Genomic DNA, 521765 nt, shown 5'->3' on the forward strand with positions numbered 1-521765 from the left:
TTCATGTTGTAATAAATAGGTACACTATTTTAAGACGTCCTTCGCACGATTTCAGAGCGCCCGTTAACATGCCTGGAAATTACCCATGCTGATATTAACCCAGAATCCGGCCCATTTACATAATACACTTTTTTCTTTCTTGAAGGACTGTTATTTAATGAGTCACTATCTGCACATTTGCGTATCTCAACAGAGCGTAACAAAGAAGCCGACTCAGTGATAGAGTCTAGAATAGGTGAATTAAGCACAAAAGCTCCATTAGCCGCCTTGCTGTTTCAAAATTAAATTATCTCGAGCAATAGCAGGCTAGGGAGTTACGAGCAAATTGCCAGAAAGAATAAATCCATTCTCGCGAATCGGTTGCATGAAAATTGCAACAGCAGGCAATAGCGGCGCGCCAGCGAAGCGCACAATTATAACGAGACGGTATAAATCAGAATGAGTTGTGGCATGTTATTAGGGCTATTCTACCACGAAATAGGAAGACGAAAGCGAGCTCGATGAAACTCGTAAACTGAACTGAGATGTTGCTTGCTCATTTTCGAGAGATTTTTTGTCGAATGGAAATCTGTGTACTTCGTATATTTATTTCCGATGCCACCGCCGGTGACTCGGTGCCTCGACACGGGAACAAGCTTTTCTATATTCGAATGAATCGAGAACATAACACTTAAATTTTATTGTTTCCTCGAACAAAGCATTAGAATCGCATTAGGAGCAGATCGGAGATGTTCTGAAAAACGTTTGAATTTACCTCATATCTGTTGTCAGCGTTTTATTTTGTTTACTTATTATGTAACCGCGGGAGAGGATCTTTTACAATATATTTCTGTTACATTCTCATTTGATATTCGCCGTTAAAAAGGATCAAAAGCTTCGGGAGGCGACGGCTCCCGCCGAGAAATAGTTCCCATGCTCTTGAATACAAATAGATGCTTATGAGGACTTACCTTTTCGCAAATTATCTCCTGGCTACAAGGCGGCAACGTAACCTGGAAACAAAATTTTATAGACAGCTTATTTAGTTTTAGTAGAACCGAGGAGAATGTTCGCGTCGAGGATTGGAGACAATGTCGTTGGGTATGATAATCATTATCAATATGTCGGATGGAAAAAACACTCTCATAAAAATAGATCTTTATTTCGTAAGCGAGACTAGACGCGCAAATCGGTGGAAGAATCTCAATTTCTAAAAGTATAGTTTATTAAGTATTAAATTTAACGAGTAAGCTTTTGTGATAATATTATGCTTTAGTAAATCGCTAGTTTATGTAAATCGCCGCGGACGCGCATGCTTTGTTCAAAGATTTTATTTGCCGCCGGTAAACGAGCAGACGGTTCACCAGGCAAGCAATCAGCGGCGCCAGTTGACACCCGAAACACCAGAGGCGTTACAAGTGCTTTGCCAGCCTAAGGGGGATTTGGAATTTAAAGGTTTTTGGGGAATCGGGGATTGGAAAGATTGGAAGATAGAAACACAACGCAACGTTGTTTCACGTCAGTTTTCTGTGAGGTGGAGCCATTCGTGCTGAAGCATGGTAGTCCGGCACTTTTCGATCGCAACAAAAAATATTCATCCAATTTGATACAATCGTCCGCAAGTAAGTATAGAAGATAAGCACACGAATAAATACTCCACAGTTCGCAGAACAAAACATAAATAGGACCAGAGGGATAATGGCGGTGTTGTTATTTAACCAATAAGTAATCGTATTCCGAGACGTATTGTCATAAGTAAATAACAGTCTGGCCTTAGTCGGAAAAAACCAAAGAAAATTACTTATAAGATAGTTTGATATTTTTAGTAAGTAAGTAATCCCCAAAGGGAGAATGTAAATGGAACAGTAAAATGGAAATTGACATATTTGAAATCCCAGTGTGGATGGAAATTTTAAATTGAGTTGGGATCCTCTGTCGAAAACACGGTCATCATAATAATTATAACTGTAGTAATATAATATTCTCGGCTAACAATACCGGCCGGCTGGAATTACACAGTGTCGTGAACGCTTGAAAAATTGGGATTCCGGTCAACAATTTAAGTGTATTTTACATTGCATATCGAAATCTCTTCATCACAGTGATGATGAGATTTAATTATTAACATTTATATGCTCCATTTCCAAAATAAAATATATTTTCAGAAATAGCCGTACAGATTACATATATAAACAAATGAGATAGAATGTTCTTATTGCTACATCTGTATGCTAGTTTACGGAACCATAAAATATGATAAGCATCGGCAATGAGATTCAGACGGTATCCTATTTATTAGTATTTACGAGTAGATCGAGCCTTGACCCGCCGCCCGAGACCTGGGCCGCCTCAAGAAAACAACTTTTTCAGATAAATACACAGCCGAATTCTTTTGTTGTGTCACCGTAGTGATTTACTGCTCAATATTTAGTGGAGGCAGGCACGAGTCGATTATAAGAGAGCGATTCTAGCGTGTAATCACGGATAGTCGTGTTTAATAAGAGCGGTTTGTCGGTGCGACGGTGCATCGGGAGTTGGATGCGGGCGTATTGCCGGTCGCCGCCGGTAAACAACGCTCGCTCGCTCGCTCGGGCGGCAGGCGGCAGCCGGCAGCTGCTAGACCGAATCGCCTGCATGCGACGCGCAATATCCCTCTTACAAAATAAAGGAATTCTCCGCGACAATCGTTCGCCTTCTTTACCCTCACCCGAGAAATACAAACGCACGCCTCCGAATGACTTTACAAAAATTTGCATGGCACCAGCTTTTTTTTTCTCTATATTTTCACGTTCAGAAAAGCAATTTTTGTACGTCGCCCACGATACGGAACGCGGGAAATTGCACTCGTTCCTCGGTGAGCGGAGAGAACAGTGGGAATGGAGTGGCACAGAGTATTGTGCCGAATAGAGGCGACCGATTGCTTTCGGCTAGCTTTATTGGCCGGTACACTTCTGGAACTTTGATTATGTCTATACACAACTGTTTTATACTTTTAACTACGAGTTAGGTTCCGTTATTGCGACGCGACGTCTGTTTACAAGTGTCGGAGAAGTACGGCTTTACCTGGGAGTTGAGCTCAACAGTTTGAAATGTTTTAAAGATTTAGAAGTCGTTTTAACTGTTTCGTGTCTATTTTTAGACAAAAGAATATTGTCAATTTGCTTGCATACGTAACCTTTAAAAGTATTAGCATTTTCCTCATTTATGTACATAAATGTCACGTAATTTCAGTCTGAGTTTGGTATGTGTTTCATTGAGGAAAGAGTTTCGTTGCAGTCGAGTTATTCTCCGATGTTTTAGATTCAATTAGAGAGGCGGGCCGCGTCCCTCCGCGTCCCTCCGCGTCACACTACTGAATTATCTTAATTACGACCCTCAGGACAACAAAGTAACAGCTAATTACTTTAAACTACAAAATACCACGATTTAATAATATTGTTATTAACTCTGTGCAACTATAAAGTTCCAAGAATTTTGTTTACTATGCTTTGTCATGTTAATTTATGATGAAAAATACTGAAAAAACAATGAAAGAGGTAACACATTAAAGTTTTAAATACTATGCTGTCAATTCAGAATAATAGAATACACACACATCATAATATCATGCTTTTTAATCACAGAAGTGCACTTTTTAATGTCATGGTGGCTCGGATATTTGAACATCATGGGTTCAAAACCTACCAACGGCAAGTACCAATGTGTCTTTTTCCGAGTTATATGTACTTTCTAAGATTGTTTAGACACCAACTGACAAACCGCTTATAATTTCTAATTATAAGTTTTAAATCGCCAACCCGCATTGAGCAAGCGATATACATAATTACTGTACAAATATAATTTAACATTCAGCAGACTTTAAAAGAAATATTAAGCCTTTAATGTTAACCTGGACAGTCACAGGTGACGCGAATGCTATGATGCCATGTAACTTTTCTTTACAATCATATTAAAATGAAGAGACCATTAACAGAGCGCTTCGGATGAATTAAATAAATGAAACTTGAAACATTAACGGCACTGAATACTGTAAAAATAACACATTAAAATGATTCATTTCATGATGTTCATTAAGCTAAACTTTTTACTGTTACCTGACGTTACTTTCAAATGTATTGTCTAGTGATCTCGTGAATACGACTTGCATTGTGATAATATTATTCACAGATATTATTTATTATTGTATTGGTTAGTTGTAATGTCTGCTGTCAGTTTTAATTTGTTTAAAGACACAGACGAAAGATTACCTATGATTATGAATTAAGGCTTAAATTCGATTCAGATATTAATAATTTTAAATATTACTTTATTGTTTACTTTAGATATAATAGGCAAGAAGAGATCTCTTCTTGCCTCTATCACTTCTTTTAGAAAATACCTAACAATTGTTCGTATTTATGATGACAAGATCATGATACTTTTCTCTCATAAGTATAAACGTACTTCTTGCCTCTATCACTTATTTTAGAAAATAACTAACAAGAGTGTTTTTTAATCGACTTAAAAAAGGAGATTCTAAGTTTGACCTGTATGTAAGTAAGTATGTTTGTGCGCGATTGTCTTACGTTTTAAGCATTGTATTTTTCAGACTTAGGAGAAGGTTTTAACGATATTACCTGACATAAACAAAATGGAGGCGGTAAAGAAAATTGAAGGCGTTTCTTTTATTTTTCAAAGTTTTATTATATTAAAATGTTAACAAGAATAAATAATTCGTTTGATAAAGCTTGAAAATATCGTGTTAGCAATGCTCATCTGCCAATTCAAATTCTTTGAGAGTGGAACAGCGATTATCACATATGTGTGTCTACAGCTTCCTGTATAAAAATTAACAAGCAAAGAGAATTACCACAAATTAAAAAGTGTATCCTCTAAGTCTAATTTAATATCAAACGTTTGAATGTCACCTATGCTATAACGTGAGAACAGAAATAATTTGATGAAGGTGCGTAAATAATTTATTTTTGCTACAATATTACAACATCGGGTTGTCGGTATTTTTGTATCCAATCCCAATGCCAACACTTGAGCTGATTTCACAAACCAGGTGTTACATAAACGTAGCGTTTCATAGGAATAACATGGAACTATGATAATATTTATGATGGGCTGTATCGTTAATTTGGTGCGACAGTGTTAAATGGTTCATAATATTTTGTTTATTTAACGTAATTATAACAAATAGGTCGGCGAGCGATGTTCCCGCGAATCGTGGCGAGGTCGATCCGCGGTTCGGGGTGACTGATGACAAATTAGTAATTTGTAATGAGTATTTCTGAGTTAATTTGTATGTAGCGTCACGCTTCCCGGCCTTGCAGCGAAACAGAATTTCAAGTGGTTAAGTCAATTAGTTAACTGATGCTGTTTTTAAGCGGTACATTTTTTAGTCTTAATCGTGTTTACATAATTTATTACGGGTTTCATCAACTTATTTTAACGGTATTTTTTTAATGAAGAACGACATTTGCATTACAATTGTTTTCAGGCTCAAGAGAATACAACAATAATAGCGTACCTTCCATTTACTTTCCGAAAGGGTAGACAGAGGTGCATAAGTGTAATGAAACCTCACTTATCATTAGTTGTTGAACTAAAAAGAAACTCAAACATCATCATCATCATCAATTTCAATTCGTCAAAGATGTTTCTCTTACCAAAATGTTGTTCACACTTTTATTTTTCACTTGTCAATCAAAAGCAAAGTTTAGTCGTATCCGTGAGTTAGTAAATCTATGGTTGTAGTATTATTAGTAATGATTTACGAGCATGTCGTCCCGTTTCGACAGACAGTCAGACACCCGTTAATGACGCCGACCGAAGTGCACTCGATTTTATTTATTGGCTTTCTTGAAAGTCATTTAAAACCCTCTATGTACGGGGTGTGAAGAGAAAACTGTTTGCGCTTCTTTTTTAAAGGGTTTTTTTTAAATGGTTAAGTGATATCACTTAAGTTTAAGTCAAACTATTTATTTATTGCTTCGTTAAAGTAAGATGGGAATAGTAGAAATCGTGTATTTTTACCTGTGTAGTGTTCATATTGTGGTGTCTAAACTGTGTGATCCTTTTAGCCCTATAAGAGTAAATGCATGCTGAAATATTCTTGATTTTTTAAAATATGTATAACATTTTATAAAAGGGAACCGTTTTATAAACGAGAATATTTATTTCCGTACCTGATCGGCAGTGGCATAGTCAACGAGGCACTTACCAAGAATTAATCAACACTCATAAACTTTCGTCATAGCAAATTCATGAGCAATAAGTAATACATTATTATTTCACTACCTACCCGTATAAATTACGTACAACATCAATTTTTCAAATGTCTTCGGATCCGTCCGATCGACTTCCATTAATTTGGATGATGGATGTCAAGTGAGCCACAAGTTTATGTTGTAAATCAATCAAGGATAAATCAGGGCGGTGATGGCTAATTATTTTTATTAATACTTTCTTTTTCCGCTCCATTCCCCAAGGGTTTCAGCCGAGAAAATAAGTAGTTTCAATTAACGTTACTCTGAGCTAGTCTTGTGTGATCTAGGAACGAGTAATTAGCTTTTCATATTAATGTGGGATAAAGATATGTATTTACATAATATTAAGGTTGTTTTTGCAACAGACGTAAGTGGAGATATATAGTATTATATATGTAGTCAAGGAAAATGATCGTGACAACAAACTAGAAGACGAATTTAAGAATTCATGTGTAGCAGTCACACACACAGTTACGACTACTAGAAAAACGTCGCAACATATTTATTGGCTGAACTAAATGAAAGAATTTAGTGACCCTAAAATTTAGGTACACGGGCCTAAAAAGGTTCACGTACTCTCCCCGGCTCGCAAACATAATCTTGGTGGATCTCTTCATTCAAGAGGAACATAAAACATTCTTAAAGTTCGTGCGGTAATTTCGAAGACCAGACAGTAGCAGGGGCTTTTTAAGACGGCTGTAAAAGAACAAATTGGTGGCTCCATATTGTTCACAATGATACACTATACGACTATAGTATGTTAAAGTTATCGTAATAAGACGACAAGGGAGCCTACAAATCATAATAAATTTGGCGAACTTATTAAGTCAGCCGCCAACAAACAATGGAGCAAGTTATTGGCGATATACCCTCGTTTTATCTAACGCCCCCCCTCTCTCACCACCACACGAATGTCCCCCTCCGGCCCAACAAGTGGAGCAATCTACGTTTTATCGGAAAAAGCTCAGGGAATCAAGAATATACCAATTAACAGAGGCAAAGAGTTTACAACAACAGATGTTTAATAGCTCGAGGTAGCTCTCAATAATGTCTGCCGGGAACGGATTTGCCTTTAGCCTTTACTTATTTGCCGGCTCTGTTATACCGATACTGTTGGATCGAATCACTTTCATCGCTATTTCAAATTGAAATTTATTAGTGTACCTTTGATTAATCGATCATTGTAGGAAGTTGTCACCATAGCCTATTTTCTAAATTGTTTCTAACTCTGTTTTCTGTACGCTTTTGTATTATGTTAAGTCTTCTTTTTGTATGTTTACACGAATGTTCTTAGAAGTGTCATTGTGAAAAATGTTTACATTAATTCTTCAAAGTTACTAAAATCACCTTTCTATATATACATGTTCTCAGGTACTCTTCGAGGCGTGGAGTGTCACCTTGGCGCAGCGATAGAAGATGTGACTCACAATGACGCAGTACTACTACGGTACGTACTATCTGGCCAATCCGATGACACATTAAAGCAAATGTTTACCCATCAATAATAATATTTATGAACCAATTCATTAAGGACTCAGGAAGCCTGAGCACGATTAAAGTTAGATTTAAGATGCTCCTCCATCGCGAAGTAAATTATCAATAAATGTCGCTTTTAATAAATTATACAAAGACCGGCTTAATCCAATATTAATGTCCCATTAACATACCAACTTCTCAGTGGTTAATGTAGCTACTGTTTCACCGGGACCATTACATTAACTAACTAATGTTTTAATTTATATCGAAGTGTGTAACTATTATGCTGTCCACCGGCGCAGGAGCACTGCCAGCGCAATTATGTATTGGTCGCTAAATTAGTGGAGCATTAAATTATTAATAAAGGTGACATAGTTGACTGTTGATTTGGTAAACACTAGTACGTAGGCAGCCACAAAGTGGAACAGTAGATGACTCTATTTCCAATCTACAAATATTAGCATCCCCAGCGCGATACGTGCCACAAATCTGCCATAAATAACGAGTTATGCGCCAATATTTACTAGACTGCAGGTACTCACAAAGACGGAAACGATAATTAATCTTGGTGCAACAAGAATTCGAGCGAGTGCAAGGAATTACGATTAAACGCTCTAGTTAATTAATACGCCAACCAAAACCGTCGCTCAAGCGAGTCTCTGCTCGCTGCGAGCCGAGCGAACCGGTAACGCGTCTAACATCTCGCAATCCCGAAACAAGAACAAACCATTAAAACTAAGAGAACGAAATCGGATTCAATCTAACAAAATAGCAGCAATTACAATCCCAAACTATATGCCGTAGGATGTAATGGCCGCCCTTCGATAACATATAAATAGAAGGCTCCGTACGACTCCGCCAATAATAGTCCAAACATCGTTCAATAATGGGACACGAGCGGCCGAAAGTGTAGGGCAAACAATAATGAGCAAAGACAGACCGGGCACGTACACCGACTCGCAGAATTAATCAGTTAGTCACACTTGCGTCGAAGTAAGGAAGAGTCGATTAGGAGGGTACCTTGAGGATTATTGAGACATTGCGGCGCATGCCAGCTGCGGCCGCCCAACTTGCCGATATTGCCGCCGCGGCCAGGGCTGCCCCAACTTGTTTTCAACTGCCCAAGAATTTCCAGTTCCGACGAGAAACTCCGTCGTTCGATCATACTTATTGGAAAAAGGGTTCTCGTTTTCTCATAATGTTGCCATCGTTGTAGGTACCAGTATTAGGATATTTCACTTGTTATATTTTGGAATGATGCCATGTTCCACTTTATGGGTTGGGGTTATTTATACGTACAAAAGTTCTAGGATTTCATAATACTATATCATTCGTTTGTTTCTATTTTCCCCTACCATAATTTGGGTTATTGTGGTACAGAGAGGTTTTGTGGAAGGCGAGGCATTTTAATTAACAAAGCTGTGTTCCCCCGTGGCTCGGAGAATGCTGATGAAAAAATTGACATTACTTTCATATTCGGCGCACATACGCGAGTTTAATTGATAGTTCGTTATCTTCGCAGCGATGAGGTTATTTACATAACTGCTCCATATACGTATCGAATGAAGAGCGCTGTTCACGTAGCTACCTATCGAGTGAATTTTATTTGAATTCGTCAACGCTCTCTGAAGAGACGTTCACTAAATCGCAACTCTATTATATTTCGAGTTTTATAAGCTTGTTTATGGGTACAATGGCTGGTACTGGCACACAACAGCCATTTTGCTTTCAGTAATAGACAAAATAAAAGAACAAAACATAAATAGTTTTTGTTACATCTCATAGTAGCAAGTATAAAAATGTTTTACAACTATTATAGCGCACTTTCGAGTTGCTGAACACATAGTCATTGCTAAAAATAAATTAGTCTATAACATAGCAAATATGTTTAGATAGAGAGATGGGTATCTGTTTATTTATGTATCGATTGACAATCTGACGAGTCGATTATTATATTCAGATCGGGAGAGTTGTTGAGCCGAAACTCATCAACTAGGTTCAACACTTGAATATAAAGCCTTAAGTGGTCGGGGCCGGGGGTTGGACGGCCGACTAATGCACAAAGCGGGTTTCTCTGTTATGGTGATTGTACAAAACAGATTGTGGATGCACCGCAGCACCGCTCCTAGTCGGCTTTGTACCAGAATAACAATTGCGGTTCATCGATATTCCTGCACGGGTGATAATGAGATTTTCTTAACATGAGCTCGGTTTTGAAGGCTCATTTAGTAGCGGGCCTTTAATCTACTTAGTTTAATCGTTGTTATTGTTACTTCGATTTTAGTTTGAAATGCGATGTGGACATGTTTGGAAAATGGGGAATAAGATTTTGTCTTGGTAATGAAAATTGGTTTGTTCTCTTTTGTTTATTGGGTCTTTATAGTGTTCTAAATCTTATACAAGTTTAAAATATAAAACATAGGTGTCATAAAGACCTTTCAGACAAAGACGTCGTGGTCTCGACACTAACAATTTTTCTACGTTTTATGTCTGTTGTCACGCGATACAGTGGACTCGCCCATCCGTCAACTCTAGTTGTCAATCACAACAAGTTGATTGGATTTCGTTATTGCCGTCGATATTTCCCGCTCAAACTGGCCAGGTGAAACCGTCAAATAAAATTTGAAAATAGAACATTTTTGAAATTTTTTTTTAGTCTCTGATTTTTTAATGACGGTGATATATTTTCATTAATTATTAGAAAAGAGAGTGGTAAATCTATGATTCATTATTTTTATTTTTTGTTTTAATTATCAATACAATATTTATCTCTTTACGCCCAAAGGACCCAATAGTTCATTTGTCTCCTTTTATTTATATTTTGTTTTGTGTAGGTATATTGTAACTGTTACATAGAATCAATAAAATGCAGCGATAAATTAAAGCCCATTACTTTTGGCCTCTTTAATTTTCTATCAGAAAAGATGGCTATTTCGTACAGAGTTAAATTAAGACTTAGATTGGTTGCGAAATCTCCGTCGCATTGAAAGTCTAGGGTCTATTTTGTGGTCGGCGTATCGCAGCTTTAAGCGAAGTGCCCGGCTATAATTGACTAATTAATGACGTCACTCAAACTTTCAGTGAGCGCTACACGAAAATGAACTTTACGATTATTTCGGAGCGAGCTATATTTGTAACTGATCAATTATTTCGTCATACATAACTTTGCAAAAGAGGAATTAATGGTTGATTGGTTTTAGAATCGAATTACCGGACTCTTTCATGCAATATCAAATTAGTCGTGGACTGATCGTGCACTTAAATATCTCATTACTGAATGTTGGCTTGGGCTCAAGTCGGTCTTAAACTTCTGATTCCAGTTGTAGAATTTTACCGTGCTATATCGTTGTATTCGAGCATGTTAGAAAATGTAGAGTTGAAATACCAACATTGAACAAAGCCTTCAACCATTTGTGTAGATCTTGAGCTTAGGTAACTGATACAACATGCATTCATTCGCATATCTACACAGTAACATTGGAAACTATACTTTAAGGCCGTATGTACAGCTTCTATTTTTGATATCATCCCTAGAGAATGCATCGCAGGACCGGACCAGAATATAATCGATGCGGTGTTGTGTGAAATAGTATCATGGAGAGCTATCAATAACGAGGGCCTGTGCTAAGTGCTCGAGACATTACCAGCTTAACGTGCTAATATATTGAACAGCTCGTTTGCAAGGTAATGCGCAAACGCCACGAATTTGTATCAGCTGGCAACTAGTTAAGAGCTGATGCACGTTTCGTGGTACCGACAAATTCCCCAACACCATGTAGCTATTGTAGGTGCTACATTGTAAATCTTTAATGTGTACTTGCTATGAATTTTGGCGAGAAAATAGCGAGGAAACAGAGTGCATTGAACCTGGAGCGGTTCTAAGAAATTCATGCACAATTTCAATATATTTACATTATGAAAGTTTGGAAGATTTTGTTCATTAGAAGTTGGCGGTCCCTTAGGAAATCTAAATGTAAGAATCGGGAATCCAAAGACATTACTTTTGTTTAGAACTGAATGTCGTAAGGGTGAACTTTTTCGATTTCTAAGCTCAACTTAAACAACAAGGGTTAGACTTAGTATCTTTCTATAGAAGTTATAGCAAGATTAAAGATGATGATAAAATATCTATCTATCAGTGAAATTCTGAGAGCATGCCTTCTTTGCACAGATTGCAGAAGAGTTACATAAAGCCTGCAACTTGTCTAACAGGAACGAAGCAACTGATTGTACATTCGCTAATAAGCGTACAACTAGTTCCTTTAAGCCAAGTGGAAGTTGCAGAAAGTCCTTGGCGACAAGCCAAGAAAACATTAAGACGAAGAAGTCGACAACAATTACGAAGCTTGTTTAATTTGATTGAGGTTATATGATTCCCTGAGATGTCGGGCTCGGGTCGGAGCCGCTCCAGCTGCCGACGCTCCGTCCAGGAGCTGGTTACAATTACAGATGTATTATTTATCAGACGGCAAAGCGGGCTCTCGTCCGGAAAAAGGAATTGATTTCTGCATAATTTAACAGCGAAAACACCTCCCTGAGACCTTTCTCTAGTACTAAAAACAAAACATTCGTTTGTATTTTACTACTTTCTTCAGAATAAATGCATTTTTTATGCCCATATACGCACTCCTTGCGAAATGAAGGCGAGTTGATGTGCTATTCGCCGCGAGATTTTCCAAGAGCTCTGGTTTCATTTACGAAATATTTTATTATTTTACACCGCGTGGAATAAAGAATGCCTAATTCCCTTTGACAGACCATGTCTAATATTTTATTCAAAAGAAGGTTTCGTTAACATAATAATTAAATGTGCTTTATGAATATAAAGTCTTAATCAAAGTCTCGTAAATAGCATAACTTTTCCTAGTATTTTGCTCGATAAACATTATGCATATTAAATAGTCTGTAGGGACGAGAATACCAAGAAATAGAAAAAAAAACTTGGTACATCTTCTCTCAATAACATTGATTAAATACTGCGACTAATTAAATCAAGATGTTTAGTTTACAACCACCCACGTCTTATGTCGCTTTTAATAAGGTTTGCATAAAATATCATATTAAATGTAGATTAAGATAAACTTATAAAGAAGTTAGTTAAGTTTTGCACAGTCCCGATGCACCGGCCGTGTAGTTGTGCGACTTGTACGTAATAACATTAGATTGATTAGCGGTGTGCACACAACAAACACGCGGCTCCGATGCGGCCGGCTTTGTTGTCGGACCGGGCTGAGTCAGATTCTTGTAGGTAATTAACCGTTGCTATAAATTAGTGCGGCGGCCGGGCGTCGTCCGGCGGGCCTCATTGCGGATGCGACGCACGGCCCGGACGGCCCAAGGATGCGGCGTCCAAACATTGTCACTGCACCGCAACTCCAGCTGTGTTCCCTAGTTAGTGCCCGCACAACACTACGTGTTGAAATATTGCCATTGTTACCACTAACTAAGGAGCGACACTTCATAGATATTCGATTACCTCGTAACTTGTCCGGCACTGTTGTGTACGTTCTTGTACACGACAACTTTACTATACAGCTTCTTTCTAATTGGATTTCGTTTAACTACCCTACGTACTTGTCATTAATCAGCCCAGACTAGCGTCTCCATGAAGATGAGAAAAACAAATGTATTTTTAAGACATCCTTACTCGTTTTATGAGAATACTTCATAGAAGTTGGAACAAAAAACTGAATAGTGAAAACAAATAACTAGTTGTTTACGAGTTTCCCAAGTCCATAATATCGAACAAATAAATTTTATCACACATCCGACAATAGTGAGCGAAACTGTGGAAGTGGTAACTGTATTAAATTATACGAGGAAATATGATGGTAACTTAACTCTTATCGTTTCTAAGAAAACCCATTTTATTAGAACGTCTTTGTAGAGGGTCGATCTATAAATTGAGAAAAGATTAATTACGTGTCTTCGTACATTAATCACCCACAAAGTGCTTGCTGTGATGGTAAACGGCTGAGACAAAAAGCTCTCTAACGATAGGATCTCGCAAATACATTTTTATTGATTCAAGCGATTTTAAATTAATGTTAAAATGTCTAGGGGTTAGTGTATACGTAGGTGTTTGTTAATACAGGACACGATGTTAATTTTGAACATATTGGCAATGCATGTCACCGCGCCCCTACTATGTAGTTGGCTTGAGGTAATCGCTCCAGCTCACGTATCTGATGGAGTTTCCAAGCTTCCAAACTAGTTGGACTGTTGTCGGAAACTTCCGACGATGCTCGGTGCAAGGTGCATGTTCCAACCTGTTCCCGATAAGGAGGAGGATTCGACCCTAAATCCTAACACGCGCCCGATCTGTCTAGTTTAGCAAAATATCCACTCTCTTGTCTCAATTAAAACTTTGTCTAGAGTAGAGTCGATGGAAATAAATTGAAGGATGTCAGTCATTCATATCTTACGTTCATTAAGGGCTGAGCTGAGAGCATCACGCGCGGCGTTCTTGTTTTATTCAATGTCTTGAGACAAGTTATATGGCAGACCATTACCTAATTGAAGGCTGGCTCGTCGCGGCACCTCAGCCAAAGTGTTATTGCAAATGCGAGTCACGACACGGCGTGAACTTGTTGTCGCGGGGGTGTGCGGGGTGCGGGGCGCGCGGGGCGCGGGGGTGTAGGTGTCACGTGACCGGGAGCTGCGGCGTCCCGAACGTTGTCGAGGCCATGAGACTTATGAGGATTACGGGAAAATGTGTATTCGATGACATTTTTCGGGGCCGTAGAAAAAGATGAAATATAAGGAATTCTAAACGTGACCGGAATATTGTATAAGGCGTCACCTATTACCGGTCTATGCGTTCTTTTCGCGGTCGGGCGGACGAGTGCCGATGAAACCGAGCGTGACGTTCCATTCCTGATATAAAAATGTAAGTATGAAAAAGCTTTGTTAAACGCGACTTGGCTTCGGCGAAGTGGCAAAGTTTCAAGTGGAAAACTTTTCATGGAAAAATCTTTGCAGAAAACGATTAAATTTTAAGGCTATTTGTACTGTTTTAAGCGCGGCCGAGGACGAAACGTCTCATTTAATTTATGTTACTCATTATATTTAGTAACGAAATCCCTCAACGATTCAGCTCAGCTAATTGGCCGCAATTATGTAAATGTAGACCTTAATCGCGTAACTTGGTTAACACTCGTGGTGATATTATTCAATATAGTGCAGAGTGCAGAGCTCGCAGTCTTTACGGAAGATTATTTTAATGAAATAATTGAATCAGCGGAGTACGGTGGACAGTGGATAGTGGACGCCGGCAGAATCTAGAGCAGGCTGCGGCAGCCGCTCTGTGATTACATTTGGCTTCCAAAATAATTCCGCCTGTGTCCGGTATAAAGCCGAAACTAGTTAACACATAAAGTCGTGTCTCATCAAAACCTCAAATTGGATTAATCGAAAATCAATAGATAAGATAATCGAGACAAAGACACGAGACTCCGTCGGAACGCGTCGTAAGAGAAGATTCTTATACCGAGATAAGGAAAACAATGCTTGTTTGTGGACCGCATGGTTCCCTGGGAACATTTAGTGCGGACTTGGACCCTCGTTACAATCAGCGCTGAATTATTTACCAGGGCCCAGCTTACTGGCCCGAATTGATTTCTGCATAATTTACACGAAAGGAAATGTTAGAACCAAAACGTAAAAACGACGATAAACCGCTGTTCACGGTAAAGTATGACAATGGTGGATTGGGTTTAAAAAATGTAAAATGTTTTCGTCGGGTTGCAGCGAAGCGAATCATCGGACGTCTGCAGATAACTATTAGATAGTTGAATCAAGAATGAGGGAGGCAAAAATAAAATCAGTACAGGTGGTATTAGGATTCGGTGCACGTAGCGTATCGGAGGTTTCGGCGGAGGAAGCTGGGCTGCGGCGGCGGCTACCGCAGTGCGCTCCCGCCGCGCCGAGCACCGACAGATAGCTATTCGTGCCTGTTCTAAGACAATTACCGCTACGTAAACGGAAAATTGTTCGAGAGCTCTCTCAAACGTGTTTTCTAATCTTCGAAGAGCGGGTCGAAGGGGAAAGAGATGCCACTTTTACATTTTTAACGTTCGAACGAGATTATTCGTTTTGTTACAGGATCGCTTCGAATACTGAAAGGATAAAACGGGACCCTTATCATATCGTGAGAGTTGTTAATGTAAATATTACAGGAATAGCGTTTTTATACGCGGTGAGCTCAAATTGACCGGTTTTATTGTGAGAGCCTTTTGAATAAAAGATTTTATAATAGCTCCGTTCTCTGTTACGGTATCTCGTTCTCATAGCACTGGTATCACATAATGTGTGCAAAACAATGAAAGCGCGCCGCGCGAACAATTAATATCCAACACAATATTTTCACAAAGTTTCACTTCCGAAACTACGTCCTGTGCCGTTTGGAACAAAGTGAGTCCTCTCTGCAGACTATTTTACGGGTCATAAACTGCGCGAGGGACTGACAGAAACTCGACCTTAATGCCGTTTAAAAATATTCACGTTTACCCACCGATATTGTAATGTTTGCTGCATCCTGTTCCTACGTGGGACCATGTGCTATGGCGAGGTGGTGTTGACTCCTCGTCTAGAAAGTTCCCGCGACACAGTCGGGCGAGTTGTTAAGTCTTAGTTTTGTTAGCACGTGGAATCTCTTCGTTGCTACGGGTTAATCTGCGAAGCGGTGTAACCTGGCGCGACCCCAAGATTTACGCTTCCACGCAAACAAGCTAATTGATTAAATATAATAATCGTTTTACGACCGCTGTCGATATCACAAACATTCACGGCGGGTAAATGAGCCCGACGTCATCGTGCCGGTATGTGTGTTTGTGTAATCCTATTTGTGTAAGTAATACAGTGAGGTTGTTTGTGTAAGTAATTCATCGCGTTAAATGTCTGACTATGGGCCATTAACAATAAATCCCGTTGTTTGTGCCTCCCCGGCGGTTGGCCGGCGCGCGGTTGCTCCACACCCCGACTGACGTTAATCAGCTTCCTCCTCAGATATCTAGATTATACGTCTGTCTGGATAGAGCACTACTTTTATTTCTCTGAAGGCGAGGTCAACGTGAGCACAATCCTACTTCAAGTGTCCGTGGTTGTTATTAGATTTGCTTCGAAACTATTTTTAAAAACTGTTCCTCGTGGTGGATTTTATTTAGAAGAAATATGAAACGTTCTGTCGTTTCTCGTTATCTTCTGGAGATTAATATTGTGCTATATTTGAAGTATGTATTTATTTAATAAAGGAAACTATTCGTTGTGGAGGTGGTAGGTTAGAGGGCAGAGGGTAGAGTAATAACTCCCACCGAAAGTAAAGTTAGGTCTTAAGTTGAATTAAAACCTTGTTATGTTCTAATTCCCTCTAAACTGTTGGTATGAGAGAGCTGAACATAAAGTTTAACTGGGAAAAACACAGACGGCCACAAGCTAAATTCAAGTTGTAGGAAAAAAGCAGCTAAAACTGAAAGCAAAACGTTAACTCGGTTCTGTTGCTAGAAATCTCCGGGGAGCTGTTTTTAAGCTGCACGAAACATAAATTTTGCAGCTCGTTTAAGTTTAGCTCATTATTTCATTACTCGCATTATCTGCTGCGAACCTCTCTCGTTCTTGTTTTACATATACCTACCTGGCGAGACGAGATATTCTGTATTTTGTATATACGTTTTTAATATTTGTGTTTTAGTTAAAGCCGCTCATCATATTTTACGGTTTCTTGTAAATTCATGAAATACCTATAAAAGATATGGCCCATAAAATTGGATTTAATGTACGATTGTTTTGAATTATACCTACATATTTGTGGTTTGGCATCGATTACAAGTTTCAGTGCGATGCTTCTTATTTAGTTGAGTACAAAGAAGACAGTACCTACTTAAAATTGTTATATAATACTGTAACAAATATTAACATTAATAATAAGGTGCTTCCCTAAGGAATGATTCAATGCCTATTGCTTGGGAGAAGTCAAGCGCATGATTTACTTGTGTTCTATGTGCTGGCGCATGACCATTATTCTATTGGACATTCGTTCATTTTCAGATTTTTTTTACGTTTTAGTTTATAGACATACACATAACACCCAGATCTAAAACAACCTTACGTGGATCACACATGGCAGCCGATTGCCACCGCGCCAATAGTGCAATCAAATACTGTTTGGTCTATCCATTGAATATATTTAATAGCAAAAAAGAGACAAAAAAGGCCGATCACATTAAAATTGAAATCAAAATATTCTGCACTGTAACACAGCAAGACAAGACCTTGTCAAACTAACTGCATATAAGGATGAAAAGGATGATAAAAGTAAAAGACGAAATAATAACAACGTATTCCTAACAAATCTCTTCAGTATAATGGCATGTCGTTTCTCTAAATAATAACGCAAACCAGTACGGTTTACATATACTGGGTGCCACGTGTGGCGCGGCTCATGTCAATGTATGGGAAAACCTCTTGACATTCAAGTCACGTTTAATATTTCTTATTTCTTTTGTCTCATTTGTCCTCGAGTCGGAATCACATCAACTCTTGTATCCGAGTTTTTCTTCCGATTACTCCGGATTGAGAGATTTTTTTAGCTTTTGAAACCAACTAAATTGTTGCGGTTGGTTTGGAGTCGTTTCTAATGTGTTTGGTTGTTGCTGGTGCAGATTGATTGATGAGAGAAGTTGCAAATATAATTGGGATGGTAATTCCATCTGTTAGTTCTTTTTTTATGGTATAAGTCGGTAAAAGAGATGATTGTAAGCAATCGCCGCCGCTCATTACACACCAGATACATTACAAGCGCGTTGCCGGTCTTTTGGGCGTTAGGAATTTAAGAGTTTTTAGGAAACCGGGAATTGTGAAGATTGGAAAGCGTGGTAATTGGGCCTCCGGTAACCTTACTCACACAACGCAAGCGTTGTATCACGTCGGTTTTCTGTGAGGTCGTGGTATCACTCCGGTCGAGCTGGCCTATTCAAGCCGAAGCATGGCTTTCCCACACTTGTAACACTCGTGGTGTTCCTGAAGGACTTGGTATGCATTTGTCGTGTCATTATTTCGCTTGTATTAGAAAGATTGAGCATATTGTTAATGTCTAATACAGTTTGCACTGTAAGTTTCAGTAAACGAGATGAGATTGTAATTATCTTTCTCAGCTCAATATTTCTATAGCAATAATGTCTAAACTCAGTTGGGATCGAATCTGATTCCATTCTAAGCATTACCCTCCTTTTCGGGCTAATGTTTTAAACAAACAGTACGGTCTCTTACTGTCCTTGTGGCCTCATTTGATACGACAATTGGCCAAGTTAAACGCGGCCTAGATAAAAAAGGCTCACTTATACTAAATAGAGCCGGCCAGTTTACCCAGCCAATATCGGAGTCTGACGGGAATTCTTGATGGCGACGGACTCCTTTAGTTTAATCTAGATTAGATAAATATATTCCAACGTGGATACCCATTGCGTTATAATGTCACGTTTACGTAGATACAGTAATCCTACCTCAGAATAGTGCAAGTCTGGCTTGTTAGTGCCACTAAATCTTAACCAAATTTGAGTAAACAAGACTGTTTTATGTGGAGTCACTGTCCGCTTACACTGAGGGTGATAAAACACATATAGGATATACCTAGGTACGAAGCCATATATGTGGTAAATAAAGGTGAACGTTTCCCCTGGACACAGACCATAAGTCATAAAACCTTTTAGACGCAGGTGAAGGCGCAGCATTAAAAATCTCATTTAGTGAATTCAGGCATGGCCGGCTGGGGTCGCGGCCGCCCAACCTGCTCCCTCTGGTCCTATAACCAAAGGAGTCATTCGTACGCATACATGTAATATAAGTAAACGCTTTGTACACATCACCGGTATTGCTTCCATTTGATATTGGATAGCAATTTATTTATCATACATATTGCGGCTGGGAACGGGCACCGAATCTCGCCGTGGAGGCGTCTTTCTTTCAGTGGGGAATCAGGAATCGAAAACGTGTGGGGAATTCTGTGTGTACCTCGCGATGTCGCCCATGTTCATAGCACATGGCAATAGTAATAGCAATACACAATTTTAAACATATCTACATATAGGTCAATTGATTTTATCGTCTGTAAACTTTGCATTGCATTCACTGGGGAGCATGTTTGTTATTCCTGACAACGTTCGGTAAATTGTATTTTTCGTTTATTAAGTCGAGCCGTTTTTGTACAGAATACCTGGAAATGCTGTTTCACAATTGGCAGGTTTAAAAAAAGAATTGCGACATGTTTTTTCGTGATTCGTTTTTATTATGTTGGAAATCTTTTGTTGTGTATTGTGAGGTGGTACAATAGGTGCATCAGGACGTGTCTTAAACTCTATTGCAACTAGTAGTTAGGTACTATTTTCTTTGTTGTGTCTTTGGTAATATCTTTAAAACTTTAATGTTCTTCTTCAGTCATCGATCAAGAAATCCAATGACCTTCCCGTGCACAGGTCGTGCACGGCTGCTTCCAAGCAAGCCAATTGATAATTTAAGTCGAAGAAAATTGTGAAATTTTGAAACATTTTAAATATTCCGTAAAATCCACATAAGCATTCAAACAATTACACACAAAGCAAAAACAATCAACAACAGAGAAAACATTTGAAAATATGCTAATTAAGGATCATAAATCTCGGCCTACATTTATCTGAAATAACTTCTGCCCGTTCTAGGCAGCGCGCGCATTTAAATACCGAAAAGAACCATTTGCAGCCGCAGTAGGGACTTTATCGGAGGCGCTCCATCATCACAATAACTCGTTCAATAAGTGCGGCACAACATCGGTAATATGGTTTCATTTAGAAAGATGCAAATGTCGCGACGCCGGCCACGCTCCACCGAACGCGATATTGCGCCTCCGCGGCACTCCCCGGCACTCCCCCTCCGCACTCGTCCCGCCTCACCTCGCCACACTTCCTCACCTCGACTATCTTCACTTTTAATCGTTCCCCAGAGAATTTATTAAAAATCGTGCTCGATTTTACCTCGGCTACCACCACCAATATCACCTTATTTAGCTTCAAAACTCCGAACAAAACAAATTCATCCGAACATTTGTCCACATTTGCACTTTCGCAGACCATTTTAGGGGAATCGAAAGTTGGCAATTCATAAATCTCTGTTAAGACGTAAAGCATAGGTGTACCGGAACGTAATAATTTAAAGAGTTAGCCGTTGAAAACGTCGGTAAAGTTGTAAAAACTTCATTCTGTAAATTTCGTACATTCCTAGGGTAGAGTTGTAGGTTTAAGTTGAAAATTTATGCTGTGCGAGTGTTCACGCTGTTAAGCAAGAAGGAGACTTGGTGAGTGTCGCATAGATCACGCAGGACGTGGCATATCGCGGCACGGCGTGTGCAGCCGCCGCCACTAGACGTGTCTGACATGGACGCGCCCTGACTCCCTATCATTGTTAATAAATAATGAGCTCCCTAAGTGTACTACGACGGCGACCAGCCCACATGATTGCTCGTCTCACACAGCTACAGGAGAGTGCAGACGGCATGTGCATCGAATAATCGTTAACGTCATCCACGCATTAGAAAAGCATTGTTCAAAGTCTCAAGTTCATTTCTCCTTTGCGAACTCGAATTGCAAGCTAAGAAATGCTTTCGTAAGACGCTAGAAGAAAAACAAAAGATAGTGCGGTAAATACCAACCTCTTTGAAAACTCATTCGTCTGTCGAACCTTTAACTTGGAATTCCTAGTTCAGGGCCATTTACATTCCGAAATGTGAAAAGTCATGCCGAACGAATGCGAGCTCCGCATCTTGGGATTTTCTAACTTCACGTGCTTTTCCGTTTATTTCCTGCACGGTTCTCCCCCCGGCCCGAATCAGTCCCGGATTCGTTAAGGAACTAATCGGCTCATTGTGCAGGAACTGCACTCTGACCTCGTTCGGTGTGCACCGATATCTATCGGTATCTACGTAAATGAAAATTTTATTTCTTATTCTTCCGTTAATTTTGTTCGGAATGAGAAACTATTATACGTGCTTCTTACTGCACAGGTGGTGGAAATGTGTTTTGTGTGCCATAAAAAGTGTTACTCAGTGAACCGTACAATGTTCAATTAGCTAATGTTCGATTAACGGAGAACATTTTACTGTAAGTACGTGTTTGTGAGACTTTTCCAATGTGCTGATCATGTTTTCTAACTGAACAGATTAAACTTTATTGTTTCCATAACAGTTACATTTGTCTGGGAGTATTTATAGCTCAAGTTATAAACTAAGCACTAATTGGTTTGATTTTATTACACTAATTTGTAAGAGAGATCTTATTATCTACATGACTTGTATTGTATAGTCTTGACATTGGTAAGAAACTTGCAAACTTTGCCAAGTCGTGCAGTACGCTGTATGCAACAAAGTGTATCACCGCGCGCCTATTTTAAAAAGTATAAAATTTAATGTTATTTGAAACAAAGCCGGGTGTAGTGAGCCTGCACGTCACCGACGTTATAATGCGATCGTAGAAGGAGGTTTTGGCGCGCAGTTAGTAATAAAAACTTTTGTAATTACACTCATTTAGGGCAAGGAACCCGCCGTTGACGCGGTGTCGTGCCAAAAACGGCAATTATTTTTATAACGCCACCCGGCCAAGTTCTCTCCGATTCTTTCGTGACCGTTGACACATACATTTCGTGTTTTGTGGCAGACGATGTATAGCCGCATTTTTGGGACGCTAATGTGCGGTTTGGCTCAAATTTCACGATGTCTGTCTGCCCTTTGTAGATTTTTTTATTGCGATACTTATAATAAAAAACGAAAATGTCAGTGAGCTTTAATTTTATTTTTATCAGATGAAATTAAAGTTCCATTTAAAATATTATTTCACTTCATAGTGCAACAGTTTTTAAATGTAAAAGTTTCGAATTAAAACGCGGTAGGCAATTATAAAAAGAACGCAAATAAAGCCAAATGAGCAATCGAGTAAAACGACCGTATTGTGTAACAACTTTTGAAATAAAAATTACACGAACATTGTGTCTCAGCCCCGGTTACAACACAATGAACATGAGGAGCTTATTAAAGAAACCGAATAACAAAACAAGGGGCCAAAATACAGTAAACAAGAATCACAATTTGTAAATAATTTGTTCAGTAAAATTATAATCCGCGTCCGGACATGGGGGTCGTGTCAGGCGGTGACAAGCGACGACTTGCCAAGACACCGCTCGTAAAAACTTTTCTAATTATGTACATTTTGGAGGTAAGACGCGGGTACTCCACCACATTATATTTTCTAGTTCATTTGTTCAATCTGGTGTAAATTTGAATACATACATTCAACGCATGAGCCACAGCGAACTTGATAAAAACTAAACTAAAACGTCACGACTTTTTATCCCCGAAAGGGTAGGCAGAGGTGCACATTACGGCACGTAATGCCGCTATTACAATATACACTTACTTTTCACCATTTGTGTTCTAAGTCCCATGTGACTGGGGTTGAGCCTATTGCTATATACTAGGCACAATTCCAGACTCTGAGACACTGAGAAATTTTCGAAACGCCAAAAAAGGTCCAGTAATACTTTGTCCGACCTTCGAATGAAACCCGAGACCTCTTGTCCGGCAGTCAAACTTGCGACCACTCGACTAACGAGGCAGTCTCTTGATTCCATCTCCGGTGTAAATAAGCCAACTAACTTAAATAGAAACACTGATTTGTTTTAAGATAAACTAAAATGTTACGACACTCGAGAAAATACGAACTACGTAATATTCAAACCTTTTTTGATAATATCGAAATGAATAGTGTTGTATCGCTGTCTCGGTTACTTTATTCTCGTATCTTGTCAACGCTCGATGGTATCAGCTTTATAGAATGGTTTCATTATGTTAAATAATTTGCAATATTTGCCCTCCAAAAGTAATAGATGTATTAATATCGTATCTACTTTCAAAGTCAAAGTTAACATTATTTATTTCAAATAGACTGGAAGGAACTTTTAAACTTCAAAGCAAATTTTATAAGTTATATTAAAAAATGTCAAGTGAAGCTATTTGCTTCGTTCCATTCCTCCTTAGGTTTCGTTTTTTGTAGAAATTGGGTGTACATTGTACAATGGCATTACGTGCAGCTCTGCCCACCCTTTCGGTGATTGCCTATCGTTCGGGGATTTAAAAATGAATGCGTAACAGTCTCAGATATTCTCTGAGATACATGGATTTTCTGTCAAAAAATGTTAATATGTTACTTAAGTAACAAAAAAACTTACAAGTAACTTAGTTTTTAATTAATTAAAAACTACTTAATTCACAACACCAATCAACGTATAGAAGAGAGACTGATTCAACTTTACTCTTCTTATTAAAACTAAAACCAATAACAGTTTATGCAACTTTATGTTCAACTCAAGACTTAAGACACTTTAGCTAGCAGTTACATTTTGCGAAAGTAAAAGTTGACAGATGCCAGTTATAGTTACGTAACATTTCCTGGTTAACTAATGAAAGAAAATATATATTATAGAAGATATCATTGGAGTTATGTTGTTCCAAGTAGTTGTGGTTTGATGATGGGGTTTGAAGTTTGCTGTAATGGTATGGTGTTTGGTTGTGAAGCTGGTGTTTATGATATTTCAATAGTTTTACTGTTGTTCCGTGAGACCAAATTAATGGTGAATAGATTTGTATGTGATAGGATCATATCTGATAGGAGAGAATGGAAAAAAGAGACAAGAAATGGAAAAAAAATACTGCGCGACGTCGCTGCGTCTGCATACGCTGTTTATGGTCATGAAGAGTCCCTCTGTGACTCGAAACTAGTAGAGCCTTTCTCAATATATTTACGTTAGTGTTTTAAGAGACAAGTTATGCGCTAATCCTATCAGTATACTCTAGACTCCTGAGAGCTGTTATCATATCAACTTTTATTTGGGGACTGAACCCAACAACATGTAATCCACAAATCCGTATACAAATACTACTAGTCCTATGAGAGAGTGCCAAAGAAATGACCATTAAATAGTTAGTGGTAATAATAAAGTGACACATCATGGCTAGGATTCTGGACAAGTGCCTCGCTTTTCTTGGCAAGGCGGTATGACATGGCCAATAAAATCTGCGAAATTACCAGAAGATGTATTATTTTGTAAGATTTACGTAATCTAATACCTTATATACATACATAACTTCACGCCTGTCTCCCATGGGGGTAGGCAGAGACAATGGACCGCCAATTGCTACGACTCTTACATACTTCTTTCGCTTCATCAACAGTCATCAGTCTTTTCATGCATGCTCGTCGGTTAAAGGTACTTTTAATTTGGCCCTTCTTTAATATAATATCGCCAATCTGCTCTCTATATGTCCGTCTAGGGCGTCCTCTAATTAATATTATACCTTTATAGAAACTTAAGATGAGGTTATTGAAATATACAATCGCTAATAATTAAAACCACGGCTATGGTGTACTGGTCCTTATGTTGCTGCCTATTTACTTCGGAAAACTCTCTCATTACGCTAAACTGTTTTGCAAAGAGAGAAAAGCATAAAGAAAAACAATGAAAAGTCCCTAAATCCGGCCTAGTCTTGTTTTACGGCGGATATTGTTTCACATTTAAAATAATCCTCCATGTTTCTACCAAATTTTAAAGCATAAAAATTAAAAAAGGCGCGAACAATGCATGTTTTGATGAAAATACAAATAGATATAGGGGAGGGAAATAGCGCATCTCCCGCGGGTCCGCGTCCAGCGTCCGCAGAGTGGAGTGCGAACAAAGAGGTCCGTAACGTGTCTGTTGTAAACGTGGAGTGGCCTGTAATCTGTTACATTTTACGTAGCACTTGTTTTGTTTCCACGCGATTCCCAGGAATATTTTTACAGCGCGGACCGGACGACCCATTCCACCGAACGATGCTGCGTCTGCATAAAACTCCAGGAAATTTTACGTGTTTCGACACAATGATTATGAAACACTCGTAAACTTGAACTAGGATTTTCTCCGTCGAGCTCCAAGATATCCATTTTCCCGGCGACTGTTGGTCGGATCCAAAGCTCTCACAAAGAAAATATAAAACGAAACGCCATTAAGAGTTGTTTACGCGGCATGCATAAATACAAATGAATGGCCCTAAAGCATCGCGGTTAAGACTGTAGTGAGAAAGTTTTGCAATTATTGTAATTACGAGTCGACCGAGAAGCATCCACCGTCGAAACAACGTCATATTTCCTACTTAATCGCGCCGAGATGCCGACATTATTATAAATAAATCAATTTATTACGTGCGCCAGCCACCACATTACTCATTCCATAATGCTTCAACTTTGACTAACACCTACACGCATCGCTAATTAAAACTTATTAAACTATTGCTATTAAATATGTTTTAAAGACCCGCTTTGTTATGGTGATAATTACGCGAGCACGAATTTCGTGTTTGCCAAATATTTGTGTAGCCGGTTTTCTATATTAACCTGTATTTTTGTTCCTGCCTTTGTTGGCGGCCAACTTAATTCTGTCTGTACCTCAGGGGAATACGCTCAGTGTGTAAAATTTCAGGTTAATTTCCAGTGCACGGGCGGCTGTGTGTCTTTGTTCGGGTGTACCTTATTCCTGAGGAATTTAAGACTAATTTGCAATACAGAAAACCCTAAATTATTTTAACAAAATAACATTTCAATGTCCGTAGTGGCACGTAAATCATTCTATAGAACTTCAGGCTCCATATTGTTTTAATTGGGTATTATATGAAATTGACTTATCAGCTGTGAAAATGTCATCGTTCGGTTCATTGACTCGATGCTTTCGGTACATGACAAACACATTGTCATTTCATTCAACGGTACATACTTACGAGAATGATTGACTTAATCAGTTCACGAATTACTTTTAATGATACTCCAAACCGATATTGAAATGTCATCTGATTGATTAATAACAAACCAATCTTTACATTGGGAAATGACATCAGTGTGTGGGTAGTGGGTGGCGACACACACGTGGGTATTAGTCATCCAATCCGAGCGATCAATCTCGAACGCATTAAAAAGTTTGCACATAAATGGGTGCACTTAACGTATTAAATTCGCTGACAATGAATAACGGGCGGGCTGCCGTACAAACTGTAAAATATTCATCTTAAAAAAGCGACATTTAAATCTCCCCCTGTAATATGAGTAACGGCTTATTTGGTTGTAAATCGTAGAGCGGTCGTTCGTCAAACGAGCCCAATGAGAGACGCAATCACTTAGAGTATGTTCTCAACTTAACTACCCTGTTATACTGTTTGCCAACGTACAGTTTGCGGAACGAGCGACAACTACACTATTTTCATATTAGTTATGCACCGGATTGTAATATTTAGAATGCTTGTTTTCTAACCGCAAATATACTGTCCGAAGCTACGTGAATATGAACTTTATGTTAAGCCACGTCCACATTGTGATACAAAATGTTCGCATTTAAGAACAGTCATCACAGATGGTGCGACAAAATTGTGACATTAAACGAACAATAAATTAAGTAGTGCGTAATAAAGGCCCAGTCAGTTTATCTTCTTAAAAATGGCATTGTACCACACCTACGTCGGATTATGATGCTAATGTAAATATGGAGTGAACGGGGAATTTCATAACAGATTCTATCTCCCCGTTTAAACATTTTTTATTTTTAATCTCGTGTAAGGGTGAGTGCAGACCGTGGGATTGATGTGCTCTTCATCGGCTTTTTTACCACTAATTAATCACGGAGCGATGATTAATCAACGCAGCCGCGGGCGCATTTAGAGCAGCATTTTAATGATCCGTTTGTCGGACGTTAGTATTTCTTCCTAAGCAAGGCACGTGCCGCGGACGGGTTTATGCTGCTTGTGTACGATCGTTTACAGGTTCAATGAATTTTTAGCGCCGGTGTTAATTGATGCGAGCTGCTTTGTTAACGGATCGCGAGTGGCTTTAAGTGATTCTGTAATGAACGTAATTACAAGCTTTGATACCAATTAGACGTCTCAGAAGCCGTAATTTAATGTTGATTTACAAAATAAACACTAACTTTCCTTGAGCCGTTGATTAAAATATAATTACCTTTTAATTGCTTCGATTTATTTTGTGCGTTGTAATGTGGACGTGTTGTGATTGAATGTTGAATATAGAAATTACCTGAAACAATACGAAACAATACATTAATTGGAGGTAAACATGACAAAACATAGAAATAATTACAGTGCTGAATAACGCCATTCACCGTGGAGTGATGAAAGAAAAACATGGGGGAGGGATTGCGCTTTTATTGAAACCAATCTCACCACTTGCCTCGACTGACTGCGCCCCGAGCTGAATGCGCGTAATTGCTTCGTCATTCAGATGATCGCAGCTTTGCCGGCTTGTCTTGTTGACTGTACTTGTAGGCACTCGCTTTGTGCACGCGGCCTTACCTCGCCTGACATGTGCTATTGTCTCCCAGAGTTTCGCCGCTCGCTTTTATGACGGCAACAAGTTTCAGCATGCATTGTAAACTACCCTTTAATTATAATTGTACAGTTTCGTCATTTACCACCGGCATTAGTGTTTTTGTAACCGCTGACTGAATTAGTACAATGATCGCGTCATATTTTGTTAGTAAATCAACGCGGTTTTTAATTAGTCCCGTGTACGCGATGTGTTTACAAAAGAGAAACGTTGTGAAAAGTTTTCATCACGATCTTAACTCGAACAAGTAATTTAAAGTGACGAAAAGAAATTTTAATGGATTAATTAAGTGAGGACGTCGAGCCGAATTTTTATTTGATGAGATCTACGCGTATTTTGTTCGTTAAGAATTTTCATTTATTCAATTAGACTTTTAAATAGTTGGAATTATGTTAGCTGTTTTCGTGATAATTATGTTTTATTTTACTTTTACTTAAAACTTTCTAATACTTTTGTATACTTTAATATTGGGGTACATTCTCGTAATTCTTTACTCGCAGTATGCTTCATTTCTTAGCGACAATATTGATGGATCACGGAGCCTGCATAAAAGCATCCATCTGCATATATTTTTTGGCCTACTACGCTTTGCTCCGGAATATTGGATATTTTTTCCCTTTTTTTTCAAAAACATGGCAGTTATTTGCTTTCCATGTCGCTCAAAATCAAAGTTTAGCCGAAAATGCTGAGTAAAAGTCGTGAGCTCTTTTATGTTTGCCTTTGTGAGTCTAGATTTTTTAGCTGCCTAAGTATAGAAGCTTTACTTGTCTTAATAATTTTCTTTGTTGTATTGTGGTATTGTAGTCCCAAAAAGGTATAACTTAAATACAAATTAACAGTTCGGGTTTAGATATAAAGTTTCTTAGGAAAAACATCTAAGTTTTCTTATGTTTTCCAACTAACCAACTACACTAACATTTCTTATCTATTACTGAAAGAATTAAAACCTGAAACAAGTACTTAGGTACCTATACTTATTGGCACATGATTTATTTCGCCAATATTTACAAAGAGCAGGCCAGAACACTCGTGTACGCAAACATTAAAACGTCGTGAGTGGCAAGTCGCTTTGCATCGACCGTCCCGCCATCTGTAGTCTGCTCTGGAACCATTCATATTTTCATTTTCATTTCGAAAATCACAAGAAAGTGAACGCTCAAGGAAAAAAGACAAAATGAAAGGAGAGTCTGTGTTTTAATGGGTTAATTAGCCGACGATCCTCCGGTCGGAGCTTTAATTAAAATGAAAAATTTTCGTGACTAGACTGAGAGAATTAATTGCTCCCTTTCGTGAAACTATTCAGGTGAGAAGAGAGTAAATAAAGAGGCCGTTGCTCAACTAAAATATTACAACCAGTGTCGCTTTGTGTGCAGCGGTGAACAAACTGTGTTTTATATCAATAACAATAAAGTCCATATAAGGTTACACGCCATTTTACAACTCAGAACACTAATGCAGTGTAAATTCACCGTTCAATGATTGATTACACGAAAAAGTCCTGTTTACTTGCGTTCAATTAGAGGGGGCATAGAGCTCGTTAATTATAAACTTTTTCACTTAATGCGGTTAGCCCAAAATATTCAGATCGTTAGATAAAAAAAAAAAAGTTTCCTCCCATCACGTCACGAACGAGACGTAAATTGTTTATTCCAAGATAATGGATCGCTTTAATTCCGTAAACCGATATTTAATTATGGTCGCGAGTATCACCGAGTCGGCGTAATAGGGTTCCGTAGCGGCCGCCGTAAAGTTATGCACAACACAAGTTGCATGCTGAATACTGAATACCAACTAGACATAAATCCAAGCGTGTCTACTTGCGTATTAACAAATTGCGTTCTTAAACCGCAATAAACTATGTAAATACGAAATTTAAATTACAAACACCAATGCGACAGTGCTGGGGTCGGTCGCCGGCAGCGCTGCGTCCGTAGGTGGCGGTTAAAAGTAGAATGCTGGTTGTTGCGAGCGGAGCGATAGCGGGTGTCGCCGTGTCGCGCGCGTGAGTTATGTGACGTGGCCAGCGTTAATTGTCGCTGACGAGGCGACGCCGACCTGCCTCACCTACTGGACTTTGGCCTGCAATGACGCGGAATATATTTAAAATTATGATACCCATTAAAATCATAATTAAACCCTTATAAGTGCGCCAGAAAAGGCAATTTCGCCGGCCATTATTTCGAAATGCATGCTTATTGCTTATCCTCCATTTCAATATAATTCACGATTGTAATTTTAACCGCAGCATTTTGCCTTGAATCGATAAATATCTAATTAAATAAATGGTAATTGTATCTCGGTGGCATTAATCGCAAGTCAGCTTTTTGGATTTAAAAGAGTAAACCACATGACGTAGGCACTGCGCCAAAGTAGTTACAAAAAATGCATTTTACAACAACAGAATGTAGTGTGCACTAAAAGTAGGAGTTAACACAAATCGGTTTTTATTTAGCCGGGCGATATATCACAAGGTTTGCGCTAAATTGTCACGGTTTTAAAAAGGTGGCGGTTGTCCGTGTCGCTGGTAACAAATCGTTTTAATTTGCGCGCAAGTCCCGCGACTTGTCGTCATGTTGCCACGCGACTATTGTCGCCGATTTGTCTTCAAATGTTATTATAACTTTAAGCCCTGTCTGATACGTGTTTTCTTTGATATGAAAGTAAGTTTTTATGAGGTGTCTGGTTATTCATTTCGTGAAGACGTATTTCGATGGACAAAAAATACGTGTTGAACGAAAATCTTTTGATGTGTTGAATTTATTTCTTTGTGTATTTGATGCTACTAAATATTTTTTCACTTTCATGAACGTATTTGTTATAGACACTTATTTTACGCTCAATATTACTCGTGACTGAGGATTAGGGCCACCTTCGAATTTATTATTTCTTCAATAGTCACTTGAATCCGTACATTAACCTGCCAACTGGCTGTTTTCTTTAGAAATTAAATACTTGCAAATCGTAGATTATAATTATACTTCATTCTAACAATTTTTATTCAAGAAACGTACTGGTAATTTCTATAAACTAAGTATCAGATTCGATCCCTCAAAAACTAATCTGAACCCATTTTAAAACTCAACGTTCAATATATAATAACGCTAGGATAAAGAAAGATTCCAGGCAGTCTAATATAAGTCCTAATATTCTAGTTAGTAAAACTTAGTTTCTACAAGACCTAACAATTTCTGTAAGACCGCTTCAATCTGTCTGCTTCCAAATAACTAAAGTTTTAATAATGTATTTAGATGAATGAGTATTATCCTGTCAGGGACCGCCCTCAATGGGCCAACTTATTACCTATTCCAGTAAGTTATAGGACGAGTATCTCTTGCTATATCTTTTACAGCTCAGTTGGACGTTTAACAGTCGTTTAGCGGTCACCAGTAATTAGTGCAGGTTGTATCACAAAGGAGGGTGTCTAATGCAGCAGATTAGAACGTTATTATTAGCAGTTTGTGTGAACCAGAAGCACGGAACAAGTCACGTCCAAACTTCACGCCGCAAATAGGTATCCCAGTGTTCACAGTGTTGTTTTGGAAACATTAACTAAGTTGAGAGTACGCCAAAAACGGAAACATTTTAACGTTCGCCGACGCCGCGCCGCCATATTGTCAGTCGTTCCTATTACACGCCAAAAAAGTTGGGCCGTTATTATATCCCTAAAATAAAGCCCGTCACAGTCAACACGAAAATAATTTAATCGAACGGAACGTTTCTAACAAATATTTGCGATGAAAACCTCAATGGTTGTAAAATTTCGGCTTCATCGGCCACCACTTGACATGAGCAAATAAAAATGTTTTATTGCTTTTAAAACTTCCATTTGTCCGTCGCTTCGCAGCCAAATCGGTGCGGTTTAGGCGCATTACTTGCGTATACCTATAGACGGCGCAGCTCGTAACACTGGTTCGATGGCTATCTTGTTTGCTTTTATCCTTATAGAAAATTTCGTGCATCCCAGTGAATGCATCGACGGGCCTTCCAATATCAGGCGGATTATTCACTGTAGAACGTTGTAAAGTTTGTAGACACGGCACTGATTCCCGACCTAACATGGCCAGCATACGGTCGAGATTCGTTCGGTTCGAAAAAGAATTTGTATTTTGCCTAAATATCGGTAACGGATTGGCGTGGCTATACGTGGTAAGATAAGAGTACGAGTTGCATAGTGATACATTGAATGGATTACTGCATTGGGGTCTGCTTTGTGCGCTTCAAGGGATGCGGATAATGTTATTATTTTGGACAAAAAATACTTCCAATGATACTTACGTAGTGCGCGGGCGTTGCCGAGATGCTCCGTCGAGATAATGTTTATTTTTAAGTTAACATTGCCAAGCTGGCATACGGCCCGTTTCACAGTAAGTGCACCCCATACATCATAGTCAACAGTGGCCATTATAATGGTATTGGATGGTTATTATGGTGTACGCTCTCTTATAGTGTAAACTGAGGCGTTCGTGCGTTCAACTTGATCGTCCGTTTGCTTATGTTTATATACATTTTATGTAAGTGTAACCTCTTTAGTGCTTAAATAAACTCATTCAAACATTCTGAATGATTACTGTTATATGTTGGCCCATTTACCTCACATTTTTGTAAACAAAAACAAAACACCTCGTCACCAAAATTGAGCGTTCATCCAACGCAGGCAGTTCATTATACAGGGTGATTCTTCAACGGAGTCAGGTGTTTGCTCGCTAAGTATGTGCGACAAAAAGTCAATACTGGTCAATATTGACATTGGGCGACAGTGAACTGGTCTAAATTCGCGTGTTTGCCGGCGATATTGGTCGCTGTATGCATGGCCGGCCGAGCACACCGTCTGACAGCCTTGTAATGGATTGTTTACCTCGGCGCGGACGTCCGCCGCCCCCGTCGATCACTGACACCGACCTAATTACATGTAAATAAATACAGTCCCGACCGCCTGATCTGATCCGCCCGGCTCTGCCACATTTGTTGTGTACCGATTGATCTTACGAGCTCTTTTTTGACGTCGATTTGGGTTAGCGCGCTAAAATTATGGTAATTCTGAATGTTTGGTCGAATTAACTCGAGTGCTTCTTATTACCCGCGCTAAGTTAATTGGCGTAGTAATTTTGTTAATTGGTTACTGTTACCGAGCAAATCCTTAATTGGTACAATGCACTGCAACTTTTATGACGATAAAAACTGACGAGATAATTACATCAATTAGGTGAATTACAGAAAGCCGCAGTCATAAAACGTGATCCGAACAGTGCACCTGAGTGTCAAAGAACTCGTGTAGTAAATAGAAATGCATAAAGTACCAATATCGTAATTATAGCTTAGCGATACATAAGGGGAGCGCAGAGGCAACTCATGATATAGGAGCGTGCATCCCACGGGCGTAGTAAAGTGACTGGCTCGGTTTGCGAATTGCGATATCGGCTGGCGAGTTGCGTGGTACACCTGGGTCACGCAACTGCACGATATTATTCAGAGCCGCACAAAACCACCCTTCCGTGAATACCATTTTAGAACACTCCCTTAAAACATTTTATTCGACAAAAACTTAATTAAAATTTAAACGCGTACTTTATACTTTATTCAAACGTCTATAAGTTCGTGAATTCGTAACATTAAAGTGTGATTTATTTAAAACGGAGGTGTTACGATTATTACTACTGGGAACTTTAACCGTCTCTCAAAAAAAGAAATCATAAGAGACATAAAAAGTTTTCTAATCGTCCCCTACTACAATAGAGTGCGGGAACTTCACTTATGCTTATTAAATTTTCTGTACAGACAAGAAAATGTAAAGCGGGTTTTCACAGCGACGCGGAACAAGGCTCAGTCGCGCGGCACATTGGCCCGACACAAAATATTGTGGAGCCGAGTAAACGCGCCGCTCTAACTTCCAATACAATATAAATTGCACTTTGAAAATGGCCTGTACTTCAAAGTGTGCATACGATTCGATACTTTAATACAGAAAGCGAGGGCGTGTTTCGGGTCGCGCGGCGCCGCGTCGCCCGCGCCGACTAGTGCCATAATACCGGTAATGTGGTGTCGCCTTTCTGTGGCGAGATAAGGGTACGCGACATTGACTATTCAAAGGGTTGCGGTCTTCAAAATTTGCGCTCAATAAGTCCAAAATACCTGCGCTCCACCTTTGAGTTGACGCGTTATTTCGGCTCCGAAGCGATGTTTTAGCATTTAAGCGTCCATTTTGAGTATAATTGTCGATAATATTTTAATCATGAGTCAATTCGATTCGTTGAAAATGTGGTTGCAAGCGATGCTCGTTAGAGCATTATTGTAAGCTCAGTTAATTCGAGCCATTTTGTTTCGTTTGTTTATTTGGGACCGCTCGCTGGAAATATTTATGTATTGTGTGTGTACCTAACTCTGAAATAACTGTACATTGACTATTACATTGTCCCCTCTGTTGGTCCGCACAATGCACAATCATTATTCGCTAATTTATTGAAGGTATATTCAGGTCAAATCCTGTAAATGAAATTAATTCTCTCCCCTCGACAATCTGTGGTTCAATCTCAAAATTAAATTGATAAATTATTGAGTTGGCTTTCGCTCAATCAAAGCGTCTTTCACGTGTTTCAAGGTATCAATATTTACTTAGTTAAGAGTGCCTCACTGAATAAGGCTTTTAATTAAAATTCAACCATATTAAAATTAATTAAGAAGAATTATCAGATTTCATCATCATTTTGTCGGCAAGGCAATTTGATAATTGTATTCTATTAATTTATGATTCTTTAACAAATAAAACGAGCATTTCTTTTTTGCTCTTTGATTAAAATTTTAATAATGTTAATGTTGAAATGTTTTACGAAACTACTGGAACAATTACTGCCTAACGTAGTAATGACAATAATTGAGTAGAAGCAAACACCTAGGTAATTAGATAAGTACGTACGTTTATATATTCCACACGTGTCTGGAGCGGTGGCTTATTTATTTGCAATTTGTAGGATATCGCCTACTCGTAGGTACCTTAATGAGGCAATAACAATAAATAAAGACCCAAAAGTTTTCTCAGACCTCGCCCTGCGCCCTCTGCGGTCCCTTCGAAGAAACCGCCTCAAACTCATACGTAGCTGGAAAATGCTATAATTATTTAGCAGGGCGCCGTACTCACATTATGTCCGTAATTTGCTGGGGTGAATACGATTTCGAAAATTTTATCTTATTGCGTGGATACTTATGTAGTGGAGTGTTTGTGTGCTTAACTACGCCTTGCCCTACATAGAGAACAGTTTTATCAAGTTACGCGTTTTGTTTTCATACAAACAAATGCCTTATCACCTTTTGAGTGTAAAAGCTAAACAACGCTGGATTTCTGCCGGTAAATAAAAGAGCGAGTGAATTCAAAGGTAAAAACAAGTGAACTATGACATGATCTGTACCTCAGTTGAGTGACGTCGCAGTACAAATCACCGGTGCATTCTGTAAGGGCGTATGTGCACTTGTGGTTGGATTTACACCGTTTGAAACAGTACGCCTACAGGTAGAGCTATATGTACATAAAGTACGAATCATTGTATTACTCGTGCACGTATAGTGCTTGTGGGTACCTGTAGGTATGTGCGAACAACGATGTCGTGGCTCTGGGACGTTCATGTAAAATCAATGTGTACTATTCAGGTGTTCCGGCCGTCCCAGGGGCACAGTAAAGTCTCCCGGCTCGCCTTGCGGTTCCGCACATAGTAACACGAGCCAGTATCTCGCTCTGTAGTTTATTGTATGGTTTGACTTAGAAGGGGAATGCCTTGTACATAAACCTGCTGCATAAAGTGATTACACTCTGTGTAAATAAAACAAAGCAGTTTGGGTTAGGCAGTCGAAATTAATATCGAAGTCTTGTGCAGAATCAGGTTAAAATTTGTATAAAGAATAAATCACTTTTGCTAATTTATTTTTCTTTCAATATACTGTTGGTAAGACATGTATGCATAATGAATACGCAATTAGATTCAAATAAATGGAAATAGGATTAAAATTGTCTTTGATGTGCAGATAGATCAAAAGAAAACAAGCCAGTCGTCAGACTTATCTTTTTATACCATCACGGCACAAACCCGCCTTAATGCACATACATTTTGCACAAAAGTCAGAGCACTCATTTGTTGTTTTGCATAGCCTTTCATCCGAGGAAAATGTTGCGATAAATATCAATAGGTATTCTTGTGATATAGTGACATCCCGGACAAAGCTTTATGCACGTCAACTGCGTTTATCCGCCGCTCCTCGCACAGGCCTTTATGGCGACACGATAATATGATGGCTCTCTATATAGGCCACCGTTTATGGTGCACATTATGCAAATAACGTGAACATTATTTCATATTTTGTTTGTCGGCGGTGTCGCGACCCCGACCGCACTGTGTACAGGCATTTCATTACGAATACATTGACAAGCGACGCATTAACGATTAATATATCACAATAATGCACAAAAACACGCCATTATTTAACAAATTACAAAGTTATTTACTGCGCCGCTTTAATTTGGCTAATTAAATTATTTCCGACATCAGTTACGGTTCCAGTGTATTAATACAGGGCTGCGATCGGATTTGTGTACGCCTAGGGCGCCCCTATAATCCCAGTGCCAGAGCGTGCCAGAGTGCCAGACGCCAGACACTCGGCAAAGCGAGTTTTCTCCTTAAGTTAAATGAAGCGCACAAAGTTCGATTGTAACACCTAAGAGTACGTTACATATTAACAGTGTTTTCAGAAAGTTTTATGCTTCGCCGAGTACAAAGAACTCGTAGTGTACATAGGAGATAGAGGCGGCAATGATATAGTGTCGGGCATGCGGCCGCTCCCTCAGGAACGATAAACCCTTCCCGGCGCTTCCCGTCTACTCTTCTTTATGGGGAGGCCGGAATGGCCAGCCCAGGTGAACAGGTAGCTAGATTGCGAAAGTATTTTTAGAACATCTTGTCGGTCGTCGGGTGTTTTTCCTTTGTTATCAAATGTGAGACATTGGAAGTGAATTTTCGGTTATGGCCGCGCCTAATGTATCCGTAAGGTTTAGGAGCTCACAGTTGTTCGCTTTTATGGTGTGTGGATAAAGAATATATTGTGCCTACGGTACCGGGTATATTAACTTGCGTGTAGAGGTCAAATAGGTGTTTGTTGATCTCGCAGATAAGGGTTAAATTAAATTCTTAATTGGAGTGGAAATAGTTGTTGTTGCTTATCTCACGGATGTTTTTACTTTAGATATTTTGAGAATACTTTGTGTTTTTGTTGTGGATACATTTGTTTGCCGGATCCCAAGAGAGCAGGCACATGAAGCCGGCGTGAAAACAATTACCCAGAGTGTACGGTGCGAGCCGGACTAGGTATATTGGTAACTTTATGGAACAATATCTCATTACTGGCTCTGTGGAGTTAATGAATTATTAAAGCTGATTTAAGCCACATCGGTTAGTAGCGTAGCGGAAAAAATATCAGACATTCATTTGTTATTTCCATTTGAAACGGCGCGGGTTTTTATCGCAAGTTGTGGTAAACGTTCGCCGGTTGATATCTCCCTAGGTTTATTTGCAAATCGCGTGCCGCGAGTACACGTTTACACTTGTAATACTTACTTGTTGAATTACCTTTGTTCGAGTAGAATTTCGTTTGAAATGAATGTTTTATTTTTTACTGGTATTGGAAACCCTCGTACATTGTTGTTTCCTGTCCCTCGGAATACGTGTAGAAGTATATTGTTGACTACAAAAAGCTTGTAGAGGCAATGTGTCGGGGAAAGTGGTCGGCGATATAAAAGTGAACATTTGTATCGACTCCGAGACTGTACGAGGACCGGCACTAAACATTGCCGCGCTGATGTCGCAAAGGGTTCCGTACATAGGTAACAGAAGATATGCTACAAATATACCGAGTATAAGGTCACGGGTTATTTACTTTTAGGAGTAGGCTCGGTCTCAAATGAGAAAAATATTTTGGCTGGGTCAACTCAAGTTTATCCCGAAAAGGTACGCCACGAAATTAACATTTCATTCGCATTCGATACAACTACGCTCTTAGTGTAGTGGACACAGATCTTTCTATGGCGGTTTTTGTTGAGTTCGATTCTTAAGTTGGACAAAGTAAATTATTTCATACTAATAAAGTAGTGCTAATAAAACATGTGCTTATAAAGCACATGAATTAAAGTTTATTTAGTTTTTACAAAAAAATCCATGCCTTCTAAAAAAAAAAACATAATAGACTGCTTCGTTGGTCGAGTGGTTGTAAGTGCGACTGCTGGTAAAGGGTCTCGGCTTCTAGAGTGTACAGTACCATAATGTGCATCTCTGCCAACTCCTTCGACGTCTAAACGCGTGACGATATATAATAATAAAATTGCCTTACAATATTTTAACAACGCAAAGACCCTTTATGCAAATACCAGACCTAGTTGGTCTCACACTGTATAAAAATAGTTTAGGTATTCAAAAAGCAAAGAAAAAACGCATTTTATATGTATTTGATTAGTGGTAGCTATGTATGCAGTCGGTTCGTCCGCATGCTTCATGAATCTCTAATGACGATGTGGAGCAGTGCATTTGATGTCCACCTCCCTTGCAACTCTGCCGCCCTAGTACCTAGACTCATGAAGCTATACAAAACCAGTATAAACTGACCGTTGAACGCGTGGTGAGGTCATACAAAACGAGTCCATGATAAAATGGTTTTGTATAGTTTCATGTGCAGCGTGTACTACTGCGTTAAGTAGCTAGCAAACCTACTGAATATATATACTGAATTTATTCCTTCAGCCACTTCACTTTGCAGTGTTTTCAAGGCTCTGTCCTATGTGCTACATGAATATGAATAGTACAGGCTTTTGTTTTATATATATACTAGCGGACCCGACAGACGTTGTCCTGTCTACACGTCTTTAATTTAAAAAATTTAAATTTTATTAATAAGCTAAAACATTCTGGACCATTTTGATGAAAATTATTATTCAAATGTTATGACAATATCTAACGTCATTAATATTTGACACTGCGATGGTAGCGCCGTCTGTCGTATCCAATGTAAAACATTCCAAAATCAACAACTACTAATTAATTAAAAATGAATTAAAAAAACATTGTCCAGCGGACAAAATTGTGAATCTAAACCATTCTCAGATCCCCTTGAACACACACAAAAAAATTCATCAAAATCGGTCCAGTCGTTTAAGAGAAGTTCAGTGACATACACACGTACAGAAGAATTATATATATATAAAGATATCTATGTACACTTTATATTATGTTAAGAGGGTTGAAATCATGATTGTAATCGGATTAGTAAAACTTATTTTTATGAAAATATTTTTAGATTCTTTTTGTAGCTCTTGTACCTACTTCAAATGTTTTTAAATGCTTTGTATTTGTTTTTAGTCTCTGTGTAATTGATGTATTCAAGTTTCAGAATCGTTTAATACATATATACATGACCTCACACTTGCCTCTCATAGGGGTAGGCAGAGACAATAGTTTAAAGATGATGATAATTTTGCAAGGCACATACAAATTTGCAAAATAAGAAAACTCACGATGTACACACAGGTTCGCCTTATTAATCGACTCCTTTCGTTAAGTAACTCCTAAAATTCACGATCACACCAATATGTTACCTTTTTACCCAAATTACATAATCACAAAAGTTGTACAGATGGATTGTTTTCATTAGCTTCCTACACACAAGGTATAAGATCCCACCCGCCTACTTTTGGCACAACACGAAAATTCAATCACGATGATGTCCTCGGCTAAAAATAGGCCACTGTTCCACTTCCCGTGGGTGTCATAGGTCATTGCGAATGAGGGAACAAGGTAAATAAATATTGGAAATAATGTAAGTGAGTCAAATCTGATTTTGAAAGGTCAGGTCGGATAAGACTAAGTCTTTTGTAAATAAGAATGGAATGAGATATGAAAACGTAGTCTTTGGAAATGGTTTCTTGAGAGCTAATTTTGACATTTTTTTTAAAGTAACGATGGAGTTTCTTACTCATTCTTCTCCATATAATAAAATCTACGTTTTAGAACTTCACCGACGAACAGACTGACCAAGAATTAAGGCATAGTTTTAAATTGTTTTGTTTACAAATCTTATGGATTGGTTACCGAATAACAAATCCGATTCAATTCAATCCGGTACAATCAATTCAATCACTATATTGTAGATTTCCCTATAGCCAATATAGAACTAGGAAAGATTAGCAGATAAACAAGGAAATAATAGCCGTAATAAGTGAGGAAATTAGTTTAATAAATTATTAAGCAACTAAAAATACCAACCGAATCGGTAAACACGAATACATATAAACATAATTTAAACGGAAAGTCGCATCAGAATTATATGTATATTTATTCAACTCATAATCCAATTTTACAATGGACTATAAAACGGCACGTGTTTGCCTACAGAATATAACCGGCTATTCGGTTCGAGCTAATTTGTGTTGAAACAGAGCAAACTCCTAATTAGGATGCAAATTGATCGTTCAGATCACCGCACTCATAAAACTGCGGCGATCAAAATATTCTCTTCACGATATTATGTAGTGTGCGTTTAAAATTTAACCAAAATGAATTAAGGTATTTTTGGTATAAAATTTATTATGGAATTTTCAGTTAAGCGCTTAATAATGTTCGATATTAATTGTCTTACTTGAACGGGTATTTAGAGGACTAATTGTTGTGTCAATTCTCTTATACTACTAATAGTATATATGCGTAAATTTGTTAGGATTGAGTATGTAGTGTATAATTGTATGCATGTGTGTATTGTATGTTTCTTATACTTTTATATAGAAACTAAGTTAGTACTAAGTACTTAACGAATTAAAATGAAATTTGGCACAGAAATCGTAGTCTGGACTCTGGAGATATAGGCCCTGTATCACGGGCGAAACTTTTAGGATACTACATTTTAATTAGATAATCACTGTATGACCGCACGGTTGCCGTGTAAGGTGTCGCAGGTTCGATTCCCGCACGTTACAACTCTTTGTGTGACCCACAGATTGTTGTGCCGAGTCTGGATGTCATGTCATGTGTATGTGAACTTGTATGTTTGTAAACGCACCCACGACACAGAAAGAAATCATAGTGTGAGGCAACGTTAAAAAAATTCAAAGCAAAGCTACAGAAATAAACTGATATGTAATGATCTACTGTTTTAGATTCATTGTAAGTCTGTGTACTGGACTTTTTGTCTAACTTCAAGACTTTTGGAATGTTAAATTGGAAAATCTTATTGGTTTTCCAATCACAACATAAAATATATGCCTCCTAAATATAGGTAACCAATACATTAACATAACAAAGCTTATCATGAGTGGGTGTCGGTTGGTATTGTATTGATGTTATTCCTGAAAGGCGTAGGTAGAGGTGTAATTACATACGCACTACTCCTAGTTACTATTTTAGGTAGATCTATTTTAACATTGTTTGAGAACAATGATCTACTGGTTAACAAACATTTTTCAAACTAGCTTCTACCAGTGGCGTTTGCGTGGTTTGGTATCTCGTTTGATTCCCTCACTGAGCAACTCTTTATGTGATCCACAAATTGTTGTTTCTGGTTTGAGAGTCATGTGCATGTGAACTTGTCTGTTTGTAAATGCACTTACGACACAGGGGAAAAATCTAGTATGGGGAAAGCTTATTAAAAAATAAGATGAAGAATCCATCTTTATTGTCGTTCCTGTGTACCAAATAATTATGCAGCCTGTACATAAATATCACATAGCCGCTAATGTAAATGGATGGATAAATTGACACGTTGACTACCTAATTAGTAACCGCATCAATTAATGTCTAAACTGGAGTTATTGTCGCGGCCGGGAATTATTTATAGGTTAGGTGATATACCTTGTTGATATCATATCACCCTGTGGCTATATCAGTGTGTGGTTGGCTGGTTGGGTCTTTGGGATTGTCCACTTATGCATGTTTGGCACTATCGAGCAAAGAGTTTTTAATAATTCGCAGTGTCGATTCTTGGCTGATAAAGTATCTTTACTTAGGATTTTCATGACACTGCCTTTAGTATAAATAATTCCTTTTTCAAAATAAACTCAACACAACAAAAATCCTCTGAAAACTTCAATCAAGAGCAATTTTATTATTATATATACTAGCTGTTGCTCGCCACTTCATCCGCGTAGTCTAATGATTTTTGACAGAACTTGAGTTTTGACTACAAACAGACACTCCAATCTTTATTTATTAGTGTAGACAACAGAATATTGTTACTTCACTACTTTTCTAAACCGTTTATAATAAAGACAACAAAAAAAAAAAAAACTAAATCTTCTAACAAATTAATTTCCATAACAAAAGAAATAAAAAAGAAAATTACGAAAGATCAATTGATCCTTTGTAGTTTATTCTTCGACAGATTCAAAATGGCGGTTGAAGCTTGTAGTTTTTAAACCTGACATAGATTTAAAAAAATAAGCAATCTCTTGCGGCTATTGTGTAACTAAGGATGGAAATAGACTATGAAAAGCCTTATAACCATTTATGATAGGTTTTCTTTTAAAGAGTAACGGTAATAAAGGATGGATAATAGAACAATTGACTAAAGAACTTAGTTTTTGATCTTTTTTTCTTATATCCTGGTAGTTTTGATCGCTCTAATAAACGTTAACAAGGAAGCTAAAGAAATGTGAGTTTATTTAAAAATGTCTGTCGTAGTTTTTATTAAAGAAATACTACTAATTTCGAACTGGTTAATTATTTTGATAATAACTATCGTGAGACATTAAATTAACGAAAAAATCACGGTTGAGTAAACCGTGATTTTTGCATTATTCAGTGCGCGAAGACGCCGCGTCTGCGCACACTGCTTATGTTAAAGAGTCCCTCGTGACTCGAAACTAGTAGAGCAATTCTCCAATAATGTACGTGATTATACAATTTTTAGTTTTATATAGGTCAGCTTTTTAGCTATATTAATACAGTACAGTTTTTGAATACAAAAAGCAGTCAATAGAACAATAATTCTAATGACCCGTGCTCATAAAAGCAAGAAGCTTACATCTCTTATTTACCAATCTCAAACAAGACCGTAAAACAAAAGAACGGAAAGTATTTTAGAACGCTCAGTCGGCTCAGTAATTACTCGAGCCTCTAGAATTAGCCGCAACAAGCTGCTCAAAGTGTGCACTTCGCTCAATGAATGGGGAGTAGATATAAGTTTGAATGGTGCGTCTCCGTCGCGGACCTGATCCGAGCCGGATGTCAACATTTGCTCATGCGATTTCACCCCCGGGGCCGGCCGGGAAATGACATGCACTTCTTTATACCCCACTCGTTCCCAGAGATGCAATTGCATGAAAAATTTCAAAGGAAACTACTAAAATGAAGCAGGGAAGAAGCTTACATTCTCGTATTTAATTTTTAAATTACATCGTGGCTTTTGTTTTATGCCAAGTTTTTATTAAGATGGCTAAAAGAGATTGGCGAAGTGGATCAGACGAAATAGGGTAATCTGTACGCATCATTAAGTCCTGAATATTTTTACTGTTGTTTACAGTTACCGTGAGCTATTTGTGATTAAGTAAACATGTACTTTATTATGCGGAAGATCTATATTTAAATAGACCGGTTTAGCATATTATAATATATCGTAGCTTTTGTTTGCTTGTTATTTAGATTAACAATCTTTTTATGTTGTAATTACATAACTTGAAATATTATGTACATATAATAATATGCTTATGATTTTACTTAACTTTTATTTTTATGTTACAGTTATCGAATGTGTATTCATGGAAAATAAATTTAATTTAATTGTTGTGATTATAATTTTATCGTACGTTACATCTTTACTAACTAAAAAAGACATTTTTAAAGTTCAGTTTAATTACTTTATTTGCTAAAACAAATTAAGAAAATGGCCATGATTCATTTAGAAATTTAAACCGTAGTTAACTTATCGTCTCTTATATTATTTCATTCAGATCCATTCACTATTTTTTGCAAAGAGTAAAGTACCTATACCTGCACCCTTACAAACTTTCACATTTACAACATTAATAAGATACTGTAACATGCATCAAAGTAACATCATATAAGACAGTTTAGGTAGCCTATGAGAGAACCATCAATCACTTATTTGTTTTAGCCCGAAGGCAAAATACGGCCGCAATATCAGCGCAGTCTAGGAGTTTTACAAGCAAGGCTATTTGTTCTCTCCTTGAAGTACGCGAGTAACAAAAGGCTATTAAAACTAGTTGTATGAAATAACAGGTACTTTCTTTGTTAAAGAGAAGTTACCGCAAATGAGAAATACCTGTTTATGAGGCGTTTAATGTAAAGAAAATGTTCTTGTTCTACATTTTAATGTGTAATGTTGAAATAACTATGTTAGTGTCGATTGTTTAACTTTAGGTACTTTTATTTAATTTTGAGTTAAAATACTATGGTAATAGTTGAAAAACAAAATGTTTGCAAAACAAACTGTTCATCGAGAGATAATACCGTAACGCTAGCGATTGCAACTGTATTTTCGTTCGTAAAAAACAGACTTATAAATAGCCAGTAATAAAACGCGATCGCCGTAAAAACTTTGAAATATCAGCATCACTATGCACTTTGTAGTGACGTATCGGCGGACAGTTGTCGCGGAATCGGAGCGGACTTTAAAAAACGGTGATGCACATTTTCGCAAAGCTGCGAGAGGAAAGTGCTCGTCACTAGCCGAGGGGAGCAGAAATCACGACAGCAAACATTGACTTTAGACTTTTACTCTTTACTCACTTAGTCTAACTCTCCCCACGCTGCAAATCACTCTACTAGAAACGAAAGAGGAAGTTTTAAATTCTGAAATTTCTTTAAATAATTTCAAACCGTCGGCTATGAATCGACTTAGTGAGTTATTGAGTAGTTCGCAAACTCGTAATTGGGTTCGTGTGTAACCTTTGTTCCATAGTTCCTTGAATACTGGTAATGTATGTATAGCTACGAATTTATAGTAACAAATGGTTTGAGTAGTAATTGAATGGGTTGATTGTTGCTCCATAAGATACAATGGGAAGGAATTGATATTTGAGAAGCTGTTTACTGTCTCAATAGCTGATAGCGAAACTAGGTGAATGGGTGGTGAAGGTTATGTAATGTTGCTTTAGAGAGGGATGAGTTGTTTTGACATGAAACCATTAAGTTATTAATTTACTTGAGTATGTGAGTGAGGAAGAGAAAGGCTAAAGCACTCATTTTTACTAAGCATTATTTTTTAATGAGACTTCCCATTATTTCCTGTCGTGGGCCCTCAGAGGACTGGCCAGACCAAACTTAGTTTTAAAAATCCGATCGCAGTTAGAGCAGTAAATTACATTTATATTCTAGCTAAGAGTTACCCAGAAGCTAAGCAAATTAACTAGCTAAACGAACCAAATCACCGTCTAAACGTGAACCTTACACAAATCATAATTAACCGTTTATTAGACGGGGAAGAGTCTACACTTATTCAAATATCGAATTCAGCGATCTGACAGAGAGGTTGCCGATCACCTCTGAGTAACGACTTGCATTTAATCTTTTCAGACATTCTCAAATATCGTCTCATTAACCCCGTGTAGCCACTTCAGACGTCGCCGATTTGTTACCTGGAGTGTGCCGATGGAATGAAAGAAAGCACAGATTTGTGAACCACCACACCGTATTTATATTCTTTCTTTTATTAAGCGTGGATGCCGTTTTTTGAAGTCAGCTTGTTCTTTTTGTAATGGTTTAACTTGTCTGTCTTGGCGGTACTGGGCAGGGATGTTGGTAAAGTGTAACTAAATTTTAAATCGTGTAACTATCAAGTTTGTATGGTAGAGCACTGTATCTGAAGGTAGTACTTACCTAAAGTAAAAAGAAAGTGACTAATAGTCAGTGTTTTTAATCTGTTAGCAGAATAAGTGTGTAATACAAAGTTTCTGGAAGAAAAGAAGTATTCTTCCTATAAGGACATACTTCGACCGATACTACAACAACTAACATTTAATAACTTTTAGTATTACTAAAATTTTTCACCCACTACACTTGATTTACAAAAAACAATACCCAAATCAATAACATACCCAGTTATCACTACCTCTCACTCTTGCACCGTGCCCCACCGATTACCAGTTATCCCCATACATCCGTGTGTTATCTACGGGTGGTGCAAGTCCCACCTGTACCAGGGGTGACATGGGGTATAATGGTGGGAGTATGACGTCACTCCCACCTGACATGGCTTAACGAACAACCAACTAGCGACAGTACCGTCGGATTATTGTTTACTCTTTGAACAGACTAAGGGTTCACGAGTTGTTAAGATTGTGTTATTCGAAAATCGTTTGTATGTACAAAAATATTATTGTAGAAAAAAGGTTATAGTTGTTTTAAACCACATTGAATTATAATGTAAAAAAATAAAAGAGGTATTCACTACATAAGTAATAGTGTTTGTTGAAAACGATCACCGTGAACTTGTCGTGATGTCAATCAAGAATAAATTTTATTTAACACAATTAAACACGTAGTAGACGTACTAAATAGACTGAATTTTCGCACCCCGTCATCATCCCTATTTATATTTAACCTAAACGTCGTAATATCTATGATTTAATATAGAATAACAATAGAAAATTCAGCAACAATTTGCACTGAATTTGGCAACATCAATGTTTCAAAAGTCAGTAAACAGTAGGTAGTATATTCTCAGTAGTATCGCTGGCGGTGCACATACAATAGTTTCATTCGAATATTACAGTGGTACATAGTGAAAACTTAGCACATACATTACGAGGTTATTGTTCTGTGCTAGTCACAAGATTCCGCTGTCTAGTGTACTTTTATAATGGTATTTATGTGATGTTTGTTTGTCTGTTTAAGTATGTATTTGATACTAAATGTGTTGACTGTTCTTTCGTTTAGCTTTTTGTAGTATGAGTGTGTTGTATGTCTAAGTTTTTGGCTTTTAATTGTATTTTTATAACCTTCAATTATTTACTTTGAATTAGGATTAAATCAGGAAAAAAAGTATAAAAACGAAGAAGAAAGATGAAGAGACTATTGTGCTTTTAAGATTACTTAGAAGATTTGATACTTCATATTGAATGGAATATATGTATGTTAAATACTTTAACTTTAACAAGCAAAAGAAATAATTATGTAAAAAGTGCATCATACAAATATTCTATACTTAGGTATTGCTAAACGCGACGGCTCCAAAAGTACATTTTCCCTATAAAATCGACATGCCAATGTTGTGTATACTTACATACTTAAAGGCTTATATCCTGGCCGAATAAGCAAACATCAGGGAAGTGTAACTCACAAGAAAAACAAAATGGCGTGCATCGAGACTCGAGTAATTCCCAAAAACAAGCAAAGAAACTGAATTGAAAAACTTCCTCATAACATTTCCTCGTAAAAAGTAAAGAATAAGCATCCTACGTGTGTTTTCCAAAAACATTCATGTTATGAAATTGAATACAGTGTAAGTAGGTATTATCTACTTAGGTAATGTTTCAATGACAATTTTGAATTAATTAATGTTATCGGCTTACACACGTAACTTTTTGAAGAGGAAATCAACTAGTTTCAAGCCATATTGGAGGTTCATGTTCATGAGCAGGATTCCGCGACACATGACTATAGTCAGTAAGAGTCTGACACTCCCTCTCGCCTCACCTAGTGCGGGAGTAGTCATAGCATGGTTATTCCCCCACAAAAAAAGTCACTGAACCTCTTGACTTTCTGCTCAGTGTTGAGTAAAGAAAATGAAGCCAACAACACCAACACAAGAAATAACACCACACATTGTTTATATATTTAAAAGGAATAGAAAACAAGAAATATTCTGCCATTACATAGAAGTAAATAGCAAGAAATTGTGTTAAGGCAATCCTTAGTACAGTCGTGTGTGGCGCGCGTGTATTTTATGTTTCTTTACTCAGATAATGGTACAAAAGGTCTTGAAATTAGTTTCGTTACAAGACTTTAACTGCTCCCAGTCTTTGTTTAATACGATTTACTTCATTTAAAGTAGTATTTAATGAGTATTCTCTTTGTTCATTATTGCATAGGATTATTAACTCCTGTTCATTGTAGATAGCTAGTTATTGAACAGTTGATCATTGGATGCAGTTATTGTATTTTATCGTTTGAGCTTTGCAAGATATGGAATTAATAGTTCTATTACCATAGGTTACAATACATCGATATTTTAAAATAATTCCGGAGTGTACGCTACTAAACATTTTGAGAAAAGCTTCCTATAATAGATATTCTTTAATCGGGAGTCTGAATCCGAGTCCTGAGCAGCCTACGAATATTAAACTAAGGAAACAGTTAAATAACAATCAGATATTTATTTAATCAATTCACGAATGAACGGAAGAGCAGGCCGAATCCCCGGCAAGTCTAGTGATGTTCAAACTTATCGACCCGGCCAACAATTGTTCGACAAAGCCGAGACTTGTTCCGCTGTCTAGCAAAACAATAAATATTTGAATATTTTAACGCCGAATTCTGATAAAGGGATGTAAATGACTAGCTTGTCCAATTTGCATTGAACAGATTAACGTCATAATCGGCGCGATTCAATCAGCGATCCCTAGAACATCCTGGACAGGGGGTAGGGGGTGACAGTGAGAGGACAGGGGGGGGGAGGGGATGCCATTTAACGTGGATACTAATAACTTTAGATAAAATGCTAATTTTGTGTTCATTCGATTTAGGCGAAGGAGATAGGCGCCTCCGCTGTCTGGCCTGATTCGCTGTTGCTATGATATTCTCACTTCCTCTTTTATACGCAGCATTTGTTGTTTAATTTAAGCTAGCTACCTGTTCTATTTGGAAACGCGACAAAAATACCGAAAACATTTTGTTGGCAAGCGTTACCTAATCACGACCCGCGTCCCGCTGTTGACCCGGCTCGAAAGTATTTAAAAATCGCCACTTAACTTCGATAATAGCTAATATTTATGGGGGAAAATCGCGTGGCTCGATCCCCTCAATGGCCTCAATACAGGCAGCAATCCGATCCGAGTGAACGCTTGTCATATTGATTCAGAATCGTAAGTGAGTGTTTTCGGAAGCTACGATAAGGCGGAACGTGACTGCGGAACCCGACAGCGGACCAGCCGTGTGGACCTTTGTACTTAACACTTACAGTACCGTGTTACCTAAGGACTTGCCTTCCAGCCCTTATGGTCCCCTTTGACTTACTAAACTGTTTCACTATAAACTATCTAATTTGTTTCGACAAACGCAGATCGATTCGCATCGGATTTTCTATGTAGCGTAGTTTGGAATAGTAGAAATAAATTGCACGTCAGATGCATGTTGTGAAATTGTTGCAGTGTTTCACAAATATTTTTAGACGTTTACAGAATTTTGGAACTGCTGTTGTTTAGTTTAGACACCATTTTCCTATCTACAAAGCAAAAGCATTAAACACAATCATGTATTTAATGCCAGTTTACCATGAAATCGTACAACTCATAAGTCATAACACTTGGAAACAAAAAGGCCCTACAATAATTGTTAGCACATAAATAAACTTACAACAAGCGACCGCGGTCGTGTCAAAACATTAATTTTATGATCCACGAAATCCGTTCGAAATTTGTTACCAAAACTTAGTGTTCAAAGGCAATAATGTAACGGTAACTTAACACTGAAGTTTAAAAAAGGAACGTACTACAATAAATAAAGAAAGTTAAGTAAAAAAAGTGACATTTAAGTGTTACAGTTTTTGGAAGTTTCGAAGTGAAAAAAGTTGAGTTTTTGGAATTATAACTAGATTAATGTTCAGTGAGAAACTACCGGGGAACTTCGGAACTAAGTGGGAAGTCGGGTTTTTGTATTATTTTTAAGGAACCGAAGCGCCTTCCGAATTCATTAGCTTTGAAAGTAACACGGTGAAGTCTACTGGCAATATGTGCCGGCCCCTGGAGAACACGCCGCGAAAGTCTACAGCTAACCGTTCTTTTTAATATTTTTTCTTTAAACCTATAGGTATACGTTTACTCTTGCACTTTTCATACTAATAAAAGTATCGAAGTTAAGTTTTCTTAAACTAATATCGTGACTCTTTTACTTTGATGGAGTGGACAGATTGAGTAGTGTATTTTATACAAGTTTATCCAATTTTGGGATTAGAAAGTATTTTTATATAACCTTGCCCCACATAAGGATTTTCTTCTGTATCGTGGGTGCGTTTACAAACATACAAGTTCATATGCACATGCACACCTAGGCCCGAAACCACAATTTGTGGATCACACAAAGAGTTGCTCCGTGCGGGAATCGAACCCGCTACACGTTACGCGGCAGCCGTTTGCCACAGTCAGTTAAAATTATATTAGAGACAGAAAAGTTCAGAGATCGTAAATTCCTAAGCAACTCAGGAAACAAACTTGGAACCTCATTCTAATAAGTCTCACTTGCAAAACTAGAGCAACTTAGTCTTAGTCTAAGTAAACATAGCACGGTGACATTTATTTACAACTAGCTGATGCCCGTGGCTTCCCGCGTGGATTACGAGTAAAAAGCCCAAGTAGATAGGCTCGCTGTCATTGCAGCGATAAGTTGATTAGCTACCGCCTGACGCAAAAAGGTTCCTGTTTCTGATTGATTCCCGCTATATCATAGCATTAGCTCGATCTCGTCAAAATCTGTCCAGTAATTTCAGAGGATTAGCCAGAACAAACAGACAGAAAAAATTTAAAATAAAATTATTTTTGCGTATGTATATTAATTAGATTCATGTTATTAAGTAAAAAGCGCCTATTTTAATATTACAAACAGACATCCCAATTTAATTTATGAGCCTAGATCTAGACTAGCCTAGACTAGAAGTCTAGAAAAGGAAAAAAAATTAAGTTAAGTAAATACACAATAAATAACAAAGTTTCTGTTGTAGGGACTAGTAAGAGTTTGTGGGAACTTGTAACGTTATTGTTTGCGACTAATATAGATGTTATGAAGAATCCTGATAGTTGCCGACTTTTCAAATATATTGCGATACTAGTCTCTTTCTTTGGCTTCATTTGATACGTATGTTCACTAGAAACTTTTTTTTAAGAGGGGAAAATCATCCATTGGTTTTTCCACGACGTCCTTAAATGATTTAAAAATACAAAACAAAATAATACAAAGCTTCCATATTAATATCAGCCACTACTTACAATACAAAGATAATACAAAATTCAATACCTTGGCTTCAAAATAAAATAAAGTCCAATATACTTAGTCACTCACAAGATGAGAATGCTATCTACGTCAGATCGAAGCTACTGCCGAAATGCAGCCGCGAATTGAATGCTGATGCCTATCCCCTACCCAGACAATATTCCAGCCACCTTCTAAAATATTCACGAAAAGAGACCGACCGATCTATTCTCAGAGAATAGAGCGACATTCCCAACTATGGAGTCTACATACACGTAGTTATGTAAGTGCACTAATCTTAATCTTCCCCACTAATCCAAATGACTGCAGCACTTCAAAGTTATCTACGTAATATCGTGAAACTTCCCTTAGCAAGTAATCTCCATAATACTAACTCAGTACGTGTTAGTTATCATATCTTTAAACAATTGTTGTATTGTGATCAAGTCGGGAGCTGATATAGAAGTTAAACACAAGTTTGTATAATGTTCTTGTCGAGTTAGGCGGCGAGTGAAATCGCTCCTCATTAGGCAAATCGGATGGCGTTAGCTCAACCTATTAGTACAGTCAATGTTTGGCGACCCCGTCACCCGGCCCGCAAGCCCGCCAGCCCGCCATCCCGCCATCCCGCCGGCTCGTCACACAGATATCGCGATAACACCATCTTTCAATTATACTTTGCACATTGATTGACTTTTCCAACTTTAATTTCGACAAGAATTTAATTAAAATTATTATATCGTAAACCGTTTCAGTACTTTGATGAGCTTAGTGGGTATTTAATTTGGAATCAGTAGGTATCTAACTCTCGTTACGAAACCAGCTTAAGCGCTTAGCGTTTACACAGAATATTTGCGAACAAACTTCAGTATTAGATGGACTTGATTCTTGAAAGCGAACTTTACTGAATTATAAGCGAACTTTAATAGCGGACACGAAAGGTAAAAAGTTTATTTTAAAATAACCATCAGAGGCGAACATTTTTCCACGACTTTATGAAACGTTTCAGTAGATTTATGAATAAAACCTTTCAGGGCGGATGCGAGGCCGCAATGTAATTTAGGTCGTATAAGGAACAGAGCCGCAGTCTCCAAAATTAGACCGTTATCATTCCGCCGCTGTCGCCGCGGAGATCACCAGTTATATGAGCCAATACACCGAACAGAATAAATTTGCTTTATACCAGACATTGACCTTCATAACCGATATTGTTGCTTTTATACAAGGAAATATTTTCCAAATTCCCAACGTCCGCCCTCTCGCTCCCGGCTCACGTCCTCTTTTTTTAGTTATTTACGCTGCAAAGCCGACGCCGTATGAGAAAATTGGAAAACCTTTAAACGAATTAGGTCCGAGAAGGTATGACTTAATGATATAATTTAATGAACTTTATTATTTTTTGGTCTCATTATGGTAATCGCTACGAAATCTTTTACATTGCCAGTAAGTACTCTAAATAAGATTGAAATTCATTTCAGTAGTTCTGGAAACTGTAAACAAAAGTTTGAACGCAGCAGTAGTTTCCTAGCAGTACTGTGTACGAATCAAATTCATCCGCACACGCTGGCGATGATACCGCATGTCAGAGGCACAGTGACGGGCACGGCGGCGCACTGGGGGGCCCTTTGTCTCGACCTGCCCTTTTGTGAGAAATTCCAATTAATACGTTATACTTTTATGAGAAAAAAACCCATATATCGATTCAGCGTTGCAAAATTGAAACAATACCGCACCACTATTGTATATCTGTCAAACGTCCAAACCCCAAAAAAACTCATACGAAGCGTCCCTTCAACGTCGCCTTCAGGAGTTTAAAATGTATGTACCGTTATTCAGTACGGCTGTAGCATTACAGTACATTGCGCTCATTGCCTACTTTCATGTGTAATTCATGTGTTACACGACGCATTCCAAATGTAATCCAACACGCGAACTGTTCCGCCGGACTTTTTCCACAGAGAAACTTCATTAAGTTACACTAAGGTATTCAGTCGACTCGATGTACAAAATAATCAGTTCTCAACTTTCCATTGTATTTTAAGGAGCTTAGACAGAAAAGGATGTTAAATATGAAATCAATTGGAACGGACTTTTCCATTAATAAAGGAACTCGGGAAGAAAGGACGCCGTGTCCTCACTAATTAGAAGTCGCGAGTCGAATTTTCAATGCGTCTCCCGCCGCTTTACTAATGGTGAACTGAAATAAAAGTTTGTATTTACTGTGCGTGGCTTCTTTCTCTCAATGAATATTTATACTTTCTCTTCACTTTATTCACCTCAAAGCCAACACCGCACCGGCTCAAGTTTTTACCGGTATACCTACTTTTTATGGCGGAATTTTCCTTTGAATTTTCTTAATGTTCGGACTGAACTGAACGTGTTTCGCGATATGTTGCTCTTAGATACTTATTATTTTTATGTAAACCTCTTTATACGTATATAAGCATTTCCGTAACACAATTACGTGGTTTCAGTACAAAACAAAATAAAAGCGGGGCAAGTTAATTTGTTAACGGAGGCTCTGTATTAGCATGTGGGTGTGAAGCGACATGCGACACATCTCGGGGGCGTCACGTCGCCTCGCCAGCGGGGAATCATTTGTTAGAACAGCAATAAAGCGGAGGATTAGCAGCCGTCAGGAGGCGACAAAGTTCCCAATAAGCCTCTGCCTTCCGGTACACCGCGACTCGCTTTACAAGAGTAATGATGCTTAATTTTAATGACGCGTCGCCGACCAGAGCGTCACCCGCGTGGAGCCGCCCACCGCGCGCCGCCCGGCTCCGCGCGTGACCCGACTGCACAACTACCGCTGATATTGGAAGACTCAACGACGACGACCGAAAGTCTGACGATAAATTTAGTTATTACTTGTGAAAATAGACGGAAGGAGATCGCTAACTTGTCCTCGTGAGAAGATAATGGATCATTGTGGGGGATGTTTTTAGTTACTTTACGAAAAAGGTCTCGTTAAAAGCCCCGTTATGTGAGGAGTTTGCCAATTGTACTGCAGAGTTTCCCGTTTAAACCAGGATAGACGATACAAATTTTGTTTTAGTGGTAAAAGTTTAGATGATATTTGGATCCCGCCTCACTAATCTGGCGTTTTATCACACAACTTTTTCCTGTTCTTACTCTATCATCGTCTTGTAAAGTGATAAGTATTATAGGAAAGAAATTTAAACTTGGGCCGTTACACCGGTATGATATTATAAACATCCACGGAGTGAAATACAATTATTGTTAAAGTAAATGGCCGCTCATTAAATTAATCATAACTGTGAAATCATACACCGGTCGACACGGAAAGGTCAACAAATCAAACGATGCGAAGTAACGTTCACATGTTAACAAAGTCAGATAATGTTTGTCATCGAATATGTACCAATTTATTCAATCGGAACGTTGGGAATGAACATTTTGGGTGTGCAAACAACAGTCTATATAAAATTAAAGACAGCCGACGGCGACAGCGCGGTCGCGGCTCGTCCATCCATCCGACCATCCGTCCGTCCGTCCGTCCGCGCTCAAAACTCGATGAATATTGTTTACAAATGCACCGCATCCATAACGAAAATGTTTGGTTGATACCGCCCAATTGATGTATCGATACTTTTCAATATTTCAACACGACGCAAATGGGTCTCGTGTAAACTAGCCGGAAATATTTGATTTGATTAAACATTCGAATGTTTGGTACCTCCGCACCTATGTGTACTGATAGTTATGATGAGTATTGAAAATAAATTCATAGGTACAACGTTGGTTAGTACAAATGTTCTGGAAATTACATATCAGCGTGTTCATACTAATCAATTAGCTATTTCGCAGTACCCACCTAAGGTAAATGGTATCCCATCAAAAACATCCTGTAAAAAACCCAAGTCTCGCAGCTCAGTCTTTCTACCGTCAAAAGTTGTGAGATCCATGTAATACCAAGTCGGTTAATCTATTTAGTGTCTACTTGAAGGACCTTCTGTCTTAAGTTATTACATAAGTTACTATCATGCCAATATTAAAAATATTTAACGTTTTAAACAAATAGATCGACTTGGACATCGCTTGATTTGATTATTAGTATGTATCACACTACACAGCACGACGGGCCAGCGACCAACAGGAACGAGAGTTTCAATCGCGTGAGGCGCGAGAGACTAAAGAATCTAATATAATATTGTAATATTCATTTTGTTTTCATGCGATGTCCAAGTCGATCTATTTGTTTAAAACGTTAAATATTTTTAATATTGGCATGATAATAACTTATGTAATAACTTAAGACAGAAGGTCCTTCAAGTAGACACTAAATAGATTAACCGACTTGGTATTACATGGATCTCACAACTTTTGACGGTAGAAAGACTGAGCTGCGAGACTTGGGTTTTTTACAGGATGTTTTTGATGGGATCTCACTTCTTTTTGTAGAGCCTTTCTTTTTGATACCATCTACTTCTAACGAATTTTGTTTCGAGGCACATCCGAACAGCATGAGGGCGCTCGCACGTATGCGTGCGGCTGCCGCTCGCTCGAAGGCATTCACATTTCATTGTTCTGTCATTTTGGCGTATATTTTGCTTGTCAGTCATAGAGTAAAATAGAGGCCAGTCTGTCTGTAAGGAGGCTAGTCGCGCTAACAATTTATATATAACAGATTTAAATTATAATATATTGTTTTATTAGATTTTCGTACTTCAAGACATGTCCAATCATGTGTTTTTCATTACGTCGACCATTTTACAAGTAATAATGTTGTTCAGTTTCATGGGCTAAACACACCCTTACCCACCCTATACCCCCTCCCTTGCCTCATATTATGGTAGGTACCTATCTACACCTATTAAATTTATAACCACCACCAACCACCAACTGCATAAATAACTTTGTAATCCCATATATTTATATGGGATTACAAAGTTATTGATGCAGTTGGTGGAAAACTGGACCGAAATTACAAAATATTTAAGTTTTCCCATGATTAAGACACTAAATATATGTATTCCAAATATGAAGCTTCTAGGTCTGCTAGAAGTGCCTTGGACTTTTGATGATCGGTGAGTCAGTGAGTGACAAAATTTAGAAACTTTAACAAGTTGTCATTCTTAAACTACTGGTTCAAATTGACTGAAATTTTAAATATTCCGTGTTTATACAATGCCGGATTAGTTACTGAAGATTCAGGTTTCTTGCTTTATCCACAACCGAATTATAGGGGGTCGAAAAAGGCCCGAATTGCTTCGAGAAAAGGATGGTACGGCCGTGCCGCTTTTTTTGCTCGACTTGGCGGGGGCACTGCCGTGCCCCCAGATCATTACATTATATTGCCGAATATATTTTTATTGAGTTATATGAAAGTAAGAGTTAATGTCCGCGCGTTCATGCATCACATTCAGCATTAACTGAAGATATAGTGAGAGGTATTAGGCGACAGCAGTAAACGGTGGCAGCAGGTAACAAAGTAACAATATTTCCCACGGCAACAAATTGAATAAACACATCACCGTTCGCCTTAAACGACGAAAAGACAAGTCCAATAACGTCGGGTACCGTAAGCGATAAATATTCTGCTATCTAGCGCCGCCACGCTCAACATATTTATGCTATCCCAGTCAGCTTTACTAGCTCGCTTAAGATATTTGTTTTTCTCAGAATATAATACAATTAAGTACAACAATGTTATTGTTACGCATTAAATCCTCCAAGTTTCTTTCACAAACTGCCTTTGTGCCTTCGCTACTAATTTGATGAGTTTGGCACAGATTTTTCCGAAGCATACATCGTCGTGTATACATATAAAACTGAGCCTCGTGTTCTGCTTACATAAGTTAATATAGATATATTTGCGTCGGCCCGTCAAATAAAATAAAAATTCTTTTTTTATTAATTTAGACATATTTGATACGGTATGATAATCTCATCATAAAATCATTTGACGTAGACACGCACAAATGTAAATAAGTACGTAAGTAATATAGCTACATGCATGAAAAAAAGAGATTCCCCTTCGAGAGAATTCGTGCTAAAACTGACAAACAGGAGGGCTCCTAATTTTCATATCGAAAAAACCAAAATGGCGTCGTTGTACACATGTTGTTGCGTGAATTTCTCTTAGGGTCACGTATTGGCATCGTCTAATACAATTTGTTCGGAGACGCGCACCGCCCGCGGAATGCAAACACGCCCGCGACACTTCATAACACATGACGATTATTCGCAATTTGTTGCTGGGACATGGGCGAAATAGAAAATATTTATGTCTTACACATTACGTATAAACGACACGTTCTACAAAACATTAAGTATGTACCTTTATAAATATAACTTAACACGAACATGATAAATAACAAACAAAAAGAGCATCTCCTGAAAAAACCAGATAAACAGCAAGGAAACCATGTCTCTTCCAGTTAACAGATATTTTTTATTATAATTGTATCCATTTGTAATCCGCTAATTTTACGATGAACAAAACCATATTCTCAGAACTGTACGCACGCGACTTTGCTGAAGAAAAACAATTTCCATTCTGGTTTTTGACGTGGGAAGAATTAATTTAGAGAGCGTTTAGTAAACAACATTTGCGTACGTCGGTAAAACGGTTGAGTACATCGATATTACTCTCGAATTATTAAGTCTTGGCGGCGTCCGCTCGCAAAGCAAACACATGAATAATAGCCATGAATACAGTCGAGTAGGTACCGGCGTACCGGCGTACCAGCCCGATGTGCACAGGGCAGGATTATCGGAATTTATGTGGCAGTGTGTGACGCACCTCGCGCTTGTTCGGCGCGAAGAAAAATATTGTGGTCTGAGAGCTTAAATATTGATGGATTTATGAACGCTCTTAAAATTATGACAGGCTCGAGCCACCGGCAACTTTATTGAGTCTTATCTCGGCGCTAGATTTATTGGTGTCTGTAAGTTTAGGGGAATCGTTTTGTTGTTTTCACTTACGAGAGAATAAGAAAGTTGTTTTTCAAAAGTACGTTATACACTTCAGATCTGTTGCTGAACTCGAATAGAGACAGAACAAAACTACATTGATATAGTTTGTAGGAGCGAGAGTTTTGTCAGGGATTGCTAGCAAATCTATGTATCTCGTAATATCAGCTTACATATACTCTGCGGCTGTTTGTGGTATACAACAAATTCTTCGATATACAAGCTTTGGTCTGAGTATTTGAAGTAACACGAGTCTTGTAGATCACATTCATACAAGATACAACAATACATTTCCAAAGCAGGCAGGTAATAGCAAAACGTGGTTGTGGAAATCTCAAAACGGCTCTTGTGAACTTATTGTCAGTATAGAAAACGTAGCGACGTCGAACCAGCCATTGTACATTCATACGTCTGACGAACAACAAAAGAAAATATTTTCTGAAAGAGTACTCCCAAACTAAATCATTTGAAGCAAGAATATAAGTTGTGAGTAGCAGACAGATGGCGCAACTTGAGGTGCGAATAAAGTTTGAGTGGAAAAACTTATTCCTCCGCGGATCCTCAGCGCGGGGCGCCGGGCGCAGTCTGTGCCCCCGGGACACCTTTAACAATTTGTAAGTTATTTATTGCTGCCAAGAAATATCATTAACCCTTTTAAATTTAACAGATTTACACAAAGTTTTGTTTGCCTCAGATATTTACTTAGCACTTCTCAAAGGGTTCGTTGGGAGGTATTCCGGAAGTGATTACACGATCAACATGTCGGGGGGCGGCGGTATAAATTACAATAGTAACATCTGTCCTAAAACTAATATAACTTTTCAAACAATTCGTTACATTCTAAATATTTCTGAGTAATAGTCAAGTTGGCTCGTTGCGAACAAAGTTGGCGGGTTATTTCAACTAAACTAAACTATTAGTTATGAAAACTGAGTTAACATGCAAATCTTCGTCCATTCCGAGGATCTTGCTTACGTAAGCGCTGTTTAATACTTCGCGCATACTTACACTTCTCTTTCTTTTTAAGTCTTTCCAAAATTAAGATTTTACGACACAGGAATGGGAGATGGGAACTGACTCGGTGTGGTTGCTCATCTGTTTCTTATCCAAGTTTTGCAGTGACTTATGTAAGTAGTGACACTGAGGTTAGTTTTCGTTTTTATTTTTCTATTTTATAATTTTCCAAGCTATTGGCTTTTTAAGAGCCAGTCGTGTGCATTTTCTAGTTTATTCATGCGTGAAACGGCAGATAGTTCATGATTCTAGTTTTTGCAATACGATTCGCAAATACTTAATCTTTTGCCTAATATTGGCATCCAAGTAGTCATTATCACTTGTCTATTTAACGACTATTAAATTAAACCAAAGAGATCGTTTCCAACTAACAAACATGATATACCCATTATCTCAATACATGATTACATTACGTTTATAAAACTATTAACTTTAGGTAGTCTCCGATCTATTACGAGCCTAATCCACCGATATTAGGGATTACCTAAGCAGCTTAAATTCCACGTAAAACTATTATCAATTCAAGGTAATGGGGCAAGTGTTATCGAAAACTGATACAATTAGTATTCAAAATGTAATTTAACGCGTCTTTTACACAAAGGATCAGTAAACAAGGTACCTACTTATGTACTAAATGTTACATCTACTTAGCAAATTAATACAGGTTAACAATAACAGGTAGTGAGCCCATTGTAATGCTTTTAAAGTTAGCAATGAGCGAGTGATATCTCTGGTATTACAGCTGTTCATAATATTGAGTTTTTTAAAGAGAAACATACCCAATGAATTCTCTCATGCCGCTGTGGGCGAGGCGAAAGGGAGTGTCAAGCGTTTACTGACTAAAAATCACCCCGTTCCTACACCTGCTTTAAGAGCCAGAGCCTCGGTAAACCCGTTAGGTAGTCTGCAGCTCTAGGTCGGGCATCAGCCCTCCTGGACCTTATTTGTGACGCACGAGTCTGGTTCTGGTCGAGCTCTGATTCTTGCTCGCCGCAGCTGTTCATAATGCTGCTATAGTAACTGTTTCCATCAGCAGTACAAATCCATACAAACAGTTAAGTTACAAGAATCGTACCATATTTTTCTTAAAAAAAAGCTAACCATTAATTCGATTCCTTTACCTAGAAGCATTGTTCAATAAGACAGGTGTTTACGTCAAACGAGGTACCTAATCAATAGAATAGCTTTAAAATAGTTTCCATTAAAACCTATTGAGTCGACCTTACACTTTAAACGATAAATTAAATATGCATTTTCAATCTTCCGTCGCATAGAACAACGGGTAACGGTAGCTTTAAAGGTCGCTAAGCTAACTACGCTACTGGCGTTCAAACACCACCGATCGTTTTAGGGGTCTCTGAGTTATCATATTAAATTCTACTTAATTTGTTAAATGTCTATTAAAATAAAAAATTGCAACGTCACGCCTTTTATCCCCGATGGGGTGCCGCTATTCAATGTACTCCCACTTTTCACTATTTGTGTTATAAATTTCATATAATAGGGGATGAACCTATTACCATGTGTTTGACACAATTTTAGACTCCGTGCTAACCGAAAAGATCACTGTAATACTGAATGACCCGGGACTTGAATTCAAGACTCCTTGCCCGGCAGTCACACTCGTTCAAGGAGGCAATCCATTAAAGACCACTCGTTTAACGAGTTATTTAGCATTAATACGTAACTAGGTTCTGTGTTAAACCTAACCTTTACCATAATTTAAAAATCTAAAACAACTTGCAACGGAACCTCTGAACTAGAGTCTAGTAAATACTTATCCGTTTTATAAACCCCGGTCCGGTATTTCCAAGACCGTTTTAGCGTGTTTTTATATCCTAGCTAGCTTAATGAATGCAAGGACTAATTTTTGTGAGTGCCCTAACTCATGTACTTAAGCTTATAAGTTCTCACATGATATTTTATTTTTGCCCCGGCTTAAGTTTAGCTTTGTCGGTCTTAATTATTTAAGTTTTTCCGCCTTTTTCCCTGATTTTTGCTTGGTAATGCTAAAGGGAGTTGGGAAATTGGTGTTTATCATTGTTGGGGAGTAGAGAAGCTTGTTATTAGAAATCTAAGATTTGTTTCGCAATGATAATGCTGACGAAAACCGACGTGAAACAATGCTTGCGTTGTGTAAGGCTATCGGAGGCCCAATTACCACCCAATCTTCCCAATCCCGGATTCTCCAACAACTCTTAAATTTTTAACCCTCGAAAAACCGGCAATGCAGCTGTAAAAATGCCTCTAGTAGTTTCGGGTGTCCATGTTAAAAAGTGGCAATTGATTTATCACCATAGTTGATACGGCTGCTCATTTACTAGCTTATACCATAAAAAAATGTTTGATTAACATATCTATCTGCAGTTGTAATTATTCTTAGACATGTCCGTCACATTTTTCGTGTCTTATAATAGGCGTTAGATAAATTAATCCCACCCAAAACATAAATGTGAAAGGCTGCGTCAATTTTACGCATGAATATCTGGAATGCTTCGCCTACTACACAAGAAGTGATTATCTTTCTAGGGTTAATGTCACAGTACCAAGTACACCCAGTTTTCACCATTTTTGACCTCAGTGTAATAGGAGGTGAGCCTAATTGCCAGTTTACTCACACACTTCCAGAATCCGTGCAACTACTGAGATAAACGCAAAAAATCCAGTAATACTTTGCCCAACCAGGGAATCGGATCCGAAACCCTTTGCCCAGCATTTGCACTTGCGATCACTCGACCCAGCCAGGCACATTTATGCCCGCTGGGTCAACGAGTGATTTAACATTAATAGGTACGTAACTAGGTTCTGTGTCAAACCTAACCTTTACCATAATTTAAAAACCTAAAACAACTTGCAACAGAACCCCTGAACTAAACCTTCAGTAAATACTTATCCGTTTTATAAGCCCCGGTCCGGTATTTCCAAGACCGTTTTAGCGTGTTTTTACATCCTAGCTTAATGAATGCAAGGACTAATTTTTGTGAGTACCCTAACTCATGTACTTAAGCTTATAAGTTCTCGCATGATATTTTATTTTTGCCCCGGCTTAAGTTTAGCTTTGTCGGTCTTAATTATTTAAGTTTTTCCGCCTTTTTTCCCTGATTTTTGCTTGGTAATGTTGAAGGGAGTTGGGAAATTGGTGTGTATTATTATTGGGAGTGTTGTAATTTGAAATCTGAGGTCTGTTTCGCAATGTTGCGTTTAAAGTGTGGGAAAACCATGCTTTGGCACAAATAGGCTGGCTCGATCGGATGATTCGGCGACCACGGCCTCAAGGAAAGTCGACGTGAAACAACGCTCGTGTCGTATTTCGTTGTATGAGTGAGGTTATACGGTAACCTAGAAATTCCTAACCCGCAAAAGGCCGTCAACGCACTTGTCACTTGTGTTTCGGGTGACTATGGTGGGCAATTGCTTAACGTCAAGTGATCCGTCTTCGCATTTACCTGCTAAAAATATTGTTTGATGAAGTTTCTATTGGATGATAGAGATGGTAGACATTAAATAGGCGTCAGATAAATTAATAGTAACTGAACCTAACGTTGTGGAGGTAATTTCTTAACCTAGTTATATCATCTTCTCGTTAAAATTGTTTGTTAGTAACTATACTAAGTATAAGGGAAGTTTCTACAAGCAACTTGCAGTAAACATTTGGCAGCGTAAACTAGGAGTAGCATTACGACCTTACCTACCATACATGCAAAACAGATCTCTAATCACCAACATTCACAGCTAAACTAACAATTAATAACCACAAATTACAACTAACAAACGGTAAGTAGATTCAACTTCAGAGCTTAGTGCCTAGGTAACCACGAAATAGCCTAGACTCCTAAATAGTTCATTAAATCAGAAATTTTACAAGAAATATTTAACTTAAGTATTGTATGGCACGCTAGGAGCATGGTGCTGGCGTTGGCTAAATTCATGGATTTGTTCATGCACGCCATGCAGTCTACATGCAATGCACTGTAATACTAGTTAGTAATAACTGCATTTAACTACACGATAGTTATGTAAGACCTTGAGATAAGGGAAGGCGGAGATTTAGATTTATACCTACATAAATTGATAATTTAAGTTTCTTTTAAAAAAATATCCTGGTTTCTTTTTTATGGTATAAGTAGGTAAACGAGCAAACTTCTGCCAGCGGCTTTGTTCGGGTTTCTGTGGGATTAAAAGAAGCCTATGTGTTATTCCAGAAAATAATTTACCCCTGTTCCAAATTTCATCCGGATCCCTCCAGCCGTTTTGACGCGAAAGAGTAATAAACATACACATATAGGTATACTCACAAACTTTCATAATATTAGTAGGATCAGTTGAAACTACTGAACAGATTTTGATCAAATTTTGTATACAGACAGGGTATGAGCTGACTAGGATGATAGTATACATTTTATCCCATGAAAAAATGGGCGAAGCTGCTGGCAAAAACTAGTCTTTTCTAAATAAGAGATGTCATATAAATACTCAAAAAGTGTTCATACTTTAAAAAGTAAATACAGGAAGAAAGAATAACTGAAGAAGAGATTTTAACACGGATAACTACAAAAGTCGACAGCAAAGGGCGAGCCGAGGCAAAACTAGTTCACTCAATTCACTTTATTCTTCACAGTTAAATAAATACTCTTTTGCTGAACACTATTTCATTTCCTATACTAACAGATGAAAATAATAAATGCAAATATAAAAGTTAGCAATTCTTAGCTAAAGTGCTATTTAAAGTAACCCGTTTAAGTGAGGTGAAGTCTGTTTCAAAATAGGTTTAACGGCGACCGCAGCCAATTTGATTAAGTTTAAATTCTGCCAACTTTTGAACGGTACTAGTTAGGAAGAACAATTGTAAATTTTAAAATTTTAAACTGTGAACTAATTAGATTTGCGATGCCGACAGGATGACGGATGTAATTAGCAGTGTTAGCTGGCGTTTCTTTGATATTTAACTTGGGAACTTATTGTTTAATACAATTTTGTATCTATCGTATTCGGTATTACATTTATTGAAATTTTATTCCGTGTTTTGAAGAGATTTATGAAGTTTTGCAATTCGTCAAATGTTATTTTAATGGTTTATTTATTTCGAAATAATGAGACCACTTCATATTGACACGAGTTCTCTGATTTAGAATAAAAACCATTTTTAAAAATTCATGTTGGAAAATCTAAGAGAATTCTGAATCTTTTCTACAAAATAATTTCGTAAATATTTTATGTAACTTACCTTTTTCGCTCAGCCCACTTTCGAGATAAAATTTCAACAAGTCTATAGATTTTCGCCGTACCTGAAATGAAAGAAAAACGGTATAAGTATATATTTTATTACAAAAAACAAACAATGATTTATAAAATAAAAAACATACATATCAACTTTAGACATTTATTATACCTACAACCGAACAACATTTTCAATATTTCGTAAAATTTTCCTTCTGGAAAATGGTAAGGAAAATTTTCTTTTCCTTAGATGAAAGTTAGAAGATTTTTTATGGAGCGGGACATATAATTACTCATGAGTTTAGCAGCGATAACTTCTAATTTGAGTATCTTTTGGAAAACGATAGGCAAAGTCTGGGATTTGCTGTAAAAACTAAGGAAACTTGTTCTACAATGAAAAAAAATATACAATCTCTTATACAAAACAAATAGAGATCTGGGTTGATAACACGGCTAGCAGTAAAATGCTTTCAATTTACTACGAGCAGGATATCAGGGCGAGATGATTAAATAGCCGCAATGTAGCCCAACTTGTGAGCAATCTTTCCGAAAGTGGAATCTTGGCTTTTAGATCATCAGGCTGGGTGACGGATGGACCGACTCGTGACTCCCGGACTATGATGGATGTCCCACCCAACGACGTGTTGGCTTATTATGAACAATAACATTCTTTACAAACAAAATCTCCGTGTGTGACGTTCCATTATTTTATTAGATTAATGTTTTTCTTGTAGCAGACCGTATTTTGTGTGTTTTTCTATTTAGAAGGTAAAGTAAGTGGATGGTTTTGCGTAAGTAATCGTTTGGCTTGTTGTCTAGGATAAGACTGGAGACCTAGGTCACAAGTATCTATTATGTATAAACTGTAAATATAATTTACGTTACTTTAAGCGATAAATTATTTTACTGTGTAAAATGGTTGTTCTAAAGCCGACCTTAAAGCTGAAAAGTAAGTAACAGTAATTATTTCCGAATTTAACCACTAGACAGCAAACCAGATCTTCCACTTAAGCCCATCAACAAGTCATTAACAAACGTTATTTAATTAATCGCAACCTTCTCAACTGCGTAGGTGTTCTTACTTAATTACTTAAACATTAACAATAACAAAGTTCAACCGGTGTCTTCTCTACAATCAACATGATTTTAAAGTTACTATTATTCAAGTTATCATAGTACGGATAAAATGGATTGTCGGAGTTAAAAGTTTAGTACGGCGTCAAGTTTTAGGCCTGTGGCGGGCTCCGACGACTGGCGATAATGGCGCGTCACTCATCCGCAACTGGATGGTACAGATTTACATCCACGTGATTTATGACTTCTTCATAGAGAGGGGAAAAAATATACAGGAAAATATAGGGAGGGGACGCCACGCTTGCTCGAGCGGCGCCGAATTGAAAATATTCCTTGTAAGAATTTAGCAATCGCTACAATAGAATATTGTTGTCTGTTTTCATACACTCGACGTAAAGTAAATCGTCAAAGGAGGATTCTTTCTTACTTTTATTTATTCTTACAATTGAGTATCAGGCATTATAACTTCTCGTTTTGTATTTGAATATTAACCTAAATCGTGGTGCGTGCACAATTGCCCGCGTGTGTTTACGTTCGTATTTTAATAATTTACTTGGGGGTTGCAGTACATATTTATGTTTGAAAGATGGGCAATTTGGAAGACAAATGGCGTAGAATTCAGAGGTCCGGTACCGATATCGAAAAATTGCCGCGGGCTTGCGTTTATCATAAAGCGGAATTCCGATTATGTGCGTAATAAAAATTGTGTACTTACCTCCATCGTATAAAATACTTACTTCGAATAAGCTTTATAGCCTACCTACTTATTTATATTACGATGATACTAAATTACTTTTATAATGTTGTGTTGTTTGTGTTTTTTGTTTGTCTCTATTACAACCTCAGGTGAGAATGTGTGTAAGAATACCACGATACGCCACACGAACAAACTAGAAAAAGGATATTGAATCGGTAAGAGAATGCCGTAACTTAAGAAAATGTCACCCTCTATCAACCGCGACGTGTTGCTTTGTGCCGGAACGTATACTGATACTGTTACACACAATATTCTACTGGCATTCCCTATAAACATTTTTCAAAAATTAACACCATATTATTCTGCGTTCCAGCTTCATTTTTATACCGATATTTTTCGGGAAAAATCCCGGATCTTTCGCAAAACAAATGTAAAAAGGTCATCCTTTTATCTCACAATTTGCAATTTGAATACGCAGACAAATTAATCCGGCAAAAAATTAAGCAAAAGAATACAAAGCGGCATCGCGGGAACAACGGTCTGCTCAGAAATATGCGACAGAGGATATCATTACAGTGCGCGGCCGCTGCTCACACAGACCCGCTGCTAACCTGACTTTATCACGTTTTACTTTTTCCGTCCCAAGTAGTCGGAGTGGCTTTACCACAAAAGACGTAGAAGACATAATTTAATTTAAAAGTAGCGGACACTCGGGTTACCAGGAGCTAAACAAGAGCGGCCCGCGCACGACGCGACGTGTGCCTTCTCCTTGGTATTCAGCGCGCGTACTTCAATTTCAAAGGTGGCGTTTGTTATTTCTTTAACAATGAAAATCACGCAACGCATTCAGACAAAAACAAGGAATGTTCAGTAACTAATTTTCGTTTCCAGTCTCCAGCGAATACCCGAGGACGTGTGGAAAATATCTGAGGTTTTCTGACGTATTTTGGCTCGTTGGGAGATAATAACCTGTCTTGTTTCCCGTCGTGCTCGTCACGCGTCTGTCTCCGCTCCGTGGCGCGGCACGAGAGGGACGCCTGTACGTCGTTTTGTCACTAACGCATCATTTGTACTGTTTGCCAGACCGTTATTGGGCTTGTTTTTGGCAAACTCGCTGGCGTATTGCGACGCCCTGCGCCTCTAAGCCTGAAATGAAAGACCGTTTCGGTTCAGCCCCGAGAATTGGTTGCCTTCATTAGGGGTCTCTGTTTGCGCGTCTGGCGAAATACTGTTATTTAAACTAATTAACTGAGTATTGTGATGTGATAGAGAGAAAATAACGAAAACATTAATCTTCTGTTCCACCCTTTTATTAAGAAAGTAATGCTTTCATCTGGTTTCAAATTGGCTTCGTATTGTACGCGGCGTTGTTGTTTCGATTAATTCGGAGCGAACTATTGTCACTGCGGGCTTACGTCGCCGTCAACTTAATTCACCTGTAATGGCTGAGTAACTGAAATAAATAAGGCTGGCTAATTTTATTTTGTTGTTCAATTTGTGATGAAATTGCGGCCCGCCCGCGCCCGCCCCGCGACTCTCCGCCAAATGTATATTAATGTGCCCCCCGAACCGCAACTCTAATATTGTTTTCTTTTTATGCTCCACGACCTCGAAAGCTTTTACTAGTGTCAACTATTACGCTTGCTTTACGGTTTGAAGTAATGTCATTGTATAGACGAAGGAACAAAGGAGAGACTGCTAGTGGCGGAATACTTCGTAAAAATAAGAGTTTACTCAAAGGTTTCGAGAAGAAAATCTCGCCTAACGACTGAATATCGTGAGCGAGAAATGTCACGATCCGCGCTGTGACTCAGGTTTATAATAATTTTATTTTAGCTACCTTGAGACTTTACTGCCGCACAGGATATGCATTCTGCGAAACAAATGTACGTAGGTACCGACGTCGCTTGCTGTTTTATATTCTTTAAAAGAGGTTAGAGAAAAGTAATGAAATTTCAGTAGGTACTAGTACGAGCAGAGGGTAAGAATTGCCAGTTTGTGCCATTTAGCTGGAACCAGCTAATTAGCAATTCCTAATTTAAAGTAATCGCCGAATTACAGAATCAAAATTCAACTTTGCTAATTCGGGGGAAATGATCCGTGAATTAAATTAAAAAAAAAAACAAAGCAGATGAGGCGGTAATACCTTGAGCCCGCAGTCGGACGGTCCACTGATGACGTAAGAATTTTATTACCTACCGTAGCGTCCCGCAGACCGCACTCCCCCGCCACTGGTTCCGTTTCAAGAGGATTAACTTGTAATCCCACAGGAGGACCAATATCATTCATTAGAATGCTATTCCCAGCTTTATTACGTCTGACACAATGTTTTCGTCGGCATTTGAAAATGGTTTTAAATTACTTTTTGACTGTGATTCATATGAAAAATATTGAATGGACAACAAAACACAGCCTGTGTTTTCGACCTTCCATTAACGTAATATCTAAATTTATTTGTGTACCGTTAATAATTTGTACCTATCTGTAAAAAGGGGCTTCTGGACTTAAGTTTAATTAAATTATTATGAGGCGTAGAATAGTTGAAGAAATAACAAAGAAAATTGTATTGTGTTAGTCGCCTCACGCTAATTACAATAAATGGTCGGATGGTGTAGCCTAGCCCTAGTTTTACCTAAGCAAGCAATTTAAAAGACAACTCAAACACTGGCTGCTATTTTTATTTCAGTCTTCCAACTTCCACTATCCGCTTTAACTTTATTTAAAAGACATTTTTAAATTCGAACTCCAGTAGCTTCTAGTTTTGAATTTATCGGCTTTTAAGAGATTTTTTCAAATATAGAATGTTACTGGTTTGAATTTTGTTCTATTCTAGTACAATTCGAATGAGTTCTCGATTCGAATTTTAAATGATCCGTTCTGTAATCGAGATCGTCCTAATCGAGTTTTGTGACAGCTGTCAATACACAGGGGACTCTCACTTATGAAGTCTTACAGACAGTTCAATTAACAGGACGGGTGTATTGATACGTAGTGCGTAGGTACAAGGACAATGCCGAGGCAGGCCGAGCCGCGATGAGCCGTGGTATTAAATCTAGATTACCGTTTGGCGTTTCCGCTCGGCTGGATAATCAACGGGACTATATTAAAGCTATCAGTCACGTGACGCATGACAAGCTACGCGTGTTGTCACGCGGAACATTCGCATATCAAACGTAAATTGTGGGATAGTGTCGTGACAATTACACATTTTCATGGGTTAAAGGATCGTCCCTCTCCGCAATTCATATTGGAAAGCTATTGTTTACATTTACCAATATTGAATCATTATGAATTAAAATTATTGTGATTGGGTTTATGATAAATATAATTATACAATATCGAATTTGAGCTCGCACGCCTACGACGCTATTAACCCTATACCACTCGGGCAGGTTACTGCCGAACGATTTCCGATCATTAGTTGACGACAACGACCGCATTTGTAAATTTACGATGACATCTAGTCGATCGATAGAATTAATTCAGCTCCTCAAATTACAATCTCCCATAAAACATGGAAAATTGCGTCGCATTTTTTCCTTGCGTCGTTTAATCCAAATCGAATATTTGAGTTAAGCGGGCACCATAAAATATGATTAGTGGTTATGTGGGGACCGGCGCTGGCGACACCAACGGCAAATATGGCCAGCCGGCCTAGGCAAACACGTGCCGGACTGCCGCGGGCCGAACCCGCACCATTCACAAATATTGTTTCGCTTGATCTTCATGTTTCTGACAGTTGATGGGTGGAAATATTTGATTTATTGTCAACACTCACTTCGATTGGAAAATTAGTTAGTCTTACACTGACTTCGTGAGCAGACAAATTGTTTTATTAAGAGGAATTCACGACAATTGGTGACAAATACACAACGATTGTTTAACATAAAGTAGTGATAATAACCTAAAAAGTTATTATTAGTACTTCAGATGCGTTAAAATTACGCTTTGTAACTGTGCACCAAATATTCCGTGTCACCTTACCTACTACACATACGTTAGAGTTAAGCTCCACGTGTACGCACTTACGCGTACTTACATAACCTCTATTCATAATGATTATGGCAAATAATATCTTTTGTGAGCGGAACACTATCAGGTTTTATGTCATAATTATGGCGGGACGGTGCCCGGGGCGGCTGAGCCGTCCGGCGGCGGGCGGCGGCGCCCGGCTATAGTCCGGCAATGTGTTTTCATTCGACGCAGCGTAAAGGCGATTTTTACAAACGGCACGACTTCATCCAACGCCTGCATTAATTGGATGCACTGACCGCGGTGCTGTCTGGATGAAAATATTTACGTTCTCAACGAAATATATTGGAATATTTCCAGGTGAACGGTGACGGCTCTATTATGTGAGTAGGCAGTCGAATGAGGGAGATGATGCGAAAACCAATCGCTTCAAAGGCTTCAGCTGATAAACAGGCGCGGCGGTTTGTAATCCAGCGGCTTGACTGAACTGCTGTATGGAGGGAGATAATTAAGCTATACGATCAGCGCTTAACGCGACACTACATCTAAATTCAGAGATAATGGCGTCATACAATTATGTTCGAGTGTATTACGCTTGATCTCGTGTTGTTTAGCCGCTACTGTGCCGGTTGTGGTGGGGTGCTTTTGTTTTAATAGTGTTAGTTGATTTGTGACTGTTTGTTAAACTGGGTTAAATATAGTTTCATTACAATACACAAAATTTCCGATGCAATACAACCTATTAAACACATCAATATAACAAACATGTTTGGTTACAATTACACATACAATTTACACTTCACGTTTCATCCATAAAATCATTCTAAAATCTTACGATCCGCCATCATAACTCACTAAACTAGACCTCCGAAACGTTGAAATTAATCAAAGTTGTATCTGAATTTTTAACCGCATGCACACGACGTAACTTGAATGATTTATCTGTGACAAATAGTAGTGTAACGAGAGGCTTTACAAGGCTTCCTGGTTGCAATAATAATTAGTTTGGCGGTTAATTATTAGCCGCTGTGGATTTAAATCAAGTGTGGTTGGCGGCTAAGTAAAGCTAGTATCATTTATGTTAAGGTATTATTACTTGTAATGATTTGTAATAATTTGCAACTGGTTTGAAAAGATGAATAACGGTAAGATAACATGAGAATGAACATAGCTCATATAATTTTTAAATCTCGATTTTATTGGTCCTATAACCTGAATGAACTTCTAATACATAAATAATTGTAACGCTATCGGTGCCATATACCAGTACCCTTAGTATGGTTTGCTTTCATTGCTTGATTTATTTGAACACGGCCAATCAGAGCGCCGAACGCGCTCTTGTTTCGATTACTTTAAACATAAAGCAAACTCGTACTAAGGGTACTGATTACATGAAGTCTCTAATAAATAAATAATTGAAGGCGAACCTATATACCACGCCTAATTCTAGACTCTGCTATTACAGATAAGTTTACAATAACCGAAAATTCCTCAAAATTGCTTTAGTCGACCCAATAGTCGGATCCGACGCCCTGAGTTTCGCAGTCTATTGAAAACTAAAAAAAATATATCTGTAAATCATTAAATTTAAACGATTGAAGTGGAATTTTATGTAGCATTGGTAGCTCAATTCTCTCCTGTTTTAAACACAATACCCCTGAAAGCTGCAAGCGGCTTATTTACCTAAATGGAGGACCTATTTCAGTTCTGTGCTACCAAACACTAGGAATTATGCATTGAGAGCTGGATTCGTGTATGACCTAGGATTTTGTGAATAGGGTTTCTAAATCACTGTATTGACGTATGAATGACACAATTTTGATGAAACTACGCTTGCGTTGTGTGAATAAGGTTACTGGAGGCCCAAATATCTCACTCCTAATCTTCCTATCCCCTTCGACTACAACCCTTAAATTCACTAACCCCAAAATGCCGGCAACGCACTTGTAACACCTCTGGTGTTTCAAGTGTCCTTAGGCGATTTCTAACCTACACACGTGCAGAATTATTAACCTATTCAATTCACCACATAACAAAAAAACATTACACCTAAATTAAACACTAAAACTTTGACCAAACACTACATACGCATACAGAAACAACAGTAGGTAACGAACAACGAGTTATTTTAAAATAAATCCGTCCGAGTTCTGAAAACGAAAACAAGTGAATGTTGTGAATAGTGAACAGTGGTGAATGGTGAAACGTGGTGAATAGTAGTGAACAGTCGGTGTATGGAATCTACAGCGAGATATCTATGAGATTCCACTAGCACGAGGAGTTGGGACATAACCTGCGTGACACACTGGCTTTTAAGTTGTACAACATTTTAGAATCAGTTTGAGAGTGACTACAATATATTGATGTCTGTTAAGGTTTTGTTGGTCGAGCAGGTCGATCGGAAATATGACGAGTAAGGTGTCTTAGGTCTTATTTGGGGTCTTAGGTCTTTTGCATTACGTGCATGTGTACCTCTGCCTACCCCTTCGGGGATAAAAGACTTGACGTTGCGTAGATCAAATATGGGGGTCTTCGGTCTGATTATAGGGTCTTTCAAAATATACCTGGGGCTTTTAGATTTTCGAAATTTTTTGGGAAAACAGCACGGTGTCCGCTGAAAATTTTGGTTTACCAGTCCAATAAATTACATAACATTTTATATTTTTCAAAATATTTTGATAATGATTTTGTAAGTATAAAAAAATAATCAGCATTAACCCGTTAGTTTAATTTAATTTTGGAAAAACTTTATACATTATGGTTTCGGGAAAATATTTAAAATTAATTGGATTAAATTCACATCGTGAATTTCTGATGCAAGGTTCCATGTTGGAAACATGACGTAATAATTAACGCAATCAATTTGATTTCCACAATGACGGTACTTTAGGTACCTATGTGAAGTTTTACATCAATATTTAAGAACACAATAAGCTTTTACCTTTAATTAATGTGTAATGTTGAAAAACAGTTGCCTTTTTATCCATTTTATTTTAAGGTAAAATGTGTTTTTTTTATCGGAAATAATAAAGGTAAAAGGTATAAGTCGCTAAAGCTTTGTGATGCTAGCTAGATGTTTTACAGCCTTCCTCGATAAAAGGACTAGGCTATACGAAAAAAATGCCAAATCGGACAAGTAGTTTCGGATATCGGCGCTTTTAAACAGACAAAAAAAAACAAACTCTTCAGCTTTATACGATACTAAAATATAACATTTACTATTATTTTTGGAAGGATATCGTTTCAGATATAAAAATCAATGGTGGCTGGTATGAAGAACAAGATTTATTGCAAATTCCACCTTTTTTTAACCATAAGCTTTTTCAACCACTTACAGTGCCAACAACCAATCACAAGTCGTGTAACACTAATCTAACGTCAAACAATCAATAATTAACTAATACCGACCTAATTTCGTAAAACAACAACAGTTCAAATCAGCCAATCAGCTTTGACCTCTAACACTGTATAATATGACAGATAATACCACAAATTAGTATTTAGTTATGTGTTATGTCACTCCTAATAATAATAATTGTATTTGATAGATCATGATGATAAATTGTGGATTATAATGTTGGTAGTTTGCATTTGAATTAGTTTTCATATTTTTATTTGTTAAATGGGTTAAGGGGATATGTTTTCACGTAGATTAAAGGACTTAAATTCGACGGAGCTTGTCAAAAAATTATATGAATTTCATATTGTCTTTTAACATGAATTTTTGTTTAAAAAAATAACATTGCCTCACACTACTGTGTCGTGGATGCATTTACAAATATACAAGTTCACATACACATAACACCCAACACCACATACACATACAAATGACACATGCCATTTACTAAAAAAACATTAAAATAAAAAATAAACCCCTGTTGGCACACGCCAAAATCAATATTTACTAAATTAATTACAAAAAAATACATTCGAACTAAATTCGAAATTCAAATATTCACGAGTTATAAAGTTGACATTACACAGGGTGTTACCGGGTCACTGTAAGCACACACAGGCTGTGTGTCCCAGCAGTTACCTGCACAGAAACTATGTTTATTACAGAACAGTAACCACGAACTTGTGTACCTATGGAGAGGAGAATTTAGCCGAAATACTAACTACAAATGGCATACGGAACGTATTTTCAGATGTATTTGGTTTGCTTAAGCAATTAATGTGGATAGAGGTATTTGGGATTAATATGTGTAGGTTATTTTAATTAAAATGTAAATTATATTTAACTTTTTTAATTCGTTTAGCTAACTTTTTGGTTTGTAAAGAAACTGAACTCTTTGGTTATAATAAAAAAAAAGTAATCCTGGCTGGTAAGATTAAAAACTATACAATTTATATATTTTCGACATTCTTATTTTGAATATGATTTGACACTTCACGAATTCGTTTAGCTGACGTTTTAGGGTGTACGGAAACAGAACTCTTTGGTTATAAAAAAAAAATCCTAGCTGGTAAGGTTAAAAACAGAATAATTTAAATATTTTTCGACATTCGAATTTTGAATATGGTTTGACACTACACGATGAGCATTTAAAATTGAAATAATAATAGAAGTAAGTTTATACACAGAAGTATCAACTAAAACAAATCTGAACTAACATTTTTGAACGTATTCTACGAACAAAGGTATGGAATTCAACGGTCGTATCTAGAACAGGTATTTTTACTGTTCTATTCTTCATTTTTACCCAGAAAGAGAGTAAAATTGTTACCGGATTCCGTTACTGGCCTACAGAGTTGTAACACTCAAAATCCTGTTAAAAGCCTCGGGGTAGTTTTAGAGTGCGGTAAGTCCATTTTTTACTGGTTCATGCTAACGTACATGTGTTTTTGATAGGCCAATATTTCGTTTAGATTCTTATTATTTGTTATTTTAATGCAGATCGATAAAATTGGATTTGTTTTACTGAATTTTTTTACATTGTAAGCTAAAAGAATTTTAAATTTGAATTCGTGGACTAGATAATTATTTTTTAATATCGTAGATAGATAATGACAAATATTTTTAGTTAAAACCATGAAAAACATCACAATTTCTTGTTCGTACTGGATTGATTTTGATGATTTTTTTGTGTGTGTTCAAGGGGACTTACGATTACTTCGCACACGTAGCAAATGAGATTTTTGGTTCGTTTATGCTCATATGAATTACGTAATTCACTTACATGATAAATAATGAATGTGTTTGCTTTAATAGACTTATAAAACATGTCTTTTTCTGAAGGTAATTACAAAAAAATCTTTATCAGTTACTTTAACAATATACATGGCCACTAGAAGAGACATATTTTTTTTTATCAGACCCTTCGCCAATCAACGTAGGCATAGATTTTAAATAGGCCCCGAGACCAAGCTCAAATATTATAATATTTTTGGAATAAATTATAAGCAAAATCTCTACTGGAGCGAGCTGATAACAAAATATAATTTCCTATCCGTTTGCTACATTATTTTGTGTAGTTGTTAGTTGAGATCTCAGACGATAGACACCAAAGGAGACTTTATTTTAAATAAAAAATGAATCTTTAGTTCATAAACGATAAGATAATAAATTAAGTAACTTTCATTATATCTTCTTTTTTGAAAAGAAAAAGAACCTGTGATTTACGATATAATACCTTTTTTCATGTTTTTTTTTTACGTAAGGTATAGGACACTACAAGTATTTTTTTCATCTGAAAATCACTTAGAGACTAAATACTTTTTTAATTTACCAGTAAAATAAATTTTACCAGTAAAATAAAATTTACTAAGACTTTATCGTAAAATTGTAGCTTAGTAGTTAGTTTAGTTTTTGTTTTCCTATACAAATTGCATTTGAACGCTATAGCTACACCAAGTTAAAGAGTGAAAATATTAAATTCAATGACATAGTTCGAGATCTGTTTGATTGATTTAAATCTTTAAATACATTTTTTTATCTAAATAACAAATTCTCACCTTTATACAAATACAAGAAAACCTAAATACGAGACTAAATAACGAAATACACAAAACAATAGACATTTCAATACAAATACAAATATGAAATAGCAGTACAATTTGACAACGTTAGTACATATTTCGATGGTCAATTTTCTGGATTGTTAGTGATGTATAGTTCTCCGATACGACCTAATGACTGCCGGCGATAGGATAGGGATAGTCTAGGGTTAACTGCTTATTTCTTGTGATTTATTAACACTAGTGCTGCGCGTGGAAATCTTTGGGTATTTTATTAATACCCGGCTAGTATTCAATCTGTCTAACTTATCCGGTTGTGTGATTAAATAACCGTTTCTGTGTATATGGGGTAGTTCTGTAAATTATTTATTTTGAAGACTTTTGAGTGTTCTGCTGTGATTATAGGATTATTTAGGCTCTTTTTGTATTGTTTGGTGGTTTTTAGGAGTAACTTTCAATCAGAAATTGGAAAATATAGCCTTTTACATAGGTACAGTGTCATATAATCAAAAATATTTATTTAAAGACACCAATCTTTCACATAATTTGCCACTTCTTATTATCTTATTAATATTATAAATGCGAAAGTTTGTGAGATTGTGTGTTTATGTGCATGTTTGTTACTCAATCTTGTGAAAACGACTGAAGGGATCGGGATAAAATTTAAAACAGGGGTAGATTATGGTCAGATATAACACAAAAACTACTTCTTATTCCATGGAATTACGGGAGAAGTCGCTGGCAGAAGTTAGTACAACCATAAACTGAAAACACCCTTATAACAGCAGAGTAAAAATATATATTAGCAAGACAAAAGCCATCCCTTAAACATTTCATCAAGAAACGTCGAAATTAAATTATCTCATTAACATTACTCGGGAACGACATCGGGTGAATAAAGTCATTGGACTTGAATTAAGACAAATTTCTTATTAAAAAGATTCCTTGCCGAGATCAAAATAATGAGCGTTTTGATTATTTCCTTATACCTACTTTATACCTGACTTTTTCTTGTTCTTTTGTTTTATATATATTTTTTTGTCTTGTGACTTGTCGAATTCTGTGACATTTTTTTTTATGTTGTGTCTCTTGTGTAGTGAACTTATGATGGCTTTGATAATTTATGGTAATCCATGTTAAGTCATGGTGTATACTATAACTGTATTAAGTACGGTGCTTTATACCTACGTATAGAACAGTACTATTTCAAAAACAAATTACAAATTATTGTAATACCTATTCAAAAACGTTATTAGTATCATAAAAAGCGTATACAAAACAAAAGCATCACTCTGAAGTGAGCACTAGAACACAAACACCAGTGTGTACCTACCCTAAATATTTACCGTTCAATTAAGTGTTACAATATAAATTAAAACGGCCTTTAGTACCGTAGGTTCCAGTCCAATCAATCAAGGTTTCAAATAAGCCTAGACACAAATGATAGGGATTATGTTTCAAAGGGCCAAAATAGTGGTGTACCGTGTAATACTAGTGTGGGGCACTAATCCTTTACGTTCTGTGCTGCCGTCTGATTGGCTGACGCAAATATCACCCGGTAAATGATTTTCATTGAATGTTATGACGTCTATTCTATCGTTCTGTTGGATTTACTCTTTTTTCTGTACTCATTATTTTATATAGTTCTTTTTTAGTATGGCATGGAAATAATGCCGGAACCTATTTAAAAAAAGGCATTCACCCTTGTAAGCCCAAAGTCAGGAAGTTTGGCGGTTTTTCCACCCCCGTGCGTCAAAATGCATATAAACCCGTTGGTCCTGCGCCTGAACCTTCTTCGGTTTCGTTGGTCTACCATCCCATCGCGTTTAGAAAGTGATGGAACAGAGAGTGCACATTACTTTTGCGCCCACATCCACATACATAGGTGTACTATAATATCTCCTGCATAGTTGTCTAGTCAAGTTAGTCTCGTCACCATGGCCGATCGGGGGTTTTAAAAAATTACATAATAGTCCGAAGAAGGTATTGAAGAGCCTCTCACTGAACAGGCAATCATAATTTTTCATTAAAACGTCTATTTATAACCAAAGGTAAAAACTTTCCAAGCCAACCTTATCTAATTTCTTAAATAAAACAATCTTGAAATAGCATTGGACAATTTTATAAATCCATTTACGAGTTCGTTCAACCAAAATTAACTTTTATTGTATTAGAAATAAGGATGGTAATGAAAGCAAATAAACCTGTACAATGGCATTCTCTTTGTGCAGCTGTCATTGGTATTATAACTAACGGAATTGAAATGAAAATTGTTGTGTACCTTTTTTAAAAATATATTCAATTTTGCTTTTAAAGAGAAATACAATAGTCTTATTGGAAAATTTAAAAGGCTAGATAGAAGATAAAGGTTTCCATTTTAAACATATGTATCTAAATTATTATTGAATTTCAATATTCATACCATTTTGCAATAGATTCGTTTTGCTTATTTTAATCGGAGAAATGTAAGCAAATGATTGTCATTCACGGTATCATTTTGTCAAACAATATACAAATATGGTTTAACATAACTATTGCTACTGCTGAGCAAAAGCCTCTTCTTGTACGGAGAAGATTTGAGTATTAATCACCACGCTTGCTCAATGCGGGTTGGCGATATCAAACTTATAATTAGAAATTATAAGATCTGGTTTCTCCACGATATGCTCCTACATTTTTTATTAGTGGTGACTAAGTAATCTTAAAAAATTATATATAACTTGGAAAAAGTTACATTGGTTCTTGCCGTTCGAAGGTTTCGAACCCTCATGCATGAGGAACGGGGTCTTAAACCTCCGGGCCGTTACGACATTATATCTCATGACGTGTGTATCTAACCACCATATATTCCGGAAAACTGATACGACTGTAACATAACTTCCCTCCTCCAATAAAGCACCCCTGGGTAGTGACTTCTCCTGACCCCATGAATTTTAAACCTGATTACTTAGCTAAGAGCGGTTGACATTCCGAGTGCCTCTAACTACTCCCGTGTGGGATTTTTACCGCGTTTTTTATTTCACTTAGACGTGTACACATTTTAACCCTGTTTCGTATGGTAATAGCCCAGAAGTTTTTGCTATGCGAAAAATTAACTTATACATAAAGGTATAAGGTAGATTACTCCGTAATGTGGTTAAATATATCTCTTGGTTTTGAGGTAAATATAAAATGATCTGTATTATTGACTGGACTAGCTTTTACAAATAATTGTTATGAATGTATAAAGTTTACCTTTAATCCCATAAGGCTTAGTTTATCTACGCTGTGGGGATTTTCATAGAATCCACTTTTGCAAATAATTTGGAGAATAGTAATCCTGTGGTTTCAAAGAGACGTTCTGAGAATTTCACGTGACTCTACTCGTTCTACCTAAAACTGTTGATCATGTGTTAACATTTAGTTTGAAAAGTCATGTATAAATGGACGTAGTTCTAGGAATACAGTGCAACTGCTAAACAAATGCTGCTGCTGAATGAGTGAGACACCATACAGCGCTATAGTAACAGTGGTGGCGCGACAAGCATGGATACGCGACCAGTAACATTCTGTGTTCTGAGCTGGTCGCGCCGCCAGAACGGTTGCGCAACCAAGCGAACACCAGATGAGTAACTCTCTATAGAGCTATACATTATGTTGGTGGCGGCGATTGGTTCCGCCGCCATGATGTCCCGGTGAAATATAATCCTTAACTTTCTATCTTAAAAAGGCTTTTGTTTGTCAATACATGACAAAAAAGTAGTGTAAAAGGTACATCACTAACCTAACCCTTCGAAAAACAACAGCCATCATGATTTGTTATGTCAGTCCGAATCCGAATGAAACGAGTTGAGTTTTCATTCAGGATTTCATGTTGCCACGATTTATTGTAGCTCTCCGCACTATGGATAATCCCCCCATAGTTCAACACTAAACCTACACAATGTAACCCTATAGAAAAAAAAACATTTTATCCCGACACTGGATAGGTAAATCCTGTTAGGTTTCCACAAAATCTAGATCAGGATACTAGATGACAGAATCCCTATCAATCAAATAAGCTTTCACGAGGATTTCAAACAAAGGATCAAATATATCACGGCAGATTTTGTAGGAAGGTGGGCAGGAATATCTGAAAGATTTGTTTAAATGAAACGAAACAGAATTTGCGTCAGATATAGTACTGAATGGTAATTGTAAACGCGATTGGTGATACCAATTTACAAACAAAGGTATTCTAATTTTAAACAACTTAAAAAAAAGTTCGCAGTTTATGTCTTTTTTTTCGTATGGAGGGTAATACTCGTAGATTCGCTTTAAATTTCATGGAACTCGTCATACAAGTGATATAGTAACTATTTTTCTTTTTTAATTTATTTTATTACTAGCTTCTACAAGCGGCTTCACCTGCTCCCACGGGGTAATAAGTACCCAACGTATTCTTCCAGACCATAATCTACTTGTGCCAAATTTCATCCCCATCCCTTCATCCATTTTGACGTGATTCGTAACAAACATACACTCAAAAACTTAAACTTTTACAATATTGGTGAGATTTATTAATGCGACCTACAAGCTTTCTTACTTTGTAAAAAAAAAAAACGAAGATATTGCGGGAACTAAACATTTCCTTTTTTACATGTAGGTGTTACAATAGCAATATTCACGAGCGCTCCCAATAGTATTAAAGTCCGCTAAAAGGTTTTCCCAGAATTGGAAAATTACTATGGCATTGTTCTGTTCTGAAAATTACATGATCCTGTACCTACACAAAGTATACAAATAGTTAATTTGTATACTAAATGGAAAGTAATGATCATTCCCAATATTTTTAATTGAATAATATTTTCCTGGAAACTTCTGATAGTTGTTATAAAGTTACTTTCATTCAATTTATAAATATTTCATTTATGTCCTCTAATTTGTCATTAACATTCTAACGCATTGTTCATTTTGTTGCAACTTGAAAATCTAGCCAAATTATTTCCAACACACAACATTTCTAGGGAGATTAAACGAACGGATTTTTCCCAGGCTAACTTAAGTTCACTATTTATTACTAGATAAACCCTTTGTGCAATTTAAATCTAGATTAAGGTTTAATTTCGAAAAGGTATCTTTTAAACTCTTTGCGATTCTGCTTACGCCGGTCTGCGCACGTAGCATAAATTATTCGCTTCTTTTACATAATTAGTGTACTTTATTTACTCTTCCAAGAGATATTTAAAAGAGAATATCAAGCAAAGAGGGAATAAAGGAAATGAACGAATTTTCTTTGTCCTTTTTGTTTAGATCACCGACTAACGCCATCTCTTTTTGGAACGGAGAACTAAACGTGTCGAATTCGAATGTCATTCGTGTGTCAAAAAATGGAGGGAAATGATTTTACTGTCAAAATGTTTTAGATAAAGGTTTGCAACATTTTATTATGAACGAAACCTATTAAGTAAATTAGATAAAGACAGGCATAATTACATGTATTAATACGTGTACCCCTAATTATGTCTGCGGAGTGAACATAATGACGCTTAATTTAATTTTGATACAAATGTGTGAAAATTTCATTGTACTTGACAGCGCTAATTATTCAAATAGCTGTAATTTTGTATATAACCATTAGTATCTAGTTATTTTAAATTATGCCAGCATTAAAACTTTACTCGAAATTTTGTATTTAACACATTAAGTTTAATTTTGCTTTTAAAATAGATTTTTTAAAATGGGTTGTGATTTACGGTGTAATAAATTTTCATTGCAATTTCCAACATTTCAGAAACAGATAGGCAGGTTGCATTTGCAATAAAAAGAAAATATAATATAGCAACCCTAATAAACGTAAACTGGTAATAACTTTAAAATTGGATCAAAATGGACATAAGATATCAACACAAAACATGTGATTTTTCGATCCCTTTAAAGGTAATGCGTACCTATAATAAGCAATCATATTTTTATGTCACGTTTAAACAATATATGATATGATGTTTAAATGCCTAGAAGGCATAGAGCTGCCTCCTAAAACGCTAGTCGAAAGTCAGCATAGAAAAAATCAATGTGGGATTGACACTGACATTCCACAAATTATGTCAAAACTTATTGTGTCACGCACATTAACGTTTCCATTCGATTAGTCTTTTGAGAACCAAGTTGCTATGTATTTGAAAATAGAAATGTCAAGCAAATAGATTAACTTTTTTTATGTGGGGAAAACCATCCTTTGCCTTTTCTCGCCTTGGGTGAGGCGAGAATGAGTGTCAGACTCTTACTGACTAAAAACCATCCCGTTCCTACTCCTGCACCTAGAGCCGGAGATCCGGTAAACCAGCTAGGTGGCCGCAGCTCATATTACAAAAAATTTAGGAATTCAGTAATAATTTTAATCACAAATTAATACTATTTAGAACTTGAAGATTTCCATGACTTAAAAATAAAAAAGGAAATCTTCTCACAGACCTATAAATACAAATACAATAGACATAAAAATCAATAGTAAAGTAATTTCGAAATGCTTAACGACTAATGGATATCATATGGCCACTGTTTACCATGAACCATCACTGATGGCTGATTACATGGCTTATAAACACCCACGCCCGGTGGTAATCAAGGCCGGATAAAACGACGACCGGCAATTGGGCAAGTATTTCGGAAATCAAGTTATGATACCCTGGTATTGATGGTTCATCGATTTTTTGCATCTGTGCAGTAGGAACTTGGTTGCGAATTTGTGTTATGGATTCTACAAAACTTATACAAATAAATAAAAAATTACTGTTGTTAATAGTGAGAATTATCAACGAAACTACTTTCTTTAATGTAAAAGAAAATTAAGACGACGTAACATTTTGATTGTACGGCTGGTGCGGTGGACAAACGGCTGCCGCGCAACATGTAGCGAGTTTGATTCGATTCGATCGATCAACTCTTTGTGTGATCCACAAATTGTTTTTCCGGGTCTGGGTGTAATGTGTATGTGAAATTGTACGTTTGTAAATGCACCCACGACACAAGAGGAAATACTAGTGTCAGGCAATATTTTTATTAAAGAAAAACATATTGTTTCTATCATTTAAAAACTGATTATTATAGTGTAGTGTTTCATATTGTGTACATTTAACACAAAATATATGGAACAGCTTTTATACCATTTGATCTGTTTAAAGTAATCCGGTTAAGAGTGGTTTCGTTCACACCCTATTGGGGATCGAATGGTTTGGAATGACACATAGCGTAATGAAATCAATGTAATTCACTTTATCCTAAACTTAATCAACTAATCTGACACTTAACAAATAGGATTTCATTTAAAGAACATAATATTCAGTGATTCGGTCACACAGCTTAGGGAAATCATAATTTTACTGTACTAAAATAAATACATTTTTTTGTCAGTGAACGTGCGAAATATGACATGTTTTTTTTTTTTGTTTATATTATCAGCCAGTCAGAACATCAAGCCTTTTATGTCAGAAGGGGTACACATTAAGACAGAGGTGCACATTACGATAGGGGGTGAGCCTATTATTCCAGGCTCCGTGAAAGAAAAAAATATCGAAAAACTGCTTGCCTAGCAATCGCACCTACCATCACTTGACCAGCAAAGCAGTCTCTTTTTTTATTTAATAGCTACATCATATTATGTAAAAACTACTTTTGAGTAGCTTTTAACAGCAAAAATGTAGCTTGTATTTATTCCGTCACAACAATTTTTCAAAGGCAGTAAATTGTTGGTAAAAAAATTCTATGGAAACTGAATCGGTAACGTCGATTTAGTTTGATCGTTGCAGTTGAGGGATTTACGTTTTTCGAACCTATTTACATATCCACGTTTACATATTTTGAATATATATTATATTTTCATCCTATTGGCTATTTGCAGCCAGTGGTTAGCCTAGAGAACTGCCTCGTTTGTCGACCTGCCACAAAGCAACTGATCTCGAGTAAGGTAATGTCGAGTCGACCCGGAGGTTTTACTCCCGCTTTTCATGCACAAGGGTGCGGTTTCGGAATCCGGCCAAATTATAAGTTTCAGCAAGCAATGCTCAATCAACAGTGGCTACTTAAAAGCTGTTGATGCAATAGTATGGTCTCGAGTGTGATTCCTGGCATGCAAAGATGGGTCGGGTATTTTTACCATTTAAAGACAATTATGCTTAGTATTTAAATAGTACTTAAATGGCATAGAACTTGGCAATTGTAAATGTTCAACTGTATGGTGTTGTGATTATAAATATTTAATTTGGTTTCAACATTGGATAAAAATAAGAGCTACTGCGTTCTAACTGCGTCCCTTCAGTGATTAAAAACATGATATTATTTAGTTTTAAATATTTCTAGTACTTCAATATATCTGTAGTTCGAAATAGGCTGGCAATCTGTTTAATGCTAATACAATTTAAACGTTTGACGCTGTTCGTGTCTGATACGCAGTGCAATTTGTCAAGTTGGACATGAAGTATTAGAACTATCTATGTATCTAGCTATATAGGACTCTAATTCCAAGTACTAAGGTTGGAATTTGTAGTCCAATTGTTGTTAGTAACTTGGTATTATGTAACCTATATTGTTTTGTATCATTGTGAGATTAAATTGTTATTTATGGAAACTTTCTTCTTACAATATACGATATTAAGTACTGTAATTACCTACATGAATAGTTTAAAATAAACTGATAGAAATGCGTAGTTGTGATGCGCTAATTATTTAAAAGGAAAGGATCACGCATTCGGAACCAGATAAAGTACTATACATACCTATTAAAAGAATCATTCCTATACTATAAATATCGATCGCACTATCATTATTCAAATCACACGACCTCACAAAAAAACCAGAGCAGTTTTAAATAACAATTTATCAGGACCCGTACACAAATCCCCGAAACTTAAAATGACAAACTGTATGCAAATATAAGCCTTCTTTCTATCACCACTGATTTTTATATTGCACGTAGAAAGCATCAAGTTAGTATGGAACATTTTCTCATCAGGATTCAGGTTGTGCCGTGAGGCGGTGTCTTCATAAATTACGTTACAAGTATGTGTAGAGGCTTATGAAAAATGTTTTCGCGTCGTGGTTTCTATGTGGATACTTGCGGAACTCCACCGGCGCGGTGTATGCAAACAAAATATATTGGCCCTTTGATACGTTGGCTCGTTAACTTCGCTATTAGTTGCTTCTAAGTTATTAAATTGGTTGCGTCTAGGTTGCACTGTATTTAGTTCAGTTTCTGTGTATGTGTGCTGTGTTTATACACATACATGTGTGTAATATTGTACTGAGATCTTTAATTGCTTGTGTTTTTTTAATTAATTGACTATATTTAGGTAAAATAAAAATCACGGTGTGTTATTTTACTTCGGCTTAAGATAGCACGCGTTTTTCATTAGTCATTTCATTACTGTATGGCAATTATTGATTTGAAATTACAGAATATGGTATACTAAACACAATTTTAGACTATGTGTCTCTTAATAATTTTTGATACAGGTATTTGTACAGGTCAGTGCACTATTGCAGAATTTTATATTCGCTGACGTTTTATAGTCAGAAAACGTACAAATTTGTACAGGTCAGTGCACTATTGCAGAATTTTATATTCGCTGACGTTTTATAGTCAGAAAACGTAAAAAATACATAGCTACCCAATGTAAAATGTATGTAGGTAGCAGATAAAAATTGTTCGTGTAGATACGGAGGGTTATTGACCCTTTAGCGTATGATACGACGTGTAGTACTAAGGTGAGTCTACACTTTTCATAACTTTAATTTCTTTGTAGTGGCATCAAACATGTTCTATTATTTATATTTGTAAGTATTGTTATTTCCTTCGTTTTACACGAACAAGATTATACACCTGTTTGTATATGTATAAGGTAGGTGTGTATGTACTTATCGTCACATAATTAGTAGAGCCACTCAGCACTGATGTCACAAAGTATTTTTAAATTGCCCCGAATTAATAATAGTAATAGGTTGCGTGTTTACCGAATTCTAATTTAACCTAGTTTTTGTTTTTGTTCAAAGCTTTTAACCCGGCTGACTGCTTTACTTCCTAGTTAGTTTTATGGTTACAGATATTACTGTTGAGTGATAGCTAATGAGTTCAATTCCTAGTCAAAAATATTAAATGTATTTTTTTCTATTAAAAATATATATTAAAAGTGTGTTTTTTGTTACTACTAAGAAGTAAAATTATATCAATTTAATGTTATGACAACTAAAACCTCGTAAACCACAAAGAACACAACGACAAGCCACAAATGTCCTCAAATGTTTTCCAAATATTTCTAGTCCTATATCAATCATAATCCGATTTGAAAGGAGAGGATTTGGACTCGGGACACCATAAGCAATAAAGCACTATACGTCAGATCGAGAGCCATACGATTCCAATCCGCTTTCGAGTCAGAGACAAAGGGAAACTTCGATGAAATTGGAACATCAAACTTGATTCGACGCAATCGCAGGAAAACCTTTTTATATCTCCGTTAATCAAGTAAAAGTACAAGACTGATTTAATCTAATGCCACCTTTTATTTATTTAGAGAGAAACAAGAACAAAATTGGTATATTTTATCAACGTATCCGCTGCGGACGGAATGCCGATATGTTGTGAATATTTTACAGGCTCGGCGTTCAATAGCGTAAATCCGTAAGCGTAATTCAAAGTGTCGTTTTGCGCGCGTGTAGCCCGTGCCTAATCCCGGCCGGACGGGTACAAACGACATCGTCAGGTGATATCAGATGCAGCTGCGACGTGCTCGCTCCTAGATTCACTTACGGATTGATGGCAATGCAACGCGATATATACTCTAAGCTACAAATCACCGAACCATTACGTTCAACTCTCACAAAAGAATATTGAAAACGTCTGCTTTATTACTTCGATATACAGAATACAGATGCAACGAATATATTTGACGCGACGCGAACTTATAAAAATGATATTTTTGATATATTTTGAATCAGATTTTACGTTCGAATCGTGCCTACGTTGTAGCATGCACACCATTCACTTTTGTTTGGTGTACGGTTGTGACGACCATAAAAATAAAGAGGAAAAAACCCTTAGTTTATGCTCCCGACACACGATAGTTACGCTCCAAATGAGATTGTTCATCGTTTTTTCTCTTTTTATATGGAGAGGGTTGCTTTACATTGTATTCATATTATTTTCAATTACACTACGTTATTTGTTTTGCAAACATTATATTGTTTGATGAACTCCCTCTACGGTATATTACTTTATTGAAGAATATAATTGCTAAAGAAATAAAGTAAGAGGAATACAATAAAATACTAAATACCGTTCGAATATTTGAGAGAGAGAACAAAGCATTATCGCTGTAAAAAATGCTTTGAATAAGTTCGTACGACAAAAACCGGAATATTAAATCATAATTGAGACATTAAGTAGGTGTTTATATTCAGAAATAATTCGACGCATTCATAGAGGGACTTGTCATGGCGGTGGCATATAACAGGCTCATTTTATCGGAGTGCGTTAAGCATGTAGGCCATAAAGACAGGCACACACTGACGGCTCTCATCAAGCCCTCGATATTTCACCGTACATTACAAACGTGCGGCGGACAACTGAAGTTAATTGGATGCGCAAGCCGCAGCAGGCACGACTATGAAATATAAAACAGGCAGTTCCAGGTGACTGCAGCTGCATTATCCGCCCACTAGACGTAGGGCTGTGTGCTGATGCCAGAGGATAATATAAATGTCATCATCTTTACTCTTTCTGTGGGTATATTTAATAGTAGACAATGGAATATTTTTAGATAACGAGTAGTAGCGCTCACCAGGCATGGCAATTAAGGCATATTAGGGACAATTTTGATAAAATGGCAGTTGATGAGATGAAAATGACTATCTAATTGAAACAAAATCCGCGCGCACTTCATAATGCGTTATTAATATTATTTATCACGTTTCAAAGGTTTTATTTTAAAATATTTTTAAGCATATTTTGTGTAAATAAATGTACAAAGATTTGGGCATGATTTTGTTGAATAAAAAGCTGAGGAAATGAGTTACATTGGTTAACTTGTGTCTTAACAATCCAATCTAGATTACTTCGATATGAAAACCGTTGTTATTTTTTACTCTTTACCTACCGTGTACATTTCCACATTTATATCTCAATCCGCTAACATATAAACCGAGAACTTCATGAAAGCGCGCGTCACGGTAAAAACGCAGCAACTCAAACAGCAACGTTACCCACACACAATACAAAATATTGCTATTTTTGTAGCGCATTCGCACACAATACGTTTGAAACGGACTGTGTAATAACGGCCCATCAAAATTTCTACGGTACACTTGCCGAGCCGATCGGAAAAATTCACTCGACTCGACTCGACTCGGTCGGTACTAGTGTCGTAATCCGCGTGCGCCGCTATGTGTGAAATTGAAATTAAAATTCTATTAAAGCGGAACGATTGGAATAGAACACGACGTGTCCTATTTTTATACAGCACTGATAAATTGATTATGTGATTGGACTGGCTCACTGGGCCGCCCAGGAACTGAGCCATTTAAACGCTGCTCCTTTATTATTCTCTGTCGCAAGTATGGTGGCCATATTTGATGGCGACTTCGCATTTAGAATGAAGTTTGGAATTAATACCCTCAACTTTTTACAATTTTCAAAAGTTTTACAAAGCTATTAGTTATTGTGGTGTTTCGTAATGGACAACTTTTGGTACAAAGAAGTTTGTTATGCTTCTTCTAGGAAAGATTTTGCAATACCTTGCTTGACGGTGAAACTTGTGCGACATGTTTACTTTATAACTATTCATAAAAAAAGTTGGCCAAGTTTTTACGTAAGCCTGTATTTTTCGCTTGTAATTTGATTCGAACTGGGTTCTGCGTACTAATTAATCATAAACTAAATTATATGAAGTACTTTATTTACCTGGCAAAGTTTATTGAATATTTCAGTGTTCGGTATTTTTATCTTGTCCCTAAATAGTGGTCGCTCTATAAGCGTAGGTCGTATTGAAGACAATGCGGGGGCGACTGTTTGAAGCGCTTCGTACAATTTTCCGCTCGAAATCCCGCCGAGTTTATTTTAGCTTTCATCGACTTCACACTAACGTACTAAGTACCATTGTTGCGCGTGAGTTGGCTTAACAGTATTACCATTTCACGAAAAAATTTAGTATTCCGATAAAGCAAATAGGTTTTTTGTTACATAAAAACTTTATTGGTATTATTCTTGTACGTTTTAACAAACATTATGTGTACCTGAGATGCGATATCGCGTAATTTAGTAGGAACGTTAGCTCGCTCAATTGGACTTCATGACAAGAAATTCTCGGATATAAGAACATAGTCTGTTCCTCGCTTAGGTACAGATTTATTGACATCGCGATAAACTGCTCCTTGGAGCGCCATTCGTCGATTAAATGACGTCACAGGCTCAGACTCCAGTCTTTAGTGTCCTTTTGTTATTGTATTCATAGTGTGGTCTCATAACTATTGTAGGAGGGGGTGATGAACCTGGTTATGGCTTCGTATGTATAGTGCAGACACCCGCAATATGTCGGTGATAATGTATGGGAGTGCGAACGGGTGTGTCTCTATGAATACGTCTGTTCAACGTGTTTCCATTGTTCGTGCGTTATCGAGACATCTATGACTGTATTGGTAATGTATTGTGAATGATTTTCTTTGACGGGAGAATTGTGTGCCGTAATTTACCGCCACTCGATTTGTTTAGTGGTTGTTATCATAGGCTACTCTTTTAAGTATGGTATTTGATTACGTAGATGCGTTACTAAAATATTAAAGTTTTAGCATAAATTTTGTTAGCGTAGTAGTTTGGAATCAAGACTAGAGAAATCTATCATATTACTTATACAAATCTTTGACGTTCAGTAAATGTGCAAGCGACCATAAAAGTTAAAATGAAATTATATTAAATTCAAAAATGTAACAAAACAAACCACAATTTACCCGTTATCACTAAAATATCTGAAAATTTGAAGAGACAAAAGTTAACAGCAAACGTAGATTACCTTAGAAATAATATTTCAGCTGAAACTTCAGCTAAGAAAACACAATACGTCTTATCGTGATGCGTGGGTGTCTGAAATATAGCCAGCCTTATTTCCACTCGACTTAGCCCCGGATTTGCTTGTTTAGGATAGATTATACCGGTAGTAATTGACAGATTAAACTTATACTATTGCAAACATTTTTTTATGTATTTCTTTTTTGAGATAATATACTAGTCTCTTCTCTTCTTTCTTTATAAGATAAGTTGGTAAATGTGTAGACGGATCACTTGATGGTAAATAAGTGGCCCATAGAGTGACCCGAAACACCAGAGGTGTTACAAGTGCATTTGTGGTCTTTGGGGGAAGATGGGGTTATTTTTTGGGGATTAGGGAGATTGATAATAGATCTCCGATATCTATATTCTAGTAGTGTAATAAAAATAAAATTTTATAGTTTTGATGATTACTTAATTACAGAATTTGAAAACTGATTGGGAAGAATGACAATTTCTGCAAAGGGAACGGCAGTAGAAAATGGTCGAGCTCAGATGCGCGGTATTGGAAAGCCCTTTATCCAGCAGAAAACAGAAGTAGCCTGATGATGGTGAATTTTAAGGAAAAGCTGCCTTAGTATTTAATATAATTTTTATTTGCCATCAATAAATATATGTATGTACACAAAAGAAAATTATTTATTGGAATGATACGAAGGGAATTTAAGCTCTTTTATTGCTTAAATAAAGACTACACGATTCTATTTGAGCAAATAAGTGTTTTATTGTTCAATTCAGAAGTTATAGGAAAAATAATGTTTCTTTGTATTTAGAATTTCGTGATATCATTTTCCGGGTAAATTCTTTCTGAACAACATTTTGTCAAGGTATTAAGTCGGCCGTTTCATTTCGGCTTTGACTTCTTCTATGAGTAAAAAATGTACTTATAACGAAATAATTCAATTTTTCACTAATCTAAATCTTTAGTAAAAAACTTGGAGAACAATGAAAAGCTTTGTTTGCTTCAAGAGATTTATCTCCGTAATGTAAATCCTTCCATGTAATAAATGAGTTATACGATCACGATATTTCAATGAAATTAACTTATTTTGTCACTTATGTATATGAGGCAGACGGGCTGGCGTCAGCCTCGCCTGGATTACCAAGGATTCGGCGCGGAACACAGCCTACCTGTTAATATCTACATACTTGTCAAATTACCTTGTCAATTCATGTGACGGGTGATACAGCCTATTTACTGCTACGAACTGCTACGCGCGAGCGTAGACCGTAGCCGAGTTCATTGCTACGCTCGTGCTACGCTTTCGTAGCACTTTGATAACTCATTTTGCTCTTTATAACTGAAATACTTAACAGATTATAAAGCTTACAGTGGGCGGTTAAAACAAATTGAGTACTAAGCTACGTAGATAAATGTGCTGTAAAGTAGGTTTAATAAAATAGACATAATTCCAATGTGAATTGCTCCACATTTTATCCGTGCGGTATCTAATGTTCCCGTCCCGCACAACTTCACGTATGTAATGGGCTGTGGAAACGAAATGTGTGTGGCTCGCAAATGTGTCATCTAAATCAAAAAGTTCGCTAAAACCCTCGCACCAATTAATTTCTAGTCCATAAAATAAAAATTCTCTGTAAGTATCCCTAGACTAATTCAAAGTTTGGAGTTTATCAAAGAGATAAGCAAGTTTTTCTTATTAAGTATCAAGGGAGCTGTCGTAAATACAGAAATTAGCGCGAGTATCATCGTCAGAGCGGTGTGTAAACATGAAAACTTTGAAAGTGACGGCGGCGCGGCGTCGGCGCGCCCTCGTGCCGCCGTCGTCTCGACTACGTCACGGCTACGTACCGGCGACGTGCCGGCGACGTCGGCCAATCTAGCCGGCGTGTAAGTTGCCGCTTATATTAGCTTATCGCATCAACTCGTGCTATTAGTTTTGTTACAAGTTTTATTCTACTTCGGCTGAATTATATCTTTAATATGTAGCGCGCACAAGCTTCTCGGGGTGTATTTTCTTATTACTAAGCTAAATATATACAATTAAATCTAAAGCCGAGTGTTCACTGTATATAAATGTGGTGCGACGAACTGTGGCGTTAGGCGTCCTTATTAACTGCAGCGGTCACGCTGCACTGCAGTCGCCGGCTGATTAATGAATATTAGACTTTATGTCTTCGTTGGCAAAGGTGAAAATAATACGCGTTCATAGAGAGTATCGGTGTTCATTAATTAACTTTATTGCTAAGCCGTAGATTTAACGCCAAAAACCTGTGGCTAAAAACAGCAACATATTTACATAAAAATGAGGTGGAAGGGAGTTAGTTTGGCGCCATGGTAGTAGTAGAAAATAAATAATAATGTCGATGGCAAGAACAAAGCGTGAAGTCGGTGTCGGCGGGTGATGGCGCGCACGGTGTGGGCCACGGTGGGCCACGGCGGGCCCGGGTGGTCGGCCGGGAGCCGGTCGAACGTGGCGTCATATTATGTTATTTACGCGCCCACAGAGGACAACTTTTTAATGGGGCGATAACAGACCACCCGAGACCGGAGCGTTGCTGTTAAATCTCATGCTCATAAATACGTTATGTAAACCCACCCTAATAATTAGTGGCGGTTACGGCGTGTAGTTAAGTTTTATGAAGCCGGCGGAGGCTGCGAGGAGCTCGCACACAAAAATGTTTTCTAATTTGTCTGCCGTGTTCCGACGCGATCAACTGGAAATTGTTGTGTTTATTTAGAGCACCTTCTCTGTGTATCCAAGGATACCTACCCTCCTTTTTCCGCCGTTTTAATGCGATTGGGTTTCCGCGGTACCGGAGCGCGCGTAGCCAGATCGCATTGAATATGTATAGTTTAGTCTGATTTCACGGCAACCTTCGCTTTCGAAGCCCTCGGCTCCACTGAATACTGACGAGTTCAATTTAATAAAACAAATATCTCTCCTCCACATACGTACCGAGCTCGGATTATATTTTTATCTAACAAATAGATTTATGAAACTTTTTATTGTTCCGTTTTATTATGTCTTCCAAAAAATACTTCGGTTCTCGTAGAAAGTAAATAGAATAACTCTGCGACTTACGAGTAAGTTATTTTCATAACAATGTTCACGGTACGTGACGCCGGCATACTTTTTGCGAATTTTGACAGTTCTCAGCAATAAATACTTACCTCGACGCCAATTTCATAGATTAACATGAATTTGTCAGAAATGAAAGATTTTGCATTCGTGGCCCTGTTTACGTTTCATACAAACAAACATGGCGTGGTATGTTCGGACGTAAATAATGGAGTTGGCAAGAGTTGTGCGTGAGTTGCGCGGCAGTTGCCGGCGGGGCGCGGGCACAGCGCGGGTGCCGGACACAGTACCTTGCTAGGGCGCCGCGCTGCACGCCTGCACTCCGGCTCTTCACTGCTTCCCCACTTTTACTTTTCCAAAGTTTTTCAACAACTTAGTTCACAAACTTGGGCGAGTTCAGTGACCGAGTCTGAGGCGTTCTGGCGGAAGCTAGCGTTGTCAGCCGTGGGGAGAGGGTGAAGCGCGTGCTGCACGTACACAGGTTACAACGAGTACAGCGACGAAGCGAGATACGGAGTCATGCGGTCAGCCAAAAGGACACAAACCTACTGGCGAGCTGGGTGTATCGGCGCTGCGGCCGGGGGCGGCGGGCGGCGGGGCCGCGCCATTGGCCCGCCGGGGCACGCCTCCGACGTCGCCGGTGACGCCGTCGCCGCCGCCGCCGCGTCGCCTCAGCACGGCCGTCGGCCCGCCAGCCGCCGACCCGACCCGACCTTACCCATACACTTCGCACCACTCCAACTATCTTAACTTCAAACTTTTTTAAAGACGATTTGCTCATCCACTCCTAAGTACACTCGCGGAAATACCTTTAAACTATACGTTTCAATAGTTAGTATTATACTTAAGCACTTACCTTGGTTGTAGTTTGATGCAATCGCTTGCTGGATGCTCAGCAACAACAAGTACCGGGAAGGAAGCACAGCACGAGGACAACACAACACACTAGATACTTATAAACTAGTTAGCTTGATAATTAAACTACATACTTAATTATCATTTGTCAAAATTATTAAAATTTAAAGTTTCACATAATAAGGTCAACGCATTAAGTTGCTGCACTGTAGTCGGGCGGGTAATGATTAGCTGCCAACTTAATTTACTGTCACCTACGAATTTGACTTTAATTACTACCCACGTTTTTAATTTTCTATTTTACTATAGGGTACTTTGCAAATAATTAGCTGTTATTTCCATTTGATTAATGAACTTTATGCGCTTAGTAACAAGAACTATAATTGAACATTGTTGTTCTGTTGCTATCTCGTTCTTAAATATTGGATTAAAGTGTATCGCTTGGACTTTTACTTGTTTGTATATATGTAGTTGTAATGCCATGGTTGTTATTATAAAACTAATATAATGTACTGTTGGATAAGTTTTCTTATAAATCTTTTAAGATAAGTTTCAATCTTTCAGGGAGTGAGACTGAGAGGAGGGAAAGTTAAACTCGAGTAGGCGGCAAATCAAACAGGTACTTATGTCAAGATGTTTATATGGATATAATTCGAAAACTTTTTTTGGTATAAGCCGGTAAACGAGTAAGTGGATGATTTGATGGTAAACAATCCCCGCCGCCCATGGACACCCGAAATACCAGAGGCGTTATAAGTGCGTTGCTGGCCTTTTGGGGGTTAGGAATTTAAGGGTTGTTGTGGAATCGGGGATTGGGAAGATTGCGAACTCACACAACGAAACAACGCAAGCGTTGTGGACGAGTGTCAACAAGTCTTATGGATTTTGGCCGCCATGATCAAAAAGAGGAGAATATATTATATTTTTTATTTGTATACTTAACTTTGTTCTATTCACTTTTTACCAATTATTTTATGAATTCCCTGTAACTATAGGGTGAGTTTATCACTACTTAGTATAAAACAAAGTGTCTTCCTTTGTCGCCATGTCCCTTTGTATTCTTAAATCTTTAAAACTACGCAACGGATTTTGATGCGGTTTTTTTATAGATAGAGTGATTCAAGAGGAAGGTTTATATGTATAATACATGCATAATATATCATCATAGCAGGTCGCTAGTAACCTATATAACAGGCACGCATCCATCCATGTACAAGTAAAGATTACTTAAAGCATTAAAACAGAATTTATCTTCACAAAAAGCTATGAAACTTGTACTAAATTAGTAATGTCAGTTGTACATGGCGACTTATATGAACGTGTGTGGTTTTCGCGTGTTTTATATGAATTAATTAACCCAATTACCAGTTTTATACACGCCACGGCAGGTAAACTACGAGTAACGTATGTAATCTTTAGTGCAGTGGTTGCCAATCGGTGGTCTGTTGACAAAATATGGTCAGAAAGATAATAACACAACACCTAATAAAAATACCATGGTTTGTTTTATGGAATACCCCGGGCAAACGAGTAGACGGATCACTTGACGGTAACCGATCAGCACCAGGGATGGACATGGTTGAAGCTCAAATAAAATTTGTCATAACTAAGAGGATTAACTGATTTCAATAATCAATAATTCATTATTTTTATGAGAACGAACCTCACGACTTAGGAGAAAATCTATGTGCGACTACACGAAAACTAACATAACTAAATAGTGGGCCTTACTTAATAAAAATGTTCCTTAATGAACAAAAGCTTGGGAACCCCTGCTTTAGTGGATACTAAATATATTGTAACAGTTACTAGTATTGCCAGACAATGATATTGGCGTGAAAAAGGTGTGTGAGTTTCATTGAAACTTTGATTCCAGTTGTGACTTAAATCCGCAACGACACAGTTGTTATAACCGTATCGGTGCTCTTCCTATCAATCGTGCAAAAATAGGAAAAATAGTAAGTATAAAGTTACTTTCAAGTTCATTAACCTTTGTCTTTAACACATCACAAACATCACCAGCCTATAGCCTATATCCTCACGCGGAGAAGCTTTGAGTATTAATCACCACGCTTGCTCAATTTGGGTTGGCGATATCAAACCTATAATTAGAAATTATAACCTCAGGTTTCTTCACCGTTTGTCAGTGGTATCTAAATAATATTCTCGGAAAAAATCACAGTGATACTTGTCTAAAACATCCTAGACACATACACATGTACAAGTGCACCCAACTCGGGACTCAAACGCGAGCTCACTCGACCAACGACGCACAGCATAATATCTATCCATTTTAACCTGTTAACTGAACTTTCAGAATGTACATCTTGCAGTCTTTCTAGAAAATTCGACAAAGAGCTATTAATAGGGGGTGAAACGCTGAAGAAATTCAAACGAGCTCCCGAGGCTGTAAGAATGCTACTCACGTGCATTTCCAGCGTACATACGGACACTGTGGAAGGGTCGGCAGAAGGCTAGCTCTTAAGGAAAGTTGTATCTTTTTTTACCCGACTTCAAAAAAGGAGGTTCATAGTTTGACCCGTATGTGTGTTTGTGCGCGATTTTCTCGCGTTTGGCTGATTCAATTTTGATGTTGTTTTCAGCATAGTATTTTCCAGACTTAGGAGAACGTTTACGTTAAAGAAAATTGAAGGCGGTTCCCTTTTTTTTTGTAGAATTTTTAAGATTGCTGTCATGTTGACTCCTGAGTCTACTGATGCGGCTATAGGGTATAATTTAAGAAATATATGTATGAGTTAAGGATGCCTTTTATACGTCTTCAAATTTAACGAATATAGATTCGAGTAGGTATCAAATCAAAGATCTTATCGAAGAAAATATTCAATGTTAAATAATAAAGCTCCTTTTATACAGTATAAAATCAAAACGAATCATTTTAATAAACCCATGAATGAAAGTAGATACAATTTTTCAGTTCTCAAAGCAAAAATATTTTTAGCACAAAGGTCAACATTTCAGACTAAAAGTAATTAATCTGCTATCACTTTTAATCTCATCTTAGACGTTTATTTTATAAACATTTCAAATACTTAGCTCATTTTTCTAGCGAACAACAAAACAAAAAATGGCAGCGAAATAATTTTCTATAGTATACAATATTAACATAGCGAAATCATTAAAATGAGTGTTACATATTGTTCTTGTATCGTTTCGCTTCACTTTCTTTGTGTTGCTAAACCCATCAGGGAAAACAAAAGAGGTACGGCAGAGAACAATAGCTACCTGGTGGAAAGGTAATTCTCCTAGTTAGGGCTATTCAAAAAATAAATGACGGAGATTAGAGCCACAGTCACAGTTAAACAATGTTTCTAATAATTATTGTTTAGCTTCTTGCTGTTTGTTTATTTATTTTGATTTGTTTTTGTTTTTAGAGGTTTGTTCATGTGTGTTGTTAATGTTTTTTATCTAATGGATTTATTTATGATCCATGGTGGTATTTCAACCGTCAAAATATCTTCATATATGTTTTTTAAGTCATCTTGTAGAACATTTAAATGTTTAATGTTTGTATGAATATCTATCAGAACCAGAATTTTAATAATACGACTTACACTTACAACTTATGAAACCCCATTCTTGTATCACTCCAGCGTAGACCGCCGTTGAGTCTCTCATAGATCCCTAGGGGTCCACCTGAACCACTTTGGGAATCACTATTTTAAATTCAAGTGTCCATGGGCGGCGGCGATTGCTTACCGTCCGTCAGCTAGTTTACCAGTTTGTTCCATAAAAAAAAAAAATAGTATTGTAACCAAATTAAATTAGTTGAGTATTGTCTTTAATAAGGTCTATTTTCCCGTGTTTGTCCAGAACAAACAGAGACATGTAATAAAACTACAGTAGTTATTACCAACAAAACAAAATCACTCAAACTATAAGTAATAAAATACTACAATAAAAAATTTGTTGCTATCATCCGTGGGTAGATTTTGTGACGGACTATAAAACCTAGGAAACATTAGGACACCTATAAATTGATCTATAAAATTGTCATGGTTTCATAAATTAATTATTGTTTGGGATTATAACATAAAATATCTAAAAAAACCTGGCTCTATTGCCTTTCTTTCTCAATCTCAGGAATCAGGAATTGGTAATCCCCGATTCCCCAACAACCTTTAAATTTCTAACCCCCAAAAGACGGCAACTTGTAACGGCTCAGGTGTTTCGGGTGTCCATGGGCGGCAGCGATTGCTTATCATCAGGTGATCCGTCTGCTCGTTTACCGGCTTAAACCATAAAGCCTTTAAAAATAGCCATAGCTTTAGCCATGAAACCTTTTAAAAAAGAATACGCTCTTTTCTTTTTGATTTTTGACTTATTACATTTTACTAAACTGTCCACAAGTAAGTTAAAGTTTTAAACGCACAATATACAAACTACATATATGTAACTACATTTCTAAAACTACGTCAATAGGTGAAGTTTTCTTTTTCCAATGTAAAAGCAACATAGTTGTACTTCTGTGTCGGGTCCGTACATAAATTGTCGAGTCCGCTGAAGTCTGTAAGTTCAGGTCATTGTGATGTGCCCGCAGTGCGCCCAAATCGATGTAATTTGTATAAAAACGTTACATTCTAACACGTACCATTTTTCTCCAAGTAAAAGTGAGTATTTACTTTAAAAGTTTTCGAATTGTTGAGTGCATTTCGTGGGTTAAGAACTAGAGTAGCGTAAGGGCAAAATGACAACTTCTCAGGAGAGCCGAAAAACAACTCAAATTTACCTACCGTCAACTTGTAGGTCTTTTATGGCAAAATCTATAGTATCTGTATATCTGTTTTTTACTTAAAATAAAGCTTTATTTATTGGCTGCAGAATACTGTAAATTCATGGTCAATAAAAAAAACGGTTTCATTTAAAAATATATATTTTTCTAAAACTGGTTGACATACGTCATAATAACGGACTGCATTACTTTAATTATTTAGTGCAATAGTAGCGTAACCCACCCTTACGTTTTTTTGGCACGGAGAAAAATTACAAGGCTACAAAATCAAACTTTCTGCGTTAATAACGTATGACAAGATACGCCATTTGAGCGATTACATTGAAGGCATAATTCAGTGTCCTATGCGCTCGTAAGTCGAGTTACGATCGTTGTGCTCATAACTTTATTGACAAAATAATGTCAAGATTATTGTAAGTAGAAACACTTCCTTTTGGCAATAAATAAACTTCTTTTCTTTTTATGCGTTATTATTGTACTAAGCAATCTACACACTACATCGTTCCAGTTTTTTGGCACATACAAATATGGGGATTGAAAAAGCGAATGGTGAAAAAAAAAAATTTTTTGAGTTTTTGCCCTTACGCTACTCTAGTTCTTAACCCACGATTTATTCAAGGTTTTTTTATTCGTGTGTCGTGCAATGACTAAGTGTTTGCAATGATAGTACTAGGTATATATCTATGAGCCTTATTTATATAAATGTGGGTTGGAAGAAGAAGCCTTGTAGTAAGTTACCAAAAGAAATTAGAGTTTCCACAGTAATTAGCATGTTTAAAAATATATTGAAGTGGTATCTGGCCCTCTCGCCTCACCCAACCCGGGAGAAGACAAGAGATGATTTCCCCCTTCAAAAATATAAAAAAATCTAGCCAAACAGCAGTAATAACCGACTGCCAAGCAACGTGTCGCGGGCTCGATTCCCGCACGGAGCAACACTTTGTGTGATTCATAAATTGTTGTTTCGGGCTTGGGCGTCAAGTACATGTAAACTTGTATGTTTCAAAACGCACCCACGACACATCAGAAAATCCTAGTGTGGGGCAACGTCATTTTTAAAACAAAAAGTAACTTATTACAATTTAACCCACAACTCCCCCGAACTAATTAACAAAATACAAGAAGAAACAAATAATAATTCTAATAAGAAAATCTCTTAAAATATTTCTTAATAAAAGTTCTCTTTTGAAATGAATAGGGTATTAACAAAAAGTTTCTAATACTGGCCAAATTGTACTGAGTAGACGCGGGCAGTATGGCCGAGTAATCTTGAATAACACAAAAGGAACTCACTTTCTCCTACCTCAATTATAACAAAAGGTTAATTATGAAACCAACTTATTTTTAGCTTGATGAAGCTAATTTTAACGTCGGTAATGACTCCTTTAGGTTTGAACTGTGTATGAATTATGTTGTCGTGTGTTGACATGTAATTATGTATGTGTCACTTGAAGACAGATTGTTGTTGATTACTTAATTTGTGTTGAGTAATTTTGGGGTTTTTAGGTAAATTGGTAAAGCAAAGTTGAAATGTAGGTGTTATATTGTGCAAATGTGTATGTGCAGTGTGCACTTCTGCTTATCTCTTTGAGAATAAATCCTCTTTAATAGTGGTCGTGCTTGCGACTTTTTGACCAAGGAGTCAGTCACTCAAAGACACAACTCAGATACCAGGTGTAATTTCATTAAAAAAAACATTCAAAAAATGACTGTGCCTGATCCTAGAAATGAACCCGACGATTTATTGCCCGACAGTTACACTTACGATTACTCGTCTAACAAAGCAAGTTTCTATAACCAAAACCAAGCATTTTAAATAAATATTTAATTTACAAAAACAACCTTGAAGTTTATTAGACCGCCCTTACTTAAAAGACAAAACAGATTAGCTTGCGATAATTATAATTAAAACAATGAATAAATCTATAAGGGCGAAAAAGGTGAGTTTGGACACGCGACAGAGGCACGACACTGTAGAATGACAGTAATGTACACACAACTACACAAGCTATGCAAAACCAGTATAAATTGACCTTTGAATATGTGAAAGATCATACAAAGCCAGACCATGATAAAATGGTTTTGTATAGCTCAATGTGGAGTCGTGTGTACCATTATCAGAGGCCGACAATACGGATTGGCCTGTAAACGGCGTAGTGCCGGTCGTGTATAACCAGACTTGGTTGAGCTTGCTAGACAGAAAACATAAACATACTATAGACTACTTAGAATGGAAGTAGATTTATTGTTTAATTTTTAATTAAATAAAATAATAATAGGTTAATGATAATTAAAAACACTAAGTTGTGATAATAGCAATATTTTTAACCGATTTCTCAGTTTGACTTGTATTTTAGGTATATGTATGTTCGCAATCATCTCGGGTTTGGCTGAGCTGATTTTGATTCGGTTTTCAACATAGTATTTTTTAGAAGGTTTTAGATAAATTGCTTGACTTGAAAAAATTAAGGAAACAGAAGGCGGTTCCCTTTAAAAAAAAAAACAGTTATAATAGTAATTTTCATAGTAATAAAATGTTTGACTTTAAAACAGATTCATAAAAAAATCATGACTTAATAACCATGTAATGTGTTTGCGTTTAGCCTTCCTCTCAACACGGTGATTATACCTACGGGACTAATAACATAATAAGCGAAAAGTGGCCTGTACACAAAGCCTATCAACAGAGGTGACGAGTAATTGGCCTTTATCAAAACAATTTTAAATTTAAAACCTTTTCTCAGACAAAACACCTTTTTTTAAACTGCACTCCAGTCTAGGGTTTATACAAATAGTTTGCACGTTTGCACAATCCGGCGCAACTGTGCACAGTGGAGATCACGTCCCGCCAACATGGCGGCTTAATATTATTTCCAAGGTTTATAATGTCCTAGCATCCTAGCTGTGCAGTGACGTCATCCGATCGACAATTCATTAGGGATAATGTGACCGGCAATCGTCCGATCGGTTTCAGAGAAAGCGTTGGCGTTGGATGGTTAACAGGCGTTTTCTTGGATCTTGTTTTATTTGAAAAGGTGTTGCAATTGAGATGGATCTGATCTCTTTTGCTAGGTTTCCTTTTTGTATAGTGTTGATAGTTCAGTTTTTAAACGACAGGATTGTGTCTTTGTAATAATTCATTTTTGTTTGTTTTAATATTTGTGTATTTCAGGTCTGCTTGCCCTGTTAGACAGATTATAATACGTTAAGCAAGTGTATAAAGTAAGTTAAAATTAAAAAATATAAACTAAAACAAAAATATCATACAGTCCTTTTATTTAAAGCATAAATATGATGGTTAATTTATATCAGCCGACGCAGTCATATCTTCAGAACCTAACTTAAGCTGCATATGTGGAAAAAGCGCTAAAAGCATTAAACCAGGAAACTACATTTCAAGAGCCGACAAGAATAAGTGTGCTAAAGCAAAACAACAAGCATTAGCAAGCGTTAAATTTTTAAATTCTAAAATAAGTCGTCACGGCATTCTTTGAAACTATAACTTGGGGTTGTCTAGTGCCATGATATATTATCGAGACTGCTAAGTGCCATGCAAAATGTATTTATACATTGTACTTCCTTACACCATTATGGCATTGTTCCAAGTAAAACAATCTTCGGTGGGAGGACGATAACAGCCATAGGAATGATTTTATTACGTGACACCGTAATAAAAGTTAAATAAAGTGCATTTTCGACTATATTAACGACTGCGTACATAAAATTATGACAGCTGAAAGGATCATTAACTTAATACATTTGTGTTTTGATTTTAGCTATCGTAAAATTTGTTTTATTGTGTGTTTTATTCAAATTTAGTGATCGTTCATTAATTTTTTGAAGTGTATAGAGGAATTTTAATAAGGAGTGTCTGTGAAATATTGTGACATAACTTTGAATTTAATAATTTTGAAGGAGTTGTAACTTGTTTGATATTTCATATATATTTTACCTTTATAAATATTTTACCTACAATGACTCGTTTAATATATATTGTCCCGTATTAAAATGTAGTTTGTAATGTCTTTATTATATAATTTTAAGCTTTATCTCAATGACAAATGAAACCAATGACAATACTAAGGGTGCTTCTCCACCAGAGTTGTGCTATGCAGCTAAGATATGAAACTATGTGATATGACCGTTTCTATCGATACTGAGCTACGTACCTGGAAAAGATGAGCAGCTCGAGTATGCGATGTATCGATAGTAGAGAAGCGAACCCTAGCACATCTTTTCATATAAAAAAACATAGCTTAGCTGAGTCCGTTTCCACCAGTGTTAAGTAATGTGTACCAATGAATGTGATTGGTGGAAGCCAAACGCATCTACAGCAACGTAATCTCTGGTGGAAAAGTATCCTTTACCGAGTACACTAAACTATACTCATACCTTTCAACAAAATGAAAAAATAATAATACAAATGACTTTGAAATTCTTCAAAGAACTGAGTAGACAATCACTACTAAAAGTATTGTTGTTTTAGAAAGACATGTTATTGTAGGCATAAAACCCAATGTATATAGCAATATACATAATGTTATGTATTATACAACCCCGTCTCAGCCGTTATACAACGTTATTAAGCTAAGTAGACTAACTAGCGAAACGTGACAATTGCTTCAAAAAGAAATAACTTTTTATCACCACACATTCTTTAATATTTCACCATGATATTTCAGCTTTATTTTTTTGTGGTGATATTTTCTTTTTTGTGTTAAAATTTTCATGATATCAAACCCGAAGTATTAATTGATGGATGGATCTGGAAATGCAAATCCCGAGTACGAAGACTTATTTTATGGTATAAGCCGGTAAACGAGCAGATGGATCACCTGATGGTAAGCAATTGCCGCCGTTGTCCGTAGACACCCGTAATACTAAAGGCGTTACACGTGTGTTACCGGCCTTTTGGGATATCGGGGATTAGAAGATTGGGAAGGGGAGTAATTGGGCCTCCGTTAACCTTATTCACACGACGTATGTAAGCGTCGTATCACGTCAGTTTTCTGTGAGGTCGTAGTATCATTCCGCACAAGCTGGCCCGTTCGTGCCGAAGCATTAATCCAATGAATTCAAAGATAATTTCTTTCTTTTATCTATCCAACATTATTTTATTTTCACTAAAGCATTTATCGAACAAATTTCTAAAACGAATCGAACCCTCGACACCTACTCAAGTGCCAGTCATTCAGCCACAACACTTACTTTAACACGAGACATGTTAAAGATGCCAAAAAAATGTACCGAAAAAAAGCTCCATCAGTTTCTATGACACGTTAATACGCTGTGCGCACCTCTACCAATAAGAGGTCACTTATTGACAGCATCAAAGGAGGTCGAAGATTCATATAAAATAAATTGCTTCACAGTTGATAGGCCGGGGTCAATGAGCCATGACGTTGACAAGGGTGCTCCGACGCAGCCAATATGCACGAATACCGTCTTGAATCGTGTTTGACACGGCCCCCGTTCAAACTGAATGCTGCGATTACATGAGTTTTCGAATCGACTTATGGAGGCGTGTGTGTGTTTGTGTTTTTGAAAATTTTGTTCTTATTGTGTGATACGTATTATGTGTATTCGTAAGTGGGACTAATCACACTAATATTATAAATGTTGTTTACTTAGATCTTTGTCCGTCAATCACGCTGAAACTACTGATCGGAAAGAGGGTGATGGCAAATATATGATTATAATGTAACCTATATCTCAACTTTGTCGGCACGGTTTAGTTGGTTTAAATTAAACGTTGATCCGTGGTACACAAATGTAAAAAGAAAGATTAAAGAAAACTGTAGACACCCCTTGGGGTTAAAAGGCGTAAACAGATGAAAAATCAGCACTAATATTAAAAGCTAACACAGCCCTGCTTATCCCACTAAGCCCTAATATCACACCACGTGTTAACTGCACTCATAGAATTTTATAGACTTCAATGGTTTAGATCCCCGGATCCGAAGTAATTCCCCCGCTTTATTTATTGTCAGCGTCATAAAACGTATAACGGCATTTGTATTGAAAATGGCTACAAAAAACTACTACAATATTTTTCGACAGTCGCCCAGTATTTTTGCTATGAAATGACTATTTTATTTTAAGCTGAATATTAAAAAACTGGCGACACTTTGACCGGATTCGTTTGGGAATTTTTCGATATTTTTAAGTTAATATTAACTAACGTGCGTGTATCGACACGTGTTTTTGTGTTGGTGTTTAGAAAATTACGTTTTCGTTGTGATCCATACAATATTAGGTGTATATAGCATTTTTGTAGATACATTACTTACTTTTTACCCAACTGTAAGAAGGGTATAATATTGTTGTCATCTATTAATATAAATTGAGCAAAACACACAGTAGGTATAACTTTGTACCTGGCCCTATACTAAACAAAAACATCTAAACGCCGTAATCAAACCTAATACCTCACGTTCACACATCAGTACAATCCATAAAACTGAAAATTCAAACGTTTCCATATTAAAATGAGTGAAAAACTTGCAGTGGAGTATTTTTATGGGTGGGCGAACCAGTCAACCCTTGTCAACGTCACTGGATATTATCGGATATAACCAGATATAACTGGATATTACTGGATATTTCCGGAACTGCATCTACGTGCTTTTGTTGGAATAACCTTTGAAGCAGTTTCCATTGATTTCATTAAATGCTGGAGCATGTTTCGCTTGTTTGTCCGCCAGGTAAAAACTTAGGTTTTTATTTATTTTTCCTTCTTCAGACTTTTGTGAACGTGTTTGTCATGTCGATTTCTCCTCTGTTTTTCTATGAGTATATAAATTAAATTACGTTGCTTTACAAGTTACGAGTTAGTTTTGTTAAATAAATCAAATGATTCGATTGAGATGTCAACCGTTCACATTTATCATTAGTTTTGTCCATCGTCGTATTATTACATCCTGGTATATTCCTCCTAGTCCTATATTTTTATGTTCACTGTTTTATAAAGTTGTACCTCCAGTTAATTGTATACTATAGTTAGACAACTACACTATTACTTAGGTACCAACATTGATAAAAAGATCAATTCACTTCATAATACGCGACACGTACCTAATACTCACTCATATTTCACCATGAGTGCGTCACTCCCAGCCTATTCATTACAAATCCCACTCATGTTAATCTGCAATGTCACGCCTTTTATCCCCGAAGGGGTAGGTAGGCTACCCACTTTTCACCAATTGTGTTATAAGTAATAGGGGTGAGCCTATTGCCATATACTGGGCATAATTCCAGATTCCGTGCTACTGAGAAAAAACCGAAAATAGCCCAGTAATGCCCGACCCGAGAATCGAACCTGAGACCCCTTGTCCGGCAGTCACACTTGCGACCACTCGACCAACAAGGCAGTCAAACTCATGTTAATCTATTTGACTTAATACAGTCACAACAATTGACTTTCGAAGTCAACTACATCCTGACTAGACATGCTATCAATCTAAGATGGCGGCAGTCAATGCGCCTTTATTACTGTGGACCTCATGTCGGGGACCTCTCGACGCGGCCGGCTAATGACATTATTACAACGGCCTTATACGAAATGGAAACTCATTGACATTTATAATGTACTTCTTAATAAGGATTAGAAGGCTTCTCCACTAGAGATGTTCTATGCTACGTTGCTGTGGATGCGTTTGGCTTCCACTAATCATATTCAATGGTACGCATAGCTTAGCAATGGCGGAAACGGACTGAGCTAAGCTATGTATATGTTTTATGAAAACATGCGTATCGATATATCGCATACTCGAGCTACGCATCTATTTCGCAAAGAAACTTTGCGGCGGTGCATCTTCATAGCTCAATCTTATACTCGCATAATTCCACTGATCACTGGAAATGGTACACATAGTTTGACAGTCTAACTTTTACATCTTCGTAGCATAGCTACATAGCACATCTCTGGTGGAAAAGCACTCTAAGTATATGAGATGAGATTAATACTAATTCGACTGTACTGTTGACGCGGTGGCTGCGCAATTAACTGCGACCAGCGGCCAGGTGTATTATAAGGGAGTAGTAACACCCAACATTGCGCTTGTTAAGTTCAATACAATGTAGTGGATGCAGTGTGAAGCTGTACTACGTGATGTCTACATTGTCATACTATCATTATCCTCGTGAAGGATCAAGAAACTGTGTGTTGAATACGGTGTAAGGACTTACTTGACTTAAGGTCCTATGTCCCCTAGATGGAGCAAAGGGCGTCCACAAAGGTCCTGCATTTCGGTCGGTGATCACTCCTCGTGCCCAGGATGACTTTACTTGTTAGAAAAACATTTATTATTTAATTTACATTCTTTATTTCATTGCATTCAATAAATTTTAAAAATCTCTGAATTAAGTTGAGTGTCTGTTTCTCGGAAAAATCATTATACGAGTAGTAGTACTTTTTTTTGACTGCCTCGTTGGTCGAGTGGTCAGTGCGACTGCCGAACAATTTTCGATTCCCGGGTCGGGCAAAGTATTACTGGGCTTTATTCGAATTTTCGAAAAATGAAGTTGAGTGTCTGTTTCTCAAATGGTGAAAAGTGGGTGTACATTGTAAAATCATTATACGAGTGACATTGTGTGTGTAGTACTCTTTATTACTGCAAAAAACATGTTATTTTCGAGTCAATGTTCCTTTTTAATTATTTTTTTTGTAATGAAAGCATATTAAATTGAAATGCTTTATTGTATGTCTACGAAAATTTTAGATGGGTATTCACTTGCTCATATTTTTCTTATTAACAATTTTTTTGATTTTTTTTGTATATCTTCTTTTATAATAACTGGCTTGGGTTTGAGAAAAGTGTACTTGGTAGGACTATTTCAATGAGGTAGTCTTACATTCTAAGTACTGAAATTTAGATGAGTTTTTTGTATGGTCTGCCGGTAAACGAGCAGACGGATCACCTGATGGTAAACAACCGCAACTGCCTATGGACACCTGAAACTCCAGAGAAGTTACAAGTGCGTTCCGGGCTTTTGTTGAGGGAAGATTGGGAGGAACCTCCAGTGACCTCACTCACACAACAAAACAACGTATAACGTCGGTTTTCATTGTGGCCGTGGTATCACTCTGGTCGAGCAGGCCCATTCATGCTGAAGCATGACTCTCCCACACTTAAAGGAGAGTAATGGAATACCAATATAACAGCATTACAGGCGGTATCATACAAACAACCGGTTGTAGATCGCACCTTCTCACAGAACCTCGTTTACATAGAACACAAATTATCATACATCATATTACACATTATAAAAGACGTGGGTTCCCAACGAAACATGTTAACAAGTTGCACATATTATGAAACAAGGGCGGGCTCACTTTGTTGTAACGCGAAACTTTTGTCTATCCGGGACAGGGTAGAATTTTCATTAAAACCTTCTTTAGCGCCCTAACATAAAAGAGCAATTTTTCCCAGAAGGAAAATCTCGATGCAGCCGCATTAACGCTTTTATTTGCTCTCTTATTCGAAAAAAACTTATTATTCCACTTCTCTCACCCGGGGAATTACATTATTCTCTTGCACTTCTATTTATAGAAACCGTTTCAGATTTACCTCTTGCACTGTGATGCCTGTCTGTCTGTCTGTCTGTGTGTGGACCGTGTTTTGTTTGCGTTCGACTTTTGAAATCCGTTTATCGACTTCGAAATTAGTTTTTGTTGATGTTCGTTTCATTGAACTGGAAGCAGTGAGCTCGAATAGGTTTTTGTCGTTTAACCTTCCAACATTTCACCAAGATTCTCTTTTTATTTTCCGACGTCTTCGTGTTATTCTTAAAAGAGCTTTGTACAGGATCCGAGGATCGATCACATCTTTATTTGAGTTTACGATTGCTTTGAAACTGATAATTGGTCTTCGACAAAGGTCTCGATTATTAATAAAAAAGAGAATTGGTAATCCATCGTTTGATGTTAACGTTACAATTGATCACGTGCAATCAAGCCATTTCTTCTGCGGAACTTACGCACAGCCACGTTAATTAATGAGAACATTTCATTAGTTTAAGTTATGAGCCCGTAATTTGGGACTAAACTTGACTTTAATAAAGCCATACGTTTTAGTATGGGGTAGTATTAAACAGCTTATAAACTCTTTACCACGACTTTGATGGAGGATAGGGGTTAATCAAAATAAAACTTAATACTTACTTAGTTCATATAGTAGACCAGTTTTCGCAGAAAGAAGTGTTGTTGTAGTGTTATTGTTCTATTTTTCAATGAATGTGATGAAAGCAGAATGAACAACTGAATTATTCGACCATAACCAAACAGCAGAATGTAAGCAACGGCTAATATTAATCAAGTACCACTCGGAACATGGAACAGAACAAAACGTACCAGATATACTGCTTATCCAGATTTATTACTAAAATAAAAAAGTGGGAGGCGAAATGTTCTAAATTAAAAAGCAATGCCTTGTCGAGACAGAACGAGCGGAAACAAAGAGCCGGGAATTCATCAAGCGCTTTTGAACCCCCAGCATTGTGGTGCACTATTCATAGACCATTGGCGGAAAGAAAATCTTCGAGAGGATCGCCACTCTTTGACGCCCGATGCAAAAAGTAATCTTTTTCTCCAAAGTAAAAAATCTACTTCATTACTTTGTACGCTATCCACATAAAAGTATTGAGGAATTTTGAAACCGAGCTACTTGTTGAATGTGGATGCTTTTGAATAGATTATGCGGAGTTAATTAAATGATTTTTCCGCAGTGAATGGCAATGTCGTTCATATTTGAGGTTTAATCTTGGTTTTTTGAATTATGTGGGGCATTGTTTGAATTCAATGCGGTGGGCGCTCCGTCGCGGCGCTCTCGATCGCTTAATACTTTTGTGGAGCCCGCGCTTGATGCCTTTTTGTTATTTTTGAATACGTACCTGTGTTTCTTTAAATGTGTTTTTATGTTGTACCTAAACAATTTCACTGATTAGGTTTATTGTCATATTTTTGGTTGAGGCATTCCTGAAGTACTTTTAAGATCTTTCTTGATTTATGCAAAGAAGAAACAATGAGAAGAAAAGGAAACAGTTTACGAAAAAAATATTCAATGCTTAATAATTTTCGTTTTGTACGCAGCTGCAATTCATTAAACAATAGCAACATTGTACATACCTACCACTAACAAAAAAAAAGACAAATTCACAACCCCACACATACGAACACAACATTCGTTACCCTAAAACAAAACGTAAAACAATTCAGTATTCCGAATACGCTTCATATGCTAGCTGTCCATTACGGTATTAGCATTGGAATTCGTCGGTAGGTAGCGTCCGCTCACGTACTGGTGCAGCAATGGACGCGCTCCTGGGTCCCTAGCGACTCCTGAACAAGATTGATGTATTTGCGAGATAGTGTCTCATGTACAACACAATAAAGTACGTGCACTTGTTTAGTTGCTACAGCTGTCCAGATATATCGCTGTTTAGGTTAAGCTATTGCCGCATTCAGTTAATCGATGGGTGACCATTTTTCAATACTCTTACAGATTTCTCAGTGCTTAGTGTTGGCTATTTGTTGTGTTTTGAGTCTTGATTGCCTTGTGTAATTTTGTTAACATTTTATTAATAACTTATTTGTTTAGTTTATTTATTCATTTGACATACCTATAAATTTTAATTGTAATATATTATATTTGTTCTTTAATAAAAATGTTACCTACAAATGTTATAATTATAATACATTTAATACTATAAATTTGAAACAATGTTACAAATTATTATGTAAGTAGATTAAGTACTTTTGCGGTGCCCAATACGGCCCATAGTTGAAACATATTGCTGTATAAAATTGTAGACCACATTGTACACTATGGATGCATTAAAGTGATTTGATTTGATTTGACATAATTACCTATGCTTTGAAGTAATAAAGCTCAATTTATAAAACAATGTCATTTGACCGTTAGTCAAATTGCGATCTATTACGAATCGGGTATTATATTATAGAGGGTGTGATTTTGAAATTGTATACAACTAATAATACAAAGACAGTAAAGAAAATATCTTATTCTTTTTATAACAATGGATTTTTCAAAAATGGATCTGTGATACCTACTTACCGTAAGTTAAATTGCCCATAATTAATTGCTATCTAGTCTAGTTTATATGACCTATCTCGTCAAAACTCTCGAAGAAAAGAAAGCTACGGACAAACAATTAAAGTTTAGTTCGTTAAGCTTTAGAGTCCGTCCCTGTATAGTAGCGATTAAGTCGGATTTACACGTTGGCAACACCGGACCTTCTTAACTTTATAGGCTATTAATTTGGCACAGGTTATTGCAAGCTTCGCGTTTATTAATTAGGGATTTGTACTATCGTTAAATTAAGTTGTTTTTCTGATATTTTACCTATGAAGATTGTTAAACGTCTAACATATTTGAGTAGTCGTATTTGCTACAGAATAAAAATACGTACACGTTGACATCAATCACTTTTAATACTTTTGCGGTTTTATTAAGACTTTGACTCCTCCGTTAGTGCCGGTCACTTGCCACCCATGGCGTTTAATGTGTTAAATGTGGTAAAAATCAAACCTCCAGTAAGTCGCCGATTGTGAATATTTGTGATATAGGCTGCATAGGTCTCATTTTAGCGTTTGAAGTAGAAGAATAACTTACTATACTTTGGAACAAGCACCTAGTTTCACGGACAGACAGATAGACGGATAATTACATTTTGGGTTTGGTGAGTTAGGCATTGCCGTGTAATATGTTTAGAATTAGTAAGTATCTAGTATCATTTCTACTTACCACTTTTAAACTATAACAGATGTCGTACATTTTATTGTCTTCAATAAATAGAGACAAGGATTTATAAAGTTAGAAAGTCCACTCCATGATATGAACTGAACTTCTATCTTTGTTCGAAAGTAATAAAAAAACCATGGAGTAGTTTCTAAGTTTAGTGAGACTAAATAAAATGCACCTCTGTATCTTGTGTTGTGTTGCACCCAAGTAATAGAAGTAGGAAATAAAATAAAATTTGTACAACTCCACTACTTTGAAGAATACGGAATGTGGTTTTAGATAGATGGATGTTTATTTTTAAAACTACATCATATTTGTGAGCTATGTACATATAATGATAATATATTTACAATAAAGTTCCTCCAGTTCGATTGGGTGGGACAAAGTGTGTGGTTCTAGATATTTCAAAGTGAATAAAAATGTCCGACTGTCCACTCCTGTGGGTATTAAAAGGTGTTAAGCTTGTATGTGTGTAAATATTTATTAACGAAACCGGTAACTGAAATAAATTATAGAAATAAACTTTAATATTTTTTAACTAGAAGCCTTTTGGCCAAAAGGCTAGGTGTTTAAAATAAATATTTTTCATACCTACATTTTTTTATTTTATAACACGAACACACGAACCGCTTTTGGCCGTCGGATAGTTATTTTATTTTTGCTGTTACTTGTAAAATAATTTAAAATTAAGAAAAAAATGCATTAAAATAATTAGTGTTCTACGTATTAAAGCATAAAATTATAACGTGTATCGATATTTCACAGTGGTCCTTGACATTAAAAAAGGTAAAAGATGTATACAAAAACCTTTGCTATATAATAAACTATCGTACATGGAGATTTTAATGGGAGAGTTTGGTTGATTTTGATATTTAAAACATGTCTTGGCATAAATAAATTAAAGCACTATGCTTTAATTATGAATAGAGATCCTAGAATCATCTGTTTCGTATCACATAATATACTTGTACATTAAAGACACGACACTTCACCAAAAAACGAACGTTACACACCGTTTATTTAAACCGAAGCCAGATATTTTACACAAGAAAAATGTCTAATATCACATACGAGTATTATAGACGGCATTCATGAAAGCCTAAAATAAGAAGCCGGCTTTTTTATCAAAGGTAATGAAATTCCACACGTTGATGGACCACATCAATTTATTTTATTATGTTTTCAGAGTTCGTGCATTGGCCGGAAGTGGGGCCGCCATTGTAGCTCGTGTGACGTCACATCCTTTGTTTTGCGCCACACTTGGATTATGTTAATGCGGTCTCGGAGACATTTGTCTCTGCGTAATGCGCAGCTCATGGCAAACCTTATTACTTTTCAATGTTGTTCACCTCCGTGCATTATTGTTGTTTATTGTTATTCCCTTGTTTTACTGCCTCGGCGCTGTTGAGTGGTTGGGACTGCGACTGGTGAGAAACAAGTCCTTGATGTTTGAAGTCTGAGTGAATTGTTGAGTTTTTAGGTATTGCATGTCTTTTGTAACCAGAATATCTAGAATTTATTTAGAGAGGGCTTTGTTCTTCAGTGGATGTCCTGTATCTGGCATCTATCTATATGGTGGTATCTAAAAACCACCATGTTGCTTCTACCAGATTTTCGAGCCGGAGCCCGGTAACCCGCTAGGCAACTCATTCTCTTGACTCTTACGGCCTAAATTATCTGAATCACAAAAATATGGATCGATCTAGGTTTTTAACAAAATTTAATTAATCCAATAGTTTTGGATTAGAATCGGTTTTTGTTTCCACCATTAGGCTAACAATTCTATATGTATTACATAACAAGGGATTCTTTCTCGAAATAATTCTTCGTTCGTAAACGTTCAAGTTTGTTCGGTACATAGAAAAGTTTGACGTTGAAAAATATAATTTTAAAGGTCAACATTTGCATTAACGCTTCCAAGTTAAATAAATATACTTTTTTTGGATTACGTGTGTGTCAGTTATTTGGATTGTTTATAGAGGATGTAATCTATTTTATGTGTACATATAGTATCAAAAAAGTAAACAAATTGCAGGTACCAACTATACTTGTAGGTTGTATTTTATATTTATATTTGTAAGTTGCTAAAAAACTGCAAATACATAAATAGTAATTAGTAACCGGGTGTTTCTTCAAAAAACTTTATATTCTACTTTATTATTCTCCCGCGTTATGAAGCATCGTGGTAGCTTATTATCATCCTTATTTTTATTGGATCGGTTGAGAGCAGTGACACAGCTCAATTTATTAAAACCAAATTGTGTGTTTCATTCGGCAGAGTTGTTAACTTTCGGTTGAGGATAATGACGCCCTCAACGTTATGTGATTTTTTTTTTGAAGACTGGCAGTCCCTTTAAATTACAGGTCCTATTGAATAGCAGGTGAGTTTTTTGACATACATCCTAATTTGTAACTCAGAGTTTACGAATCAAACTAGATAAATGATTAATGTATGCACTGTGCACACCTCTAAAACAATCCACACATTATTATAACCAAAAATTGAATCATTCAAAGTTACTTATCTTTTTGTCCACCACTTCCAAAACACTAATATAAACACAGCAAAGACAACCATCATCCTGCAACCAACTGCAACAGATTTTCAAACTTACCACAACATAATAAAGTTGGAAATCGATCAAAGATATTTGACAGATAAGGGTAGGTTTACATGCAGGGTAACAGTTCATTGACTCGAGGAACTTCTACTTCTGAGAAGTGGGTCCGCATTGGCGTGCGGTGTCCGTATAAGTGGGGCCGGCGTCAGCGCCACTTATATGCTTGTTATATCACCGACGTTGTGTCCTATGCAGACTGGCCTTTAATGAATTCACTTTGCGGGGAAATTGGTGTTTTATTCTTGTTTTTCGTTGTTGTTTCTATTGCTAGGAATGGGTTTGTGTCAACTAGTTGGTTATTATGGTGTATCTACGTTGGATGTTAGACGTGAAATATTTCAATTTAATATGTTAGACATTTTAATGAGGTATTAAAAGTTAATATTACAATTATGGAATTGCATATTCTTTTTATGCTATGCACTTTCTCCGTATATTTTCGATTTCGATTCTATTATATAATCATTACAAATTACGATACCCTGCATCTAATCACCTCTAAAAACAAAACAATACAAAATTCAATCTTATTTCATTTCAAGCAGCATAAACAAAACAATGTCTTATAGCCTACACCTCGATGGGGTAATTTCCCGCAATTTTATGCATGTCTCATTCAAGCTGCTCGCCAATGGGGCTCTGGAGACAGCTCCAAGTGGTCCCACTGCACCCGTCCTCATACGAGGACATGTCGAGCCCGAGTATTGAATATGCACTATGCAACTTGTTAATCCGTCGCTTAAGGACTCTGTTGAAACGCTTTTTATAGAGTGTAGAGTGACAGAACTGAATTTCTTTTGAAAAGGGTAATGAGTAGTTTGGTGTCTGCTTGCACCCTAAAACTTATGATGTTACGGTTTTCTTGTGAACAGAATATTCGTGCTTTTGAATTGGATCCTAATTTCAAACGAACATGCACTTTGGACTGGTTATATGGAATTAGTAGTTCACAGACGTATAATTTTCAGTTTGTACACAGTCACTAAACACAACATGCAACGGCCCGCTGTATAAAATAACGCAACGTGATTGGTTGTTCGTTGGAAAAATAAACATCGGTTAAACATTGTTTCCTTTAGTCCCAAATCAAGCAGATTTACTATAATATCCAAACCTGATTACAGTACGTAGACACGTTAACAGCCTATGCAATTTCCCCCACGGCGCGCACTCTGCTCGTTTGTTGACATTCAACTTTTGTATAAGCCGGCAAACATTATGGCGTAGTGTGATAGCGACCAAAATTTATTTCAGATACGTGAGCCTATATTGTCATATGGAATTGGGAAAATCCAATTGTGTCAACACACGATTCGTATGGGGTAAGTTTGTAGAATTGAATTGGTCGGCAGGTAAACGGTTATCGTAGGTAATAATAGCGCGCTCCGAATTTGTACGTAGTAACATACCGTCTACACTGCAATTAGGGGCCGTTAGGCGATGGAGGCGATGGCTGGCGCCAGCCAGGTCCTGCCCGCCAGTACCCCACCGCTATGGGCAAATACACGAGCCATTGTTTGTAAAGGGTTATTTTACACGGAAAAATGTGGCATCAATTGTGTCGCGCGAACGTCCGACGACATCAAACGATAATCGTGGTTTAATGTCTCCATAAATCGACCGCGGTTTGCATGTTTAACTGACATACTGTTAATACATGTTTACGAGTGTATGCTCAATCAACTATGTAAAGATTATTGCGACTATGGGGGTGTTTACACTAATATGAACTCGTGTGACATGGTCAAGATATAAAAATATCTATTTTTGTATCACTGTTTATTTATTTTATGTTATAACAAAACCAATTTAAAGTAAAATCAAGTGTGGTTGAAGCCCAAAAACCAGTTGTCGCAATCAATCAATTACAGTATGGAATAACACACCTACTAATGAAACCGAACTGATTATATTTCAGTAAACACGGCGCGTATTCATGCGCAACACTCGTGCAGTAACATTTATCAATCAATTTATTGTCCAATTACGTTGGACATATTTCTCTAAAGGTTACATTGCAACATTTACAACCAATGTCTCTGATACGTACGACCCATTAAAAGCCTATATATAAGCGAATAAAATTCACATGCATGGCTGTAAACGGTGCGATCGTAAAATTCACTGCACTCACTTTGTGGCTCTTTGGAAATTTATTTAAAAGCTTTGACAGGCTGTTAGGATGATGTAGAGCTACTTACGTATAATTAGATTTAAGAAAAGATTTTGAATTTTACATTGAGAAGGAAACTTGTTTCTTTGTATAACTCTGAGATAACCCTCTCTATGTTTGATTCAGTAGGCTGCAACAGACACGCAGTTAACACCCTTACCCCATAGAAGAATACATGCATAATTTATTACGCAAGCTGCCTAAATTTTTATTACGTCGCGAAGTTATTGTAGTTCAACTATTTTAAGTACAAAATAATGTTAAACTACAGTTGTTAAGCTATAAGAAATGACCGAAAACTTTATTGTCGCATAAAATTACCATTTTAGTGGAGATACATGGTTTTCTTTGAAATAGCTGAACTTTAACTACTAGAGTAAACGTTCCGAAATGTTCCATAAAGTTTAAACTACATAATACGATATAAAGTGTCGGCTGACAATATTCTAGTTTAATTATTTCATTATGTCAGTCAGTGGGTGTCAATATTGAAGTTGTAAAGGTATTTATTTGTTACGGAGATGTTATTAAGGCGGTAAATTGATACATAGTTACTTACTAACTTATATAAAAATATTTCTGTGCGTTAGTCTCCCTAAAATTCGAAAATGTCTGAACCGATTTGGCTAATTATGGTGTTGAATTATTTTGAGCAGGAAAAGTTTAAAATGTTCAAAAATTAAGGTTGTAAAAGTTTGCCGGGTACTTCCGCAATACTATAAAGTATCAACATTTATTATAGTACTTTTCAGTATTAGAACAATTTGAGTCACCCATTCTGGCCAGCTTTTAGTAAATGCATCGTGATGTTTTATAGTCTTTCTCGATAAATGTACTAGCCAACACAAAAATAATTATTCAATTTGAAGCAGTAGTTCCGGAGCGGATTAGACCGTTCAAACAAACAAACATACAAACAAACTCTTCAGCTTTATTTAATAGTATAAGATAATCCTGGTTGTTATACCAAGTTGTTGTCAAATCATACAAAGTAATTCAATTTATTTGTGTTAATCATAAGATCTTCATAGCCACCTAGATAGCCAATTGTAAAAAACACGTATTTTTACGCTCCTGCAACTTATTACTATGGTAATCATTATTGAATTTGCGTTTTAAACACGGTGTTAAAGTGACAAAGCGAATACCAAAAACAAAATTTATGTAAATTGTTCCCAAAAAAACTACAACTATCTATTTAACTCAATGGCGCACCATTTGGTGTTGTAATAAATTTTAATACTTTGATTGTATTCGTTTTACTGAATAATACAAAATGTTATCTAGGTTTAAAATAACCGCATGCTTTTATACATTGTTTTGTTTGTAACCACTACTTAAACCACTGGGTTAAAACAGTACGGTATTGTATTGAAAAACTATAAAAAAACAACTGAATGTGTTCTGATTGTTCGGTAGTTTACGCGCATAGAATTCTTTTCACCTTCCACGCTTGTTTTTTCAATCAGAATAGAAGGTTTGTAAAACAAAATATCGATATGTACAATGCCTACTATTAAAGTCCTACGTCTATTTCGTACACAATTAGCAAATACGACAAATTTTCCTCAACCCCCACATGGAATCCAAATCCCCGCGACAAATCCTCAAAATCTACAGACATTACTGAGTAAACTACAAGAATCTTCCACAGTTTTGTCAGCAAGCAATTTAAAGCCACGTACCCTTGCTTAAGATGCATTGGCTCATTCCAAACACAGGATTTAACGTTGGTTCGAGAGGCCGACAGTTGGAGAAAATGTGGCAATTCGTAGGCGACTCGTCCCGCAACAAGCATTAGCACTAAATGACATCCACGAAAAATCTTCGCGGAGCTCTCAGATAAGGAATAGGGGAATAAAAAAGATTTTACCCGCCTTTCACACAGTTTTATTTGATTCCTGTCAAAATAGGAACAACAGTCCCTCTGCCTGAGGGCAATCACGAATCGCAAAATGTTGCAAATAATTCTTTGCTTGTAATTGTGTACGGTTTACGTGTACAAAGAAATCTACATATTGTTTTTTTTTTTGCTATACAAATGTAATTTCACGTTAGTTTTCTCCGAAACACTTTAATAAGTTTTCAAACAATACTTTTTGTGTAGATACAAAGATCCACTTTACGTTATCTAGTTATATTCATTGGTTAGAAAAATATACGCGAGCCTCTTACCCTGCTATTAGCTTAAATATAAATTCAGACTGTCCTATTTCGAGAGAGATAACGAAAAATCGACTTTATATCTTAGTTGCTGTGATGCAAATTGGGTTAACAAAAATCTAAAAAGTTGTATAAAATTGGCAATGATCAGTTGATTTTTTTAATTCAATTAACACGTGAATGCACTGCAGATATAAATGGTTTTGTATGGTGAAACTAAAGGTGTGTGCATTCAGCTGTGTGATTTATAAAATATCAAAAGTTCAACGGGGAGTTAAATTGCTTAAACCATTATATGAGTCAATGTCTGGCGCCGCGGACGCGTATTTACTACTGCTTTAAAGTGGCAACCGTCACTAGAGTTGAAATGAGTAACATTTTGTAAAAACCAATGATATTATGGATTTAGTTATTGTTAATAGCACTTAATTTAACTAAAAATCACGGTTAATGGAGAAAAGCTCTACTAGTTTCGAGTTACAGAGGGACTCTTCATCATGAGCAGCGTGCGCAGATGTGGCGACGTCTCGCAGCCTACTGTTTTTAAAATCGTGATTTTTAGTTAATTTAGTATGTCTCACAATAGGTATTATAAAAAATAGAATGTATTTTAGTCACTTTTCAGATTTTTTTTGCCCAATTCGTTTATACTTGAAACTGCAAAGGATTAAAAATTATCATGTGCATGTGTGTTGCACAAGTTTCATTGTTTCTAGGAAATTCTAATCTCATAAGTTGAATAAATTATCAAATTAAGTAAATAAATAATGATACAAAATATGATACAAAATACACCTTATTTCAGCAAAGTAGTATGTCTGAATGCGCAGTGCGGCCGTTGAGCGGTCGTCGTATATGCAGACAAAATTCTGGGGAACACTGTTTGCCGTGGGCTGTTGGAAATGAACGACAATTATTGTACAATGACTTTATACTTCGGAACATTTTTCAATTCATATTAAACTTTATTACGTACGTAAAAAAGGATGTATTTGTACGATTTCAGAATGTCTTTTTTTTAAACGTTGCCCCCCACTAGGTTTTTCTCCTGTGTCGTGGGTGCGTTTACAAACATACAAATTCACATGCACGTAACAGTCAGACCCAAAACAACAATTTGCGGATCACATAAAGTTGCTCCGTGCGGGAATCGAACCCACTACACGTGCCACGGCAGCCAGTTTCCCAGCTACCACGCCAACCATGCAATCTTTTGAAATAAATAAAATAAAATGTATTTAATTGGTGTAGATTTTACACAATTTGCAAAGATATTAACGGTCAAAGTCACTAAAACAATTTACTTTTATGGTTTCGCTTTATTAGTTTAAAGTAATATACCGTTTCTACTCTAATGGTATATAATTTGTCTTCAAAATAAATTCTCATATCTTACATTTAATGTAATAGAAAGCAAAATTTGTTACGTGACGCAGTTTAAAGTAATACAGATTTATAATTTTTAAGTTACGACGTTGCTACGCGCTACGCGCTACGGCTACGACTTTCGTAGTCTTTGTTAAATCGTAGCATGTTTTCAGTACAGTGACCTTTGCATGTCGTATTTTTAGTGACTAGCATAAAGACAATATATTATTTTTGGGAAACTAATAACTTTGAGTATCGGAAATGCATTTATAATTCAATAACAAGGCACAAAGTGAACTGAATATCCGAGTGTATAAACGGCATCAGTAAGTTTGCATAAGCTGCACTAGTTGTACGGTTATTATCTATGCAGTGTTAGGACGCAGGGGGCACCTGAGACTGCACGCTAATTCCGAGCTCAGCCTCTCCTTACGACCGATAGCTGTACGCTTGAACACGTCCGCCAGATAATTGCTGCATACGCAATTAGGGTAACGCTATTAGCGAAATGAAATTCCCACCTGTTTTATATGCGGCGCCAACGAGTTATAACCGCGATGACTAATTAAAGCAACAAAAGGTCAATAAACATGACTCATTGAATCGTTCCAGTCGCGATGAACGATTCATGAACACGTTATTTTGAATGGGACATTGTTAAACGATACGGAAAAATCACACAAATTGAACATTTAGGACGTAAGCCGGCAGACACACTAAAACAAACAAGATCGCAAAGCCCGGTCGTGTCAACACGGGCCGGTAACGTGGAAATTATACGGTACAAATTACATCATTAGAAAGCGCGACTTTATACGGGTGTCTGCTCGATAGCCGCTGTACGAGCCGGCGTCGGCGACGCTGTTGTTATCGACCGCCCTCACTCCTGTACCGCCAATCAATTACCATTACTTCGCTTACAGTAGACGCGATCGATTGTCTGCCTACCATTGCGTTCGCTATTTCTGATTTTATAGCGCTTGTCGCTTATCTGTCACTATTTTAGATGTTCACGAACGCGCCGTGACCTGCTTCCACTCCGTCCATGACCGGTAACAATTAGGAGAACCTCCGTCGGTGCAAGTCGCGCGGATATAAAACTTTATGTACGCATATAAATTTGGATGTCGAGACATGTTTTATTGTACAGTCGTAAAATTTGGGGTCGGAAAAGACCGACATATTTAATAAATACGAACAAGGTCGTAAAGTTGAATGCAAACCTCTTCGTGGCATCGATAATATCATCGAACTATTTCTGACGTTCATCAGTACTTGCCATCGATCGGTTCTGGGGAAGTCCGCCTTTTAGCGAAGGTATTGTCTTTATTGTTTCAGTAAATGATGTTGAGATTGTGAAATCGAAACGTAAGAAGCTCTTGCTTTTCTCAAAGTGCTATCTCTTTGTCGCGAATTTATCTCGAAACATTCGGCTTCCCCATACAAGTTCACAAAATGGCTCCAACAATAACGTGAATCCGCTTAACATTTCGCCCGGCCGCCCCGGGGAGGCGCGGGATTCCCGGTGACGCGCTGCCTTAAACGTGGGAATACGCCGACGTTACCTATCGCTTCACTTATTTACCGAATACAACTCTAATAAATTTAATAAAGGGGAAGGAAACGTGTGACAGATGCACGAGTCGCCGTGAAAAAAATATCTGTAGGGACATTCCGTATTCGTTCGAGTTGGAATAAATTGTTGTTTGCATTTATCGCTTCCAATAACTCATAAAAAGCAATAAAAAACGCCATCTTAGCAGCTGTAAATTTCCTAAAGAGCACAACATCTACAGGTAGTTGGCAGGCTTCCAGTGCTACCTGCACCTAGATGTGTTCTACATTAAACTCTGTCACAGAGCAAAAAGTTTAATGAGGCTCGTTTATACAGCGCGGTGAAATAGTGCAGCGCACTCCAATCTAAAATTCAAACGTCAAAAATGTAAAATATAACCGCGTAAATATAAAAAAAAATAGCAAGTTGGCCGACAGTGAGGCAGGACGGTAATCCGGCTGTCGCCGGCAGGTATCGATGGACGGATTAAAACACCATTTTTACTGACGCTTAAACCCTTTGCCGAGTATCATTTTCATGTTTTCAATTATACCACCGATGCTGCGATTTTGTGGCTTTGATGTACTTCTTTATTTGTATTTGTATATATTTATACTTGAGAAAAGGTTTTAAACGATAAGAAATTCAGCTTTTTTCTTGGTAAATATTAAATTTTATAACAATACATACTTACGTATTCGTACAAGGAAAATATTCAATTGACAAGTCAAAAAAATCATTTGTGACGTGCTACAATGTGGAACACGAGTAGAGAGGAACGTTGGTAGGTAGTCCATAAAACTATAAATAATAAATATTCGCGGTCATAAAATTTTATGTTGTTAGGGCTGCGTGGTGAGTAGTTGGCTTCATAGTGAACATCAATTGTTCTGCGCCTAGCACGACGCACAGACAGAACGATACATAAATTTAGCATAAATATGAACAAGAAAATGTGTTTATTACTTCAAGATACACAATAACCTACTTAGGGAAAGCCTTTATGCGATAGTATGGTTGTTGAAACCTCGAGTAATGTAATAAGATTTTACTAGAAGAGCAGAAAATATAGTTATTACAATGTTTTTGTTATTAGTGTCATCAGTATTTTTTATGATTGAGAAATCTAACATATTTTTTTAATTTCGTATGAATGGGGAATCCTAACCACAAACAAAGCATTGAACTTTTCCTGTAGACTATTTATCATATAAGTAGGTAAAATAAAAAAACAGACTACAAATGAGAACTAAATCGGGTAATAATACCTATAATTTTACTGCATCAAAATCAATCCAGCCAAACGCGAGATAATCGTGCACAAACATACAATGTCAAACTGAAGACCTATTTTTGTGATATCGGTGAAAAATTACACAATCACACTATTATTATACCCTCTCTAATACCCTACTATAATAATCAGCTATTAATAATAGTGATCTCAAAATAGTTGACATCGCGAATCAATATGTTCAATGAAGAGTTTCACCTCTACAGCCTCTTAACATAATACTGTCAATAAGCCCCATTCTCTCGCGACTTACATGCATATCATGAATATTAAATATTAATTATACTAGAATAAACCTTTCATTCTACATTATTAGTAGTTCGTTGGTTTGTTCATTGACGTTTGTGTATGTCTTTGAAACTTAGGTGGTGAACATTTAGAATTTTTGTACAGGACCTTTTTTTTCTCTCTCTCTCTCTCTCTCTCTCTCTCTCTTTCTCTCTCTCTCTCTCTCAAAAGTCGAAAACCAAAAATATCCGAAGGGAAGAAGTATGAAAACTGCTGTTTTTATACTTAATAGGTCAGCGTTTGGTCTCTCAGATATCAGACATAATATGTCCGTTTCTGTAAAAATACACACATCAACTGTAATAGTGTAATACAATACTGTAGTTACGTTTCTCTGAATATTATTTGTTTAATTCAAATTTACATGGAAAGGTTTGCCTGTCACTAAGTAGCACATTTTTATCCAAGAAACACTTCCAAACTTTCAACACGAACAAAAATAATGTTTTATTTTACTATAGTCATCTGTCAATCCATCTAATAACTGTATATCTCGGTGGAGTCAGTAATAGCCAGTAGTTATGAGCCCCCAGTGGCACGGGGACGCCGACTAGTTAGGGAGCTCGAGAAATTACGAGCGCTCCTACATCATATATTGAAAATAACTGCTTCATGTGTAATATTATTTGATATTACTACCATAAAGCATTATGTCTATTGTCTATTCAAGATGTAAAAGTTATTAATGGTTCAAGTATAATATTTCCATCAGCTTTTCACGAGAAATAAATAATATTTTATGACCAAAAGAAAGTTATTATATAAATTAATCGCAATACACAATCCTAATTTATAAAATCGATATATAGGTACGCGAAAATATGTGTTTCCGTAAGAAATAAAAAATATGTGTCTAATGTTTTAAAATAAGGTACAAGACGAAAATTAAAAGAAAAATTAGTCATCTACTCTCATTGTTTTGTTTTATTGAATTTTCTAATTCATAACAGAACACCTCCACAAATAAACAATTATCAAGAATGTAATTGTAACTAACTTATTTAACAAATGTTGTAACTTACAAAAAACTTAGTTGAATGTACACATATTACAATGTAACAATCGATGGTATCTAGTGATGGGGTGCGGGTTCGATACACTTGTATATTGACAGTTACTGCAGGCCGGAGTTTGGTTTATGGCTGCGCTCGACCCAACCCTAGTGTACTCTACTGATTACAATTTAAAAAATATTTTGTACTTTAGTATCTGATGTCGAATGTCAAATGGTTATGGTATTTTAAATTTTTGATAGATGTAAGATGAGTAGTTTTGTGCTTATTTATGTATTAGAATTTTATATTTGTTTCAATTTGTTTTTCTTGTAAGGGAAACATCAAGCGCCTTATTATGTTAAACTATGTTACTTCTAAATTGAAATGTGAATCGAAATTACTATTCCCCAGTTTGAATGATATTGTTAAATTTTAATATTATATTAAAACTTAATATTACTTACTCCCGTAGGTAAAATAACATATGTTTAAGAGCTTTTTAAAGTATTTATTTTTTCAAATAAACCTTTAATCCCATCTCTCCATATCAAGAAATTATTAAAATCATCTATAAAAAACGAAATACGTTTTATTCTTACAAATTATCGAAAAAAGTTACACACTCGAGCTAAAACACCGCGAAACATTCCCTAAATATTTGATTTAAAGTGAAAACCAACATTTTTGGACGCGCAGCTATAAAAATCGACTTTCAAGGGGTGATGCGATGACGTAAACCAATGGATTTTTATAAAACATCAGTCCTTTGCCCTACGGGATCCGACGAAACTTTAGGTATCCCGTGGGAGCCCTACAATTTATAGGGATAGAGTAGATCCTATTATGTTAATCCGGCAACTGTAGCACCTTTACACAAGAAGGTTCAATATATCTACTCGACGCACTTTTAAGAGGGATCTGTTACGGATTTTCCACGCGATAATAATGTATGAAAATAACATTAAACTCTTATCTTTCAACACGTTTTTTTCAGTTGTGTGTTTGTGTATAATGTACACTGTATACTATAGTTTAGGAGACAATTTTGTATGTACTTTTTGTCCAATTGTCCTAGTAAATGTAATTAGATAACTTAGAATCGATATTGTTACTTTTTGTCATTAATTATGTTTGTTAATGTTGACTTAAACAAGTAATCATTGTAAGTAGTTGAGTATTAAGCAACTAATTAAAACTGAGAAAAACAAATGACAACATAAACGTAAATAGTTTGATCCCGTTACACGTTGTGGCAGAAAGAGAGATGGTGGCAAAACGCAGATTTAAGTTACGCGTCCACAGGCCCGCATCGTACGCATCGCACGCAATGAATTTTAGTTTGTCTTGTATAGAAACTCATACAACTGCTTACGACGGACCGCATCATCAGCAATGCCTATATGCGATGCGTACTGATGATGTCTTGCGGAATGCGTACAATGCGATGCGTACGATGCGGGCCTGAGGACGCTTACTTTATCAACTTCAACGGTAAAACTAAACTAAACAATAATGACATTCAACCGAATCAAATCAAAACCTTTGCGACGGATAGTTTCAAAAGAAACCTAACGAACCAAAAAATAAATAAACTACTGCTCACTACAAAAAATAAATCCGTAACAAAATATCAAAGGACACGACGAATAGAGTACTAATAAACACAGATACCCTTACATTACTATACCTCGCACCTAACTTCATAACACTTTGTATAGAATATTTTGAAACTCCCGTAAGTAATATTTTACGCCACAACAAAGTAAATGCATAAAGGATTTTACCTTATTTTTGGGGTTCCGTACACAAAAGGGTAAAAACGGGTAGCCCATTACTAAGACTCCACTTTCCGTCTGTCCATTTGTCTGTCAAATCGTGAACTATGATAGCTAGACAGTTCGGACAGATAATAACAAATATTAAAAACTAAAAAGTATAACATTAGAACTTAAGACGGGATATTTACCATGTTTATTTATGTCTATGAGTTTCGATATTTCGGCACTGTTGCAAGCGCCATGATTACGGATGAACTGATCATCATCAGTTCACGGATGATCATTGTATATTATAAATATGGTAAATATCCCGTCTTAAGTTCTAATGTTAGTGTTAGTGACCATGTCAGTTTAAAAACTAATAAGTAAAGATCTCATAAAACCAAGTTGATTTTAATGCGGTTTATTGTTCGAATTAAATAAATGAACGTATAGTACGAAACCCTTTGTTCTGAGTCCGACTCACATTTACTTGGTTTTTCGGTACTTGTATGTCAAACGTAATGGTAGGGTCCAAGTACGTAGTAACAAATGGTCAAGGTTGATCGTAAAGCGTTGCCATGGCAACGTCGCGGACGCGTTGTCAACTTTATAAGGGCCGGAACACATTAACAGCCATGATATTTAACTCATGGTGTGTTTTAAACGGTGTACGAATGATCTTTTGTTTTGTTATGCGGTTTCATATTGTGGTTGGGGATTTTATTCGTTGAAGTGTTTTCGTATTTATATTTGTTTTTTTTTCTTTACCTCAATAATAATGATTAAATTTATCAAATGGCATGGAATTTTAAAGAAATAATGAGCGAAGGTTAAATTTTGATATCAATCGTCTGCACGGTTGACGCGGTGACTGGGCAACCAGCTGGCGTGCAGCGTGCAGTGGGTTTGATTCCCGCACGAAGGAACTCTTTGTGTGATGTTCAAATTGCTGGGTATCATGGGTATGTGAACTTGTTTATTTGTAAACGCACCCACAATACAAGAGGAAATTCTATGAAGCGGCAATGTTAAAAAATAAGTTAAATACGTATCAGAACAACAGTCAAGACACTAAAACTCCATCAAACCTCCCAAAAGCATCGAAAACCGATTATTTGACTCTGATACAAATCAACAAAAGTAATCCAAAGAACATCGTACATTAAACCGAAGTTATTAAACCTCGAGTACATATAAACCGTACATTCAAGTAAACAGCCAGTTGCTCGATACTACTCGAAATTGGATCGGCAGATATTGACTCACAGAGTGCAACTTTCAATCAGTCCCCGTACGCTGAAATTGTACTAAATCAAAATATTTTCCCCAACTACCTTAACCGAATTCTAATAAACCTTTGCCTATCTCCGGCATATGAATGTTTATCTCGAAGGAGTACCTTCTACCTTTTTATTTTGTTCAGTCCCTCTGAATAAATAAGGAGCCGACGCCTGTACTAATTGAAGGAGGGAGTATATTGGCCTTCTTTATGTAGCATCACTTGTGTTGTTTGTTCATTTGAATTGGTATGGTAATTAATTTAGTTTTTAGATGTAAGGACAAGTTAGATTTTGTTGATAATGTAAAACAATGTCATTTTGTTCCCACATAATCTATAATCCGTATTTTTAAAGCTAAGTAAAAATACTTGAAGTTGAAAAAAAAAATCAATTTCAACTCGAAAAAGTAAATAATAGAGCACTACATAACCACTACACATAATACGTTAGCAGTCACAATAAACAAAGTTTAAAAAACATCAACAATATCTTGTCGTAAACTGTGAAAAATGTTATAAGCAGGTGAAAACTCGTTCACGTCTGAACTTACGTGGGTTTCAAGTCATAAATTCGTAAAAAGTTAAAAACAAAAGTCGCCCAATGCACTTCCCGTTTGCATCTGCTGCTATTGCGAAAATAAAAAGAGCATTTCTGTTTCACCATTCTCTGATTGCTTTCGGGATTCTATTTTTTTGTAATAGAAAATATTTTTTACTATTTACTCTCTTTGTTTCGTTATTGAAAACAACCGTTTGTGTAGGTACTTACTTACTTCTGTACAAATATTATAATCGAATTATATTACACGCTAATCTATGTTAGTCGCTACGGAGCTCGGCGTAGCATGCCTACGCTGCTACGCAATTCGTAGCGATCGTAGCAAAACACAAAAGGCACGTAACCGGAAAATTACTCTATTAAAACTACGTTACAAGATCGGATTTGTCAAAAGAAAATCAGAAACAAAATGGCAGTTAACAAAGAAAATAGTGAAACAGTCGAATGGATGGTCGATTACGGCACGGAGCGACACGGCGGCGCCGCGTTTAAAACTCCGGCTAATTAAATGAATGAAAACGAAACTCGAATGTTTTCATTCCATTTACAGTTTCTATGCTCCCCTTTCCCATTTGCCGACCGACGAACGGTCATATGCAAACTGTATTACGATATTTCAAATGTGACAGATTAAAAATGAACGCCATGCGTTTTAATTTCGTGATTTTATGGGCTTTGGTTCTTGATTTTAGCGTGGTATTGCTTTTTGAACTCGACTGAAATGAGTGTTTACTATGCAGTGTTCGTTGTTCAAGTTGATTAGATATCTATGTACGCGTAAACGTGAACACAAAAGTATAAAAAATAATGTTATCTAAAGTTGTTTATCTAAAAAGTCTTCATTACTTTCTTTAAAAAAAAATCCATTTAAAAAGTTTTAGTTTTATGTCCACAAAATGATTACTTTCTAGACGTTCGAACAACAAAACACCATTAATCCGTCAACACTTGTATAAACAACGTATTATTCTCGCGAAACACCAATAAAATATTTATTCGCTCCACAAAATACTTTTGGAGGAGACTAGACTTAATTTCGAGCAAAACCCCGCCGCCATGTTCAATCTTGCGCGTAAAATTATTGTATTGGAAATGGGAAAATGCACTGCAAAATGTTAATACTGCAAAAATAATCCAGTTAATGTGGCTCCATCGAGGATAACACCATCCAGCGCTGAGTTCGAAAAGTCATTTGTACGATTATCTGTCTCGCGAAGCACATCACGCTCAGCATTGTATGTAAATTGAATTAATGACGGTGCACTTGAAGCCCTCTTTACTTTATGAATCGCTGTGGGAACATTATTCGAAATATCGTGTAAATTTTACACTATTCTAGGATATTTTAGAACTATCTTTTCTAGACGGCATTTGTAAGAGAGAGAAAGAGAGATTAGTTTTTGGGAATCGGTGTTAAAATTAAATGGAAGTCGCTAATTTTTGAAATTGGGTCCTGTGAATGGAGAACACCATTTCGATAAAGTAATTGGGTAATAGAATAGTTTCGCTTAATTTCGTCAGTTTAATTAGAAAACTGTTGATAGGATTACAAGGATGTTTTCTCTTTGATACGAAGCTGTTCGATATTTGTAGTTTTAAAGCCTGGAGTAAAATAGACATAAAATAGGTAGTTTTTAGACTTAGCCGAAGAATAAAACTAACTGCTGCACTCAGAGATATTTAATGATTACTTAAACTATTCCTTAGCAACGATTTTGTATCGAAAACGATTGCTAAGGACTGGGTTAAGTAATCATTAAATGACTCTGAGTACGGCGATGAATCATCAATAGGTAATAAACCTAACAAATAGACAAAAGTGAACTAAGAAAAAGGTACGTACAGTACATACTGAAAAACCGAGCACAGTATTTTCCCGGTTATTACCGGAGATGTAAGATATGGTCAGCAAAGTGTTTTGCCTCGGGGGAGGGTACCTCACTAAATTTCTCCACTTTACGAAGCGAGGTAGCCATTAAGATTATGAAATTATGAAGCCGACCACTCGCCGAGATTTGCCTCGCACAGTCACCCTTAACTTGCTTGATTTAATTCAACCACTCCGGATTGTAACTTGCGGAGATTTCAATTGTTTAGTTAGTAATTAGACTATTGTTTGACTAGTGGCCATCTGATTTGTGTGTTTAGGGTTATCCGTGGACTATTTGTATGTTGTGTTGAAGAATAAATATGGTGTCGATGTAAATGTTTGATGTCGATGGTTTTAATGTCAACAAGTTTTTCTTATCATGTCATCGTTGTATCTATTGTAGATCCTGGCTTATGGGAGTTGCAGCGGTATTGTGGTTGTGGCGGGCTTGTCCAAGAAATACAAGAGTTTTCTTAATTTAATTGAAATATTGGTATAGTAACCTGCAGTAAGTTGCAACTTTTTGACTGATTTATCGTGTAAATCAGTCAACATTTAAAATGCAAGTTGTTATTTTAATTGGACTACAATTAATTATCAAACACTTTCAGATTACCATTACAATTTTGTAAAATCTATAATAATATTATGTGTATAATAATATGCTTATTCAGCATCATCAACAGCCCATAAGTGGCCACTGCTGAGCAAAGGACTCTTCCCACTTGCTACGCTTAAGGCATCGTGTTGGCGATTTCAAACTTATAATTCGTAGCATATAAATCCAGATTTCCTCACATTGTTTTCCTTCACCGTCTACTAGTAGTGTCAATAATCTTAGAAAGTATGTAATAATTCGGAAATATCACATTGGTATTTGCCTGGCAGTTGCTTATAATAATAACATTGATATAGATATAATTACACTACAATATTTACATTGCTTGAGAACTAAACACTGAGTAACTTACTGTAATACAGTGCCCGCATTCAGTCATAACATATAAATCCATGTAGCGTAAATAATGACAAAACTAAACAGTAGCTGACCTGGATTTGTCGAGGCAGATTCAATTGACAACAACATATTGATTTCACCATGGAACTGTTCTATTTATACTACGAAACTGTGATTACCTTAAAAGCCATTACCTACCCAATTACGTATGCATAAAGACTATATTCCAAATGCACAACTACTTACTCTAATTAAATAATATTCAACCTTTTACTTAGAGATACAAACTCCTAAAAGGGTTAAAGAGCTATAGAAACTCGATACTGAATATTATTTTTTATGTTAATACGTATATACGTAATGTGTTCCCGACCCGAAACATAAAATGAGTGAGGTAGAGTCCTAATCTTGTTATTCAGTATGCAGACAGGCAAACACACCGACTTTAAATAATACAAAAAATTGTCCCACTTGCGAATAAATGGCAAATCTAGGCCACGGCTAATTCTATGCTCAAGCCCCATCGCAAATTGTAATTTTCTCTTACCCTTATAACAGCAATTTATTTCATGATAAGAATCTTTTTTAGTCCTTGCCAAAAGGAATCTTTGTCGGAATCGAACGTTCCTCGGGTTGATTACTAAGAGCCCAGGAGGCCAGATTTCATGAAGCCAATTGCCATTCACGCGTAGGCGAAACTGATCGCTGGGGTGATATTATTTAAATGTAATCTTTTTTCGATACTTTTTAACCGTTTATCTTTAGTTACCTTAAGTAACAGCATGCTGATGGTACATACATAAACTTAAATAAGGGATGTCTTGGAAATATACGTGTGTTGGGCCATTCTTATTACATTACCTTTTTGTGTTAAATGTAGAAGAAAACGCGTTGTAATCGAATCACGGAGAAGTAAGGAAAAACATAGTTCCCGCACGAATAGTGAGAATCACTTGAGAGAAGTGGATTGGTATGGTGTTCGATAGACAACGGCCTCTTAACGTTAATGTACTGTTAAATAACTGGGTGCTCGTTTCTATTGAAGCATAACATCATGGCTGGTATTAATCGAAAGGGTTGTTGGTGCTATATTCATATTAGACACAATTACCTAAGATCTAAGGTCTACTTCTAGAATTAATTTTTAAATTATCGTGAGGTTTAACTTATCTATGGACACATCAACGTGACCACAACTGTTCTGCCAATAGTAAAGCTATTTAAAGTCGGTACAAAAACCAAATTGGAATACATCGTCAAATTACGTTATTTATACCTAAAAATTCGTAGCAACATTTTTAAAATTGCTTTATTCGCATTATATCTTAAAACAGTAAAATAACCGAAACAGTTTCGTTTTAGGACGAACACACTCTATATTATTTTCCTATTTTTTAAGCCATAATTAACATTAACTATAATTTTCCAGTACGGTTTTTGAATTCCAAAAACACAAATACGAATATCCATTTCTGTCATTAGCATTTCGAAAGTCTAAAAAGTATGGAATTTAAATAGAAAAGTATTTCATCGAAGAAAAAAATATTCAATTAAAATAAACATTTTGTATTTCAATTAGAAAGTGCTTTGACTGATGACTGCATTAATAAAACAGACAACAGAAAAAAAGAACTTGACAAATATTTTTTCTGTGGAAAGCCGGGAACACGGTGGGGTTATTCTATGCATTATACAATTCTCAGAAAAGCCGGAGCCGCAATAGCTAGGGGTTGGATTTGCACCAATCAGGTGAACAACACTTTTTCCATGAACTGCAGGTGTAGACCGACCCTACGCTTCCCGTTGGGAATCCCACAATTGTATTATGAAAATTACATTGCGAGCTTCTGCCACGGCTTGTACCATGTAATTACAGGTCTGGTTTGGTTTACCTGGTTTACCCACGACATGACTCATGTCAATAAAACAATTACTAAGAACGACTCAAAATTATATTCATGTTCGATGTACTTTTGATTCAAATTAGTTCTATAGATAAAGCTTAAGTAACAAATCTATAACATTTCTAATTAACGAAATCTAAGCTAGAAGAAAGATTAGAATTCCCCACACATCGGAACGTGTTTACGCAAAAAGCGAACAAGCTAGTGACATCGCAGTGTCGCTTAACAAAAAGATTTAGCAGTCACTTAGCAGTGATTTAGCAGACCTGGCCTGTACACAGCCCTAAGTAAATTGGTCGCGTGCCGTCCGCGCGGCGCCCCGGTGTCAACGCCACTGCAGGACGCACTGCGGCACACCACTCCATTCACTGCCTTCCTCGTTCTTCTTTATTAAGACTTATGCATCGGATAATTATTCGGCCGCTCTATTATTCCAATACGGTTTTTCCAAGTTTTTTGGTCACGCAACCAGACAAGTTGCCAAGTACCAGCTGAAACCTCGGCGTCCACTTACGTTTGCAACTTTGTGCGGTTTCGCGTTCGTTTTTTGTTTTGTTAATTCACTACTGTACATTTTATTTAGGAATAAAGTTGTTCGGAAGCTTTGTTCATGTAGGACAAAAAAGGGTGAAGACAATGCAAGTTTGTGAAAGAGAAAATTGGTTAATTACTGATGATTGGCTTGCTTTTGCAGTTCAACGGTCCACGTTGTTGTAATTTGGACTATCAAGAATGGAGTTTCAGGTCCGATTTTCGAAAAGATCGAAGTATTTTTTTCTCGTTCTTAAAATTCTCAATTCCCTAAGTTGTACCTACTAAGTTCAACCCTACTTAGCTATATTTTTGCCAAAAAATAGAATACCGTGCAAAAAGTACATTTCATTCAGTATTTATTTATCAAGACAGCAATGCTGATAGGAGGCGAGGCACTGAATACTAATCGTGTGTTAGTTTAGGATACGATAATGGATCTTTGTTCGCATATAAACGTACATATATATGCAGTATTGTTGGTAGCAGAAACAAATCATATAAAATGCTTTCTAAGTCACGTGTTCCTTTCCCACATTCGTTATAAGCGCCGTTTAATATTTCAGTATGCGTACAAAGCTGTGCAGTGCGCATTTTGCAAAGCAAATCCTGAGAATACTGTAAAAGGCTTAGCCGTGAAAGGGAACCTTCGATAAGATTCTTTTGCTCTTTAAAGTAGGTGTGTAAGTACTTTAGAAAAGTGTGAATACGTACCTATGTGAGTATACACACACTATAGAATGCACTTGATGTTTTCCGGATTAAGTAAATGTGGTTGGAAATTATTGTTTTTGTATTGATCTGTTGTTTATCATAACGTTTGCAACTATATGATTAGGTCGGTAAAAGCAATATTAGGTCAAGATTCCTAAGAACTGCAATTTTATTATAAATACATGGGTGTTCTAATCACATAACAACCATAGTATAGGTATTAGACAGTGAATACACACTTGGCGCGGTGGCTGGGCGACTGGCTGCTGTGCAACGTGCAGTGTTCGATTCCCGCAAGGAGCAACTCTTTGTATGATCCTCAGGGTATTGTTCCGGGTCTGCGTATGATGTGCGTGTGAACTTGTATGTTTGTACGCACCTACGACATAAAAGAAAATTCTAAAGGAAGGCAACGATTTCTTTACAAAAAAAAAAGAAAAAAATTACTTCACCCACTTCATGTAATACACCTTCGAATAAAAATAACACCGCATTATGAATAAAAAAAAGGATTTTTATTTATTTAAACCAGAATTGATACGTTAAAATAACCCCTGTGACAGCGGTATTCAAATCCGGTATAAAAATTCCTCGCGGGCGCTTGACTTATGTTTATCAATTTAGACATCCTCAAAAAGCGATGTCGCACACTGGCGACGTATTATGTTATAATGGCACGTGTTATGTCCTTGTTCATTACATTCATTGCACGTAAAAAATAAAATCTCGTCAGAAACATGACAGCTCTATAAGAACATAGACACACGCAACTCGAGAGCCATGTACGACCCAAAACAAATTATTAATGTAAAAAAAAACATACAAAGACTTGTTCCTAAGCTAAGTAACTTCACTCGAGTACGTGATTTGAAAGATTTTTTTATCTCGTTCACGAAATGAGAATTCAAACAGGGAAAACAATTCTTTCCATAACGCGTTCCGTTGTTTAGAACATTCGCCCCGGGTTCAAGCAATCGTCTAAACTAATAAACATCTGTTTTTATTACGGGTAAAAGCCTTGAGAAATGTATAAATCTTTTTGTAATAAATTCTGTTATGGTTATACCGAGATTTTACTACATAACACCGTTAGTCAAAGTTATTACGCGCACCTAATTACTTCATTGTTGATTATTCTCTATTTACACACGAAGAGGTACCGACGTACTTTTCTCAAAACAAATTGTATAAATTAGCATCATTTTGTGCTCAGTATGCTAATATACAGACGGACGTCGATATACATTAGTTATCAGCGGGTGACATCTTATTTTGTCGAGGTCCCCAAGTTATAATAACCTAACTAAATGACAGACAGCGAGGATACTTAGCAAAACCATCAGGTATCTGTTTCTCATAAAGCCTACTCTCATTTTCGTTATGATGTTAATAAAAAGAAATGGAAAAGTTGTTCGTGTGCGCGTCAAATGAAAAAGTTATGGCACGTGATGATACTGCAAAGACTGTGGAGCCACCTGGCGGTACACCAAACTAATTACAAACTCCCTAACTTCCTCAAACACTAAAATATTCTCCTAAAAACGTCACCTCGCGACGTACTCGAATAGAATAATAAATTTTACTTTCTGTGTCTCTCTTAGAATTAGTGGCTAATGCATACCTTTTTACTCCTTTTGAAGAATTTTCGCTCCAAGGTTTAAAACTTATACAACGTCACTCCCCTTTCCTGGGGGAAAGTTTGGTACTCTCGCTTTTTGCTAGTTACTTATTTTATAACCTACTATCACATAATTCTTCCTTAGAATTGGATGTTAGTACTCAGTTATAAATTACAGCATTGACTTACAGCAGTAATCTGTGATTTATTTTTATTCTTTATAATTGGCGAAACTAAGTTTCTGACGGATTCTTCCTTTGCAAAGATTATTTTTTCATTTCAATAAACAAACATAAAAAAGTTAACTTTGTTTACACTATTTCTAATAAGTGTGGGACGTGAAACAACGCTAGCGTTGTTTGAGTGAGGTTACCCGGTGGCCTAATCACTCCCTCCCAACCATCTCAATCCCTGATTCCCCAACAACCCTTAAATTCATAACCCCCAAAAGGCCGACAACGCACTAGTAACGCCTCTGGTGTTTCGGGTGTCCATGAACAGCGGCGATTGCTTACCATCAGGTGATCCGTCTGCTCGTTCACCAGCTTATACAATAAAACAATATTACTAGTTCTAATTAATTAAATAAAACCTTAGGAAATACTTCAGGGTGTAGTCAAAGCTACTATAATTCTGTGATGAGCCCTTATAAAGCTTGATATGTTTAAGGGCGAACTTTATGTTGTCCGTTATGTGTTTCCCTATGGGAGCCGAGGAACTCAACCCTCAGACACTATACCCAGAGAAACATAATATATTTTTGTTGCGATTACTTAGAACCTGGTGATAAATAACATCACGCTGTTCCCCAAAGGACAGGTAGATAGATATTTTGTCATATACGTTGTAGGTCCATGTTGTGGATTATAGATGATATTTTTTTATAATAACTATCGTGGGGCAGCTAAATTAACTAAAATTACGGTTTACTCACGTAAATATAATGAGGATAACTCAGACGCGCGACGCGCAGGTTGCTCATGACGAAGAGTCCCCCTGTGACTCGAAACTAGTAGAGCTTTTCTCAATAGATTTACGTGATTAAGCCGTTATTTTTATTTAATATTGCTGCAGATTCGAAGTTTAAATTGGAAATTCATTAGACTTTAGTTTGAAATGTTGCTGCATAAGTAAGTTGTTTTTTCTAAAGCTGTGTAAACAGCGTTACCTGTTTAGAGCGAGTTCTAGAAAAAATGACGAATAAAAATAAAAATGTTTATTAAAAAATAAACCTCTTGACACCTTAACATTATTAAACTCCAGCAAATACCTTTCCTGAAGTGAATATTCACTTCTACGAACGATGTAAGAAATTGCAATTTCTTGTAAAATTACAAATTCCTGATAACTATATGTATTTGCTGTCGAGAATATGAAAGGTACCTAAGTTACATTTAAATATGTTCGTGTGAATCAAATCAATAATTTTCATATGCATATGCATTTGCAAACTTGCAAGCATACAAAAAAAAACTCTTTAAAAAAAAAGGGAACTGCCTTAAATTTACTTTACCGCCTCCACCACATCAAAATCGGTTCAGCCAAACGCGAGAAAATCACGCACAAACATACTTACATACAAAATGAGTACCTCCTTTTCTTAAGTCGGATAAAAAAATCAAGTAAATTTACAGCTACACACCAATTTGTATCACAGCCCCATTAAAATAAGACTCTAATCCCCTGCCATCAACAGTCTCGAGGAAATAAATACATATTTCATAATCCCAAGTATAAAAGAGTAATTAAATAAAATACGACACTTAACTTCTTAAGGATGTACTCGTGGTCCGTTTAATACGTGCCAGTGTACTTACTCGTCCACTCGAACAACGTTGTCAACATTATTACCCCGGGATTGAACACGCCATAAAAATGGAATGCCTTTTAAAACTGGCTACATTCACGCGTATCGGCTTATTGAAAGAATATTACTTACGTATCGTACATGCGTTTATTTTGTCGTACGTTTTATGTGTTTGTTTGAAATTGGAATCGTTTTTTGAAGGTTCAATTATGTGTACTAATTATGACGTAAATTTTAGTATTTTTAAAAGTATTTTATGTTGATAAATGTACAAACACACTTTCTTCTTGTATCTTATACTTTAACGACTTTTTCTTCGAGTCGACTTTTCCGTTGTAATCAACAAGTTCCATTTATTTAAACTTTAATTCGTCAATGCCAAATTTATTCTATAATTCTTTTTATTTAATACGTCTTGTTCGTTTAGTGTCTTAATTCTTAGTTGTATTATCTACATTAAACCGCATTACTTTGTGTTTAAAACTGCTTTAAATCGTGTAGTCGCGCGGCATTGCGGCGAAATTGTAAAAAACCGCGGCTGAATGCGGCGCAGTGGTATCGCGTGCTAAAACTCGACGGATTACGAACAAAGTGGTACATTATTGTGTGCCACCTGCCGCCGCGGCTGGCAGTGCCACGTCGCCGAGGGACAACGGCCTTACATGACCGTCATATTCAAAACAAGAATTAGAGTGATCATAATAAATTATTCGCTACAATAACTTAAGTACTGAATTTCGTATAAATGTGAACTTATTTATTTGATAAACTTAATATTATAGCATAAAATTTGTTTGTTATTCCCCAAAAGGACTGAAGTGTAGGTAGGTATTATACTTGTAAGTACGAGTAATCAATTCTACTTTCAGAAAACTTCAAGTTCTTTATAAAATCTAAATAAATAAAATAAACCTTTCATAAAAGTCAAATACAAATTGTTAAAAGCAATAAAATGTTTTGTTCTCTAGCTTGTAAAACATGAGTAGGAGCAGGGTGGTTTTTAGTCAGTAAGAGTCTAACACCTCTCGCCTCGCTCAAGGCGGAACAAGTCATTGGATGATTTTCCTCCCTGAAAATAAAATAGCTCTAACAGTAGTTATTGTTCAAGAGTAGACAGAACCAATCCTGATGATGATAATGATATATAATGATGGCAATGGGAGTATCTACCCAAAAATTGTATGCTTTACATTTGTACATACTAGTGACAACAGACCACAAAACAATTTAATTTAAATGTGCTATAAAACAAATACAAAGCCAAAACATATTGCCCTAATTCCCGTACAGTTATGATTTGGCATTGTTTAGTTTAGCACATATCAGTGTAATGTCCAAGTTATATATTATGGAGTTAACTAACTCATCGCGGTTGATGTGGTGGTCGTAACAATTAATCTATCTCGTATAGTCAGTTAGCTGAGACTGCGAGACTGGTAATGAGTGTTCATACAGTCTGAGACTAAGTCTCCCAGTTATTTGAGGTCTTTGTTTAGGTACTATTTATTTGATTGGGGACAAGGACTAATTTTGCTTAACTAGGTTTTGTTATTTAGTTTCTTTGGCTTTGACATATAATGTGGATTTCTCGTTAGAAGTTAGAAAAGAACAAACTAAAAACATACTTATCGCAATTTTTGTTTTGTTCACATGTTTACAGTAAATTATATGGCATTAAAGGTATGGTAGATATACAACATTATCAACTTTTGGCACTCTTTGTTCACATAAATCTTAAGATGTCTGCTTCTCTTGCATCAAGTTCTAAAAAGAAATCTACCAATGACAAGTACTGATGTGATTTTTGAGTGAGGAAACCTGGGCTTATTTTTTAATTATAAGTTTGAAATCGCCAACCCGCATTAAGCAAGATTAACGCTCAAACCTTTTCCATGTGAAAAGAAGCCTTTGGTCAGCAGTAGTCAGTTATAGCTTATTGATGTGTTCACATAAATCTTGACTGTACCAAACATAGTACTCAATCCGCGTACTTGTCATTAAAAGGGATACAAAGTTTTTAATTCAGATCATAACAATAAAGTACCTATAGATAAAATCGATCACAAAACAGTATATTTTTGACTCAGTAAACATAGCAATTATTTGGTAAGTAAGTTACATTGTAACACACTTCATACAAGTCGAAACTCAAATAAAAGCTACGGGCGATAAGTAAAGACAAATAAGTTGAGGAAACAGATAGTTTTACTTAAGTAAATGTAAAGAAAATGTCACAAAATAACTTAGTAAGTGAAGACTAGTATTGAGTGGACTAAATAAATGTAATTTAATGAAATTTTAGGATTAGAATAATAAAAATTTAATACGAATAAGTAGTCGGATAAAGCTATTTTGAAATGTTCGCGAATGTTAAATTTGTATTATATTTACATGCCGTCAGTGTTGAAAGTTAGGTCGTTATGATATTAAATAAATATAATCTCACGCCTTGTCCTTTGAGAATAGACCGAATAAGATACTGTCATCTAAAAATATTCTTACATTACTTCTTTCAACCACAGTCATACACACACGTCACCCCAGCATCACGTCTGCTCTTAAAATGTAGTGACGTCTTATATCCTATGACTCAAGTAGAATACAAAACCTAAATGCCTATGACTCATCACCGCCCAGACAAGACCATTAAGGGTGGAATTCCAAATGAATGCAGACCATCGTATGACTTAGGGGTGGACTCCATGATACTCGTATTACTAAGAATTTCAAAATCGGAAAAGCCGGGGTAAATTATAACTCCAATGCTAGCCAGTGCGACTTCTAACTACCCGACCAAAGAGGTAGGTATTCTAGGAAAATGGAAAATAAATTAGCAAAAACCTTTTTGTTAAAATCGTGAGATAGCTATTTCGGGAATCTCAATGATTTTATGCCTGAAAGGAGGGGGTGTCAAAGTATCTATTTGGTATTTTATTCCTTATTCTTTAAGTTAGTGTTAACGTCCTTTGGTTCTATTTACGGAAAACGTGTTTCATTGTTATTCAAGCCCTAGCTAGAGGGTGGTATGGGGAACGTTGTTAATTCCTATAGCTAAGTGGTAAAATGTTGAATAAAAGATCTAATAATAACAGTGCAGGCGAGTAAAGTCGGTGAAGGAAAACTAGTACACGTTACATGTGCATTTTTTAAAACAATATACACATACAACATTTGTATTTCCCAGTAGTCAATAGTAACAGAATAGGTGGACGAGATTAGGTAAACGAATCATCATCATCCTTCCATATCCGACCACTGCATCACATACGCCTTTAAAATATCACGCCATTGCGTGCTCCAGGTCTTCTCACTAACGAAACTGATTTTATTAAAACTGAGTCTCCCAAAAAACGAAATAACCCTTTACCCAACCCAAGAAGCATTTTAAAACAATATCACGAAAACCCCTTATCATACAGTCTGCAATGCATAACCAGGCGGGCGTAGCATTTTGCCGGTAAGATAAAATTTTCACAGCACAATTTATTGGGCATAACGTCTTTATTTATCTTGTGAAACATCGACCGTAGTACGAAGAAACCTCCTAATGGTCATGAACTTTGAAAGTATGAGTTTGGAGCTGCCCCAGAGACCTATGACTCAGACCCTGGATATCATTACGTCAGATAATCTGATGCTGGTTATACTGAAGCTCTATATTTAGATTAAGTGTGGCGTGGGTTACTGAAGTACATGTTAGTTTTATGTGGTTTCGTCTTGTGGTTGTAGAGATATCCCTATGTGTGTTGTAAAGAATTTGTTGAGTCAAACAAAATTGTTAATGGGTTTTCTTTTAAGTAAAATAAAGATGTATGGAAACACATAATAAACAGACGTCTTGTAACGGACGTAAAGCTAAATTCAAAGTATCTTTGACGGTTAGTTGGAGAACCAACTTACTACAACAGTAGTATTTAACTATTGTCCCCTAAATAGTTTAGTAGTCTCAATAAGATTAATTACCCCGGTCAGAATACAATCACACATTTTTTTTTTTTTTTTTTTTTTTTTTTTTATGGTGGAAAATCATCCAATGACTTCTCCCGCCTTGGGCGAGGCGAGAGGGAGTGTCAGACTCTTACTGACTAAAAACCACCCCGTTCCTACTCCTGCCCGTCGAGCCGGAGCCCCGGTAAACCCGCTAGGTAGTCCGCAGCTCCGGATTAGGCATCAGCCCTACTGGGCCCCATCTGTGGTGGTCTGATGGCTCTTTGAGGCGCGCGCAGAACGCGACGCGCCGCACGCACGGGTCTGGTTCTGGTCGGGCGGCGAGCTACCCTTGCTCGCCGTCCGCAGACCCGCACTTACGGTGGCCGGAGATCGTCGCGCGATCCCCGACGCCCGGAGTGTCTCTCGCGACGGCTGGGGCGTGAAGAGGTTCGTTCTCTCACGCGCCCCGCCTCCTCCTTAGCTAGCATGACTGCTTCGCAGAAGGAGGAGACGGCATCCCAGTCCCCCTCGCTCCGCACCATGGCTTGTATCAGTGCCGGACGCGAGAGGGCGCCGTCGCCGACCACATCCCTGAGGACACGGCGGTGCTCAGCCCACGCAGGGCAGACCGCAAGCGTATGTTCCACCGTGTCCTCCGGGCGGTCTTCGCAGTGATGACACCCGGGCGTTTCCTCCCGCCCAATCAGAAACAGGAACCTACCGAAGCTTCCATGTCCGGTAAGCACCTGCGTCAGGCGGTAGGTGAGGACGCCGTGGCGCCTCTCTAGCCACTCCTCAAAGAGGGGACTTACCGCTGCAATGACAGCGAGCCCAGCCCTCGGTTGCGACAGTCGCTGTTGCCATTCCGCCATGAGATCGCGCCGGAGCTCATCCCGCCACGCACTAATCTGGCGCGGCAGTGGAGTTTCGCCCCGGCGACGCGCGTCGGCGCGCAAACTAAAGACGCGCGCGAGCACCTTCGCCTCCAAATCCCACGGCGGGAGTCCGGCAAGGAGGTTAGCCGCCTCTCCGGAGATCGTGCGATATCCGCGGATCACCCGGATGGCCATGACCCTCTGAGACGTGAGCAGCGCCCGAGCTGGTCGCCGCATCAGGGTCGGCGCCCACACAGGGGCTCCGTAGAGGGCCATGGACCGCACGATCCCCGCGTACAACCTCCGGCAGGAGGCATTTGGCCCCCGAGGTTGGGCAGGAGCCGCTTAAGTGCAGCCCCCGTCCGTTCCAACTTAGGAGCCAAACGTCGGAAATGCTCCACGAAGTTCCATCGACTGTCGAGGACGAGTCCTAGGTACTTCATCGTCGTCTCGACGCCGATGGTAACCCCTCCTGCCGTTATTTGGGACCCATCCGGAGGTGGCGCGTTCCCGCGGCCATGAAAACACATGGCCTCGGACTTGTGGAGCGCCACCTCGAGTCCCAATTGCCGGATCCTATCAACAACTGTCGCAACCGCTCTCGCCATTAAGTTGGCCGCCGCCTGGTGCGACCTCCCGTGCGCTAGCACCAGCGTGTCGTCGGCGTAACAGACTACGCTGACGCCGTTCGGGAGGTCGGTGCGCAGCACCCAGTCGTAACCAATGTTCCACAGGAGCGGCCCCAAAACCGAACCCTGTGGAACACCGCGCGACATCTCTCGCCGGTTCCACTCACCTTGGTGACCGGGGTAGGTGACAAACCTATCCATCAGGTAGGCCTCGATAACACGACGGAGATAGGTAGGCACCCGGTGGTACCGGAGTGCCTCCAGTATGCAGCTCCAGGGTAGTGAGTTGAAAGCGTTGGCGATGTCCAGAGACACCGCCACGACGACCTTACCCCTGGACACTGCATTCCCCGTCGTGAGGTCTCTTACGCGCATGATGGCGTCCACCGTGGAGCGCCCTCTACGGAAGCCGAACTGGCCATCCGCGAGGTCCGGCCCAAGTCCAGACAGGTGCGCGACGAGGCGGTTCGAAATTATCCTTTCAAAGACTTTTCCCACCTCGTCGAGCAGCACAATGGGCCGGTACGCGGACGGAGAGTCCGCAGGGCGCCCCGGCTTCTTCACGAGGACCAGTTTTCCCGTCTTCCACTGAAGCGGGAACTGGCCCCTCTCCAAGCATGCGCTGTAGAGACCTATTAATCGAGGCCCGAGAGCCTCCGAGGCCAGGACCCACGCCTTGCCATGTAGGCCATCGGGTCCTGGGGCGGTGTTCTTGGCGCCCATCCGGCGCACCGCCGCTCTCAGTTCTGCCTCGGTCACCTCCGGAACGATGTCGTCGTCGTCGTCGCTGTGGCCCGCATTGGGCACCGCAGGGGGCGGAGTCATGGATGGAGGGGCGAAACCCCTCCGAAGTTGGGGGAACAAGGCGCCAATTACCTCCTCCACAACTTCTGGCCGGAGACTCTGAGTGAGCGGGGGAGCCCAGGTGCGGAGCTTATCACGCACCATCCGGTAGGGGCGCCCCCATGGATCTCTGTTCAGAGTCTCCAGCATCTCTCGGCGGGCTTCCTCCTTAGCCCGCCAAATTTCCGCTTTGAGGGCGGCCTTTGCCGCCTTGTACCCCTCGTACAACTCCGCCTCTCTGACCTCCGCATCTGAAGGACGGATACGGAGCCTGCGGTGCCTGGTGTACCGGCGTCGCGCAGCAACGCAAGCACTGCGCATAGCAGCTAACTCCTGCGACCACCAGTACACCTGGCGCTTGCGCTGACCTGGCCGGACCCGGGGCATCGCCACGTCACATATTTTGGACATGGCGTCCTGGAGCCATCTTGCTTCCTCGTCGATGTCGGCAGGCCTGTCCGGTGGTATCACCCAGGCCTGCACGATTGCGGCTTCCAGGAAAAGCTCCCGGTCCAGCTGTCTCAGCGCCCAACGCGGGCCATATGGGGCCTGTCTGGCTGGCGGGTTCGCGGCCTCGGTGGAGACGTCAAACCGGATGTACCGGTGGTCCGAGAACGTCTCCACCTCCTCCATAACGCGCCAGTCAACGACACGAGGTGACAGAGCAGGGCTGGCGAACGATATGTCCACCACCGATTCACTCTGCATCCGCACGCACGTGGGGACAGAACCCCGGTTCAGGACGACTAGGCCTGTCTCCAGAGCCCAGTCTTCCACCATCCTACCCCGAACGTCAGTGAGCCGGGAACCCCAAGCCAAGTTTTTGGCATTGAAGTCCCCGAGGACAAGCACGGGGAGGGAACGGAACCCGACGACGACGGCGACCAACTCCCTCAGGGAGTTGTGGAACTCGGCGAGAGTTCGGTTCGGAGAGAAATACACGCCCACCACAGCGATCTCTCCGAACCGTGCTGCGACACAACCCCGGCCTCTCCGAGCATTCTCGAGAGTCGGGGTACCGGCGGCGGCCGACGAGATGATGGTCACCGAGCCGTCCAAGTCCGCAACCCAGTGATCCCTGGGCGGGACGAAATACGGCTCGGAGACCACAGCGACATTTATTGACCACTGCGCCATGCTCTGGAGTAGAAGGTCCTGAGCGGCGGCGCAGTGGTTGATATTCGCCTGGAGGAGGCGGAATGGAGTCATTACTGACAATCCATCACAACCTCCTCCCTGGCGGCATTACGGCCGGCGGAGACCGCGGCGGCGGTAGCAGTGGCGACTGCGGCGGCGGTGGCGGAAACGACGGGGGCGGCGGAGGGCCTACCCTTATCCCTGGGTTTGGTAGGGGGAGCAGGCCTTGCTCCCGACCCGGTGATTGGCCGGCTTGCCGGCCGCTGCACATGCGTCGCAGTGCAGCGGGGCGGTACACGTACCGGCCTTGTGACCGGGCTGACCGCAGCGGAAGCAGCGGTCGCTGCGGTCAACCTCCGAGGTGCATTTAACGCTCACGTGGTGGCCCACGTGGCAGCGGTAGCACCTCAGAGGCCGGACCTCGAGCAGCTTGACCTGCGCCGAGACCCACCCCACCAGGAGCCTTCTGCCCTCCTTAATCTTTTTGGCCGCTGTCACGGGGCAGCTTACCACCACCGTGCGCAGCCCCGAGTTGTCCGGACGGATGGTGCCTGCCTTGACCTGGTCAACAGGGCACCCTCCCGTCCTGGCGACAGCGGCCACCACTTCGTGCTCCGTCACGGAGTCGTCCAGACCCAATATACGCAAGTCAAGGCACTTGGTGGGCCTGGACACGCGAACCTCTTCCGCACCGAGACACGCCCTAATCCTTTCGGCTAGGGCGTCGGCGGATGAACCACTGGCCGCGCCGGGGACCTCAAGTAGACGGGCTCCTGTTGCCGTCACCTTCATTGAGAACCCGTCAGGGGCCCCGAACTCCGCGGGAGTCACCGCCCCCTTCAATTTGGCGAGAACGTCGCCATACGTTACACCCCTCTGGACTGCATCGGGCTGTAGCGTAATAACTACAGCCGCGGTCTTAGGGGCGAGAAGCAAGGCCGCAGCGCGCTTCTCCTTGCGCTGCTGCTGACGCCGCTGCCGCTGCGCTTTTTGCGGCGCTTCCTCGCCTCTTTGGCGACTCTCCTCGCCTCGCCAACTACTTGCCAGTCACCACTTGCCGGCAGGGTGGGCTCGCTTGTGACTGGGGCAGCTTGTTGAGCCGCTGCACCCTCCTCCTCTTCTGCGTCCGGTAGACGCATTTACCGCCTGCCCGCCAGCCGGAGCCTGCACCACTGGAGGAGCTGGGGCCCTTGTTGGGGGAGCCGCTCGTGGCCTTGCCACCGGTTGAGTATCGCGGCCAGTCCGACCAGAGGAGGTCGAGGGCCTGGCCGCAACGGCCGCGTATGACCTCGAGGTCGCTGAACTCGAGGCCGCTAGCGGGGACGGAGGAGTTTGCTCTCCAGCACATTAAAACGTTGCTGGAAAGCAGCCATCTCCCTGCGCAGTAGCTCCACCAAATCAGGTTCCGCCGGAGGCTGAGGTTGACGTCCTCGGCAAACAGCAAGCTCAGCCTTAGTGGCCCGGAGCTCGGCCTCCAGCGCCGCATTGGAGGCCGACAAGCGCGACAGTTCCCGCCGCATGTCGGCCAGCTCCCGATGTACTTTTCCCGCCGAGGGAACCCTACATATATCGAAGGCCGCCGCCATAATTTCGGCCTCCACCGACTTCAGCTGAGCGGCTCCGGCAGGCTGGGATTTCTTTCCTGCTATCTGGCGAAGTCCCTCCCTGACAGCTTGACGAAGGGTCTCAGAGCCACGCTCACCATTCAAGCTCTCGGCATCCACAACCTCCATCACGGAGGAGTCCGAGTGGACGGCACTGATTAGGGCGCTACCCTCTGCGGCAGGACGCTCAGCCGGCTTGGGCCGGGCAGTAACTGCCAGCCTCTTGCCCTTCCCCCTGCCTCCACCCCGCGCGGCCGTGGGGATTTTAGGGGGGGCCGGGGCCTCCTGCGCGTTGGAGGACGAGGACAATCCCCGACCCTCCTCCGTCCTGGGGCGCTTGAAAGCCGCCCTTGTCTGCCGCTGAGAGCTCACGCTCGCGGCAAACACTGATGAGGAGTCGGACTCCGAGTCCGACGCCTTCCAGCTTGGGACCCGTGTGTGGGACTTGCTGGACGAGTCCAGCGCCTCCCCACGGGTATCAGAGCGATTAAGGCTCTCTGCCACAACAACTGCAGGCGAGCTAAGCTCACCTGCCCTCTCCTCCTCTGGTGGTTTTATTGATTTTGTTTTCTTTCCCATACAGTTCCCACGAGTGTGGGGGAAATATTCAGTCCACCCAGGCAGTGCCCCCTGTACCTGGGTAAGTGTATATTTGTATCCCAACTAGAGGGTCCACCGGTCCCCTAGCTGGGGGTGCGCTCGAGACTGACACTACTCCTCAGCCACGCATACCCTCGCCGCGCACCAGAACTTGGTATTGGAGGAATTTTTTATAGAGGTTAACTTCCTCGCGGTCCGGGCGATCAAGCCAAGACCCTCGTCCCGTTCAGAGTCATAAAACATGACCATGACCTCTTCACGGATTACGATATCAACGGTTGCAGTCAGGAACAACTTGTGCCCCGATGCTGCTCGTTGGCAGGGTGAGTGCACAACGAGCACCGTCCTTGCCTCTCCGCCACGCTCTCTGCTAAGTCAGAGAGACGGGTGGAAAGACGCTCCCTCGGAGGCGCAGGCCATGTGTCAGCACAGAGCCTGCCGCCTTTGGAACCCATCTCGGGTCCTTCCGCTTCGTCCAGAAGTTCGCTACAGGCAATAGCCACTCCAACCCTATCACCCCCGTTAGGGGGACTATTACCTGTACCCAGGGTGCACCACGGGGGACCTCCCCGTTTCTGGCACCGCACCCCATACAATCACACTTAGAAATATAATAATGCTAAATTTATATACAAGCAATTATTGAATTAGATTCTATATTTGCTTAGTAATGCAATATAAGTATAACTTTTACATATTATAACATAACATATATTATAGAACTTTATACACAGTAACTTTTGTTTATAATAATTAATTTAAGTACGTCTTTAGTTTAATCGTGCGTGGTGAAGTTTTGCCAGTAATCAGACCGCATATGGCTCGAGTTCAGTAAAACAATTAATTAAAAGTACTGACTAATTATAGTACGGTTATATTTAGGTCTAAGAATTAAATTATGTTATTATTGTTATCTGTTTTACAGGAATCATTTTTCAGATATAGGTATATTCCTGTTTAAGAAGCAACAAAACATAATTATAGTTAATATTAATATTTACTCCATGTCAATATGGTTTAGAGAGAAATTGAAAATAAATTCAATACTTTAGTTTTTCGTACTGTTTCTAAATTTTCTCTGGCAGTGAGCGTGAGTATCTAATAAAATATGTTTACTGGATATTTAAAGATATTTATAATAAAAGCATAACCTACTAAAACTAAAGAAGTAAATAACTATTTTTGTGAAAAAATAAACACATAGGTATTACCTACTTACATTTATCAAAATGTCAGGACGGAGTGCCTCTGGAAATTATTCTACGTGGTGTTCCTACGTGAAATGTCATTGACCTATCGAAAAATATACTTATATAATAAAATATAATCATTTTTCCTTGCCGTTGAATGTCAATAGAATAACTTTTATACAAATAGGTACTTACTTTAGGCTACAAATATATTATTTGGTGAATTATTATGTTGTCGGTAATTAGGGTTTGAAATGGTATAATTGATAATATGAAGCTCCTATTATCACTTAAATAAATCTATTTTCCAGTACATACACCAACATTTGATAAGTTTATTTAAATGTAACTAAAAATGACCGTTTTCTCATTTAAATATCTGGAGAAAGACTCTACTAGTTTTGAGTCACAGAGGGACTCTTCATCATGAGTAGTGTGCATAGACGCGGCTAGTAAACCGTGATGCCGCACGATAGTTATTATAATAGTTAAAACGCTCAAAAATACTAGTTGAAGCTAAAAACCTTCCATCATTAGTCTTAAAAAGTCAGCAAATCGAGGTCCTAAATATTGTTTTACTTATTTGTATTTAAGACTTAGAAAAACGCGTATGTATCCATGAGAATACTTGGTGGGAGGACGAGAGGTCGCAATATGGAACCTCCTCAGTTTCCTCCCAGTTATTGGCCACTCGTCTGGTCAATTGACGCTAAAACGCAATATCCTGCTTCAAGTGTTTGAATTTTTTCGTCATATCCCTTCTCTAACAATAATTTTATTGTGGTTTGTTGGATAAATATAACAAAATGTAGTAAAAATTTGTACATTATTGTATAAGAAAGGATCTAACTTTAACTCTATAATTAATTTATGGTATAAGCCGGTGAACGAGCAGACGGATCACCTGATGGTAAGAAATCACCGCCGCCCATGGACACCTGAAACACCAGATGTTTTACAAGTGCCTTGCCGGCCTTTTCAGAGTTAAGAATTCAAGAGTTGTTTGTGAATAGGTGATTGGGAAGATTGGGAAGGGGCGGTAATTGGACCTCTGTTAACCTCGCTCACACAACGCAAGCGTTATTTCACGTCGGTTTTTTTGTCTGTGAGGCCAGGTATCACTTCGGTCGAGACGAGCCGAAGCATGGCTCTCTCATACGTATCTAAACCCCATACACTCCACATTGCAGTCGCAATTGTAACAAATTCCACGACCAAATTGCCAATTTTAATACCAATGAGGTTACATATTTGTATAATATTTAGCTTTAGCCGATCACATAATTATAGTTGTGCAAACTAAAATATATATTAATTCGAAATGTACATAAAATTTTACAAAATCCACTGAAAATTACAGTGTAATTTTACATGTAAATTGGTACTATTGTATGGCACAATCAACAATAAATATAAAGTTGGCATTATTCACAATTTTCAACAATGAACAATATCAAACACACAAGTGATTAATATTTTCGAGCAAATGAAGCTGATGATAATATAAAATAAAACCACGACGTTATAAAAACCATGCCGTCATTCCATGACGTACAACATCAACATCGATGACGTCACATCTACAAAAACACATTTTCCACAAATAGCAAAACAAAAATCCTCAACAAGAAAATCCGCAAACCCAACCGTTTAGTGTTTACTTCGCATTTTATAAAACCAACAATTATTTATTTAGCAAGTCATCGTTTCCCCGCATTATTCATAAATGGCTGTCCATTATAAATACCACTTAGTCAATTAAAGAGACGAAACCGCATAAATTAAACGTTTACGTTCTCTCAAAGTGTTTAGCATTGCTAAGGAGTCAGTTATGTTCGTTTACGGTATGATGAGAAGTGAGCCATTAAATGATATTGCAGTTTGATAGGCCGGCGGGCGCACGAATGTGGCTCCGGATTGCCCCTTAAATGCATTACTACTTATCTACCATCGGCGAGACCCACGATACAATTAGTACATTTCGTTTCTCAATAAGTACCCATAAAGACGGAATAGCTTGTCCGTTAGCGTCTAAGTGCTAAAGTTTTATACGGAGATAAATGCAAAATTATTGATCGGTAGTGAATTTCGTGTGTAGCAGACACAGATCTCTGTTGTGTAGATTTGGTTGTGAAACTATTTCAGCGAACTAGCCTTTGACATACCAACTACCTTTGACATTAAGCAACTGCAAACAATTATAGTTAGCCGTGGCTATCAGAGGTAAAATTAACCATGTGATAAAGAGTCCCTCTGTGACTTGAAACTAGTAGAAACTTTCTCCATTAACATACGCGATTAAATCGTGATTTTTAAGAAGAATTATCATTAAAAATTAATTAATTACATGATTAAAAAACGATTGTGTGAAATTGGCGATTCTAGTAGACAAGTAATCCGTTCAATAACCATTTATGGTACAGTAACAAGATAGTAAAGGGCCAATAGACGTTGTACACACCCGTACAAACATACATACATACATAGTAATGGTAATAGAACGGGGCAATTAGTAAAGTGGATGAGATAGTTCCCCACTATGGGCAGGACTTTATAGACTTCTAAGATGGAGTGGTTACAAGGTAATTACGTGGCATGCTTGGAAAACTAATTAATAATTATCTGGAAATGAGCTCGATAGTATCGCTTTCATGGCTGCCATGTTGAAGTTTTCAATAAGCTGCTCTGTTTTAGTTGTGTGGGGAATTTTGTGTTATAGATTTTTATAATCCTTCTTGTATTATAGTTTTTGATCTATTTTCTTATGTAATGTTTTAGTGGATATGCAGAAAGAGAATCTTAAACTCACGATTTACTCATACATTAATAGAGAATAGCTCTACTAGTTTCGAGTCACAGAGGGACTCTTAATCATGAATAGCGTGTGCAGACGCGGTGACGTCGCGTAAGTTACGCGCTAAAGCTTTCCTTCATTAATGTATTCCCAAATTAAGTGTTATTAAATAACTTACAATTTAATGACGTTTTATGACTCAAAACGTAATGTTAGCTGGCTCATTAATTACCATTTTCAATTAGGTAGGTATAAGTTTTATTTTAAATCATTCATTAAAGGTTAAGGTCATTGTCAAAACATGATACCAATATAACAAGATAAACAAAATGATAATCTGACTTGAAACTAATAAATATTTCGTTGTCGTAATTTGCGAAATTCGGAGAAAAATTCCCGTAATGATTTCATAATATAATATTTCAATACTTTCGAATCTTCTAGAAATATATTTTATAGACGGCAAATAGATACAGTTCTACGAATACCTTTATCATACAAATATTATCATTTCTCCGAAATATATATCAATCACTTTAAAATCGCACTGACAGCTTATACTTTCAGAATTTCAGTATACTTATATGTGTACCGATTATATTACAGCTTTCTTTCTAGTTATACTTTTTCTATTATGTCTGCATTGAATATGGATTTTAAGTGTTACTTAGTACTTAATGGGTATCGTATGAAAACGGACCATTTTTTTAAGGAATTAAAAGAAATGTGGGGGAGATGATTCGTAGAAATAAAACAAGAATTATCTGACATTACATTGCAGACTATCCGCAATACTCGGAGTTATTTAATGGTTACTTAATCCAGTCTTTAGCAATTATTTTTTAGAAAGAAAGAAAAACAGTTTATTTGCACTGATTACAAAAATAATAAACATAATAATTGATAAAGCAAAAAGGCCAGTACCCAGCTAAAATTCCGTGACCTGAGGGCGATAGCTCGAGCAATTTTCGATACAAAATCGTTACTAAGGAATAGTTTAACTAATCATCTCTAAGTACGGCAGTGAGACTCATAAAAGAAAACAATACAATCAATAATAACATAATTTAATTAATAAACAAGCATGTCACCGAAATGTAATTTTACCATATTTAATACGTGATTAATGGACTGCAAATATCAGCATACAAATTAATACATTAGCGTCGGTGTCCAATAGTTTGAGACCTTATTATCTAAACTACATCACTGGGGTTGTAATCAGGGAAAATTAAAGCCAAAATACAGTACGCATAAATTGGCAAACGTAGCTATTTAAACAGCTTATCGAACGGATTAATACAAAACGAGCTATATTAGTTCAAGCATTGGATTTTACGTAGCTACATTTTGAGTGCTTTTCCACCAGAGATGTGTTATGCTACGTTGCTGTGAATGCGTGCTTCTAATCATATTCATTGGTACACATAGCTTAACACGGGTGGAAACGGCATCAGCTAAGCTATGTTTTAAAATATTATGCACATTATAAATAAACTTCAAGTACAGGTCACTTCTAAATTGTTTATTAAGAATTTAATCTTATCCACGATCGACTCTATTATGAGTTTTGGTTTTTTCACTATTATACCCTGAACTCACTATGACTATTAATATTTAGCTTTGAATTTGTATAATATGGATCCACTGACTATTATACCTACATTAACTTCATAACAATAATTTCTCTTTGTAAACAGACTAAGAAAATTAAACAAAGAATTTGAGATTACTAAAAGAAAGTTCTTCTGACAGCTGTTCAGCCGTAAGATATAAGTTTAATAAGCATTTTGATTTATGTTAATGTTAAACCACTTGAATTAAAAAACTAATTTAAAATGGTCTCGAAGGAAAATTCGCAGCATCTCTCACCCTCAGCTCTCGAAGTAATGCTCAATAAACTTATAAAATATTTGACAAGTAAAGCCCACTAGTTAAAAAAGGGGAGAGGGACAGACACACAGACAGTCAATACGCATTTACCTATTTATATCTACATCCATTAAAATGAATATGAATGTCGGAATTTATCTACACAAATAGCGAACTACAACCAATAATTTCATTACTGTATATACTAGTATTGCTGATTTCGATAAATTCTAGTTACATGTAAATAGTTTTCATTTGTTGAATAGCTTCAGTGGTTAATTAAATTAACAGTATAGTTTTGGATGGCTAATGCCATTCAGTTTGTATTTATATTTGTTTAAAAATGATATTTCGAAAGTCACTATTTTAGCCATTTCAGACAATAGACAATAGAAAGTAGATAGTATATCACTAATTAAATTATCTAAAGAGGCAATGCCGTAATGGTAAAGAAAAGGTGTTGTATATTGTATAAACACGATTGGGCTCGCGAAGGAAGTTACCTACGGGACCTTCATTTACATTTCAATCGGCATTACCTATACGTTGTTAGGGCTCCGCGCGCCCCGCGGTATGTCCTAAACATTTTATTACATTCCATGCACGTAAAATATAATATCCCTACCCACACTCAGACGTACGCGTTGTGAGCAAATATCTAAATGTAATTTCCATGAGTTGTCCCGGCAATGTTTTCCCAGAAAATATTAACATGAAGGCAAGGGGCTGAATCTCTCCTAAGTAAGTTGCAAAAAATGTACGTGATTTTACTTCAAAGTCCCTTTTGTCTTTATGGAGGGAAGGCATAAAAGTACAGGCACGGGAACGGCACATACGAAAAAATTACGCAGCGTAATGATGATGTGCCCGCACTTTCCTTGAAAACAAAATATTTTCTCTTTACAGTGACAGAAATGTATTCAACGAGTTTTACTGTCTCCTCTACCTATACTCTCGGAGAAAAACAAAGAGACTACGTTGCTAACTTACTTTTACGAATTATAAAAAATGCGTGCCGACGTGCTTTTAGAAAACATACACTTACAGTGTCTGCTTTGGCACTTATCATTTTCGTGACTATAAAGGGTTGGGGAGGTATATTGGGTTCTTTTATTATAAAATCGATGATTACGTTGTCACACATTAGTAATTTATCGATATTATATCATAAATCGTTGTTATGTAACATGTTTTTTTATCAATAGGTAACATCGACGAAAACCTAAAAGGATTACTTAGATCATATTGCCTTTTACATTGTTATTAAGTGAATGACATAGTTATATTAAATTTGCAGAAAATATTTATTATCTTTTTGATTAACATGATGTCTCATCAGGTATTTAATAATAACACACTTCTACGAATTTATTTACACAAGATAAAGGACATTTCAGTAGAACCCGACCCCTAACGCCATCTAGTTCGCGCAGGTGAAATTAAACTGGACGCTTTCACTCAAGTAAAGTTTACGAAGCAATTTATTATGAGTCGAAACACTAACTTAGTTGAGTGAATTAGAAAAACTACTAGCCATAATGTGGTTAGAACGATATACCTCCACACTTTGATGATGGCATTAAGGGTAATAAAAGAAAAGTGCGATTACTTGCGGCCGCGGGAGGTCGTTCGGATCACGCCGGGAGGCTTGAGCACGGGAGATTGTCTAATGCTGTTACTCAAATAAGTGTTAATGCACTCAATTTTATTAAAACAATGTGTTTACTGAACAATATAGGTACATATACATACATGCGGCCAGTAGTGGCCACCCACCGGCCAATTCAAACGAAATGAACCGTAAGTTTGTTTTACGAATAATTGTGATTGCAATTTTGTTCGGAAATTGTTTATTTTCATATGGAATTGGATATTCGTTCGTTTTTCTTTACTAATAAAATTTAATTGCACTTTTGGTACGGCGATTTTTCGGGTTATTGAAACATTTTTCGTTGGTTTATTTCTCAGAAGAGTTTTTGTGTGAAATAAAAACTTTACTACATATTTTAAAAATCGTTTTTTCAGCTTAAAATTGTATGTTTAAAAACACTTTTTACGGTCGTTTTTCAAAATGTATTAAAAGTACCGGTAAAGACTGTAATTTCCACAACAGTTACTTTAAGACTTTCAAAATCGAAAATCCGAAAATGTTTTTCTTAACCTGGGGATAAAAACTACGAAAAATATGGTTGTAAGTGGAGATTAAGGGTTAATTCGTCTTGGGCTGGGGGTGGGCATGCAATATCGACCCTAATAACTTCACACTGCGACCATATAATCCCTATTTATGGCAATCACGTCATTACTTTACTGAGACGTTTTTCTTTGGAGCTTTTCTTCTATTATGAGTATTTCGACACCAGCAATTTATACTACGCTAACTCGAAATTTGGAAAAAACGTTTTTTTACGCCAAGTTGCTTAAAATGTGTGTTTACATACGTCATAAAAAAATTGAGAAGAAATATGCAAAAATAAGAAAGTTACAAATCTTATAAAACGCTAAGTAAAGGCACTTTTTGATATCACTCGATTTATATTACGCCAACTATTATTAGCGGAGTGTGCGCGAGGATCACTTTGGTCAAAATCCGTGTAACACTGCACTAACTCATAGTTAGCGTAGTTTAATGCGTTCGTGTGTATACTTGTTCGTTTGTAAAATGAACGACTTAGCGACTTTTACATAGTAAATACTTATGTGTTAACGTATTAATTAGTTTATTAATCGTACGTTGACTATTCTTTTTGTAAGTAAGTACATGTTCTTTATAAAAATATTGAAATATGCATCAGATGATTGATCATGCACTACGACCTCCGTACTACACTACGCTAACATAAGTTAGACGTGTATAAGATGTAACATTCTTTTGATGAATTACGTTTATATACGGCTAACTTGCGCTAAATCAAAAAATAGAAATAATTAAGGAAATTTAAATATGAGATATTACAATGAATAAATTAAATATTAAGCATACCAAATTTCAAAAAAGTATCTTAATTAATGTAAAAGTTATCACGTTTTTCCCTTTAAACGCCTTTACTGTAAAGTACGCTTTTTGGACTTAGCGTAGTATAAATTGCTGGTGTCGATTTATAACAACACTAAATATAGGGGGCCTTGTTCTCATTAGCTGTATACTCAAATGGTCCAAGGGGTCGATTTTTAATTATTGGATACAAGAATAAGCAACTTATACTTTTTCATGTCATTAAAAGCTAAGTATAGCTATAAGGTTATAATTTATAGGTTTCTAAACATACAGCCTGTGTTTTTAACATATTCCAATATATTTTTTACAACTGTAGGGATCATTCAATTTTTCCATTTTTGAAATGAAAAAGAATACGAAAAAGGAACCGAACCGATTTTCTGCAATGAAGTCATTATTCTTTTTTTAATAATGTTATTTTCTTTTAAAAACGGAATGTTTATATGATTTTAAGACTCAGAAAAAAATGGCAAGTGATAAAAAAACAGACTGTATAATCATAACAACATAAGTCAATTAAATACATTTAATGTTAAATTGATATTCTAACCAATTTAGTAGGTTCGGATATGACCTAAAATAACAACAATAAGAACCGGCATAACTCAACCAAAACCCTGAAACAAGACTCAGACAAAACTGACCTTTAAAAGAAAAATACCAAAGGACAATCAATTTAAAATTAAATTAGAAGGCAGTGCGTGTCCAATATGGTCGTTTATTGTAATCCGTGGGCTGTCTGGACAGGGTCAGCGTATGGCATCAGGCCACAAATGCAGTAAGCCGTGTTTAAGTTTACGAGCACCGCGTATCTTGGCTTTACGACGACGGCGACTGCTGCTCACATGGAGGTAGTGAGCTAGATGGGGTTAGGACTTAGGACTGTATCTATGTATGTCGTTGAACATTTTATTGAAATGTTCAGAAATAGTAGGCTGCTAATGCAGTTTAAGTAGAGAAATTAGAAAGCTGACGCTCTGGTTAATTATTTTTTTATACAAATATGTATACTAAATTATTTATAATGTACTAATTAATTAATAGTCTAGTTTTAATAATAGATAGGTACAATGGTGGTCACATGCGCCTGACCACCACTAACTTAATGTTGGCTTGTACCTGATGGGATCCGCTCTCTAGCCCCGTCCCATGACTTTGAATTGACGTTATCATTTTTCTATTAGATGAGCTATATGTATGGGGAATGGATAATTTTAATTTGTGGGTTTCTAGATAAAAAAAAGATCAGGTGGATCTGTCCTTTACTGTACAAGAACAGAATATAAAGAAACTATTAACATTAATAAGAAATCTGCTCATTACAACAACCAAACTACAAAAGCGTTCTTAAATCTTCGTCAATTAAGACGATTTTTGTATACAACTAAGATGCATTTTCAACAGTGTGAATTTTCGAAATGACACAAAGTTTTCATTCAACAATCTCTAGAATGAACAGTGGGGAATAGCGTCTTGCATTAAAAATATTTTAATCTAAGAATTTGTTGGGAAAGTGCAAACCAGCCGTGCTCAATCAAGAATTCTTTTAAATTTTACACAAAGTTGCCTCACTGAGGCTCGAGTAAGAAGAGTAAAGAGTATTTATACCACTATCAACTCTGTTATTCTTTGAACAGACATACATAAGTGATTTTGTTTATTACTAACATGTCAGACGGTTTAAATTATTTTTGCATTTAACTCAAAAATCACGATTTACTCACGTAGTTGTGAAGAGTCCCTCTGTTACTCGAAACTAGTAGAGCTTTGCTCTATTAATGTACCTACGTGTACAAACCGTGTTTTTTTGAAAATTTAGTATGCCTTACGATTGTTATTATAAAAATATATGTTTATATTTATTGAAAAAAAAAACTCTGAAATACTGAAGGAAATAGGGAATGACATATAGTATAATAATATATACTAAGATACACAGATTATAATTATGTTATAACGAGCACAAACTGTTAATTTAGGTAAAGTTATTATTCTTTTACAAAAAAGGCTACATAAATATTTTCCTAAAGTAATGTATTAAAATTGCTCGCCTAAAGCTTATTTAACCGCGTCTGGTTCACCGGTAAACCGACTTCAAATAGTTTGGATGTTCCACATAAACTATGTTTGTCTAACACATCAGAGATAAAGGGAAAAAAGTGAGGTTTAAATGTTGGGAGGAATTAATTAGACGCAACTTACTACAGCTTTTTCTTTCCGCAAAGGTGAGCAGAGAGAAATTTTATTAACAACATCATCATCATTATCATCATCATCAAAGCCTATAAGTGGCCGATGCTGACCAAAGGACTAAAAGACCAAAGGTTTGAGCATTAATCACCACGCTTGCTCAATAGTGGTTGTCAAACTTATAATTAGAAATTATAAACCAAAGTTTTCCTCATGATGTTTTCCTTCACCGTTTGTCAGTGGTGTGTAAATAATCTTAGAAATTAAATATATATCTCAGAAAAAGTGACATTGGTACTTGCCGTTGATTAAATGACAAGCGACAAGCTTAAAACCTCCGGGTTTCTGGCTCTATTAACATAACATTATTATTTCTATTATAAAATTAAACCTTAAGTTATCATATTATTAATTTATTAAAATATTTTCGTAGTTCATCTTTTTACCTACAGTAACTTATTTTTCACAATTCAATAAATAAGTTCACTCCTCATGTTCGTTAAATAATTTTATGAATTCATCAAGAATATCATGACGTCACTTCTGCACAGCTTACACAAAGACCCTACAACCTAATAAACGTCTATTTCTAGTTACTTATTGACAATTACGTCACAATTTACCCTCGCCACGTTACAAGTCTATATGCGAACACGGACGTACATTATGTCTGATGTCACTTCTAGTCAGGCGATAGCCGTGTGACGTCAGAGGCTCTAGGAATGCTGACGCCGCCCTAGCTTTGTACTTTCGTTATGGCTAAACAACATGTTTGCCCCTGCTTTACTTTTACAGCCTAAGAAAAAATCGAATAAAACTTAATTTGTTATCTATTCATATAGATTTAAGTTAGGTAGGTAGGTCATAAAGTAAAGCCATTTTCATGGGTTAGTACAATAGCAAAATAATGACAAGTATTTTTTTATACACTAGTGTTGCATTTGGTAATTGTTCGCTTCGCTTCAACTTCCTTGTGCGAACTGCTAAGCATTGGAATTCTTTGACGGAGTCTGTGTTTCATGATGAGTTCTGCGTGTCTGCAAAGCCTGAGTAAATAGGCTGCTTAAGGGCAGACGTGCTCCATCGTAAGCCGCATTATCACTTACCATCAGGCGAAGTAGAGGCCAAACGTCGACCCATGAAACAAAAAAAAAACATACCCATATCAGTTCTGTTATAATAGGTATATAAAATGCACGTGAAAATATAATTCCAATATATCAACGATAAATTCTGATCATTGAATTTGGTAAGCGGATCGTTTAATTAATTTACCCTTTTCCATTTTTAATGTTCATAATTAACAACAAAGAATATTGCGCCGCGTTAATACATATAATCTCTTAAAATAATTAAATTATTAAATGAAACTATTCAATAATTCATCGCAACGCTGCAAACGGAAACATTATTTACTAAATAAATTTCGAACGAAACTTAATTGCGCAAAAATACGACGCAGCGGAGGAGAGACGGCTAACTGGATTATCGGCACGGTATACCCTCGGACAAAAGTGATCGTACCTCCCCTCGGAGCTTCGTTTAAAGAAGTAATTACACGAACAGCAAGTTTGGACGATCTTGCGGTGACGTCATTAGTATGCGACGCACGTCACGCCCGACAGAGGCGATAACGCAAATTCGTTTGGCCGAACATCTCGCTAATAGAGTTTCACTAATTTATAAGACCGTTAAGCCGCAGCAAGACCGGACCTGCGTAAAACTGTCCGCGGTGAACGTAAAAAGGATTTCATGGTAGACCCTGCTACATATTTGATGGGACTCAATCTTTCGCCGCGCCCTCGAGGTAAGCACACTTAATTATGAACAACTCCTGTGGAATTATACGAATTGTTGACTCTCGAGCTCTCAGTTAACATCTTGTTCTCATTTTGTTTTGTTACTTTGATTGAACTAGTTACTTAAACATATGAATTTAACTTTTATCTTGATGCGTCTGAGCTTCAAACAAGTTTCAAGTTGAGTTTTAATAACAAAATTTTACAAAAATTTCCTTCTAAAATTACAAAATATAAATGCGAGTCCAGAATAGTAAAAAGGAATAAAGAGATTTTGTTATTTTTCCAGTGTCTCATGTGGATTATGATAGACCTTCTTAATTAAAATCTCGATGTACTTATAAGCCACAAGCCGGGGCCGCACCTGGGGAGCGCTAAATTACGTAGATGCAGCACTAGCTACCGACGAGACGATAAAAATATCCATATAACAAACAAAAGCTATACGTCATACATAATGCGCTACACTGCGCTGATATTATGTAGCCGGCAACTCACGTACGGACAGACTGTAGCGAATACTTTATTTGACAACATGTCTCCTTAGTTAAAAGTTGTTTGGAACAAGGGTTCCTCATCAATTCGCCAAGGACACTTACTCAATATTGGCATAACGAGACGAGATTACGGGTCAAAAATATGTAACAAAGAAAACAAAAACAGGGAAGATTCAAGGTTTCCCGTAATTAACTGGGTATTATTTATCATAACAAGGACAAAGTGCTGGCTCTCAGTTAGTGCGCAAGCCGTCTTAATAAACTAGAACGACCTCTCTTTTGACATCAATTCCCCAAAATTGCCGTCTCAGAGTCAGATTAAAATAATTATGTCTCAGTAAAGCGTTACGTGCCGGTAAATATTCATAATTTATTTAGAAACATGAGGGGCTAGCAAGCCCGCGCAGTTTACTCCACTCCGCCGTCGTTACATCGTCTCAGCCACTTTATGTTAAGAAAATTTCATTTTATAAGCTCTGTGTTCCCCAAAATGTAGGTCTAATTCGCTTAGACGACGTTTTGTTGCGAATTTTAAGGAATTATTTTAAATAAACATTTTTATTCGTTCAGAAAATAAACTCTCGGATGTGATTAACTTCGCGGAATTTCTTTAAAGTTTGCTCTGAAGCCATCAAAGTCAAATAAAACTTTCATTTCTCGGTTATATTAGAATTAGTTTCTGATCGGATTTCGGTGGTGTCTAAGGAATTCATGGCTAAACTTGCGTAGCTCCGGGTTTTGTTTTTATTGTAAAGAATAAACGTAAAGTTGAAACAGTTACTTCAACTTTATGTTCGATATAACCCTGAAAGAAATTTCGAGCTGACCAATTTCTGGAATCACCCAAATTGCGCATATCGAATAGAATAATAATGTGGCGGTACTCGTAGAGGCAGCCCTACAATTATCGACAATATTTTGTCTTTACAAAGTATAATAGGCAATATGGTCCAATCTGCAAAACGGGGCCGCCGCATCCGGGTACAGCGACAGCAGGTCCCAGGGAGCGCGCTCTAACTTGGATTTATATCGTGCAGGAAGCTCCGTTAAAAGTGGGCCGGAAATCACATCAAGACGCCTTTGCGGCCACTCGCCGACCGCCCGCTGAGAAAATTTATACCCGAACATACTTCAACAAGCAGAGGAATAATGCTGAATATAAAAGACGTTTACGGTTGTTCTGTACATTTATTGGAGCGCTCCTCCGCGAGAGTGTTGCGCCACGCGGCGCCGGTCGCATTCCGCGCCACCGCGCCCGAGTGTCGACCCTGCCTCACCTCTGCCCTTTATTCCAATAGTTCGATTTACCTGTCTCCCGATGGTTTTACTTCCCTCTAATACGGCGGCCGATCTAAATTCATATGACCGGGAAAACATTTTTGTCCGGAATACTTTCCCCCGAATGCTGGCGGTACGACCGCCTCCGTTCGTTTGAGACACAATTGCGCGTGTTTGCATTTTTATCTACTTGTTTTCGTGGGGTGAATATGAATGCAGTCTTTGTTTGGACAATGCAAAGGTAAATATTAATATTGCATCTGTATTGTCTTCGATGGTCCATAATTTTGTGTCCTGACGTTGGATATAAGTGGACAATAATGTGGAATCAGATATGTCGTATATCGTTTTAACTGACTTATAATAAAAGTACGAGTACGGTATCCTAGGTTCTACGTTTAAATGTTATTTCGTATTATTTATTCCGTTTCGTTCACATATTTCTGACCTCTCATTTTATTTATTCACATTGAGCTTGTGTACGTGTTAAATAAGTTTATTGTGGGTTCATATTTGATGATATAAAGTAAGTAGATGTAGTCTACTTCTTATGTACTATTTTTTTATTAAAATGAGGATAGATCCTATAAGATGGCTCCATATTTTTTTATGAGTCTTCTTTTCATATATTTCGTAATCTCTTGTTGGATAACGAAACATGAGATTTATATTTCTGTTACTTCCCAAAAGTTTCTAATCGACTTTGGTATATGTATGTAGGTATAAGGATAACTTTTACGGGTTTATCAAAAATATCCATTGACGTTACAAACTCATACTACGATTATTATGAGGATTCATCCTTTAGAGAACTAATATTGTATCATTATCTTATTTACTAGTTATAACTTTAGTAATCCAATCAAATTACTAATACGAAAGGTTAATACCATCTAAAACATCGTTAGTAAATCACGCAGCTACCACTCTAAATCTGGAAAGCCATACTTTAATAAAACTTCTAAAAAGTCCAATAAAAATGTCGTACGGACGGTACTAAATTTTTCATGTCGTCTTTATTCTGCTTCGGTAGAAAAACAGCTTAAACATGTAGAAACAGAGAAGTGCGATATAGTGAGAGGTCATAAAATTGTAGTAGTCGGTAATTAACACGTGCCCGAGTAATAGGGAAGAATATCGCAGCCACTATGAGCGGTCCGTCTAGCCATGTTCTTGTCAAAGAATAAGACAAAGGAGTCAAGTAGTTCCGACACTTTTTCCTATGTGAATTTATGTAATTGAATACCTCTGGTATCTTGAGTTCTTAAGAGAAAATAGGTGGTCATACACTCTCCATTTTGTTCTTGTCAAGTGAACTATTTAATTGTTTTTGTATGTTCTTGGATTTACGGAATAAGATAAATGTTTTGCTGCTGATACAGTTTTAGACTCTTTTTTATTGCCAATATTTTAAATGAAAACAGTGCATGTTTTTCTCGACCTCAGAGTTGATCGTAGAAGACTGCTGTCTACTTCGAGACGAATCAGTCATGGCATTTTCACTTTACTTAGTAGAACAAGGAGGTAACTCTGACCACACACAGTAAGCACAGTGCTAACTCATTTATCGTTGAGCAGTGTGCGACAAAGCCGTTGCTTTAAACAAGTAACACAAAGTCGTATCGTGTCTGAGTCGCAGTGATCGCGCGCCGCAGCGGAGCACGTCACGTTTCGCCGGAGCTCGTCTCATGCAAGTAATCATAATATCATAAAACTTTTGCACTTCGCCAAAAACCCCGCAGATCTTCGTCGGTATGACGTCTCCGGGAATTCTCTGAGGGTAATCAGAAGTTAATGAAAAGTGCGCCCGGCCGTCAGACGAGATGTTACCCAAATTTTAGGGGTCACGTAAAATATTAAAGCGACGAGATGAAGTGGCCAGAGATTCATTGCTTTTCCTTGTTTTTATTATTCGTAAATAAGACAGCCCCAACACGTTTGTGTGTTCATAACATAAAACCGTGCTGCAGTAAACTCTCTCTTGAACAACGACCGGCTCCACTCGTAAATGTTGCTTAACTAGCAACAAATGCTCCTATATATGTATATTTATTAAACTTCTTCGCTATGAAAATGTATCCCGAAAACACCGTAAAAGAAAACAGCTAAATTCCGCTCTCCGTAGAGATTATATACTTTAAGTAATTCAGGATAGAAGTAGGTAGAAAACATATATTACTAAATCTATATATATAAAACTCTTCCGTTACTGAGTGACTGACTGACTGACAGACAACGCACAGTCGAAACTACTGGTCGTAGACAGCTGAAATTTGGAATGTAGGTTCCTTGGGATATGTAGGGGAGCACTAAGAAAGGATTTTTGGAAATTCGACCCCCAAGGGGGGGAAAAGGGGTAAAAACGTTTCTATGAAAAATCTTATTCCTTGGGTTTATAAACTTGAAACTTGGCATGAACACGTACATAGGCAAGTAAATATGTTTGACATTATAAGTTTTTTCAAACTACCCTCCAATCGTGATTTAGGGGTGCGATTGGGTGACTGATTTATTAACGCACAGCCGAAACCGCTCGGTATAGGAGTCTGAGATTTTGAACAGAGGTTCCTTTAGTAACATAAGTGAGCACTAAGAAGGGTTTTGAAATGTCAACCCCCAAGGGGGGAAACGGGATAAACTGAGCCGGGGCTGCGGGAAAGTTCTAACGAGATACCGTGGCCCCGGAACGCAAAGGGCAACTGAAGGAACGAGGTGGGTTTTAGTCAGTACAAAGTCTGACACTCCCTTCCGTTTCACCCAGAGCGGGAGAGGTCATTTGATGATTTCCCATCCTTAAAAAAAAAGACTTTGTATGACAACTTTCAGTCGTCTCTTTAACATACATAATAACATACATAATTATGTACATACATGCATAACATTAATAACATCACGCCTTTAAATCCCTATTTTGTGTTAACACTACCCATACAAACAGCTAAAAGGAAACAAGTGAAGAGACGAAATTTGTCCGCATCCATTTTCACCTAAATTCTTAACGTTAATGAGATTTACTTTTTATTATCAGGTCAACCTAATAGCCTCACATGTACGTATAACTTCGTAAGAATTTTCTTTCAACTCCTAACCGTTGAGGAGTTGTACCTTCCATCATCAGCTCATTCACATGGGATGATGACTATCAGACGCAAATACTTAAACAGATCTACCTATGAAATTGTCAAAAACGTAATTTGTAAATTTACCTTGTTGGAATACCATCATCAACACTAGGTAACAACTGGACCAACTTGAAAGTATACTCTACCGGAAGGTGGAAGAAAAAGCCCTTCGAGATCATTAAAAAACGCTATATATAACCGAATTACACTGGGCGAAGCCGCGGGCGGAAAGCTAGTCTAAAAATGTTGAAATCATTTTAAAACTAGGTATACTTTTATTTGTACTCGTTCAGTCAACAAAATGATTTAAATAAAACCAAATAGAAGTGCTTTTTCATTTTCACCTATTCCGTCAGTTTTGTTTTATTTAAGTAATTGATTGATTGTACAAATATTTAAGTAATGGACTTTATCACTTTTTTATTCGAACTATTACAAATATTAGTACTAAAATATATCTTTGTTACAGTTAAACAACAGTATTTTGTTCAGCCTTTCATTTTAATGCGATTTTGATTACCGTTGGCTTAACATAGCTGGTGAAAATTAGGTTTCTTTAGTGCTGAACTCTATTTTACTTTACTCCTTGTATTTTCATACATATACTATTTTTATAACGTCACGCCTTTAATCCCCGAAGGGGTAGACAGATGTGCACATTATGGCACATAATGCCAATGGACACCCACAAATTATGTTATAAGTCCCATGTAAGGTGGTGATCCTATTGCCATATACCGGGCCCACCAGACTCCGTGCTACCACTGAGAAATTTTCGAAAAACTGAAAAAGCCCAGTAATACCTCTACATGAAAACCCGAGACCCCTTGCCTGGCAGTCGCACTTGCAACCACTCGGCCAACGAGGCAGTCTGTATTTTCATACATATACCGTGGTACATAATACTAAGTTACTTGCCATAAAGTCAGCTTCAATTAACCATATCTTGTAAACTTCAAAGACTGCAGCCATTCCATGCATCACGGTCTTGACAAGAGCTCATAAAACATAGAACAACGTACAATTTACCCACGAAACGTGAATAAATATAGATTTAGCATGTATCTAATAACATATATTGGCCGTGAAATTCATGTAAAGCTGCCTGTAACGTTGCTGTAACCTGTTACTGAACAAAAGGTGAGAAAAGAAAATACACCGATGTATAAACGAAATATTTGCAAGGAACGCCTTAGGGTTGGGACACTTGCTTGCATTTTATAAAAATACAAGCTTTTTGGTTGCAGTCGATTCAAGCATTTATTTCTTTATTCAATAAAGGTGATTTTGGCCTGGGTATTATTAAGGGCTATCAAATCTATATTTATGCAGTTTGCTATTAATATAATATACCCGGAATTGAGATCGTTTGTGCTATTTACAGGCTCAAAGTTAATTTTAGTCAGCCTGCATACAATTTCGAACGTTAATGCAAATATTGCTACGCGCTACGCTATAACCGCCTACGTAGCACACCGCTACGCCGTAGCAATTCAATTTGATTCCACTCCTACGCAGCTTATTTTGAACTTTAACATTATATTTGATGTAAATGTTGACATATTTGTAATGATATTTATAAATAGTTGGAAAGGTAACTTTAGTTATAGCTATTCAAAGGTCCTACCGAACTTGCTCTATGAGATACTTATTCAAAACTGAAAATATAGAAATTGTAACTAATGTTATTCATAAAGCTGAAAATCTGTAACCTGACACTGAGTCAGACCTAGTTAGAAACTTAATAATAAGGCTATCGTAGATGCCAAAGAAGCATGTTAGGGTAGCGTAAGACTAAAGCCTGTTAACGTAACGGCACGTCATACGCACGCTTTCGAATGTTACACGTCAATTGACGAATGCATGACGGTAGGGAGACCAATGCGTAGATATAATCAGAACTCTGTCCACGAAGCGTCATATGACGAATACGTGAAGCATACGAGTAAGACTTTCGTTTCATACAAAAGTCTTAGTTATTTATTCTAGTCACGACGTGACACCCTATTTTCCTGAACAATTAAAAAATAAAATCCAATTCCTAATAATATCGAGTGTACTAACATTTTTCCTAGACATCCTAAATAACTCTCCATGTTATGTCATACGAATTTCATATAATAATAAATGGGACTAGCCTCATGTATGTTACGTAGCTATAAACTATTTCTGTGCCTAAGTAATAACATGTTGTTAGCTCAGTCTGACTAGAATGTGCTATAAATAATATTCTTGCTTATTCCTGAAGAAAAACGTACTTGTCGTGTATTAGCTGAAAAGATCAATTGTGACAGAGTCAGATTGTGTAATAAAAAGGCTTGTCTATTATTTTCTGAGTTGATTGTAAAAGGTGTTACAATTTAGAGCTTTATAATTTAAGTCCCATGTAATAGGGAACAGGTCTATTGCCGCAGGGCACTATTAAAGTTTTTGTACTGTTACTGTGGATTACAAAATGGAAATCACATAAATGTACTCCATTCAAATTGGAAAACACAGACAACTTTAAGGAAAATACAGATGTGTGATTGTATGATATTCCTTTCAAAATGAAAATGGTCAATACGGTCCGAAATAGATCAAACATCGACTATTTACAAAGAACCTAAGTACATAGACTTAGGTAAAAAAGTATGTCTAGTATCACTTTTATTTTACTAACAAATAAGACAGAAAGAAAAAAGGGGACCTTACATAAGCCTGAGCTAAGAGGAATTATGAAATTTATCGACAATAACCTTTGATATAATCCCATCCCTGAGGCCGGATTTGACAGCGGTAACACTGCGCTCCTTTATTTACGTCGTCGGTACAAAATTGAAGCAAAAAAAATTGGAATTATCCTTTTATTATGTTATATTATTTGATGTTTGACTACAGATCCGTCTACTCGGGGCAATTCACTTGGAAAATGTATATTGTCGCTCCCTGTCGGAACCGGTTGTCGGATTTGTAATGGTCCTGCATTTAAATTGTGATTGACTCTGAATTCTCTCGTCATTTGTTGTGTTACGTTTTTTGAATGTCGATATTTGAACGGCTTTTCGTTTAATGCTTGTTTTTTGTTTGCGTACTTTTAAATAATCGTTTACTATAGAGTTCAAACTTTCAGTTTTTTAATAGGTATCGTAAAATCATGTGTAACTATAACTAAATCCAAATTAGTAACGAATTAGTTCGAAAAAACTTTTCTTCTTTATTTTTAAGATTACGTAGGTACAATTTGCCCATGAACGAACAAAAACGTTTTGGTATAAATTTCTTATGAATATTTCAATTAGTTTGGTTTTGCATATGGCCACAAAACTATGCTACTAAACCTTGTACTCAAGAACTTTCATACCAAGGCCTTCTAAATGCATTTACTGAACCGGAACATACGGTTTGCATAATATAACAATTTAATTACCATAATAGTCGGATTTTAAAACAAATATGTCGTAACAATCGTTTCATGACAGAATTTTTATAAACCTTGAATACGAATCGAACTTTGAAATTCGTTGCAGTTTTTGAAGCCTCAAAGAACGTTTTGTGTACCTCTGTATAACTTTAATATTATTACGCATTGTTTTTTAGGAGGGAAAATCATCCGATAACTTCTCCCGCCATGGGCAAAGCGAAAGGGAGTGATAGACTCTTACTGACTAAAAACCAACCCGTTCGTGACTGCAAAATACAAAAAAATCAAAAGTCGCTTAACCTCCTATATGTTTATAGATGAAGTAAGTACATATACATTTTAAGTATTATCTTAGCTAAGTCTCTTCTAGAAAGAGCAACAAAATCCGGGTGTTTTACGATTTTGTCGCAGCTTATACGTCTAATTAGTTCGCTAACGTGTGTTGACAGAAGTTTACACATAAACTTAGACGTACCGTACAGTTATCTCACTTTTATGTAGGTTTTGCTATCTCGTTGTGGATTATATGTACATATGTTTATGTATTATATGAAAATATCTCCTTTTGTATGTGTATTAGTTGTGGTCAGAGTTTTTGAATTTATTTTTGAAATAGTCTACTTAATGTACAAGATGTCGGTTTGATTTAATGTTGTTAACGCCATCTATCGGTGAATGCCCGGAAACTCCTTGCAAGCTCATTCGAATGTTTAAAATTTTTACAAATTCAGTCACTTAATGACAAAATAAAAGTTAACTAATATTAAATTAGTCATTTAAAAAATATATAGTACGCATTAATGTATCTAGTACATAAAATATCTCACTACTTATTCTAATGCAACGTCGCGTCGTCATGAGGAAAACTATTTTAAATTAATTCAGTAATTTTTATTTCTGTAATTGCATATTATAATATTTTAAAATCATTATTGTATCCTTTACAGGAATGGAGAGAGCTCAATCAGGGAAAACTACAGGAGACGAGAGAAGAAACGCACGAATTCAACATTAAAATTACATCATACTGCGAAAAGCTTATTTATAAGACAATTTCAATTATTATTACATTACAGAACACATAATAAAAGTTAATTTCACTATCCACTCCACGCTGTCAATCTTCCACTTCTCTCTAGGTAACAAGGAAAAATATCTTGAGTAAGACACTCCAGTGACAGATCTGAAAGTAAGGAACTACTGTATGGAATAGAGTGCGCTAGACAAACGCGATGTTATCGAGACGAGTGGCTCCCGACCTCACTGTCGGGCGGGCCCTCACTCTTTTATACTTACTTTTGTAGATATTTTTTGGTAACTTTGGTGTTTGGTAAATGTGTTGTATTTTGTAAGTAACATGTTTTTTTTATAGTAGCTGTGTGTGTAAAATTTTCAACTATGGAACATGAGATGCGGAAAACGATATGTATAGGTATTAATTTGTAGGCCACATTTGCATTAAGAAAAGAACGCAAAAGCTTCAGATCTGACGTCATTGACGATTCATTTGTTTTTATGTTAGTTTACATTGTTGTATAGACGGCAATAATTTGGATTTAGAAAGAGATAGAGACCTTATGTTTCCCTCCTTGTCATTTTGTGTTTGACGTCATTGATGTGTCATTTGTTTTATTTTGCAGGAGCTGACCGGTGAACAGTTCAAAAATGCCATAATTTTTCTATGCCATATTATAATGGCACAAATAAAGCAGTTTGTCTGGGAAAAGAAAATGGCTGATAATAGTAATTTTTGGATCTAACGATGAAATTGGAAGATGGTTGATAGAGCCCTGGTCTATATACTAGTAAACTTATCGAGTTTGCCTCCATTGAATATGACTATTTCTCTTTATGACGAGGACATTCAATCAAAATTGTGTTTTACGTAATTTTAACTACGAGTTTATTGAAATCAAATACTTTTAACACCCTACTTAGTACACCAGTCATGACATCTCAACGCTTAGTTATTACATTATTACAGCGGCCATATTGGAAGCGGTATTAATAAAATGCAAAGCAAAGCCATTAAACATAGTAGTGTGGGGATCATAACTAACAATTGTGACTCACGATTTCAATTACAGAGTACGTGATTACTGCAAATAGAAGGCATTTTAATAATCACAGGAGTTAACAGGACTAATTAATATTTCTCCTTGCAGTTTGGGTGTAAAAATGGACGATGAAATATTAAGATTTTTATTATTGACTAACTCATAAAATAAGTAAATAATTGGTTGAGTTTTAACTTTATTTTGTGAATAGAATGAAGAGATTCATGGCATTTTGATACCTTAATTAGAAAAGACTTAACAATAACTAACATGATGGTCTCAATCGACTGATGGCAGTGAAGGATTTATGTTCCACAGCAGACAAAAGGATAAAATAACATCTTTTTAACCGACTTCAAAAAAGAAGGTTCTCAAAAAGGAGGTTTGACCTGTGTATATGTTTGTGCGCGATTATCTCGCCTTTGACTGAACCGATTTTGATATTTTTCAAACTTAGGAGAAAGTTTTAGGTATATCACTTAATTAATAAAAATGAAGGCGCTAAAGAAAAGTGAAGGCGGTTCACATTTTTAAAGAAAAGTTTGTTTACGAATTAATTTGATCTATAATCCCTTCTACATCAAGGATTAACACGTAATTAATTAGTACACCACAATTGAACTATAAATTACCACAACAAATGTTGTTTATAGCTACACAAATACAGATTTAGGTAAGCCTAAAGTAATCCTAAGCCCACCCACAAAACTATAAAGTAATTACAACTATAGCACAGGAACATTCTACCTCCGAAGTCTCCTGACAGGCTCACGTCACGAACTTTCTCTAACCAAGCCCTGTACGCCTATAAACGCAGATGAAGCTACACCAAAAACAAAACTCCTTCAACCTAATTCCAACCTTCCCTCCTTGCAACAAAGTTGAAACTTAAATAACACAGTTTGTCTATTTAAGGTAGTGTGATCTGCTGCGTCTATGTCTATTTATACGAACACAGCAACGCTAGGTAACGATCCCTTAAAACAGAAACCGAACACCTTCCAGACAAAATGGCGATTATAAACAAAATACTAATTAACGCTTTCGTTGTAATATCTCCTTTTATATTATGAGTATCGGGTGACTTTGTTCTAGTTATGTTTCTGTTTTAGAGCATCTTGTACATTGTGTCATTATACTAATATAATATCAGTGCTGGTGTAGGCATGGGATGATGATGCCACGTCACGCCTTTTATCCCCAAAAGAGTAGGCAGAGATGCACATTACGGCACGTTATGTAGGGATTAGTAATACAACTGGTAAAATCTATGTGTGGCAAACCTACTTAATGCATTGAAGAATCACAAGACTTTCACCATGTAAAGCAAATTATATTTAAGCATGTAAATGTATTTTTTGTTGGGAGTCCAAATTGACAAAGAAAAATAAAATAAAATGCCAAAACCGCTGCCTGTACCAATTCATTAGATTATATAGTAACTTCTAATTGTAATACTTAACTTTCTTCTTAAATTTTTCTTCTGGGTTAGGAAGAACGAGCAGACGGATCACCTGACGAGAAGTTACCAGCGCCGAGCAAAAAAAATTTTATAGCACAACTATCTCGTCTAGTAAAATAGACACGTGTCTGCAATACTTAATATGTAGTAAAAAAAGCTGAAAATGACAAACATAACTTTTACAACTCCACTTATCGTTACTTACAGAAAACTGTTTAAACATCTCTAATAAAATTAACACTCTAGTTTACTCATCCTGCTAAAATAAGACCCTTATTAGTACTGAAGATGGCATTAACCTCACACAAAATCCAGACTAAGTTTACAACCAACTAGGTATTTGTTTTATAGCGTATAACCTTTCTCAATAGATGGTATTTGACACAAAAATCTGTTTTTAATTCAACTGCCCGGTTGGCGCGATGACTGGGCAACTGGTCGCCGTACAACGTGTAACGGGTTCGATACCCGCACGGAGTAACTCTTTATGTGATCCACAAATTGTTGTTTCGGGTCTGGATGTCTTGAGCATGTGAAATGTTTGCAAACGCCACATACGATACAGAATTTTCCCCTGTATCGTATGTGGGAAAAAATTTAGTTGGGGCAAAGTTTTTTTTAACAAAAAAATTCGAACTTTTCAAGTAGTTCCTAAGATTAGTGCGTTCAAACTAACTCTTCAGCTATTATTAACAAGTACACAATACTTCAAACTAATTTAGAGTTTATACTCTGGTTTATTTGAGATCAAAATAGGCTTAAATAAGCTTACCTATTTTCAACAACATCATAATTAACTTATTTCACCTGTCTGTTGGGTTGTCTAGTATTTTTAGCTTGATGTAATAAACTCGGTATTATAATAATGCAGAAAATCATGAAAGCGCATTATCTGAGACAGTTTTGACAGCTTGTTATGAATCCGAAGTTTTAATATTTAAATAGTAGCTAATTTAATTCTTCATATTGTTTCACATGATATTATTAGTTTTATTTAAATGATTTCATTTAGATTATTCTCCAATGTATACGTGATGTATTTGACTATTAGCGTGATCTGTAGTTTTCTTCGTGTATTCAAAGAAATAATACTTTATCGAGTGAAAGTGACCCTATATCACTTTCCAGATATTCCTACAGGTCCACCAAACATGAATGGCACTATTACACACTAATAACAAAGAAACACACGATCACATATTTTATACCAACCTACACGTAACGTGAAAAGTGGCTCGAGGTGAAACAGACATAGAAAGTGAAAACCTTCGCTACCCACGGAGGTTGTAAGGTTACCTACATTGTCGGGAAAAACAAGCGTAAATAATTATTTAAAGCCATTCCTTTACCTTGTAGTCGAGGAAGTGTCACCTTGCAACGACATTCACAGTGAACATCGCAGCCAAGGTCGCAACATTGCAGAGAAAATAAAATTCCATTGCTCACATCATATCTCATCGCTGAAATATTGAACAGCGTAAATAGCTACCATTAAGATAAAACTACAGGGACGCAGCCGAAAATGTCTCAAATAGACCCATAATTCTTAATACTAGTGTAATTTTATTATAGGGTTGAGATGAAAAGCATTCCAATGTAATGCAATAAAGCAGTTCTTAGTTGTTACTCTAAAAACAATTTAAAGTGAGTTATTCCTTTGTGCTGGCAATAAGTCCGGGCCTTACATGGCGTATAATGGTATGACACGACAAACAGCTTTAAGTGTGTAAAATATGGCACGTGACGTCAGCCAAGCGCAGCACGAGAGAGTTTATAGTGGAGCCTAGGTCCGGATGCTGGGCCACGCCGCGCGCCGCCCGCCGCCCGCCGCCGCCACGCGTCTACGCGCGCCCAAATATTTTTATGTGCACTTACGCAATATGCATTTTTCCCGACCAAAAATTTATTATAACGACTCGGACGCCTATTAAATTTCGGATTTTATCTTGTTTACCCAAATCCTTGGTTATCTGCTTACTCGGATTTCTGTTGACTATGCAAGATTAAATTTCGAATGGATTAAATTTTTAGAGTGCAGTTAAGTCAGTCGTTGTGGTGACTGTCTCGTTACTCGAGCAGTCGCACATGGAAAACTTTAGATTTCCTGCATTTGGTAATCCTTTAAATCTTTTCGACGCAGAAAGTAATAAACAACTGTTAATTTAGTTATCTAATCTAATCATACTTATGTCGCACATTAAAATATCTTACTAATTATTGAATTCAAGCCGACGAGCACCACATATTGGCATCAAGCCGTTACGGCTAATAACTGGCTATGCATAAAATATGAAAGCTTAGTAATGAGCCATACAATCAGCCATATTTTGATAATGAAAATGAACCTTATTACGGAGAAAATAAAGGCGATGTTGGGGTCAATGAAATTACCCATATGTAACAGACACATCATTAAGGAACAAAGGCGGTGGAAGCCTCTCTTCAATCTATGGGATGAATGGCGTCACTGGCTTCCTAATATTTTGAACAATACATGTACAATCGATGCTCCGTCAATCCACTGTCCTTTTCTTCTCATATTGTTGTATGGTTTACATTGTTTTATTTGTATAATGGAACATTCAGCTCCCTTTTCTGAGGAAAGGTCGGGAGATGTGTGAAAATAAGATCCTTTTTGTAGAGTCAAAAAGGATTTTCACGTGAAAAATATATTTTTTTATCTTGCCAGAAAATTGAACGCAGATTAAACTAGGACGAGTGTTTAATACCTACATATTTACAAGCGATCATGTACACTATCAAATATTCAGTGAACATAACCAACATATTACATAACAAGGCTATCAACGCAAATGACCAGAACTAAATAGTCATAACGATATATTGGATTAACTGTATTAAGTTTGACAATAACGAGCGCGATACGGCGGCGGGACGACGTCGGTACGAGACGGGACGCAGGAGATTGGATGACGCACTATTCAATTGTTATCGGACGGCTCGTGGAAATCGATGAAACTATCCGTTAGTGACGTCACGGATACGTGTCCCCTAGTAATTACGGACAGCTGCCAAAAACATTGGGATGGTTGCAGTGTACCACTGTATCATAGAACAAACAGTTTTATTGGCTAAACTGACCCATTTTAAAATTGTCGACGGAGGTTTTAAAGATATTTTGACTATGCCAGATTTTATATTGCATGTTGTGCTATATTTACGAATGAAATGGTAATGCGTTCTACCAAAAATGGAGTATAGAGTTCGATTTCTAGGTCAAGCAAATTAGTTTGAAGTCTGAAAACCTAACTGTTCCCCTTAACCTAACTTTCCACTAATAACATATGCACTTCTGTCTACCTCTTTAAGGTACAAAATCCGTGATGCTACATAATTACAATGTTCGTTTAGGTTGTAGAAGAATGTAGGTACAAGTTTTAAGAAGAATCCCCAACAATGTTGATTAGAAAGTTTCTAAGTAAAATTGCTATCTAAATTGTTCGTTACGAAAACACTTACAAACTAAAACTGAGTACTAATTAACTACAATATGCTTATTTCTTTGAAAGGATAAATAAAACAGTATAATAATAGGATTTAGACAATATGAGCAACATCTTACATGCTTTCTGTATGTATAACACATGTTTATACAAATAAATAATCTTTATCTAATTTAAAAATAAACTTTAAGACAATATCCCCAAACTCGATTGTAACGCCATCTACCGTATCTTGTTATGAGTCTAAACCATTTTAAAAATTAACGAGAGAAGGTGAATTTTCTGAAAGTATATTTTCCCCATTATCAACAGAGTGAACCTAAAGTTTATTATTAAAATTATTATGAAATTTTAAGTGCAGGTGGATAGTGAATTCTATTTCCACATAGCCAAATTCATATGGCCCAATCTATATGGTATCAATATCATCATTTAACACATATACAGTGCACTGAAAATATGTTACGAACAATTTTACAACCTAAAGACAATAAGGATGATGATGGGGTATGAAAATTAAAAATATATTAAGTCCATCAGTTGGGTAATGAAAAAATATTAGACACGTATTTTTTTATTTTGTCATATAAGATAACAAATACGTGGATACAACGAATTAAGTTTAGGAGTGGGAGTAATTACGTCATTTCTGCGTATAAAACCTACTTAATGACGTCACGCGATACTTCGAAAGTTTTTTTTTCTGAAAGAATATAAAAAATACGCGTGCGTATTTAAAAAAAATCTACAAGATGGACTTTAAAATAAAAATTAATTAGCTACCTTATTGTGTGAGGAATTAATACGAGTTCTTTTTATAAACAAGGTTACATAGCGTACAATTTTGAAGTAAACTTTTCTCCTTCTGTGTATACCTGTAAACTTAACACTGTGTTGCAAAAATGTTGAGTTGAAAAGTTTAATTAGAACACACAATTATTCTAAAACTTACCTGCGCACGTTTTCTATTCCGTAATAGATATTGTAGAATCCTAAATACAATGTAGAATTCTCTGCTGTAATTACGAAATAAGATAATACCTAATTCACTTTGTCGGCATAAGGCATTGTCCGACAAAAAACAATAATAGTTGGCATCGCACAGAGACACGTGTACGTTGATTTACTCGAAGTACTTCTACTAGCACAACTATAATTGGATTGTAATGAAATATTCCCGACTTGTTAAAAAAAATGAATAAACCCAAGTTCATTTGCAAGAAGGGAAGTCAATGGTCCCGAAGAGCAGACACGCCGGCGCTAGTCGCCGACACGACCCGCCGACATTACGCTATCATTTGTCGAACTTACCCAATGTTCTCGATTACTTCACTAAACTCGCTTTCTACTAAAACCAATAACTTATTACAAGTGAAGGAACTCCGTTTTATGAGTGATCCCGAACATCAGTGAAAGTTTTAGTCGAGTTATAACAATCGAAATAGTCGTTTAAGAGAATGCAATTCGACACACGAATTCGATTTATGGACACTTTGCTGGTACGTCGTAGCACACCTCACATTATGTGCGCATATCTACACATGATGTGCGTGTAAAAAGATACGACTATCGTAAAAACCCCACTGAAAATAATTTGAGCGATGTTACTCGTTTTTCGCGAGACATTCGGTGGTAGGACCCGCATAAAAGTTGAACATCAGACAGCCTAATGGATTAGAAGAATTGCGTCCAATCGTAAAGGCCGCCTTAAACATTGGTACAGCCTAGAGAAACAATAAAGACTGTAATCTGTATTGTTGTCGGTAGCTCGTGATATATGAATATGTTCGTCGTACTGTAGGAAATATTCATCGTGCGTGTCTGGTCACTGGTCCCTGCCAGTATTCGATATTGTTGTACCAATTACACGCGGGTCGTGATCGCTTGCCATGTCGATCGCGGGGTAAACCCGATAACTACATTATTAGCTTGAAAGACTTTATTGCCTGCCGCATGCCGTCTACTTTAGACCTAATAGAATACTAAATCAATTCTGTTTTTCTAGAGAATCGTTTGCAGTACATGAGCGACGCGCCACTGGGTCAGCTGTCAGTCTTCTCACGCAAGTTGTAATAGGTAATTGAACAATTACGGAGGCTCCCAGGCGCCCGCCCGGCCGGCACTGCGGCGGAATGGTATTTACGTGCAAAACGTTGCAATATTTTCAACTATATTGCACAATTCTGAATTTAGACATTAAAATATAAGAGATCATTATTTTTTGATATTTTATTGTATTTACGTAATGAATATTTTGATTTAAAAATAAATTTCAGTCAGACAACAAGTTAGTTTTTGATCTGGGTCATTCCCAGCAAATGCATCCCAGTCGATTTATTTCCACTTTTACTGCAATGGCAGTGGTCCAATTTCACAATCTACCCTCGTGTTCTACAAGCGAAACACGTTTTTCAAAAAGCACTACCTTATCCCAGGAAGAGTGCTTAGCTTTTATCTCTTATTCTGTCTACTCAGTTAATTTGGTGAAGGCATTACATATATATCTACATACACGAGACCTGAACGGATTACATTCACCAGCATTGCTCCCCCACCGCTTACGTCTGAACGTAAATACCAAGTTCAGTTTATAGAATTTCATATTTTCAAGGAAGCAAGGAAACTTTCCAGTGCACCGCTCACTCGGACGCTCAATCTATATTGAATTTGGGTAGAAGTTTCCAGAATCCCGTTACACTCACATTACTAAACATCAAAATGGAAACTTGATCCAGTCAACACTGGAATGGGTAACGTACAATTTTGATTTCACTTCTTTGAAGCATTTTTATATATAAATAAGAAAGACAAGAACATCCTTACTTACAGTTCTTGGCACGTTTGCGAGAAAATAAGAAAATGTTCACCCCGTGTAGACGCCTTAGCAGTCGATTTATGCGTGGGACACAAAATAGGATTTAGATAAAATAAGACGTAACTGGGCCTCACAATAACAGTACATACTCGTGCTTTACTTCAAATCCGTAATTTACATGACACTTAAAATACGATATTATCTTTTGTATTATACCCAATGCGTTCAGAAAAGCCCGATATTGACCAATAATGTGACCCTCATTATTTTATATAGCAACAATGATTTTGTAATGGAAAAATGCCAAAATATTACGATTCTGATATTACTCGATATGAATCCGGATTTAATATCGATCAAATAGCCAATTTAGTTACGTCTAGGGAATCCTTTTCATGTATTACTTTCAGTAAAATAGCTTCGAGGAATCCTAAAGACTGTTCTCAGTAATTAAATACGCAATGAAACTGTTAACATTCTGAGTAGCGACGATACGAACATTATTGATAAACCATTATTATTTGAAGCCATATTCAGAGAACATCAATTCAAATTAACTGTTCAATGGACAACAAAATTACAGTAGAAACTTGTGAGTATATTATTACTAGTAGATGTAGTGAAAACTATCGGAGACAATAAACTTCGCCTCCATAAGAAGGTTCTCGGTGGAAGCGAGCTCATCGGGCGAAACTAATGACATTTTATTTCTCTGGAGAAATGCATTAATTTCATTTGTTACCCCATCGACGCCGGAACACGACCGTTCTTCTTCACTTTGCGAGAAAGTGGATTTTCTATAACATAGGAAAACCTATTAGTGCCCGGAGAATCTCAATTAAGTTATTGTATTTCTATAAGTTTAATCCTCGCCTTAGAGTATCTTGTTATTTTATTTTCGCAGCGAGTTCACGTCTTGGGTTTAATGTTGTAGTAGTTAATGTTTAAGATGTTGCTACAACGACTTTTTAACTCTTTAGGAACGTCAACGTAAGAGTTTTGTGCATAAAGAGAGAGCGGTGCGCGACACGTACGTGTCGTCGGGACTCATAAAGTGTAACTTTAACGATGTGAATATCATGAATTGATTTGGCCCAGTGCGAAGCGAGTTGACGGCGGGGCGCACGCTGCCGCACCGCACGACTCCTTGAATTATAGAAAAGCGGCGCGACATTTGCCAAGAAGCCGACGCGCCTCGCCTTCGCGGTCTCAACACTCTGAATAAGTAATTTTTACCGTCTGCGCAGTTTTACAAACAAATTAACGGCTTAATGTTGTTATTTTAATAAAAGTTTCCTGTTAAGTTTCTCTCGAGTTCCATTTTTACGACTCCCGCCATCGTTGTTGTGGGATTGTTTATGTTTTCAAATATGCGCGCAACTTATTCACCTGAACGCAGGCACTAGAACACATCGAACGTATACAAATATAACGTGTATGATTTGCGCGTCAGGCGGAGGCTGCCGCCGCCCTCACTTAAAACTGCTTATTCTAATTTATGGCGCGGAGTATTGCACTGCTTATTACTTCCGTTGCAGTTTCGGGACCAGAAGTACATTTTATGGCGTTGTAAACCATGAGCGTCTTAGCATAATTGCTGTGTAACATTAAATTAGTTTACCCATCAATTACGTCTTTATGCTAATATGGAGGCGAGACTTACGCCTTTAGAAATTAATTTCGCATTTTGTTGAGCACGTACCGAGTTGCAAAACTCATTACTGAAACATAACTATTATTACAACAACCGCACTGAATGTGCGAAAAAGGCTCTCATTTATAAAAGGACGGGCCATATTTGTGTGAAAATTATCACATAATACAGATTTAGGTAGCGAAATGAAATTCTAATGCAAATGTTAATTGTCTGCCGCAACAGATGGGAGCGACGGCGACACGCGGCCAATTGTCGCGCCAAACATTCGTAATTTAAAAAGCAAAATGAAATAAACCGCTCGGTCGCAGTACATAAATTTCATGTTTGCCTCGGCCGGCGAGCTGGCAGCGGATATTAATCAGCGGATATTGAAATATGTTGTTTTTTGGGCCGATTGATAAACGGCCCGTTGCGCTCCCGCCGGATTAAACATTGACGTTGCTGCTCAATTATTACTGCATTTTCATCTGCGCGTTTCTATCGCACCTTTTTATCTAATTTAACGAAACTATTGACTGTAGAATTAGTTTCATTCAAGCAAAATGAATAACAGTTTCCATTGAACAAGAAATAATTAATAGCAATACACACACATACGCAGCTGTAGTGAATAAAATATAATTCATGGCACGATATACATACAGAGTAGGAAATTAAGCTAAACCAACAATTTTCATTAAATATTAAGGCGGGGCGGCAGGGAATGCACGTTGTCGCAGCGAACGTCTGCGCGCCAAGATTTATGATGCGACCAACAGGCGAAATATTGAAAATCTAGAGCACTCATGAAACCACTGGATACACTATAAATGAACTCACTACGGCACAAATAATGATCCCTCCCATCTTATAAATAGCGCCCAAAATTCCATATTTACATGTTTTCCTACTAGAACATTTCGAGCAATGAAATAGTGATATATGGTCCTTTTCATTACTCAGCCTGTATTGCTGGCTTTAACTTATGATATATATGTTTTGGCTTACATTAGCAGCCATTCGATATCGAATGTTCTAGGTATTATTTAGATTAAGTTATAAAGCCGTAATATAGATAAAAATATTACGAACAATTGTTTGCGTATATATGTCCTAGATTGTTATATCTGATTGAATATATTCGATTAAAAACTACAATTTAGAAGATCACTAAGGCTTTTTTCAGTCTAGAATCGTGCCCAGTATATAGCAATAGGCTCACCCCCTATTACATGGGACTTATAACACAAATGGTGAAAAGTGTACATTGCACAGTGACATTACGCGCCGTCATGTGCACCTCTACCCCCTACCAAGTCGGTGATAAAAGGCGTGCGATATAGATTGTATATCACACAAAAATCAACTTTAAAACATCGAGTTCATTTAACAAGTCACTGTAGAGAAGTAGAAACTAACAATACGATTAAACACACTCTTAGCAAAACTGCTCTTAGGTCAAGTTATGCTCAAAGGAAATATACTTTAAACAAAATAGAATTCAAGTTAGTTTATCATATGCAGCACAAAGTAGGTTAGATAGCACATTATGTAGCCTTATAGGTTACATTAATACACGTTACGTTACGCTTTGTCATCATTTGTGACTCCCATTTCAGGATACCGGCGGGGTTCAGAAACACAATATCTCATTTACTTATGATTTATTCTTCAATAGACTTTTTCATTTTCCCCCTTCATTGAGATGCTATGAGTGTCATTGAATTATTGTAGTCTGCTTCTAATGCCGGTGATGTTACGACTTATGAGCCTATTCCTTGAGGCTCAGTTCTGTAGATGTGATGTTTATGACTTTTATGGAGGACAAACTATGTTGTGAGTCTTACTCGTGCACGTGTTACTTTATTGGCGGTCATTTTGATAATCGTATTACAACTTAAATACAAAAATTCAGAAAAATTAATATCAGACGCATTTTTAAAATAACCCTTCCTTGGCAGTCGGTTAATTAAGAACTTATAAAATTAATTCGATAGTGCTACTTAAGTACACAAAAAAGTGGTGCTGTTTATAATCTTAAGAAAATGCAATCGAAAACATTCAACTCGTTTACAAAGTGAGTGCAAAATTTCAAAGGAATTACGTAACGTTTCCTTCAAAAACATTTAACGTTGCAGGTGGGTGTTTTCTTCGCGGGACTTTTCATAGGCACCAAAGAGTAAGTAAGAGGCCCTTTTGTCGAGTGGCTTCGCCCCATAGTGCGCTCAGTATCGCATCATTAATCTCCGTGCAAACACTCGGGCCGCCGCCGCCGCGCCGCGTCTCTCCGCCCCACACCAACACCGAACTACCACATGATATTTATTAAAAAGAACACCAAATATTGTTACTCACACAACTTTCAAGGTAATCACAAACCTTGCGGTTCCACGAGAATTTCCTTGTAACGTGACTTGGAAAAATTAAAAACTACACGAACGAATCCAAGGACTGCAAAGTTTAAGTCTTAATTTACTTTACCTAACTGAATTTATTCAATGGAAATTGAACTTTCAATACTCTCTTTATACTACTTTATATTCCAGCAATAGCGACACTTTTGCGGGAAATTTTGTTTTTATTTTCAATTGGATTCAAATCCGCATCACTACTTTTTGGAATTCAGCTAGGTTAAGCTTTTGTACCGATGCATGGTCGAAAACGCTAGATAAACCTCCAATAGTGATCTGATTTGAAATCAACCGAGATACCAAAATATTTTATACGTAAATGGAACTGTAGAGACATTCAGCAGTAAATATGAAATAGTACTGTAACAATTCTGAACATACTGCAGGAGAAAGAAGGAACAAAACATAAAAATGAAAAAGATAACATTCATTCACTCCGAGAATTGTAAAACTTTAGGTGTACAACTATGTCGAATGCATTACCATTAAAGTAACAAAGTTGCGCAAAAGGTTCCGTATAAAAGATTAAAATGCCTTCACAACAAGCCACCGACTGCACCGAGGGGCAGCGGCAGACGTGAGAGCCAAAATAACTTCGAATATCAAGAGTAAAACATAAATGGCAATAACAGTTTTTCACTAAACAGTTACGTATTTATTTGTCCGTTTCGGCAACATAGTGAAGTTTCCATTTTGTCCGCGGCGTCACGTACGTGACAAACGGCTCGTCTTAGGGATCGCCAAATATCGTTTAGTACGTGCGAGGAGAAAACCAACTCGCTGGGTAAATAAAATAAATCAAATATATAAGAAACAGTCTGTTCCTAAACTAAAATAATTCCCATAGCACTATTTTACTTTTATGTACGGAAAATAACATTTGTTTCGGTATCTAAAACAAAATGTTGTATCGAAAGTTAAATAGTAGTATGTCGGACGGCCGCGATGGAAAAGATTAATATCTGCCGCGCCACGTTCGTGGCCGTTCCCTACCAGTGTACCTACATAAGCTGTATAAGAACTTGCCTGTTAGGAAAATTCCCTCGTACTTTTAATAAAACTATCGACAGAGGAACGGGAAATAGAATTTACTTGCTCTTCCAGTCAGGCACGTGTAAGTAAGTAGCATGTTTACACATGGAAGTATTTATATTGAGACATGTGCCTATCTCCATAATTAAATAGTCCATAAGGAGGCTGCGGTGTGCCGTGAGCTGCCGCCGTAACTGTACAATACGCGACTTTGGTAATAACACGTTCTAAGCGTATATCTTTTACTTCCCCTACATCTAAGGGCTCGTAATTTTTATCACATTCCACCCACATTTTTAGGCATAAAAAGGCAGAGTAATTCGTGACTGGTAAATAACATTATGTACATGACATTAGCGTGTCCCGGCTAACAGTAATATCATCATGTTCTTTTGTGTCGCTTCGTACGCTGGCCCCATATAAATAAGGTGCTTATCCAGTTTTTCAAAGACGACTCATGTTAACACGTGTTTGCAAGTTGGGGCGAAGTTCACGCCCGGCCTTCAGTTCGGACTGCCGGCCCAAATGAAATTTGCCCCACTGACACCGGCCAACTGGCAAGATAAGAATATACGAGTAAGTGTCTAGCAGGTGCGCTTTATTGTTTTAAGCGTAACTTGCTGCCTCAAATTATCTTTTGTTACAATCGTATTTGTCGGTCTGACCAATATTATAGGGGTTCTTACTCATAACCGAACTCTTATTGCTTAATATTAGTTCGAATTGCGTGCGCTCTTTAGGATATATGTAAGTCTTATCCGTGATCCCTTTCATTAAATCAATCGTAATTTTTCTGATAAAAATACTTTTAGGATCACTCATAAGTAATTAATTATACTGCTTACTATGGCAGATTTTCTACAAAACATTGATAGCTGTTATACCTAGACGACCATCATAATACTAAACGCATATACATCTAGGATCAAAAATCCAAATCTACTTAAAAAGTCTGAAATAATGTTAATTTTTCAAGCCGATACAGAAATCATATCAATAAATTTAGTATTGAAACACAGCAGATATACTTCAGTCGCGGTAAATACGCGTTTTCTCAACTCCGTCCCGAGCCTGCTCGCGCGAAAATTCACTCAAGACGCCTCCGTCAGACGCGAATGTTTTTATTGTTTTAAATGCGTACGTTATTTTTCGCAGAACCGAGAGCGCCTTCAACGAGATATTTTGAACGAAGTTATGCTGCTGTACGTGGTTCAATTACGGAAAACGAGAAACTAACGTACCTTTTTGCTCCTTAAATCTTGCGTTGTTCAATGTTCAGACTCGACGATGTTTCATTTTATCTTTATCTTTTTCTCTAAAAACTTGAGATGATGAAGAATAGAAAATAATAAAATTGTTTTTTTTTTATTGTGAAAATCAAACGTAGGTATATAAAAAGAATGTGTGAATGTTCATATAATTCCATGCGTATTCCGATAGACCCATTAATACCTTCACACCGCCTAATCGTGAATGTTTTTTCTTAGGAATTTAATAGCTCATATTTATAAATAAGTATCCCGAGCCCGGTAAGTAATAAATATTAAAGCGGCAAACAGGAGGTACGGATTAAACGGCAGAGCACGTCTTTGGCAAACTTTCGATTCCAATTCGGTGTCAGTCGATATTAAATTAAAAGCACCCACGCATTCCTCCCGCGTCTTTTTCCTGTCCATTTGCAAGGACCGTGTAGATCTCACATCACACTAACCTTGCGTCTCCAACATGTTCAGCATTGTGTGGATACGACACTGAACACGTGTAAAACCTAATTCACTTAAGATTTTATCAGATCGGCCCTGCGTCGCCGAATCTCTAACTAACACAAGAGCCGTCTAGACGGAATATACTATACAACTAGAATATTTTTCATCTAGCATGTCCACATTATTATAATGGGTCGAGGGAGCAAATTTCTAGGCAAGCGAGTGAATGGCGACGCATACTTGAGTGATGGCGGACTTTTTTATTTGAATCGTGTGCGAATGCGACCGGCCGAATGCCCAGACGCGTTGTTGCGACACATTACTTACATAGACGAGCCTGAGACAGGGTGGCTTTCAATAAATTATAGGAAATATTTCAGCACCAGGTGCTGGCTAGAAGCTACGTGAAGGATTTCTTTATGACTAAAATGAGAAAAGTATGCATAAGTTAGGTACGACTTTCATTTTTGAATAAATCTTTGATGAATGCGAAATGCTCCGAACTTACGGCAAACGCTAGAAGTTAACAAATGCACAACGTTGGAAGTACAAAATAGATTTTTATTAAAGAAAGTCCCTTACAGGATGTGTGCAATTCACATACATGTTTTATTTAAAGAAGAACGCATTTTTACAGACCCTTACACGGCGCGGCATGAAGGAACATGACAGTACAAGGTCGCGTGACCGTCTCCTGAATTTTAATGTTATTCTCCCTTTGATGGTCGTAAAAATGATTTCTCAAGATTGCTGCCAACCCTGCTCGTCCCCGCCGTGTCTCACGCATGCATTCATTATTTCATATAGGTACTTCGGATATATTCAACAAATACGTGCCTCGCGAAAAATAATAACAACCCTACTTTACAACAAAAATATACTTAATGAAACTTACGTAAGTACAAAATTCCTGCACGCCTATAATGGCAACACCTGTTTATTAAAATAAGAATGTTGCCAGCATAAAATATTGCTACAATTGTACGAAATTTTCTCCCTCTCGGATCCTATTTTCTGGTTGTGCCTTCTTCACATTTTCGTTAATAGATGTGTCACTAAATTTGCGTTTTCAATTCGGCGTCGGTCGCGATGGCGTCGGCTGGGGCGGCGCCGGTGGTTTCAATCAAAACGGGCACGCACTCCTCCACATCCTCACCAGCTTCGCCTTTTAGAATAAGAATTGTCTTTTTCACAGTGCTCAGCGGTGACGGACAAATAAGTAAGGAAAGTGCTTCTCGCTTTGCATTTCAACATAAATTACATTTTATTTTGTTGACTTTACTGAGATAGTGAACTACAACTGTTGTTGAATTTAATATTGCTGTGACATTTCAGAGGAGTATTTTTTAAAATAGAATAGAATTTTCTTAAGCATTTTTTTTAAATAAACATTTTATTTAACAAAGGAAAAGAATGTGAATTTATCTGTAATCCAAAATCTTGTAAAACTCGAGTGAAAATTAAGCGCACCCCGAGTTAAGAGACAAGTTTGGAACGGTTGAGGCAGCCCTATAAATTCCGACAATCTGCCACGATGTTCTAATTAATAGCATAATTCCAACAATAGTATCGGGATCGTTTCCACACTAAGAGGCCGGGCCGTCGCTCGGGGCCCGTGCCCACCCGCCATGAAATTAAAGCCGACTCGCGCCGAACGAATGATTGAATAATAAACGAAAGAATTCGCGTCCTGCCCTTGTATTACGTATTCATGACGACTGCCCCCGTGGACGCGATGCTGCGCCGACCGTAGTCACGCGCCCCACACATGTATGTAGGCACTACCTACGACATGTCCCTGCCTACCTAATGCTGCTGTCTCATGCTTCCACACCATACAACTTACAACTTTAATGTCTTTGAGACTCATTCTAAGAAATATCTCTCCTCAGTTTTAACATGTATAAAGAGGCAGTTTGATTTGGTTGTTGCAATTCCTAAAATTTAAAATAGCATTTTAAAACTTTAAAATCATATAAATGAAAAGATTACATAGGTAGAGTACCTATATGATAAATGTGTAAAATCCTGCATTAAATTACTTAACTCAATTTAGAGGGATATAGATAGATAGATAGATAGATTGATAATTTAGATAAATACATAAATATATTACCTATCTTTAGTAATTCTGTAGTATCTGTAGTTTTAAGAAAACTCTACACGAAATCAGTTTTGTTGTACTTATATTATTAAAACAACATACTCGTAATAATATGCTATCCATACGGGACAGGGTAGAGCGACCATCAGGAATATTAATCTTCTTTTGTCTCCCAACCATCCGTCTGTCCATTTATCACAGCAAAGTATTTTTATGAACTAATTGAAGTCACAAACGTGCCTGAAATATTGTTGCCAATTTAGTTGTGAATTATGGTCCAAAATATACATATATTATGATTTTCTTAGCAATGGAAAAAGGCCTAAAGGGCTGTGAAGCTGATAAAATCATAATTAGTATCATATAAAGTATGTTTTTTTATTCTTCAAAGGGAATATAAGTAGTACTCGAACCTGCAGCAAGTTACACTGAAAATGAATGGTACCATGTACTGGTCTATTAACTAAAAAGAAGTGTTGACTCTTCATCATGAATCGCGTGCGCAGACGCGGCGTCGCGCAGCCTACTGAGAGTCTGAGAGTCCCTCTGTGACTCGAAACTTTTACAGCTTTTCTCAATTTATTTACGTAAGTAAACCGTTATTTTTAGTTAATTTTATATGTTCTTAGTTAGTGGTATTTTTATTTTCATTTCTTTTGTCTGTAATTCTGACTAGTTTATCGATTAAACCTAACTTTTGCGATACATACAGTTGTGGGTAAAACAAATTAATTTTCAACATTTTTAATCATCAGTTCAATTTAAACAAATGCGATGAACAATGCTCATTCCTTCTTCCATGACATCTTTGACCAGCAGTGGGACAGTTGTGTTCTAAGCATCATGATGAAAGAATCCGACCACTGACATGATGTACAGCAACCAATAGTCTCAGCCACAAAACCAACAGTGTATTAGGTAGACATATGAGGCTCATTTCCTTCTGAACTTTCTTCACTGACTTTGGCAAGATTTCAAGGCTGTAGAGAATTTTCTAGAATTTACTTTTTGTATTAATTGTACTGATGCCAAATGGCCATGGAATCGCCGGATCTCCTAAGATTAGATTACTTAGCATTAAAGATAACTAGATATATATATTTATTTAATGATCGTTTTTATTTCCTTAATATAAGCACTACTTTCTTTATATAAAAACCTGTTTTTTTCTAAATTCGATGGCAACGTATAAATGTATATGTATAGTCATATAATATGTACAATGTATAAACCAATATCCCTACATTGTTAAGAAATACTACAACGGGTATACATTTACGTTACATCGTTCATTTTTATTGGGATTAATAGAGAGCAGAAGATACTGCAACGTTTGACCACTAAATATCATTAGTATTTACTTTATTTTTTAAATCCCAATGCTGAGAAACAAAATATGTGCAGGAGATAGTATAGTATTTTATTTCAATTCAGAAGAGCTACATAATTAAGAGAAACCAATAATAAAAGAACAATATACGAATCTAAACTTAAGTAAAGCAAATTAAATTTCATACTCCAATTTAAAATCCCAAACAATAAATAATTCAACCGACCGGGAAATCAAAACCGAAGCCCTCACCCATTATTGAGAACAATAGAACAAATACAATTTAGGTAAAACCGAAACTTATGTTATTCACATAATAGAACCTGTTTCAGGCAAACAACCCCTTTCAGGCGGCTGTGATATGCCAGGCTCCTAGTAAGGCCATCAATCACCCTCTCAACTAACTATTGCTCCTTATTCAAACACCCGTTTGTTTTGTCGCCAAAATAAAATAAAAAATCTTAAAAAGGATTGCTTCATACACGTGTAACTTTCGTCGGTGACTTGGTAACCATTTTAATTTGTGTAACACCTGATTACTTGTTAGATTGAATAATATAACTTGAAAATGAGTTATATTATACTATTTAATTTAAAGTAAATATAAAGAACTTAATTGGTAAACTGTAGCTTTATAGAAGTGCAAATATAATAAAAGAATGAAAATAATAAATAGTCACATCAAACAGCGCTAAAAATAAAATTAATTCTAAATCTGTTAGTAATTTTAGGAAATGTCAAACGAGATATTTCGTCTGTGAAAATACGTATTAATACCATGGCAATCTTCTACAAACCGAACATCAGCTAATGGAGTGTGAGGTAGTCGTATTAAAATAAAACAAACAAACAAAACCGCTCGACTCTGACCTTTCCATCTCTTTTATTTTTAAATTGACTGACATTTGACATTAACCGAGTTACCTGGCATCGAGAGCAAACGTTTGCTGAGAGTTCCGGAAACAACGAATACAATTACCACCAAATAAAAGGTAAAATCACATAGAATCTTAAACGAGGCTTTATTGTGGCTAAACAGACATACAAACTTAACCTGACTTGATCAACTAAATGGCCCACTCAAAACTGACTCGTAAAGCCGTTAAACCAGTATAACAGGCCGATACAAATATCCGTATGCGCCGTACTAAACGTATCCAAATCCCACAGGGTCCAACCACAGGGCAACTTAACCCGAAATTAAATCAAAGAGGGGCTTAACCAATCAGGCCGAGTGGTATCATTGAATCGGCAAAGGAACACTAAAATTACTTCTTGATGCGGAGAAACGAAGATTCATCGTAAAAGTGGTGGGTGTGGGTTGGGAGGGTGAACGGGAGGTGCGGGGAGGTTGTCTGAACGGTTTTCCGTGTTTGAGAGAGGTCCGCGCGCGGCGATTACGCCGCACGTAGCAGAACAGTGGCCGGACCGACGGCCGGCCGCCCCGCACCTAATGCTGTGTTTTAAACATGAAAAACCGTTCCGGTAATGCTGTAAATGTTAACTTCGAGATTTATCCTCCCTTGTATTTAACGGCTTCTTGTCTTAGAGACTCAACTGTTTATAGTTGAGGTCGACAGGTGAAGCTGTGCTTTTAAACGTACGTGAGGTAGCTACCGACGCAGAGTAGGCAATATAAAAACGTTCCTTCAACTCACACGTTTAATTTTATTCTTGCGAAAATTACGTAGAACAGTGAGGAATAAAGTTTTAACCCTCTGGTCCATATACGCCGTATTAAATTAACACAGATAAATTCAGTTAATTTAGATTCGATACTTAAAACAACTTCTTCTGCGTCAAAATTTAACAATAAAAAGTATTTTAAATGCGAAACAAAAAGTTCAGGTAATAACCTCCAACTAATTAAAACGTACCATTATAAAAAGTCCCCATCTTATTAACTCAAGTATAAAACTAGCCCTATTAACAGGCATTAAGCAACTCGAAACTAAATCTAGGCCGTCCACAGACTTACTAAAGTTTACAAAAAATGGAAAAAGTCCAAATAAAATTAACATTAGTGAAATTAAATCCCCAATTTCATAATTAAGAGGCGGCCCGTGCTTGTAGCTACCTACAAGCATTATAAAAAGGCAAGATGGTAGCAATTTACGCGTGTGGCGGTGTGACTAGCACCTGGGTCATGTCTCCTTTTACTTTATCCCGTAAAGATTAAGTCCCCCGAATTTTCCCCGGATACATGGAGCCGCAGTGAAGTGAGTCATTTAGCCCTGTTTACTAGATTAGGGGATTTTTTTACACCGCACTGCTTTCTACGCCACCCCACCCGCTGTGATGTGTCATACTATGTCTATATGCGTATTTTATGGTGCGTCTTGAAATAATAGGGACGGATTTTAGGATATTAGGCTTACGTCACTCGGATGTTTATTTTTTCTCGTAAATTTTCACAGATTTGAAGGTGAATGTTGAGTCGAGTTTTAATAGAATTTGTTGTTCTAGGGTGAAGGGTGACGTCAGAGTTGTTGTTGATTATCGTTGTTACAGAGAATTTCGAAAAGACAGAGAAATAAAACTCAACTTTTCAACAAAATAATCTAATGTGTAACCACTCATTCTACCGCAGTGACTAATAAATATGAACAACAAAATGTGTTTCATTCCTATTGACAGTTAACTCTACCTATCTCTTCAGTGAACATAATAGGGGTACAATACTCTACATAATATACCGAAATTGGCTTTAGTATATTAGTATATGTTAAGTGGGGATTATATTCAGAATGTTTCAATTGTTGGTACCTGTTGAACTAACGAGGGAATTAGGTATTCGGTTAAGATGTTTGTTTGCGCACTGGAACATCAGAGCGAGCCTATTGTAATCCAGGTAGACTTAATTAGATACGGCCGGGTTGCTCCTTTAGACTTGCAAAAATAACTAAATTACTTTTAAAGTTTCCTATTAACTTACGTAATGAATAAGCTGTTTTAATCTTATTGTGGTAAGGTTGACTTTGTAGTGCGGGTTTAATCTTCAAGTAGGGCAACTACTACATTTACTCAAGTTATGTTTTGACACACTCACTCTAAATATAGGACAAAATATTAATAAAGAACAAAATAATAAAAAAAACGACCAAAACAATTTACTTTTGACTGAACAAACGTAGCAATGGAGTGCAATAAGTCAAAACGTCCAATAAATAGATTCTAGGAAAATTTACCTTTCTCCGAGCGAACGAGAAGGCGATCGTAAAACCTACCCACATTTGTACGGAACACACAAACACAGGGTCACTTACGATACACACGTATCTCGTGGAATTGAAAAATACATATATCTTGATATATGTAGGTACCTACATAGATATCTCTACCTACTGACAGTCAGATGACGACACTTCAAGTTATACCTCACTGAAATCTTACGGATATTATAAATGCAAATATTTTTGTGTTTATTTCTAAGTTTGTTACTCAATCACGACAAAACGGCTGAAAGCATCCGAATGAAATTTGGAACAGAGATAAATCATAGTCTGGAACGCGGACAAAGCCGTTTATAGAAGTTAGTTATTTTAATACATTTTCCACTTCATCAAAACTATCTATACTAATATTATAAAAAAGTGTTTTTTATATATTTATTTGCTTTGTCTAGGATCTCAAATTCAGGAACGGATTAGAAAAGCTATTCTACTTTAATTCACTTATGAATTCACAACACACGACAAATGTAAAATTGGTGTAAAAGAATTTAAAAAAATGTAATAAAATATAGTACAGATCTTACAGAAAGGGTAGCCTTCTTCAGGTCACAATTTTATATTCGACATTTCGCCTCTGTCCTTCTATAAATAAGAAAATAAATCTAGAATGTCTAGGTAATATCATAAAATATCTTTTTGTGGAATCACGCCGAAGTGTGAGGTGGGAATCCCAAAAAAGACGTCGGGCCTAAAAAAGTTAAATTTCGTGACTCGCGTAAAAGTATTATTAAGTTATTCGACGATAAAGGCGACGATTTATTTGTAATTGATGAAGACTGTCTGTTTATATGATGAAAAACGTATACCACCACTACTAACCCCTTCAGGGAATAGCAAACGTATAACTATGCTATTACAATAACCAATAAATAACAATCAGATAATATGTCAATTAAGATTTTCATATTCTTATCCCATTTTTATTCTGACAGGCAATTTTCTCAGTCATAACACAAAGATCAACAACCTTGTTTTCGCTAATAAATCGAATGGCACGTCGTTTGTCAATATCAGAACGAAGTTTCTGAGAAAACCTAATTGGCCATACACCCGACTAAAGTACATAAAAAATAACAAGACGATGCTATCAACACCAATAACTGATACCTATCAGTTTTTATTTATCTCAAGACTTTAGCGTAAATGACTTCTGAATCATTTCTGTTCATCATACTATTTACCAGCATTTTAGGATACGAGTAATATAAAACATAGTTTAACTCAATCAGCAAACACCGTATTGAAAAAAAGATTGAGAATTTTGAAAATGAAAATTACTAAGAGAAACCCTTATCTGCAAATCACTTCCAGGAACAAAAATCTTGACTGATATTAAAAGCTAAAAGATAAAATTAAATTTGAGACACCATCTCCTTTCGAATTCTACGAAACGTAACACAAAATTGGTAATATAATAAACATGAGAATCTCGGATCGACCAGGAGAGGCGCGTATAGGTGACGTATCAGAATCACAAACACGTTCTGTGTGAACAAATTTATTTGTAAATGAACACAATTCAACAGTCACGCATTTCTCATCTCAATTACTTCGGAGTTACCCTTAGGTCGGTCGTACGTCGCAGCGACGTGGCGCGCCGTGGTGCAAACAAATCAGCGGATAAATAGGGTATCCCGCAGAACAATGCAGTGTCAACACAAGATGGAATATAAAAGCGCGCGAAGTGACGGCCCATACTTACGTCCCCTTTACATCACACGATATCCTCCCTCTTAATTTATCTGTTGCTCTTTTACTCAGAAATTGCTTTACTGGTTCGGATGTATCATGAAAATATATAGATTATTATTTAAGCTAAAATAAAGGACATTGTCGTCACGGTAATAAATTAAACACTCCGAATTGAAGTAAATACGACCAAAACGTACAAAAGCTGATAAAAATAGGTTAATAATAAATTACAATCGTATTTCGGCCACGCATAGTAAATATTTATTTTAAAATAAAAGTTCTGAATGGTTTTGTTCTTTTTCAACGCTCATTTTTTAAATCAACGCGAGGAATACATACATACGTTGTTTTTGTTTGCCTTTTTTAGTAAAAAACAAGTCTATAGACCTACCCGTATTGTGATTCACATTTATCATGCACTACACCAAAGTTACTACTGACTTCAAAAAGGCTTGTGTTGATTTAAATTCTCAATCACTCAGCCCGTTATTAGAAAATAACTCCATCAAGCTGCAAAGCATAGCATAAAAAGGGATGAGTTGATGAACCACCCACAAACATCGTCCAAATCACATAAAGACGATTTATTCTTGTAAGTATGAAAATAATTTACTATTTCATAAAAATACTATATTTAGTACTTAAGCCACCCTTCTAATACAAAAGCAACCACAGTAGTTAGTTCCAAACCAATGAAATAAAAAAATAACTGACTTGACGTTTAAAAAAGACACATAAAAAGAGGTTTAATAGCACCCGAATAAAAAAATAAATTCGCCCAGTGGAGACGTCGTGTATAAATATTCAGAGAGTCGAAAACGTCGTGAGTTGTAAAAGGGGCTTTAGATCAGCGTGCCCCAAATCCAATCAGCTATTGAATTAACCCGGTCCGTGTGACGAGAATACGGATTCGCCCCATCCTCACGTCAAATGTTTATCTTTCATCTGGCAGAGCGTTAATGTAAGTGCGAGTACATCGTGTAATGTCAGGGCTCGACTCATCGCCCTATACATCTGCTGACTGAGCCCTGATCACTGATTATACGCATTGCCAACGATCGTCACCCGATCATGCCCGATTACTATCGGCGATATCTGAAATGTTTATTTTCTTTTATTACCTAGTCAGGTATGCATAATCGTGCTTTTCCATCTCGTGTTTTTAATCAAAGGATCCAATCACACTAAAACTTTCAGGTCATTGTTTCCTGACACTAATCAAATGTTGGGTCGAGACGTACAGTGATTAGGTATGTTTTTGGCATAAAATTGGAAAAGCATAGTTTATCAGACTTTAAATTGATAGATACGCATTATAATCTAGTTCATAGAAACGAGCTTTCATTACTTCTGTCTGTCTGTACAAATGAGCAGGAGTAATAACTCTCGAAGTACGTACGTGTATATGTATCTCAATATTTTACGTAGCAACATCTTCGTATATCTTGAATCTAATAACGGTGCTCCACTCGGAGGCAAAACATACATATTTTCCGGGGTTCGGCTAAACACAGCGACCTCTGGCGGACAATATTTTGCTTGGCTCCCGCGATATCGGTTTATTCAAATGCTCCTTGTCCGACCCGGGCTCAAAGAATCAACCTGCATAATATTATACATATTGAAATTCTTCCACCCCTGAACATCTACAGTATATTATTCTATGAATAAGTTTATTGTACGCAGATGTGCGAAATACCTACTTTACCAATAACACGGTGTAATACCGAACAAACAAGGATTTTCCTTATGTCGAAAAATTTAATCAGATGGTCTAAAGTAATAGGAGATAGAACCGGTATGTAAGTTATAAGTAGTAGGAGTAGTACCTGCACTGCATTAAACGAATTCTAAAAAGTAAGAAAGAAGAAAGTGCAATTAGTGAGAATTCCAGTAAATGAACGGAGAAATCTTATTAGATAAGTGCTACGTGCAAATTGATAAATAGAAAAAAATAATACATGGTCTGTAGTGTGAGCGCACCGACTCTCAGAAATAATTCAATGATTCCTATCAGATATCGCTCACTCCTCTGGGAAATTCTGTTTATTATGATTTGGCGGAGGTGGCGGGCGGACGGGTGGCCGCTGACAAACAATCCTGATTATAACATACACACCACATCAAAGCCGCGGACCAAGCGCCGACTACTTCAAAAGCAAAATTTTATTGGTAGCATTTACATTTTTATTGGTATGCTAGGACACCGCCTGCCGGCTTCGTCCTGAAACGTAAGTGATTTTGAATTTTCTGATGTGTATTTTATTATCTGATTTTATGTGTGCTCAATATGACTACATATTACCATAGGAAAAACATTACGGTCACGTATTTTAAGGCGTTCTCTATGTAAATGGTTTGCATAGCTACACGCGGAAGTAGACCCTTGTTATCATTTTAATAATTCCAAACATATTGCCCCATACACAGGCATGGCACTGTTTGGAAATAAAACATCAATTTGCTAACAAGTGAATTGTTCCTTTTCCTATTGTTATATAATACAATAGGTGGGCGATAGAAACGTTTTATTTTTTCTAATTTGTTCCCATTGTTTGACTCTCTAATTGTTACAACGTCAAATTAATTCGGATGAATACACAAACATTTCTATCAATATTTGTTCTTTCGTAAACGATTTATTAGGACAAACGGAGAGAATCACGGGCTTTGCTATACATTGAGAGGAATAAAAGATAGACATCTTTATGGGAAACCATTAGGTAAGAAAAGCATTGTTTGTGCTATCTATAGGGCATGTTTGGGCGGTTCGTGATTGATTCCACTGTAATTTCCATACGCGTGCTCTGCTCATATTAGCCACTTTATACACCCACCAGCTAAAAACGACCCCCTTACCCCGCGCTAGCTGTTGTCTACCAAGTATAGAGGGGTAAATCGATGTATATTTGCAGCTCAAGCTTATCTGGTCACCTTTTCTAGGACTATACAATTGTATGGCGGGGCGACCTCGCGGCGCCTGCCGAGTCACGCACATATATTTTTTCAAAGCCTTAAATTCTATTGCCATTTATTATACTGATGGTACGTACCTATTAATATAGTATTAGAGATCTATCAACGGTATCAAAGATATTTTTAACCAAAGTTTATCCGTTTGGTGACACGCAACCTCCGCGACAGTCACATTAAATTAGTGTCTAGATAATATTTTATTATACTCACTGATAGTGTTTTTATTACAAGTGAACTAAAATAGGCCACGATATTAATGTTAGTGTTTGTTTAAGATTTATTTTATGACTTTGGCAAAACTTAGAAATTAACTATGGTTCTTACTAGACTTAATTTATTACAAAGGTACCATTACATCATAGAGTGCCTACATTTAAGGCTAGTAATACATAATATATACCTGACCCAAATTAAGTTCTCTTCGTGTCAACATGAAAACCGAATAGGTACCAAAACGTCTACCACATAATTATGTAATTGTTTTAAAACAAAACACTTCATTCATTATTACTCAAACGACGTTCTAACAGCGAGCTAATTCGGCCCAACCTTAATCTACTGCGGCGCGAGGAAATAAAAATATGATATTTCCACTTTGAGTAATCAACGTGATATATGAGCGGGTGTACGTGCTTGTGAGGACGAGGCCTAACGACTGACGGACAATTAAAACGGACATCCGAGCCTCGCACGCGTGTATGCGGGAATTGCCGCAAATGCAGTTTGGACAAGCGGCATTTCAACAAGTATTTTTTAACATTTGTTTATTTTACACTTCCAACTCAACCGGGCATCAATCGCGGACGCCATTTAATCCCCAGTTATCGCACTACATTTCAACTAAAATATATTGACGTAAACATTTAATAAATGTCGGCATTTATCATTCGCTATCCACATATCCACAATACATTACAATAAATTCAAAGAAGGTAATACTGAGCACATAAATAATAATACACGTACATAAGCCACGGCGAGGCCGAGGCGTTCCATCGTGTGGCAACACTAATAACCAGCGTCGGGTGACAGGGCGCTGCCAACAGATATTGTCGTCAATTTGTTAGGGCTGCTCTCCGCGGCGCGCTGCTTAGGATTCGGCCGACGCTCGACCCGAGCCGCCCGGGCTTATGAACACACCACCAATAAGAACAACAAAGTTGAGATGTCAGGCGATTAGCCGCAAGTCACGTTATCATCCCTTTTTTCGTTCAAGTAAATATATTTTGTTCACAAACATTCTGACGAACAAATACGTAACTTGGACCCCGTACGGTCTGATTTACTGTGATGGACACTACTTACAATAATATACTCTTCATAACTACGTAAAGTACGAACATTTTTATAGAATACGCCATAATAGTTACTTCCCACAAAGCCAATAATACACCTATACTGCAGCAGCGACCCGAGGTGAACTAATTGCAGAACTTTGCTAAGTTCTTATTAATGTACTTCTCACCGCCATAACATATTTTGTTCTAAGTCTATAATAGTTCGCAATTAGTGACAGATCGGTAACCCCTCGCCTACAAGCTCCATTAAACACTCCTCGCTTCCGGGAGAAATCCAATTGAGACCATGTTATTCTCTTACTTTTAAAGAGCAAAAATGTTTAGAAATGTCCCCGTTGAGTGCTATACAAGTTTGTTGTTCGTCATTGAAATTCAGACATCAAGTTGTCACCTTTTCGGTAATTTTGTTAGGCAAGTTTACTTAGCGACATGGCAAAGAAAGCAGAATAGTTTTAACACGCAGATGCATTAGGTATTCTACAGTCTACTTTATACTAGGCGGGCGGCAGGCGCGGCGGCAGCAGGGGGTAGTAAGCCTTATTTGAGCCAAGCGCGCGTGACGTGAAACTGGAAACTCGACTTGTATGTCGCGTCGCGTCTTGTCGCGTCTTGTCGCCCGAATTCTCATCAAATCATCCCGCGACAATGTCGTTGCAAATCCCAACGCGGGATCAAAAGATATTAGAGCTAAATTGAACCGAAACAGTGATGATACCTAATTGCATAAGTTTGTCACAGTACGTATACATTTCATACACGCCGCGAATGTTTAATGGCCGTCCATAGATACTAAGAACAAATAACTACACAATATTTTCCTCATATCGCTTCCTTTGACATGACAACCTGTTATCGTTGTATGAAATAGGTCAGGCAAACATCATACTTACCTATAACCAACATCGTCCTCGGCTAATCTAATAAATTCCCTAGTTATACATAACGATGGCTTGCTTCCCAAGAAGCTACATAAAAATGCTAATAACTCCCCGATTCAGAATTTATTAGCCTCTTAAAATCGCTAATACAGAAAAGTCGTAGCGACACCTGTTAGAAGGTAAGTTTAAATTATCTCTGCAGATAAAAAGTGACTAGATAATACAATGAGATCCTTCGGAGGAGCTGCTGTCCTCGCGAATCATTAATTTTAATTCGTACCCCGTGACGACGGTCGCTCTAATGAATTATTGGGAATCGCTGGAGTGCCCCCCTTCCTCCCCTTGGACTTCCTACAGTTTCTCTTCGGGACTTAGCATAATGTGAAAAAATGTTACGCGGCCCTGCTGCATACTAATTGCTTGTTGTGTCGCCTCTCTTTAAGTAATATTCAGAACTTACCGACCGGAACTTCGGCGGCGCGAGACAAGATTAACAACTTTTACCCCTGATCGATCACTTAACATCGGCCTTTATAAGCTTCGATTCCAAACCGCTTTTGTTCGCTTCGCCCGTTAAATTATTGAAAGGATCAACCAAATATAAGCTCATTTTTTCGTGAAGAAAGAACTTCTGTAAGAGTAGCTGCTTGTCATGCACTAAATCTTTGGGTATTTTAATGGGCTCTCATTCTTATTCCGACTAACGTTACGGGGGATGGCCATCGGGGATGGCTACCGCATACCAATCATAATACATTGCGGAACTTATTTTTCAGTTACTTCGTAAAGGAGCAATTACTTTGTGTTTTGTTAAGGGTAAGCAAAACATATTTAAGGAAGATGTGCGAGGCTCGTGGCGCGTACGTGCGAACGTTGTCATGCGTCCTCGCGAGCCAGGGGCCTGGAAACTTGTATTTTTTAAACTTTTGCCTTCCCGTAAGTCGGAGCAGGAAAGTTACAATTGTATTCCCCCTCTGCCCCCTTCAATATGTGACCTGCTTATTTATTGGAGAGGCGTCGGCGGAGTTCTCAGACAATATGTCGCGAGCTACCCGAGCAAACGCACGCTGAACGAACGACTTAAACAAAACACAATTTAACCCGACAGAGAAAGTGAACTATTTGATTTATAATAACTTTTAGTTGTGCTTCCGCGACTCAGCACAAATATTGGGAGTATTTGTCATAAGTTGGAGCGGGTCGTACGAGTTAGATGGATGTTTATAGAGAGCCAGTCGGTCCATGTGGGCGACTGGCCGCTCAGTATTCAGAGCGCAGCCGTCATTAGCCGAGCCAGACGTTGGATTTCCCAGAAGCAGCTCGAATGTACCTTGTGCTGCTGAATAATGATGACATCCGACGAACTCAATTTCGAGTTGAAATTAGACGATACTTATCGATATTAGAGCTATTGTTCGAGCGAGCCGGCGGACTATGTGCAACGAGACCGGTTCGCAGGCTCGTACATGTGTTCCCCGTGTTCGTATACGCGATATTGGTAACGTCGACGCAATTCAACAGACAAATGGCGAGTAAATCCATGGCAAGCAGAATGCCTTATGCATTTAACTTTCGCCGTTGTTTTACGGAATGCTGAAATTTAAATACAGAATCCATTTTGTGTTCAAATGAGTTTTCGGAATAGCCAATTAGTTGTTAGCGCCCGGCCGCCCTCGTTCGCTTTCATTAGGCTATATAGTTTCCCAAATATCTGGGCCCCTCAGAGATATATCTTTTGGTTGCTTTTCCATTTTCTTCTAACAGTTCGCTTATGCGAGAAACGGGGAGCAACTCAGTTGTAAAATTTTAGTAGTGTTTCGCGGTTTATTCGACGGCCGGCGAGCAGCGAGCAAGCCGACGATACTTTTATTTAAAACATAATCAAATGTCTGTCGTAAACGTACAGGAGCACAACAACAACGTTGTTAAACTTTTCCTAAATATTATTAATTTTATTCCATTGTCAAGCTGTGTTTTGACTCGGTTTTTAAATACCTATAGACATGATTTATGTATAACGTTTTTAGTCACTGTTTGAAGGTATTTAGTAACAACAAGTAATGGGTAACTTCCAAAATATTGCTATATTATAAAGACTAGGAACCAAACAGCTATAATAACGGTTAACGGACTATAAAACCCTAAAATATTCAATCAACAGCTTTGAAAGTTGGCTTCTTAACCAACCCCCATCGTTAACGGAATTAATCCCAATCAAAACGCAGCAAGTTTCCACCGCGGCAGTTTATTTATTCGAAAGCAACTCTTTATAACGTGCAATTCCTTTCTTATTTCATAACGCAATCTTCTCGGCTTCTTATCTAACAACGAACATATCTCGCCCCCGCTCTCGAGGAAAATCGTCCAATATAAAATCGGTTTAATTTGCGCTTTTCGCACTCAATGGGATGGAATAATATCGGGCAATTTGGTTACCGCTGGCATAAATATGGCGGGCCGCGCAGTAATTGTAACGCGGGCAATTCGCGCCTCGTAACGACCGAGAGGAGAAAACTTCGCCCGTTTGAGCTGAATGCTCGGCCGACGCACCCACAGCCACCGCCTCGAGCGGAGGCGCACGCGCCGCCACACAGCTCTTGACCCAAATACGACGCAAACTTACTCCGAGAACAGCTATTAATGCCCCAAACTTACAATAATTATGTCTTGTACGAACTGATGAGCAAATGTGTTTGGCCAGAACAACTGTGTACAGTTCCATTCTCGTCTTATCGTACATTTTGCAGAGTAGGTTAATCCACTCAACTTTCTACAATTTTAGCTACTTTGTTTAAAAACCTTCAAACAAAAATACGACAATACTCGACGAAAGTCACCAAACTACGCAGGTACCTGCCTACTACGTAAATCATGAAATCCTTTATCTGATTGCAGAGAAGCATGAGTAACGACAAAAAGGAGCAATCTTCTCGTTCCGCATGGCGAGGCGGGGCCTGTCGCGTGGCACGGCACAATGCCCGCGCCGGACCCGGCCCGCTACAGATTACTATTACGAAAACAGATCCTGTTGATATAATAGCAGCACAAAAGTAATTACCACTGCCTACAGAGCTCTTCTTTGCTCCTTTGCCTAACGTAATAGAATAACGAATGTCATTTTCTTTTACTCTGACCCTTCCGCGGTTCGCGCGGGGAATGCAAAATTCCCGAAATTAGAGTGAATAAACCTGCGTTGTAATTAAAGTCGGGTGCCGGGCGCGCCGGGAGCGTTGGCCGCCCATCTTTCTTGGCTGGCCTACGAATTAAGCACCGAATTGCTTTAGTAATTCGAAGTATATATTCCTCGCTCTCAGTTAAATGTAAATCACTTTTACTGTCCCGATTTTCACCACTTAACTCCCTAATCTTCTAATATCTACCTTCTTTTATTTAGTATGTAAATGCGCGACGTTAAGTCGATTGTCTGTAATACGATATCGGTATTAAGTTACAAGAGCTCGGGGTCTTTTAAATCAACAGACAGAGCGGCTTTGGATTCGTCAAGAAAAATACAAAGAAAAAGTTGATGTAAAGATTAATTTTATCTCCAGTTGCAGATCTCGATTCTGGTTTAACATTTATTAGTGGTTGTTCGAGAATTCGCGACAATTTGTGTATTCAAATCTATACATATAATAAAATCGTAGAAAAGTGCTGTCTGTACATTGAAAATAAAAATAAAAAAAATAGCAGGGGTTATTGTTATGTCGATGTCGAACCCAAAAATGTAATTAACTTTTTTTTTGTCTGTTTGTCTGTTCGTCTGTGCGCGCTAATCTCAGAAACGGCTGATCCGAGTTGGATGCGGTTTTCACGAATATATTGTGGTATGCTTAAATTTACATTTAGTGTTTGTTTCATGTCAATCGGTTCATAAATAAAAAAGTTATGTCAAATTAAAGAATCACGTCGAACATTCTATGCTTTACCATTAATCTCCGCAACTATTTGACGGATTTGGTAAATTTGGTACAGATATAGTTTAGAACCTTAGAAAGGACATAGATATATTTTTATTTCAAAAATCAAAAAATAAAAATAAGAAATAAATTATTTATAAATAATTCTATGTCGATCGTTACACGACTTCGGTTCATGTTATTGTTTTAATTCATCGAAAAAAGTAAATAAATAGTAAAAAGGTATGAAAAAAATAATATCAATATAATTAAACTTTTAGTACAAAGAAAATGCCCGAACGGAGTATAAATAAATAATCCAAGTTGTCTTTATCCTCGATAGATGGAGTTGGGATCGAAATAGATCGCGCTATGGTTTCGTTACATTCATTTGGTTGGGTATCGGCCGAGCGCTTCGGTACTATCGTAGAAAAAGTGTATTATCAGTCGTATGATTATTTGTCTGTAGTGGTCCTGCTGTTTCGTATATTCTAAATTGGTTTCGTTGTATTTGTCAATTAATAAGTTTATTTGTTGGGTTTTCCTGGTTTTTTGGTTAAACTATTTAACGTAGGTTTAGTTTGATATCGATTATTAGTAGTTACTGTAGTTAGTTTTTTTAATAAAATTGTAAGTCTAATTTATAAATTAATTAGATTAGATTTAAGTCGTTTCTTTTAAATTATTTAGTTTAAGCTTGGTTATTATAGCATAGAGGATAGGTTGTAATATAGTTTCTTTTTTAATTGTTATAAATTCGTAATTCGTAGCTTTCTTTAGTTTTAAGTTAGTTTAAGTCCGTTTTTAAACTATTTTTTCAATGCCCTAAGTGAGTATACATCTATTAAATTCAAACGCAGAGCTCATTATGTTGATTTTTGAAGAGTTCCCTGGAATATCTTCCACATCTCATTTTTGAAGAGATCCCGCGAGATCGGGAACTATGTGGTTAAAACCAAAAATTTGCCGGAAGTCACTATTCCACGCGAACGAAGTCGCGGGCAAAATAATAAATACTTATAAACGAGTTGCGAGCGGTGAGGTTGAATTCAGTGAGAGTACTTGGCGACGGGCGGCGGCGCGCGGCGACAATCAAGTGACGCAACAGTTAAACTAGGAACAGCCCTCGACCACTTCCGCCCGCCCAACGCCGCAGCCGCTCAAACTCGAGCAAACACTCGTCAATTGCCTTAGTGATGTTTACACGAGAATTATAAAACTATCGATATGCAACTTAAATAGTTTACATCTAATATTACAGTGTAGTCCCTTTAGTACGACTTCGCATATTGCGACCAACCGTTTTTAGCGACGAAAGTTTAGGCATTTGTTTGGTTTTAGTATAAACTTGCATTAATAGACATTCGTTTATTACGACTCCGCTTACAACGACCAACCGCTTTTAACGACCGAATTTCACACATAATTGTCCGGTTACAACGACAAAACGACGAGCGTTGCCGTGTTTACAAATAATTCATAGAAAATAATGAAATAAATAATTAGCTATCTCAACTATCGCCCCGCGCGACGCCTCTGATTGAAAATTGACTGTTTATTTTATGGCAGTACGTATTTGTAGGTAAATCCAAGTGACGCGATAAAACGCGAATAAAACCAGAAATAAACAAAAATTACAGACCATTTGCATTAAATGTAAAGTTGTTAGAATAGATTTACACTTCCATATAAGAAAACGGTACATTATGTACGTACATTACACATCCTTACATAATTTGAATAATTAATAAATAACTATTTTGATTAAAATGAGTTTTTTTTTATCTGCTCATCACCTAAACGGGCATTTAACTGTAATATCTGTTATATAAAAAAAACTTTTTTCTGTTCGTTTAATACGACTTCCGGTTAGTACGACGTAATGTCACCGGTCCCTTGGTAGTCGTTATAACCGGATTCTACTGTATATTATACCTAAATATGTTTTTAAAATGATTTGTCATACAATAAGCTCCCAACAAGAATAAAAACGAAACAATAAAGAAAACATTCCCAACCAAAACTTTATTCCTGATCCCACAACAAATTGATTTATCACGAATGTTTTTCCCACCATTTCAAATAGCGATAACATTTAAATTTGTTTCCGTGGAACACTAATACCAATTTAATTCCGTTAACGCGCGCTCGATATCGATACGGAAGGAAAATTAAAAAAAGAACATCGACAGAGGCCGGTTGCCCTATCGCCAGCCAGTCGGATGGTAACAGTTTGCAGAACGGCTGATTGCTTTGATAATCGCCGGCTGAGACGTTACTAATGACGCAAGAACATTGTCTCGACAACCCTCGCAAGAACTGCCAGCCACTGACTACAAGACACATTATTACTACAGTTATTCTAAACATAGCCGGCAGTTTCTAAATAAATTAGCTAAATTATTCCAGCTCAGCCTTGAAGTGCTCTGAACTAGTTACAGTGCAGTTAGCTTGTTAACTGTGACCATTTTATTGTTAAACTGCCATAAATCTGATTTTTATGTTTGCTTTGGCCTCTAAAGAATTCAGGCCAGTATGGAAATAAAATTATTGAAACGGCACCTTGAACACATTGGTATACCGTGGCTAATGTTACCGAAATAACAAAAGCTATAAAGCGGTATCAGTAACTTTTTAAAAGAACAATTATTTATGATAAGATTTCTATTAAAGCATGGAGTTTACCGCAAAGGGAAATTTGTAAGTTCATACTATATCAAAAGTTTTCCAGGAGAAGAGCTTCACAGAGTGTTTCGTGTATTGGTTTGCGACCAACGTCTAGTACTTACATCAACACAATGCAAAATAAGTTAGCGATGAAATTCAGTTGTGAAGCGGCGACAGCCTGAACTACTAGCTAAACTACATTTGCCAACTCAGTAACACGAGCAATCGAAAAATAGAAAGTTCCACTGGCTGGCTAGGATCGAGACTAACTGAGTAACTGGCATTCTTCACAAACTTTAGGTGAGACTTGCTTCTCTGAGAAATTTATTCAGTTTCGTTTGTTTACCCAATCCTATTGTTCCTAGAAAAACCTTCCGCGTAACCTCGCCTGGATTTACTCTCTCTGTGTTAAATGTCGCAGAAAAATTTATTCATACAACTCATTGTCGACTCTGTGAAACTTCACAGCATCTAGACTTTGAGGTTTTAAATAATGGTTCATTCGCACCGCTTTAGTCAGCTCGTCCACAGACTTCAATGGAGTAGGTAATTACAAATAAAACCTGAAGTCGGTGCTCAGATGATAGTCACGTCTTGGCAGTACTCGCACTTGTACCTACAGAAGGAATTTATAGTGCTCCAAGTGTATTGGGGTAGTAAACATCAAATTGGATCTCCAAACAAAGGGTTGTTGAACCTTTTTCTTTGTGAACTAGAACCTGTGGGAACGTATTTACCGCATTCCAAGACAGAAACAATAGACAGTTAAATATTTGTTTCTCAACACTCATCAATTTACAAACAAAAATCATAAAACTAAACAAACAAAGTACAAAACAACTCTATTATAAATAAATCTTAAAACAAAAGTTGTCCGATTTATTTGCGAAAGCAAGAAAAGGGAAGCTTTCGTCCCGTCAGTATAATATTTGGAATGTTTGATTTTCAAACCGAAACAATATCTCGGAGTCGTTTGGAGCGGTGTATTCGGAAGTGGCACTTAACGCAACAGAATAAACTGTTGGCGGAGTCGTGTAAACAGAGAAATTCCATCCTGCAGACGGTTTACACGCCCTCGGTCATTCAAGTTTCATTACCAATAGCTCGGGGCTCATAACTTATTCAGTTAGGGGCAGGTAACATGCTTTAACATTCAATTTGCTGCAGAAGAAACGTTATGGTCGGTAAACGTCGCGGGAGACGCCACAATGTCACCGTACGTGCAGCGCGCGCTCGTGATAACGAAGCGAGCTTGTTACACGATGTACGGGGCTGCTTCCTAATGAATAATGAATAAATACTGAATAAGTGCTTCAAATGCGTCCTGTTTCTACGTTTGTCGTTTCTGGTGTTCATGTTTCTAGTGTCTTAATAAAATAACAATGGAATCTTCAACCATTAAAATCTCATAAAAAGTCACAAAAGATTTTGAGAGCTTACAATACCCATTGGAATGGATTATCTGTGAAATACGCGACATAAACCTGCACAAACAAGTACTTACTCCACCCAAATTTCGATCAGCTTATAGTCGGTAGGTGTACTTTTATGGCGAACATTGTAACTACTATATAAACACACACCTTCAAGAGTTACACCCACCCACAGCACTTAGGTAATAAAACCAAGAAAGTAGTTTTAAGGAAGCCCGCGACAGCCATTGCAGCCCCATATTACTCGTTGCAAAACCCTCCTTATTACACGAGACAAACAAGTTATTCGTTTCAAATTGAAAACTTTCCACCCCACTAGCCATGCTGGGGCTGTGGCCCATAAATTCCCGCCAATTTTGTTTTATTTCGCGATGCAGGCACGGTAATAAAAGTAAGCTGGACGTGAGACAAAGCCTCTAGCCGGGATTACTCGGCCATCGCAATGGATCACTGCAGCCTGTGATATCGTGTCTAAACAACGACACCTGACTACTGGACACGCCCACCTCATTTGCCAATATGAATACTAAAAGGCTTTATGATACGGCCAACGGCCTTGTTCACGAAAAAAGAAATCCCTCTTAAAACTCGTCGCACTTTGAAAAACATATCCATGAAACTATACTCCAAGTTTATGGCCGAATACATAAAAATATGTACCTTAACCTCGGCTGCGCGAAATTTGGCTAGAGAACACTTTTTCTGAGCAAATAAAATCGTACCTTCATACATTTCGTAGAGCCAATATTAAAGGACTGCGCTGTCGGTTAAATATTTCCGATAGCATGACGCTACTAAATGTTTCGAATAAAATAGTGCATTTGACGTTTGTATTAGTAAACAGGTGCATGCTGCTGGAGTGCCTCCAATCTCATCTGTTGTTGTTGGCAATGTACCGAGTGGCCACATGTGCGATCCTTACTTCACGCTCATTGTTGCATTCTTTCTGTATGAAACGTGTCGCGTAAGCACGAATTTAAACTAGATAAGTAAACAAATATTCTTGTGCTTTGTTTTAAAACATTCCTTTTTATTTTCTCTTGTCGGGAATCGAAGGTTATTTCAAACATTGCTGAAGTCGTTTCTCTGTCTGGCGAAAAGTACTCGAATAAAAATGTACAAAGTTTTATAACGCTACAAATACCGCGGCCTTAATGAAGTGTGTCCGCTCGTACCACAAGCTGCGCTTTAAGAAGTGCCAGGTGAAAGCAAGCTCTTTTTATAGGGACTAAAATAAAATCGCCACGCGTGAGTAAGGAGAGGTCCCAATGGATGCAACCACAACAAGCACACTATGAATACGAAAACATCCCTTATCACAAAGCTCTAAAGTCGGTATTCAATCTTACCGCAGTGTGTCTGTGAACAAAACAATACCTGGTTTACGGATAGGATTGCAAACAGTTGCTGTGTCCAACGGTTATGATCCGTCGTTTCAGCAACACGCCAAATTTGGTCCCGTCATAAAAATAAAAAGTAAAGTAGTCTGGATAACACATGCTCTGAAGATTATCTATACGACACACAGAGCCAGGTCGTGAATAATTCAGTCTCCACTTGCGAGCCAGGACGAAATATAAAAATGAAGTGCTTCTAAATATCGGAGCAGGAGTACATAAAGTTGTCCCACTAGAAATCAATATGAGCTACAAAACAACACGTAAAACAATAAACCCTGAAATAGTTAATGTGCCAAGAAGGAGCGTGGGAGCCAATTAATTTTTGCTGAGACCTCGGTTTATGTTTTCCCGGATAAATAAGGAGATTTAGCGGCGACGCCCAGAGCCGCCTCATAAAATGGCTTGCTCGTAACCGGCCGTGACCAGTCCCCTAACTAACGATTTTCGATAATGTTACAATAAGTCTGGATTTTGTTGCAACCAAACCAATACAAATGACAATGCTAGTATGCAGACTGTTCATCGAGTTACTAGAATTGCGAGTAGGTAAGAGTTGAAAGAATAGTGACTGTAGGTATAAAAGTATTTAAAAACATATGCAGGTATAAAAATAATATTTAAGCCTCCAAATATTTTTTCATGGCTTCGTATAAAACTTTTTCAATATAAACATCATAAACAAAGTTACGACTCTCGGTACTTTTGATGGTGCATGAAATTGCACCGAACATACAAGAGTCATTCGAATGCATTTTATTTTCGTGGAGTAGACGCGGAGGCCGGGCGATGACTAAATAATGACCAGGATAACGCAGTTTTATTGCCGCCTCCGTGTTGCGAATATATAAATGAACCCTCGAGGGAGTGTTAAAGACGCCGCCAAAGAACTCCTGTCGAAACAAGTCGGGCTCAGAGAAATGGCGCAGTAAACCACCCCATCCGCTGAGACGTCATTTTGCTCTTTGTACGAAACTGCTGTTTGGAACACAAAAAAAAATAATAAGAATTGTATATTTGTACCAACGAGCCAATTTTCAGAAACGATCGTTGTTGGCTAAATAAATTTTGTTTGTGGATTGTAGTTATTTTGTTTTGTTAACTGTTCGTTAATGAGGAAAAGTAACTGTATTTAAATATTTCTTAGCATTAAGGGATCCAACCACACTAAATAACATTATTTAAGAACAAATTAAAATAAATTATGTTCATGCAAAAGTCGTTTCGATAAGACTGTCTTTTTATCACCTCCACATTAGTATCCTAGAACAATTTGCATAATTAACAAAGTTCAGTTGACGGAACTCAAATTGTAAACCAGGGTGGGAAACTTATACAAAATATGGAGAGCAAATAGCAAGTGAGCACGAAAATTAGTTTATTTTATGTATTTAATTATGGCAGTTGTGTTCACGGCTCCAATTCAAATTGTGATTTCACGGTGTTAAAATATTAAAACTTTAATTGTATTCCGGCGCCCGACTCCATAGCCGTAAAGAAGTCAGAGAGGTGCTCCGTTGATACACTATTAATGCAATTGTTCGAAAACAGCGCGGGGCAATAAAATTTAGCCTTCACGTAGAATATTCCGCCCCACTTCGCAGCCGTAGCCATAATTTTTCGCATTGCGGATTTCAGGTAAATGTTTTTCATTACTTCATTTTACATTTTTACGACTAATGAGATTGTTTAAAACAGGAAAAGATTAACTGCTGATTAAATAAAATATCAAATTGATTAAAAAACGAATAAATGTGGATTTTTATTAGTCTTGGCAATAAAACTCTGTATACCTGATGAAGAATAGATAGGTTTTATCAAATCCAACCACCCAGCTCGCATTGAGCAAGCGTGGTGATTAATGCTGAAACCTTTTCCGTGTGAGAAGAGGCCTTTGGTCAGTTGTGGCCACTTATAGGCTGTTGATGTGATGTAAACTATACTTTCATCAATACAATCTTGAAATGGTAGGTACATACTTGCGTGCTATAAGTACCTACATACGAGTACATAATCTCACGCCAATTTGGACGCCAATTGCTACGAATCTTACATACCTCTTTCGCTATAATTATACACCTATATTTAGACACATAGTACCTAATATACACACATAGAGCAATGATGAAAAACCCACGTTAAAAGTTTGCTATAAAAATAAAAATGCTTGGCGTCTATTTTCAGAAAATGTTTATCCACCGTGGCTGATATTTGTATTTTTTAGCATAGGTAGTCAAAGCTACAATTTTATTGAGCCCTTTTTGCAACCGAAAATAGACGTGTTAAATAATTTTAGGATTTTAGAATTCCGTAGTCGTTCAAATCTAACAGGGTAGTTTTTGGATTTTATTTACGTTTGAATTCTTTAGTCTAAATCTAAAGGTAAGAAGAAGCACACTTAACAACCACGGCAACTGCGCTACTCCGGCATGGCGTTTTTTGTTTTGGAAATTTTAGAAAAAGGCTGCAAGCGTGCTGGCAGTACGATAGCAGCGCGCTTACCGCCTCTATGTATTGACGTCATGAAATATATCATACGACATACGATTTAAAGTTTAAATTTAATTGCTGGGTTGGAGCGGTGCTTGTTTAGTGTTATGACATTGTTCTCTTTGTGTGACTACCAAACCACAAATCTTTGCATCGATTTTCATACAAAGACAAATATATAATTAAGTATTTCGAAACACTTACTAGAAATTTTAACGAGCCCCTAAGCTAAGATTGGTGACATTTAACGACATTTTAATTTTCACCAACCAATAAATGACACCTTTTTTAAGGTAGCAAATGACTTCTCCCGCCTTGGATAAGACGAAAAGTGTCAGACTTTTACTGTCTAAAAATCACCACGTTCTTAATCCTGCTTTGACGTGCGTGCTACGTCACACTAAGTAACTTTTATTTAACAATTTTTAGGGAGTGGTTCGTGAAAATCGCCATAAGAGCCCTCTAAAGAAGAAAGCGATAAAGATTTTAGACTCTATATCTAAGAACCTTGTTCTTGGTAATAAATTTACAAAATCAATGCAGAACCCTATGTTTACCATTTTTAATACAATATTTTTTAAATCTACTATTTCATTTTTAATATCACACTTTTTTAAATCGACTAATATTCACCCAATTTTCTACGACACGAATAGAAATTAAATCGCCTTCGTCATTTAAAATCTGTATAAGCCAGTGAACCCCTGGTGCCTAAAACTACACAGTAATAAAACGTAATAACAACCATTAATGTCTACAAAAGCATTTCACTTGACATTATCAGGAAACAAAAGATATTTAACGTCAGTTCCAGAGAGCCAACCACCAGGTCCTGTCAGGAAATTGTAGTGATAAATTAATTAAAGGTTATTATCGCTTGACCGTCATTTCGTGTTTTAAGTTGAAATGCAATGTGAGATTCGGAGTATGTTTTTGGTATAATAGCTCTTATGACCACGTTTTGTTTGAAAACATTAAATAGAACTTGTTTAGAAAATATGCTACTATTAGATATTTGTCAAGGAAGTAATTGCTGGGACCATAATATAATAAAATTACGAAATGATGAAAATAATACATTTATTTAATATATGTTTAATTAAATTAACATTTTTACATAATTAATTTACATCGGACGATATAATGTTTATTGTAACAATAATATTTATTTACAAAGAAAATAGTGACGTAACAACTAAATAACACTCTAACAATATACGTCCCATAAAATAATGACTGAAATTACCATGATAACATAAAGTATAAAGTATAATACATTTTCGAATAACGTTTTATCACATTTCTCATATATCGTAAAATTTCTATTGCGATGCTTTGGCTCTTCTTTATTTATATCCTGCAACAGTTTCTACTCCGTCTGTTATTCCCAATAAATCTTAAGTAACAATTTAACAGAATTTATTTATATTTCCATAAAATCTTTCTTTGGATTTATCCACAGCGCTATTCTAATATTTGTTTTTGTTACTCTGTACTATTCCATTCTTTCTACAACTTTCAAAATTGAATTCGTTTTGCAAACTAAACAAAGAGTTTTATCTATTTTATTTTCTTATTTATAACTATCAACTAAAACATATGGTACAAAAGTGGGTTTAGTTACATTAAAAATATCGTTATTGTGATAATAATTTACAATCCTGAATACAAGGATTCAATGGTATCGTTATCAGTCGATCAGAAATCAATATAATGACATTCTTCTATAAAATTCTGACAATATTTAAAATAACTTTATCAAAATTTGTTCGTTTATTTTTGAGCAACGTTGCCACACATAAACACACACATTCCCCGTCGTGTGAAGTTGGGAACTTAGTCCTATTTCCTCTGCAGGAAAGTCAAGAGAATCAAGGTGGTTTTAATAGTGTGGCACTCATTCGCAGTACCAAGTAGTTCTTCTCACTTTCTTGTCTGTGATTCCTAACCTCTTGACCTCTCCTGGCACTCCTCGCAGAGAATTATCTGGAATTAACAGAGAAAAAATAAGTATGCTATTGATACAAAATTTCAAGGGACATGTAAGAATAAATTAAATAAAACATTAGTAAGAATTCCAACAGCTAGCACCATAGATGAAGAAGGGAACATTAAAATGCAAAAGAAAACATGCAATAACAGAAAAATCGGTATTTCTCCTAAATGTGCATCAATGACAACAACTGGAACACAGAACATTAAACTTTTTAAAACTAAGAAAAGAAATACAAAATACTCAAACGCCATTCAACTGAGAATATTCACAGAAATGTTTCTAAGAAACACTATTTATAACAAATTGAATGGCGTTTCAGCATTTGATAATAAACAGGTGTCAGATTTTATTATAAGCCACGAAGATAGTTGAAATAAGCCCACAGGTTAGTCCAGTGCTCACAATAGGCCTAGACTGACCTAGCTTACAAGTGATACTGAGAAATGGAAGACAGCTTAAGCCAGTCAATAATTCAAGGGTAAAGAAATCCGAATCCTAGAGTTAGGGAAAAATGGGTCAAGATCTTAGATCTCACAAACCCTCTCAAATTCTAGGATCACACATTTTGGTTCGAAGGTCTAAAGGATTGAAGACTAAGTAAGTACTATTTGATGAACTACATACAAGAAGATGTATTTATTTATTTATTTATAACATCTTACCGAAGATAGATGATTGTATGTAAATATTTTTAAATAAATTCAATAGGTAACAACTATATCTGAATTAATTAAGTAAGTATAATGTTTTTCGACGTACTAGCGTAATTATTTGACGTGGAACTCTACTAATTTCAGTAGAAGCGTGTCGTATGTCGCGGAATACTGCTCATGAATATGAGCCTCTAGCATGGCTTGAAACTAGTCGAGTTCCTCGTCAAATAATTGCGTGAATAAGCCAAAAATTACATAATAATTAATTTAGTATGTCTCACGAAAGTTATAACTATATCTATTTCGTCTACAGTTCACGCCAGTTGTTCTTTTTATTCAGCATAGTAACAGTAAGTTTCAAAGCCTTTATTAACATAAATAAACCCGCCTAATAACATGTTTTATTTTTATAGATGCATATTTAACTCGCGCTGTTTGGTATTGTAACTGTAGAATTACGGTTTTATTTTAATTAGCAGTAAAAGCTGTTTCCTTATGCTAAAATATTATCCTACACTTGCAAACTAACGTTACGAATTTTTGAGGATTATTAGTAGTGTTCAAATTTGCACCAAGTAAGCATGACTTGGAAATCAGCTCAATAGGGAAACTAAAATGTAACTTAGATTCAACAGCGAATAACATCCAAGAAGCAGTAGGTGTCTAGTTCCATTTTCTATTCCGGAACAGCTTAGCTTTCACCCAGATAGTATCCCATTCTCCCGTCAATCCACAAAAGCGAAGGCAAAGAAAACGAAAGCCGAACAGAATATATTAAGTGTAATGTTTGGAAGCGTGCCTAAACTTTACTGACCTACAAAGCAATTCATTGGTGCAACTTCACGACAACGTAACCATCTAACAGACTTGGAGCAGAGGCGGTACCTGATGTCAGTGATGAAATACAGTGTTATTTACAATGTTATGAGAATACTCCAGAAGTGCTACTAAAATGACGGTAACATTCCCACAAAAAACATTATTACTCTCGTAGTTGATTTACTCAAATGTTGAATTCACATGAGTCATTATGTTTTTTGTGAAGATGACACTATTATATAAACTATTGACGTGTTAGGAACAATATTTCGTCATTGTGCAAGGAGCTCCGCAAATAGTACTTATATACCTGCAACTTCATTTTAATTCACTGCTTGTTTTATCCTTTTTGTCTTTACTATTTGTATCATCTGTTTTAGTCCATGATCATTCGAACCCAGGTTTGAACGTCCATTAAAACTATGGTCAATGACTTATTTTAGAGGTCAACCAATACCACGTTTTGCATGTATTAGCATGGAATTAAAACCTTGACATCGCGTCATCACTTCATTTGGCTACGTATCCTGTCTAACCACTTTAGTTTCCTATACAAAACAGTGACCAAAATATGAATATGCAATTTTCCATATCTAATCATCAATCACACTTAAACAGGGTAACCCAGATCGAGCACAATGCCATAGGATTACAGTTATATGCTTGGTATTCCTTAATTCATATTTAACGTTAAGGTATAGATTAGCTTGACAAGCCTAGCACACTTTTGCGATGCGTATTGTGTATGCATCCTTAATAATAACGTACCTATATCACAAAAGGCATGATAAAATTACATGGACATCGTTCAAGTACTGCGTAGAAGGTTGAGTCTATAAGGTTCAAAATCCAATGTGCGGAGCTGCTTATCACAAAGACGTAGTTAGTGTTGTACGAAATATTGTACTAAAACTTACATTTGTCATCGTTTCTCTCTGATTCTGCTGATTCCTCGCTGTTCATGGACACCATTGATATCCTCTTGTTACGCTGCTGCAGGAGTAGTTCTGGAATTGAGAAAAAAAAAACATGAAAACCTGATCGTTAACATTTTTTTACGAAATAGTAGTTCTTACTCTAATACGTTTCTTGTTTCTAATTACCGTGGTCATTTTTATTTTGACCTAAACGCATTATCTACGAAACCGTCAATAATTGTTACATGCCACATTAATGACTTAATTTGTTTCTTAGTTTTTTTTTCGTATGTTTAGGTCAAAATATCGAATTGTCAAAATGTAAAAGAAGTGACATAATATTGCATGCGCTTCCTCATATACCACATCCATAAACTTCGTAATTGTATCACCAAGGGCGTTATTAAAAGGTTATTAAAACAATAACATCAATAGTCATACAAATACCATAATAAATTACTCAATAGAAACAAACAACTCGGATGACACAAAACAATACAATTTAAGACACGACAACGTTTATAAATTTTTGATCTTCCACCTTCCTCCAATGAGACGTAAACGATGTCTCGTTTGTCAAAACAAAACTGAAACGTTTGTCGAAGTTTCAATAATTTAGATGAATCTTATTTACTTATTAATTTCGTCTTTTTCTCGAACAAAAGTATAATAAAAATAGATTTAGATAATGGTCTTTGAAGGCCGCGACGGAGCCATTTCAATCATAAATTATATCTAAATCATGTTTGATATATCTGCTATAGTGTACCTACTCTACATATACTTGTATTGACCGCCAGCACTACATTAATCGCCGATATCTCCAGATAATTTATCGGCATGTCACGAATTTCTAAATTGTGTAAATGAACTAGTTATCAAGGTAAATTATGTCTATCATTGGGGTTTTACGTGATTATCAGTAAAATATTTCGAAGCTGAACTTTTAAGAGTGATCATCACCTTTGTGATTTTTCATGGTGATAAAAAAGAAGAAATAATTGAGATAGTTGTTAAGATTTACTCGGATTTAGATGCATGTAGGTAAAAGTCGCTTTTCAGAAAAAACTGCTCCAATATTCAACATTTTATACGCAAGAGCTAACGACAATTATCTTCACGTCTTCATCATTGTTATCAGTTTCCTCACAAAGGATTCTCTTTTAAAGATAGTCCATCCCACTTGTTGTGGTCTATGTCTTGCTTGCTTAAGCATCTTCTCTTAAGAAGTGGTAACTTTGTCAAGGGATTTGTCCATTAATTAATTGAATGAGCTTAATTCAACGCAGTAAGGAGTATCAATACAAATTTTAGAATCGTAATTTATTGTAAGGTCGCCCGCTATCTAAGCTAAGCCACACCTGACTGCGTTATACGCTGATAACAAGTCAGATAATACCATTATTCCGCGAAAGTATTCATACCCATTCAGAATAATTTATCGATTTCTACATATACATACATATAATACAAATGACAATAACTACATCAGTGTGCATGATTACCTTCCGTGAAAGATTTGATAATCGCGTGTACTTACTAAAGATTTAACAGTAGCCGTTATATGTGTAGACATTTGCCTGAGGCACGCATATGTATAATAATATGTACTATATAATATACAATACAATAAAACTGTCTAAAATGTAAAAGTAATCACAAAAAGTAGACAAGTCAACCTACGCATTAATAATGTTTTGCCTAAATCTATTGAGCCTTGTACAAGTGTTTAGGAACAATCGCAGGACCCATTGGTGTATATGTTACAGCCAAAGTAATAAATCTTGATATTATAAATACTGTCTAGCAATTATATATAACATCTACTCAATTTAGATAAAGTGATAAATGTCACAAAATTAATCACATTAACTAGCAATTTTATATACCATCTTCGAAGACTTGGATAATGTAATAAAACGAGCAGCATGCAAGCATAGATGAAGCATGCAGCAGGCAGGGTTTCTGTTTTAGGGAACAGAGAGTAAAGTTCCCTAAGAAAAGGAGGATCCTCCGACCAGGCGAGGTGATCAGCCTGGCGGGCTTTCTGCCCAGCTGTTGTTCGTTGAGATTTTCTATCTGTGTTAATTCGCATGTAAACTTCATATGTGCGATGCAGGATATTTGTGACGTCATCCGTTGGTTTGCTCGTCGATAGTCTATGTGCGATTTCTGTCATCTGTCACTTGTTACTTGTCAATGTGTCGCCACATCACTCCCCCCCAAGACCGGAGGTCGATCCTGTTGAGACGGCTGTCGATGCTTGAGATGAGCGGTGCCAGAGCCAGTGAAGAATGTCCCTAGTTCCAGTGAGTCGGAACTGTGCCGCTGAATGCCCAGTGAGTCGGGTGAGCGGTGCAGGGTCCCACGGTGAGTCGGGGAATAGATGCTGCGAGGGTAGGTGCGTAGTGGCTGGCGTCTGCGTTGACGGGAGGAAGACGCGAAGATGCGCAGGCGATTTCTGTCATCTGTCACTTGTTACTTGTCAATGTGTCGCCACACTGTCATGGCTCCGGCGCTGCGGGCTTCCGGCGGCCCCACGCATACTAATCGTCGCAGACGGCTTTCGCTCACCACCGCGGCTTCGGCTTGTTGGCCGGCTTCGCCGGCCAGGCTCAGCCACGGTGGCTCGCTAGAAGCCTCCTGCTCCTCAGCCCGCGGGCCGCCTCGCTCCTACGCGCCTACGCGATTTTAAATTACACTCTAGGGGTAGGACAAACAAGACTACGTGGAGTCGCTTTTGTAGCAATTCGGTTCTGTCACTGAGTTCTGTTGCACAGCATACAATTTTTTTAACCGACATTATTATTTAATTGTTACAGAAACTATAGCAAATAAGTTTGATCGGAATTATGTATAGGGCACTACTAGTTCACCACCACCATTTCCTACATAAGTCATTAGGTCTACTAACGTTATACGAATCAAATTTATGCCAAAACAAATTAGTCTTTGATCTTAAAGATAAATTTTTATTCTTACAAGTTATTCTTACAAGTAAGGGTCTTGTGAACTTTAAGTTACACATGCATTATTACTTTGACTAATTTGGACTCCCTATTATTAATAATGTCCAGATAAAGTGATTAATTTATTACATTGTCTAGTGAATTTGGCGCTTTTTTATAATGACCAGTCATTATGAATAATTGCTATTTAATCACTATGACTGTAACATATACAATACTGGTACAACATCCAACTACTTAGTATCAGATGAAACTGTGAGAACGAGCGATATTGTTGTTAAACCAAAATTCAATAGTATTGGACATCGGCCGGCAGCGGTGGCTCAAACTACGCTATCATACAATAAACTCGACTGTTCAACAATAATAGAACTCAATCGAACGCCCGTCACCTCCGACGATAGTTTAGATAATGTTCACATAATGACGCAAATTGAACCACGACGAATCGACAATAAAACACCACTGTCTCGGTCACACTACACGCATGATCCCCATCCACGCATGTACATCAAGTTGGCTACTGTAACTCCATGGTATGTTGCAATAGACAAAAGACCATTGTGCATTTGAGGAAATAGCAATTGTCGCTAAATAGCTCTGAGTAACAAAGAAACGCGTTACCAGAAAGATTTAAGCACCAGTTTACGCTTATCGCCGTAATCTCAGCGAGAAATGTGGCATTGTAACAGCGAGAGTTCAAAACGATAGGACCTACTTTCGTCGCAGCATTCCCTTGTGATGATACTCCTATCTAATTATCCGTAAGGAAAGGTTGTTCAAGTTAGATAATACGAATCTTCTTCAAAGACGAATAAAGAATACAAAGATATAGATCTTAAGAACGTGTGAAACGTTTTGTAGGACTGGTACTTAATTTTGTTTTACGCAAACCAGTAAACAGAACGATCGTTGCCTATTCGTTTGCATATACAAAACAACGGCAGCGTTAAAGAAAAACGTCGAGTTCCTGGCGTTCCCACAGACGAGACGCAATGCTGTGCACATGCAACTTGCCAACGAGTGTCCAATAAAAAAGTGTGTCGTCGACCCCGCGTGCGTCAGCCTGTGATAAAGAACCCGCTCCTTCCGTCACGTATAATACGGGGAGCAGATGACGATCAATTAAAAAGTTTGTTCGCATTAACTATGCGGGAATTAGTTTGGTTCGGCGTGCGTGCCACATGGACTCAACGAATTTCTTTGTGAGAAATGCTCTCGAAGTTAGCGTCAGTGTTAGTTATCTTAATGTAACTTTAAGTACGTTGGCCATGAAGACATGATACGGTTGATGTTCAATACAAATACAGTCTATTGGTATTCAATCACGAAAGTATATAGAAATCTTGGCAGATGGAGATTGGAGATGGAGGTTACTGAACTAATAAAATCAGCTTCCCCGTCATTATTTTGATGTTTGGTTTATTACCATTGGTTGTTAAGATTACCCTCAACATATAGATGCATTCATTGCGTGCACACACATTACATGGTCATACGCAATGTTAGAAAGTTGATATAATATTGTATCGACTTAGGACTCGGTTTGTCACACCCCGCTGCGTTGCATAACGTTACACTCATCTTTGCATTGTTTACCATTGGACGTGTTTTGTGTTTGCGACCAACTTCAATAATGTACAATAGTGAAGTATGGATAGTGGTGCGATATTTATGAGTAGTCGCAAAGACAACACGATACCTAAAACTAAGAAAATAAACCGAGTACGTGAATTTTGTAGACAAACAACGGTAGCGTAGTGAAATGAAACAATAAATATAATTTCAATGTTATTGCTCATGTCAGACAATAGAGGGTGCTTAAAATTGCATCATTAGTCAGTGCATTGTTTCAGCGCTGTGCCCTTATCAACACGGTCTGATATTGATGGTCGCGTATCGCTAATCGTTGAACAACATCTACATTTTAACCAAAGCTGATAAATTGCCTCAAAACAATGCCATGTTATCTGGATGGGTAAAATAATATTTTAGCTATATTACTGTAAGTGTTGATAGAGATAACATCAGACCTAGTTTTATTAGTACATGGTGTGTACTATGTACCGACTTATGCAAGTTATTTCAATCTAATTAATATGTTATGTATTTCCTGTGGCGTTTCTCGATTCTCGTTTCATATTTGAAACTTGTTTCTCGAGAGGAGTTTTCTTTTTCTCTTGGAATCGTTTAACCATTTGATTTAATCGGTACAACGAGTACAAGTTATGGTAACTGGTCTTGCTCATACAAATACAAACACAACCAGTTATTTCATTCATGTTGTGTCGAGGTTATGATTTCCGTGCGAAACAAGAATCTTACATTATGTGTGCAACGTCGTCTGACGCTGTTTGCTTATGTGAATCGAATATCTATAAAATAAGTAACTGTTTGCTGCTTGGGTACTTGTTCCTTTTCTATGTATACTAGTAATAATTCAGTAGCCGTTTCATTTTTCTGTGATCCAACTAAGAATCCAAATTCTTTAGATTGAGATAAATTGACATTAATTTTGATATAGAATATCTGTCAAAAACCCTGATCTTTATTAAGATTGGATATTCATTTTATCCCTAATTTGTCTGCCAATGGTGAGGGTTATGGAAAACCTTAAGTAACCTCTTTAGAGTGACTGATAAAGTAGGTAATTTATGATATTAGTTACCTTTCTTCTGCATAGCCTGTTCCCACAGGAGTGACGTGATGCCCTCGACCCAGGCGTTCCGTATCGCCGGATCGCTGGTCTCCAACTTATAAGACTTGAGGTTCCTCTTCTTGTACCAGATCGTGAACTTGTGCTGATCATGCTCCTTCGCAGTAATCCCCAGGTCATCTACCGGTATGTCATCCTTGTATATGAAGTACTCAACCCTCGGTTGCTGTAAATTTAAAATAAAGCAATTATTCACATGATATTAATTTATAGTAATAGTCTGCGTAATATTTCCTTATTGGATTTGTATTTCTAAGCAGAAAATGACTATAACAATTAATTACTATCATAAAAACCAAATTAGGTTTAAATGTAGGTATCCACAAGAGGTCGATCAACGAAAATGGAGTTCATGTCTTTGGGTCTGCATTAAATCAGTTGATTTCAATCTTATTTTATTCGAATTTGGAACGATTATTTTAATGTCAAGTTTATTTTTGCGTGCCTAATATGTTGCTCGAAGTCATTGAATTATTGAATAAAAGGTCACATTAGCTTGAGTGGTTGTTGCCTAAAATGTAGCAAGTTGTAGTATTACATTTATGGTGATATTTGTACAATGGGGACAGTCTCCTAGTTACGTATTTCCTGTACCATCAAACAGCTGAAATCGACGATGCGTGGTAAATTAGTCGTTCCGTAGCATTGGCAAGGTCATTTAACTCTGGCCACTACAATGCTATTGTGTACAAACTTTATTACAAAAATATCTACATAATTTGCTTTTGTGGTCTCTGCTCCTAATGTACATTTTTGTGTAAGAAGCGACAAGTCCGTGACAATGACCGGTTTTGTACCGAGTGTCATGGTCTTGCAGTCACCGTAGTTTTTTTATTGTATACCTACCTACACAGTTAAATTGTTTAGATTATTATTCAAAGTTATTCTGAGTACAGACTCAATGCTTTGTCAACTTGAAGACACTGGACAATGATACAAAGTAGTATCAGAGCTATGAGGCTGTTACACGCATCGTGTATGAATGATGGAATACAGATAATTCCGCCGACAACGACGCCAGTGCGTCGCGTCACTGCAATAAACACTTCGTAACGTCCGACGCACAATATCTCATTATGATGCAAGTGCCGACGAATGATATCAAATTAAAAGTGCAAATAAAAAATAATACGGCGTGTAATTCTTTAACGCTGAGACGAGTAATTGTGAATGTAAACCTCTTTAGTTTCCGACTCGAAATTCGCCGCGTTCAAGTCAATACTTGGCGAGTCATCTTTCTTTCAAACGTCACCCCTTGACTGATTTCTAAACGGCTTCAAAGGCATCTCGGAGTAAGTTGAAGTATTGAATGAAGCGCTTTCAACCTTAGAGTTGAGTAATTTTATTCTACCGAATTCTGGAATTTATTCACGAAATATTACCAAAAACTAGTGAAAATTGAGTGTTATCAGAACTTGGTACCTATAGAAATTGGTTAATATCTAAACATGAGTTTTGATTCACAATGTTGTTATCTCCATTCGCCATTATGGCTAACAACAATGGCGACGCAAATTGAAACTTGAAAGAACTTCTTTAATACTACTCTAGCGCCACTGCCAAAGATATTGTTGCGTCAGCTACTTACTATCTATTCCAAAGGTTAATCCCTTTAACGTCAGTGATAATAAAATATATTTTCGACTGAGTCATTTCCTTATAATATTAAACAAACAAATTACCTAATACATAATCGGAACTGCTGTATTTGCCCTAAAATCGAGCCAGAAACCAAATAATGTACTTGAAAAGCAATAAAAAGTTGAAACCGATACATAATTAACATTAATTTTGTCATGAAATAGCTACCTTATCATATCAGTCGACAGTGGGCACAGACTGGTGTAATTATAATAATTTTATTGTTTCATTGATAAACCGTGACTCACTAAATAATGATTCATTCAAACAATGTTTTATTTGATCTATAAAATTTATCCGCAACTCGGTACATCCGTAATCCGAAAACGTAGATTATTAAGTACAGGAAAATAACAATATAAAGCTTATTAGTACGTATTACTAAGTCTTTAATGGACATAGATATCAATTGGTTTCTGCGACACAATTTTCGTCAGTTACCTATGTATTAGGAAACACAACGTTACTAATTAATTGTTCCATGGCGATTTAAGGATCGAAATACCAAATAATCTAAGCTAAAGCTCCTTTTCTCGTTTATTGTCTTTACTCGTTTATTCTTTACATAAGTTTTGCGTAATTATGTGTAAAGAGGACACAAGTTCATTGTCATTGTCTGAGGGAATGTAACATCAATATTTATTTAATTAATCACTCACTTACTTCAGCATTTATGACTAAATCTATGTCTATCTCCATATCTATGTTCTAACTAAAATATACTATTTTGCGGTATTGGCATTGGCGGTAGCAAATATTGTCTAAGTACTAAAAATATGGGTCAAGTATGATTAGGCCGTAATGTCTAGATAACCTATGTACTAAGATGTTTTTGTATACAGATTTGGGATATGTTCACGTACTCATTTTATTATATTTTCGTAAACTAATTGCCCTGTATATACAGGGCAACACTTTTTGTTCTTTTTTGTTTGTTTATCGAATAGTAAATTGACTACTGTCTACAGTTCCAATAACTTCTTTTCCTAGCTACAAATCCTAAATTTACCGAATACAAAGAAAAACATTTGAAAACTTAAAAATACATACGCGATCCGCGTAAATACGTATAATAACGTAATAAATTCAATTGGGAACATTCTAAAACTTTTCCGTTGATAGGAGAAAAGAACAAGCATTATCTATTTTATTTTGAAACTGTTGTTTTGAAACAAAGTTTTTGTTTGCAAGATAAAGGCGTGGCTGGCGATTGTTTCAAGCTGAAATCAAATTGTAAAAAGTGTAATTCACATTGCACAACAGCTTGCGAAGCTATTGCTTTGGTGTATTAATTAGCCTTATGTACTGCCCTAGTATCGCTTATGTAGTGACGGTTTAGTACAACACAATGTCTGTCAACACTTCTACTCTTTCCGGGGTTTTGTTACTACCGATTAAGATGATATATTTCTCAGAGGTCGGGCAGCAGCTGCACCGTAGACCTAAACCTTTTAAACTGTGATACCACCACCAAGCGTGGAGATTGTAGCAAACCTCTTATGTAGAGGCTCTCATGTAGAGGATCTCTTCTCTTATGTAAAGAAGGTTCATGGTCAAGGACTATGGATGTGATTAATTAGCTTTATATACCACCCTAGTCTATTTACTTATTGATAAAGTTAACGTCACTTCACGGTCGCTATCCGGAAGATTTCAATACTATGGTATCTTAAACTTTAACGTACGCCGCGTATCAAAATATTTACATTGTTATCTAAAATAACTATCAAAACCGATTCTGGTTAACTGTCGTCAATTTGTTTTGCGATAATTTTAACTTACGTGTTTTTATCACGCGTTTTGTAACTAAAAGCATTAACTAATTGAAAAACTCGGTTTTCGCCACTTTGGTTATTAATCCTTTTGATATACCTAAGTAGATTTCTAGAGTCAGATAACTCAGTAAGCGTTACTTGATATGAGAATCGAACATCTTCTCGGTAGTCACACTTACTTCAAGCTTTAAAACTAACCTATTTCGTACCACGACCATCATTAAAAAAGATACGTACCATTCGATCACGGATCATTCATTATAATATCATTCTTTAAAATATTATAGGAACCCACAAAGTTTTGTTCAAGCACGCTTGTCAATCAATTATGTTAGACGTCTTTTCTAGTCAAAACAGGGGTTGCCGAGCGACATTACTTAATTAATTAGCTGCTTAATTACTTAACCGACTTTTCGTAAAACATTAATTGATTCCTTTTAGAACAATTTTAATGTTGCCACATTTACATAATCTTTCGGTCTAATTTATCATTGGCAATTGTATAATGCGTTTAAAGTCAATTTTGGTATGCGATTATTATTATAGCTTTATTAATATAGTCATCTAATTAAGTTTAATTGACAGTGTGACGCGTGTGTTGTATTATGTGTATGACTAAGCTGTGTAATTACTGATATAATTACTTCCGATTAGGATTAAGTTACGTCAATACTCTCTAATAAGTGAAAAAATATGCGCAGACATTTAAAAGTATGCAAAAAAGCAACACACTTTCTGTCTGTGGCGTATATTTGTCTGTATGTATGTTAGTATAGTACCTACTATAGGTTGCAAACACTGACCTTTCTATAGACTAGAGTGATGAGTACGAGCTTGTCGAAGAGGAATATCCTCATTAGTTGCCGGCGGCGGCGCGCAGTGTCCATCACGTAGAACTCGTTCTGTCGGAGCAGGCGGCCCTGGTGCAGCAGGTTCAAATATAGCTGAAACAGACACCGATCAATAGCGTCGCGAATTAAATTAAAACCATCCCCGACACAAATAGATTTCGTATGAAACCTGCCCACATGTAACCTTCCACGAATTTATAGTTCCAAATCAAAACGGTGTGCAAATAAAAATGTTTTGTTTAGTCCAACTATTTCTGTTTAGCTACAGCAATTTGTGTAATATGTATCGCTACGTATCGAGGGTATCTGCTAACAATAACGTGCAATTAATTATGCCGCCGCCATTATAAATTAACAGCATAATGCCCTTATTTATTTACCTGGTTAATGGTATTATCGGAAAGTGAAAGCATTTATGAGCACACTAGATATATGTATAGGTGCTTAAAAACTTCAATCATATGTTTAGGTAAGTATTTGGAAAAAAATGTCACACTAATAATTCTCTTTATCATGAAACACACCTATCGGAGATATGATAAGCCCAGAGATAATGAACACTGTCGAGCGCCTCAGGCAAACAACGTTTATTCCAAATGACTAACTGGCATTATATTGCAGATATTATTTGTGTGTATCTTTGTATCTACATTTAATTTATTAAAGATAGTGTTTGGTTTGGTACGACTTGTAATCTAAAGCTTCAAATCTAAGGGCTTGACCTGCCTGTTGATATTGCTATCTACTCCCACACAGTATTTATGTAGGTGCAAACCATGCAATAAGTATAATTTATTCGGAACTTGTGTTACAGACTATTTCATCGACTATATCTATCGGAAAAATCCAGAGTACTACATTTTTATGGGATTTTTCTCAGAATTTATAGTATATGCAAACTAAAAATTTTTATTTATAAGAAAAGTATTAAGGTTATCCAAGATATATACAATACTAGGATCAAATACAAAAATAAAATCACTCACCGGACAGTCCGTGATATTCTCCAATGCCATTATCTCGTCGACTGCTGTTAAAACACATTCAACAGTGGTCTTCGCGAGCTTCAGACTTTCCAGAGGAGTCTCATCGTTGTCAGAAGACTCTCCGTTGCTGCCGCCAGTCTCATCGCTGTCCACACTCAGCTTCGATATCCTCGACTCAGTTTCACTCCTCTCGTTCTCATAATTTGAATAAGTTTTTACTAAATCAGCCAAGAACAACTTGTACCTGGGTAACCTTTGCACAGGCTCAAGTAGGTAACTTGACAGATCTAATCGATCTCCTAATTCTAATTGTATTCCCTGAAACGTAAATATCACATATTAATCATCAGCCTGTTTGGATATACAGCCTATAAACGTTTGCGGTGGAATTACATTTAGTTAATACATATAATTGAATAGCCTTTCACCGGCTTTCATGCGTAATTTGGGTCGAATGATATGTGATCGCGATCGAGGTGTGGGATAACTGGGGCAGAGTTTTATCCGAACAACTAGACTGAGAAGCTTCGCAGGAGGGAAATGGCGCGCGACAATTATATTAATAAAATAAAAACTTTCACTCAACTTAGTCGTTTATGTCGCAACATTTAGCTTTTTTAGTCAAAGAAAGAAATAACATTACGAAAATTGTAACTTGAAACATTACTTGAGTAGAGAAGTTCCAGTACATTCGGGCACATAATGCGAGAGAATTAAAATCATTTGTATAATTAACGACTGTTTATACGTAACGGGATATTATTTTTGAAGCAGTGGCCGTCGAGTAATGCCTATGAATGTGCAAGTATAACGGTAGCAGCAACAGTTAGCGGCTGCTACAAGCATCCAGCCATCCAGCACGCCGTACACTTTACAGAAATGAGGAAATAACGCTCGTCGACCATCGACCATCGGACACACCGAGACGTGCATGCGGCCAACCGATAATGTTTCTATCGATTTATTTCTTACGGTAATTCATACCACTTACTTATGTAGTCAGTTAAACCATGATTGACCACATAAAGATATAAAATTAAATGTTATTACTTAATTATTATCTATTTCTATAAATACAGTTGCTGTGTGGGAGTTAACAGATACGGGGCTGTGGTTTTTTCACGAACAGGGATTGCCCGTAATGTGTAGCGGATGTACAGCTGAAAATACCCTGAATTTTTGATAACTCTTTATTTCAATGACAAGCTTGTAATGTTCGTCATCAAAACAATAGCTATAGTCATTAAACGACCTTAGAAAACTAAAATGGTCGGCTGTCAAGAGGGCTTTCACCTTTTGTCGTAATTGAATGTCGCAAAAAATATCATGAAATAAACTTACCTGGAAAAACTGTTTGTGTTCGAATACCAGTCTCGTCGCTCTCTTATTATTCCTAGAGTACATTACGTACATATTGAATCTCTTTTCCTGCAAACAAAATAACGTGATTGTAACGTAAATCTTGCCCCGTATTGTTTATATTGAATTCGGTTTTAATCAATCAAACGTCACGTACATTAACCGCGGCCATTATTTTTGATTTCCGATAATACGAGCTCGCTAATCTAAGAGAAATTCTGATACTTTCTCCAATAACAATTGTACTAAGTAAAACTTAAGGTTAGGGGCTAATGTGGCGGCAAGGCGGGTAGGTACTGTGAAGAATTGTTCAGCACGTAGACAGTGCTGGTCGATTTAAATGTGACCCGTGTTTATTTGGAAGTTTCCTTGTTCTAGTCTGTTCTATAAATAAGAAGTGAGAAAGAAGATGGTCTTGTTAGTGCGGTGCATGGCATGGAATCACGCGCAGCGGTAGACCGTGACACCAATGTTTTTATACCGATTTGCACATAATCGGTCATTACGCTTACTATTTACTCTGGTTAGGAGAGATAATTGTTGGGGTGAACATTGACGGCTCATTGTCATTTGAGTTAAAAATACGTTTCGACACGTACGGATGTGATCATTGTAATTATTAGCCACTCGTACGTCAGCTGTTTATTTGACTTTGTCAAAACAAAAACTTGTCTTTAACACAAATTAAAGTTACAAAGATAGAACTATTTCAGTTGGTTATAGTTACATTGAGTCTAAAATTATTAAATTATAAAAATGTAAGGAGAAAAACTTACGTAATGCCTAAAACACTGTCCCAGCTTCCTAAGATCATTTTCACAGTCTCTTAAAGCAGGGAGGAACTCTTCAGAATGAAACCTGAAGATCTTCTCGATATTGCCGAAAATATCTGCCTCCAGCGCTCGGAAGTAGGGGGATATGTCTGATCTTCTCATGTTGGGCATGTAGTCTTCTACCACGTGTCTCAACCTGTCCACGTAGACGTTCTCCGTATGAACCAGCTCGTTCACTCGTTCTGTGAGTCGTCTGCAAAGAAAATTGAACCTTGTTAAAGAATTTTTTAAGTAGCATTTTGACTGCGTCATTGCTGGAGTGGCAAACACGATTGCTAAGAATGAGTCTCTGGTTGATTTTCGAATCAAACAAAGAGTTGTTGCCGGTTTAGATTTTAGATTTTTTTAGTAACAGTTCAAAGTCTGGAATTGTGCTTGATGGGTAAGCTGGGCAGGTAGGCTCGCCTCGTATTATGTATAGAACAGATAATATAGTTGGTGAAAAGTGGGTATTACATTACCATTGTATGCACTTCTAATCCTTGGAGAAATAAGATATGATGATAATAACTACATAAATATGTTTTATTGAACAAGTACGTTGTGCCCACTTGTGTGCTAAGTACTGATAATAAAAACCCCCAATGTTATCTAATGGGTATTCCTTTTATTGTTATTGGGAAGTGCGCCGCACATTAAAATTAATTTAGACCAATTTAATACTGTAGCACTAATTATGAGTTGGTATTTTGTGCTACTTAGCTACTTAGAAGTATAATATTTGCTTTCATTTGTTTTCATGTGCTTATAAAATATGTAATATGTATGTGTACACATTCATTTTTAAATTAAAGGCTATGCTACGATTGGTACTGTTTATTTAGGCACATTAATCACATTAAAAGGATTTTTCACTATATATTCCGTAACTAGCAGTGCTAAAAGGACACATCTGTCTATCCTTTTGAAAATTAACAGACATTGGTACTTTTTCCAAAATTATTATTATGGGCTCTAACACCTTTGTTCTTCAAGGTAAACGTACCTTAGACACATAAATATATTTTCCGCCTTATCTTAGTATTTACTATCCATGAGTGGACTCATCACTTAGCCTTATCACAATACAACATACGTAACATACAAGTAAATATTTAATGCTCACTCTTTGAACAATTAATTGACATAGCTGTTATCATATCGCCAAAATACGTACTACGAAATTTTGTTATTACTATTATTTCTACCAGTTTTTGGAAAATTATCTAATCTACATTCCATTCTTTTCCTTTTAGGAAAACGAACAAATAAGTATATAATAACGTTACATAATATTAAGACTGCCTATTCATTATTGATTCATCTGTTTTAAGTTAAATTGAAGCAAGTGAATCTAGTACCAAACTCCTTGCACAATTCGTGCTATTGTTGTGAACCATATCCTCACTGACTTATGTGACCATACAACCAATAAACCGGTATAGTATAGCCCTCATAAAATACTCATCTATGCATTCACAGTATTGCACACAGCACAATGGACGATCCGAGTGGAGCTAAAAATATCTTTATCATTACTTTATCAAACAGGTCAAGATTGTTCCACCGTCAATAAGGACTTAAGGATATTGAGAGCACACGATAAAATATACCACTTCCTACATTAATATCGTATCTGTCCGTCAAATATATTAACTGTAGCCAACAACTAACTGCCATTGAGACAAAATTAATACAATCGAAACGTTTCGGCAATATTATGTTACCAATTTCGTAAGATTACCTTGAAATATTCAGTATAGAAATTGTTTATTATATTTCAAATGCTTAGTTACTTATTTAATTACGAAAGTACCGGTTGTTTAGTGTGTGCAAATGCGCAGTGTTTTCCTTGCAAGTCTGTGCAGTACTAGGTTCTACTGGGCCGAGTAAGTGGGTTGATTGACAGCCAGATTCCTATCTAGGTACCAAGATAACCTAGATACAAATACATTTATAGTAGCGGGCATCGCTGTTCCGTATACTAATCTCACGACCTTTGGGGAATTCCTATTTTAGGAGTAAACAACGATAATGTTAGTAAATGTTTATTCATGTAAGAATGTGTTCCTAAACTTTGTACCTGACAGAAGAAACTAAACATTTATTGCTCAATGTCTAACTTTAATCAGGCTATGTTTATAAAGCTACTCCTCACTTCTATTGTTAGCTGTATTTACAGCTTATAGCATAATACTGAACCAACAAAGCCCTGTGATCAAACAAAATGTGTAACGATTACAAACTTTAACCGCAACAAAATAAGAACTAAAAAAAAAACTTCAAATATGATGAAAAAATGTTAGGAAGCTTCTATTTTATCCATTGAGTTATCTATCTACCTGTAATCTATAGCAAGGTCAATATAATTAAATATAATCAGTTTCCAACAATTCGTTATAAAGTTTTTCCTTGTATTATCTTACCGATTCGAATACCTAATTGTGGAATCGATTCTCGGTTGAAAATAGTTTCGATTGTTTCAAACAAGGCTAGATTTGTTTAGACTTGTTATACACATAATATTTACAGATCTGGCATCTATGCAAAGATTGCGCTGAGGTATTGAATAACAAACAAATCGTTTGAATTCGATAGCCTGGGAAGTATTACGACACTAACGCTTTTCTGCGTCGCAATAAAAGGGTGATATCAATCTGGTAGCTGCTTCAAACAATATTATTTCTGAAAGTTCCTTTAACAAGATGCATGTGGATATGCGACACTCTTCCTATGAAATAAGAATAGTAAGTATATCATATCATACAAAATGTAATAAAATAAAATTGTTTCTTTTATTCAAAATCCATACGTTTTGATAGAATACTTGGATGGAGCTACACAGGTAAGTTAGAGCAAGATAGATGTAACAATAGGTAAAGTAATTAGAAATTCTCAGTACTAGCACGTATTCTGGATTTGTGCCCAATGTGTGTCAAGCCCTCACCGCCCACCACAGCCAGTGAAAATTTGCTGCAAGTGTGTTAGCATACAAAATTAATGAAGCCTTATACAATTAGGTTACAATCCAAAATCCACTTAGGAAACAGAAAGAGAATTATAGAAAATAGCATTAAACGTAATATTTTTGAACACATTATGTATTAGGTGCTACTAGATAAATAACTCATTACTAACTAATAGAACTTCAATTAACATAGTCGCTTTCATCATTAGTACCTTTATCTAATAACAAGATTTCGTCAAATTAGTATTTTCGTAAGTGACATCTACATTCGTTCATATACGTATTTAAACTTGGCTGCGTTCGTCAGTATGATTCAACAACGTAATAAAACAATAGTAATGGGGCAAAGTCACTTAGAATGCAAACAACGTCTTTTGTATTAGTTCTGGATAAAGAAACACTAAACTTCTAAAGGTAGGTAATTATGCATTGATTCTGGAATATGAGGTATTGTACGGAATCGCAAATATTCTATTATAATATGTTTATTAGTATAGTAAACTTTTAGGAATTCCACGTCTATTGCACATCGAACTATGATTTGAATATAGGTATGGTTTGTATTAAAATTGAGGTATTCGAATACAAATATTTTTATATCCTTTCTTTTCTACATTATGAAAGAAAGACATTCCAATTTAAATTTTCAATGCAGTCGGTATGCCTGATTCGTTTAATTGTTTTAATAAAGTATATACTAATTGTTACTCAAAGTATTCAACGCGAATTATGTATTGTTGTGTCGCTTCCGACCTCCTATTAATTACTATTCTTTATTATTGTTTGTATTTTAGTGACAGAGACGCACCATCATAATCATCTTCCATTTCACAAACTAATTACTTTAATATCGTGATTAAAAACTGCTAGAGATCAAGAAGCAACATAATATTAATTACTAGTTTATTAGAATAAGAATATCATTGCTTATAAAACTCATGCAGCCCTATATTATCAACGAATCAAATAAACAAGGTATTAGTAATCAGAACATTTTTATCGTCAAACGATACTAAAAGAACGCGTGGGGAATCCACATTTCTCGATGATGTAATGGTCAGTGTTAGTAGCAACGTCATCAGCTAATAGGTACAAGCGAAAGCGACAGTTGACTCATTGATTTCACCAAAAGATATTTGAATAGTACTACGACATACATTCATAGCATACACTGAAACGATCACCTTCTAATATTATCTTTGGATCATATAAATAGATATTCAGATATGTATATACTTGTATGTATATCTGTACAAAATAACCTTGATGCTTTTCCGCGATTTACGTAAAACAAAATAGCGAGACTGAAACGTGGTCAGTGATAAAAGTAACTAGAATCATAATATGTATTCTTTGCACATAAAGAAACGTAAATACAAGAGCAACCTTGGCATCCACACCGACGCTTGCGCATCTGTATAAAAATATAACGCTGTGACGTCACGGACCTGCCAAAAACGGTGATGATGAATATTAACTAGTATTTATTTATCCGTTATCGATGTAGCTACCTTAGTTAGTTTGTTTTTGATTCGGATCTAGCGTATTTTACATTATTCGACCGTTACAGAATGTTGGCAACAATTGCGGTAAATTCTACGTCACATTTCTCCGAAACAACATACCAGTTATTCGGAACTTGTTGTATTCGATATATTATTCTAGAAACTCGATAATAAATTTCCAACTGCCATCACTTTTATCGTTTCGTTTTGGAACGCAATCGTTTTATGGAAATTCCTAGTTTAATTTATTTAATTTAAATTAACCAACAGGATAACATAACAGTAGGAAATTGGGAAAGCCATATCTTAAAGAAAGTAAAAAATATTTAATAAAACTGTTTTTAATTTCAAACAGTAACAATCAACCAACGACAGATCAATATAAAATATTGCTAAGACAAGATTTAATTGTAAATACATAAGGCCAAGGACATAAACATATTATCCATGCACAACACAACACACGATTATTCATCACACACTTTATTCGATCGTATCTACGTCACAGTATAACAAGAAATTAAATTAATTCTCGTGTAATATGGTGTACATAATCTGCTATCAAACGAATCAAAACTGGTAGGTAATAATACTTGTGTCTACTCCTAATTCTCACGTGTTTTAAATCACAACTTCCCTAGTGATTTTTCCCTTAAATACCTTGCTTCTCATCATATGTATAGGTTGACTGATAATTAGTGAACGATATTTTAACACGTGATTGTAATCATGATTACAAGCAACTTTCTCAACTTTTTTTGTATACTCTTAGTTTTATTTTTTTACAATACCAATCGCCTTATATTATACCCTATAATATAGGGTGATTGGTATTGTAAAAAGGTCTATATATAGACCTTGGTCTAAAAATTAACGAGCATCACAAAAAATTGACACGAAGATTTAACTGACTTTACCTAAATTTATCATAAATTATAACCTCATCTAGTTAATTGTAAACTACTAACATGATGTAACAGTGCTATTTTGTAGCCTATTTACATAAATAGATGTTATTTCATTTTGTTGGCATTTCTATTTATTTATACTGCACCAACCAGGCAGTAACCCGTCCCAAATCGAACAAACAATTTGCAGATATTTTTCGTCGAATTTTCCATTGTTTACCAAACGTGTAAGTAGTAACTACTTTCCATTAGATAACTTAACCAGTGTGGTCTGTTATGGGGGGCAAGTTAAGGATAAAATGTATATTATGTTAAAATACTATCAGAAAAACCCTAAGAAGGACAATCCTGAAATTAAAATACTGGCAGCTTGTGACCAATTTTAAGATTGTAAATGTTTCAATTTAGGAATCGAAGAAACCACATTTATAATATTTAATTTTCCTTGTAATAAGTCGTTAAGTTAATTAAATAACTCACATAAGTCTTTTTACATTATATTTTGATACCGTTTAGTAGTTTCTATAATAATCCAGTCAGCTATTACTCATTGTGGTTATTATTTATTACAGTCATCGTAACAAAATGTTAATAAATAGATGTAAATTAATTTATTATAGCTTAAAATGGGTTATACTTATTTAGGATTACCTAGAAGCCTACAATATTGTGGTTCTTATGTCTTTCAATGTCAGAAAAAACAACAAATACAATAAAAATTTCAATCCGTCTGTCGGTCAGTCAATGGGTGCATCATACTTGAATCAGAAGTAATAACAAAACAAGTATTTGTTAATAACATCACACAGTCTAGTTTAAAAAGAAACAGTATGACGTAAAAAGCCACATCTTAAAAGTAGGTATCCACTATCAGCATCACCTATCGTTTTCACTCGATTCTTGCTCACATCATCATATGATTCAAGTTCCGGAACCCTTGAGATAAGATGTCCCGATTTTCTCAGTATACGAACATAAGTAAATACTTATCATAGTTTGTCGTAAATTCATGTAATCTAAAAGTAGGATCTAGGTAAATATATCTGAAGATTGGCAAATCTGAAGCTATAGGTATCCGTATAAGCATTGAATGGCAGTCATTAATTTTGAGGCTCATTTCTTTTTACTATACCGCATGTCATAAACCCGGTTATTCGTTTGTTTAGAAGGAAAGAACAAAGAATTATGAATCATTTTAGGTATTTCTAAATAAGTCTTATTTTATTATATTCCTAAGTATCTGATATAACAATAGGATAGACTGTATTCCAGCTCACAATTTGTATCAATATTGAACATTCTTCTGCCTTAAATTCCAATAAATATTGATTGTTGTCATTAAAACCTCATACTCAACATCTTAAGAGTGCTTTTCGACCAGAGATGTGCTATGCTATGTTCTCCCACCTGTCATATTCAATGGAACGTATGGTTTAGCACTGGTAGAAATGGGTTATATATATTTATTTATTAAAACTTCCATGCACATACATAAAACATAATTACACATACCTATTCCTAAGTGAATTAATGCCATGGGTATTTACCAGTCTATCTTACTTGTATAATTTTAGTAGAACCACATCTACAACTCTTCATCCCACAATTAACCCTAGATTAGATATAGGTGGAAATCCCATTCTTTCGATTGAATTTAGCCTAGACACTGTATTATTTGATGAGTAGATGAAAACAATTCTGATATCTATGTGGGAAATGCCCAACCCAACCACAACAACCAGGTTTAGGGTTAGAGACAAAAGACAGAAGACATACAAAAGTAGAAGTCACTCGTTACAGAGTCTATGACATCCTAAAAGACTAAAAATCTCATGTTTAGTAAATACCTTTTTAAACGAAGCATATTTATCTTGTTAAACTTGGTAAACATTATCATAACATAACATTTCTGTGTAAAATACAACAGTCTGAGAATCTCACAAGCATCGTATTGTGTGTAATGTGATGATAACTGATATTGAGAATTACTGAGTATTTCAGAAAAATCTAGGTCGTTTACTAAAAACAAAATTGTTACCAGAAACTCTTGTTTAGATTCCGGGACGGAACAGAGCACATTTTTTAGCTATTGCTAATCGTACTCGTATAAAGTACGAACAATAGAAACACATAATTAAAATAATTATGTTTATAAACAGCTGTACTGTTTTGGACAGAGTTATGCATTACATATAAGTCCAGCGCATACGACACTACGAATCATACCAACTACTAGTACATCGATGATGTAATACGATAGATATCAACGTAATCACGCTTTGTCTACTAATATTATAACAAAGTATCTGTTTGACAAAGTAACACTACGGAAAATTGAAGAAAAAAACTTGAAAAAAGGCACAAATTTTTTCTATTATTTATTTGGCACATAATAGTAACTCCTCTAAGCCTTCCTACAACGATAATAATATAACAAACAAAAAAGCTACTGAGACATTGAAACCTAAATACGACCTGAGGACATCAGCTATATGATCCCTTAACAAAATATCGAGATGATATTCATGAGATAAATGAACTAGGTATTATCCAAATAACCTGAACATAGCTTAGATAAAAGATTAGGTAACATTTACTAAACTGCGCTGTGTTATCTAACAGTTAACACTATCTTTAAAAACAGTATTGTTTGTAGAGTACCGAGACTGTTTCGTCTTGTTTTCATTTCTATCATCGACCGACTTCATTTTTTTCTCACAACAATGTTTCAAGATCTAAGATAGGTACAACAATACTACATTCAAACCATTTAATTTATTCCATAAGGTATCTAAATCGAAAGTCAATAGGGATGATGACGGGGTATAAAAATTAAAAATCTATTTAGTCCATCAGTTAGGTAATGAAAAAATATTAGACACATTTTTTTTATTTTGTCATAGAAGATAATAATATGTAGATAAAACGAGTTTAGGAGTGTGAGCAAATACGTCATTTGTGTCTACGTATAAAACGTGCCTTCGTCACTTCTAGAAGTGACGTCAATTGATATTTCAAATCGAAAATATTGCTTCCCTAAGAAAATAAAAAATACGCGTCGAACTTTGTAAAATAGTCTACGAAAAGGACATTGGAATGAAAATTAGTCATCTGCCCTATGAGTTACTGTGATTTAGCTGACCAAAAGACTATCCAGCAATCGAAATAACATGAATTTAACAGCTGATTGGCAAAATTTTACGTTCATCAGTTTGATCAGCCGTCCAAAAACCGAGGTTAAAATGTTTCAACGAAACCCGATGCCCGCCGTACGAGGAGAATTAAAACTAAACGTGGAAATTCAACACAATGAACTGCAAATTGAAAATATTGATTTTGTAACACTAACGCCGCTCATTGAATCAATGGCGCTGAAAACACATCGGACCAAACGTTCGACCTTTGCGTTTCTTTTTCAAAACGTATGCAATTATGCAATGAGTTTTTGTGCGAATATCATTAAGCTAACATTATTGGAACCTCGAAAGGATGAGAGTAGATTATTTCACAATTGTTAAGTTGTGATTCTTAGCAATTTGCGTTCCATAGTCTAGGACAACCCCATGGAAGACAATCATGAGGTTATGTGTATATCTATGTATGTACAAAGGAATAATTTCATTGGCAGCTATTGTAAAATTATTAGCTTATACATCTACCGACAAATAGACTTTGTACTACAATACATACACCCAAGTTAAACAAAAACTTCGCCTTTATTAGCACTTGCAAATGGGTGTACCTATGTATGAGAAAACTCGTGGCGTTCATAGTAAACCGTTAGTCATAAGAGACTGCTATTCTATAGAAACTATGTATAATATATCCTCTACTTTTTATCATGTAACATTCAGTAATGACGATATTTATTTAAATATTCTAATTTTTGTTTGATGTGTCTTTGTACCTAGGATTTAGATGTTTTTTGGGGTTTTCCATTATATTTGCAATGCATTTCAGACTAAATAAAAACAAATAGGTATGTGGGGAGTGGGGAAACCAATCATTTTATAATTATATCACTCATGTAATCGTTAACTCCTCACTACGACTTTCTCCCATCCAATAACGTTTTTTACTAAAAATGTCGCAAGGTTTTTATGAAAACCATACGATTACCTATCTTTATTTAGACTATTTTGACTTAACAACAATACCTATGCGTAAGTAGTTAAGAAGTTCATTGAACTTGTTAGTGCAAAAATCTTGTAATTCTCCTAATTAAATTGTAACAATAACTAGTTAGCAAATGTGTTATAAAAGTACCGATGTCTGCTAATGATGCATGAGTAGTCTTGTAGAGAATCTCATACAATTAGATATAAGTATTGTAAGCGTCTTGCAAAGAAAAACACTGAACGACCTTGCCACCTACGTGGACGACTATTTAACATACTTTTTATGATACAATGTATCACCAGTGGAAATAGATCAAGTACCTATAATAACTTAAATATCAATTATAGATATAATGTTTGTTTTGTTTTAATCAATGTTCTACGTACCTTAAAATGTATAAGTAATGTTCTTTCGTTCACTAAACTTATCTTGCAGTTGTATGATAATCAAATAATTACTCGTATTTTTACTCTAAATAAAAATGAATAACAAAACAAAGGATTATCCGCCATATTGCTTTTGCCAAACGTCGATTAGGTGTCGTTAGATTCATATTTTTGAATATTAATGTTTGTAACTAAAAGAAAATTTGTAATTTTCGGCCTATTGGCAAGTTTAAGCAGTCGGGACCCATGAAAGCCATAATTGTAATGGAATGGGTCCCGACTGCTTAAATTTTTCTTGTATTGTTTTTTCATTTTAATAATGTTTTTGCTTTCAACTTACATTGCTTTTTGTTTTGAAAGTAAAATGCATTCGCAAACGTTATTAATATTAAACAAAAATGACCGGTCGTAATTTCAATTTCCCGCCTGGCAAATGGGTGTTCTCTTGTTTCAAAATATTTACGAGTACTGGCCTAAAAACAGTATCTAGCCTGTAAAGAGTTACTTATAAGTAGGTATGAGTATATTTAAATGCTTGCTAGAAATAAATCTAAATGTCATCAACGGGTAGTAAATACTTATAAGCCACCTGCCCACTTGCCTCGCACCATATGAATAAACATCAAGGTGAAACCTCATAACACAACAACTAGACATAAGTATGTACTGTACGTAGGTACGTGCACGAGTTTGTATGCATTAGTGGGTACTCAGTATACTAAAGTACTATAATTTCATAATTTTTACCGAAAACAAACAAATAAAGCAAAACCCATTCGATAAATTGAACATAATAACACGGCTAAAACAAAGCAGTTACACGCTCCTAGCAGGCAAGACATAATCTTATCAATTCGTGACAAAGCCAACTGACGATAACGCAAATATTTTCTTCGATATCTTAAAGAAACTCAAGTGACCTCACCTGCGATATTTCTCCTTTTTCGATTCCACCGGCATCAATACCGGTTCCGTAGACTTGGAAATACACCATTCGTTCACTGCACTCACAGTAAGGAACTCTGAGTCCGGCGCATGGCATACCTCAGAGCCGAACTCGTCTGAAGATACAGTAATACTGTCGTACTTCTGGTACGGAACCATGTCGAAGGACGATATCGACTTAATACTAACATTGTCATAATTAGCACGATCACCAAAGTCACCAGAGGAGACTGACGCGTCGTCTCCTCGTTCACTTATTTCATCACTATTTTCTTCGTTTATCAAAGTGTCTGTAGAATGATCAGCAGACAGCGTCTCCGCTGCACCGTCATCTATGTTCACTACATACTCCTTGCCGTTACTCAAATTGTCACTGGAATCACTACTACTGTCCGAACTATCGTCCGTGGACTCATCATTGTGTTCATGACTTGGCGCCTCTTCCTCATTGTCTGATGGGTCTGATCGCTTAAGTCTTAACAATTTTTCTAGATCACTCTGTTTAACTCCGTAAGACCAATGCCTTTCCCCAGGATGTCCTTGACTTGCATTCGATTTTTTCCTCATAACAGGTGGTTGTCGAGATCGTCTCGTGACCACAGGCGATGAGTTTGGGGTGGCAAAGGAATAACGTCGTTCTACAAATTTAGTTTCTTCTGGAACAGGTGATTCCCTTTCCTCCGTCTCCGGTGTAGGGTCATCCTTAAATTGGTCCGGTGGTGGTGGTGGTGGTGGTGCAGGTCTATGTGGTACAATAACATCTCCTGGTTTCCGGTCTGAAATGAAACCTGAGGAACTGGATTCGAAACTACGTTCTGAAGTATTTGATAAAATTGAATTCACAGATATATTCGAATTTCTATCTTGAGACTTCGCCACTGGGTACAAATGCGGGAAATGGCTTTGTATCGGATGAGCTACATTTGTTAAACTTCCCAAAGGTGATTTGCACTTATCTATTGATTCTCGAGATCCACCGAAATTGTTTAAGTTGCTCCTTTCAAAGCGGAGAATCATATCCTTAACACTAGACCTGTCCTTTCTGATGATAACACCATCATCGTCGGAAACATTTCCGGAAGACGATTGGAGCTCGTAGTCGAGCCGGGTGCAACACTCTTCTTGTGTCATGGTGTGATGTAGACAAACACAAGGTTACACAAGCCGCACACTCGGGTGAGCGGGCACATATCAAAACGTCCGCGGTACGCACTCCGACACGCGCGCGCCACTGATAACCAAACACGACTGACAGCGGCGCGCGCGCTGCGCCACGCCGCGGTCGCCCACCGCTTTCATAAAACACTAATGCACAGCACACACAGCCAGCTGGAAACGGAACGCGGAGTTCTACTTATAATGGACGCATATTAATCACCGTACAAAATAATATTTATTTGGTTCTTTTGCGCTAAATCATAAGCATTAAAACGGTTACGTGTTACGAAACCTTCGTAAAATGCTTTATTGTCAAAAATTGTAATGATATGAACGCGTTTCATACACAGATAAAAAACTACTCTCCAGGAAAAAAGAAACGTCCAGATTTTCATGTCATTATTTTCTGTCTCCGAATAATGTTTTAAAGTAAGTAAGCGTGGGTATGAAAAGTCAGTCGGTTAGTTCAACATCAGTTGGTGTGTCAAGATCTGTGTTTATCTTACTTGTATCGGTTGTTATTGTGTGATTGGCAATCGAGTACAACAACAAGCAGCCGTCTGGGGTTACTAAACCCAACAGTACTAAATCGTATTAATTAAGGCTTTGAGCCACTACCAAGGTTGTTGCTGTCGCTTACAATTTACTTGAGCTATAGAAAATAAGGTAAAATCTGTTCGTCCAATTAACGTGAACTTAGTTTAATTGATAGAATAATAAATCTGGGCTCCTTCATCAAATAGAATATTATTTAGTTGAATCACTGTGGCGACATCGTGACGATTTGATTGCTGATAGCGTTATCTAAAAGACGACCTTTGAATGGGCAGGAATTTAGGTAATTAACATTTTTTAATTATTCTCTGTGAATTAAATAGTACGTAAAAATGTGTGTACGCTGAGGTTTCCTTCCTTAACTTAACATGTAAGAGAACGGTAACCTGTCTTCCATTCAAATAAGTAATTAACTTACTTTTGCTAAACACTGTAAGAATTGAGTACGTTTCGGTGCTTCTTCTCAGAAAAAGCAATGATTTTTGTTGCTCAAATTATTATAATCTTATTTGCTTATTTATCATTTGTTATATAATATAAATCACGAACGAACGAAGCATTCAACTTAATTTTTGTTGCCAATAAATTGGAAAATAACGTATCACTGTAAATTCATTCCATTTTAGTCTATCATTTACACTCATCCGCATCGCATGAGTGAGCACGCTACCTGCTTCCGAAGCATGATACAAGCTTATAAAATGCATCGTTGCAATTATAACACGGAGAACACTATTACTGAGTTTTCTAGATCAGAATCAACGGAGAAAATTTCCATGGCAAGATACTTCACGATACGTAAGCATTAATTAAGACTATTGAATAATTCGTTTGTATATTTTATAGGTATTGAAAGCATGTACTTGTATTTTATTTGTAGGTATTGTAAACAAACATTTATTTTTGTTTTTAAATAACTCTTCTGTGGCATGTGGTTCTCGTCATTATTAACGATTTCAATATTTTAGACGAATAATCATAAAGAGACAATACAAATCCAAATCCAAACCAAATAAGGTAAACTAGTAAAAGTTTAATAAAATCTGAAGCTGGAAATCAATCGCTTTGCTATGTGTACGTTGTATACTTCTCTTTTTTTTCTGTTATTAAATTTAAAATTAAAACGACTAAATAAGCGAACACAAATAAAGTATAATAAACGGACAACAATTCTTTATTCAAACTCCATAAAAATAAAATTGTACTATTTTGGTAGCCAGTACCACTAATCAACTTCTAAGCGCCTGAAGGATCCTTCTACTCCGAATAAGTTAGAGGAGTTCTTTGGACAGCCAGGCCTCTTGGACTCCTCCGAGCGTGCCTCCTCTTGTTTCAAGAACCAGTCGCGATAACTCTCTACTTTAGCTTTCCAGTGATCTGCGAAAATTACATTATGTGTGAGTTTCTAGTTACCGCTTTTATGACACTTACATTACTTTGCTGTCTGCGAATTTGTATGCGTATAAATATTTACTTGTTTTTTTTTTGAGGTTGAAGTTTCAAGGAATTATGTCTTGAAGAGTAACCAGTGTTCTGTTCTGTGTCAAGAAACTGGTTTGCTAACCATGGAATTAGTAACAGTTCTATTGTGTCACTATCCTTTTTTATACGACGACGGTGTAAAAAACGCCACACACTATAAACGTTTGCAACACTTTGGGCATTACATGCGGGCATACCTCAGCAAGGGGTACAACAGAGAAGAAGTCTTCTCTTTTCTGTAATTGTACCTATCTGTCAGACACTCAGTACCAGAAAAATTTAAAGTACCTTTCACTCCTCAAGAAACCTATATGCTACAATTACACATACATTGTCTGTCAGTAACTTAAACATATTATGTGTATATGTCGTCATAATGCACTGGGAACTGTTTAGTTCTACAGTCTACAACGTCTACAAGCCATTACTGCAATATAGTTACACAATAGCAATGACTACTTCCATTTTCTACTTACTAGTAATTCGTTGTTAAAGAGTCACTGCAATGATTTGTGGTTTTTGGAATCATACATGTTAACGACTAAATTATACCTGTTAAAATTCCAGTGCCGTGAAAGTAATTGTGTCATAATAATATATTGGATAATACTATATTTTTAACTAGTACGTATTCATATTTAAAGGTTTCTCACTTGCGTCATTAGCTTTTAAAGATTTACTAATGAGCTAATAGGCACAATGAACATGCAGAAACTCTTAGTAAAGATTTAAATAGAACTAAAGACTCCGATTTCAAAATTCTCGATTGTGTTAGCCATAGTAGCTGACATCTGTTACACCAGAATAAATATAACATCGTCTATTGTTGGATACAGGTCTCCAATATCAGACTTTGGAGCTTAATCTTTAACTCCACCTTGTAATCATCATCACTCCACCTAACCGGATGATGTCCTTTTTTAAGAGGGGAAAATCACCCTATGGCTTCTCCCCTCTTGAGCGAGGCGATAGAGAGTGTCAGACTCTGCTGTTCGAGCCGGAGCCCCGGTAAACCCGCTAGGTAGTCCGCAGCTCAACCGGATGATGCCCTTTTTTTAATGACGGGGGAAACCTTTAAAAGGCGCCAAGCTTTTTAGGAATAAAAGACTAGGGAGTGTGGCATTTTTACCCGACTAAAACCACCTCTACACCTGTAAGGAGCAGCGAAACCTCTTAGTAGACCTGCTCCGGAACCCCCACGGTGCAACGCCTGTTACGGCACATCCCTAGGGAGACGTGCATCTCCCATTAGCCTCGCTGTGCAAGCTGCACGGCAGCACGTGACCACTGTGCCACCGTCTTCCGTGAGGTCAACCGGATGATGCCCTAGGCTACGTAGGTCCTATAAACTCCTGGAGTCTACCATATATGTTACAATACCTGTTAACTCTTGCAAGGAGCCATCAGTACCACCATATTCAACAGGAAGGATAGACTTTGGTATTGTTTTATACATGGCCGGATAGTTTTGATTGTGGACACGAATCTGTAACCCAAACAATAGTGTTATTAATCGACTGCTTTTGTTAAGCATACAGCCTACTTCAATGAAACGATACTTGTATCACTATTGGTTAGAACTTGTTAAAACATAAATTACCAAGAAACATGACTGTAGTGTTAAATTGTAATTCTTTAATGTTTTCTATTGACGTAACAAAGGCCTGACGCCTTTTATTCCCGGAAAGTGTAGTCAGCCATAATATTATACTGTAAGAAATAACAACTTTTCCCTCGTTTGTCAGACCTGGGAAATTAACGTACAGACTAGCTCAGTACTGGCATTTGCAGCATTCGACTTAAACGGCTCTGTTCTAATAAAATAATGTAGATACTAAGTAAATAAATAGAAATACACCGATATTGTTTCTATTTTTCTATTAATCTATCGAAGTAGGTACAAATAGATAAATCCAAAGGGAAGTACCTACTAGTTTTCTCCGGAAATACCAAAGAAAAAAGCTATAATTTAGACGAAGTAAGAAATTAATGTAGAGAAAACTGATATAAGAAACTTCGTAAAGAAATTAACACGTTATACTAACTACTAGAATGACAACTTGATTAGGTAATAGCATAATTAAGGTAAATTCAAAGTCAAAGTCAAAGCATTTATTTCAATTAATCCTTAATTAGGCACTTTCGAAACGTCACACTGAATTATCCGTCACTCTGTCTGTCAGTAAAGCTAGGTGCTCATTCCAAAGTATAGCTTCGAATGCAGAAGAGCGAGAAACTCCATCGTATACTTTAAACATCAATCAACATTAACCTACAAAATATAAAGACGTTATGTCACATAACATTAAGAACTAAATTCCTTACCCTTTTCTTTAATTTGTCCGTTAAAAATGCTTTGAATATCGCAAAGGCTGTTTCGAATCCTACAGGCGTGTTTAAAATATGAGCCCCCTTCACTCGAATCGGGAGACCCTTCTCAAACGACGAGATGACTTTCTTGGCTAACGCTGGAGTCCATTGACTAAGCACACTTATACCTACATCTTTCATGTCAATTATTAGCACCTGAAACATAAAAAGAAAATGAGAGACCGAGTTATATGTAAAGATTTGATTATGAATGCTTTTAAAAACTTCTTTGGTAGGCGTTTTTCAGCGAAATACAAATTCCTTCAGAAAGGAAGGTAAGGAAAGAAATGTCTGTAAGCGACCCTTATAATCCCATCCTGACTGGAATGCCTTCAAATTGAGCTTACCTCGCCAGCCACGGAGAAATTGTCATCTTCAAGCATTAATATCTCGGTCACCATGAGAGCCGTCTTAATTAAGTCAGACAGGTGGTACTTGGAAGGGTCAAAGACCCCAACCCTCACTATACTTATTCGTGGCGCATCGTCTCCAGCACAATTCTTCAATGGTAGAAACGCTCTGAAAGTAAATGAAATATTCATTTTTATCTATCCAGCGGGCTGAATGACTACTGCTAAAATATAAATGTATTCGCACAAAAATAAAAGTAGAACGCTGGAGCCGTTTCCAAAACCACATTTCAGCCGAAAGTGCCCACTGTTCCACTTTCCTCATTTAGTCAGCATTGATTAGACGCTGGGGTAAAAATATTTTCTTACCCGAGTTTAAGTATTTCTTGAACCTTAGCTCCGCTGGGATCTCTATTTGCGAAAAATTCTGGTATAACGGATTTTAAAGTGTAATACATATCAAACTTCTCTTTGGCTCTTTCAAGACTGTATTTCCCACCGCGCAAAAATCCTATCAGCCATTGATCCGCTGAAAATAATATTTGTTTTTATTTTAGAATATGCATCAAACTTTAGTCTAGAAAAACGCGTTGCACATAATATTATAAAAATATAATTACAACGAAAATTAAATTAAGTGCGATAAAGAATACAAAACGATACTCGTAGCGACATCTATTCAATAGATATGGAAACTACAAGGCGGTTACCGACATCACTTGTGTCAGTACTAACGTTGTGAAAAGCGTACCTACCACTTGATTTAATACAGAAAAAGTATCATAGATGTCGCTACCAGTCGCACGTTGACCTTTTTCAATATTTTTTTGTATAGTACTCTAACCAAATAAGGCCTATGCCCCAATAAAGCCTATTTTGAAAATTTCCCTCTTCCCGATGTCAAATGGTCGCCAAAGTTTGTAGAAGTGTGCATGCACATTACTTAACTAATTTGAGCACAGCAAGCAACCCGTGCCGCGATTATGTTGGAACCTACAGTCGAAAACAATCACGACGTGGAGCGCACTTTAGTTTTTATAAAATTCGAGTAGCGTAAACTGTTAGTATTTTTATATTTATCAGTATACGACGTGCCGTGTTTTGTCTATATGACAATTATACATTTAGCCATCTCCTCACATTAGTGAAATAGCTATAATATCGGTGTATTTCATATAATCGTTGTTTTGTTTACCTATGTGCCATGCCCTAATAAAGCCTACAAAAAAAACGTGTAGGCCTTATTACGGCATAGTTGTTTTTCAGTAATTTCATAGAAAACGGATCACCAGCTTCTGTCAAAAAGAAAGCCAATGGATTTTGCAAAAGATGGAAAACGCTGTTAAAATGGTAGAAAGGGGTAAATGGGGTGAATAGATACAGAAAAGGGGTGAATGGATATCGGGAAATTCTTCATAGTATCTATTCAAACCTTGAATTCTGTTCATCCTGTTTTACCTGGTATGCTGTTGCAGCCAGATATAACTTCCCAAGAAGTACGCACCATCTAAAGAGTGGTTCGACTACTCAAAAGCTAGGTCGGTCGCTAAATTGGCTACAGAACAAGAAGTTGTTCTCATTCGTTTGACTGATGCTGGGACGCCGATGACTTCAAAGATGTTACATGGGTATTGCATGATGAGAAACTCGTCAAGTCTGATGTATAATGACCAAAATTAATTAATAAGGTCTCATTACATTTATTATAAGCATTGACAAAGTTTTATTATAATTAAGAAGTTGAATGCTTACTAGTTTTTATTGAGGCCTTATTAAGACATAGGGTTCCCAATAAGGCCAAAGTGACACTTTAGTTATTTGTGCTTACAAAATTGTAATTTTTATTTCTAAAGCCATTTTGATTCCATTATTACAAAGTTTAATAAATAAATATAAGATTTTGAAATTATCAGCCCATTGTCATTTTAAACCTACGAGCTAGGCGGTAATAAAAATAAGGTAGGCCTTATTTGGTTAGCTTACCTTATATGTTTTTTTTATTTTATTTTTACAAGCTTTTATTTTGATGTTATTTGTGCTTACAGAAGTTTTGTGCTACAGTATTTAGATTTCAAAATCTCAGGAATTGTGCAAAAGACTTGTCCATAGAAAACATAACATAACTGTTACCTAAGTACCTACGAACTTTTTACCAGTTATAAGCAAATAATATCTAGGTAAATATTGTGTTTCTTTATGTAATTAAAGACGTAATTTATAAATTATATCACTTACTTGGTTGTACAGATTGAAGATGCGGTTGTTTCCAGAGCCATTCTCTTAGCGCTAGAAGATCAGACTTCACTCGTTTTGGTTTCTCATTGAGTTCTTTCTCAGCTACCTTCTTCAAAGCAGGTGGCAGTGGCCGAACAGACATTTTTATTACCTTGTTGTCAGATGCAACTCATTTATTGTAATCAAGCGGCGGCATATAAAACCTGCAATTATCAATTTTATCTTTGTGTTTTTGTTTTTGTTTGATAAAAAGTGCACACTGCATATAAAGTGCACTTATCCATATTAAGCATTATGAGATAATTCTATATATAATTTTGTCTTCTATAATTTTACCGTCTAATAGTACCAAACTACCTCAATACAAATTCTCTATTATTAAAAGCGAACGCGCAACGCCTAAGAATTCGCACTGCTTAACTAATTGGACTGTACGCAATAGACGTAGGTAAAAACGTATATTTCTAATATAGGCTAATTTATTATTTAATTATACCTACCTGGAGGACTTAGCTTACAAGATATGCAATAATCGATACTAGAAATGGCAATGGGTACCTACTATTGATATCAATTTTTGTTAACGACTTTCTCGGTGTCTATAGTCAATACCTATTCATACGAAATACTGATTTCCAATTTCGTATGATTTCAATTTCTTCTTAAGATAATAACAATTAGACCATCTAGAGATCTAACTTCATTCTACTCTTCTGTAATGATCTAACTTCTATCTAGACTAAAATTGACACACAGCACTTAGATCATTGCCTGCATGACCTAACCAGACCAGAATGTCCTGTTCTTGTGATCCTTGTCATTGGATGACCTACCTATGATCTTAATGTAACCGGTTAGGTTGGTAAGTTAGGTACTTAAAGTACGGCAGTCGAAAGGTTAGAAGCCCTAAACCTGAATGTAATTAAATCTCTTCAATGTTAAATCCCTAACAAAATGTCCTGACATTGCCCACATCTGTCAATGACCGTTATATCATTCGACTTGTATCCAATATTTAATAATTTATTGACTAAAAAGGCTCTCGAAATAAACCACAAACAAAAACCAAATAATGGTACGAAAATAATTTAAATACGAAATTATAGAAAGGGTGTTAAATGCAACAACTTTTTAATCAATTTTATGCAAAACTACTGAACAAATGAAGATGAAATTTGATACTATGATAGGTCAACCCTGAATTACTCATAACACAAGATATTTATCTCAATAAAACAACAGAAGCCGCAAATGGAGTCTAGTATTTCATAATTAAACTCGCACTCGTTAATTAAATTAGCGAGTAAGTCACGAAGCTTACCGATTACACCTATAAATATCCGTCTAACAAGGTGATATTAATTACATTGTTTACTTGAATACTCACCTACATAATATACCTTATAATTTAAATAAAAAATCATGGACTCTTACGTTTTTGACCCACAAAATCTCTGTTTTAGTACTGTCTTGTTGTGAATGTAACCTCCCACTTCTGGCAATGAACAGGTGTTATAAGACTTTAATTTACTTTATAACTAAATCACTAATTAGATAGCTTGTTAAATATTATTAAAATAATTAATTAATATTATAAAAAGTAAATCATTACAAACACCGCGCGCAACGATACGTTCGTTTTCTCGTAAGACAACTAACTAAAAACGTCGAAATTTTAATTTATACATATAACACGATCGTTTAAATTTCAAGTACATAGTTTGTCCTTGACTAGATTAATAGGTCGTATTAACAACTATAGAACTGTAAACTATATGTATCGATGCTACCATTAGTACCCCAATGCGATACGACCAAAATTATAACAAAAGAAAAGTCTAGCTGAAAAGTATTATAGAGTCATAATTCTTGGATGTGTTTTTCCACAAGAGGGAAGCATTAGTGTACCTAATTTAATTTAAGTCAATATTATTTTTAATATCAATATTATTCAAGTAATATTACAATATTAAAATGTAAGCAAAATGTAAATAAAAATGAATCACTGAAATTGTTGGCAAGGAAAGTATTTACGCAGAAATAAAAAATAATTTTAAAAAGTTCCAGAAGAAAATTCAATAAGAATTTCATTTCTTTAGATACTTAGCTAGTAAACATATTAATATCAAGTATAGTCACTTGAATGATGTGTTGACATAATTAAGAACACAAGCCATTTGGGTGATTTCGAATTTTAAAAATAATTCGGATTTTTTTTTGGTCTGTAAGCAAGAAAGAAATACCAAACTCTATAGGTTTTCTGCAAATTAATTTAAATATCTAGAAAGCATAGATATGATTCAGTTTTAATTGATCATAATCACTCAATCATGTAACTGATTATTAAAACTAAACAATAAATAATAATAATATTCGAATGATAAAACATTATAGTCAACAAAAGATTCGCACAACGACACGATAAACTTAATTCATAAAGCAAAACATTCATTAAACAAAAGATATTTTGACCTACCGCTTACAATCCTAGTTTTTGATATTCACTGGATACGATTCCAACCTTCATATCAATTTAAAACTCTCCCCTAATAAACCAACTGCACAGCACTACTTGATAGTATAAACTGGCACAGAATCACAAAAATGTATTAAAAACTATGAGAAGGTGATGTCAAAGACTGTCTATACATATATTTTACCGCCAAACAAGTGATATAGCAGCTGATCTCATACTTGTAAAATGTAAGAAACGTTATCTCGTAGTGACATTGAGGCTACCCATTTCATACCCAACTTCATACTAATACCTATTATAAAGAAGAAATATTAGTTTGTCTGCATTGAATGGGAAACTACTGCACTATTTTTATGATAAGTAACTATCGTGAGACATACTAAATTAACTAGAAAATCACGGTTTACTCACTGTATGGTGAAAAGCTCTACTAGTTTCGAGTTACAGAAGGACTCTTCATCATGAGCAGCGTGCGCAGACGCGGCGACGTCGCAGGCCTTAATGTGTTATGTAGATACGTGAGTAAACTGTAATTTGCTAGCTCACCATTAAAATCATAGTATTCGAAGAATAACATAGGTTACCAATATCCCATTATTACCACATAATTAAAATTTTAAACCAAACACAAGGAAACAAACATAAGGAAATCTTTTAAACCAAAACAAGTGAAACCGAAGCACAAACGGTAGTGTAGTATATAAATTACCTAGATTGTATGTATGTATACATATTGTATGCACAAAGTGTCTAACTAACGTACACGTAGTAATTAATGGTAATTGAATAATTAGTACGTGCTTCATTTCTGTAAATATCGTGAATTCTGAAACGAGAATTGGGTATGGATAGTGTTAAAAGACATGAGAGCAAATATAGCAACTATTTCTACAGTGCCAATAATAATTAATCTAAACCTATTTCCAATATTTAAACATTATTGTAGGCACCCACCAGAAATTATAAAAAGCAATATGTATTAGGAAAAAATAATGTGTTGTAAATAATGCATTTTCCAAATTATATTTTTGCTGGTTTTTGGCGTATCATAGTTACACCGAGGGCAATCAATATTTGTTACATATTCTTCTCCATAAAAACATATTATTAAATACTAGCTACTTCCACGCGGTTTCACCCGCTCTGCTCGGCTCCTATTGGTCATAGCGTGATGTTTTATAGCCTATAGCCTTCCTCAAGAAGTGGACTACCCAACACAAAAAGAATTATTCAAATCGGAATAGTAGATCTGGGGATTAGCGCGTTCAAACAAACAGACAATCAAACAAACAAACTCTTCAGCTTTATTATTAGAATAGATATTAGTATAGATTTTACACAATCTATCTGTAATAATTAGTAATCCATGTTAGGGACAGTAGCCAAAATCAGAGCATAAACAGTGCAAGCTTTCAATTAATTGTAATTACTTACTTTAGAGATGATTATGAACATAAATCATGAATCACATGCAACATTGTGATTACAAAATATTTATAACTGTCCCTCCCAGATAAGATTTGTACCCAATATGTGAGCGATAGTGTCCGATAAATTAAACATACTCGTAACTAACAACAGGAAAGAAACGACATATTAAATAAATTGTGCAAAATATCTTATACAAAAAATATGTAGGCATTTTTAACTTATTTACTTACCTTAACCAATTAGTTTGTAACCACTTTCAACCATTAGATTTAATTAAAAACAAAATTATTATAATACATGTTAACAATAAACAAAATGGCAGCATAATATTCTTTTTTTAAATAAAAAAAAAACGAGTTCGAAACCAGCACTTTATTTATTTTAAAAAGTTTTTACTAAAAAGGTACGTTTATGTGCAAATTATTTTAAATTAGGAACGGGCAAATCAGTCTATATCAAGTTTTCTAAAGGATCCGTCTTCCATGAAGTCGTGGGCTACCGGTGGGCCAAGACGTTTCGACTCATCTGTTCCCAATTGTTCTTCCACTTTCATCCAGTCATGGTATTGCTTGAACTTACCCACCCAATATTCTGCAAGTTTAATTGTGATAATTTAACATAGATCATACTGGTCACTACATAATATAAAACAAAGTCGCTTTTTCTGTCCCTATTTCCCTCTGTAAGCTTAAATCTTTAAAACTACGCATCGGATTTTGATGCATTTTTTTTTAATAGATATAGAGTGATTTAAGCCGAAGGTTTATATATAATACATGCATCATATCACCATTGCACCCATGCGAAGCTAGGGCGGGTCGCTAGTAATTGTAGTAAACTTATATCTGGTTTAAATAAAAAAAGTAAGAATAATGCTCTTCAATTTACCTGTAAGTTCTGGAATCGAAGGACCGGTTCCACCGTATTCTGGGGGTACTACTTCTTTAGGGATATCTTCCATCAACTCCTCTTGATTTTTGTGAATCCTCAACTGTAAATATAATAAAAAAAGCTTAGAAAAATATTTTTTATAACATATTTTACTTCATTTTCGTGTCTAAAATTTGCATTGAAAATAATTACGCTGGTTTCCTCTCTTCCATACACCAGCTAAATTCTTAATTTTAAAACAATAACTGCCGAACACAGTGATATTTAATGATTACTTAAACTAGTTCTTAATCTTGGTTAACTAAGCATTAAATGATATTGAATGCGGCAGTAATATATTTTCTAAATTAGGCATAGCAAATTAAAACAAATGATTACCCTTTGTCTAGCTTTTTCATTTAGAAATCCTTGAATAATTGTGATGACCTTCTCAACACCGGAAGGTAGGTTTATGTGGTGGCTGCCTTTCAGTCGAAGTGGCATGGAATCCTGAAATAGATCAAAAGTAAATAAGTAATACTGTATCATATAACAATAGATGTTCATTGCTTACTTGTTAAGTCAATCAGAAATGGTTTAAGATTTTAAAGGTTAAACAAAATTACAAGAAGCTCCCTTGTTCCCGAAAAGAGTAATTGAGCAAAATTATAACAAATAATAGAAATAAACCAAACCAAACAATATGGGAAATAAACCAAATCTCTGGCGTTCAGCAATAATTTTCAAGGTCAGTCTTAAAATTGCGAATATCGAACTTAGGAGACCAATTACACGGTAATCCAGTTGCAATTTAAGTTGTATTTTACTTATTTTACAGTCCAAATTGGCTTGCATACGTACTTGGCTAACAGCAACCATCTTCTTCAACATCGATGGTGTGCCTTGAACGAAGTGAGACATTGTGACTCCCTCGTAATCTGTGACGATCTTAATACCAAATACACAGGCAATATCGTCCTCCAACACCATAATCTGGAAAATATAAGATAAAAAATGGAAAACACCATTCATTTAACCATGTTATAAGCAGAGATGCTCGTGAATGTGAGACTTACTTTTCGCCAGTCGCATTTTAAGGATAGGAAATTCTAAACGATACGATTCGCCAGTCACATTTAATTTCAAATGATAGAAAAATAGAATTGCTACTATCAAATACAAAGAAAAACCCTTTTTTTACTTTAGAGTCTTGCTTACTAAACACCACCCCGTTCCTGTTCCTGCTTTTCGAGCCGGAGCCCCGGTAACTCCGGTATCATCTATTGTCATGCCAAAAATTTCGAAATCCGAACTCGAAATCATTGGATTTAGGAATATCAGACCTCTCAACCAACATAGCAGTTACTAAAATAACCTACACACATGAACCAGTAACTGTTAAATAAAAGCACGTGTCGTACGTCGGTATGTATGTACTTTGTAATCTGAAGTGTTTTAGTCATCACCCATCAACCTTCGGTTTATCTATCATTCAGTAATCACGAAATTAATAAAGCTACCAAGTGCAGCTGTACTGTACTGTACGGTACATTTTTACGCAAAATGTTAAACATTACTTAGTATTTTGTGACATAAAACGTGCTGAAAGTAGAGATGTGTTCTTTTTCTAAATGATTTTAAGATTTAGGTCGTAAGACCTAATAGTAGCCATCATGATTTTGCTCAAGAACTGATTAGAAATATTAGAAAAATATTTAGTCTACTACAAAAAGCAAGAAGCCAAGAATTCCAAAATCTTTCTCTGTCCACATAGGTATATAAGGACCCTAGTAACAACTGGCCTCCCCTGGTCTGATAGAAACTAGGTACTAGACTTGACAAGACTAATGGCTTAATAGTAACCGATCTCAATCAAGAATCCGTTTCTGACATTCATTGCATAGAGTTTCTATCAAAAACTGAGATTGATACAGAGTTGTTAATTCGCTGTTAGAAGAGAAGAATAATTAAAAAGATAAATAGAAGATAAATAATGTTACCTGAACTAAGTAATACAGCATGCACATGATTTCCCCTACATTGTGTTCCGAGGGGTCGTATCTGCCGGCTCGGATGAGCAGCACTCGAGGACACAGCTTGCCTTTCGGATTTGGTAAGATTAAACATGTTCTGTAATTAGAAGAAATTACATTATTTATCATTTTGAAAAAATACTACTTAACTACTTGTATTTGTTAGAATTATAATTAAATTAGCTTCTGCCAAGAGCTTCGCCCGCGTTCCGGTGGTATAAAAGATAGTCTATCTGTTATTCCAGACCATAATCTACATAATCCTGTTTCAAATTTCATCCTAATCAAAAAGCCAAAGATACAATTTTCTTACCCAAGTCTGAAGAATTCCAAAAACTTAGGGTCTGTAGGTAGGATTCTTCGTGTGATTTCAGGAGCTGTAGTTCTGAGAGTATAGTACAAATCCAACTTCTTCTTAACTCTTTCTAGACTGAACTTACATCCTCTTAAAAACGCTATGAGCCATTGGTCCTCTGTAATATAAACAACATAAATAATAATTTAAGTAAATGTCTATTTTGAACGGAAAATTATTTTTCTGAAATATTTTATTGCATCACAACCAACATTACAAGGAATACAAAAAGTTTTTGTATTCCGTGATTACTATTATATCCTGATTACTTATTTATTTCCTTATTTTCGCATAGACATGAACATATTAAATAACACGACCCGGGTTTTGAAGGATACAGCCATGGTCATACAGAAAATGCAATCTATTATTGGCTCATAAGTCTAATCGAATCTATTTTAAGAAACTGACTATATTTACATCGAATATTACTCATTTAAAAAACAGTTTGCATAATTATTATGTTCTAGTAAAACCGGTAAAACTACAACAATTAAGATTAAGATAGATTAAGGTTATGTATTTAGGCCCTTTTTATAAGGGGGGAAAATCAGACTCTTACTGCCTAAAAACCACCCCGTTCTTATACTACTACTTCTGATTTATGACCCTGTTCCTGCTCCTGCTTTTCGATGTATTTAGGCCTAGTTTAGATTTTAGTATTCATAAACTGCGTATCAAAATGTTTTCTTACAATAAGCAATTATTTTTTATTATTTTTATATCTGTTATCATAGTTATAATGTTTAAATTGTAATGAACAATGTCTGTGGCAAACACAGATTAAGATCGAATTTCATATAGATAATGTTATCGACTTATTTGTAAGGAAAATAGTCTTAAAACCATTGATATATAAGGTTTATTTATTTATCAATGATTGTAACATCCGTGTACATAGAATGAAAGCATTCATGGCAAAAACACCTACTGAATAGGTGTAGTCAGTTAATTGATATTTCATGAGCACGATTCATAGATAACTACTACTTATATCTTTATATTGCCTTGGTTTTACTGCAAATAAACTGAATGTAGATAAGCTATTAGTTGCTATGAACATCGATCATTGCTTTTAATACTTTTTTGTAAGGGGGAAAAATCATCCAATATCTTCTCCTGCCTTGGGTGAGGCGAGAGGGAGTGTCAGACTCTTATTGACTAAAAACTACCGAACCGGAGCCTCAGTAAACCCGATAGGTAGTCCGCAGCTCCGGATTACTTTTGATACTGGATTAGTATTAATTTTTAAACCATCAATGGCTGGATCCGCATGCACATCATGCTTGTCTGCTTCATTCTCTTTCTCATGATCCTTTATCAATTAATTTTGTTATTGCTGTTGAGTCTCAACCAGATTATGTTTTAACGTAATCTGGTTCATTGTAATTATTATTAAATCTGAAGGCTACACTTCAGTTTACAAGTGTAGGAGTGTAGTATTTGAGATTAGCTCCAGCTAGGTATATAAAACACAAACAAACTCATTGTTACGATGTTAACTACACTCCTCATTATTTCTTTACACTAACACACTTCAAACTACACCGGTCTAACTAATATATTCAACGTGTTTTGAACTTTGCTACATAAATAACAAAGTTAAAAATATATTTGAGGGATTTTCATACCTGTTCTTGCTTTCAGGTGTGGTTGTTTGGCAAGCCAGTCCTTCAAATGTTGTAAATCATTGGCTATTTGCTTTGGGTTCTCGTTCAATTCCTTTTTGGCAATCTCAGCCAATTCTGGTGTCAGTTCACGTATCATTGTGATGTGGTTGATTTCTGTGGACATGCGAATTTACAACATTTATTTTATTATGTTCGAATACATTGATTAGTGATGCGATAAATACTTTTGTAACAATTTTTATCAAAACTTACACTAGCAGACTACTAGGAATTTAATAGCTAACAGAGAACACAGTCTACCTTATAGGTATTAAAATTTCACTGAATTGAAAACAGGACACTTTATGCACTACTATACGCTTGAAACACTCTGTTACACTGACAAATATCGAGCAATCACAAAACGAATAAATAGTTCTAAGGCCTAAGGAATAAATTGTTTACATGGCCAAATCTCGACTACCGACCACTGACCTCCAATAATGTTAATTGTGGTAATTAATAACTAATTATTTATCTATTAGTACTAGATTTCCATCTGCTACTTCTCGTATCTTCACGAACTATTCATTTCTTAAATCTTCCTCAAGAATCACATCCTCTATTTTTGAGATTGTCACGAACAGACAAGTGGATTTCATAATAAGTAAGAAATTAGTAAAATCTGACACTATCTACTATATACCACATCACATTACTAACTATACTACTTAAAACATTTTTACAAAATTGAAAAAAAATACTACTTTGTATTTATGGGCCACAGCATTTTCGCAAGCAATAAAATATATTAAAATATAAGATATAGACACATAACCATATGTAATGGGAAAGTACTTAACATCTAGATTTTAAAGATAACGAATATTGATTTGATTCACCAAATAATCTAGTTGCTAGGTACAACGCAACAGTGCCTGAATATCAGCAGCATTTTAGGGAACATTTTTTAAGTGTTAAATAGAAATGTATAAGGAAAAGTATTACTTAGTACTTACATTGACACCGCATTCGCTGAAAGTGATAGGAAGTGAGGCGATACGTACCTATCGTTCGGTGCACTGTCAGTACGGCCGTATCGACAAACTGATAAAGCGTTGACTGTTATCACCACCACCGTACCGACACGAAGCCAACCAACCAATATTATCCAATCAGGTGACAAGCACAATCTTTGTTCCAGTTCTACTGTAATTACCCAATATCCATGGAATCACAGTTTGGATTGTCAATTGGACATAGAGTAAATACGAATAAAAGTAAATAGGGCCCGTTGATTGGTGAACACAGTTTCATTCACAATCAACCGCTACTTACTTACTCGTATATTTTATTTAAAAGACACTGGCTCCAATTTTATTATTGCAAGCTTTTATTTGGTAATCTTTTTTTTTTTTTTTTTTTTTCTCTGTGTTCATTTGCGATCAGTCACCGACTATGAGCAAATTTGTTAAGCGCGTTGTAGAATGCCGAGTGTGCCTCCCAGCGGAGACAGCTACTCATTATAGACAACTAGACCTGGTCTGGTCCTAGGATCAAGTGCCGTTTTAATCGGGTTTTATGCCTGGCATGTATTAACTGGACTGCTAGATTATTTGGATGATGTTCCAGCCTCCTTTTGTATGTCTCAGTATTGTGTAGGATTTCTTCCTTTACAGTACTGATTTGCAGGTTCCCGTGTATCTCAGCATTTGTCACAAACCATGGTACACTTGTTATCGATCTTAGAATAACATTTTGTAGTCGCTGTAGGATGTTTATATTGGAGTCGCTTGCGCTTCCCCACAATTGGACACCATACATCCAGCTTGGTCTTAGTATGCATTTGTAGATCAGGAGTTTATTATCTACAGAGAGTTTGGAGTTTCGTCCCATTAACCAATACAGGTTTTTGTAGCGGATGTTAAGCTCATCTCTTTTACTTTTTATGTGGTTCTTCCAAGTCATTCGACGGTCCAAATGCATACCGAGGTATCGTGCGCTGTCGCTGTGGGTTAAGTTTTTGCTGTCGAGAGTGACTGGTGGGCAGTTACCGCGTCTCAGGGTAAATGTTACATGCACCGATTTGTTGGCACTAGCTTTTATCCTCCATTTATTTAACCAGATGCTAATCTCATCAAGACCCTTTTGTAGCGTTTCCGATGCAGCAACTGGATCTCTATTCCTGGCTAGAATGGCTGTGTCATCAGCGTATGTGGCGGTTATTGCTCCTGGTACTTCTGGTAGATCCGCTGTATATATAGTGTACAACAGTGGACCAAGTATAGACCCTTGGGGGACACCAGCACCGATGCCATGAAACGACGATGTGGAGCTACCCTCTTTGACTTGGAACATTCTTTGTGACAAGTACGACGCCAGTAGTAGGTAGTAGCTATGAGGAATACTACGTTTGATTTTATAGAGCAACCCACTGTGCCAGACTCTGTCAAATGCTTGCTGGATGTCAAGTTATGCCGATGAGCAGTATTCCTTCTCCTCAAACGCATTCCTTATCTCATTGCAGACTCGGTGTACTTGCTCGATTGTGGAATGTTGTTGTCTGAATCCAAACTGATGATCTGGTATTGTGTGATTGCTAGCAAGTATGGGCAATATTTTCTCAAACAACTTGGATAGGATGGGCAACAAGCTGATCGGCCGATACGAGGTAACTTCATGAGCTGGTTTTCCCAGCTTGTGGATCATTATTATTTGAGAAATTTTCCACAGACGTGGAAAATACTGCACACGCAGGATGCCATTAAAGAGAGTTGTTAAAAAGGTTACTGCTTTTTTTGGTAGTTCTCTTAGTATCTCCTTTGTTATCAAGTCAAAACCGGGCGCCTTTTTGTCCTTAAGACTCTTTATTATTCTCGACACCTCCGGAGTTGTAGTTGGTTTTGGTGGTAAGTCCAGCTGCAACGGTTGGCAGAGGGTATCCTCAACGCTCCTCTCAAAATCAACATCGCTACTTTCATTGGGAGTAAATACTTTAGCGAGATGATCGGCAAAAGCGTTTGCTTTCTGCTGTTGCGTTCTTGCCCACGCATTCAAAGACGATCTTATAGGCGGTTTTGGTACTTGAGGTTGGTCCAATGTCCTCGTAAATTTCCAGAGCTAATAGTTTGTGGTTGCAGTGGGTGTCAGTGACTCTAGCTTTGACTGCAAGGTTTCCTCAAGAGTACGTCTTATCTCGACCTTAAGATTTGCAGACGCTTTATTCAGAGCAGTTTTGTCCATTGGATGCCTTGTCAGATGCCAAACTCTTCTTAGACGACGTTTCTCAAGGATCTGTTGCTTAATTTGAAAGGGTTGATTTGTGGAGACATTATTATTTTTCAGTTCAGGAGTACATTTCCAGCAAGCTTCCTGTATGAGAGATGTTATATATTTGGCGGCTTCCTCGATGTTGTCTGGTGTTTTAAGTGCCACGTTTAGCTGGATATTTGCCTCAATGTACTCACGGAATGCCTGCCAGTCTGTTCGTTTATTGCTGAGTGTGACTTGTGTCTCATATTCTATCAGTGTTGTACTGGCTGTAAGGAACACTGGCGTGTGGTCAGAAGAACTGTCAAGACAGGACTCAGCTTTAAAATAATGCCTCGAGAGCCCACCTACAATAAAGAAGTCTAGGAGGTCAGGCACCTTGTTTGGATCTGTAGGCCAATAAGTCGGTTCAGAAGCCGATATTGCAGTCAAGTGGTTACTGTCAATGCTGTTCTTTAACTGGCGGCCTCTGGTTGTAATAAGCCTAGATCCCCAATGGCTGTGCTTAGCGTTCCAGTCGCCACCGGCAAGAAATCGTTGTCCAAGAGTCGCGAAGTACTGGTTGAACATAAGCTGGTCTATTTTGTGTTTGGGCGGACATTAGATAGAAGATAAGTTGAAATATCCACACTTGTCCGTAACAGCGACTGTTGTAGCTTGAAGGTAATCAGCTTTAAATTCGGGCATTAAGTGGCGTTTTATGGACTTTCGAATTATAACAGCTGTCCCCGCATGTCCGGTTCCATCTGAGTGGTTTGTAAGATATGTGTGGCAACCGTCAAATTTGATGTTACTGGAACTGGTACAGTGTGTTTCCGAGACAAGAACTATATCAAGCTTATGTTTATTTATTAGTATTTGCATTTCATCTCTATTTGGCGCAAGACCATTTATGTTCCAAGTTGCTATCTTTAAGGCATTTATTTTGTCATCTTGTTGATTAGGGTCGTCAAGAGACCTATCATGGTGCTCATTTGTTGGAAGAGTAGATCGAATTTTTCTGATTGTTTTAAGAGTATTTTTTCTATAGAATTACTCAATAAGTAATCCTGTTGGTTGTCAGAAGAATCTCTTCGGATTCTTACAGCCTTCAATTTTTCTGAGTATAATTCCTTGCCAACATTTTCTTTGCCAGGTTGGTTAGTCTTTGTCTCTGTGGGTGTTGTCACTTTTGTGCTCTGTTTGTCTATTTGTGTTCTATGAGTGGGTCTGGATGTTTTACGCGATAAAATTTCTCTATAGACTTCACAACCTTTATAATTGGCTGGATGAGGTCCCTGGCACAATGCGCACATAGCGGGAGTGTTTCGATCGACCTTTGGACACTCCGATGTTTTGTGGGACTGAGCGCATTTTACACATCGATAGGGCCTCATACAATAATTTTTTGTATGCCCATACTGCTGGCATCTTTGGCACTGTACTATGGACTTTTTCTTTCTGGGATCTTCTATGACAACAGCTTGGTGGTAAATGTATTTTATTTCTTTACAGGCCTTATTATTTGGACCTAGCATCAGATTGACAAAGAAAGTAAAAGTTGGCTTTTTGTCAGAGCCATATTTAGAATTTATGATTTCGCCTACAACGACATTGCCAGTTAATTCGATTTCCTCTTTTATTGCACTAGGTGGTGTAGAGTGATGTAAGTTTCTAATGACAATTCTATAACACCTGTCTTCTTTTGTATTAAACGTATGGCCAATTAAATGATGTTCCCGTACCAGTTTAATTAACTTTTTATAGGTTTCAATTGTTGCACTGCTAACTCGTATTTGATTTTTATTAACTACCTTGTAGGTGAAGTCATTTTGTTCGGTAACAGTTCTCAATAATTCTGTGAGCTTGTTGACATCTTTAACTCCATAGAGTACTATTGGGGGCGGTTTCGATGGCTTTTTTGTTCAACAGCGTCATCACTGCCAGTTAGGTCGATATGAAGATCTTTAAACCTATTTGAGGTTGATATTTCAGGTGAACTATCAGACAATTTCTTTCTTTTTGCACCTCTTGTTGTGGGTATTTGTTGCCAATCTGGAGGCTGTGTACTGATGTTGCTATCACCAGTAAACGTAACTTGGCTGGTCTGGGGTGGCACAGTAGCGGCAGTATCATTTGCTTTGTTTCCCAATGAAGCGCTTCTTGGTCTCGCCATAAACAAGGCAGGATGAAATGCTTGCTGTATAAATTTTTTCTTTGAAGTACCATTATCTGCTTTAGAAGCCTGGTTATTTGCTCCTGGACAGTCTTCAGTATCAGGTTTCTCAGGTTGAGAGGAAATATGTTTATGTTTGTTATTTTCCATAGTATTCCCACGAGTAGGGTCGATTTAAACAGGTCACACACAGGGTGACGCCCATTCCTGTGTGAAGGCACTTTACAACAATGTGAGCCAGGTCCATTGAGGTTGGCGCTAGGAACTGGAATCCCTCCAGCCATTCATCCTATCGGCGCAGTCCTCACCTTAGGATTGGGGTAATTTTATATGGAGTTGTCTTCCCCTTGGTCCGGGCAATGAAGTCAAGACCCCCAGCCTCACGAGACATGACCGCAAGAGCCGGGTTGTTGGGGTCATTTCCTACCTTCAACAAGGACAAGCTTGTTAGGCTTGCTTGATCGGGTTATTTACCGCCGCCCAAGACTCGGCGTTGTCGCTCTTTTAGCGGGGACACGTGTAGGGTGAGTCTAGGAATAGATGGTAAATCCTACGGACGCGAGCAACCTGATCCCCCTTTTTGTAATCGAATTTAAATGTTAATGCTCATTTCAGTTATTTAATCTGTGATGACGGTGTAATGTAGCAGTGGGTACATAATATTTTAAAGATATTCTGCATGTATATTAACCAGGAGACGCATCACCTGATGGTAAGCAATCGACACCTTCTTTGTTGTCCTTGACAATGACTCTTCAAGACTTTTTCTCATCTCTTATAAGATTAAATTTTTAGACAAAAATGTCCACCATGCAATAGATATTTTGAAAGTTTTTGGGTAATAATCTGCCCGTATTTCAATCAGCCAGTCACACCAGTAAGTTTTTCTTTAAAGTGTGTCACTTCCTAATCCAAAACCACATAAATATTCCACTCCTCTATTTCTATTTCGCAACTAACATAGCCCATTTATCCGAACACTGGACTAAAGGCAATAAAACAAATCTTAATAGTGCTTTAACTGGCTTTATTGTTCATCTTTCAACGTTGTCATAATCTTGTAATTGCGGGCGTTTGTTTAAGTGTCTAATTAGCTAATTATACGCCTATTCTTGCTCTTCACTTTATGACTGTAGGGATAGCATCATTAAACGTAACCTTAACATCATGATAATCATGTGTTCTTGTCTAATCATCACACATTTACATTTTTCATAACCAAGAAATCTTCCTTATTGTTCCAATTACAATTTCATGTCACTATTACATTTTGGCCCCCAAAAGGCCGACAACGCACTTATCACACCTCTCGTGTCCATAGGCGGCGGCGATTGCTTACCATCAGGTGATCCGTCTGCACGTTTACCGGCTTATACCATAAAAATATGTTAGAGGAATATTAATATCTGTCTTATGAGCAGATATAGATATTAATTAGGTACGTAATATATCTGTCAATATATTTCATAATTTAGACTCTACTACATACTACTACTACTACTACTACTACACATTATCTATTACTGTTTTTATAGTTGATTTCATAAAAATAAAACGGCGCAGTATAGTTTTCTCGAATTATTTTAATCAAATCACATAAGTTTTTTCATAAATCGTACATAATAATATTAGGTACTGTAATACTCTAATCCACAGTTAATTGCCTAAAAGATCCCTGGACTCCGATCATATCTTCTGTTGTTTTCTCTTTACCCGGACGCTTGCTTTCATCCGTCCCAAACGCCATATCTTCATCAAACCAATCTCCATATTGATCTGCTTTCTTGAGCCAATAATCTGAAAAAATAGCAGCAGTAATATATATAAGTGGTCATGTCACAATAACACCCAAGGCACAGCAGAGTTTGTACACTCCTGTGAAAAGTACACGAGCAAGCTTGCCTATTCTAAAATTTTAAAAGAACAACACATAATACGCAGGCGCTAAATTATAAATAAAAACACGTGAGTTCGTGATATGAATTCTCTATAAAACTGTTCACTCTTTGTAGCAAAACGCGCATTATATTAATGCTATGACTAGATGACTGCGGTTGACGCGGTACCTAACCGATTGCCATGCAACGTGCAGCGGGTTCCCGTACGGAGTAACTCTTTGCCTGATCCACAAATTGTTGTTTCGAGTCTGGGTGTCATGTGTATATGAAATTGTATGTTTGTAAACACACCCACAACACAGGAGCGACGGCTAGTGTGGAACAAAGTTTAAAAAAAAATTAAGAAAATACGACGAGCGTAAAACAAAAATGTTTACCTATTATCTCCTGTTTGCTCCCTCCCTGTCCGCCATACTCCGCAGGTAATATTTCAGGAGGAACGTAATTATGCAGTGCGCTCAAATCCTTGCTGTGTATGAAGAGCTGAAAGAATAAGGCCATTTATCAGACATATATGAAGTTAACGGAAAATCGCCTTTATGGAAATTAAAATAAAAGCTATTGAAATATAAGTTTTTTTATTTTTATTTACCTATACTTACTTTTTTCCTATGTTTCTCGTTGAGAAGTTTTTTCACCAACGTAAATAATTTCTCCAAAATTGACAAGCTGTTTATGATGTGTAAACTTTTCAGTCTTAGTGGTGAGGCATCCTGGAAAATAAATGAATTTGGTACTAAAAGGTCCGATACTGTAACAATTTTACCGGCTCATACGATAAAAAAAAAATAAAACAATTTGAAAGGAGTTGACTTCGACTGTTTTGTTTACCACGTAATACCACATTGTGAAAAAAAAAATAATTACATGTTTTGTGACCTTTCAAGTAAAAGTATCTTTATATTGATGTATATTTCAGGGTCTCAGTGATCAGGTCAATGACCTAAGCGGTGATATCAAGTAGTCTCAACAATACTGTAGATATATACCTGTCCAGCAATCACCAGCTTCTTCAGTAGGGTCGGCGTCATCCCCATAATGTGAGCCATGGTGATTCCCTCAATGTCCATCACATGTATGGTGCCGTTCACCATAAATGCGTCATCTTCTAAATACATAATCTGTAAATGAAAACTTTTCTACATTTAAACTGGTAAATTTTTGAAGGAGGGAGGGAGACAGAGTTATTTCGCTCTCTTTTATTTGTCTCTGCGTCACCCAAAAGTTTAAGTAACTGGTTTAAAATGACCATGAAGTTAATATCTATGAATAACCTTTTGTTAAGAAGTGTAAATAAAATTGGTATAGCTGTAAGTTTCATAAAAGAGACTATGGTCTGTATACTCGTAACTTTAACAAGTGATTACAATTAAATAGCAATACTTTTGAACCAAACTAACCTGTTGAAAAAGATGTGCACAAGAAAAGACGTCGGTTGGATGAATCTCGCTCGGATCGTAGAGGCTGGGTTTGATGAGGACCACACGAGGGGACAACGGGGTCGCCAGCTTCGGTAATATTAAAGCAGCCCTGTAATAACAAAACAAAATCTTTCGTGAGACATACCCAATTAATTATTATGTTATCGGCTTACTCACGTAACTGTTTGACGAGGAACTCGACTAGGTTCTAGGCATGCTAGAGGCTCATATACCGCGAGCCTTCCGCGACATACGAAGTCGAGTTCCTCGTCAAACAGTGACATGAGTAAGCCGATAACATAATAATAACAAAAACTATTTCTACCTACTGCAGGACTTTATTTTTTTAAAGGACCACTTTTAAGTCTGTCGTACGCGCTAAGGCTGCTGTGATTACATAGTCCTTTCCATTTTGATTTTGTATGATTATGTCTCGCCTCATGTATACGTATACAAATAATTGTGACTATGTATCCCCTATCTTACACGTAGCCGGATAATTGGATAATTTACTAGATACGTAAAGGTTATAGATAAAGGTTGCGAATTTATTTTTAAACTATTCATATATTTATATAATTAACAGAATTCGCCGATTATCAGTGTAATTTCTATACATTGACTTTTCTATACACACAGTTGGACTAGCGTTTAGTGTTTACATGTAATGTGTCTAAGAGGGCAGGTGACCTATCAACGATAACTCTGTAATATCTAAATGTAATACTTTTATCTAAAAATTCCATTACATAGTGTGTTTGAGTGACATTGGCATTATTCTACATAGTTTGATGATAAGAGTACCTAAGCAAAATATTGTAATTTTATAGAAATAAAAATTATTTCTAGTGTTACCACTCAAACCTGAATTCAGGACAAACAAGTTTTGCTGGACCTAAACTAGTTCTATATGCAATAGAATTATCTGGTATAATTAGATCATTATAAGCTCGACAGGATAACAGGCACTTCGACGCTTTTCAGTCACGATTGATAAACAACCTTCTTCTTCAATCCCTACAAACAGAAACAAGATCCCCGCTCAGAGGGGCTCCGTCATATCGAATTGTAAATCTAAGCTTCACAGTAACATGTACAATTTTATTAAGCCCAGGTAAAATTCATATGTTCTTGAAATCAAATCTGGCCGGTAACATACAGACATAATAAATCATTCACTTACCCAGTCTGCACTAAATATTTAAACCGTGGGTCAGTATGTCTGAACTTAAACAAGTCAGGCGATACTGTTCTTAAGGAATAGTACAGATCTAACTTCTGCTTGGCTCGATCCAAATTATGCTTGGTTCCTCTCAGGAATGCAGCTAACCATTGATCATCTAAAAACGCAAAATTATTTGATGTAGAAATATCGAAGTAATTGGAGTAGGCCTATGTTCAGCAGTAGACGTCTTGTGACTGATATGATGATGATGGAATTCAGTTTATTTTTGTGTCTCTACATTACTTATGGTCCGAGATCCCAGAGCTGTCAGACATATGTTATTTTTACAAGCATTTAACCTTCGGCTTACAGTAGTCTTGTATGTACTTTTTAATGTCTGAATGTTTGTAAAGCTGGCCGAGTGACACCAGCGCAGGTACCAGGTGAGAAAGGTGACTAAAAATTAGACTAACTTAACTTATTTTTTTATGTCTGATTTTTATATATGTTTTGTAGAATATTAATCTGAAATCATATTAAAAAAATCAGACACTTTCCATGGACCAAAACTTTTGTCAGACGCTTTAAAGCTGTAAGAAAAATAAATGAACTTAATTTATTTTTTAATGTCTGATTTTTTTATATGCTATTAAGATAACTATTACAATGTCATATTTAATTAGTCAGACAAATTGCATGGACCAAACTTCCCCTAAATACCAAAATTACTCAACCATGTGTATGAACGCGAGAGCACTATGCACATGCGCTTCAGACTAAAATATCTTAATATTTTAAAAAACTTACTACGTTTAATATGAATATTTATAGATAAAGAAAAAAATATAATTTAAAAAACAATTATTTATTAAAAAAAAATGCATAAACAGGCAAAAACAAATCATTTCTGAGCAGCTGTCTTTTAAAGAAAATAACATTTATTTTATCTATTACTAATAATAAAACTGTAGCCTTCTACAGTGCAGGAAAATGTCAACATCAGCAAAAAAAATTGCATAAACAGGCAAAAACAAACTATTTCTGAGCAGCTGTCTTTTAAAGAAAATAACATTTATTTTATCTATTACTAATAATAAAACTGTTGCCTTCTACAGTGCAGGAAAATGTCAACATCAGCAAAAAAAAATTGCATAAACAGGCAAAAACAAACTATTTCTGAGCAGCTGTCTTTTAAAGAAAATAACATTTATTTTATCTATTACTAATAATAAAACTGTTGCCTTCTACAGTGCAGGAAAATGTCAACAGCAGCAAAAAAAAATTGCATAAACAGGCAAAAACAAACTATTTCTGAGCAGCTGTCTTTTAAAGAAAATAACATTTATTTTATATATACACACACACACAACGTCACGCCTTTTATCCCCGAAGGGGTAAGCAGAGGTGCAATTACGGCACGTAATGCCGCTGTACAATGTACACCCACTTTTCACCATTTGTGTTATAAGTCCCATGTAATAGGGGGTGAGCCTATTGCCATATACTGGACACAATTCCAGACTCTGTGCTACTACAACAAAGTGATTTCATTACCCTATAACAATATGGTCGCAAAAACCCGAATATAGAAGTATGATGTATAGTAAAATAAAGCCAAGTGCGAGTCGGACTCGCCCATGAAGGGTTCCGTAGCAGCAGGTAGATTACATAATAAAAAAGTTATAAAATAACTTGCTTAGTATTTGTATGAACGACAAAGTTATATTTGCGTTTTTTGAAAATGTATTATTTCTTAAAAATACATACATATACATACATATCGTCACGCCCTTAATCCACGAAGGGGTAGGCAGAGGTGCATATTTCTTAAAAACTAATAATGATATCTCGTTAAAACCAATTTTCGTGTAAAATTTCCATTGAAATCTACAGCATATGTTTTTTTTAGATTTCTAACTCTCTTATTAATAAAGTTAGAGGGAGGCACTCATTTTTCCACTTTGGAAGTGTCTATCTGCCAAACGATTGGAAGATAGACTACAGAACCTTAATTGTGGTTCTGTTTTTCGCCATTTGGCTACGGAACCCTAAAAAGTGTGCACATAGTATATACACATACATGTGCAGTAGTACCTACAGTAATAGATTGTGAGTTTAAGAACGGGAACCGAGTTACCATGGATGTCTCACTCGGTCTGAAGCGCATGTGCATAGTGCTCTCGCGTTCATACACATGGTTGAGTAATTTTGGTATTTAGGGGAAGTTTGGTCCATGCAATTTGTCTGACTAATTATATATGACATTGTAATAGTTATCTTAATAGCATATAAAAAAACAGACATTAAAAAATAAATTAAGTTCATTTATTTTTCTTACAGCTTTAAAGCGTCTGACAAAAGTTTTGGGCCATGGAAAGTGTCTGATTTTTTTAATATGATTTCAGATTAATATTCTACAAAACATATATAAAAATCAGACATAAAAAAATAAGTTAAGTTAGTCTAATTTTTAGTCACCTTTCTCACCTGGTACCTGCGCTGGTGTCACTCGGCCAGCTTTACAAACATTCAGACATGAAAAAGTATATACAAGACTACTGTAAGCCGAAGGTTAAATGCTTGTAAAAATAACATATGTCTGACAGCTCTAGGATCTCGCTCTATTATAATCTATACTATGTGGTGTAATGCCTTACATCACGACTCGTGAGAGTCGGTATTCCACAATCCTCCCGCCCTGAGACCCTCAAGGAAGAGGAGGATCGCGTTCCCTATCGACGTATATTGTATTCCCTAAAACTTTAGTGAGGATGGTGGTTGTATGGATGGCTGCTAATGTATACAATAATATAGTACAATATATTACTTACAAGAGTATAAATAAAGTAGGAAGTATGTGAGTCAGTCTTTGTGCAGATATACCATAAACGGCCCATAAATTTCTTGTTGTTTCAAAATGTATAAATTGTATTTTTTGAAAAGAAGCACATTATTATTTGATTTTTTGAATAGATATGGGTGCCTAGTTATTTTTATTATTGCGTTTCTGTCATGGAGATAAATATCATCCGAATAAAATCAACTTCGCCATTCTTTGCTAAATATGGGAATCCCAATCTTAAGTGGTATAGGCACAACGATATAAACAAAAAATTCGTTTGAAAATATTATGTATAAAAAACAACGGTACGATTACACTCATTAAAATTACTTTAATTAAAGAACTCTACATAATCGTATTGTTACACGTCAATAAATAAATCTTATTATCTTGTCTTGTCTCGTGGATGCTCGAAGTTCATTTAACTAGGCTATAGGCATTCTCACCAAGAAAACGGACGGACTTCACTGACGGACAGACTGACAGACTATTATTTATTTGTTTACATTTTAAAAGTACTTTTTTATGGTCTGACTTTGAAGCATTGATCACGTGAGATAAGAATTATTTTAATGTGATATTATTACGTAAATATATTTTTGATGATAATAGTCAAATTATTATAAAAAAATTAGCAGCTCGAAGAGAAATTGACACATGGATAATAATGGTATTACATACTTTATGTATTTTAATTATATGAATAGATACGCAAAACAACTTTATACAACAATTTAAATAAAGTGTTTGTCTGTTCACTTTCTCTATAAATAATATTATAATATAATGAAATACATAATTTTCTTTGTATTATACATATCTCAATTTCTTAAAAGACTATCGTGGTGCCTCTGTCTGGTAGATACATACCTATATTTTTTTAAAAGTGCAATGACACTACAAAATGCTGTTACGCTTCCGATAAAAAATCAAACACTTCAAATGAAAAATAACTTTGTAATATTTCACGTACATTCAATGGACTTTAGACTAAAAAGTAATAAAAACAGAACTCAAAATAAATTACCTGTTCGAGCCCTCAAATGAGGCTGTTGACTGATCCATTCCTTTAATTCTTTCAATCCGTGTTCAAGTTTATTTGGCGTCTCGTACAATTCTAATGCAGCCTTTTCTTGCAAAGCAAGTGATAGAGGCCTCACTTGCATTTTGGTAAATTATATTTAAAAACTAGGCACAAGTGTAATTCATTTATTTTTATATTTATTTAAATCAAGGTTTTCATGAGATCTTACAAGCTTACACGCGTCTGGTTCCGATTCAGACCGCGGACGTAGTAAGCATTCACAACAAAATACTGATAATGACCCTGGGCGCTTACTGCCGCTTACATGTCGGGCAACTCATTCCTATCTTTAGGTATAGGTATCCACCACGGTCAAGACATTTCTTTATTATAAACATTCCCATATTAAGATTACACTATCGCCCTTACCTACATAAATCCTTACCTAAATAAAAATACATATCTAATCATTGAAATCCAAAAAGATCACGTTAGTACGTCAAGAGTTGGGTTTTTCTATTTCTATATCTTATATTAAGTTTTTTTTATACAATGGGGCCTAAATACTAGAAACTGTAAGACATGCTAAGTATACTAGATCAAAGAAAAGTTCAATATTAGGTATTAAGTTAGTAATTTACGTATAGAATAACTTTAATACAAATGATATCACAAACTATACTAATTAGTAAATAAAAATTAAGAATAACTATAACTAAAATATTTCCAACTTAAAAATGCCTTAAAAGAAATTAAAAAATAAATAAATAAATATATTAAGTATTTGATCTGTATCTTCTGGACAGCTATTAAAAGTTTGATGTCAAGTACACAATCCACAATAATATTTCATCCTGATATCGTAATCAGGTCATTTACTGACTGGAAGTAATTATTGTAATGCAACAACGAGTATTTATAAACAAATCATTAATTATGAATACTAAGTACCTATTACCTACTGACCTTCTGTTTATTACTGTTAATTTAAAGTAATATTTTTTTGTGATACTTATGTTAAAGGTTTATTTCCACTTAAAAGAAAAAAAAGACTTTAAACATGATGTATACAAGTTGTTACAGTAGGTATTATTATAATTTCTTAACATTTTTGTGCCGAACTTGTGCCACGTGTAATGTGTACTAATTATGTCTACTAATTGTTATCTTTAATCAAATGACTTTGAACCTTTGTATATAATATCTCATGACATTGTCCTCCCAAATCGGTTATTTATCATAGGTAATATTAATCCCTTAATCTTTTTTCTTTAATCTAAATATAACATGCATTATCACGCCGATTATTTCCCAAAGGGCAAATAGAGGTGCACGCACAAAAACTTTTCTTACGTAAAACCTACCAAAGAAATAATTAACGAAATCGGTTCAGCCGTAACAACTTTAATTTTTTAAATAAAAAAAAAAAAAATTACGAACCCCAATTCTCGCGTGAGATTTTTCAAAATGTGGGTTTCTCATGTTAACATGTTCAATTGTTAATATAAAGAGGAAAAAAAATATCGCTGACAGCTACTAAAATAAAACTTTAAACAATAGATTATTTAAATCGTCACGACTGCAATTCAAAAAAAAAGAATATCTACTCTAATTCAGTTTATGGAGAATCATGCGCAGTCACAAGAGAGATTATTGGATCCAACATGTCAAAAATGGTTTAATCCATGATTACACTAATTACCGAAGCCGGCGCCATCTGACACGATTGTACCAAAGAATCTGAAAACCGGGGAATCGAAGGGAAGGTGGGGAATCGTGAGAAAAGGTGTACACGTGTCTAATTTGATTGTTCTTCTATGCGACTTCTGCGTAGAATAATTACATTAGACAAGACAGACAGACAGAAGTGATTGGGATTTTGATTATTTCTCAAATAAAATATCTTTTCTCAAATAAAAGAGCCTAAGTTACTCCCTTGTACATCAGCTATCTGCCAATAGAAGTGCCGTCAAAATTGGTCCAGCTATTTCAGAGATTAGCCGGAACAAACAGACAGACAGACAAATATTTATTATAAAATATGTGATTTGAGTGTATGTATCGTACCTATGTACTATGTATATTAATATGCATGTAATAAAAAGTTATTTCAATATTACAAACAGACACTCCAATTTGATTTATTAGTCTAGATCTAGAGCCAGCTGTAACTATTACTAAAACTCTGCTTAGAGCAATGCAAAGGCGAAGAAGGAATTATTTCCTTACTGTAATTTGAAAGAATACCCTAAAATATTCATTTTGAATTTTGGCATATAATTTTTATAGAAATGAAAAACAACTTGTTGAAAAATAAAAATTTGTTTATTATTAAAAATAATGTAGAAAAGTAGAAAAATATAATTTTCAATCCACTTGGAGTTGTCTGAATGAGCCCTCGAGACCGAACATGTCTTCCGCAGTCTTGGGCTTGCCTGGTCGCTTTGACTCATCACTGCAGTACTGGTTGTCTTCATCAAGCCAATCACTGTATTCCTTCACCTTATTCCTCCAGTAATCTGAAAGTAGAAAACTGGTTAATAGACTCTTTATTTGTATAAAAGTAAAACATGTAAAACATGTTTTACAACAATTTTATCTCCTAAAAGTGTCTGGAAAAAAAAATTGCCTTCGCCATAAAGGTATAAAGCCCAGTACACACTATAGGTATTATGTACGTAAAGTTCGTTGTCCACGTGTTCAAAATATCTTTATTTGCCAACCATTTTCTTACAAAACAAAAATTCATAAAAAAAAACAAAACTCGTAATGACGTCAATGACGTTAATTTAAAATTTGGAATAATAAAAGAAGAGAACAAGGTCCATCAACAAATCCATTTAATTTTTTAATTCAAATGCTCAACCTCTTCATGTATGTATATAAATAAGTAGGTACATGTACAATATATCAATACTTATCATAATTTTAGTTTCTATATTAAGATCGTTTTAGTATGAGGTTAAAGGTCTACATATTTATATTATTTTAGGTATAACTTTTGCCCGTGGCTTTCCTTATGACGTCATCTATCATACCAATTTCATGGTGCAGCGATTTATGAATGATTGCGTCAGAAACCAAATTCTAGGAATTATAGGCGTAGTTAACGCTTACAAAATGCATTTATCATATTTATAATTATTGTCAGTGACTTAGTCACTGACAATTTATTATAAATGAGAATATTTCAATTATAAATCACACTGAAACTACTGAATGGATTTTGATGAAATTTTGTATACAGACAGGGTATGAACTGGTTGGGTGATGGGATACTTTTTATCCCGACGCAAGCTAGTATAAGATAATATCACTTTTCACCCATTACTACTATTTATATAATATTATTTCTTTTTACCTGTGATTGATTCAATTGTGCCGGCATTTCCACCATACTCCGCTGGCAACACATCTTTAGGAATGTATTTGTAGAGTGCGTCATAGTTCTTGTTATGGACGAACAACTGCAAAAGGGGTAATAATCGCTCTATTTTTATCTTAGTATTGACGTAATATGGTCATTACTCCTAAATAATTTTATACACATGCTGTAGGTATCATTATTTGCTTCAAATTTCTAATATACAGTATGAAGATCACTAATATGACTTAAATGAAACTACAAATATTACTAGTCCACAGAAGCATAATGCAATTAAATATATCAATGAACAGAGAAAAAAATCAAACAAAATAAATAATTAAATTAATCAAGTACATATTAAATTCTGTGTGAACAGCTCCATGTTCCTTGATCACCGAAGAGCTGTAATGTTGTAAGTTGTCTAGGAATTTTACGGAAATGTGGCGCGGCAGTTGCAATGCCGTATTTGTAAAGAGTGTTCAAATTAACTCAAAGAGAAAAATGCACTTACCTACTGGGCCTATTTTGCTCATTTTTCGTATATTGTCAGCCAAGATGATAACAAATATGTGGTTTAAATTAAGTCATAAGAGGTCTCCCCATACGGTATACAGCTGTTATACATTTATTTTTCAGATATAGTGCAAATATATTCAGCTATTGTTTGTTGTCTATCTTCCCTGAATCTCATAAATTGCGTAGCTACTAGATAATTAAGAGATAGCCTTCTGATTGCAGCTAACACAGTACAGTTAGGTACTGCCTTGTAGCTAGATGTTACCTAGTGCCTAGTGGCAATTATTTACACAGTAGGTAACTGTAATTACACAGTAACAACGAAACGTGTCGTTGGTTTTATTACCGCAGACGATAATATAACATAATACATAAATTGTAAGATCTATATAAAAAAGTATATAGTTACTTACTCTGTTTCTGTTTTTCTCATTTAACAATCCTTTCATTACGTTGAAGACCGTTTCAAAACCTGGAGGTGTGTTCAAGTAGTGTGTTCCTTTCATACGCATGGGCGATGCATCCTGAAATATATCATTAGACACATACATAAAACAGTAGTAATGATACAATCATAACAAGATTGACCCTAATTAACATTTAGGTAAGAATTTATAAAGAATAAATTAAATCGGGATTATTACAATATTGGTAATCAAATAAGGATAAATTAAGAGGATAGATCTACTAACAGATTATCTTCATATTTAGGTGAATAGTCAATTTATTACATTATTGTTTTTAAATCTAAGTAAGTAAACTCCATGGAAAAAAACAACTCATTGTACCTGTCCTAAGACCACCATCTTCTTCATGGTGACTGGCGTCATCTGCATGAAGTGCGCCATGGTTACTCCCTCCAAATCTAAGATGCTCTGGCCACCAGCCACTGTGGCATTGTCATCCTCCATCAACAGAATCTGAAATTAAGATATTATAATTTATTTTTAGAAGTTGTTTGTAGACACATAATATTTTTGATTAGAATTAGGTGTTCTTTTTTAAGGGATAAAGACGCCAAAGAGCAGTTCGTCTGCATGCATTGGAAACCACTGGGTTTAAAGAGTATTGACTCTTACCACCGTATTCAGAATCATTTAATGGTTACACCTACGTAACCCGCAGTTCTTAGCAATTGTTTTTGGAACAAATCTTTACTAAAGAATAGTTTAAGTAATACGAGTAATTAAATGTGTCTGAGTGCGGCAGTAACCGTTTTAGTTCTGAAGATCAACAATATTTTTATGTTTTACATATAAAAATTAATAATTATAGCGTACCCTCATCAACACGTTAGTGGCAGACATAATTTCTAAGATGTTGTACTTGTTGGGGTCGTACAGAGCCGGTCTGATGATTGACGTCTGTGGTGCGTCGGGACCCGGCGCCTTAGGTAGTATGATGAACACACTGGAAATGCAAAAATATTCGCAGCTATAATTGTAGAACTTTTAAATAAAATCACAAGCACTTGCAACTATGTAGACAACTGTATGTCAAAAATGATTACCTGGTGGTAAGCAATCACACATTTTCCGAGTTATATGTGCATTCTAAGATTATTTAGACACCACTGACAAACGGTGACGGTCAAAGCTTCTGCGTGCTAGAAGATGCAATCATTGGTCAGCCGTGACCACTGACGATGTAAAGCAATCAGACCACTAGAGAATTTCAAAGTGCGTCACCGGTCTTTTAAAGGGATCTTGGGATCTTTTAAAGATTCAATGGTCATCTGTTCAGAAATATCGTAACATAAGTATGATGATCTTACCCCATTTTGAGAATTTCTTCAAAGATTGGATCTGTGTGCCTAATACGGAAGAGTTCAGGTGCCGTGGTGCGGATAGAGTAGTAGAGGTCCAACTTCTCTTTCGTTCTCTCCAAACTGAACTTGCAACCACGGAGGAACGCCACCAGCCATTGGTCATCTGAAATAACATAACGAAAACTATATTAGGTACAGTTATTTATTTTTTGTGAAATAAAATCCTCGAAATCTGAAGATAACTGTGTTGTTGCTCTTGTTGTTGTTACGTGCTTTATTTATTTTACGTACTTAAAATTTACACCTTTAGGTAGTGCAGAGAATAGTGCTTTATGTGCTGATAAATAATTTTCACGTGGGAGAGTCATGCTCTAGCACAAATGATACTACGGCCTTACAGAATACCGGCGTGAAACCACTTTTACTCCAGTCTCTATAAGGCTTCCGCATGATCGAGGTGGTGGGTAACATCAAATGGTGAGCAATGAGCATTAATTATGTAAATCTCTTAGAGTAGGCATATTATAATTATCACCACAATCGGTGTGAAATCTAAATCTTCTAAAACAGCTAATACATAATTAAAAAACTTTATAATACCTAATACACCTACCTAATATAGATTCGTGTGTTGTGTTTATCTTACGTATTAATCAGATTATGTATTTAAAAAAACTTGGAATGGCATTGGAATAGATCGTCACGCTTCGTGCCTGTGCAAACCACGTGTCGAAAAATACTCATTGTTGTCCCATGTCAAAAATATTTTTTTGAATTATTTAACTAATGGAAAATAGAGAATAACTAGAATGTATGTAAATATATAAAGCTACCTATACATTTATATGAAGCATTTAGAATGTCTTGCTAAAATTTACGTTCCAGTAGACAAGGGTTTAAGCAATCATCATCATCAACTGCCCGAGAAAGCCTTGTGTTTTTTGGGGAGAAAACTAGGGAATGTGAGATTTTTACCTCACTAAAACCGTGGCACCTGTAAGGAGCACCGGATCTTTTAATAGGCCTGCTCCGGAACGGGAGCTCCAGGGCAGGTCTGAAGAAGAGGCCTACGCCTAATAATTATATAGGCCTCTAGAAAAGAGAGATTTGCCATAATGTTTTGGTCTTTTTGAGGAGCGAAAATCATCCAATGACTCCTCCCGCCTCGGGTGATGCAAACTATTAATAACTAAAAATCACCCCGTTCCTACTCCTGCTTCGACTCGGAGGCCCGGTAACGCGTTGTCCGCGACTCTGGGTTTCAAGCTTAGCTTGGCAAGCAGGTTAGAGATCTCAGTTTAAAAAGATTCCGTTTCTTAGCGCACCCGCGGGAAGAGCAGTGTGACAATGTGTGACGGCTCACACGGCTACAACAGTTACCTATACCTACATATTTTAATAATTTTAATTGTTTATATTAACTTTCATGAGACGTTCGCCATGTGTAAGAGCGATATCTCTAAACATTATTTAATTTATTTTATCATTGTACTAAGCTGTAATCTTTAAAACTACAATGTCACGCTTATTGGCAGAAATATAACAATCAAACCTTATTTATGGCTTTATTATTTTGATAGCTTTTAACCATGGGTTTGCCATGAAAACATTAGGCCCTTCTCCGTACTCCCAACTATTTGCATGCTTCAAAATATACCAATTTGGTTGTGTAAACAACGCCTAAAGTAGTTTATTTTTTTTAATTTATTAAAGGCCTTTGTCTTTCAGAGACAACATCGTCAAGTGCCATTAAAATCCCAATAACTTATAAAGAAACAACTAAATAACTACTAATGGTCTAACAGAATATTCTACAAACTTATGCTACGAACTTTACCTACACATCAATTTGTACAACATTTTTGCCTTATCACAAATAGAAGAAAAGAAAGAAAGAAAATAGTTTCAATAGCAAACAAACATTACAATATTTATTCGTTGTAGTATAGTTAAATACACCCGTAACGTCACGCCTTATATTCTTCGAATGGCAAAGGTACATATAAGTATGTAACATTCGATTTTCGTCAGTTATTTCTTAAGAATTGAATGACGTCTTCAAATATTTAATTGATTACATTTGTTAAAAATATGACTGTACCTAACGATTTGGTTAGTCACCAGTAACAAGTTACCGGAAATTTTAACTATATCTGATGGCCCTGGTTGCTTATCTAGTTTTTTAACTGAACTGAAATATATTTTATTGAAAAGTAATCCTCCACAATAATACAAAGTTTTACAAAAAGAATCTTTATCTTTTACTAGCTAGCCCAGCAAACTTCGTACCACGTCCAACATTTTGTCTCTCCTTTTAAAGCTTCCCTGGATTTCCACAAATAATTTAAGATTAAAATTTGTCTAATCGGTCCAGCCGAGTTCTCGAGTTTTAGCAAGACTAATGGAACAGCAAATAATTTTTATATACAGAGATGTACACAAATATCTACAAAAGGAAAATTAAGATGACACAGAGACATTTTACAATGTGACGTAAGACGAAGTAACTAATACATATTTAAAATTATTGTAAAACAAGGATGAAGCGAAGTTAACTGTCCAGTCAACACACGTACTTAGGTATCGTCATGGTTCACATGCAAACAGCAGTTCATGTATTTTGAAAATTACTGAACTACCTATCTACCTGGCTCTATAGGTCCCTAATTTAATCTCATTTTTACCTGGCACCTCTAAAACAAATTTATAAACCAACTTCTACGCGCAAATTTTGAAGAATATCATACAAAAATAACATTATAATGAATCGAATCAAAGTCTATAATAGATAAACCTATTGTTTATCAACATCCTACGTCGTAATAGTACGTAACGGTAATAGTGCTCACCTGTCCTGGCCTTCAAGTGTGGCTGCTTCGCCAACCAGTCCTTGATACTCTGCAGGTCATCCTTCAGCCTCTTCGGATCCTCATTCAGCTCCTCACGAGCCATCTTCTCTAAAGCAGGAGTCAGCGGCCTCACAGACATTTTGCCCAGAAACGTCCAACCAGACAAAGAACTAATACAACTCTACAACGATAAAATATCGAACGTGTGATAATTGTAATGGTATTAGATTAGCTATCTACCATTTAATCCACCTGGCAGTACTACACTTGTTGTTTCAATACCATTATCGGACTCTTAGCTTCACTCCGCCTTCGTGTAATCTACCTTTATCATTATTTTTATATTAGGTCTTGCTTGTAATAACTAAATTGTTATCAATCTCGAGTCCGATCTGACTAGTTTTATCCTTACATTCAAAAAGGGTGAGGCTTTATGATCATTGTAAAGTTTTTGAGTTTTACTTTGTGCTGTAAGATTGTATCGGGGATGTCCTCTAAACGATATTCGACTAATATCAGCGATACTTTCTGAATAGGTTACTTATTTCCTTGTCTGCTGGCATGACGACAAATTGTTATCATTTACGTAATAATACTTATTATACTTATTGGCGCATGGTAGTTAATACACAAAATATCACTTTCAATATCATTTCGTAGCCACATGAAAAGATAATATGAAGTGGTGATAGCCGAAATGTCCTCTATTGATTCATAAATAACACGGCTAGCCAGTGGCCACACGCGTATTTTATTAGAAAATATTTTATTACCTGATGAAAATTCAATGTACTGTTACAGCTAAGAATAGTTGAATCTATGAAATTATTATAGTTCTTATTGGAAACCTTTACGTTTCTTGGTAGTAGGGGGTATTACATAGACTTCTTAATAATTTAACAATCTATCGACGTTATTACTGAAAAACTCGACGTGATGATTTCACAATGCTCAGTTTGGTAGTTCGCCACTAACAAACGAACCTCGGAATAAATGCTTTAAGCTATTAGAATTATAATCATGTCAGGAGGTGCTGTATCCAATAAGTACAAATACTGCCGATCCGATGACATTTCCTACTCTTCACAAGTCACCTCAACGATAATCGACTAACACTTGAAAGACAGTTCTTTCAACCTGTATACCTTTAACTACGATCGCAAACCTTTTTTTTTAGAGGGGAAAGTCATTCAATGACTTCTCCCGCCTTGGGCGAGGTGAGAGGGAGTGTTTGAGACGCAGCCTCGGTAATCTGTTACTTTATCCGCACCTCCAGACGATCTCAAACTTTGCCCATTAGAATGGAGATTGTTTGAAATATCCTCATGATCCTTTTAGTGTTTACAGGAACCCAGCAACCGCAGGCTGCTGCCGTTGATAAAAATGGAATCTAGAAAAGTTTGTAAAGTCCTCAGTAGCAATCTACTCATGGCCTGGTGTTTGCCTAAATGAGACAAAGGCATAAGTTTATGTGTATAGTACTTAATTGTAGATATCTGCACTGTACACAACATTATAAGTCGACATAGACGTCTCAAGATATCAATTTGATAAGATATGCGTTCTGTCACCTGTACCTAGATGATAGATCGACTGCCTTTTATAGATAGAGCTGCTTTATTTTGTATAAATAGTACTCAAACTACTTGACTTCTCTGTTAATAAAACAAAGACTAGCTTTTGTATTGGATTCGCCATTTCCGGCCAAAATCAACTCCGGTTCCAAATTTCATAGCCGCGATTGAGTAACATGTCAATCACCCTACACCAAAAATTGTATTGTAGTTTGGGTAACTTGTGAACCTACTGTTCACTGGTACTGTTCATGCCTGTCTTAGGAACATGAATTGGCTGATATTTCTAGAATTAATAACACTAGAGTGGTTGCCATGGCAACAGCAAGAAATAATAATACACACAATAAACTGGTCAAAATTGAGTACATTGAATACTAGCTTTTGCCCGCGACTTCGTTCGCGTGGAATAGTGACTTCCGGCAAATTTTTGGTTTTAACCACATAGTTCCCGATCTCGCGGGATTTAAAAATGAGATGTGGAAGATATTCCAGGGAACTCTTCAAAAATCAACATAATGAGCTCTGCGTTTGAATTTAATAGATGTATACTCACTTAGGGCATTGAAAAAATTGTTTAAAAACGGACTTAAACTAACTTAAAACTAAAGAAAGCTACGAATTACGAATTTATAACAATTAAAAAAGAAACTATATTACAACCTATCCTCTATGCTATAATAACCAAACTTAAACTAAATAATTTAAAAGAAACGACTTAAATCTAATCTAATTATAAAAAAAATTAGACTTACAATTTTATTAAAAAAACTAACTACAGTAACTACTAATAATCGATATCAAACTAAACCTACGTTAAATAGTTTAACCAAAAAACCAGGAAAACCCAACAAATAAACTTATTAATTGACAAATACAACGAAACCAATTTAGAATATACGAAACAGCAGGACCACTACAGACAAATAATCGAATAGGCTCGACTGATAATACACTTTTTCTACGATAGTACCGAAGCGCTCGGCCGATACCCAACCAAATGAATGTAACGAAACCATAGCGCGATCTATTTCGATCCCAACGCCATCTATCGAGGATAAAGACAACTTGGATTATTTATTTATACTCCGTTCGGGCATTTTCTTTGTACTAAAAGTTTAATTATATTGATATTATTTTTTTCATACCTTTTTACTATTTATTTACATTTTTTCGATGAATTAAAACAATAACATGAACCGAAGTCGTGTAACGATCGACATAGAATTATCTATACTCCGTTCAGATGTCAATGCATACGCTTTGTACAATAAAATTCCCAGTTTTATTCATAGTTTGAGCCTGATTATTTTTTTCATACCTGTTATTAAAGAAAAACTATTTAGTTTAGCTTTTTATCGATAAATTTAAAACTAATAACATGATAGTCAGGCGAAGTCGTGTAACGATCGACAGGTAGAATTATTTATAAATAATTTATTTCTTATTTTTATTTTTTGATTTTTGAAATAAAAATATATCTATGTCCTTTCTAAGGTTCTAAACTATATCTGTACCAAATTTCAACCAAATCCGTCAAATAGTTGCGGAGATTAATGGTATAAGCATAGAATGTTCGACGTGATTCTTTAATTTGACATAACTTTTTTATTTATGAACCGATTGACATGAAACAAACACTAAATGTAAACTTAAGCATCCCACAATATATTCGTGAAAACCGCATCCAACTCGGATCAGCCGTTTCTGAGATTAGCGCGCACAGACGAACAGACAAACAGACAAACAGACAAACAGACAAAAAAAAAGTTAATTACATTTTTGGGTTCGACATCGACATAACAATAACCTCTGCTATTTTTTTTATTTTTATTTTCAATGTACAGACAGCACTTTTCTACGATTTTATTATATGTATAGATGAACATACTGCACACTTGTCTTCTCTATAATTTAAAATAGGCGTGATGTAATTTTTTGAAGCTCTTTGCACAATATGCAGCTCATTTCTATTTCGTTAGAGATTCAGTTTGTTTTTCATTTCAATTATTAATAGTTTCTATTTCGGAGAGAGTTTGTTGGCTCGCTGCAGATAGTAGTACGGTAATCAAAATCCCGACATTGTTTACACGTAATCATTTTTTATGTTTCTCTGTAGACTTTGTGTTTACAGTCTGTCGTTTTAGCATCAGAATGATTGAGTGTAAACAGTCTAGTGGTATTGTGAACTCATTTCAATTGTTTAAATGTCTAGGTAATGCTTTGTTGGGTTTTGAATCTCGACTGTAGTTTTTAAACTATAAATCCCGTCTGTGGTCTGTCTATAAATCCCGTACTTTTACCACTACTTGGTAAATAAATCTTATACTAAAGTGATAGAAATATGAGCTACCCGTTCACCAAATACCATCAAACTTGGTTCAGTAATTTTTGCGTTATATATTTAGAAATGATGACATACTTAAAAGAAAGTAATTGAAATCAAACACACCAAAGTTTAGACAACACATTTATTTTTGTGTATTTACAATTATACATTTTATCTACAACCCTGTTACATAAATATATGTTTTTAAATATAATTTACTAACCAGATCCAAGTATGGTAAAACCTAAAACGCTTTATTCCACTTTTGTACCATTGACGGATCTCATTTATAAGTGCAGTTATTTAGAAACTAGTAACCTATTTTATAGATGGCGGTGTTGAGCTATTGTGGTCAATAAGTATTGTGACCACAACTTCTTATAATTCTGTCTTAGTTATTCACAGTCCGTTATAGTAAGGTGATTCAGATATGAACTTTATTCTAAGGTCAAAAGCTTCTAATTTTCCACGTCCCTCATAATTAGATCTGGCGAGTAACATTTCGATTATTCTGTAATTACTGGCTGCATTGATTCTATGACACAATTGTTTCACAGTGAACAAACGTAAATAATTTATCTTTGTCAAGACTAAAAAGATCACAGAAAATACTGTATGGCCTGATATTACAGTAACGTGACAATAAATAGTAGATAACAACTACAGTGACATTTCATGCTTTAGTTTTCCTTTATAGTGTAAATATTGTGTGAGATCTTCTTTAGTAGCTTTTAAGCAAAAAAGGAATTAAGCAAATTGTCAGATTTAACTTATAAATAACGCATAAATCGATTAATTACACTAATAATAAAAAAGGTTCCAAACCTCACTCCTAGATGGCGCTACAAAACTCGTCTACAAACAATGTACTCGAGAAAATATATCGAATATTCAAATAATAATGACATTATATTTATTTTTATACAATAAAATTAAGGGGAAATACTATGACATACAAAATCACAAACATTATTTGCCAATAATGGCGACTTAATTAAATTCCTAACACTAACATTTGAACTAGAAAGCATTGGAAATGTAATGCATATACTTACAAATAAATATTTACATTTTACTAATTAAGCCTCTATGTAGACTTACTGAGGCATGTACATTACATGGGTACAGATGTACATACACGAGAACTAGATCCCACCCAAAACATAAATGTGAAAGGCTGCCAAGTTCGATAATATTGGAATGCTTCGCCTATAAAAGAAGTGAGATCTAAATAAGTACCAAGTTCCATACACAGACCTCAGTTAAAAATGATATAACAAGTTGGCAAGTTTTCACACACTTTGTTATAAACCTACTAAACGCAATGAGTCAAGTATATAATTTTCTATTAAAACTTGCCAAGTTATATCATTTTTAACTGAGGTCTGTGTATGGAACTTGGTACTTATTTAGATCTCACTTTTATAGGCGAAGCATTCCAATATTATCGAACTTGGCAGCCTTTCACATTTATGTTTTGGGTGGGATTTCATTTATTTTTGTAAGGTTTATTTTCTTTTTTTCTTATTTTACTTTACTTTGACTAAATACAAACCTTCGTAACGAATTTTACGGTACGACCATTGGAAGATATAGATAATTTTTTTGTTTTAGTTCCTTAGGGGTATGAATTTACACCTTCATTATTTTTAAAACCGACTCACACTTGGCCATTTTCAGATTTTTTCCTTTACCTTGACCTAAAGACCTACCTCCATGCCAAATTTCAAATCAATACGACCGTTGGAAGTGGTCTAGGTTTTTGATGAGTGAGTCAGTCAGTGAGTGTATAGTAAAAATAGCGATTTTCTGACGTCAATATCTCAAGACCTACAATAGGTACATTAATGAAATTTTTATTTTAGATAAGTAAGTAGATCTCGATAGATACTAGTAATTTCATATGCGTAGATAAAATAGATTTTGAGTTATAGGTGGGTCGAACTTGGCCCGAAATGGTTCGTGTAATATAACCCACGGCCGGTGTGTCGGTTTTTTGCTCGAACTTGGCGGACACACTGCCGTGTGTCTAGATTAAGGATGAAAATGTGCCTTAGGGCCTGGTTCACAAGGTCCAATTAAGTAAACATACTAACATATTATGTGTCAGTTAAAGTTAACAGTAACTTAATCACACATTGTGTACCAGGCCCTTATTACAATGATTCAATAGGTACGTAAACTTCACTAAGTACTTACATAAGTCGTCCCCCATAAATGCACACACAGGAAGTATTTAACGATATCAGACTGACCAAAGCCAATTTATGTATACAGAATACGATATAGGTAGTATGTTTTAGAAGTGATAGGAAGCTAGTTAATTTGACTATGAAACAGAAAGAAACAAAGTACAAATGAACGGACATTAAACATTTTGCATGTATCCGTGTATAATTCCTGAATAGGTACTAAGTTACATAAATTAATGTCTTCAATATTAACTAAACATTATGGTCGATATCTATCTGGTGCTCCAATTTTCGGTTTACCATTAAAAAGTAGTGCATGACTCAACACCGGAATGATTCTTCACCGTGATTTACTACTCGTTTAGTCTCCTCGTTTTGTTATTAATCCCTTGCCTTCAGTCAGGAATTTTTAGACCACTTGGCTCCAGCCAGTCGGCTTAACACAAGTATACAATCAAATAGGTTATTCATTTAATACATATTCACTCTACTCTACTCAAATACGGACGGTTTCCTATCGACTCTGCAAACACAATGCCGTTCTTGGCCTCATTTACTAACAACGATATCTACACTTAACTTAAGATGTTAAATATAATATGAAAAAATACTTTTCTAAGCAGTTTCATAAATATTACTAGGCCTGGTCTCCTCGCATCTGTTGCGATATTTACCTATAAGTTAACCCACCGACGACTCACGTTTGGGGCATCAAAAGTTAGCGAACAGTTTGAGTTCGTCGGAATCTAATGAGCGCACGGCCTTCCAGTCTGTCTCGGGGTACTCGTCGAAGTTGGAGGTGTCGCCCTCGTACGACACAGCCGGGATAATGGGAGGCTGTAAACAACACAATAAACAATTCAAACAACTATAAAAACACTAATGAGCGGTTTTATTTAGCATTTAGAACTGTTTTCTGCACAATATCTTTAATGGACCATAAATAAGCATTTAAGCAGCATTAACGTAAAGTATTGAAATTAGGTAACGTAAACTTCGTGAATCTCTGTCGGCCTCTCGACCCAATTTGAATCAGTTCTTAAATCGTGCTTCGATATTACATATTGTGGTAGGTATTACAAATAATGAACTCTAAGAATAATCTTATGGATGATACATAATGCATGTAACCAGTTGGCGCTGTCTAGACTCCATAGATCCGATATGGATCTTTTAGTAACGTGGGAACATAAACAAAGTATGATTTAAAGGCTAATGCATACCTGGAGCTTCTTCATGAAGACGTCAGCCCAATCTATGTGTTTGAACCATCTGTGCCGCTTGACGTCTTCGGTTCCGCACTGAAAATGAAACAAACATTGCAATATTAAGAACAAGTATACAAAGAAAACGATTACAAAGATCACCGAACCAGTCGACGACTGAGTAACCGCAATGTACACAATGAGTATCACTGAAATATCAATCAATCACAGCAACGATATTGACTACGACCATAATGCGCATTAGTGGGTGGCCAGAATTAGAGCAACTTTGTTATTATTGGCGTTCGCGACGTTCTTCAACGGTTAGACATCGTAAATTCTCAGATTTAGAGTTAGCGGAGCATATCGCAGCTTAATTTATTATTGTACGACGATGCCAAACGGGCCACTCGTTTCAATAAAATCCTAGTCCAACGGGAATTGTCCCATAACTCGTCTAAACCACCGACAACCTCATTGTATTACTGCAAAGTAATATCGTATATTGATGGAAAGCTCCCACTTTCCACTACTTTCGTATTATGTAGCTATTGTAATAAGTGTTATTACTGTTTCAGTAGACGCTGTACTGCTATTATCTGTGCTGTTGTCGGGTAACGTTATTGTAAATCAAAGACTTAACAATTCGTATTTGTCTGTCTTGACGTTTCCTGAACACAAGTTTCTACACAACACTAAAAATTCAGTTACTGACCATGTGGTGGTTTATGTAATACTTATCAGTATAAAATCAAACCCTACCTACTGCACATACTACCAAATTTAACAAAACTACCTATACAAGAAATGCATTATTTGAAGTGATAATTCGTTACATAACATGTGAAAAGTGTGTACGAGACAAAATTTCCACAATATTTGCGCATTGCGAGTTTGCGCAAGTCATAACGACTAACAAGGCACCCAGTTTTCTAACGCATCGGGAGTACATCGGCGATGTGTCGTATTTGCGTCGCGACATAAGTCAGCAGCGACGCGCGGCTTTTGAAGTGACCGGCAGACACCTGACTGATGGCTTTCTAAACATCTCGGCGACATCGCGGCAAAAAGCTCGGTGAAAACAACCAACCACTAACTGCAATCGTTTAAAAATACATTCTCACCGTGATAGTGCGACACTTTATTGGGAACGCCGCATCCCGATTTCTCGCTTTAGCCATGACCACATAGGCTCGCCCGACCAAGGGATATTTATAACGTAGCCAAGTGTACAATAAACATAATAACATACGACTTTCTATCGGACAGTGTGCACACTACCGGCTAGCTTTGTCTAGCGTGTACTTGTGTACTGTGTAGCTTTGTGCTATCATTATGTAGTTACCCGTGAAGTTCAGATCAATCGGAGCAATTACTTTATAATACAGTGATTGCTGGCTAAACTTAGAACAGCGGTTTATTAGACATTATATTGTTATTACATTTATACAATGGCAAGCAATCAATATGGTCTACTTAGAAATCGATTTAGTAAAATTGGCTTGTTCAATTGGCTTGACGGTTTGTAATTTACTTCTGTCATATTTATTTAGATTTTCTTATTCAAAGCTCACCTGAGCATTCTGTAGTACTTTTCCAAATCTTATTTTAGGAGCAGTTTACAGTAGTAACCAGTATCTACTGAAATGAACTGCCTAAGATCACAGTTAGTTGCGGAAAACATAATTTACCTACATCTAAACAGTTGGGCAAATTAAAAATCTTTTGCATTTAACGTATCAAGACTTAGATTAGGCGATAAATATGGAAGGAGGTTGGCCAGACTCCAACCTCAAAGTGAAATAAATTTTCTTTTTGGACACAATCCACTCGATTTGAAGAGCATCGAAGAAAAGAATTTTAAAAGAAGAATACCGAAGTGGTTTTTTGAAATGAGGTAATTGTTTTTTTATTCATTAAAGTTGATTTTCGTTTACAGGAGGTGTTGATGTTATTTGAGGATCTTATTATGTTGTGTTGTCTGAGTTAAAACAATAAACGTGGCCCACGCGATGCTATGTTTGACATGTGGTGTGGTGCGTCGTATATAATCCAAAACTGTTGCCGAAACAGGTCAAGCGCAAGGCTAAAGTATTTTCAGTTTGCGTAAACGTAAAACACAGCCGAATCGTGTCTTTATAACGGAGCAGAAACTGCAGTTTACACTCGGTTGTATTTATTCCTTCGATAATGGTAAATACTGTATTACGCGGTGACAGAAATAAATAAATAAAAGAATAATGAAAAGAGAAATTAATGGAAGTAAAGGGTACACATGAGTGTAGAAAGCATATGTTTAGCGGATATTACTTCCTTTTCATATTTCATTATTAGACATATTTAAATACCTTAAAGGCACTGTTTAATTTAACTTTTCCGCAATTTTATGAGTACCTTATTCTTCCTTCGCACTCTATAACTACGGGACATCCTGTACTTATAACGTAGAGTTACATGTTAAGTATAATTTCATATCGAGATAAACAGCCTAAAGTTAGTTGCGCAACTAACTAAAACGTTTTTATTTTAGTCCTTAGTATAAACATAATTAAAATAAAAACTTCCGCCAGTAAAACGAAATCGTAAATCTTCGATAAATTTGAAAGAAACTGCAAGTATTTCAATTTGGCAAGTAAACAAAACATTGTAAGTGGTAATTAATTTTGAATAACGCAGGCCCACGTGCGCACACGCGTGACACAAGTTGTGGCACATAATATACAAGCAATAAAACTGCTTTCAATGAAAAATCTAAATAAAACAGTGCATTTGGGGATTTTCCGCGAGAGAGGAAAACTTTTTAAAAGAATACTTATTAGAATATTAAGCTGTTTTTATAATAAAACCTGATATCCGATGCAGCTGTTATTGTTATGCAACGGCTTTTACATTTACTCGCAAACATTTTACAAATCCAGGGCCGTCACGAACATCTTAAAATATGCTCTAAATAACTTTAATATTTTTAACGTGACTAGTGTATTACTCAATCTCTCCCAAACAGATGACCACGCCATTTAGTTAACAGATACTCCATGTTCTGGACTATAACAGAATATTTTTATCTTAAAAATGTGGGTCAAAAGTGGTGGGAAGTTGGTTAAAAATAGGACAGGTGTTGTAAATTTACCTTCATATTTCCCAGCCTCTTAGTCCTGTCTTGAACGAGGAGTTTCTTGATGATGTCCTTGGCTACTGGGTCCAGGTGCCGAGGCCACTCCACGCGGCCATTCAGGATCTTCTCGTAGATACCGAATGGATTGTCATCGTAGAACGGTGGGTATCCTACTAACATCTCGTAGATCAGCACGCCTGAAATAACAAACATATAAAGCTCAAAATAACGGTCACAGAAATAATTAATTACTTAAAAATCGTCTTTCATACAATGTCCTATAATCCTACTTAAAATCTAAAAGTTGTTTGTGAGCTTACATTCACAATTTACGTTAAAACTGTTGAATAAATCAAGTATTTGCATAATGCCCTGAAGTAACACATGGTCTTCTTTTTATCCGAATGAAGCCGTTGGCAGTAGCCAGTCATTATAATTATAATTTTATAACATTATAATTAGGTCCTATTTTAAACAGATATTAATACTTCCGATATTAATTATAACGATGTGCGATAGTCATAAAATCAATTCTCAAACACAGATTAATGTCAAGGTTAATTAATGGGTAATTTAATTATACAATGGTAGCATTCATTACTTATTTAGTGTGTGTTTGCCAAAGCTTTGGTTGTCAATTTCGCGTAACAATATCTGTCTTTAAAGCCAATTAAAGTTGTTTGTTTGTTTAGATCACAAATTTATTACGAAAACTATAAATATCAATTACAATAGATAGTTTTGCATTTATTATCCTATATTCTAGTATTTCTAACAATAAAGCTATGTACGTATATGTATCAGCCATATAAGATCATGCTACGAATTTTATAAAACACAGCACTCAGGCGAAACCGCAGTAACCAGAGTACCTACTCGTATCCAATAAAATTAGCAATTAGTTAAGTAAATTACTGCGTTTAATGGACAATTAATAATATTTTAACAAGACGTATGTCGCAGAAAATATGAAATTTTGTGCTAGAAACTAAACGACTGCAGTAATTAGCGTTGAGTTGAAAATATTAGCACTTAGGTACATTAAAATAGAAGACGTACAATGAGTGAACTAATTTCATTCTTGCAGCGATATGTTTAGACTACAGTAACTTGATATTGGAAAATTGTGGGAGCACTCGCGAAGGGGAGAGTATATTTAGTATTATTGTTATAATGTAATGGCGTATGATGCCAAGCACGGGAGCGACGAGATACAAGCAACGTGTGCCATTATAAATAATGAAGTACATAGTACATAAATTGGCAAGGATCGAGCGATATACCCAAATGAAAGGCATCTGTAAATCAACGGGTTACTAAATAATAGTGTACTCGTAAACATTACACTACAGCATTGTATGGTCGGACTGCTTATAAAATAAATAAACAAACAATAACAATATGTCGAGAGACACTTTATGAGATGCAAAACAAGACCGAAGAGCAGCTAATAAATTTGAAGCTCACTGTACCTAGTACCTACTAAACATATACACACACTCATATGTGAAATTGTCGACAAATTACATTAGAGCCATCAATGTCAATTAGAGACGAATATTCCGCTTAATTATTTAAATTATGAGCCCTAAGATTAATTCTTCAGCTTCCGTGTCATCTTTCTCAAATAATTATATACAACATACAAGTATCTACGTAGTGTCTCTTAATTAAAGACATTGTTAAAGTTTGTGACTTTCCAAAATACGGTAGCGAAACAATAGAAGATAAAATTCGTATCGCGATAAGTCCGTGAGAGTTATCTATTAAAACATTTATATAGTAAACTGTATTAAAAATGTTCTTGACAATTATAAAGTCAAAACTGTAGCACAGTTGAAACATAAATATTGTTATTAATAAGTAATAAAGGTTTTCCTCGAACACAAAGAGTTTGATAGCGTGACTGGGGCCCGTTTTTGCATCATGTTACCGCAATGACATTTATGACGAAGTATACAAAGTATACTTATTTGTTTACAGAAAGGCAATTCTGTTGGGAAATATAATGATTTCCGTGATTCACAAAAAATAATAGCGTTATTAGGGTAAAAAAGGGTCGTCATGTACTCACCCAAGGCCCACCAATCGACGGCTTTGTTGTGTCCTTTGCTCTGTATGATCTCTGGCGCCAGATACTCGGGCGTGCCGCACAGGGTCCAGGTTCTATCTGTTAGTTTCTTCGCAAAACCAAAATCCGTTATCTTCAAATGTCCATCTCTGGCAAGAAGTAGATTTTCTGGTTTCAAGTCTCGATAAACTATATTCCTGGCATGGAGATACTCCAGGGCTGACACGATTTCTGACGCGTAGAAGTTTCCTGCGAACAAAACGTTTTAAAATGCATCGATTTTTTTATGACTTCGACCTATAAAGTTGGTCGGGACGACCTCATTTTGTGATGTTACTATAAAGCTGCAACAATTAACATTCAGCTTTGTATTTGTAGGAATAATAACTATAAGAATTTATTTGTGGGGACTTGAAGAAAATCTTATCAATGTAGGAAGAAAACAGCGTGCCTTACTTTCCCGCGCAAGCGGCCGAGGGAAAACAATAATTACTTGACCGCATTTACACAAGACTATTTGCTTTAGACAGAAGCACATTATTGCTAGTCTAGCATCTATGTCAGTATGTGTTTATACACAACAACAGTGTAAATTAAACATGTTTAAGTCTAAAACCTCATTCCACATTATAATTAATGCATCCACATTATTACTTGCGTCGATCACTTCGTTTAGATATATTTTTATATCTAACGTACTTTCACCGATCTAGACTCAAATGATTCAGTATTTTTCCGTGTATTAAGATGTTGTTGAAAGTCAACTAACAACGGCTTCACCGATTGTTTTCTATTGTTTACAACATTTACTTTAAACGTTTAATAGTACCGTTTTATTGGCTAATTAAATTCTTCTTTTATATCTTCAGCGCCTATCAATTGCATTTTAAATTTTGTTACTTTATGTTTTGTCTGTCCAGAAATAAAACGTTGCGAATGTAAAATACATAAAGATGAGAAAATACTAAATCAATCTTACTCTCACGTTTCGTTACCGTACTAACGTAAATGATAACTTACAGCTTGTTCTTAAAAACGAGCATAAATATTAAATCTTTTCTCTAAACTTGATCCTAAAAATAGACATTGAGATACAGACTACTTACATGCATTAATGTAAAAATAGAAATAAACTAAATAGTAATATAAATTGACATAATTGATTAAATCTTTTCTCTAAACTTGTTCCTAAAAATAGACATTGAGATACAAACTACTTGTAAAAATAGAAAAAATAGTTATAATCTGCATAAAATCTGCATACATAACATGTTGAAAACATGTTGAAAATAAAATAATTGCTATTAATAAAACAACCAAGAATAGAACTATTGGTTTAACCTAGAAATTAAATAAAGATTATTTATTCCTTTGGTATGCAATAAAACGTGTAGAAACTTTTAACAAAATATTTTATTACAGTTTTCTATAGTTAGACACTAGTCAAACAGTGGAATCTATATATTAATACGTGATGCAAAAACTTTGGACCACTTTTTACGATAATTGCGCGGACGTAGGAGCATAAAATTTGGTACACTTATAGTTTATGTGTAGGAGAAGTGCATAGCGCTAATATTTTTCAAAAATAATGCTTATAAAGTACATTAAATCAATAAATAAAACATTACACACACATGCATAGTATCTGATCGTATTTGACAAAACGTCAAAATCGATAGACATTGCGATGATATTCTCACGTCTCATATGAAAAGAGTTTTATAAAAGAGTTTGAATTAAATAAAAATTATCCTTCAACGTACGTTAAGTGGTATTGTAAATTAAATCATATATGGTCGAATTTCGGCCACTAGGCGACCACTAGTTGGACTTTAAAACGTAACTTTCTTCTTCTTCTGTATGCAAAAGCATAATATTATTATCTCTCAAGTACAATCGATCTAAAAATAACCTTTTTAACTGATAATTAACCGCAATTTCGACTAATTTACATTTTATCTGCATTTTGCAATTTTTCATCCACTTTCGCTAAACAGTGAATGTAGAAATGCAAATTGTTTGAACGTACGATTCCTAAGCTATATATATTGATACGTAACAGTAAATAAACATGTTAAATTGTATCCAGGATTAGCCAAATCACGTTTATTTTTATCATGGGTAAAGTCAATGCCAGCTGGAAGAGGCGCGTCGTCACTCCCGGCTTGTATAACGTGTGGGGGGAAACTCGCGTGCAACATACCACTACACTTATTATATCCAATACCAACTTTTCCTCTGAATGTTTTTTTCGTTTTTTCTTTCACATTATTTCTCCTTTTTAAGAATTACACATACGTCCTAATTGTGCAATATTTGATAGATTATTATTTCTTGCATTTTATCATTTCAATTGCTGAAATTCATAAGCAATAAGACAGTTTAACTGTCTTTTAAATAATGTATAATGTAGTTGTAATGTATTGAAGTTTGATAATTTGGGTTTTGAAGAACATTGGGTTGGCTACATAAGAAAATCTGGTGCCAAACATCACGTTTCTAAATCCAACAGTTTCGACTTTAGATTTAGTCTGTCAGTAAGGAAAATTGATGTTTTTAAGCCTCGAAAGATACATTGTACGTGAAAAATCTTTATTTTTTGCACGTTGCACACTTCTCTCATATTGGCAAGCTATACAAAACGAGATTAACTAATCAAATTTCTTAATAACGCTATAAAAATAACATCTAATATTAACGGAGGCAATGAACACGTCTTCGAAACCAATCAAATAGGTATTGTACGACTTTTTATTATGTTTGTACAAAGACTATATGATTGCCGTGAACTTTTATTTCTTTTGTGATCTTTGAAGTTCAAAATCTATGTAATTTATGAGATCGCTGACCACTGTGGGCGACGGGGTCCCACGCGGAAACAAAACTGTGTCTCTAACATGACATCACACCATGACTAAGTCCAAACACTCATCTAATAAACCCATTAACCCGAAATCAGTATAATCTCAACAAAAACGAGAGCTCCACATTTTTAAACAAATAAATGTTCAATTTGCCTCTCGTAAACGTTGACTAAATCGGAGCAAGCGTCACTTGAGACAGGTCGCCTCAAATTATTGAGTGAAAAGTAAACTTTTCTTTGAAATGCAATTTAGTTCACAGATGTATCTTGCTGGCACATTTCTTGTATCATCAGCACTGTCTCGTTTGTTTTTGTAACTTTCTTTCTTTTCAGTAAGCCTTTAATCTGCAAAACGTTTAAAAGATCCACTTTATCCCTATTGCACGATGTCAGTACGTTTTTCAAGTGCATTCAATACATCTATCTGCTGACACTCATGAATCTTATCCTGTCAGGTCGATATCTTGGAGTTTATTTATAACTTCAACATCGTTTTCCAAATTATCGGTGAAAGATATTTAGACAAGACTGATTGTGCTCTTTAATACTTTTCAAATAAAAAATAACACTATAATAAAAAATGTCTAATTAATTATGCTACGCACACAACAAAATGTGTTTATGTACTTATAAGAGTTTATGTATGTGTAAAGCGCAGGAACGGGAGCGCAGGCGCACGGCGGCGGGCGCGGGCGTCGAGATGTCTGGCTCAGTCAGCAGTCGCCAAATGGCGCAGACATTTTTATTGTCAGCCCGCTGTATCCCATCGGTAACGCTATAAAACGACACTCGTGAAAAATGGACGGAGCCACCTTCAAGGCACACGGCACCCAAGACGTAGTATTATTATTTAATCTACGACCGAAGCCCGACAGTTACTCGCTCACTCCTCGCGTCACTGAACCCACATGAGCCCCTATTTCTGTCTTGTCTTTTCTCCAGAAATACGAGGCGGTCGTTTGCCGTGTATTTTTTCTGTGTTTTTGCAATTCTTTTTCACTACACGATAAACATCTACAAATCTAAATTACTTTATCAGTGTGTGCGACTCATTACGTCAATTTTAAAAAAGAAGCTTAAAAACAAAGTATTTAAGAATAGATCATAATAAAAGAATTGTCTCGCGATTGGCTAATCCCAAATGTAAAAATTGGGCGAACCAAATACATCTAAGTGATACGTGATGTTTTTATTACTTTACAAGGATACAAATTAAAACTTTCCCATCGAATTTTAAAAATGGCGTAGGTTCTAGAAGCTTTTTTATTTTTATTCTTAAGGCCTACGATCGAAAACCATAACAATTTCTTGATTGTTATTTTATGATCTTGATTAGAATCGAAATCCTAAAAAGGCGCTGTTGACATCATCGTCCACAAATGGTATTTGACCGTTAAACACTCGAAATCTTTTTCAGAAACCGCCTCCACTCACTCGTACCATTTTTAAAAGAACTTTGTGAGTTTCAACAGTTTAGATAGTCCTTATAATATATTTAAAGAATGTACATAATATTTATTTGTTTTTAAAAGTTAAAATGTCCCACAACTTTGTATTATTTTATCCTAATCATATAAGAAATGCATATAACCTTCTAAAACAAATGTCGCATTTTTATTTGATATCGTACTTTATGTAAAAGACGGTACAAGAAATTTTAACAAAAGGGTGATATAACACGAGTTTGATTATTTGAAATTCGTCTCTATTGTATAAATGTATAAGGATAAAATCGAATACAGAGTGTGCAGTGATGTGATAAAATCCAGTGAAAAAGTGGACATCGTGGGTGATTGCGAAGCATCGTGCGCACAAATCGTACGGCATGGTACGGCTGCCTGCGTAATGTTGGAATATTGCCAACTTTTATTTATTTATTCCGCTCCAGTTTATTTATTTACAACGATTAATAAGCGAAATTGTTACTGCTGCTTTTGTTTTAAATCTAGTCATCAAAGGAAAAGTTGTGACAACTGAACTTGGGTAGCGTTGTTCCCAAATGTTGTGTAAACTTTTGTTTGTTACGGTTGAATAGTTGACAGGTCGTTTAGTGACAGTTTTATAAAGTATATTTACCAATACTGTTGCTGAATCTGCCGGCATTCCTTAGGTACGAGAACAGCTCTCCTCCACACACGTAGTCGAAGAGCATGTAGATGCAGGAGTCATCGTGTGTCCACCACCGCCTGCAAGGAGAAGGCCATCAACATCACACGAAAACAAGGTGAAGCTCAAGGAGACTGCACTCCACGGCCACGACATCTCACATTAGTATCTACCGAACTAATTACTGTTGCAGATGCCCGCCAGATACCAATCTAGATAGATATATTCCACACCACTTGGTATGCTGCGAACATTTTAATTTCCTACTCTAATTAACATTCTACGTTCGGCACGAGTATACACACTTCACTACTTTGTTTATTTCAACCATTTCCCCTTTTTCATTCGTCCTTGTCGACGACTAGTGCACTGCATAATAAGTCCATTACCATACTATATTGTTTTTCTCCTATTAAAATGTAAACAATAACGTCACTGCAATACAAATATAGTAACACGACAGGCATAGAGACATCGTTTACGTAAATACGAGATTGATATACTGATCAGTGATAGTTGCCAGATCGTCATCAATAGGGCACGCGCATTGATATTTGTCGCCTCTCAAAACTCGCAATCATCTGGCGCTTACCCTTCCCCCATCGAAATAGATCATATAAAAATAAATTACAAAAAGTAATCGATACACTTGTAACTGGCACATTTTAACAGGTTATTGGGTTAAACGAATCCAACACGGAAAGAGCTGAACAAAAAAGTTATTTGGGGCAATCTCTATCTAAATCTTCGCCTTCACTAAACAAAATAATAGCGAGCAATGAATTAACTTCACTGCAAACTCGTACAATGGCTACACCTACGAATGACACAGCAGAATAGCTATGAAAGGTTTGTTTCTTATCGCCAGGCTATTCGCTGGAAGGCGGAACGTCGGGAATGAAAACAGGAGTAAGTAATGACATTGGCTCCATGCCGACGTTTGGCGCTCACATAATTGACGTGCGTCACATGCACCCATGCACGTTTAATTAAACGCCCAAGTATGTTCTAATGGTAAACACAGTTGTTATGATCCCACTGAAATATACCCTTACCCCTTGGATGTCGCATCTGTCTAGACGCCTTGGATGAACACCAACAATATTAATTACACCAAGAATGATTGACGGGGGACATGAAAATTTTAGCATTGGAATTAATGTACTTACAGATTCACTATGAAGGGATGGTTGATTTCGGCGAGAATGTTCTTTTCGTTCATGACGTGGTCTACTTGCTTCAGGCGGATTACGTCGGCCATAGATAATATCTTCATCGCCAGATATTCATCAGCGGCTTTGTCACGACACAAGCACACGCGACCGAACGTGCCGGTACCTAGAACAGAGAAACAGAACGTTATAAACCTCGTGCTAATGGAAAATCATTTTGTTTTGTAAACAAATCTTCAGAAAGGTTTTGGACTACATCAAGTCGTACTTATAATAACCAGCTATCCAGAGATGTAAAATAATTCACATAAAATCCACCTACATATACCTGTTAAAGTACCATGTTTACCAGATTGATGCTTATCATTATAATGTTACATTGGGAAATACAATCCCGAACAGCCGGAATTGTTTTCATCAAAACAATTCCGAGTACAGCGATATAAATAAATGAATCACTATCGGAGATTCCCGGGTTCCTCACTAATAAGTACAATACAAGTGAAGATAGGAACAAGCATGATCTGATGCCTAATGCATTCTTAGTAGCGTGTAAACGTTGAAAAATAAATGACTACTTGTAAACAAATTCACTCATCGAATATGTATCAGCATGTTTTTGCCTATCTTTCGACATTCAGTTAGTCATCCACATCTTACATGATTGCAGTACCTACATGGTATATTTTCGATAGTCCTTGAATGTTTAATAGACTAACAGTGCGTTGTAACCTTGTTGTTCATACCCAAATCATTCAAAGGCTCGTTAGAAAATAAAAGTTTTAAATAAACAACATTAGGATTGTTTTCAGTGGCAATCTGATGTTTCTGCCTATCCTCGAAGTACAATATACGAAAGTTGAAGTAAAGAATAGGCTTGAATAGGCTTTTAGCCACTGTTTGACAAAGAGCTAGGCAAGTTAGTTGGTTCCATAATTATATATTTCCATTACGTGCTCTACGGAACAAGTGAACCACTAATTGACCCTAGTGGTGTGTATAATAATTGAGTTAATCAACGCACGTAAAGCATCCATTAGCGCTGCATTTCAGAACACAACTGATGCCTTTATTTGCATCGTATAGGTATTGCCATTGGAATGTGTAGAAAAAAGGTATCCAGATGTGTTTATTTTAGGCCAAGAACGCTATTTATCAAGCAGATTTTATTTTTAGATTCTAAAAGTGAATCCCTCAAAAGCAGTAGCGCACAGCGCTTACCTAATGCAAACCCATGACAGTGACAGTTGGACAAGTTGCCGCGCTTTTGCGTCATAGACAAAATAAGAAAAAAAAAACTTTGAAATGTATCTTACGATTGCCAATAATGTCAATGGCAGCACATAATACTCTTACCTTATTCCACTGATACTTTGTTACATGTAAATACTTATTTAAACCTTACATAATCCACGGCTAACTGGCTTACACCTCACACGAATAACACGTGTACGGTTTCATATTTCTAAGAATGCCAATGTACATTTACTTTCATTATTTCGTACATTCTTTCAAGGACTAGCATGTGGAATTGTGTATCAAGGTACATGGTATTTCAAGGTTTTCTTTAACGCGATGAATAATATGGATTAAAGAAAATAAGCTACAACATTCTGACTCATTCTGTTTAAAGTGAGCACATAATTATGTGGTGACTCCTAGTTACCACATAATTGTTACTAGTAAATAATAACATTGCTTGTGTTTATGTTGTAAAGTTCTGTTTTTCGTTCGCTTCTCGGGTTGTTGAAACTTTCCCGAGTATAGTGTGGAAACCACATAATAATAAACATGTTTATTTGACGGTGTCCGGTGGCAGAATTAGGATTTTAAAATTAAATAATAAAAAACCGGCAGAATTTCAATGACTATATCAAAGAAGGGAATTGCGGATTTTATTTGTAATTTTTTTTTTGTCTAAATGTCATGTCATCACGTCGGACACACTCTTGGAATCTGGCTTCAGTATTCCGCGCCACTCGCTGGAGAAGCGACGTCGGGATACCATTAACCTCGCGAACGATATTTTCTTTTAATGCTGAGATGGTCGGTGGGGCGGTTTCATAAACTTTACTTTTGAGGTATCCCCACAGAAAGTCCATGGGGTTAACATCCGGCGACCTGGGTGGCCAGGGGATGTCAGCAAAACGACTTATTAATTTGTTAGGGAACAAATCACGAAGAAGCGCCATGGTCTCTCTAGCAGTGTGAGGCGTGGCGCCATCTTGATGTAACCATGTCTGTGAACTGTAGGCAGGATGTTCTCTTAATTTTGGCAGAAAAAAATCGGTAAGCATTCGCCGATAAGAAACGGCGGTCACAGTAATGACTTGTCTTGGACGATTTTCAAAAAAATAGGGTCCGATTATTTCTCTGCTTGACAATGCACACCAAACCGTCACTTTGGGACTGTGAAGTGGCTGTTGATGTTTCAATCGTGGGTTCTGTCCTATAGGTGACCAAAAATGACAGTTCCGTTTATTTACACTTCCATTTAAATGAAAATGGGCTTCATTACTTCAAAAGATTGTGTTCACCGTACGAAATCGCTGCAACATTGTTTCGCAGAAACTTTTGCGCAAATTGTAATCATTAGGCTTAAGCGCTAGCACAATTTGAATTTTAAAGGGGTGAAGTTTAAGGTCCTTTTTCAATATTTCGTGCACAATAGTTTTTGGGAGCCCTAGAGCAGCCGCTCTCTTACGCACGGACTGTCGCGGGTTATCACGAAAACTGTTTGCGACAAGTGCTGTTGTCATCAGTCCTCGACCTTCGACTAGGTGCCGGCCGCGGATTATTTGCTGCTGAACTGGTTGCTCTGAACCTCCGCACCCACAATCGAATCAAATCTTCGCTTGACGCATCACGTAACCGTCGGATATTGTACCGCGAACAAAATCTTCGACGAGCAATAGCACAGAAATCGTTTGCTTTAAAATAAGCTTCGATTGCGAACGCACGTTCTTCACCCGTCCACTGCGACATCGTGGCTAAGGAACCCGCACGAATGACGAATCGAACGAGACCACCCCGTCCGCCCCTCCGCTAACGGTTCGAAAATAGTTTGAAATTTAAATCCTAATTCTGCCACCGGACACCCTGTATTTACCGTCATAACAAGCATATTGATAGTGGGTGCAAACAGTCATCGCCTTACAAATATCCTTTCGCGATGTCAAAGCAAGCAAAAACAACCAATTAACCGCAACATAGTAAGAAACAATATTATGATCAATACTGTTATTATTGCTCCCTCTCTGAGTATTTAAAAAAACATATGGAACTATCGAAAGATTACTTAATGAGCTTGAGTTTAGTGTTCTAAATTTGAATTGTACCTACACTTGATAATAAAACTACTAGGTATATCTACAAATAGCTAAGGTAAGGTAAATAGGTAAGGTAAGCTATAGAACTCATTAATTAATTTAGTCCGCCTATGTAATATGGTTTTATACATAACTTACGCTGAACATGATTTTCAACAAAATCTTTTATGAATCCTTGTTTAAACATTCATAAGCCGTTACGTTACATGTATATGTAATGTATCATGTAATAGAATTCAATATCAATGTCACCGCCTGCAAGTTTTAGAACAATAGGCTGTTGAACCTACGCGATACCTAGGTACTAAGATATTAAGTTCTTTGTTTTGGATCTAAATGGAATTGTGTAAGATTTAAACATAAGTACTACCAATATTTATTCTTTATTATCTGCCCCCTATCTGCCCCATATCTACTTGTTGTGACGTCATATCTTTTCACTGATCAGTTAGGTAAGTTATACAATACCACTTAAACAAACTTTCAGTACATCCCTTGTACGACAATTCTTCTAGATGTAAGTACTATGCGATAAATGTAGGGCCTACGTGTAATAGAAGATCTTTTAAAACAACATTACATGTTGTTTATACACCTAAAGTACTTAGAAACGGTACTACGCGTTACTTTTAAAAAGCTTTTAAATCGAATCAATTACAACGTTCGCGACTCAAATTAAATAAACAAAATCAAAAATATGAAATGTGCACTCAATCCAAACTATACAACAAGCTTGTTATTGGAACTTGAAACATATTACTGGCGTATAAACTAAAGGTCGGGACGTCGCTGACATTTTCCATTTCCATTCATTAGAGCCTCGAATGAAATATCCTGTTCCAAGAGCTTGTGCGTAAAAACACGAGTCGAGATGAAAATAGGATGGCCCAGTAAACGAGTTACGTGGGTACCCATCAGAAGAGCCTATTTACGTCGGAAGGCCGCCCCAATATCTTAAATTGGGGGCTTTAATTTGCGTAACACTAGTTACTGGCATGACGTAGCATCTTTCAGTTTCCAGTATATTTTCTGCTGTCTCTTGCGCAAGCCTCAGGTTGGCCAACTTCTCAGAAAATAGAAACTGAGACTATAAAATAATCATCAGTGTGAAGGAAACACTGGTACATAAATAGGTGTACTACCTTCGACACATAACCCCATTAATTTAAAACATTCGCTATAAATAAATATTGATATTGAGGTTGCTCGAACAACTTCGATGTAATCGAACTCTTATGTTTCTTTGAGATGCATCTGTAGTGTAACAATGAATCATCAATCTACAGCACCGAGATTATAGTATTATCTTTTTTTACATATGTACAGATCTGCATATATGTGTTTACATTTTATCGACGTGTTTATCCAAACTTGAATTCTATTATCGCGAATTTCACGACGAAGACTTTCGGAGTGAAACCAACATATAGATACATACTTGTGCTTTACATATACTAATTGTATGTATATGAGGTTATCGCACCATTGGGTTCTTTGAAAGGAAGATTCAGTTATCGAAATAAAATCATACGTTTCTTTTGTAAGCTTGTTACTTGTCTCGAATGAAATCTAATCTTTAAGAAAGTCGGATTAGATTTGGCTTTAGTAATCTCATAATATCAAAAATCTATATGCTATATGGATAAATTATTATCTGTCTACAAACTTAGGTATCTACATATATGCGTAAATTATAATGAGATTATACGGGTTCTTCATGTAAGTGCATAACTAGTTTCTCGAAACGAGTCGAGTAACCTTACCTGTACTATATACCAAGTTCTAAATATATATTAACAACATAAGAATACTTTTTTTAGTTATCTTTTATATTTCTACGAAAATTTTACTTATAAAGTATACTTCTATTGTTTTCCGTCATTATGCAAAATAATAATTTATTATTATTACATTACATTTAAATTGTTTTTGCAATTCTAATTAAGTAACATAGCATGTGTCATAACCGCACTATACTAAATACAAAATATTATTTATTTATAATTATAATTCTATATAAATAACTACTAGTTATATTGTCTATTTATACGAGTATAACGGTTATATTGTAATTTATGGAAATGCATTGAAACAAAGTAATATTCTTAAAATAGACATATCTGCTTTCAATATAAAAATGCTTTTAATTAGCATTGATATGAGCTTATCAACAAAATTATAGTAGACAGATAATATTATTATACATATTTGCATATCTATTTCAGTAGGAAGCCCAGCATAAATAAAAAGCACATTATAATATCTCACTTTAAAAGCATCAATATAAAATATATAATTAAACATAAATAACTACAAGTTATATATAGCCTATTTATATTACGGTTATATTGTAGAATTTATTTAAATGCGCTAATCTAGATATACTCTTAAAATAGAAATATCTGCTTTCAGTATAAAAATCCTTTAATTAACATTGATATATGCTTAGCAAGAAAATAATACTAGACAGATAACATATTAGTATACATATTTGCATATCTATTTCGGTAAGAAGCCCAGAATAAATAAAAATGCACATTTATCTCTCACTTTAAAAGCGTCAATAGAAATATAAATATGCATTCGACATTAATTTAAACCATATTATTAAAAGCTGAACGATTTAAATAAGAAAAATAAAAAAGAAACATTTGATATACAATTTAACGTTCCGCGTAATTTCGAATATTGCTGCATCATTTTGGACGGTACTTTCACTAGAAGTTCGCTTAAATTTTGATTAATATGTGTCATAAATATTATACCGTCTTGACATGTCATCGACAATCCGGATCCTAGTTACGAGGTTATAATACGGAGATAGTTAAATGAAAAACAAAATACCAGCAGCTACTACCAACAGATTTTGTTTATAAAGTGTAAAATTATGATAAGTTTATTGTATTTTCGAAATTCTCAAAACACGCACAGTAGCATGAGTCTTTGAGTTTTACTCAGTGTAGGGCAAAGGATCGTCCCTGTGAAAACTAGTGAAAACTGGTGAAAACTAGATTTAACATTAATACACGTACAATACACTTCGGAGATAAGATGTGATGCTGATTGCTGTTATGTCATGCATTGTACATTTATGGCACAAACACGTCGAATAAAATTGTTTTCCATACACTTCTTTCTTAAATTTCCTCTGTGTAAAATACTATATTCTCATATTTCAGAAAGAAATATGTTTTATGGCATATTTTTATGTCAACCTCTCCAGGGCTGCCCTTTGACAACATACATATTTCAACAATTTAATTTCAAGGCTCTATGATCAAAACAAACAAAAATAACTTTAATATGTTTATATGTTTTTTTCAGGGCTGTTATTAATTATTCATATAATTTTACCTCTACGGCAAAGAAACTGAAAAAAGCTTCAGAAATTAGGAAATGCTATACTATATCGTGGTTTATTTGATTTTCCACTGAAAAGAAAAGTCCGAAAATATGAGAAGGTTCCAGATGAAATAAGAGTAGACTTGGCACGTGTGACCTAACTGAAACTACTTCCCCGTCAACTAAAAAAGTTGCTAAGTAATTCCGACAGTCGAATTGATATCAAGTTTCAAATGTAGAGATTCTAGAACATTTATAAAAACGAGTTAAAATTCGACGAACAAAGAAAAGTCCGAAACAAATAAGCAGTGAGATTAGATCCGAGTACTTTAAGTTGGGAAGCGTCGACAATGCAAGTTGAGACAAGTGACCTTTGTCTTACGTAAGAGACTTCTTTCACAAATCCACGACGTGACGTATTAGATCTGTATATCAGTGAAGGGCGCTCTGCGACTAATTTATTCGTTCACAGTTGAACCGCGGCGCGGGCGCACTCGTCCGACCACTTTCACTGCGACTGCGCATAACGCACGCCGAGACTGATGGCCTTTACGTCACTATACCCTAATTATATGCTAAATAGAAAATTTTATCTGAAATTTTCTACAATAACTAAAACTTTCCACGCCTACGATCCAACCCGTGCATCGGGCGATCTACGATCTGCCGATTGAAGTGATGATATTAGAAAATAAAATATTTTACGTCTGTTTTTCCTAGCCGAACACAGATTTAAATTATAAATTACGGATCATGAATCCAAACCTACTAAGCTAAGTAGGTGATACATATCTTGGAACAACAATTTCACGGATCGAATCCACGACCTCGTGCTCAGCAATCACACAGTCACAGTAAGTCGAGCAGAAAATAAATATTAGCAAAAAAGCGGAACTTGGCGCCGACATAGTACAGGAACAGCGCAGAAATAGACATGATGCCACACTCGTAAACTTAATCGAATTGAAATATTTCATTTTATTACAAAAATAAAACTGACGGGCGACATTTATGTAATACGAAATGTACCTACTATGTTGTATAGGCTAGTCGTATGTGCACGTTATATAAGTACGTAATCAGTGATAGACAACACACAGGTGTGACGGGAGGCTGATAAATATTATGTCAAATTGAAAACACGCTGCGTTTTTGGCAATGATATCTACTACGGGAAATTGTAAATAGAAATCGTAATTTAGACATAACACTTATGTATGTTTGTACTCGTAAATGACAGGAAGAAAGCATTTCCGTAGTGAATCGTAACTACGTGTGTGTACTTGCGTAGGCGCCGCGCATAGGTAAGATATAGTTCTTATGCACATCATCACTTTCACACACCATAACATAGCTACGATAATCGAACAACACGATTATGTCGAACATTAAATATTACTTCATAAGTATTCTCATTTTACTAATGCACCTCTTAATGTCCATGTTCTCGACCCTGTATTTGACCCTTATTCACTTTCTAATATTTAAATAAGATATATAATTTATAATAGTTTTCACTCCATATGACGTCTAAATTAATTGCTATATCGTCATATGTAAAACTGGTAGTGTGTGCTTGCGCCTGCGCAACGGCCCGATATTATCGCCCAATCAATAACACTGCCACATAACTTATATTTTACTGCCATTCTGAATTTATGGAGAACATCTTCAAACGTATGTCTGTAGACTTTCGGGGAAATCATTTTGTTATTGTGTAGTACGTCAGTATCTACACGTAATAGTATAATAAACGTCAGCTTTATATGTACATTTCTAAATGATTTTCATTAACGAGAGTATATTCCTGAGTAAACAATCAGGCCATTGTTAGCTAAGTACATTCATATAACTGTTGTTTCGTGCTCACTGAAAATAAATGACCTCCTACCGTATATTAAAGTTAAAAGCCAGCCCACCAATGGCCAGCCATAACTTTTGCGGCTTATTTCGGGCATTCTATTTTCAATAGTTACTACTCGCACCATACAGCACTTGTATTTTAACCAATCATGGAACAGGTCAACGATCTCTAGGCACATCATGTTACATAAGTGGCCAAGTAGCCGATATTTTATCAGCACCATATAATTATTTACTGCTCGTTAAACGTTCAATGAAGTATCCGAGTTTTACGTTAGTTGTAAACCTGGATATTAAAATGTTACAAGCAAATATTGGGCCGATCATTCAAAATATTTTGCTTTACTTTATTACCATAATAATAAAATTTATTTAGGAACAAACCTTGTTCCAATTTCGTGTAAGTGCAGATGTTTTTACCTACATTCGTCATTACGTAGAATACCGTAACTTTAATTTTATTCACATCGTCAAACCGCTTTTATCAACATTAAAATTATAAATGTACATTAAAATACGCTTGCACGTAAACAAGTTTCAGTGCTATTTTTAAGGATTGTGCAGTAAATAAGAAAGTAATATAAAATGTAGTGGCTCGCCAGATTTCAGCAATTAACTCTGTCAGCGATGTGTGTTGACAAGCGTCTGGTGAAAAACACTTATCTAGTCGTATTTCTTTCTGTTCCTGCTTTCCTAGTCCGTCATAGTCGGAATCGTTTAGTCACCTCTGACGCAAATTGATCCAAAACCGATGTCCTCTGCCAACCGGCTCATGGGATTCTAATATAAGAGAGGACGTCTCAACTTCAAACATATTCTCACCACTTTGTTCTTTATTAGTTCTTTGCTCCCATCTCCTTTAATTCGATTAATTGTTAGTTACAGTCACAAATATATCTTCATTACTTTACTGCACTAGTTTCTGATTTTATTTTAGAAAAATATTTATTGCTGAAACTTATTTTGATCATAAAAACGTAGATATACTGCAATAATAATATGAAGAGGAAAGTGTGATAAAAGATAAAAACGATAACGTTGATATTCAATAGAGAAAAACAAATTGAACGTTCAATCTTGCTTTAAACTTGTACTTTGCAGATGGGTTCACGGCTTCCCAAGAGATCGTTTATTGGATAAATCATTGGAAAAAGAACAAAAGTTGAAGGTGTTTTCACGAGTTGTGACTACTTGTGACGTCAGCCCACAGCTGTCCCTCCCGTCTCGTCGAGAACTTGACACACACGCCATTATTTATAATCTCAAACACTTTTATCAGCATTAATCTTCGGATGGCGACGCACTCGTGGGTGACGCGATGACGTCCCAGACCTGCCCACGAGCCTAAGGACCTTCACGTGAAGGTAACATAAAAACATCTGCATAAAAACCAAGTTCATCCATTGCAAAAACAATTCAATTGATTTGATGTGCAACATTTTTCTTTTTTCTTTTATTAATCCACAAGTAATAAATTCCTTTGAAGTGAGCAACTAATTACCTGGTGTTTCATAATCATCTACCTAGTTACTCGTATATCTGCGATAAGTACAGTCTCCGGTGACACACATTTGGTTTGCTCTGAAGTCGACTTGTTTCACTCTATTTGCGGATGTGTTTTGAGAAAGGTAAATAAAAAACTATGTCATTCGCTAATCAATTCGTACGTGAAAGAGAATGACTGAAGTACCACTCGATGTGACTAACACCACACACATATTAATTTCAGAAGCTACCTATAATTTATTCCTATCTGCTTAATATTATACTAAGGCCCTATTATCGTGCTTCACCTCTGTTAATTAAGTTTCCATTCATCCAACTGACGCACGTTTTTCATATGAACTTCACATATCAAACCACAATAAAGGGAGTTTAATCGGTACTGGCAAAAAAAGCTAAGAAACATATTTTTTCCATAGTTTGCGTTGCTGTATAGTAACAGTAGCTATGGTGTATAAACAATCCCCCGAAACTATCGATCATAAGTGTATTGATATAGAGTGACTCCGACTATGTCATATTTCGCTAATGGCACGCAAACAAATCGTTACAGACGACAATACATGACATCTTTGTGAATCAAACTCTGGCCACAATCGTACCACAAGTTCTTGACAACAAGCTTGTTTGATTTCCGAATGTGGTTTTGAAACAGTTGACTCATTCCTGCAGCTGGTTTAGTTTCTACACTTAACTTATTTATAGTATCACCATAAAGCGAGTCCTGACACCAGCTTGGGACAACGCTCCAGTATTACAGGAAAAGCTAAATATATCAGAACGTTATAAAGCTGGAAATTCTGAAAAGTAACAAAAAAATCAGGTTGATATGTTTTAAAATATAAATTATTCTTCTCGTTAAGTGGTCAACACCGAGCACATCGTTCCGAGAACCGCCGGTGTCATTACTCACAGTCAACTCGTTACAAGTAGCCACTGTTTTATTAGGACACCGCGATTTACCTACAATACACTTTGGTCGCTGTACTAAACCATAACTGCTACATGTTGCCATGACGTAGGTGATATTCTATATTATAAATTGGTCTGCGCCGTGTCAAGGATGAAAGTCAAAGTAGTGATGTTTGGCCGAAATCCAAAGTGTCACTAGTTTCGTTACTTTAATTTATGAATGAACACGTTACCCTACGGAGAGCAAAGATTTTCTTTATGTCGCAAACGAGTTTTTACGCGGAAAGGCGTGGACAATCTACTCGTACGACTCTGTCTGGTCTCGTATCATACGACGGAAGCTGCGTGTCACGTTAGCGTCGCCCTACACCGAGCGTGCACGCGTAGGAGCCAAAATTAATATATGCGCGAAATGTCATTTTTACAACATTCAACGTTGATTGATATATTATAATAAAGTGTCTATCATAGTAGGTCGATGACTTCAGAGAAATCATATAGCTATGCTAAAGTTAGAATTGTTGCTATACTCTCTAGTTATAATACACAAATTCCAATGATTAAATCGGCTGATTAAATACTGGAACAAATAAATTAGTTGAACTAAGAATAGATAACAATTCACAGTGAAGGTTAAACTGCGGCCGAACGTTCCAATCGCTAAAATGTAAAAGTCGCGAATGCGGCACGCGTTGGAGCCAAATAGTTTAGCTCAGGAATTACAAACTGATCTTCCGACAGCATAGTAACCATAGTTATAGCTCTAGTTTATAATACTACCCATAACTATTATGAAAGGTAATTAATCTAGACACACGGCAGTGTGTCCGCCAAGTTCGAGCAAAAAAACCGACACACCGGCCGTGGGTTATATTACACGAACCATTTCGGGCCAAGTTCGACCCACCTATAACTCAAAATCTATTTTATCTACGCATTTGAAATTTCTAGTATCTGTCGAGATCTACTTACTTATCTAAAATACAAAATTTCATTAATGTACCTATTGTAGGTCTTGAGATATTGACGTCAGAAAATCGCTATTTTTACTATACACTCACTGACTGACTCACTCATCAAAAACCTAGACCACTTCCAATGGTCGTATTGACTTGAAATTTGGCATGGAGGTAGGTCTTTAGGTCAAAGTAAAGGAAAAAATCTGAAAATGGCCAAGTGTGAGTCGGTTTTAAAAATAATGAAGGTGTAAATTCATACCCCTAAGGAACTAAAACAAAAAAATTATCTATATCTTCCAATGGTCGTACCGACCTAAAATTCGTTACAAAGGTTTGTATTTAGTCAAAGTAAAGTAAAATAAGAAAAAAAGAAAATAAACCTTACAAAAATAAATGAAATCCCACCCAAAACATAAATGTGAAAGGCTGCCAAGTTCGATAATATTGGAACGCTTCGCCTATAAAAGAAGTGAGATCTAAATAAGTACCAAGTTCCATACACAGACCTCAGTTAAAAATGATATAACTTGGCAAGTTTTAATAGAAAATTATATACTTGACTCATTGCGTTTAGTAGGTTTACCTTGTACATAGAAAGTAAAACAAACTTGGCACACACACACACTTTGTTATAAACCTACTAAACGCAATGGGTCAAGTATATAATTTTCTATTAAAACTTGCCAAGTTATATCATTTTTAACTGAGGTCTGTGTATGGAACTTGGTACTTATTTAGATCTCACTTCTTTTATAGGCGAAGCATTCCAATATTATCGAACTTGGCATCCTTTCACATTTATGTTTTGGGTGGGATATCTTTCGCAAAAGGCAATGAAGAATGCTAGGGTTGCAATGTTGAAATATTTGCTTCCATAATTCAAGCAGTACAACCCACCTATTATTATGCACAGTACATTAAACAGCCGATACTCCAAGCATGTGTTACTACGTTGGTTATTGCCAAATTGTAACACAATATTTCAAGTTTAACAAACAGATGCATTCACGAGGTAAGTATTACGTTCGATGACATAAGAGCAAAAATCGTTTTGTAAACTAGTTTGCGAAGTCACTGCGCCTTCGGGCATACAATGTTGAACATAAACATACATACATAGTCTCGCCGCCCGTGTTACGACATATATAATTGCTGAACATTTGTTAGTATGTAATAAAACCTCATCGGATCAAGTTTAAAAGCTTCCTGTTATAAAATTATCTTATATTGGGATATAAACATAATTTAATTCGTTGTACTGCGAAACAATGTAATGTGCATTAACAATCTATAAATAATACGAATCTTTGTTAGGATTTACTTAATCGTTTTATTGTCAACATCATTGCGGTCTCGTAACTTCCTTGTGTTTGCAACATTTACAGATCCTTGAATAAAACAATTGAAGTCACCGTTTAGCGTTACCAAACCATTGTGATTGTTGTACAAACCGGAACCTGACAATATTACGTTTTGCTTGCGAAGTATGACAGGCTAACCACAAAGATAATGTTACATATTTGTTTTCATTTTCCAGTTATTTTCGCGCTATTGAAAAAGGGAAAGAAAATGCGCGGATCCGGTGTTAACTACGCACTGGATGTTAGTTAACTGCCTCTAAATACCGGTTATGTACGGGTGTTACTCAGATTACATTGTAACGTAAAAAAATACTAAGGTAGAAGTAGAAATTAAATCTTAATTAACTCATACTAAAAGAAAACAATAACATTGGATTGTAGAGAAATGATTTGAATATTATGAAAACTTCCATTACTATGAATTTTAATACACTTTTTTATACGGAAACAAAGCGTTCGTGACGAAGGTAAAGGTTTTAACATGAATATCAACCGTGTTCCCTGAATCGCGTGCGCGCAGGGATCACGACAAATATTAATCACCACGACACATGTACCTAGGTGCCTACACAGTACATACTAGGCGAACTATACATTTTTAGAATACAAAAACTACGTCAAATTTTATAGTTGTCGTTGTTTGTAATAAAGACATTATGTTGGCAGTGAAACAGACTTCTTGGGGACTATCTTCGTCTATTTTTTGCTTTCAAATGTATTTCTAGATATTTTTTGCTCGTAGATACAATATGAGCGGCGATTCTTATTTATGAACATTGTCGACCGTGATCTTCCCACTGCAAGATAGGTAAAAGCTTACTTTCACTCCTTTGAGTCAAAACTCCTCTCTGATTAAAATTATTAGAAGTTAATCTTCACCAAGAAACTTAAGGGACTACTAATATCAGCAACTATGTTTAAGTATTTGTAATACAATGTAGAGTTTAGCCTATGCTATGACAATGATAAGCATCTCAAAGCCCTGAGGACGTTCTGTAGCGCCCTAATGAAGACTTTATACAAGAATATAGAATTTTTAATCGAAACACCAATCGCTATGCTAATATCTTGCAGGTAAGCAATGAATATTAATGCGTGTGGACATAAAAGGCGTTTTATATTCATGGGGAGCAAGTTCAAATGGTTCAATGGTCTTTGATCGCGATGCACGTAATCGGTAATGACGGTTCTACTGTTTGCCAGTACTTAAATACAGGTCTTTACCCGACTGTGCCAGAAGGAGGGTTCTGTTTTTGTTGCTTTGTGCGCCCACGCTGCGTTCCACCGGAATCGGATGTTGCTGGTTAACCGTTTTGTTTGGAATCTTTTTACTGACAGCTACAACATTTTAGTATACAACACCTAATTATACTACGCATCAAAGAATACTACCGCTGTTGTTTTTGTTATTTTGGTAGATTTCTAAACGCAATAATACCCAATTGTTATTGTATTTTTATCAATTAAGTTCTAAATTAATAACAAATTACATAAATTGGGGGCAATGATAAAATCTCGCTAAAATATCTGATAACGATATTTTTACAAAAAAGTTTAGATGCCGCTTCTGATAGAGATTTAGAATCGACACATTTCTCTTTTTTTAGAAATTAATTGTTACGAAATTACCCAGTTTTTACTTTATATTTGGCGCCTTCATTATCTTATCTTTTAATCTAATAATTAAAATTGGCCATCTTTTAATAAGTAGGCAATGTATTTCGTTCAAGGGCTTTTTAACAGGTCTCTCATTATTGCGAACTAATACCCTATTAGACATCAACAGGAGTACTGCTGGACTATGTCCCTCCACTACATAGCAGAGGAGCCTGCCAAGCATAGGTTCAGGTTCAATTCAGGTTTGTCAGAGAGTGCTACAGCTCGGTCTCTGTTAAATGTTTAATTTTGGCGCTTACATCATACGAAGGAAAAACGGGGATAGTGACAAAAGTATTCTCCTCTGCCCTCACTTCTAGTATTCACCTGAACGAAAAGATTCCACTCCATGACACTGACGTCAATGAACCCTGCAAGTACATCTCCACATTGTAAATAAAATGTTTTCCCTTAACTTCCGCACGGGCGCCACGTTTTGGCAGCGTCCGATACAATAATCTTTCATAACACGTTAAATACACAAATATTACAATATCAATCGTTTGTATAATAAATCGGAATATCATAAAAGTGATCTGGTTATATCTAACCGGCATGTGATGCTATTGACGCACGCTACATTACTCCATCATCGGCCAACCTTTCAAATCCGACGTCAGTACCTACTTGACGTCGGCAAACTGTAAGAAAGTCAGTCATTTTGTAAAAATAATATATGTTTCGTATGTACATATGATAGACATTTCAATATCAATTATGCTGAATAAATCGTGTTTTTGATTATTCAAAATGTTTTTACATATTCATGTTTCGAAATACTTATTTCAATTATCTTTTTTTCTTGAAGAATGTTTTGAACTTTATTGACATAAAAACTAAAGAAGTAATTGGTTCACTTCGACACAACTTTTAATAGATACCTATTTTAATATTGACTTAAGTACATAAGCAATGACCGTTGGTAGGATAGACAAAGTTAAAACAATTCATTTTTTACGATTAACAAGTAAAACAAAAATAGTTTTGCTAAAATTAGAATACGGAAGAGTTTATGTGAACAATGGTTTAACCTCGCGTAGTTGATTGTTAAAGTCGTGTTGCTGCAATTACTATCAAGAATGCTTCATTATCAGCACAGTCTTACGGAAACAATCACTGATAATCACAAACCTTTTTCTTCAGCAAAACACCAGCTGAACCAGGTACTACACTAGGGTTTTGTCCTGTGTCGTGAGTGCGTTTACAAACTTATATATATACTGTTCTGCATTTAAAGTTAAATAAATAAATAAACATAAACAATTAAAAGCTTGTTTTATCCAACAGTGTATATTTAATCACTAGTTAGATAAGGATAGTGTGAAACTTTTCGTTACTACTGCTATTATATTACTGGTATACTGATGTAATGAAAAAACTAGAGTAGGTAGAAAAATTCAATATCAAACTTTGATTACAAAAACGTATTTATCTACATCAATTTAAGAATTTTCACCACGATGTTGTGAGTACTAGAAAGCAAAATAGACAAGCTTTTTTAGTATTTGAATATTGCAAAAGTGAAGACATTTTACGAGGCATATAATGTAAAAACTTGGCGTATTATTGGCAAGTTGTGACGTCCGTACGTTAAGCTCATGACTGACACAAGATGTAACTCGAAGCCACTTGTACCATAAACGTTCCACGAAAAACTATTACATTATTATATGGATCATTTTAAACGCTGTTTATCATGTAAATATATGAAATTCATATTTTATAGTCTTGATTTATAACTTCATAGAGATCAAAGAGCTGCCGTACCAACTGCATAATTACGATAAGGGTAAATAAACAATAACATCCATAGACAACAATTTGGAAGCTAATATTTTATTGGCTCATAATAGAAGCCGTAAAAATGCTGTAAAATCTAAAAAATAACGTGTTTATGTCTATTTTTTGCGGAATCACTATGGACCAGGAAATTGTTTTAAACGTGCAGAAACAAAACATGGATTTTAAATTTGTTTTTTGGAGTTGAAAGTTATCACGAACCTCTAAATATGTAAGTGTATTCCTACAAAATATTTCAGTTCCTTATAATTCCTTTAATGAGCATATCCAAATATCGATTGCTTAGTTAAATCTTGGTTGAGTGGTCGGTTATTGTTCGGAGCAGTTAAACCTGTTAGCAACGCAACCAGCTACCGACGCAATTATCCATAAAAGAAAACGAGAGTGTATAATATCATCCATTCAAATCGTCACTCTCAAATTAGAGGACCACTGATTACTTTAAATACGTTACAAAAACGCCGACAGCGCACGTATAATTCCTGCATTAAGAGTGTCTATGAGCAACGCTGATCTCGGCTCATTTGCCCTCTATCCCATAGAAAAAAAATACGTGTCACCACAAAAAGAATAAAAATAAGATTTTTAAAAATATTCCTCAATTCTTTTTTTCACATCGTCTTTTGACGTTTTATTAAATTGTCAAAACAACAAATGTACGATTCCGAGAAGCGTGGGAGTGTACGACATCGTGTGTAAAGTAGGTCGCCATCACCGGGAAAAGAACAATCTTCTTCACCCTTACGTTATCAGTAATAGTTATTAAATGGATCGCTAGACCGCCCATTAGTTCCGTCATGATAAGCAATCTCCACCTCTATCTAACAAGCAATAGCTATCAAAATAATTAATCTAGTTGTTAAAAAAATGTTTAGATTTGGTTGTAAATAATAAAACCGTGTAGTTTCGGTTCTGTTTGTTTTGCTCCGCCATCGTTACGGACGTGGAATAACAAATCAAACCACCGAGGCATGCTAGTCACAATGTGAGATACAGGAATACTTGTGAAATCTGTCGGCAATCAAGTTTCCGCTAACAAATACTTACTTCGCCTTAACTTGCGCCTGCGCTTCTCCACTTTCGAGTTTGTTGACTCTAGAGAACATTTCACTTTTTTCGTGTATCTCGGCAGCGCTTTGGTGTGCCGAAAATCTTATCGATTACGTAGTGTTGCATAAACAAACCTGTCTTCGATCGATCGAGCGTTGCGTTATATGTTCCTTTAAACTTTATTTCGACGCACACTCAAGTATAGAAATATTTTATTTTAACAAGGAAAAAGAAAGTTAACATTAATGTGAATTATACTTTAAAAAATGGAATTTAATGTATGCATAACAGAGGTAACTGTTGATTTGAATAAACTGTGAATATTAATGATCATCGTTTGTTTGTTATCCACAAACACAAGTATTTGATCGGAAACTTATTTGTTAACTTTTGAAGATATAAACTTTCCTAAGACATTATTTATAACCTTGCTCTAGCTTGCCTTACGTAACGGAGAACAAATGTTGGTTTACAAATGATTGTAGAAAGAAGCGAGAGACTATCAAACAGCCGCAGCAGTAGCCGTTGTTTATAATTCCGAATAGGTATTGTATTAGTTATTTCTAGCGAGTTTTTACTGTGTAACCGATAAGCACGCAATGTCACGGTTGTTCCATGCTGGCTCGTGGTGGAGAAAGTACATACGAGTCTTAATGTTGTATGTATACGACTGCAGCTCAACACACTCCGTGACGACTGTAGCAGTCTCTCCTTGTACAAAGTTTGACAAACCCCGAGACATTAGAGTTGGCACGTGTTCGGGCCACGTCTACTGGACTTGCTCCAGCAACCGGTACCTACAACTCCACAAGTAAAATATTTCAGCATCATCCGATTTAGTTCCTACGCACTTGAAATCCAAAGAGTTCAGTGTTCACTCACTTCTAAAGGTGCAGCTACGTTAACAATATGCAAAAAGCGAACAAGCTAATCACCCATAAACGTCTGCACTGATCTCTTAATGACCAATAAATCTTTTTGCAAGTTTATATCTGGCTTCTACGAGACTCGAAAATGCACTGATCTAATACATATTCTTAGACTTCTATTCATAGATACCGGAATTCTAGTAGGCTCAATAAGTTATATACTCGTATCTTCTAGACTAAACCTACATATTTTCATTCATTCGTCAATCTTTGATGACTTGCCGAGGCGTTTTGATAGACGTTACTACTAGACCGTAAAGGAACAAGGTTGGGAGTATCTATTACTCTTGAAAAAATACTGAGACTAATCAGACGCTAGAACGAAGAACAGATCAAATGTTTAATCACAACAGATGGATTCACACGTGTAAACATGTAATAGAAACACAATGTTAGCATGGAATACTCTACATTATGTAGCTAGTTCGTTGCCTGCCCAGCCGCTAGCCCAACCTGGCACTAATTATTTCTATAAATACTGGTTAGCAGACAATGCACTGGTTAAGTGATGGGACGGTCACGAGTGTTCTCACCGACCTCGCCCGCATTTACATGAATATTAATAATTATAACAGGTTAATATCGAGTCGATGGAAAACGGTCAAGGACGACGCATCCATGCACCGCACCTTGACACTTTCATGGCGTTTAAATACATGCATTATTCAGAGAGGCGAACTATTAAAGAAATGCTAATTTAAAAACATTTCTGTGTTTTTACTAAAGCTGATGTCTTAGAAAGCTGTATTTCTAGAGAATCGTAGTCGTAAAGTTAATAAACAAAGACTGAACTAAAGATCTGATGATAGGCTCATCCGCGAAATTTACATTTTACTGCAGAAATGGATGCCGAGCCGGTGCATGTTCTTACTACAATCAACATAATAAAGTATTCAAAAATTATTTGTAGACGTCGAGCATCAGTTATTTTTTACAAGCAAAATAGATTGAAGGTACACACATTGATGTTAATAATGATTTTCCTCAGCATTGTTTACTGTACCGAAAGTTTTGTAAGAGGTACGTAAGCGTGAAGAATTTGTAAAATTGTTTACAATAATTCAGGCTCGTGGTTTGCTCTTATAAATGCAATATGGTATGATATGATTTAATAAACACACGTGCTATAATATAACAGTGGTTGTTCTACAAACAATGCTTGTTAACTACATCTCGTATCACACGATTCTTGGCATAGTGGGAACATTAGGTGCTTATACTGATGTGGCAGTTCCATTTCCGTCTGGACCACCGTCTGCACCGTACCTCATTGTTCTTAAACAACTTTCTTTTCTTAATTTTACTCCGCACATGAGTAGCTACTTTCAATTGTGCACGAGTGCACCGTGGAGTATGGGAACGGCTCATTTCGCAGATTTCACGGATATACTATGCTGCTGATTAGCAACGGAACTTTACAATTACATTCTCTTACTTAGGTGAGTTATGCTGATGACATTTCGATATGCAACGAGATAATATCGTCTCTTGATTCTTATCAAGACTGAACTGCGTTTTAGAGTAAGCTTTATGTGATGAATGATGAATGATTTGTGTGATAAGTCACACAAAATCATTGCTCGAGCACGTGGTCATCACTTCAATATCAAATCAAATGCTGAACTAATTTTATTATTTATTTATTATCTGTCTTACATTATAGTTACTCTCGACACACTAACCCACATATCTGTTGTTAATCACGCGTGACAAACACAATCGTTCGCGTGCGTAAACATAAGCAGAAATGAATTCTTTTGTCTTAGCTATTCGTTAAAATCAGTAACCGTCTCGCAACAAAGCATGTTATAAACAATATCTTGCAGTTACATCCTTCTCACCCATCTTTTAAATGTTTTATTGAGGTGAATTATACGATGTCTAGATAGTAACTAAACATAAAATATTTCTAAATCGTTGCGATTTAGATATATCTTCAAATAAATAAACAGTTACACACATACACATTAAGGTCTATTTTTCCAGGTTTCATATAAATATCGCCGTCGCGTGAAATTAAATCGCGGTATTATGGTTGTTGGTCGTCATACATATTTATTTTGTTATGGTAGTTAGTTCAAAGTGTTTGTTTGTGGGACGCTGGCGGCGCGGGCGACGCGTGATGGAGTCGTTAGCACGGTAACTGGAGCACCGAATGCCACCGTGAGGATGAGGATAATGCACAAACGAGATCTCAGATCTCTGCGCGCCTGGTACCTTAGAAACTTTCGTGCTCTGTTTCACCTCTACAATTAACTGTCTGCTACGCTCTACACACGTATTTTAGATATGTGAGCCATACGACACCTTCCTCGTTCCAATTTCAATGTAGAAAACTGAGAATTTGAAACCCTGTTGCTTACCAACATAACCGTCACGACCGCGTCTGTGTTGTATCTTGTTTACAGGTCAGGAAATGGATTTTTTATAGGCAATGTACTCACATTTACATCCCGTTTATATTCCCATATATTTTCATTAACTTTCTTAAGATTCTCGTAACGGAAACACGAATGATTATTAAGTACCTTTCCTCAAGTACCTAATAAACTACTTATTACTGAAATTATTACTAGTTTTTATCAATTATAATCTACACGTGAGTTAGCTCACATTCAAATAAGCTATAGGCCTCACGAAATGCTAGCTTCTAACTCTTGTTTTAAATACTGAATTTAAACCAGGCTAAGTAGTCGCGCATTATTCTCATCTTTAGACGGAACGTGTTTTTCGCACCTCGTAAGTAATTATTTCGGTTGGACCACTGCCCACCCAGTAATAACAAAGCGTATAATTGTACAATAATACAACGACACAACTATTTATATTTATTTCGTAATAATTTTATGTCTATGATTTTAGAAGCTGTGTCTCTATTTTCATACTTTCAGGAACTACTTGATGGTTTGTTCGGACGTTAAATGTTAGTTATTTGCAGTTTATGTTCGTTCTTCTAATAATATAATGAATGTCAAATAATATTCACTTGTGGGAGTGGAGAATGGTTGTCATTATCCCAACTATGTGCGTCAAATTATCGCTAAATGTGCGTCGGGACTCCACCGGTTGGAGTCGTTTTATGAACCGTTTCGGACTAAAACAATAAACATTTCCCATTATCTTTGGCGCGTACAAAACTGTCAGTTTTATTGTCATAGTACGTAACTACAGAAATCGAAGCTCTGTCTACGTAACATGTATTACGTCTATAGGAAATATCCCATTGCGAAGCCCTTCAAATTCATGTTTCAGCGATCGACGCACAATAAAATTTGCTCTACTCAAGTAGTTGCGTACTAATGGATTTTTCCGTTAGATTTATGAGATAACATCAAAGCAACTATCTATTAATAATTGTGATTATTGTATGATATTAATAGTTTTGAAGATGGAACTACTTAAAGCATAACAAGATATAATAGGTAGGAATTCCCCGGAATGGTAAGTCCCAATATAAAAATGTTTATAAGGATAGTTCCACATAAACGGACTCTGATACTAGTTTTAGATTCCGAGAAACACTAAATAATAAAACGTTCCTTCCTTTTTTTGAAGGGAAAAAAAGAAAAATTGGAAGTAAATAATACGTAGTAACTAAAGTTGGTAGGTACTATAAAACGTACGTGCTTAAATCTTCGCCAAGGCAGAACGCCATTTGATCATGTTTAATGCACAGTAGATCTCATACTGTATGAGTGCAATACAAATCTTTTGTTCTTCAAACAGCATACTGATTACTCTAGAATATAATGTCTATTATTCTCTAAACTTTCCCTGTTTTTGTACTTTCAATTTCGTTTATTTTACCCTTTGCTTTATCCTTGGATTAACCTATAAGGATAAAGTAATATAATATTCATTAAAATGAGTAAGTTTAATCAATCTAGAAATTATTCATAATTTGTTTCGACCCAAGATAGTAAAGTTCTAAAACACACCACGCTTAAGGCGCGGTGAATAGACAACTTTTATGTATTTGAGGGGTGAAGCAGGTGAAGTGGGTCTCGTGTACTGAGGGGTGCACCGTGCAAATGTCATTGATACGCGTATTCCATTTTATTTAGGAGCGTAATTTCGCTACTATAGTTTCATGGACGATTGGCCCAGTGCGTTGATTCGCGTTCCGTGATCCTTAAGATCGAATCTCATTACCCGTATTAGTTTTTGTTTTCTTATTTTTTCAATATTATGTTGTATACATTTTTATTTTATTTTTATTTATTTTTTTATTAGTTTTTTTATGACTAAAACCGAAATCGAACAATAATTTACACAAACTTACTACTACTATAGTTTTTGCGCTAGTGACAGTTGCCTGTATGTCGTTGACGTCTCTCAGTACCACATGATTAGGGATGGACATTAGAAAGATCTTTTTTTATCGCTATCGATACTCGCAGCATACATTGAATTCTCTTTAATTTTGTTATTAAAGTGTGTTGTTTAGTTGTGCAGTTTATCTGCGTTTATATAATGTCAATATACAGATACAGATTCAGATGATCCTGACTCAGATAATAATATGAGTTTGGACGAATAAAAAGTAAATAATTTTTCTTAGCAACTTTTTAACCCATCTTATAATGTTCCGTTGTTTCATCAACATAATTAAGGGTTTTTTAAAAATAAAAATTGAACTACGCACAATATTTGTTTTCTATTCCAAAAAATCATCGACATCCTATCCATATCCATCATAGCAGTACATCTCATCACTAAACACGTCTATGGTGTTACGTATCGCGTCTGTATCGCTACAAACGCGCGTCGACGGCGCTTTTAAAAAACGTGGCGTGCATAGGCCCTTAGACGCAGTAGGTAGGCACTAATCTTTTAAAAACTAAAAAAGGGACAGGAGGATATATAAATAAAACACCAATATTAGTATAAAATATGTATTATTCATCTTCAATAATTAGGAGAATGTCATCTAAGAATTGGATAGGGGGTCGGGGTATATTTTCTTGGTATCTTTCCCAACTGAGATACCATATTATACAGGCTGAGATGCACGCCACTGACGAATAACTAATAATTCCAAGATTCTTCTGCCAATAGAGTTACTGCGACCAGTCGCAATTGTACAATTTACACAGCGATCCATGTCGTCAATATCCAATTGATAGGCTTAAACAGTTGTCCAAAATAGAGAGTCAGGTAATTTTGAAATGCAAGATCCGTCAAAAGTCCTTTATAAAGCCGAGGTCGTGGGGTTAAACAATAAAACATGGAAAATACGTGCGCACTCAGAACGAAACACAATGAACGAGTGTCATCTGTCAATCGGTATATGACTGATATCAGACAGGAGTGTTGTAAGAAGTTTAAATCACAGAGTACGTCATACATAAATGATTAAATAATCATAAATTTTGATAACTTAATTTAAGTTTTCTCGCTTCCCAGATAGAAACAAGGTACCATATTTTGTGATTTCCCTTAGAAAAAAATTACGGTTTTTTTTAATATACATTTCAACTAGTTAACTGCTGGGCCCAAAAGTCCCCTTCTCCTTTCAAGAATGGTACGGAACGTTACTGAATGTGTCATCTGCACCATGCTACGCGGTAATAGTATATTATGAAAAAATTAATTGTATTTACACAACTTATAATTCAAATCGATTTCGTACAAAAAAATATACTGACAACCCAACTTAGAAAAAGCTAATTACAAAATAAAATATTACAAACAGCAAAAAGATATGTTAGTGAATGATTATTTTCTGAGCGGCGATTGACACAAACTGACATAGGTCCACCAAGCAGCGCGCCTCAGCGGTCACTGCCGGTCCGCGTAGGAATGAAAGAGAAACGAATAGATGTCATGATCGGACGACGTTTTGTTCGATTCGTTCTGAGTTATTTATCATGAATTATATTAATTCTTACAAATATCTCATTTCAATCGACAAATAAATAAGGCAGTTCCCTTTATTATTTTAAATTACGTCACTGTTATTAATTTTATTAAGATATGTTCATAAATAATATAGTTACAATGACTAGAATTTCAATTTAAATGGTTAGTTTATGATTTTTTTCTATCGAGAAAATTAATAGAAATCGTGTTTTGAAGAAGGTGGTCCATTCATAAAAATGATCAAGATTAACATATATTTTTTTTGTTGCTCTAACATGTAAACATTGGGCAAAAAAACTGTTGAATCAATCCTATTTTGACTATGCACAGCGCCTTAACCTTTTTTGTGTAGCACGACAATTTATAGATGTGCTGAATTGGAGATTATTTCTATTTGTATATGCTGACTGTAGAATAAATTAGCAACACATACTTAATACTCGAGTAATAAAGAACTTTTATCTTGAAAGGTAAACGAATACGAGCCCGATCGCACCAAACGCAAACATAAGTTTAATTCTTTGTCTCCACAAACAAAATCGGTTGCCAGTTTCGATAGTTAAACTCCGTTGCACTATTAGGCGTTACTTTAATATGTAACTGGGTCGACAAGTAGGCAGCAGTTTTAGCTTTATCATTTATCATTCAGATTCCAACTGTAAGGTACAAGTGTACATTACTCTGTGCTGAATAATTATTCAAACTAATAATTTGTAATATCCTGCGTTTACATAGGCACTGGTTATATCGTGTCAGAAATACTGCATTCAATGTGAGCAACCACTTAACTTTACTTAGATCTTAGACAGTGCATCAAATAGAGTACGATTAAAACGTACTTAGGTAATTGTTTTAATCGTAATCCATCATTGCACGGTCGATTATATCATTTTAATCGTAAGATCTTGAAATCTGATTCAATAAGTTCATCGACAATTATCCACGTTATTGCGAAATAATCCGCTAATCGATTAATCCAATTTAAACTCGATATTAGATGCGCATAAATACCCTTTACGGATATAATAAATATCCCAATATAAACATTATTTACACAACAATTGTCAAATCGATGTTAAGCTACAGGAAAATAATATGCACAGAAAACAGGAAATATCATTATTTGTGCCATATCCTACGGGTCACGGATAGCTCGATCACCCTTGGCCCATATTCCGCGCGGCTAGAATTAGGTCGAGGTATTATCACCTGCATTCTCATTATACTCCGCGATACTGTTATCAATAATCACATAGTAATTATGTCCTTGGTCTATTTATTTTGGTTTTTCATATATTTGGGATATAGGATAAAGATTATTAATACTAAGTTAAATGGTATCTAATAACAACTTATTGTTAGGTATGTAAGAAATATTTTGTATTGTAGAGTAACAAAAAGGTATTTACAATGCAATTTAGCTACACGAGCCATTGTAGGTTAAGATGTCTAGAGCTTTTTTGGCAAGCAACCTACGCTATCTACTAGACTAGATAGGTATCTGGTCTACTTAGGTAAGTAGGTACTCCAAACGCTACTTTAAGACACTCATAAAATAATCCTATTTCTCCCAATTTGCTAATCGTAAATTATGAAGAACATTTTTACGGTGGACAAGAAAATAATCGCATGACATCTTTTGATATACAACTACATGGTCAGACTATAAAACCACGATTTGATTAATCACTTGGTACAAAAGTGCTCTAAACACAATGTAAATAAGAACGATTTTGTTCGAACAATTTTATCGTATTGTTCTTGCGAAACTGAGATTTAAAAGTGTCCGACCAAGTGGAAACATACAAACCTACCGGCGGAATATTAATGTGTTTACGTTACGCCATTATATAATTTTAAATCGCTTTATTTTTATTTCGATTTAAGCGAGGCATATGACGCGTGGATATTAAATTTTGCGAATGAAATTATTGTCGATTGCTATAATGTACGATGCATTAGAGTAGACTGAAAAGGTAATAATTATGACCATTGAGCAATAAATCCATCTAAAGTTCTAATGAATGTAACACCTGTTTCACAATATCGTGTAAACCAAAGCAGTACCTTTATAAGCTACGAGCTACGAGAACCTGTAGAATTTTCAGTTCAGTTTCAGGTCAGATTATGTAAACACAACTGTACACAGTTTGAACTTACAAGCGATGTTGCAATGTTAAGATGAACAGGTACACAGCTTCTTATAAGTAGTAAATCTTATAAGCAAGCAGCGAGTATAAACAAATGCAGAAGATATCTAATATCAAACGAAATCTCTATAGAAAACTGCCAGAGAAAGGAAAGAAAATAGTAATCAAGATTTCACAGTGCTTGTATGATAATTTATTTCCCAGTCCTTACTTTCAAGTGTCCCGCTAAGAACTCGTGGACCATCCGTTATATTTAATGAAATTTATGTGACAAGCATTAGTGACACTTTATAATATTCCCGCCGCCTCATATCCGAGCTTCTCAACAAATCATTACAAATGATAGACAGCTAAGACATCCCCCATAACACCGACAGACATCGTAACGATGGAAAATAAGCGATGGTTGGAATAACATGCCAAGTGTAATTTGTTAAAAGTTATGACAATCACAAATGGCCAATAATAAGTTCCATATTTACGGATTTCCATTGAAAGAAACATATATTTTCCAGCAAACGACATTTTCATATTTATCTAATTCACGTGGGCAGCGACGGGCAATGATTCACATCACTTTTACTATAGGAAGGTTTAAATGACGATGACTATCTTGTAAAATTAGCAAGTGAGAATCTTTACTATTAATAGCGTTCTGGAGTCATGGATGAAGTGTTGTTTAGTTTACTTCGCAGACACCTTGACTACCAATCATGATTTTATTAGCTTCTTAATAAAACGGTTGCGAATTATAGCATTATAGGTAATTTAATGTTATTATTATAGACGATATTTCTATCAAACTAATGTTAGCATTATTATTTCTTTTGAACAGATATATCTCTGCTCACCCCATTTAAAAGACAGGAGCGCTGTTACAGGCAAATAGCTATCTAATAAAAATATTATTTATAACTAGTTTCGTTACTCACCGATAGTTTTCAAAATCTGGAGGTCGTCTAATTCATACTCTTTTTCTTCCTCGGTGTATTCAGACTCCGTGGTGGTGGAATCCTGCTCCTCCGTGGAAGATGCCACCGACAGAGACCGCACGTCAGAACTCAACTCCGAGCTGCAGTCCCTCACCAGTTTAGCACTAGCCATCATCATTTTCAAAAAGTTTTCTCACAATCGAATTATCAAAATAATCAAAATCAAAGTCTGTGTTATGAGTCCCTCAGTTCATAGTTTTTACCGAAGAACATAAACATCGCAGTTGTACAAAAATAAATAGTTAATTACGCGAAATTAATATTAAGATCCAATATTATTTTAATATTTAATATGAGATTTATTTATTGTAAAAAATGAAATTGAATATTGAACGTGTTATCGTGAAGATACGCGCGGGAGCGGTGAACAGGCGTGAAGGCGTTCCGTACGCGCCGCGGCTTGTGTCTCACTGACGAGCTGCCGACCTCGCTCGCTTCACTGCGAGCCGAACGAGACGCACAACGAGACAGCCGCGATAAAATAAACGCTGACAAACTCTTGTTTCTGCAATGTTACCGCCAAAGTCAGCGCTGCTCCTCGTGTACAATAACATTCTAAATGATTTACTACCACTCCGTCTGCGAACATAAGCCTTAAATGTAAATAAAATTAACACGTCCAAAATGTATATTCTTCCACCAAAATCTCGTAAATAACTCAACATATCTCCTCGTTTTCTTTATAAATAAGTATTGCTGCACCCGCTTTGTCTTGCTCCTGCCCTGACCCTCGGCATAACAATACGAGTACAATCTAGAGGAGAGTCAGACTTCACATTTTGGATAGTGTAAACATGAAAGTCATCAAACGCTCATTGTTAGCAAATTAGTATTTTCATATTTTCCAGAAGTATCGTCATTATTTTTTCAACTTCAATCATCAACTACTCGTTGAGTTTGATATTTTGTGCTTCAGCAACAAAAATAAATTTAAGGAGCATCGCCCTTTTTCACCTTTTCGCAGTGCATTAACAAATCACACTTATTCACGAAAAGTTCCAAAAGATCAACGACGCACGCAGTACGAGTAGACCTAGTCACTGCCTGATCACTGACACCAACTAGCCAGAATGTAATCGATAAATGTACAGACAAACATAATTAAATGAATAAACAATATTGTCAAAATAAGTACTAACACCGAAATATGAGCAACATCAAAAAAGAAGTTGACTAATCAACATATTCATTCGATACTTTGAAGCTTAAATTAAAGTTGCGATCAGAAAAACCACGAGAAAAACGATGACTCAGATTGCAGGCAAATCTTTCACAATTTTTATTAATATGAGTTTTCATCGGCATCATAACTAGTTTCGAATGTCTAGTAGTGCACTTAGAAGTAAGGCAATTTAGTACTGAAAAAAATTGCTATTCGACAGTTCCAAATCCATGGAGATACATTTTTCTATTCCACATACATATCGTCACGCCTTTAATCCCCGAAGGGGTAGGCAGAGGTGCACATTATGGCACGTAATGCCACTGTGTTCACAATTTATGTTGTAAGTCCCATGTAAGGTGGTGAGCCTGTTGGCATATACCGGGCACATTTCCAGACTCCGTGCTACTACTGAGAAATTTTCGAACTACCGAAAAAAGCCCAGTAATACTTCGTCCGACTCGGGAATCGAACCCGAGACCCCTTTGCCCGACAGTCACACTTGCAACCACTCGGCCAACGAGGCAGTCTTTTCCATTCCAATAGAAATTGATTCCTATTTTGTTTGTATTGCTCTTCTTGTACAAGTTTATGGAAATTTGTGACACATAATATAACATGCAAAAATTGTGTTACGCGTGTTACCGTACTTTATTCTGTTTGTGTCATATTTAGCAAGCGTTTTAAGGTTCTTCTCAAGGAAGGGGCTCGAAACCTGGCAATTATGTACATACTAATATAAATTATATGACCAATTTACATTGAAACGGGGTTGATATGAAAAATTTTGTCGGTATTTGTAACTAGGCACATAATGCTTGTGCAATAAATACACCACAAAATAATTGTGGTAAAATAAATACGTACCTATGGATTAATAAATGTTTAGTAGGCGGTTTCAATATAGAAACTTCTAGGTCCGATTAGTCATAAGGTCGAGAATCGACCAACCGGAATCTTGCCAACTGCACGTCCATGGTAACAAACGTAAACTTCGGTACTTTCAGGCCGGAAAGTGGAGTTATATTTTTTTAATATAAAGATACATGTTCGTTTCATAAGCTAATTGTTAAAATACACAAAATAATATTTTTTACCGATAAAGTACGTAAGACTGTATGTATTAAGATGTTATGGTTATTATTAAGATGCTAAATTTATCTAAAATAAAAAAAGAAATCGCGTAGTTATTCGAAAATTGAAAACATATTATAGACTGTAATGTAATATCTCATTTACAAAACTACGTTTGTGATGTAAATAAAACATAATTTATATTTAAAAAAGGTTTATTTGCAACAAGCGTATCACAATCAAACAAGATATACAAGGGAGTTAAATAATAATATCACTGTAGAATCCGATATAAAGTTTCTGATATTACCTAAGAATAAATATCTTAATCTACATATTCTACCAATACACGGTTACTTCGATATTACTAATCGCCTCATATAATATAATTAATAAGTATTATTTTTAATGGCAACTGAGATTATAAGTGTTGCAAGTTTTTAGACACTGAATAGCCTTTGAGCCTTACATTTTTGGCAAATTAAGTTTAAAATAATGTGATGTTTATAAAATAACGGATTTACAAATTGAACCCATATAAATATACACGATATATTCGGATAGAATATAATATGACACCTACTAATGATTGTTTAAAACTCAAATCTACCTACAGTAGACAGGAAAATATATTTCCACTGAAAAAGGGTGGACAATGAAGAAAAATTGTCACCAATGACGCATTCTGTACATTGTCGTCAAGGAAAGCTTGTCGCCACACCACAACAATTTATTGTGGTTGAAATGAACAAGCTTAAAATCGAGTATGAGTTAATAAGTGCGTCATCATTGCGAACGCACTCAATTTTGGAATTTCTCCCATTAGACGTAAGGTCGAGAATCCGCCAATTTAATAACTGTGTCTACTGCTCGTCTATGGAATAAAAACCACTTTGTAGTTGTGTAGCAGTAAAGTTTACCTTCGTTGTTGCTATTGTAAAAAATATGTAAATGCAGAAAGTAATAAAAACTATTTTCACAGATTACGCACAAACTTAAAGAAGTTAGAAACAAGACGCAACATTTTATAGATTTGATATTGGGCCGCTAGTTTGGTTAATTCAAATTATTTTAAAGAAAACATTATATGGACATGGCTTTACCAATAGCCCAATAGCTAATTATTGATGGTGTAACGAACACTGAATGCAGAATATCAACTGTTAGGTACCTATGTACCAACCACTTTGAAGTAAATTTACTTCGAAAGACATATCCATATAATTGTATCATAGCTAAATCAAAGTAATGTAGCGGCCGGATATCCAACTTATACGTACTTAATATACATAACAAAAATAAAATTTACATATTTATGTGATTTCACATAACATCTAAATCCTTAAACAATATTTATAAGCTAATAAATACAACTCAGGAATATATACATTTACCCTTAGTGGCGTTTAAATCATCAGATTATCGACCATTTTTAAAAACAAAAATATAAATGGACAACATAATATTGCAAGAATAAAATTATATTCAATCATAAAATGTTAAAATTATGTTATTAATCTTAAAAGAAAGTATATACATGCAGACATGTTTAGGTAATAAATATGTTAGACAGTCGATAATTCACATTTTGTTAAAACGAGTTGGCGTCGTATAAAAACAATTATACATTTCCACGTCGCAAGAATTTGTTCTTTTTACATACTTTTTCTGCAAAACACAATAAATACTAAAACATCGATTAGTCTCATTAATTTTTCGATACAAACAACTAATAACAAATTGTTATCTTTAATAACTTTACGTCCTTTTAATAAAACGTAGTACCAACTGAGCTAATGTCTCGCTAAGCTTAGCCCTCGGAACCATTAGTCAGTACCGGCATTGAAACGAATATTTTCTCTTCACTCTGTGACGTTTCTCCTATCGGTCACAAACAAAGTAATCACTCATATCGATAACGTCCATCGCATGATATGTTGGACATAACACCGAGCCTATCCCCTCAATAACCAATAGAAACTGGTATATACGGAGATCGCGGATACCATCTTCCTATCTTGACTTTTTTGCGTACTATCTTGCGTTATCTCGAATTTCATCATGCGCCGGTCTTTACGAAATCCCAAATTTCTCAGCTAAATTCCTTTATCATGCTGTCACAGCAAATCTACCTAACATGTACTGGAAGCACTTGAATCACCCCCCACAAACATGACACTTTGTGCTGCTCTCTTTTCTTCCCATGATTTGAATGACAAAACGCTAGCAATGATTACTTCGTGAAATTTTACATTCTACGTTTTTTCTTTGGTATTCTCCTAAACATTCATTCATGATAACTGTTTTCTGTGTTCAGATATAACTGATATGAGAATCAAACTCGACACATCTCTTGCATCATCTTGACAGCAGTGAGTCACACCACTACTTATAGACGGGCCAAAGCTGCTTACTGTTGTGATCGAACGCTTTGTAACGCTCGGCGCACATAATTTAATTATAAGACTTAGGCCACATAAACACCGTTATAATATAAAACCACAGCAGCACACAGACATTCATTCAACCAAACATCCTTCCAATTTAGGAAGTCACGATAATATAAATTAAATGTCACTCACTCAATCATTTCGATAACATTGCGTTACATATCTTATAAATAGTCTTATCCAAAGAGTCACCCCTGGGATCCGAAAGGTTACACAATTTGAATCTGATGCCAAATAAATATTGGTCGGCGTTATAATGCTGAGCTGTACCATCGCCGAAATTAATAATGGAGCACAATCTCTATCTCCGAATATTATTCTTAGATAGCACCAAAAATCAACGCATTGACTTGTATTTGAAACGCTTCACCTAATTTATAAACTGAAGACGTCCATCTAGATTATCAAAAAATGGGTCAAGATTGCTTATTAATTTCGGTCGAGTTTAGCTTGATGAAAATATTACATACGAGGTTCTTTCTACAATATTTATTAGGTACTATGTGTAGACGAGTATCATACGTTCATGATGATGATGAATCCGACGTGCATGGCCACGGCTAGCTTCTGATGTTGCTTGAGGATGGGACAGAACGCCATGGCCGCCACGTCAGACAGCGGGAATCGCTCAGGGAATGCCTCTCGTGGTAACGAAGTCAGCTTCTGTTGCGCGGACTGTTAGAAACATCAAGGTATTATAGACACAATACACATAATTAATGTAGTAATCGTAATAATATTCAGTGAATGGCAATACCCCAGTGACAGTCACTTACACGCCTACTGAAATATTTTTTTACATAATTCCGACCCAAGATTGAAGTAACGCGACTTCAACGACAAATGGAGCACAAAATCATTCATTGTTACACCCAGAACACGCAACAAGTAGATTAAAGTTTCGCGTAATTATAAAACTGTAATTCAATTTTTTCTTACTTTTTATTTACTCATTTCATTCGGAGACTAATTTACGTCAGCCAGATTGTTTGGCGTTAACCCAAATGGAATATTTAATAACAACTTTCTGTTTGTTTAAATAAACCGAATGAACTAGAGCACAAACGTTTTAACATTCACTTTCGTCAAATTCTGTGGATTTTAACATCAAAGTTATTGACAAGTCAATCACTGGGCGAAGTAAAAAAGTTGGCAACGACTGAGAAGTATTTTAATTCAATTGGTTTAAAAATTTTTCCTTTTCAATGATATTCACCTGCAAGACGAATACATGTTTCAGATCTTTCAATTAATGTTACTTAATACCATCATAAAAAAATGGTCTATAAAAACACTTGCCTCCTTGACTTCATCATCGGTGGTATATTTTTACCCCGTAGCTTTTTTTTTTCATTTTTTGAAACAGGTAATAATCACTCGGGGCCAGGTCTGGGTTGTAGGGTGGGTATTCTAAAATATCAAAGCCCACCTTATGCAGGGCAGCCATCGCAACGCGGCTCTTGTGAACGGGCGCGTTGTCGTGCAAAAGCAACACACTTTTCGTAATTTTTCCCTGTCTTTTCTCCTTAATGGCTTCTTGAAGTCGCTTTAATATTGAAGCGTAGTATTCCCTGGTTATAGAAACACCTTTATCTTTATAGTCGATTAATAATATTCCTTCCGAGTCGCAAAAGACCGTTGCAATGATTTTCCCAGCTGACTGTGACACCTTAAACTTCTTAGGGGGTGCTGCGCCCTTTTATGCCTCTGCATGGAATCTTGTTTCGACTCAGGTTCATAATGATGAACCCAAGTTTCGTCTCCAGTAACAATTCGACTCAATACATCATCCTTGTCTTCATTACAGAGGTTCAAAAATGCACGTGAACACTCTACGCGCTGTTGTTTTTGGGGCAGCGTGAGCATTCTCGGCACCCATTCTGCACTGACCTTAGTCATGCCAAGATGATCATTAAGAATTTTAAAAATGGTTTTATCTGATACTCTAACTATTTCTGCGAGTTGTTTCTTCTTTAGTCGAGCATCTTCCAGTACAATTTTTTCAACTTTTTGGATAAGTTCTGGCGTAGTCACCTCGATACTCCTGCCCGGCCTCGGATCGTCTTCAATGGATTCTCTTTCTTGTTTAAATAAATTGTGCCACTTGTACACCATGGTTTTTCCTTGACAAGAGTCACCGTAAACCAATGACATCTCATTCATTATGGGCAACTGTTTTTCCTTGCTTGGTAAGGAACTTTATAACGGTACGATATTAGATTTTTTCCATATTTCACTTTTCACTCCCGATTTTGTTGCTTGATTGACGATAACTCAAAGACTAATTGTCTAATTGCAATGAAATCTCGTATTTATACTAATTATGAATCACTGAACACGTTACGACCTAATGAGCGTAATCTTCCCCCACAACCCTCTCATTCCGCGAACTTAAAAACGCACCCTCGTATTTTAATTCAATTGGTTTAAAAAGTAATGAATTACAGACGTGTTACAATTTGTTACTTGCACCCTGGCAACACTTGTCCGACTATATTGTTTTAAAATTAGGATTTTTGGCAATATTCATTATTATTCTTTTTAACATTAAGTGGTGTTCCGTGATAGTAAATTGCGGAAGATTTTATCGTCCAATAAAGTCTGTGTATTTAGTTAATTGAGATGAGGAAATATGTTAAGTGCTCACCCGGTCTCTGGTAGTGACCTGTTGGAACTCGAGGCCGTACTTCTTGGCGGACTCGGAGTACGTGAGCGGCTCCACTACCAGCGACAGATCGTCCGTCTGACGCTTGCGTTTATTGCCCAGTGGAATCATTTGGAACTTTCCTACAACCTGTTAAAAAGAAAGAAGACCATGTAAATATTTGTTAAACCCCTAGACGATGTCAATATATGATACATTGTCAACGGCAAACTAGGATTTACAGTCGCAACTAATCATAAAATCATGGAAACCATAAAGCACAGTAAAGTCAAAGACATTAGCAATTTGTGACCAGTCGACTGTCCTTCAAATTTAGGCTTCGTGAGCATATATGGAAGAGGCTGACAGACTCAACACACACATAGTACATGTATGTATGTATGTATGTATGTGTGTATGTATGTATGTATGTATATATGTATGTATATATTGTAATATTTATTGTATATACAACATAATCGTTATAAATATAATTATAATTTATTTATCTTTTAATATTTCAATATGTGCCTGCTGTTACACCTGCAGTTGTCTCTCTGCATCACCCCAAGGTTGACTGGTAGAGAATGCCAAATTGGCATTAAGTCCTCCTTTGTACAATGTACATAAAGTGTAAAATAAATAAATAAATAAAATAAATTTGTCTTGGATCCAGCATCAAAATATAAAACATGATTGTATCTAGTAGCGATTGGGTAGTCAGAAGTGGGAATCATGTTTTAATTCATACCTGTTTATGCACGTCAGGGAAGCAGGGATGCATCCTCAGCAGTTTGAGCAGCGGCGGCGCGGCGGAGACCACGCGGCCGCACCACTGGCACCCCGCCGCGCGGCTCGAGCCGCCCAGGCGCCGCCCCCCGCCCCACCACTCCAACTCGTTGATGGACTGGTTCACTGCGCAACACATTTCAGATTATTATAACACCTATATATTTCAGTGTGATGTGACAGCCATGCTTCGGCAGGAATAAAGCATCGTGTGCGTGAGGTTGCCGGAGCCTCAATTCCCTATTTCCAAATCCCCAAGGCCTAAATACTTAATCCCTACTGTTGCTTACCATCAGGTGACCTGTCTGCTTGATTGTCGCCCTTTTTGGGAATGATAGATTGAGGACTAGGAATTTTGAATTGAGGATTTTGTGATTGGAGATGAGGGGAGAATTGAGCCCCGGCTCTCTATGTAAAAGACACGTGCGTGTAGCCCATAAGAAGTAGATATGAGTACCGAGACAGTCGTCCCCGGCGAGCAGCGCGGCGGGCCAGTGCGGCGGGTAGAGCAGGCGCAGCGCGGCCACGTGCGACTGCAGCGCGCCGCCGCCCGCGCCGCTCACGCTGCCCGCGCACACCGCGCCCGCGCCGCGGACGCAGCCAGCGCCGCCCGGGTACAGCGCCACGTCTGCCGACAAACAATGCGGATTATGCCAGGTGCCAAAGGGTGTTGATACAGTATACGTCCATACGCATTGTAGTTGGTAAAGTATTTTCTATTGTGTCTTATATATCGAAGAGGCAGGTGCTAGGCAAACGAGAGTTTCTAGAAGTTACAAAACAACTTAATGTTGAATTAAAACCTATCCGACCTCCGAATACCAAAAGTATTTAGAATCGAGTACTGAAATGAAAATATTCGATTACGGCAGCGATTATAACGAACTATAATTCTCGGAATGTAACTCTTACGTTAGCGCATAAAATGTTTCGGCATAAAACTAAATTTGCGACGCGTGTTGATTGTGTTGTTCGTGCCAAAGTTACTTACCCTCGATGGAGGAATTTTGAGCGCGTTCATCGTGGAAGGGGTAAAATATTGTGACGTCATTTTCCATGCTCCGTAGTAGGGGCGAATCACTATTCAAATCGTAGTAAGCCGTTGTACCATCGGCATACCCTACTACAACTTGAGAATGTCCTTTTTGCTGAAAAACATATTACTTTTAACACATTTTCTATACAAAGAACATTCCAGAAAAACTGTTATAAAAAGTTAATTGTTATAAAAGCTTCAAATACTTACCATAGACCATTTGATAGCAGTGGCCTGATACACCCTTCTATTTCCATTTGTTAATCTGAGTTCAACAACCGGCTTCAGTTTATAAAAAGGTTGTTCCCTGAAATAACACAATATTATTAGTTCATATTAAACGATAAGTACTGTTGCGTTATGCGTAGTTTAGAGGAAATTATGTTAGAATTATATTTGTCTTACTTCTCAGTGACAGTCGATGGGTATGGTACAGCGAAGATGTAAGCGGTTCCATTAGAGCAGGCTGCAGCGAGTAGCCCCAGTCTTGGCATGTTGTTTGTATTGGGCAAGTCTTCTAACATATCCCTCACTCCCGACGGGCACCAGTCGATGGCCCACACTGTTCCAAAGTCGTGCGTTATTCCAAGCGCAAGTCGTGGTGTAGACCTGAAACAAATATTTTGATTACATATTAGTTTATGTAGAACCCCAGTGTGAAAGTAATAATCAAATAGAATGGTCGCATAGCATGTTAGTTTCAGTGGTCACGACTGACAAGAACAAAGTTACAACCCAAATAAATGATATCGGCAAGGCTCATCATATGCCGCAGCCCTCATAGAGAGCAGGGGTTTAAACGGGGTGGTTTTAGTCATCCCAAAAAAGACTAACAACCAACAATAGTAAAAGTTTAGCGTGCCATTGAAGAAGCCAATGTCCAGTAGCGAACAAAAACGAGCCGATGATGAGCAAATTACTTACGAAATCAAATTCCCGCAGTCCCATATCTGCACGAGCCCCGGTTCAACCGGAGTCGTGTCCCAGACGTGGCGCGGTGCATCAGGCCCGCGATGTATTGCCACGGCCAAGAACTGAGACTGATTGCAAGCTATCTCCGTGTCCGGGTTCGAAGGTGCCCACGATATAGCTTGAATACTCGCACCCACGAACATTACTAATAAATCTGCAAAAAGAACAAAGTATTAATATGTGGTACAAAGCGAATACAAATGAAAACAATGATTACTCAGTTCGGCTTAAATATTTGCGCAAGTTTGCGCACAGTTTGCGCAGGTACTATCAATAACAGTTCGACTAAACAAAGTATGTATAACACTTCTACAATAATAAATAAACATTTTACCTTTGGTGCTCTGCGCTTCGAATCGTTTGAACGTCGTCCAGTCGTGGGTATCATCGAACCTGACTTTACAGGACTCTTCAAGTGGTGGCATGTAATTAACGATCTCACTCTCTGGTACTTCCTCCAACAAACAGTTATGCCACATCGGGAACAAAATCTCATCTGTTAGATACCTGTCGATACTGAAAAAGACAATATAAATGTAATTAAGTTGATTAGTTTAGGGACGAAATTTGATTGAAAAAAGTATAAATTATGCTTACAATTCTTCAGTACTCCTCTTCATATAAACGCTTATATTCTTCACTTGGTATGGTAATCGAATTATTTTTGCAGCATCTGAAAGTAAAATAAGCGAGTTCATAGATTTGACTGCACGGTTGGTGCGGTGGCTGGGCCACTGGCTGCCGCGCAACGGGTAGCGGGTTCGATTCCCGCACGGAGCAACTCTTTGTGTGATCCACAAATTGTTGTTTCGGGTCTGGTTGTCATGTGTATGTGAACTTGTATGTTTGTAAACGCACCCACGACACAGGAGAAAATCCTAGTGTGGGGCTACGTTTAAAAAAAAAAAAAAAAAAAGAATACAAGTTAATTATAAAACTAACAGACTCGGGTAGAACTTTAAGGCTTTCTTTTATAAAACAATATGAACGTGATGATTCAGTAAACAAAGAGATCACTCACGGCTATCCGAGTGCTTCTTCTTCTTGATCATGAACTCCTCACGAGCTTCCTGCTCCTCATCAGATACGTTGGAGTCCACCTCAGTGTCGGTTTCAGACTCCGTTTCATCTTCCGAACACATTTCCAGCTTGACAGAAACATCGGAGTCACTTCCATCATCCCATTTCTCCACACACACGTGATCTAACAACTCTTTCTCAACGTCTGTACTAAATCTACACTTCGTACAACGATGGCTACCCTGCAAAGAAAAAAGTGATTTATGTCAGTAATCATTAAGATCATTATTGAATATCTTGCGTAAAAACCTCATTAGAAATGTAAACTTACATGGTGAAGACTGTTTTTATACTTTTCAATCACGGTCTTTGCTCTAGAAAAAGAAAACAAAGGTTAAATGCATGAACGATCATCTACATAAGGAAAACAAACAAGCAACTAATGGTCAAATCCACAAATAAAATGTCACTCAATTTTAAGACGCTCTCAAGAATAGTTCTGGCACAACGCGTTCTTTATAAAAGTAAGATATAGAACGATATTTAAGTAGAACTTAAAATTGAGTAGAGTTTCAGTATGCAGGCGTAAGGTTTGGAGGTTATAAAAAAGACGGTATTTACTTCTCTGCTGCCTTCCTGCGTCCAGGTTGAATGACGTCGTCCTTAAGTTCTTCCTCTTTCTTCAACTCTTTCTCTTTTTCTGCCAGTATCCTACGCTCTATCGCTAATTCCTTCTCCTTGTGCATAGTCATGTGCTGACTCTTGTATATACGCAGGTACTTATTGTTGCATATCTCGCACATGCTTTTATATATCTCCGTTTCCTGTAATGTGATGTTTTCATCAGTTTGATTAGTTAGGGAATAGTTGTACTAAGTAGGGAGATTTTAGTTCAACGATGAAATCTTTGCGTAATAAATTTAATGGCGTACAGAAAGACTTAATTAATGTCTTAACAGTGACTGAAATATTACAAACAAAATAAAGTACGTATCCCATTATTTACTCATTATTAAAATTTGTTTGTTATCTACCTTTTCCGACTTCCCGCAGACAATGATGTGTGCGTAGAACCCGACGTAGGACACTCTGCTGATGCCACACACCTTACAAATCAGCTTGTGGTGAGCAAACTGGTATTCCTTTAGATAACTCTCCACTGCATAGGGGTTGTTTATTTCCTGGAAAATATATAACAAAGATATTAGTTCGGAACTCTGAAGACTGGCACAACTATTAAGAATTTTAAAAATGAAATTATAAATCTCATAAATACTTTTGTTATCAAACCTAAGGGTACTATAATGAATATTATTATTCACATAATTAATACTTACAATGGGAGGATCTCCGACCACCCAAGCGATGTTGTAATGTTCCCCCATGGAGTGAGTCTTCCATTCCTTGGGAGGCATTGTTTTTCCACACACACCACACTCTATGATCTCTGCAGGAAGAAATACAAAATAATGTTATGCAATAATGACACTTATTTACAGTGATAATAAAATTTAACTTTAATGTTTTATAATGTTTTATAAATATTATAAAGCTGAAGAGTTTGTTTGTTTGTTTGTTTGAACGCGCTAATCTCCGGAACTACTGGTCCGATTTGAATAATTCTTTTTGTGTTGGATAGTCCATTTATCGAGGAAGGCTATAGGCTATAAAACATCATGCTATGACTAATAGGAGCCGAGCAGAGCGGGTGAAACCGCGCGGAAGTAGCTAGTGTTTTATAAATGCAAGTTCTTGAATGATATTTTTAAATATCCTTATCCACTAGTGACTTACTTCAGTCATCATTTTTCTTCAAACGAATCAACGAATTGCAACGCCCACCAAACTTCAATAACAGACAAGCTAAGAGATAATTCTATATTAACCTTTCAAAAGAAGGTACTTAGACTTACCTTTACTCATCAACTCCAGAGAGACATCAGTAAGTTTCCTTCTCCCATCGCATGTCGCAATATGTTCCTGGAACGACTTGACGTACTTCCTCTTGAGACCACACTTGTTGCAGACCAGACCGCCCAACACTTTAGTCATATCGTACAAATGACGCTGCACGGCTGTCTGGTTATTCAAGTCCTAGAATAAAGTTATAATAAATATTGTAACTGTGGCGTTTCAATTCAAAAGAATTTAATTTGCAACGAAATTAGCAAGTGAGGTTTTATTCTTCCTAAATCAAGACTAACCCATATTTTTTTAAAGCTTTCAGATTTACGGAAACAGAAACGAAATACTTAATGTTTTCTAAGAAGCTAATCATTATATTAGTACATGACTGAGCTAAACAGTGATGGTTTTGCCAATCTATGTGGCAAATACTACGAATACTATTCAAAAATGTATGTTAATACTTACAATAGGTGGCTGTCCCTCCACCCACGCCAGGTACTGATGAAGAGTCTCTATATGCGAGATCCATTCAGAGCCTTCTACTTTAGCTGCGCACACGCCGCAGGTTAGAATCTCATCTTTTACGTCTTTTTTATTAAAATCTTCAATCCAACTAACGTTAACGTTTTCTGATACAGAAGTGTTCTGAGGAGAAAATATATTTTGACATTTTTAAAAAGTATTAGATATGTATATATGGATTATTACTGCCGTACTCAGAGTCATTTAATGGTTACTTAACCCATTCCTTGGCAATTATTTTCCATACAAAATCGTTACTAAGAAATAGTTTAAGTAAGCATTAAATGACTCTGAGTACGGCGGTTAGATTAAGTATTAGATATGGATTTACAGTACTTTGTTGTGATATTTCTATGCAAAAATAATATGTAAATGAAATAACTTACCACGCCACCATTGCATTCTTTTATATGTTGCAAATATACTTTAGGATACTTGATCTTTTTCTCGCATTTATAGCATTTCAAACCATTGTTCTGTCTAGAAATTTCTAGAAGATGCATTTTTACAGCCGACTCATCGTCTAGATTCTGAAAATTTAAATAATAACTAATTTTAGAAAAACTATTTAAAATGTAAAAGAAAATAAAGGTATTCAAATACGTTGCGCAAACTTTAGTACAAGTTTCATTAACTGCGCAAACGTTTTGCGCAAATTTGTTGTAGTAATATAACACTTACCACTGGTTTGCAACCCTCTTTCCACGCCAGATGGTTATGTTCCTTGCCAATGTGATGTAACCAGTCCACGATGGTAACCTCTTCGTTACAAACCCCGCATTTAATGACTTTCCTTTCTTCCTGTACCACCGGCACTTCGTACCAGTCCTCAGCCGACTGAGACTGAGTTGTAGTATTCAAACTTTCGTTGGCAAACGAAATGTCCGCTTGGCTCTGAAACATATACGTCAGTAATAAATAATGGAACCAAAATATATATTACATACTATAATTCTTGTATGATTAATTGAATAACATTGATTGTGTTGTGACATACTTACATTTTCAGAACCATCGCACTCTTCAATATGACTCAAATACAATTTGACCCGTTTACGTACAATGCCACACTTGTGACATGTCAGTCCGCCATACCTCCTGACAAACTGCTGCAAATGATTCCACACTACTTCTTCGTCACCAAAGTCCTGAAATAAACATTTGTCGTAAGCAATAAGGAAATCTATTTTAGAACGTTAGGGTTCAGAATTGAATGTCAAAACATTTTCGTTAAACAAAAAAAAAGTACTTGGTATAATTGTAGATTCAAACTTATTTTTATATTAACTTATAAGCAGAAGTTTATAGAACTTACCATAGGAGTCTGTCCCTGCGGCCAGGCCAAATAATTATGTTTCTTCGATATATGGTCCATCCAAGCTGAGTTCACCATCTCTGCTTGGCACACTCCACACTTCACAATCCCCTTTTGTCCCGATTGTCCCAGGGCGGCATCATCAGAAACTGACGCATTCAAGTCCGTACTTATCCCAGAATCCAATAAATGCTGAAACAAAACAATTCCCAATCTATGTTATAACTCTCATGAACAGTTAGCTTCGCGACGTTCGCCGGTTGTTAAATTGTCGCGCAATGGTGCTTGTACCTATGAGCCCCCAGCGTGACTTGAAACTAGTCGAGCTACCTTGCCAAACAATTACGCGAGTAAATCGAAAGACGTAATCAAATTTTTTGAAAGAATAGACATGCCGATTTTTTGCGGTTTAAAAGCATGTACCTATGAAGATAGAAGGAAGGCGACTTACCTTAGTGCCATCACAAGTCTTGACATGCGCCAAAAATAGCTTAACACGGCTACGATTGAGCCCGCACTTAGAACAAGTCAGTGTTCCTTTAGTCCTAATTATATTTTGCAAGTGCTCCCAAACTGCTGACTCGTTTGACAAATCCTAGAAAAGACATTATATAATGTTACATTTCCATTGTACGAGGGAACGTCGTATTTAAAAATGGTAGGTACTAAATTCTTAATTAAATCAATCAAATGATAAATTAATTACTGTTGGACAAAGGCATAATTATCTTCTCAAACGAGAAAAATCGATCACCGCCACATTTAACGCCCAGAGCTGCTTGGCGATTTTAAAACTTTTCGCCATATAATATCAGGGGTGATTCAATAAACCTAACATTAAAAAGCGTTAGGGAATATAACGGAACTTACTAAAGGAGTATCTCCTTTCTGCCACGCCAAATAGTTATGATCCCTGCCTATATGTCCATACCACATATCCGACGACATAGTCTTATCGCATACACCACAAGTTACATTTTCTTCCACGGGCGCTCTTGATTTGCGGGTGGGCTTCTCAACTTTTTCACTTTCGCCAGACATCTATTAAAAGCAAAAGTTAAGAACACCGTAAATATTTATTTAAATATTTTAAAAACAAACAAAGAATCATAAGGTTCTGTGAAAAATATAAATAAGTACCTTTTTCTGTATGCAGTATTTAACATGATCGTTGAACCGATTAAATCTGTTCGTTGTCATACCGCATAAACTGCACACCAACTTGCCATCGGCCTTCAACTTTTCTTTCAACTTGCGCACTAAATCTCGATCGTCCAAATACTGGAACAACATTATTACGATTACAGTATTACGATGCATATACACATAATAAAGTACATTACCAAGTGGTTATTGAAATTTATTTAAACATTAATTTATTATTACACTTCAATTTTATAATACTTACAATACGAGAGCCAACTTTCCAAGCGATTAGATCGTGTTCGTTGGCCACGTGGTCGTCCCATTCTGCATGAGAAAACAAGTCTTCACAAATTGCACACTTTATATTCTTCTTTGAAGACGGCTCACCCTTATCTTTGCCTAAGAAACTTCGCTTCTGTAAAAAAAATAGAAGAAAAATATAAATAAAAACTTTGACACATTAACGTAGTAATATTGCAAGTATTACTCAGATATAGGTAACATACTCGAGAATTCTTTTCAGCAGGTTTAGCTGCAGCAACTTTTGCTTCCTTGGCGGTAGTTTTCTGAACTTCCTTATTACTCTCATCATGGTTGGATGTCTGAAAAAGAAGAATAGAATAGAAAAAGGAACAATTTAATCTTGAAAGTAACATTTTTAAAGCTTTTACCATTCCGATCGCGTGGCGAAAGCATAAGGGACAGAAATCAATAGAATTATTTAGAAATTATATTACACTAAACTGATTATTATGATCGGATTCAAAATCTCTGCTGTGACTGCCGAGATTTATATTACGAATTCAGAATTTGGACGCCAAAAATATTTTCTTACATTTTCAACTCTACATATTTGTAATAAAGTCGAAAATCTATTGAAATAATTTGGAAAGAACATTTGAGAAGGGCTATTGGAGTCTATACATTTGTATGTGATAGGAATTACAACATACTAAAGCTTACCTGTGGCATGATGTTACTTATCTCTGAAGATCCTGGTTCTGTTTGTGGTGCAGTGGGCTGAAATAAAAAATAAACAATAATTTAAAATCTTGAAACATTTCCAGTTTTGTATTGACTTGTAGTTGAAAGTCAACACAAATAAGTCTCATAAAAAACAATATTTTGTAGTTTGTATTATACTTACCATAACATTAGATCGAGGACTTCCTGGATTAGTACTTGTATGCCCACTGTCTGCAGAACTGCTACTATCCTGTACATTAGCACTCAAAGGCTTGCCTACATCTATAACACTATTGCATTTTTTGGTTTCAGCTTCAACCATATCATGGTCATTGGTGTCTAAAATAATATCAGAATTATTCACAATTTGAACCTCAGGCTGAATTTCAGACACAGTTCCATCATTTGTATCGGGAACTGTATTATTTACAGGTGACACTTGAATGTCACTAGGAGAAGCATCATCTACGACGCAATCATCAACTAATAATGGTCCTGCTTCCGAATCATTTATATTTTCACAAAATTCGTTTTCAAATAAATTCCAACAAACAGAAATATCTACATTTTCTTCAGTCTTATCCTCTTCGTCTACTTCGTCTCTATCTCTATTTACAACTGGCTCATCACTGTATATAGAAAATATTGTAGCTAATTCACAATTAGCGCTATTATTATTCTTAAAATGTATGTGCTCATATGAATTATCACTATCATAGTAAGCTAAACGGCCAAAATCATAACACAAACAAAATTCCTGGATTTTATTAGATGTCGCAACATTTACTGCATCCAATTCCTGGTCCACCATCACATCTTGTTTTGCATGACAATGCAACTTAGGTGTGGACTTATTACTCCGTTTCGGAAGAATTTGCCTAGCGTAGGTTTTAACGACCTTGCACTCACCAGTGTGTTCTTTATCTTTTTTGCTTCCACCAGGCTTTTCTACTCCTTGGATGCTTAATTTGGATTCAGTTGTGTTTGTCTTTAAATTAATAGTTTTCTTTGTATTTGGAACATTCTGAAGAGCTTTCTTTGATTTATTTTTGTCTGTGTAAATGTGGGAAAACTTCTTTAAATATGCAGCTATCTCCTTAACTTTATCTACTTTAATTTCTGCATTATTGTTTGCCAATGTTTTAGTTGCATTTAAAATACTAGCTAATTCAAGGTGTTCTGATTTCTCATCTTCAGGTTCTGTATCAGATTGTTTACTGTCTTTCTTAACTGCAGATTTGGATTTAGACATTACTTTAGGTTCCATGCCATGCTTTTGCTCAATAATAGTTTGTTCAGTACTATGTGTCCCCACTGTATCTAATTCTTTATGATTTTCAACAATGTCTGGTTTTACAGTGCAATCTAAATTTGAATCTTCATTTTCATCAGTCTTCCCATTACAATTCTGGAAAATATTTTCATTTTTATCTATTTCTTTGGTAACCGTTTTAGTTACTGTATTCAAATTCGATTGACTGTCTGACAGGTTGTCTGATTTATTTATATCACTTACATTACTTTCATCCTTAACAACACTAGAATTATTTTTATCTGAATGTATTTTCTTGATGTTACATGACTCCTTTGTTACAGATTTGTTATTAGTGTGTTTTATAGTTTCCTCAATCACAACTGGAGTGTTCTCTGTTATTTTGAAAATTGTGGCTTCAGTCTGTATATTTTCAACATTTTCCTCTAAATCTAAGCTTGGTTTAATATTTTTAATTTCTAAAGGCACTGTAATGATTGGAACATTCATCTGTTCTTCAGATTTACTGATTTCATGATTCGTTTTTGTTTCAATTATAGATTGCACTGTAATAGGTGTTAAATTTTTCACATTACATAATTTTAAAGATTTCAGTTCTCTAAGTTTCGAAAGAGGGATTGTTTCTTCAGAGATAATGTTTATTTTAGATGTATTTTGTATGGGTTTTTCACCATTGGACATTGGATTTGGATCTGTGTCTGTGGAATTTACGGTCAATTCTATATCACTATTTATTTCAAATGATTGGTCATCAATAAACGAATTAATATCGCCGTTTGCTACTTGTGCTATGTGGTCTTCTAAAATCACATTCATATTTTCTTCAATTTCCATTTCATGTCCATTCAGAGATGTTGGTACTCCATTGAAGGAAATATCAAACTGTAAATTAGCACTATCTCCACGGAGACATTCTTCTGTAATGTCATCAGAGACATTCAAAACTTCAATGGAACTCACAGGTTCAGGACCTGGCAAGTTTGTTTCAGTAACAGTTTCTGGAACAAAACTTTTGTTTGTAATTTTGATTTCTTCGGGAATACCATTAGCAATAGTTGGAACAAATGTAGGGCTCAAAAAGACTGATTTCTTCATTAATGTAGCAGTTTCCAAAATAGAGTTGTCAGATGGCATCTGACTACAATTTTGATTTGGAATATTTTCGAGGTACCCATTATTGATATTTTCATTGCCTGGAAGAAAATAATGGTCACTTTGTAGATAAGTTTTAACAAGCAAACTATTAAAATTAAATAATGTACACTTACTGGGCAGCTCAATGGCAGGTGTAGAAGAATTCACTTGGTTCACATTTATGTTTCCTATACTAATGCCAAGTTTCTTCAAAAGGTCCGGAGGAAGTACAAATACTTCATGCTTATCCTTGGCAGTTTTCATCTTTTTTGGTTGTTTATTTTTCTGAAGACTTTTTGTATCCATTTTCAAAATGTTATAATTGATTCATTTTCAATTGCATGTTCTATTCTTCAAACAAGCTCACTAAAACAATAATGGGAGCTTATATAATTTTTATTTTTATTAAAAATATATTTCATAATAATTAATTTAGTTTAATAATAATTCACGAAAGTTACAATAAATTCATAAAAGTTATGTCCCATTTCTTCATAAGAAAATGGGTACCTACAGATAAAATTATTCACATAAAAGATATTTAGTAATTACTTATCACTCAAAACTATTTAAATTATTTCGCTTTATCAATTAAATACCACAAATACTTATTTGTGGTATTTAATTATATCATTACAAGTAGTTACTCGAAAAAACATTACATTAACAAATGAAATTTCACAATTTTCGATCATTTTGCATAATATAATATTGTCATTAATATTAAATACGAATAAAAAAACCAAAAGCAAAATATGAAAAAAGGAAAAAATTTAACACTGCACCAGGATCGAACCATGATCATCAAAATCAATGATCACACGTGTTCATAACTACGCTACGGGAACCGCTTTGCACACTGGTGTAATTTGCCTTGCCTTTTTTATTTTATGATATCAATAATAAAAAAATATATTTTATTAAATAAACCATATAAGCAAGTACACAAAATCAAATTAAAAACCCAACAAACTTACAAATTTTTTCGACGCTAGACGTTCAGCCTACATTTCGATGATAATTCTTGACATTTTTACACAAAACACATTACCGACGGATTATAATGAAAACCACAAACACTCAACACTTACTAAATCTCTGTTTAATATTATTCACATTTGCAATAACTGTACGAACTTACATCCACATAACACGATGTAAAATGAAAGCGAATTCGCATGAAAATTAAATTCTTAGGTTATGATCGCTCATACGAAGTGCTATTCTTAACAAACTTAAGTTTACGATCTGTAGTTCATTATTTTCCTTTACATAGAGTTCATTTTACCCTAATATCAGTAAAAATAACAGTAAAAGATAAGTTGTCGAGTTGACATTCCAAACAATTTTTATGATGATCAACAGATGGCGCCATACAGAGCCCTGTCACAGATTATAATTTTACCTATTATACTATTTACCGTTTTTTTTCTTTTATGTTTTTAGCCAAAATTCATGGAATAACGTAGAAATATCTACCTATCATGGACAAATTTTTATTAAATACAATTATTTAATTTATCGTTATGCGATTTCACAATTTATCCATTTGGGTAGTGAATGAAATACACAACTAAGAAAGAATTTCTGTTCACTGTCCAACAGTGAGTGGTCCGATTTTTCTATCCGATTTCGCCAAGAAATTATCCAATTTTATTATTGGCCCCAAAAAGGACTAACTGGACCTTTGTTCAACAGTGGACGTCTTCCGGCTGATGATGATGATGTTTATAAACATTTGTATTCGTACATACATACAATACATACCTATCCCATGTAATAGCGGTGAGCCTATTCCCAGGCACATTTCCAGACTCCGTGCTACCACTGAGAAATTTCGAAAAATCGAAAAAAGCCCAGTAACTGTAATACTTCGCCCGATCCGGGAATCGAACCCGAGACCCCTTGCCCGGCAGTCGCACTTGCAACCACTCGGCCAACGAGGCAGTCATTCATTTGTATTCGTAATTTTTCATGTATTTTTTATTTTGTCATATAAGATTTAAGTAGCTAGGAATAATTATTAATCTAAACTAACACATTATTTACAACTTAAAAATACCAAAAAAATAAGGAATAAAAACTAACTTAAAACTAAAATAAAGGCAATAGGCGTGGTTAGGTGTGGTTAGGCGTCGAAGTACTCGTCCGCATCGCTGTCATTGGGGAACGTTCCCAGAAGACTGGCCGCATTGAATTCTTTCTCCATCACTGGCTAGTTTTGAGGTGCCGTGTTTGACTGATGCAGTGGAAGCTTGGAAAATGGCCTGTCCACTTACTGATTTACCTGTTCACCCTTCTTCTCAGAGACAATGGGACGTGCCGCTGTGCAGTATTATTCGTGAGTCATTAATCAACTCTTCTTCTAATGCTGCAGAGCGAGCTCGCTTATTGGCTGTGGGAGAGTGGGAATCAGGTTTGTGGCTTCAGGCGCTCCCGTCACCCTACATAGGAACTATGTTGGATGACATTACGTTCCGGCTAGCTGTGTGCTTACGGTTGGGTGCTCCCTGTGTCTCTCCGCATTGTTGTCACTGTGGAGAAAGAGTCGATGGCTCGGGACACCATGGTCTTTCATGTCGTAGAAGTGCAGGCCGCATAAGTCGTCATGCCAGCATCAACGACATTATTCGTCGTGCTCTCGCCTCAGCCGGCGTACCAGCCGTATTAGAACCTAATGGTTTGGTACGTGATGATGGCAAGAGACCAGATGGTATGTCGTTGCTGCCTTGGAAGATGGGTAGGCCTTTGGTGTGGGACGCTACGTGTGTAGACACCCTTGCGCCATCTCACCTTCTAAGTACTGCTGCATGCGCTGGTGCGGCTGCTTCCGCGGCAGAGGACCTCAAGCGGCGCAAATATTCTAACTTAGTTGGCAATTATTGTTTTGAGCCGTTTGGGGTCGAAACACTTGGGCCATGGGGTCCTGGTGCACATTCTCTATATAAAGAAATTGCACATAAGCTATTCGACTCTACGCGTGACCAGAAGGCTGGCTATTTCTTCGGTCAAAAGATAAGCATTGCCATACAACGTGGCAATTTGTATTCGTATAAATACGAATACGACCCATAATGAAACCATCGATGCTAGCGCCACTTTGACAGTTGCCAAACTTGCCAACCCCAAAAGTAGTAAAGTACCTTTATAGACCTGGGTAAATCTAATAAAATAAATAAAATATTTACCAACAATTAAACATTGTTTGAATAAAATGGGTGCCAAGTCTTTAGCATTATCCTTTCAAATTAAAACAGAGTGTAATGTATCTAAAGCCCGGTCTGGACTAATGAAATTGCCGCACTATGAAGTTAAAACACCTGTTTTTATGCCTGTTGGAACACAGGTAGGCCTAATATAGTATCGAGAGCTTTTCGTACGTTATTTTCTCAATTTTTTGTAGTATGAAACCAATAATATTAATCTATTTCAGGGTACAATGAAAGGTCTTTTACCTGATCAACTTGAAACCTTGGATTGTGAAATAATTTTAGGCAACACCTATCATCTCGGAAACCGTCCTGGCACAGATGTTTTGACGAAGGCAGGAGGTCTTCATAAGTTTATGGGATGGAACAGGGCTCTGCTTACTGATTCAGGAGGTTTTCAAATGGTTTCACTATTGAAACTGGCTGAGATAACCGAGGAAGGGGTCAAGTTTAGATCACCATATGATGATTCAGAAATAATGTTAACTCCAGAAAAATCTATTGAAATTCAAAATTGTATTGGTGAGTTTTCAGATGTATTAGGTACTAAATAAAGTAATAACTTTGTTAAATTGGAAATAATTTAATAGATTTAATCATTATATTTAAGGTGCTGATATCATTATGCAACTCGATGATGTGGTTCAAACCACATTCCAAGATTATGACAGAATTAAGGAAGCCACAGAAAGAACCAGCCGATGGTTGGACCGATGTTTGGCAGCCCATAAGAGACCTACAGAACAAAGTATTTTTCCTATTGTGCAAGGTCTACTAAATAAAGACTTGAGGGAACAGAGTGCTAGCGAGCACATGACTAAAGATGTCAATGGATTTGCCATTGGGGGTTTGAGGTAAAATATGTTTTAATTTTTATACTACATACTTCAGTAACTATTTTCTAGGATATACACTACTGTTTATTTTATTTTTTTGTACAGTGGTGGTGAAGCCAAGGATGACTTTTGGCCCATGGTCAGTCTAAGTACAGGAATACTAGATGATCACAGGCCTAGATACCTAATGGGAGTTGGTTTGGCAATAGATCTTGTTGTATGTGTTGCCCTGGGAGTTGATATGTTTGATTGTGTCTTTCCTACTCGCACAGCTGTAAGTTTTAATCAGAAATTTTAATAAAATTAATTTCAATAGGTATGTAATAATAACTTACATAAAAGTTCATTTCTTTTTCAGAGATTTGGTTGTGCCCTAGTTTCAAATGGACAGTTGAATTTAAAACAAAAAATATTTGAAGCTGATTTGGATCCCATTGACAAGAACTGTGACTGTTCTACTTGCAAAACTTACACAAGAGCATATTTACACAGCATTGTGACAGTGGAAACTGTAGCTTGCCACTTGATTTCTGTACACAATATTGCTTATCAGGTAAAGTTGATAAAAATTATTATTGAAAGATGATACATATTTATTTGGTATAAGCTGGTAAATGAGCAAATGGATCTCCTGATGGTAAGCCATATCTGCCGGTCATGGACACCTGAAACCAAAGGTGTTATAGACATGCATGGCCAGTTAGGAATTGAAGGGTTGTTGGGGATTTTAATTTAGTCTTTAATTTTTATACCAGCATTTTTTGTATTTACAGATGAACCTAATGAGGAAAATGAGAGAGAACATTGAAAAAGGGACATTCCCACAATTTGTACAAACATTTGTTAGTGAGTATTATGCTGATTGTGAAGAATTCCCACCTTGGGTTATTAATTCATTGAGCTCAGTTGGAATAAACATAGTTAAAAACTAATATTATCTTTTTGTTGTATTAATTTCCCTTTATAAATCTATGTAATCTAATGAAAACTTACAATATAAAATAATCAACCAAAGAATGTCGGTATAAATATTTTTATTATTTATTTGTTACATAAAGTCATCTGAATCATTGCCATCCTTATTAGTGGTCATATTTTCCGCTTTCATTAGAGTGGAGTAACTTCTCAGCTCTGCTTCCTCCTTCTTCTTTTTTTCTTCTTCCTTTTCTTTTTCTCTCTTTTCTCTTAAAAGTTTCTTTTTATCTTCCCTTTCTAGCCTATCTCTAGTTTCCCTTTCTATTCTCAGATCTGGGAAAGATTCTTTTTTAGTTTTGTTCAATCTATTTATTATTTCATTACTTCTTTTGGCTACTCTCACTTTTCTGACATCCTTATCTTTATGAAATGCGACTTGTCCTGCCTGAAACAAAATTAATTAATTATGAGTAACATAATATCTTATCAAAAAAAAAAAACAAACTATTGATTGGGTTTTACCTCCATTCCTGCAGTTTTCTTCAAATTTCCCCACATTGTATAGACAATATCTATATCATTCATTTTATTACCCATTATAGAATTTGCTTTGACTAACTGGCAGGCATCATCCAATACAGAATTTGGTATGTCATCAATAGTTTGACCCTGAAATAAATTATGTTCATTAATTTTCAAATTGATTCAATTACAAATAAATTGTACTTCACATCACACCCAGATCCAGAATATTTTTTTAGATCATAGTTATGAAGAATACAAAAACATTATCCTTAGTAGCCAGTAAATCACCATGCAGTGAAACGACGCTTATTAAACTAAATCATTACCATTAATTAAACTATATTATTATACTATCTTACCGGGGCTAAACGAAGGTATACGTGAGCTGAAGACACTTTGTCTACATGGAACCAAACATCCTCAGGCCAACCCCATTTTATCAAATCTTCGTCTGTAAAACAATAACAAATCACAAGTTAGCATCCAGTACACTGGAATTTTAAATAATGCGTTAGAGACAAATGTAATTCTCTAGAGAAAATAGCATTCAAAAGTTCCTTACTTTCATGTTTATCAGCTCCCATGAAAAGGGTCACCGGCGGAGACACCACGTTACTGGTGAAGTAGAAAACCATTTTTGGGATTTATTAATTAAACTAGTGTGTAAATAACTTTCTATACACGTTTCTTAACTATAAATTTACAATCAAGGCACCAGCAACCATACCACACGACTCACGATCTTTATGACATCTGTCGACTGTCACTCACTTCATGACAGTTTAGTGTTGTAACTTCAAATTTCTTAATACAGATCTACGATATATCTATGGATTTAGTCGAATAAACCTACCCTATACACCATCCGATATGATCACATCTAAAAAAAAATGTAATTCATCCAACATTTTGTTGAAATTCTGTGGATAACACAATTCGACGACAACGACGAGCTTCTCCAAATTATTCTGTTCTTATCCTACATCTGCGAATTAAGATAATAAACATGAACAATAATAGCATGTTTTTTTATTCAATGACAATGACGGTAATGAATCTGTAGCACAAAAGTTGTCATTTCTCTTCAAACTGTCATTCTGTCATTGTCAATGAATTGGCATTTGAAACAAACAATCGATAATAATGAGAATATTGCAAAATAGTATTGATTTAGGAAGTGTTTATTAATATATTTGTATCATAACAATTTAAACTAGAGAACTTTCCTAGTAAGACTAAAATGGGAAGTCCAGAAAGAGAATTGTGCCCACCACCATCTGAAGAAGATGAATTAACACTGCCAAGAGCAAGTATCAATAAAATGATTAAAGAATTGGTACCTTCTGTGCGTGTAGCCTTCGAATCACGGGAATTAATTCTGAACTGTTGCACAGAATTCATACATTTATTAAGTTCAGAAGCTAACGAAGTTTGTAATCAAAGCAACAAAAAGACAATCAATGCTGAACATGTACTCACAGGTGACCTGTCAAATGACAAGTAATACACGTTTATTTGGATTTATAAAATTTAAATATCATTTAAAAACTTTATTGATATAATTTCAGCTCTGGATAGATTAGGATTTAGTGATTATACACTTGAAGCTGAAGCAGTTTTAAAAGATTGCAAAGCTGTTGCTGCGAAAAGGAGACGGCAAAGTACAAGACTGGAAAACCTTGGTATACCTGAAGAAGAACTGTTAAGACAGCAGCAAGAACTATTTGCTAAGGTAATGAGTAACCAGTTTTAGAATATAAAAATAAAACAAAGTATTCTTATAGTTATCAGCTTATCTATTTTAATTCTTAAAATAATTAAATAATTAAAATAAATCATTAAAATAATTAAATGTAATTGACTTAATCAAACTAAAGGGTACCCACTATTTATCATATTAGATTTAATTTCTTAAAAATCAAGTAGGGAGAAACTACCTGTCACTTGACATTGAATTTGATTACTGTTCTGGTACCTTCATACAATAAAATGTTATTATATAACTAACTTCTGCCTGCTTCTTCACCTGCACTCCTGTGGAATATAAAATATCCTATAATATTAATAATCATCCATCATAAGTCATTCTGGTTCCATCCACTGCTAGTTATAGGCCAAGAGCACTGAAGATTTTCATACTTTTTGATATTATTCCAGGCCCGAGAAGAGCAAGCAAAACAAGAGCAGCAACAGTGGTTACTGCTACAGCAACAAGGACTAGTGGGAGCCGAGGGTGCTACTCAGCCATATGTGCCTCCTCCCCCAGGACCTAGGCTCGATGATGAAGAAGATGATGATTACTCATAAACACACCTGTATATAACCCAACATTGTCATGTAAATGATAAATAAACGTTAAGAGATTCAATTATTTGACTGTTGATTATAATGAAAAATATTTTCAACTCTTGTGTATTCAAAATACAGATAATAAAGGAGCAATGCTAACCTCATTTTGTTTGTTTTTCTAAATTAATAATCTGTGATTGTCATTCTGTTGTCATGTCAACATCATCTAAGAAGTTTGTTTATAAACAATGGCAAAATGTAACAGTATGTTCTCTACAAAATGAGCAGTGATTCCAATAAGAAATACAAAAGGCCGAAACAAAATACGTTAGCAACTACAAATCCTGGAACTTCAGTAGGTAACAGTCTCTGTAATAGTTTGTTGTATGTGTGCCGTATTTTTCTTACAAGGAATGATATGCTGGTAAACATACATTGTATAAGACATTAGGTACTTCCTACAACAGGTAAGTAGATAATAAGTATATGCTACTCTTCAGCAACGCCGCAAGCCGGTTTTCTAAATAAAATAACCTAATTACTATAAAGGAATATAATTACAGAGACCAAGAAATAGGCGAAATGACCCCGTGAAAAAGCAACAACCGCTGTGCGCATTATTAGCCAAGGACTCTGAGTGGGTCGACATTCTGCAGTCACCTCAAACAGATGCTGCAAGGTCGTCCACCAATGTGTCCGACGAGGAGGAAGTACTACAACTTGTAAATAATATATTACATAGTTTCTGAGAAAATCATAACAAAAAACAGCATTACGCGCCTTAATCCTCATGGATAGCGGAGGTCCACATTTACAACGCAAAACACCCAATTATTACCGGCTTTTTTAAAGGGATAAGCTTATTCCCATATCCCCGGTGCAATTACTGAGAATTTACGAAAAACCAAAATCATCCCAATAATCCTTTAAGTAAATCACGGGAATCGAATTTTTTCGTATGATTTTGTCGCATCTATCGAATTTGTGCATTATTAATCCAAAAGTTGAATATTAGGAACTATTTTTAGGTAGAATGTGAAGATGGTCCTCAAATGAAACCATTGGCTATTATGTTTCCGGGCTTGCTCGACAAGGATCCCAAAACACTGCAAGGCATGCTGACCAAGGCTATGTCTACAACTGAAGTGACAAGACATTTGGTGGACCTTGGACAAAAAGCTAATTTCACCTTTATGAAAAAGGCGGATCGCCTAATTCCCCCAGACAAGGTACCTATTTAGTATAACCAAGAAAAAACTAGCTAGACTGAAGACTATCTATTTGTTAGTCGACCATTTCATGTTATTATATATTCCCAAGGAAGCTAGGGAATAATATTTAGTTCCATATGTTCACTGATTGCAATCCTGTAAAATTTCCAAATTATAGATGGCGCTGCTGTATTTTAGAGGCGCAGAGTAATTTTTCTTGAAATACGTCATTCATCGTTTCCAACAGCTAGTAAAAGTTATTTAACATTTCATGTATATGAAATATTTTGCAAATAATTCCTGGGGTGATTTTAACTCCTTCGCCTTCCCTAGGTGCATGAATGTGAAATAAAACAAAATATTTATTCTATAATATTATATTGTTGTTTACAGCAATGGATGGAAAGTTTGACTGAAAACAGCAATTCATATTGTTCCATAAACTCTGGGCTACTTAGCAACTGTAAGTAATTTTAACAATTTTCTTGTAATATCAACAAATAATAATAAATATCCATTTAATTTCATCGTCTTTCTTTTTAACAATATTTGTAAATGTAATATAATTATTTGGGAAGGTATCTCAAGTGACTATGAAGCAGATAATGAAATAGCCGATGGAGAATGGAGTGAAAATAAAATAAAGAAGAGAAAAAAGCACATTGGAAGCACTAATCAATCAACTCCGGAAGAATTGAGTTCACACGACATATTCTATTTTAAGTAAGGCAAACTAAATTGTAAAACAAACATAATATTTAAACTTCATTTCAACAACATATTATTGCAGCTATGAAGATTAGAAACAGAAGCAAGTACAAAGTAATGAAATTCAAACGATTTATATACAAAAAAATAACAATTTGAAAGTCTAATATTATACATTTATAAAAACATTTGTTTTATTTAAAGAATAAACTGAATATATTATGGATGATTGGATGAAAACACACTTCAGCAATGATTTGATTTATATAATGTACAATTATCTGCATCACAGTAATTTTAAGGCCACGTTGTAGCGGCGACCTACATACAGTCAGCCAAGTAAATTCCTATACTGGTAAAGTAAATAAAGATTGCTTCAATACAGAAACTGTAACTGGCTGGTGAGCCGACCAATGGTAAGTTGGTAACCATTAGTTTAGCAAACAAAAATAAAGGGATGCAATTTAGTATAACAATAGCTACGGTCTCTATACTGAATCTGAAGTAATCTTTATTTTCTTACCTGCATACTAAATGGCTTGGCTGAATGTTCGTATCGCGCTTTTAGAGCGCATGACTACTGAAAAATGGCTGTAAGTACAATCTTTACAATGAACAAAATATGGATGCGATACTGAGGAGTGTTCTCATCCTAGTAAGTAAACATCTATTCTTAAATACACCAAATTGGTTCACTAAGTACATACAAAACATTTCTCCTTAATATTGTACATGACAAATAACAAATCGTATGAACAATGTTATTAGAATGCAATAACTTTTCAAACTATGTACTAGTAGATATTTAAATATCTGTGTATCAGCATAAATTCTTGAATAAAGTTAAGTATTATTATGAGAAAAGTCTGGTTATGGCAATTGATTTGTTTTAAAATCAATATCTTAACATACTGCGTGACTAATCTTTAGCAATTTGGCTTCTGAGGACTTGTACTTGTTTGCTTTACGTTGAGCGAAAACATATCGTTCAACGTAAAGCAAACTCATACTAAAGGTACTGTACACATATTTCATTAACAAAAACGAATAACAATAATGAAGTATTGCAAGCATATTTATTTATGCTTGCAATAATCCAATAGATTCTGCAATAATTGGAGCAGCAAGAAGTATTTGCACGTTTAACACACAGTTAGGATACTTATTCACGTTTCTCATGGCCACAGCCACAGCTTATATCAAGACAAACATTGTTCCACTTATAAAGCATGGAATCGTTAAACAGTTGAAAAATATGAATTGCATTATATTTCTGCAAAAGGTGACGCAACGGCAAGCCGCCCATAAATAATAAGCATTTTCATAACGCAAACTTGTAGCTGCATAATGAGATTAAAAAAATAGCTATTTATAAAATATCACTAGCGTTTAAAATAAGTATTTTAAGAAAATATTCTTAAATTCTACGAACACATGAGCAAAAAACATTATTTATTAAGAATACATAGCATACTGATCGATTCCGTTATAATATTATGTTTTCCTATTTACATTACTATTGCATGGTCATACAATGTCACGTCACGGACTCACGACTCCAGGCTGCAGATATAAAAACCAATCGGAGTGTGCGGAACTGCGGAACATGCTATACGGTAGCTGCTTTCTAAAACTACTCACGTAGATATCCATACTAAGATGTTATAACCACGATACACTCCGAATGACTCTCATAAACAGACTCAAGTTAAAAATTAATAGATACATACATACATACATAATTACTTATACATTTTAGAAGAATATTAAGCAGATAAATAGAATTATAATATACAATAATATCTTTAATCTTCACTCGCATTAACTACCCTACAAATAAAATTTACCAATTACTGCTAGACTGCATTTCCTGAGATATGAAACGATGCCTGACATTATGAGATGACAATCTTTTAAATAGTAACAAGATACAATGACGATCTAAGTTTTCAGTTGTATATTGTATATAATAAGGCTATAAAATCTATTGCTATTAATGTTTTTAGAATTTATTATAAAGTTAACCGTCTACACGCGCTATTATAAAAGCTATATTTCGGTTCCGCTTGACCTGAAAGAAACGGCTCTCGCTGGGGTGCGACGCAGCCAGGCGTACATTGAAAGTATGAACTGAAATCGTATCTCACCAACCGTTTTATCCACGACAAAAAACATTGTCAAATATAGTTACCATATTAACCCGACAACTGAAGTTCGCATGCATTACTGACATTAAGCGAAACTAGGTACTTACAACTTTACCCTTTCCCTAAGGTATGAAATCCACAAAATTCCAAATTCCTAAACACATTAGATCTGGGTGATCGCACCCCAGCACCCGAAAGAGTCGCCACTGACCGTCTCCGTCTACTTATTCAATCGACACTATCTTCAATTACCAATGTCCCTAGTCATGACTATGAATGACAATAAATCGCTACCGTATTACAAAAATACAATAAGTCTATTTTTTACGAGAAAAGAATATCACACGCGAGGTGCCACCCATAAACCACTTCCGACTATTTGAAGAAAGCTCTGAACTATATTTAAATCTTATAATCTATATAATAAGTATATTCACTTCATTTTTATTGAGCAGTCGGTATATGTATTTGCATGCAAGCAGGCACTGTTTTGTTTCAATCACACTTATTTTATTAAGCATATTCTTTAGTGGTTTCTGGATGGTTAGCTAATCTCATGTACAAATATTATTTTATTGTAAACAATTGTGTACCTATATAAAATTTAAGCGTATTTAATATTAAACTAGGCATTTACATAACACATACATGGAACAGTGGAATAGTTTCCATACAGATACTTTTGTCCTTATTTACTTCAAGAATAGAAATGCGAAAGTCTGTTACCCAAAACTTGGAATTAGGGTAGTACTCAATACGGATTGAGGAAGTTATGCTTGTATTCTGTGTACAAAATTAATGTACGACTTAACTTACAAAAGTTTCCCCACTTATGACCATTTGCGAACAATTTACTTCACAGTACTTATGCTATGAATTATTACAAAATACAAAGGTAGTTATGGAGCATCTATAGAACATGTCCACAACATACATGTGGTATTAACCTTCATTATTTTATATAGATAATCTGAAGACTGAAGGACTTACTTAATTTCCACATATTCTCGAAATGAGGTTTATATAAGTAGTATATTCTTTTGAGAATGGATTATTTAATAAAATTCGACTAATAAAGCGTACCTAGTTAATATTTGGAAGTTAACTTGATTGAATATAGTAACATATCTGCTTTATATATCTTATTAAAAAATATCTTTTATAAACAGTTATATTTTGTCACCACAAACATTTAGGTATATTAAAATCTGTAGTAATTAACAACTTATATGGGTTTCATAGCCAGTTATCATAGGTTTTTACAGGTAGGTTTCATGTACTCTCTAGTAATATACATATTATGTGTGTTAACCAATAATCTAAATGAGGTTCCACACTAAAACAGTACCATTTCATTGCTTGAAAACGTGTACCAAAGTAATTTTATTATTCCTCTTAGTGTATGAAATCACACAGTTAACCTGACCAACTGATATCTGTTCTTTGAGTCTTGTACAAATGAGTTTTCAATATATTTTTTATATTACAGCATCAATATAAATCTTGTAAGCATAATTTTAACAATACTCAATATCCCTAAGTATCCAATGCTTACATCTTCTATTTGGTTAGTGTTTATACAAGTTAACCTACAATATAACACAACCGTGTAAACCATGAGGTTTTTTGTATCATAATTTAATCTTCTTTCTAGTTATTAAGGTATATTCTGTTAAAAAATTATACTTTCAATTCAACAAATGGGTCTAGCAATTTAATGTAAATAAATTTTATGCTACTGTTAATGTGCACAAATCTTGCCATCACATAAGACTGGTACGAGTCTTCCACATATCAATAGACTTTACTATAAGTATTTATTTTGGTCAACTTGTAGTATTGCTGGGCTGATACAGCCCCAACATAATCTGAACACTGCCTTTCAATTACACATTTAACTAGTTTTGACACATCAACAGTAATACACATAGTTACTAATATAAACCATCCACTAACTCTACTTCAAGTATTATAAATTCTCAACTGTACAATTAACTAACACCAAATCAACTTCAAAGGAACATTTACACTACACATCACCTATAGTAATTATTAATATTAAAATCAATTATTATTGCATCATTTAGAGTACAACATCATTATCATTTAACATTTTATAAGCCAAAATTCATCATGATGAACATGAGAGAACATCTACCTGGACCATTATGAAAGTTAAGTTAGAGGTACCTACGTTATTAAGGGATGAGGGAGCGAGCTGGGTCAGATTTCGTGAGGAGCACGCCGCCGAGCAGTGCGAGCGCCGCGGCGGCCGCCAGGCGTCACGCGCGCGGCCGCGACGCGGAACCGGACGCGCGCGCGCATGCGCACCGTCATTGTGTCGGCTTCAGAGCTGCCATCTTGCGCCCGCGCGCACGTGCTTCTTGCCGCGACGTGGTGTACTCAAACCACAGCACATTTGGTATCAGCGTCGTATCTCTTATCATCAACATTTCACATAGTTTCCTGGAAGGTAATAATAACATGTTTTTAATAATAGATAACAAGGTAAAATGTTAATTGAAAACAGCAATGCTATAATTACTTACAATGAGACTAACTGTGGAAACAATGGAGTGAAAACTCTGTGAACTATTGCAAACCAGACAGTTGCAAATAAGAACCCGACAATGCCTCCAACGACAACTTGGGAAGTAGTATGGTAGTGCAGGTACACCCTGGCAATGCTCACTAGCAGGGCTAAGCACATGCAGCCACCTACTATAATCACTCTCCACAGAGCTGATATTATACTGTTATTGTTAATGTGATGTAATCTGAAAATAAAAAAGATTATTTTGGATGGATCATCATGGCAAACATCCAATTCAAGATGTCTACATATTAAATACATTAACTGAATATTATATTGGCTTTGATTTTTTCTGTGTTTAACTATATTAACTACACTACAATAATTGATATTCAATACATTAGAATAAGTACCTATAATTTATGTATTCTTGATGATATACAGACAATGTAAAAAATATTGAACAACCCACCTGATTAAGACAAAGTATAAAACATAGATACTAAAGAACCAAATAAATTGAGCATGTGACGAGGGCATCCCATATTCATTATATAAATTTCCTCTTGAGAGTGGTCTGGCTTCACATACTATGTGCTTCAAAATTATATTCAACACTTCATTGACCAATGTGCCAGTGAAAAATGTTATCTGTAAAATAAAAATAGAATAAATTAGAATTACAAACTAGCACTGTCACATAAGAAAGACTAAAGACTGTTTAATGACTAGGTACTCAAAATAATGTTTGGCTGAAAGGATCAGTGTCAAAAGAACATAAATCAAACTAAACATGGTCAACATAAAAATTTCCAAATTTACAATTATTTTCATAGATTTGATAAGGATATTCTGTTCAGGAAGAATATTTAAAAAATGAAATAATTCAACTCACCGTGTGAAGATCTCGACGAAACAAAATAAGCGCAACAAATCCGGCACCAATACCAAATGGGGACAGGCTTATAAATGCAAAGAATTTACCAAGCCAGTCTCCTGAAATCATATGATTAGGGATCATTAATGTTGAATATACTATACGGTAAATAACCCAAATATTGCATTTAAACTTACCTTTTGGATACTCAACTAAAGTAAGAGCCAGCGGTTGCCATTCGATTTCACCGTTATTATGCAAAACATCACTCACAGATATAGCTTCTTCCTCCATTTTCGCTTCATTTGCTAGAATAATGTACAAGTTATGAAATGAGTACAAATCCTATCTAACATTCCAAAGATAAATAATACAGTTAAAAGCTCAAACTCACAGAATCCACAACACGGCCGACAAGTAGCACGACACGAAACAAGTTTTTGACAAACTCTGAGCAATCAATCAAATCTTCGTTGACATAAGAAAATGTTGCCAATGCAAAATAATTAGACAGATGGAAACTATACATTTTGTTTATTGGTAACACAGTTTCCAATCAAATTTATCGGATGTTGAATAGCCACCTTTATTTACATTTTCTATGATATTTTCAGCCTGAAAAGGTTTTCACAGGTCAGATTTTGTCTATGGTTATAACCTTACTATCAGTCTGGTAACCCTGAACGGTTCTTTTGTGGATTCGTCGTCAAAATAAAGAGGGCTAAAATTCTTGAATAAATTGTACTTGAAAAATTACAAAATATAAAATGGCAGACTCAGATGTAGTGGACTTGGATTTAACTATTGATAATTTAGTTCCGAAGAGTCCCGAAAGGTAAATACTTGATATTATTTATTATTCAACAAGATTATGCCAAAGTTCCTTCATGTTTTTTGTAGATAAATGAAACAGTGAAAACACAAATAAAATATTGCAATAGGTGAAGGTACAAAACTTTCTGTGAATATAATTATGATTCTAAATTTCGTACAATAAGAGTACCTTGACATATGACCTACATTTAGTACAATAGCCCGATCTTGTGTGGGAGTCCATCGGTGCATATTAGAATCGACGCAAACTCATTACTTTCGCATTTATGACGCATTTCCACACAAATAAATAGCGGTTGCTTTGAAGTTCATCCAAACATTGTTACAGCTTGATTCCATGGTCTATGTTTAACAAAGAATCAATGCAGGAAAAGGGTGAATCAGCTGTGTTTCATGAGATTGATAACACATGAACGCGTAATAACACATGGAATAATAATATATATGTTGACATAACAGTTAACATTGGTTTGATCTTCAACTCTAAATACCTATCTTATTCTCTTCTTAGGGTGGCTGAAGAAAAGAAAGAAAGTGGTAACCATTTGTACAAATTCAAAAATTACAAGGGTGCCTTGACTATGTATGATGAAGCTATTCAGCTTTGCCCTGAAAATGCAGCATACTATGGCAACAGATCCGCATGCTACATGATGCTGGGAATGTACAAGAAAGCCCTTGAAGATGCACAGAAAGCTGTTTCTTTGGATTCCACATTCACAAAGGGATACATCCGCATGGCTAAATGCTGTATTGCACTGGGTAAGTGTTTGAACTTGATTGGTGTACAATTTTCTTAGTATTCTATAGTATTTAAAATGAAACCTTTCAATAATGTTGATGAATAGACTCACATTTCATATTATATCTGTATTTATCAACATAATGCTATTGTACAAGTGTTGAAGGTTGTAAATAGTGATGTCATATAAGAATGTTGACTCAATAGGCTGCCTTTATCATGCTAGACCTCATGCTTTAACCATCCCATGTCCGGCAATAGCAAGATAAAACAAGTTATCATATTTACATTATTAACTTTGTGGTTTTAGTCACATGTATTTTTTTGCTATATCATTTAGTATAATTAATACACAGTCTGTTTACCATTTTGTTGAACAGCTGTTTTAACATTTCTTATTCATGTAAGGAAATATGGCTACTGAGATTGTTGTGATTATGGTTTTAGTGGCAATCAATCTTATTGAAATCCCATTTAGTACTTCCTTGACTAGTGATGTAAGTTAGAGACATTAACATGTTCATATTAGTCTTTTGTATCAGACTTTCAGGCTAAACTTACAAGCATTTTTTGTCCAACCTGAAGATTTAACAAGCATTGATCTAGTTTGTCTTCAATAAGAATTCAACAAAATTATTCTATTTGTCTTATAAGTTGCAATTGGAATGCATACAAGATGTTTATAAAACTTTGTATAAGACATGTGCAACATGATGTTGATATTACTGTTTTCCATCAACTAAGGAACATTAAATTTAATGATGCATGGTAGGCAACCAAACCCACACGAAATGATTCTTTGTGTTTGCCACAAATTGTTATTTGCGATTTAGGTATTTTATGCTTGTAAGCACACCCACAATCCACAATATAGATTTGATAAAATAACATTGGGTTTTCCCCTACTTTAATGGGGAAAACACCAATGACTTTTTTGTTTTTATAAAACATTGCACAATGAGAAAGTTGCTTATTGTAAAATTATCCAATCAGGTGACCTGTCGGGTGGTGATCAGGCTGTGCGACGTGCGAGTGAGCTCGGAGGCGCGGAGTGCGCGGCGAGCGAGAGACGTGCTCTAGAAACATTACGAAAGCTGCACGAGGATGCTCAGCGCGCAATGGAAGCCAACGACTACCGCCGCGTCGTATTCTGCATGGACCGCTGTCTCGACTACAGTCCCTCTTGCACTAAGTTAGTGACTCAGATATTATAGCAATAACAGCTTAACTTCAAAGTGCTAACATGTTTAGTTTGCACATAAGTTTATTCAGCTAATTTGCTTGTGTAAATTTGCTTTGAACAAAAGACACACTGAACAGATCTAATTATTTTCGGCACATAACATCACACCTTTTATAATAAGTACTTATAATAAGTATATATTTATTTTATTACTTCAGTGAACAACCTTGCTCAGCAATTTGTCTGTAAACAATTTTGACTCAGTGAACTTTGAAATCTTTGTTCATTATTAAAAAGTTTATTTTTAAATATTTTTCAGGGCGAAGCTCACAAAAGCAGAATGTTTAGCTATGCTTGGAAGGTGTCAAGAGGCTCAGGAAATTGCTAATGATTCACTAAGGTTTGACAGTTTTGACACTGAGGCTATATATGTGCGTGGATTGTGCCTGTATTTTGAGGTAATTAAATATATATTTTTATTATAGTATATAGCTATTATTATAACCTTAGACTGCAGATCTAACTTCGGAATGCATTTAATGTTACAGGATAAAGATGAACAAGCATTCAAGCATTTCCAACAAGTTTTACGACTTGCTCCTGACCATAAGAAAGCTATGGAAACTTATAAAAAGGCTAAACTGCTCAAACAAAAGAAGGAAGAAGGTAACATATCAGTTTGGTTTATAAAACAGCTATTGATTATTCACAAAGTTATATACAGTTCTAATTTGAATAACTTAGCATTTTTAACTGTCTTTGGTATTCATCAACTGATTTAACAATTTAATTTCAATGTCATTCCAGGTAACGAAGCATTCAAAATGGGTAGGTGGCAGCAAGCTCTGAGCCTCTACAATGAAGCTTTGACTATTGACAAGAACAATAAGATTGTAAATGCTAAACTGTACTTCAACAAGGCAACAGTATGTGCTAAACTGAACCAAATCAAGGAAGCTGCTGAAGCTTGCACGGCTGCCCTCGAACTAGACGAAAACTACGTGAAGGCGTTACTTCGACGTGCCAAGTGCTACACGGAACTTGGCGAATTCGAAGAAGCTGTCAAAGATTATGAAAAACTCTACAAGATTGACAAGAGCAAGGAAAATAAGCAATTACTGCATGAAGCTAAAATAGCTCTCAAAAAATCGAAACGCAAAGACTATTATAAAATACTTGGCATTGACAAGAGTGCCTCAGAAGATGAAATCAAGAAAGCATATAGGTAATACTTAAGGAATTTTTAAACATGCAATTAATCAATTTATCTAATTCTGTGAAATAACCTTAATCAAATCAACTATTCCGAAAGATAAAATTGTAACTCTTAGATAAAAGACTTTTAAAAGTTCATTCACAGTTTAAATACATATGTTTATTAATGATAATATCTATTTCCCTTTTCGCAAAACGTATGTTATTCTAACTTACTGGTGCAACCTTGGCATAATTCCAGACTGCGGCTGCTACTTTTACAATAATTTATGTATAGGAACTAAATAGCCTGTCTTGGCATCAATTCTGTAGCAAACATAAATGGATGTTACAGGAAGCGCGCTCTAGTCCATCACCCAGACAGGCACGCGGGAGCGCCCGACACCGAGCGTCGTGAGCAGGAGCGCCGCTTCAAAGAGGTGGGCGAGGCTTACGGAGTACTTAGTGATCCCAAGAAGCGCGCGCGCTATGATCACGGACAAGACCTCGACGATGATGGCTCCGGCATGGCTGGTCAGTAACTAGTTGTTTTATTATTTATGCAAATGTAAATAAATAACTATAAGGACCTTTTATGTTTGACATACCAACTATTTGTAAAAACAACTAAAACCTGAGACTAGATAATACGAGGATAACAAAACGTTGTTTACAAATTACCTTTACCCTTACTCCCAAATGCTTCGGCAGCTTTAATTTTTTCTTTACAAGTATGCAACAAACTGGCACAATTTCGAACTCTGTGTAGTTGGGGAAATTTCTAAATTTGCTAACTTCTTATCATTAATGTTTTCACTTTCAGATATCGACCCCAACGTAGTATTCCAGACCTTCTTCAACCGTGGCGGACAACATTTTGATTTCGGCGGCCGATTCCCAGGGAACACTTTTGATTTTCATTTCGGTTAATTTCCTTCATTTGTTCCTTACAACCGTAATTTGAATCAACAAAAATGTTATGCATAAATTAACAAAATTGTATGTGTACATTATAGAAATTTAAAAATGTTCTAGATGAACACAATAATATACATCATTCCACATTAAAATATATAAACACAACTTACTCAAAGAGTGATTAATATTTTGGCAAAATTATTTGGTTTTATTTCCTCTGATTGAACAGTTATAGAAGTGCTCTATTTTAATGAATAATTGCCATACATTATCACAACGAACGATGACCAAGTATGTTGAGGAGCACCTATGTTTTAACTTGTATAACTGTACATGATATGGTGTTGCGTTCAAAACCGTAGTACCTAATTATTATAATAATGACTGATTTGGTTAAGTATTTTTTGATTGTTAGCCCACTGGCGAAGTCATGTGAACTTGCTATATGTAATTTAATGATGAATAAAACTAGAAAATAACTATGAGTACCTCGGGATTTTTAATGAATTGTCTGTCATTACCCGATGGTAATTCAAGAACTGACCCAATAACAATTTACAAGCTACTAATAAATCTACAATTACAAAAAAAAAAGTAATATTGGAAGGTAAAAATATACCTAAGTGTATCTTTTTCTACTTATTTCAAACTGATTGCCCTGCCAAACTTACCGACTGCTGATGTATTTGATAGTTTTATTATTGTAACCTGCATAAGTAGTTTCCTTCGTCACTTTTATTTGAATCACGAATACGTCATGATTGTTATATTAATGTACGTGTAAGTTAAAAAAAAATACAAGATTTATCGTAACTACATATTTGCGAATGAAACGATTTCAATATTTACTCAAATCTGTAAATAAAAAAGATATAAAAGAGAAGTTTACTTAGTAATTTTATTGCTTATTAAGATTGGGGTGTGTTCAATCAATCAAGTAGAGTGAAATAGTTATTATTCATGGAACATTATCTTAATAGACGGCTTTCACAGTAGTTTAATATAAATGGAACTTAAATAAAAATATCCTCTAATTGGATGTTAATTTTTATTTTCCTACAAAATCCGCAATTATTTACAATGTTATCTCTACTTACATTAGCAGGCTTTGTAGTAGGCAAACGAATTTATAAAAATAAACTTTACTAGTTTACTATGATACGAATGTGTAAAGAAATGAAAGTTGCAAGAATCAAAGATTTCGTATACCTACTACAAAATGCTGAATGTAGTATAAAAAATAATAAAACATAGTTTTGGATATTTTGTAGTTTTTATTGCAGTCAATTTGGAACCTACTTTATGCATAGAAAATGTATCCACTAAATGTCACGTCTATATTATTTATTCGTTTTTACTATTTTCTTGAGCTGTATTTCCTTTCATCGCTTTATCATTTGGTGGGCGTTTAAAATCCAGTTTACCTTTAATACCTTCAAACCTGTAATTGATTACAAGTATAAAGATTTAGTTAGAAATTGAGAAGATCTCTGAAATAAAATTTGAAAAAAAGGCTCCCACAGGGAATCTCTCCAGAAGATGTAAGCAATGATAGTCTCAGTCACAACACCCAGTCCTTAGAAATCCCCTTGTATAGTGTCCCACGCACCAGTTTTGTTAAAGAATTACAGTTACCATCAGGTGGGATTGTAGTCAAGCATTAGATTTTATCGAATAAAAAAAAGCCTATGGATAAATTGGTGTCGCAAATATCGCATTAACAACTTGTGTTCCTTTATTTTAAATGGTTATAGCAACACGTTTGTTAATTTTAATGAAATCTGTTGACACAATTTATTGCAATGCAATAATGCAAGAGACTTCCGATTTTTAGTTCCAGCTATCACCGCGTCAGACTCTTTTTGGTCAAAGTTTACCTGTATTTTCAACGTGGACATTTTGTACACATGATTTCTTCTGTGTCGTGGTTGCATTTACAAACATACAAATTCACATACACAAGATATTCAGATCCAGAAAAAAATGTGGGTCACTTGAGACTTGTTCCGTGCGGGAATCGAACCAGCACGCATCGTGGGTCTCTACACGCAGCAGCCTTTTACCCAACCATTGCGCCAACTGTACACGGACATTCTAAAATTTGCTAATACCAACACTGCTTATCCGCCAGTCAGATCAATTTATTACTTACTGTAATTTATCTGAATCACTATGTATCATTTTCAAAACATGTAAGTACTCACTTTTTCATTTTAAATGGTTTCTTCTTTTCGGGTTTTGGAGGTTGATGATTTGTTTTAAAAGTAAGAACATAACGTTTCACGACGTCTACATTTACTGTGGTATTTTCAGGATACATTCGCTTCTTCCAAGCTTCAATTTCATCTATCCACATTCTCTGATACTCGTATGAGAGCAACCATTCTATACGTGGGTGACCTTCCTATTAAAAACAGATAGGCGTGTATTATGAAAACGCTAACTAATTTTTCTTCTGCCTATTCGATGCAACACATTGACGCTTGTAATTTGAGAAAATAATCACTATTTTTCATTATACCTATACAGTGGATTAAGTAGATAGGTAATAATAAATCATTATAATCCAACTCTAACTTACCATAAACTTCCATGGTTGAGGGTTATATTTGGGAAAATCTGAAGAAATGATGTTGTGAACAGGTCGACATTGTGTAGATTTTTCCCATTTTATACCCGACATTCGACCCATGGCAGTTTTTAATTTAGATGTCCATGTGTAAACGTTATAAAAATACAATGAATTGGATTAACTTCAAAATATGACGATAGTCATGTCAATAGTCTATCGGAGTTTTGAAAAAAAGAATACCTATCTATGGAGTTAGCGACTAGATTTAACACTTTTTTTTTAAGATATTATGCAGTAGTACCCTATGGCCTATGTACAAAATGGACAACATACAGAGTACAAAACCATGTATTTTTTACCCGAACCCCACGGAGATTTTATTCTGTATTATAAAATATACTTGTGAACCTGATTCTTCAAAAACTTTAACTTTTATGCAGCAAATCATTATTCTCCCGCGTTGCTAAGCATCGTGGTAGCTTCTTATCATCCTTATTTATATTTGATTGGTTGAGAGTAGAGCTTAATTTATTGAAACCAAATTATGTGTTTCAATCGCCAGAATTGTTAACTTTTGGTTCAGGATAATGACGCCGTTATCTTTTTGTGACTTTTTTGAAGAATCACACCTATCTATGGAGTTAGCGACTAGATTTAACACTTTTTTTTAAAGATATTATGCAGTAGACAACATACAGAGTACAAAACCGTGTATTTTTTACCCGAACCCCACGGCGGAGATTTTATTCTGTATTATAAAATATACTTGTGGATCAGTTGTTCGATGAAGAAATCGAACCCACAGCATCCAGTTACCCAATAATCACTTTGAATAGAAGGGCCATGGTGGCTACGTAACTCGTGGTATTTATGTGTCGCATACAAACAGCCTATCACCTCTGTGCTTTGTAGGGTTTGGTGCAATAGAGAGTTAATACCTAGAAGGCACGTAGTTTCAGGAATAAATTACATACTTGATGCATGAAATAAAACATGTCATCTTGCAGTAGATACTCATTGCAATTAAAAAAATACTTGAATTACCGTCAAACAGGGTGAATAGATACAAAAGAGGGGTGATTAAATATTGGAAAAATGTAGTAACATCTATTCACCCTTTGAATTCTATTCATCCCATTTTACCGTTAGGTCTTAGGATCCTTAATGAAATAAAAGATAATTTGATTTTTAGTGGGTTTTTATTTGATACACTAGTAGTTATTAGATGATCCTAACTTCCACCTGGTGTACCTGCAACAATAAAAAATATATAAGTATTTCATTGCATTTCAAAGTAGAAGAATATTAAATTAATCTCCTTGTAATTTTGTATGCTTTTTAAATAAAAATTCTTAAAATTTTTATTAACCTTATTCCTTGTAACACAATTTAATATTCCAAGGGCGGAAAAAGCATACTACTATGCCCTCCTATTCTTTACGTTGATCTCAAAGTGAAATAACGACTGCCTCGGAGGGGCTGATTCCATTATTGTTTAACCTGCTCACCGGAGTACAAACATATACAATTACAAATTAATGACACTATATAAATCAAACTACTACTTTGGTTTAAACACAAATTAACCAGCACACATATGAATGTTATATTATATGCAACTTAGGAATAGAAAATTTTAAATAATAAGTAGTAAACAATATAAAAATACCATGCTATTTGTATAACCTCCAAATTAAATGATATACATTCACACTGCTACACCAATATTTTGATATAAATAGTAGGTATATCAAGTGTCCACAATGGTATTAAATCTTGGATAGCTATTGATTATTGTTTTGAATGTGTATCCATCCATAAGACCTCAAACTATGGACCTTCTCTGTCAGAAATAGATGTCTAGTTCAACAACGAATGGTAGCAACTTATCATCAACATCCGCCAATCACCCATGACAGTTAAGTGTTTGGTTGAGCACGCCGATATTTTATTCCCACGTGTAATTTACTACAACTTTATTTTAGGAATATGGCAAGAGTCGGTGTCTAAAGGAACATTATAAGTAGTTGTAGTAAACAATGAATACTAATAATTATTTCATTACACATGCTTCAGTTTAAGGTATACATATTTTAAGGTTAGGTTGTTTTCATGACAGAAGTCTTTGAAATCAAGTACTGTGAAATAATAAAACCCGATAAACAGAGATGAAGAGGCCCGATAGTAGGAATCCTAAGAATGAAAATTATGAAAATGTGAATCGAACGAAAAAAACGAAATATATTTCAGCTGAATTATCATGACTAAGTAAGACCTACGAGAGACTGTGCGACTGTTATTAAGAGTTAAGACCAGGTTATGGATAAGTACCTAGCCGGTTAGGTATGGGTTTAGGACAAGTAATAGAAATACGTAAAAACTTACCATTTTATTTGGACCTCGCACGCATCTTCCTCCTTTTGCGCTTTAGCCTTCGCATGCGCTTCTTACGCCACTGAAACAATTAAACACCACAGGTCAAAACGCGGTTCAGCTGACACAAGCACAACATGATTTATAAAACACATTGCTTAGACATAAATATATCATTTAAATAGTAATGTACCTTTGCTCTCATGTTTAAGAAGGAAAAACTTTAACTTTCCTCCTTCAAAAGGAGTTCGTGATTATTTAGGAATTTCACGATGCAGATATCGGTCTGTGCTCGAGACTCCGTAGAATGAAAAGAAGGACGATGCGATGTTTTCAAGAGAGCTGACAGTGAGAAGATGTTGCCATTGCAAAATATTTTTATAATCAGTGTTAAGTACATATGAAAAAAAATGTCCCTAATGTTTGAATCCCTAATTGATATTGAACATAAATATTTGATTGTATCGAGTAAGTAAAATAAAATAAAAAAATATCATATTAACAAGTTTAAGAATATTTCTAAGCAAGCTAAACCTGGTTTAGCTGCTTTCTGTGTACCTATATCATTATAATATTTAATTTTGTATCATATAATGGGGCTGTCATGTTTCTATTAGGAAAAAAAGCCGTAATAAAAATTGAGATAAAAAAAAAGAATATTTCTTAAATCCAATTCAACTGAAAATTGTGGAACGTAAAATTAAGTTAAATGTAATATTCTTTACCTGGAGACTTTTTAAGAGACTATAATCATAGAAATTAATTATGAATTATGACCTTGAAGAAAGATCCAAAGTGTTAGATTTTTCCCATAATCAGGGGATGAAACCTCAATACTGGTAGTGAGGGCATGACATATTAATGTATTACATCGTAAAGTAAGAACAGTACACTGAACCGATAAAAAGGGGTTTTTGGAGGAAAATAAAATAAGAAACCGTAATGTTGGAAAGGGTTATTAGAATGCTGGCAATACTTACCTTTTGGCCGCTCTTACATTTTGACGTCATGTACGGGACAAATGTACTGCCTCTTGTATGTCCTACACAACACTATACCAGATATTTCTTACTAAAGTAGTGTTGTAATCGCATATAAAAATATTAGTTACTAATTATTTGAAAGAAAATATCAATACTTTATTTCTTGAATTTAAGCTTTGTTGCAATATTTCTTCACAGATGTTTCGTTGCGTAAATTGTTACTGGCTTTAATATACTTGTCTCTTGAAGGATTTAATATCAAGGTCAAATCTGTGAAAACAATACTGTTTAGCACACTTTATTTTATTATTTGTTTTTAGATAGATTTCACTTCTAAGAATAAACTATTATAGAATAATTAATCAATGAAAAGCGTTTTAAATAACTTAGGAGTGTGAAGGATTTTAAAGGGAACGCCTTAGTAACTAATAAACTGAACGCATTATTCCATTAATTTTATTGTAACTTTCGTGAGACATTATTCCATTATTGTAAAAACATACTAAAACCATTGATCAAAGAACTAAAACTAGGCTGTACATGCATTACCTTGGCATTTTCGTGTAAAATATTTATCACTACCAACCTTAGATTATTAAATAACATGACAGCTATTGTCAATGACATTTGGAGCACTAGATAACCAATATTCGCGCCAAAAGTGTTAGTTATTAATAATTAAATTGTTCTGGTGTTAAGACTTATTACTTGAAGATATCGGCACGGTAAGTGTATTTATGTATATGCTGGACTATGATTATTAGCGTACATATTACAAATCATTGATCATTAATTTGTGTTGTCTCGCAAATATAAATAAACCAGTGTTACCAACTTAATCGACTTTCATGGCGATACGCGATGCGACGAAGTTGAGTCTTCCAGTTTGTAAAGATAATTTGCAATTTAATTAATTACTCTACGATTGTAATGAGTTTCCAAATATACTGAAACGTTGTGTCTACATTGTAGTAGTGGATAATTACGTAAAAACATTAAATTATGCAGTGTCTACTAGCTGGACAGTTAACAGCTACGTGTGCCCGTACATTATTTTTAGAGTAATAGTGGTTTGTGAAAATGGTAACGTCTAATAAACAGCCGGATAAGAAAATAGTGAAAATGGCGGAACAAAACACCGTGGCTGTTGTGCCCCAAAGGACCTTGCTAGGTGAAGTCAATGAACATATAACATGTCCGCTATGTCGAGGCTATTACATAGACGCGACAACGATCGTAGAATGTTTACACTCTTTCTGTCGGAGTTGTATTATTAAACACTTACGAGCGAAAAGTTACTGTCCTGTTTGCGAAATGATGATTAACTCTGCCAAGCCTAACATCAAGCTAGACAAAGCACTTCAGGACATTGTGTACAAACTTGTACCAGGACTGTTTCAAAGAGAAATGGAAAGGCGACAGCAGTTTTATTCTTCACGACCAGGTCCAGCTGCTACTGCCACACCTGAACAGAGAGGTGAAGATACAGAAAGAATAATTTTCAGTCCTGAAGATGTGATCTCATTTTCTTTAGAATATGCTGATGCCACTGACACTGATAGCATATCCAGTAAGTCTTCAGATAGTAATGAGCCGCAACCAGTGCCAACAACACCAAGAAGGTTTTTGCAGTGTCCAGCAGTGGTAAACATTAGCCATCTCAAAAAGTTTTTGAGTATGAAATTTGACATTGATAGTACTCAATTTGCTATTGATATTTTGTATAAGAGAGTTCCTTTACCAGACTACTATACATTGATGGACATAGCTTACATATACAACTGGAAGAGAAATGAGCCAATGAGATTTTTCTATCAAATAATAGATTATGTTGCTATCAGAAATAGACTATTTGAAATCAATAAAAAAGGTTCAGGTTCTGGTCATTTAAGAGATAGAAAATCAAGTCCAGCATTAACTGAAGACACAAATGTTAGTAGTCCAGCACCTCATTTAAATGACCAAGGCTCTGAAGCTTCTTCAGGTACGGATAGTCCTATGCCTGATGATACTACTAGTCAAGCAAGTGACTCTATTAAAAAGGTTGAAAAAGCAGCGTTGCAAAGTAGTAAAAATTTAGATGAGTCTAAGAATCTTGAGAGACAATCTGACACACCTAAAAAGAATGATGATGAAGTTGAAAAGTCTCAATTTCTCAATTCCTTTGAATTGACTGCTAAGAGCATGTTACCACTTAAATCATCACCAATAAAATCTTCTGACGAACAGAGCACATCTAGTGAAACACCAACCAAGAACCAGTCAAAAGAATTGTCTCCAAAAGTAGAAGAAAAAGTTGGAGAAACATCTAAAAGGAAATTTCAAACCTCACCTCATACGCCGGAATTAAAAAAGCTTAAAATAGAACTTGAAAAAGCAAAAATAACTAATTTAGTTACAAGTGCTTCTGCTACTGCAACAACAACAAGTGCAACAACTTCCATTCAAAGTAATAGATCTTTGGACACTCCAATAAAAGGAAAAGATGTTGAAGGACTCTCTAAGAACTCACAAACACCAACTACTGTCAGTTCACCATCCCCCATGGTAGGTCCTCCAAAAGAAATGAAACAGCAAGCAATGAGTGCAAAGCAACAAGAAGGTCCTGGAGTGAAAAGAACTGTATCACTACCCCAAAATACTTCATCTCCAAAACGGAAACCACCAAATGATGCTCCTCTGGCTGCACAGTCTCAAGGACCTCAGAAAACAATTTCTCCACTTAAATTACAGATACCAAAGCCGGAAACAACAACAGCCAATCAAAAACAGCCAGAAGTACAAAAGCCTCCAGTCAAAAAGATGCCTGATTTAAAGCCTAGTGTTCCTATGTCTAACAAAGGACAACATATCAATAAAGTGAGAATGGATCTATTAGCAAATAATAGTGATCCAACAATAGATAGAAGTAAAATATTATCTCAAGTTCAATCATCACTTGGTTCACCAATGTCAGGAAGTCCACAATCTGGTGATCCTTTGAAGTCATTATTAGATACATGTAAAATGAGAATACCTTCTTCCCTATCTATTACACTAACTGATCAAAAATTAGATGCTCGTAATGCTGCTGAGGTAGCAAATACAGATCCGAAGAAAAGTATGGTAAATAAAAACCTGGCTGGTGCTAGTAACACTGCCCATAAAGTCCCAAGCCCTCCAGTTCATAATTATATAGAAATATTAAAATTACCAGACACTGATCCAAAAAATAAAAAAGGAGAAGGTGCTAATGAGACTAAGCCAAGTCAAGCAGGTAAAAATGATGGCACTGCAACTCCAACCAAACCTCCAACAAAGTCATCAGAAAGTTCAGCTAAGGGCCCAGTTCCAAACTTGAAACCTATTTCTGATACAAAACGAACTTTTCAAGAAACTTTTGAACAACAGTTAAAAAGCTTACAAGCTGATAAAAAATCCAAATTAACGAAAAATAAAGCACAAGTTCCCAAATTGGTGCCTGCAACCCCTAAAGCTATTAGTGCTGCAAATAAGTCAAGTAATTCTACAAACAAGCCAAGTCCCAATAACATGCCCATATTAGAGAACAAGCCTAGCACTGCTCTAGATTTATCTACTCCTCATAACTTACAAAATCAGTTTCCACAACAAACCTTACATAAGGCCTTTGAAACAATGCAGTCTATTGACAGTTTGGCTAAGAAACAGAGTCTACCTAATAAAGGCATTCCTTTGAGTATGCCACAAAACAATGTTTTCTCTAGCAGTATTCCTAACAGACCACTAAACTCAGGGGTCAGCCCATTAAGAATTCCTTCAACATCTAACTTGGGTCAGTTAAAATTGGACAAAACCAGTCCACAGCTAAGCAACAGACAAGAAATGTCTGGCACCAAAATAAATCCAATGAAACCAACAAATACTGGTAATTCCAATGTTCCATCTCCAAACTTTCAAATGGCTCATACATCTCCTAGTGCAACACAACCTTCGCCTAGGTCTCAAACGCGTTCCCCTAGCTCTTCTCCAAAATTAGTAATAGCTGAAGAAAAGCAAGCAGGTAGCTCTGGTTCAGAACAAAATCAGTCAGATCAGATTACAAGTACTCAAATACCCAGTATCAACACAAATAATGAACAGTTGGCAGTGCCACCTGGGACTTCAAAAGCTGGACTAAAACCTATGCTTCCAGCTGGAAGGATACCAGGAATAAGACAACCTCTACCAACAATTCAAAAAACAAGTCCTTTGCCTAACTTACCTGATTACAGACTGTCTCAAGCACGACAACCTTTGATTTCACCCCAACATGTGTTATTAAGACATCATATGGAAGTAAATGCGTGGATAGAAGCCCAACGACAATTGGAGTTGATCAAGAGTATGTCAACAAATATTGCTCACCAGTCACAGAATGACTTCAACAATAAGGACAAACAGTAATTAGTTTTTGCTACCCAATTAACAATTAATTACTTTTACATGGCACATAAGATTATTAATTAAAAAGTCAGAAATTCTTAGTGATATTTTATTGTAAGTGATGTAATGAGTTTGACTAATTTATAAAAGCTCATAATATGAAATTAAATGAGTTGATGAAATTAAGTATTGTAACATGTGTGTTTGTAACCATAAGTAATGCTGCCGTTACTTGTAAATTTTGTGTCAAAAGTACTCCATCTGTATTTTCAATTAATTTTGATTCAATAAGCAGTGATAATGCATCAAATAACATACTTATGACCTAAGTGTTTGTAATGTATATTTTGATCAACCAAAGTTTATATTACAACTCTGGAAATGATACTATGGCTGCATTGCAGATTTTATTTTATTTGAATTTAATGATACAATGTATGTTTTATTTTACAAAAATCTTCATGAATTTGACCTTAATATATTTTTTGTTTATAAAATCGAAAGCAATGTTGATATTAGAGGTGCATCCCTTTATAAATGGATGTCAATTTTACAAGGAAAGCTTGTTTTTAACTTATTATTTTGTACATAAAATCACTTATTACTTTAATGTAAATTCAATTGATATTTTTATAGTACATTTTGTGATCTGATGATTGTATGTTGTTTATGTTAATTTGTGTTTATTATTGGTTCAATGTTATTAAAAACTCTGGTGGCTAATTATAATGAGCTAACTCATGATTTTGTTAATGGAATTGTAAGCTTATATTTTAAATACTTTGTGAGTAACTGATGTGATGTGTTGTGAAAGGACAGTGAAAATAAGTAGCTTTATGCAGTAATTTTATGCAATTTACACTTTTACACTCTAGGACATACAATTTTGTTTCTTAGTGGTATAATGAACTTATCAGCATTACTCTAATGAAGTGTGTATAATGTAAAGTGATTAAAATAAGAAACTGGTTGCAGTAGCTATGCTGATACAGTTCATGAATTAAGTTATACTTACAGAAAAATACCTGGATGATGAGTGATGTTTATTCAATGGCAGTTTCTTGTGAGAAGACTAGCCAAAATGCCCATTGCAACTTCCAACATTTGATATTCAATTATCAAGTCTTATACAATAACATTTCAAATATGAATACAGTCTGCTTTTATTTTACTTTTAATTATAATGTTAGTCTTATTATTAATGCTATGAGTTTTATGCAAAAGGTGTGTTGGAAATGTAATTTAATTTCTAATAAAAGTAAGATCTTATAGCTGTTTTTCGTTTATCCTATCCATGCCTCCTAGCACTCTTATGAACAGTAAAATTTTACTATGAACACTGAATATTGGAAAAAGGTACATAATCAATAAAGTTCATATATTTTTAAGTCCTTGACATGTTTTTGAAAATAATTTATGCTCTTTATTATTGTAGATGGCTGGAGTGCAGGCAACTATCCAGTTTAGGTCTCGCAAGAAGGTGTATCTAGATGAAGATGTTACTAACGAAAACAAAAATATATTAAATATCAGGAAAACTGGTGAAAGGAAACTGAAAAGGAATATTAAAGATTTGAAAAAAGATATTGATGATGGTATGTATTGACATAACTTTTATATAATTAAATACTAATTAAGGTAGGTAAGCTAATAACCACGTTTCTTTTATGTGTTGCAGATTGCACTCCTGTAAAGGTGTCGCGGAGAGAGACTGTAGCGAGTAAAGTCACTGCAAAAAAAGACAGGTATGAGACGCAAAATATTTTTTTTCAAACAAACCCTTCAGTTGTACTTATATTTTAAATATATTATTTAAAAAAAAAATATTATGCGTTCGATAAAGTAATATATATCTTAAGTAATAGGTAATAGATATAATATAGATTTAGAAGGCGAAATTAACGACAGCTATTAACTGTACTAGTGTACTTCTAGAGTTATTGCTTATTACACAAGTTACACAACTATTTATTTGTGCAATGAATAGGATCATCTATTTGCGTGATCGGTTAATTTCCTTGGGAGTAATCGCTGTGTTCGATAGTAATTGGGCCAACAGCGATAAAATGTTTAGGAGTGGTGCCATTTTAACTGTACTTAACTATACGACGAATCACGAATCTCATGATCGATGCGTTCTTTAAATTCCTTAGCTTTAAACCAAACGTTACGGATCACATTCTTAAGACTATTTGGAGTATAATCACAGTAGTTAATGATGATGTGATGTACGATTATGTATTTGTTCTAAAACATACCTACATACATACCATATATTATTGCCTCGATAGTGAATTGGAAAAAATGGTCTGTATGTGGTCTATATGACTGTGGAATACGATGTTTTGGTTCGAGAGGATGCTAACAACCAGCGAACCACTACTACTACATTATATAAATTAATATAATAAATTCATTTTGTTACAGTGAGGAAGAGAACCAGAAACCTTTAACTAGCAGGGAGAAAGAAATCGGATGGCTAGATAACTTTTTGACTGAACATCTTGACAAGGAAGAGTCTGCTTCACTCTACATCTCAGGCCAGCCCGGTACTGGGAAAACTGCTAGTCTATCTTACATTTTGAACTTACCTAAGGTATGTATAGCGATGTATGAAAATCAGCTGGGATTCTTACTCAACCGTACGATATTAGTAGTGATACCTTTCAGTTCAATTTCATGTGACGACCAGTTGCACTGTTCTGTTTAATAAAATTAAAAAAAATAGTGCAAATCGCCTTATATTAATTTTTTTTAGAAGTACTTTGGCACCTTATATCTAATGTTTTTGTTTGCAGTTCAAAGAAGGATACAAACAAGTATACATTAACTGCACGATGATGAAATCCGCCGCTAGTATCTACAGCAGAATATGCAAAGAGCTTCAGTTGCCAACATCAGGAACAACAGAGAAAGCATGCTTCAATGCTATTGAAAAATATTTAAAGAAGAAACACAAAATGATGTAAGTATTTTAATTCTATTATAATATCAACTTCTCAATAAACTCCTCCCCCAATCCTAAAAAGGTCGACATCACACTTGTATCTCCTCTGGTGCTGTGGATCAATGGGTGGCGCCGATTGCTTACCATTAGGCGATCCGTCTGCTCGTTTTCCATGAAAAATAATGCAGTTTTTCAATTTCATTTCACGTAATTTAATTACCTCAAAAATCCGCTGGTGAAAATCGCATAAAATTAAGTCGTTTTGAGTTTATCGTGAAAAGATAAACGCAGTTTGTTTTGTGATACTTACCTATATATTTTTTTATTGAATCTCAGTTGTTAAGAAGCAATACTTTTATATTAATTATTATGTTATCGGCTTACTCACGTACTGTTTTGACGAGGAACTCGACTAGTTTCAAGCCATGCTAGAGGCTCATATTCATGAGCAGCATTCCGCGACAATCGCCGCGTCGTGAGTAAGCCGATAACATAATAATTAATTTAATATGTCTCACGAAAGTTACAATAAAATACTTTTATACATTATTTTGACAGATAATATTTTTTTCCAGACTTTTAGTATTGGATGAAATAGATCAACTAGACAGCAAGCGACAATCTGTTTTGTATACAATATTCGAATGGCCTGCGATGGCTGATTCGCGCGTCGTGTTGATCGGCATCGCCAACGCATTGGACCTGACAGAGCGAACCTTGCCACGACTTCAAGCTCGTTGCTCCCTCCGACCTGAAACTCTTCACTTCGCTCCGTACACCAAAGAACAGATTATTAACATATTTACCAATGTACTAGCAAATGAAGATAAGAGCAACGTGTTCTCTCCAGTCGCCTTACAAATGCTTGCAGGTAATTCTACTTTATACTAAATAACCACGTATTATTTGCGCACCGCATTCACGCCCCTATGTCTATGGCACATTAAAAGTCCCATAACAATAGGAGGTGAGCCTATTGTCAAATTGGGATGATTTCCAATTTTATAAATTGTATTGTATTGTATTGTATTATAATATGTATGTTGTTTGTTAGATCAGTCGGACCCGAGATCTAAAGTGTGTTAAACAGCCATTTGCTATGATGATAACTCAACTAACACTTAAGATAATAATATTAATGTCTTCTAATCTATTTCAGCTAAAATCTCCGCCATATCAGGAGACATGAGAAGAGCGTTAGATATAGGACGAAGAGTAATAGAACTCGCGAGAAGGACAAAGTTTTCTGACAACCAGTCTATAGACAATATGATGAAAGATTCCACAGTTACTGTGGAATTGAAACAAGTATTAGAAGTGCTTAACGACGTATACGGTGGCTCGCGAAAGATCGAGTCCGACGCTGAAGACGGATTTCCACTACAGCAAAAATTGATCTTGTGTAGTATAATGTTAATGCTGACAAAGGGGAAGGTGAAGGAAATCCTCATGGGGAAGCTGCACGATGTCTATAAAAAGTAAGTAGTAAATTAGATTTATATAAAAATGTATCTTAAACAAAGAAAATGCAAAAAAGTAGCGTTCTAGAAATATCCTTCTTTTTACACAGACCTGCAGAATATTGTCGCGTGTTGGAAGTTATTGAGGTTCTATTAGTCACAATGTATATTTATCTAATCGTAAGAATAATTTCAAGGTGAAGCTGTTCACGATCATTCTCGTTGACGTTACTTCCATCTTCGATACATAAGTAATTCCAATCTAAGGATTTTGCATTCACACAGACTAAAACATACAGCTACAAGGTCGTGGATTAAGCATGGTATACAAATACCTTAAATACCATGGTTTTCATTATATTGAAGGATTTTACAGTCAAATCCATTTGATTTGGATGTGAAATCCATAAATTACGTGAATAATTGACCTTAGAGATCTAAGTTTTACTCTAAAAGTTTGGTGGAAATAATAGAAACTGCCAGAAAGGCCCATAAGAGGGTCTTCGTCTGAAATGAGTATGATAAAGCGTATTTGTGTAATTAATGATTAATTATTTTACAGAGTGGCGACGGCTCGCAACATAGTGCCGCTAGACATGTGCGAGATGAGTGCGGCGTGTGGGTTGCTGGAGGCGCGCGGCGCGCTGCGCCTGGGCGCGGGGGCCAGTGCGCGTGCGCGGCGCCTGCGCCTGCAGTGGGACCGCGCCGAGCTCGCCGCTGCACTACGAGACAAACCCCTTCTATCTGCCATACTTGATGACGTCAGCTGCCTACCTTCCTAGCACATCGAAAACTCACAACATCTAGAGAAATTCCTAGGTTAGTTTCTAAAATTTGCATTACTATGTGATGAGTCCGACACACCCATTTGTTTGGGTGTATATTATAATTTTTTAAGTATGTATGTGCTTACTAAATTGACTGAATGTAAACTGCATTTTAATGCAGGTTGTATAGATTTAAGTTTTTTAAATCTTATTATGATTATAGACTCGAATTTGTTTGTTAAGGTCTATTTTACAATGTCTGACTAAGTTTTTGTATATCTGGTTGACTAAATTTGACGTATTTTTCATTTTAAACTTACTTAAAATGTATGAGTCGGACGAACATGAATTCAAACATTGTGAAATAGGCCCTATGTTGTTTTATTTTTGTAACTTACGACATGTAATCAGTTAACTTGTTTGCCCTAGTGATTGTATCTTAACATGTTGAGTGCCTTCAATTAAACATGAAATACGAGGCTGTGTGTATAAATGATGAGATGAACAGACTGTATCTGTTAGCTTTTAAGACTTTATTGTTATTAAATACACGAGTATTGGTTACATAAGAGAATACTTGTGATCTTAAAGTAATAACGTGTAAAAACAGTGAGCGCTTCTCGTTTAATGTGTAGTTATTTATTTAGTGTGTATATATGAATGTTTAATTGCAAGCAAATAGGCCATTCTGTTTGAGGTCAATGGCTTTTTAAGGTTTTTAATGTAATGAAAACCCACCTAATTGCTTATTATTTACAAATGCTCATATTTATATGCCGACATCATGTACTTCCTGATGTATTAGCAAAGAGTAATAAGAATTAATAAGTACAACAACATCATTGGAGCATATTTTAATTACATCTGTGTTTATATTCGTATTGAATGAACATAATCGCAACTCGCGATTATTCAGACGTCGACGAGTAATCGATAAGCGAATTTCCACTAGTTGACATCCTTATTTATTATGTGTGCAAGTCCATACTTATATTATCAAACAATATGTTATATCGATATATCAAAGTCTCCGTTCAAGTGCCAATATGCGCGGCGTTATAAGTTAGAAGTCTAGTTTCTCAAGCCGTGTACTAATGCTATATTTATTTTCCGTTATACGTACAATCATCCAAGTTATATTCAGTATGTAGGTAAGAAAATAAATAAATAAAATTAATATTTAATATAGTATAGGGACAGTCAGCCAACAGTAACAGTACCTGGTTAGGTACAAGTATTTCAAGCAGTATAACAGTCTCTTTACTGAAATCCAAAATAACTTGGCTGACTGTACTTACCTAGTAACAAATTCAAAAGTTGTGAAAACAAACTAATAAGTTCTGTCGAATAATCACAATTACTCAGTCATTGAGTACGAAAGTGGCAGTAAAAATATTGCAATGTTTTTACCTTTCGACGATTGAACTTTGTGTAATCTTGGTAATTTATAGAGTATTTGTATACTTAGTAGATGAATATTTAGTGCCAAAGTACAAGAAGGCACAGGTTACTTGGAAAACTATTGCTAATCCTATTATTTTCTTTTGATGAATAGAAATCTGCTAGAAGTAATGAAAAATATGAGTACCTGTGATTAACACGCGACATAAATATGTCTTGATCATGAATACATGTGCTAAACTAGTAAAAGTAATGTTTTACACGCGTAATAGTGTGCGTTTTTGTATTTACAATTTCTCATTATAAAGATAAAAGTTTTTTGATTGATTCATGTACAATTGTTCGACAAAGTAAGTAAAACTTTCTTGACCTCACACGCTAAAGTCTAGAAAGAAAGCACCGCGCTTAGTGTGCGCTGTTGTATGTATGTTACCTATAGGATTGTTTGCACCGTTTTATTACGTGACGAGAATTTCCAATTATGTAATTTAAACATGTTTTTGTTTCGTTTTTGTCGTCTATTGATTTGTTTAAGAAAACTTTTTTATCTGTTTGTCTATTACTGTAATAATCGTGTCTTGTTAGGTTTTGTAACCTTTTTTTATTGACGTTTTTTATCTTGAATAATTTCCTATTGATTTTCTTTACTTTTGTACTCATATAATTGACCTAGTATGTACCTACCTAGTATCTTTTATAATTATGTAGTGCTATTTTAAAAATCCAAAGTTAGGTAATAATTATGTCAATTGTATGTATGAATTGTTTTAGTATAGTGGTATCTTTCAATAAAAATACTTTGAACATCATATTAATTTTTTATTTATTTATTCTAACACTTAAAAAGTTAATCCTATTCGTGCAAAATAATACTTTTTACAACATTTTAAATACCTACAGAGAGTGAAATAATTTTATAATGCAAGTAAAATGCGTCTTGGAGAGGATGACCGACGGAATAAATAAAAAGTTAGCACCAACATGAACTTGTTTTTGAGAATGTGAATATAGAGACGTTTACCTAAATGTAAATACCAACTCGTATTGAGGTTGCCATACTCAATAAGATCATATTATTATTTCACTCTGTGATATTGAGGATGTAGTTATGGCTATCATTGAGTAAAATATCCAAATTGTGAACAATTTGTTAATTTAATAAATAACTTAATAATAGATAGACACTTGGTTTTGTACAATGTCAGCCATCTAAAGTACTAGAAGGCGAGAGTGCGATATAATTAAGGGTTTCATAGGCGGAGGCCGGGGTTGCGCGAGCGTACGAAGTTGAGCAGCTCGTCACTGTCCTCGCACACGAACGGCTTCACGTGGTGGCAGGCCACGTCGTGCCACTTGATGCCGTCGTTGTAGAAGTTGTTCAGGATCGCCAGGCAGGACTCGTCGTTACCCTGTACCAACAAAACAAGTAAGTCAAATGTGTCACGTCTAAAGTAATCCACACCAGTTCCAACAGAGAGAATTATAACAAACCTGAGCGGCTTCACGGTTGTCAGGCTGAGGTTGGCCGTATCCACCAGTGTAAGACCAGTCACCGGTGTTGCGCTGGGTAGTTGGTCCAATCTTGGCGCCGGATCCAGACCAGAACCAGCCGTTGACATTGGGGGGTTGCAAGTCAGCACGGTCACAGCCGGCGAAGTTACATTTGCGTCCCGAAGTCCAAATGTAACGGACGTTTCCGCGGGCAATCCTTTGTTTCACGAATTCATTTTCCTATAAAAATATATTTTCATATTAATAACTCATTAATTCATTATTAGGTATCTAATTTTAGTAGAAGATTCTTATTGGTATTAAAAAAAGTTTATATAAAGAAAACAACACTGCTATGTTTTGTTCATATATTTGGTAGAAACATATCAATATTTATTTTAAACCACAAGCTTTCATTTTCTTGCTTTCTTTTTTAAATCATAAATCATCTTTTAAGATTATGGAGGTTAACTAAACCAAAGGACATGATTTAAAGAAGAGACGAACGGAATATGAAAACTAACGTGTGTTACAAAACTAGTTCCTCCTATTAAATGCCAATGACCGGTTAACACAAAATGTCTGGTTTCTGCAATCGACGCTACGACCTGTGTTAGATTTGCACATTGCATGGATTAATCATGACATGTGTAGGTAGTAAGGGTCTGAATAGTAAGGCATGGTGTCATGTGTGTTAATGTCAACGGCGGGAAGTCCATGTCCGTCGCGTACGTCCGGCACAAGAAGTGGGCAACACGGCTGCGGGAGGAATTTGTGCCACGTGCTACTTGCCGGACCGATCGCCTCCGCACAGCCGACGTCACGCAGTCGGCCGTTGCACCCCTTTCACGCGACGACGTCTTCAACGCTCTACAAATCGAATCAATCTATCCTATTGAATATTGATGCGCGCCGCATAATGACTCAATGAATGCAGGAACTTCATTCTAATCCACGAGATTCCGGATGTATACCTAGGTGCCTACTCTATACAATTGCGTGGTAAGAAAAACCAGAACCAAAAGAAAATATTCAAGAGGTTGTTTGCCGTGCTTTCATAACAATAGACGTGCGCGTTTGTTGCCATCTTACAACCGACAGGAAGTGTTTAGAGAAACCTGCGTATTTTCCATTGATGACTTACCCGGATGGTATTTAAACAATAGACACCTATTAAAACATGTTAGATGCTAGCTAGCATTTAGAATCGAATATTTCTTACTTTACTATGGTAAAAGGTTTAGAAATATGAAAATTCATGTGTACATCTACTAAAATTCCTCTATTTGAAGAAGTAAAGTCATTATGCCCAAGTAAGCTCTTCTTCATAAATATCATGACATTACTACACTTACTTAGGAATTTCTTAATAATCTGAGTTGTGATTTAGTGCAATCCAAAGTGATGAAATCTAGCAATTCCACGATATGACCATTAAGTTCATGCAACACCTACATCGTTTTAATCTGAGAGTTCAGCTGCTTTGTTCCCAAGATTCTACATTATGAAATTCGTTTTTGTGGCAAATATAGCACTTTACGTTACGAAATACGTACAAATTGCTATTCAAAATTAAATTACTCCTGCCTGCAGGTGGATCATAGCGGGGAAAAGACATATAATCACGATCGACCTACTTGTTCGTCTTAAATGACCACATGGATAATGAAGATGATTATCTCAAGGCTCATCCATATTCACGTGAGAATGTCTGCTCAACTTCGGCTGCGATCCGGTTGCGAATTTAATAGATCGTTCACATATTGTGTATGAACTTTGTTTCGCAATGGGTACATTGAACATATTGTTCGGCAAAGTCCTTGAAGTTTCACCTTCATTCCATCTTGTTTAGCTTTTATTCTTTAGTCTCTAATTGTATTATTTATAAATTAAATTATCGCTTGCTATTGACGTAGGTACCTGAGGAGTCTCTAGAGAGACGGCGTCCATGCAGTGGCGACGGCAGATGTTCCTAGCGTCGAGCCAGTCTACCTCCAGGTTGCGGGTTGGGGCATGCTCCCAACTGAAGAAGTAAGAGTGCAGGACTCCTCGAGCGTCGCGGTATGTCGAGTGACGAACTCCTGCGAGAATAAAAAGAATATTTGGTCTTTTTTTCAGAATCATTAAAATAGAAAAAAATAAGCTTTATTAAGTCTTTGACTGCCAATAGAAAACTGTTGAAGGCAAATCCTCCGCTAACGTTGGTCACTGGTGACCCCCGTGGCGTTTAAAGTGTTAAGTGTGTACCTTTCTAGGTAAGTAGGTACCTACTTCCAACCATCATTACACATAAGGTAGACACTTAATGGTGTCTCTTCTAGAGGACTGCGTGTGGTATAGTACGTACAAACAAACGCAAGTAATTGTGCAACATACCACATGAAGGTAAGTGACTGAACGAAGTACTAAGAACTTTGTGCCTACAATAGGTTGTCACCTATTGAAAACTCGATGACGACAGATGTGGGTACCTAGTTACTTAGGATTTCGAAATGGTGTTTATCTAAAACGTCTTGTCGTTCACAAGTTTGCCGTTTGCACAACACCGCACGTTGTCCTGATTCACACAACCATTGCGGTAAATCTATGTGAGTTTTATATGTGCCTGTTATTATCTAAGACCATGTACCTATTTCTACTAGACAGACTAATAGATCAATGAAGCGAAACATCTATTATCGAAGCTCTTACAACGTTACAGCTTTGGTAAACATGTAGATTACTCAGCATTTTTACTAGATGAGTGTCCACCTAAGTAGGTAAGAGTATTACATGCGAAATTGCGGTAATGTAATGATTAGCAAAAAACTTGTGTGTCTAAAATCTTTGCATAATAAACAATAACGTTTGGTGTTCACGGGTATTAAAACTCTCGCTTTAATGCGAGAGACATTATCGTTCACGAAGTGTGCAATCAAAACGAGCCCATCGTCATGTAGTTAAATGAAGCGATTCTTTCGTAACTAGAAAGTGCACATGTATTTTCACATGGTTAATTACCCGCCAGATAAAAATTCGCGTAACTAATATTGACAAACTCATTCTACAGTTGATTGTATACCGGAACCGTTTTGCGTATCTTCCGTAAGAAGAACGTAAGTTTACGAATGTCACCTTACGTAACCGACTAATAGTGAATGGCAGAGCGTGAATAGTTGAATTAAAGTTACCTATAAAATATTGGTAAGTGTTTCCATAGTTGTTGCTTCCCATGGAAGTGCCGTTATGTAATTTGTCAATATGTGCTCCTATAAAGAACTTCCCAAATATATAGAATGTACATAAACATGATTATTGTTTATCTTTGTACGTGTCTACCGAACATGTTAAACGAGCATTGTTATTTCGCATTTCTGAGGAGAGAAAGTTGTGAAAGAAACCAACGTCTAGCTTCTCGTTTTATGTGATTGCAAAATTATTCAAAAACAAATTATTATTTATAAACAGGTACCATCAGTATTCAAATTAATATTTTGATTTCGGCAAATAAAGTATTTTGGAAAAGTTTTATGAATTACGTTTGTGAGAGATATTTTATAAAACTGGTATTTTCGAGGTATGTAGATTTGTAGGTACGTAGGTAAGTGGCCACATAAAGCTAACAAAGATTCTTTGTTCGTATTGTTGGGGGTTCGCCATGAATACATTGGTCGATTGTGATTTCAAGTGCGCTCGCTCCCAATGACATCGCATGGGATGCGCACGCCACCACGCCTTTATGCGGGCACTGGATTACGAAACATCCACTGATTTCCCATAAACACTAAACTACATGAACTCGGAAAGTACACACTACTCGAAATAAATAAATACATAAAATTATACCCAACTAAACATTAAATCTAGATAAAAAAGGACCTATTTAGGTAGGTACCTAGTTTGAGGATGGAACCTGATTGATGGATTGAGAGACCTAGAAATGACTGACACTTAATGACCTAAGTATCCTCTCTACATATAAGGATATTGATCACCTTGGATGCAAGGAACTAGTTACTAGCGTTCACAAGAATATTCTTGTACGAGTAACATACGATTAAACTACCTTTTGCTTGTTTAAAAAAAGTTCCCAATAGAGCAGAAATATCACAAAGTATTGAGAAGTATTACATTACGAAAAGTTTTTAACTTCTCTACTTACTTGTTAATTTAGGAGCTATAGGACAAGATTAAGTAGATTTACCTCGTATAAGTCTTTCTTTTGGAATTGAGTCCTGCATAAATAATGTTCTTTCATTTCTGCATACCGTGAAATCAGAGAGGAGATAATTAAATACACGTAAAATCAGTTTAGAGTACGATTATGAGTTCCGATAGGCCTTGAAACTAGTCGAGCTTCGAACAAATTACAATGTACCTTTATTATATCCGTTTACACTTTAACTCGCTTATAAAATTTCGTTCCTTCGAGCTGCAATTACGTACTTAAGACTCAGGTTGATAACGGTAACTTTCTTTAACGTTGTTTAGATTATATCTGAGAACAAGAATCTGATGTAACATCTTACGAAGTGAGCTTACAAGTAGATTTAATCCCAGCACGAAGCAGAAGCCTACCTACAACGAACCAAACTTGAGTCATCCTTACAGACTGGTCGACGTTATAAGGTTATCCACCTTGACTTCATTTCCTATGTTTTTCTGTAAAGTTTAAAAGATCAACAAAATTCTCATTTCAACAGACTACTAAAAATACTAAATCATGGCACGACCATAATAAAATTGTGCATTGAAGTAGGGAAAGGTTAAAAACGCCCACAAATTCGATAGCATTTTTTGCGTAAATAACATCAATTTTGTTTGCCTGCTATCTCAAAATAAGAGTAATCGTTAAATAACTTCTAACTGTGGTAGAATTTATGTAAGTATATCATTGTCTTTTCAAATAAAAACAATTGCACCGAACACAATTAGCACTGAGCAAGAATGCGTTACGAAGGTGCGTGAGATGCAATGTGCGGCCTACTTTGGACTAGTACAAGTCGTTATAAATTTATGTTCACAAAAGAATTCTCACCAATGAATATACTTGAAAAAGGCAGACAAAATACTAATTAAAGTTAACACGTACGATTAATTAACTCAAGCTTATCGTGCAATATTTATTTATTACCTGTTATACCTACATATATCACCTATTGACCCTGTCTGACTTGCATTTACCATAAATAAGCATAAGTAGTTCGCGGAGGTATGCGTGGGAGTTCAAAATGGCATGTTCTAAAGTAGTTGTCTGCTACGTGCCGACGTTCTTTGATATATCATTAACAGTACAGTACTACTTTTACACCATGTTGTCCTATAACCCGGCACGTCAATTCAATGATGTGCTACATTGATGCCACACCATGTAAAGTTGCGGGTAACAACGCCATCGTACCCACCTACCAACAATAAGTGACCGACTAGTTACCTGCTGATACATCATGTCATACAAACAACGATGGTCGATTTGTCACAATCGTATGGTATCAGTTTCAGAAATTCAGTCATAACTTTATTCAATGTCGTTTTGTGGTTAGTTATCAGTATACTTACGGTTTGCACAGCTTCTTGGGTCTGGTAGAGCAAGACGTCTCTGGGCATCTGCCACGCAGAGTACGGCCATCAAGGCGACAGCCGCCAGGCACACGTGCCGGCTCATCTGTACAGAGAAAAACGATAAGAATTATTGTGCCTACCCAGTTGTTACAGTTTTTGTATCTTTGAATCTGAGCATGCTTGTTGACGCGAGACGACGGCTAGAATAGGTGTGGTCGTTGAGCCGACTGCCGGGACCGCCTCGGCGACCGACACTCAGCTGGTAGTACTGACACTGGTGTCGGGTGCTCATTTTGACGAAAGTGGTCACGGGTGAGCCCGTATTGCAAGTTCGCTTTCTTTTAGTTATGCAGAGCACGAATGCTCGAGGACAATCGATACGTGAGATGAATTTATTTTGTTGTATTTGTGAAAGCAAAACCCGCCTCAGTGACCTCCTTGTTGTGAGTTAAAATGTTTGCGTGAAAAGCTACTCAGTGCGAGAAATCGTAGATTTGGGACGCATTTTATGGTAACGGAAATCCGTCGTTCACCTCATGTCACGAAGCTTATTCAAACAGAAAAATGAAACGGTGTTATATAACTTTACAAGTTTTTGTTTGGCAGAAATGAATCACATTTGGGTAGACACCTGCCGCGGAGAAAATTATTACGTAAAAAATCGTGTCCGCATCGAGAAGAGAGTTCATTCATTGATTTATTTATTAACACTTCGGTAGGTTCTAACCGAACCTCAGTCCGAAGGCGGATAACTTCTTTAGTGCTCTCTTTTTATGTTATCACTTATAATCATTATACAGTTTTAATTTATAGTTTTACCTATGTTCTATTTTAGTAATTAAATCACAAAATTTTGGTTTGTCGTTAAGACGTATCTAAACAATAAATTGACAAAGACAAAACAGTTTTTGCAACGCGCATCTTTTTGTTGCAACGTGAAAAGCACGATTTCACTACGAAAAGTTTAAACTTTCTGCTGGAATAATTTGGTGTGGGGAAAGAATAGCAACGAAGCTGTTTAAATCCACTCACAAGAATAAAGTTCAAAATATGTTCACTTCAAAATAATGACAATGTTGATAAAGGCAGCGCGTACCTCTGAAAATATGTCGAACGGAGTAAGTTGATGATGCGCTTGCGTGCGGCTGAGCGGGTGCGCGTGCGTCTGTGTCGGTACGCGGTGCACAGGTGTATAGTGCGACGGTGTCGGAGGTACTGACGCAGCCGCAGCTCTCCTCTCTAATTAAGCCTCCGACATTCATTCACTTTCACTTCCAATACCAGAGAAGACCCACCCGCTTCACCGCCGCACCTCTTCACCATAGAGAACCTAAAGACCTTCTGGAGGTCGCAGCCGGATACGAGAGTGAGTTTACATAACAAATACTAGTACCGTACACAATTACAACTCAAATTAAATAAATTGCTCAGCTTTGAGTAAACTCGTGACCCGATTTTAACAAAGCTTTGATTGATGCAAACTTGTAGTGTAGAGACAACAAAGCCTTCAGGGACGATCAACTTAATCACACAAATAGCAACTGAGGTACCTTCTAGCAAGCACTTGAGATAATCTACATTTAGATCCTAATTATATTACACCTAGTGAATGCAAAGTTAGACTTATTTTTAACTCTTAAAATCGACCTTGTTCCTCACAGTGTGTTGCAATACTTGCGGTTGACTTTAAACCATCCTTAACATTAATGTTTGTTAGGACTTAAAATTATTTTTAGATACTGCTTTCAAGGTACCCAGATATTGCAAATAGTCAACAAACCTACCTATCTACATACATACATCTACTGACAGTGATTGTAGATTTTATTCGAGAACTAAGAGTATTTCGTAAAACTGATCGAAATGATTTTGTGATAATAATGTCATTGTACGACTGTGTCGAGTGCATAGGTACCTAAGTAGATACCGTTCACATCTTAGAATCAGCACAGCATGCTAGGCATAGTAGTTAAGCAAGCGGACAGGTGACTGCAAAGCAAGTTGTGTGCTTTACCCGTATAATGTATAATAATACTTGGTTACGATAAAAGTTCTGTTACTTACGACAATAATCTGAACGTACAGCTTTATTTGAGTGCCCTAAATCTTTCAAGTCTGTCATTACTTAAAAGTCGTTGACATAATATTCATGCTCATTATTGTTAACAAGTTCTTTGGCCGCAATTTCTGAGATAATTAAATTTTTCGCTTAAAGTTTCAGAATTCTTTCTTCACAAGTTTTTAGCAATTTAGTTTAGGTACGGTCTACGTACCCGAAATTTATCTAGTAGGGCTCCAGAGCTTGTCTAGTTAAAAGGCCAGGTGCCCCTTTAAAAGTCCTGATAGTCACTGGGATATACTCCCTCTTTCTGTCTAAAAGCTATTATTTAATTATTTCAGATAATTATTTTTACGGCGAATTATTTTTAAGTCATTTTTGGTGCTATGTAGTTTTGTGCAGTGTATTTTTACAAGGTGAGGCTAATAAATTCTGAAACCCAATCCGTATTAAATCGCCTAACCAACCATTTCGTCATATCGTATTTCATGTTGAATCAGGATTATCAAATAATAGTCAATCACTCCGTAATCATCACAAATTGATTACTAAAGATGGGTTCATTTTCATCTGTACGGTTCGTTACAAAAAGTTACGAATTAATAATTTGAGCATAAACATGAATTATTAATGTCGTTAAGATAAAATAGTCGAAAATATGTTTATTATAGATAAGTTTTAGTAATGAATAGGATTTAATGACTAGACTTAGGTGCTCACTTGCATAATGAAATCACGAAATTAATTTTAAATTATTGAACATTCCCGAAAATGTATTAATTTGCATAAACACTGCATAACGCCTTGACGGGTCACGAGAAGAATGTGTGGATCGCGATTACGAGGAAGTATATGTGAATTTCAAATAAATGTCGAAAATTACGTGTTATGTGTATAATACCTACTTCCTCTATTGATGTATGTACATAGTGAATAGTGTTACTGTTGTGTTGCGTAAACTGTAGTCAGCGCCTGACAAAAAAAAGAAACGACTTGTAAAATTACTTTTTTAATCGTTGTATGTAATTGATGACCTTTTTAATTAAATTACTACAAACATTACTTAACGCAATAATAAAAGCCACATCCACGTACTAACGTACCTCATCTTTGTTTTATGTAGATGTACCTAAACTTTGCATAGTATGACCTACAGATATTTATTAAAGCTACAATTTATACTATTTTGCAACTACATACTTATTCACAAACATGTGATTTACATGTATGCAACATCCAATGCATTTGTGCAATGTACAAATGCAATGCAACGGATGCGAGGTCGGGTTACTGAATGATTTGATATAACTATACTTATATTGTTGCTACTATGAGTGAAAGTTAAATAATGTAGCTAGATATAAATATTATAAATACTTTTGCGATAAGGTTTTATTTTCGTAGGTGGTAACTATTTCACACCGAATTAGGTAGGTACCGTTAATTTATTTTATTCAAGCCCTTTAAAAGCTTACAGTATCCCCTTTTTCAGGAGGCTAATTGCGTGTTCCTGCAGAAGCTTATGCCACAAGCCACATTATGCTGACCTTGAAGTGACGGTTTACTATAACTTTCGTGAGACACACTAAATTAATTCAGCAGTGGCCAAAAACGCCGCGTCGTATGTCGCGAAATGCTGCTCATGAATATGAGCCTCTAGCATGGCTTGAAACTAGTCGAGTCCTCGTCAAACCGTTACGTAGTAAGCTGATAACATAATAATTAATTGAAGTGACCTTTTACAAAATGGTTAAAATCAACGTTTTTGTAATAATCGGCTTGTTTGTGTTCAGTGTAATAATAATAACATGTAGGTAACTTATGTAACAAGGAAAGTCGTAGTAGTACCTAGGTATTAAAATTCAAGATCAGCGAGGAAAATAACATTTTATTAAAATTATTTAAACAAATTAAATGTTTTGAGAAAGTTTTTTTGTGATGTAAACCATCGTTTTCTGAAATAGAATTTAATTCATACTTATTAAATATTTAATCTGTTGCGCAATGAAATGCTTAGATAGGTATTCTAGATTGGCATATTATGTTGTCCATGTCTGCTGATATCTAAGCAATTTACTTTTGTAGCGCGGGGATTAAAAAAGGTAACATACGTAGTCTATGGTGTGACTACTCTGTGGTTGCAACGTCACGCGGACGTCCAATGAGAGCGCGTGAACGACCACCTCTCCCGACCGCCGCAACCTCGCGCGCCAGCGCAGCCATTGCGAGCGGTGAGAGAGAGAGCGCCCCGACCACCGACGCGTACGGACGTGTTGAGAAATCCTCCGCGGCTCTATATCACGCCATTTTAATCTAGAACTTTCGATTATCCGCCATTTTGTATCAAGTAGTTTTGTATTAAGTTTTTGTCTCGTGTTCGGAAAATTATGTAAATAGACATTAAAAGTGATTTGACTGTAAAGTGTCGCTTTATTTAAACCACCACTGAGTCTGGAAGTTGCCTTTTAAACTGGCTCCCAACTTTAGTGTTTATTACACTGGCGCCCAACTAGTAGGCCGAACCGTTACGACCGTTACATAAGCGTGAAGATGCCGACAACGAGGAGAGGGGAAGCCCTCCGTCAACAACAGGGAGATGAAGGGAACATCACTCTCACTGAAGAGGAGATCGTCGCCGAGCGCGGCCACGCGGACGTAGCCGCGAGCGCCGGCTCGAGGTCGACAGTACCTGCTCCCCACTTCACCCAAGAGTTTCTATCCACGCTGATCGAAACGATTACGCGTGCGCAGGTGGAGGCTAACAGAAGTCTCGTTAACACGCTGATGGGATCCGGCGGCGACTTCAGAGCTTCCACCCCAGTCGGGCCTCCTCCATTTTCCAACGTGACCGGCGGTGGTACCGCCGTCGCAGCGCCGCCGTGCAGCGACGCTAACTTCGTGAAGTGCACGGCGAGATTCGACGGGACCTCCCCGGACGCTGAGGTCCTGGAAGCATTCCTGGACGCCGTCGAGATCTACAAGGAGTGCGCAGCAGTGAGCGACGAACACGCCCTGCGTGGGTTACCCATGCTCCTTGAGGGCGAAGCCGCCGTGTGGTGGCGCGGCGTAAAAGCGTCGGTCACTACATGGGCGGACGCGACCGCGCGCCTCCGTGCGACCTATGGCGTCGCGCAGCCCGCGCACCTCATCCTGCGCGAGATCTTCGGGAAGGAACAGCAGGAAGAACGTGCGGAGTCATTTATATGTAGAGTGCGCGCGTTAATCGCTAGGTTGCCTTACACTCTAAATCAGACGTTACAAACTGACATTTGTTACGGCTTATTACATAGACGCGTAGTGAAATGTGTGCCGCGAGATAGTGTTCGTGGATTAGACGACCTTTTACATAAGGCTAGGATCGCGGAGGATACCTACAAAGCGTCTAAAGTAGATTCCGATAATGTTAGTAATAATAATTTGACCGAAACATGTACTACCGACCGTGTTCTCAAGCTATCGAGTTCCGCGACCACGGGCGCGACTTCGTCACGTTGCAACAACAGAAGTAGACCGCGTTGTAGTTTCTGTAGGCTTTTTGGGCATGTTAGCGACGAGTGTCGTAATCGCGAGAAGGCTAATAGCAGAAATAATAATAATACAACACCTAGGGAGGTACGTTGTTATGGGTGTGGCAAGCAGGGAGTCGTGAGGTCGAAATGTGATGTTTGCGTGAACACAACGTCGAAGTCCGACGACAAAATATCTTTCAACAAAGTTGATGTAGATTTTTGTATGCATAACGTCGATGTTAGGAATAATAGTTACACTAGGGTTAATACCGAGTCGTGTGTTAGCATTACGAGTGCATGTCTGAGTACGCGCGACGATCACCCGATGGTGAATATTAGTGTCGAGGGCCGTAGGGGCGTGGCCGTTGTAGATACCGGCGCCACGCATAGTATAGCGAGCCCGCTCTTATACCGAATCTTAGTAAACTCAGGAGTTCGATTTACCGAAACGAGACGTTTCGTGCGCCTAGCCGACGGCACACAAGGATGGAGGAACTTGCTGGCAGCCGAGACAGACGTTATAATTGTAGGCCGACGAGTAAGATGCCAGTTCCTAGTGTTGCCTGGTAGGAATGTTAGGACTCTGTTAGGTATAGATTTCTTGACTCGGGCCGGCATGGTTATAGACGTCGCCCGACGTACATGGTCGTTCTCGGACAGCCCGGAACGACGTTATGATTTCGTGTATACTTACACCTTAGGCTCGAGCAATAGCGCCGACGCCGGCCTATTGCACACCGCTTCTGCCGACGACCCAGCACCGCGACCGCGTGAAGGTAAGTTTACCCCCGCGCGGCGGCGTACACCTAGTGCGTGCATCGTAGATCGCGCGCCGCGAGCCACGTGCGTTGTACCCGCGTCGAAGGGCGCTGCGCGTCGTCGTAATAAAGTAAGTTTACTTCGAAAAGGCGGGATCAAAGTCGATGCAGACAAGGCTGCAGTTGTCGCCAACCTGGCTGCTCCGCAGAACGTGAAGCAACTAGAGTGTTTCTTGCGCATGTCGTGTAAGTATCGACGCTTTATTGCTAACTATGCAGGAATCGCGAGACCCCTCACTGACCTCCTGAAGAAGTCGAGTGCCTGGCAATGGGGCACCGAACAACAGGAGGCGTATGAGCGCATTAAGTCTCTGCTCGTTTCCGCTCCTATTCTCCGCCAGGCGGACGCGTCAAGGCCGTTTATCCTTTGCGTTGATAACAGCGCCTATTGTATTGGGGCTGTTCTCATGCAGGGGGAGGGCCATGACGAACAGCCAGTTGAGTACGCGAGTCGACTCCTCACTAGTGCCGAGAGGAACTACTCCACGACTGAGCGAGAGGCTCTCGCCGTCGTGTGGGCACTCGGTAAGTTCCGCGGGTATGTGAAAACCGCGAAGGTCATTGTCAGGACTGACTACCAGCCCTTAGGGTGGCTGATGGGTCAGAGGTCACCTAGCGGTAAACTGGCCAGATGGGCCCCGATGTTACGAGAGTTCGATCTCAGCATTGAGTACACACCCCGTCGCTCACAGGTAGTTGCAGGTACCATGTCGCAACCCGTTAGTGCAGGCGACCAGGACGAGTGTGACTTATGCATGATAGACATCGACATGCCAGAGAAAAGCAGCAGTGTTCGCAGCAGTCAGCCGATGGACCCCAGAGGTACGTATGAGTATCGAGGACATAGAGTCCGACGAACCCTCTAGGGGGAGACCACGATCTGACTGCTAATACAAATTCTCTGACGACACTAGGCATTACTCTCTTATAAGATAGGTAAAGTTATCAGCTTAATAACTCACGGTCTGGAGAGCGTACGGACTTGGGCGAACGTAGGGCAATATCACGCTTCGCACCTCACGCCTTCCGCAGGCCATGTAGAGTTACCCGTTCATGAGAAACGCGAGCGTGGCAGATCGCGCTATCGATCTAGACTAGCCCAACAGTGAGGGCACTTTGTTAGGCTAGAGGGGGAGGATGTAGCGCGGGGATTAAAAAAGGTAACATACGTAGTCTATGGTGTGACTACTCTGTGGTTGCAACGTCACGCGGACGTCCAATGAGAGCGCGTGAACGACCACCTCTCCCGACCGCCGCAACCTCGCGCGCCAGCGCAGCCATTGCGAGCGGTGAGAGAGAGAGCGCCCCGACCACCGACGCGTACGGACGTGTTGAGAAATCCTCCGCGGCTCTATATCACGCCATTTTAATCTAGAACTTTCGATTATCCGCCATTTTGTATCAAGTAGTTTTGTATTAAGTTTTTGTCTCGTGTTCGGAAAATTATGTAAATAGACATTAAAAGTGATTTGACTGTAAAGTGCCGCTTTATTTAAACCACCACTGAGTCTGGAAGTTGCCTTTTAAACTGGCTCCCAACTTAGTGAGCGTATTACACTTTTTAATTTTTGTTTTTCGGCTTACTCATGTAGTTATCGAGGAAATCGGCTAGTTTCAAGCCATTCTAGAGGCTCATATTTACTCGGTGACTGTCAATGTCGTGCTGCTACTGGCTTTTGCGCACCCAGCTTGAAACTAATTGAGTTCCTTGTCAAACTGTTTATTTTTTGTTGGGACAAGCCCAGCAATTTCCCTAGACCACTGCAAATCAGAGCTTTCTTGTACCTATATACGACCTACATTGTTAAGACAGACACATCCAGTAAAAAATAAATAAAACGCAACCCCATGTGCTTCTTAGGAATAATTCGCCAAATATCTAGATGAACGTAGGTGTATCACTGTTATATTACATTTCGCATTTAGAGGCTAACTGCACAGTTTATAGTCTTGCAATATTCTCGAAACGTCCCCAGCGATATCCTCGACTTAGATAATTACCCACGAGGTTATTATCGAAAGGCTTGGAGAAGATGAACGTCGAGTGTAGTATGTTGCGCAACGCCAGCGACCGAACGCCCGCGCCCCGCCGCCGTACCCGTCTGCTACATGACCAGACCGAGAGGTTATGTTGCCCCCTAGCTCCTTGCAGAAGCTACATTCCACCTTTTACTATCTATGAAACCAGATTTTAAGACGTGCAAATTCCGCTTGTTATATCTGCAAGGTACAGATCTTATAAGCATCATTTTCTTCAGTTTCTTGAAGATATTAAAAAAAAATTGAACTTAACCTTCATTATTTAGTGGTGGTGGACGCATCTCCTCTAATTTAATCTGTTCTCAACAAATAAAATTCATTGATCTCACATGATATTTGAAGGAAGCACGGGAGGGTGTATTTTTGTATGACCCGTGTCCGTAATGCAATCAATCATGCATAGATAATAATTGGATGGTCCAGCAGTACCTACTTACACTAACCATAGGCACTGAGTGACTTGAGTCCATTACATTGTGTATTGTGGACGTGGAGTATAAAGCTGTTTTTTTGTCATTGAGCTTCCAAATCTTCTTATAAACCCTTATTACTTTTTGAATCTTAATATTTTCCCATCGAAAATTCGTGTGAATGTACAAATCTAGGATTGAAAAGCTACTGCCATTTCGTGCTATGAGACTTGATAGTTGTCTAGGACTTATACTGTAGTATCTATCTATCTTATCATCGTGCGTGACTTTGACGCTGCGCCTGAACCACGACATCTTGTGAACTCGTGACAACCAAGTCGTCATGGTTTGATCTTGACCAGATATCTGCTTCTTCAGTTCGTTATCTAAAAACTCTAGACTATAGCAGCTCAGTGGCCACAAGGTTAAAACCGTTTGCTGTGACGCAAATAAAAAAATTACATTAATATATGCAACGTCGCCTTTTATCACCGAAGAGGTAGGACATATTACGGCAAGCAATGCCGCTATACAACGTACACCCACTTTTCACCATTTGTGTTATAAGTCCCATCTAATAGGGGGTGAGCCTATTGCCATATACTAGGCACAATTCTAGACTCCGTGATACCACTGAGAAATTTTCGAACAACCCATAATAGCCCAGTAATACATTACCCGAACCGGGAATCGAACCCGAGACCCCTTGTCCGTCATTCGCACTTGCGACCACTCGACCAACGAGGCAGTCATTTGTCAAATTACATTAATTTGTTGGTTTAATGTTGTTCCTGAAGTTAAAATCTCTTTACTCTTGAGTAAAGACAGTTAGGTACTCTTACCACAGAAAAGAGAACATGCTTACTGTACTGCCCAGTTAATTCCTTAAAGATTTAAGATTGACTGAGGTAGTTAACGACTACCGAATGAATTGGTAGTCGAAGATATTTGTCTTAATCCCAGCAAGATTATTATTCTGGCCAAAAACAAACAATATCAACATCACAAGTTACCGAAGCAGTAAAATTCTAGTTGAAGTAGTTGATATGACATGTGCAAAAAGAATCACAATATACTACACCAATAAATGCAGTGAGTTATGTGAGGCTGCCCAAGAAACTGTTGTAGACTAGTACCCAGGCTCCACGCCTAGACATAATATGACCTAGGCTCTGTTAGCGCCTCGATAGGAAGGTCAAGTGCAAGCAATACTAGTCAATCGCGGCGACTTCGGAGAGGAGTTGAAGGATTCTTTATTTATTTGTGTACATCGCGATCGCCGACGCCGGATTGAAGAAGTACCCACTTAAAGTTTTTACAGTTCGATGTTATGAACATAATAATAATTTCACAATAGAATCGACAATAACACCATTGTTACGTGCTTATTTCAATTACAAATAGGTAGGTACCCCAATGACCCGGTAGTATTGCCCGTACGACTTCAATAAGTGATGGCTTACTGGCCATTTTAGGACGTGAAATGCGATAACCATGGGTCAAACGTGATCAGTCGTAATAAACGTACCCATCAGGGCTCACAATTAATTTTAGGACTTATGCAATAAGTTATGCAAGTGTGGAAACAACATGTTTGATTTACTCATAAACCTAACACTTTCATTTCGCTTTCGAAGAATTTAAACAAACACGATCGTTCATTTGTAGGTACGTACTAATTTCGGGTGTTTTTTTAGTTTAAGTTTTAGTTATGTAGTGCCTAAAGTTTGTGTCAGTATTAGCTCGTTAAAAGTAGGGGCTTATTTATCTACATAAGGAATTTCTGATGTTTTCCGTACCGGTCATCACATCACGAGTCAAACAAAACGCTGGTTGCAAGTTACACTCGACAGTCGGTGCTCGGGGCGAACTTTCACAGGTAAGTGGTGTCATAAATATTCACTGTATGACGTCATACGAGTATGTTTGTTACCTTATGACAAAATAAATACCTATATAATAGGTATGAGAATAGTATTACGTGTGTGCTAGAATTTTTTGGAATGTTATGCTTAAACTAGGTAAGTATCAAACGACCAAATTCCATTTAGTAGTAATTTGAAAAAAATAATATTACCAACTTACCTACTCATAGTTTATATATATGTGAGCATTATTTCTTCAAGTTCAGTAGACTAGATTGACTACCTATCTACTTGCTTTTTTCTGTCGTTCCTTTGTTACAAAGGAACATAGCACAACGTTTACAGTTTTTAAAGGTTTAAACAAATAATTCTGGCTTTGAAGCTGGTTAAGCTCTCTAGTCTTTCTCCCCAAAAGTTGAGGGCTTTTTGAAAGCATCAGCCACAAAAGAATAGATAGTACTATTGCTTAAAGAAGTTGACGCGAAGATCGGGCAACTGGCTGCCGCGTAATATGTAGCGGTATAGCGGGTTCGATTCCTACTAAGCTGTTCTGTTACAGAACTTCTGTAATTGTCAATTCGAAGTGAGCTCGATCGCGGTCCGCCGTGTCATTGGTTTTGAGAATAATCTCGACCAATGACGTATGAGATTGAGATTGCGATCGAACTCACTTCAAATTATTATGTTTCGAATTGTCAATTTTTACAAAAAGCCTAGCTGCACGGAGGAACTCTATGCCATAAAATGTTGTGTCTGGGCGTCATGTATGGTAGGAATGTGTTTGTAAACGCCCCGCGACACAGGAGAAAATTCTAGCGTGAGGCCACAGGTGAGGCATTGTGTTTTAAAATAATAATAGTAAATTATATAAAGCCAAAAGCCTCGACCAACACCTGAGTAGGCTAACGTTAGACGGTTGGATCAAGAGCCTGATGCAGAAGGCAGTACTTCTGGACACGGCGCGTATTGTCCGGAAATTCCTCTCTCTTGAGCCCTGACCACCGGTAGCTTGGATTTATCCCGTTACTGGTGGGCTACTGCTTTTTATATTTTTAAATTTTTTTTTTCTTTTTAATTTAATATTTAAAAATGTAATAATCAAGTATAAGAAATAAATAAATGATTATAAAAATTATATAATACCTAATAAAGATCACCATTATAATGAAATATAATATTTGGCAGCTAACTTACATTTACTCGATATTACCGGTTCCTTTTATTTATTTCGTGTTATTGGCCATATAGGTAGGTAGATATAAACAAGCGAGGATGCACCATTAAGTTCAATTAAAATAAATAAATATCTTGAAGTGAATGTTGTAGGCCTTGTAGATATTTCATGTAAGTAGTACTTATTACTAGGTATTTACTTTGCGCGCGCTACATGTTAGTACCTCTACCTGCCTACTTAAGTTTAGTAGATACACTGAAACACTAGGACATGGGTTAGATAGATACTAGTTCAGCCCAAAGCAGTATATTAATTGTCTATCAAAATCAATGAATTAAAGAGTATACTTTACACTACGTAGTAGATAAGCTATTTACTGTTTTTTATAGTTCACTAATAAATACTCATTGTAAACTTAAAAACACCAAAAATCGAAACTCATAGAAAATAATAGACATCCAGATACCAGAATTTTAAAATATTAAACTCTTTGGTATGAATTCAGTAAAATTGAAGAGCGCGCGATTTTAACCTGCTAACGTCACGTTCGTGTTTGTCTATAGTAACGGATACTGAGTCATAACACCAGGGCTTTGTACACTAACCTGTATAATCACAAATTTACTAAGAGGAAAGTTATACATAAAACAGTTTAATTTTAGTTTAAAATTAAGAATTTTTTACTAGTAATACACAAAATTGTACTTAATTTAAAACTAAAATACGTAATGTATAAAAAGATAGTGTATTCTTAGACTTACATATTTATTTCGGTGTAGGTATTTACTTGTTAAGACATTTGGCTATTATTTTATAGTAATTGCTAATTTATAATACAGTCAAAAGTATAACTAGACAATAATCTATAATAAAATAAAATAAATATTATTTTTTCCAAATTCCATAGACTAAATCGATGCCACTAGAAAGAACAAAACCGCTAGTCGTAGGCTGAATGTAGCTGCGACCTTTGTGCTTGAAAAATTAAAAACCTTTTCTAGTGCACATTTAATCACAGCTTACTCCTCATTCTTTCTTTCCTTTATATCTTGGGAAAAATGGCTGATAATAAATTATACGAGATTTTGGGAGTGTCTAGAAGTGCTAGTGAGTCTGAAATAAAAAGGGTAAGTGTTCTTTTTCAAGTTTCTACAATAATCCGATCGCACATGTAATGTCATCTATTCATTGCATGATTTTTGTCCATTGTTCTATGCGTGGTGATTTTGATAATAATCTTAATATTTTTACTTTCAGAGTTATCATAAATTAGCTAAGGAATTCCATCCAGACAAAAATCCTGCTGCAGGGGATAAATTCAAGGAAATTAGCTATGCCTATGAAGTCTTGTCCGACACGAAGAAAAGACAAATTTATGACAAGTATGGCTTGAAAGGCTTACAAGAAGGTGGTCAGGGTGGTGGCTTTCCTCCCGATGATTTGTTTGGACACTTTTTCGGTGATATATTTGGCATGGGAGGCGGCAGCAGAGCTCGAGGTCCAGCTCGCGGGGAAGATACTATGCACCCACTTAAAGTTTCTTTGGAAGACATGTACATGGGAAAAACCACTAAGTTACAGCTAAGTAAAAATGTAATTTGCGGACCTTGTAAGGGAATCGGTGGTAAGCCAGGATCTGTAGTGGTTTGCAAGGACTGTCACGGACAGGGTGTTAAAGTGTCTTATCAACAAATTGCACCACACATGACTCGTCAATTTCAGTCTCGTTGCCCCACCTGCCATGGTCAGGGTGAAACCATTAATGATAAAGATAAGTGCCCAAAATGCAAAGGTAAGAAAGTTTTAAATGAAACTAAAATCTTAGAGGTGCACATTGAGAAAGGTATGCGTGAGAACCAAAAGATTTTCTTCAGAGGTGAGGGTGATCAGCAACCTGACACTCAACCTGGTGATGTGATCATTGTGCTGCAACAGAAGCCTCATGATATCTTCCAGAGAACTGGTGATGATCTAGTGATCAAACATGAAATTACACTAACTGAGGCATTGTGTGGCTTTGAGTTTGTTATTAAGCATTTAGATGGCCGGGACTTACTGGTTAGACATGCTCCAGGAGAAGTGATCAAGCCAGGAGACCTGAAGGGTATACAGGGTGAAGGTATGCCTCAATTTAAAAATCCATTTGAAAAAGGCAACCTTTATATTAAGTTTGATGTTGTTTTCCCTGAAAACAACTTTGCTACTGAAGAGCAGATGAAACAAATAGAATCTGTGTTGCCTCCTCGCCCAGCATTTGTAATGCCCACTGGAGAAGATGTGGAGGAAGTTAATTTGATGGAGTATACAGCAAGCGAACGTGGTAGAGGTCGGGAGGAAGCTTATGCCAGTGATGATGAAGAGCACATGCACACTGGCCCTGGAGTACAGTGTGCACACCAGTAGTTCAATTGTCCACAATTATGGATTCTTACTCAAACCTCACACTATATAATTTTATCATAGGTTATTATGTAAATTAAACTAAGTAGGTATACACTTGTAACTGTTATACTTAGTTCACAGAATGCTAGAAATATTTGACTATTGCGTGCAGTGTATTGACTTGTTTGGAGTTAACTGTATTCCTGTGCCTCTAATTAAAATTTGTTGCAGAATTTAAATAAAGTATTGTAAGCTTACATCACTAATTGTTTTGTGGGTCTATCTCTAATAATGTACTGTAAAAAGGTGCAGTTAATTTGTTGTGAAAATTGGCTGTAGGCTTATGAAAACAAAATTGTAGATTTAGAAATTAAATGTTCATTTTCAACTAATAACCTGCCTGTGATACCTCATAGGTCTAATTGCTATCATTTGTAGGTGATTTTCAAATTGTATTGTTTATTACTTTAATAAGGCTAAGTAATTTGAGTTCTAGTTAGCTGTACTTCAACTGAACTGGTAACTCAAATCTGGCACTAGATTAGTATTAATCCATGTATGGGTTATTGGATTCCATAATAATTATATGTATTATACGAAAAATAAAATTTAGTGATACCTATCATTATATTTTAATTATTATTAGTGACAAATCAGTTGTACATTTCTTAAATGGAATGAAGTATACATAATGTGAAATCATCAATATTTATCTTTACATCTGTAGGCATGACAAGCCAGAAGCATACTTTTCCAATGTTTCAGTGCTGACTGCTGATTACATAATTTTATGTTATCAGAACACGAAAATAAACACTTAAATCATGTTTTAGTTTTGATTCACGTTCACTAGGCTACTTGCTTTTTGCAGATTTTAGATAGATTATTCATATTAAAAAATAAATTGGTATAGGTTAACAACTTCTGTATTGTGGAAATATTGCTTTTAGGAAAATAAAGTTCAACAACATTTGTGAAGGTTTTGTAAAGGTTTTTATTTATGAATATTTTTTGTTTTATTTGGCACTTCAACTTCTACAACGATCCTAAAACTAGCTTCTGTATAATACTAATAATAACGATTCACTTTTTCTGATGTCCATCTCAATTTAAGGTAAAAAAAATTCAATTAAGAATCAGTTCTGTTGTTTGTTCTAACAGGTATCTGAAAAAATAAAACAGTTAATCATAACATAAATATACAATGGGTAATTTTATTGTAGGCACAAGGTGAACAATTTCGATATAAAATGAAAGTCACCAGGTATTGCGTATGTTATTTACCTTGTTCTGACAAAGACTCTATTGATTCACAGTACTTCTTAAAGTCTTTTTTACTTCTACAAAGAACATTTAAATTTATCTCTTTCAATCCCAGGTTGCGTAGTGTATCTAGCCTCTTCTTCACTGTTTTTTGTGATGCTGATAAAACTCTGGGTTTTGTGGCAATTTCTTCAACATTGAATCCTTCCGATTCAAGGAAGTCCAGAAAATGTTTTACCTAAAAATTTACTGCAAGTTTTATTAATTAGTAAGAACATAATTTAACTATATTCTTAGTCCTACTAATATTATAAAGCTGAAGAGTTTGCAATTTGTTTGATTGTTTGTTTGAACGCGCTAATATCCAACTACTGGTCCGAATTGAATGATTGTTCTGGTGTTTCTATACACCACACTTATATTGTATAGCCATGGTGTTTTAAAGAAATTGGGCCTGTCTAAGTCATTTTTGTACCTTTGTTACACGAATCGTTTTCAATGCAGGTATTTTAAAACACATTTCTTGAACAGTATCTAGAGACACATTCAGCCGATTAGCAAGATACGTTTGTTTTGAATCCAAAACAAACCCAAAATGTCTTGTTCTGTTTCTCTAATATAGTGATATACCACAATTATATTGTATGGCCCTGGTGCTTTAAAGAAATTGGGCCCATTTAAGTCATTTTTGTACCTTTGTTACACGAATAGTTTTCAGTGGTGCAGGTATTTTATAATTCATAAATTATTGTCATGCCTTGAGGTTCTCTTTGTCGAGATGACCCACCATACATGTTTGAAGTCTTTTCCGGCTACAAGAAAAACGAATAAGTACGTCAACATTCCGAAAGAAATAAAATAAATAAGATAATTAAAGTAAAACAGGTACCATTCAGAAAGTTAGCTTAACTAAAACCAGAATGTTTGGAACATAAATAGCCACGTGGTCCCGGTCTCGCGGTGTAGGTCCAGGCGTCAAACAGCATGGTTTTACTTATCATACCTATATCCTACAATACCTTGAAATATGTAATCAGTGGTTCAAATATTTAGGGTTTGTATCGATATAGTGGTCGTTTAATTTGATATTCGATATGGCATAGTACACCCGGCCAAACCTATGGGACCTCTACTAAACAATGCTGGAGTAACCACGTGGTGATCAAGATCAACAAGTCGCGTAGTCCAAACATCATGTTCACGTGTTATTTATTAACATTACAATATGTAATGTTAAATGCCCAAAACCTGGAAAAGAGCGTACAGCGCATCGCGTTCCACGCGCCCCTCAAAGAACAATCAGACCTCCACAGATGGGACCCAGAGCCGGATAACCGGCGCTCCGACTCGAAGTACAGGAGGCTGGCTTTTATTCAGTAAGAGTCTGACACTCATTTAGCCTCACCCAAGGCGGAAAAGTCATAGGACGATTTTCCGCCATCCAAAATAAGCCTACCTAGCAACAACTCATTACAATTTTTTATGAATTATTTTCTCTCAGAATAAGATCAAATTAATTTAAAAATTATTTGAGTGTAGTAGCTTTGCACTTTTAATATTACATTGTATAACAATATTATACATTTAGATAAGTAGAATGTAAAAATGACATATTAGATAAGCTTCTTGTTTACTAAAGTGCTGAAGTGCATTATATATCTATGAAAAAGTCTTATACCTATTCAATATGTCTTCGGAACATCTCACCATCCATGGGTAGAGATTGTCAATGCCTAGATTTTTTACCTTTACGAGTCTCTCTTGGATAGTCTCATGGTGATATTTTAACACCCATAAATCCCTCAAAATACGATCAGAAGCTACATTCATTTCTGGAAAAAAAATTGAAAAGAATTTTAGAAATCATTCTAGTTTACATGTTTAATAAAAGAAGAATAATTATTTTACTAAAGATTTTAAAAGTAAAATACATATTTTTACCTATAAGTACATCCAATGCTTTCTCAATCCAGTCAAATGACAGGCCATAAATGAAAGTCCTCTTAGCTAATTTTTCGCTCAATACTGATGGAGGCACCTGAAATTTTTTGAAACATTTTGAGACTAGACTAGTATAGATATAATAAATCTTTCTAAAACAAGCTCCTAACACCTTGGCTAGTATTGCACATGGAAAGTAATAGTTATTTATAGTACAAAATAAACTCGGCAATGTTGCAGAGCTTTGTGCTTAACCTTCTGCGGGTATATAAGACACAATAGAATACACATTGTGTCTGGCACAGATCTGCGCTCCAGCATACGACGGGTTAAAGTATGTTTTCCTTAGATATGATGTGCAAAACATTAAAATTATTTTAGCCTTACCTTTAGCCGGGATGCAATATAATATAACCTATTTTTGCAGTACCCTTTACTTTCATCGTTTTTGGTAACTTTTAATACATGTATCAAGGTTTTTAAAGATAGTTTATAAAATGGTAATGCATCTTCGGCAGACTGAAAATTGAGGGCTAATATGATCTTTGCTTTGGTGGCATTGAAATCTAAAAAAACCCCAATTGATATAGAAACTAATACTTAAAGTAGTCGTATATAATATTTGTGGTGTGTACAAGTAATATGTAGAAAATCATAATATTACCACGTTTTTCCGTAGTCCTAGTTCTAGTCGCATACGAAGCTATGGATATAATTGGTAATTTAATAAAAATGCCACACGGGGGCCTGTTTAACACATGTTGAATAATTGAGGTGGGAGTTAATTTAAAAACACTATAATATAGCGACAAATACGTCGGTTTAAATTTGCAAAATATTGTTCTTAAAACCATTGCTGAAGACATCTCTATTACAATTCAAGCTACAAATAAGTTATGTATGTGCGTCAAGTCTTCAATTGCATGAAATGTTTGTGATATAATTATCTTGTTGATGTTGATATCATTTTCAAAATAAGTTTAAAAACTTATTAAAATCTTTTTTAAATGAAAACAAGGGTCACTGTCACTGACAGTCAAAATCATATCTATCACTCATTTTGTCATTTGACATTGTCACTGACATTGACAACCCACGTTATTTTTTTACTGTACCTTCGTGTATATTTATCATTTATTCTGTAAAAGACCATGTTTCATATTTTAATTTTATATTTTGCTGTATTACTTTTATTTACCATTCAACTTCCTTCTATACACGTAAATATTTTTTTAATATTTTATATACATGAGGAAATTTTATTTTCGAAAATTTCTCAGGGTCGCTGCTCTCCATTTAAGGTGCGTTGGGGTAAGATCGGCGGAGGGGTAAGAACGTACAAATCAAATATCTCACTTATTTGGCTATATTTTTTAATGCTGATCACATTGCGTGGCACGTCATTAAGTCCCGCCCCACCCCGCGGTGACCACCACTCGCTCCGGTCAACACAGACGTGAACCCGCGCCGTTTTAGAAAAAAGGCAAATTTTATAAAATATTTGTTTATCCGGTCTTTCACCTACATTTTTATTTGCACATTTTAGCAAAAGTATAGCTTATTTTGACATGGTTTTGCCTAAATACTAAGTTTTGAGCAATGATAATATGATAAAACTAATCCAGATTTGTCTACTACCTCTGTAGGCTGAAATCCGGTGTTACCCATGTCGGGTAAAGATCAGACAAAAATATCCCTATTCGAAAATGGGCAGTGATTGTCAAACTTTTGTTACAAATGATTTTAATTTAATTTTAAATAATTACTTAGGGCTGATTTTCCAATCTTCAGTTGCCACGTAAATACTCCCGAACCTCTTCGCGGGCCACTTCTTATACAAAAGAAGCGCTGGAATTAGCCATGCAGCAAATAAATAATAAAGAACTCACGTATGCAGCCACTTCAAAAATGCTTGTGGATAAATCCAAACTTTGAGAAACTCAATTTCTTTGAAATTTGCTGTGCGGGGTAAGATCGGACAAATTAAACGAAAAAAAATAGAATCATTTGGAACATCTATATTTGTTGTATTAGGTACATTTTTGTGATTTCATATTAAAGTACAGGAAAGATCGGCTACGTTCCTTTCATACACCTTGTGCTCCTAGCACTAGAAATTATTTTAAATTGTTGTCCGAACTTACCCCATGATGGCCAAATCGTCATCACATCAAAAAAAAATTGTCCTGATTTTATAGGCTTGCAAAGCAAAAAGTATTGAGTATTTATAAATAAATTAAATTTTAAATTACACTGTGTTTAATCATCATTCGTTTCCACTATTTTTCATTAATCTACTGTGTACCAAAATTGAGATAATAAAGTTTTTGCAACATCCTTGCAACTATTCGAAAATCCGTCCGATGTTACCCCAACGCACCCTATGTTCGGATGTCCGCTCGCCCAATAGGGCCATTGTACGTTAATCCCAAAGTACTCAGGAAATAAATAAAATATTCTTCCCTTCCACGGAGCACTCAGCACGGAGTCTGGAATTGTGGTATATGGCAATTGGCTATAGGCTATTACTTGAGACTTATGACACAAATGGTGCAGTGGGTGTTTGTATAATGGCATCACGCGCCGTAATGTGTACCTCTGCCTATCCCTTCGAAGATAAAAGGCGTGACGTTGCAATTATACATGAGTGAAAACTTTCACTTTTTACTAACATAAGAACTAAATAGTTAAAAAAAAAAACATTAATATTAAATCTTTGGTTCTTTTATTAAAATATAAAATAACTCAAAGTTATCGACGGTGACTACTGCGTCGGGATGATGTTCGACGGTAATATCTATCATCATCATCATCGTCATAATCGTCGTCTTCACGGTCGCGGTAGCGTGTCCTTCGATGACGCCTTTCACTACTTTCGTCACGTCTTGAACTGACTCTTTTCAGTGGTTCCCTCTCTGGAGATTCAGACCACCGCCACGATCGAACTGAAGAACGGGAACTCCTGTATTTAATAAAAAAGTAATTAGTTTCTGCATTGTATGTTTAACTCAATGGTTTCTTGTTTTGTTTGAGTGCCATCTTTCGGACGGTTGGACAAAACTTGTACTTTACTTACCTTTCTTTCTCACGTTCAGGATCATAATTTTGATTATGATTGTATAAGTTATTCGGATTTCTGAAGACATGCAGAAAATTGCATGCTCGACCCTTTGGACAACGCCTTCGTAATTGAAGTCCTGAAAATTAGGATTATAATTTTATACCAATCCTCACTAAAGTCTCAACAGTATAAAAAAGGGAGAGAAAATTACCACATATGGCGTTGCTCCAGGAAGTTATGTTACAAAACTGTAAGGAGAGCTGCCTGCCGCCATACCAGCGAGTATGTAAAGCTCGATAAGCGGCGACAGCACATCGTAACTCAGCAAATTCTACGTATGTGTTTCCTCGAAGATGTTTTTCATAGTTATTGCACACCTGTAATCATACAATATGTTCTCATCATTTCTGCACTTTTATTGAAAAAAATACTAATAATGTATAATGAATATTTTATTAAATTAATAACATCGCAGAATCTCTATGATTGAAAAATACACACCAACCTTGCTTAAATGGCTGTTTCAGGTTCAATCAAATCTTCCATTGGCAGTGAAAAATATCTGAATTCCATTTGAGTAACAAATTGATAAATTCAAGTGTAATTTTAGTTAGTAACACCTTTGATCATTTAGTAAGTATTGGGGAGGGATCAGAATTATATATCTGAAAATTCATTCTAATAGCAACATGGGAATGACTTCACTTTCAGGGTTTCAAAAATAAGAGCCTGAATTATTGTAATATAGAGACGAGGTAAAGAAGTTACCATAGTATTGTTTACAACTTACCTTAAATTGTACTATTCGCCCAAATTTTTCAAATTCAGACAATACATCATAGAAGAATTCTTTGTACTCTTTGTATGTTTCACTATCTTCATACTCTAGCATGATATCAGTATCATATTCACTGACATCTGCATTACTTAGCCCAAAGTGGGTGTAAAAGTTTGTAGCTAATAACACCTAAAATAAAACATTTTTTGTTAGTTCCGCAAGTAAATAAATGATGACCTAGAAGCAATAATGATCAACCTTTTGACCATCATTTAAGTCTACTGATATTAAATTATAATATATGTTTACTACTTGCTACAATGATATCACATTACATGATATGTTTTTATTATTACATAATATGTCCAGAGTAGTCTGTGACCCCTGTGATGATCAAAAGATATCATTTGAGATAAGCAAATATCTCTGTAAATTTTATAAAAGGATATAAGTACTCTGCTAATTCCTGGATATTGATGATTTCTTGAACACTGGTCACCAAATCGACAGCATGATGTTTTGGTGAAAAATGGACAGTTTTCAGCTTCTGGTCTCGTTTCACGAACCACTTTTAATTCAGGAGGAGGTTCAACTGAGTCTCCTGATAAGAACTTGTCCAAATGATCCATAAACATTTTATGTTTTCTTTTCTGTTCTTCTTCAGCAGCTTTTATTCTTTCTTCTTCTTTCTTTTTCCTTTCTTGTTCCAACTCCCATTCCTGTAATAAATATTGGTGGTAAGTTAGGTAGATCAAGATACTTCATGGTTGATAAGTGAAAGAACACCTTTAACAAAATAACATGTAAGATAATAAAATAACATGCTTTTGCTTAGACTGTAACCATACACAGAAATCATTAATATATGGTATTGATATTGTCTTAATGTAATTAGTTAATTGCTTAATTATATTTTAATACTAGTTTTAAGTTAAGTGTTTCTAATTAGCAAAAGAGTTGTGCTTACTAGTCTCATCTTAGCTTCTTGTTCCGCTCGCAATTGTATGGCCCTCTGTTTTTCTTCTTGGAGTCTTTTCCACTGAGCAATTGCAATTTTCTCAGCTTCAATCCATTTTGCATTTTCTTCCTCATTTTGTTTATTAATTTGTTCAAGAAGTAATTGTTCTTCTATTTCTTGCTGTTTAATGTACCATTCAGTTGAGAAAAACTTGTCTGAAAGTAATTTGAGACACACAGATAAGACATAGTAAAATATATTTCGAAATAAAGATTTATTATAGGTTACTTTTTTAACCAAAATAACGAATAACTCATTTTGGTTACTTTTAAAATACCACATACTTTAAATTTGATAAATGACCAACCTCTTTCCGTAGCTTGAAGTGTTCGTATACGTTTTCTTCTCTGCTTTTTGGCAAGTTTTCTCCATTCTGCATGCCTGCAAATACAAATAAATATTATTACAATTTGTAAATACAAATACATATACTTCGTTATAAGTTTTTGCAGGGGTACTAACCTTCCCATATTTTCTGTGATTGATAAATATTTGGTATTCTTTTCTTTTATATTTTTTAATGTTCCAACAAGAACTGAAGAATGAGATTTATTTTGAACAAAACACAACTATTGTATACGAGCACTTTACTATAAATAAAGAAAAGAAATAAACAACACGCATGACAGATTGAGTTGACATTTGACAGTTTGAGTGTTGCTGTTGCCAGTCAAAAGTCAAACAATGCAGCAGTGTTGCCATTAACAGCCAGCGAGAAATTTTAACCTCCTGTGTTTGGTTCAAAAAATTATCGTGTTTTTTAAGCTATATTTTTTCAAAAGCTGTAGGAATATATAAATGCTATGATTCAACTTTTTTATTTATCACAATGAATTTTTTAACAATACATTTTGATAACATTAAGAAAAAAAAAGAACTAAATCTTTTTAAAAACGATTTAGGTATACTGACTAAACGTATATATCCGAAACTTTGCATCTGTAAAGACGACTGACGACACATGATTATCTTTAGTTAGTTTTAACTCTATAATTACAAAAAGTATAATTAAGGAACTACAGTGTTTATAATTATTACCAATTGGTACAGTAAACCTACTGTAAAACATATTTTTTATTACTTACATGTATAAATAATTATACTATACCTAATAATAAATAATAGTGTGATTAAAATGTAACTAAGATATTTATATCTTAAAATTATCGCACTATAATTAATAATATATTATAAAAACTACTTTTGATTATTTTTTGAAGGTAGACGAACTTTTTTACCTTATATATTTTATTTACCTATTTCCTCATAAAACTATTGTGGGTAGTAGTTAGTTACACCGTGAACTCTGATTACGCTTAACATCATAATTGTGTTGCATCATAATGGAAAATAGCAAGCAAAAGATAAAAAACTTAATTCAAAATCACCAGGAATTCGACTTTATTCAACTATTGCGTGCAGGATTTGATCCTAATTTAGAAGGTGGTTGGCCAATTCGACTAGCAGCTCGACATGGCTGTACCTTAATTGTCGAGGCTTTGCTTCAGTTTGGAGCAAATCCACATTTATTGAGTGAATCAGGTAATAATATCGTTTTCAGACATTCCCTTTAAGTTTCACGCATCACACAAAAAGTAAATAACGGGCGTATATTTTCAAATTCTGTGTTGATATTAAGACTTCGAAATGTTATGCTAATAAAATATTGTCCAACATGTCTATATACGTATTTTTTGGAAAACATATTTTGTTTTCTCATTCATCAAAATAACATTCCCATGTGTCGTAAATAAGCAAAATGATTTTAAAATGTTTACCAAAATATGATTGTTGTTATACTTAGGTGCATCAACGTTACAACTCGCAGTATTTTCTGGTGAACACTGGGAGACCGATAAATGGACACCGTTACTGTCGTGCTGCGATTCATCCCAGTTGGCTGATGGCGCAGCTGTAGCAATTATCTTTAATAACGTTGAGGCTTTAAACAAGATTTTAACGACTGGGAGATGTAATACTAACATTCCTACGACTTTAACAGGTAAGTTACATTTCCTACATGAAGGTAGATATCTGCTAAGTTTAGTAGGCATATATCTACTTACCTAATATGTGTTTAGGTATATTGACCCAGGCTGCTCAGGTAATTGTGTGTAGGTAGTATTTGTTGTTTACATTATAGGTGTTCAGTTCAGTTCATCAGTTTTATTATATACTTTTAATATTTCAGGGAAAACATTAGAAGTTTTGGCAAAAGCGTACAAATTGAGCGAATTCTTAAACACATCACCAGTCAGTGAACTTACTATACCAACTACGACGACGTCTTCGCGTATGTCAAGACAAGAGAGAATGGTACTTATACTTTAGACTATTAATGCTAACGTCAAGTAGTGCTAGTATTAAAATTTATTTGTTTGTTTGATCGCGCTTGTATTTGAAACTAGTCAATTTATTAAGCGAGGCTATAAGGCTATAAAGCCTCACGATACGATCAGAAGATGAAGCTGTTTTAGGTTTTCATTTCGATACAGCCTGTCCTAACCCCGCTAACGGAGGTTTGAATCGAATCGGACAATATGACCGATGAAGTTTGTAGACATCACCTAAGTAGGTAAGTTTGTTCATAGCATCAAGGCTATCTAGCTGTCGCCTAATGACTTTAATAAAAGTACCTAACTACATAGGTATTTATTTTGTTGTTGTTACAGGATCACGCGCCGTCATCACCGTTTCCCAGTTCAAATAGAAATTTGTCGCCGTCCGTTGCTCATTTTTTTAATCAAACAGCACACCAGTCTTCTTTATCACCTTCTAGAAGTACCATGATAATTGCTTCTCCTTCGAGGGATGCTAATCGCCGCTTATTATAGTCAAGAGTCAAGTTATAACGCACCTTTATATTAAAAAAAGCAAGAATAATATAAAATGTTAGAAGATTTAGGTATAGTGAGAGTAAGGTTTTAGATATATTATGTAGTTTTTATTATTTAAATTAAGACGAAGCCAGCAAGCTAATCTAATATTTAATTATAATTAAAATTAATGATAATGACAATTTGTTTAGATTTTTTTATATTTGTATAATAAGTAATAATGAATCGATAAGCAGAGAATAATAATTATACAAAAAAGTAATTACTAATTTGTTTTATTAAGTAGGTAAGTAAATATTGTTTTCAACAAATCATAAAATTATGTAGGTATGTCTGTTTACGTTACTTAGAAAAAACTAAAATTGTTTAGATATTCGAGAACACTGAGTTGGGGTGCAAAGACTGACGGCTTGAGTTTCTGACAAGCTGTCGTTAGGTACCTGAAAAAATAAAAATAAAATAGGAATTAAACAAATACACAATGTAAATTTAAACTATTTACATACACCTACGAGCTACAACATGTCAGAAGTCAGAATGCATTTGATGCAAAAAAGAGTATAATAAGTATAGGGGAATTTTAAAATCAACGGAATCGTAGAATACTTGCCATGGAATTATTATCATGCTGCTGCATCTCTTGTATCTGAATCGTAAGTGGAGTGCCTAAAATATTCGATATCTTGGTGTTAAGGCAATTCAAAAATCTTGATATTATTACTTTCTGAAACAATACACATACATTTAATACTACCTACATGAATTACCTATTTGCATTAAATAATTATAAAATAGACATCGATTGCAACTGTTCTAGAGCATACTCTCTAATATAGCAGAGCTTGAGACATCTATGTGATCTATGAAAGACAAACGCTACGCTACTATTTTGATAAAAAAAATGCAGGTACATAGATACGAAGTACGAATATTGTTATCCCGGTTTAAATATTTACATACCTCTAATGGTTTCGGCGTAGGAGTCACTATTGGAAAATTTCTAATAACGCATAACTTTGGGTAAAGTAGTGGTTCTCCACGCCAGAACTGAATCGAGTAATAGGAAGTTTCTTCTTCAGGCAGACGATAGCCATGCTGCCAAAACAAATTAAAAAAAATATAGTTTAATTCAAACTTTTGTTCAACTAGGTACCTATCTACCTAAAATCTTCAATGTTTCTGTCATATCATTCGACTTTTGAAGTGAGCTCGAAAGCATTCTCACCTATCGAGGTCGAGATTATTTTCACAACCAATGATATATGGCGGATCGTGATTGAGTTTAATTCGATTTTTCGAATTAAGAGTTACAGAATAGTCTAGTTAGGCTGGGTCGGTAAAAAGTAAAAGGACCTACCATTTACTTTTTTTTTGTATGTAACTTATGTAAATAGATGAGATACATGCAAATTAGGTACCTTATATGTAAAAACAAAATTGTAAAGTTAACTCACAATATTTTTCCAGTGTCTACGTATATCTTTGTAGGATTTAAATTTTGAAACAGGAACTTGAGAAAAATCTTTATAGCTGTCTTCCACCATAGCCTTGTTCAAGCTAGAATCAGAAATGACTTGCCTAACTTAATTAAACTCCATGTTTTTTGAAAGTAAGAGTTATTTACTAACTGAAGTAGCTATTTTAATAACTTAACTACGTGTTATGTAAGTTGGTGTATAAAAAGCACAGTACCTTGGTAGAACTCTTATCCATTCACCAGGAGAAAATTCCTCTTCAGATATCATCAAATTAATTTTTACAGCATTAATTTCGAGAGTAGTAAAGTTCTCTGTGAAGAGAGCAATATAATAATATCGTCTTAAAGTCAAAATATCTATAGTAATATATAAGTTTAGCCCACAATTGCATTGCAAGGCACTAAGGTACGGTAAGGCGGTAAGATAAGGTAAACATACGATTCACTGAAATATTATACTTGATTCCTTCTTGAGGTCCCTTTGTTGTAAGAAAGTCTCTATTGTTTATTAAATAAATTTCTTCCATTGTATTCCATACAGGTGCTATTCTAGCTGTCATAGTGTAATGGAAACATTTTTCATATATTTCTGGAGTGACTTCCTTTATACCGCCGTCCTGGAAAAAACTCGGTCTTCAGAATTAAGATGATTGAGGGCTTACTAATTACTAAGGGCTTGTTTCACCTTTTATTATCATTATATTTACTGAATTAATTTTTGAATGTAAAATGTTTACTTAATTATTGTGAAACAGGCCCTAAGTAGTTATGCCTAGTTATGTAGGCTAAGTACTTACAATTTTTTCAGATAGTAGGTATAATGTTTTAAATAGCAATAATCACAGGTATGTATATTTCCTTTCATAAGTAATTTATTTTGATAGGTACTTACCTGCATTAAGGAATATTTAACGAAAAGAGAATTTAATTTATCGTAGTCATCACCAGTTTTGTTAAAAATTATATGAACCTGCTTTACGTCCTTCTTGTCAGGACAAGCTAGGATTGACGAGTTTGAAAAAATTATCATTCTGAAAGAGAAATCCAATGAAATCGAAAAATAAATAATGGAATTTGAACTTGAACAAATAAAAATAGGTAACGGGTAAGCAGGGTGTGAAAAGGGTGAATAGATTAGATACAAGACCAATGCCCTATTAACTATTCACCTCAATATAATAATATTGTAATGTAGGTAGTTCACCTGCATTTAAGTATTTTCCAGTGGAAATCTGATGGCGCCGAACGATCATGTTTATCATTGATATTTGCAACAGCTATGATGTAGCACAGTTTGGTTAAATCAGGATTTACGATGTTTATTCGCATCTTGTACAGTAATATTTTTGAACTTGAAATTGTAATTAATGAAAAAGGCGCCAATTTCTAATTTAAAAATAAACTAGGTAGACCTGCATAAATTCAAAATCAGAATAAGGGATTCTACGTCTATTCTCTATGGTAAATCGAAAAGTAGAGCTAGAACGAGACTGATACATTTTTTTTTAATAAAAGTGTTAAGTGGTCCAAAAATGATCGCATAAGCGAATTTTAGCCGCTGTTCCCTAACTATAGCTCTTCAAAAATGGCACAGCGATGTTTCTCTAATACATGGGTACTAATATTCAAACTTGCACATACAGCATGCAAACTAGTTTTTACCAAGTAAAAAACAGAGTATAAGTTAGTTTTTTATTCAAATTAAAATAATATTAGACGTAAAGATAACTAAATTCAGTAAATATTTTACACAACTAGGGTACATACAATAAAGAAAATTCAAACATAATTTTAGCTTATCTAATTTTAAACAATCTCAATCACAGAACTCTTGATAATAATCATTGATGACATCCGATTATTGAATAAAAAAGTGCAAAAGGTCCCAATAACCGTTATTTTAAAATTATAACAATTTTTGTATTAAAATTGGTCAGTTCGTTATTTCATCGCTAATCCGTAGTACTAAGTAGATAATTATAAGAATAGTGATACGAAATTCTTTCATTCTTTTTACACACAGTTCCATTCAACGTACCATTAATTTCATCGCCAATTTTTGCATTTTACATTTATGTCAGATTATCTCATCTCATAATACCTAATTACTTTGGCACTTCCGTGTTGGGTAACAATGAGAATTTAAAACATGTTTTCTGCACGCGTAAGCAAGTAATTAATTATTATTCGATTGGTTTTCAAATTGGTCACGAGCTTTGCGCAACACTCCTTGAGTCTTGTGAATCTCTCTACAAATAGCACGTTGAACGCTTCTCTTGCGTAAATTGGCTGCATTCAATTGCATCAATGTTTCTGCGAGTGTTGCCTTGGTCCTCGCCAGCTTTTGCTTTAATGTTACATTCTCCTCGTACAACGAACCTGCAAATATAAATGTTACGAGTTAAAACAAGGTTGTTGAGCAAGTTCAGTTTCCTAATGAAGATCATTCTGAATTTCTGTTTGTAATGTAAACAAATACTTACGCGGTGATAGAGCTACGGGATCGTTTTGTTCTAAGCTTGACAACCTATCGCTATCAATACCTTGATCTGGTGAAGTAGGTCTTTCTTCTTCTGAAAGTAGTCCTTCATGTACAATAGCAACTTTATTATTGGCATCTAGTGCCATTTTGCGTGTGACTTCTATTTCAAGCTGAGAATTTGTTTCTAGGGCATTTGAAAGTTTTTCACGCGTCTCTTCCAGTTCCCTTTCTATACGAAGCCGGTCATGTTGAGCACGTGCTCTTTCTAATGCAGCCTGTGAGGCTTGTACGGTGGCCTCGTCCGCAGCGCGCCTTAGCGAACGCTCTGTCTCCATATATGTAGCTTCCAGTTCTTGTCTTTCCGATCGTAGTCTCTCAATTGTTAGCACAGAGTCTGATAGCTTCTGCTCAATTTCTTTAGTCTTACATTCCAAACTCGTGACCGTGTTTCTTAATTCCTCTACGGATTTATTAGCTTCAGCCAGGCTTAATTCTTGAGAACTTATTGTTTCCTTTAATTCGTGATTCTCTGAAATCAAATCATTTATTTGTTCTTTTGTAAATTCTAGTTTATTACTTAAATCATTGTTCTCTTCCTCCAAGTGTTCACTTCTCTTAGTGAGAAGATTAAGTTCTTCAATCAAGGTGTCACTGGACGGTTTATTGTCTTCTGATCGAGATCCATAAGAAACCCGAGCGCGTCTTGACCGTACTTTGCTATTGTCGGTACTAGATTCGCGCAAGCCGACACCTGTGTCACACAGACCAACCCTAGCCAGTGATACGTTTCGATCAGGCTCCGACCAACATTCTGATTCTGAAATGACGTCTGCTTGTGGGAAATGTTTCATTAAAGCTTTTTTCTGGGCGGAATATTTCATCGCGTTATCATCACTACAAGCCATGTGGTGTCCAAACATCATAGTCAGATCTTCAATCCTCAATGACTGTGATATATCAATGTTACTCTCGTCCATTGTGAAGTCTTCTGGTGCCATTGACTCATCTAATTCCAAACCAACAGGCAAGGCAAGACTTTGTTCTAGTATACTTTCAGCCAATTTCTTCTTATCTTCACCAAGTACACATCTGCCAAAAAAGATGCAGAATAATGTTATTATTTGATAGTCTCATGATGATTGAGCGTTGCTACAATTTTATTAAAATTTTGTGCATAAATTATAAAATTAATGTACTTACTTGTGCGACAGAAGTTTGTCGAGGAAATAAGCCAATCCTTGCAGTCGTTTAGTAAGCAGCTGCTGAAGATTTCTGAAAATGAGAAAAGTGCAGAAATAATAAGTCAATAACAAAGTTTGATACAAAATAATGCCCGTAAAGTTGTAAATAAGATAATTACCCGGCGTCAACGTCTTGAACTTTCTCGAAATGTTTTTGTAAATCCCTGACTTTGCTCTCCAAATCCTTAATGTGTTCATCTTTACATTTTAAAATTTCTTCATATTTCTCCAATTGTGAATCACTAACATGCGCGTAGACTAATTCTTTGTCCTAGAAAAAATTAACTCTATTGAATCTGCACTTACGGATGAATGTAACGCAGCCAGCTTACAGATAAAACTTACCAATTTAATTTTCTTTATTTCCCTGTCTTGCTGCTGAATTTTCTTCATACATCCTTTTATCATTTGCAACGCCTTTTTGTTCTCCCTACGTAATTTAACAAGTTCATCCTGCAAATACGACATTATTTTATTACCAAGAAGCCTTAAAAACAGAAACTAGGTACTTACTGACAAACAAATACGGTTTCATATACTTACCAAATCATCATTGTTGACTGTAACAGCCAAATAATCCCTGAAAAATAATTTAATGATAAATGTATACGATTTTTACAAGAGATAATGGCGTACCAAAAAATAAGTCAATAATTTAAATTACCCAGCCGATTCAGACTCCGCGCACGTGTCATCAACCAATTCCTTCTTTTCGGGTTCCTGAAATACAAAGAATTTTATGATTAAACAATATAGTAATATGGTATTTGGTATCAACAATTTATATACTTTATATTCTTGTGTTTACCTGATCCTGTGATACAGATTCTTTTTTTATCACATTACTATTATTCATTGATATTTCCACACTATCAGTTGATATGGAGCCCTGTAGAAAAACATTATAGATCATTGTGTCAATTGTCTTAAATTAATTCTTAATAATTATACAATCTTAATTTATATAGGACATACTTGTTGCTCCAAGACATCAATAGCTTCAGCTGCAGCTGCAAGAAGCTCTTGTTTGTCAGTCAGTTGCCTTCTCAGTTCCTCCACTTCCACTTGAAGCCTTACATTGTGTTCCAATAGACCCTGAGGAATATTTTAACGTAAGCTGGGCAATTCTTATATTAGCTACGTTTACGCTAATGAACAACGTGGACTGCCTCATTGATAAAATTCGATTCTATTCGAGGATTTGATTTTCGAGTCAAGTAAAATATTTAGAAATTATCTTTTAAAAATTTTCCAGGATTTTGGCGGGTGAAACCACAGAAGCCATTATTAATAACAGAACAATAACATATTAACATTAAAAGTATACCTACATTTATTTACGGACTCAGTCTTAGTTCACTCCATTTTAATTACTTACTTGAACGGCTGGTGGCGATCCTGTACCCAGTTTCTCTTCAAGGAAATATATTCTTAGCTTCAAATGAAAGTTTTCCTTTCGCAAGCCATTCAGTTGTTCCTCATACTGTTTCATGCTGATACCGCTTGCAGTGGTGACATCTTTCGGTATTATGAAACAATTATTTAATCTTACGTGTTTAGAAGTTCCTTGTTTTTGTTACAAAGTTGTTTACATAACGTAAAAGTGCAATTAAATCAGATTATACATATAGTTAGTAGATTATACTTTTAGTTACTTAAATGTACCCACCATGCCCTTCAGATGGAGGCAGCGCCATCTCTTGAAGTTTCCGCGGGCTGGTACTGCAAATAAAACAAAGTAACAAATGTAACGAAAAAATCTGATAACACCACGACGTAGGGTAGGTAAACGTGGTAGTAGTAAACTTATTTTAAAAGGTGTGGAGGTGGAGAGCATGGACTTGCTCAAGACCGCCTGTTTTGATAACGCGGTAAAAAGGTACAAACTAAGTATTAGGTACATAATCAGTACTTATTCATTCATATTTTTAATTTTAATTTATAACAGCTACGCCGACCAAGAACTTAGGGCTTAATTTTATTATATTTTTAAATTTAAAGAATTTTTTACTCTATTTTAGAATAATTAATTAATAAAATCCTTACCTAAAAGGTGACGGTAAACCAGGCCCCTGTTTAGAATTATGCATTCTAGGCAAAGTTGCCATTTTAATTTGGAATTTATCCTTATTATATAATTACACCATCAAAACACACAATAACAAAGCACAAAAAAGAGTAAACAGTACCACACATGAGCTACAGTGAACGCAAATCGACGACAACTGGAAATTATTTGTGTCGATTACCATTCCATTAATAGATAACGAATGTTTTGCTTATAAAACCCGATTACACTTAACACATACGTATTCTAAGTGAACTTAAATAACAGGATAATATTGTAAATAAACAATGGCGTAATTAGTAAATCACTTTGCATTTTATTTGACGTGGTACACGATAGGTTACTGAATTTAGGACGGATGGGATACGGGACTTCGACTGGGATTCGGGAACGATCGCATATCATCGGGACTCGCAGAGCGGGGTACGCAGATAAAACAGCATTCTGGTACATATTATAAGGGGGACTAGGAAAAAGAAAGAGATAGATGCTGTCTTGTTAGACAGAGATAAATATAGGTGAAGCGGATACTGTGAACTGCACAATATACAGAAATAGAAGTGGTGGCGCCATTAAGTATGCTCTGTTCCAAATTTTGAATTTATGCCTTACTTCCTGTATCTTACAAACGTGTACATAGTGCATAGAGCATTTAATATTATGCGTCAGTTTTTAAATTATCAACGTGTTTGGTTTAGGTAAATTATTTGCTAGGCACATAAGTCATACATAACACATCTTTTAGCAAAATACAATAGGAATTATAAGAAAGGTTCCGTGCTAACTAATGGGTATCAATCTATTAATTATAATCATTTCTATATACCTACTTGCGAATTAAAATCTCGCCGAATGGTAAAATCTTAATCATGTATATCCTATTTTGCACTATGTACCTAGATGACTAATATGTAGTACACTACAAATAGACGATTGCCAGACGGACCTGTATTGTGATACTGCACGCTCATAAACTGTCGCAGATCGCTCATAAAATTGGTCATGAAAATATCACTATTTTATATTACTTTTTTTCTATCCCTTCTCGAGTAGTGTCAACTGACAAGTCGTAATGAATTGTATTCATGAATTATGTCTGCAGAGTCGCACAGATAGTAGAACGAGGCTTTAGGCTTGTCAATTAGGAGAATGAGTTAGTCTGATTGAAATGATTAGTAAAATGATTCGAGGTTGAAATGAAAAAGATTGACGACTTCCTTGAGTTCTTAAAGAAAGCATTGAAATCGGAATTAGACATAAACGACTATGATGATTTTTTCCTGGGTTTTAGGTGTAATATCAGCGCAACGTATAGTTTAGCTACTTTTTTATTAGAGTTCTGATTTACTGAGCCAATATTGAGACAACACAGACTCACATTCGAAGTTCTCTTCAGAAATGTTGGGAAAAAACAGAAAACTCGTATGACGTTGAAGAAATATAATAACAATCGTTTAAATGGTGTTTGAGCGCGCTTCTACTTTCGTAATTGTATTGGAAAAAAACTAAAATAAAAATGGGAACTAACTTGAATTTTCTTTACCGTCTCAATTTTTTAAGTTAGGTATTATTTAAGGCCTTCTCCTAGGTCTGAAAAATACTATACTGAAAACCGCATCATCGTCGATTCAGCCTAACGTAAGCGCGCGCAAACATACTTAAGTACATATAGGTAAAACTGAGAACCTCCTTTTTTCAACTTGGTTAATAATGCATTCACATTCGATAATCACAGGTACTTAACATTCAAGGCTCGATTTTCTTTATATTAATTTTTTTTATGAATTAAGTATAACTCGGACTGGAGATCTATGCCAGATATTATAAACATGACTGCTGAGCAATGAGCTTTCAACAGCATGCTTTCATGACATGGATGAAGTCTGGAATTGTATCTGGTTTTTTAACTATTGATCGCCACTGTCATCTATAGCCGACAAACTATTACCTGAACTGTCACTGTTGGCCACAGCTAACAAGAAAATATAAAGTCAGTTATAGCCAACCATGGCAGTCAAAAGGTTAACAAGTGGCTCAATCCAGACAAGAGAACATCTCAACAACCATTGAAAAGTACTTATTTGTTTTGTGTACTTACACAGAGTAGAGATACTTATCTCTGCTTAAACCTACAGGGATTGAAAGGCATTACAATATGTAAACATGTTTTGCCTGCTTCAGGAATCTAATCCGTTACTCTGTATTGAATCCCTTACTGTTTATTTTGTGAAGGGTGGAACAATAAGGTACACTATCACAATTAGTAATTATTTATTACCCTGATGAAATGCTAAGAAATTGTGAAATTATGCAAGCTAGACAACATAATTTTATAACTACATTTTTTATATGTAGGTGTTTGGGATATGCCTCACTCTCAGCACTGTAGAGCTCGCCTTATAAGGGTCACTCGATAGAGGGAGGATAACATAATAAAACAACAATAAAAAACTTACACTAAAAACAGGCCAATTTTAGAACCACTTTTTTTGGAAAGTTGCTTAAAAATATAAATATTTATGAATCATATTCCAGGTAGAATGTAGCAAAGGATTCTGATTTCACATTTATAAAATATTATATTAGTAATAGAATGTATATCTTTCATTAACAAACAAGAAATGTTCGTATACATTTTTATATGATAAATGCAAACCATAATCCTAATAAAACCGTCCCTATGTATGGAAGAAAAGAAAAGCATTGTCTTATACATTTGTTTTGAAAGAAGGAAAACAGCTTATTGTTATTATCTGGATTTACTGATGTGACTTATAAACAGCACTACAAAATAAACTGGACAGGGTACCCTTTTGTTGTTGCATTCTTAGGGTTCTCAACATTAAAAACAGTAAATAACAAATAAGCTATTTGATTTAAATTCTAAGAAATGTCTTGTTCTTAAACATTAAGGTGCGAAATAAAAAGCCACCAAGAAATGGTAAGGCTCCAGTCTAAAATGCTTTTTTCACTGCCTTTTATATGCAACTTATAAAGCTCTTATAAGCATAAATGCTTGATCAGTGGGTCGTTTTAGGGGCGGATTCAAACTATTTTTATTATTTACTTATAACAGACCAATTAGAAAAAAGATCAATGAACATATTGTAATGAAATATACACCAAATAGTACTTACATTACACCAACATCTCCACTAGGTAACAGTTCTGCCATTTTTATGAGAAATCCTTGAATACCTACTAGGTATGTTTACTGACGATAAGTAGGCTGAAAATGGTAATTAATTGTATTGTAAGTGTGTTTTTGTACATGTAAGCATATCCATAAAACAAGAGCAAGACCAAGGTGTATATTCATTCGCAATATTTATAATAATTCGTCTTGAACTAACTTTATAAAGGTATAAAACTCATTAACACTCAATCTTATAAAATTTAATAATCACCTTATCGAGTCTCTGTAATTTCTTGAGTTCACTTTAATAATATCAATGTATCAAATTATTTTCAAAATTTCAATTCAAACTGACAACGAACGAAACGACCATTATGGATTGAATGAGTGAATGAATACATTCAAGCATATTCAGCACATTCAGCTTGAATAAATTAATAATATTACACACTAGGTAGATTTTCTGGCGTCCGTATCTTGGCTACGATTCAGTAATCTCTTTGGAGAAACTGAAGGATTTGTCTTTGCAATTATGGACGAAGTTATCCTTACGAATAACTACCGGAAATATATTATTAAGGATGGGACCGTTGACATATGTCGGGCATGTCATAGTCCTGGTGAATCCATAAGACATATAATTTCTGGTTGTGGTCGTTTGGCTAATGGTGAATATTTGCATAGACATAATCAGGTGGCCAAGATTATGCAACTTGCTTTGCACTACCATGATGGAACATGGTAGTTACACGTCCTAATCGACTCACCGTCCCCGGCTGCCGATCTGGCTGCACGATTCAGGCTCATGCCTCTTTCGGTAGTTGCCTGTCGCTGTTTGTGACTGTAGCCGAGGGGTTGGAGTATTCGGGCCTCTTGCGGGGCCCGATGTGGTGTCATATTCGATGGTTGGCGCCACTGAGGACCGCGCTCAAGCCGGGGAGAGCCCAGCGAACAGCATGGTGTTATTATTAGATAGCAGCGCGCAGTCTTGTCTAGTGAGATAGAGTTTTTACCATCCAGTCCTTGGTCTTCACCCATGACTTGATTGCCCTATACTTATTATATATATATTATATATTTATTTTTATTCTTTATATTTTATTTCCCTATACTTATTATACTCTTTGCTTGATTGCCACCATGCTACTGTGTAGCCAAAGATTTAAGCTTTAGTCTGTGGTTTTGTCTGTCACAGACAGTGTCAAAATAATCATATTGTTATTCGAATGTTAGGTTATGTATGTGTCAAATGTTTGGTTTTTGAGTTAACCAAAATTTGGAATTTGATATAAAAAATTGGATAATTTTGTCTGGACGCATAATATATTACTATGGCACTTTCGTTCAACGCTCGTTCACTATTTAGAAGAGTGGTGTTATCTGATTTTAGGACCAATATTCGGTTTTATTCAGACCAAACAGAGGAACCTACTGAAGAGCTAAAAGAAGTTGATCCAACTAAAGACAGAACAAAAATAATACCCGTTGAAACTAGCATTAAATATATGCAGAGTAAGGCTTATCAGCAAGCTTATGGAGACAAAGCAATTTGGACATTATACCGACGTAATCACATCGGTGGTTTTGCTCCACGTAAAACCAGGCAAACTTGTGTCAGGGGCGGAATAATATCTACTGGTAATCCCTGCCCCATCTGCCGAGATGAATATTTAGTTTTAGATCACAGGAACACAAAACTTCTGGAACAATTTATTTCGGAGCACACTGGACAGGTAAATGTATTGGAATAATATTGTAATTGATATGATGTACTAAAAATATTTATACAAATGTATTATTATGAGAGTTTACATTGAGAAAGAAATAATATTGTTCATATTATGTACTGAATTCATCAAATAAGTAAATGGGCCAATTAGCTAAAGATATATCCTAGATTTTGGGAATGGTTTTGTCGATATTAAATTTAAATTATTTTCCATTTCCAGATATTGGATGCATTCAAAACTGGTCTATGCCAGAAGAAACACAAGGAGTTATTGGTCGCTATTGAGAGGGCCTGGGACCAGGGCTATCTCACTTATGATGTTCCATTCAGGGAGTATGATTACTCTTTATACAATAAAACTGCAAATACTGTTTGAATACCTGTATAATAATATATTAGTTTAAATAAAAATAGAACATATAGTTGAATGACCTCTTTCATTGCACAATTTTGTTGGAAGCCCTAAAGCCTATGGCACTAGAATATTAATTAAATAATATACATTATCTTCTATCGAAACATTTGTAAATAATACATTTATTGTATCAAAATATTATGCAGTTGTAAATAATTTATTATTCTATTATGATTTTGATATTAATTAAACCAGACTTCTCAATGTCTTGGTATTGCTGAAATTGTTTGTTACATTGTAGTTTAGTAATTCATATTATAGTAACTCAATGTTAATAATAATATTATTCACATAAATTGTAACAATACATTTTATAGTTTACATTAAAATTTGTAAAGCAAAGAATAATAAAACATAGGTAAGTAGTAGTAAGTACATAATACAATCACCTTGCAAAGAAAGAACACCTATCCTCACAAAATCGACATTAGAAAAAAGCACTATATTTCATGAGCGAAATAAAAAATAATTATTAGAGAACACCTAGAATATTGCTATCTTTACACAAATAAGGTATACTATGTAAAAGTATCAATTAATTTTGATCTGTTCCTTTGAAGTAGTAGTTCTCTGATGAGTGCCGATTTTTCCCGTTCCAACACTGTTATTCTCTCGTTTTTTCTGTTGACTTCCTGAAAATAAAAATAAAGTAATGTTTAATATATTTTTTTCTATAAATCTTTCATTAATGTATAGAAAATATTAACAATTTAATTCGTTTAACCATTAATTATTATAAAACGCGCAACTATTTTCATTTTTAATTTTAAAGTATCTAGTTACGTGATTTGGCAATTAAGTCCTAAACACCTAACTGCCTATGTATTTTGTAAATTAAAACAATATTCTCATTTCGTCATATGAACTTAAAAACTAATAAAAATATTCATAATTCATATGATTTAAAAAAAAGACATTTCCAATTCGTCTTTCTTTCAAAATGCTCGAAACTACCAAACGATTTTTCGTCAAATTTTTCCCATTGTACATTTACAAGGAAGGTATTGTCGTGGCACTGTAGGGCCCTTCGAATCCGGATCAAATTATTACTTATTATTCCGCATCTAAGTGAAAATAAGTTAAAAATTGATATAGGTACCTCAGCAAGCATCCGGTTTTGCGACCGAAGTACCGCTGCATTGTTAGGCGTGGCACTGGTTCCTGAAGCGGACAGCGAAGCCGCAGGTAACGCAAGGTTCATATGAAGCGACAGCTGCCCATGTCGCCAACCTGCTGCCAACGCTCCCAGTTGTCGATTCAGTTCCAATATTCGTGCTTTTAGTAATTCTAAACGCTCTTGGTGCGCTTCACTCCATGGTTCCTGTAACATTTGTAGATAAAAATTAATGTTGTATACATAGAAATAGTAACAAACAAGTCGTTTATGGACACGTTCGTATCGAACTCCCTACCTAAGAAGGTATTAGACAGAGCTGTCCTTATGTCCACAATTAATTCTCGATTTCGCTTTGCATTGTGCTGCTGCATATTCAAAAATCTCAGTAATGTGTTGTACACCCGGGAATTGAACATAGCGCCCTTTATTAGCAAAGTAAAGCTATATCAAGTTAATGTGTAGGACAACTTGTTGACCATAACAATCGAGTTCGCAGTTACGTCATAATTTACTAAAGAAGCATAAAGGACAGCCTACGCAAAACTTCATTGCCATTTATTTTATGAACCTTTTTCTCTCGATCGGTTTCTTCTCTCTCGGATTCGGTCTCTTTTCGACCTCTTGTTTTATACAGGTATCGTATACCTAGGTGTTAGATATCTTCGTAATATAATTCTATTTTTATATTTTTTACGCACATAGTTAATTGAATTGCTTATTTTGAATCTACATAATATGAGAACTTTATTAGGTATTCATTCGAGAATGTACCCACACTAAGCAAAAAACTTGCTCGACCATGACCCGAAAACGTGCCTAGGTAAAGCTGACTCTCAGACATTTTTCATACAGGAACTAACTAAATGTATTTTATTTTATTATTTTCAACAAATGTTGATTGTGTGAAATATTTATTTAGGTACCATACGTGATATTGCCTGCTTACTTATTAAGTAGCGAATTGTAAAATGTTACATGTAATGGTTGTTTCTCTTGCAAAAAAAGTAGTAAATGTGCTAGGAAATAAGTATTTTGGGACTTAAATTAGAGATAATTAAATACGTTGCAATAACAATAAGTATTTAGAAATGTTGAAAGTATTGTAGATACTTACCACATATGCACCCATTCTGCCCGCGTAACGCATTTTTTCTTGAACTTCTGCTAACTGTTTTAAATACCATTCTCGAGCTTCCTCTACAGCTGATAGACCTTGCAGCAGAACATCTTTCTCCTGCTCTATCTGTTTCATGCGTTTCAGTAGATTGTAGTCTACACCATTGTGCAAAGTGTGGCGCCGAGGTTCACGCCGACGTGAGACTCGCCGCATTTGAGATTGGGTTTCATTCGCTGATCTTCCATCACCCAGCCCTCTACTTTGCTCTTCTACAGCACGAGACATTTCTTCAAAATCAATTTTATCAACAGATAGCTCTTCACTGTCAAATACAATCTCTTCTTCAGATTTATAACTAGATTTTGATGTTTCATTTCTTTCCGTAGTTGGTTTTTCAAGTCGTGGAGGTTTTGGAGGGCCGTAAACTCTTCGAGATCCATCGTGTTTCGAAATAGACACTGGTCCTAAATGGCGGGGTTCTTGAACTAGAACTTCTTTTCGTCCTATTAGTTGAGGCATACTTATCGTTCGGTGTTGTGAAGAAGTTTCAGAGTTTTTTAAAACCATCCAATTTCTTTCTATGTTCTGGGAATCATTTACATCTAATAGAGGTGCTGATGGCGGCCGATGTGTTTGGGGGACCATTTGTGGATGTAAGCTTGTGCTTTCAACATCATCGCCAAATCTGTCGTCTTTGGCCGAATTGTTATCAACTTGATTACGTAACAGGCATATTTTGAGCCCAGTACAGAATCTTTCGAATGTTAATAGGCCATCGGGAGAAGCCACTTTCTGTAGACTTTCTATGACTCCTCGAGGTAAGCCTCTGGTACGGTCGTCTCTCCAACGGTTTTCTATATCGGTGAGTTTTACATACCCAGTGTGTTTGTCGTCCATAATATCGAACAGGGTACGCATCGCCGAAACAAATTGTTTAGGTAAAGATTCCATATTTCTGGAAGAAGTGCGATTCATGATTTTGATATCTCCGACAAAGTAGTAAAGTATTTCACATTTTCTTACACTGCAAAATTAAATTATGAAATGTAAACCAATGTTCACCAAATCACAATATTATATCGACCTACTGAAAAATGCATAATATCAACATAACACTGCACACGTCGCGCGCATTATTTAAAAGTTACAGCAAGTCAGATTTAGTTATGTGATTAATTTATAGAAATATTGCGCACGTAAACATTTGAATGTAAACTAATAACAAAAGTTCGACTAGCTAGTAAACTGTAACTTTACAACGTACGGAGCACCAACGTCTGTTGTTTAACCACATGAGGACAAAAATCTGACCGTTTGTCAAACGGTATGTGTAGGTATGGTGGGCGAACCAATCGGTCGTTGGGAGGGAATTTGCGAGAGATAATAGCCCACGAGTGCGAGCAGGAGAACCGGTCAAACGACATTTCGGTCACTTCGGCACCGAGCAGGTAGCTCAACACAGGACAGCGAGTAGGTCTGTCGCTGCAGTCTGTATGTGTTGTATCTTCAGTTGTGTCGTCATTTTATTAATGAACGAGTTATCTTAAATACCTACCTAAATGTTAAGATATTAAATTATTCAAACATTTCTAAAACAAAAGTTACCATATAGTTTCTTACAAATAATGACATCATCTTATAACTTCTGTCTGTATGTCACCTTCTCGCAGTTCTCACTATACATAGTAGGTCTATATGGTACTCGATTTAGGACATTGACCTTAGTTTTACGTGTTTTACATACTTACCTATCTGTGCTTATTACATAGTAGCTACGTTACTTTTGTAAAGTAGGTACTTACTTTTCTTCTAGTTATCTTATGGCGCCTATTCTTGTTTCACAGTAACTATCGGATAATGCCATGGTAGGAGTCCATATCCCCTAAAGTGTTATACTTAAGTATCAGTTATCCACTGAATAGGTGACGACATGTACAATTTCATGAGCTCCAGTAAAAAGCAGTGGCAGTACTAAATGGCTGTATAATGAACTAGGTTCGGGGTACAAATACATTGACATATAGATATAAATACATGATAAAAAATCTTAGTACCTATTTACCTAGATCATTAAATCGAGGGGTCGCAAGTTACAGAAAACCTTAGCAAGAGAAGAAACCATTGTTTTGGACTCGATCAAAATATAATACATATTTATTAACTTTTTAAACTATAAGTCGGCACGTATTTACGATGAAACACAACGTATTGTAAGTTTGTTTGTTTAAGTTACGAACCCAAGACCTTACGGAGTCTCATTATTGGCAGTCGCGGTTTCGACTACTCAACCAACGAAGTATTTAGTAAAAATACATATTGAAGTATACGTTTCTATTATTATCGGTGCCTTCTAAATATTACACGATATGATATATTAATAAAAATTATAAAAGAACAAACTACATACTTAATAAAAACTGATCGCCTTTACACTATGTTATAGAGCAGTCACAAAAACAAAAAGAAAAAACGACCATCGACAATCGCTATGACATTATGACCGTGATGTCATGACATAACATCTGTCTCTATGACTGATGTCCAAAATTTCTGCTGCTTAGCTTTTCTGATTCCAATCTCATTCCAATAATCTAAATCAATTAAGTTTCTATTAATTAATTTATCGCGTAATATATACAGAACAGATATAGATACGGTTTATTAATGAATTGTAGAAAATAACTTGGTCAAACTACGGTTCTACGCAATAGTGTAACGAAATAAATAAAAATATGAGTAATGCAGGAATTAATAGTGAGTTACCTGAAGTTAAAGAAGTAAATGGTAGTGTAAATCAAGAAAAAGTTCGCAAAGGATGGGTAAAATTCGATGATGAATCTCCAAAAGCTGACAATGGATCAAGTGTACCACCCACCGCGGGAACCAGTACATCCACCGCACCGACTGAGTCTGCTGCTGTCCTTAAGACGGAAAGTGTTCATATAAACTTGGAAAGAGGAGACAAAAATGTTGAGCCTATATCATTAGGCACATTATCTAAAAATGTTGAATTTATCAATGTGCGTTCAGGATTCTGTAAGTAACTATATATGTATAATGCCAGTGTAGTTAATTGCTTTGATATTTTTTCTTCATTTTATAATTTGATGTTACAGCTAATGGTGATATAATTGTGACTCTGCTCCCTGTGAATTCAAAATGGCCTTGGGTGACAGCAGCCCGATTTAGACCAGAACTTGTACCTGAGGAGTTGATGGCACAAGGCCTGACTGTGAGTTGTTGATGTGGTGTTTGGCTTATGTTGATGTTATGTCGCTGGCATGGTGTTAATGTTTGTTTCCTTTCAGCTCACAGTTGAGGAGTATGTTCATGCGATGGAACTGCTTATTAATGATGCTCGTTTTACATTGTACAACATTTGTTACAAGCGTGTGCTTGTTTGTTGGATAACGCTTGCATTCCTTGTGCTGCTGGCACTATTGTTTTCTGGACTGACTGGTCTTATTTTGTTTTCTCTTGGAGTTCTATGGCTGATACTGAATGCAGCTGCAATTTTTCTGTGCATGTGGATAAAATTAAGACTGTCAAAAGGATTAGAACAATGTTTGGCAAGAGTTAACAAACTACTCAGTAAACATAAATTGATTCTGGCCTTGGACGATAGAGGGAAAATATCTTGTCATAAAGTGAATCTCTGCTTCATATATTTTGATTCGGGCCCATGCATTGCACACATACAGCAGTTTATTGATAGTGAAGAAGGCAAAACAATAATGCAGGGCTGGGAACAGAGACTTGATGTACCAACTAATGATATTGTTATACAAGGAACTCAATCAACCAGATTGTCAAGGAAACAGGTATGTTTGGTTCAGTTACTTAATGTTTCATAACAGTTTCAGCTCTTTAGTACTTTACTGGGCAGTATGGTTCAGTAACAAGCTCAATTTCAATTAAATACTATTATTTGCAAATATTTTAAAATATTGGTGGTACACAGAATAGTTACTTAATTCAATGTTGATAAAAACTGGTACTTGTCTCTATTTAGTTTAAATGTAATTTTTATGCCATACCTTAGCATTCTAATGCTTTAATTTCACACCCAGTGTCTAAAAGAACTAACAGTACTAATTTGTTGTGACACAAATATGCCTTCATGTTGTGTTGGAAATTGCTTGCATGATTTATTGCTTACTAATCTTTTAGGAACTAAATAATAATCTAATTATATTTGGAACAAGGCCATTCCTCTGTAAGCAAAAAAAAAAAATAGTCTGTTGTTTTTATTTATGCTTTTAAAAATCTTCCAAATTTTTAATGAAAGTACTGGGAAATAGAAAAATGTTAGATACTTTATTGTGGATGTGGTCTTATTTTTTTATTTTGTGTATAGTAGTGTAGAAATTTATGTTATGTAGTACTAACAAGATGTGTTGTGATTCTGGTTACTTGTTGGGATAATTTTTTAATTTGCTACTTGATATATATTTGTGCCTATCTATTATTTAATTAACTGAACTTGCTATGGCCTCTCTACATTCCTTTGAGTGCTTGTGAAATGTCCATTGTGGTATTCTAATATCTCTGGTACTTGTTATAGGTAATATTAAATTATAACAATAATCTCTTATAGGTAAAAATTTTATTTTTATTTTAAATGACAATTAGCTAAACAGTTTTTCTATATGGCCTTTTAGTCACCTAAGTGACTGATAAGCAAGCTAACAAGTTAGACAATTTACTTGCAAACAAAGTATTAAAAGTAGTTTCTAAGAAGTGATGTAAACAAAGATATATGTTACACATTAACACATACATTCCTAGCAATGTGAAGTACCAGTCATGCAATGTAGTGTAGAATACAATGTATTCTGGCTTAAATGTTTATGTATGTTAACACCTTCCACTACGTACCCAACTGATTATTAATTAACCTCTAATGAATGTGGTGGATATTATTTTGTTTGGTAAGTTGCATTTGTATTTTCCCAAGCGATGGAGATACCTCACTCAACTTTTATACATTTTCCCTATTGGCATTCAAGCATCTGCATATGATACATAATTGATGCCGAGAAAGTTGCATGCAATATAATTATCAGACGTAACTGAATACGGTTTGATTTTACTTAAAAATGCATGGCTTTTTTATTATTTTAGCTATATTTGATACTATCAGGTTTGGTTTTAAGGTACTTATATGAATATTATTTTTTTTAATTTAGATACTTATCTTTTATTTATTACACTTAACTAGGTAGTTTGGTACACATATTTAGTTTTTGGTGGGTAAGCAAGGCATACGAATGTGCAGGGTATGGCAGAGCAAGTGTACCTCCGGTACCTGCAGCGGTGGGGGAAAGACTTCCTGCGCCGCCGGCTCGACTGGACTCTTGACGAGGAAGGCGGCAACCCCGCCGCCCCGCGACATTTAACACAGGCGCTCTGCCCTTGTCAATATGTTGAGGAAGTATTGCGGAACAAAGAGCCCAGAGATACACGCGCTTGTTGCCCGCTCTGCAACGATTGGCTCAGACGTCGCGGTCTTGACTGACCAAATGTCTCCACTTTTGGCAAGTCTTCAGATTTGATATTGTATACAAAACCTTAACTTGAGTTTGGTTGCATTTATAAACTTTGTTTTATCTTTTCTTTCACAGGAACGAGGCGCTCTTCTATTCCTACGGTATGCGGGACGGTGGGGAACACTGGCTGTTAAAAATAAACTCAACCTAAGCAGCCTCGTGCCGGGACGTCATGGTGAGAAATATGTTTGTCCCTGTCAGTACATAGAAGAGCACCTGAAGGTAAAACCTCCTGCAGGCATTGCAAAATATTTTACACTTCCTCACCAGAATGTTCAAATTTATTAATCAAAATCATTAACAATCAGCATTATTCAAATGGTATATACTAAACTTTCCGTCCATAATATTCAATATATTATACATAATTATTATTAGCCATAATGAAAAACGTACTTAGTTTCATGTTAGGAATTTTAGTTGATAAGATTTACGAGTATGAGCATTGTGCAGTAGGATAAGAGAGCTAAAAGCGACTCCTCGTCGCGCTTTATCAAAATATATTTCTCTGCTAATAATAAATCAAGTGGTCTTGTGTTATAAAGATCTGTATTTGAATACATCACTAATTGACAAACAGTAATTTATTCATTAGATGGATATTAGCGACGAGGGTTTGCTTAGCTAAACAAGTTAATCATACATATCTTTGGGCCCAACCGTTTAGGTATATTATTATTCATTCATCGCTCAAGTCTATCAACATGTAATCTCGAAATAAGAGCCTCAATTATACCTGGTTTATTATGTATGATATTATTTACTTAGTTTAATTTTTATCGAATATTTATGTCGAGTGGCCATACGTTTAAGCTTTTACTGTTGTACAGAAATAAGTAATTATATTGGAACATATTGTTTAGTTTCATAAAATCGATTTTATTGTCGAATTTTTTCATATTGTTATTTATTAGATTTTATTTGTAGTTTTGATAAAATCAACTGATATATGCCACCGGTGCAAAAGCTTGATTATGAACTTTTTTGATTAAAAAAGTAAATATACTGATTGGTCTCGAATGTGCAAATATATAAATTAGTACACCTATAGAAATTGGAATATAAAATAGAAACAATGAAATCACAATTGCACGGACTAGTCATCTACAGTAGCTAAACTGCACAACAGTGCTAAAATGATTCATAATATAAAACCAAAGCTCAAAGTGTGAAATTGTTTCAGAACTATTTAATATAAATGATTTATTTTTATTATGTCCCTTTTAAATCGTTTGAAAAGATAAGTTTACTTTGTAATTAGGGAGGAAATATTTAATTAATAATAATGTTACCTAAAACATTGTATTTCATATATTTTAAACATAATATCTAAGTAATTGTAACATACATTCCGTTCAAATGTATTTGTTTTTGTAAAGATAAGTACATAAGTATTAGAAACATGAAGTGTCACCACCTAATCTGAAACCACTGTTTGAACAGGGGATTATTAGTTTAATTTTATTAGGAACCTGTCTATTTTAACCGAATTTGAATTTTATTGGTGTGTCATTATTATTAATTTTAGGATGTTTGTTTTTCAACTTCTACTTATGTCACTTCTAAAAGTCCATTTTGTCGCCAAAGTTTGTAGTTTGTACCTAATACGGCAGTTAATAGAGTAATATTTTTTTATTATTTTTAACTTTGGTGGGACACAGTATCGATGATTTCTTTTAGTTTATTGAATAATTTATTTTGAGAGATTCCCTTAAAGATAGAAAATTTTAAGTAAATGTTGAAGAAAATTATAACACAAAATATTACTAAATTGTTAAAATCTGTTTTATTAAAGTAAATATATTTACTTATTAGATTTAAGTACAATGGACATTGTATATAGTTCATAATGAGTTAAAAAAAATTATTTTATGGGAAAGGTGGTGGTACTAAAAATATAAAAGGCTGACAGCTAAATGAAATGTAACTTATTATGTTACTTCATTACAAACAAATAACAATAATCTTGAAATCTTAATACAGGCACTCATTATTGAGACTGATTATAAAATCTTGTAATTATCCATTTATTTGAAACCTATAACATATCTAACTGAAAAAAGTACTATTATTATATGCATCTGTTTCGGATAGTAAAAGTGATGTTATATACTTAACCGAAATCTGTAGTTATATTTGAAAATTATTGTCGCATTTTTACAGTAAAATTAATTCGAATATTCTCATAAGTATCTTACTTTTCTATTTGACATTTATCTTAACTGCATTATAAGTACTGTTACCTGAAAATTATAAGTCTACCACATCTGTCTTTATTATAAATCACTAATAATTGTAGTATAATTTCCCTTTTCGCTAGTAACTGCAGCTAACCTATTAAGTATTAGGCGTAATTACAAATATAACTGCAGATTTCAGTAGATATTGTGAATTCGGAGAATAAATAATTACTTACACATAGAGGACGCATCTGTGTGCATCCTTCTTACTTAGATAAAGAGGATGCATCTATGTGCATCCCTCTTATTTACCCATGGTAAATAGTATACAGTGTAATTATATTACTTACTTTTTAGTAAATACAAATAAGTATTCATAACGTTGTGATTAATATAAACATATTCCGTCCTAAATATCATTGTAAGTATTAGGTATTAGTCTTATTAATCAGTATACCTTTACTTACATATTATTATTTTTATGTAACTATGTTGAATAATATATACATATTTTTATATTGTGTTTTATTTCACATCTTTTGCTCGACCCCGCCTTATTTAAGTGATAATTTAATGGTACAGCAATAAACCTAATGATACAAGTCAAGCAAATGCTTCGTATACCTACAAATATTAGGTAATCAGGAGATTATCGAAATAAAAGATATTCTTCCGAGTCAATAAATTTATTAAATTACTAATTAGATAATAACATTTTTAACATGAAAATAATATAATTTGGCGTCAAACCATGATTAAACTTATAGATGTCCCAGAACAGAGAAATTACAAATTGCTTATTATTTATACATACATACCTAGCAAGAATCAAGAAAATTTATGATTGTATCGTTACAATGGTCATTGTAGGGTAGGTAGGCAAGTAGGAGAAGCTGGAAGGGACAGGATAGGTCAGAGCAGTCGATTTCCAATGTCCATAGGAGACACGTATGTTGATTCTCATTTCTTCTGGTATTAGGAAAAGCAAGAACAATAAAATTAATTTAGAACATAATTCATAATTAATTATTTATTGCATTTAGTTTTTAGAAATAGGCTTAGCAATGGATGCCAGTAGCAGTCTGCAAGGTGAAGAACCCTGTGTAGGTTTGTCTTATACATATACCTATTTAAATTTTCAGGTACCAACGCTTATAGATTGCAGGTCAACCTACTCCTTCCTGTCAAATCCTTCAGTTATTAGATTTTAAACTTTATTGTTTTGACAAAAAGTTGGTTGTTCTGCTGGCACTCACTGCTACTGATAAGCATTCATCTATCAAGACGCAGCAGCAAGATGTGGGTGAATCAATCAGACTGGTTCGTTTAAATACCATTTATTTTCATCTGAATCATAGACTTGATCATAACACCTGAATACTTGAAAGTACGATTTATAAGGCACAAAGAAATCGATGATTGAATTTTCTACATTACCTATTTGTAGTTAGGTAGGTAGTAACTTCGAAGAGAAATATTATTATTATAAGATGAAAGCAGTGTTCAGTGAGACATAAAACAGAAACTACACTACATTCCAAGCTTTTTAAACTCATCAAGAAAATTATTAAAAAAAAATGGTGATTAGCGGATATAATGTTCCAATGAGCATTTTAAAGTACGTCTATAATACTTTATTTTGTGTGCGTCAATTAATATTCTAAATGGTCATAATGTATGACTGGAAGCCTTACCTCTTTTGTGTAGCTAGGTATCTACCTACGTATAAGTTAATGTTACAAGACCATACAAAGTGCTTATTGCTAGTGTATCTGCCCAAGTCAATCAACTATACGAAATAATCAGAGAACTACCATACGAACGGTGTAACACCATCCACTCATTTATTGTCAACCCGTGCACATGCTGATGCTGATTTGACTACAGTAAACTCATAAAATATAAATTTTAATATACAACTTCTACTATGAATGTATGAAAATGAACTTAATCTTGTTAATGGGTAAGCATAACAATTTCCAAATTTTTGTTATTTTAATAGAACCACAATTCACTATCTAGATCCGATACCTTTATGATGAATCAGCTGGATCCTTTGTGCAGACATGTTACAGAAAAACATAGGTCAAAGAACATTGAAAAAGTAAATACATTATTTTATTCTTTAAATAATTTTAATGACTTATTTTTTAATGTTATATGTATTCAGAATATTACGAAAAAAGGAGAATGTATGAGAGTTAAGTCAATTAAATAAAACACGATATTGAATCACAGAAACAGTATTTATTTTAAATAATGTTTATGAAAATATAAAATAACGTTTTGATCCTTATTATTAATAACAAAAAGGGTTTATTTATGGTTAACATGTTCGTTTATCGGGCACTTGTTGATTTTATACAATATAAAAAATATCACAGAAACAAACTAAAAATAGTTTAAATTATGTATATTTTTCAATTCTATTATTTATTTCGAAATAAATGGTGAATGGCGCTTAAGGCTGAATTTTATAAATTGTATTTATAAGATAACGTGTTTGACTTATACAACTATTTTACATAGAAAACTATCCTAAAGACTCAAATGGATATTTATTTAGGTAGGTATGATATGTCAGTAAGTAAAACATATGTTATGTGATTCAACTAAAATACAAATATGCAAGTATTACAATTGTATTGTAAATACATTGTTATAGTATTTAATACACGATCAGTTTGAAAGAGTAACGACACTGTAGTTAGGTGTCGCTGTCGTGTACTCTAGGACTAGGACTCGAGTGCCTGCTCGAGCCTTTGTTCTTTCCAAACGTATTAAATTTTTTCATACTAAAATATATATTATAATAATACTAAGTTTATTTTATTCCTGTATTTTATTGTTTTATTTCTGCCTGCCTGTATCTCTATCTACAACGACTAAATCAAATACATTAAACGTAGAAAGATACATACAGAGCAAGTACTACCACAGTAATTTAATACTATACAGTATACATATTATTATCAAAAATAAATTCGTAGTTACACGTGTCTATAGCCTATTAAGAAGAAGTAGTTGTTTTTATAAATCTATTATTAAACGTAATACTTTAAGAGGTTTGTCGTTTGATGCTTCAAATAATTAATGATCACATAATTACGGTATCTGGTTAACAAGAAACAGTACGCTTCACAGGACATAAACAATGTGTTATTTATTGTTCAAGCTAAAATTTGAGCAAGTGTAGTGGGATAAAGATAATTTGTTACGAAGTTTAATTTAATTCCTACGTTTCTTCTTTTTTGGCAGCAGCTTAGATGGATCACAGGGATACGGATACGGATACGGTCTTATACTGTCTCGATCTTTGACTTGGTCTTCTTTAGCGATGGGCTCAATAATGTCTTTGTCATGTTCGGTTCTAGCGTCATCACAAACGACTGATTCTAGCGATGTGACAGTGGATCGGTCATCAATAGTTTCACGAACGCTAGGGTTGAAGAATGGTCGATCTTCAAGGTTCACGACAATGTTCTCTTGCTCCGAGCTAGAGCTAGGTTTGGTGGAAGCCTCGTCATCAAGTGCAGCTTGCTGCATGAGCTCTCGCTGCGACTCCCGCGCTTCCATCAGGAATATGCTCTCCTGTTTTGCCACAACAATAAAATAAGAGAGATAGTAAATATAATAATAGGACTGTTATTCACTTTTGTTGTCTGTTAATTCATACATGTTGCTCGAGTTCAGTGTTGGGTTACTCTAGATTTCGAATTAAAATGGTTTAGTACCAATTGAGGACTCCGTACATAATTGCTTGCTCGAGTTGAAATGTTATTAATTGATCACCTACCACATGCGATAGTAAATTGTATTTACGGAGTTATTAATTTTTAAATATTAATAATTTGTTTCCTCAAATACTTTTATCAATAGTTAAGGCATGCAAGTGAGAAAAAGCGAGGCTGAATAATTTTGACGTGTTTGTAAAAACAGTGGCCTAGTGAGACATAAAGAGTTGTACTGGTATTATAAAAAATGGTTTAAAGAAGCAAAGTATTTATACACACACAAATAATCGTGTTTTGGAAATTTTCACTATAGCAAAGAAAGCACCTGCAAAAGGCCATAGGTACATATCGACACACCTTACTCTCATAGTACGTTTCGAATTATTCACAAACATTAATAAACATTCAATTGGGGCTTTAACACCCGCATTACAAACTTAGGTTTCATATTTATGTCAATTTAGACATACTAAGTTTATGATAATTCCATCACATTCATAATAATCTAACAGCATTATAATTTTGGAGCTATTGTCCGCAACAGATATTTTGTCAGAAAGGTATCAGAACTAAAATTTAATATAGCCATTGGGCTACGTAATATTTCCAAATTGAAGTAAGCCAAATTCAAGAAGTAAATTTTATAAAAAATAAATAAATTATATCATTGCACAAAGAAATAAAATAAAGCTACTAATACTACTATGCTACAGAACAGATATTAACAGCTGGTGAAGTTGAGAAAAATAAATAAATACTAAAACTTGGAACATGATTAACTACGTCAACGAAACGCGATATTCTAATAAAGTTTTTACATACAGCTCAATATGTCTCACTGATACTCATAGAACAGAGAACAGCACGTCAAGCTAACCCAAATTGTCAAATTATTTAGCTGATTGATTCTCAAGTTCTCACCTTTATTGATGCAATAGTTTTCAGTACACGGCTTTTCCTATTAGATTTCTATTGAGTAGTGTCCGGCACCAGAATATTGGTATAAAAAGTAGCTTATGTTACTTAGGTACTCCCTATAAAGTACGATTTCCTTTATAATTTCTAAATCTTTATGGTAAAGTCGATAAGGTTGAAAATGAATGTAGGTAAGTTCAACAATTTAGAGTGTCTTGACGAGCTAGTTTCTGTACTCAAATAAGTAAATGCATTACCTTCACATCTTTAGTGGTGTACTGGTCCAACTTGTCGTATATGACGGCATGGAGTCCCATGTCTTTGAGTTTCTTCACAACACTTTTATTGACTATGTCGTCGCCCCAACAGAATATAATCAAACCCGCATCTGTTGCGAGTTTCACCTGTATAAAAGTAGGTTTATTTAGTGAAATTAACATAGTATCAATATAGCGCATTTTAGTCCCAGAAGGAGGGGGTAGGCAGGGAAGAGGGTAAATGAGAAACATCTGCCCAGTGAAAGATTAAAAAAGTAAAGATCTGCTAACCTATCGGAACGTAGAAATTCAAATCATGCATATTGATGACATTACATCACTATTACAATCATTTGGGTTTAGATTTAGCTATAAAATTAATACATATTCAAGATATGTATAGGTGCCAAGGTATTGAGTAAAACCAATCCATAAAATCGCGATTATTCATTTCTATCTGCCACTCTGTCTATCAGTTATCAAATCATGTAAATGGATGTATTGATTTCGATTAAGTTTTCGTTGTTACTACCCAAAGAGATGATTATCAGTTGACAGATTAGAATGATTACATCAATACATGTGTAGAATAGCAAGATACATTGCATGTTTTTTCCGAAAATACAAGCAGGAATTTTGATATTTTTTCGCAGGTTGTGTTTTTTTTTATGGAACAAGCCGGTAAACTATCTGACGGATTGCACCAGATGGTAAGCAATCGCCGCCACCCATGGACGCTTGAAACACCAGAGGCGTTACAAATGCGGCCTTTTAGGGGTTAGGAATTTAAGGGTTGTTGGGTAACCGAGGATCTTCCCAGATTGCGAAGGGGGGTATTGGGCCTCCGGTAACCTCACTCACACAACGAAACACAACGCAAGCGTTATTTCACGTCGGTTTTCTGTGAGGCCGTGGTATCACTCCGGTCGAGCCGGCCCATTTGTGCCGCCGAAGCATGGCTCTCCCACATTTTAATGCTCAGTCTCAAAGACGAAAACTGAGCATAAATCCGTAGAATTTCGTCGTAAGTCGACAATGCATTAATTACGCCTATAGGTGATTATAGTGCTGCAAATGTACTTAGGCTTCAGAGACCGATATTAGGTGACCCCAATAAACTTGAAGCTACCGACATTAAAACATTAACACAGAAACAAAATAGTTGAAGTAAACAAAGACCACTTCTCTCGTGTATTGAACTCTGGTACAAACACACATTAAGCGTGTGTCATTCGGTACAAAGATCAGTCGTACATACTGACATACATATTATCACTGGACGATACCTACTGTCACAAATTAATCCTACTCATTTGTTCTGTGTCATCAGTTTGTTAAATGATTGTTGTTTTCAATTCTATACTCATGTAAACGCTAAACGATGATGGGTGAAAGGTTCTCTTATCTATCATATTACCAACACTAAACACAATTAATTGCTCTGTTGTCATATAGAGATATGATAAACATGATCGCATGATCGCCTTTATGAAAAAATATGTACCACATAAGTATCAATAAACAGAAGATTGATCTAAACAGTTAATAATGCGCGATTATGACGTAGATAAACTGTAATATGTCGTGTCGGCACCCGCCTCGCTAATAGGAACATTAGCCGAGTTGGACACTGTCAATCCTCACGTGATCGCCTCGAGTTATATTTATTATGGATCGAGGTCGCAAAGATTTTTTATATATCAATCTTGATTTGAAACGTGCTACCTAATCAGAAAACGTACACACATTCGAATTTATGATAAACCAAGCGTGATACAGTCACGTGCAAAAATATTATTACAACAATTATTTTCTTGAACATGAATTATTATTACTACTGATTGTAATCACGTTTACATTCGCTAACCATTGACTAGAAAGTAAAGATATTTATTTTTATTTGTATACCAATTAGATAGGTACTGCAAATTAGCTATAAGTAATAGACAATGTAAGCACAATGACTAGCTTCAAAGATCATTGAACAGACGCTGCGTATGTGACCCGTGTATTATCTGTAAACAATCTTCAAGTGCATCGTCCGATGAACAGAAAGATAAGATAACACCTTCAAATATTCACCTGAGTTGGATCTCTGAGCAAATCTTCAGTGTGTACAACGACCCCCAATATTTCCGTACTGACTGCGCTCTGCACGGCGAGCGGTATGCTGGAACATCTAGCATCACGGTACGGCTGGTATCTTTTTGTAATACCCTAAAAGAAAAAAACAGAATTTCACAACCATACAAACATATGTATAAGGATACAGAGATATTTCATCTGGCGTCCTTCCAAAAATAATGAGTTCACTGTGTTGTTTACATTTTGTTCTATTCTACTGTATGAATTAGAGTAGGTACATACAGACTACGACAAAATATAACATTTGGCTAGAATCATAGTTTTTGGGCCTTCCCACAAAACATATTTAACGAAATAATATTGTAGTAGTAACACGTCGCATGAACAATGTTTTACAATACTTGAAGGTGAATCGTTGCCAACTTCCCGACTCTGTTCTACTTCTGTCGACTTATAAATTGTTCAAAACATTAGTACACAATATATTTGAGCAGAAATTAATACTTACAATAGTTAAAAACATCACAGGATACTTATTCTGCTTTTGTCTGACCATCGTGCAAATGTCGGGGTTGAAACAGGAAAATATAATGCGGCGATCACCGGCGTGTTTTAAGACAGTTTCTAAAACCTGTAATGGAAATTAATTTATTTTGTTTTGGTATTGATGACAGTAAGGACAAGTCGTTGTAAAATGTAAAAATGCACTAATTTGGCGTAAATGTTCATGAATGGCTAAATAACTTAAAAACAGTAAAACAAAATTGCGTTTTGTGCAAATGTAGGCAATAGGTATCTATAGGTATATCTGCATGAATATGCAAATACCCAATATTGTCTGTAGCTTCATGTAATAAGGACAACAAGCCGCGTTATTGGATTTTGTAATTACTGTATCTTACTCACCTTGTCAACGTACGTATTCATATCGAATGGGTTGTTCAATTCAAATGTGCCATCTTTCAACTCCATGGTCCACTTCAACTCCACATTAAAACCAACATGAGGATCGATTTTTTTCAAAGTTTCTTCTAAAGTAGGAAAAGGTTGGTGTTCCTCTAATTCGTCATCGAAAAATAATGTTTCTTGATTACGTCCTTCAAGTAGGTGATAAACCTATAAAGAGTAATGAATGAGCATTACGATTTACGATCATTGGCACGCGTGTAACGAGTGTTTGTCAACCTGAAAATTAATTTTTAACGACATTCATTGTGTAGCTTACAAGTGTATGATATTTACACATCTGACTGATGTTAGGTACTTACTTACCTTGTTTTTTTTTTTAAACAATGTTTATAATTGTTCTCATAACTACCTACCCACCGATAATTTTCTCTAACTATATTGACATGACATGGAATTGCATCATTGATTTGATCCCATCCATCCTAGTTCCCATCTAAGTCTACAAAAAACTTCGATGCCTAAAAATCTGTGCCGACGAATACGTGAATTGCCCGTGGTTGGTAGCCGCAACGTATAAATCCTCATTGCTGTTGCGTAACAAAGATCGCCTGGGAGATTATGATCACAGAAGATGCGGACGCTCAGTCTATACAGGAATGAAGAACGAACCTTTGTCGACGCATACACCTCGAAAAACAAAGCAGCTGTAACATTTTAAATGAAATATTGAAATACTTTCTGCTTGTACATTGAATGTATATTTTATACCTATATAATATTGTTAAACCTCATTTTATCCCCTCGACCTACAAACTCTACCACTGACAAAAATTTCCATTGATAACACAGAATAAAATATCTTAAAACTAATGTCATAAGGCGCAAAGTCGCGTGCAATTACATGCAAAACATTAAAGGATGTCTACAAGCTCCCTTCTTACATGCTGTTTAAGGATGATTGATAGTTGTGTTACTGGCACTACAATTTAGGACATTACTACATTGAATAAGTATAGCCTAGTTTTCATCCACTTCAGATTCTACTTATATTCACTTTTACTAAGTATTTACTTGCTTTAATTTTGATGAACAATGTTTTTTTATTATATATATAGTTATTTTACAAGTGGAGTGTGTGATGATTATATTTTTTAAATAGGTTCTAAAAGGCAAGTCAACAAACTCACTAATGTTAGAGTTGTAACACATATTATCATTTTGTCCGATTTATATCTCAGCATGCCAATGAGTGTTTATGAATAAATAACACAAAGGTATCAAACATTGAATATCAAAACTATGAAGATGAAGCACATACCTTTAGTTTCTGTAGATGCTCTAAGGTCAAATCCTTCACAGGTACTTCCAACATTTCAGTATGTTCCACTTCCCTCTTTCTTTTCATTGATATACATACATAAAAATCATGATAAATAACTGGCACCATATCCTTACTTAGCTGAACATCAAATTCTAGTAAGTCTGCCCCACTGGCAGCTGCCTTTTTAAGAGATGCTATGGTATTTTCACGAATAGCATCTCCACTGAAAAATAATAAATACAGGTTAATATAAATTCCCAGAAGTAAACATTATGAATTCGTACAATACAGGAGGTTAGTCAAAGTACTTACTCTTTGGTTTTAAAGCTAGCACCTAATCCTCTATGCCCCACTTCTAATCCAGTCCAACTTGGATCCCAAAATTTTCCTAAAGACATGCTGAGGTCACAGAGTTGCTCAGGCATAGGGTTCACAATTAGGTACCCAATATTTACTGTTCCCAGGGGCCTATGTTTGACATTACAGGTCACAGGTAAATCTAGAGCACCCTCTGATGACTTAAACATATTTGGAAGAACATATGTGTATCCCACATGGCATGGTGGGTCTTCTGATGCAGCTCTACTACTGTAGGCGTAGAAGTCCACAAGATATGCAAGAGCATTTATATTAGGAGCTGTGACATTTATTAGTAACACATCATCTTCCTTGTAGTCTCTGCCAAATTGTTCCTGTGGCTTCATAACACAGATGGCTGGGTCATCGTGGAGTGTTGACACATCAACCAGTACCCCACACTCAGGACCAGCACTAGCATCTGTGCTAAGGGATGAATCATCTACCTGTGCATCAGCACCAAATGATAATTTAACAGGCGTAATTTTTATACGCAATAATCTTTTGGCTAAACAACTTTGCAGTTTCAATGGATTATTCATAAACTTGAACTGAAGCAATGTTGAGACTGTGAGCCAACCAGAATATACCATATGCTTATCGTCCTGATAGCCATATGTGTCAGTAAAAGGATGAAGATCCGTTTCTTTTATAATTCGTGGCTGCTGATGTGTTTCCCATTGACGAATTATTATTGCATTAGAGTTGGCTTCATTAACAATACATTTACCATAACGATACAATATATCACAGGTGTTTGGAATTGTAATCGACTTGCACCACAAATCTGTACCTTCTTCGCGATCTAGCAACAGAACCTTGTTGTTATCCCACTCACCGAGCTCTGGAATACTTCCCGTGACGAACATTTTTTCTTTGGGGCCGACATCTGGCGCATTCACCGTGAAAGTCCATATTTGAGTCAGTATTTTGCCTTCAGGCTCAGGTGGTTTCTCAGCCATTTTTTTTTGTCGTTTATTATATTTTGGTCTTTTCGGGTCTTCTAAAAAAAACCAGCGTTGCATCTTGTAATTATTGGTAATTTTTTTTTGGGTCAAAACATAACAAAGAATAGATTTAAACATGAAAAATACACACCAGAATATTATAACATTAAAAATACATTTTCCAAACCAATTTGGCCTTTTTACTCGGCTATTAAAGCAGCGAGCGACCCGTCTGTACCAGCCAGCTTCTCACGACAAGTGACAACGTCAAAAACTGAATTCTGAAAGTATAAAAAAGAAAATTGTCAAATGACAATGACATTCAATAAAGAAAAAAAAAGACAATGACATTGCAAAGTATTTCATATCTGGCACCAGGGTGCAGTACTAGCGAAATCATCATAGCTGTTTTAGGCTTGTTCTACACTACTATGTTATTTCTTCATGTTTCTGCACCCTTGTGCCTGAATTAAAATGGATAAATACTTTCGTAAACACTGATAAATACTCAGTATTTATCCAGTTTTAATTGCCCATGCTGCTAGCCAATTTATTGCCCAAAAGGGCCCATAGTCGAAACATATTGCTGTATAAAATTGTAGACCACATTGATTTGATTTGATTTAGTTGCAAGCTGTGCTGATTTGTGGCCACGATAACACCACTAAAATTTATTTCTGCCTTTAAAAACTTAAGTTCCTGTTTTGTTTTACTTCCATTATTTCTTTATTTTTCTTTTTTAAAAAACATTATTTTCTATAAAATCTTAGAAATCCTAGTCCTATTAATCTATACAAAAAGTAGAACAACGCTTGTGTTGTATTTCGCCGACAGAGTGTGATCAGTGTATACTTACGGATTTACTGGATGAGGGCATCGCCAATTCCTTTTACCCCAAAACGCCGGCAGCGCAGTTATAACACCTCTTAACAGTATAGGTGTCTTATAGGGGCAATAGGCGATGTCGATTGCTTACGCTTGCTCCATAAACAAACAAAATTTTAGATCGTGATAAGTGATCTAAAATATTGTGGATCAAGGTTTGAAAAAAAATTAATTCATCTAATACCTACCTCAGTAGTATTAATAATTTCTACACAGTGCCGGCGTTAAGGGGGGGGGGGCGTGATGGGGCGATGGCCCAGGGCGCCAAATTCGGGGGGGGGGGAAGGGGGGCAAAAAATTAAAAAACATAAAATGTAAAAAATATAATAAATATATATATATAAAAGAGGAGCTACAAAACTTTCTACGTCCGCGTCGTTAGCTGTGGGTAACGCTAAAGGAAAGATGAAATTCTTAATTTCTTAATATAATTTTACTTGGGATCAGCAAAAAGCTTACACTTATTATTGCTTCCCTCAAGTGGGTACCACAATATTTTCGCCCGGGCTATCCCTACCCTTACGCCAGCCAGTGGCGGATTAAAGGTCCAGAGCGCTCTAGGCAATCACTTTATCGGCGCCCCTGTACCAGCCATAAATGGCCATCCTAATACTAAAAATTTTAACTAGTTGTTTTTGCAATTACGATGACGTTGTATCATCAAACCCTAGACTTTAGTAGACCAGGACCCTTGTACTTACGCTAATGCTTGTAGATATAGATTGTGTAAAAGCTTAAATAATTTATTATTATTAATAAATGAAACAAAATAAGTTTTGTATATTTGTTTAATAAATAATTGTATCAATTTGCTAATTGAATGTAATATTATAGATGCATCCTTAACATTTGACGGGTGCCCTGCAAATTTTGCTATGGCTAAGATTTTAGGTTGTAATTTGGAGTCACCAGAAAATATCACACCCTTTTTCAAAGTTAATGGACAAGAGATTGTTATAATTCCAGACCCCGCGCACATGTTGAAATTAGTTAGAAATACACTTGGTCAAAAAAAGAATTATTAGATGCAGAGGGTCGAACCATTTCGTGGCAGTATATTGAAAAATTAAATGAATTGCAAGAAAGAGAAGGTGTTCATTTAGCTAACCGTCTCAAAAATCAGCATGTTAACTTTACAAAGCAGGTTATGAAAGTAAAATTAGCCGCGCAAACTTTCAGCAATTCTGTTGCCATTGCCAAACCATGAAATTGCCAGAGTTTTCAGGATCAGATGCCACAGTCGAATTTTAGTTCGATTTTTAAAGTTATCAAATCTACGTGCTACAATATTACTTAACCACCCGAAGCTCCGCCAATGTTAACCGCCAGTCAACTGGATGGTATTAGAGATCTTATAAATACTTTAAAACCCATGGAAGCTGTGACAAAAGAAATATGTGTAGAAAAATTTGTAACATCAAGCAAAATTATACCAATAGTATCCTGTCTTATAAAAACATATAGTGCTATAAAGACGGAAACGGATGTTGGCTCTGCAACCAAAAATTATTTATATTATAATTATTGAAAGATTTAAGTAAGAGATTCAGTACAGTGGAACAAGTACATGTTTTAGCTACCACGACACTACTGGATCCGAGGTTCAAGAAAATTCTTTTCTCTGACAAATTAGCATGCTCCAGAGTTATTAATAAAATTAATAATATGATTGTAACTTCAAAACAACAATTAGAGAACAATACAAATCATGAAAATCCAGAAAAAAATTTGGAAATCCAGATGAAGGAAGCAGAAGAATCTAACATTTGGGAATTTCACAACAAGTTGGTAAGAAATCAGCTGCAATCAGAAAGTCAAGGAGACGGTTTACAAGATGAATTAAAACATTATTTAACACAGCCTGTCGTCGACTTCGAAACGTCAGACCCTATCACATATTGGTATCAGCAAAGAAATTCCTTGTACGGCTCAATAACACCGATTGCCAACAAATACTTTTGCATAGTTGGAACATCTGTTCCATATGAAAGGCTTTTTTCTGTTGCAGGCAATGGTCTCCGTATATTCTAAAAAGGTAGAAATAATTCTGTTTTTTTTTCTGTGTTTCATGTTTAACCCGTTTTATTGTATTTTAAAGATTAACTAAAGATTTAAAAAAATCTTTAAGATTGATCAGTATTCTTCAATCTTTTTTTTGGTATTCTTTTCTTTATTCTAGGCATTACGGTTCAGTAGCTATATAGGTTTTTTGTTACGACGAACTTGCGAGTCGCGCGCGGTTCGGATGCCGTGCGCGGCTGGACGTTAGAGAGATAAACGGTCGCGCGGGCCGGACGTTTGAGTGGTTATATGATGCACCACTAGGTTTCTTTTTTAATTCACTCATTCTTTGAGAAATACTCTAAAAGGTAATTGATACACACAAATACCACAGCGAGAAAGTAAACAATAGGAGCGTCGAAGCGCGCGTAACTGACTGACGACGACGCGACGTGACGACAAAACTTAGTTGCCGCCCCCGCGCTAGCCGCGCCTCTACCCCGGCGGCAGGGATCTCCAGAATCTATTGCATGCAAAGTAACATCCGACGCTCGAGAACGACGCAACGACGCAACAAACGCGCAATATTGCATAATACGAGTATATCGATGCTTGTGTTGTGCAATATAATCTATTACAGATCAGCATTTAATTCTTAATCGTTGATATGTTATTGTCTTTATTTATTTAAAAATTCTGAGATCCCGCGCCCCTTGTAACTACGCGCCCCTAGGCACGTGCCTAGTTTGCCTTATGGATAATCCGCCTCTGACGCCAGCTCTGTGTTTCTACAATAAGGTAAGTAACATAACATAACCTTGCTACATTATTATCTCGATAATATTAGAATCTGCAAGACTATGCAATAAAGGCTATAATTTTCTTGCCTACCAGATATCGCTAATGTAACGTGAAGTCTATTTGTCTGGTGAGCAAACAACGTCCATTAAAACATCGGCGAGTGCACACCTCTGCGTATCCTTCAAAATATAAAAAGCCGTGGTGTTATATTAAATGAACATACATGTAGAAAAAAAGTTATCGGGACGCGGGACGACCAAAAACCGGTTCCACTATTTCCATTCGTAACTAGTAGGTCATTTACGTAAGTAATTAAACAAAGTAGGTAGATTTCTTTAATCAACTTTGGATTCTGCATCGCTTGCTACCTGTTCCATTCTTATTAATATTTGTTGATAATGAAATTAGTTAAATTCTACTTACCCCTACCATGATAAAATCTGGCTTTCGAGAATAAGCTCTAATCTAGCTTCTAGTATCTGCTTATACCTACTGTTCAGTATAGCCTAACCAAGTAAGAGTTTGCGAGATGCTCACGAATGGCATATTCGCCAAATGTGTAGACGTAGATGCATAATCAAGGATTTGTTATTTATTCTATGTGTAATTCTAAGAGGTGTCATTTAAAATAAATACAACACACGATTAATTAATAAATTTATATTTTGTATAAACACTTACACATATATTTTTTTACATATTTACATGTTTTAAACCATATTCCTTAACAGTTATTTACATTAAGCAGTCTTTTTGAGTGTCTAACTCTAAACATAATAGCCTGTGTTTACAAGTTTGTGTCACTAGCCACAATCGTATTAACACAGTCCAAAGGGAACCTATAATAAATGACTATTTCTTTTCACACAACAATTTTTACCCTTAAAATGGGCAATTCACACCAGGATGTAAAAACGTACAATTATCACCTTGTCGACACGACCCTTTTCGTTGGAAATATATGCAAACTGCTTTGCGGCTGCCACGTGCACCACCTCTACCTCCTCGTTGAGGACCCTCCCAGTTTCCAGGGTTTTTATTACCACGCCAATGGCCGCCAGCACCACGCCCTCGCATGGCTCCTCGGAAATTTGCCATACCAGGAAAGCCATCTGGTCCGGAGGGACCGGGAGGCCCTTGTGGACCCGACATATTGAAGTCCATCGGAAACATATTTTGCTGCATATTAAACCCTTCTGGTGGACCAGGAAACATTGGATTTGGTCCTCCAAACATTTCTGGACCCATCATCATATTTTCGGGAGGCATCATCATACCCGGAGGCATATTACCAGGTGGAATAGCGCCGGGAGGCATTGGACCCGGCATTCCATTAGCCATTATGTGGGGTGGGACTCCAGCTGGCCATTCAGTAGGAACTATGTTACCTCCTTGAAAGCCAGGCACACCCGGAAATTGTGGATTTGGAAAGCCATTGGGAAACTGATTCATGTTTGGTGGGAACATGTTAGGAACATTCATATTAGCTGATGCCGGGGGTGCATTACCTTTAGGTTCTGGCCAAGGCATATTTCTAAAGTCGCTTATATTATCTTGATTGCCTGTTACATCATCTAATGGTATAATTGTAGGTTCCGTGTAGGGATGTGTTTCCGGATCTGGTTCCAGTGCAGAATCAGGAATCATGGATTTAGAGAAATAAAGAGGCTGCAATGTACCCTTCTGACGCATTGCTTGAATTTCTTTTTCTTTACTGTTCTTGCCATGTTCTACTTGTACTTGTCCTTCGACCTCAATTGGTCGAGGAGGCCTCCAAGTAGTTTTTTCTTCCATGACGTCATCATTACTGAGATTTCTTCCTTTCTGGAAAGCGTCTCGTTCATGAATTCTTTCTAAATATTTCATGTCAGTAAACGTCTTCGTAACATTGACTCGTTCAGTTTCATCAAGCTCGAAGTATTGAATTTCTTCCAGTTCAGAATCTGGTTTCCATTTTATACTTTTTTTAGGACCCTTCCTTTTATGATAGCAAAGAACGCCTTTGAGTCCATTGATCGTTAAAGTATGAGGTTCTGATGTGTCCATTTCCTCTTCATTTTCCTTTTTCTCGACATTTTCATCCGCGTTTTCATTATCTGTTTTTTCAGTCTTTTCTTTATTTTCGTCTGTCTCGAGTGTATCTTGATAAAATCTTGGTGGCACAGACTTACTTTCACTACTCGGACTGCTCAAGCTAGTTGGTGTCTGCGGAGGCGAACCATCGGGTCCAGAATTACCATCTTTGGAGCCGCTTGTTCGTCGTTTTCTTTTCTTTGGATCTCTTTTATTTGTCGCTGAAGCATTCAATGCATCCATGAACATGTCACTCTCCAACAACATAACAGCTGAAACAAAAAAGAAACAAATTAGTTAAGGTAGTCCATAACATACAGAAAGTAGGTACACGTTAATATGAAAAAAGTAAATCTAAAATGTATAATAACGGGTTCTCGGCAGTATAATTAAGTTTGAATAGAAATTGCATGCATGATACGAATCAGTTTATAGAATAACAAAATGCAACGGTACACAAGTACCTACTACCAATTAAAAATCGATTAAATTGACCATAAGAAACGGACAGCGTGTTCTTTACAAGCTATACGTTATGTGGTTAGGTAGTGTTAAACTCGATACCTAATTACTTTTCAAATTTTCTCCATCCTCAACCAATTCCTAGTTTATTTTATTGCTGTTTAAACCGTGTTAATTCACAATCGAAAGTAACAACATGACTACAGAGGTCATAGGTACCTAGAACCTTCAACGTCATATTCATATTTCACTGCAACAAATGCAACAGATACATTGCAGATTCGAGTACTATAACTATTCATATGCGTCGTACGGTGCGTTTATTTTATTGAGGTCAATAGTAAATGTTACGCAACGCACACAAATGGTACGGCGGACGCAGTGGAAGTAATTGATGCCTTCGCTCCCCACATCATGTTGCCGTTGTATCAATCCGGCAGGGAATAAAGTAATAATTGAAGTGCGGCTTGTAGCTTCATCCTAACCGTCTATTAGAGATTAACAAACTTAAGCGAAGAAAGAATCGATGTCCTGCAATTAAATTATGATTTCGTCTAGATCTACAAGGAAAGATGTAATTTCATACTTTCGACTGTAATCTCATAATTTTCTAATTTTAATTGTTGAACTCAACCCATTAATAGTATGCCACATTACTAGTGTGCATCATGGCCAAAAATCACACCGCTATGTGGTTGTAAAAACGGCAAAAATCTACACAAAATACATCATAAAAAATAATTAACGCTCAACGAAATGAGCACGGGCTTCACTAGTTATTTATAATTGGCTACATCCGTTTTTAAACATACTACTGTTCGGTAGGCGCAGTGGTTGAGCGACAGGTTGTTGTATAACGTGTCGCGGGTTCGTTCCCGTACGGAACAAAATTATTTGTGATACCTATACAAATTGTTTCTCAGTCTGGATGTATGTAAATATTTGTAAACACATCCTCGAGATAGTACCTTATCGTGAGTTACTACGTGGGTAACCTCCTATGCCTTTTACTTTTAGCCTGGGTTTCTTCTATTTATTTTGGAAATATTAATCAACCACTCAGCTATTGATAAGCCTCTTTAATCTTAGTTGCAGGAATGCTGCATAAAGTTAATTATGCAGTCAACTAAGTTTGTAAGTTATAGAATTTATGCAGATATGTATCTTAGCGGCGTGCTATAGGCGAGGCTATGTCCAGCAGTGGACGGTAACAGGTTGATAATGGAGCTTAATGATTTTCATATACTAGGTACAGTAGGGTTCTACTGTCAGTACCTACCCAGGTGTTGTAAGTACTATCAATATCCCGACAGTTAGTATTTTCTACTTAGTTAGGTACTATTGCTACACTGTCATTATGATGTAAGAACCAACAACATATTATACCAACATTCATATATGTATCTATATAGGCACTTGCTACCTCTACTTAGACGGAGACTACGTTACGGTACTTACGTATCCGTAGCGTGCGCGATATAAAGCGACTTCTGTATCATTCAATCTGTGACCTTGTCTGATATAATTGAGTAAGTTTCCAACTATTATAAGTTCGGAACTTAGCATAAGTAAATACGAGTGAAAATAACGGTAAATAACAGGTTACTTCAAACTTGTTATTTACCAAGCAGTTTACTATATCTATTAGTAAACTTTACTTTCGTTATCATACATGTTTATTTAATAAATAATATAGCACGTTTTTTACTAAACGACACGAAAGCTCAGTTGGAAAGGGCGTGAGAAGTGCCGCGGGTTCGAGTCCCTGCGCGTGTCTTTGCTTTTTCAAAGCTTTTTCACATTCAGTAATTTTACTTTATTTTATATTAGTAAGGTACCTACTATCCTACGCGGACCGGTTAGGGAATTATAAGCAGTGCGAATAAGCTGCTCGACACATGCCACTGGAGTTATTTTACAATAACACAATCCTTGCCAGAATTCGACTGCCAAAGTGGAAAAGAATTTAAGCTAGGCCATGTTCGTGCTACAGCTTATTCGAGACCGCCTAAACAGCTTGGAAAAATTAGGTACACGAGTCGAAGTAGTTTTTATTTTAAATATTAAAGGTTACTGTACTTATTGTGAATGAAAATGACAAAAATAAAATTGCATGCGGCATAGATAAGTAAGTCTAAGCAACCAAGGTCGGGCGACTGACGCAGTGGCGCGGCGGTGATATTGGCAATCGAGCGCGCATGCGGACCGGGTTCGATTCGAGCAAGAATAATTATTTTATGATCAAAACAGACCGGTTGCAATGGTCGTAATCCAGTCTGGACAAAATAATTAACATTAATGTCATCAAAGATTAAAACTTTATGCTGTTGTTTTGCAAATGGCGTTAAATGCATAACTTTCTATTTACAATAATCTATGTAACTAAGTATGCACACTAGGTTTTACTAGTACAGTTTACCCGTATAACTATTTGTATGCCTGCGAGAGAACAGCGAGGCAAAATTACTGTTATAGGGAAAGAGCTGAATTAATTAAATAAAAAAATATATAACTTTCATCGACAAGCAACGCACAGCCTAAACCACAACGAAAACATAAAGTATATAATTTGCATAACAAGTATGAGTTACATAACGAAATCGTGAAAGTTAGACAAGTTACCTAGGTGCTTGCGAAAGATCTAAGCAATCATCATTCTAACGAAGTCGCGGAACAATAAATTATCTTATTGTTTGTATTCCAATTACCTACGTGAATAAATTGTAATAAAAAAGTGAGAACATGCAAGGAACAAATAAATATTTGCATCGCACGATTGGCACAGTGGCCGGGCAACTGACTGCCATGCAACGCGTCGCGGGTCCGATTCCCGCACCGAATATTTCTTTGTGTGATTCACAAATTGTTGTTCCGGGTCTGTGTACGTGGGATTTGTACAGGAATTTGTATGTTTGTAAACGTTCTCACGACACAGGATAAATCCTGGAGTGGAACATGTTTAAAACGTCTAATTAATATTTGATCTCAATGATAGATGGTCGGCATCTTATAAAATCAGCATGAAGTATCTGAACTTTATGAAAATAAATATTCATTGAGTTTTCACTACTGAATTCAACCAAGACATTGTATTTGTCTATGCAAGTACAGTATCATGGTAACGCATAAGTTGTTAATAGCGTGTAATTTATATTTCAGCCTAAAGAGCGGGTTTACTAGCGTGCAAACGCCGCCGGTAACTATGTGTATAGCGAACAGCTGGGATACGCAATTATGCTGTGCCACATGTGCGACTGTGTATTTTTGTTCATTATTATCTTTCAAAATGCTATAATAAATTAGGCTTAACAAATATGTAAGTTAATTTTTGGCTGTCTTGTTAGGTACCAATCTATTTTCACAATGTACGACTACTAAACTTAAGAAAAGCCAAGTATGCGTACATTATTATTGTTAGCAAACATCTCGTCTGTTATCTCCTGATGGGATAAGCAGAGGTTTCAATTTAAGTAGAACCATCCACTTACGAGATATTCTTACATTATTTGTTAGACCTTTTATCGGGTTATGTTAAGAATAATTTGTAAACCCTGTGGGTACTTACTAAAATTAATTTGTACATACTACATACATACATATTATACAGATAAATAGGAGGTAAAATATGTCAATAAACAAGCCCTGAAGGGAGTTGCGCATTCATATTATTGACAATAATGTTTTTATTGTAATAATTCTGTACTCGCATGCCAATATACTAATTGGCACTAACCCCATCTAAATTATTCAACGTTAGGTAATCAGACCAGATATATTTATATATATATACATCATCTTTAGTATATAGTAGATGTAACAATGACGTAGCATGCATTTTAGAGAACAGATTCAATCCGCATGTTATCGTAAGATATCGATGAATGAGTACAAAATTCTAATGGAATAGGTATCTAATGGGGTTAACGTAAGTAGATATTAAAAGAACGAAAAACTAATCCTTCTCGTTTTTTAAGTTTACTTTAGCTAGATACCTAGTAATATGAAATTGTTATAAAAATTACAACTTAAAATTGGTTCAGTTTTGTAAAAGCTTCGTTTAAAACCTTGATAAGAATGCATCAAATATCTAAGTAGTTATCTATCTCTGTAAGTAGGTAGGTATGAACATATTTTATCTAATTATTTTGCTATTTAATTCAGACTGATTGTAGTTATTTACCTATAGATTGGTGTTTACTAATGTTTTCTAACATAACACACACCTAATAAAATTAACGTATAGATACCTACCAAAATATAAATCGAAAAGAGAATATAGTTGGATGGTTTTACCTTAGGTAATATTTCTAATTCACGATTATAGGTACCAACTGACTAAAATTCTACTTTCTAACACAGTAGATGGTTACCTACTAAGAACGTCTAATTAGTTATCTACACTGCAAGATCGCGTTTTCTATGATATTGTACCTAGGTAGGTAAAGTCCTGTACCAATAAAAATAATATCGCGCTTTCCATGGCGAAGTCATAGGTACTATAATAATCGCAATAGCTAGGTACCTACCCCTGGTTTCGGTTGATACCTAAAGCTATATTTATTGATAGCTACGTAATTCGGAACTACACTAGCTAAGTATATAATTCGCTTTGAACTTCTACCTATCTTACGATTTGGAAGCCATTTTAGCAATTTTTTTAGTATTATCTTGTCTTAAAAGTTCCCTGCTATTTAGCAGTGTGTAACATGAAGGAGATGTACCCTATATCGTTTGTAAATTGTACTTTCTTACTTAGTGCGTCAGTACTTATTTGGAAGTAGGCAGGTACCTGCACGAGGTAATTATTATGTAATTGGAGAATTTATGCCAGGTAAGCAATATTTGGGAGTATAATTATTATACAGACACGTAAGGTACCTACCTACTTATTCAGTGCTATAATAATTATTAGGCTAGAGGTAGGTAGATAACTGCAGCCTTTATCGTACCTATACAATAATTATATTTTATTATGTTTCTTGTCTATTGATACCTTAGCAGTTCTCCCACCTAAAAGTTTGTTGAATTCTGCGGTATTGAGGATTTGACGAACAGCAAGCTCGCTGGCGCTGCAGACTGCTGTTTGAATCTTTCAGTAGATATTTTGCCGTTGTTGCGGATTGTTAACATAATGCTTAGTTAAGAAAAGGTACAAGGAAACACAAATAGTACCTAACCAAAGACAATATTGCCACCTCTACGACTTGTACCGTGATTCAATTAGTAATAAAATCTACTGATTGTAAGAAATGGGAATAAAAAACAATATGTAATGTAATGACGTTGTACAGTCGAGGCCTCTATTGACTTCAACTGGCAACATCTTAAAACCATTGTCAAACAAGTAGGTCTTGTTTGCTGTTGGAAACACTATCTATTTTTTCATTAGGGTTATGATACATTGCTCTAAGAGCTTTTGTACTCGGACGATAACTTGTCGATAAGTAAATATAAATTTTGGATGCAGTATAAGCTAACTGGTCTGTTTAACTAACGTAACTTTTTCTAAACCCATTTATATCGTATTTGTTACTGTTAATAAAATGTACAGCTGAATGCTCAGCTTTTGTATAATTAATTTGATTGTAGTCGTTCTATAGTATTACTGGTGATTTGTATCTCGCATGTAGAAACATTACGTCTTTTTCCGATAATCGCTGAAGAATCTTGGAGCACCAGTTGTTCATCAGCTCTGCGTCGAGTCCAATGTAGTATCCAATATACGTGCGCTGGTACTTTCACCTCACGATTAACTAAACAGATTTAGGTTATTAAACTTGAACTAAGCAGTAAACGGAAAGAGTCGATATTGATTTCAATATTTATTTGAAAAAAATACTTTACAGGTGGTAAAAACACTTTAGAACCCGTTAAGTTATACATTTTAGACTTACCACTGAAGATTATGCGACCTAAATATTTCAAAACACTTGGTGACACTATTGGAAGGGCTTGGGCTTGCCACCACCAATGTAAATCTGGAAGAAAACAAATCATTAAAAATATATGAAATATAACGAAAATAGTAAGATACTTACGTTTAGGTTTAGGAGGAATTAGTTTGATAGAGCCTGGTTTTTCAATAGGCTCTATGGTTTTTGATTTTTTTTCTGGTGGTGACTCATTGTGAACTGGAGATGGTCTCTTTGGTATTGATACAGTAGGCGGCAAAACTGGAGTAGATTTCTTTGTTAATACTGCTGCGCGGGATGGCGGCGGCTTGACTTCCTCTTCTAATCCATGTTTCCTAAACTTAGAGTTGAATGTTTTCACAGTTTTCGGCTTAGGTTCATCTGGTTTCCTTACTTCTATTGAAATGGAAGGCTTTTCTTTTTTAGCGTCACTTAATTTAGGTATTTTACCTAGTTTGTGAACAGAAGGCGTTTTATCATCTTGTTTATCAGATGACTTGCTAAGCGAATTGTCCTTATTTTTCTCATTTTTATCATCTTTTCCTTTATCTTTACTCTTGTCAGTCGACGATCGAGAACTACGTTCATCTTTAGATTTACTACTGGAAGACGATGATTTATCGCTAGATTTTCTGCTGCTCTCACTTTTCGATCTAGAGCTATTATGAGAGGAATGTCTATCTTTATCCCTTGATCTATCTTTATTACTGCTACTACTACTACTACTATGTCGGCTAGAACTAGATTTATGGCTTTTATGTTTATCACTCGAATGTGACCTACTCGAATGTTTAGAAGAGCTGCTCGATTTAGAAACACTACTACTACTACTTTTATCATCAGATCTATCCTTATTTCGTTTTTTATCTTTGGACTTTTCAGAATCCGACGTTACGTCTGAAGTTTTACTTTCAGTGTCGTCATCAACTTGTGATATGACTTGCTTTCCATCTTTTAAACTAATCTTTAACACAGGTAATGCCTCAGGCTCTTCGTCTACTTCATTTTTAACTACATGGTTTAGATTTTTATCAGTATCAACATCATTATAATTTTTTTCTGATTGAATTTCTTCTTTTATGGCTTTAATGTCATTATTAGTGTCATTGTTTTTGTATTCTAAATTTCCTTCTGAATTAGTCAAGCCCTTGACGTCATTTTGCGCTTCTGATATTATTTTAGGAATCTCCGAAAGTTTAACTGGAACAACTTGTTCGCCCTTTACGGTTTTTAGCCATTGTTCTACCAATTTTGATGCCAAGGCTCTGATAGCTGTAATAAAATAAAATGTTGCTGATTTAATGTGGCACCGACTTTTTTAATGATACAACAATAAAAACAATATCCCTGTCAGGTTTTATTGTTCTAAGTGATAAAATGTGAAATTACGATTTTAAGGTTAGAAAGTTATATTATGCTTAAATAAATAAATAAATGAGTTTCTTACCAAAATGATTGTCGTCCTTAGATAGCTCCTTTACAAGTTTCGGGCAGTTATTGGTCTTCAAGCGATCGATATCAACAGGGCATAGCAATAACAACTCCAATAACTCTTTTACAAGAGGCCAATTTTTTGCGACTATACTTTCTGTAAGCCACATGTGTACCAGAACCCAGCCCCCGGATCCCATAAATAAACCGAGTAATTCAGTTTCTGTACACTTCAATATTTGTATATAAATACATTTAGATACCAATTTCTTCGAAAATTTTGTCATAAGGCTGAAAGGAAAAATGTTCATATTATTTATCAGCGCCAAACGTTGTCAACATGTCTATAAACGTGATTGCATGTTATTACGACAAAATATACATAATTATGTAATAATTCATAATTAGAATAAATTTCATAGACACAAGATTTTTAAACTGAAGTAAAACTGAGTAAAATAGAAACACTTACCTAGCGAGCCTCTGGACTTCATCCCTGGATTTGATCCCACCGTTAGGCGACAGGAGTACACCCAGACAATTTAATAATTGAACAGGATCAATACGTGGCTGTAACAAAGAAAATATAAATTAGTACCTCTACCTCAGGATTTATACAAGAAGGCATGTGTATCAGCACAAACATTATATAGATATAAGTAATTATAACAACCGACGCCAAATGAAAGAATTTTGAGGATTTACGCGGTACAAAGGTCAAAATATAAATAAATATTGATATGCTCACTAGAAATATTCAAGATTAAGTCAATCGCTAATTGATATACTTCTCAGAAAAAAAAAAACAATATCTTCGACAGTGGAATATACCTACATGATAGAAACAATGAACACGCGTTTCAATAGAATTTAGTTTAACATACCGTAAGAATAATTTTTATGACAATCGCCATTATATGACAAAGCCAGTGAACGTATGAATAAGCGTTACAAAAGATTCCCTTCTAGCGATTGCCTTGAACTTAAATATTTATGATGTCACAAAGCCACAATGCGGTATGCGCAATTTCAACGTATTTATTTACGGTTTAACGAAATACTGTACACTACTAGTCTTAGTTTCAAAACTTGCGCCATTTAAAATATAATTATTATAATTTCGATTATCAAAGTTCATTAGCAAGTCTAGTACTGGTTAATTCTAAAAAATATTTGACTCTTGCTTTTGCCCTCACCAAAGAAATAAATATTGAGTCACTTTTATTTTCAACTGTACATTCATAACGACGTTTTGTTCAACGCAAAAATCGAACCTGCGCCCCCCTCGGTAGTCGCGATTATGATCATTCAACCTATGAGAAAACCAGCAAATGACCACTTGAACAATGCAATTGATTTTTGCTTTTTTACTTATCAAAGCGCACCTTTTGGTTGCACATTTGGGTTTCTCCATTTCGAAATTTCAGTAATAGAACGTGATTCAGAATGAGGATCGATCTGGTATTTGGTACAGGCACTGTCACTAATTAGTAGTATAACCACCTCGTTAGGAAATGACCAGTAATGAGGTAAGGCTAATACGATGATAAATATCTAATATTATTAGTTGAATGGCCGCATACACTACCGAGTAAAAGGTCACAATGTTCGATTTCCAGGTCAGACCAAAGTATATTTTGAGAATTTCGTTTGAAATTGTGTCAAGTATGTGAGAATAGGCGCATTTCCATGACGTGACGCTCGTAAATAATGCAAATTAGGTTTAACGCAAACATGTGTCGTCTACGCTTTGAGGGATAAAAGGCGTGACGTGATGTTATCATTAGGAAAAAAAAAAAAAACAAAAAGAAATCCGTAGCAAACACGTGTTTGTTCTCCAGGTTGACAAAAAAACAACCTTATTTCCAAATGGTTAAGTTTACAATTGCTAGGCAATCAACAGACATGAATCTGAATTTTTACTGTAGATAACCGAGACACGCCTTGAATATTTCATTTCACAATAACTATAATTTATGAGAATGTAAGTATCTGGTCTTTTTTATATTTATCCCCAGAAACAGTAGCAAGTAAACATTAGTAATTTAACTAGGTGCGCAAGCATTATTTCTTAAGACATACGAATGTATTCTATTCGAAGTTTTATGAAATAACTAACGACGCAATAAGCAATCGTCACATACTACGCAATAGGTAGGAAGGTATCTAATTATCTGAATATAACTATTTAAGTACAAGACAACGCTTGGGTGATTAGGAAAAAAAGTAGGGACGATAATAGGTATGCATTCATTATTCATGTAAAGGAATGTGGCAGATACAAAATAGTATAATGACGTGAATATAATTCGGAGAATTATATACCATTATACCTAATTTCGGATTGCTTTACATTCCTAGTATGACTCATTCGTGTGAAAAATTTCACTTTCTAGTTTTCGTTTTCTAGCACGATGCTTAGAAACTTAGAAACCACAAAGTACCACGATAATGTCTATTTATAGCGCATGAACAAAGAACAAAATGGTCGACAGTCGACTTGTAACGCTTACGTCATTCGTAGCCTCATAGGTATATCAAGATACTTTTTGGAATAGACCAAGTAGTCCTTACTAATTTATAATATAGTCTTGCCATTTCTTGGGATTGGGAAATAATAACATAAATATAAAAATTATAGAAGGATAAAGAAATTAGGTTTCCTGTTACTATGCCTTATTCGTCGAATTGAAAATGCATCAACACTATAGTAGGTAGGTAGTATATCAGGACAAAACTTACCATTATTATACTTTATATTACTTCGAAAAATAACACGACAGCCGATTGCACAATGGTGTAGGAATGCCACGCCTTAGGCTCCACATACAACATGGCGTCTTATCATTGTAACAATCTAACAATTTTCTTGCACGTAGGAACACTTATTTACTAGTTATTGTTCGTTTATATAAAATTACACTATTTATCAAACATATATCATATAATAGTCTGTATAATCACGAGTGTGATCAATAATTATCGATTAATATTATTGTGTATTTGATACTTATATCATTTAGAATCCTACATTATTTTATTTTAATGTAATATTTCAATACCATCCTCTTTTTGGAAAAGGATTTATTTAATTTGAATGAATATTATTATAACACTTTCTAGTGAGTTGGCAGAAATTCCAAGCTAAGGCCAGCAAGACGTTCGATCGATCCGAGAGAAACGGCTGGGTCTGGATGTATGTAAATATTTGTAAACACATCCTCGAGATAGTACCATATCGTGAGTTACTACGTGGGAATCCTCCTATGCCTTTTACTTTTAGCCTGGGTTTCTTGTATTTATTTTGGAAATATTAATCATCCACTAAGCTATTGATAAGCCTCTTTAATCTTAGTTGCAGGAATGCTGCATAAAGTTAATTATGCAGTCAACTAAGTTTGTAACTTATAGAATTTATGCAGATATGTATCTAAAGCCGGGTCCAGACGAGTGTAACGTGTAATGTAATCCACCGTGTAATGTAACACGAATTCTTCAGCGCGAGTGTTACATGTAATGCTCGTACTGCCGTCCACACGTAGAATTCGTGTTACATTACACGGTGGATTACATTACGTTACACTCGTCTGGACCAATGCGGCATGCTGTAGGCGAGGCCATGTCCAGCAGTGGACGGTAACAGGTTGATCATGAAACTTGATGATTTTCATATACTAGGTACAGTAGGGTTCTACTGTCAGTACCCAGGTGTTGTAAGTACTATCAATATCCCGACAGTTAGTATTTTCTACTTAGTTAGGTACTATTGCTACACTGTCATTATGATGTAAGAACCAACAACATATACCAACATTCATATATCTATATAGGCACTTGCTACCTCTACTTAGACGGAGACTACGTTACGGTACTTACGTATCCGTAGCGTGCGCGATATAAAGCGACTTCTGTATCATTCAATCTGTGACCTTGTCTGATATAATTGAGTAAGTTTCCAACTATTATAAGTTCGGAACTTAGCATAAGTAAATACGAGTGAAAATAACGGTAAATAACAGGTTACTTCAAACTTGTTCTTTACCGTGCAGTTTACTATATCTATTAGTAAACTTTACTTTCATTATCATACATGTTTATTTAATCAATAATATAGCAGGTTTTTTACTAAACGACACGAAAGCCAGTTGGAAAGGGCGTGAGAAGTGCCGCGGGTTCGAGTTCCTGCGCGTGTCATTGTTTTTTCGAAGCTTTTTCACATTCAGTAATTTTACTTTATTTTATATTAGTAAGGTACCTACTATCCTACGCAGACCGGTTAGGGAATTATAAGCAGTGCGAATAAGCTGCTCGACACATGCCACTGGAGTTATTTTACAATAACACAATCCTTGCCAGAATTCGACTGCCAAAGTGGAAAAGAATTTAAGCTAGGCCATGTTCGTGCTACAGCTTATTCGAGACCGCCTAAACAGCTTGGAAAAATTAGGTACACGAGTCGAAGTAGTTTTTATTTTAAATATTAAAGGTTATTGTACTTATTGTGAATGAAAATGAAAATTGCATGCGGCATAGATAAGTAAGTCTAAGCAACCAAGGTCGGGCGACAGACGCAGTGGCGCGGCGGTGATATTGGCAATCGAGCGCGCATGCGGACCGGGTTCGATTCGAGCAAGAATAATTATTTTATGATCAAAAAGACCGGTTGCAATGGTTGTAATCTAGTCTGGACAAAATAATTAACATTAATGTCATCAAAGATTAAAACTTTTTGCTGTTGTTTTGCAAATGGCGTTAAATGCATAACTTTCTATTTACAATAATCTATGTAACTAAGTATGCACACTAGGTTTTACTAGTACAGTTTACCCGTATAACTATTTGTATGCCTGCGAGAGAACAGCGAGGCACAATTACTGTTATAGGGAGAGAGTTGAATTAATTAAATAAAAAAATATATAAGTTTCATCGACAAGCAACGCACAGCCTAAACCACAACGAAAACATAAAGTATATAATTTGCATAACAAGTATGAGTTACATAACGAAATCGTGAAAGTAAGACAAGTTACCTAGGTGCTTGCGAAAGATCTAAGCAATCATCATTCTAACGAAGTCGCGGAACAATAAATTATCTTATTGTTTGTATTCCAATTACCTACGTGAATAAATTGTAATAAAAAAGTGAGAACATGCAAGGAACAAATAAATATTTGCATCGCACGATTGGCACAGTGGCCGGGCAACTGACTGCCATGCAACGCGTCGCGGGTCCGATTCCCGCACCAAATATTTCTTTGTGTGATTCACAAATTGTTGTTCCGGGTCTGTGTACGTGGGATTTGTACAGGAATTTGTATGTTTGTAAACGTTCTCACGACACAGGATAAATCCTGGAGTGGAACATGTTTAAAACGTCTAATTAATATTTGATCTCAATGATAGATGGTCGGCATCTTATAAAATCAGCATGAAGTATCTGAACTTTATGAAAATAAATATTCATTGAGTTTTCACTACTGAATTCAACCAAGACATTGTATTTGTCTATGCAAGTACAGTATCATGGTAACGCATAAGTTGTTAATAGCGTGTAATTTATATTTCAGCCTAAAGAGCGGGTTTACTAGCGTGCAAACGCCGCCGGTGACTATGTGTATAGCGAACAGCTGGGATACGCAATTTTGCTGTGCCACATGTGCGACTGTGTATTTTTGTTCATTATTATCTTTCAAAATGCTATAATAAATTAGGCTTAACAAATATGTAAGTTAATTTTTGGCTGTCTCGTTAGGTACCAATCTATTTTCACAATGTACGACTACTAAACTTAAGAAAAGCCAAGTATGCGTACATTATTATTGTTAGCAAACATCTCGTCTGTTATCTCCTGATGGGATAAGCAGAGGTTTCAATTTAAGTAGAACCATCCACTTACGAGATATTCTTACATTATTTGTTAGACCTTTTATCGGGTTATGTTAAGAATAATTTGTAAACCCTGTGGGTACTTACTAAAATTAATTTGTACATACTACATACATACATATTATACAGATAAATAGGAGGTAAAATATGTCAATAAACAAGCCCTGAAGGGAGTTGCGCATTCATATTATTGACAATAATGTTTTTATTGTAATAATTCTATACTCGCATGCCAATATACTAATTGGCACTAACCCCAACTAAATTATTCAACGTTAGGTAATCAGACCAGATATATTTATATATATATATATACATAATCTTTAGTATATAGTAGATGTAACAATGACGTAGCATGCATTTTAGAGAACAGCTTCAATCCGCATGTTATCGTAAGATATCGATGAATGAGTACAAAATTCTAATGGAATAGATATCTAATGGGGTTAAAGTAAGTAGATATTAAAAGAACGAAAAACTAATCCTTCTCGTTTTTTAAGTTTACTTTAGCTAGATACCTAGTAATATGAAATAGTTATAAAAATTACAACTTAAAATTGGTTCAGTTTTGTAAAGGCTTCGTTTAAAACCTTGATAATAATGCATCAAATATCTAAGTAGTTATCTATCTCTGTAAGTAGGTAGGTATGAACATATTTTATCTAATTATTTTGCTATTTAATTCAGACTGATTGTAGTTATTTACCTATAGATTGGTGTTTACTAATGTTTTCTAACATAACACACACCTAATAAAATTAACGTATAGATACCTACCAAAATATAAATCGAAAAGAGAATATAGTTGGATGGTTTTACCTTAGGTAATATTTCTAATTCACGATTATAGGTACCAACTGACTAAAATTCTACTTTCTAACACAGTAGATGGTTACCTACTAAGAACGTCTAATTAGTTATCTACACTGCAAGATCGCGTTTTCTATGATATTGTACCTAGGTAGGTAAAGTCCTGTACCAATAAAAATAATATCGCGCTTTCCATGGCGAAGTCATAGGTACTATAATAATCGCAATAGCTAGGTACCTACCCCTGGTTTCGGTTGATACCTAAAGCTATATTTATTGATAGCTACGTAATTCGGAACTACACTAGCTAAGTATATAATTCGCTTTGAACTTCTACCTATCTTACGATTTGGAAGCCATTTTAGCAATTTTTTTAGTATTATCTTGTCTTAAAAGTTCCCTGCTATTTAGCAGTGTGTAACATGAAGGAGATGTACCCTATATCGTTTGTAAATTGTACTTTCTTACTTAGTGCGTCAGTACTTATTTGGAAGTAGGCAGGTACCTGCACGAGGTAATTATTATGTAATTGGAGAATTTATGCCAGGTAAGCAATATTTGGGAGTATAATTATTATACAGACACGTAAGGTACCTACCTACTTATTCAGTGCTATAATAATTATTAGGCTAGAGGTAGGTAGATAACTGCAGCCTTTATCGTACCTATACAATAATTATATTTTATTATGTTTCTTGTCTATTGATACCTTAGCAGTTCTCCCACCTAAAAGTTTGTTGAATTCTGCGGTATTGAGGATTTGACGAACAGCAAGCTCGCTGGCGCTGCAGACTGCTGTTTGAATCTTTCAGTAGATATTTTGCCGTTGTTGCGGATTGTTAACATAATGCTTAGTTAAGAAAAGGTACAAGGAAACACAAATAGTACCTAACCAAAGACAATATTGCCACCTCTACGACTTGTACCGTGATTCAATTAGTAATAAAATCTACTGATTGTAAGAAATGGGAATAAAAAACAATATGTAATGTAATGACGTTGTACAGTCGAGGCCTCTATTGACTTCAACTAGCAACATCTTAAAACCATTGTCAAACAAGTAGGTCTTGTTTGCTGTTGGAAACACTATCTATTTTCTCATTAGGGTTATGATACATTGCTCTAAGAGCTTTTGTACTCGGACGATAACTTGTCGATAAGTAAATATAAATTTTGGATGCAGTATAAGCTAACTGGTCTGTTTAACTAACGTAACTTTTTCTAAACCCATTTATATCGTATTTGTTACTGTTAATAAAATGTACAGCTGAATGCTCAGCTTTTGTATAATTAATTTGATTGTAGTCGTTCTATAGTATTACTGGTGATTTGTATCTCGCATGTAGAAACATTACGTCTTTTTCCGATAATCGCTGAAGAATCTTGGAGCACCAGTTGTTCATCAGCTCTGCGTCGAGTCCAATGTAGTATCCAATATACGTGCGCTGGTACTTTCACCTCACGATTAACTAAACAGATTTAGGTTATTAAACTTGAACTAAGCAGTAAACGGAAAGAGTCGATATTGATTTCAATATTTATTTGAAAAAAATACTTTACAGGTGGTAAAAACACTTTAGAACCCGTTAAGTTATACATTTTAGACTTACCACTGAAGATTATGCGACCTAAATATTTCAAAACACTTGGTGACACTATTGGAAGGGCTTGGGCTTGCCACCACCAATGTAAATCTGGAAGAAAACAAATCATTAAAAATATATGAAATATAACGAAAATAGTAAGATACTTACGTTTAGGTTTAGGAGGAATTAGTTTGATAGAGCCTGGTTTTTCAATAGGCTCTATGGTTTTTGATTTTTTTTCTGGTGGTGACTCATTGTGAACTGGAGATGGTCTCTTTGGTATTGATACAGTAGGCGGCAAAACTGGAGTAGATTTCTTTGTTAATACTGCTGCGCGGGATGGCGGCGGCTTGACTTCCTCTTCTAATCCATGTTTCCTAAACTTAGAGTTGAATGTTTTCACAGTTTTCGGCTTAGGTTCATCTGGTTTCCTTACTTCTATTGAAATGGAAGGCTTTTCTTTTTTAGCGTCACTTAATTTAGGTATTTTACCTAGTTTGTGAACAGAAGGCGTTTTATCATCTTGTTTATCAGATGACTTGCTAAGCGAATTGTCCTTATTTTTCTCATTTTTATCATCTTTTCCTTTATCTTTACTCTTGTCAGTCGACGATCGAGAACTACGTTCATCTTTAGATTTACTACTGGAAGACGATGATTTATCGCTAGATTTTCTGCTGCTCTCACTTTTCGATCTAGAGCTATTATGAGAGGAATGTCTATCTTTATCCCTTGATCTATCTTTATTACTGCTACTACTACTACTACTACTATGTCGGCTAGAACTAGATTTATGGCTTTTATGTTTATCACTCGAATGTGACCTACTCGAATGTTTAGAAGAGCTGCTCGATTTAGAAACACTACTACTACTACTTTTATCATCAGATCTATCCTTATTTCGTTTTTTATCTTTGGACTTTTCAGAATCCGACGTTACGTCTGAAGTTTTACTTTCAGTGTCGTCATCAACTTGTGATATGACTTGCTTTCCATCTTTTAAACTAATCTTTAACACAGGTAATGCCTCAGGCTCTTCGTCTACTTCATTTTTAACTACATGGTTTAGATTTTTATCAGTATCAACATCATTATAATTTTTTTCTGATTGAATTTCTTCTTTTATGGCTTTAATGTCATTATTAGTGTCATTGTTTTTGTATTCTAAATTTCCTTCTGAATTAGTCAAGCCCTTGACGTCATTTTGCGCTTCTGATATTATTTTAGGAATCTCCGAAAGTTTAACTGGAACAACTTGTTCGCCCTTTACGGTTTTTAGCCATTGTTCTACCAATTTTGATGCCAAGGCTCTGATAGCTGTAATAAAATAAAATGTTGCTGATTTAATGTGGCACCGACTTTTTTAATGATACAACAATAAAAACAATATCCCTGTCAGGTTTTATTGTTCTAAGTGATAAAATGTGAAATTACGATTTTAAGGTTAGAAAGTTATATTATGCTTAAATAAATAAATAAATGAGTTTCTTACCAAAATGATTGTCGTCCTTAGATAGCTCCTTTACAAGTTTCGGGCAGTTATTGGTCTTCAAGCGATCGATATCAACAGGGCATAGCAATAACAACTCCAATAACTCTTTTACAAGAGGCCAATTTTTTGCGACTATACTTTCTGTAAGCCACATGTGTACCAGAACCCAGCCCCCGGATCCCATAAATAAACCGAGTAATTCAGTTTCTGTACACTTCAATATTTGTATATAAATACATTTAGATACCAATTTCTTCGAAAATTTTGTCATAAGGCTGAAAGGAAAAATGTTCATATTATTTATCAGCGCCAAACGTTGTCAACATGTCTATAAACGTGATTGCATGTTATTACGACAAAATATACATAATTATGTAATAATTCATAATTAGAATAAATTTCATAGACACAAGATTTTTAAACTGAAGTAAAACTGAGTAAAATAGAAACACTTACCTAGCGAGCCTCTGGACTTCATCCCTGGATTTGATCCCACCGTTAGGCGACAGGAGTACACCCAGACAATTTAATAATTGAACAGGATCAATACGTGGCTGTAACAAAGAAAATATAAATTAGTACCTCTACCTCAGGATTTATACAAGAAGGCATGTGTATCAGCACAAACATTATATAGATATAAGTAATTATAACAACCGACGCCAAATGAAAGAATTTTGAGGATTTACGCGGTACAAAGGTCAAAATATAAATAAATATTGATATGCTCACTAGAAATATTCAAGATTAAGTCAATCGCTAATTGATATACTTCTCAGAAAAAAAAAAACAATATCTTCGACAGTGGAATATACCTACATGATAGAAACAATGAACACGCGTTTCAATAGAATTTAGTTTAACATACCGTAAGAATAATTTTTATGACAATCGCCATTATATGACAAAGCCAGTGAACGTATGAATAAGCGTTACAAAAGATTCCCTTCTAGCGATTGCCTTGAACTTAAATATTTATAATGTCACAAAGCCACAATGCGGTATGCGCAATTTCAACGTATTTATTTACGGTTTAACGAAATACTGTACACTACTAGTCTTAGTTTCAAAACTTGCGCCATTTAAAATATAATTATTATAATTTCGATTATCAAAGTTCATTAGCAAGTCTAGTACTGGTTAATTCTAAAAAATATTTGACTCTTGCTTTTGCCCTCACCAAAGAAATAAACATTGAGTCACTTTTATTTTCAACTGTACATTCATAACGACGTTTTGTTCAACGCAAAAATCGAACCTGCGCCCCCTCGGTAGTCGCGATTATGATCATTCAACCTATGAGAAAACCAGCAAATGACCACTTGAACAATGCAATTGATTTTTGCTTTTTTACTTATCAAAGCGCACCTTTTGGTTGCACATTTGGGTTTCTCCATTTCGAAATTTCAGTAATAGAACGTGATTCAGAATGAGGATCGATCTGGTATTTGGTACAGGCACTGTCACTAATTAGTAGTATAACCACCTCGTTAGGAAATGACCAGTAATGAGGTAAGGCTAATACGATGATAAATATCTAATATTATTAGTTGAATGGCCGCATACACTACCGAGTAAAAGGTCACAATGTTCGATTTCCAGGTCAGACCAAAGTATATTTTGAGAATTTCGTTTGAAATTGTGTCAAGTATGTGAGAATAGGCGCATTTCCATAACGTGACGCTCGTATATAATGCAAATTAGGTTTAACGCAAACATGTGTCGTCTACGCTTTGAGGGATAAAAGGAGTGACGTGATGTTATCATTAGAAAAAAAAAAAAACAAAAAGAAATCCGTAGCAAACACGTGTTTGTTCTCCAGGTTGACAAAAAAACAACCTTATTTCCAAATGGTTAAGTTTACAATTGCTAGGCAATCAAGAGACATGAATCTGAATTTTTACTGTAGATAACCGAGACACGCCTTGAATATTTCATTTCACAATAACTATAATTTATGAGAATGTAAGTATCTGGTCTTTTTTATATTTATCCCCAGAAACAGTAGCAAGTAAACATTAGTAATTTAACTAGGTGCGCAAGCATTATTTCTTAAGACATACGAATGTATTCTATTCGAAGTTTTATGAAATAACTAACGACGCAATAAGCAATCGTCACATACTACGCAATAGGTAGGAAGGTATCTAATTATCTGAATATAACTATTTAAGTACAAGACAACGCTTGGGTGATTAGGAAAAAAAGTAGGGACGATAATAGGTATGCATTCATTATTCATGTAAAGGAATGTGGCAGATACAAAATAGTATAATGACGTGAATATAATTCGGAGAATTATATACCATTATACCTAATTTCGGATTGCTTTACATTCCTAGTATGACTCATTCGTGTGAAAAATTTCACTTTCTAGTTTTCGTTTTCTAGCACGATGCTTAGAAACTTAGAAACCACAAAGTACCACGATAATGTCTATTTATAGCGCATGAACAAAGAACAAAATGGTCGACAGTCGACTTGTAACGCTTACGTCATTCGTAGCCTCATAGGTATTTCAAGATACTTTTTGGAATAGACCAAGTAGTCCTTACTAATTTATAATATAGTCTTGCCATTTCTTGGGATTGGGAAATAATAACATAAATATAAAAATTATAGAAGGATAAAGAAATTAGGTTTCCTGTTACTATGCCTTATTCGTCGAATTGAAAATGCATCAACACTATAGTAGGTAGGTAGTATATCAGGACAAAACTTACCATTATTATACTTTATATTACTTCGAAAAATAACACGACAGCCGATTGCACAATGGTGTAGGAATGCCACGCCTTAGGCTCCACATACAACATGGCGTCTTATCATTGTAACAATCTAACAATTTTCTTGCACGTAGGAACACTTATTTACTAGTTATTGTTCGTTTATATAAAATTACACTATTTATCAAACATATATCATATAATAGTCTGTATAATCACGAGTGTGATCAATAATTATCGATTAATATTATTGTGTATTTGATACTTATATCATTTAGAATCCTACATTATTTTATTTTAATGTAATATTTCAATACCATCCTCTTTTTGGAAAAGGATTTATTTAATTTGAATGAATATTATTATAACACTTTCTAGTGAGTTGGCAGAAATTCCAAGCTAAGGCCAGCAAGACGTTCGATCGATCCGAGAGAAACGGCTGGCAAGCGGAGGGATTGCTCGAAGAATGAACTGGAATGAGCAAAACCACGAACAAAATGGCCCGATGGAAACGGAAAAGAAAGAAGGAGAAACTACATTGAACGAATGAAATACACGGAAACGGAAATCATTCAATTTTGTTTGACTATGGTATGTCTTTGGATTAGGATTATAGAATTATGTAATATTCCTTGCTTATTTGGAAGAACATGAAATGATATTTAACGTATAAAGTTATGAGGGCACATGGTCATAATTCGGAATCTTAAATAGCATAAATATTATGTTCAAAAGTCGGTAAAATTTAAGTCACAGATAAATATTGATTTTTGTTCTCAAAGAATCTATGCCTCAATTTAAGTCATTAAAATATATTCTCCTATAAGCTTTAACTATTTATGAAGTCTATTTCGATCGGAAGTACATGCAAAAATAGGGATGTCCCTATACTGTATACTTTTTACTAACATTTTTATCACCATAGGTGGCGCGTCGTCGATATGGGTCATTGAATGCTGTCAATGCGGATTAAAACTGCTCATTGCTCCCAGTAACTATCGCAATTATCGATTGAGCTTGCTGAATTGGATGTAGGTACTAGTTGTAAAGGCCAGTGAGGCTTGTGGTTTTTAACCGTTCTTTAAAATAAATTGTAGAGCAGACCTATTTGAATAATAAAATATTCTAAAAATTGTAAACAAACAGTATGAAGAGTATCAAGAAAGCTCGATGGATCATCACCAATAAGTATTTAAAGCTTTCAATACAATTTGTGATCTATCATTATGCAATAGAATGCACTCAACCTAATATAATTTACTATATTTCCAGCCCTCTTCTTCTCTTTTTTGGTTTATCATTAAATTTTTAATTTTTAATCTCTTAGTAAAAAAACATGTTGTTAATAACAATAGGAGGGATCAGCTTAAATACAAGATTTGATTGTAGCCATCCTGTCGCTAATGACATCGATGGTTGAGCTTTGCGTGTGGACATTTACCTCAGTGTATTTTCCTTAAGTATGAAAAGGGCGTGTATGGCGAGCATATTATCGACATAACTATAATAACAGTACGACGCGAACTTGCCAATTATTTTTTTGCATTTTTTAATTTTGAACTCGACGCCTATGAAAAGGATTGGCCACAGAAAGCTCTGCATAGAGACGAGTGGAAGGAAGGTAGGGAGGCCTTTGCCCTGCAGTGGGACGATCACGGCTGAAAATAAATAAATAAATAATTTTTTAATTTTGATGTCATAGACTCATAGACCAAGTGAATGAATAGAATAGCGTTTATTTTGTTTTTATACGTCACAAGCACAGACTGAAGTACTGAGTACTGACCCTATTTAGCTGTCACATGTCACATCAACGTCAACGTCATGGTCACGTCACGTCATTAATATTGATCATTTAATTTTAGACGTCGTTGTCGAAGATTAATTAATAAAATATCAATTATTAAAATAGTATAATTCAATTTGTTTGTATTGGATTATAATCTGTTTAACTCTGACATCTAGTGTACAGGGACTGTCTGACAGGAATAAAAAAAAAACGATTCAAAATGTGGAGCGATTCTTTGCTGATCGTATTTATTTCTATATGTACTGCATTTTTAGGTGAAGGTGAGTTATCATTTAGAATAATAAATAATGACAATTATTATCAACTCCAATTACTCACATGATTAACAAATAAAATGTCATTTTTCAGGTCTAACATGGATCCTTGTTTATCGAACAGAAAAATACCAAAAACTTAAGGTTGAGGTTGAACGTCAAAGCAAAAAATGTAAGTTATAAGTACCTAGTTTTGTTAGAATGTATGACTAAATGCAATACCTTATTTTTTATTAACCTATTTACATCTATATTTAAGCTGCATTGATATGACAAACTATACTAATACTAATTAGTAAATAAACTAATAATATTTAACTTAAATAATAATATGAACTATGAATAAAATATAAATGTTAAAAAAATCCTTTTATCTCCAATACTTGATGTTGGTTTTGCAACCTATTAGAAAAAGGTTATTTAAATAAATACCAAATTTGTTCAGATTTAACCTAGTCTAGTAACAATAAGTGTTACTGAAATTAATTTAGCTGAAATATTATATCTGTGAAATTAACATAATTCTCAAAATTACAGTGGAAAAAAGAAAAGAAGCTCATGGGGACTCTTTGGATAAACAACATAAAAAGAAAATTGAGAGAGAAGAAGAACGATTGAAGAATAACAACAGAGATCTTTCTTTAGTCAAGATGAAGTCTATGTTTGCTATTGGTTTTGCATTCACGGCTCTACTTAGCATGTTCAACAGTATGTAAGTGTAATTTTCATTTAAACTGATACTTCCAATATTATATCCATATATTTCTTATTAACTTCATTTGCAATTACAAATCAGCAATGATTCATTGTTACAATGTTAAAAATGTTTTTAAATAGTCAATTTTTTTTTTTCATTGACAAGAATATATTCTTAGATACTGAATGTTTTTATTGTATAGATGGTACACTTAGCCAGAGAGTATAGCTTAGTCCTAATTTATTTCTTATTCTCATTACAGATTTGATGGTAGAGTAGTGGCTAAACTTCCATTCTACCCCATCTCATGGATTCAAGGACTCAGTCACAGAAACCTACCTGGTGATGACTACACAGACTGCTCATTTATCTTCCTATACATATTGTGTACAATGAGCATCAGGTAAATAAATAAATGACAATACTATTACCTCTACATATAAAAAAATTGTAGAAGTGTTTGTAATATATTTATTGTCAATTGTAAAACAAAAACAACATAATTATAAATAAAATTGAAACAAATTCCTCTCATTAATAGCAAATAGAATAACAAAAATATCATTATTTCAGGCAAAACATTCAAAAGCTGCTAGGATTTGCTCCATCTCGTGCTGCATCAAAACAAGGTGGCGCCCTCTTTGCAGCACCTCCAGCTCAATTTAAGTAATGCAGTGCATTTCAATAGTTAAATCAGTTGTGTGAATTTTATATTTAATAATTTATGTTCTAGGTACCTAGATTTTGTTTGAAATAAATAACATGTAAATCATTTCTATTATTTAATTTCATTACAAACTCAAACTTTGACTAGTTAATATACATTGAATTCTATACTTCTTTCATCAATCAATAATCTATCGAAGCCAAACCTAGTTAAGTCTATGGTTGTGTATTGACTGTCAATGACAAGTTCCGATACTGCTCTTCCAATACCTGGTGCATGTTGACATCCTGCAAAAATTAAATATTTCATTAATTTATTGAAACATTTCCCTAGTAAGTTCTGCAAGGAAGTCATTGTATGATATGATGATGATGAAACATTTTCTAAATAAAATAATGGCAGAGGCGATAATAACAATGTTCACTCGGTGCCCCATGCAGTAGGGGGTGATTAATGTTTATAGGAAATATATGCACACAAACCTAGTTTACCAAATCCAGTTGCGAGAATTAAGTTATTATGGTATGGATGTGGACCTATTATTCCACTGTTGTCAAATGTGTTGCAGTCATATTTATCGGTATTGAACTTCTCTAACTGTAATAAAATAAACATTTAAAAATTTATTACAAAACATAAATAAATGTTTTTAATGTACTAACATCAATCCATTCTAGCTTACCTCATCGTTTATGCACATAGGAAAGCGATTTATTAAGGAAGGCTTGATAATATTTTCTAAATACTCTGTTTTTGACATGTTGTTAGAGTCATCTTTCATCAGTGGTAAAGCACCACATAACAAATTACTGCCTAGACCGTTCCTCATTAGCCATAGTCCTGTGGTATCCAAAACAAGTGGAGTTCTTAATCCTGTTTCTACAGCTTTATCTTGTATAGAATAGATATCACTTGTTCTGAAACAAAAACATACAATTATCAGTAAATACATGTAAAGCAATGAACACATTTCTGGGTAGCTGAGAAAAATGACATTGGTTGGCAATTTTCTGAACAGCATGAATAAAGCAGGAAGCATGCACTCCATTATAATATTACTGCAACCACCACCGCTCTGCCAAGAGTGTACGATTGAGAAGATGTACTCCATTATAATATTACATTTGTTACCACTAAATACCATTTTTACCTCACCTTTCTTCAATTGGGAGTGGTATACTTAAAATATTCTCTCCTGTTCCTATTTTCGCCATTCTAGCTATGTGGCCAGAGTCACTACCAGCTGCTAAGATGCAGATAGCAAACTTGAGTGAATGTTCTTCTTGATCCTCAGTTTTGTATATAACTTTATTTATTCTTTCATATCCTCCTGGGGACACACCTTCCATGAGCACATCCTTTTGTTTTTCTAGGTCAAAACCGACCACTTCACCATTCACATAAGTGGCTCCCAGTTCCCTAGATTGTGTTACCATTGATCTCAATAATGCCCAGGTGTTAAATGTACCTTCAGCCTCTGTTGACATGCATCCTGTAAGTTGAATGATAATAATAATAAATAATTAATATATTTCTTTATCGTTTGTATCAGTATTTATCTATTTTCAAATAAATTAGGAATGTATTTCTTACCTAATTTCACATCATGTGTATTTATCCATGGATATTTTTGCTGTATTTCAGATGGTGTTAGAAGAATGTTTTTTACACCAAGTTCATTCAATATTGTAACATTTTGCTCCATTCTCTCTGCATATTGTTCACTTGCCAGTGTTAGGGCACCGGTTGGGATATATTGAATATCCACATCATATCCTAAATGAACATGTATATTCCTTAAAAATTCGACTGAGTATTTTGCAAGTTCAATATTTTCTGGTAGAGAAAAATGTTGGTTCAATGTACCCAAGGATACACTATTTTGTGTATGTCTATACTGAAATTATATAAAAAATTAAAATACAATATTACTAAAATTCTCTTTCAGAATACTTTATGATATATTTCACTTACTGAAAAGTCCTTTTCAAGGACTACTACAGATAAACCATCAGCAGCCCTCTTCTTTAACCAGTAAGCAACTGCAGATCCTATGTAACCTCCACCTATTATAACTATATCGGTGTGCTCTGGATATACTATACTCTTGTCTTTTGAACCAAAATAGGATGGAATGTCTTTTGTTATGATATTCAAAGTCTTTTCGAGAGGATTATTATTTTTGGCATAGTACCGGATACCGGTAACGTTTTTGTTACGCAAAACTGTTCTAAAAAACTGAGGAAGCATTTTATTTTCTTCTAATATTATTTAAAGAGAATTATATACATGCTTATTCAGCAATAGGAACGCAATATAAATAGTGGGCCAACTAAGAATATTGAATTTGCCAGGCTCACTCACGTTACAATTAACTGACAGTACAGTACAGTGACACTTGACAGTGTCAGGTTGACAGCAGTTATTTTGGCTGAAAGGCTGATTATACCATACTTAATTGGTTAAGGATTACCATTCATCGTGGCATCACAACTGAATGGCAAAGCTGCTGCAGTCTTTTGGGCACCCTACTTCGGGTACTACCTGAGAGAAAGATCATCAACGAAGAGAAATGTTTCGAGTGTTAGCTAATTCCCTAAATAAAAATATTCAAAATTAATATTCCTTTTATGTAATGTAGTAATCGAGGCTTGAATAATAATAACCATAGACAGAAAGTACTAAAAAATTAGTCAAAAGGGAACAGAGTACTTTCCCCCCTCTACTCAGCTGTGAAGAGCTGTCAAAAACATCGGAGATACAGATAATGAACGAGAACGAAAGAAAGAAAAAGCAGAAGAAAACAAAAGTTACTGACTATAACATTGCACGTGTTTGCTCAGTGAAATACATTATTCGTATCTCTCGGTGTTAAAAATGCATTTAGATAATATAGCTTATTACTTTATTTGTATAATTTAAATAAACACGATGTCGTAAACAAACTACGGAGTTAATGCGTATTAATGCGTGACATTTCGCGAGTTTTTGTACACGAGTTTTAATTTCATGTAAGTTAAACTTATTTTATATCTACCTAATTTATTTTAAAAGATATAATTCTTCTTATTTATGTCAAAATATTGTAATATATTTGTGTTCCAGTTTATTATCTATTTTACAGAGTTATTCTGTTTGTTATCATTGCTCAGATTGGCTTCATGGTATTTTTTTTATTTACCATTTTAATTTAACATGCAATTGTACTATAACTAATAATCTGAAGTACAAAATATTATTTTAGTTTAGTATTTTATATATCATTAACCCCTTTCAAATATCAAGTATTTTTTACAATATGTACTTACTATTCTCCATGTAACAACAGAGATCTAACAACATGGTATTTTAATGGTACCTAGTATTGAAGTATTTTATTATAGGACTATTAGTTTGGTGTAGACTAGCCCATCTCTGGGTTAGACTAGCTATGAGGGTCAGAGCCTTATCAAGAGTTGGTTTTTAATTTAAGTCTGTGGTTACTAATGTTGTTCTTTTCATATCTTTTAAGGTACAAACTCTAAACATGGATTCAAAATACTCTTCCATGGGTATAGAAAATGGAGTAAAAACAAATGGACTCAAAAGAAAAAATGGTGTTGAACACATAAAAGTGAAGAAGATAAAGTTAGCAAATGAAGGAACAGTAGCAAATAATATTAAAGTAGAAACGAATGGACATAACAATAATAATGTGAAGGAAAATAAGATTGTTAATGAAACACCACAAGACTTGCAAGAAGCACGGAGACAACTGCCCGTGTATATGGTCAGGAACAGGTATGTCAGCTTTAAAACTGTAATTTAGTATAAGTTTGTCTGTAATCTTTTTGTTGCCTGTATTGTAATCTGTTCGAGTCCTTTCATGTATGTTGTGTTATTTTAAACCAACACTAATTTTTTTGTAACAAATATGGCTTATTTTGGGTCGGAATTAAAATTTCTTTGAAAGATTCCTCCTCTGAAATTAAGTATGCACTATTTGAATTGTTTGTATGAAGGATTGTTTGTTTTCTTGGCACTAAAAGGAACGCTATGTCTTTTACAGGCTGCTTGAAGAGATAAAGAAACATGATACAATGATAGTGATTGGTGAAACGGGCAGTGGTAAAACAACACAGATCCCGCAGTTGATACATGAGCAGCGCCTTGAAGGCGCCGGGGCTATAGCAGTGACCCAGCCTCGTAGGGTAGCCGCAATCACTATAGCTCTTAGAGTTGCAGCAGAAATGAATACTGAGATAGGATCCATTGTTGGGTAAGTTTTAAAATTAGATAATATTTTATTATCCTATATCTTAATACCATTTACCACTCGAGATAGGTAGTAGAATTCTACAAAATGCAGAATAGCTTTCTAAAGAAAACATTTTTATAGCAAAGTGAGCTAAGATTGTATTCAGGTTAATAACGAATACTTTTTTAAGGCATTAACCGCCGAGAGAAAACTTTTGAAGGCAAATCCTCCATTAAGCGTCGGTCAACAATGTCCAATGTGGAGGTTTACATGCTAAAGAATGTGGTGGTACCTCGGTATATATTTTATGTCTTATGTGGTAAATAATACTTATGTGTTTAATGGTAATATTCCAGGTACTCAGTAAGATTTGAAGATGTGACTAGTCCAAGAACTAAAGTGAAGTATATGACAGATGGTATGTTGTTAAGAGAGGCGATATTGGATCCCTTGTTGAAGAAGTACTCTGTAGTGGTTCTGGACGAAGCCCACGAGCGCACAGTCAGCACTGATGTGTTATTTGGTATCGTGAAACTAGCACAAAAAGAGAGAAGTGAAAAGAAATTAAATCCTCTAAAGGTGTGTATTTCTCTATAATATCTTTTGCTTATCTCTGTGACCTATAATTTTTAAATAATATTTTTCTTCTCTGTGAACTATAGTCTCAGTTTCTATAATATCTTTTTCTTCTCTGTGGACTATAGTGGCTACAGATAATGCTGCTTTGTATCAGAGGAACATATTTCCATAATTTTAAGCTATGTGTATTTTCCTTTTTTCAGGTAATAGTCATGTCTGCAACAATGGATGTTGATTCTTTCAAAAAGTACTTCAACAACTGTCCTGTAATATATTTAGAAGGTAGAACATACCCAGTCACCATTTATCACTCAAAGATGAAACAAGAGGACTATCAGTTTGCTGCTGTGTGTACCATATTTCAACTTCATGCCACTGCACCTGCAAAGTAAGTATTAATAAATTTAACTATGGTTTTGTAATATGACATTAATTTAAATAACAATGTCTAATATGTTAATTCCTGTTTTCAGCCATGATTTTCTCGTCTTTCTAACGGGACAAGAAGAAATTGAAACAGTCATGTACAACATTAAGCAAATAGCTAAGGTAATTTAATAATTGTTTTGTTTAGTTTAACATATCATATTTGTAATAATATGTTTATTATCTGCAGTTTAAATATCAATGTATTTGCTTTTATGTTAGATCGAAAATTCCAGGAAGCGCCAGGTCCCCCTATTAGAGTATGTCCGCTGTACGCGGGGCTCCCGCCGGCCAAGCAGCTGCAGGTGTGGCGGGACGCGCCGCCCGGGACCAGGAAGATCATACTGGCTACCAACATAGCGGAGGCGTCTGTCACCATACCACGTATCCAGTGCGTCATCGATACTGGAGTTGTAAAAGAAAGGTGCGTTTGCTAAAAATTGTGTATACAATTTATTTTAATATCTTTGTTTTTAATCCCTAAAGGGGTAGGTAAAGCCATCTTTAATGCAATACCTACGTTTAATCAGTTGCAAGGTCCATGTAATAGGAGATTAGCCTATTTTTACTACCTATAATTCCTGACTCCCATGTTTTTATACAGAAATTTTAAAAACAAAGATTTGGTCGATCTGTTATCGTATTATTAGAACTTATGACGGGATATTTACCATGTTTATTCATTTTGGTGAGTTTCCGATATTTCGGCACTGTTGCAAGCTTGCGATAGTGTTAGTGACCATGTCAGTTTAATAACTTATATCTGTTATCGTAATCTTTAAAACCCTGACTTCTTTCTCCTTCAGGTTCTTTTAAAATAATTTGGTGCCTCAACAATTTAAAGTTTTATGATATCTAATGTTAATTATTGTGTATATGTTCAGAACATGGTCTGGCGGCACGGGCGCGGAGCGGTTGTCAGTGCGCGCCACGTCGCAGGCGGCGGGCTGGCAGCGCGCCGGCCGCGCCGGACGGACGCAGGCCGGCACCGCATACAGGCTCTATACTGCCGCCGAGTTCCGGGCTAGACCTATGCATCAGACGCCGGAGATACTAAGGTAACATTTATATACTTTCGGTAATTAATTGGTTAATTAAAATATAAACGGTTTGATTAAAATCAAATCATTAGCCAAATACTGAGTCAATTTTTGACTTCATAAAAACTTCATTCATTCTCTCCTAACTCCAGAGCCTCGCTCATCGGTCAGTTTTTTAATTCATAATTAAACGAAATAAGTCCTTGTTTCTATCTGTATATTTCATAAAACATTGTTTCTGTTTCAGGTGTCCACTAGCATCGACTATGTTGCTTCTTATAGCGGCAGGAGTCGAACCCAGCACGTTTCCTTTGATTGACACGCCACCGCCGGATTCTGTTAAAGCTTCACTGAGTTTACTGAAAGAATTAGGTAAGTTTTTATAACAATTATGTAACATGATACACAAACACATGTGACATGTGTTTAAAACACATGTTACGATTATAATGCAGAAGTTTCAAATGGACTATGGACTGCTATTATTTCTGACACCATGTCTGCAATTCATTTTCATTACTATTGATAATAACACCTTGTCACTATTTCATTAATTTAAACTGATGACGTGTTTATTTCAGGTGCCATTGACAGTGAGGTGAATCCTAAACTGACAGTAATTGGGAAAAAGATGTCGACTTTCCCAATTGAACCAAAATATTCCAAAGTTCTGCTATGCGCACCAGAGTACAATTGTTTGGATGAGGTAAGTACACCGAGATATTTTGATCCTAAACATTAAAAAAAAAAGATTTGTACCAAAATAAATTTTGCGATTTATGTATGGTTATTCGAGAGACCCTAACTAATTTCGTCTCAAACCGGGGCTCTTAATCATAAGCTACATGCTCGGAATAACTTAAGCAGTCACAAATATAATTTTAAATGTTACAAACGTTAGTAAACGAAATTCTATAAAATTTATGCATTTTTAAATATAATTTTGGTATTCTGTTCCAGGCTCTCAGTTTAATAGCAGTGTTATCAAGTGAAAACGTGTTCCATACACCCATGCACAAGAGGGAAGAAGCTATAAAAGTGAAACAAAAGTTCTTATCACCACTGGGAGACCACATTACTCTATTGAATGTGTTTAAAGCTTTCTGCAAAGCTCCTTTGAAAAAGGTTAGTTGTAAAAGTAGACTTCTAACTTGTTTCGTTTGTGATATAAATTCAAGATAATTGAACCGTATTTGATGAATTGAAGTTCATAATAATAATGCTTAATTTGTTTTTCAGCAATGGTGTAAAGAAAATTATTTAAATCACAAGAACTTGACGTATGCGAGTGAGGTTCGACAACAGTTGCTCGCGATCTGCTTGAAATTAAATATGACTGTCACCAGCTGTGGACAGGCGTATGAACAGGTACAGTATCTCTTTCTGTTCTTGAATATACATTCAATATTTGCGTTCTTTGTAAAAGTATTATAAATAATAAATAGGTATTATTTGTTACTACTACTGCCATCAATTTTGTAATTAGTCATCAGTATTATAGAAAATAATAAAATTAGTATAATTTAGACTGAATAGGACACAATCCCAGATTCCAGATATTATTATAGTTAACATAGAACTGAAAAATACTATTAACCTTTTTTCTAAACATATTGTCTTACTTAGATTAGATTTGGGTTCCGGCTCATCAGGGGTTTAAATAACCTTTAAAAATGAATTGTCGGCTGACAGACCTTGTTATATTTCAGGTACTTAAATGTTTACTGTGCGGTTTGTTCACGAACTGCGCGTGGCAGCGCGGCGGCGCGGGCCTGGCGCGGTCGGCGGGGCGCTACGTGACGGCGGGCGGCGCGGCGGCGGCGCTGCACCCCGCGTCGGCGCTGCAGGCGCTGCGCCCGCCGCCGCCCGCGCTGCTCTACACCGAGCTGCTGGCCACGGGCCGCACCTACATGCTCACGGTGTCGGCCATACAGCCGCAGTGGCTGCACCAGGTCGCGCCCGAGTACGCGCGCCGCTGCCGCGCCAACCGGTGACGACGACTTCGCCTGAACATTACGCTAATACTTTGTTCTTTAATTTGTTGCAATGTGATTCTTACGTCAAACTCCATCGCTATCACTACACCGAGCTGTCTACCGTTTTCAGCAATAAAGAATACCACGTGATAAAGATTGTATATTCTTGATTGACTTAACCATCCAAAATTTTATATCGTTGGGACGAGAGGAAAGAGTTTAGTAAAAAACGCAAGTTTGTCATTGATTTTTGAATAAATTGTTTTTATGTAAGAGTAACATTGTCGTTTTTTCAAATGGTACAACAATGCATTTTTATTGATATGTTATTGTTTAAAAAGTTACATTTATTATTTTATGTGTGTGATATAAAAATAAGTTTATAGGTTTATTATGATTTGTTTTAAGATACAGTTTGTTACTTAATACTACACTGCTTTAACCTGCCTACTAAACTGTTTACTGCCATTAAAGTATTGATTTATGTTCTGTGTCTCATATGTCTGTGATTAGTTTGAACAATATTTTGACCGCCACTCGTTTATACAGGACAAATTTAAATGTTTTAATATTAAACATAAATAACGATACTTAACGGACAATTTGTTATGGACCGTGACTTCTAATTTATATGAAGTGCAGAATGCAGCTACATTAGTAAAATTAGGTGAAAAGAAAGAAGGAAGGAAGGAAGATAACTTTCGACCACACATGAATTTGGCACTTTTACGACAGAAGCACGTACCTTTTTTGACGCGGTGGTCAAAAGGCTTGGAATGCAAAAATAGTACAATACTTAGTACACCTGGTTTCTTACCAGGTCTACATTTCCGAATGATTTATATAACATGAATTTGATATATGTTATTCATAAATGTGTAAACATTTTAAATGTAGTTGTAATGCATAATTATTAGGATACCGCCTGGTGCTAAATACGAGGTTTATATTTAAGTTTAAATCTTGATGTTAAATGTTATTAAGTGTAAATAATTGTAACATACCGAATAAACTTATTTGATTTTAAATCTAGTGCTTTTACTTAACAAGTGATGTGAAATGATATTTACACCTATAGAATAATAGTAGTCCAAACAGCTTAGACGAGTTTTTTCAGTGAAGTAAAGCTCTTGTTATTGATTGTTGATTCCATCTTTAGTTTTAAATAAAATATTAATTATTATTTTTTATAATATATAACAGTGTTATCACACGCACATACGTAGAACGTAATCAAAAAGTGAAGAGACAATTTGAAGTTATAAATAAGCGTAGGTAGGTGTTATTACAAATACTTTTATCTCACGAATTAAACTGCACTCGGTACAAATTACAACCTAGGTTCGTAATAAACCTACTTGGTTTGTAAGTTAAGAGTACACTCAGTTTCCCCATTTTGTAGATCTAATTTGCATACTAACAGATCAGATTGTTGCATTCAGATTGAAATGAGATCGTAAAGCAGATTACGTTTATGGTCGTCGTCTCATATTCTTGAATGCTGTGTAAAAGTTTCCATTCCAGCTTCTAATTAAAATAGCTCCTTGCCAAATTTAATTTCCTCTCGCACTTCTTTAAAATTTATTCTGTAATAAGCAGCAATGGAAGTCGTAAAAAAAGGATCCGAGAGAGAAGTGCGGACATTCCCCTCATTAAAATCATTCCAGCTGGAAGCGGAACAATGTTAATTCGATAATTATGTAAATTTTCTCGAAATAATTCATTAAAATTTATGACGTACAGTAGGTGCGTATAAAAGGGATCGAGCGCTTGACTTAAAGATGCTCAGTTTGTTTCTCGAAGCAGTAGAGAACTTCATCCTACGTGAGCTACGCTGACACATAAATATCTACCTCTGTCGGCATCATTATGTAGCAGTAATACTTTCAGTCACTGCACCAACTCTGCAGACCATGCTACGTAATACTTATGATATCAATCAAAAAACAATTACCGTCGTATCATCACACCCTTTTACCTATCTACGAAGGGGTAGGCAGAGGTGAACATTACGGCAATCTTTATCTATCTTTAATATATACCTACTGTTAGGTATAGTTGCTATAAGTTTGCGGCAGAGGTGCGCGGCGCGCGACGTAGGAATTATTCAATATTCTGTTCAGCCGCCTTCATATAAGTTCGCAATTCTAATTTTGCAAGTCAAAATATATGACAACCGGATTCACATATGGGAAACAGGGCTTCCACAATTCATGCGACGTGTACCAATGCTTTTATTCTTTATTCCGCTTGGGTACATGACGTGGAATTTCGATAGCATTTAATGGTAAAAAACAAGGTTGACGTTAAAATGAGCTTATTACTTTTAGGTATTTGTATTTGTTTGCTGTTTATTATTGTAAAAATAAATATAACATAAAAATAAATATAGAGCAAGTTATCTACTGTGTCGTTCCGTGTCTGTGTCTGAGTATAGGTATAACTATAGCTAGCTTGCTAGGTAGGTTTAGGTCGCTAGAAATATTGGCTACAAGTTTTCCATTTGTTATCATTTTGTTATAAATAACTTTTTAAAATTCTCTTGAAACTTGTCGGAACTGATATCGGTATTTCAGGTAGTCTGCAGTGTTCTCTATTATGAGAGCAAAACTTTGCAGTCTTTTACGTCTTATTACTTACAACTCTTCATAAAACTTTATAAGAAAGACAGATGGCTTAGGTTAGTTATGGCTAGTCATTGAAAAAGAATTTTACGTTAGAACGTCAAAAACATTTTGTTTTTCTACGTTTTACTATCAGGTAGAACCTGTATGAATTTAAGCACTTAGGTACCTTCTTATAAAACTTAGAAAGATTAAGATGCTAAAAAATGTCTAACGTCTTTCAATATAGAGTCGACTATTGCTTGCAGGATGTATTAAAGTTGATTGTCGCTTATACATAGTAGTACGGGCATAACAATAAGAAGGAGTAAATGGGTTCATATGTACGTAGCGCACATATATGTAGCCTCATTTGTAGGTGCAAAGGCTGCGGTCCTATGCCCGCTGTGGCTAATGGGACTTTGGAATGGATGCCGTCGTCGATAACGTTCTCCCTCGTGTCTGGTTTTTGTGTTTTTAGCGCTAATTGCCCAACTTTCTTCTAATAAATTACTTGCTTTTGATACGTCATCAATTATGGGTGCTTGTACCTAATGAAAATTGAGTATAGATATACCTACCACACTCTGCAGATTTTCGCTCTTGTGTGGGCGTAGGGGGATTTATGAATTTTCTCATAAATTTTACATTTTGAATTTTCACTAGCCTATCAACCATTTTGTACTGTTTATCACACAACCATTTTGTACGTGTTTTTGTGTGTAAAGCGTGGAAGGCATTTACGAGGATGTGAATAAATAACAAACTAATCTTTAACATGTTAGCGGCTCGATCGTTGTTTGTTAGGTGGAGATGATAACAGAATATGAGATGAGTCCATGCTCACGTGCCCGCGTCTATTGCCAGTCGTGCGTACAAGTAGAAATTGTATAAAAGCTTTGGCGAGCAAATGGAGAAGTAGGTATATCTATAGATAGATATTTTCACAACAGTTACCTCTCGGAAGGGTCCAGCGTCTCGAGGGACCGAGTTTGGACCGCGCTACTCCACAAGGATCTCGTTACGTGTATCGTTTCAATATATCTATATTCGTAGGTCCCACTTTGTTGTTACAGTAGGTTCTCATTTTATTCGGAGTTTTTTTACGTAAAGCCATACCTATCTAGGTATTTTTATTTTGGGCTACAACAACGCTTTACTAACGTTTTATATTTTCCTTACAATAGCTTAGTAAACGCCTAACGTTCAAATAACATTACTCAGACATTTGTTCTGCGACATTTTTCTTGTTATCGTCCTTAAGATGCTCTCCAATCAGCGAATGTTTCTAAGGCACGTTTTCCATGTTTACGTTATATTTAAAAGCAAAAATAACAGATTTTAATAAACCTAATTCTTGGTACGTCGATGTATATAAAATGGTAACAAGAGTGAATAATATAGATGAGTCAACTGTTTACCTTTTAATGATAACTACGGGGATCCGTTATATCAGTATTGCACTATGTTAATTTCTGTTCGGTAATTGCTTGAGCATCTAGAATACCAATTTGATTTGGTTAATACAATAAAATATAATGCGGTTAAAACCGTTGCGAATCCGTTGTAGGTAGGTACTACGATCGCGGCCTGAAAGTATGATTTTTCATAGTTTTCATGTCTCTCATCATTCATCACAGAAGCTTCATGCGTATTACATGCGTAGGTATCTGTTAAGGCCTTAGCAAACAAAGTGATTGTGATTGCACATCCTGAAGATATCAACATTTGTCTTATATAAAAATAGCTTCTTCACGCGACTTCGCGCTGTTTTAAAGGGTTTGGGAAGGGTTATAAAAATGTACTACTATTTTAGAACGAATGATATTTCTACCATCAATAACATTTTATTTATTTATTGACAACTGAGAAAAACTAAATTAACTGAAATCCAATTAGTCGTTTTTTTATTTATTCATGTTTTTGTAGTCAGTTCGGGACTTTTTGACCAATTCCAAAATTGTTGAGTATCTTACGTTAATTTTGTAGATTTTTTTTTGCATTATCACCTCCCGAGGAGAATACGTCGAATTACAAGTCACCCTATATACTGAAAAATAATAGATAATACTTGTGCTTGTACACCTTTGTTTATTCATTCAGAGACTGAAAAACACGGTGTAATGTAATGCAAAAGTCAAATTATTATAATTCAACTGCAGCAACTACGTACGTTCACCTGCAAAACATGCGGTATGTAGATTAACGAACAGTTCGTGCATTAAAATGCAGATGTAAGTAAATAATAGGGTTTGTTTTTCACCGTGGCCCCGTCAGCAGGAGCTTTAATTCGAGTTTAATTAAAATTCACCCGCTATAAATTACCTTCTTCCGGACAAGTTGCGTTCGCATATGGCGTCATTTGTTTTGTTTGTGGTCTACTTCACCGCGTGTCATCATATTAAATTATAGAAATGCTTATTGCATTATTTGTACTAGGTACGTAGTAATTAAGCAGTTTGCTTTGATCCGGACACGAGTTGGAGTATCATACTTACGAAGGAGATGAGACCATACTTACACTACTACACTAACACAGAAGTCCAACGTCAAATTGTATACTTAATCGCTGCCATTAGGTAAGGTACATAAGATACCATTCAGTTGTTACGATGTAACTAACTACTTCACACAACATAACCGCAGCCTTCAAACATTCTTCAACTCCGTTCGTATTTATTACCCACACGAGCATTTATTTATAGGACTTAAACGTCAGTGTAGCGGAATATCGACACACGCCCGAGGGAAATAACAAAACAATTTGCAATGGAATTGCAAATGTACGAACATAAGTGCCAACAAAATTTTATCTGAGAGACACTTTTCAAATCTAGTCGTGTGATGTGCGTCTCCAGTCTCCAGTCAGCGTACTCGTTGCGAATACTATAGAAATTCGTTTACAAGCTAAAAGCTTTCCATTTGGTCGGTAAAACGCCGTACATACGGAGAGGTGTCGCTGTTCTGTGAACGTTTTGTTGACATATTAGTATTACATGCCATGCTAGGGTTTAACTAAACGTACTATTTACAGCTTTCACGTTTATCTACAAACCACAGACGCATATTTATATCACGAAAGGAGCATTATTCTTTGAATGTATTGTCTGCAAAAATAACGTATCGAGTAAGGTATCTACTGATTGTCATTTATTAGGATTTATATCTTGTAAATGGAACGAATCAAAGATCACAATTTCGAAGTCGACGTGTGTAGTAAAGTAAAACAGAAACTTATGTGATATAGTTAGTAATCAGGGCTGTTTAATAAATGACTAGTTATGTTCAATACGTAATTAGTTTTATTTTCAAAGCAATTACAAAAGTTTTGTTAGATACCTAAACAGATGCCAATAATTGTAGGCTCGTGCGAGCCTTGCCTAATGCGTATTTCTATAATTATCTTCCGACCTTTACGGTATAAAATAAAACCTCGGCTTACTTTATGTATTTAATTAATTTCCCTAAATACTCATTATTTTAAGTTAGCTACTAAATATCTCGGCATTACTTCTTTCTTTGAAATCCTATTGTTTATAAAAATCTCATTACAATTTGTTCTAAGATAGTCCCCACGGGAACGCTACGGCGCAAAGTAATCAAATCGTTACACATTTATATAGATATTTAAGATATCTTTTAACCAATGACGCGAAAAATGGCGGCGCTTAGGTAGATGTCTCCGTGAAAGTGCTTATTTGCATCAAGATGAGAGAGAATGAGGAAAAATGAAGTGTTGAGAAACGTGGCACCGAAATTAATTTAATTGTGAATACCTTCAAACGAGGTTTTAATTTAAACTACGTTCATCGAGGCCAATAAATGATCGAAGGGAGTTACAGTAGGTACTTACGTGATATGATCGAACAACAAAATTATGTTTAAGTAGAAGTAAATATACCTAGATATGTTTTAAGAGCCAAGAAATGCTTTTCTTGTTATTGTTATCGATTGGCTTAGGAAATCAGATATTTACAGGCAATATGTTACTGAACTCTGCGCTTATCGCTGATTGGACACTTCCTTCCAAAAGCCGGCCAAACCACACCGCAACGATACTACACCGCTCCTAGTATTAAGGACTAGCTTTGTGGAACATAGTTGCTAATGACACGTTACGTAATCTTACTAAAAATATGAATGCGAATGTTTGTGAGTTATGTGTATGTTTGATACTCAATCTCGTCAAAATAGCTGAAGGGATCGGGATGAAATTTGAAACAGGGGTAGGTTATGGTCTGGAATAAAACACAGGACACATTTTATACCACGGGATCGCGGGCCAAGCCACTGACAGAAGCTAGTGCATTATATAGTTTTTTTTCTGTGTTTAAAAATCCGATAATTAATAAGCTGAAAGTTTGTAACGAATGGATTTGAAATTATAGGTCAATTTATCCTAGAAGAAAAAATATTAACCAACTAGAGATATTATTGTAACGTTTAAATATGTCTTCATGACCTTACTAGTGCTAGTAGTTATACACACACTTGGTCACATAAGATATAAGATCTATAAAAGGTTTTATAAATAGAATTAAAAGTAGCTGTTTTAAGGAAAATCCCATAGGAGTGCCGAGCTCATTGATATAACTCGGAATATCACTGTGGCTACCGCAAAGGGGCGTAACCTATCTATCTTGGTAGACAATGGGTTTATTTCTGTCGATCTAGATTTATACAAGGTGTGTCCCGACTGCCTCCCCCACTGGGCCACCAGCTTATTAACTGCTCGGAATAGTTATGACGCAGACTTTGCATTCAGTGAATTTTAGTGTTTATCTTAACTGTTAGGGAGATATTTTACTAAGATCCGAAGTCAAATGAAAACTCCACACCATTTGTTCCCATAAAACGAACCCGCAAATGAATAATTTGAAATAATTTTGGTTTTTGTTACAACTGTAGTTCAACCTAACACAGCTATCTCATGGAACAAACTAGCAGTGTAATGGATATCTACTGCAGTTTCCACGCTTTGGGTGAATAGCAAAAAGTTTTCAGCACGTTGTTTTGCGCTTAGTATTTATTATTCTGTAGCACGGAAGTGCAATTCACATATCGTGCGACCACTGCGAGCACCGAGAGAGCGCTCATAAATGGAGGCAGTTCGCCTTACATCCACGTCGCATCATTTCAAAACTCCAGAACAATGTTTACACTTTAATAAAAATGTATAAGAATTTTTACTCTCAAATTGCGGTGCTTCTATTGAATTATCACACCCCAAGGAACAAGTAGGTAATTTACGCGTACATTACCGTTATATAATGGCATAAACGGATTTACTCGCAGGTGAAGGCATGAAGGTATTTGTCGCGTCGTGAGTGCGGAGCGGCGGACGCAGGGCGCGGCGCGGCGCGGGCTACGAGACAATCTCGGCGATGGCTCATTCACTGCTGCAACGAGCCGAGCAGAGAATTGAATTGGAAGCAAATGTGCCGTACGGATACTGCCGTCGAATATAAACTGAACCACTCCCGAGTAAGGCTCTGATCATGAAATAAAGAAAGCCTCAGAAATAAATGTTCTAAACGCCAACTGATTTCAAATTGGATAATAAATATCGGAAGATCTAGGCGACTTCACTTAATTATCACATGGAAGATGAATGAGTATGTTGTTATTTGTGCTGATGCAGACAGCCGGAAGACAGGTATGTAATGAGAGGAGGGTGACTCGGTTAACTGTCACTCCGCCCTGTCAGCGCGCTGACTCGGCGTCATAATAAGATATCGTTTGTTTATGTATTTCCATCCATTATTGTATGGAAGCACTAACAATATTGCGATTAAACCTCAACTAGTCAGCAAAGTTTCCAATACTATGTTGTTTTTCAACTAAACAATAATCGGAAAATAATAAAAATAAAGGAGATCGTGCAAGCAGTGCAGCAATTTAATGACAGTGCAATTTGAGTGGGTATATTGAGTTATTATGTACGTTGTGGGTACATAAAGAGCGGCAGTGGTCGCGCCGTTCCGGAGCGGGGTTTAACAAACGGCTGCGTGCAGGCCGACGGCCGAGGAAGCGTTTGTGGGCGGCTTCATTTCCGTGCGTGCGTCCGCGGCTATGGTCCTATTTCCTTCTCACTGATAGTCCGTTTACGACCACAGCTTCTTCGCGACCGTCTCTGCATTGTGAAACACCGTATGTGCACTTATGTCATACCATAAGACTTGTACTAGATGAAGTAAAATAAAAATACTTTCATACATTATGTTGTCGTATTTTTGTGTTGTATTTATTAGTTAGTTGAATGGTTGTATGTATCAGTTTATGTGTTGAAACAAAGCTTATTTTTATTAAGGTAACAACGAAATATTTGCCAAGTCGTCATAATGTTTACATATTTCATTTCTGACAACTTTGATAATGTTAATAAAAAGATTTGACCTCACAAAAGTAGATTGATATAAGGGTTGAATGACGTTCCAGATAATAAGTATGTAAGTATTGAAATCCAAGTCGGGGAAAGCCATTGAGTTCGAATAATACCTATTTCAATATTCTCTCGTCTCCGAGTTTCTCTATTTCATATAATCCTGAATGGATTCTTATACAGTTCTGACGTATCCTGATAAATGATGTTATATTTAAATATACGATTGAGTATTTCTTATTTGTTGATACTTATGAAAAATACGTGCATAAGATTAATACATCGTTGGCTCAATGAATGCATGTGCATTCAACGACCTACCGTCAAATTTGCCGTATCGGAAACAATGTCATATTCCACATGTTCGCTATTCAACGACCTACCGTCAAATTTGCCGTATCGAAAACAATGACATATTCCACATGTCCATGTTCCAAAAATATCTTTGTTTGATTTGTGTAGTATAAGAAGCATAAAACAATTTCTCATTACAACTAATGCGCAACCATTTTCGTTCTAATTACGAAATCAAATTCTTAATCACTCTAATTAAGAAGGGATCGTTGATACCAATCAAGGCTATACTAGCACAAAGGGAACTTTGCTTCCTTACTGAACATCTAAAAATAGAGCCGGTCGCCATTTACGGCGCCCATGGGAAATGGCGGCCAGTCCTTTACGGGGCCGACAGATTATATGACTCTTGATTTTTTGATAGAGATTTATTGACGACCTATCAATATTCTTTCAGGATTCTCATTTTATTATATTAATGGATTGTTCAGATTTGTCTTTTTGTCTTATCGTAATAGGTTCTCCAAGCTAGGTCTCACCCTGAACGAATTTCCAAGTCAGTTAACAAACTCAATAAGATTAGCTAACGGTGCAGGAAATAATATAGTGCCTAGCATCGAAGAGAAATTCAGCGTACAATATGAACTTCTGGTAGTTTATGCTTAATGGTTTCTAGTTTGACTTATTCCAAATATACTGGAATCTATTATTTATCATTAAAAATACGCACATGACTACACTAGACCTATTTTTACTGTGCAATGTGCATTAAATGGTGAGCATCATGAATATTGTTGGAGTATTGTATTGTATCATTCTGGAGCACCCATTTCAAAATATTGTTCGTTTAATAGTACAGGATAATGATGGAGGAGATATGTTTGATTTATGATAGATAGTGAGGAAGAGGCGCTCATTACACAGCATCATTACCAGTCCCAGGGCAGGCCCTTGTGTCTCAATGGCGGAGCGGTACGAGATAACGGCGCGTCCTCGATACGTGATTTGCAACCCTTCGTATTACATTTAATGTGCCACACACATTAAACATATTTATTTTAAAAACGTTTCCCCACACTAGAACTTTCTCCTGTGTCGTGGGTGCGTTTACAAACATACAAGTTCACATACACATGGCACCTAGACCCGAAACCACAATTTATGGATCACATAAAGAATTGTTCCGTGCGGGAATCGAACCCGCTACACGTTGCGCGGCTGTCGGTTGCCTAACCACCGCGCCAACCATGTACGGTACTCAAATGAAAATAATGAAGTCAATATTGAAATGTTTTCTTACAAAAAGAATGAAACATAAATTACTTCTCAATTCTATTCGCAAAATTGTTTTATTATGGTTAGCGAAATTACGAAATAACTCAACGCGAAATAATATGAATACAGTACAGTGTGTGTATCTTATTTAATAAAATAGATACCTACTTTTTCATTTTCTTGTACAATATTTTGACTAGATCTTCTTATTTTAGACTTGTGAAAGAAACTGTTCTATGTATAGACTTAGTTATACACTTACATATTCAATGGAAAATATATTTTTTCTCGAATGTTATCGTGAGCTCGATAAGTAACAACAAATTGGTTTGTATTTGGATGGGTAAGCACTCACTGGCTCTGATAAACACTCATTTTTTGTACACATCGTTAGAGTTTTTCGTTCTGTATTTAACGATATACATGAATACGATATACAATACAAGGGTGTTACGTCTTTTCCTTTATTTCTAAAATTCAGTTCGAAGGTTGTTTAGAAAAGAAGATAAAAATAAGATGATGCAACCAAGCGTGAGAGTGAAAGCTCCAGTGATTACGAGTCTGGTTGCAACGTGGTCAGCAAATACACATGTTAATGAGTTTGCTATCTTTTAATTTCTCAGCCGTTGATGTTAATTACTGAGTACCTAATACAAGTGTATAAATGTCATGCATTAATCAAATGCTCCTTGTCTTTAATGTGTGATGTTTTATTAAAAATTATTTGTGTTCAATAACAAATGTACAGGCAAACCCTGAATAAAAAATCTTTCAGTAAGAATGACAGCTCGAAGGCTGCGAATTCTCTGAAATTTTCATGTGGTCCTAAAACGGGAATACGTCGAAGCTGTGACATTTGTGTAATCATGTAGGAAGCAGGCCAGATTCAGTGCTCGGATAAAATAAAAGAAAGACATTCGGCGAGGACGGACACGAAATACGCCCCGCAGCTATATTTTTGGACGAGTAGAGCACTGAGGCCCGATAGCGCTAGACAAAAGAATACTTACATACAATAAAGAAGTCAATGTAGAGATCTAAAGCGGACGACGGTTTGTTGGAAACCGCCTTTCCTTTGTGAACGGTTCTCTTTTATGCAAGTTACTATACCGTCTTCCGTTTAACCAATGCCATTACCTCTCGATCGAATGTGAAGTATTCGCTTTAATGAATCCACTCGACTCGAGAATTTCTCCACTCGATCCCTATTTGCAAGAAAAGAGTGCATTACCATCGTAAGCACAATAATGGTTCGTTAAGTGACCTACTTTTTGAAGGATCAATGGGTGCGTGCGTTCTGCCATTTGTTTGATAACATTCTGCGTTTGACAATGTTTTGTTTACTCATTAAGTGCTGTATCACGTTTACATAATCAATGGGGTTTGTTGAAGATCTTTACAGTAGCGGAATTTATGTCGTATTTACCATAAACTATTGTTAATGCAGGCTGTATTGTAGTTTTGCATGGCTGTTGTCACACGCTAAGCTTATTTAGTCTACCCAACCGTTTAACACGATCACGCGGTAACAATGTTTGCACCATCAAATACGAATATATTTAAGTTCGCGGTAGACAGTGTATTTGCATGGCTCAAAAATTAAAGAAACGTTACATCAGCTATTGTAAGCTGCGCTGATCCAGTGAAATATGAAACATGTAGGGGAGCTGGCAGCCAGCCAACTGCTTGCATCACACTATAACAAAGGGTTTCATATCAGGAAATTGTTCCTAGAACAATGGCAGAAAATATAAGCCTGCTTGTATTACAAGCTCGAATATCCCACACACTTGAAAATATTATCGAAGACATCCAATGTTGTATACATATTCACGTTATGTTCTCTGTACCAAAGGCTTTATTGCAATTTACAATTGTTTTGTAGGATTTTATTTTTCATTCCATAATTTAATTTTACAATTTGTGTGAATCTAGCAACGTCTGTAGCACTGAGGAATACCAGTAAACGTTTAATTAACAAAAATATTCGCAATAACAAGAAATATTTGACCGTTTGTTATTTTATGCATTTCAAGTTTTTGAATTATTTACTTTAAACCCAGGATTATTACACGTACAGTTATGCATATTGTGTTGTTTTTGTGTTGTGTACAGTAAGTAATTGGTATTCATATTCTTTTGTGTTTATATAACTTTAGATATAAAATAAACAAATGTACTGAAACGTTGGTTTTCCCTCGGGCAAATAGCGTGAGGCAACTGAGGGAAACGGCTTTTATTGGAGCTGGTAGGCGAAGGAATAACAAATAGTCAACACTTGTGCACTATTGCAATCTTTTAAGCTCAGTACATATTGCTATAATGGTTGTAGCCGGTGCTCAGTAACGGACGTTTTGTGTAGATATTGCTTATAAGATAAAGAGCACTCGGAGACTTACTGGAGCACGCCTCCACGGAGGTGCTTACCTATGTGACTATGTGTCATCGTTGTAGCAGGCTTGCCTTGTGACGACTAATTACGTCAGAGTGCACTTTGCACAAGACCCTTAATAAGAAAGAGCTAATTTCTAGTGACGATGTAAAATGTCATTGTGGAATTAGTGTAGGTCATAGCGTCGTTTGTACTGAGTTAAGAGCGTCGCAAACCCGACGAAGCCGCCAGTTGGCCGGGGGCCATCCTGCCGGCCGGATCTTTTTATTGCTTTTTACAATACAACAACAAAATATCTGTTCAGATCGTTATGTGCTGCAAAATGTTCACTTCGGACACGAGTCATTTAATACACGATGATATCTTGATATATGAACTATGTGTAACTATTTGAAAATAATTTTATGTGTATAAATCGAACCATTATTATATTTGAAATGCTTTTAAGCACTTCATATCAGACATTCTAGTTATTTGGTACCAAACAACACAGAAAAAATGATAAAACAATACTCTTTATCCATTTGTTTTAATTTACTCTTAACTGAAATTACGAAAAGATTGCTCAGAAATCTACAAAGTATAGAATCTTAGTAAGTAATATTTTTGATACAGACAGCAAACTCGTTTGTATGTATCGTAGCATCTTGCGCTTTCTTGCTACGGCGTAGTCAAGTGCACGGGATGCTACGACAGCAGCGTAGCACTCGTAGCATTCGTAGCACTCGTAACAGACAACTTGTTTGCACAATTTATTGCTCCCCCGACTGGGATATGTTTGACTGGTTGTTTCTGAGACACCGCCAGATGACGAGAGCTTTTATTTAATACTGCCTTTAAAGACCTCGTTCTGTGTAAGAAGATTTGGACTTTACTCAGGCAAAATTATTTATTTTGCTTCTGTTGTGATGATTTCAGTATAAGGTAATGTATCGTGTGGTGTTATTGTAAGTCGAATGATAAACCTACATTCACGTCTTGTGTTATAAGATTTGTTGGTTTGTATTTAATAGACTCTGAGTCGATAAAAAGTCTTAATGTTCAAGAAGTAGGTAACATAGGCTGCTTCTTGTATTCTTATAGAATCAAGCCCCACAAATAACCAGCAATCATTATTTTCAAATTCAAAATAAACTACGATTTTATAACTTTTTAAAAACGAATACAGTTTTCGTCTCTGAGTGTCTGAGTATGTGAACGTTGAACGGCTATGATAGCGTATCTGATTGCCATATTTTTCGAACCAAGTCTCGCTGTAGTTGGAATCAAATTGAATATGAAGATACATACTTTAGTTTCAGATAAAAATGTTTATGTAAACGAAACTCATTTCATATATAAATAAGCTATTTCTAAAACTTCGATGAGTTAGAAGAATAAGAATAAATTATAGTAAAAGGTTGAATGAATTGTTTTTGATTAGTTTTAATTAGTCTTAATAAATATTTATGTGTAAATGACTCATACCCTGTTGTATGGTCTCAATACAACTAGTGATCATAACTAACTAGTGATACATAATAATATGTGCAAATTGTGCTATTATGCGCCTCTGAACCTTCAGGCATTCTGAGATGTGAAGTCAAAGTCAAAATCTTTTATTCAATTAGACGAGGAAGGTGTTTTTGAACACCAAACAAAAAACAAATAAATAAAAGTGTCAGTTTGTCTGTCAGTCCTCTAGTGAAGCTCTTTGCTCGTTTCAAAGTGTACCTAGATTATTAAGGAATCCTAAGTTACGTTGTTATTTTAAATTAGACGAGTAAAGCCGTAGTAGAAAGTAAGTGTTCTTATAAAAATGTAACATATTCATGTAGCGTGATAACCTTTGTAGTTCTCATTTTGTTCGTAAATTGAATAAAAACATTATTAACATTAAACGTTGCCATTTTAATAAAATAACGAGTCGCGTTCACTTGCGACTGATGTTCGCATTATTCCTACATTTATATTGCTTATTGCGAGCTGTCTCGAGAACTTATTTACTAATTCTACAAAGGTTCAAAACTTAAAAAAAATTGTTAGACTAATTTTTCAATTAAGTAGTTGTCAGAAAGATTTATTATGATTTTGTCTGCGCTGACTAAAGCAGTCGCATATAGAAGTTGTTGTGAAAACAATATGTATAGAAAGTTATGTCAATGTGCAAATATTTGATAAGTTTTAATTTTTTATTGCATTTTCCTATATTAACTGGTATTATTTAAATGTGGGAGAGCCATGCTTCAGCACGAATGGCTCGACCAGATACCACGGCTCACAGAAAACCAACGAAACTTGCGTTATGTGAATGAGGTGGAGGCTCAATAACCCCCTTCCCAATCTACCCATCCCCGATTCCTCAACAAACCTTAAATTCCTAACCAACGTGAAACAACGCCTCTGAAATTCCGTGTGTGTTTATCTTATCCCATAAAAATGGTATATTAATGTGGTATTTTATTAATATAGTATATAAAAAACATATATTAAAAGTTATGCGAATATAATGGATTTTATTGGTAGACTAAAAGGTGAGAATAAAATACTAAAATTTATTATGCACAGACTGTTAGTAAACATACTCTTTAATGGTTTTCTCAGTCAATAGACACGAGTCTTTGACTGTTTTCTCATTTACTTTTGAATTAATTGAGCTTTGAACATAGATAGTAGTTTACAGAGAGCTTAATGTATTCAATACTTTTATTCTAATGAAAAATCGCACATAATCGTATGGCGGGTGATTGATAACTTAATTATCAAAGCAATTATAGAAAATGCAATTTCATACTACATAGTACACCTAATTAATTTAATTGAACAAAAAGTACCCTTGATAATATATTGGCTTAGTATAAAACAATATGTTCACAATCTTGATGACGTACCCAATGGATTCAACACATTATTTCCCATGGCTGCCGTAAAGCGCGAGCCTAGGATTACAGAGGCGCCCCCTACCGGCGTAATTTAAACATTACGCTGCGATTAGCAACAGATTACAACTAGTAAGCGAGAAGATTATTATAATCTCCTCACTGAATCGTTTGTTATCTGTGAATGTCTGATGTGTGGTGAAGTGATTGTGTACATATACTCCGTGTATTCGGGCCCGCCCGACATGTATTATGATGGATTAACAGCGTAGATTGCACATTCATTACCAGTTATTATCATGTATTACATATTTAATAGACAATACTATTGTAATTGCATGTTTTGGTACTTTTAAATGGTTGGTATTCGTCGAAACTGATTTATAAATTTTTGTTCAGAATGAAAATTGATATATTTATTATGCTATGACAATCAAGCTTAAAGTGGCTTAGCGTTACGATTAGATACATATTGAACTAGAACTAACAATTATTTTACTTTACACATAATATAAAACTAGATCGGTATTAATATATACCTATTCTTTAGCTGTATATCTAAGGCTAACTTTATGTCAGCCATTCTAAATCTAAACCTACTTATCGAAAAGTTTAACAATGAACTGTTTGTATTGGGTTATAAAAGCTCACAATAAAAACAAACAATTGACATTAAGATTATGTTAGAAGTTATTTTAATATGCACTTACTATCACTCTCTTAGAGTAACTGCGTTATATATTAAAGAAGTGATACCATTTCCTCTGCCATCGTGAGTAGATGTGAGCAGTCTTATTTGCTGCGTCATTGAGGATATTATTAGATCCTTTCCTGCCATGATACAATAAAGAAACACAATATGGGCTTGACTGATTGTAAAACACGAACAGTTGTTCTTCTTCTCAGAATCTCGCAAAACAAATAGCGACCAAATGATATTGTATATTTACAAAATCTACTTTCCAAAGTCTCTACTGATAATATTGTGTTTTCAATTTACGTTTTATGATGTTTTTACGACGAACTGCGATGATATATAAACTTTTATGATTAATATTTTGAAAACAACGCTTTACCTCCAGGAGTCATAATCATAGTCTGGTCACGTCATATTTATCATTTAACTCCTAAATATTTGTGTTTTAAAGTCTGACTAAAGTTATATCTAAAGAGTTTTGCGTAAAGTCATTTATTTTCACTGTGTTCTCAGCTGTCTGTAGTATTTAGTTTAATTAAACTTTAGCGTCTATGCTCCTAATGACGTCAGATAGTAGTAGAGTGACGTTATCTCTTCATAACTTTTGACTTGGCGTGCATTTGGATTGCAAATGAGTTCATATTGGATCTGAATGACTAAAATGTGCAAATACAAACTTTTCAGTTTTTTACCCCTTTACAAAATAAAGGAGATGCCTCACTAGATTAGATAAACACTGTAAATATTTAAATACAAGCCGTGAAATCAACTCAAATAAAATACGTTTAGAGAATTGTTCTAAGCCGAATATATAGAACTCATCTGGCTGAATGAAAGCCGAAGGACAAAGGGACTTTGGGCAGTAACACGATCTGCTTGTTTGAGATTAAACTAACCCGAAACTGGATGCGCGTTAATGCTCCCAATGTTTATTGTGAGTGTGTGTGCGTGACATTTTCTATGAGAGTATCAGCTAAGCCTAGTGGCTTCACTAAATCGAACTACTTCGCTAATTTGAAGTAAAAATCCACCGAAGCGAATCTACTTCATCTATTCAGATAAAACACGTTGAAATGTTCATACAGATTCAGATGTATTCACCGCAGAGTCATAGCTTCGGCGACCTAATACGGTTTTCCAATAACATTTATACTCGGCTATGTAATAATAAAATGAAATGGAAATCAGTAACATACTGACCTCTTTGAGGGGGATTGGAACCAATTTTCCCGGAGGAAAGATCGTGGAAGGTCACGACGTCGATTATATTATTACAGTACAATACAGACTGATATGTACGGTTGACCACAGACTGTAGAAATGGTATTCACGTCTCCGAGACGTAAGTACATTATATAGGAGTGCTCGTGCTGGGACATGCCTAGGCATTTGTTTCTTTGAATCGTTCCAATTGTTCACGTCATGCTCAGTGAACTAGAAAAGCTGTCACGAAATCAGAAAGAGCGACGATATTTTACTAGATGAAAGGAGTCGTGGTGCTCGTGTCATATGTGCATGAAGAAAGGCCGCGGCCACCCAGTTTATTCTTGTCCGCGTAGATATATAAGGGCGTTAGTCGTAATAAATGGTGACGTAAAGATTTAGCACGAGCGAGCTATAGTCGTTTATGTTGCGGAAAGATACAGGAACTAATGGTATTTAAAGATAGTATTGTATGAAGCGGACTTCCGATACTATTCCCTGATTTATCTCTTTACACTTTCATAACTTGTTTTCATGATTTCTTTTATTATGAAATCCAGCTTCGATAACAAACGATCGACCTTAAAAAGTGATGCTCCACTCAACACTGGAATTAACAGCGCTATCACCAGAGGCGGTAGGAAATGGAAAGTACTTTCGATTATATCGTAACGTGCGTGTCGTAAACATAACGTTTATATTTTATTTTTCGGTAATGCCGAGGTGATTGTTAATATTAGTAAAAGTAATTTACTAGGCTATTTGCCGCGCAGCACAATGTCATCTCAGGCTGACCTCTCTACCAGCGTGCCTACTTTTACGGCTCACATAAAACTTTATAGGTTCTTACACTCGCTTTATTATGTGTTTAATATATACACTCAATTCTACTATTAGATCTCATCCATTTGCTTAATAAATCGAGTCAGCTAAACGGCCATCTTGATGTTTAATTAGCAAGACGTTAAATTGTGAGTCCAAGTAGAAATATTGTAATTGGCTTCGAAGTAAAAGTTATTGGCCGTTTTTCTGGGTCAGATGCTCAGATTTTTTAAGTTGCCAAGATCGTTACTTGGCCCTTGTGTAATTAAACGAGTCAACATAAATCTGGAAAAAGAGAGGCGCGCGAAAGAGTCCCTAGCCAGCAGTAACCTTGTTAGCGCGAGACACGCCGGCACGCCGCGCTCGCCGCGCCCACCGACCGCGCCTGCCGCGCTCGCCGCCATCATCGGCTACATCCCTCTACGCAGCGAAATAATTCTCAATAAAATCTTTCCACTTCGACGTAATATTTCTCTCAGATCCTCCCTTAAAAGTAAGATGAGGGATTTTATTTAAGTTCTTTCTTTTTTTTTGCAGTCGCCATATAATGGAAATTTATATTACTAAAGGTTCATTGTAGACCAGAATTTACTACACACACATTCTTTCCGTGGCGCGTGAATAATTTTTAGTTAGCGTGATGTTTACATCTGCAAGAAAAGGTAACAGAAAACAGAAGGTAATAAATTTAAATGTAGTGACAGGCGAAGAGATACCGTGATTCTTTTCTTACGTTTGTAGCGTGTGTTAAGATTTAGTATGGTTGTTGTGTAGACAAGTAGCTGTTAAGGTGGCTCGCGGGGCCCGGGCTGTGGGGCCGCGGGGCCCTGTGTATCGCCAGTCTGCACCGAGATTACCCACGGGGACGGTTACCAGCGCTAGTTTATCTGTTAAAACCCTTGCGCTGCGATACCTCTCTACTTAATGCATGCAGTTGTCGGGGTTCGACAAACAGCACACAATTACTGGCGACGTTTGAAATAAGATAAGCTGCTTATTTCTGTTTTATTGATTTCATTTTCGGTATGATAATGACAACAAAGCAACAAAGCTCCGCTACAAGTATTCTGAAAATTAAAAAAAAAATGTCAAATCATCCCGATGTCAATTCCTTTGATTTGTTTCGAGATAAAATAAATAAATACCTAATGTAGAATTGTTTTGATAAATATTTCCGAAACTCATTTCAATAAGTTAGGAAACATATAAATCGGAGATGTGACGATACGTAAAAATATTGAATTGAGAATTTCCACCATTTCGACGTCGGCGTCGCTATAAATAAATACTCTTTGGAAGGGAGATATTATCATTTCTTTGTTTGTCTAAAATATTCATGTTGATGTTTTTGATTGAAGAAAAATAAGATTTGACGGAATTAATTCGTGAAGATACACTTGAGCCGTAATGGCTGTTCACCCTCTTTCCAATGACTCGTTAGAAGTCAATACAAATGAAATGTCATGAATAACGAATGAGATGATCAAAAGTGGTAGGGAAAGTGTATACATAAATACGAAATCAAAACGGGAACGAAGGACTTTTTGACAGAAATGTTTTGCATTTTAAATGTTCTGATAAGATACTTTTACTACTTTATGTTATCATTTGCTCTTCTTTGTTCATTATACTGAAGTCCCTTGTTTAGCTACATAGAATGAGTGGGTATTGACAATATACCTTTTGATATTATGACAGCAATCGTAGCATTTGGCGTTCTATAATTTCTGTTAACATCCATAGACCCGAAGACAGGTATGAGGTAATGTATGTATGTTTGTATGATAAAAATCGAAAATTGATCTTTATTGATTAGGCAAAAAATACTTTATTATTTTACAATAAAACAACATTCATATGATACATAAATATTGACTGCCTTGCCTTCTTAGTTAAAAGTGTCAACTGCTGACCTATGTCCTGCTTACCTCCTGATCAAAAGACGTGACATTATAACATGTTACGAAGAAAGCTAGATATTTCGCGTAGATATAATAACATTACACATTAGCAGCTGTTATGACGTCGCTATGTGTTACTGTCCGTGTCGGGAGCGAAACTCCACACTTCATCTTACTCACAGATTAATTGTATTTTTCTTTTTGCACCAGTGCAGTGTTCTGTACTAGATTTTTATTCTGTTATTGTAAGCTCATATTATATCAAATATGGCACCTATACCTGATTATGTACATTTTGTATAATTTTCAATACAAAATACGAATTTGGTACAATGACAAGTTCAGTTCCATCAATTCCCGTATTGATTAGATAAATGTTTGATTGTGACGAGAACACCCAGGTCTTATTAAAGTACTGAATTCAAGAAGTATTGTGATGTAACAAGTGCTAATTCAGCAGTACCTTGTAAACCATAATGTAAATTATCTCAGTAAAGAACAATGTAGAGTATAAAACTCAACCAACATATCTTCAAAATGTAAATTTAATAAACGTTCGAAATAAAATGCAAAAGAGGCATAAAGAGAAGCTAATAATAATTTCTGAATCCAATGTTGATATTCCGAAGCTGAAGCAGCGCAGATTACTGGGACTTATATTTACGATAAGCTAACTTGGATATTAGAATTATGCCATAATGTTTATTTAGGCCGTTTTGTTACCTATTTCACAAAATTCCCATTGAACCCTACCCGAACATTGGTGATGTTTAAATTGTTCGGGTAGGTCCTAAATAGGGGAACGTAATGAAATTTCGCTTTAATAATATTTTAAGGTTTAAATAAACAATAATCATAAAGTATCTGGGTAACTTTTCGATACGTGAGCATATTGGTGGCAATAACTAGGTGTTAGAGAGATGGTGTTATCGACGGCCGGGGTCAGTGTTACTTGACTGTTACACAACCGCACTTTAATGCTCGCTGCTCTGTGGTAACTCGTCTGTCAGCATAAGTTCTCACTGAAACGTTCTCTCTATTCAATTATCTCCAACCGTCTTATTATTCTTTCATATCATAGGAATTTAGCTGGAACGTTAATGTTTTATTCTTAATTTTTACTTTCTTTATTTTGATACTTAAAAGATAGCCATTTTGCCAGTATTGGTGACGTTTTTATCGTTTTACTGATAAGTAACACTTATTTTATGTCATTGCTGCGTCACAAATTATTTTACATTAGTGTAATATATAAATAGTCAACAAGGTGCGATGACTAAATCACAGTGTCGCAACACGAAAAAAGAGTTCGGCAACAAACGCCCAAGTCCCATGATACACAAAAATATTCAAATACATGAAGACCTCTGCGACTCCGTCCTTTGTGGCCCTGTTCGGTAGTGTGGCTTATCTGTAGCATTTTCTTTCAATGACCATTGGACATGGCGCAGGCAGCAGGACTAATGCAAAGGCGCGGAATGACAAAAATGTATCCCTCGCTGTCGGACCTGCGTCACTCAAGATTTTCCCTCAGACCCTTTATTCGGGCCAACTTACAGAAAACACGCAAATCATCTTGGGGCACGTAGTGTTGTAATATATTGCCGAGATTGCGTAAATATTTCTTCGTCATTAAAGCATTTAACAAAACATGGCGGCTTGTCGTCTGATTGATGTTTTTCCTAAGTGTTCAAAGGTTAGTTTCGCTAATTATATTTTATAGTAACCGTGACCACGTAGTGTCAGTGTGCGTGGCCTGGTAGCGTGTTTAAAGTTCAATAATTGTCAGTGGCGGACAATGATATAAAGTCGGTCCCGTTATTCCAAACACGTAGAGATTATATGAGACATCGCCAGTTGAACCGCAAATGAAGAAGTTCGTGCGCACGTCGTCGATGGAACATGACTGTTTCTATTTCTGGAAATTTATCCAATCAAGACGGAGTTGGTCATTAGTTTAGTTTCGGTCTGACAGCAGACGAGTTTATTACCGCCCAACATAGCTATACGTCAGGGTGCCGTAGCTGTACAAGTTATTGCACGCCATTATTGGAAATACTCGACTTTAGAAGCGTTGTGCATTACCAGTAATAGAAGTTTCAGTAACTAGATATAGGTAGTATCATACTCCAGTAACTCCGTTCCAAGCTGCTTTTTATTTAAGAGGATTTTGAGAGAGCAGCTTAAAAATTATCTCTTTTAAACTGGTCAATATGAAATGCAAATGGTAATGGTCGCTCGCGGGGAACACTCCAAGCAGATTTATAAAACCGAGTGATTTGTGGAGCTATTGTTGGACCTGTGTTCGCCAGTGAACTGCAAACGGCAAGCGAATGCAGATGGAACATATTTATCAAGTGCACCTCTGTCTGCGATTTCATAAAGCGGCAGCTATTGGGGAAATGGAATTCTGTCACGGACATCTTGAGCCAGTTTTGATTATGTTGCTGAATAAACACAAACTTATAATATTGTGTCTGCTCTGCAAAATATGAGAACAACAAATCAGCAAATGAATATAATACATATATAGTGTTGTTGTTGTTTATAACACAAATAAAATGTGGAAGGTGTACTTGTGAATAAATAATTGGAGCTGTGGCAGCAATCGGTAAGCGATAGAGTGTGGCGATACGGGGCGATGCCGGAAAGAGGCCGGATGCGGAGCATGGCGCCCGCGGCCAACAAGGGGTTAATCAGTTCCTGTAGGTACGAACCGAGACACACATACGTACATATCAGATTAAGAGAACCACTTTTGCTACCGTAATGATTTAATGAACGTGTGTTATTTAGTGGTATAATATTTATGTTCTTAATAAAGGATTGTTTTTTCCGTGAAATTATGATTTATTTTTTCACCTTCCCTTGTAATAGGTGCGTAGTTCGTGTTATTGTGTGCAAGCAGACGACAGTGCGGTGCGGCGTTGTTGTATCGGCGAGATATTGAGAGGCGCCCGAGGCTCTGTTGTGGAGTGCAAAGCGGGATGGGATATGATGTATCTACATGCTAATCTCTACGCTATACTTTCCGCTTTGTCGTGCGAAAATAACTTTGATCAAAATCAAAATCGTATCACTGCAAAGGGCCCTTTTATCTGGTGTTATTTGAAGATATTTATGTTTATCACATACTATCTCAAATCGATGTCTTTATGTATAGGTATTTGTAGCATTATTTGTTATTCGGAAAATATGTTTATGCTCTAAGGTACACTGCTGGGCCACAGGATCTTGTGGAGTCTGATTATTGACTTCTCTATTTTTTTTATATTTAAACCTATAAAGTTCTATACTTTAAAATTGTATTGTACATTCATAATTCATTCACAACATATCATTGTTCCACAGACCTATTTCAAAGCTTCATTTGTTAAAATATTCAACAAGTTAAACTTCTGTACGGGAGCTTTAATTAAAGCATTAGGCGCTGAACATCATGCGTTTGCAAATACGGCCGATACACGTTCATAACCGTTCGGTCGGATGCCGGGCGCGTGTCACACATAGCGCCCCCGCCCGGCGTAATCAGGCGCGCATCGAATCATTTGCTCGGTACTCACTTCATTTGCCAGTAATGACCGACGCTGCCTCTCGACGCCGGCCATCGTTTCCCCAATATATTATCCGAATATTTCCTATCGCCCGTCGCACCACACAAATTTACGCTCGAATCAACGAAAATAAGCAATTGAGAACCCATTTTTTAGGACAAAGAATAAGTTTTATATTTGTTTGTCAGTAGGCAGAGGCACACGAGAAAACAATCAGTCCCTTCTTATTACTTATTGATGAATAATGAACGACTAATCGTTTTCGTATAAGAAACGTTAGCAAAAATACAGATCAAATAATTTTCTCGTATTTCTGTCAGTCAGTATTGGAATCAGCGACAATAAATGGAAAAAAGTCGGGATGGATTGATTCCGGGTTGTACGCGTTCCGTTTGTCACGCTATTTCATCGCCACAAGGAAGTCCTTGTTCCTGTTTTTTGTTGTCTTCGTAGATACAGTTTTATTGCTGAATTTATCAGAATTATTATTTGTATTCATTATGTGCGACATAAAAGGTTCTGACGAAAATATATTGCAACACGAGAACAGCTCGTGTAACAGTGATTTAGATTTATGTGTCTACTACTACTAGTGGTTTCTATGAAATGAAATGAGATTCGTCGCCATTTTGCCAGCTTTAATTTGATTCGTAATTAAGATCCCATTTAAGTATTTTAAGGTTATTCGAACAATCCACAGAGTTTGAAGGAGGTAAGTCCGTAATGAAATTTAATGATCCGGGAAAAGGGAACCTATCTCTGGGATCTTCTCGTTGTTTTGTCGTCACCCACTCAATTGGATTAAGTTTTAAATAAATATAAACAAAATATCTGTAGCTAAACGAAACTACGTAAACATTAAAAAGAGATCAAAGTTCGTTCTACCACTACAGAGTACACTATTGTACCGATATATACAAATACTTGAAACGTGTATCCAGTACAAAGTCAATCTTTCTATTTTAGAGTTAGTTCGAGCGTCAAGTTTCAGCACTTGAGTTTTATGCGTAGGAACGAGGGAGGGATACAGCCCGCGGCAAGGACGGACTTGTAAAAAGATCGAGTGGCATCGTGCCTACGTATAATTACACAATTACGAGACATAATGAAATGTACAGTACATGTCGACAACAAAGTGTCGCGTTGTTGAGGAAACCGCTGGGCATTAATTAAAAACTCAGTTGTTTTGAAATAACGGCTTCTCGACATATTTGCTTTAAAATGTGAATTTTGTTAGAATATAAATAATGGGACGGTGGGAAACGGTGTGAACATTTTATACCCGCACATAAAAATGATTTCCGAAAAGATAAAATATTCAGCTCTCGATCAACGCTGCTAAAAATAGATGTTTTACGTAATACTTTCCATCTATACTAGTGGTGTACTGTGGCGTCGGTTGGTGTGCCTGCGGGACTCGAACTTAAAACATTTGAATCGGAATGGATCACTTTGATGAACTGTTTTGTTCTAAAAGTTTATTCCCTAAAGTTTCAAAACCTTATACATAGAACTTGGAAATGGCGATGTATTTGAAAAGTGGGTTATATAATTATCTTTGGTTTATATTTCTTGTAAATAAATGTAGATAATACTGTCAACAATATGCCAAACAATTTAGAGTAATAATATAAGTATAAGTATAATAATAATATAATATAAGTATCATTAGATTAAGGCGCTGGTTTAAGTGTGGGAGAGCTATGTTTCGAAAAGAAAGTGGCGGCTCAACCGGAGTGATACCACGGCCTCACAGAAAGCCGACGGGAAATAACGCTTGCGTTATGTTTCGTTGTTTGAGTGAGGTTATCGGAGGCCCAATTACCCCATCTTCCCAATTCCTAATCCCCAAAAGGCCGGTAACACACTTGTGACGCCTCTAGTGTTTCTTGTGTCCAATACTCTAGACTATAATCTGTCTCTGTGCTAAATTAGCGTGAAATACTAATAAACAAATACGTATACACATATACACCCTCACAAGCTCTATATTATTAGTGGTGGGTGGTAGAATGTAATGCAGTTATACTATAAACAAGACAAGTTTGTGGCATTTAATCTATGTAGTGGTTTATCGGAGTATTTGTAACTTGTTAACTTGTGTACGCCTGTTGTGCCCTCCTGCCGTACTTGTGTGCTGTTTATTTATTACAGTAACATCAGATGCTTGTGTAATGAATTGTATTTATTGAGTAGATACTCATGCCGCAATATTTGACGTTTTAGACAAAACAATGTTGTTGTTGTTATTACGTGTTTTTGATTATTTTTTGAAATTTGTTGAGAAATGACAAATTTGGTGAAAAATGTTTCTTTGTCTTGAAATTTACCACTGTGTCGCAAAATAAACTCGTGACACGTTGTGTGGTAATAGTCCCTCACCCGCTATACTAATCCTACCTCGTTCTTATTTAGGGATCTATTTTTTTGTGTAAATGTACAACACCTATACATTACATGGCATTTATATTCTCACTGAACATCACACTATTTAAAAACAGCACGAAGCAAAGTTCTACACAAAAGTTAAAGAACGAATAAGATTTTTTTAAACGCTAGACTTTTTACCTGCTATACGTTTTAGTACTATGTTACGTACTGTAGCATAAGTACCCCTCTAGGGACTAGAGTAGTTCCTGTGTATTCTTCTCCGCCGTCACTTTAACTACAGTCCTGCTTCGCTTCCCTTTTTCCTACCCCAGTAAAGTTTCAAGGGGGAATAAATATACTTGTACCTACGTATAAATGTATGTGTTTCTTCGAACGCAGTACAAATGAACGAGCATCTTGGGATAACTCCAAAGTTATTCCACTTCTTTCTTAACTAGTTTCAGAACGCATTGTATGTTCTATGTTATTAGTAAAGTAATTTTGTTGATTTTCTACAGGAAAATGTTATTAGTGAAAGCACTTGAAAATACATAATTCATTAACAAAGTCAGTCGTTTTATAGTTCTTTAACAAAACTACTGCTTTTAAACAAAACACAAATCTGCAACACATTTAATGAACTTCACAATTTTGAATGCATTTACATCTTGTTAGCAGCATTTCGGGTGAAGGTTACGTAATTAGCAAGTGCAAGAGCTAACACAAATGTTTGTATCGAGCATAAATGTAGCAGAAATAATGTTAAACACAGACGTATAAACCAACAACGAAGGTATAACTCGGTGCCACCGCGCCAATTCACAGCGTGTCGAGAAGTAATGAGAATAGCACAGATAATAATAAAAACTGCTATGTTACAGCTATAGTCTAGACACATATTTACACAAATAAGTCTCTTTGCGAGAATGTGAACATTCTGAATATAAGATTAGTTTACTCACCTAGAAAAGAAAATAAATAACCAGGTGGGGAATACTTATGTTTATTTTAGGAGGTAATAATAGCGTAGCTGGCATGGTTTCAGCTCGGGTCGTGGGCCCATTGCATCGTGAATTATGGCCGCGTGCATTGAATACAATGAACTATTCGTAACAGTAAACAACAGGTACTAAAAGGTACCTACTTAATGCAGAACGACTGTTACATTTAATACTATTTCCTCGCGTGAACAGTTCCCAAATAATGGGGTGAATTGCAAGGGATTTGTTTGTGTGTGATGAATTATGCATAAGAATATAGCAGTTTGTTAAGAACCTTTGTTTTATTGAGTGTGAATATTATCGACAATAAAGCTGTTTGTTTTTTACCAGGTGGTAAATAAAGTGTTAGTGATATGGTATCCGCATTGTTCACTAAGCTTTCACTTGACTTCTAATTACATTTGATTCAAGTTATTACGAGATTACTTCGATTGATTTAGTTGTCACTTGTTTACTTAACTCATAGCGTCTCGTGATTCAATTAAGCGGAGTACGGACAAAATTTATGTCGTTATCGGAGTCGTCTTCTCGTTTTGCATTAATTGGACGTTACTCGCCAAGCTTACAGCGGTGACTTGTTTTAGCGTTAAAATAACTGTTCACAGCGTTCCGCTCAAATTTTCAGACCGTGGAACATAAACTAACCACTTATCAGCTTCGACAAAGTGTCAATGAAGGTTTCATTAACGAAATATAATTAGTAACTAAGCTTCTATAATGGCCCGCCCAAAAGTTACTCGATAAAACTAACTATCAGTACCCGTGCCCCTAATTATTTGAGCATAATTCAATAATCAAAGTTGATGCTGAAAATTGTCAAGGTAGCGGAGCATGCCCGTTTGAAATTCAAGAAATTATGAGGAGCGGCGGCGTTTAATCGAAAAGTACTCTCCTTTGATCTTTGTCGAGTTGCCGTCTGCGACGACGCCTCTGCACGCCGTGTTCGTGCTCGAATGAATAGTGGCTTGGAATAAGCTCAAGCAAACGAGACGGCCCGTGCAAAGACCTGCTAGTAATTTAGCTCGCTGTGCAAGATTAATGAATCAATACGACTTCATAGACGAAACGTAATACTTAATCAACAAAACTCCTTCAAAGCCCGTATTGATTAAATTCATTGCTTAAGCTAAAGCTTTAGTATTCATAAAATATGTGTCCACATTAAAATGTATGAACTACAAGTTTGTCGGGGCTTCACACCAAACTTTGTGAATTATATCGGTAAATTTATGCGTATATCAAAAAATTACGAGTAATGTCAGGTACATGGACAAATAAATCAGTGCAATAAATAAAGTTTTATCTGAATTATGAAAATATGAAGCCTCTGGGAGGGAAGATTTATGATATTTTTTTAAAGCCAATATTTGTTCATCAGAGCTGTTCTCGTTGAATTAATTAATTTAAATACAGTCCGTTAGTCCTATTTAATTGCTGTGAATGTATGGTGCGAGTGATTTTACAATTCTGATGCTATCTGTGACTGAATGTGTTAGTTTAAGGTCTACATGTCGATACTTTCTTGTAAGTTATCAAATAATCGATACCAAAAGACTGATAATTCATCCACAGACTGACGCAATATTAGAACTAACCCCAAATTTATTCCAATATTAAGTAACAATTGCCACTCAATTTTAATTATGTAGATATTAAATATGGTAAGGCATATCAGGTAAAATTTTCTTCAGCTTTGAATAATAAATTAGAAGCAAAGTAAGGATTTAATGACATTGTGTGAGTTTTGTGTTCCAAGATGTCTGCGGGTGTTCGAGAATGAGGTTTGAAACATTTGCCGCGGTCGTTAACTATTACTTATGTTTCATTCTTGTTCTTGTTACTATATTGTTGAAGTTACACCTTTCTTTTGTCTTTACAATAGTCGTATTTTCATAATAATGACTTTTTCATGTTAGAAAATGTTTATCTTAGAACAGTTAAACAAATTATATGTAGTTAGGATACGTGCCCTCAAATTAAAGTGCAACGTCACGCCTTTTATTCCCGAAGCGGTAGGCGGAGGTGCACATTACGGCAGGTAATGCCCCAATACAATGTACACCTACTTTTCACCATTTGTGTCATAAGTCCCATATAATAGGGGCTGAACCTATTGCCATAGTCCGAGACTGAGACTGCCACACATCTCTGAGATTTTTTTGAAAAACCGAAAGTAGCCCAGTAATTCTTTGCCTAACCCGGGAATCGAACCTGAGACCCCTTGTCCGGCAGTCGCACTTGTGACCACTTGACCAACGAGGCAGTCAAATTAAATAAAGTAAACAAAAAACAAGGAAAATGTGAACTCTGACAAATGCCTAGGTTCGAATTCGCATCAGCATTCTCGAGAACCAGCCAAATTAATCTCCGGACCACTGTAACTTCTTATAACATTATATAACCTACCTATACGCATATTACAAAAGTAAGGTACATTAATTAGCACGAAGACAGGGATCCTGAAACCCTAGTGGTTAAGTCGAGGGATTTTCAGTCAGATATTTTAGAATTTTTACATAACTAAAATACGTATATATTCCTTTAAAGTGTAAAAGATTATACGAAACGTTTTTGATTTTTTTAGAATTAAAACTTAATGAGGAGCCTACGTTATTACAACGTATAAAATGTATGAAAGAATAATAAGAGTCTCATTGAGATTAATCCAGTTATGATATTTTTATATAGTAGTAGCATTCTGCTAGTGGCTTTTTCCATATGTTATTTCTAGCATTTCTTTCTGGTGTATCGTTATCCTGTAAGAATAATAGGATAAAATACTTTTGATATCAGTATTATAGTAAGTTAAGCTTACCCTTAAAAAGGTAGCTATTAAACGGTGCAACAATTTTTTAAATCGGTTCAGTAGTTTCGGAACCTGTTTAATGTAAACATAAAGCCAAATATTTTCAACGAAGTGTGTATATCTTGATACTTCAAGGAAGAAAATAAGCAAAGTAAATAGGTAAGGTAAGGCATACAGGAACCTCCATTTTAGATAAATTAATAATTTAATGACAGAAAAGCTTAACATATTGTGTGAAAACCTTCTACACTTTACATGTTAGGGGAATAAAGGCTTCTAAATTACTATGATTGTAAAACTATCAAAATCATAATGGTTTTATTTCTAAAAAATAAGAACAGGAGAACGCATTTCCATTTAAAAAATCAGGCAAACGTATCAGTGTTTGATAAGAGTATTTACTTATCATGTGACCAAAGTAAAACACAATTTTATATAAGACTTGATAGAAATCTAGTTTATTATTTGACCATAAATGGATAAGGCGATGGTATCAGTGTAATACTGTCAACACACAGCGCAGGCCAGCTATCGCCGCACGCATCTGTGTCCGACAATCCTTAAGATTTATAGACGCGCACAAACACTATTAAACTTACTTTATTATTCCATCAAATGTACCGCTGACTCACACACTCTCAGATATCATATATCCATACGCAAGGCCTCATATCTAACTCGGCAAATTTTATTTTATTATTAAGGTATGAAAAAGTATCCGAAGAACAAACGTTCATTCTTACTGAAAATACAAGGACCAAAATATTTAATCTCGTATTTGTACACATAATAATTATCTTTGTTTATTATCTTCACTTAATTATCATCAAAAAGCTGGAATCACCGCGATTGTTTATTCGTTTAATAATGTTTTGTTGGAGCGGAGCATCGCGTAGCCGTATCGTAGCTAGCGTAGCCCCTGCTACGGTCACTGTTGACGTAGCAAACATTTAGCTACGAACCGTGGCTACCGCTACGGCGGGCAGCTACGCGGATAGCCCACTCGTTCGTGCTACGGTGATTACTTATACCAGCTACCGCGTTTTATTTTAAAATAGAAAAATACGTAATTTAAATTAGAGGTCAGAGTAATGAAGTCTTTAACTTACCACAAGCTATTGCGGATCTTAAAATAAATTGTTTCATTCGAATAAAAAGATCTAAAGATAAGCTGTTAGCAGATTATCTAACGAAAGGTAAAATCAATACGATGGATTTATCATTATTGGCAGGTACCAAGAAGCTATTATATTAATACGCAGTAAAAGCGTGAGCGGCAAGACGAGTGGGAGCCTTAGTTTATTAATATTCATGGGGAAATTATTCCTTTCATTGTCTTCCACGTAACGAATTGAGATCCAGAAAGTAAAATAAACGTGTAGCGGTAAAATACTGGCAATTGCGTACTCATTGTGTTGTGTGAGCTCAAGAGCTTTGGCATCGAGCGATCGAGGTGCCGAGCACATATTATAATTACGCCGCTGCGGGGATGCGACTGTTTTATTTGCGACAATTCAGCACATGTAGCTAAACATTTCAGAAAGTGATTATATATTTTGCAAACAGTACTCGAGTTTATCTTTAACTCGCTTTCTTAAGCGATGGTTCAATAAAAAACGAGCGAAAGTTTAACGCGAAACTTTTGTGTTCAGTTTTACATAAATGTGGGTAGTTAGCAGTAGATGAGTTAGCTGCACGTTGGAAGCGACCTACATTTTAAGTTGGTTAGCTGTTTACTAGAGACGGAAAGTTTGAGGGATTAATTATGTATTCACGTCCTACCTGGTTATCACATTTCTGTATAGAGCTGTCGGTACTGTGGCAACCACTCTATACATGTCCCGTTGTTATACGAACACAGAGTTGTTCAAGATCACGTGTTCGCAATGAAACTATCATTCCAAGATATATGAGATTTGATATCCCCAAATCGAAACGCTTTGATACACTCAATACTTGTTTCCTTTTATTTCTAAATCAATGTTTATGGCTAGAAAAATACGAAACCAATCTCAACGAATACGTATGATGGAAACAAATTAAAGTAACCAATAAAAAGTTTAACTGGGGATATGAAACATAAATGTAATCAAAACAAAATGTTGATGGGAAAATGAAAAATGGATAGCCGCCATCGTTTGGCGCTTAGCACGAATATTGATGATGTCAAGTGGGCCTTTTTGGTTGGCGAGAAATAAATCGAAACAGTTGTTGTTGGAAAGTGTTGTGTTTGCAAAATACTGGCGCGAGATGAAGCGGTCGCGGCGCGCGTCGCATTCCGCCCGCTGTGTCGATATCGTTTACATTTTTTCCACATATTGCTTACAAACATTTCGCCGGAACGTAAACAATCCACTCGAGACGTGGCTTATTATTTCCAAACGCATCACATTGTCTGCCAGAGAGAGGAATGATAAACATGTTTTTAATAACAACTCTGACGTATGATGTGACGGACAGTGATCAAGTGATTATTTGTTCGATGCTTTTTAATGTACTGAAAATAAGCCCAACTGAAAATAAAATGGCACATTTTTATGATGCTAAGTAAAATAAGATACTTAATTATGGAAAGCGGGACAGTCACCGTAATCTGGGCACGAATCCAGACTGCTTCGTCGGTCTAGTGGTTTTATTATACCTTCTTAGAGAAATAAGCTAGTATAAGTATTATTATTGCCTTGAAATTTCAAATTTAGCATGAAAATAGTGGACATGTTTAAGTTGCTCAGAAAGTCGGCTGCAACACGGCAAAGCAACGTTTAAAGTTTGTGCCAAAACTTCAATAATTTTGTTATTTCACTTAGTGAACAAGGTGACATAAAGGAAATTAAAAAGTACACAAACAATAGGACGTTAGAGCTAAATTTCTCGATACTTAACTACTTCAGTCATAATTCAAAACAAATAGGAATCCAGGAAGACTCTGAGTCAGTGATTTCACTAATTTCTTTCATCTATAAACTCAAGCATAAACTTTCAAGAAATTGAGCTTAAATTCACGTAACTTCCTGTTATTAGAAACGTGTTGTAGAGTAATATAGCTCGCAATAAAACTATGTTTAGTTAGAAATGCTGTGTAAATGTCAGCGCGAATCAGAGACATTACAAATTAACAGCTATGTCGCGGCACAGTTTCCACGCTGTTTGTTTAATTAGCACGTTTTATTTGAAGAACGATTTGCTTATTCATATGTGGATATTGTATATTCATGTATTGTGTTATATATGCACTTGTATATCGTTAGATATTTCCGTATACGTAATTTACTTTGTATATGTTTTTGATTGTGTGTTATGTTACATAATTTTGTTTTTTTATTTATGTTTTATGAAAACGATTTAAAGATTTTTAGAAGTGTTGATTTCTAAAAAATCTTAATGACTAAGTTCGTTTTTCAATATGGTCTTATAAACGGATTTTGTAGATATTTCAGTACGGTACCTATTTGAAAAGAATTGAGTGAAATCTTTTCCGTTAAGTAGCGCGACAGGTGATATCCTGATGGTTACCGGGGCGCGGGGTGCGGGGAGGGTCGCTCGCTTCGGGAGTGTTTGCCTGACAAACAGCGCGCGGCTCGAGCACGCGGCAAATATCGCTCGAACTATTCGAGCACTCCTGCGATACCCAGCGCACAGTTATGCTTACAGCGACAACGCAAATATTATACCCGTAAACTCACCTTTACGACATTTCAAATTAATACTCTTTGAGTACCTGCCTACAAAATTACATAGAAATAAGTTTTCACTATAAGTAATTTGCATAAACATACTATTAATGCATTATTCTCAGAAGTAAATGTAACAGAAAATTGGAATAAAAAGGAACAAACAGCAAGTTTCACGAAACTTGTATCGAAGAGAAAAGATAGAAATACATGTGAGATGTAGTGAAAAATGAATGATGTCGGTGGGCATTGAAATAGAGTCAGTGATGTGTGGCCGTAGCAAACGTGCATCGCTCGCGCGCCGCTAGTTAATATCCAATGCTGTTTATTGATCTGGAGTTGGCTAATGTGGCTTTTGTTATCCACTAAGCCGTGAACCCATTGAATTTCAGCTATAAATGTTTCTATTAAAAGTTTAACCGTTTATTTCCGATAGCGGTCAACGTTTCCAAATAAAAATGTTTTCGTATCCAGTGAAACTGTGCGAGTACTTACAACCCGAATACAATGTTTTATTGCTATCGTATACGAACGTAATTGTTTTATTAGTGGAAAACAAAGCTTGCTGTATCCATTACTCAGATTAGTTCCACGGATTGATATAAAATGCGCATGGACTTACCATGTAAGGTTTCCAAGCGGGGTACTCAGGCTTTATCTATATTAACCGATAGCAATCGGTTACTCTAATGATCTGTGAAACGTTTTAACACTATCGTTGCGCAATCAGCAGCCACTAGTTTCTGTCTGACTTTTTACAAAACGTTATTAAAGTGATTCCATCACATTAAAAACTTCTTTGTCTGATTTATAAATCAAATTTGACGCGATTTTCCCACCCGTAAACGTAGATGAAAATGGAAGGCAATTTCTGTCGTTAAGGTTTTCACGGTTATTTTCTTTTATGAGTTTACCGACGAAAGTCACGTCATTTTAAAAATAGGCTGGTAAATTAATTACTCGCTCATCTAGTTGGTGTTCCTCTTGTATTCAGCTACAGGTGTGAAAATACGGCGCAATTTAGTTCTTTTTTCTCGTTAAGGCTTTTACGGTGTTGCTTTTATGAACGCGTCGTTCCATTAACGATGAATTATTATGTATAATCCAATACAGAACCTTTTCCGAAGACGTCGTATGACACTGGATACAAACGCGAAATATATTTTAGGGCGAATGGAAAGTAAGAATGGAATAAGTAAACAGTAAAAGAAAAACCAATAAAAGTTGTTTTATTGGCCGTCGACCGAAACACCTGCCACATAATGAGTTTTTAGTTATTCCAGCGTCTCATTGATTAAATTCGACAAACATTTTATGTGGAAAAAACTGGGTCGTACAATGTGGAGTGGTTATGAATTTAATGTAATAAGGGTTCCAATTGGTGTCTCGTTCTTAGGTTCAGTAAAGTTCTTCACTCTAGTGGAATATATAATATAAGTAATAATAATTCTGTAAATGCATGTATTTTATGTTTGTTGTTAGTGCGTAAAAGGTACAAATATGAAGTTAAAAACATACGTACTTATGTACTAGAACTATCTTAATTTAGCTGTTCTTGTAGGGCCTCAATTAGTTTAATTGAACTGCATTTCCTACTTATCATTTTAAATAAAATAGATAAATGTTGACGTAGATTTTTATTACGAACGGTTTAAAATAAGTAGACCCACAGTACACTATTAGTGTACTATAGTTTAGACAGCGCATGCTTTTATACTCTTACTATAATATGACAAAAGTAATGAAAAAGTATTACATAGATTAACAATTTTACGATCATCAGGTCGTTTATCATTCAAATGTGAATTGAAAAAAGTCTTAGAAAATAAAATAAATAACACAAAACGCAGATAGCCTGAGAGCTCCAAGTCGCTAGAGTATATATTTTAGCTTTCCAAAACAAAATACATTATGTATGATATTGCACGCATATGCTATAAACATTTCGAAACTCGAAAACGTGAAAGGGGTGTTATTATTTTACGATTTCCATTTTTTTGGGTCGCATTGGAAAATGTTGTAAGATAAGGTTTATCATCTCACCTTGTAAGTTGGACCAGCTGTTACCTAGGAGGGGGGAGGGACCGCGGGTACTGACCCTGGTCACGTCCCAAGCGGTACACGGGATAATGTTTGAGCTATTTATTCAGTTCTGACGACTGAATGATGATGTTTTTTTACAATGTGTTGCTTTTTGGTCTGATGTTAAAATAGAAGGTGATTCTGAAAACTTCATACGATGGCAGTATAGCGAAATTCGCAGAGTATTTTGAAAGAACAGTAGAGACATCCATACATTTATGAGACTCATAAAAGTGGGTGTAACATAACCGATAAAAGTGGGTGTCAATAACCCACCTCTTACAATTTTTTTCAAGGAATAAAAGTTATAATGTTACAATGTATACTTAGTATAAGTAAATATATACAAGTACTTGTACTATACTAATCTTGCATACAATATATTTTATGGTACAACTTGACTAAGACGTTATCATTCAAAAATATGTAAGTATAAGTATGTATTTGTATAATTCATATGACATAAACATTTTACTGCTTACAAGATGACTAATATAGAAAATGGTACGTTACTCTTATTAAATAGAATTTTTATTTGTATGTTTATTGTGCATCGTAAAATTCAAACAACGTAGCTTCGATCCGAAAATATACTAAAATATTCGTAGCTGGCAACATAGTCACTTTTTATGGTTTGATAAGATATCAACTAATTGATTGCCTTCGTCGTTGTAAGTACTGTCGTAATACCTACATTGTCTGAGATTCCGTTCCCAGATTTGGTATACTTGGTATTGTATAAATGTGGAACGTCACGCCTTTTATCCCCGAAGGGTTAGGCAGAGGTGGACATTACGGCTAATGCCGCTATATAATGTATACCCACTTTTCACCATTTGTTTTATAAGTCCCATGTAATGGGGGTGAGCCTATTGACTTATCGTATCTATTATTCGGCATTAACACCGTGATAATATTAAAAAAAATCCCATTAGCACTTTCCTAGAGCTAGGAATCGAATTCGTGTTCAATTGCCCAACAATCATACTAGCAATAGCAACTACTACATCAACAGAGATGAATAACACTCCATTCAGAATTGCCATAACCATACTGATGTGAAGGTTTAAAATAGCAATGTAATGAGTAAACTGTCGACGTATTCGTGTCTAAATTAAATGACAATTGTGCCTTGTTTGTAAACTGGCGGGTAACAGGTGCTCTGTTTAGCCATATGAAAAATTTACAATGTGATATGAATTCTACTGTCTAATTCTGTATTTAGTATTTTAATATATAAGAGCTTTTTTGTCTGTATGTTTGGACTGTTTTACGTGTAAGTAGTAAACTTTTCGATTATTAAAAAATGCTATCTTACACTTTATAAGTGTGGGAGAGCCATGTTTCGACACGAATATACCCTCTTGACCTGAGTGATACCACGGCCTCACCGAAAACTGACGTGAAACAACGCTTGCGTTGTGTTTCGTTGTGTGAGTGAGGTTACCGGAGGCCCGATTCCCCCCTTCCCAATCTTCCCAATCCCCGATTTTCCAACAACCCTTAAATTTCTAATCCCCAAAATGGCAACGCACTTGTAACGCCTCTGGTGTTTCAAGTGTCCATGGGCGGCGGCGATTGCTTACCATCAGGTGACACGTCAGCCCGTTTACCGGCGTGTTCCATAAAAAAAACATTACATATCACACACCCCATAAAAATCCAAAAGAAAACGACTCAAAATCTTGAGACTAAAAGCATTTATCGATTATTAAACTACACTATAATATACACACATTAGTCTCGGACCCAAAATATAACTTAACACAGTAAAGTTAAATCATTGCGCAGAATTATGAAATAAACTCTTAACACAAAGTTCAGTTGTCGAGTTCTCAATTAATAACAAGGGTCGGAATGTCTGTCCGGTCTGAGAGATACTCTATAAAAGATTATCGAACGGAACAAAAACAGTGTTCATATTGCTGCGGCTTCACGGTGTCCTTTCATCACGTTTTATGTACTCCTTAGGCAGTTGAATGGAAGTTTTTTCTGGTTTAGTGGAGCCTTTTGTCAGAGTAATACGAAGAAACGCGCCTCCCTTCTTCTTAAGGCTCGCCTTCTCACCCCGATGAATATTTTGTGATTTTTACGGGACAGCTGGCGGGTTATTTATTCGAGCAAACTTCTTGATTAGTAATGTTGGCCACGACTCACGACCGAGATGTGTTATCATAACGTATTGATACTTCACGTCCTGCGAATGTGGCGTCAACTTTTTATGGAGTAAATAATATGATTTATTCGTCGTATGTAACTGTTATTGAGAACTTGTGGTGCGAATTGGGACTCAACTCTTTGGCACTTTATAAACGTTCATATTCTTGAGGCTTTTTTCGTTGGCTTAGTTTTAAATGATATATGTATGTTTGTATGTATCGAGTTAAAGCTATTTATAGATGGCCTGATTAGTGGTGATTCATTGCAATAACTAAGTACAGTGATTAACCTTGCAAAAGTCTGTTAGCTCTTTCAAATATTCACGAAAGTGATCTGGTATTTGCATCGTCTTAGCGTGAGTGTCACAGAGAATTCTTGATATATATTCGGTTAGGCACCCAACTAAGGAACAACATCGACAAGCATAGATTATCCTAAAGAATCTTTAAGACCGGGAGGTGCTACAAGATCCTTTTATATAAACTGCGAAGATTTAATTAAATTACATAAAGTGCCTACCTTAAACTTGTAATTTGTATTTTGTTAATAGAATGTCGAGATTTACTTTAGCATTTGATCGCTAAACGAAATCTAGGGAAGACGGCGCTCCACGAGA

The 521765-nt window shown here is 36.0% G+C and overlaps 30 protein-coding genes and 1 long non-coding RNA gene across 52 annotated transcripts in view; 12 read left to right on the plus strand and 19 right to left on the minus strand.

Moving 5' to 3' along the window:
• The window catches only part of LOC118273257 (protein muscleblind), a 237237-nt gene extending 142910 nt beyond the window's left edge, over positions 1-94327 (minus strand). For 2 of the 5 annotated variants that reach the window (XM_050695838.1, XM_050695264.1), the window contains exons 1-3: positions 93547-93800; positions 64472-64532; positions 951-992 (exon numbers count right to left, since the gene is read on the minus strand). The gene's annotated coding sequence lies outside the window, so the exon portion shown is untranslated. Of the gene's footprint in view, positions 1-950; positions 993-64471; positions 64533-93546; positions 93801-94112 lie in introns of those variants that run through there. The other 3 variants (XM_050695705.1, XM_050695214.1, XM_050695240.1) reach the window with 2 other exon arrangements.
• Positions 94328-210886: 116559 nt separating this feature from the next.
• On the minus strand, positions 210887-239438 carry LOC118273141 (uncharacterized). 2 transcript variants are annotated; one of them, XM_035589947.2, is made up of 9 exons: positions 238129-239438; positions 227282-227531; positions 226488-226574; positions 225147-225464; positions 224113-224253; positions 219846-220059; positions 214209-214298; positions 213287-213357; positions 210887-211809 (listed from the first exon to the last, which is right to left on the minus strand). In XM_035589947.2, the coding sequence occupies exons 1-8, from the start codon at positions 239277-239279 to the stop codon at positions 213299-213301; spliced, it is 2310 nt and encodes a 769-aa protein (XP_035445840.2). In that variant the 5' UTR covers positions 239280-239438; the 3' UTR covers positions 210887-211809; positions 213287-213298. The 2 variants fall into 2 exon arrangements, with proteins under 2 accessions (XP_035445840.2, XP_035445839.2); XM_035589946.2 differs by lacking the exon at positions 213287-213357 and having other exon boundaries at positions 238129-239436.
• A 1581-nt stretch (positions 239439-241019) lies between these two features.
• On the minus strand, positions 241020-256236 carry LOC118273306 (uncharacterized). Its single transcript, XM_050695701.1, has 14 exons — positions 256093-256236; positions 255095-255247; positions 253422-253581; positions 253076-253205; positions 251937-252068; positions 251475-251585; positions 251094-251196; positions 250654-250796; positions 246299-246467; positions 244433-244592; positions 244061-244232; positions 243669-243869; positions 242724-242829; positions 241020-241238 (listed from the first exon to the last, which is right to left on the minus strand). Exons 2-14 carry the CDS (start codon positions 255228-255230, stop codon positions 241087-241089), a joined length of 1875 nt encoding a protein of 624 aa, XP_050551658.1. The 5' UTR covers positions 255231-255247; positions 256093-256236; the 3' UTR covers positions 241020-241086.
• Positions 256237-262063: 5827 nt separating this feature from the next.
• Positions 262064-277618, minus strand: LOC118273628 (uncharacterized). The gene is made up of 14 exons (XM_035590685.2): positions 277349-277618; positions 274506-274662; positions 274012-274141; positions 273520-273651; positions 273145-273255; positions 272210-272315; positions 271218-271367; positions 268852-268998; positions 265001-265157; positions 263797-263926; positions 263386-263517; positions 262999-263109; positions 262774-262879; positions 262064-262295 (listed from the first exon to the last, which is right to left on the minus strand). The coding sequence occupies exons 1-14, from the start codon at positions 277485-277487 to the stop codon at positions 262144-262146; spliced, it is 1860 nt and encodes a 619-aa protein (XP_035446578.2). The 5' UTR covers positions 277488-277618; the 3' UTR covers positions 262064-262143.
• A 3760-nt stretch (positions 277619-281378) lies between these two features.
• On the minus strand, positions 281379-324137 carry LOC118273160 (cAMP-dependent protein kinase catalytic subunit 3). Its single transcript, XM_035589978.2, has 7 exons — positions 323627-324137; positions 295976-296144; positions 294777-294886; positions 289838-290083; positions 287779-287960; positions 284667-284744; positions 281379-284280 (listed from the first exon to the last, which is right to left on the minus strand). Exons 1-7 carry the CDS (start codon positions 323802-323804, stop codon positions 284155-284157), a joined length of 1089 nt encoding a protein of 362 aa, XP_035445871.1. The 5' UTR covers positions 323805-324137; the 3' UTR covers positions 281379-284154.
• A 1982-nt stretch (positions 324138-326119) lies between these two features.
• LOC118273307 (uncharacterized) lies at positions 326120-344320 on the minus strand. Of its 3 annotated transcripts, XM_050707334.1 has the most exons (31): positions 344075-344319; positions 343232-343463; positions 341600-343156; positions 340872-341029; positions 340688-340744; positions 340231-340326; positions 339987-340139; positions 339719-339859; positions 339449-339619; positions 339030-339173; positions 338579-338770; positions 338265-338411; positions 337945-338157; positions 337650-337793; positions 337207-337386; positions 336747-336927; positions 336171-336280; positions 335868-336014; positions 335455-335657; positions 335165-335207; positions 334835-335075; positions 334411-334486; positions 334148-334329; positions 333766-333967; positions 333247-333450; positions 333052-333148; positions 332797-332953; positions 332263-332433; positions 331768-331931; positions 331020-331166; positions 326120-329047 (listed from the first exon to the last, which is right to left on the minus strand). In XM_050707334.1, exons 2-31 carry the CDS (start codon positions 343401-343403, stop codon positions 328889-328891), a joined length of 6009 nt encoding a protein of 2002 aa, XP_050563291.1. In that variant the 5' UTR covers positions 343404-343463; positions 344075-344319; the 3' UTR covers positions 326120-328888. The 3 variants fall into 3 exon arrangements, with proteins under 3 accessions (XP_050563291.1, XP_050562949.1, XP_050562600.1); XM_050706992.1 differs by having other exon boundaries at positions 340872-342961; positions 344075-344320; XM_050706643.1 differs by having other exon boundaries at positions 340872-343156; positions 344075-344320.
• Positions 344321-346195: 1875 nt separating this feature from the next.
• Positions 346196-348159, plus strand: LOC118273055 (queuine tRNA-ribosyltransferase catalytic subunit). Its single transcript, XM_035589817.2, has 6 exons — positions 346196-346443; positions 346531-346828; positions 346917-347160; positions 347248-347416; positions 347501-347695; positions 347916-348159. Exons 1-6 carry the CDS (start codon positions 346312-346314, stop codon positions 348072-348074), a joined length of 1197 nt encoding a protein of 398 aa, XP_035445710.2. The 5' UTR covers positions 346196-346311; the 3' UTR covers positions 348075-348159.
• Positions 348160-349346, minus strand: LOC118273058 (coiled-coil domain-containing protein 25). The gene is made up of 4 exons (XM_035589821.2): positions 349145-349346; positions 348942-349033; positions 348580-348726; positions 348160-348502 (listed from the first exon to the last, which is right to left on the minus strand). Exons 1-4 carry the CDS (start codon positions 349215-349217, stop codon positions 348191-348193), a joined length of 624 nt encoding a protein of 207 aa, XP_035445714.2. The 5' UTR covers positions 349218-349346; the 3' UTR covers positions 348160-348190.
• A 322-nt stretch (positions 349347-349668) lies between these two features.
• On the plus strand, positions 349669-351035 carry LOC118273059 (protein Dr1). Its single transcript, XM_035589823.2, has 3 exons — positions 349669-350063; positions 350151-350314; positions 350740-351035. The coding sequence occupies exons 1-3, from the start codon at positions 349823-349825 to the stop codon at positions 350887-350889; spliced, it is 555 nt and encodes a 184-aa protein (XP_035445716.1). The 5' UTR covers positions 349669-349822; the 3' UTR covers positions 350890-351035.
• On the plus strand, positions 351014-352809 carry LOC118273057 (uncharacterized). The gene is made up of 5 exons (XM_035589820.2): positions 351014-351226; positions 351435-351593; positions 351900-352100; positions 352476-352545; positions 352661-352809. The coding sequence occupies exons 1-5, from the start codon at positions 351152-351154 to the stop codon at positions 352807-352809; spliced, it is 654 nt and encodes a 217-aa protein (XP_035445713.2). The 5' UTR covers positions 351014-351151.
• LOC118273056 (dolichyldiphosphatase 1) lies at positions 352444-358820 on the minus strand. The gene is made up of 6 exons (XM_035589819.2): positions 358742-358820; positions 358545-358655; positions 358366-358466; positions 357943-358121; positions 357487-357714; positions 352444-357403 (listed from the first exon to the last, which is right to left on the minus strand). The coding sequence occupies exons 2-6, from the start codon at positions 358639-358641 to the stop codon at positions 357271-357273; spliced, it is 738 nt and encodes a 245-aa protein (XP_035445712.2). The 5' UTR covers positions 358642-358655; positions 358742-358820; the 3' UTR covers positions 352444-357270.
• Positions 358821-359013: 193 nt separating this feature from the next.
• Positions 359014-364481, plus strand: LOC118273060 (dnaJ homolog subfamily C member 7). Its single transcript, XM_035589824.2, has 8 exons — positions 359014-359182; positions 359693-359943; positions 360917-361115; positions 361426-361564; positions 361655-361772; positions 361914-362331; positions 362656-362834; positions 363124-364481. The coding sequence occupies exons 1-8, from the start codon at positions 359115-359117 to the stop codon at positions 363228-363230; spliced, it is 1479 nt and encodes a 492-aa protein (XP_035445717.1). The 5' UTR covers positions 359014-359114; the 3' UTR covers positions 363231-364481.
• Positions 364473-366198, minus strand: LOC118273063 (uncharacterized). The gene is made up of 3 exons (XM_035589827.2): positions 365800-366198; positions 365423-365622; positions 364473-364659 (listed from the first exon to the last, which is right to left on the minus strand). The coding sequence occupies exons 1-3, from the start codon at positions 365908-365910 to the stop codon at positions 364563-364565; spliced, it is 408 nt and encodes a 135-aa protein (XP_035445720.2). The 5' UTR covers positions 365911-366198; the 3' UTR covers positions 364473-364562.
• Positions 366199-368199: 2001 nt separating this feature from the next.
• Positions 368200-368640, minus strand: LOC118273064 (uncharacterized). The gene is made up of 2 exons (XR_004783399.2): positions 368357-368640; positions 368200-368245 (listed from the first exon to the last, which is right to left on the minus strand). It is a non-coding gene; the product is annotated as an uncharacterized LOC118273064 (long non-coding RNA).
• Positions 368641-369968: 1328 nt separating this feature from the next.
• Positions 369969-380913, plus strand: LOC118273308 (polycomb group protein Psc-like). The gene is made up of 9 exons (XM_050695725.1): positions 369969-373546; positions 374166-374187; positions 374965-375124; positions 375208-375274; positions 375957-376125; positions 376328-376494; positions 377052-377347; positions 377636-377954; positions 378499-380913. Exons 1-9 carry the CDS (start codon positions 370227-370229, stop codon positions 378716-378718), a joined length of 4740 nt encoding a protein of 1579 aa, XP_050551682.1. The 5' UTR covers positions 369969-370226; the 3' UTR covers positions 378719-380913.
• On the minus strand, positions 380911-388399 carry LOC118273062 (uncharacterized). Its single transcript, XM_035589826.2, has 5 exons — positions 388233-388399; positions 387134-387239; positions 383516-383676; positions 381596-381835; positions 380911-381513 (listed from the first exon to the last, which is right to left on the minus strand). The coding sequence occupies exons 2-5, from the start codon at positions 387237-387239 to the stop codon at positions 381355-381357; spliced, it is 666 nt and encodes a 221-aa protein (XP_035445719.1). The 5' UTR covers positions 388233-388399; the 3' UTR covers positions 380911-381354.
• A 2267-nt stretch (positions 388400-390666) lies between these two features.
• LOC118264740 (uncharacterized) lies at positions 390667-395085 on the plus strand. Its single transcript, XM_050697159.1, has one exon. The coding sequence runs from the start codon at positions 391746-391748 to the stop codon at positions 394386-394388; it is 2643 nt and encodes an 880-aa protein (XP_050553116.1). The 5' UTR covers positions 390667-391745; the 3' UTR covers positions 394389-395085.
• A 4855-nt stretch (positions 395086-399940) lies between these two features.
• LOC118273061 (dnaJ homolog subfamily A member 2) lies at positions 399941-402398 on the plus strand. The gene is made up of 2 exons (XM_035589825.2): positions 399941-400138; positions 400269-402398. The coding sequence occupies exons 1-2, from the start codon at positions 400070-400072 to the stop codon at positions 401412-401414; spliced, it is 1215 nt and encodes a 404-aa protein (XP_035445718.1). The 5' UTR covers positions 399941-400069; the 3' UTR covers positions 401415-402398.
• LOC118273309 (transcription termination factor, mitochondrial) lies at positions 402364-405661 on the minus strand. The gene is given in 7 exon segments (XM_050697407.1): positions 402364-402558; positions 402678-402894; positions 403132-403263; positions 404316-404488; positions 404598-404694; positions 404985-405163; positions 405262-405661. Coding segments are annotated over 7 exon segments (1011 nt in total). The 5' UTR covers positions 405464-405661; the 3' UTR covers positions 402364-402547.
• Positions 405662-407305: 1644 nt separating this feature from the next.
• Positions 407306-410099, minus strand: LOC118273573 (U2 small nuclear ribonucleoprotein auxiliary factor 35 kDa subunit-related protein 2). The gene is made up of 8 exons (XM_035590612.2): positions 409917-410099; positions 409762-409835; positions 409404-409609; positions 408892-409155; positions 408449-408625; positions 407870-408035; positions 407674-407794; positions 407306-407559 (listed from the first exon to the last, which is right to left on the minus strand). The coding sequence occupies exons 1-8, from the start codon at positions 409922-409924 to the stop codon at positions 407349-407351; spliced, it is 1227 nt and encodes a 408-aa protein (XP_035446505.2). The 5' UTR covers positions 409925-410099; the 3' UTR covers positions 407306-407348.
• Positions 410100-410715: 616 nt separating this feature from the next.
• On the plus strand, positions 410716-412556 carry LOC118273575 (uncharacterized). The gene is made up of 4 exons (XM_035590615.2): positions 410716-410996; positions 411259-411456; positions 411646-411770; positions 412127-412556. The coding sequence occupies exons 1-4, from the start codon at positions 410798-410800 to the stop codon at positions 412286-412288; spliced, it is 684 nt and encodes a 227-aa protein (XP_035446508.2). The 5' UTR covers positions 410716-410797; the 3' UTR covers positions 412289-412556.
• A 91-nt stretch (positions 412557-412647) lies between these two features.
• LOC118273574 (uncharacterized protein C18orf63-like) lies at positions 412648-415328 on the minus strand. The gene is made up of 8 exons (XM_035590613.2): positions 414973-415328; positions 414661-414799; positions 414208-414385; positions 413984-414080; positions 413746-413848; positions 413252-413386; positions 412902-413015; positions 412648-412731 (listed from the first exon to the last, which is right to left on the minus strand). Exons 1-8 carry the CDS (start codon positions 415095-415097, stop codon positions 412648-412650), a joined length of 975 nt encoding a protein of 324 aa, XP_035446506.2. The 5' UTR covers positions 415098-415328.
• A 118-nt stretch (positions 415329-415446) lies between these two features.
• On the minus strand, positions 415447-423105 carry LOC118273484 (centrosomin). 2 transcript variants are annotated; one of them, XM_035590474.2, is made up of 13 exons: positions 422967-423105; positions 422697-422788; positions 419161-419213; positions 418870-419009; positions 418467-418586; positions 418300-418380; positions 418156-418211; positions 418035-418071; positions 417837-417944; positions 417611-417762; positions 417451-417522; positions 416252-417339; positions 415447-416147 (listed from the first exon to the last, which is right to left on the minus strand). In XM_035590474.2, the coding sequence occupies exons 2-13, from the start codon at positions 422732-422734 to the stop codon at positions 415945-415947; spliced, it is 2148 nt and encodes a 715-aa protein (XP_035446367.2). In that variant the 5' UTR covers positions 422735-422788; positions 422967-423105; the 3' UTR covers positions 415447-415944. The 2 variants fall into 2 exon arrangements, with proteins under 2 accessions (XP_035446367.2, XP_035446366.2); XM_035590473.2 differs by lacking the exons at positions 422697-422788; positions 422967-423105 and adding an exon at positions 419538-420207.
• Positions 423106-423902: 797 nt separating this feature from the next.
• On the plus strand, positions 423903-424852 carry LOC118273488 (28S ribosomal protein S18b, mitochondrial). The gene is made up of 2 exons (XM_035590478.2): positions 423903-424428; positions 424645-424852. Exons 1-2 carry the CDS (start codon positions 424027-424029, stop codon positions 424798-424800), a joined length of 558 nt encoding a protein of 185 aa, XP_035446371.1. The 5' UTR covers positions 423903-424026; the 3' UTR covers positions 424801-424852.
• LOC118273485 (suppressor APC domain-containing protein 2) lies at positions 424791-428816 on the minus strand. Its single transcript, XM_035590475.2, has 4 exons — positions 428338-428816; positions 427071-428097; positions 425939-426160; positions 424791-425471 (listed from the first exon to the last, which is right to left on the minus strand). Exons 2-4 carry the CDS (start codon positions 428046-428048, stop codon positions 425358-425360), a joined length of 1314 nt encoding a protein of 437 aa, XP_035446368.1. The 5' UTR covers positions 428049-428097; positions 428338-428816; the 3' UTR covers positions 424791-425357.
• A 725-nt stretch (positions 428817-429541) lies between these two features.
• Positions 429542-435318, plus strand: LOC118273486 (transmembrane protein 268). Of its 2 annotated transcripts, XM_035590476.2 has the most exons (5): positions 429548-430109; positions 430190-430305; positions 430382-430894; positions 432352-432610; positions 432698-432730. In XM_035590476.2, exons 1-4 carry the CDS (start codon positions 429806-429808, stop codon positions 432589-432591), a joined length of 1173 nt encoding a protein of 390 aa, XP_035446369.1. In that variant the 5' UTR covers positions 429548-429805; the 3' UTR covers positions 432592-432610; positions 432698-432730. The 2 variants fall into 2 exon arrangements, with proteins under 2 accessions (XP_035446370.1, XP_035446369.1); XM_035590477.2 differs by lacking the exon at positions 432352-432610 and having other exon boundaries at positions 429542-430109; positions 432698-435318.
• Positions 435319-435469: 151 nt separating this feature from the next.
• LOC118273483 (glycerophosphocholine phosphodiesterase GPCPD1) lies at positions 435470-445643 on the minus strand. Of its 9 annotated transcripts, none has more exons than XM_050697969.1 (9): positions 445479-445612; positions 444336-445405; positions 444021-444246; positions 442700-442909; positions 442302-442424; positions 441791-441925; positions 439709-439855; positions 436834-436856; positions 435470-435768 (listed from the first exon to the last, which is right to left on the minus strand). In XM_050697969.1, exons 2-8 carry the CDS (start codon positions 445403-445405, stop codon positions 436836-436838), a joined length of 1932 nt encoding a protein of 643 aa, XP_050553926.1. In that variant the 5' UTR covers positions 445479-445612; the 3' UTR covers positions 435470-435768; positions 436834-436835. The 9 variants fall into 9 exon arrangements, with proteins under 9 accessions (XP_050553926.1, XP_035446362.2, XP_035446364.2 ...); XM_035590469.2 differs by having other exon boundaries at positions 435470-435771; XM_035590471.2 differs by lacking the exon at positions 436834-436856.
• Positions 445644-449658: 4015 nt separating this feature from the next.
• On the minus strand, positions 449659-471977 carry LOC118273092 (serine/threonine-protein phosphatase 1 regulatory subunit 10). Of its 5 annotated transcripts, none has more exons than XM_050698407.1 (5): positions 471390-471977; positions 469123-469220; positions 468667-468941; positions 467343-468491; positions 449659-451359 (listed from the first exon to the last, which is right to left on the minus strand). In XM_050698407.1, exons 1-5 carry the CDS (start codon positions 471390-471392, stop codon positions 449897-449899), a joined length of 2988 nt encoding a protein of 995 aa, XP_050554364.1. In that variant the 5' UTR covers positions 471393-471977; the 3' UTR covers positions 449659-449896. The 5 variants fall into 5 exon arrangements, with proteins under 5 accessions (XP_050554364.1, XP_050554430.1, XP_050554454.1 ...); XM_050698473.1 differs by lacking the exon at positions 467343-468491 and adding an exon at positions 457588-458733 and having other exon boundaries at positions 471390-471974; XM_050698497.1 differs by lacking the exons at positions 467343-468491; positions 468667-468941 and adding exons at positions 457588-458733; positions 458909-459183 and having other exon boundaries at positions 471390-471973.
• A 1214-nt stretch (positions 471978-473191) lies between these two features.
• On the plus strand, positions 473192-474925 carry LOC118273372 (calcium load-activated calcium channel). Its single transcript, XM_035590308.2, has 5 exons — positions 473192-473462; positions 473551-473628; positions 473994-474168; positions 474416-474556; positions 474727-474925. Exons 1-5 carry the CDS (start codon positions 473402-473404, stop codon positions 474821-474823), a joined length of 552 nt encoding a protein of 183 aa, XP_035446201.1. The 5' UTR covers positions 473192-473401; the 3' UTR covers positions 474824-474925.
• LOC118273371 (FAD-dependent oxidoreductase domain-containing protein 1) lies at positions 474923-477214 on the minus strand. Its single transcript, XM_050698874.1, has 6 exons — positions 476795-477214; positions 476414-476717; positions 475976-476312; positions 475503-475737; positions 475303-475417; positions 474923-475107 (listed from the first exon to the last, which is right to left on the minus strand). The coding sequence occupies exons 1-6, from the start codon at positions 477068-477070 to the stop codon at positions 474968-474970; spliced, it is 1407 nt and encodes a 468-aa protein (XP_050554831.1). The 5' UTR covers positions 477071-477214; the 3' UTR covers positions 474923-474967.
• Positions 477215-477549: 335 nt separating this feature from the next.
• LOC126911452 (ATP-dependent RNA helicase DHX33-like) lies at positions 477550-484106 on the plus strand. Its single transcript, XM_050698599.1, has 13 exons — positions 477550-477831; positions 478332-478600; positions 478869-479078; positions 479414-479636; positions 479840-480024; positions 480110-480185; positions 480299-480486; positions 480947-481120; positions 481350-481474; positions 481684-481808; positions 482063-482227; positions 482342-482470; positions 482812-484106. The coding sequence occupies exons 2-13, from the start codon at positions 478347-478349 to the stop codon at positions 483094-483096; spliced, it is 2139 nt and encodes a 712-aa protein (XP_050554556.1). The 5' UTR covers positions 477550-477831; positions 478332-478346; the 3' UTR covers positions 483097-484106.
• The last annotated feature ends 37659 nt before the right edge of the window (positions 484107-521765 follow it).

Source organism: Spodoptera frugiperda, chromosome 1 (genome assembly GCF_023101765.2).
Source record: "Spodoptera frugiperda isolate SF20-4 chromosome 1, AGI-APGP_CSIRO_Sfru_2.0, whole genome shotgun sequence".
In the NCBI taxonomy this organism is placed as follows: domain Eukaryota; kingdom Metazoa; phylum Arthropoda; class Insecta; order Lepidoptera; family Noctuidae; genus Spodoptera; species Spodoptera frugiperda.

Bases quoted from the DNA above. Each gene is read 5' to 3' on its own strand.
- LOC118273062 (XM_035589826.2), bottom strand. From the start codon at position 387,239: ATGAGCCGGCACGTGTGCCTGGCGGCTGTCGCCTTGATGGCCGTACTC. The intron at 383,677-387,133 runs GTAAGTATACTG...TTATTCTCGCAG, and splicing joins CCCAAGAAGCTGTGCAAACC to GAGTTCGTCACTCGACATAC. The intron at 381,514-381,595 runs GTTTGTTATAAT...TTGTTGGTACAG, and splicing joins ACAACCGTGAAGCCGCTCAG to GGTAACGACGAGTCCTGCCT.
- LOC118273485 (XM_035590475.2), bottom strand. From the start codon at position 428,048: ATGAATCGCACTTCTTCCAGAAATATGGAATCTTTACCTAAACAATTT. The intron at 426,161-427,070 runs GTAAGTATCTAC...CAAATGTTACAG, and splicing joins GCAGAATGGGTGCATATGTG to GAACCATGGAGTGAAGCGCA. The intron at 425,472-425,938 runs GTACCTATATCA...TTTTATTTTCAG, and splicing joins AAAACCGGATGCTTGCTGAG to GAAGTCAACAGAAAAAACGA.
- LOC118273055 (XM_035589817.2), top strand. From the start codon at position 346,312: ATGGGTGCCAAGTCTTTAGCATTATCCTTTCAAATTAAAACAGAGTGT. The intron at 346,444-346,530 runs GTAGGCCTAATA...AATCTATTTCAG, and splicing joins TTATGCCTGTTGGAACACAG to GGTACAATGAAAGGTCTTTT. The intron at 346,829-346,916 runs GTGAGTTTTCAG...ATTATATTTAAG, and splicing joins TGAAATTCAAAATTGTATTG to GTGCTGATATCATTATGCAA.
- LOC118273092 (XM_050698407.1), bottom strand. The intron at 468,942-469,122 runs GTAAGTGTTTCT...TTTTCCTTTCAG, and splicing joins GAAGTCCAGAGGCTCGCTAG to CCTTATGACAAAATTTTCGA. The intron at 468,492-468,666 runs GTAAGAAACTCA...ATTTTATTACAG, and splicing joins TAAGGACGACAATCATTTTG to CTATCAGAGCCTTGGCATCA.
- LOC118273160 (XM_035589978.2), bottom strand. From the start codon at position 323,804: ATGATGATGGCTAGTGCTAAACTGGTGAGGGACTGCAGCTCGGAGTTG. The intron at 290,084-294,776 runs GTAAATATACTT...TTTTGTTCGCAG, and splicing joins CAGATTCAGCAACAGTATTG to GAAACTTCTACGCGTCAGAA. The intron at 284,281-284,666 runs GTATGCATTAGC...TGTTGTTTACAG, and splicing joins TCTTCATGAAGAAGCTCCAG to CCTCCCATTATCCCGGCTGT.
- LOC118273307 (XM_050706643.1), bottom strand. From the start codon at position 343,403: ATGGATACAAAAAGTCTTCAGAAAAATAAACAACCAAAAAAGATGAAA. The intron at 331,932-332,262 runs GTACTCATATCT...TGTGTTGCGCAG, and splicing joins CGCCGGGGACGACTGTCTCG to TGAACCAGTCCATCAACGAG. The intron at 329,048-331,019 runs GTGAGCACTTAA...TGTTTCTAACAG, and splicing joins AGGTCACTACCAGAGACCGG to TCCGCGCAACAGAAGCTGAC.
- LOC118273575 (XM_035590615.2), top strand. From the start codon at position 410,798: ATGGAAAATAGCAAGCAAAAGATAAAAAACTTAATTCAAAATCACCAG. The intron at 411,457-411,645 runs GTAAGTTACATT...TTAATATTTCAG, and splicing joins CATTCCTACGACTTTAACAG to GGAAAACATTAGAAGTTTTG. The intron at 411,771-412,126 runs GTACTTATACTT...TTGTTGTTACAG, and splicing joins TGTCAAGACAAGAGAGAATG to GATCACGCGCCGTCATCACC.
- LOC118273488 (XM_035590478.2), top strand. From the start codon at position 424,027: ATGGCACTTTCGTTCAACGCTCGTTCACTATTTAGAAGAGTGGTGTTA. The intron at 424,429-424,644 runs GTAAATGTATTG...TTCCATTTCCAG, and splicing joins TTTCGGAGCACACTGGACAG to ATATTGGATGCATTCAAAAC.
- LOC118273306 (XM_050695701.1), bottom strand. From the start codon at position 255,230: ATGATACGTGAACTGACACCAGAATTGGCTGAGATTGCCAAAAAGGAA. The intron at 253,582-255,094 runs GTATGAAAATCC...TTTATATTACAG, and splicing joins ACACCTGAAAGCAAGAACAG to AGGACCAATGGCTCATAGCG. The intron at 241,239-242,723 runs GTATTGTAACAT...TAATTTTCGCAG, and splicing joins CTCCTTGCAAGAGTTAACAG to ATCACTGGAAAGCTAAAGTA.
- LOC118273483 (XM_035590465.2), bottom strand. From the start codon at position 445,405: ATGCAACGCTGGTTTTTTTTAGAAGACCCGAAAAGACCAAAATATAAT. The intron at 444,247-444,335 runs GTAAGTACTTTG...ATTATTTTTCAG, and splicing joins GCTAGCTTTAAAACCAAAGA to TGGAGATGCTATTCGTGAAA. The intron at 438,394-439,708 runs GTAATGCATTTA...GTGGCAAAACAG, and splicing joins ACACCACTAAAGATGTGAAG to GAGAGCATATTCCTGATGGA.
- LOC118273372 (XM_035590308.2), top strand. From the start codon at position 473,402: ATGTGGAGCGATTCTTTGCTGATCGTATTTATTTCTATATGTACTGCA. The intron at 473,629-473,993 runs GTAAGTTATAAG...TCAAAATTACAG, and splicing joins TGAACGTCAAAGCAAAAAAT to TGGAAAAAAGAAAAGAAGCT. The intron at 474,169-474,415 runs GTAAGTGTAATT...TTCTCATTACAG, and splicing joins CTTAGCATGTTCAACAGTAT to ATTTGATGGTAGAGTAGTGG.
- LOC118264740 (XM_050697159.1), top strand. From the start codon at position 391,746: ATGCCGACAACGAGGAGAGGGGAAGCCCTCCGTCAACAACAGGGAGAT.
- LOC118273486 (XM_035590476.2), top strand. From the start codon at position 429,806: ATGAGTAATGCAGGAATTAATAGTGAGTTACCTGAAGTTAAAGAAGTA. The intron at 430,110-430,189 runs GTAAGTAACTAT...TTGATGTTACAG, and splicing joins CAATGTGCGTTCAGGATTCT to CTAATGGTGATATAATTGTG. The intron at 430,895-432,351 runs GTATGTTTGGTT...ACGAATGTGCAG, and splicing joins CCAGATTGTCAAGGAAACAG to GGTATGGCAGAGCAAGTGTA.
- LOC118273574 (XM_035590613.2), bottom strand. From the start codon at position 415,097: ATGCGAATAAACATCGTAAATCCTGATTTAACCAAACTGTGCTACATC. The intron at 413,387-413,745 runs GTGAGTTAACTT...TTGTTTTGGCAG, and splicing joins GTAGACACTGGAAAAATATT to CATGGCTATCGTCTGCCTGA. The intron at 413,016-413,251 runs GTATGTAAATAT...GTATTGTTTCAG, and splicing joins CTACGCCGAAACCATTAGAG to AAAGTAATAATATCAAGATT.
- LOC126911452 (XM_050698599.1), top strand. From the start codon at position 478,347: ATGGATTCAAAATACTCTTCCATGGGTATAGAAAATGGAGTAAAAACA. The intron at 480,025-480,109 runs GTAAGTATTAAT...TCCTGTTTTCAG, and splicing joins CATGCCACTGCACCTGCAAA to CCATGATTTTCTCGTCTTTC. The intron at 481,475-481,683 runs GTAAGTTTTTAT...TGTTTATTTCAG, and splicing joins GAGTTTACTGAAAGAATTAG to GTGCCATTGACAGTGAGGTG.
- LOC118273061 (XM_035589825.2), top strand. From the start codon at position 400,070: ATGGCTGATAATAAATTATACGAGATTTTGGGAGTGTCTAGAAGTGCT. The intron at 400,139-400,268 runs GTAAGTGTTCTT...TTTTACTTTCAG, and splicing joins GTGAGTCTGAAATAAAAAGG to AGTTATCATAAATTAGCTAA.
- LOC118273308 (XM_050695725.1), top strand. From the start codon at position 370,227: ATGGTAACGTCTAATAAACAGCCGGATAAGAAAATAGTGAAAATGGCG. The intron at 375,125-375,207 runs GTATGTATTGAC...TATGTGTTGCAG, and splicing joins GAAAAAAGATATTGATGATG to ATTGCACTCCTGTAAAGGTG. The intron at 375,275-375,956 runs GTATGAGACGCA...ATTTTGTTACAG, and splicing joins GTCACTGCAAAAAAAGACAG to TGAGGAAGAGAACCAGAAAC.
- LOC118273484 (XM_035590473.2), bottom strand. From the start codon at position 419,599: ATGGCAACTTTGCCTAGAATGCATAATTCTAAACAGGGGCCTGGTTTA. The intron at 419,010-419,160 runs GTGGGTACATTT...TAATACCGAAAG, and splicing joins GCCTCCATCTGAAGGGCATG to ATGTCACCACTGCAAGCGGT. The intron at 418,587-418,869 runs GTAAGTAATTAA...AATATTCCTCAG, and splicing joins GATCGCCACCAGCCGTTCAA to GGTCTATTGGAACACAATGT.
- LOC118273060 (XM_035589824.2), top strand. From the start codon at position 359,115: ATGGCAGACTCAGATGTAGTGGACTTGGATTTAACTATTGATAATTTA. The intron at 359,183-359,692 runs GTAAATACTTGA...TTCTCTTCTTAG, and splicing joins GTTCCGAAGAGTCCCGAAAG to GGTGGCTGAAGAAAAGAAAG. The intron at 362,835-363,123 runs GTCAGTAACTAG...TTTCACTTTCAG, and splicing joins TGATGGCTCCGGCATGGCTG to ATATCGACCCCAACGTAGTA.
- LOC118273056 (XM_035589819.2), bottom strand. From the start codon at position 358,641: ATGGAGGAAGAAGCTATATCTGTGAGTGATGTTTTGCATAATAACGGT. The intron at 357,715-357,942 runs GTGGGTTGTTCA...TTTTATTTTCAG, and splicing joins TTATACTTTGTCTTAATCAG to ATTACATCACATTAACAATA. The intron at 357,404-357,486 runs GTAAGTAATTAT...ATTACCTTCCAG, and splicing joins TTTCCACAGTTAGTCTCATT to GAAACTATGTGAAATGTTGA.
- LOC118273141 (XM_035589946.2), bottom strand. From the start codon at position 239,279: ATGACACAAGAAGAGTGTTGCACCCGGCTCGACTACGAGCTCCAATCG. The intron at 227,532-238,128 runs GTGAGGTCACTT...TTTTCTTTGCAG, and splicing joins AAAAAGGAGAAATATCGCAG to ACGACTCACAGAACGAGTGA. The intron at 225,465-226,487 runs GTAAGTTTATTT...TTTACGTTTCAG, and splicing joins AACACAAACAGTTTTTCCAG to GGAATACAATTAGAATTAGG.
- LOC118273057 (XM_035589820.2), top strand. From the start codon at position 351,152: ATGAGCAGTGATTCCAATAAGAAATACAAAAGGCCGAAACAAAATACG. The intron at 351,227-351,434 runs GTAGGTAACAGT...ATATAATTACAG, and splicing joins CTACAAATCCTGGAACTTCA to AGACCAAGAAATAGGCGAAA. The intron at 351,594-351,899 runs GTAAATAATATA...AACTATTTTTAG, and splicing joins AGGAGGAAGTACTACAACTT to GTAGAATGTGAAGATGGTCC.
- LOC118273059 (XM_035589823.2), top strand. From the start codon at position 349,823: ATGGGAAGTCCAGAAAGAGAATTGTGCCCACCACCATCTGAAGAAGAT. The intron at 350,064-350,150 runs GTGACCTGTCAA...ATATAATTTCAG, and splicing joins TGCTGAACATGTACTCACAG to CTCTGGATAGATTAGGATTT. The intron at 350,315-350,739 runs GTAATGAGTAAC...ATATTATTCCAG, and splicing joins AGCAAGAACTATTTGCTAAG to GCCCGAGAAGAGCAAGCAAA.
- LOC118273573 (XM_035590612.2), bottom strand. The intron at 408,626-408,891 runs GTACTTATATCC...GTTTTATTTTAG, and splicing joins AATATCCAGGAATTAGCAGA to GTGTTATTAGCTACAAACTT. The intron at 408,036-408,448 runs GTAAGTTGTAAA...GTATGATTACAG, and splicing joins GGCGAATAGTACAATTTAAG to GTGTGCAATAACTATGAAAA.
- LOC118273063 (XM_035589827.2), bottom strand. From the start codon at position 365,910: ATGGGTCGAATGTCGGGTATAAAATGGGAAAAATCTACACAATGTCGA. The intron at 365,623-365,799 runs GTAAGTTAGAGT...TGTTTTTAATAG, and splicing joins CTCAACCATGGAAGTTTATG to GAAGGTCACCCACGTATAGA. The intron at 364,660-365,422 runs GTGAGTACTTAC...AATCAATTACAG, and splicing joins AAACCATTTAAAATGAAAAA to GTTTGAAGGTATTAAAGGTA.
- LOC118273628 (XM_035590685.2), bottom strand. From the start codon at position 277,487: ATGTCTGTGAGGCCGCTGACTCCTGCTTTAGAGAAGATGGCTCGTGAG. The intron at 274,142-274,505 runs GTAAGATCATCA...TTGCATTTCCAG, and splicing joins GAAGAAATTCTCAAAATGGG to TGTGTTCATCATACTACCTA. The intron at 271,368-272,209 runs GTAAAAAGAAAT...TTCTACTTTCAG, and splicing joins CACAATTGAATCAATCACAG to ATTACTGGAGGAATAAGGTG.
- LOC118273371 (XM_050698874.1), bottom strand. From the start codon at position 477,070: ATGCTTCCTCAGTTTTTTAGAACAGTTTTGCGTAACAAAAACGTTACC. The intron at 476,313-476,413 runs GTAAGAAATACA...TTCAACTTACAG, and splicing joins TACACATGATGTGAAATTAG to GATGCATGTCAACAGAGGCT. The intron at 475,738-475,975 runs GTGAGGTAAAAA...TTTTTGTTTCAG, and splicing joins CCACTCCCAATTGAAGAAAG to AACAAGTGATATCTATTCTA.
- LOC118273058 (XM_035589821.2), bottom strand. From the start codon at position 349,217: ATGGTTTTCTACTTCACCAGTAACGTGGTGTCTCCGCCGGTGACCCTT. The intron at 348,727-348,941 runs GTAAGATAGTAT...AATTTATTTCAG, and splicing joins TATACCTTCGTTTAGCCCCG to GGTCAAACTATTGATGACAT. The intron at 348,503-348,579 runs GTAAAACCCAAT...ATTTTGTTTCAG, and splicing joins AGAAAACTGCAGGAATGGAG to GCAGGACAAGTCGCATTTCA.